The sequence below is a fragment of the Triturus cristatus genome, chromosome 4_2 (assembly GCF_964204655.1).
Source record: "Triturus cristatus chromosome 4_2, aTriCri1.1, whole genome shotgun sequence".
Classification (NCBI taxonomy): Eukaryota; Metazoa; Chordata; class Amphibia; order Caudata; family Salamandridae; genus Triturus; species Triturus cristatus.
The window spans coordinates 163,217,456-163,794,171 of NC_140586.1; the positions used below are offsets into that span (position 1 = coordinate 163,217,456).

At 46.6% G+C, this 576,716-nt stretch overlaps 3 protein-coding genes across 9 annotated transcripts; 2 read left to right on the forward strand and 1 right to left on the reverse strand.

Moving 5' to 3' along the window:
- The first annotated feature begins 10,357 nt into the window (after positions 1-10,357).
- Positions 10,358-355,595, forward strand: TNS2 (tensin 2). 6 transcript variants are annotated; one of them, XM_085600920.1, is made up of 29 exons: positions 10,358-10,582; positions 79,736-79,841; positions 90,718-90,755; positions 172,794-172,832; positions 179,182-179,220; positions 205,009-205,058; positions 208,180-208,351; positions 209,724-209,774; positions 210,187-210,309; positions 211,153-211,217; positions 236,662-236,745; positions 242,830-242,942; positions 246,546-246,606; positions 249,621-249,711; positions 256,242-256,371; positions 271,294-271,359; positions 274,014-274,130; positions 293,284-294,837; positions 297,946-298,111; positions 301,427-302,547; positions 311,754-311,840; positions 317,387-317,518; positions 322,179-322,271; positions 328,672-328,749; positions 343,201-343,278; positions 343,749-343,917; positions 345,516-345,584; positions 351,286-351,315; positions 355,189-355,595. In XM_085600920.1, the coding sequence occupies exons 1-29, from the start codon at positions 10,487-10,489 to the stop codon at positions 355,328-355,330; spliced, it is 5,160 nt and encodes a 1,719-aa protein (XP_085457046.1). In that variant the 5' UTR covers positions 10,358-10,486; the 3' UTR covers positions 355,331-355,595. The 6 variants fall into 6 exon arrangements, with proteins under 6 accessions (XP_085457046.1, XP_085457048.1, XP_085457047.1 ...); XM_085600922.1 differs by lacking the exon at positions 10,358-10,582 and adding an exon at positions 40,253-40,365; XM_085600921.1 differs by lacking the exon at positions 10,358-10,582 and adding an exon at positions 64,986-65,168.
- Positions 355,596-453,898: 98,303 nt separating this feature from the next.
- On the forward strand, positions 453,899-499,066 carry PRIM1 (DNA primase subunit 1). Of its 2 annotated transcripts, none has more exons than XM_085600926.1 (13): positions 453,899-454,134; positions 476,596-476,753; positions 480,164-480,270; positions 480,784-480,857; positions 481,276-481,412; positions 482,200-482,258; positions 482,853-482,962; positions 488,253-488,344; positions 489,314-489,446; positions 490,452-490,521; positions 496,864-496,985; positions 497,582-497,680; positions 498,850-499,066. In XM_085600926.1, the coding sequence occupies exons 1-13, from the start codon at positions 454,032-454,034 to the stop codon at positions 498,867-498,869; spliced, it is 1,284 nt and encodes a 427-aa protein (XP_085457052.1). In that variant the 5' UTR covers positions 453,899-454,031; the 3' UTR covers positions 498,870-499,066. The 2 variants fall into 2 exon arrangements, with proteins under 2 accessions (XP_085457052.1, XP_085457053.1); XM_085600927.1 differs by lacking the exon at positions 453,899-454,134 and adding an exon at positions 454,380-454,511.
- A 9,685-nt stretch (positions 499,067-508,751) lies between these two features.
- On the reverse strand, positions 508,752-536,268 carry LOC146833260 (glucose-6-phosphatase 2-like). Its single transcript, XM_085600928.1, has 5 exons — positions 535,909-536,268; positions 534,073-534,182; positions 520,464-520,566; positions 515,002-515,117; positions 508,752-511,451 (listed from the first exon to the last, which is right to left on the reverse strand). The coding sequence occupies exons 1-5, from the start codon at positions 536,124-536,126 to the stop codon at positions 510,937-510,939; spliced, it is 1,062 nt and encodes a 353-aa protein (XP_085457054.1). The 5' UTR covers positions 536,127-536,268; the 3' UTR covers positions 508,752-510,936.
- Between the last annotated feature and the right edge of the window lie 40,448 nt (positions 536,269-576,716).

The window sequence follows — 576,716 nt, forward strand, 5'->3', positions numbered from 1 at the left end:
CCATGGACCATCTACGGGCTTGAAATGTAACGTAACATAGCTTTGTGTTATATTTCTTCACAAAGCCACTCAAGGCAGCTCAAATTGCCCCATCTGTGGCTTTGTAGATCTGATTGAAGGAATTGCGCTGCATTGCAACACCCTGCGAGACGCAAGGACAATGCGACTAATTAGTTAATCTGGCCCTTGGTTTCAAAGCGTTGGCACTAGGGTGAGTCAAATGCCTGAATGTTATCACATATTCTGTTTCTAAACACTGAGGATTTACTGCTTAGTGCCAAGAATTGTCTAAATCAAGTGCCAATGCAACTTTTCGTTTCCTCAAAGCGAAATCTGAAGCATGTTTGTTTTTCATCACCTCCAACCCAGAAGCACGTTTGTTTTTCATCACAGCACCACTCGAAGGAGAGAGAGAACCTCACCAGACAGAATCTGAGTGTAACAGGAATGTAACATGTAGCAGGGCCACCATTTTGCTGGCTCCCTAGCTCTCTGGCCTGTGGGATGATTCTGGCACACCGAGATGCTTGGGAGAGACACCAAGAAGGTGATGCAATACTCCAAGATTGTACTTACGAAGTATACCTGTGCAGCATTGGAAATGCATGTAAGTAAACGTCTACCAAGACTGTTCCCTAAAATACTGTAGGTCCTGTTTTCCCACAGAGTTGTGATCCATGATGTAATTGAAACAACTGATTGTCCGTTGAGGATGCACCTGCAAAAGGTACCCTGGACCTTATGTCCTCTATGCCACAAGGTGTCAGTTGTAGCTGGAAGCAGAAGACAGTCCATTATAGCTTCTAAAAAAGGACCAGGAATCCTGGTTCCCTGTATTGCAATGTGTAGTTCATGGAAAGGGCTCCCTTTTTGGGATCCTCTACCAAGGGTCCTTGTTTCCCTCCACCATGCGAGGTCAGGTCCATGTGATATCAGATCTAGTGGGAAGTAGTGTTTGGGTCTATCAAGCCTTTCTCGTCAGTTTTTTTTCCAATCTTCCTCCTTTGTACCACTGGGCGTGTGCGACACTGATTTGGTTCTTTACCCAGTTTCCTGTTCCCGGCTTCCATTTTGGCATGGCAATGGTCCACTTTGTCCTTGTGCCGCCAACTAAGTCCCATTCAAGGAAGTCACTGAGCTACAGTGCACAGCAGCATGGGCATTACACATGCCCATGCAGCCCCGGTGGTGCAGGGGAGGCCCCCACCCTTCAGAGAGTCCTCAATTCAGCCAAGTACTATGAACTGCTATGTGATATGGAAGTTTCAGAGCCCTCCCATCGCATTCTGCGGGGGAGGCTTCATTTGGCGTTACGCCGCTGCATAGGATGGGAAGCCCTTGTGTGCCTGTCCACGCGGCTTCCACAAGTTTGGCAGGTAGTGATGACCCCTTACATCAAGCGCTGCGATATTCGAATGGTAAGCTAGTGTACTCCTCTGCCTTTCTTACTTGAGCAACTTCATCTTCAAAGCAGGGTTGTCTAAAGTAACCTGCAAACATTTGAACAAGCTGAATACCAGTAAATACTGCAAAGAAGACTTAACCTCCTCCCTTCCTGAAACAAGTGGCCCTAATGCCACACGTTCAGCTACTGATTATAAAACAATTTTTTAAATTTAAGATCGAACTCAATACATACTTTTTAGTACTTCATAAACTAGTCACTATTTGAGACACAGTATGGTTACTCAAGGCTCTTTTAATGTCCGCGTTGATGATGTAAATGACATAATAGGACAAGATTTCCTCTGCGCACTAAGAGTGGAATTACACATCATGTCTTAGGACCAACATATTTGAAAAGCCACCCTTAGATCTTGTGTGGGCAAAAAGAGATGATTCACTTTAAATTGTCTCTTCCTCCTCCTGGTAGATCACTGTTTAATCTCATACCAATCAATTCACTGTCTAATAGATCCCATTAAATCAGCTCCTTACCAGAAAATCTTCTGTACAGGGAACAAAGTTCTCTGAACCTGATGCTCTTCTCTGATGTTAAATTTGAGGCAAATAAGGAAACATTCAAGAATTTCAGCAAAGTTATACAGGAAGAGATTCCATTAAAATGGGCAGATTGAAAAACATTGAATAACTGGTTTACTGATGGGTTTTAAAAAGCTGTGTTGCCTTGATAGAACATAAATGAAGAAGTAATTCCTTAAATGTAGAAGCCGCCAACTACAGTCATCAGTTAACAAGGATTAGGAAAAGTTAGTAAGTCAGGCTGCCAGCTTTTTAACATTGTCAATGCTTGTTTTGTTTTGTCATGGTTTTTGCAAAACCTTGTTGGGAAACTGCTGGACTCTCATAAATCTGCAAAAGTAACATTGGCTAAAAGAAAAAAAGACATATTAATTTCAAAAAGTACATATTGTAATAATAGTCCCTGGCACTTACCAGAACTACTTTTTGTGTGTGGATGTGCTCTTGTGAAAGGACACAATGCTATCACTCACAGTGAGGGTACCCAATGGCTGAAGTGGGCTTACCCAATTCTGTATGCTATAGTGAGCGTTAGAAATTACAGGTGCTTGGATGAAGAAGGCTGGCTGAAAATCCCTATAAGTGTGAGAGGGTGAGCCCCTGCCCCCCGTTACCGGTATGTCGCTGTGCCATCCTTACTGTCACCTCCCTCGGCATCGGGAAACCTGGAAAAGAAAGGGAAAAGGAGTTATAGCAGTAACCCAGATGATCACAGGCGGCTATGTCTTCAACCAGGAAGGCAGGATTAATAACAAAAGGAACCTATCCTGCAGAGGCTGGCGGGAAAAGGAAGTGGGGCAAGAGGAAGGGGCACCCAACACCAAGAACGCCGACAGCAAGGAAACCAAAGGAGCCCAAGAGAGGAGGGATACTCTTTGGATACAATGAAGAAGCAAAAGGCATCCACCTCCCAAAATTTAGGCGGAGAAGTCATTGGGCAGAGGAGCCAAGATGGACTTGCCCTATGGAGTGAAGAAGACGAGTCCTGGTTGGAAGAGTGGTGGACCGCCCTGGAGGACGCTGTAGAGCTGATGCAACTCTGGAGAGTTGCAGCGTAGCACGTGAGTACACTGGGCTGAAACACTGGGGTTTTTGCAAAAAGGGAGGAGGGATCGTTTCACTCCGGATGTTGGTGTTTAGGGTGACAATTCCTCTAAAATAGAATGTGTATACCACTGAAGGGCACTACATCTTCCAGAAGGCACTGGGGCAGATTTAGAAAAGGCGGACAATCATTTTTTTTCAGGCAAATAAATTGAGGAGCTCTCAGGATTCCCCAAGCAGTTGTTTGCGTTTCCCCTGAGTACCTAGATTCTGAGACATGCAGAGTTGCCATGAAAAACCCATAGGGGGGCAGTAAGTATAATTACTGAGAGAGAATAGAGAGGTCACCTATTCATCTCTCCCTCACTTCTATAAGACTCTTTCTGTGTTTCTTCCAGGTTATATCTTTTTACTCACCTTTTTGTTTTAACCTGAGCACCAAAGGAAATGGTAAGGGAGATTATTCCCTAAATAAATACTTATCACTACCTTTCTTTTTTTATCCGAGATTCTGTGATTCCTCCACATCCCTAGGACCTAGGAGGAAACAAAGAAGAAAATGAACATCCCGCCATCATTTCAAGAAGACTCCTCACAATCTTATATATATGTTTTAATGTGCAACAAACTACAAATAAATATACCACCGCGAAACAAGCCAAGCCTCCTCGCTTGTAAATCTGTCCCACTCTCTTACCGTAAGTATATTATACATATATATATTTTTAGTAGAATCAAAGCTCTTGGCTAATGCTAGACCAAAAAATATATTAAACGCTGATCCCAAAAACTCAAATCAGACTGCTTATGCAATCATATCTTTAAAGTATTTTATCTTTGCCCATGAACTGTTCTAGATAGTAAAGTCCTTTTCAAAGATCCAATGTGTCTTCTCTTATGCTCCTGCCTCACGTGAACTTTTTGAATATTTAGCATAGTTTTTATGTCCGAAATTCAGAAGATCTAGGTGTAAATAAACTTTGAATCACTTTCCACAATGACCCCCGTGGCATGTCCCAGCTGATGGATGGAGTTCACACTTCTAACACTCGGAAGGCTGTATTAAGATTATGGAAATCAAATGAGGCTCCCCAGATGATGTCTGATTCATCGCTTTTATTCACTTTTGCAGAACCACAATATTTACAATCATGATTAATGTGCTTTGGATCATGTATTCATTTAATGTATTCTCAATTATCGTTGCATATAATTTGTATTTTTGCTACTATTAAACTGTACTTTGTTATAGATCCAGATCTGGGTTTTCCATTCATTACTTTATCTGTTTGCCCATATTTTTAACAGTTTCCTAAGTATTCTGTATACATATGCTTACCATGTATACATCACATACATATTAATGTTGGCAGTTAACAATAAGATGGTTACATAGGAAGTCAGTATTTCTATTTACAGGTTTCAAAAATGATGACCTTTCCCTTGGCCCTGAAGAATCTGCCATGAGTCCTATGCAGCGAAACATGCTGCCTTCCATTTATTAAAACTCATTTTCAATACGTTTATAGGACAAAAAGGTATCATTAAATAGGCAAATGTTTGTCAGAAGCATCATATACTGTAGTAGAGGCAAATAACATTACGGCAATATGTGAAATATCAGAAAACAAAAGAGCGTATTAGTCAATTATTGGTTATTAGTCTGCTGTAAATAAAGTTGCCTATTGTTGAACAAACTCTACTATGTTCCTCTGTGTGGGGAATAAGACAAATGTACGAGGGAATAACTGTAGATGAACTGGGCTGGGAGGTGAGGGGGCTATTGTGTTTGGCATATCTGAAAATGTCTTGTGTTGTTATTAAGCAAGTGGGTGCTGGGTACTTAAAGTAAGGGAAATGTTAGGCTCGCAAGGAAGCGCTGAGGAGGTTAACGTATAGTGGGTTATCACGGCAGGTAAAGAGGGCAGTGATTTTTTATGTCTTGGAAAGGAAGTGTGATCTGCCCATTTGTGGTTTTACAGCATGACTGCTATAATGTCACAGTAGCATTCCAATGAAAGTAGCTGATGGAGGCCTTCCACAACTAAGGTCCAGACCTGTATTGTTGCTTTTAAGCATGTACTAAGTGGCATGTAAAGAAAAAGAACACATCACTTTCAACACATCTTTACTTTTGAGTGACTGGTAAAGCACCTCCATAACTTTTAGAGTCACCAGGCACTAGATGTCAAGTGGAACTGTACACATTAGGTGAGGATGAGCAAACTGAATAGGTGGGGTCACCACAGGAAGGGTGGTTGCATCGACGAGAAGGTTCCATGAGACACCTTCATTACAGAGGCACTCTGTCTTTAAACACCCCACCTGCACCTTATTGTAGGACACCAATGATGAAAAGACCAGGACACTGTATAGCAAAGATCAGTCGACCCACAGCCAGCTGCCGTGAGGTGCCGCCTATCCTTTTTAAAGAGTATTACCGCTGGGGTGCCACAGATCCTGGTATGGTAGCAGAAAGAACCCCCACAAGCACATGTCAGGCAGTAAATCAACATCAATAAACTGTTTGAAGCCTATGTATTCAGAAACATTCAGGATGTATAACCACCTTTGGGCACATAATGGTCTATGTCTAAATGAGGCGTTTATGTATAGTCATCTTGTCTGGGTGAACAGTGTCCGATTTAGTATCCCTCTAAACTCCTTATTTGTTTAGTCGTGTACTCCTTTTCATTTCTTGCTTTAGTCTGCCACCTATTCCCTCAGCGCCAAGATGTCCTAGTGGTAAACGAGTGCTTTATCGACTTAAATCAAGAGACTAAGAGACCTGGTTTCACTCCACTGGCCGCAGTGCTTAATTTGAGCCAGTGGTTTCCGGTCAACACTGGCGCTTGTGACAGTCTGCCACAAGGTGGCGCTGTCTGACTAATTTAGAGATGACCACAACAACAGGTAATTATGAATTCATTATACATTAAAAATGACTATTACCTGCCGCCCAAGCCATTCTTATAGCTTTGGGGGTCTGAAATAGTTCAAATTGTCACACTTGTAGGAGTGTGATGGCTAGTTGTTGTGTTACTATCATTGGCAGCATTGCAGGGGCAATTTGTGGTGCATATTGCAGTGGCCTACTGGCAAGAGCCCTGGCACTTTTTCATTTTTACAAATCAAGCACTGCCACTGTGTGATTTCAGGCATAGCTGGTAGTGACCCAAAGATGCTTTCACCATTTACAGAAGAGATTGAAAGTCCCGGTGTCTTCCCGCCACGGATTGTATTCCTGAATATCAACACCCAGATATCGTGGTACACGGATATCATGGATCGATTATCAAGACACAAAATATAAAAAGGTAAGTGCATATAGGGAAGTATAGATCTACCATTCTGAGCTCCACGTCTACGTGTCTTGAAGATATATATCTCACCATGGTACATATATATGTGGCGTTAGGTATAGAGGATCTAGACTTACATATCTGACGATATTTTATTTTCCATATTTTGTCCTTGATGTTGTGTGCCATCTATATTCTGGTGTTGGTATTCAGGGCGCACACCGTCTGCTCCTTGATATCAGATATAGCTAGAAGCGAGAGAGAGTTCATCGCACTTTCTGCAGGAGATACAGAGAGTTTTAGTCTCTGCCCAACATTTGATGTCAGATGTTGTGGAAGCGAGAGGTAGCTCATTGCAGTTTCTACAGAAGGGACCAAGAGTTCAGTTTCTTGCAGGCTTGTGTTGCAAAGGCAGATGAAGCAGCAACGAGCTGATCATTCTAAGCTCTGTAACAGGGGTCTTGGTTTCTGTCTAGTGTGCAGTGCAAGATGCAGCACCAGAGCCGGACTGGCCATATCAGGCACCGGGCGTTTCACCGGTGGGCCAGAAGAGTGGGGGCCGGTTTCCGACCTGTGGGGGAGGTTTTTGTTACCAGGGGCAGATTTTGCAGCAGTGCTGCGAAATTGGCCCCTTGTAACAAAAGCGCAGCAGCAGTGGCCAAGCGCCCCCTCTCTCCCCCGTAGGCTGATCGGACATAAATTTCAGGGCTGGTTTGATATCCCAGTACGACCCTGTATAGCACGAAGCAGGAAGTTTCCTTTGAGTTTCTACTGAAGAACCTGAGCGCACTGGTTTCTGTCCACCGCGTGATGTCAGATGTAGCTGGAAACGTCAGATAGCCTATTGTATCTGTCACATAAAGGACCGAGAGTCCTGGTTTCTCTCTGCCACGTATGTCAGATGTAGCTGGAAGCAAGAGACAGCTCACTGTATCTTCTACAGCAAGGACCAATGCTGCAAGGGTCCCCGCCCATTCCAGGTCCTGTCCCGGGGGTCCTGGTTTCTCCCTCACATGAAGCCAGATGTAGGTGAAAGAGGGAGAGGGTCCATTCCAGTTTCTTCTGAAGGGACTCGATGCCCTGCTCCACTCCTCTGTGCGATGTTACATTAGGGTGATCAAGCGTCCCGGGTTGGCAAGGACAGTCTCGGTTTGTCATCACCTGACAAACTTCGCTGAATATAGAAAGTGTCCAGGTTTTCTTACAGGATGGACTGAAAGCAGAGGGAGAACATGTTCACGTGTCGCAGTGCAGAGAAAGGATTAGCAGCCCATAGCAGAGAGCAATTTAGCTATCAGAGATGATATTTGTAAAAGTTGTTTTTAATTCTCTTAGTGCCACGTGATCGGTGCTATCCAGTGCTGTCAGTTAGGTCATCCTATGCCCCTCGGTCGATGCACAATTGTCGTCCTACTTCCACGTTTGTGGAATGTCCCGATATTTGGGTTTCCGAATCGGGTCACCCTATGCCAGATGTGCGTGAAACCAGAGATGGTTCCTTTCCGCTTTTACAGAAGGAGCTTCTCTCCTCTGTGTGATGGCAGATTCGAGTGTAAGTGAGGGATGGTGGGCCCTTCCGGTGTTTACAGCAGGGACTCAGGTCCCCTCTTCATTCTCCAGGTGTTGTCCTTTGTTGGTGAAAGCTGAGATGGCTCCTGTGGTGTCCCGGGCCCTAAGCCCACGTGCTACCTACGACGACACGGATGGTGGGCCTTTCCCGTGTTTACAGCAGGGACTCAGGTCCCGTCTTCATTCTCCAGGTGTTGTCCTTTGTTGGTGAAAGCTGAGATGGCTCCTGTGGTGTCCCGGGCCCTAAGCCCACGTGCTACGACGACACGCACACTAGTGTAATGAGTGCATAACTGGCCTCGAAAACGTGCGCCCGGCCCTTTTATTAGCAGTGTCGCCTGACTAGTGACCCTGTGTCAGATGGGTTTGGGTGGGTATTACGACTGCCCACATGGAGGGGGCTGTGCATGACGTGTCCAGCAGGACACTACAGTTCCTTCCGGTTCTGCAAAAAGGTCTCAGGCCCTGGCTTCTCTCCTTCGTGTGAGGTAACATGACCCCAGGATGGAGTCCATCGTACCCTACTGAAGGGATAGGAGGAGAGGTGTTGGGGATAGAGGCGCAACTAGAGCCAAATTTCGGGGGAGGGGGGGGGGGGCTGAACTTTAAGCAATAGGCAGAGTGGAGCTGCAGGGGCTTTTAGAGGGGGTGAAACAACAGCAAGGCCTCATTAACATGCAAATGGTCTTCTAAAGACCTGTGAAGTGCTCTGGTGCGGCTGCTTTTTTGCCCGGGAAGGTGTCTCATCCCGGGCTGCCACACACGAGGGGGTGGGGGGGGGGGCTGAAGCCCTTTGAGTCCAATGGGTGTTGCGCGCCTGGTCGGGGAGGACTAACAGACCAGGGGTCCGTTCTACTGGCGGACTGGCCTAGTGGCACAGTGACATCCTCCTCCACGCGCTTGTCACGAGCCAGGGCGAAGTCCCTCTCACGTCAGAAGCGCAGGCCTGCCCTAGGCCCCCCTGTCTTTGCTCTGACAGGAAACGCGGACTTGTCCGTGCTGTCCTCCACCGCGCAGGGCGGACCGCGCCAGTGGCCTCTGCCCCCGCCCCGCATGGGGTGGCGAGACAGGGTGGCTTTTGACGCACGGCCCCTCCACCCTGCCGCCGGATGGGGTCTGCGGTGAAGTGAGCGCATTGTTTACGGATTCCAGCCGGGCTGCGAGGCGCTGAGCGAGGACCAGCCCCTCGCGCACGACTCCGAGAATCTGAAATATTCCCCCAGCAACGGAATATCAACTGAGAGGCGCACAATGACAGCTTCATTGCGTTTTTTGGCTCGAAAAAACCGAAGCTTGTTCCATTGTGGTGTACATTTTACCACAAAAAATCATTTCTTCCATCTCCACCTCCTGCAGGCAGTTTCCAGCCAAAGCCCTCTCTACCCCTCATCGCTCCCTCCTGGAAGACCACGTCCTAAAAAAAAATCTTCGCCTTCATCAATGGCATTTTCAGAAGTTTCCACCAAAATCATCGCCCCGTAATCCACCCTCAACAGACTCTTCCCTCAAAAAATACCTCGATATACCGCTGCTTCCTGCAGGCCATCCCAACAATACACCACTGCCCCTTCCCACTGTCGTTTACTTTATCGTCAAAAGCCTTTGGACCCTTCCATCTCCCCCTCACAGGGTTTCCCTACATACAACCATCCTCCCGCTCTCTCCCCCTTCGAACCCGAGGCTGTCCAGAGTAGCGCGTGCAGGCAGCTTCGCCATCCATCTTCTACAGGCTGGTACCACAAGACACCCCTCTCATCCCCATTCCAACTAGCCCGCCCTCCTGCGAGTTATCACTACGAAGTTGAAACCCACGGGTTTTTATTAGCAAAAAGGCCAAGCCGTTTCATATACCCCTCATATCAGCCCCCCAACCCCCCCCCCCCCAAAAAAAAAATCCCTCTGGACCCTTTATCTACTTGTCAACAATTTTTCTATCCAGACCCCCTGTAATTCCGCCCGTCTGCAAGAACCCTCGCCTCCTCAACCCTATTTTACAGGTTCAAACCTCCCTCTCTGCCCCTTATCCACGCCCTCTTTCCACCCAAAAACCCTTAATGTCTGTCACCCAAACTTTCTTGTGCGCTCCCAGGCCCCCTTCCTACAGGCTTTCCCTTTCAGTCCGCTAGTTACACCCGCCCCCCCCCCCCCCCCCTCCCCGTACCCCACAACCGCAGTAGTGTCCACAGGCAGTCAGCGGGAGCCTGTGGTTTCTACATTTTCCATAGCCTGCAGTAATATGAAATACGCTCGTAAATCCCGAGGATTAGTGCCTTCCCTTTGGCCCTTGGGGGTTGCGGGCCCCGCACCCCCCTCTCGCCCGCTGCCCCTGCTCCACCCGGCAGGGGCCTCCCGGGGTCCCCACCTGTGCCGGGGAGCCGGCCCCTCCTGGCAGGGCCAGCGCTTGTTTTGGCTCAGGTCTGGTTATTATTAAATGGCTGTTGTGTGTCAACGAGGGCGGGCCGGAGGGATGGCGGGAGGAGGGGCGGACTCTCCGGGGCTGCCTTGGAAATCTCCAAGTTTCTAGGCGATCCAGACGCAGGGTGGCGGAGAAGGGGCGCCCCGACCAGGGCCGGTGAAGGGGGCACCCTATGGGCTGCACCGGGAGCTGGGAGCTCTGCAGCGGGTACGGGCCCAAGGAGAAGCCGCCTGCGGCCACCCCCAGGACAACCATGCGCCTGAGCAAGGTGGGTGCGCGCCTCTGAGCGATGTGAGAAGGCAGGGTGGGCCAGAGGTGGTGGTGGGCTGAGGAGAGGGCAGGGGGCTTGGAGGACTGGAGGTGAGGCGCTATGTTCAGAGGATGACACGAGCTGCTGTGCTCATGTCCCGGCGCATTTGTGGACAAGAGTGGGTGGGTAGTTGTTGCCAGGGGCAGTGGGACAGGCAGTTGTGGTATTAGATAAGCACGGCACCCTGTGGCCAGAGGGTCACCTTTGGCCAGGGTTGGGCTAGCTGTGGTCAGGAGTTGGACCATTTGTGGCATGAGCTGTGACAGCTTTCTAGAATGGCCTGTTGTGGTCAGAGACTGGGCGGCTGCGGCCAGGAGGGTGGCCAGCTGTGGTCAGGGATGGATTGCGCCCTCTGTGGTCCGAGGCGGGTCAGCGGCGGCCTGTGGACGGGGCAGTCGAGCATCATATTGGTGCCCCGTGAATGACACGCTGTAAATTTCCTTCTGACGCCGTAAACAGACTTCCCGAGAAGTGCGCGCGGCCAGCGGAGCCAGCCTGCTGGCGCAGCACCAACCATTATTACGCATGATTTATTCGTCCCGTGTGCGGCTGAAGCCAGGAGTTACGGGTATAGTTCTGCCCGCAGCTGCAGTGCAGCCCACAGTGGCAGACCCGGTGCTTTCCTGCCCCGGCGACTCTGTCAGGCCCTTCTCCAGGCCTGGGTGGGCAGTGTGCGTGCTGGGCTGCCCCATGGGCCTGCAGTGCTGTAACTTGCAAATGTCAGCCAAGCGTGCCTGAGTTTCATTGGCACTCCTGTGGTAGCTGTGGTTAGCAGTAAAGGCGCAGAGGAGTTGCAGTTGGGTAAATATGACGCCAAAACGAGTCACTCTTAATATTTGCGGTCAAAATTTAACTCAGCTATGTTTTTGGAGCAAACTTTAGCTGCATTCTTGAAAGGATTAAGTGAGTGTTAGTTATCTGCACTTCCAGACTAGACGCAGATCGATGGACAGATAGTCTTTCTTGGTACCAGGCAAGTACAGCACAGTATTAGTGTTCAGGATAGCTCAGCGGGTATGGCTTCTGCTGCTGAGTTTAGTGTTGAGGGCAGCTGAAGGAAAATGAAACACACATAGTCCAGAACCATCGAGTCTAGCATAGCATCCAGGAACTGTTCAGAATAGCTCAGCAGGTATAGTTTCTGCTGCTGAGTTTAAAGTTTAGGCCAGCTATAGGAAACATGGGACGCATGTAGTTCTGCATCATCAAAACATGCGATTTCAGAGGTCAGGCACTTTAAAAATAATGCCTAGGACTCTGGTAAATTTCTAGCACTGAAGGGAGCAGGGGCCCTCTTCCAATGGAAGTTATGTTTCCTTCAAAACCAGGCCACCTTGTTGCAGGTGAGGGCTAAATCACTAGCTTTTCTATTAACTAGTGCACGTGCAATGTTTTGACCGCGAAGGCGCACGTGCAATGGTTTGACCTGGAAGGCGCACGTGCAATGGTTTGGCCTTGAGGGCGCACGTGCAATGGTTTGGCCTTGAGGGCGCACGTGCAATGGTTTGACCTTGAGGGCGCGCGTGAAGTGAGTGGTTTTGCCTCAGCTGGTTGTTGATTCCAGCTCGCAGCCAAGCATCTGCAGAGAAACCTCTCCAGGCAGGACCATGGTGAATGGTGCAATGTCAGAAAGGCAAAGCAGCCTTCCCATAGGCTGTGAAGAAGTTCACACTCCCGGGTGGCTCTCCAGGGAGACAGCATGGCACCCCTGCCGTAACATACAGGGAATCACAAGGTAATAAAAAGCAAACAGTGTCAGGATGGTCCAGCTGCTGACTGATCGCTCTGAACGACCCCCCCCCCCGCCCCCTTACAAGCTGATAGTGACCGGGCCCTGTCTTCCGCCCCAGTAACACCCAGTGACTGACGTATCCCCCTTCAGGCCTCGTGTAGCCAATAGGAACAGGCTCAGCCGCCTTCATTCAGGCTGTTCTGTAGCGACAGCCATGCTTGCTTTCTGTCCCACTGTAGTAAACAGTGACTGGCTCTAGGGCCCTGTGCCCAATTGTAGACTACAGTGACAGGCTCCAGGGCCCTGTGGCCCAGTGTATCCCACAGTGACAGGCTCCAGGGCCCTGTGGCCCAGTGTAATCTACAGTGACGGGCTTCAGGGCCCTGTGGCCCAGTGTAATCTACAGTGACGGGCTCGAGGGCTCTGTGGCCCAGTGTAGCCTTTAGTGACTGACTCGAGGGCCCTGTGGCCCAGTGTAATCTACAGTGACGAGCTCGAGGGCTCTGTGGCCCAGTGTAGCCTTTAGTGACAGGCACGAAGGCCCTGTGGCCCAGTGTAGCCTTTAGTGACTGGCTCGAGGGCCCTGTGGCCCAGTGTAATCTACAATAACGGGCTCGAGGTCTCTGTGGCCCAGTGTAATCTACAGAGACTGGCTCGAGGGCCCTGTGGCCCAGTGTAGCCTTTAGTGACTGGCTCGAGGGCCCTGTGGCCCAGTGCAGCCTACAGTTACGAGCTCAAGGGCCCTGTGGCCCAGTGCACCCCACAGTGACAGGCTCGAGGGCGATGTGGCCCAGTGTATCCCACAGTGACAGGCTCGAGGGACTGTGGTCCAGTGTATCCCACAGTGACAGGCTCGAGGGCCCTGTGGCCCATTTTAGACTACAGTGACAGGCTCCAGGGCCCTGTGCCCCATTGTAGACTACAGTGACAGGCTCCAGGGCCCTGTGCCCCATTGTAGACTACAGTGACAGGCTCCAGGGGCCTGTGGCCCAGTGTATCCCACAGTGACAGGCTCGAGGGCCCCGTGGCCCAGTGTATCCGACAGTGACAGGCTCGAGGGCCCTGTGGTCCATTGTAGACTACAGTGACAGGCTCCAGGGCCCTATGGCCCATTGTAGACTACAGTGAGAGTCTCCAGGGCCCTGTGGCCCAGTGCATCCTACAGTGACAGGCTCGAGGGCCATGTGGCTCAGTGTATCCCACAGTGACAGGCTCCAGGGCCCTGTGGCCCAGTGCATCCCACAGTGACAGGCTCGAGGGCCATGCGGCCCAGTGTATCCCACAGTGAAAGGCTCGAGGGCACTGTGGCCCAGTGTTTTTCACAGTGACAGGCTCGAGGGCTCTGTGGCCCATTGTAGACTACAGTGACAGGCTCCAGGGCCCTGTGCCCCATTGTAGACTACAGTGACAGGCTCCAGGGCCCTGTGCCCAATTGTAGACTACAGTGACAGGCTCGAGGGCCCTGTGGCCCAGTGTATCCCACAGTGACAGGATCCAGGGCCCTGTGCCCCATTGTAGACTACAGTGACAGGCTCCAGGGCCCTGTGCCCAATTGTAGACTACAGTGACAGGCTCCAGGGCCCTGTGGCCCAGTGTATCCCACAGTGACAGGATCCAGGGCCCCGTGGCCCAGTGTATCCGACAGTGACAGGCTCGAGGGCCCTGTGGGCCATTGTAGACTACAGTGACAGGCTCCGGGGCCCTGTGGCCCATTGTATCCCACAGTGACAGGCTCGAGGGCCCTGTGGCCCATTTTAGACTACAGTGACAGGCTCGAGGGCCCTGCGGCCCATTGCGGACTACAGTGACAGGCTCAAGAGTCCTGTGGCCCAGTGTATCCCACAGTGACAGGCCCAAGGGCCCTGTGGCCCATTGTAACCTACAGTGACAGACTCAAGGGCCCTGCTGCGGCCCATTGCAGACTACAGTGACAGACTCGAGGGCTCTGTGGCCCAGTGTGTCCCACAGTGACAGGCTCCAGGGCCCTTTGGCCCATTGTAGCCTACAGTGACAGACTCAAGGGCCCTGCTGCCCATTGTAGAATACAGTGACAGGCTCGAGGGCCCTGTGGAACAGTGAAGCCTACAGTGACAGACTCAAGGGCCCTGAGGCCCATTGTAGACTACAGTAACAGGCTCGAGGGTCCTGTGGCCCAGTGAAGCCTACAGTGACAGACTCAAGGGCCCTGCGGTCCATTGTAGACTACTGTGACAGGGTCGAGGGCCCTGTGGCCCAGTGTATCCCACAGTAACAGGCTCAAGGGCCCTGTGGCCCATTGTAGACTACAGTGACAGGCTCAAGGGCCCTGCGGCCCAGTGTAGTCTTTAGTGACTGGCTCAACGGCCCTGCGGCTCAGTGTTGTCTATAGTGACAGGCTCAAGCGTCCGTGGTCGCCCGGTGTAGCCTACAGTGACAGGCTCAAGGGCCCTGTGGCCCAGTGTAGCCTACAGTGACAGGCTCAAGGGCCCTGTGGCCTGGTGTGGACTTTAGTGACAGGCTCAAGGGTCCTGTGGCTCGGTGTAGCCTTTAGTGACAGGCTCAAGGGCCCCGTGGCCACCCAGTGTAGCCTCCTGGGACAGGCTCAAGGGCCCCGTTGCCGCCCAGTGTAGCCTACAGTGATTGGCGCAAGGGTCAGTGTTAGCCCAGTGTAGACTACAGTGACTGGCGCAAAGGCCCTGTGGAGTCAACAGTAACTCACTCACCGCCTTGTGACTGAGTGTATAGAAACTCACCAGACTATCTTTTCAATGTAGTGACAGACTCACCTGCGTTTTGTCTGAGGGTGGTCTGTTTGTGTCTCGTGGCTCCGTGAAGTATTGCGCCCATTCCAGAGACTTGTGTTTAATTAAAGGGCCACAGGCTCAAATTCCAGGAAACCAACCCAGTAATTCATCCCTCCAAGGTTGAAAAACGATTACTGTAACAATAAACACCTGTTATCTGGCAATAGCGCAAAGAAACTCCTCAGGGGTCAAGGTCTTCAAATACACCTGTTATGTTACTGTGACACACTCACCCACCTACTCTCTCACTATAGCCTATAGTGAAAGGCTCGTCAGACTTTTGACCAGGGTCACTGGAATTAAACAGCTCTGGAGGTGTGGTCTCTTTCATTGGCTGCATAATCCATCATCAGCTTCATAATTTGCAGATTTTAACAAACAAGTTTGTTTCTAGCTCAAACGGATCAAAAATGGCTAAAAACGCAGCGACGCGTTGCAGTGCTGCGGAAGGCCCTTCGCAAAGGTTAAGTGGCCCCCTTTCCCTTGCTTATTGCTGTAAATGGGTGTTAAACGGCTACTAATGAGGTGAAGCCTATACCCAGTGTGAAGCTTCATAAAAATGACAAAATAAAGAAGTAAACCAATTGCACAATGTGTTGAATTATGCTACATAATTTGCCTTTTCGTGTTGCCTTATTGAGGCACAATTTGGCACTACTGTGCCGCATAATTCCAGGGACGCTGCTTTTGATTAACTGGAGTCCACATTGACAGAACTGCCTGACATCTTTATTAGAGTAGCGTGTAGTAATAGGTTTGACTCTCTACTGTCCTAGTGTTGTCTATATTTGATGCTCACCTGTCCCAATGCCGCGCTTAGTGACAACCTCGCCTGCCTTCTGTCCCAATATACAAGCAATGGCAGACTAGCTCGACTTCTTTCTCACTGTAGGCAATAGTGACAGACTTTTCTACATGTCTCAGTGTAGTCTATAGTTCCATTCTCGCCTGCATTATACAGCCAGGTACACCTGACCCAATCAGAAAAGAAAGGCTCACCGGCCTGGGTAGAAGTGACAGACTAACATGCGTCCTGTGCCTTCCCAGTCACATCCTGAATTAATGGCATTCACCATCGATATATTTTTGACTTTGGGGGATTGAGGTCCATTGTTAGAGATGCTTATGATTCCTATTACTGGACTATAAGGAGGTTCTGCGGGTCAAGACTGAGGTGCACTGTTGGGACGGAAAAGTCCTCTGCATGGTAAAGACGTGCACCCATGCCATGAGTGCCCATCGTTACTGTTGTCTGGATCTCTAAGGCTGACGTTTTTTTCATGGGCGAACACGGATCAGGTGTGTGTGCCATGACAAAGGCCAGTATCACTGCTTGTAGTCTTATTGGACTGGGAGGGATGCCAAAGGGCTCCCCTCATAGTGGTGGAAGGCTACCACCTTCATCAGGAGCTAAGCACCACAAGCGTGGTGGTGGCAGCATACCGTATGGTAATCAGTAGTAGTGAACAGGTCCTTTTTAGGTCGAGCCTGGGCAGCACATGCGCTGCATGCGAGGCATGCTGTGTTCAGTTATGAACTTGAAGCTCCGCCCATATTTTTCATTGGCTTGTGCCATTGTCCACTGTAAACTGTGTTTTTCAAATGATCAATAGGCTTAGTAGTCCCTCCTTAGTACCGCCTTGTCTTATTTTGTATCCTCCCATGAGGACCTCCTCTGTTTCGTGTGTTATTATTCGGTAGGCATTAATTACATCCTCTTATTTATCTGTTTTAAAAACAACACATAAATAGAAGGCATGGTAATTTACAATGCGAATAGCTCAAACCCTCGTAAATGCGAGACCTATTGCATTGCAAATGCTTGTTACCCTTTGTCACTGGAGTGAGGCCTACAGACTCACTCTCCTTTTGAAAGTTCCGCTGCTGTGTGCTTAACTCTCCCTTGGTCTACATCATGTAGATGCTGAGTGCTGCATAGCGCAGGAGCAGTGACTGCGTGGTTGTATGTGTACCTGGGAAGGATGTAGTACAGGGATAGAGCAGTACTGTTTAATACATGCGAAATTGGTGCATGTGTTGAGTGTATATATGTCTGTGAGGGATACATGACATCAAAGAAGTACTGCTGTGCAGTGAGTGCGCAATGAAAGCATGTGCTAGGTGTATGTGCGTGCAAGAAGTACAATACATGAAGGGTGAAGTGTTGTGCAGCACGCCGCACATGGTGAGTGTGGGTTTTAAAATGGCACACTCTTGTTGAATAGAGAAACGCTTCAGTGCTGAACAGTGCAAGCAGACTAGGTGTGTGTGTGCTGAGCGCATGTGTACATGTGAGGATACAATGTATACTAGTGCTGAACAGTAAGTGTGCTGTGAATGTACACTTAATAAATGTGCCTGCAATGGTACATTTATGGAGGATCCTGGGTTCCATTTTGGGAAGCCTGGGCATGCCTGGTGAAGACATAAGGAGGGGAGGAATCCCCCTATGCAGATTTGTGTATTGCTGCATTCCTATGAGCTGGGTGGGGCACACTAGAGGAAGGGACCTTCCATTTACACTTCAAAATGTTGCTCTTTGACTCAGTGATAAATCACAAGGAAGGGGCCTGGGCACACCCCGAGTTAGGAGACGGGGCTGATAAGGGAATCGTAAAGAGTAGGGCTGGGAGCCTGGGATTAACCCCTTCAGTGCCCATGACGAGCTGGACTCGTCATGGGCTGCGGTGGCGCTGTGCCCATGACGAGTCCAGCTCGTCATGAACTCCGCCCGCTAATACAAAGCGCGGCACTGGGCGGGGAAAGGGGCGGGCATGCAAGGGGTTAACATCACTGTAGCTGAAATCCATGTGTGAACTCTGGTCACTGCCATAGACTGCATTGTGGGACAATCAGCTTCGGAGTCTCTCCTGCTGTGACAGACCTCTTTTATGAGGAAAAGAAGAAAGAGAGAAGTGTCCTCTTCAAAAGAAGCTGAACCCCAACACAACAATTCAAAGACTCAGACCCTAAATCACATTTGGTATCTGGAAAAGGATTATAAGAATGGGCGGTTGAGTCCCCAAAAACGTGTCATCTGCCAAGCAGCCAGATAGGCTGTGTGAGAAGGGTAAGCTTTTCAAGACTGGTGCCTGTGATCAGGACTGGGGGCCCAGACCTCCTAGTTTCCATGCTGGGTGCGGGGACATCACCCAGGACATCAGGATCCCCTGCCCTGGAGCCCGGCGCACCATTGCCTGCCTGCCTGCCTCCTTACCAAGACCAGTTTGCCCTCTGAAGGAGAGGATACCGTTGGAGGGAGCAATGTTCAGTGGGGAGCCCTGCATGAGGGTTCCCCAAGCAAGGTATGAGGCTGTACACCAATCGAGCTGTAGCCCATGTGCAGTATCAGCTCTTCAACCCTCGTATGCCAGGAGAGGGCCACCCTGTTTTGAGCCGATGATTGGGAAGCACGGGGCTGCACCACCGTGCGGCTTCTGGTCCCATATGCCAAAGGGGGTCACCGGTGAACTGATTTTGCGCTGGTGCACAGTACTTATGACTGCCAAAACTGGCAACCTTGTATGCCAGGAGGGACCACCTTTCTTAGGGTTATTGCATCAGGAGAATCTGTGCTTGTATTGTGATTATCGCAACAACCCCATATACCAGTACGAGCTGCCAGTATTACTTTGGCCTAAGGTTCAGGTCGTCACCCGGATAGGATCAAGACTGCTGTGACCAGTGGGTCGAGCCTGCATGCTGTGATCTGCACCTGAAGAAGTCCGGTTTGGAGCTGAGGAACACACCAGCACCCCCCGTCAATAGGGGGAAGAGTAACTTACCTTTTATGTCATCCAGTTCTGATCACTGGAATAGACCGGTTGCACAGCTCGAAAGACAGAGGTTGCACCAATGGTGCTGCTGCATCCCTGCCAAATTGCCAAACTTCACCATACAACATTTAAACTCGTAGGCACCCAAGAAGAGGGCACTCGCTGCACTGCCAAACACTGCCATACCACCAGTGCGGGTAAGACTTTGGGGCCCCGGGGAACTTGCTGCTAATGGTTCTGCAGCACCATAGTCACTTTTGACTCATTCCTAAAGAGTCAAAGGGAGAACTCTTGAGTACGGTATTCCCTGGATGTGGCCACCAGTGAATAGAGAATAACCCAGAAAATGTTACTTGAAGGAGGAGAGTTGAACCAGGTTTTGCCTGATAAGTGCCCCGACATCAAGGAAGATTGTGTTATTGCTATTAAATGTTATATATCATCGCATGTGTAGAGTTAAAAATCATTTTTTCTTCTTCTATAAATGTGAATATTGTTCTGGAAATTGATTTATTTCTCATACTGTTTGTAATTTTAGTTATGAGGCGTGCTCACTGACCTGTATCTGCGTCCCCCACCTACGCCACGACTGCACGACCACAGACACCACTGAGAGTCATGTGCCCAAGGGGTACTAGGCCCAGTTGCTCAGATTCTATAGTAGGTCGGGTCCTGGGACATCAGGAGTAAAATGCCTCAACCACCACGGTCGGGCCCAGTATCCCCTGTGTGCCCCGTGGCCCTCTGGAAGGGTTCTGTTCAGTCATGCACTGATAGAGCTGTTTGGGACTCTCAGTTTTGGTATGAAGAAAAAGAGGTTTCTGCAGGTCAGGCTTGATTGAGATGTGCTGGCTGGGCTGGCTGAGATTATGACTTCTAGAGTATAAAGGGTTTATGCAAGTCACAACAAAGGCACATTGATAGAGCTGTTTTGGTCTTTTAAGTAGAGTACAAGGATTTTCTGGAGGGCACAATTGTGGATCTGATGCATCGCAGAACTTAGGCATATTGACAGAGCTCTGTGTGAAGTGCTCGTAGTGCCACATACAATCATTTATTGACACACCCACTGCGGGATTCATTGCCCTGAGCCAGTGCCAGCTCTCGGACTGTGCGACCGGTGCCACTGCACTGGGAACTGACTTCAGGGGGCGCCAGGTTTGCAAGTTTATTTTGCTGCCTCTTTCCTCGCCTCCAGCAATTCCCGGGCAACAATAAAAATGTCACGATAACTCTGGTGACTAATGTACTTCCTGAGAGGGATTGGAGTTTTGTCTAGTTGAGGTTTTGAATGATCATAAAATAGCACAGAGGGTTAATGTGCCTGCTGCAAATAATGTGTACCACAGAGATCACAAAGCACATATCATGTAAAAAGGTCAGTGGGTTACTTCTTTTCTAAGTGAAATCCTTTTGTTACTTGCAATTTATGAGTTAACATCCTAATATAGAACAGTGAATTGTTAATGGTCATCAGAGAACTACATATACACTCCAAAGTGTAGATTAGAGCATACATTCATTTAGCAAAAAGGGTTTAGTTGGGTAGAAATTGTTTCTTAATATGAAAATGTTCTGTTTTCAATTCTGAGTTTGCGCTTCTTCAGACCAAGCACTCTTAAACTATACTGTCTACCAGTATGGATGACATGTCACCAGCGGCATCCAGTGCAGGTAAGCGCGGTTGGGTGGGGGAAGTGGACAGACGACGGAATAGGAGAAATTAAATAAATAAAACCTATTCCGTCGTCTGTCGACTTCCCCACTGCCACGCCCCACTTCAACACCCCACCGCGCTTACCTGTACTGGCCGTAACTGTCTGTCACTCCAACACCTTGTACTCCTTCGGCTTATGTAACATTTCCTATACACTGATTTACACACGTGTGATTGATTGTCTCTGTGTAATGTGTGTGTAATTCAAAGTGCACTGAGACCCTACTCTGGTATGAGTAGCGCTATATAACTAATTAAATGCATCTGAGAGAGAGGGGTCATGGAGACTTGAGGGGCACTGTTAAAAAGGTGGTGGTGAGGGAATCCGTGGTGGAGGTGGTCACCACATCCACCATGGATGGGGATCGCCAACAAAGATTGTCACACTGGGCTCCACCAGCACTAAAGCCGGTCCTGCCCTGAGCATGAGTGAGAGGACCCTTCCAGAGACTCTACACTTTTCAGACGGGACGTCAGCAGATAATGTTGGCTCAGTCATCCCATGCTGGCTTGGCCCGCCCTCCTCAGCCCCCTCTGAACGTCCCTCCTTCACTTCCTGTATTTTCCCGCCTGCAGCCAGAGGGTGGAACAAGGCCCTGGTTCTCCCTTTTAGTGTTCTCTGCTTCTAATGGGCAAGCTGCCCTATGCTCTTTCTGCCAGCTCTCTGGTTTCTTCTCCTGTGCCCGGCTGAGTTTTTCTATATGCAAACGTTTACATTGGCCCGGCTGTAGCCACTTTTCCCTGACTCAAAGTGTGCAGTCTGTGAGGGATCATGCATCACTGCTTTACAAAACTCGCAATTCTGTCGCTGGCTGCTTACTTTTGCGCACAGGTAGTTGTCATATGATGCCAGTGCGAGACAGGGACACCTTCACAGCGCACCGAAGACCTCAGTCACACAGGCCCACACCAGACATGCCAAGAGACCCGAACCAGGCTGGAGAATCCCAGATTTTTAAAGCAGAAAATGGCTCTATTTTAGCTGCCTCCCGCCTTTTGGCATGGGTGCCACACCTACATACATGCCAACATTTTAGAACAGGAAAGTGGAACATTTGGGGAAAAATCGTGGAATGGATTTAAGGACTCTACGTGGTGGCAAAAGGATTGGATCAACTGCTTAATTTGTTATGTTATGTTATGTTAACAGAGCTTATAAAGCGCACGTACACCAAATGGTTTCATGGCGCTAGAGTCCAGGGCGTGCTGCAACAGTGAGGGGTTTGAACATCCATCTTCTTCTGTTCCTGTAAATGTCAAAGCTTCCTGCCCTAAGAACGTCTAAGTCTCATGAGCCTACCGTACATGGTGGCAAAATAAGCGTCTTTTTTTTGAATGAACATTGAGGTCCACACAGGGGACCACTCTGTGCTGTAGATGAATAAAATAAATGTCCACGCGTGCTTGCAATAGATAAAGTGCAGAGTTCCATAGACCTATCCTCAACACCTTTGAGATTCCAGGTAAAGACCCCTCAGGCCACAATCCAAGAACATCCAGTGGTAAAGGAAGATGTTTCTTTCTCCATTCGTGATACAGGCCTGCAGGTACAATTATGAGTCATCGCAGTGCTGCTAGGAAAGCATATTCATGACAGCAGAGGCGGCCATTGAGGAAGTGCTCGAAATGCGCAAGTGAACAGAGCGCATAGAGGCGCCAGGAGAAACACAATGTAAAATGGCAGACCAAGACAATAGAGAGGTTTCTGATCATTTAGGCCTTCATTGGGAGTAGCCCGGTATTGCAAATATTGTTCCACTCCTCTGGAATTGTCATTCCAGTACATCCAGGGAGATTAAAAGTAATTCCGAGACTTTCGGGAATAACATGCACGAATCAGACTTCCCATGCCAATTCTTACATGTTGTTTCAGCTAATATTTCACCCAGTGGCTTCACTTTCTTCCAGAAAGTTACACTTCCGGGTGAAATACATTGCACATCTGTGGTGTTCGTGTTCATCTGAGAGTTCTGAAGGGCCAGTAGCTCCTGTTACTGGCCCCTTTGGAACTATCGGCCCTTTCAGAAGCTCTTAGAAGCGTCAGATCCACTGCAAAGAAATACCAAACAGCAGGACCTGGTGTTGGAAGGCATCAAATGCCCCGAAACTGTCAACTGGCTTAGACGAGTAACACCCCAGAACCCCCCAGGACGTGCAATGAGTCATCTGGGTAGCCAATGCATTGTCTCTACCATGGTCAAAGAGATTTGAAATTATAGCCATTTTTGCTGGAAGTTCTATGCAAGAAGTGTCTGGTGTCTTTAAAAAACAAATGCCAGGGCAAGTTTTCTTTATTTTATGGGAGTGATTAGAGAGTTTAGTTATCAAAGTGGTACCTATGGATCCACAGTAGCTTGCTGTCAGTAGGATATCTTTCACATGAGATCTTTTGGGGATGACCATTGCTGAAAACTTTTTTTTGTAAAAAAAACAGATAATTTACTGACTTCCATTTGACCGTGAACATATTTGTGCCATCTTTAGGAAGGACTTAGCCCAATGTACAGCCTTTCAGCCTTTTGGAGTTTGGACTGGATTCCTGCTCTGGGGCCGGACGAGAAGTTCAGCTTCTGGTTTGAGGAGTAAACTTGCCTTCCAAGCCTAAAGCTTTTCTCTTATTGTCCCAGCCAGGTGGTGGTGCACGTATCTATGGAGGAATCAATAACATGTAAGGGTGGTCTCATTCCAACACCTTCTGAGAGTTAGAAGGAGAAAGGACTCCAAGCCACCTCCTTGTTGCAATAGAGTTTATGAAACAAAAGAGTATAGAGACATTGAGAACATCAGTTTTCTGACAGATCTTCAGGAACAGAGATGGTTCACAAACCAACCTATTTACCATCAAATACAACTCTAACGCTGCTCAATGGAAACGATATATGGGAGTAAAAATGACCAAGAGTTCCGTGGAGGATTCTTTCATCTGATCTAGGACACTGCATCCATTAGGTCGAGCCTGGGCAGCGCATGCGCTGCTCTGTGAGCCATGCTGTACTGGAGTATGGACTTGAACCCCCGCCCACTCTCCGCCCATATTTGTCATTGGCTTGTGTCACTGTCCTTCCTAAATGCTGGCTTCTGATTCATTAATAGGCTTGTTAGTCCTTTCTTAGTACCGCCTTGTCTTCATTTGTAACCTCCCATGAGCACTGGCCCTTTTACTTCGGTTGGCACACGGTACGTATTATTTGCTCTGTAAGCACTATTTCTTTAATGGTTTCTCCTATTGCAGGCACTTCATGCTTTCCTGCAACATTCAGCGCGCCATGCGCAATTTCACAGGGCGCTTCTACCCAACCAGCATTTGGAATGCAATAGGTCTCACATTTTCGAGAGTTTAAGTTATTAGAATTTTAAATGACAGTGCCATTTATTTATGTTTTAAAGACCAAAACATTAAAAAAAAAGGCAATGTCATTTACAGTGCCAATAGCTCAAACTCGCATAAATGCGAGACCTATTGCAATGCAAATGCTTGTTTCACTTTATAGCCACTCCCAGGGTTTCAGCCTCTTCTCAAGTGGCTGCCGGAGTCTTATACCCCGGTTGGGCCAGCTAGACCTGTCAGGAGCCATAATCCTCAAACCTCCATTCGAAGCCTCACCTCCTGCCCTACAGCTCTCTACTAAAGGCGCGACCTAGCCACAAAATTGATCAAGCTAATGCAGATTATTCCTTTGTCAAAAGGTTGTGATGTCTTCTTATACTTAAGTTGACACTTTTTGACCTCAAACCTCATGCACTTCACCCAACACACCCCTAATAGGCCAAACTACAAGCAACACTATTTAAACTATGCACGCCGAAAGGTGTCCACGAACCAATGCAAATTTGAGAACGTCACAGCCTCACAGGTAGTATGGTGAAATATATAAATGATAAAGTAGGACACCTCAGAAAGTGTTTGTGCCTTGTAAAGCATAAGAAAGTGCTAAATAGATAATAAGTCGAAGAAAATACAATACAGTCATGGTACCATGGTACCAAAAGGAAAGGAGGAAGGGAGCACAATGCCTCACATCCCAGCACTCGTTTCGCCCAATGCCGTATGATAAATACAGTGCATGAGAACACTTGCTTCAGTGGCAGTCTTTAGTTGTCACCCTTGAGCTAATGAGCTGATGCGCTCTGGTTGATGCACCCGTGCTTGGTGAGTGGAACACAGATCTGAAAAGAGTCTGAGCAGCATTTCCAGCACCTCTCAAAATGACTTGTTACTCTCTACTGATGAAGGACAATTATACTGAAACAGATGTCTAGAGATACACAGGGACAAAAAATAGGACTGGGCACTGAAATAAAAGTGGCCCACGTTAGCGAACCAGATAGCTACTTAAGTGGCCCACATTTACAAATCAGGCCAGTTTTGAACTTTTAAAGGCACATTGTATGGGTATTTTGCAAGGTATGGGAGACTGCGTGAATTTGTGTATGCTGCAGGCAATGTTTGTTTTAATATCAGAGAAATCAACATTAAAAATCGTTCTACCTGGCCCCCAAACTGCTAGAAAAATGTCCCACGCACTAATTTGTGAGACCAGCCCATCGGGCACTGCCTGATTGCCCTATAGGCCAGTCCGACCCTGGAGATACACATCACTGGCTGCACCAAAACGGGTGAAAAATGACAACTGTCACTGAAGTAAGTGTTATCATGCACTGCATTTACCATAATGCATTGGGGGGAACTGAGTGCTGGGATGTGAGGCAGTGTGCCTCCTTTCTCCTTTTATAGTACCAAAAGGTTTAGTCTCCAAGATTCCAAAAATTTTGTTTTTTCGTACCAGGTCTTTTGGTAGGCTGGCACCCTCATACTAAAGAACCCCAACTTCAGTTTTAATGTCTAAAAATTCTAATAGGAGAGATGAGAAAACAACGAAACTGAAGGGACTCAAGCATGAGCCTTGTTAGTTCTGCATGCTTGCCACTCCGAGGAGGAGCCACCCGGCAAACTATGCACACACAAGTTGGAACACTTTCAGTGCTGTCTGCTCTCCTGTTCCTAGGGATGGACCCCTAGTACACTGGCCTCAATTCTCTGTTATTCAGAGGAAGCCCTCCAAACTGTTCCAATCCTGTGGGTGCAGTGCACCTCCATTTCCAAGGAGAGTCTCAAAGAGTAGAAACCCGTTATTTTATAACTCACCGACTAGGGGCAAACTCATAGCACGGGTTACTGCTCCAGGTATCACTATAGAGTCATGATCAGAGGCTTTTCAGACTTTGATCCTGGGAACCAAGGAATAGAAATCAGATATCCTGAAGTTCCAGGGAAATTTGCTATCCATGTGAGGCTGTTTCAACATAGACAGCCTCTTACCGTCATGGCGTCGGAAGCCGGTTTATTGAAGCCTTCTGCAGACCCTCAACATTTTCTGCTGTTACCAGTGGAGCAGAGACCTCTAGTCCATCATTTAGACAGGTGAATGCATTCGCCATTCTACCCAGGGTCCCAAATGCAATAACTCACAAATACCCTAACCTATAGAGTACTGACTGCCCAATTCAAGATTATGGACATGGCCGTAGGTATCTCAGTCTGGTCCCGGAGTTGGAGCATCAACTACAAAACAATTTAAAGGATGGATTGCTTGATTTAATCTCAGCCACTGGTGGTTGCTCAGGGCTTGTGTTTCAGTCCATCGTTTCTTGCCCACCATGTCACTTTACACCGAGACCTGCCTTGTGCAAATCAGTACGGACCCTGCTCCTTATGGGAACAGTCTATCCTAAACTGTCAGGTGAGGCCCCTTCCAGAAGGGAACACAAGACACCCCAAACAGGATTCAGCCTCTTTGGGCCTTGTCAGTTGGGTGCAGCTTGATTAGATGTCCAGCTACAACAAACAACAAAGAGATGAATGGAATGCTCAAATTAATCTCAGCCACTGGCGATCCCAAGGTCCACATTCCATTTCATTGTTTTTCACCCACCATGCCACTCTAGACAGAGGCCTGCCTTGTGTAAATCAGTTCTGCCCCTGCTCCTCATGGAAACAGTCCATCCCGAACTGCCAGACGAGTTTGGGATTGAATGTAGCCTGACCGAACCCCAGCGACTGAGACTGATTCAAGCATTCGGTCCCTCGCCATGTTGTTTGTAGGAGTTGGAGAGGACATTGCTTATCCTTACAGTGAGTGTGTTAGGCCAATTGTATGGGGTGTTCTTTACTCCCCGGTAAAAGTTAACCAACAGGCACAGCCATATGCTCCACTACCGTGTCCAACTGAGTTTCCGCTCCCTCTTATTGTTCATCGCCTTCTTTCTTCATTGCTCTCTCTCCATCAAAGCACCGTGCTGCGGTCCCAGATCGCGCTGACCTGTACTCTGAAGCAGGAAGCTGGCTGCGGGCCCAGTGTTCCTTGGACAGGAAGGGGTGTGCCTCCCCGCCAGTGTATCCTCTTCCTGCTTCAGAAGTCCTGAGCGGCCTTACAGAGTTGGTGGGAAATTTCTGACATTTACACCCTGAATGAGCTAAGGCTGGCCCAGCTCTGGGTAGACAGATAATCCTTCCCTACAAGGTACGGTCCTACACAGTAACAACCGACAGAAGAGCTTGGAACCATCACAAGACCCACAAGAACCCCAACTAAGACCAGGGGGACCCCTGGTAGACAGTGTGTGAACACGGAGCCTCAATTTCTCAACTAGACGTCTGCAAGCAAACAAACACTGGCACCTGGAAGCAGCAGGGTTTGTGCAGGTAGAACCCACAGCCTCTCTTCAGTGTGCCCACTCTAGTCTGGACGGAGAGTTGGACAGAGGCCCAGGTGCCCCAGCATGACATGTTTGTGAGCTGGTAGGGCATCACTTACCCAAGCACAAGTGGATGATCATTTCAAAATAAAGGTCCCATAATCAGATCTACCACCTGTTTCCCCAGCCGGGGTCTGTGACCAGAGAGAGCATTACTGCAGCAACCAGAAGTCTGTGACTAAACAGAGCACCAGCTCCAAAAACAGGAGTTTGGGACCAAGCACAGCCTTGGTTAAAACAACCAACAATTTGTGACCAAACATGGCCTGGGCTCCAACAGCAAGGATTCTGGGAACAAAGAGATTCCTGACTTCAGCAACCTGACTAGACACAGGCCCATATTCTCCTACCAATGGTGGCTGATCAGACAAAGCATGGCTCCAACAATCAGCTGCCTATGACCATTTAAAAGCCCAACTTTAGTACCCAAGGCTTTGTGGCCTAGCAGAGCTTCATCTTTCTAGAGCATGTGAGTAGACTGAGCCCCTCAGGTATCCTCTGACCTGCAGACTGGACATGAAACCTACCAAGACTCTGTAAACATTGAGCCGTGTCTCCAGCTCCAAAGTTGTTTGACCTGACGACGCCAAGTATCCAACAACCAGATGCCTACAACCAGAAAGAGCCCAGGCCCCAGCCGCCCAGTGTCTGAACAGTATCTGATCTCTAATCCCACTAGCACAGGTAGTGTATGGCCCACTGCCCGCGGCGAGTAGTTGCTAAATACTGTAGGAAGCCTTGACACAACAATCCAAGGTTCACCTTGATACATGTGTCCTCCCAAGCACCATAAGCCAGAGGTCAGACCTTGGCAGGGGACAAATACACCTTTTTGAATACAAGTGAACAATTCTGCAGGCAGCAGATGAGGGCCAGTGGTCTAAGCTGATTATCCGTGCCTTCTGTGCTTCCTTGCGCACTGTTGACCACGCTACTGACGTGTGATGTCTCCAAGATATAAGAGTATGAAGGCTCTTTTGACTTAATTCCTTTAGCTGCAGCTGGTCAATGTGTGTTAAATGGGGTACCTTCTTGTGGTCTTCTTCTAACCATCTTGCATGTGGGGCCATAGGATTCCCCTTATTCCACACCATTTTTAATGTCACACCCCTTGTAGAGATAGTAAGGAACTGGAGGCACACTTTCCAGTCCTATGTTGACAATGCCCACACAACTACGGTGACCGTACTTTAAATTTAAGAGTGGATGTGACTTCGCTGACTCCAACTTGGTGTGAGTGTAAGCCCAGAAGAAAACACTACATGTTTCCTCCCATACCTACATATTTCAGACAAGAAACTATACGTTTGATTGCAGTCAAAAAACAAGGCGGCCTTTCTTTTTTTGTGGATAAAGTATTTTATTGGCATTTCAAACTGTATAGCACAACGCACTACCAAATTGTGCAAACAACAGGTATACCCGTATGCTACCTTAAGTCACCTCTAGTCACACGCACATACGCACATGCACCACTTTAAGACCTGCAAACTCCTAACACCGGCCCCACCCCCACCCCACCCCCTTTAACTCAGGGAACTAGCCTGTTCTCAATATTGCTCCTGGAAACAAACCTCCGGGCCCTCTTCACCTCAAGCCATAGTCCTCAGGTCACGCAATATTGTGGTCATGGGGACAAAATTCGCTGGTATTTCATTGGACATCATCTGGCCTTGTGGACAGTTTTCTCCTCCAGTGCACTTCCGTCCATGCCATGCCCATTTTCCACCGGCCTAGGGTCAGAGGAGTTGTGGCTTGCCAATGCTTTGCGATGGCCTATTTGACGATCAAGTATCCTAGTCCGACAAATAGACAGGCACTGAAGCCATCCTCCTAGCCAGCCATAATTCCCAGCAGTGCCACTCAGGGTTTCAGTGTGAAGTCATACCCCAGTACCCTCTCCAGGTGTGAGAGTATTGTACGGCAAAATGAGGCAATAACTGGGCATTCCCATACAGCACGCAGGCAACTGCACTCTGTAGCACTGCAATGCCAGCATGCAGCTGGTGGGGTATGGTCTGGTACGGCCTATCGCCCCCTTCTCCCCCCATTGAGACAAAACCAATATAACCTTTTGTTTGGAATAGGGGGTCGTTGACCCCCGATCCTATTTATTAACAAACACACAAGACTATATACACATACAATAACGCAGAAATGCCAAGACAGAATTCGGTACATTTGTTTCATTCCTAGCTTTAACAAAACTCTAATACATAAATGTTCCTATCCTAGTCTAAACACAATGGTAATCACATTTCTGCGTATTCCTTTGGGCCTACGGCAAGGTCAAAAGCTGGCCCCTCCCCCTTTAACCCAGATTGTCCCGCACACCCCAACCGGAGTGCGCATGCGCAGGGGGCCCAGCTGACCCGGAAGTACTTACCCCCAGGCAAACCCCATACGTTCAAGACTTACTCCATAAAGGGGCCATGCTGACAGCGCAGCTTACTTACGCCCGCGTGCGGGGTGGCCAACCAGCCAATGGAAAGCATAACCCCCCCTTTGTCCCCGCACCATTCCAACCAACCGGTTGTAACTGCCCCTGGAGTCTGGTGAGAGCCACATGTCCCTCCCCTCTGGGAGCCCCACTTCATAAGGCGCCCCAAAAGATTAGTCAATTTAGCCTGTCCAACCTATGACCTTACCGCACAGGCCTGCATAGTAGACCGACTATCAGGCCCCCCCCAAAACCCAAGGTCATACTTACCAGTGAGCTCCCTCAAGCCACGCTAAAATGTTGCCCAAGAATATCTCATTGCCCAGACGCGACAGGTGCACCCCATCCTGGACATAGCATGAGTCCCCCCTAATGCACCCATGGGCAATTACCTGCAATCTGGGGGTCCTAAACAGTTTGTCTATCTTATTATTAATCCTCTGGGCTGAGTGATTGAGCGCTTTCACCGATACCCCTCCCCGCCACTGAAGCCTTGATATCATGTGTGACCACACAATGACCGAACCAGGGCAGCGCCTGGCCAGCCATGCCGCCTCTGACAGCACCGTTTCCAGTAGGACCCTCCTATTCAGGTGCACCAAGTCGTTACCCCCCAGGTGTAAAATGATAGCATCGGGAGGGGTGTCCAAAGAAGTGAGCATGTGACCTATCCGTTCCCTGAACCTGTCAAAACGCAGCCCCCCATGTCCAAAAAAGGAGACCCTGACACCCAACTGTTGTGCGCGCGCTGCCCCATTACCTGCCCTGAAAAAACTCCCTAAACGAGAAACATATGAATGACCAAAAACACACACTTGACAGTCCAATTTTCCATCCGGGGAAACTGCTGTTGTCTTGCCTGTGTCCCGCTCTCGGCGAGGCGTCGCTGTCTCTCTTCCTGCGTGGCAGGCCGAGGGAACTGGCGGTAGAACAAGAAAAATACACCGCCAGTACTATTGTCGCCAGAAGTCATAACATATCAACTCGCACGTAGCGCCTGAAACAGTTGGAGGCCCACCGCCCAATCCTCCGCACATCCTCTTCCCCAAGACCCTGTGCGAACGCCTCGGTGGCGGCACCTATTCTGAAAGAATGTGTCCCAAAACTACTGGGGTACAGTCCAGCCTCGCCTATTGCCGTATCTAAGACTCGTTTAAATTGGAACTTCGTCAATGGATCCCCCCCGCATGCATTAATAATGGCCCCACCCTATCACTCGGTCTGTAGGGCAGGAAAGCCTCCATATGAAGAACCGGGCAGCAGGGGTTGCCCGGTGCCCGTCTGAGAAACACCACTTGCCCCCTCCCTTCCTGATCTGTCTTTGATCGCCGAATTGTAACCTGCAACGCCCCGTTATGGAAGTGTATGTCACTAAGCTGCAAGCCACCCCCCAAGTCCCTTTTGTTCTTAGCCACCAATTCCCCTATTCGAAAGGCCCCATAAAAGGCCAAGCTAAAGGCTGCCCTGAATAATAAAGCTTCCGTTACACTGGCGCAAATCTGCTCTAACGCTGCCAGGACTGATGCCAAGGTAGTCAACCATTTTGGGCGCCTAGTGTCAGGCGCAGAACCCTGTAACCGCTGCCAACCCTTCAATGCCTTGCGCACTACGAATGCCTGAGTAGGATCCCGCCTGCCGCCCATCTGTGCAAAAAATGAAATGGCTGCCATGTGTCTCCTAGCCGACCCTACTGACTTCCCTTCATCCCGCAGGGCTTGCAAGTACGAGCACACCCCGGCCGAATCGGCCCAATGCGTCCCACCCTGGACTTTCAAGAAATTACAGTATGCCCCAAACGCCCCTTCATATGCCTTTCTTGTTCCTGGCGCTAGGCTTGCTACCACCAAGTCCGGTAAGTGGGGGCACCAATCTGCCAGAGCTGTTCGGGGAAGGGCGTTGGGCGTGGTGTTGCTCCCGGGAGATGAGTTCTGAAAACCTGCATCTTGAAACGAGACAGAGCGTCAGCAGCGTGGTTCAACACCCCTGGGACATGTTTCGCCCTAAACTGAAGATTCAACTGCAGGCATCTCAAAACTATCTCCTTAATTAAACGCAAGATCATCCTACATTTTGCTGACTGGTTGTTTATGCAGTCCGCCACTGCCATGTTGTCAGACCAGAAAACCACTGCTTTGTTACGCAGTTGCTCAGGCCAGACGCACAATGCCACCCAAATGGGGAACAATTCCAGGAAACCAATGTTAGTGGTGAGACCATTGTCTACCCACCACGTCGGCCAACGCTGTGCCACCCACTGCGTGCCCAGAATGGCGCCAAACCCCTCACTGCCCGCGGAGTCCGTCAATAAACCCAACTCTGCGCAGGAAGTGACTGGTCTGGGCCACAGGACAGAGCCATTGAAATCCCGCAGAATGCCAACCAAATACGCATGTCCTGCTTGACCTCACTGCTCAATCTGGTGTGGTGGTGTTTTTGCTTAAGGCCTGACATTGCCTGAGCAATGGATCTTGGAAAGGGGCGCGCCATTGGTATAATGCGTAATGCAAAATTTAACTGCGCTACCACCTGTTGTAGCTGGTGCAACGTTACCCTTTTAGCTTCCAGACATTGCCTCAGCGCATCCCCAAACCTCATCACTTTGTCAGCGGGAAGCCGTGAGCAACCCGCGACTGAGTCCAGCTCGATACCTAGGAACTCTATAACCGGGGATGGTCCCACGGTTTTTCCTTGAGCTAGCGGTACACCAAAACTCTTCATCAGCGCACAGAAGTGCTCAAGCGCCTGCCTACACCCCATGGTCCCAGAAAGAGGAAGTCATCTAGGTAATGCAGCACATGCCTATGCCCCGTCACTTGTCTGAAAGCCCACTCTAAGAAAGTACTAAACATTTCAAAATAGGCGCATGACACCGAACACCCCATTGGCATGCACATGTCCATGAAAAACTTGCCCTCGAACTGGAACCCCAGGAGGTGAAAATCGCTCGGGTGAACGGGCAGCAGCCTGAAAGCAGACTCTATGTCAGATTTCGCCATCAATGCCCCCGGGCCCAGGCCCTTCAACATCTCAATTGCCTGGTCAATAGATGCATAACGCACAGAGCAGAAAGTCTCATCAATGGAATCATTCACTGACTGCCCACTTGGTGCTGATAAATTCTGAATTAGCCTGAATTCCCCTGGTTCCTTCTTAGGAACTACCCCCAGGGGGGAACACACAAAGTTACGCACGGGAGTTTTGTCAAAAGGCCCCGCCACTCTGCCCAATCTGCACTCTTTCTCAATCTTGGCAGCCGCCACCCCAGCATTCTGACTGACTGACAATTGGTTCTTACAAAACGAAGGACCTACAAAATCTGCCACTGGGATTCTAAACCCCTCACTGAACCCCCTCATTAACGTCCTTGCTGCGGTCTTACACTTATATCTGTTTAACCAGGGTATCATTGCGTGGAGGAGAATAGGTGACCTAGCTCCTTCAATCTGACTTCTTGGCCCCCCTATCCCTCTGCTTTTTAAGGCATTTCGCCTCGCCATGCCTTGAGTTACCACAGAAACTGCACGCGTGCCTAAATCTGCATGTCCCTGGTGCTCTACCACAGGTGCGCCTGTTGAAATCCCAGCAGCATCCCTTCTTCCCTGCCCCCCCACCTGGTGAAGCTGAGGGGAACGACCGAAAGGGCTGCGGCTTCGGCGGGTCACTCACAGCCTCTGCTGTAAGACCGCCCACATGATCCAACCAAGAAATCCCCTCTACCTGATTCCATTTTAGCGTTGGATCAGATGACCTGATGCGCCTACATTTTTTATCATAATCTAACCACCCTGAGCCTCCCTTAGTGCTGATCCTAGACATATAACAGGCCATTGCGGGCGCTTCCTCTGGAAAACGCTCCGTCCTCACCACCATGTAAATATTGTAGGCCAGCATCCAATGCCTGATGTTCTCTTCCACCCTGTACCTCAACATCTCAGTCGCCCATTCACGCGCAGGCATATAATCCTTCTTCCTTCTCATCTCCTCCCTCTCAACCTCATCTATCAGGAGTGAAAATATGTCAATGTATGTCCCCTTCCATATCCTCTCCTTCACCTCCTGCGACAAATGGCGTGAGAGAGATTCGTAAGATGTGCGCGCCTCGCCCATGCCCAACAATGGCAATGTCTGTTGCTTACCATGCGCAGGTCCCGCGGTGTCCTTGGGGGCCCCGACCGCCGGCACTTCTTTAGGCTTGGTTTGATCGATAAGCTGCCTCGCCTTTTCCAACGCGTCCGCCCCGACCATACCCGCTGCACTCACATTCAATCCCATGCCCCGAGCCAGGGAAGTACGGCTGCTAAGCTGGAGACAAAATCGGCGGGAAGCGTTGGTACCCCCCCGGTTGCGGGCAGAACAGGTAACGGAACATTAGGCACCCCTGGCCCTGGCAGCGCCAGTGCGGGATATGATTTGCAGGGACTGGTGGTGAAAGACCGGGCACCGCAGGGACCACCGGCACCGCCGGTGCTGGTACCGGATCCACAGGTGCCGGAGGTATGATACCGGGCGTTGGCGGGACCAAAGGAACAGACCCCCCCACTGGTTCTAAAGGAGCAGGTTTGCCTCCCGGTGTGTTGGGAGCTGCGGGTACCGCCGGCAAAATTGGGGGGCCCCCATTCCCAGGAACCACCTGCAGCGCTTTTTTCGCCCTACTCTTTTTTGGCAGGGGAGGGAAAGTCTCTCTGGGGGGTAATGCGTCCCTGCGTGACCTCCCTGATGGACCCTCCTGTGCGTCCAGCCTCTCTGCCAGCTGCGCCATGGTATTATCCATTTCCCCTATCTTCCGCATCAGGGCATCTAACACGCTTGCGATACCCGGGCGCCGCTCGCCGCGCTTAGCTTTAGGTGGCATCACTACCTAACCTGTCAGTACTGTTACCGTGGATTTTGTTGGAGGAATTCACGACCGGCCACAGCACCCACGCTACCGGAGCCTCAAATACTGGCTAGTCCAGCAAGGCAGGTGAGCACAGGCTCTAAACCGCTTGGCTCCCAGCAGCGCCGGAATGCAGGCCCCAGTCGAGTCCTCAGGCACCCTCTGAGTCGTCGAAGGCCCCTCACAAGCGTTGCTGTAAGCCCTCCAAGTACTCGTGATGATTGATGCCAAACGCTGCAACCTGCTACACAAAACTCCTCCAGGGCGCGTCGATTTCCAGCGCTTGTAGTCGCCACAGCAACGGCCCCTTCCGCGACGTGTGCACCGCTCCTGAAATAGAAATCAAGAACAAGGTAAAATGAGGCCCCCGCGGGCGGAAGTGCTGCAGAGCAGATCCGATCTCTTCGGTGCCCGGAGCTCGTCAATTTCACGAGCGCGTCGGTCAAAAGCGCGCCCCAGTCCCGCTGCTCTCCGGCCGCTCAAGACAAGGTGCGGGGCTGCAAAAGAGAAGGCAGAGATGAAAACCGCTCCGTATCCTCCCCCCTCGCGACCTCCAGGAAAGCGTGGGCCGAAATCCGCAATCGACGACAGGCAAGGTTCCCCTTCGCAACGCCGCACTAAAAAGGGGGAAAAACAAAAAAGAATTAGTTGTCCTCCCGATGGAGAAGGCACACGCGACTGGTGTGCTGCCGGGGGGAGCAAGAGACCGCCCTTCGCGCTCCCCCCAGCTTTAAAGGATCTGGAGAGGCTCCCATGCCCCGGAAGTGATCCGATCACTTCCGGGGCGCGGGAGAGCCCCATCCGACCCGGAAGCGATTCAATCGCTTCCGGGGCACGAGCGGGATACGGGGGCACGGCCGACCGCCATAATGGCGGCGGGGCCAATGCTGGCCCCACCTTCCTCTTCTGCTCATCCGCCACAGCCTAGTAGCATGAGCGTGGTAAGTACTTGAGCGGATTGAAATGGAGTTCCTTGTGATGGCCAAGAGCCTAGGGATATTCTGGCCACACAAGATGGTGTTTGATTGACAAGTGGTTTAGACCCGAGTTTGCTCAAGACACTAATATGTTTTGTCAGGGTTCCAGCCTTTAATCTTTCCAGCCGTTCCACCTTCTCTCAGACATATGCAGCATAATCATGTCTTTAATAGATTACGCCAATGTACTATCTGGGCCTTGCTACTTAATTCCGAGGTAGGGTTAAAAAAATACACCTTATTTTATCTTAAAAACGAACTTCAGAAATTGGCCTGGATACCTTCCACCCAATCTACAGGTGAACTGATGTTCTCTGCCACCTTCTGCTCATTACTGTCTGGAATAGAACACTGTATTCTAATTGTATTTATTTGGCGCTTCATACCCCAGAAGCGGCTCAGAAGTGCATTACTGGGATACACGTACTCAACAGAGATTTATACTCCACAGTTTGTAGGGGGTTATCCTAGTCACGGGCTCAGGGCAGTATCATGGATGGTCACACATTTCCCACTCTGGGTTCTCGGTTATGTAATACTCATGCTGGCTTTCGGGTGAAAACTTCCATTCAAACTCCATCTACTTACTCTGGTCCCAGGTATAATCTGTGTTGGTTATTGGCGAGCAGGCCCTCACAGCTCTGTTGGTGTATTTGTGTTTGTGCAAGTGTGTAGATTTTGGTGTATTTGTAGCTGCCTGATTGTATGTGTTTTTAGGTCTAGCCTGCGACAGCGCCTGCGCTGCAAACGCTCGCTGGTAAGGGATATTGTTTACAATAAAGAGCTTGGAGCCCACCCATTGCTTACAATTTGTTGTTTTCATTGTCTCTTTTCTTTGCTGCCTCCTAATTGGCCAGCACCTCCAAGCATCACTTCCTTTCTTTTCTGTTGAGCATGGATCAAATACATATTTATTCAACTTTATTAGTACCCATCAACTCCTCGTGCTGTGATGAGGTACTATATCTTCTCGCCCTTGTGTGTGGTGGTTCTTTCCCCTCACAGCCCTTTGTGTTGCTGCCCCCTTTTCTGGTGCTCCCTCAATCCTCCACCGCACCTCCCTCGTTTTGCTTTCCCCACACCTCCCCTCCTCCTGATGTCCTTTGTTGCTGCTCCCTCCCTCCACACATCCCTAGTGTTTCTTTTCCTCTCTCCCGTTGTTGCGGTTTCCACCCTATTCCCCCATGCCTCCCTCATGTTGCTTCCCCCTCTCACTTCTCACTGTCCATTGTTGATGCTCCCTCCCTCCTCCTCCGCACCTACGTATGGCTTGCCCACACAGTACTTTATAAACACGTTGCACAGTAGTGCGGGCTGCTGTGCAACAAGGCTTAGAAAAAAGAACTACGATGTTGTTATTGCTACTCTTGTCATAACGCTTTTTAGGTCGCACCCGGTTTGCTAAAGGCATCTTGGGGACATTCAGAAAGCTGACCTCTATGCTCCTCCACTCCACACCACTAACCCCACTCCTCTCAACCCCACTGCAATCTACCGCACTCCACTTCAATTTACCCCAATCTATCCCACTCCACTGCGCTAAAATCTACCCCAATCTACTCCACTCCCCTCTACCCCACTCCACTGCAATCTACCCCACCCCACTCCAATCCACCCCCACTTCAGTCTATCTCGCTCTATCCCAATATACCTGACTCCACTCCTATCTACCCCAATCTAATCCACTACGACCCAGTCTACCCCACAACTATCTACCCCACTCCACTCTACCCCAATCTACCCCACTCCACTACAGTCTACCCCTCTCCACCCCAATCTACCGCACTCCACTCAAATCTACCCCACTCTGCTCCAATCTACCCAGTCTACCCACTACAATCTACCCGAGTCCACCCGACTCCAGTGTACCCCAATCCAACATACTCCACTCCACTCTACCCCAGTCCAATTTACCCCACTCCATTCCAATTTACCCCACTCCACTGCAATCTATTCAACTCCTCTCCACTCTAATCTACCCCACTTCACTCTAACCCAGCCCACTCCATCATAATCTACCCCACTCCAATCCACATCAAGCTACCCCACTCCAGTCTACCACAATCTACCTCACTGCACTCCAGTCTACCACACTCCATTCCAATCTAAAACATTCCTCAAATCCACCACTTTCCACTCTAATCTAACCCAATCAACCCCAATTTACCCCGTCCAAGCTACCCTACACCACTCCACCCCAGTCTAACCCTCCCAAATCTTCCCCACCCAAATCTACCCCCACCAATCCACCTCATCCACTTCACCCCACTCCACCCCATTGCAATCTACCCCACCCATTCTAACCCACTCCAATCCATCCCACTTCACTCCATTCTACCTCAATCCACTCCAGTCTACCCCACTCCCACCTTCCCCACTCCAATATCCCTCTTCAATCTACCCCACTCTGTTTCAATCTACCCTACTCTAATCCACCCAATCTACCCCATATCACTCCTTCCTAATCTATCTACACCACTACACTTCAATCCACCTCACCCACCCTTCCCCAGTCTATCTCACTCCACTCCAATCTATCCAGCTCCACCACACTCCAATCTTCCCCGCTCCACTCTACCCCAATCTACCCCACTCCAATCTACCCACTCCAATCCACACAATGTACCCCACTCTACTCTATTCCAATCCACTACACTCTATTCCACTCTACCCAATCTGCCCCACTCCATTCCAATATACGCCACTCCAGTCCAATCTAAACCACACCACCCCACTCCAATCTATCACACCTCACTCTACCCCAAACTATCCTACTCTAATTTACCCCACTCAAAAGTAGCCCAATCTACCCCCACTCCAAACAGTTGCACCCTACTGTAATCCACCAATTGACCCCATTCCGCTCAGCTCCACTCCAATCTACACCAATCCACCCCACTCCACTCTTCTCCAATCCATCCCACTCTACTCTTCCCCAATCTACCCCACTCCACCCCAATTAGGCCATTATATCCCCTCCACCCCAATATATCCCACTAAACTCTACCCCAATATATCCCACTCCTCTCTACCCCAGTGTACCTCAATCTACCCTGTCCCATCTACTGTACTCCAATCTACACCACTCTAACCTACCCCAATCTACTCCAGTCTACCCCGCTCCACCTCAATCTAACCCACTCCATCCAATCTACCCCAATTCAATCTACCCCACTCCAGTCTACCATGCTAATCTATCCAACTCCCCCACTTCTATCTACCACAATCTACCCCATTTCAAACTATCTCAATTCACCCCACTCCATTCTAACCCAATCTACCCCCATTCCCCTCTATGCCAATTTACCACAATGTATCCCATTTCAGTCTACCCCACCCCATATCATGGCCCTAACTTTTAACCATGCTGAACACCAGCCACAATGGTGTACAACATGTCTAAAAAATCTTGCCAAAGCCAATAGCTCTCGCATAGGCAAGACCTATTGGCTTTGTCAATGCTTATTTTTCTTGACTTTAAGCCATGTTGGCCAGCAGCTCACGCTGTTGTGCAGCATGTCTAAAAACACATTGACAAAGTCGATAGAATCTTGCATAACGAGACCTATTGGCTTTGCCAATGCTTGTTTGCCCTTGTGTCTGCATGAGTATGTTTGCTTTTGTCTGTACATATCTAGCTACACACACACACATATAAATGCATATATATATATACGTGTGTGTGCGCGCGCGTGTATGTGATCTGTATGTCTGTATTTGTGTTTTAGTGGTTCTTGTGTGTGTTTCTACGTGCCCTCATGAGTCTCTGCTTCTCTACATGCCTCTACTCTTTATTTTCGTGACTTGGTCGATGTATGGCTATCATTGCACCTATACGTGAATCCTTTAGTTTGCGTAGCGCGCTCCTGTTTAAATTGACATGCGAGGAAATGTGTGCGTCTGCATGTCTATCTGGCTGCGTGTGCGTTTTGTCCCCGTCTGGTGCTCACACGGTGCCGGATCCTGCTCATTTTCGCCACGTGTACGTTGTTACTCTTCACCTGTAGCTGTGAGTGCCCGTGTGTGTTTTTGCTGCTCTTCTTGTCGTGTGCTGTGCTTGTTCATATCTTCAAGTGTCTGGATGCGTCAGGATGTTTTCCTTCGTTAGCCTGGCAGTGGCCCACTCGCTGTGTGCTGCTGTCTGTCCTTGTGTGTTTGTGTGCCGCTTTTTTTTGCCTTCATGTGACAACTGCATGTGTGTGTGCGTGCGCGCGCGCGTGTGTACGCAGTTCTAAGGTCCTTGCTTGGAGTTTGGGTTTGACATTGCCATTAGCACTGCTTTTGTCTCGGTTTGTCCGTGTGTCTTTGTGTTTTACGCTGCTGTGTTTATCGTCGTGTTTGTGGGCCTCTGCTTGTCTTGCGTTTGTCGTCGTCTGTCTGTGTGCACGTGATAGTGTGTTTACAGTGCCCGGCCTGTCCGTGTCTGTTGGTCGTGCCCGCTTCGCTAATGAGAAGGGGGGCAGATGAGGGAGGGGCCGGGCCATAAATTGGGCGGAGGGTGTGGACAAGAGTCCCGGCCGAGCTCACGAGTGAGAGAAGCCAGACTCAGATCCTGTCAGTACGGCAGCTGAGGCCTCGGTGTGACCGGGGGAGCCCGTCACCCTGCAGAAGAGGGAGCCCTGGGGACTATGTGCGGACTCGGGCGGTGGAGAGCCTTGGGCACGAGCCAGCAGAGATGACCAAGGTATCGGAAACCCCGAGCTCTGCATCCCGGGGGCAGTGATGTGGGGACTTGTCAGATGCTGTGTGTTTGGGAGTGTGTAGGTGCAGTACTCTCTTGTGTGATGTACGTTGTCGTTGTTGGATACTATCTGCGTTAAGTTTGGCGAGCCCATGTTTGCATGTAATGCCTGTGTATGTAAAGGTGCACACACCTCTGGGTACACACCTCTGTGGGTACACACATCTCTGGGTACACACATCTCTGGGTACACACCAGTATAGGTACACCTCTGGGGACATACATATCTGGGTACATACATCTCTGGGTACACATATCTTTGGGACACACATCTCTGGGTACATGCATCTCTGGGCACACACATCGTTGGGCACACACACCTTTAGATACATGTTTATCTTTGGGTACATACATCCCTGGGTACACACACCTCTGGATACACTCCTTTGTGTACATACATATCTGGGTACATACATCTCTGGGTACACACCTCTAGGTACACACATATCTAGGTACATACCTTTGGGTACATACATCTCTGGGTACACACATCTCTGGTACACACATCTCTGGGTACATACATCTCTGGGCACACACCTCAGGGTATACATACAGCTGGGTACACACATCTTTGAGTACACACATCTGTGGGTACACATATCTCTGAGTACACACATCTCTAAGTACACACATCTGTGGGTACACACACCTCTTGATACATACATCTCTGGGTACATACATCTCTGGGTACACACCTGGGTACACATATCTCTGGGTAAAAACATCTGGATACATGCATCTCATGTATTGTGTTGGAAATATTTAAACCAGTAAGTAAGGACGTGCACCCGCGGCGGGTGGATAGCGTGTTATTGAGTAAAATATCGAGTCCTTAACTCCACATCTATGTAACTTGAAGATATATATCATCAAGGCACCTGTATGTGCAGTTACGCAAACGTTTATGTATCAACCTTCACAATGTTTTGGTTCTCGATCACTAGGTCTCAACATTTTGGCCCTACTTTTTCTAGTTTCAATTCTGGTGCGGTCCCTGTGGGGTCTGGGTAGGCTTAATGGTATATAGCTGTCTGGGCGTTTTCTGGCGGGGTTATAAATACATACCTATGCCGGGGCTTGTTGTGTTTGGTATGAATGCATACATCTGTAGCTACTGCGTGTGTTTGGAATATATATCCGTGAGTGAGCCTATCACAGTACAAAGTGCTTTAAATGGGCAGGTACTTCCTGGTACTAAGTACCTGCACGTGGAGGGCGCTTGCACTTCTCAGCACTGCTGCAGTACATTTAATAGGATAATACTGGGACTTTTCAGGAGCAAACAGGGACCGCACCTCTCTATTTCCATATAAAGCTCTGCCTTGCACACAGCTATTGTTCAGGGTCCTATCCTTAGACATTCGTTCTCAGCCTGAGAGTACATACATTGCTTAGTTTAGAACCCTCACCCACTCTTGCAGTGGCATGCTTCATCATCGGGTTCACCCCGACCCCTCAAAGTCAGGGTGGGCTCATCTGTGGTCCTGGGAGTTTATTCACCCCTCTGTACAGTAGTCTGCTTTGGAGTTACCTGTATTCGTTGGTACTCTCTCTGGTGGGAGTTTGTTCATCTGTAAGCACTCTGTTTTGAGTTGTGATTTCACAGTGAACGAAACCAATGCTCGTTTTGTTTTTATCCTTAATAATTTTTGCATAACAAGTTAAGATGCCCCTTCCACTTTTCGCAGACAAGTTATATCTATTTGGCTCTTTTTCTGCGCAGTACATACATTAGTAACCTAAATGTAACTTTGCTGCTAGTTGCGGTTGTGTGTCTCCTTCCTGGAAACATTGCGCTTTATTCGCCAGTGATATGGAAGACGATGGTCATAAGTTTCTTGAATCCGCCCTCTATGCTGTTTTGGAAAGTCGCTTGGACTAACTGTAAACCCTCAGAGGTGTACTACTCACCTGTTTGGGCTGTAATTTACAACTGCGCATGTGTAGGAGGAAGGCATATCAGCAATCTAATGAAGGAAACGTCTTTTACAATTGGTATTGTATTTATATAAATGTAACGTATCACATGCACTTTGGGAACTTGCAGCTTGCCAATCTTATGATGAGTTATTGTATGGCTTTACTGTAAAGCTAAAACAAGAAATAAAACTGAGTTGGGATTTCGTTCATCCTTCGGTTCCGTCTGCATTGGCATCCATGGGTATTCTCTCTGTCAGGTGTTAGTTTTTGCCGCCGGCACTCTCTGTGTTTGGGAGTTTCTGTTGAGCAGTTTGTTTTTATCTGTTGGGAGTCAGTGTTGGGGTAGAAGTGTGCACGCTTGTCTGTTCTCTCGTAGATACAGTGTACCTGGGGGACCCTCGCCGTCAGACCTCTCTCTACAGGAACAAGCAGTGCATGTTCACCCTTCTGCAGGCCTTGCGTGTCCAGTAGTGTTGTCTCTTTCAGGTGGTGCTTCGTGTATTGTTGGCTGTATCGGTCTTTTGACTGAGACCCTGGACAGAGTTTATTCACAAGTAGATCTCCCGGGGCGCCTGCGTGGTGGCTTCTCGCACCCCTTCCATTCCAGCACGTGGGTTTTCATCGAGCGCTACACTTAGACCTCAGCCCTGGCCCCTGGTTAAGAAAGCACTGCTTCTGTTTCAGAACAGGAGGATGGGGGGCACAGAGAGCGCGAGAGCTGGAGCCTGAGGGCATCCCATAGCCTCACGTGCCACGAGCACGTGCCGTTCTGGCACCGTGGCCCACGCGCAGCTCTCCCACTGTCTCTCAGTGCTGACTTGCAGCTTCCTTACCCGGCACGGCTTGTGGCTCGGGTGCGCCTCCCCCTAAGTTCCTCAGTGCTGGCCTGCAGCACCCCGTGCTACTCCAGGAATGGAGTCGAAAGCGCCTCTCTTATGTGCCCGAGCAGTGCCCGCACTGGCACGCACAGGCTTCTTCCCCAGCGCCCCTCCAGCTGCCCTGCAGCACCCCCCCCCCCCCCACCCTGCTAGACCCGCGCTCTGGCCCACAGGCAGCTCGCTCAGTTGTCGCTATGCATGCCCTGCAGCACCCTAGCTAACCCAGCGCTGCCGCCCACGTGCAGCACCCCACTGTAGCCCCGCACTGCAGCCCACGTGCAGCTCCCCACTGTAGCCCCGCACTGCAGCCCACGTGCAGCGCCCCACTGTTGCTCCGCACTGCCGCCCGCGTGCAGCGCCCCACTGTAGCGCCGCACTGCAGCCCACGCGCAGCGTCCCACTGTAGCCCCGCACTGCAGCCCACGTGCAGCGCCCCACTGTTGCTCCGCACTGCCGCCCGCGTGCAGCGCCCCACTGTAGCCCTGCATGCTCTGCAGCCCACGTGCAGCGCCCCACTGTAGCCCTGCATGCACTGCAGCCCACGTGCAGTACCCCACTGTAGCCCCGCATGCTCTGCAGCCCACGTGCAGCTCTCGGAATGACCTTAACCCGACCTGCAGTACTCTTAGTCCGGCACCCCTGCTTCCAGCTCAGTTTTTGGAGGGCAGGTGGGGCCGCGGGAGGGAGTGGCGGGGCTGTGGGCCGTGTGACGAGGCCGGCTTTGACGTGCGGGGACTCATTATCGGGTCATAAGACTGGCGGGGAGGTTGGCTTGGCCCCAGCGCTCCCTCCACTGCCAAGATCACGTGCGGCGGAGGCACTTCGAGATATAGGGGTGGGCCGGGCGCATGCCCAGCCTTGTGTACAGCCTCCCAGCGAATGCCCGCTTTCACAGACTGGCATCGGCCAAACTGCCTGACCCTGCAGCACCGGGTGGCATCAGTGAAGGTCCCATTTCCAGCATAGAGCGCCATCCCTTAACTGTATCACTAATGGACATTGTCCAGTGTTCTTTCACCTCTTATGATGCGCTGGCATCAGCCATCGCTAGCCACCCATCGTGCCATAGGAAAGGGTCGGGATGTTACCATGCCTGGCACTGACCTGCTTCCTCGCCCTGGAATCTGCTTCCGTTGGATTTTAGTGCCTGTCCCGCCTCCCGTGGGCATGAGGGGGGGGGGGGGGGCACTGAAAGACCGGCTTCGGTATAACATAATTTGGTGTCTGCAGATCCTACCCCCGCTCGCTACCTCCATCAGCGGAAACGGGGGGGGGGGGGGGGGGGGGCATACCTTTTTTAATGCCTTTCACTCATTGGGGATTCAGGGTCTTACACTTTTTGGAACACGCTGTTGGGGCCTAAATTCCATGGACTACTGAACCCTGTGCAGAGAAGCTCTGTAATGTAGCAGGAAGCTTAGAACCACGGAATTCCCTATCAAGATCAGATTGTAGAAAGGAGGGTGTGTGGGGCATAACATTCGAAACGTATAGTTGAGAAGCATTTTTACATTTACTATTTTATACAAGGGATATAAGCGTACGTGCGCAGAATCACACGATTTTCAGTCAAGAGATGGAGCTGGGACTAAAACCCAGGATGGGATTTAAGCTCCAAGCTGAGAAGCGTTGCACCAGCGCCTAGTTCACAGCTCCTTCTCCTCGGTTTGCGAGCTCCATCGCTCCCTCTTTACCACCTCTCCGTCTTCTTCCCTCCTCCGCTCTCGTTTTCCCACCACTCCCTCCCTCCCCTCCTTGTTTCCCACCCTCAGTCGCTTCCTCCCCAGCTGTCATGGCGCGGGGCAGGCGGCAGCATTCCTCGGATGTCAGGGGAGCGCGGCGGATTCCAAGCTGTACTTTCTCTTCATTAGGAGGAGAAAGTGAGGTCCGGGGTGTGGGGGTCACCGAGCGCACAGGTGCAGCATCTTGCACGGTGGGAGGGGGTCGGGGACCACAGAGCCTGAGGTGCAGGGGGCAGACATTTCCACCCCAGGACCACGCCTCCATATAAACAGAGACGCCCCCGCAGGCGGGTTCGTTCCAGATTTAGGAGTAGGGCGGGCCCGGGCGTTGCAGGCCGGGCCGCATTTAGACGTATCCCCCATCCCAGCCGAGCCCGAAGGCCTTCGGTCCTTCGGTCCTTCAGCGGGGTTGTTTGTCACGCCTTTGTTTCACCTTACCTGCTCTCTCTCTCTCTCTCGCAGGTGCCTACTCTCGAACATGCACCACTGTTCCCCAGCAGGTGCACTTGCATTTACACCACCAAAGCTTCCATCAGCACCATCACCGCACCTGGGCCCATGGTACCAGCACCACACCCTCTTCCACTGGCAGCAGCACCACACCCTCACCCAGTGGCATCACCATCGCACACTCACCCAGTGGCATCACCATCACATCCTCACTCAGTGGCACAAGCACCGTCCCTCACCCACTGGCACCAGCAGCACACCCTCGCCCACTGGCACCAGCAGCACTCCCTCGCCCACTGGTACCAGCAGCACACCCTCGGCCACTGGCACCAGCATCGCGCCCTCACCAAGTGGCATCACTATCGCATCCTCACTCAGTGGCACAAGCACCGTCCCTCACCCACTGGATCTAGCAGCACACCCTCGCCCACTGGCACCAGCATCGCGCCCTCACCAAGTGGCATCAGCGTCGCACCCTCACCCAGTGGCGTCAGCACCACACCCTCACCCACTGGCACCAGCGTCACACCCGCACCCACTGGCACCAGCACCACACCATCAGCTAGTTGCATCACCATCGCACCCTCACCCAGTGGCACAAGCACCGCACCCTTACCCACTGGCACCAGCAGCACACCCTCACCCAGAGGCATCAGGACCGCACCCTCGCCCACTGGCACCAGCATTGCACCCTCACCCACTGGTACGGGCAGCACATCCTCGCCCACTGGCACCAGCAGAACACCTTCACCCAGTGGCATCAGGACCGTACCCTCACCCAGTGGCACAAGCACTGCACCCTCACCCACTGGCACCAGCAGCACACCATCAGCTAGTGGCATCACCATCGCACCATCACCCAGTGGCATCAGGACCGCATCCTCGCCCACTTGCACCAGCAGCACACCCTCACCCAGTGGCATCAGGACTGCACCCTCACCCAGTGGCACAAGCACTGCACCCTTACCCACTGGCACCAGCAGCACACCATCAGCTAGTGGCATCACCATCACACCATCACCCAGTGGCATCACCATCACATCCTCACTCTGTGGCACAAGCACCGTCCCTCACCCACTGACACCAGCAGCACACCCTCGCCCACTGGCACCAGCAGCACTCCCTCGCCCACTGGTACCAGCAGCACACCCTCGGCCACTGGCACCAGCATCGCGCCCTCACCAAGTGGCATCACTATCGCATCCTCACTCAGTGGCACAAGCACCGTCCCTCACCCACTGGCACTAGCAGCACACCCTCGCCCACTGGCACCAGCATCGCGCCCTCACCAAGTGGCATCAGCGTCGCACCCTCACCCAGTGGCGTCAGCACCACACCCTCACCCACTGGCACCAGCGTCACACCCGCACCCACTGGCACCAGCACCACACCATCAGCTAGTTGCATCACCATCGCACCATCACCCAGTGGCACAAGCACCGCACCCTTACCCACTGGCACCAGCAGCACACCCTCACCCAGAGGCATCAGGACTGCTCCCTCGCCCACTGGCACCAGCATTGCACCCTCACCCACTGGTACGGGCAGCACATCCTCGCCCACTGGCACCAGCAGCACACCTTCACCCAGTGGCATCAGGACCGCACCCTCACCCAGTGGCACAAGCACTGCACCCTCACCCACTGGCACCAGCAGCACACCATCAGCTAGTGGCATCACCATCACACCATCACCCAGTGGCATCAGGACCGCATCCTCGCCCACTGGCACCAGCAGCACACCCTCACCCAGTGGCATCAGGACCGCACCCTCACCCAGTGGCACAAGCACTGCACCCTCACCCACTGGCACCAGCAGCACACCATCAGCTAGTGGCATCACCATTGCACCATCACCCAGTGGCACAAGCACCGCACCCTTACCCACTGGCACCAGCAGCACACCCTCACCCAGTGGCATCAGGACCGCATCCTCGCCCACTGGCACCAGCAGCACACCTCACCCAGTGGCACTTGCACCAGCATTACACCCTCACCCACTGGCACCAGCAGCACAGCGACCTCCGCTGGCAGCATGCCACGTCCGCTTGCACCCACTTGGAAAACCACCACACCAGGACCCAGTAGCCCAACACTCCCCTGCACCCACTGGGAGCAGAGCCACGCTGTGCCCCCTGGCACCAGCACTCCCGCACTACAAGCCCTCGCGCCAACACACCTGCACGCTCTGGCGCGTGCATCGCACCTGCGTCCACACCTGGTGGTCCCAGCATCGCACCTGCATCCACAGAGTGGCACTGAGGTGAGCACCGCACCTGCAGCAAGTGACACCAGCACCGCGCCCGCACCTACTGGCACGCGCACTTCACACTGAATGACACCCGGGAAAGAGGCCTGTGGAGGTGCCCAGGCAGACAACTCCTGCCTAGTGAGCCGCCCCCTGCCCTGCCACTGCTCCTCCATGCCTGCTGCCACCTCCCGCAGTCTCTCGTGTGGCCAGCTGAACCCGTGTCTCAGTGGCGTGCAGGGGTAGGACCAGGGCTGGGTTGCCATCTGATCCCCGTCCCCTAGTAGAAGAGAACTCCTTACACTCCTGTGAGCTCTGCATCACCTCATCATCAGCCCCAGAGGAGGGGTGGGACAGCCCCTCTCCTGCCCTGGAGCCTTCGGGTGCTGCCCATTCTGTGTGCCCATCAATGCTGGCTGTAGGAGTATTACTTGCATCGCTCTAACCCCAACGGGGGCAAAACGATTGCCTTTTCTAGAGTCCCATCCTCCAATCCAGCAGCCTCCACCACAGTGACTTTAAATCTATTTAGAAACGTCATCACTTAAAAATCGTGCACATTAAACAGGCTGGTCGTGTCCTATATTTGATTTGAAAGCATTTCAGATCCCAGTTAAACCATGACCAACTGGATCTCCTTGAATCCCTTTCGGGTGATGGGCTTGTTGTTGGGGTCCAGGCAGCGCAAACACTGGGATTCTCAACATTGACCCTGGCCGCTTGTTGTTTGGGAGCACAGACGTCATTGCAATAATTCCCCACTGGAAGCACTGGGGCGCAGGTGCCTGGTTCGGGCACTTACTTCCTGCTCGAAGCTCCCTCATGAAACTGTCACCTTCTGGTTTTAAAACACATTTTTGGCATTTCTCTTGATATCCAGGTGAACGGCTGTGATTTAGAGACGGCTTCCGGTATAGTGTAGAGGATTCGGTGGCAGTTGCAGAAAGCACAATCTTGAACAAGGGCTGGGAGCTTTTTTTTTAGTTCATTTTAGTGGTCGAAAATCATGATTTAGTATCCGTAGCGCATGCACACACCAATGTTGGAACAGCCCTTGGGGTGGGACCTCAGCCACAGAAGGTGCTACCACCCATTGGGGTTTCATTGGTGAGTCTCACCGTAGGTGTTTAATTCATCCTGTAAACACAGGCCAGCACCTGGTTCGCATGCTATAGGTTTCCCTAATCCATAACCGCCTTCTTGAGTAAGCCTGGACTGCTCAGCTTCCTTTCCTCTTGATAGTTAAGACCCAGATAATAGACTTTGGCACTTCTGAGCATTTCAGTGGTACCCAAGGTATGAGGCACCATCAGTATATGTTAATGTATCTCTTTAGGACTGGCCATTAATGGTCAACTGTCCCCAGGGTGTGGAAAAAAGAACTGACAATACTGAGCATCAAGAAGCAGAGACGGTTCTTCTGGAATTAATCTCAGGCACTGGCGAACGCTCAGGGCCACATTCCAATTTTGGGGGGGGGGGGGGGGGTTGCCCACAATGCCAGTTTAGACAGAGGCCAACCATCTGCTTTCAGTTTTGGTCCTGCTCCAATTGGAACTTTGCAGCCTACCTTCTCAGGCCAGGTTCCCACTTGATGTGAACGCAAGCAACGTCTGCCACGTTTTGGCCTATTTAGGTGTTGTCCATGAGGCATAGCTTGAGTCCTGCGGCACAGTGAGCAAGGACCCCCATCTGGGTGAACCCGTCCTACTTAGTACATCTAATGTTGGAAGAAATGGTTGAATTATTTTCAACCACTGGTGATCCCTTGGAGACACATTCTAGGCCATACGTTTTCAGCCACTATGCCATTCTAGACAAATGCCTGTCCAGTCGTACTTCAACTCCAAGGCTACCAGAGACTCAGAGGGCAGTCTTGGCCAATGCTGATTGTATCCAGGCACTGTACAAAAGTGCCCTTTTTAGGTCTCGCCTGGTGTTGCAGCGCGATTGCACTGCTCGCTCTGCGGGGGCTTCTTGGAATCAATATACTTTTAGAAGCTGAGTTTCGGCTCTGCCCATAATTTCTATTGGTGTGCGTCACTGGTTATGGTAAACGGTGTGTTCTGATTGTAACGGAGGCTTTTTAGTCCCTCCTGGTTACCACCCTGTCCTCTTTTGGCCCCGCCCACCTGGACTGGATCTTTTACCGGCGGCGTGAGACGGTCTGTTTTATACTTACGGCTCAGCACTTTTTTGTTTATCATTACTGGCATGTAGGTTGGGTAGCTACGCCCCAAGATCAGCCTAGATTGTGGGCACAGCCGAGGCGCTGGGTTTGCCTGTATGTCTACGCATGTATTAAGCGCTTTGACTCGGGACGTTCACCCATCACTGCGGGTTTGAGTGTCGGTCAGCGCCGTGACTCAGGGGGTCACACCATCACCGTGCTCGTGGTTCAGGCGGCAGTTCTGGGACATTAGCCAGCTCTTTACATCTCAGAGCCCTCCAATGAAAGTCAGCCGCATGGGCGCCTCGTGCAGGAGGCTTCGCGCTGCTTTTAAGGCAGCGTTGATTAGTGTGGGGGGGTCAAAAGTGAGTGTCCCGCACATACGGGTAGAGACAGCCCTTGGTGCATGTAGAACATATCTCTTCCTTCTCGGTTCACCCAATGCCCCGCTTTCCGTCACCTCGCCTCTCCATTGCTACCCTCTCATGAGCACCCCCTTCTATCGGTGCCTCATTTTTATCCATATGATTCACCTCATGGCGCTCCCACAGACATCTGCCGAGCCACCCACTCACCGACGTATCTGTCCACCTACCACCCCCTTCCAAAAGATCCATGAATCCACCCGTCCACTCAGTCTCTCCATCCACCCACTAACACTCCTTCTCTCTCATTGTCTCGACTTTCCTGTGCAGTCTGTCTCTCGAGCGCTCACATTCTTTCTCCTTGTCTTGCTGGGACTTGAGCGCCTGCCTCTCTCTTGTACAAACACAGTAAGATTCAGGAACCCCCATTAATACAAAATGCAAAACGAGCCAGTCAAGTTAGGAGGGTATTTCCGGGCCTCGTTCTCGGGCCTCTGGCTGCTCGCACTCTCTGTCTAGCCGATCAGGGTGGCCGAGGTGACAGCCCTGTGCAGGCAGGCAAGGGGCCCCAGCAACGGTAGCCAATGTGACAGGCTTAATGCAGCCAGGGAAGGGGCCCCGGCAACGGTAGCCAATGAGACCGGCTTAAAGCAGCCTGGGAAGGGGCCCCGGCAACGTTAGCCAATGGGACAGGCTTAAAGCAGCCAGGAAGCAGGCAGAGAAGGGGCCCCGGAAACGTGGCCTGAGGTGACAGCCCTTTGCAGGCAGGGAAGGGCGGGTGACAGCCCTTTGCAGGCAGGGAAGGGCGGGTGACAGCCCTATGCAGGCAGGGAAGGGCGGGTAACAGCCCTATGCAGGCAGGGAAGGCCCCCCCTGTTTAGCAGGACAGGCCAGGGCTAATTGTAGTGCAGGGGACCCCACTCACTCCTGTGCCACTGCACCCGTGCACGATTGACAACTGCAGTTTAGGGTGATTAATCCTGTCATAGGTGGGTGGAGGGGAGTGCATCTCTCCCCCTCTCCAGCAGCTACCCCCCAAACCTCATGAAAAGGCAGCCACTGATCTTGTTATCTTAATGCCCCGAGACGAGGGGCAGAAATTCAACAGACCTCTGTGAAGCTCCCCACCCGTGGAGAGCCACTAAAGAGGAAATACCCCTGGATCACGGGCCAGATGTGCGGGTTTAAGGCAGGTTCCAGCACTCGCTAGGACGGAAGCGTTTGTTAATCCGCCTTTGCTCAGACCCCCACCCCCCTGCAACGTTCAGACATTTCACACCCATCCACTATGGGCCTGATGTGCGCACAGGGATGTGTTCCAACCTGGAACACGAAGTCCACGCTATCACTCTCTAAATTATGTTACCTCAAATGTTCTCCCTGGGAGGATGAAAGGCTGAGCCGACCCTGCGGTGGTTGGAACTTGTGACCTGCGCGGGCGATACTCAGACCGTTGCACCGCATGCTCAACCCACTGAGCTCATTCCAACCTCAAGGTGACGCAATTCTCTTCACTACCGTTGGAGCTAGGATTTACATTGTGTGCGTAGGTTACATGCAATGCCCCTTTCAGCAGTGAAACTCGCGGGCGCGATTCGTTACACTTCGGTAAATTGTTATTCGGTTGTTCTTCCGCTTCACACTGACCAGTCCGAAATAATAGCACCATACCGACAACCCGCAAGCTGGGCGGAGCACGCTGTCCCTGCTGAACATCTCTGAGAGATGTCAGTCTTCGGAAAGTTCCTGCCATCATCGGTTTCAGATGAAAATATTACACTGAGCCAGCGCGCAGTGCGTGCTGTGCAGCTGTTTTTACCTATATCACATGTATACTTAATAAACGTCAACTTTCAAAACAAAATTGTATTACGACTTGTTAATATGCACTAATATGTAACATTAACAGAGCTAAAAAACATTTACTATATTTAACTACACTATACTGCTAACAACTCCTTTTGCACTACCACCAACATCAAACACCAACCATCATCTAACACAAACACCTACAGCACCAACACACAAACAACTACCACCTACAGTATAAGCATCAAAACCACCACTACCACCAACAAAACCACCTACCAGCACAAATACCACTACAAAAAATCAACACTTCTTTTTTTAAGAATCTTTTTATTAAACCAAAGTCAGCGTTACATTGTCATGATCATACATTGAGAATGAATGACATGTTCTCATTAACATCTTCAGTCTGACGTGCATTCCTTATTATAACTCAATTGGCAGAAATCCTAAATCCCAATCCGCCCCGTGCGTAGCTGTCCTACTGCCCTCCAAACCCCCTGTAATCTTCCCACCTTTGCCATATTTTACCCCATTTCTTAGGGCAGCCTCGGCTTTCATAAATCGTCTGTTCTGCCGTACTGCACCAGTCCATATCTTTTTTCCACTGGGAGACCAGAGGTGGTTGGGCCGCCCCCCATGTTCAGGCTATATTCCTTATTGCGACCATTGCCGCCACTTGCAGCCATAGTTTTGAGTATTTAGGCCATGTCAGTTCTCCGGTTATAGTTTTGAGTATTTAGGCCATGTCAGTTCTCCGGTTATAGTTTTGAGTATTTAGGCCATGTCAGTTCTCCGGTCACACATAATATATGCCTCCTAGCATCTGTCGGAACCTGTTGTTCGAGCACTTCAGTGAGAATATTTGCAATTTTAGTCCAGTATATCTGTATGACCGGGCAATCCCATAAAATGTGGAAGAATGTCCCTTTCTGGGTGCACCCTCTCTGGCACTCCTCTGTCGGCATCCGACCCATTCGGCGCAGCAGTGTACTAGTGTAATAGGATCTGTGTAGGATCCGCAACTGTATTAGTCGGAATCTAGCCCTGACTGCCACCTCTCTTGGACTCTGCACAGCTTAGGCTCAGTCATCATCCTCTAATAGTCCTACATCTGACTCCCATGCCTCTCTCACCTTGGCTAGTAAGTCTGGGGAATTGTTTACTATTTTCTTATATGTAGTGCAGAGTGACTTTTCTGGTATAGGGTCCAGCAACAATCTGTCCTCTAGAGGGCTATATTCCGGAATCTGCTCCCCGTCTTTAATGTGTCTATGTAAGGCGTGTTTCAGTTGCATGCATTTATAATGTTCCGTAGATGCTAAGTGATAGTCCTTCTGCAGTTCCGGGAATGTTAATACTGCCTGCCTCTTCCTCACATCCCCCAAACGCACGATGTCTATCAATTTCCACTTCACAAATCCCTGCAAGCGACCAACCTCGCGGAGTAGCTTGCTGACCCACAAGGTGTTTGTTCTGTCAATCGCCCCATCCAACCCAGGAAGCGTGTCGTTTTGTGCCAGGCTATCTACACTAATCGAAAAATCAACACTTCTAACACTCCTTTCATATCCCTCCTACTACTTTTCTACTCCTCTCTCCTTCCTTATGCCTCATACTGCTCTCCACACTTTCCTTCCTTCAAAAGCACTCTAATCTCCTCCACATTTTCTTCCTTCTCCCTCATACTGCTCTCCCCACTCTCCTTTCTTCTGCCTCATGCTACGCTACTCCTCACTATACTTCATTAACCCTCATGCTATTCTTCTCCTTACTCACCTTCCCAAATCTTCACCGCTCTTCTACTCGTAACGCTATGCTTTAAATTACCACACAGCTGCCAATTACAATTCTAACAACATAAAGCCACAACATATCACATACATCCGCTCAATAATACATAGCTGAAATACAATACCATTAGCAAAGTAAATGGTTTTAACTTAAACAAAGGCGAGACCTATTGCATTTCCATAGCTTGTTTGTCATGGTCACACCCACATTTTGCCACTGGTACTGATGTTTTTCGACTGATGTACACTGGGTCCCTGCTAACCAGGACCCAGTGCCAGTGCTCTTTCCATAAAAACAAAGGTAAAAATGGTCTAATAGTGTTACAGTTGTCACACACTTTAGCACTCCTGTAAGTTCCTGATAAATGGTACCCCTGGTACCTAGGGAGTGGTGCTGAAGAGGTCCCTAAGGGCTGAAGCATGTATTATGCCCCCCTAAGGAACCCCCATCCGAATTGCATGCAGATGGCCAATGCAGGTTGCATTACATGGTACAAACCATGTGTGAAAACACAACATGGCACACTCACTGTGTGCGATTCCAAAGTCACTGCATATAATTATGTAAGTCACCCCTACAGCAGGTCTTGGAGCCCTAAGGCAGGGTGCATTATATTTTATGTGAGGACAAATCAGCATGAATATATATGCCACTGTGATGTCTGGTTCAATTGCTAGATATTGCATGTGATTAGGGAAGCCATCTTAAGGTATGTACTGGGCAATGGTCATTATGAGTTACCCAGCTACATAATGGCTTCACTGAAACCCATGGTGTTTTGTATCAAACACCTTCTTTTAATGAATCCATACAGATTTCAATATTGGATTCATAATAACATGCACCCAGAGGGCCCCTTGGAGGAGCCCCCTGAAACCTACTAGTCTTCCAGTGTGCTAGCTGACTGGTATCCTCCAGCCTGCCACAATACAGACAAGTTTCTGACCCCCTGTGAGAGCCAGCACTTTCTCTGAGGTCAGGAAACAGTGCCTGCACCGGAGAAGGTGTTATCATCGCCTCCAACAGGATGGCTAGTGAATCTGCACACTAATGCCAGAGGCTTCAAAGCCTCTGCCACCTTTGATATGTGACCCTGGTTTCCTCCAAACTTGGAGAAGGCAACCACCTGCCCTGAGGCCCATTTGGCACCAGGACCGACGGGAAATTAGCTATGTAGCAGACATGCTGCATCTCAAGGCTAGTCACAACCCTAAGGTGGGTACCTGATCTGCTCCACAAAGGAAGGGTGTCGCCAACTTGTTTTTGATGGAATTCGGAACTTTGGGACAGGGTTATGCCCACTCCCCACAGGAAGTGGTCATAGAGGGGGTGTAGTGACCCAAGGGGTAGGTAGCCCATTGGCTACTATCCTTCACTCCCCTAAACACCCTTAAACTGAGTATTTAGGTGGCACCCCTCAATCAATCAATCAATCAGGGGTTTTGTAAAGCGTGCTACTTACCCGTGAGGGTCTCAAGGCGCTGGGGGGAGGGGGGAGTGCAGCTCCGGTTCAGTCGCAGGGCCAGGTCTTGAGGTTCTACCTGAAGGTGTGCAGGGTTGGGGAGCTTCTGATGTTGACTGGGAACGTGTTCCAGGCCTTGGCTGCAACGTAGGAGAAGGCTCTTCCGCCTGCTCTGCTTCTGCGGATGCGGGGGGTCTCTGCCAGGGCGAGGTCGGCAGAGCGGAGGTTCCTTTTGGGTACGTGGAAGGAGACTCTCTTGTTGAGGTATTTGGGTCCGATGTTGTGGAGGGATTTGTAGGCGTGGGTGAGCAGTTTGAAGGTTACTCTTTTCTCGACGGGGAGCCAGTGGAGGTCTTGAAGTTGTTGGGTCATGTGTTCGTGCCGTGGGGTCCCGAGGACGAGTCTGGCTGCGGTTTTCTGGATGGTCTGGAGTTTGTGTAGGAGGGTTTTGTTGATTCCGGCATAGAGGGCATTGCCATAGTCCAGTCTCCTGGCTATGAGTGTGTGGGTGATGGTCTTTCTGCATTCGGGGGTATCCATTTGAAGGTCTTGCGGAGGGTGCGGAGGCAGTTGAAGCTGGTGGAGGTGACGAAGTTGAGGCAGGTCATGGTGAGGGAGGAGTCTAGGATGATGCCGAGGTTCCGTGTGGAGCTGTAGGGGTGGGTGGACTCCCGAGGGCGGAGGGCCACCAGGTGTTGTCCTAGGCAGAGGTGGAGGGTCCGAGGACCTCGGTGATCTCCGAGTTTAGCTTCAGGCAGCTGTTTTTCATTCAGGCTGCAACGTCCTTCATTCCTTCCTGGAAACAGAGTCTGGTGTCTTCGGGATTCTTTGTGAGGGAGAGGATGAGCTGGGTGTCGTTGGCGTATGATACTATGCTAAGCCCACGCTGTCTGACGATGGCGGCGAGGGGGGCCATGTAGATTTTGAATAGCGTGGGGCTGAGCGGAGATCCTTGGGGTAGTCCGCAGTTGATCTCTGTGGGTTCGGATAGGGGGGGGAGTCTGATTCTCTGGGTTCTGCCGGAGAGAAAGGATTGGATCAAGTTGAGGGCGGTTCCTCGTATCCTGGCATCGTGCAGTCTGGCTGCGAGAGTGTGATGGGAGACGGTGTCGAAGGCTGCGGAGAGGTCTAGTAGGATGAGGGCCGCAGTCGGGCCCTGGTCGAGTAGCATGCGGATGTTATCGGTGGCGGCGAGGAGGGCAGTGTCGGTTCTGTGGGTACTGTGGAATCTGGACTGGGAGGAGTATAGGATGGAGTTCTCTTTGATGAAAGTGGTCAGCTGAGCGTTTACGAGTCTCTCGGTGACTTTGGCAGCGAAGGGGAGGAGGGAGATGGGCCGGTAGTTTTTCAGGTCCATCGGGTCAGCTGTGGGCTTCTTGAGGAGAGGTTTGACCTCCGCCCTCTTCCAGTCTTCTGGGAAGATGCGGGATTTGAAGGAGGCGTTGGTGGTCCGTTCTAGTTCAGGTACGATGGCGACGGCGGCCCTTTGGTAGATGTGCGGTGGGCTGAAGCCTGCATGACCATGCCCATGGATTACACCTGCGGGTCAAGAATAACCAGTTCATCTGGTATGACTAAGCTCCAATGGTCACCTCCTGCAGTGTGTGCCAGGAGATGCTTGCTGGGTGACAGACAGGCAGAATTCAGATACAGGCTGAGATGCCTCGTGCCTACACAACACAGCAGTGACCACGAGAGGGAACTAATGACGAGTTACTTTCAGACCACCTTTGGGTTCATGAGATGTTTATTTCCTGTTAATGAAGCTTTACTGTGACTTACACAGGAACACATTTTTTCTCGATGATCTGTTATCACGGTAGCCATGAGGCAGCCGGGGAGGAGACTAAATCCCCATTCTTGATGCACGTCATGATGCCCCTGGTGACTCCACACTGCATATCATTTTAAAACTATAATTAGGGCTCCCGGTTTTATGGTATTCAGATTTTTGTCATTTCAGTCTGTATTTATCCATATTTAATTTTTGCAGATTTTACCTGTATTTATCCATATTTATTTTAGTTTTCGTGAAAAAATTAAGCTGAAATGTGTATAGTTCTGCATTTATTTAACCAGTTAATGTGCACTTGTGCCTGAAAGCCTGACAGGTTTCAATGATAAATACACACTCAAGTGGTAAAATATGCACTTGTAAGAAAATATGTAAATTTTAATATCAAAGTCGTGCAAATCTACTGCTGTTTAAGACTCTTTATTAAAATTCCTATATTTTTTTTTATCCCATTGCCTGTCAATCCGCACAGAATTGGCCTGGCAGTCATGATTGACAGCATTTAGAATCACTCAAAAACAAACCAATTTCCGTTTTTATCCACAGCTAAAAATAAATACAGACAGGAAAGTAAACGGTTTTCTGTCTGTATTTATCTGTAAAAATCAATAAAAATGGAAAACTGGGAATCTCAACTATAATACTACCATAATGTGGTGGGGAAATATTGAGGACCAAATTAATGAGAAGGGGAGAATGTATAGGCAAGTATACATTTACTTTACTTAACTCCACATCCATGCACCTTGATGATATACGTAAACATGGAGTTAGGAACAGTAAATCTATACTCTTCTATATACACTCAACTCCATGATCTTATGGTAGCATGATAGGTCTGAAACAATATTTTTCCAAACAAACTGATGAAATTCTTACTCTGGAGCCTCCGATCAGAAGCTGGATCCGTTGCTGGTTCTCATAGCTCATCGCTATTTTCAACAGCAAACTGGCGGTGGGTGAGTGGATTTTTCTTGATGGTGCAAGCAGTGGATGTATCACCTGAGTGCACCCAAGTTCAATTGCTGACACAGCTAAGAGTGAACATTAAGTCAATATCTTTAAGATTCTGCATCTGGAAATATTCGGGTCCTTCGGCAGGCCGTAGTGCAGTCATCATCGTCTCTGAGAAGAGCCGGAGTAAGAGATCCTGTCCTAACTACGGATGGCCAAACTTTAATCTACAAGATTAGCATTCTGAGGTGTCTCCTGTCCAGGAGCAGCCTTAAGAAGATAATATGGTCTGAAGTTTACAGGTTCACTCTTAAGACCATTACAGGCACAGCCTCTGTCCTACGGATTTCCGATTTACACTTTGCCATCGTGTATAGAGACCGTTCTGAAGTAGGCAGGCCACACAGTGGACAAATGAAGCATTGTCTTTGTCAGATGCAACCTTTTGTTGAGGAAACAAGGATCTGGAGCCTTAGAGAAGAGTCTCCTTGCAAAGAAGGGCTTCCGGATACTTGTGGAACACACTGTATAGTTCACGCTGAGCATAACCCATGGGCGTTTTGTATTGGCGTTTGTATACCACGCATCCTGCCACTGTTCTGGATTGGTAACACATTTGGCAGCCTGGTGACTCAACGTGGTTTAAGATGTCACTAGTGCAGATTACAGTCTGAATCATCTTGCGTTGATGTGTTACGGATGTTGGTTCTGGTCCCATTCTCGGTTAGGTGGTGGTGTCTTATTCCTTGAGAAGTGGGCGTGTGATATTGGCATTGAAGAGCTAAGGCCGATCATGTGCAGATATTGTAGGGAAACCCCAAACTAAAACTGCTCAGAGGGGTGAGGTCACTGTGCGCCTAATATGAAGGTGGAACAACAGAGTAGGAGCCAGCACATCGGTGCCTACAGCTCTCTCATTCTACGTTTGAGAGGTATCCGGCCAAGATGCCCTGTGGCTAAGCCCATCCCGGTGTAGACTTCCTTCTGGTAGAGTGTCCGTTCTTGCCATTCTATGTGTTATCCATCTGTTTTTCTTGCATCACGTGAGCGTGTGTGCATGCTTTTGTGAGTGCGCGGGGATGTGTTGCACGTGTGTGTATGTGTGCAGGCATATGTGTAATGGACTGATCCCTGTCCATCTGTGTAACACTCTAGTTAGCTTAGGCTTGCAAGAAAGGAGGGAAGTGAAAGGCACATAAAGGCATGGTAACAGTACGGAGACAGACAGTTAAGTCCCATGGGATGTCTGTATGGGGCTTGTGGCTGGGGTTAATGCCTTTTGAGGTGGCCACGGAGAACAAGGGTCAGCAGGAATCCTTTCTAGGATTACTGTCTCTAATCTGTGTCTTTTGGAATATGGGCGCACTTATCCCTGCACTGCCTATTTTCTTTCCAACACGACCACCTTTCCAGTGTGGTTGGAATCACAGTATCAGATGCTATATATATCAAGACAAAAATATTCTGTCCGATACATCGTCAAGGTAGGTAGGTGTGGAGTTAATAACGGTAAATGTATACTTACCTTGACGATGGGGCGATGTAGTGTCTGCAATATTTTGTATATGGCTATTGTTGACTTAAACATAGTGGCCTGCAAACACCAGTGCCAGAGGCCTGTACCCAATGAGTTCTCCACATCAGGGTACACTAAAAAATAAAACAATTGTGGCACTTAATGGATGTAGCCCATCTCAAAGCTGATGTTAAGATGTGAGCAGTGTTACCTCTATACTAACCCCCTTAGCACTGAGCAATCTATTTTTTCCCAAGATGGCCAACAGAGCCTCTTTTGAGACAAGGGCTGGTTGCAAGAAGCTCTGGATTCTGACCTTTAGCTCAGAAATCTGATACTTTTGCTCCTGTGGTGGGAACAGAATCTGACCCTGGGTCGTCTTTGAACGTGATTGGCAGTGCAGTGAAACTTGCTGAATAAGGATTCCGTGGTGGGCCCAGGGAGTGGACAGTCACTCGCATCAAAACCAGGAGCCATGAAAAACTGAGGTTGCCAAGCAGTCAGTGTTGGAAAACGAGGCAGCATCTGTGAGGCCTGCACAAATAACATGACTACATTTGTCCTTCACTGGGAAACAAACACCCAATTGTAGCGCCTGACTCTCAGAGGGTAGCGTTGCACAGCAGTCTGAGGCTTACTCAAGGGACGTGGTGTGGGCTAGTAATCGCCATTTGCAGGTGCACAAAAATAACACTCAATAATTGATTGTCCAGTCTGTACTTTGCTTTATAAAAGAGTACATTTATTAAACACACACACCGCTCAATACTATGCACCAATTTACAAATATACATAAGCTGTTGGAATAACTTTGTGACATTGCATAACATCTCCACCCCTCCCGCAAAGGGGGGGGGTCTAGTACCTCCACTCCCATGTATGCACATCCACTTGCCCCCAATGCAGATAGTTGAAAATAACCTGGAGCGAGGGTCCTGCGCACTGGCACCATCCCAGTGGCGACCCACCCCATTACCTCAACAAGCATTGGCATAGCCAATAGGTCTCGCCTTTGGGACTTTATAAGTGTTTAGCCATGCAACAGTTGCATAACTAAATACTTATAAGGTCCCAAAAGCGAGACCTATTGGCTATGCCAAGCGGCCGTGCGGCCACGAAAGTGAAAGTGATCGCAATCGCGATCAAACATCAAAGCGGCCGTGCGGCCGTAAAAGTGAAAGTAATCGTGGTAAAGCGCGCGCGCACATGCACTGTAGCTCTAGGCTGGCCTGGTAGCACTTTTTGAAGCCCTCTCAATAAGTCTCGCCAGACCAGCGCATACGCTGGGTCAGGCGAGACCTAAAAAGGGGTAAACCTGCCTTGGTGACACATGACCCTGACTGAGCATCTCCTACTGACCATAAAGTATGCACCTCTATATCTTAAGGGCTAGCAGTCTGGGGTCTTCACCTAAGCGCAGCAGCAAGAATCCATGTTTACACACACTTTAGAATGACAGTACTCATCACCTTGGTTGATCATTTGAATGCATTGCAATTACAGCCCCTAAAGGCATCACAGATGAAATCACAGGATTGCGCATATACAGCCAGACACCCTAGCAGGACAGTCTGGCAACATAGCCCCACTTGGCTTAGGACATCTCCTTACACATGTGACTTACAGTCCCTTCAAAAGAAGTACTCCTGGCAACTACACTTCACTTTAAAAGGAATCACAGGTAAAAGCATGGGATTACGTAAATACAGCCAGACCCCCTAGCAGGAAGGTCCAGCAACATAACTCCATTTAGCTTAACATCACCTTACACAGGTACTTCACTTTACATATGTGACTTCCAGTCCACCTAAAAAGAAATAACCAATAGTACATGCATTTCGGTGCAATTACACCACTTCACCTCCAGGGGATGCCCTTCTCCAGACATCCCCAAATCAGCCCTTCACTCCATGATGCACTTCATAGTACACCCTCAGCTGTAGAACATAAGTTCCAGCCTAGAAGGTGTTAAAGGCTGGCTGAGCCCTTCAGGGGTTATTCTTTCAGATGCCCCGTGAAACTTATGGGTGGACTGTTCTTCTTTATGCTGGGGGAGACTGCGGTGCTCCTGCAGCCCCCCTGCACCCCTTTTCACACATGAGGGTGACCCCCCTCCTCTGGGGCTACCAGGCACCAAAACAGCAGATTTCTTCGTGCTGGGGGGGGGGGGGGGGGGGGAGACTGCGCTTCTCCAGCAGCTCCCCCAGCACCTTTTCACAAGTGAGGGTGACCCCCCTCCTCTGGGGGCCACAAAGCACCAAAACGGCAGATTTCCAAATGCCTGGCGAGTCATTATGGGGCGTTTCATGCTTCTCTTTACCAGCCCCAGTCACTGGCAACACTCTCCTCTGCCCTCTGGTTCTCTGAGAGGGTAGATTCAGCAGTGTGCTGTCTTCACTGGCTCCCTGCGCCAGCCTTTCGCCAGGCTCTCCTTCTGGGCCTCTCTTCTCCCTGCGCAGAGGCCCCTGCTTCTGTGCACCAGTCCTGGGCTCTTCTTCTGGTGCTGATAGGGTCCTGGGGGGGCGATACATCACGTCCCTGCCCCTGCTCCCTCCTTCTTGTCCAGCCTCTGAGCTTGTTCAAAATGGCGTCGTCCAGGGTTTCTGGCCACATGTCTCTGAAGCCCCTTTCGCCCACGCTGCCTTCCCTCCTTGGTGCAGCCTGGTGCCTGGCACCCATTGACAGCTGCTAATTGATGAACCTGTATCCCCACCCATCTTCTCTTCGTGGAGAGGAGGCCCTAGCTTGTGGAAGAAAGGTTATCAATCCATCCAGCTGAGGTCAGCCCTCAGCCTGGGTCAGGTCCTGGCTGGCTTAGAGAAATATGACAGTTCTGGATGACCCAAAAGCAGTACAAATATGACTTTGGACTCTGCAGAATACTTCTTTTCACATTTGCTACATTGAACTTAAGTGGGTGTCTGGAATCTGTAGGACTAATGGAAGTTAATCTAGCCCCTGGCTCCACATTCCCAATGGGGAATAATGAAGTGAAAAAACAGTAAGACACACTGACTTTCCCTGGCATGTTTCATCCCAGTGTATAAAGCCTATTCCATGTCACCACCCAATACTGCATAAGTCCTGCCACACCATTCACTTTGTAGCTGCTCCTGGACTGCGCACGCTAGGAATCTCCCCTGCGCAGCCCGTACACGTGTGCACATGCATGTACACATGTGTCTGCATGTAACCAGCACGGTGTCCCTTACTCCAGCTGCTGAACAGTGGCCTGGTCGAGCCAGGGGAACACCAGTAAAATCCCCATGCAGTCTCTTAAATCCTGAGTTCACTGTGGGTGAGTCCCAACTTATGAGGCTCCCCCACAGTAAAAGCTCAACAATTAGGTGCTCAAAAAGCGAAAAATCCGGGCGGCCCATAGTGTCAGAACCACCTTCTAACAGTCAGGCACTAGAGTTCAGCAACATGCCTTTCTTTCCCTGTCCTGACCATTAAATGCTGAACCTGTCCCCATTCCTTGGCACAATGACCCGCCAGGTCTTTGAAGCACCTTAAAGCTAAAACTTATAAGAGTGCGGATGCGAAGTCTTGAGTGACTTAACACATTCTGCCATAGTCTGAGAATGGAACTGGTCTGTGGGATTTGCGAAGTTTGTGGTCATAAAGTATGAACAAATGGGTTCCTGTTAATGTTCTGTGCCCCCATCTGTAATCTTAGGATTGGACACATCTTGAGCAGATACGCTTTCTGTGATGCTGGAACTGGACACGCTTTCATCCTAGGTCTTCTTTGCTGTTGTGGGCCTGGACAAGCCTTGATCACAGCCCCTCTCTCTGACGTGCTGGGATTGGTCAGGCCACAGTTGGAGAATAGGCAGCATTCATTTCGACCAATGTCATTGGGCCAGTCTAGATAGCATACCCTCGCAATGGTACTGGAATTACATAATCCTCAATTGGTGCTGGAACCGTATGAGTTGTGATCGGACACCCTCTATCACAAGTGCAGGGCCACCCTCTGAGAGACATTGGGCAGGATTACTCTCAAGCTGGGTCTCCGGACGAGCGTTGATTCAAGCCTGCGACTCAATGCGCCTTGGTGGTTCCCTTCCTATATAGAGATAGTATTGGTTGGGCCTTAATCGTAGCTCCTCTCTGTGGTGCTGGAGTTGCACACACGTTGATCGTAGACTTTCTTTGTGGCCTTGGAAGTAGATGAGCTTTGTGCTGATATCGGATGAGCAATGGTTAAAAGGCAAGGCCGGAGACTGGGCGGATTTCACTTAACCCTTCTATGTGCCGTGCTGAGTCGTTAGGCCACGGCCGTACATTGGGCAGCCTTGTTGCATTCGCTAGTTCCAGCCGTCCTCTCTTCTGTGCAGGAAATGGACGAATGGTCAGGCCATGGTATGAAATTGGGTGTTAGTAGTCTGAGATAATCTTTCTGCTGTGGTGGAACTGGGCGGACCACTGAGTAGCATTCTTGATAGCTAATCTCAGACCATCTCTCTCCTTTGATGGTATTAGAAGTTAATGCATAGGCCCTGTTATGTTATTGATATTTATAAAGCGCTCCAATCACCCCCGAGGAGTCTCTCGGCGCTCTGGCACTGCATAGATTCAGTTGATTGAGATTTACAGATTAAATAGCCAAGTTTTCAGAAGTTTTTAAATACCGCTAGATTGGCACAGGAGCGTGGGTTTAGTGGTAGCTGATTCCAGTGATGTGGGGCCAAGAATGAGAACCTGCGCCCCCCCCCCCCCCGTACCTGACCGTATGGATGCGGTGGGGGCGTAGTAGCAGTTGATCCCTGGATCTCAAATTCCAGGTAGGAATGTATGGTTGCACCCTATTTTGTAGGTAACAAGGCCCTTTTCCATGAAGAGACCTATGGGCCAAACATGGAAGTTTAACGAGGGCACACTTTCTTACGGGCAACCATGGAGAGATCTCAGAGTGGGTTCCGAAGGAGAACGAGATGGTAGGTTACAAACCAGCCGTGCTGCTGTGTTTTGTATCACTTGGAACTTAGAAAAGAGACCCCTTTTGATTGGGCGGTGGGAGTCTCACCGTTCTGCCTATCATGGTGGGACGCGACCAGCCATTACTAGAGGTCTTGCACTTTGGAAGGCCTTCCTACCAGCACTCTTCCCCGACTGCTGATGTCAAGCAGGCCGTGCTCGTGGCCCCTCCGACTCCGTGTTGTGATTGGCGGATCTCCTCCGAGTGAAGTTACTTGGGAAGGAAATGAGATTTGTATTTCAGGAAGCCGAGGCCTCGTCCCGTGGTTCCGACAGCAGAGGCCTGGGCCTAGCCCGTCATTGTTTCCATCGTCATCACGTCCTTCCTCGGGCGTCGGGCGCACCTTGGCTGCCTCCTTGAGCCGAGTCTGCACTGGACGCGCACCGGGCAGGCCTGCTGGCACTTGAGGCTCGAGTTCTGCCCTCTCTCCGTCGGTGCCAGTGCCTCTCTGCACCCTGGCGGAGGTGCCACTTGGAGCCTGTGTTTCTGGAGCCGGTTTTTGGCGCGCAGGCAGGCACTGCTGGAAGGACAGTGTGCTGAGTTGGGTGGGACTGGACCCGCGCCCCTCTTCCGTTCTCCATGAAGCCGAGAAAGCGAATAGAAGGACTTTTCCGAGCGTTTGGCCGGAAAAGCAGCATCAGGACTCCGGACTGCTTCGGGGTGGGTACCGAGTGACGAGCTGCAGATGGACGCGGGGGGAGGAGAGGGTCTAAGACCCCATGACAGGAAGAGAGGGGTTGAGTGCTGATGTCAGAGAGAGAGGGGTTGAGTGCTGATGTCAGGAAGTTGAGTGCTGATGTCAGGAAGTAAGGGTTTAAGGGCTGATGTCAGGAAGAGAGGGGTTGAGTGCTGATGTCAGGAAGAGAGGGGTTGAGTGCTGATGTCAGGAAGAGAGGGTTTAAGGGCTGATGTCAGGAAGAGAGGGGTTGAGGGTTGATGTCAGGAAGAGAGGGATTGAGGGTTGATGTCAGGGAAAGAGGTGTTGAGTCCCGGGTCTGGTGGCTCATGGTCACAGGTTCAAATCCCGGCAGGTCCACTCAGCCTTTCATCCACGGGTCCACTCAGCCTTTCATCCATCTGAGGTCGATAAAATGAGTAACATTGAGTTGGGTAACAAGAAACATCTGTTATTCAGCGCCAAGATGCCTCCGGGTGCGCTTTACAAATACACATGTTATGTTATGTTAGTGCTAATGTCATGGAGAGAGGGGTTGACAAGAGAGGGGTTGAGTGCTGATGCCAGGAAGAGAGGGCTTTTGTGTCTATGTCAGCAAAGGAGAGTCTGAGTGCCCATGTCAGGAAGAGAGGGTCTGGGAGCTCTTGTTAGGAAGAAAGTATTTCAGTGCCAATGTCTGGAGGAGAGGGTCTGTGTGCCCATGATAGGAAGACAGGGTCTGAGTACATGTCAAGAGAAAAGAGTCTGTGTGCCCGTGTCTGGAGGAGAGGGTCTTTATAGCTGTGTCAGGAAGAGAGGGTCCAAGTGCCCCTGTCAGAAAGGGAGTGTCTGTGTGCCTGTGTTAGGAAGAAAGGGTCAGCGTCTCTGTCCTCTGCCTCGAGTAGCATTCCTGTAAATGGAGGCTCTGAGTGTCAATGTCAGGAAGAGAGAGTCGGCGTGCCACTGAATATGCCAGGAATCGAGGGTCCGCTTGCCCTTGCTAGGAAGAGAGATTCTGAATGTTCACGTCAAAACGAGAGGGTCCCAGCATGAGAGGTCTCTGTGATCATGTCAGAGGGACGCTCCCTCAGTCCGTGCTACTGTCAAAGGGACGCCCCTCAGTCTGTAATAATGTCAGGGGACGCCCCCTAGGTCTGTACTAATGTCAGAGGGACGCCCCCTCAGTCTGTACTAATGTCGGGGGACGCTCCCTCAGTCTGTGCTAATGTCGGGTGACGCTCCCTCAGTCTGTGCTAATGTCAAAGGGACGTCCCTCAGTCTGTGCTAATGTCAGGGGACGCTCCCTCAGTCTGTGCTAATGTCAGAGGGGCACCCCCTCAGTCTGTGCTAATGTCAGGGGGACGCTCCCTCAGTCTGTGCTAATGTCAGGGGCCGCTCCCTCAGTCTGTGCTAATGTCAGGGTACGCTCCCTCAGTCTGTGCTAATGTCAGGGGCCGCTCCCTCAGTCTGTGCTAATGTCAGGGGACGCCCCCTCGGTCTGTACTAATGTCAGAGGGACGCTCCCTCAGTCTGTACTAATGTCAGAGGGACGCCCCCTCAGTCTGTACTAATGTCAGGGGACGCCCCCTCAGTCTGTGCTAATGTCAGAGGGGCACCCCCTCAGTCTGTGCTAATGTCAGGGGGACGCTCCCTCAGTCTGTGCTAATGTCAGAGGGGCACCCCCTCAGTCTGTGCTAATGTCAGGGGGACGCTCCCTCAGTCTGTGCTAATGTCAGGGGCCGCTCCCTCAGTCTGTGCTAATGTCAGGGTACGCTCCCTCAGTCTGTGCTAATGTCAGGGGCCGCTCCCTCAGTCTGTGCTAATGTCAGGGGACGCCCCCTCGGTCTGTACTAATGTCAGAGGGACGCTCCCTCAGTCTGTACTAATGTCAGAGGGACGCCCCCTCAGTCTGTACTAATGTCAGGGGACGCCCCCTCAGTCTGTGCTAATGTCAGAGGGGCACCCCCTCAGTCTGTGCTAATGTCAGGGGGACGCTCCCTCAGTCTGTGCTAATGTCAGGGGACGCCCCCTCGGTCTGTACTAATGTCAGAGGGACGCTCCCTCAGTCTGTACTAATGTCAGAGGGACGCCCCCTCAGTCTGTACTAATGTCAGGGGACGCTCCCTCAGTCTGTGCTAATGTCAGAGGGACGCCCCTCAGTCTCTGCTAATGTCAAAGGGACGCCCCTCAGTCTGTGCTAATGTCAAAGGGACGCCCCTCAGTCTGTGCTAATGTCAGAGGGACGCCCCTCAGTCTCTGCTAATGTCAGGGGACGCCCCTCAGTCTGGGCTAATGTCAGGGGGACGCCCCTCAATCCGTGCTAATGTCAGAGGGACGCCCCTCAGTCTGTGCTAATGTCAGAGGGACGCCCCTCAGTCTGTGCTAATGTCAGAGGGACGCCCCTCAGTCTGTGCTAATGTCAGAGGGACGCCCCTCAGTCTGTGCTAATGTCAGGGGGACGCCCCTCAATCCGTGCTAATGTCAGAGGGACGCCCCTCAGTCTGTGCTAATGTCATAGGGACGCTCCTCAGTCTGTGCTAATGTCAGAGGGACGCCTCTCAGTCTGTGCTAATGTCAGGGGACGCCCCTCAGTCTGTGCTAATGTCAGAGGGACGCCCCTCAGTCTGTGCTAATGTCATGGGACGCTCCCTCAGTCTGTGCTAATGTCAAAGGGACGCCCCTCAGTCTGGGCTAATGTCAGAGGGACGCCCCTCAGTCTGTGCTAATGTCAAAGGGACGCCCCTCAGTCTGTGCTAATGTCAGAGGGACGCCCCTCAGTCTGTGCTAATGTCAGAGGGACGCCCCTCAGTCTGTGCTAATGTCAAAGGGACGCCCCTCAGTCTGTGCTAATGTCATAGGAACGCTCCTCAGTCTGGGCTAATGTCAGAGGGACGCCTCTCAGTCTGTGCTAATGTCAGGGGACGCCCCTCAGTCTGTGCTAATGTCAGAGGGACGCCCCTCAGTCTGTGCTAATGTCATGGGACGCTCCCTCAGTCTGTGCTAATGTCAAAGGGACGCCCCTCAGTCTGGGCTAATGTCAGAGGGACGCCCCCTCAGTCTCTGCTAATGTCAGGGGACGCTCCCTCAGTCTCTGCTAATGTCCTGGGACGCTCCCTCAGTCTGTGCTAATGTCAGAGGGACGCTCTCTCAGTCTGTGCTAATGTCAGGGTACGCCCCCTCAGTCTTTGCTAATGTCATAGGGACGCCCCTCAGTCTGTGCTAATGTCAGGGGGACGCCCCTCAATTCGTGCTAATGTCAGAGGGACTCCCCTAAGTCTGTGCTAATGTCAGAGGGACGCCCCTCAGTCTGTGCTAATGTCAGAGGGACGCCCCTCAGTCTGTGCTAATTATAGGGGACGCCCCTCAGTCTGTGCTAATGTCAGGGGGACGCCCCTCAATCCGTGCTAATGTCAGAGGGACGCCCCTCAGTCTGTGCTAATGTCAGAGGGACGCCCCTCAGTCTGTGCTAATGTCAGAGGGACGCCCCTCAGTCTGTGCTAATGTCAGGGGGACGCCCCTCAATCCGTGCTAATGTCAGAGGGACGCCCCTCAGTCTGTGCTAATGTCAGAGGGACGCCCCTCAGTCTGTGCTAATGTCAGAGGGACGCCCATCAGTCTGTGCTAATGTCAGGGGACGCCCCTCAGTCTGTGCTAATGTCAAAGGGATGCCCCTCAGTCCGTGCTGGTGTTAGAGAGATGGGGTCACTTAGTCTGTGCTACTGTCGGAGAGACGATCCCTGAGTCTGTGTTAGTGTTTGCAAGATGGACTCCCTCAGGCCTTGCCAGTGTCGTATACGCAGATTTCTTCGCTCCTTTCTGGTGCCAATCAGAGCCAATTTTCACCCTGTTCTAGTTTCATCGTCAAAGGTGCAAAGCCTGAAAGATAACTCGAACTGAGGGATTGACCCACAAAACCTGTGATTGAACAGTAGTAGATATGACCTATGCGCCTCTCAGGAAAGGCATCCATCATTAAAACACTTACTACAAGCACATGTTTTACTCACTCCTACATTCCTGTGTGAATTGGCCTCAAAACCTCCAACTCCCCACTAGTAAAACAGCAAAGAAGATATAGTTCTCTCAGTTAGTACTAACTGTGAGGATTTGCTGAATATTCCCACTTTTGTCCCATTTTAGCTGCTTTGGCTCCAATTCACAAAGGCGTATACGCGTGTGTAAGAGTACTACAGGCGTGCAACGTCATGTACTCATAAACGCGTCTGTGATTCAGCCCCAAAGCTTGTAAACAAGCCCAGAAGCCTTTGAATGACAGCGGGTTTGCAGCCTTGCATGAGAAGAATTGACTGTGTCACGGCCATCAGAATACACGATCAGGAACAGGAGGTGACCGGTGGGGTGTCCCAGGCATCAGACCTCAGTGGCACTGCACAGGTGCATCTCTATGCTGATGGGCCAGCGCATAAAGGCTTGTGGTCTAAAGCTGACCAGAGATGGAGTCGGTGGCAAGAGTCAATTCAAAGCAGCATGCTGCAGTCTTGCGCTTTGATCATAGAATAACAAGAGTGTTTTAATTTTGGATTGGTGACTCCTTATATTATATATACACTATTGATGAATATTAGAAAAGGGAGCTAAGTATGGCATGGTATAACTTAGAGGGCTCTCTGGCACAATATGCTACAGTCATGTCCGCAAACCATTTCTATGCATTAGTGAAACCAGAAATCCAGGAAGATCTTGGGCCATTGGTGCAGCTGATTGGCTGCTTTTTTCTCAATTAAATCTACAAGAAAACTGGCCACAATCTTACTGGTCGCAGGGCGGCCAATTAGATTTGGTGAAAGACACTGTTGTTTCTGCGAGTTTGACGGGCAATCCTACAACGAATCAGAATTGGCCAATGCATTCAGATCAATTTGACTGATTGAAAGGCAGATACACATTTGGTTTGCCTAAAGCTCCAGTCGCCTTTCTGGACAGTATTTGTTGTAGTTCATGAAGGGCATGGTGATTCCACCAGCTGGCATGACATGCATGAAGAGGGGAAGTCTGGAACAGCAGATAACAAGAGCAAAATAACTTGATTTCCATCTCAGGGGAAGGATGCTAAAACGAACAGGGCACACTCATTTGAGATACAGCAAGTAATTTAGTTTAGGCTTAGTATTTTGAGTCACAAAACAGCGGGTGGATCTTTGCGTGTGCATTTCAGATGGACAAGAATCTGGGAAGACTGTCAACTTGTAGGAAAAACGATATGAACATTAGGTTGGCGTGGGATGCGACTAGCAGGGGTACTTTATTTATTTACAGAGTTTTATATAGCGTGAACTTGGCCCGAATTGGGTATCAGAGCGCTTTACATAGCACCAGTTACGTTACATGAGGACACACATTCATTTTTGGTAGGCACGGGGAGATTGCCCAGAATCACAGGATGTTCAGCGTCATTGCCGAGACTCGAACCCAGTTCCCCAGGTTCGAGGTCGACCACCCTAGCCGTTAGGCCAACTCCTCTCCCCTACTTGTCTTACCATTTGTGTTACCACTGCATATATCACTAGTGAGACCACATCAAGGTAATTGTGTACAGTTCTGGAGGGACTCATCAGGAGCATTGTGCCTAGTTTTGTAGGCCGCAACTTGAGTCCAGTTTTGGAGGTTTGATCTAGATTATCATATGTAATTCAGGAGTCCTCTTCAGGAACTTTGAGTTAAGTTCTGGAGGTCACTGCTGAGGCGATGTGTCTACATCTGATGGAGTCATCTGGGTACGTAGTTTATTTGTGGAGGGCCCATCGTTAGCAGTGTGTCCATTTCTGAGAGGGACGATGAAGGGAGCTCATTTTTATCTTTGTACTTAGCTTTCAAGACATCCTCTTGGGTCTTATGTCCAGTTTTAGAGGTGCACCTGGAACATTTTGTCTAGCTCTTACGTATTCTTTACGAGAATGATGCCTTTTTCTGTAGGCCTCACATTGAACGCTGTCACTCATTCTGGTGGCTCATCTGGAGTCTTGGGACCTAGACGAGGATCCCACTCACCCTCAGGGCACTAAACTCAAAGATACCGCAGATTGCAGAGAAGCAACCATTGCTTGTGTGGGCATGCACAGGGAGCCGGGATCAAGAAGACCGGCGAAGCGGTGCTGGCAGGGATACATCTAACATTTCAAATCTTACACGAACGGGACAGCGCAAAAGTGGAGTAGGTGACTGCGAAGGTTGGACAACTAAAACAGGACCTGCTTACCTACTGTACAGGAGTGCAAGGTGTTTGTGCCAGAAACACCAGGCCCAGGCTTCTGGCAGCGCCGCACCTCACTTTAGGGGAAACCTGGGCAGAGGGACAAGGACCTTTACTAGCCTGAGAACAAAAAGACAGAAGTAAGGATACCAAGTCTAGGAGCCTGCCATCTTCAGGACCCTTTGGCTGTCATAGTTGACCGTGATCACAACACGGGTAAGCAGAAACTACAAATACCCACTTTGCAACTCCAAAAGGTGGCCTACAGTTCTGAAATCCTTTGTTTGCCACCTGCATCAACTGTGGGTGATGAGTCCCCTTAACCCGATAGATTAGACGCCATCTTCTGACCCACTGGGGATACAGAAGAGGCACTAGATACAGACTCTGTCAACCACACTCTGGTCCAAGCGGATAAACAGAAGATCTCCGGAGAGTCAATGGAGTAGAAATGACCCTGCATTGCAGTGGTGCCAACGTTACAAGACACGCAGAAGGCAGACTTACTGAACCATATCCACTACCTGGAAAGAAGAGCGGAGGACATGAACGGGTGTTGTAGATGGGAAAACTTAGAAAGTGGAAGGCCCAAGTATGGAGGTCTACCTCGAGGAGTGGCTCAGCAATCTGCTCACACTGCAGGTCCTCTCCAAAGGTTCCTACTTCGAAAGAGCACACAGGGTCCTGTTAGACCTGCCAAGACCTAAAGCACTGTCATGCCCAGTGGTGCCAAATTGCTTTATAATTCACAGGTGGCTCGCCGGAAAAAGACTCTTTAACATCTAAGGCAAAGACAAGACAAAGTGTTCCTTTTTACAGAATACACAGCTGCAGTGGCCGCTACATAGCAACTTGTTCATGGAAACAAAGAGACTCCTTTGATGCCTGAACTTAAAATACACGCTTTTGTTTCCAGTAAAACTAAAAGTCCTGGACAGGAAAGCCTCTCACTTCTTGACGGGCTTGAAAGAGGCAAGGGAATGGGTCATGGAACTTGAGATAGGCCCCTCAAAAATACAGCAAACAGTGGATCCCACACAAAATCACAAAACAAGCGACAGCCGAACGCAAAGAGACCCTGGCAGTATGACGTCATGGTGGGGTCACTTGCGAAGGATGCTTCAGACTCCTCTGAAGGATGCCGAGGGATCCCAGGCTCGTCAACTGACGAAGACCATGGATCCGTGGTCCTCTCAGACATCACACCTGTGACAGCGGACACTCTAGGACAGGCTGCGGCACTGTAGGATATTCATCACTTATGGAGGGGGGGGGGGGTTCTGAAGTGGAAAAATACTGGTTAAACCTGTGGATATAGGGGAGATGATCCTCCTTCTCCTGACACCTCCCTCCAAAGCCCCTTCCACTGTGATGCAGCCTGAACTGAGATGAAGCAATTCTGGACCGACATGGACTGAGGTTATGAAGACTGCTTACGGCTGGCAGATGACAGACGCAATCTGGCAGAGTTCACACAGATGGAACTCCTCATACATATAGCCACCACCTATGTTTTAGAGGTTATGTACAGGATTGCAAAGGGAGAACTATGGTCGTTTTCAAATACCATTCCATTTGTAAACTTTATTTCGATCAAAAAGATCATAAAAGTTGCATAAAATACATATAAAAGGCAAACTTGAGCATAATAAAAAGGATTAAAAAATTGATTTTTTTTTAAAATAGACCATGGAAAATATACATAGCAGCATACAATTTTTTAGTACTTAAGACGCTTAATCCACATTGCATGTAAAAAACGTGAAACAGCAAACACTACAACAGTACTTGTGTCAGTGGCTAAGATGCGGTAGGCTTCAGTACATCTTGTAAATCCTAGATTCCTACATAAAGGAATGAGCCAATACTTCCTGGGGGCTCTATATGCAATGCAAAGAAACAATACATGGATTATTGTCTCAGGCGACCTTCCACAGGCTGGGCAATTTTTTTCTCTTTGTTTGGACCAGTTCTTAGTAAAGTCCCTAAGAGGTAAGGTGCCCAACCTAAATTGGATATATAGTTTCCTTGCCAGAGATGGATGCACTTCATTCAGGAATGATTCAAAGATATACTGGTCTTTATTTAACAAAAACTGTCTCGAAAGACTGCCAAGAGTTGTGTTTTGTTGTAATGCACTTAGCTTATGCTGCCTATATACCTGGACCAGTTTGACACGAGAGAGCGTCAAACAGAATACCCCAGGGCTAGTCCAGAGTTCAGGCAAACCAATCCTGTAGCACATCTCCTTAATATAGACAAGCCAGGGAAACTTCTTAGAAGTGCTAACTGAAATTATTGAACTAAGATCACGACAATAGGACCCTAGCTCATCTGTCAGCCAAAGTCTTCGCCAGTATGTTAAAGGACGTAGGCCAGCTTCTTCATCTATTGGTCGTATTGCCAGGTCAAGGCGTAGCGGTACTAGAGGGGTGCTTTGCGGTAAGCCCAATAGAAGTCTAATAAACTTGTTCTCTAATAGAGAAAGACCTTTCAACTGAGAATGGCCCCACAACTCTGCCCCATATAGGGCTGCATTTCTTACTTGCACTTTATAGATTTCTGCTGCGGGGCCAGGGGCCTGTGTGTGGTATATTTAGCCATTCTTAATATCGCGCCAGATAGTTGGGCAAGCCGCATAGCTGCTTTGTCTAGTTGAGGAGCCCAGGAAAAGGACTCAGAAAGTGTGATCCCTAGGTAATCGAATAGTGAGACCCTTTCTAGAGTTGTTCCATTGAGTGTGGGATTAGGCCGAGTTGTATTGGCTGGATTAAAAACCATGTATTTAGTTTTCGAAATATTTATTTCGAGCCCATGGTCGATGCAAGAAGCTAAAAAACGATCTAAAACACGTTGAACGCCCATCGGGGATTTAGATAGCAGAAGGGTGTCATCTGCAAATAGCATGACTGGAACCTTTCTACCATTAAGTCTAGGGAAGTCACCACGGTCCGTTTTATTAATATGATTAACCAAAGCATTAACATAAAGACAGAACAGGGTAGGGGCTAGCACGCATCCCTGCCTGACTCCTCTATTGACTGGAAAGCGCGCGGTTAATTGGCCTGCCTTACCATATCGGACCTGCGCATAGTTGCCAGTGTGCAGTCTTATGATCATAACTAGTAGGTCCAAGGGGACTCCCAGCTTGTGCAGTACCGCCCAGAGCTTATCCCTTGGGACCATATCAAAAGCTGCTTTCAGGTCGACAAATATCAAATAGAGGCTGCCACCCTCCATTGATACTGTCTTCCAAAATAATAATTGCAGCCTTAAGAGCTGGTCAACAGTTGACACCCTTTTCCTAAATCCTGCCTGTAAATCACTCAAGATATTCATCTCTTCCATCCAGGAATGCAGACGATTAAGTAAAATTCTAGCAAACAGCTTTTGTGCTACATCTATTAGGCTGATTGGCCTGTAATTTGCAGGAAGCAACGGTGATCCTTTTTTATAAATGGGGAATATTTCCAGCTCCTAGCCATGTATCTGGGATATTCATACCTTTCATGATGGCGTTAAATAAGGTCCATAAATAAGAAACCCAGAGCAAAGGTTTTCAAATACACTAGGCGTGAGCAATTGAGAGGGGGGAGATTTTAATGCCTGAATGTTTGAGACAGTGGATTACAGTGTTAATGGACACCACTGACTGATCACACTTTGAGCCTGTTGCAGTGGATACTGACCACGTCAAGGTTGAACACATACAAACTCGTCACTTGGAATGTACGGGGGCTGGGTAATTTAGTAAAAATAGACGCAAAACACTCCTCCTACTTACACAGACGAGGCATATATATTGCATGTCAGCAAGAAACGCATCTGTCCAAATTGAGGGAGCTCAAACTGCAGAAACGGTGGAAGAGACAACTGCCCTATATGGCATACCTATTGTACGCCAAAGGCGCGCTACTTTGGCGAGGCTACGCATGGCGTCAGTGATGCACCGCAGCAAAATAGATCCTGTAGAAGGTGAACTTGAAGTAAGCTCAAAGCAAGAAAATGGTTATGCACTCTGACAATGCCTGTCTGGATGTACTCAAACCACACATTCTCCACGTGACCCGCATTCCCAGTGGGGGGGGGGGGGCGACGATAACTGTTTAGGAAATGTTTTATTGAACAGGTCTTGATCTCCATTTCCTGGCACAGTGGGGACATGAAATGCAGAGGGATTCTCATCCAGGATCCACAGCTGGAATCTCAGTAATGACTGGTGAGGAAGGAACCCAGCCGGGGCAGAATACGCATTTATCAACACACACGTAACTAGCACTCCAGGCTGCTTATGATCCTACACTCTGAGCACTTACACGAATCCATACCAACCACTTAGCATTCGAGACATACATTCCCCCGAACAGAACGCAGTGCTGATTCACCTGACGTTGGGTAACGAATGAGGAGATCTCTGACATGGCGACTACAGACAACAGCATTGCAAGACGTTACCTATAGAAATGATATCTAACAGCATATATTGCAGTACGTTCCAGAGAATGTGGGATTGGCCAATGAGGTACTGATAGAATGGGAGGCCTCTGGGGTGTCTTGTACAGTCCTGGAGGCCTCATCGGGAGCATTGTGTCAGTTGTGAAGATTTCATGTGAAACGCTGTACCTCATCTGATGACATCATCTGGAGCACAGGGTTCAGTTCTCGAGGTCAAATCGGAAGCATTGTGTTCATTTCCGGAGGTCACATGTGAAGCTCTATGTCTATGTCTTTTGACCTCATCTGGAATAGAGTCCACGTCTTGACGTCACATCTGAAACGCTGCCTGAGTCCACTTCTGAAGGCCTTTTCTGAAGTATGAGGTTCAGTTCTGAAGGCGTCATCAGGATTTCGTGTCCTGGAGGCCTCGTATGAATCGCGGTGTTCAGCTCTAGGGGTCACATCTGAAGCACCCACCTCTCATGGCCGCGCTGAGGTCACTTCTGGAGGGCTTGTCCAGAGTGTGGTGTGTAGCTTTGGAGGCTTCCCCTGCAGCGCTGTGTCCAGTTCTGAAGGCACAATGTGCAGTGTTGTTTGTAAGCTTATACCATCGCTCAGTGTTGATGCTTTCTGTGCACAGATGTCTGTCTAAACTCAGTGTCACAACCTTTAATCCTCATGACGTCAAAAAAAGCTATTTCGTTACCACGAAATCTCTGGTGACAAGCTGTATATAAAACAAGCAATTATTTTATACGTTTATTGTTACAGTCTGACATGGCTGCTTTTCCAGAAGCATAAATCCAGACCGGTGACAGTCTGAAGATTGACGACCAAAATGGCGCCTGGTGGAAAGCACAAGTCCTCCAATAGGAGGCTTAAGCTTCTGAATACAAGTACAGTAGGTGAAGCTGCAGTCTCATTCATAGAGGGGGAAAGAGTACTGTACGAGGCTTGCCACCGCTGAAGAGGATTCCGCGATTACCTTCATGATGTGGCTGGGATCTGTTTTTACTGAAAATAATAGAAAATGCAGAAAACAGCCTTCCAGCAGAGGTTTCTGGTGCAAGAGTGGAAGGGCGCGAGAGTGCTGTGTAATCCAGAGTGCTGTTGTAACTTGTGTAGGTCCTGTGAGGCAGCAGCAAGTAGGGAATTGGCAGACTGGAGGGGCCAGGCTGTCCTACCCCGCCGTGTGATGCAGTGTTTATCCCAAACACTGCCCCCTCCCATGGCTCCCGCTTGTTGTCCGCCCTCCAACAGATACTTGTTTTCCAAACCCCTGGGACAAAGCAGCCAATTCATGGCTATTTTTAGTGAGAATATGAGCCCTGCCTTCATTTTGAAAGCTCTCATTCAGAGTCCAAAGGCTGGCGTCTTATGTGTCACTCTCAGAAAAAGAACTACAAATCCCATAATTCCATGCAGGGAAGTAGCCAAAAGGCGAGTCACTCTGAGAGACTCCCTGCTATTCCACAACTCTGCTAAAAGCACCACCCTGCTACTCCAGCACTGGGACCACGTGCGTTGTTGTTATTTGGCATAGCTTGGCCAATGCACATAAAGCACAATCCGTTGTTCCAGTACTGGGGCCCATACAGAGCTCTCCCCACGCACCCAAGGGATGACTCTTCTCTTACAGTATTTGTATTCACATCCTGCTGTACCAGTAAGTAAGTAAAGTGTATTGTTTAGTTAATTAAAACCATAACAATTTTACCACATAGAACAATTCTGATTAAAACGGAAATATAAAATCATTTCAACAGGTCCTATATATCAAAGTAAAATTAACACACAGTAATATGATCCATCAACCAGTGCTCCCATACTCTCACCTGCAGCACCCTGTTTTTCTGCTACTGAGACAAGCACATAGTTCTGCCAATGCACCTCAATCCCAACCTACAGCACCCTCTGTTATCCCAGTCCTGGGAACGCTACACTGCTATGCCAACATAAGCCCACAATGACATGCATCCGGAGCCATCTTAAGGATTTTGCGGGCCCTGGGCCAATCATATTAAGGGGGGCCCCTGTTCAGAACAGCTTTGAATTTATGACCCAGTTTCAGCTCTTTCATGCCCTCTTTGGCCAGGTCACTGACAGTGCACAGGCACACTCATCCAAATACTAAATGGGTTTACATCTAATATTCAGGGATAATGATGTGTGTTTTCAATATTGTAATATAGCAGCAACCTACTAATTAGCAAATAATCTCTGTGACACTCTCCCATTTCCCATATGTGAGTTCCTGTTTTGATCTGAAAAAACCTTTTTTGATGGATGTTGCATGAAACTTAAACACATTTCTCTGGAAAATGTCTGTAATAGACCCAGACACATCACCCCCATTAAAACTAAATTAAATGAAAACAGTATTTAAAACCATCTGTTTAAGAATTATTATAGGTCATCAGGGCAAGACTGTCGGCAGAACAGGGCTGTCTCTATCAGGGGGCCCTGAAAGGCTGGGGCCCTGGGCCAGAGCCCACTTTGCCCATGCCTCAAAACGCCTCTACCTGTATCACAGTGCAATTAGCTGACTGGAAACCACACATACGCACACACACACACACCTCTCTCTCCAAACACACACACACTCATGCAGCTCAGCCTTTTCCTATGGCTTCCATGCTGTGCTAGCACTGATGCTAATGCAAGTCTTTCTTGATCAGCAGCTCCCCCTGTAATTTCCAAGTCAGTGGTGGGAAGACACCTCCATTTCTCTTATGGAGGACATGGCATCTGTCAGCATTCACGCTGGCGAAGTATGAATTTACACCCACAATCTGTTTAGTTTACGTTCAGCTTACGGAAACCTGGGGTCTTGCAGGCTACTCTATGGATTACCCGTTAAGTTAGGGACATAGCTGTCAATAGTGAGGCAGGTGCAATGGCACCTCGGGTATGGCCGTCCAGTACTGCCCACCCAGGGATAGGATGGCCTCTTACTCCTGATTGCTTTAGGGCCCATGATACCCTCGCCAGACCACTGGCGAGAGCTGCTGCTCTGAGGCGCCTGCTCGAACCTCCAAGTCTTCTGTCATTATTCCTCAAGGGCTGGATGCATGTGATGGTTGGCAACGAAGATATGGATCCTTGTACACCAAAGTATCAAGTGACGAAATACAGGTCTGCAATAATACTGAGTGCAGAATATTGATTACCACCATCTCATCAATATGTGTGTAAATTTACTAATCTTCACTCCACGTCTACCTGCCTTGAAGATATATATGAATGCAGATGTGGTATATTTAAGGTACATAGATGTGCAGTGAAGAACCGTAAATGTAAATTTACCTATATAACCTTGCCGTGACTATATAATAGTAAGCGATATTCTGCTCTTCAGAATGCGATAGTACGCTGGTGGAGGACGCCACTTTCCAGTGCAGTCCATGGTGGAGTACTGACGCCCAGATTTGCTTCTGTCGCTTGTCTCGAGTAACCAAAGACATTGCTGCGGGTGTCCATCGGATGTGGCACGTCTCTCCCCCTTCTCGATCCATGTTCTAGGAGCCAGTGCTCGTACTTGGAAAGAAAGTCTCAATAACCGGCCAAGGGCGGAAGCAGGACTGCTAGAGGCCAATAGGGAGCAGCAGTTGCGGTGAATGACATAACTTGACCGTGAGTGTTTTGATGAATTTTGCATTGATGGAGGTTCTAAATGGAATGACACCTGACTAAGTCAAAAAGTGCAAAGGTTGGTTTCTGAATGTGGGTGTGATGGCCTGTTTCAAGGTGTGTGGTTATTGGAAATCTAGTAGTTTGGATCATCGCCTTAATGTACAGCGCTCCATTGCTTCCCAGCTACATTCATGCTACATAAATACCAGCACATACATGAATGAAGTGTGGTACACATGCTGTTCTCTGATGTCTCATTATTAATGACTCCTACCATAAACTCTCTTCCAGCCCGGGAGATCAGAACCCCACAGCTTCAAGGAGAAGGCGCTAAAGAAGAAGAAGGCTTGCGGGACGTGCCAGGAGGTGCTGGAGTCTCAGGCGCTCATCTGCCGAGGTGAGCAGTTCTGCTTTGATCCCGCAACGTTGGTGGCCTCACGCCATTTCTGTGGCTTAGTAGTAGGGATGCCATGGCCCCTACGGCTGGCATGGAAAATTGACCCCTTATTCTCATGCTAAATAGTAAAAACATCCATAATTGGGGTGCATAGTGCCCCGGTGCCACTGCACCTACTGTACTATTGATAGTAGTCCCATTGAGAGAGCAGGAACAAGGTGGAGGGGGAAATCTGGGCCTTCGCCGTCCTGAATGATCCCTTAAGATCTTATCTTCAGCTCCCCCTACCAAGTGTGTGCCCCTGAGAATCCTTTAGCACAACTGCATAGCTCTCAGACTTTTAATGGGGCAGAGGGCATGCCAACACTGAAATGCTGCTCCAAGTTCCTTTGCAATGCATTAAACTCAAGAGATAACTTTTTTTTGGGGGGGCAGGGTCACACCAGGAAAATTGTCATTCTTTTTTAGGTTGAGACTACCAGACAGCACAGCTCCCTGGTTGTGAAAGACATCTTGTTGGCTTACAAACAACTTCCAAGGGCTTACAAGTCTGCCCCTTGCTTACCATTGGCTTGTTTTATGATCACTCTTATTTGCTTTCACTTAGATAGCTTTCCTTGTTTTAGCCTGTCCATCTTGTGTTGATCCCTCCCATGAAGTATAACCTCTTTACCATATCTTTCATTGACTTCGTTCTATGCTCCCACTGTTCACTTTTAGGGAACTACTTTTAAAATGTTTCTTTAGGCAGTCCATGAGAGTGCATGTGTTTTCCAGCTATCTATTTCCCTTGTGTGCTTTTCTCACCCCTCCAAATTGCTCATTCCCAACTATATGCTTCTCTCCCACCTGTGCCTCTCCACCCTGTGCCCCCATTACTGTCTTTGGCCTGTGTCTCTCCCTTTTCCCCGTATTCTTTCCCTCGTGTTGCTTCATCTCTCACCTCTCCCCAACAAGCTCATCTATTTTATTTATTTTTAAACCACTTTTGCGCTGTTTTAAAAATGCACCTTTGCATTACTTTTTTTTCCAGTGATCCGTCCCAGATTGGTAGATAAATAGAAAAAATACCTGTGTTATTTTGTTGGCGTGCGCAAGCCAGTTACATGCATGCATGCACCCACTAAATGATGCTATGGGTTTGTCATTGTGCCTTTCTGAAGGGCAGTCACAGTGCTGTACAGACTAGCTACAAACGTTGGCAAAGCCAATAGGCTACATAGGCATAAAGTAAAGAAGTGTAAATTGCTGGTTGGGGCCTTCACGTGTGGATGACTTTAGGTCTGCTCCCTAGGGCAGGGGTTCGCGGGCTGTCACTTGCCAGGCTCTTTAATGAGTCATTCGGCCTCCCTCCCTTTTGCCTTGTTCCTCTCCGTGGAGACAGAGAAGGAATACATACGTTTATATTTAGAACAGTAATTGAGCATTGCCCGGCTGAACTTCCCGAGGAGCCTGCAGCCAGGCCTGGAAAGTGCTTCCTGCTCAGGGGATTTCTTTCTCATGGAAGCAGGAGATACCCTGCCCCTCCCCTCAGTCCTGCCTCTGCGTGAAGAACGTACGTCTTACCCCTGAACGTAAGACGCACAGCCCAAGGCCCAGCACGCAGCTGCCAGATGGAATGAACCAACAGCGTGCCCTTTGGCAGCCTGTTCTTGCACTGATGCTGGTGGCCTTCGGGTCAGCCCATTAACGTAGGCCTCTTACTTAATTCACTTTCGATTTTTAACTTCATCAGCTCTGCTGGGGGAAGACACTTCCAGAGCATCATTACCTTCCCATGACCGAATAATTCTTTTTTTTTCCTCCTGAGCATCCGCCAGGACTCCCAGTTATACAATCTGTTGCCACCCGCAGGGAAATACTTATGTCATTAATTTAGGGTTGTCACCTTTCCCAGACAAAAATGCCAGCCATCTGTTCACGTTTTAACAGTTTGCAAACTGCCAGCCGGACATGATTCTTTAGTAGAACTTAATATGACATCGCCGTTATTCATTTAACATGGCCTTCCTGTCTTTGTTTACTTTCATTATCAACTGGGGACATTAGGGCAGCTGTAGAACACATTTTTTTTAGTGTTTTCTTATTATATTGACTGTTTAAATTATGTACCAGTAAGGGGAAAAATACCGGCATTAGGTGATTTTTTTAATGTTTGTACCTTCCGGGACATTAAAATAAGTTCCAGTCGTGACGGTATATAACTAGCAAGGTGACAGCCCTTCTTGTATTGCAGATCCCAGATTGTAGGTCTTTCATTGTCTCTCTCTTGGAGGCTCTGATAAATCCGACCCTCTGCCATGCCCGTCTCCATCTGAGGACTGCATCTAACCCGGCTTGGTCCGCGCAGTGTAGCCTCTGCAAGAAAACGCACTACGCCATGCAATGCCAATGGGTCTGTACAGCCCTCCAGGTGAGGTCGGGCCAGGGATGTGTGCAGTCACAACCACACTCTTTTTTAAGACGGCTTTAGCTGTCGCGCTAGACCAGAGCAGAGGTCTTCAAACTTTTGGATGCCGAGACCCCCCCTGTCAACATTTTGAGGTGCAAGGACCCCCTCCTGACAAAAATGTCTAAACCTGTTGACTAACATACACACAGTAACACTGAGGAAAGATTTCACCCAATCAGTACCCATTTATAGCCAAAATACAGCAATTATCATCATAAAGATTTCAAGTCAACCTTTGTGAAGGGCCTTCCACTCTGCAGCAATACGTGCTGCCACATTAGAAGCTCACCTGGCCCTGACCGGGAGAAGCAGGGGTCCCTTAAAACCCTGGTGGTTTTGTGCAGTTAAGCAGTTTATCCATGCAGCTTTCCTCTCACCCCTCCCTTCCATCCCTCTCTTCTCTCCTAACCCCGGATCCCTCTCTCACTTTGCAGGCCATTTTCTTTCACCCCTTTTTTACAACTTCTGAATTCTCCCCATTCAACCTCTCACTTCACCTTTAATCACCTCTTGCCATTCTGTCTTTTCACTGCCCTCATCTCCAACAGTCTCTCACATATATCTCTTCTGTGTGTTTCTCATTTGCCTTCAGGCAGTAGATGGTTATTAGCCCCAGGACATCTTTTTGTAACAGTAGTGCACTACAAATGCAAATAATAATAGGCAGAAGCAGGGGAGCCACTAGACCAGAACTTCAGAGGGGGGGGTGGGGGCTAACACTCCCAGTCAGGGCTGGCCCTAACACTGGTTACACACTGTGCAACAGTCTTTTTTGATGCCTGACCCCCGTTTCCTCCTTCTCCATGAATTCCTTCACTGCCACTCACAAAAAATGCAACGCATCTCTCTATAGCACCTTTCTGACAACCATTTCATTTTTTATAGCACTACTCATAGTTTACTCACACTCATTTCTGGGATCTGCATGGTACATATTCTTTGTAGCAGGCACATTAACCCTCTGCATTGTGTGGGTGACAAGAGTGTCCATGTGAGTGCACGGTGAGCGATGCAACAGTGTGAGAGTAGGACAAGAAGAGTGACTGCAGGGTGAGTGAGGTGGCGTATGAATTTGGGTGCGGATGCAAGTTAAGAATGGGATGAATGAATGTATGATTACTGATGGGCTTGTTTGAGTGAGTTGCATATTGAGTAGTGAGGGGGACAGGTGAGTGAAGTGTCACATGAGTGCAGGATGAGTAGTGTACACGTGTGACTGCAGGTTGAGGTATAGGGTGAGCAGCACAAGTGCATTGTGAGTGTAGAGTGATCATTGTGAGTGCAGGATGAGCAGGGGAATGGTGTGAGTGCACCGTGATCAGTGTGAGTGCATTGTGATCGCTGTGAGTGCAGGGTGAGCGTGAAAATGAAGGGCGAGAATGAGGAATGAGTTGTCTGAATGCAAGGTGCAACCCCAGACCCATGAAGTAATTCAGCATGTTATTGATGGCGGCGTAGAGTTTAAGATTTAAGTTAAACTATTGCCGCATTAATCGGGGATCGAGGGTGAAGGAAATAAATAATGTGCTGATCCTGCAACAAACTTCCAGTCCTATGGTTAGGGTTGCCAGCAGATTATGTTGATGGCCCAGTCTGTACAAAAAAAAGCAGTCACCTAAAGCAGTATTTTCAGCACTTATCTGTGCATACTTTCAAGAGCAAATATAAATAGAAAGCACTTTAATTGTGTTCTAGGGCTGCCTCAATGATCCATGACTGATAATTAAAGAGAAAAAAGACAGAAAAGTCACATAACGAATGCATACATACTTTTTTATTTCTAAGTCTATTTAGTACCAAGAGGAGATCTTTGCAGGCTCTTTAAACAAAACAGGGCAGGCATTTTTCTTTTGGCAAGCCTACTTTGTATTTCTTTCCATGAAATGCATTCACACACTCCAGCAGGAAATGTAAAATACAAATGTAAGGAATAGGCTGAGTGGGGACCCAGGGGGTACTGGAACCAGGAATAAAACCTAAGCCTCTGTAACCAGTTTGCAAAGGCATGTAAAAATGCAAATGGTCTTTAAAGACCTGTGAAAAACACTGCCGGAGATAAGACTCCAGACACTGCCCAGCTGAGCCCCCAGCAGCTCAAGTTTCACTGCAGCAGCCTGGGCTGAGACACAGGACGGGGAAGAGGGGGGGGGGGGCTGAATGGGCCTGGGCAGAAGTGTGACTGGGAAGGTGCGACCCCCTTTGCATCACTCCACAGCCCCCCTGGGGGTCGCGCCCCACAGTTTGAAGACCCCTGTGCTAGACTATTGTGTTTCCTAAAAAAGTCTACATAATATGCACATACAAGGAGCTTTTGACTTTCTACAAGCTTTACCCATTGGCCCGTTAAACAGTCAATCATATTTTGCTTCCACCCACCATAGCATACAGCATGGGGCAATAGGACAGCCCACTTTACCGATTGGCTCCCTTAACTTTGAGTGACTACACAAAGCCTGTGCACATTATTCATATCCGTCTCCAAATAGTTCCTTTCTTTTCAGTTGCACAGTTTGTTCAAAGTGTGATTTTTATGTTATTTATTTTTATATGAACCTTAAATACTAACAACTTATTTGGCATGCACTACTTTACAAACTTTATGTCATAAAGTGTTTATGTGGCTTTGTAACATTGTCGGTGCCGGCAGTTTGAATGCTTGGTTAATTGGCAATTTATTCTTGTCTCCTTCATTAACCCGTTCCGTGCTCATGACGGAACCACTCCGTCATGAGCCACGGGCGCCGTGTGCTCATGACGGAGTGGTTCCGTCATGCTGCGGCCGTTGGCGGCCACTCCGCCCACGCGGCGCTAATTCCCCGCCTGTGCGGGCGATTAGCGCAGTGGGCTGAGTCGTGATGGAACCACTCCGTCATGAGCACAGCTCGCCCGTGACTCATGACGGCATGGTTCCGTCATGAGCACAGCGGCGCCGCACTGCCCCCAAACCCCCCCCATCGCCGTGGCGGAATTCGTGCCGCGACGAAGCGGTTAATAATAACAATAGAATGCATCGAGCAACTGTATGTTTTTTAATGCAAGCATAAGACTATCATATTTAGGAAACATCATTCTTGTTTTCCTTTTGAATTTTGTGGCTTTTGCTTGCAAAGCCATTTCACAAGCTTGCCAAGGCCAGACCTACTGGCGCGGCTAATGGTTGTTAGGGTTTGGCTTAACAGCTCAGCTGCTTGCAAACCTATAGTTACCAATTCTTTGTAATATACATTTGACAGATTTAATTCTTTATCTGATGCATGCATTTTATAAGTAAAGCTCTGTTTTCACAGTCAAAAGCAATTTTTTACGTGTTTTTTCCAGCACTTGTGGGAAAGGCTGCTGCTGCTTTTGTGCTTTTGTTACAGGGGGCACTGGCGTAACGAAAATCAAGGGGGCCTCCCTGCACGGTACGAAGAGGGGCCCCCTCCAGGCTCAAATCAGGAGCCAGAGTGTAGTGCCAAGGGGGCCCCCTGGAGCTTGGGCCCCCCCGCACCGCAGGGGCTGCGGGGACCTGTGTTACGCCCCTGACAGGGGGCCAATATTGCAACACTGCTGCAAAGCCAGCCCCTAGTAACAAAAACAGCCCCCACTGGTCCAAAACCGGCCCCTACCCTTCCGGCCCACCGGGAACACGTCCAGGGCCCGCTACGGCCAGTCCAGCCCTGCTTGTGAGGCACAACTGGACACTAGACAGTAGAATTGCAAGTGTTGTTAAACTGAAAATCTGCAGTAGGGAGCTATAAGAATTAAAATTAGTAAGTCTAATTATTATTTAATGTCCAACATGTTGTACCTGTCCTTGCACTATTTAGTGCACCTCTACTTCCAGAAGCAGAGAGAAATGCTTGCATAGAACGGTAGAATCCAGGAGAGACAAGGAGAGTGGACTCTCCCATCAGATCAGTCTTCGACCTACTCGCACCGTTCCAACCGACCACCATCTTAACCTGTCCTCTTGATGTTAGGAAGCAGCTGGTGCAGTAGGAATAGTCGAGTGACGAGATGGCACTTTATCTGAGCTCCTACAACTTGGTGGTGCAGCATTCCACAGGCAGAAGCCAATCGCAGACCTTCTTGTGGAACTCTTTGCTCTCTTCTCAGCATCACAGGCTGAGCTTAAGGCTCTCTATAGCAAAAGCTGCAGAGGGACCCAGCACATTATGAGCACTGTTGAAATACATTGTAGACATCAGCAGCTCAAGGGCCAGAGAACGGTTTTGTATACAAATAGTAAAAAAATGAGGTAACCAAGTAACCTAAAAAGGCTTGGGGTGAAAAATGGTGGAAAAGCAGTTAAAATTGAGTTAGCTGTTTCAAACTAAAGTCCAAGTACCAATTGTTATGAAGGATCCTGCTGGAAGCCCCTGTGGGTCTAAGGCTCTGATTCTGAATTTAGGGGGTGAGTTCCAATCAATATATATGCATGTATCAGAATTCTGAGTTGCGTCATAATTACAGTCACTCTGTTATACCCCTTGCAGATTTTTCCTGGTAAAACATTCTGCTCCCGGTAAATAAGCCACATCAAGGTACTGGCATTTACTGGGCTGTGTACATACCCTAGTCTATTCCACCATGCTCAAAATGAGGCCTATATAAAGACAGACCGTGCCCCAAAAGTTTCAAAATTGTTGTATTTGGGCTCGTCAGGCCATAAAATGAGTAGGCCAGCCTGTGGATGGAGATGAGGTAATTTGGCAAAACGTACCTTATGAATTAAAGGAAGGCTCGAACTGAAAGCACGTAAACGGGGGCTGGATGTTTAAATATCCAAAGTGGGTTCCAACAACATCTGCTTGACTAGGGCCCTCCCTATAATAAACCTTTTTAGGTAAAAAGCTCCAGAGAGGAGAAGGCGCCTCTGTGGTCCAAAGCAGAACAAGCAGCTGCAAGAATTCAGGGAATGTGTTTCTCCTGGACGGTTCTCCATGTGCTGGTTTCTTGAAGCACAGAGCTCCACAATGGGTGCTGGTACCCGGTGACGTGCGTCAAAGATCCCACGGACTTGAATTGCCTGAGCTTGAGCTCACAGTAGAGGTTATTTCAGAGGGGACTTTATCTGAGTGGTGCTCATGCTGCAGAAGTCCAAAGATGACGTAAGGCCCTAAGATGAAGGTGGTAGTCTCTCCCATTTCAAGTATTACGGAAAAGGGTTCTCACGCATAGTACACAGATTGACACTGACACCGAAGGCCAACGTTCAACTTCCTCTGTGTTTCAGGCTATTGGCTTTGGGCTTCAAGGAGCATTACTACTGGTCATCCCAAGAGACCTCATTGATGGCTGATGAACCCTTCTGTCCAATCTCCTCCTAATTGAGCTACCAAGCTCTTCCTAATGTGGTCCCAGGCACTGGAGCACCCCAACAGCAAGGCAGAACCAGGTCCTTAAGAGCAAGGCTGAGAGAGCCCACCGGCCCCTTGGCTAAGTCAGGAGACTCACTTATAATCTTCGAATAGTTATCGGTCTAGCAGGGAAAACAACAAGAAAGAGCAGCTCTCTGCCGCTTGGCAGCGGAACACGGTTTATGCCACACAGCTTGGCTTTCTATAGAGAAATAATAAAATCGTGCATTCAGTACAGTTTTTGAGTCTCTGCACTGTACCGACCCATGTTTTATTCTGGACTTGGCTCCAGCACCTATCATGGGTGCTGCTCGAGGCACCTGTAATCCCACGTTGGGGGATCATGTGCAGGCAAAGTGTCGGCAGAGGGGTTTCCCGCACCGGAGCTTTCTCGCCTTCTCCCAGTTTCTGTTAGAGAAAAGCAATCAGACACAGGTAGCCATTTGCTATGGCCCACAGAGCACCTCCTTAAAGGGCCGTTGTGTCTTCTCGTAAAATAACAAAGTGGTCTGGTAAACTCTTTCCCAGCAATAAGGCCCATCTTGGGCAACGGCTTTTATAACCTCGAATATACATGGAATACCTTTTAAGAAATCGAGGGTCATATTGCACATTTTAATTATTTTTACCTGTGCCCCAGGTTAAGTGCAGGTAGATCTTTAACTGGCCCTGTGCAAGTGTCAAAGTTTAATTAAAGATGACCGTTATGGACAGGGCAGCCCTTAGTCTTCCATGTTACCCGTGGCGTCACGAAACTCGAGGGGGGCACCCTGCAAGGTACATGGAGGACCCCCCACCGCTCCGGATGCCGTCAGGAGCTCTCGGTCCAGAGTACTGTGCCCCCTGCAGCTCACGCCCACAAGAAATTCCCTGTGGCGTTACACTGTCGCGAGGCAAAGCGGATGCACGTTTTCAGTTGGTACCTTGGAGCCTGCACGTGACCGAGCTCAGGTATTGCACTAAACATCTGACGTCACGGCTTACACTGACTGCGTACAGACTTGGCACGACGTGTAAAACAACGGCAAGCTGCATGGAAAGGGCTCTAAGTTGAGCCTGTGGCTGCAGGTGGGGCCCAACGGCACTCATTTTCGAGGGGCCTGCGCTTATTTTTCCCCTTCAGACTTGCAAGTAAGTGAAAAACACGAGGGAAAGGAGGAGAAAGATGGAAAAACGTGACAAATAGAAGGAGCCGAACCTGCAAGAGTGAGACAAAGGGGCAGGGAGTGTCTGGTGGTGGAGTCAAGATTACACAGCCTTAGCATTCAGCACGCCCACATCATACATGGCAACTGCTCGCTTCATGCGGAGACTCCCGATTTTGGAATAAAAAAATGGCTCTAATTTGGCTGGCCTGGCTGCATTCTGAAATTGCCTCTGCTTCAATAGAAGCCTATGGGGTAATACATATCCCCAATTCTTTTGTAAAAAATCTCCCGCTTTCCTCCTCTAAAATGTTGGCATGTATGCAGTAGCGGCCAGCATAGATCGGGGGTGGCTGGGTGGTGGGGGGGGAATGAGGAAGGGAAGTGTGGAATGGGGGTGAGCTTCGGTAAGGGGATATTTAAAATAAAGGAAAAGACATACCTTACCGCCGTGTATCTCCGTCGTCTCTCCACACGTCGGGAATGAAACAGGAAGCAGGCAGCCAGGCCCCACTTACCAATCACAACGCTGCAATGCAGCGTTGTGATTGGTAAGCACCCAGGCTCCCCTGACCAATCACAATGTTGCAATGCAGCGTTTTGATTTGCCTGAGCGCCCCGTGGTTCGGCGTTCAGCCAGGGACTTGGGTCATGTTCTCCATGCAGGCTGTAATGCAGCCTGCATGGAGAACACGAAAAGTGCGCATGACTGTTTGGCCTGGCCCAAGAGGGCCAGCCTTACAGTTATTGCGCACTTAGGAGGGTGCTACCACTCCTCCCCTGCAGCAGCCCCGCCCTGTCACACAAAGCTGCTACAGCAGGAGGACAAAATAAAATGATAATAACATTACGTTATTATCATTTTATTTTTTCCTTTCCTTTACTGCTTCAAGGCAGTGGGCCGACGCTCCTCCGCCTTAGTGGAGGAGCCGCCACTGCATGTATGTGAAATACAATTTCTTAGCAAACCTTGCGGGCCCTGGCACTTTTCTTTTACAAATTAGGAACTGCCCAGAGGGTATAGGTTTGTGCTACATAAAACTCCAAATAAATAAATACATGTAGAAAGACTACTATTACTTCACTGACCATCTGAAAATTTTAATCCAAAACATATGCCCCAAGTCCTCAACTCTTATAGAAAGAGTCGTGTCATTTGACCCATAGGAGCCAGTGGATCTCTTGCACCTACCCGCGTATCTATTGGCACTCTCCAGTGACTACTCACGCCCATCTTGTCTGCTTGTTACCCTGCCTGCCTTCTCATGACACGGAGTCAGAGTGGGACCTTGTACTCCCAGTACAAGTGATCCAGCCTCTCCCGCTCCTCCTTAAATTTATTTAATATTGTTGTCTCCACAGCTTTTGAACTAAAGTTCTGTACACTCGCCACTCTCTGGCTGAGTTCTTTTATTTGTTAATATTTCTCCTGCACCTTTCTCAATTTTAATTTTATCCCTTCAGGAGAACTCTTCTGCTGAAAAATAGTTGTATGCCAGAATGTCATATGCAGAAATATTTTCTGACATAAATACTGTTTCCTAAATATTCTTTACAAAAATATTGCCCTATTGGGTTTAGATTTTCCATTATTAACTCCAATTCGCTGATATTGTGGTAAACAATATTCAGAACACAATATTTCTGCTATACGATAATTCTGACATCAATATTGTGCTACAAGTCTCTTACGTATATATGTTTAAGGTCTTGAAAGCCCCGTTGGAGGGCAATATTACCTCATCCAGGGCAACAGAGAAGCCAAGTCTCGAGCTGTTCTGGTAATGGCTGGAAGCAATAATGCTAAACCTCAGAGATGTTTCTGGTGACTTGTTCTTTCAGATTCTCTCCTCCCACTCAATGAGGAGCCAGATCTTATTTAGGGCGTTTCTTGTTTTTGCTGCTGTCTCTGACTTGCTTTCTCTCTCTGTTTTCAGTCTGCAAGATCGCTATCCACAAGAAATGTGAAGCTAAGGTAAGGCATTGGGTGCTGGCTGGGTTTATGATGGTTATCTTTACACCATGGATGAAGTTGAAAACAAGATCAGCCCTGGCAAACCAGAAAAGGGTTTTGGGACTTTAATGGGGGGCCATTGCAGTCCATTCAGCTCTGAAAACTGCCCCCTAGCCTGCAGCCCACTGGGCAAATGCTGCAGCAGCCAGCCCAGCCTGGGCTGCGCTGGCGCTAAAAGATGTCCTTTCTTCATTTGACGGTAATTCTGGAAAACTAGATCCAGGCCAAAGATATCTCTTTTTTAATTAGGGATGTTAGAGCATTACTCTGTAACTATTTTGATCCCCAATATATATGCACCAAAAATCCCCCAAAATATCCAAGACAACTATTAAAATGTGTGCTCACTATCCACGCATCAAAATGTAAAAATTCCAAATTAATAAGGTGGGGGGGCTCACCATCTGGCGCTTGCTCCCACATTTTCTAGGACTGGAGTTGTAGCAGAAAATTAACACTGATGCACAATAAGCAAACACATTTTTTTTCTTTGCTGTGGTATACTGCTAACACGCTGATTTTGTGGTGATTAAATATGATTGCAATAGTTCTTATTAATTTATACCCTATTTGAGAACCACAGACGTTTGTTGGCCTAATATTAAAGAATCTGTCGACTCTGCGAACCATTTACGAATGAGAAATGTCTCCTTGTTCACGCTTGGAATAGTACCCACGTTCTGTGGCAGTGTGCTGCGCACAGTGCAAGAGGACACATGTTTTTCTATTGAATCACAACACTGTTGGGCTATGGCAATGAACATACTGAGCGGTACGGCGAAGGTGAGCACCATCGCTCCCGAAGACCCCAGGTGCTAGAGAACCACGCTTCCAGACCTATATGTTAGTGTCAGAGTGAGTGACGTCTCACACAAGATGGCAAATGTACCAGAGTGTCTGCTTTAGGTGAAGGCAGTGTAAAGGAACAATAGTGTAGTTTTAGAGTGAGATCTGTCTGCATTGGTAGAAGTTGAGCTAATGGATCATTTTTACAGTTTTTAGCATTCATCTCGTTTTTATCCTCCTAAGTGTTTTTAAATATTATACAAATTGTAACTAAATATAGTGATGGGTTCTGATGATTTATATATATATGTATATATATATATATATATATATATATATATATATATATATATATATCTCCAAAACAGCCTCCGAGCAAAGGAGCCCTTGACCCTACAGGGCGGCCTCGAAACAACAGGCACGGAGCAGCCCATCCATTTGACATCATCAAGAAAAACACATGAGGCCCAATACCGGAATAGGAGCGTTTTAATCACAGGTTAGCAGCACTATTACTGAAACTTGCACTAAATATGAATGGATATTTGAAAGAGAAACATAATCTATTAAGATTTCATGTACCACGAACAGTGCAATGCATCATGGGGACTGTATTTTAAAAGGACTGTCACGTGATTTTGAAACTTCAAAGCGCGCACGTAAGCACTATGCAAATAATTGTCTCCACCTGTGATCAAGGCAGTAAGACGCTGAAACGCGTAAGGGAATGGAGATGCCTTTGCCCTGCTAACCTGTGATTAAAACGCTCCTATTCCGGTATTGGGCCTCATATATATATATATATATATATATATGTTCCAAAAAACTCCCAAGTAGTGTTAGTATGCTCTCAGTAGTAAAGGCACAGCAACAACGTAGAGCAGGTCAGAGTGTTTATTACACAACGCGTTTCGGCAGAAGCCTTGATCAAGCGTGATCAAGGCTTCTGCCAAAACGCGTTGTGTAATAAACACTCTGACCTGCACTACGTTGTTGCTGTGCCTTTACTACTGAGAGCATACTAACACTACTTGGAGTTTTTTGGAACATTGGATTTACCGGTGGGCTTCGCCGGCATGTATGCCACCCTCCATGGGTCCCAGCACCCCAGAAGAAGCGATGTTTAATTTTGGAATATATATATATATATGTTTTAAATCTTGTGCACTTAGTTGTTTGATGATTTAGCCTCTTTGCTATCCACTTGCGTTTTGCTTCCACACTGGAGAGTGGTGTAGCTCTTGGTACTTCTCTCTTGACTTTGAGATTTGGGCTTCTAGAGGGCCTAATAGGGTGTAAGTCCCCCCGCCTCACCGGACGCGTTAACATGGGTCATCTTGCTGACTCGTTACTGGCGGAAGGTGTGATGGGTACTCTGTCGTCAGTAATCTGTTAACTGAAGCCAAGAGCTGGACACCAACATCTCGAAAGAAAGACCCACATGACTTTATTAAGACAGAACTCTTAACACCCATCCAACATTGTCCAGATCTGCCCGTCTATAGCTACCAGGGTTTCCAAACAGCACCCTATACCTTCAGTAACCTCAGTAACATATTACATGCCGGACAGTGTGCATGCCAAATACGCCCGATGGCATAAAATAGATTTTTTGTGTCACCGGCGGCCCATCAAACAAACTCTAAAATTAAGTGATTTATCAATCATAAAGATAAACTTGAAGGAAAACAGTAAAGAGTCACAAATACAGTACTGATAGCACACACTCCCAAACGAAATCAGAATCCATTCTTTTTTTTAAGTTTGAAAATGCTTTATTAGAGAAAATTAGAGAGAACAACGAGATACAGATCATTCAAATAACATTGTCCATGTTGAATTAAAAAAGGAAACAGTAGATCAATATTCGCTAACAAAAGAAACATAAAAAGCATTTTGTAAAAAATTTTTATAGACAAAAAAGAAAGGGGGGGGGAAGAGAGAAGAGGAGGAGAGAGGAAAGGAGGGAAAGGAAAACGAATAGGTAAAAAGGCATTATAAAGATAATAGGAAGAAAATCAGGCAAAAGATTAGGTAAGATAGGAAAAGCAAAAAAGCCTAGGATAGGGAATATTTAAATGCAGGAGACATAGATGTAAATGGAAAAATAGAAGAAAGATAGAAGAAGAAGGACAGAGAAAGAGCCGCTCATGGAGGTTTAAAATTCTCAGAGGATAAGGGAGAGGTACGTTTCAGAGCCATGCGGTCAAGATATGTTGTGAGAGGCAACCAAAATAAATCTCTATTAAGGGTAGGAGTGGAAGCAGCAGCAAAGGGCACATCAAGCCTATGGTAATGACAGAGAGAGTTCCACCAACATTGTATAGAGAGTTTAGTAAGATCCTTCCAGTTAAAAGATATGTGTTGAAAAGCCAGAGCAAGCATAAGATCTAATAGACCAGAGGAGTGTGGAAGAAGATCTAAAGTGTCAGAAAGACTACCTAAAAAGAGAAGAGGGATAGAGTAGGGAGTAGAGATCGAAAATAGGCGAGAGACATAAGACCACACCTGACCCCAGAGTATGAGAACAGAAGGGCAAAGAAAGAGTAGATGAAAGAGATCAGCATTAGGGGAGGCACAGCTCCAACAGTTAGAATCTTTATCAAGAGAAAAGCGAGAAATAGAAACTGGAGAAAGATACAATCTGTGGTATAGAAAAAACATAGATTGGGTCAGTGAGGCAGAACGAGAGATTTTTAAGGACCTGGACCAAACTTTATCCCAAAGAGCTATAGGCCAGTCACAGCCCAGATCCGACTCCCAAGCACATTCCAATTTAGATTTCGGACGGGTCAGATTGGGGGAGGAGAAAAATTTATAAATAAGAGAGGCTTTGGGAAGAGTAGACAAAATCTGAAGTAGGGGAGAGGGAGATATGGGAGACGACGACGAAGGAAGGGAATAATAAACATCAAGTATAAGGGCCATGAGGACAGTGAATCTGCGGAAAAAGGATTGCGGGCAGTGAAACAAAAGTCGGAATCGAGTAAAAGAGCATGGAAGAAAACAATCAAAGAGTTGGTTAACCCACACCAGACCTTTTGATCTCCACGCATTCCAGCAAATAGGGCGATTGTTTAGGAGAATAAGCGAGTTATACCAGATAGGGGAGGCCAAAAAGGATTCACGAGTAATAGGATCAGGACGGACCAAAGCGTATAGAAGAGAGGAAGTGTGTTTGAACAAGGGGAGAGGAGTGGTTAAGTTCTTAGCAGAAAAATGCACAACGTCAGATAAAGAGAACGGAGAGAGCAGTGAACGTTCAATAGAAAGCCAAAGAGGAGCAAGAGGGGAAGGTGTTAGAGAAAGCCAATTAGAGGCCTGACGGAGAGAAAATGACTTATGATAGAGACGAAAGTCCGGAAAATTGACTCCGCCATTCGATTTTGGTTTACGAAGAGCAACTAGAGCAACCCTCGATTTTTTATGGTTCCATAGAAACTTAGAGAGGCAGGAGTCGATGCGTTTGAAATAAATATCAGGAATATGTATGGGGAGCATGGAGAGAATGTATATAAGAATGGGGGATATCATCATTTTAAATCGAGTCCAGCCGACCCCACCATGAGAGAAAGAGAGGATTCCAAGAGGATAACAATTTATCAATACGGGATAGTACAATAGACATGTTCAACCAAATGGATGAAGAAATGGAGTTAGAAAACCATACTCCGAGATATTTGATTTTAGAAGAATTCCATGCAAAGCCAGTGGCAGAGAACTGATGAGGGAGACAAAATTTGGTGAGAGGGAGAATCTCAGTTTTATCAGAGTTGATCTTGTAACCAGAAACTTGGGAAAAGGAATTAAACTCGAGCAATAAGGCAGGAATGGATTTTTCAGGATCAGAAATAAATAGGAGAATGTCATCTGCATATGCAGAGAGTTTCAAATGGGTCTTGTCATAAGGGAAACCAGAAATAGATATGTTATTCCTAAGAGACGTAAGAAATGTCTCTAGGGCCAGAACAAAAAGTAGTGGGGACAAAGGACAACCTTGACGGACTCCACGCTGGAGGGGAAAATAAGGGGATAGATGACCATTGACTAAAACAGACGCCTTAGGGGCAGAATAAAGTAAAGAAATAAGAGAAATAAAATTAGGGCCAAAACCGTGCCACCACAAGGCGGCAAACAGAAAGGACCAATCCACTCTATCAAACGCTTTCTCAGCATCGACCGAGATGGCGGCTAAAGGGATGGTGAGAGAAGGTACTTTATTTAGGACATTGAGGAAAAGGCGGGAATTATCCGAGGTAAGTCTTCCCTTAACAAAACCACACTGTTCCTTGCCAATGAGATGGGGGATAAGAGGATCCAAGCGTAAGGCGAGAAGTTTAGCAAATAATTTGTAGTCTACATTAACTAAGGATATTGGTCGGTAGTTTTTACAGAATTGGGGGTCATGGCCATCTTTGGGTATAAGGCAGATCGTAGCCTCGTGGAAAGTACCAGCAGCTGTGCCAGAGATAAAGAAGGACTGGAAAAGTGAGAGAAGTTTAGGGAGCAGAAGGTCTGAAAAATGCAGATAGAATTCCACAGAGAAGCCATCAGGACCCGGGGATTTACCTTTAGTTAGAGTCTTTAAGGCGCTATCAAGCTCGGTAATAGAGAGATCATGCTCAAGACCAGGGAGGTTGAAATGAGAAGTGGAGGGGGCAGGGATGCTATCGAAATAGGACTGAATAAGAGAAGCAGAGGGAGGCGATTCAGGAGTATAAAGTGACTGGTAGAAAAGTTGGAATTGGGCAAGTATATCCTGTTCCTTGTGTAAGAGAAGATTATCGGTAGAATAAATCGAATCTATAGAATTACGCTCCCTACGGGACTTAAGATAGTTAGCTAAAAGTTTACCCGATCTGTTGCGACCTCCGTAGTAACGCGCACTGCTCCGTAGTAAGATTGAAGAAGCATTATCGGTAGTAGTTTTGTTGAAATCGAGTTTGGCACGTATAAGATCTGGTAAAACAGTTTTATGAGAGGAAGTATAGAATTTATGCTCTAGGGATTTAATATGAGCCAGCAAATCTTTCTGTTTATTAAGGAAGAGTTTCTTTTTCTTCGAAACAAAGTCTATTACAAAACCACGAGCGGTTGCCTTAAAAGAATCCCAGATAACATGAGGGGCTAAAGAGGGATCGGAGTTGAGCAAAAAGAATTCTGTAGCAAAGGAGAGAAAGGAAGAGGAAAAAAGAGGATCCATAAGAAGAGAATTATTGAAACGCCAACGAGAAGACTTGGGATGTGGAGGGAGAAGATCAAGAACTGTGATAATGGGAGCATGGTCCGAGATAACTATTGGTTCTATAGACGAGGATAGAAGATTTTGAGAGAGAGATTGAGAGAGGAAGATGTAATCAATCCGAGAAAAAGAGGCATGGGGAGGTGAAAAAAAGGAGTAGTCTAGAGTGTCAGGATGGGAGTCTCCATGAGTCAATGAGGTGTGATTTAGAGATAGTGTCTAGAAATTGCGTATGTGATTTGTGAGGTGTAAAGCGGGCAGAGGATTTGCGATCAAGAAACGGATCAACAATTTGATTACAATCCCCCTCCCCCCCCCCCCCAAGATAAACATGGAATCACTGTATTGAAAACATTTCGAAGTGATTAAAGGCCAAAAATTGCAATCGGGGTGGGTAGGACCATAAACATTAAATACAGTCAAAGATACAGAATTGATTAACAACTTAACTAAAACCCATCGGCCTTCAGCATCATTCTCTTGAGAAAGAACTTTACATTTGAGCTTCTTGTGACACAAAATAGCCCCACCATTCTTATTATTAGATGTAGAAGAGAATAAGACCGTTCCAACCCAGCCTCTCTTCAGCTTAAGAGACTCAGCCTCAGAGAGATGAGTTTCTTGTAAAAGGACTAAATCAGGATTATAAGAAGCTAGATGGGAAAGTATTCTCTGTCGTTTAATAGGGTTAACAAAACCTTTCACATTCCATGAAATAACTTTGAATTAAAAACAGTAAAATTGTAAGGAACAAAGAAAAGCCATAAATACAAAAAAGTCATAAAAAGTGCCAACCGATATATGAGAAAAAAGAGCGAGACAAAAAGAAATTCGAGGGATACAATAAGAAAAAGAGAAGGGAGAGAGGGGAAAAGGCAAAGAGAAGAGTGCCAAAAAATACATGAGAAGAGAGAGTGAGAAAGAAGAGAATTTAAAAAGGGAAACATAAGAGAACAAAAGAGAAAAAATAATAAGAGGGAGCAAAAGAGGGGGGAAAGGTACAACCAAAAAATAAAAAGGACAGAAGGGATGACAGGGTAGAGGAAGGGAGAGGGAAAAACAAGAAGAGACAGTACATATCCAAAAAGGATGACTGAAGACAACATACCTGAGGGGGAGAGGGGAACAGAGGACGGTGGGGCAATGGCGACACTCAACAAGACGAGCCCCCTATATGCGGGAGTCCGAACCACACCAGGACAGAGAAAAACGCAGAGAAGGAGGTGACAAAATGAACTAGACCCAAGCAACCTATTTGAGCAAAACAAAGAAAAGCAATTAACACAGAAAGAATGAAACCTAAGAATAGAAATATGATGTCTAAAAAATAAAAATCTGAAAAGAGGCAAAGAGGCAAAGCCTACGAGGAACATTACACTAAGACAACTAATATAACATCAAAACAATACAACTGCAATGAAACCGGAGGCAAAAAATATGAATTCAGGAATCCAAGACCTGTAAGGAAAGAAGATTATACGATCAACCATTAGAAGGGGTGGAAGTGTCCATGCCGTTGGGAGCGTGGATATGAATAAAGTTTTTAAGTTCTGCAGGATTCTGAAAAGTCCACGTTTGATTTTGGTACGTGACTTTGAAAAGACATGGATGGAATAAACCATATCTAGCGCCTAGAGAGCGAAGAGGAGCTCGAAGATTCAGAAACTCCTTCCTTCTTATCGCAGTAGCATTGGAGACGTCTTGTGAGAGAAACACCTTCTGACCCATCCAGGAGATCTGACGTTTGGATCTAGCAGCCGAAAGGACCGAAAGAAGATCTGTAAATTTCAAAAAGAGGATGATGACTCCACGTGGCTTGGTCGAGGAAGATGTGCGAGGGCCAAGTCTGTGCGCCCTCTGAATACTGAGAGAAGTGGTAGATGGCATATCCAGAAGTTTCGGGAGAAATGAGGTGAAGAACGAGACAGGATCATCTCCCTCCAAAGATTCCGGCAGACCATAAACGCGAAGATTGTTCCTTCTATTACGATTTTCTAAATCCTCGGTGTGTTGCTGAAGAGCGAGGACCGACTTCTCCAAGGAGGAAATTCGTTGTGAATTGGCTGGAATGTCTGTAACTTGCTGCTCCATCAGAGACACTCTGTTCTCCATAACGGACCACTTCTCCTCAAGGGATTGCATCTTGTGATTGGTTTCTTCAACAAACAGCCGCAAAGCACGGATCTCGTCTAGGAGGAGCTCCAGAGAGACAGGGGGTGTCGTCTTATTTGGGGAGGGAGGATCGTGCTTCAAGCGCTTAGAAGAGGTAGTAGGTGGAGAAGCCTTACCAGTCGATGTTTGCACCGACAGAGGACGATTTAAAGAAACTTCCGCCATTAGGTCTGCTTTAGAAGGAGAGTCTGTGATGGAGGAGGGTGAACTCGTTGTCGCGGGAGGGCGTCTAGAGGGGATGAAAAACTTTGGACTACACAGTTTTCCCATAAAGAGGTAATTGTCCACAAACCTCAAGGCGCCCAGTAGATGACGTTACAATCCACAATGGGGAACATGGACGCAGAACAAGGCAGGAAAAAGAAGCAATCCCCACAAACCACTCTCCTCCAGGTAATAATGCGGGTCCCGCGAAGTGCAAGAGTTACAAAATACACAAAGTTATAAGTCCTTGGCGCTAAGAAAAATAATCATAGCCGCAGAAATAAAAAACAAGAGTCATTTTCATGTAGAGGAGCTTGCACAGCGTAGAAACTAAAACAGAGGCAGACCTGGTGTTTAGAGGCAGTTGCAGCAAAAAAAATAAAAATTTTTTTTTAAAAAAAGTTGTTTGGGGTCATGGAAGATGACAACATTAGAAAATCCCAGCCATGCGAGCAGAATTGAGCATTGCAAAACGGGCGAAAATCACCTCAGCTGGAACGGCATCTCATTCCCTCGCAGCGCGCATATCCAAAATGGCGGCCGCACCGAGAAAATCTTCCCTGGCAGTCAAACTCCGGAATGCGTAGCTGCTAACATCCACAAACCGCCTCACGAAACGCACAAAGCATTCTCTAGAACGATGCGGGCGGCAAACGAGCGTCCGTGAGGGGGAATCATGCCGGTAATATCGATTGAAGGTCCCTGTGTGCAGAGCGGAGACTCTAGGCAGCCATCTTGCGTGGCGCCATAGCCAGGCCCCCAATCAGAATCCATTATATGCTGCAATCCTTCAAACATGGGTTGGAAAGTACTCAGAAACCACAAGTGCTGCAAGTCTATACTAAAGCCAATGTGTGTGCTACTAAAATAACCTAACGCAATATAAAATGTGTGTGGCTTTGTTCTGTCAAGCAGAGTTTCACCTGAATTTCTAGAATTAGTTTCAAGGGATTAATAATTGCATCTTTTCAACCGTGTCCCTTAAAATGCCACAGAAAAATATATGGTGCAAAATGAGAATGGCAAACAATGGCGAATCAGCTTTAGAAAATGTAGCAAATGTCAGACGTGTTCATTGTTCCCGAAAGGTTTGCTTGATATTTTGAGCGAGAGCTTTACAATATTCTTGATTGGACACAAAATAGCTAAATTCTAGTTTGCGGAGCAGTCTGTCCCATCCCCAGAACAGTAATGGTGACGTTTTAATATACCCAAGTAATGGGGCTTAGGTGTTGTCCTGTCCATGTTTGATTATTTTGTAGAGCACCAACAAGTCAACTCGAGGCTTCTTCAAGTCACGTTTGCATTAGAGATGTTGAACAGATTAATTTCTTAATGAGTTTAGTGCAGGTGATATTCGTGCAGTGGACTGAAAACATTTGAAGTTCAATGGGATATTGGACCAGTTGTAAAGTCTTGTGCTTTCGAAGGGCGAGGGGAGATGTTCGCTGGTTGGCTAGAGGGCAGATATGAAGTGGTAATGGGAGGGCATGCAAGGCCTGGCTGTGGCTAGTTAGGTTCTCATTGGATATGTTCAGGTCCTCCTTGAATTAACCGTCTCTGTGGAGGGCCTGGAGTATTCCTGAGCCCTGAAATATCTGTGTTGGTTCCTCCAGAATTTGGCCTGGCAGACTGTGATGGTGTGTCTCAGCCTGAGGTTTCAGACTGGGGTGGACTATGGAGGCACTTCCTGAAGATAGTCAGGGCTCTCGGCCTAGAAGGTCTTGCTCACAACGCCAGCACTATGTATTTTTTTCTGTGTTGTAGACGAGCTCTGAGATTTGACAGTTTTCCTTGGCTTTCATTTCTAGTAGATTAGCTTCTGTGTACAGAAACTGTGAATGAATTGCACTGTCTTAATAGTAGCAATCGTAATAAACTTTTTTTAGTTAATAAAAACCATTACAACTGGATTAAAACAGCTAAATATTCAAATTGCAATGTCCAATATACCCATGTGCAGTTACAGAAAGCAATCAGTGCATTTTTGAGTCCATCACAAGCTAGAAATAGCGGACGAGCCACCATCTACCAAGATCACGAAGTTAGGTCCTGTTCTAAATGGCTGGATAACTACCAGATCGTGTTAACATGCTTCACGGCCATTTACCCCCTGAGCTGAGGGTCTTCATTTTACTCTCTTTATCTGCTTGCGGTTATCTGTCCTGCCCAGCTCGGACACTGTACTTTGTTATTAGGTTTTGCCCTTGCTTATGGCTGGGTGCGGCCATAGTTACTGGGGAGAGCTGTTGTCTAAGTACATGAACCGTAATTGCCGCATTTTGCCAGATCCCATGGAGCAATATTCCTGCAGCAGGTATGCACTCCTTGAGCAAAAAAGACCAGTTTGAGCAATAATCTCCTTTGGAGGTCTTAAGAGGGGCAGCTACATAACAGGTGTATCCATGATTCATATCTATAAATGCATAACGTGCCCTCCCCCGTGCCTCCTCGGCCCACCCAGGCTGGATTGAAATCTTTTATTGGAAGCGCTTGAAGTCGCATATACAGAATCAGAGTATTTACACATTTATGGCTTCCAAAAGCTAAGGTTGCGGCTTTCCGGCCTGGTAAGTGTCACACAGAGGCTGTATCTGTGCCGAGTTATTTAATAATAATAGTAGATATTGCTCCCTTAAGGTCCCCTTTAATTGCTGATTAATTACTATTTTCCAGGAAGAGTATGGGACGTCCCCTTCTCGGAGGGCAACTTCTTCTAGCTGGAGGGAAGTATTAGCACTCCTTACTTGGTTGAACCATGGATTGCCTTGAGTCTCAAAAATGAATTTCAAATGGGCCTTTATTGAATTGATGGGAGCCTTCCTTGTCTTGATGTAAAATCTCAATATTGAGGCTCTACAGTCGAATGATTGATTTGCGAGGCTGAATTCTAGTCTTAATCTTGAGCGGCGTATGTAGCGTGGCTGTTGCAAAAGCGAAAAGTGAATTTGCTCCAAGGCTGAGTCTAGTGCACCTGGGTGAGCGTGGTTGCCGTTCTGCAAGGCTGGGAGGAGTGTGGTATTCATTACCCTGAGTACAGGGTCCGTCGAGGCACTACTTAGTAGCTGGTTCAGTTGGCCAATGCCGTAGATAATGGCAGCTCCTTTCTTTTTGAGAGACTTCTCCTGTACAGCTGGTTTGTAGTTTTCACTAAACCACTCACCCAGGTAATTATATTTCCTTGTTGTATTAATTGTCTTGCAGCCCAAGTGCCAGGATACATTCTTTTTGTTCGAGTATCTCCCAAAAATAAGGACTTTTGACTTGTCTTGATTTCCCTGGAGGTGGTTGGCCAAGCTGTATATGTTCAGTGGGTTCAACGCCCATTGGATACCTGTTTTGGTGTGATCCATGGTCACAATGTTGTCCGCGTATTGAATTATTTGCAATTATGTACTTCCTAACTTGGAGTAACCAGGCAACCAGACTCCAAAGATTGCCCTAAATCGGCGGTATATGGATAAAAAAGTAGCAGGACCAAGACGCAGCCCTGCTTTAGGCCTCAATTGGTGTTGATTTACGTGTGACCGTGATGACCCCAGTTTTCACTCAAACCCATCTTCCAGAGTATAATGACATTATTGCTTATAGCAGCATGGTGGGTATACCCCAAGCATCAAGCTTCCTCCTTAGGGTTGGCCGGTCAACCCTATCAAATGCCGCGCTGTAATCAATAAAACAGCAGAAGAGAGGTAATCTGTTGTTTTGTGCGGCTTGATGTCTCATCAAGCTTATCCACAGTAGATGCCTTGGCACGGAAGCCTGTTTGAAAGAACAGCAAGACATCCTGCTCATGCCCAAGCCTCTAGCTGCTCCAACAGGACATGGGCATAAGTTTTGGCTTCTATGTCCAGAATTGCAATCAAACGATACTTTGAAGCCATTGTCTGATCCACCTTCTTATGTATAGGGCATAGAATAGGCCCTCGCCTGGCTTCAGGGACGGTTACAGTTTGAAAGGCGAGGTTAGAGAGTGGAGTTAACAACCTAGCCCAGTTGTCTGGAGCACATTTGAATAAGCTTGCAGGGAGGCCATTAGGGCTAGGGGCACCGTCCTTTTTCAGGTGCCTGATTAACGCTCTCAACCTTCTAGATGGTTCTTAATTCAGCGATAGCATTCTGTGTCTTGACAGAATGAAGATCCAAATATTGCCCTGATAGACCTCTGTTCATAGGCCTGGACATTGTCTCCCCGCTTATTGAGTCTGAGATGGAATTTTGCTTGCAGTCCATTGCCAGGGAGTGGCTGGTAAACTGGGAAGCTAAGGACTGATCCACGTATAGCTCCGATAAGTGCCTTACCCCTGCTGCTTCTGAAACACCATATTCCCTGATTACATTGCTGTTTTTCAATTTGTTGATGTGATCCCCAGAAGCAAGCTTGGTTTTCATCTTTGAGCAACTGAAAGGTAATAGCCCATTGTTTTTGGTTCCTTTCCTCCTCATGTTCCCAGGCAGTTTTACTGCTTCTGCAGAGCTTGTGGAGAGCTTTTGTCTATGGCCCGCTTGACTTTGCGGAGAGCTCTTCTAGTGGAGATGATGGCATTATTATGCTGGGATTCGTTTTTCCAATCCCGACATTTCAACTTGGACCTGTTTCCTAACAGAAGAGCTCTGAGATCTTGTACGCAATTTGCCCACTTCTGAAAGACTAACTCTGGATGTTTCGGACTTGATGTAGGCGCCTGTTTGCCTAGCCAAGCAATGATAAATGCTGTGTGGTCTGGCCTCCACCTGATTCTTCTCACGAGGTTCACACACTCCTCCCCTGTTGAAATGCCCACGCGGTTGCTCTGAGCAGTTGGTTGAGCTGTTAAGTCAAGTGTGCACCTTAGTGAGTTATGACCACTTTCTGATCAACCAACTATTTCAAAGTTTGGAAGCAGGCTGCTAGAAAGACATAATAAATAGTCGATATTCCTTTACAAATCGGAGGGAATAGCATTTCAATCCATTCCGCCTCAGTCTCCGGTTGTGCCAAATCAATTTATAGGTTGACAGGAAGTCCTGCATGTTGGACCCCACTCTCGATCAGGTGATGCTGGTAAGTGGCGCCCGCAGGCCTCACATATTAGAGTCTCCTATGATTATAGTTTTGTAGCGAGGGCTGTCCAAAAGGAGCGACTCAATACTGTCAAGCAAGTCTCCTACCGTCATCATCGTGGCTTTTTTGAGGCATTGAGATAACAATTAACCAATATCAGGCTGATTGCTTTCCGATTGAGTTTCAGGCCGATGATGGAAACTGCTTGTGCCCCCGTGCAGCCAAGATCCAGTGTGGTGGTCTCCAATTTTCTTGAGTGCTTAACAAAGATCGAAAGACCACCCGACCGATGCCCAAAAAGACTTGAAGGGAGCACCAGTGTAAAGATCTCATAGAAGTGTAAAGATCTCATAGAAACCTGGCAAGGTCTTCAGGGTAGGAGCCTAGGTCTCCGGAAGGCGCAGAATATCATCCGTCTCCAGATAGAACATTGCTTACCTGCTCATGCTGATAATTTTGAGGCCGGCCACGTTCCATAAGGCTACTGAGAGTGTGGTGTTTAGTCTCGGTGGCGAATGATGAAGCCGTGTCTCGGTGCTAGGGACGGTAGCCCAGTCTCTTGGTTGCAGGCATCTAATGCTTCCCCCACTTCCTGTGTGTGCCACTCGAGATGTCCAAGTGTACCTCCCTCTGGTTATGCGAGCATGAGACTGTTAGGGTGCATGATCCCTCAACCTCTTCCATATCCCAGCCGCCTTTTCCTCCTGTTGTATCCTTCAGTACACTCATGGTTGTTTGTCTTGGGTGAGGATGTAACAGAACGTAAGCATATTTCACTGGTGAAGGTTTATGAAGTTGCATCTCCCATTCCACGAATTAGGCTTTTTCTGCCCACATCACGTCTCCGTGGTCCTCTCTCGTCCATACCGAGGTGGTGACTTCGCCGTTTGAGTTTAAAATTGGGGGATAGAATCTCACCCATGCAATGTCCTCTGAAGTTAAATGCTTCAGTGGAGAAATATGGCTAACCCACCGCAACAGATTTCCTCTATTAAGCGTGTCCTGGAGGCCTTTGGGACAGTAACGGGGTATGAAGACCAGCTCTGGACGATCACACCCTTCCTACTCTCTTGCAGTCTGGGCAGTGAGCTCTTGGTGACCATAACAGACTGAGGGATGCCCTCTGCTAGTCCACCAGGGTTCGACAGGGTTGCAATTGAACGAAGGACCTCTGGTCGCGCTCCCATGATGGGGGCTGACTAATGGGTCATGGATGCATGCCCAAAGTCACAGAGGGAGCAGTTGCTCCACTCACTGCTGGTCCGCGAGGGTTCAACTGGGTTGCGGTCCATTAGGGATTGCTGTCCCATAAAAGCAGTGACATCCCGTGTATTATCAGCAAAATGTAATGTAGCAAAGCTAAAATGCTCATGTATTTGTAACTGTTCTTATATGAAGCCTTCCGACACCCATCTGGTCAAGTCCGCTCTATAGAATCTGCAAATAAATAACACAAAATTGTTTGGCCTGGGTGTCGGTTCAGCTGTTTGTTTGATAAGATGTACTATGTTTCTCCTCATTCGCATTCCTTAAATTCATAATAACACTCAAAATGCTGGAGTTGTGCGCAAGACGCTCTTGGCCACGCGCCCTGACTAGCTTTTGTAAGACAGGATGTCCCATCACACTCGGACCCTCAATTCCTTGAAACATCTCGTTTACTTGTGTAGCAGAAATGCCAGCTGGGCAGTAGCGGCCAGTCCCAAAAATGTGGCAGCCCCTGGGTTTCTTGTAACTTCTGACAATTGATGATGAAATATTAATATTTCTTCTGCCGAAAGTAACCTCAGTTTGGTTGGCCCCACATGACTCAATTGGTGGCAGTCTATCATGTGAACATTGTTTTTGGGTCTGCCTTGACACTGGAGTAGTCTGCTATGCCTATTGTTATCATTTTAGAAATAGATATATTTTGAAGGGCTTACATTGAAGGAAGGGCTATCCTACATCTAAATCATCGCATTTTTTTAAATCACATTTAGTCTTTTGTCTCAGACATGCATCCTATACATAATGCATTTTTTTAACATGGTAGCAGCCATGTTTTGTTAGCACTCAAGAGTAAGCCTAACCTTAAGATGACCACCCCGGGAGCATGTCCCTTTTACAGATCGGGACAGCCTGACCCCAAGTACGCTGTCCCAAAGTCTTGTGAAATCAGCAACTATATGTGCAGTCATGTGACTCTTCAGGTGTGCATCTCGGATCAGGCCATCTAGTCTCCACCAACTCTTGGATTGCAACTCGAGTGTGCCTGGAAGCTGTTTCTCATCATGCCACCTCTCTGCTAGTTCCATACATTGGAAAACCCATTGGGTCTGGATCACAACTCAAAATGCAAGGCAGAGCTATTGGTTTTACAAATGTTTGTTTGAAAGGAGTCTCTCTGACTTTGGGATACCACAGGAGCTGCCTCTACCAAAAAGTTACAACACTACCCTTATGTGTGTTCCCCATATGTTACAACAGGTGTGTATGTGTTATTGTATGGACCCAAGCATGTATGGCGATTCCCTGTCCTACTGCTCACTTTCTCTGAGAAGGATTATTTTTAGGTCTGGCATTAATCAGAACCTTTTGATTTTACTAAAATTATATATAATATGCATACTTTCAGCCAGCCCTCTTCATCTATTGGTCTGTTGTTGAGTCATTCACATTTTTCTTCCGCACACTTCAGCATACATATAGGGGCAGAGGGTCGGTCCACTTTAGCCATTGGCTAGCTTTACTGTGAATGATGGGGTTCTGCTCTTTCACAAACAGCACATCCATACAAAGCATTTCCCCTTAGTAGGAGAGACTGCTATGGCAAAGTGTGTTGTGCGGGGCCAAAATATATATTTTCTTGTAGCCAATGTTTCTTTTTCAAATTGGTGAGGGCCTGCCGCTTCTTAAAAATAAAGAGTTTCAAAAACCTTGACAAAACAAGCATTGACAAATCCAAAAGGCCGGCCTCCATGTCAGACATATTGCCTTTGCCAAAGCTTGTTTGTAGTTCTACGGATTGTCACTTCCACTATTGTGCAATTCCGCGAGATACACCAGGAAGCCTGACTGAACCATGATGCTCTTATACTCCATAGCAGGTTCCTCCGACTTACCTAGATTTGTTGGGTTCAGTGCTTAATTTGATCTGGTGGTTTCCGGTGTTCCGCAACTGCACTTAATTGGCAACATTGGCAGTTAATTGTTATACCTGCACTTTGACAGTCTGCCACATAGTGGCGCCTTTTGTCCTATTTAGAAATGAGCGAACAACAGTTGCTTATTAATTCAAAATACATAAAAAAATTACTCATATCTGCTGCCCAAGCCATTCTTATGGCTTTGAGGACCTGGAATAGTTTAAATTGTCGCTCTTGTAGGTGTGTGATGGTTAGTACTTGTGTTGGTACTCTCTCTGGCAGCGCTGGCAGGGCATTGTGCGGTGCGTGCTGCAATGGGTTTTTAACAAAGGCCCTTCACTGGCACTTATTGATTTACATATTAAGTACTGGAACGTGGCGCACTCCAGTGCTTCTGATTCCCCTTAACCCACAAAATGACTTTATATTTGCAAACAGGAGACAGTGTCGCTACATGCTTCGGCTGGCCCTAGCCTTCTTCAGGGCTATATCTTGGTAACCCGTTGGATCAGTTGCCATCTCCTTTTCTGTCTTGCATCAGTATTTTTGGCTTGGGGCAATTTCCTCAATGTGACCAAAGGAGCGGATTCTTCTTTTCAAATGAACTTTTTCTCAGCTGGGATTTTTGTACAAAGTGTCACGGACACTCACAAAGCTTCTGATTTAGCTTCCTGCTGCAGAGTAAACTCCCTGCTCATCTTTTTGAACCATCAGCGGCGTGACTGGCACACAGCGCCAGTAACGGAAGGAAAGCTCAAAGGGACGGAAACAAAACCTCAAACTACTGTGGAAAATATGATTTGCTACAGTAAGAACGTACTTTACGGTCTCAAAGAGGAAAACGGAGAAAAAAACCTTAACTATAACACAGTAGAAACCGGCAGACATCTGCCAGTGTCCCCTCCGTGAGGATCATGGCTGGAATGGACGGGGTGGGAGGCTGTGAACTGGTGGTGTCTGTACATCTGCAAACCTCAAAGGGACACTGCGGTTCCACACTGCATCTTTATGACTTGTGCCAGCGTAGGACCGGATGCTTGCAGCCTGGGCTCCCTCTGTGTGCATGCTTTGTGCATGGAAAGGAACGGCTGGGTTGGCACTGAATTCCCTGTAACTGAGTATCCACAAACTTAGAAGGGGGTCTGGGAAGACCCTGGATTCCATGTATCTTCACGGTTTGTGCCAGCTTATGACAGGATGATTGCACCCTGAGCTCCATGCATGTACATCATTTATGACACCAAAGGGCAGGCTGGTTAGACCCTGAATTCCCTGTATCTTAATATCTACAAACACAGAAGGGGGTCTGGTTAGAACCTGGATTCCCTGTATCTTTACGGTTTGTGCCAGCGTAGGACAGAATGCTTGCACCCTGAGCTCCATGCATGTGCATAGCTTATAACACCAAAGGGCAGGCTGGTTAGACATGAATTCCCTGTATCTCAATACCTACAAACACAGAAGGGGGTCTGGGAAGACCCTGGATTCCATGTATCTTCACGGTTTGTGCCAGCTTATGACAGGATGATTGCACCCTGAGCTCCATGTATGTACATCGGTTATGACACCAAAGGGCAGGCTGGTTAGACCCTGAATTCCCTGTATCTTAATATCTACAAACACAGAAGCGGGTCTGGGTAGACCCTGGATTCCCTGTATCTTTATGGTTTGTGCCAGCATATGACAGAATGCTTGCACCCAGAGCAGCTCCATGCGTGTGCATAGCTTATGACACCAAAGGGCAGGCTGGTTAGACCTGAATTCCCTGTATCGTAATATCTACAAACACAGAAGGAGGTCTGGGTAGACCCTGGATTCCCTGTATCTTTACGGTTTGTGCCAGTTTATGACAGAATGCTTGCACCCTGAGCAGCTCCATGCATGTGCATAGCTTATGACACCAAAGGGGAGGCTGGTTAGACCTTAATTCCCTGTATCTTAATATCTACAAACACAGAAGGGGGTCTGGTTAGAACCTGAATTCCATGTATCTTTGCGGTTTGTGCCAGCTTATGACAGAATGCTTGCACCCTGAGCTCCATGCGTATGCATGGGTTATGACACAAAAGGGCAGGCTGGTTAGACCTGAATTACCTGTATCTAAATATCTACAAACACAGAAGGGGGTCTGGTTAGAACCTGGATTCCCTGTATCTTTACGGTTTGTGCCAGCGTAGGACAGAATGCTTGCACCCTGAGCTCCATGCATGTGCATAGCTTATAACACCAAAGGGCAGGCTGGTTAGACATGAATTCCCTGTATCTCAATACCTACAAACACAGAAGGGGGTCTGGGAAGATCCTGGATTCCATGTATCTTCACGGTTTGTGCCAGCTTATGACAGGATGATTGCACCCTGAGCTCCATGCCTGTACATCGGTTATGACACCAAAGGGCAGGCTGGTTAGACCCTGAATTCCCTGTATCTTAATATCTACAAACACAGAAGGGGGTCTGGGTAGACCCTGGATTCCCTGTATCTTTACGGTTTGTGCCAGCATATGACAGAATGCTTGCACCCTGAGCTCCATGCGTGTGCATAGCTTATAACACCAAAGGGCAGGCTGGTTAGACCCTGAATTCCCTGTATCTTAATATCTACAAACACAGAAGCGGGTCTGGGTAGACCCTGGATTCCCTGTATCTTTACGGTTTGTGCCAGCATATGACAGAATGCTTGCACCCTGAGCTCCATGCATGTACATCATTTATGACACCAAAGGGCAGGCTGGTTAGACCCTGAATTCCCTGTATCTTAATATCTACAAACACAGAAGGAGGTCTGGGTAGACCCTGGATTCCCTGTATCTTTACGGTTTGTGCCAGTTTATGACAGAATGCTTGCACCCTGAGCAGCTCCATGCATGTGCATAGCTTATGACACCAAAGGGGAGGCTGGTTAGACCTTAATTCCCTGTATCTTAATATCTACAAACACAGAAGGGGGTCTGGTTAGAACCTGAATTCCCTGTATCTTTGCGGTTTGTGCCAGCTTATGACAGAATGCTTGCACCCTGAGCTCCATGCGTATGCATGGGTTATGACACAAAAGGGCAGGCTGGTTAGACCTGAATTACCTGTATCTAAATATCTACAAACACAGAAGGGGGTCTGGTTAGAACCTGGATTCCCTGTATCTTTACGGTTTGTGCCAGCGTAGGACAGAATGCTTGCACCCTGAGCTCCATGCATGTGCATAGCTTATAAAACCAAAGGGCAGGCTGGTTAGACATGAATTCCCTGTATCTCAATACCTACAAACACAGAAGGGGGTCTGGGAAGACCCTGGATTCCATGTATCTTCACGGTTTGTGCCAGCTTATGACAGGATGATTGCACCCTGAGCTCCATGCCTGTACATCGGTTATGACACCAAAGGGCAGGCTGGTTAGACCCTGAATTCCCTGTATCTTAATATCTACAAACACAGAAGGGGGTCTGGGTAGACCCTGGATTCCCTGTATCTTTACGGTTTGTGCCAGTTTATGACAGAATGCTTGCACCCTGAGCAGCTCCATGCATGTGCATAGCTTATGACACCAAAGGGGAGGCTGGTTAGACGTTAATTCCCTGTATCTTAATATCTACAAACACAGAAGGGGGTCTGGTTAGAAACTGAATTCCCTGTATCTTTGCGGTTTGTGCCGGCGTGGGACAGAATGCTTGCACCCTGAGCTCCATGCATATGCATGGGTTATGACACAAAAGGGCAGGCTGGTTAGACCTGAATTACCTGTATCTTAATATCTACAAACACAGAAGGGGGTCTGGTTAGAACCTGGATTCCCTGTATCTTTAGGGTTTGTGCCAGCGTAGGACAGAATGCTTGCACCCTGAGCTCCATACATGTGCATGGGTTATGACACCACAGGGCAGGCTGGTTAGACATGAATTCCCTGTATCTCAATATCTACAAACACAGAAGGGGGTCAGGGAAGAGCCTGGATTCCATGTATCTTCACGGTTTGTGCCAGCGTTGGACAGAATGCTTGCACCCTAAGCTCTATGTGTGTGAATGGAATTTGAAAGCAAAGCGCAGGCTGGCTAGACCCTGGATTCCCTGCATCTGAATATACACAAGCCCAAAAGAAAGAGTGTAGCTGAACCCTGGTCCCTGTATCTTTATTGTATGTGCCAGCGTAGGACAGGACATTTGCACCCTGGAATTCCTCTGCATGGTTTGTGTTGGAGTGGAACAGGCTGATTGGGTCCTGAATTGCCCCGTATTTGTATATGTGCATGCTTCGAAGGGACAGTCTGGGTAGCCCCTGGGTTCCCTGCAACTTTTTAGGCCTCATAAAAACAAGCTGGTTGGACCCTTGATGTGTATTATATACCTCTAAGAGTGACAGGCTGCTTGGACTATAGAGGTCCTGTGTTTTTTTTTAAGTCTCATATGTACCAGTTGGTTGGACCCTTGATGCCCTGTATACGTCTGTGGTTCATCGGAGAGGGACAGGCTGGCTGGGCTCTGGTTTCCCTGTATCTGTGAGGTTCATGTGTGCATGCACAGTCAGGTGTACCCCGAATTCCTTTTATCTGTATATAGTTTACCACAGATGGACTGGCTGGGAGGGCCCTGTGTTTCTGTGCATGATTCATGCCTGAGATCAGGCTGGTGGGTCCTTGTATTCCTTATATATGTATGATAGTATGCCCAGAAGGGACATGCTGGTTGAATCCTGGCACCTCTGTATCTGAATGATCAGTACCAGTGAGTGAGGGAGTGTCCGGCTGAGCCCTGTATCTGTATGGTAGCACTGATGGAAGGGACATGCTGGTTGGTCCATGGACTTCCTGTATCTGTATGGTAGCACTGATGGAAGGGACATACTGGTTGGTCCATGGACTTCTTGCATCTGTATGGTAGCACAGATGGAAGGGACATGCTGGTTGGTCCATGGACTTCCTGTATCTGTATGACTATGCCTTGGTGGGACAGGCTGGTTGGGCCCTGGTTCCCGTGTATGAATCATGCCAGGAGTGTCCGGGTGCTTGAGCCTTGGGGCCCTTGTATCTGTCTGTTGGTATACTTGGAAGGAGGGGTTGGTCCCTTCCCCTGTAGTTCAAGCCTGTGAGACACAGGCTGTTATTGAAGTGTGTGTGGTTTAGGCCTTGGAGGGACAGGCTTGCTGGGACTGGAACCCCCTGTATCTTTATAGTATGGTTATTGGAAGGGACGGGTTGATGGGGCTTTGGATTCTCTGCATTTATGGCGGTTTTAGTTCTGGGAGGACTGGCAGGTTAGACCCTGCATTTCCGGTGCTAGTGCCCTGCACTTCAGGGACATACAGGTTCCGAGCTTGGATACAGGCTTGAGATTGTCCTCAGTGGCCCCAAATTCCTATCAAGTCAACAGTGCCATAGAGAGAGAGAAGGGGCTGTGGGGGCAGAGGCTTTAGTGGGGGTGAGGTAGTGGAACTTTTGAGTATGTGATGAACCAGAGGAGGAGGGCGGAATGAGTGGGACAAGAGAAGGGGTAGAGAGGTGACGAAGCAGGGGATAGATGGGCTGAGGCCATGTGTGAAGGGACAGGCCATCCCTACTGCAGCTTGGAGAAGGGAGAGCCCCGTCTTACTGCAGCAGGGAGAGGAGGGAGGGCTCTTCCGGACTTCGGTTGGCCACTGAACTAAAGGAAATCCTGTCTGACCACAGCAGAGTAGAAAGGAGAGCTCCCTCGGGCGGCAAATGGGAGATGGAGAGAAAGTCTGCCCTGGGCGAGGAGCGGAGGGCTCTGCCTGACTTCAGCGGGGCGATAGCGGAAGCAGTAGCCTAGCTAACAACAGTGCAGCAGGTGCAGCGGCACCGGGGCTCACGGATGTCAGGGGCCTTCTGCACCCCTATTGTGGCTGTATTTCGCTACACGGGGGAAGTTTTTACTGGCGTAGGCAGTGTGTCATGGGCCTGGCTCAGAGAGGGAATTGTGCCCCCTGGCCGCGCCCTGAGCTATGAAATACAGCTGTGGTCAGAGTTCAGTGGGTGCCTCAGACCTTTGTGCCCTGGTGCCACTGCACCTGCTGTACCAGTTGAAGCCACACACATGACAGTTGCCCTTGTTTGCACTGGGGCCCATGGCACCGTCGCCAGGCCAGTGGAGGGGAAAGCCCCGTCTGAATCGAGCAGCATGTGGAAGGGAACGCCCTGTGAGACTGCCTGTGTGTACGGAGAGCACCCTCAGACTGCAGCTGTGTGACGGAGGGAGAGTCCTGTTTGACTCAGTGCTTAAGTTGTAAAAAATATAAGTGCCAAAGCCCTGGTCAGGAGGCCACTGCAGCTTGCTCCGCCTATTGCCCCTGCCAGTACTGCCAATGACAATACCAACACAACTAGTAACCTCCACACTCATTCACGAGTGACAATTCAGAGTATTTCAGGCCACCCAAAGCCATGAAACTGGCCTGGGTGTTAGATATTCATTTTGAATGTATATTGAGCTAATAAGCAACTTTAATTGTGCTCATCTCAAAATTAGTAAAACAGTCTCTAAATTAGTAGAACAGTGCCTCCATATGGTAGACTGTCATAAGTGCCTGTGTTGACAATTAAGTGATGGATGCCGGTGCGGAGCCCCGGAAACCACCTTCTCAAATTAAGCACTGAGTGAGGAGGGACCAGGGTAGCACTCTGACTCAAGCAGAGGGAAGGGAGAGAGCTTGTCCTGCCTTCAACAGCAGCCAGGACAAACCTATTTGAGAAAATAGTGCTCGGAGGCTGTAATTAAAGCCTACAGAGTAACAAGACATGTAACAGGGGGTGCCGCCATGGGCGGTTACAAAATGAGACAAGGTGGTACTAAGGATGGACTACTAAGCATGTTAACCAATGAACAGCCACAGTTTACAGTGGACAATGACACAAGCCAATGAAAAATATGGGCGGAGCTTCATGTCCCTACCCTGAATACAGCATGTCTCACAGAGCAGCGCATGCGCTGCCCAGGCTCGACCTAAAAATTAGGTTTGCCTATGCCAGACATTCAGTTATATGGTCTGTTTGAGGTCTGTCAGTCACGAATGAGCAGCATTCTCTCTTGATTCTTGGGAACATTGTTTACAAATTGGCCGGACTGACCACATGAGAGGCAGAGTCCAGTCTTCTGTTATTGTCCCTTTTCTGCTGATGATCATGGACCTCTTGCTCCCCCCACACCTCCATGGGTTCTTCAGTAGATCACTCTGTACTTGGAGAGGGAAGGAGTGAATGGTTCACTAAATCCCACCTCTATGTTCGACACATCTCGTATTTTGTTGTGAGCCTCTCTGGATGGTGAGGGCAACAACAGTTGTGACTGTACTAGGTCAATTTACTACTAACGATAAGACGCCCTTTAATTCATCATGTGACCCCTAGAAAAATGCAACTGCTGCAGATTCATCGGTCCATCCGTGGCAGAGTGAAGACCGAAGAGCCCCACCTGGGAGAAACGAAACGTGGTGAAAGGAGGGCGCCAACGTCTGACGCCAGCGCAGGAAAGAGTATCATCTGACTGCAGATGCCCGAAGAGCAGTCCCCCAGCAGTCAGCATGTGCGCGGGGCCCAGAGGGAGGACCCGGGTCAGAGGTCACTTGACCCACAGGATGTGATGGCATGGAGGAGGAAAAAGAGGGGAAAGCTTCTGACAGGGTCAGGAAAAGGGAGGGATGCTCTGGGAAATGTAAAGAGCACGAGACAAGATAGCAGCCGGAATTCCGAAATGGTGTAGAGAGGAGGGAGCAGTTCAAATACCGAGAGGCGAGGCCTGGGCGGCTGTAAATCCAGGCACCGTGTATAAAGTGCGTCTGCTTAACAGCGCAGGGCGCGCGGGCAGATACGGCGCTGCTATGAGGAAGAGGCCGCTGATAACGCCATCCCCAATCCGTACGCCCCTCAAGAGATGTGGATGGGGTGCAGTGGTTCCAGGAACTCCAAGCCCCCCCTCCCCCCCCTCAGGTGGCTGCAGTCACACACGGGGCGCCCTCCTTCAGAGGGATTCCCGCCCCTCTTGCAAATTAGGCCTGGCCTGCTTACAGTGAAAAGCGGAGCAGCTGTTTCAGACTGTGGGTCCCTCTTTCAGTAAGGCGCTATCTATCCCCAGTGCGAAACATAACTACAGCCCACAGTGCACCATTGTGCAGACCAGGATAGTGCACCCAATAGATAACAGGCTCCGAATCACGCTTTAAATAGGCCGGTATTCACCGGTACGGAGTACCGGCACATCTTTCTCCCCTTCAGTACCGTCTTCTTGTGCCGAGAATACCAGGCTGGGGCAGTACCAGCCTTAGGGCGTTGCCCCACTGAAATTTGGCCCCCCTGTCCCCCAGTACTTGTGACAAATATACACACTAAAGTACACTTATAATTGAAACCGATTAAAAAACATGACTCGCGAAGGGGGTGGGGCTTCAATTAATTTGATAGGCACCTAGGCACAAAGTGCGCTTCTCGGGTTGGACGGCTGCCTTTCTCCGGCAAGCCCGACATGCGCACTAGAGGCTTCTCCACTCTTCACACAGGTGTGCAGGGGCTGCTCAAAGCTGCAGACCCCAGTCTCCTACTGAGCGGTGAGTTTGCCCGTTCAGGCCAATCCCGGTGCTGCTCTCTTCCTGTGTAACAGCAAGGGATCAGTGTCAGGATTGGCTGAGAGATGCGGTCACTGGGGCCTAGTCTAAGCATCTGGTACACAGTTTGTGCACATGGCGCAGCAGGGGTAGGAGGTTCTGCCCACGGAGCAATGACCAATCACTCTTATTGTCAAGCCATGCTTTGCTTGGCCATTTCTGCCGCTGATGGGCTGATGCTGGGCCACGGCCTGTCTTCCTCTCTTCGCCCTCTTGGCGAGCGAGCAGGACGGAGTAGAACCCCACCTGTGCCCTTACAGCTGCTGTGGCCAGGGAGGCTAGAGTCAAGCCTTGTGTGTGACTGGCCACCACCACGAGGATCTGACTCCAGAGGCGAGTGGACAGTCAGTAGACTTGGGTCACTAACAGACAGTCAGTGGCACTTAACCCTGAGCAAAAGTAGGTGGCACAATGTATTATGTAAAAATGTAATATCGCCATTATTGTGTATATTATGTGGAAGCGGAACTGGATAAAGGAACGCAGCAATGGTGTCTCTGCAAGTGGTCAGTGGTGAGGGGGGAGGACAAATGAGGTGAGGTTTGGTACCGTTCGGTGTGGTTAGTGGTTTGGCCGGGTCATCACTAATAAAACTTGTGTGCATGGAACAGTTGAAGAGTTGGTTTAAACCCTCCTTTCCTGTGTCTCTCCACCTATATGATCGATGTGCCTTTGCGTCTGTCTTCTGTCTGGAGAATGGATGCCTGTGGCTTTTGCCACCTTATACATTCTAGCTCAACTTCAGTTGCCTAAAACAGCCTCTAACTTACCCTGTGTGCGAAGCTAGCGCACTGATGACATACCAGGCCTTCTAAGCCAACCGTATTTCCCATATTTGTCCATTTTGACACGTTATAGAGTACTAATCATGTGAGAAAACGGAAATAACATGTCCAAAATGGTTGCCAAAATCGTCTGTGTCCACTGTGCCCTGTATTTCAGCAAACTGAACAAACCACAAAAAGTTAGCGGTCGGTGGAACAAATGTTATTTGTACTCTGAGTTGGCAACAATGCTATCTGAAAAGTTTGTGTACCCTTTGTAGTTTGGAAATTGCAGCTCAACTGTATTTAATATAGTTCAAAGCGTAATTTGGGTAACTAATAATATACACTGCGCAGTTTTACTATTACAAATGATTACGCAAAGCGATATCTCCGAAGAGTGACCTGCTGCTGGTATTGTTTCCTGCGCTTCCCCTGCACTGGCGCTCCAACAAAGCTGCAGCGCTTTGCTGGATCTTAAATAGCATGTGCCAATCCATGCCAGTTTGTGTTTCACTATTGCCTGAGCAAAGTTGAAGTAAATCTGGCGACCTAAAGACATGGAGCGAGGCTATACAAGGGCCTTGGATGCTTTTTAGGTTTCCGAGATGCTACAAGTCCCTTGACGAATCCCACCTGAGTCGGGTGTGTTTTATATGTATTTCTTCAGTTCTGACTGAGCTGACGGTGACCCGAGGTCGTATGATAATTGATTTTGCATCACGTGATGCACATAGAAATCCGGGTCCCCATTTGGCCTATCTCTGGAAATGGAGGGTTAAATAAACCAGGCTGCACAGTGTGCACTGCTCTGCTGAGTAGATTTTGTTTGGTAGAAGTCTTACTTGTTTATTTGCGGAGTTTCATAAAGCGTGAACATGACCCTTCCGGGTATCAGAGCGCTGTACATATAGCATTCCGGACATACATAATAGGTAAAATGCAATTGAGCAAATGTAAAGAGCAATGCAGGACACAAAAACAGACACCATATATCACAACGACTTGGTGGATCCAAGATCCAGATATGTCCACATGAAAATGATCGAGCTGAGTGACTAAAGATAACTAGTGGAATAATCTATTCAATAGAAGCTTTTTTACTTCTTTTATGAAGGTGGAGGAGGGGTTTGCCCGAATTTCTGGGGTCAATGCGTTCCATATTCCTGGGGCTAGACCAGAGACGGAGCGGTTGTAAGTCTTCTCTTTGTTGAGCTTCGGTGGCTTCAGCAGCAGAGAGTTGGAGCCTCATGAGGGGTGACTGCCACCTGATGATTCACATTTTTCAGCCAGGTAGACAGGTGTGTTGTGGTGGATGCCTTTATGAGCCGTGCAAGCAATCTTCAATTGGATTCTAGCTTCAAACGGGAGCCATTTTAGATGGTTGAGGTCAGGAGTAATGTGGTGGAATTTCTTGGATCCAGTGATGAACCTAGCAGCTGAATTCAGTGAGGCCCGTTGTGGGGCCAGCCTTACTTTGGGTAGGTCTGTCAGAGTATTGCTCCCGTAGTCTAAACGAGAGATGACCAGGGGATTGGAAAGCGAATTGAAAGTCAGCAGGGGGCAAGAAAGGTTTGATTTTACTAAGTATATTAAGTTGGTATCTGGCTCCCCGGGTGGTGGCACTTATATGATCTTGCATATTCCAGTATTTATCCATCGTGATACCTAGCGCTCTAGTGGAATCGATCACATGTGGGACGCAGTTGAGAGCAGCGAGTTGTTTGAGCCATGCTTTTATGGAGGCAGAGTGACTGTGCGGGGTAATCGCTAGGGATTCAGTTTCTAGAGTGTTAAGCATGAGGTGATTGCGGGTCAGCGATTGTTGTGTTTTCAGTAGGGTGCAGTTGAGCAGTTTGATATCTTCAGGTGAGAACATTTTCAGATACAGTTGTGTGTCATCGGCGTACACGTGGTAGTGAATGTTTGAGAACTTCAGAAGATCAGTAAGAGGTTCCATAAATAAGTTGAATAAGGTGGGTGAGAGTGTGGATCCTTGAGGCACTCCAATCGTGACTAGTGTGGCGTCAGATAGAGTTTGATTGATTTTGATCCATTGTGCTCTGTTTTGAACGAACAAGGCAAACCAATTTACGACGGGACCAGATAGCCCCATCCTCTTCTCCAGCAGGTCAATCATATTATCATGTTTGACCGTGTGGAAGGCAGCGGAGAGACCAAGCAGTATAAGTAGGCAGGGTTCATTCTGGTCTAGCATTCTCAGGGCGTCATCGACTAAGTGTGTTAGAGCAGTTTTAGTGCTATAACTGGTTTTGAATCCAGATTGATGATGATGTCTTAGAGCTGAGGCACGTAGTACATATGTGCACTGCACACATCAATGTCAGGAGGCTGCTTGGTTGGTTGCATTTTCATTTTATTCACGTGGGGCATGAGACCAAAGGTGCTATTGTTGCTTCATTTGGCCAACAAGAACAAGGATGCAAGGCATGATATGAACAGGTTTAATAAGTTGCTAACAGGAGGCCTTGCTTTGTGCTTTTGTTTTCATTTTTTTGCTTTCTTTCATTGCCGTCATATCATGTGGCCAGTTTTCTTACAACATATTTGCTATTATTTTATTGAAGCTGGCTTTGTTTAGTTTAAGAGAAAGAGTCACGCATTAAGAATTCCTCTGTCGAGGTTACTACAATGAGGGCAGAAAAATTATGTTATGGGTGTTTATAATTGAGGGGGCTGGGTATTGTGATGGGACAGGTGGCCTGGCACAGTATGCATGTCTTCCATCTCTTTACCACAAGACCAGAAACACAGGCGAGGAATAGCCCTGGTAGACGTCCTTCTTTCTTTGGAGTATGTTGATTGAGCAAAATTTTATTGTTCCCTCATTAGCTGCTGCGCAGTAAATCATCCCCGTCCCAGCGTGTGTCAGTCAGCACTGCTACCAGCAAGGGGAGCTAATGGAGTTCCATCATCAGGATGGGGTTGATGTGATCATATTTCTTCATCCACCTGAATGAGACGTACAGTGCCTTTTAGGGCGCCCTACTACTGCCTTTCAATGTTTATTCCTTGCTGTCTCATTGTGTCCAGTCCGACGAATCACAATAACTTGTATTTCCTCAGTAGATTTTATTTGTAAAGATATGTCAATAAATAAGGAAATCTGTGAGGGACTCAGCATTATTATCTCAACGCCTGTTATCAAGTTCTGTGGTTATACTGGGTGAGCAGCTTCCTACATCATTATCATATGAAATCTCTTTATTGATGTCATACTGATAACTACACTTTTCACAACTGCCTTATTAACCTTCTTGCTTTCTCAAATTTACTTGAAAATGCATCTTTTGCTCACTCTTTTTTCAAAATTTTCTTGGGAGAGAACCCCCCCCCCCCCCCCCCCACCGAACCCACCTTATGACAGATGGGCTCGGTCACTACACTTGCTCACCACAGGTCACTCATCCAGAACTTTTACGCAGCACCACTTTAAAATACCACCAGCCGCCACTGATTCAGGGGTCGACCCAAGGGTATGGCCAGCCCAGGTGCTGCTGAATACGACGCTTGCAGATGGAGCATGCCTGTGAGGTGGCTCTGACAGTCAACAGTGAGTGTATTCCAGCACTAGGTTGCTGTTTAGCCTTACATTTTAACTGACAGCCCGACAGGAATAAGGAGATGTGGTGTGACAGCTAGAGCTCCTGACATTGGAGCTGTTGCGCTGTCAGTTAGAGTATAATGCTGCTGCACTGGAATACACTCGCCATTGAGTGTCAGAGCACCTAACACCTTTCGGCCAACTTCTGTTCCCATTTCAATGCTCAACTGGTAGTTTATTTGTCGTTATATATAGTGCAAATTTGGCACAAGGTCATTAAAGTGCTTTAAATGAGAAGGGCAAGTTCTACATGAAAGCATACTTTATTTTGTTTTCATGGCACGGGTGGGTGCTGAAATCCCAGCATTAGCTCAACATCCTGTGATTCTGGGCATATCACTTCATCTCCCCGTGCCATAAAAACAAAAAAGTATGCTTTCATGTAAAACGTATGCTTCTCAGATAAAACGCTTTAATGCCCAAGGGCCACGTTTGTGCTATATAAAACTGCAAAAAATTTCAATTATGCCCTGCACATACAAGCTTAACTTGGCCGAAGGACCCTAGGGTGCTTTGCATTGAAGAAGAAAATGGTGATATTGTTAAATACCTGGCTCAAAGCCACCTCCCTACCAGACCCTCAAGACTCACCCAATCAATTTGGTGAGAACCGGCACTTTTCTTTTTTCATTTAAAGCACTGGTCCCCAATGCCTTGTAACACTAACAGGGCACTCATGGAGGAAGCTCACACGGCTTGGAGGAAGCTCACACGGCTTGGAGGAAGCTCACTCTGCTGGAGGAAGCTCACTCTTACTCCTGGGTCTTATAGCACTGAAAACATTTCTGAAGATAGCACACACTGCTAGAAGAAAAGCAGAGTGCTAGGGGGAAACTGACTGCAGGGAGAAAGCCAATAGAGGACTACTGGGTGTTCACAGGGCTGCCGACTTTAGAGCTGGGGGACCAGGTTTGAGCCTCGGCCAGTGCTTTAAGTGGGATGAAATAACTGGGGGGGGGGGTCTCATAAAGGGGTGTGGCCAATGTAATTAAGGGCGTGGCTTTAAACATGTAAGCTAAAAATCTGTGTTTAGCATAGTCAGCCACCCGACTTGTATTTTGCTGTTTCTGTCATTGCATCCAGATATGATACAAGTAACATCATACCTACAGTCAGGAAGGACTATCGGCTTTGTCAATGGTTGTTAGTTGCATGAGATAAATAAGCAGCAACTATGGCTTGTATACGATATTGAAAAGGCTTTCACTTAAAGCCCTGGTGACACCACGACAATGTTGCTGCTCCGGAGTTTCAAGAAGAGAAGGGAAATCCAGAGAGGAAATGACTCTTTAAAGGATTTCCCTTCCCTTAGAAAGCTCACCTGGCATGATATCATGCTGTAACTTCTCCACTAGTGAGAAGTGAGCAGTGTGAGCACGTGCACTGCCTGCTGTCACTGCGGTCCAGAAAAAATGGACCACTTGTGCACGGCCACAAAACAGAGCCCGATAGAGACCTGTTTCAAGGACCCCTTTAAAAAACTGCCGGTGCTCAGTACCGGTGAGACCCGGCCCACTTAAAGCCCTGGCCTCGGCGTTAGCTCAACAGCCCGTGATTCTGGGCAAATCACTCTATCTCCCCGTGACTACCAAAAATGAATGTGTCCTTGTGTAACGTAACTGGTGCTCATGTAAAGCGCTCCAATACTTTTGGGTCGAGTTCGCTCTATCTAAAACTAAGCCTGGGCGAAGCACTACGCTACGCTCGCGTAGTTTGCGAAGTTCGCGCTACTTCGCACTACGCGAACTGCACGTAGCACAGTGCGAACACGCGTAGCGTAGTGTTGCGTAGTGCTGCGGTCATTTTTTGCTTGCTCGCGGTCCTTAACGTCAAGTTGGCGACCGCGAGCAAGCAAAATGACATCCCGGCGAGACTTTTTCCTTGTTCTCGATCAGCAACATCAAGTTGGCGATCGCAAGCATGGAAAATAAACATCCCGGCGAGATTCCCAACGCGAGGAGGTCAGGTTTCTCATTGCGAGGGGTCGCGTATGCTCGCGACCGCTCGCGATGAGAAACTACCAGTTCGCGTTGAGAAAGCTGCCGTTCGAGTAAAAATCTACTCGAGCAGCAGAAAACTACAGCTCGCACTGTGCAAGATGCCATTTTCAATGATTGCACAGTGCCGGTTGCTTGTCCGCACTGTGCAATCATTGAAAACAACATCTTGCACAGTGCGAACATGTTACTACGCAGTTCGCGAAGTGCTACACGTAGCTCGCGTAGTGCGAACTTCACTTTGCGTAGCTTCGCGAAGTGCTACTTCGCGAACTACGCCCACCCTTATAAAAACGTCAAAAAAGAAATTAGGAAATTCATATTGCCAGGTAAAGCAGATGGTCACCACTGCTGGGACAAAGCTCAGGTTGCTGTAGGAAGTTAGGTGGACGTTCACACTTTTGCCGGAGAAACTGGTACAGCTGAGAGGGATCTCATGTTGCTGGGAGAAAGCTCTTACTGCTGGATGGATGCTCATGCAACTGGGTGAACATTGATAATGCCTGTAAAAGCTCACAGGGCAAGGATGTAGTCTCTCATTCCTAGAGGCGTCTCATACCGCTGATGTATGCTCGCACTTCTGGGGGATGTCACTGAGGGATGTTTGCACTTCTGGTGAATGTTCACTTCTGGAGATGCTCCCTTGGGAGGGAGAGAGTCCAGCTGCTGAGAGAAGTTCACATTTTTTGTAGTTAACTCACACTGTTGGAAGCTCACTCTGACACAGGAAGTTTGGATTGCTGGGAAGTTATCGAGTCCACACCTCTAGATTCCTGTAGCATTTGCATGGAAAAGCTGGGAAGCAGCTCACAATGCTGGAGGGAGCAAACTGCGCTGTGCATGTTGCATTAACAGGGAACTGCTGGGGTCCAGTTGAGCTGTGTGATCTTAAGGAATTTGGGGGCCAGTTGAAGACATACTTTAGGGCTCCCTGTCCGGAACAGCTTCACATCTTATTACCCATTTGCTGCTTATTCGAGTCCCATGATGCTAAATAATATTGAAATAATACATTAAAGGTTGAGATGGAGAAATAGACAGAGGTGAGTTTAAATAAAGTTCACTTTCTCAGCGTGTCCCTTGAAAGGTAAGCGGCCTAGGCAATTGGGCACTTTGCCCATGCCTTAAAACGTCTCTGCAGTAGAGTTAACTGGACACTACTACTGGACACAGCTCTCGGGCAGCTCCGACTGCTGAGAGACAGCTCACAATGCTGGAGCCTTATAACAGTGACAGTGCACTGCTGGGGAGCTGTGCTGGACTTCTGTGTCATTCACAAGGCCCTGCTGGGGAAACCCTGCACTGCTGGAGGAATCTGACACTGTTAGAGGGACGTTACCCTGCTGGAGCAGTGGCATAGCTGGGGGGGGGGGGGGGGGGGGGGTCATTCGCCAGCAACCCCCCCCCTGCTCTTACTGGCACTGGGTGGTGGCAAATTGATGTATCACCCCCAGGCGTCAAAAGCCCCAGCTACGCCACTATGCTGGAGTCCTCTAACACTGACAAAGCACTTCTGGGAGGAAGCGCATAGTGCTGGTGCCTACAGCACAGGCGAGGGACTGCTGGGGGAAACCTCACAATGCTTGCGGGAGCTCACACTGGCCAGGCTCCACTGGAGGACGTTTACTCTTATGGAAACAGCTCACATTGCTGAGAGGAAGTTCACACTACTGGGGCCTTTAGCACTGATCAGACAATGCAGGAAAAAGTCTACACCACTGGGAAAAGCACTCACTTCTGGAGAAAGCTTGCAATGCTGGAGTCCTAAAGCACTCTTGAGGGGGAGTGAGAGCTGCTGGGGGACGCTCACGCCGGTATAGCTCTATACCACTGACTTGGTGCTCTTAGACTAGAGGAAGCTCCTGCTTCTGAAGAATGCTCACACTGCTGGTGGAAAGCTTACTCGCTTAGGGCTCTCTAGCAGAGCTGGTAGAAGCGCACATTGCTGCAGCCTATAGCACTGATCAGGCACTGCTTGGAGAAAGCTGACAATGCTACAGCGCACACTGCTGGGCCATAATGCGGGCGGCGCAAAATTCACATCATTTGCTCTTGCGTATTTATGTTATTTTGCAATATTCAAAATATGTCCTTTCACCCTATATTTTAGCACAAAATGCGTCCTTGAGTCAATTTTTGGTACAAAGGCACATTAAATAACACCACGGCGAACAGGCACTTAAGTTCTGTTCTTCCTGTGCGTTCGTCATAACTTTTTATTGCTCATTGCACCGTTTGAGGAAACTTTTTATCGCGAATGGCATATAATTACACAATTTCCGTATATTACGCAAATTACACTGGCGGAATTTACATTTCTCCCAGGCCTACAGCACTGCCATGGCACTTCTAAGAGGGAGTGTGTGCTGCTGGGGGTAGGCTTGTATCTCTATTGTCCTATGGCACTGACTGGGTACTGTTAAAAGAAACTCATTCTGCTGAAAGGAAGCTCACACTGCTGAAGATTAGCTTACAACATTGGAGTACTTTAGCACCCCAAGGACATTGCTGCAAAGATGTTCACACTGGTGGGGTGGTGGAGCAAAGACAAGCATAGCCAGAAGATACTCAGCACTGGGACATAGAGTACCGCGAGGGTCATGTCCATAAACCGTACAATGCTGAAGGAAGCGCACTCATTGAAGGGAGCTGTCAATGCTGGGGGGATCACAGCACTGACAGGGCACTGCTACAGAAAGCTCACACTTATGGAGGAAACATACACTGCAAAGCTTTGGGGGACTCTTGCTCTGCTGGAGGTAATACTCAGTGATTGGCGGAAGCTCACAGAGAGCTCACACTGCTGGAGGAAGGACACGCTGATGAAAGGTAGCTCATACCCCTGGAAGCTCGCAGAGAGCTCACACCACTGGAGGAAGGTAGCTCATACTGCTGGGAGCTTGCAGAGAGCTCACACTGCTGGAGGAAGGACACGCTGATGGAAGGTAGCTCATACTGCTGGAAGCTTGCAGAGAGCTCACACCACTGGAGGAAGGACACGCTAATGAAAGGTAGCTCATACTGCTGGAAGCTTGCAGAGAGCTCACACTGCAGGAGAAAGGCCACGCTAATGAAAGGTAGCTCATACTGCTGGAAGCTTGCAGAGAGCTCACACTGCTGGAGGAAGGACACGCTGATGAATGGTAGCTCATACTGCTGGAAGCTTGCAGAGAGCTCACACTGCAGGAGAAAGGCCACGCTGATGAAAGGTAGCTCATACTGCTGGAAGCTTGCAGAGAGCTCACACTGCAGGAAGGGCACGCTGATGAAAGGTAGCTCATACTGCTGGAAGCTTGCAGAGACCTCAAACTGCTGGAGGAAGTACACGCTGATGGATGCTAGCTCATATTGCTGGAAGCTTGCAGAGAGCTCACACTGCTGGAGGAAGGACACGCTGATGAAAGGTAGCTCATACTGCTGGAAGCTTGCAGAGAGCTCACACTGCAGGAGAAAGGCCACGCTAATGAAAGGTAGCTCATACTGCTGGAAGCTCACAGAGAGCTCACACTGCACAGAAAGCTCACACTGCTGAAGGAAAGATGTGCTGATGAATGGTAGCTCATACTGCTGGGAGCTTGCAGAGAGCTCACACTGCAGGAGAAAGGCCACGCTGATGAATGGTGGCTCATACTGCTGGAAGCTTGCAGAGAGCTCACACTGCAGGAGAAAGGCCACGCTAATGAAAGGTAGCTCATACTGCTGGAAGCTCACAGAGAGCTCACACTGCACAGAAAGGCCACGCTGATGAATGGTGGCTCATACTGCTGGAAGCTTGCAGAGAGCTCACACTGCAGGAGAAAGGCCACGCTAATGAATGGTAGCTCGTACTGCTGGAAGCTTGCAGAGAGCTCAAACTGCTGGAGGAAGTACATGCTGATGGATGCTAGCTCATACTGCTGGAAGCTTGCAGAGAGCTCACACTGCAGGAGAAAGGCCACGCTAATGAAAGGTAGCTCATACTGCTGGAAGCTCACAGAGAGCTCACACTGCACAGAAAGCTCACACTGCTGAAGGAAAGATGTGCTGATGAATGGTAGCTCATACTGCTGGGAGCTTGCAGAGAGCTCACACTGCAGGAGAAAGGCCACGCTGATGAATGGTGGCTCATACTGCTGGAAGCTTGCAGAGAGCTCACACTGCAGGAGAAAGGCCACGCTAATGAAAGGTAGCTCATACTGCTGGAAGCTCACAGAGAGCTCACACTGCACAGAAAGGCCACGCTGATGAATGGTGGCTCATACTGCTGGAAGCTTGCAGAGAGCTCACACTGCAGGAGAAAGGCCACGCTAATGAAAGGTAGCTCATACTGCTGGAAGCTCACAGAGAGGTCACACTGCACAGAAATCTCACACTGCTGAAGGAAAGATGTGCTGAATAATGGTAGCTCATACTGCTGGGAGCTTGCAGAGAGCTCACACTGCAGGAGAAAGGCCATGCTGATGAATGGTGGCTCATACTGCTGGAAGCTTGCAGAGAGCTCACACTGCAGGAGAAAGGCCACGCTAATGAAAGGTAGCTCATACTGCTGGGAGCTTGCAGAGAGCTCACACTGCTGGAGGAAGGACACGCTGATGGATGCTAGCTCATACTGCTGGAAGCTCACAGAGAGCTCACACTGATGGAACTTATAGCACTGACCGGCACTGCTGGGAGAAGGCTTACCCTGCAGGAGCCTTTAGCACTCACCAGGCAGTGTTGGAAGAAAGCTTACACTGCTGGGGGTAACAACCTTACTACTGGAGGAGGCTCGCAATGCTGGAACCATAAAACAATGAACATGCACTGCTGGGGGAAGCTTACTAGGCTATAACCTGTAGTACTGACTGGTTACTGTTAGAGGGAGCTCGTTCTGCTGAAAGAATGTTCCTACTACTGTGGTGTATGCCGCTGACCGCGGCCCCCGCAGGGGGCCACTCGGCGGTCGGCGCCTTCGTGGCCCCGGGGCCCCGGTCACCCCTCCCCACTCCCTCCTTCGGGGGGGGCGGGGGCAGGGATCCTGACTGTTGCCCCCCTCCGTGTCAGGGGCCGGAGGTGACGCGCAATGCGCGTCACTTCCGGGCCCAGGTGTGAGGGGGAGGCTATTTAGCCTTCCCCCACCCTCACTGGCGACCTCTTTGTCGCCCACCTCGCCTTGAACTCACCGCATCGGTCCGTCGTCCGCGCCGTCTTCGTGCGCCTCCAGCCCCCGCGGCACTGTTGTTTGTCGTCGCTCCCACGCTTCTTTCTGGTGAGTCTTGCAGCACCCACTCCGCCCCGGCCCTGTCCCTGGGCAGTACCAGGTCGACGGGGCCCTGTGGCAAGGATCGCCACGGGCGGAGGGGACGCAAGATGGGTGCATGGGGGTTTGGAGAGGCGGGGTTGGGCTAATGAGCATGCGCTGTTGGGAATTCGCTCGGACCGTTGCGGAAGTTGGGGAGTGCGGGCCACGCATGGCTGATGCCATTGAGCTGCGGCCCCGTCCCCTTGTGTCGATGGTCGTGCCCTGCAGCCTGCCTGCTCCCGGGCGTTGAAGAGCCTGGGGCGGGCCTCGGGCCGCGTCCTTTCGTTGCATCGGGGGAAACGGGGCGATTAGTGCAGGGCTGCCCTCGCGAGGGCGGCGCCGCCCACCGGTGGGGGTGGCGTCCAATGAGCTGCTGAGGCTCGCGATACTGACGAATGTATTGCCGGAAACGAAGGGGAAAGGGTTGTGGTCCGTCGGCTGCGCGCCGCCTCTGGTGCAGTAATACAGAGGGGGCGAAACGCGAGGTTGCGTCCACATTCTGTGAGTCACTTAATCACGAATTCACTCAATTTCCCGTGCCTAATTATATGTACGTAAACATGAATTTAATTATGGTTCTATTTAGAGCGTTCGCTACGATGAGTTGGCCTAATGGCCAGGGCGCTCGACCTCGGACCTCGGGAACTAGGTTCGAGTCTCGGTAATGCCGCTGAACTTCCTGTGATTCGGGGCAAAACACTTAATCTCCCCGTGCCTTACAAAACGTGAATGTGGGTCCTCATGTAACGTAACGGGGGCTATGTAGGCGCTGTAATACTTAATTGGTTTCGGGTCAAGTTCGCGCTATATAAAACTCGGCAAATATTTTCAATGCCTTCGGGTCGAGCTCGCGCTATCTACAATATGCGTAAAGGCGTAACCTATACATGAACCGAGGCTCATGTCCTCAAGGTCCGCTAGGAGCGGTGCCAGTTCACTGAGGCTCGGAGAATGGACGGGAGCGGTGGGAGCATCCCAGTCCCATGGTGTGTCCTCCTGTGCGGGACCCTAATCTCTAAAACGGTGTCTTTTTCACCAATATCAGCGTGAGAAAAGAGGTTGTGGCGTAACGGCCAGAGCTGCCGACATTGTAAATAGGAACCAGGTTCGAGCCTCGGCGTCGGCAAAACATCCCGTGATTCGGGGCAATTCACTTAATCTCCCCGTGCCCAACAAGAAACAAGCAACCTCGGAGCGGGGGACCAGGGTGCGAGAGTCGGTATTGTCTTTTATATTGAATGCGGAGACGATTCATAAAATATGCATAAAAGCATAATCTAGACATGAACCACGCCTCATGGCTTCAAGGTCCGAATCTGGTTCGGCAGACACCTTCATCCCCAGCGAACGGATATGGCCCAAGGGAGAGTGGGGAGCGGTGCCGGTTTCTGAGGCCGGGCGTATGGACGGGAGCGGTGGGAGCATCCCTGTCCCATGGTGTGTCCTCCTGTGCGGGGCCTTGTCCGCCTGTCGTGGCATCTCCTCACCCCCGCCGCACTGACTCAGGGGTGCGAGGTCTTAGAGCTTCGGAGCCGCGTCCGCATCGCGAGTCGATAGGCCACCCTGATTCCACTCGTAGGGAGCAAATGCGTCGGTCGGCTTTTACATCGGTGCTCGGGTACAGCGCTTTCAGACCTTCGCGATGTACAACTATAGTTGGGTTGTGATTGAATAGCGAATGGCCCTTGGCCCTGACAACGATACAGGGTACTTAACCAGGGGCGAGCCGCGAGGTCGCGTCCACATTCTGTGATTCGGGGCAAATCACTTAATCACTCCGTGCCTCAATGTGTATGTAAATACGGTGCTATGGGATATATGCATAAAGAGCAAAACATATACAGGGACCGAGGCTCAGGTCCTCAATCTCAATCTGGTTGGTGTTTCGAGTCTCGGGGCCGCATTCTGTGATTCGGGGCACATCACTTAATCTTAATCCCCCGTGCCTAAATATGAATGTAAATGCGGTGCTACACGCTCCAATACCTCGGGTCGAGTCGCGCTAGATAAAGAAGATATGCAGAGATTTCCAACTTAGGTGCAGGGAACCAAGGTTCGAGCCTCGGGGTCGACGCCACATCCTGTGATTCCGGGCGAATCACTTAATCTCCCCGTGCCTGAATGTAAGCGGTGCTCATGTAAAGCGCTCTAATACCTTCGCGCTATATAAATCTACATTAAATAAATAACACTTGAATGGTGCTTGGCCCTGACAATGATACAAGTGACCCCAAGATGCGGGGGCAAAAGTACAAACTCTTCTCTCAAGTAGCCATTGTCGTACAAGGCGTATTTGGTCCCTGGGACATTACGTCACCTGCCTTCCGCCTCAGGACCCTGACGGCGCTACAATACATGGGCAGGCTTGGGGGGGTACTGAGAGTACGTTTGCACGGCCATCGGGACATGCTTGACGGAACCTGGTCGAGCGCCTCCTATACCTTGTTCAATTGCGCTCACCTTTCAATTCTCTCTCCTAGATCGTGCTTGGTGTCCGGTTGACCGACGGAACCCGCTGGTGACAGGACAAGGGTGTAAGTGGCGCAGGGGGCAAATTACCGATACCTTTGCGCTGTTGAAACATGCACAATTGGAACACTAGGTGGGCTCTCCCCACGTTGCCTGTGATGTGTTTATCCCCGGTTTTGAATGAGGGAATGGGACTCTTGCTAGCCGGGGCCATCCCTTAAGTCCCATAGATTCTTGAAAGCTCCATTAAGGTCCTGGGGTGGATTGCTTGCTGGCGGTGGACCTCGTGCACGTTAGTTGGTATGGGAGCGGACAGCCAATAACCCGCGCACCCGGCGCACGGTGGGAGCGGGCATGAGCGTGCGTGGGTCCTCTGCCTTGGGACGCTTGCTCGCAAAGTCACAGGTTCAAGTTACATTGATTCTGTATCGGTTGGCGTACCTTTCGTTTGGTCCGGTAGAGCACACAGGTTAGTGATCGCCCGCGGGGCATACTTCACAATGGCGGTCGCCCTCGCGAGCGAAGTAAATTAACGGGGGTGCGGCCGGCTTGAAGCCGCATACCCTGTGCCGTGGGAGCCGGTAGGAGACTAGCGTGGGTTCACAGCCCCAATGCACCAGCACTGCAAGGCTGGGAGCTGCCTGGGTCCCCGCTGATCGCGGAAAGTGCAACCCCTGTGGCTCTCCCTGGTTAAGGTTAAGGTTATCGCCCCCCCTCCCGTCGGCTACGCTGCCGTTGAGGGTGGGGGGGGGGGCATGCAGTGGGCTGCGTGCGGCAGGCGCAATGGACCTGGCACGGGGATCGTTTAGTATGACACGAATCTTGTAAGCTCCCCGTGCTTGAATGTGTAATGTAAATAAGGTGCTCAGGTAAAGCGCTCCAACACCTTCAGGTCGAGTTCGCGCTATATAATTCTGCAACATGTATTGCTGACTTCCTATAGGGCAGTAAAATGACACAAGTGCGTGCATTGTTCACATACGCGATTATGGGCATTAATGAACCCCCTGCACCTCAATGAAAAATCTGGTGCGGTGCTCGCGTGATCCGGTTGGGGAGCGGGTAATATGGTACGAATTTCTTAAGCACCCCTTGCGTGAAGATGTACTGTAAATACGGTGCTCATGTAAAGTGCTCCAAATGCCTTCCGTTCGAGTTCGCACTATATAAATATGCACCATGTAATTGCAGGCTTCCGATAAGGCAGATACATGATACCAGTACATGCACTGTTCACATCATGCGATTACGGGTATTACTAATCCCTCCACGCACCGCAAGGGTTAATCGGGTGCGGTGCTCGCGTGACCTGGAATGGGTTTCGTGTTCTGTGGTACGAATTTCTCACGCTCCCCGTGCCTGTACGTGTAACGTAAATACAGTGCTCATGTGAAGCGGTGCAATACCTTTGGCGGCGAGTTCGCGCTATACAATATGCAACAGGTATGTGCTGGCTTGCTATAAGGCAGATACTTGATAAAGTGCAGGCATCGTTCACAAGTCTTTGCTCTGATACCTTCGGGTCGAGTTCACGCTAGATAAATATGCAGCATGTATTGCTGATTTCCTACAAGTGCACGTATTATTCACAAGAATTGCTTGTGCCCACATTCGCGCGCATTAGATGATTACGGGCATTACGACACCCCCTGCACCCGAATGGGTTATTCGGTCGGTGCCTGTGTCCGGCGCTAGAATAACTTTGCGCACATTACGGTTTGAGCTAATCACTAATTGACCGTGCCCGAATAGGTATGTAAATACCTATGGCTCATGTACTGCACTCCCAACACCTTCGGGCGGGTCACGCTGGGAATCTGGGCAGATAATTTAATATCCACGTGCCCGATGATGCATGTATATACAGTGCTCAGGAACGGCGCGCCATTACCTTCGGATCGAGTTCACGCTGGGTTGCGACGCTGGGTAAATCAATGAATATCGCTGTGCCCGATTATGTATGCGAGATGCTGGACCTGGTATGCCTGGGTTCCCGAAGGTCGCGGACCTGGCGGCTCATGATCTCACTCCCGTGCCCGAATACGTGTGCAAATATGTGGATCATGCACAGCGCTGCTTATGTGGGCCGCCTTCAACTGTCACTCATAGTGGCACTGACATGGGGGAAACCACACATAACTAACTGTAACCTAGACAACCAGGTGGGTGCCTAGTCGGGCAGGGCAACGCAACCGAGATGGAATGGTAGTTATTATCTAATACTAAAGGAAGTCTGGTTTGAGCCTCTGTATGGGTGTAGATATGGGTGTAGCTCAGTGCCCCATTCGCATTGAATTCGGGGACGCACTGACTCAGCACCACATAGGTTACCGGCGTGATTGACCAAGAGGTTGCGGGTGCGCCGCTCGCGAGCAGATTTTAACCCGTGGTTATTTCGGTGTCGTGGAGTGTACCTCTGTCTCAAATCCACCGATAGTTCATTGTTAAGCCGATTAGCCTGCGGCACACTGAGCTGGGCACCATAACCAGGAGTTAGGCCTGCAGGAGAAGTAGCGGAAAGAACCATATAGGAATAGGTCCAGGTGTACTTTGGGGGGCATTCCACTGCAACCAAAGACAGGGAGCACCATGCCCTGGGAACACGCGAGTTGCCCTAATTCTGAGGCCTGCCCATAAAGGGGCCGAGTAGCAAAACAATTAAATAGGCTCCATAGGCGGGCCTCGGGCCTTACAGCTGGGTGAAACCACCATCAATTGGGGATAGGCCCAGGTAAAATAGGGCGTTCCTTAATGTCTAGAGGACCATTGCGGTTGGGGGTATCCCCCACCGGATTCCCTGGTTGCGTACCACAGCTGCGGGAGACTGGGATCCGGGTTTACGGACACGTTACCGCGCCAGGGGCGCTGCCAGCAGACATACGGTGCTGCTGTCCCAGTAATTGGGGTGTCGGCGGGGCAATCGCAAGGGGACAGTATGTCAATAGTACATTTGACACGCCCAGGGTGCACTAAATCTCCACTTCATCGGAGCAGGAATTTGGCACCGCTGGGGATGCTCTGGGTTTGCAGTGGGGGGCCCCCCGCCTCCCTCCTTCTGAGGAGCATGATGGGAGGGGCGTAGTAGGACTTAGTCAATCCTCAATGCTTGAACTTTACTGACGGCGCGCAATGTTAAGCCAGACGGATTCCCGAAGCTGGTATACCTAGGGGGTTACATCACTGAGGGATCTGTAGGGGCATAATTCCCATAAGGAATAGGGGATGGTGGGCAGGGGCAGGAGTCACCCCTTGCCCACGGTCACGCGCTGGCAGCTAGGAGCACTCCTGTGCTCCAGGTTTAGCAATCAGAGGGGGCTGGCCAAAGGTTAAGTGAACCCCCTCTCGCCTTCATAGCCTAAGAGGGCAGGCCCAGAATTGTGAAGAGGGTAACCTGCCCGCATGGGGGGCGAATAGTTCTTGGCACATCTCCCCAGGCCCAACGGGTCCTTTATTTCAGCAGACCCTATTCCGATTAGGATAGCGTCTCGGGCCTTGGGGGCTTAGATGGGGCCATCTACAACACCAGGAGCTATAGCTCAATGGTAAGTCTTGGGTTCGAGTCCCGCAAACGCTGTCAAAGTGTCATAAGTTGGCAAAATTTCAAACTCTTCTTTAACCAGGAGCCATAGCTCAATAAGTCTTGTGCCTACGGTTGTAATGGTCTCACAGGACAAGGGTTCGAGTCCCGCAAGCACTGTCAAACTGTCATGGGGTGGCAGAATGTCAAACTCTTCTGTCTGCAGGAATGGTTCCTTTCCAGCTAGTTGCAGGAAGCACTAGATAGGAGAGGTGCAGGTAATACTATAGCGGGTTGGTGGGGGGCCCTGGCTGCGACGGTTAGCCGCCTCCAGGGCTGTGGCGGAGTTACAGGGGGATCTGGAAGCAGGCCGGTACAAAGGGTACCTCTGCGCGGCACCACGTGGTGCCTGAGCCAAAACGAGGAGCCTCCAGAGAGGTCCCGGAAGCCGGTCGGCGCCCCGCTAGGCCTGCGGGCGGTTGTGGGCCTGAACAACCGGGGGCTTGCTATGCGACGCTCCGCCCCGAGAGGGGGGGTGTGAGTAGAATTTCAACGGCACGTGATCGAAAAAAGAATCACTTGGGGGGCAGCACTTGCGGGTCGTTCCCGTGCTGCCCGGCTCATCAGGCGGGGCAGGTGAAGTAGATGGCCGCCTGCCCTTGGATCGCCCGTAAGATAACCCACCTATTACATATCCTGGAATTATGTAATAAAACCTGCAGCATTTGTTACCCACTTACAACTGTTTCTTGTGACTTCTTTGGGTAACCTAATTTGGGGGAGGGGGGAAAGCGGGGTGCCCCTGGGGGTACTATGCCGCTGACCGCGGCCCCCGCAGGGGGCCACTCGGCGGTCGGCGCCTTAGTGGCCCCGGGGCCCCGGTCACCCCTCCCCACTCCCTCCTTCGGGGGGGGCGGGGGCAGGGATCCTGACTGTTGCCCCCCTCCGTGTCAGGGGCCGGAGGTGACGCGCAATGCGCGTCACTTCCGGGCCCAGATGTGAGGGGGAGGCTATTTAGCCTTCCCCCACCCTCACTGGCGACCTCTTTGTCGCCCACCTCACCTTCTTACCCTCCCTACCGCTTACCCGGCGTAGGTGTGGTGGGGTGGGGTTTTTTGCTGAACGTTTTAATGTTTTCCTTTTCGTTGCAGGCGGAGTTACAGGGCGATCTGGAAGCAGGCCGGTACAAAGGGTACCTCTGCGCGGCACCACGTGGTGCCTGAGCCAAAACGAGGAGCCTCCAGAGAGGTCCCGGAAGCCGGTTGGCACCCCGCTAGGCCTGCGGGCGGTTGTGGGCCTGAACAACCGGGGGCTTGCTATGCGACGCTCCGCCCCGAGAGGGGGGGTGTGAGTAGAATTTCAACGGCACGTGATCGAAAAAAGAATCACTTGGGGGGCAGCACTTGCGGGTCGTTCCCGTGCTGCCCGGCTCATCAGGCGGGGCAGGTGAAGTAGATGGCCGCCTGCCCTTGGATCGCCCGTAAGATAACCCACCTATTACATATCCTGGAATTATGTAATAAAACCTGCAGCATTTGTTACCCACTTACAACTGTTTCTTGTGACTTCTTTTGGTAACCTAATTTGGGGGAGGGGGGAAAGCGGGGTGCCCCTGGGGGTACTATACTGGGCACTGGCGTTATGCAATTCTGAGGCGACTGCTTTTTCCGTATAATTTTGGATTCACCACATTTGTCAAATAATTCATCATTTGATGCATAAACTGAAAAATTTCAGAAAACGTTTTTTCGTTCCTAGTTCAGACGAATCAAAAGTTACAAAAAACTTTGCAAAGGTTGACTAGTGATCTTTTAGCTGCTTATTGTTGTATTTGGTTGTTATACTAGTACTGATTAGATTAAATATTTGCCACGTCGACTTTACCATGTGTAAAATGACAAAATAATGAAGTAATACTGTCTTTAAATGTGCCACATTATGCTGCTTAATTTGCCTTTTCTTGCTGCATAATTTAGTCAACCCTGCTGCACAATTTAGCCCATCCCTGTTGAATCCCAGTGGCCCTGGGCATATAGCTATAGCACTGACAGTGCATCGCTACGGAACGGGATGAAACTAACACTGCCGATAGACGTTTGCACTGCTGAAGGAGCTCACTGCTAGAAGCTCACAGAAAGCTTGCAGTGCTGGAACTGCAGAACTCTGATGCGGTTGACATGAGGGTGCTCACAACCTTCGGGTATATAGCACTGACAGGGCACCGCTAGTAGTACTGTACACCGAATGCGATAAAACTCACAGAACTGAAGGACGCTTGCACTGCTAGAACAGCTCTCACTGCTGGAGGAAGCTTGCAATGTTGAAGGAGCTCACACTGCTGGAGGAGCCTACATTGCTGAAGGAAGCTTGCTCTGCAGAAGGAGCTGACACTGCTGCTGAGGAAGCTTGCACTTCAGGAGGGGCTTACGCTGCTGAGCATGCTTGCACTGCTGGAGGAGCTCACACTGCTCAGGATGAAAGCACTGAAGATGGAGCTCACAATGCTCAGGATGAAAGCACTGAAGATGGAGCTCACACTGCTGGAGGGGCTCACACTGCTGGAGGGGCTCACACTTCTCTGGAGGCTTGCTCTGTGAAAGGCATTCACACTGCTGGAGGAACTCACAACGCTGGAGGAGGCCGGCACTGCTGAGGAAGCTTAAACTATAGAAGGGGCTCACACTGGTGAGGAAGCTTGCACTACTGGAGGAACTCACACTGCAGGGGAAGGTTGCACTGCGGAAGGAGCTCACACCGCTGGAGGAGCCTCACACTGCTGAAGAAACTCGCACTGCTGAAGGAGCTCACTTTGCTGAGGAAGCTTGCACTGCTGGTGGAGCCTTACTCTGCTGAGAAAGCTTGCATTGCTGAAGGAAGCTTGCTTTTCAGAAGGAGCTGACACTGCTGGAGAAAGCTGACACTGATGCTGAGAAAGCTTGCACTTCAGGAGGGGTTCACACTGCTGAGGAAGATTGCACTGCTGGAGGAGCCTCACTCTGCTGAGGAAGCTTACGTTGCTGAAGGAAGCTTGCTTTGCAGAAGGAGCTGACACTGCTGGAGAAAGCTGACACTGCTGCTGAGGAAGCTTGCACTTCAGGAGGGCCCCACGCTGCTGAGGAAGCTTGCACTGCTGGAGGGGCTCACACCGCTGAGGAAACTTGCATCGTTGAAGGCGCTGACACTGCTGGAGAAAGCTGACACTGCTGCTGAGGAAGCTTGCACTTCAGGAGGTCCCCACGCTGCTGAGGAAGCTTGCACTGCTGGAGGGACTCACGCCGCTGAGGAAGCTTGCATCGTTGAAGGAGCTGACATTGCTGGAGCGTGTCTCACTGCTGAGGAAGCTCATACCTTTCCAGCACTGCAGTCGTGTCTCTGCTCCCCGGGGTCTGTTCACCATCGTTGCCTTTGGTGGGAGATACGTGATGGCTCATAACTCTCCCTGTCTCTGTTTTACACCCCTCGGGCCCCACCCCTCGCATCTGGTTCGTATCAGGGGGGGCTGACAGCGGTTCAAGTGTGCGTGCCCAGCTCTCTGCTCCTCAGCTGGACAGTGCACTCGGGTCCTGGGACCAGCTGCCCCTGGCCTCGCTGGGAGCCTGGTAGCTGGCAGGCCCCCGGGCTGCTTCCGCCGCTCCAGCCCCGGTCCCAGCCGCCCCACCCAGCCGAGCCCCGCTGACTCCAGTACCGGGGTAATTACAGCCCTGCCGTGGGAGAGTGTGCCTTGGAGCCAGGCCAGGGAGGCTGTGCCGGAGGAAGCCCGCACTCCCGGCAGTTGTTTTGCTCGTCGTGTTTGCGCTTCTGAGGAGCGCGCGAGAGGCTGCAGGCGGCTCGTGGGGCCCGGGAGCGTCATCCGCCTCGAGGCTGCCCCGACGCTGTGCGGCGGATGCCAGGTGAGCCCGGGTGCCGGAGCACGCGCGGCTGCACAGGTGGGTGAGCGCTGCTGGTGAGCGCTCGTGACACTAGTGAGGCTGCCAGTGACACTGTGGCGCGCGCAGTGGCTGGGATGATGTTGCATTCAAGTTGGTGGCGGGTGGTTGCTGTGGTGCTGTTCGTTGTAGTTGTGTTGGCAGTGACGTTCCTTTGGGTGAATGGGGGCGGAAGTTGTGGTTGCACTGATACTGCTAGTGGTGGGGATGGTGGTTGCAGTTGTGTTACTGGCTGTATGGTGGAGTTAGTTATGGTGGTTGCGGTGGAATTGGCAGTGATAATGGTATTAGTGATTTCAGTGACAGTACTGTGAATAGTTATTGTGATACTGGTTGGCAGGTGTGAGTATTGGTGGTGGTGGCGTTGGTGCTACAACAGTGGGGCTGCAGTGAATGGGAGTGGCAGTGGGTGGTGTTGGCAGTTGCAGTGATGCTGTTAGTGGTGGGGATGGCCGTCGCTGCTGTGGTGTAGTATAGTAGTGGTGGCAGCTGTGGTAGGTGCAATAGTGTTGGTAGTGATGGTAATATTGGTGGCAGTGTTGGCGGTTACAGTCGTACTGTTCCTGGTAACCTTAGTGGTGGTGGTAATAACAGTAGTCGTGATGGTGGGTTTGTTTTGCGGTTGTTGTGTTGATTATGATGGAGGTAGCAGTGATGTTGGTGGTAATTGTGGTGGCAGTGTAGGTGGAGGTGATTCCAGTGGTGTAGGTTGGACTAGTGGTAGTGGCATTGTGGCAATGATGGTGGGGTGGTTGCAGTGGTTCCGGTGATGGTAATAGGGGTGGTAGTGTTAGTGGTTGTAGTGCTGCTGGTAACAACAGATGACGTGATGATGGTGACAGTGGTGCTTGTGCTGATACTGGTTACTGTGATACTCGTTATTCTTGTAGGATTGTGGCGGCTCTGCCTGTTATATACAGTTACACTGATGGCTATTTGAACAAGCTTGGCAAAACCAATCGTTCTGGCTTGCTTTTTGACTCCAAACTATTTTTAAAAGCCTACTACAGTGCAAGAAACAAAACAAAAGACACTTGTTTTCTATATACAATGCATCCATGAGATAAAGAATTGTATGTGAGGATCCAGTGTGCTTTTGATATGCAAAAGTCCCTCATGCACTGTAACACAAGCACTTCTTACGAGGTGGAATGAAACACCAAGCTGCCAGCAGGATGAGGTGAGAGGATAATACCCTGTGTGCACCCAAAATATGCCTCCGATCAGCCCAGCTCTCACTGGCTACCGTCCGCACAACAGCAAGACTAGAATGGGAGGAAAGCATTTCTCCTACTTCACAGCCAAAGCCTGGAACACCCTCCCCCTCTGGAAATCTCCCCCATTGCCCCAGTTCAGGAAGGACCTCTAGACGTGGCTTTTCGGGTGACCCCAGCACTCAATGGAACCCCCCCCCCCCCCAGCACTTTGAGACCCTCATGGGTGAGTAGTTGGCTTTACCAACCCTGATTGATTGATTACAGTCAAATGCCTCTTTCTTTATATGCTAAAGTATTGGTAACAGCAGGTCTTGTAAACAGCAGAGATACCCTAATGAATAGTTTTTGTATAGGACATCTAAGTGCTGGCCTTCACGGCGCAGCCCAAATATTTTCAGGGTCTGGTAGCTCAGTGGACTAATATACCTGTAGCAGAAAGCTGTTCTTAGCCCCATGTCCAAAGGTGCAAATCCCAGAGGGCTCACTCAATCATTCATCCTTCTGAGATCAATAAAATGAGTATTGTTCATATTGATGGGGTAGCAGTCCAATGCCAAGAAACCTCCAGATGAACACATGCTTTTGGGTTACACTTGTTAGGTCACACTACTTATGATTGTGGAAACATGTATCTACGTTGTCTTTTCCATGGGTGCGCTGCGTTATTACGCAGCCCCAGCTACCTGAATCTTTACACACCTTCGGTGGGGCACAGCGGCTGCTTTCAGGAGGCCCGTAGGCACTACCCAAAAACGGCCACTCGAAATCGACCGGATCCACGTGCAGCAGTGACACTCGGTTACTTTGACGAGCTCTTCCGTGAAAACCCTGCGCCATAAACTCCTTCTTTCACTCTGATAAACCAGGGGGCGTTACCTGTTTAGATGCAAGCTGTGCGATTCCGGACAAGCCATGAAGGGCGCGTTTCCTCTTTCCGGGTTTTATGGCGATCTTTTGGCGCGCTGCGTCGGTGTCTTGTGACCGCAGCAGAAATCCTCCGCAGACTCCAGCCATGCGTTACAAATGTGACCGCGCCCCCTCCAGGGGTTTGACGCCTGACCTCTTCGCGGAGGTCATTTACCTCATCGGACGGGCCCATGTGGAAGGCACATGTGTGAGAGTGTCGCGCGCCGCGGAGCTACCTTGTAAGCCAGACTGAATGAGGCTTCAGGCCGCAGGGCAGTGGGGGTGGCTTTACTCCCCCTGCGCAGTCTCTTTTATAAATAGAAGTCCATGCCTGTAGGCCTCAGAACGTTTTGCAGGAATGGGCTTGGCATCTACGGTTGTTTGTCCCTTCCCCCTAGTGTGTGACTGTTTATAGCGCTTTCAATGTGTTTGTGGATGTGACGGAACCTTTGTTTATCTTTTGTTACCGGTTGTAACTTTGGGCTTCTGTTGTCTTGGCTTGGGCTGGACACAAAGTTGGGGTGCGTGGATTCTTGTCACTTCCCTGGTGCTTGCAGTGAAGCTCACAGTCACAGGCTGTTTCTGCTCTTGGAGAGTGGTCACTGGTGCTTGCAGTGACACGTTCTTTCTGGGGTTTGCAGTGATAATGGGATAAAGTACCGCCTGCTGTATAGTACAAGGATTTTGCAAGTCAGCAAGTAATTCAGTGACCATATAGAGAAAGTGCCGAAGGCAGAGTTCCTTTATAAGGCCAGGGAACTCCGAGGTGACGTGCAATATCATGGTAATGTATGGCAGAGGGTATTGTATTCCTTTTTTTTTAATAATGCATGGTCAGACCATCTCTCCCATACACCGCTTGAATCCTTGGTGCCATGCATTTTCATGTTAACTGCAGATAAGAAGGATAAAAGCAGAATCTGTCATGTAAAATTTAACACATCAAAAAGCAGATAGTAATTTTTGTAAAAAGGTAACAGAATCAGTTTAAAGATTCTGTGCCTCTGATTGTGTAGAAACACGGAGAGTTTCTAGCTTTCCTGTACTGACTTATAGCATGAAAAAACATGTTGCCATAAATATATCTCTTCTGTTGATCACTTTTTGCTTTTAGAAAAATACCTCAGAAAAAGGAAAAGACCGTTTTCATTTTTGTTGTTTAAACTGCAGCTTCAATTATGCTCCCTTACCTGCCTTTTACCTTGGCTACTGTCTGGCAGAAGGCACTGTGACGTCAAAACGCAACTCTAATAACTTATTACAGTTGAGCAGCTATGTCATTTCGTTATTACAGGTGACAAATCAGTCTCACAACTCAACTGTAAAAAGGAAATTAAAGGCAGGTGAAAGAGTTTTTGCTGAAAGATTCTGAGTTTGATGATGCTCGATTATTTAAAATCAGCAGCTTTAATTATGCTCTGTAACCTAAATTTCACCTTGTCTGCTGGCTATGGGAGCAAGCACTGCGACGTCAGAAGTTAACTGTAATAACGTAATACAGTTAAGCAGCTGCATCATTTTCTTGTTATAGGGGACTAGAGATGTCACAACGTGACTGTAATAAGGAAATTAGAGAGGGACTTTCATGAAGGCTCCTATGATTTATAGTACACTTTCATCCCGGTGCTTGCAGTGGCTCTGACACATTGTCATGGTCCATAAAGTGATAATAACAATTTCTCCCTGATGCTTGAATTGCTGTTGGCACTTTGTTCCTGATTCTTACAGTGCCACAGGCATGTTTCTAGCAGCTTATAGTGCTAATAATGTTATAGTCATATTACCACCCTGCCACCGATCTGTGAAGTGCCACTGACACTTTGTCTCTGTTTGCAAAACACTTTTTCCATGTTTTCTCTGGTGGTGCTGACACTTTGTCTATGCTGCTTGCCGTGCAGTAGACTTGTTTTCCTTGTTCCCTCCGGTGGTGCTGACACTGTCTCTGCTGCTTGCAGCGCAGTAGACTAGTTTTCCTTCTTTTCTCCAGTGGTGCTGACACTTTGTCGCAGCTGTTTGCAGCACAGTAGACTTGTTTTCCAGGAGACTTGTTTTCCTTCTTCCCTCCAGTGGTGCTGACACCTTGTCTCTGCTGCTTGCAGTGCAGTAGACAAGTTTCCCTTCTTCCCTCCATGGCGCTGACACTTTGACTCTGCTGCTTGCAGCGTAGTAGACTTGTTTTCCTTCTTCCATCCGGTGGTGCTGACACTTTGCCTCTGCTGCTTTCTGCGCCGCAGACTTGTTTTCCTTCTTCCTTCCGGTGGTGCTGACAGTTTGCCTCTGCTGCATGCAATGCAGTAGACTCTTTTTCATTCTTCTATCCAGTGGTGCTTATACTCTACTTACAGTGAAGTAGATTTGATTTCCTTCTTCTTTCCAGTGGTGCTGACGCTTTGTTGCTGCTGCTTGCAGTGCAGTAGTTTCTTGTTCCTTCTTCCCTCCAGTGGGTCTGACAGTTTGTCTATTGTTTGCAGTAGATTCGTTTTTCTCCTCCTCTCCAGTGGTGCTGACACTTTATCTCTGCTGCTTGAAGTGCAGTCAGTATACTCGTTTTCCTTGTTCCCTCTAGCGTCACTGACACTTTGTCCATGGTATTAGAAGTGATAGTGGCACTTTTTTTTTTTTTACCAGGCTACTGCATTGATGCTGGCATTTTGCTCCTGTGTTGGCAGGATCACTAAAGATGGCCTTCATTCGCCTTGTTAGATAGCCAGAAGGCCATATTCCAGTGTATAGAGTGAACTCAGCCCTTTAAAGGCTTTGTTGAGGACCAGGCTGCAGCCCATGGAATATCTTTGCATCACTTTTAAGGTTACAGAGAATGGGCAACCGCTTGCGCATCCGAGAAAAAGCACCCTTAGGGGTCCCCCCTACGGGTATCCTCCGGCCCTACCTCGGCCCCATGAGTGGACCTCTCTAAGCCACGGCTGAGAATGGACAGTAAAACACAGGTCGCCAAAGGGTCTTATTTTCAATAGGGTCTGCTATGGGCCAGATGTTTTCTAATGCATCAATAGGTATGAACCAGATTTGGCGTCCAGGGCCACGTAGCGTCCTGGTGCAAACACAGCCTATCCCTTTGGCTCTATCTTTGTACATACACCACGTTCACTGATGCATACAGTGGCGACGAGACCATGTTGTCATCGTGCAAGTCCAGCATTTTATCATGTTCCAGCAACATCCGTGTGGAAAACATATTGCATCTGGGAGGCATTGGCTGTGTTATCTGCTCGTCATATATTTGATTTTGGGTGTAGTGTTACCTGGAGAGGCCCTCACTGTTCCTCACAAAGACTGCAAAGATCTTCAATGCACCCATCATTCCTAAACACTGATCTGAAATCAAATAGCTAATGCAGAAACAAAATGGGTGACCAGGAGCGGCTCCTCCATGAGAGCGGAAGAGTGTTGTTTGGCTAAACAATGCCCCAGAGAAGCTGAAAAGTAAAATGGTCATAAAGTTTATTTATTACCATTTTATTTTTCAACAACCCGTCCTGAACCAAGTGTCATGACGTGGCAGGGCTGTTGATGCTGAATGGCGGCAGGGAACTGTGCACTTATGTTTAAAGTGCACCCTTTACCTGGCCGTTTTGCGATGGTCAGACAGACGCGCATTTTAAACTTCTCTAACTCAGCTGTCCACAGGCCTCCAGTGCTCCTAAGAGCACTGATAAAGGCCACTCCCTCCAAGCCTGACCCTTCTCTCATGCTGTTTAACAGCATGAGAACAGTGCCAGGATTGGGTAGTGCAGATTCCTGGGTCCAGAGCTTCGAGTAGAGAAGACAACCGAGCGAGGAGGACTTTGCGCGGCATGTCAGAAAGGTAGTTGTCATTTTTTAATTATTTTTTTAATACCACCCATATTAGGCCCGCTCACCACTCTAAATACATGCCAGCCGCCACTGTGTGCGACACTTTCATGCTGGTCAGAAAGATGCTGTCACTGTGGGAAGATGGAGCGGAAAGCCATTTTGCGACTTCCAGGTAATGTTTTTTTGATTTTATAGAGGTACAACAGAAACATGCAGAAATATTTTTACTTTCCTAAAATTTCCCATGGAGGGCAAAAAAATAAACATGTTTGCCATAAATATCTACTTTCTGCTTGTCACTGTAGAGTTAAAAATAAAATAAAACAGAAGAAAAAAAGCAAGGTTTAATTTTCCTTGCTATTAACAGCTGTCTGTGACCTGACCTGCCTTTCACCTTGATTGCCTGCTCTGGCAGCAGGCATTGTGATGTCAGATCTCAACTGTAATAAGTTATTACAGTTGACGACTTCTGACATCTTTTATTTATAATTATAATCGGCGACTCAGTGTGTCAGAATTCGCAGATTATAAAGAAATTCAAGACAGGCATCTATACAGGGATTACAGAATACCATTTCTTATAAGAATATATATGCCACTTCACACATATTGTATTGTGTTGTAAAAAAATAAAAAATAAAATAAAAATATATGTATATACATATATATGCATATATATGTATATACATATATATATTGTTTACTACCCCTATGTGTGGCACTGAAGCCCTTGCTTCCCTTTGTTTTGATCCTGTGTGGGAAGTGTTTCTGTGTTGTGTGTAAGGACCACCGAGGTGTGGTTATTGTGTTATGGTACGCAGCGCTTAGCAGTGTGATGGATGAAGTGTGAGAGACAGTTGCGCAGTTTATGGCTTTCAGCAAGCTAGCAGCTTTGAACATTTCTGCAGGTCCCTTTATGGTATTTCTTATGCTTGTAATCCACTTAGTAGTTCCTGCACTGGGTTGTCTATTCTGAGATGCTTTGTTTAAAGGTTATGGTCCTGAGCAGACATATGTTAAAGGGAGAAATGGTGGACAGATCTGCTGGAATGGACTTTTTTAATATCACCCCATATCTGATTGTCTTTGTGAGATCTCAAGGAGCAGCCGTAGTATGTAGGCAGTCGGGCCTGGAGTGTTGGACCATAATAAATCCTTATTTGGCCAGAAGCATGTGGACGATCTATTCAGTTATTCCATGCCTGGCTAGGTGGTTATGGATGGTTATTGTTGTGGACTGGTATGGTATTGGGTGCTGGACATGACACTTAGCAGTTTTGTCTTATGCAAGTGTAGGAGTGTCAAGCTGTAAACGGAGATTGATATGCAGTCTGAACTACAATTGTCAGACTGCTGAGTGGTATGATATCAGTTTTATTGAGGGTTATAAATTGAATTGTAACTGCATTTATATTGCACTGAGGGGTTAGATTATTCTACGCAAGGCAGCACACTGCATTGGAACCCAGTGTGAGAGTTTTATGTTTTCTTTTTTTGTTATCGTTGGGATTAATGTTGCATGTTAAAGGAAACTATTGCATGTCTTGACAATATACATTTATGGTCAAGGTACATAGATGTAGGTTTAACCATAATAAATCTATACTTACCAATATATACTTACCTCCTTGATATTTTGGCATCGATATTAAGCTATCACGATATGTAACTCTCGATATTCTGACATACACCCCTTTTTGTGTTCCCTCTTTTTTCCAATTGTTTTAGGGCGGATTTATTCATTAATATGGACACCTATCTTCAATCTTCTTTTTTTATTTTACTTGCCTGTCTTTTCGGGATAATTCACTTGAACCCTTACTGGTTATTATTGCTCACATGCCTTAATCTCTTCATTTCTGGGCAAGGCTTGAGCTGTTTCGATACTGTGATGCAAATCTAATTAGACCAAATGTCTAATTCTTGAAAGTTCATCAATGATCGTGGACTGTGCGGTAAAGTATCTTACCACATGGTCAACCCAACCAGTCCCATTTTACCCGCGCTCCCACTTCTATATAAGCCTGTATTTGACATTGCTGGGGCACACGGAGACCGATTGTTTAACTGGAAATTGTCCTGAATACAATAAAATTAAAAGTCTCATTAAAATTGGATTAAAACCACTCATGGCAAGTAGACTTCAAAGCACAGCTCATTATAGAAAAAGAGTTTAAATCTTTTAACAAAGACAGCTGCAGCTGTCCTTTGTTTTATTGGAACACAATGCAAGCATACAAATTGAGAAGATCAACAGATTACATCTCTGAAGAGCCAGAGCAGAGTATTAACACGGAAAATAAATATGGTAGATACCTTACTGAAACAGAAAGTTGGCATTCTCAAGCCTTCATTTTAATGTCATGTCTTTTTCATTTTTTTAAAGGTTTAATACTGATTCAAATAATGCATGCACTTATTTAAAATCTTTGCCTGGTCACCTGTGGTCTCGTTGTTCCAGAGTCAGAGGGGTTGCAAAAGAGTGACATGCTCGAATCAACCTGAAACTTTCCGTGCACAACTAGCATTACCAGCATATGTTTTTGGGGAAAATGTTGTGAAGATTAAAACGGCACCAAAGTTGTAGGCAAGACAAAAAATGCTTTTCCTATGGAAACATGGTCCTAACTACTATAACTATCTACTGGCAACCGCCAGTAGGTAATACATATAGATATATTTATAATTACACTGTCAGCGACAGCCCCAGTGTGGTTATAGTTGTGTTAGAGACTCCTTAGAACCTTGGGAAAGGCATTTTTTGTTTTCTTGATAACTATGGCTGTGTACAACGAATCTGCACGGAAATCCCCCCACCCCTCCCAAAAATGGGCCCACTTATAATTTATTATGGCAAGTTGTGTGCAAGTTCATCAAGCATGGGCCAAGAAAAAGGGGGGGTCCCAGAAGGGTAATTTCTCACTTTTATTCTTACAGAAAGTGTTTCTCTTCGGTACAACAGAATGAAGGCACAGAATTACACCAAATTTGGCATGAAGTTAGGACTTTACTCCAGGAACTGCAGTGTTTTGGTTTGGTGTAAATCCGTTCAGTGGTTTTTAAAAATGTGTATTAAAAGAGAAGCTTAAAAGCTCAGAAAATGTTACCGCTATGTTGTAGAAAAAGGGGTGTCTCAACCGAGGCAGCCCAGAGGCTCACCACCCACAGGCCCCTCCCACCATGACTCTTGCACGCTGACCCGCTCTTTGTCACCGTGTCTTCCTACATCCCTCCTTAGGCTTCTGTGACTTATCCCTTTTTGACTCCTGCCCTTCCATGTGCTGCTTCTGGCTTCTCATCTGTGTTCACTCTAGGATTCCTTAACTTGTCTTCTCCCATTAGACCCCTATTCTGGTGACCTCCTATACTCTTCCCCTTGACCACTTGTCCGATAGCCTCCTGTCATACTCTCGCCACCTCCTGTACAGTAGCCCTGGTGCATTTCTCCCAATAAGTCTACCCCAAGCAACTCCTCCCCTTGAGGTTCCCCTCTGCTGTGCCAGTCGTGGTGGCCCCAGGGTACAATCTTAGGGGAGACCATCTCCTACAAACTGATCCAGAGCACCACTGTCCACCCTTCACCCACCTCAGGCTATGGGTAGCATCTTCCCAAAGTCTTCCTTACGCTGTACAGTTCGCTTCTACCCTTGTCCTGTGATTCGATTCATGTGACTCATAGCCGTGCTTAGGAGAAACCCAGGTCATCCCTGCTGGTGCATGTGCCCTCCTTTCACAGCCTTCCACAGACCTCATGGACCCCCTGAATCACCTTGCCTCGTGCACAGAGTACCCCACTACATCGCTTCGTATCTCACTAGCATAGTGCACCAGAACCTTGGGTGTTGACAAGTGTCTACAGACTCCTCTAAAACTCCTGGTGTTAGCAGGCATCCAGTGGTGTTTATGACCTTCACTTTATCCTTGCACGACGCATTCGCATCACCTTTGGAGTGTCATGTCATGTCGTTCGCTATTTTCTGGGCTGCCTTCAACCTACCATAACATATCAGCTTTGAGGGACAGACTGCCTTGAGAAGGTCATTCTTGGGGAAACACCTGTCGGCTGCCTGTAGAGATTTTACAGATCATTGTAAGTGTCCTTAGATCAGCCCGCAGTGTTATACCATAGGCTGACTTGAACATTACTAATTAATGTTTGGAATTAACTCTTCTGGGTACCTGTCAAATAGAGTTTACTTCACGCAAAATGTGTTCCTCTTGGTCTGTGTGACCTCCTCCACAGTCCTGCGCCTAAGCAGGGCTCCCCGTACAACACCCTTCCACACCAGCTTCCCATTTGGTCCCTACCCCATGTGCCCTCCTCCTCCCACAGATTTCATTGGGACCCCTAGTCCAGCACCCGCCTGCTCTGGTGACCGTCTCCTTACGACTGCTCCTCCAGTCCCTCCCCCCTTCCCTGAGCATTGTGTGATCTCCCTCTCATCCCTCCTTGTGAGTCCTTCCGCAGCACCTCTTGCCCTTTCTCCAGCCAGTATCCTGCGTACCTACCCTCCCTCAACAGACTTCTTTATCGGACCAGTGCTCAAAGTGCATTAAAACATTAAAAAAGTATGGGAACTGTGATGCTGTATGCAGTGAGTGTAGGGGCAAGGTCAGGGCCGGCTTTGGCGCTGGTGGCGCCCAGTGCGACAGTCACTTTTAGCGCCCCCCACTTCCCATGACCGCCTCCTCGGATTCTCTCACTACCACCTGCAAAAGTGCCCCTCATTTCTCATATCATAAGATATTGCTAAACACAGCACCCCTCTATGGTCAGAGTGCCAACCTCCACAGGTCAGCGCCCAGTGCAGCTGCACCAGTCACACTTCCCTAAAGCCGGTCCCATGCAAGGTCCAAGGGGTGGCTAAAAAACTATTCTGTAACCCTTTTCGGTCTTTCACCTTCAGGTAACTACATATAAAATAAGGCACACCATAATTGAAAAACCTCTATTATTGCACTACAGAGGTCTGTGTCTGTAACCAGAGAAATGCATAATTGAATCCTGGTTGGTGCAGTCGAGAATAAGGACATAAGTATGTTTAGTATTATGAGGTCCCAGTCTGTGACACAAATCACTGTGAATATGTAAGTCATTATTTTAAACTTGCATTACACACAGCATAAGATAGGCTGCTACAAAATGCGCAAATAAAGTTAAAGATAAAAAAAACTGTTCCAAAATATAGATTTTAGTAATATCCTAAGTGTACAAAGTGCATTAAAAATAACTGTCCTATAAAAGCCGAAACTTCACATTTCAGTTCGTAAATGCTTTGCAATATCGCTCGAAAACGATAGATCTACGTCATCGGGAAGCTTCAAGTGACCCTATCAATTAAAGCCAATACCGGCTTCCGAGCACCCTTTACATTTGCAGATGTGCCAGTTGTGCACATTTACATTTCTTTCAAACAAGCAGGCACCCTGGAGGAACGCTTGTTTCGCTGTCTGCCCCTCCCTCGGTTTCGTAGCACACTCTGCAATACATGATAGCTGAAGCATTCCAGCTGTCGGAATGGAATTAACCATCCTGGGCGGTTGTATTTTGACATAAAGTAGGGGAACTGTTTTTTTTATTTACATTGAAAAAGTATGCATGTCGTGCCCCTTAGATCCAGCCCACTTCGACCATGGCTTCGGAGTCCATGACCAGCTCCCTACCATCTACTTTCTCTCATGTTCCCCCTCCCACCCTTCAATTCTGCTTTGCACCCCTTGCCCCCTCCGCCCTCGTTACATAATCCGCGGAAGCCCTTCCGTGCAGAGTTCACCGGGAGGGGCGCAGGCTCTGTGGAGACGCTGCTGCTAAATATGCACCGCTTCCCCTCCCGGCATTCCTGCCGCGCGCTCCGCAGGCCCGGGAATGCCGGGAATCTGCACCAGATGTCCGCGGCCTGCGTCCGGGGACTCGTTCAAAGTGCACTTCACAAAAATGGAACATCGGATTATCAGCACGAGCCTGGGAACCCTCCCCTCCGCGTGTATGTGTGCACGAAAATGTCCGAATATACCTCCGCGTGAAGGCTCTGGGATCCTCGGTCAGTGGCGTGGCGCAAAATTTTGTCCACCCCCTGCAGAATAGGATGAAGAGGGGCCCCTGAGTTTCCCTATTGCACAGATATTCATTCGCCTTGGGCTGAAGAAGGGTGGGGGCCGATAGGTTTGCGGGCCCCCTGATGAGTTGGGGTACCCCTTGAACCACAGGGGATGAGGGCCCCTGAGTATCCCTATTGCACAGATATTCATTCGCCTTGGGCTGAAGAAGGGTGGGGGCCGATAGGTTTGCGGGCCCCCTGATGAGTTGGGGTACCCCTTGAACCACAGGGGATGAGGGCCCCTGAGTATCCCTATTGCACAGATATTCATTCGCCTTGGGCTGAAGAAGGGTGGGGGCCGATAGGTTTGCGGGCCCCCTGATGAGTTGGGGTCCCCCTTGCACCACAGGGGATGAGAGGCCCCTGAGTAGCCCTATTGCACAGATATTCATTCGCCTTGGGCTGAAGAAGGGTGGGGGCTGATAGGTTTGCGGGCCCCCTGATGAGTTGGGGTACCCCTTGAACCACAGGGGATGAGGGCCCCTGAGTATCCCTATTGCACAGATATTCATTTGTCTTGGGCTGAAGAAGGGTGGGGGCTGATAGGTTTGCGGGCCCCCTGATGAGTTGGGGTACCCCTTGAACCACAGGGGATGAGGGCCCCTGAGTATCCCTATTGCACAGATATTCATTTGTCTTGGGCTGAAGAAGGGTGGGGGCTGATAGGTTTGCGGGCCCCCTGATGAGTTGGGGTACCCCTTGAACCACAGGGGATGAGGGCCCCTGAGTATCCCTATTGCACAGATATTCATTTGTCTTGGGCTGAAGAAGGGTGGGGGCTGATAGGTTTGCGGGCCCCCTGATGAGTTGGGGTACCCCTTGAACCACAGGGGATGAGGGCCCCTGAGTATCCCTATTGCACAGATATTTATTTGTCTTGGGCTGAAGAAGGGTGGGGGCTGATAGGTTTGCGGGCCCCCTGATGAGTTGGGGTACCCCTTGAACCACAGGGGATGAGGGCCCCTGAGTATCCCTATTGCACAGATATTCATTTGTCTTGGGCTGAAGAAGGGTGGGGGCTGATAGGTTTGCGGGCCCCCTGATGAGTTGGGGTCCCCCTTGCACCACAGGGGCCTGCGTTAGGCCCCTGTCCTCAGAGACCCTGCGCAGAATCTCTCATATCACACACTTTAGACCAGTGGGCTTCCAAACGTTTTAATTCTGCTCCTCCGTGTAAAAATGAAAATTACGCCCCCAGCTTCTCCCAGAATCCCAGAATGACGATTTTTTTTTTTTCATAGTTCTGTAACACTCAGATCTGAACATACGTAGCAATTCAAACATTGCGATTATGGCCAGCAGCCGCGCCATTTCTCCCTTTTGAAAAAAATGCAATCAAATACATGATTGTCAATACACTAGTGCAGGGCCGGCTCTAGGGCGGTGCGACCGGTGCTACCGCACCGAGTGCTGGCTTCGGGAAGCGTGTTTTTTTCAAATATATTATGGATTTAAAAGCACCTGCTGCAGCGTTCCTCGCCTCCAGCAATTTTCAGGCCAAAAATAAGAATGTCAAGATAATTCTGGTGGTTATTGGAGCTGCTAGAGGGAGACGAGAGTTTTGTTTAGTTTTGTGGAACCTTTGTCTCAAAGTAGCACAGAGAGTAAATACGCCTGCAGCAAAGCACGTGTACAGTGCAGATCACGGAAGTGTATATCATGCAACTAGTTCAGTGGGTTACCAATTTTGTCACAGAGATATTTTTGTTAATTTCTGTTTTTAGGTCAGAATCCTAACATAGAACAGTGAGCTATTAACTGTCATCAAGGGGCTGCATGCAAACTGCAAGGTATAGGTTACAGCCTATGATCCCCCCCCCCCCCCCCAGTCTTTCACTATAAAATAGTTTCATTTGGGTAGAAATCAATTCTTAATACTAAAGACAATCCACAACCACTGTGGTTATGTTTTAATTTCTGAGTTGGTGCTTCTCCAGACCAAGTAGTTTAAAACGACACTGCCTATACTGACATGTGACTCCTACACCTTGTAGTCCTCTGTCTTATGTAACATTTCCCATAGACTGATTTACGCACATATGATCCATTGTCTCTAGGTAATGTGTCTGATGTAAAGTGCTCTGACACCCTGCACCGATATGAGTGGTGCTATAAAACAGAAGAGATGCACGTGAGAAGGAGCGGTTATGGAGACTCGAGGAGCAATGTTGAAGGGTGGTAGTGAGGGAATCCATGGAGAAGGAGGTCATTGAAGGCGCCCAAAAACATTGTCGCATCGGGCGACACCAGCCTAAAGCCGGCCCTGTACTAGTGGCAGTCTGTACTCCGTAAAAGTTTAAAATAATTCTTAGTGTGATGCTGTATTAGAAATGGAAGAAGGCACTTTGAGGGTTATTTGGAGTCCTCCACTTCTTGTCCCCCTTACTTTGACGCATCTTTTCAAACATGAAGTGAACCAAAAACAAAACATACTAATGGCCAATTAGCAAGGCTTATTCCACTCTGTTTTCTTTCACTAAACCACAGTGCTGTTTGAAACATGGTGTCTCTGTTCCCTAGGAGAGTTAAAACTGTGCTTCTTGCCCACAGCTTGGGGCCCTCTCCCCTTTAGATCCGTTTAGCCCACCCACCCTCTAGTTTGAAGACCTCTGCTCTTGAGAACCATCGGTGGAAGGAGCATCTCGGGTGTGCGGTCAGCCCAGCCTGACATTTTCATATAAATGACTTTATTTGTATTTGATAACATAAATCTCCAGTTACTGCAAGTTTTAGAAATCTTCAAACACCAAGAGGCCGATACACAAAAGCATTTGTGAGCTACGCACGTGCTCTTTTACGTGCCTTTGTGAATCGGCCTCAAATGTCCAACTCCCTATGAATAAAGATGCAAAGAGAAGTTTCTATTTGTACTAACTGTATCTGAATGTTCCCTGGATATTCCCATCTCATTCCCATTTTAGTTGTTTTGGGGCCAGTTCACAAAGGCATCTAACAGTATGTCCAAGAGTGCGACAGGAGTATTACTTTAGGTACTCCTAAATGTCTTTGTCAGTAGAACCCCAAGTATGAAACGCATTCCCTTGGTGGAAGATTTTGATCTGTGGTGTTGATGAATGTGGGCTGCTTGGATTTTAGGTCTGCCCAAAAGACCTCTCAACAGGCTGGCGCTAATAGCATGTGGACAGCTCTTCGCTAATAGCCTGTGGACAGCTCTTCCCTTCGCCATGCTTCATTGCAGGGTCATGCTCAGCAGCGGTTGCTTCCAGACCGGGGGTGGTGGGCCGGGGTGGAGGGGGGAGAGGAATTAAATTAAATAAAGGACTCCCCTTTAAAACCGCTGATGCCTCTCCTCTGTCCTCGTTTTCTTCCTCTTCCTGTCCCATCCGGCAGCAGGAATCCCCAGGCAGACAGGTTCCCCTGAGCCAATCACAACGCTGCAATGCAGCGTTGTGTTTGGTCGGCGCTCAGAATGCAACAGGGAGCCTGTGCATGTTCCTGACCAGGCTGTGTAATGCAGCCTGGTAGGAACAAGCAAAGTGCACATGAACCGTTTGGTCGACCCATGAGGGCCGGCCAAACAGTTCATGCGCACTTAGGTTGCGCACAGCACTCCTCCCCAGCTCTGGCCAGCCCTGCCCGCCACTGACTGCAATAGGGAAAATAAAATGATAGTAACAATATGTTATTATCATTTTTTTTTCCTTTTCAGCAGTGGGGCAACGCTCCTCCGCCTTAGCGGAGGAGCCGCCACTGGTTATGCGGCCATTACTCTCAGGGCAGCCAAGGCTAGCCCAACAATATGTACAGCATACAGATGTTACTGTACAGTACTTAAAATGGTGGAGAGCAAAAAACAATTGTGCAATAAAATCTTCCTGGTTTATGTCTGTACCAAGTGTCAGCTTTTTAAGCACTACAAAGTAAATAGGAGGATAATTGGCAGTAATATATAGCGTAAAGTTTAATTTATGTATCAGCTGGATAATATTTAACATGTAGAGAATGACAGTCATGAAAGACAACAGTACTATTTCAGCCAACATGTGTTTTGCACATGTTGTCTTCTGCTTCCTCAGAGCAGGCAAATTCCAGATAAAAGCCGACCTTACATTAGTAAATAGATCCCCATCACTTTAAGGGTTTCGGATCCATGTAGTGGTTTATCGGTGACTACAGTGGGCTCATCCTGACAACTAGATGAAGTTTCACTTAAGCGTTTATGAAAATATGTTTCCCAATATTACCTTCTATCATTTTAGGTCCCATGATCAGGAATTAGGCGAATCCAATATTTCAGAGCTTGTGGTTACACCTCATGTTTCAGTTCCGACGGACTGGCCAGTCCAGATGTTGTATCTGTGAACTTTTGGAATAGGAAAATTAGACTTTAAAGTCGGAGACTCGTAGACCACTATCAACGTGAACACTTTGTTGGAGGGCGAGTCAAAGGGTGCCGCGCTTGCAATGTCAACCTTCTAAGAGGAGTCTCGTGGACCAATGTCTACAGGACCACTTTGTGGGAGGGTGATCAAACTTTGGTGCGTCGTTTACAAAGCCAACTCTATAAGCAGGGACTCCTGGACCAATATCACTATGAACACTTTGGCCCTCATTCCGAAGCACAGAATTACTGAGTCTGCAAACTCCAGACCTGGTAACTCCAGGGGCATCGGTTATGGACCCATGTGGGGTGCTTAAGGAGCATGATGAAAACAGCCACTGCTTCCCTCCCCCACCTGTTTCTCCTATAGAACATGGGTGATGTAAATGCTCTTCCAGCTTTTCCGTCCTAACCCAGCTAACCGCCCCTGCCACACATGCCATAGGCCAAAACAAAGCCCCAGTACTCAATGACCACCTTCTTGGTGCAGGTGGTGAATGGATGCAGATTTGGGCCTGTCATTTCCCCTGGAATGGGGAAACGCACATTGAGTAGGCCTCAGTATTCCTATGTCTGTGTATTATTCACAATTCTGGAGAAAGTTATCTCTGCATTTGGGTGCAAAGATGCCACCTGGAATCAGTAATTCTGTCCTCGTCTATCCACACACCAAATTACAGGGAACAATTACACTTTTTAGGGGGCAATTAAATGGCGTAATGTTTGAATTTCAACTCTTCAAGAAAAATGTGTGCGTGGATATCAACAGGAACTCTCAGCGGGCGATTAAAGTTGTGTATCTTCTGCGGGTCAACCCTTCAAGTGGCGATTAAAGTTATGTATCATTGGCAATGCCAACTCTAGAAGAAGGGAAGAGGACTGGCCTCAGCATGAACACACTGGAGATGGGCGAGAAAATGTTCTGCAGTGTCAACTCTACAAGACTATCGCTTACAGGGCAACCTGAGCGCACTGAAGAAAAACGAAGGAAAAGATGTATATCCGGGACATCAACTCCTTGAGAGGAGACTCAAGAACACATCTCAAGTACAATGGAGTATGGGATCTGAATGGTACATGAGCTGCAAAGTCAGCACTACTAGAGGAGACTCACACCCAATCACATTATTGGACACAATAAGAGAGTTTATGAAAAGTGTTATTGGACTACAATGTAAACTCACTGAGATGGAGTCTCAGCAATCCATCTCTATATGAGCCCGTTCGATAAGGTATGAGGAACATTGTCAGAGGGCTAAAATACTATAATAACGATAATAATAATATTAATAACATAACAATAATAATAACACTAATCCTCTCATGTTATTAATAATAACAAAAATCATTTTCCTCGCCCGGCTTCTTTTACCTTACCGCCTACGTACGAGTGGGTAGGGCCCTCTCCAAGCCCTTCTGTATTGGACGGGGCACACGTCAGAGGTATCCACTGTTCCCGCTGCTCTTCGCACTCGCCATAGAGCCTCTGGCTGTGTATATATGCTCAGGTCCGGGGTTTTGAGTGGAAGGGGGTCCAGTGGATAGTATCGCTCTTTATGCGGATGATGCATTGATATTATTGACCCAGCCCGAGTCCTCTGGTCCCTGGGTGCTGCACATCCTCCAGGTATTTGGCACGGCCTTGGGGCTTCCCTGCCATCCACAGAACCTGGACTGGGCCTTTGGCCTCCAGATCACCACCTACTGCTTTAAGTACTTGGAGGTATACGTCACATCAAATTCCTCGTGGGCACGGAAAAGGAATATTCAGCCACTCCTTGATACATTAACAGTGGATCTGAGAACCTGGTCGGCCTTTCCTCTGCCCCTTCTGGGCAGATGTGCAATATTTAAGATGGCCTCCCTCCCTCGATTCCACTACCATTTACAGGGTTACCCTTTCCCCTTACCTTGTACCTTTTTTAGATGCTACAGTCTATGTTGCATAGTTTTCTATGGAACTGTGGCACCCCTGTATAGCTCTCACTAAATGTTTTAAATCCACGTTCGACAGGGGGATTGCCATGGGTGACATCGAATCCTACTATCGGGCGTCTTATTTGATAATTATTAAACAATGGCTGTGTGACTCCCAGGGAGACCCGGCTTTTTCATCCGACATGCGGGCATTTCAATCCACTATCTACTATATGGGGGGAAAACACATGCTACATTCCCCCAAGCAACCTAAGTGGCCCTACAAAGCTAGGAGGGGACGTTATCAAAGATGGGGTGGACGCAGAGGCTCAAAGCACAGACTCCCCTCTGGGTAGGGAACCTGCTCCCGCAGGGGGCGGGCCTGGGGAGCTTCTGTGCATGGGATACTATAGGTATCACATCCCTGAGGGATGTCATGGAGGAGTCGCTCTAAGATCCTACACCACCCTCTAAGATGAGTTTTGTCTACACCGTAGCCAATTCTATCGCTACCTCTACATCCGCCATGCGTTGGCCCCATACATTTGTTACATGGCGGTCCTCCCTGAGTACAGTCCCCTTGAGGACTATCTGCTTCTAGGTGACCTCCGCACACATAAAATCACCCAGGTCTATCAATCCTCCTTCCATCACATGCCTGACTTTGTCACCGCGCTACGTACAGGAGATTGGGGAACTGGCAGATGAGGAATGGACGAGGCCAGGACATCTCCACAGAACTCAGCCATTGCATCTCGGCTGCAACTTATACAGCTGAAATACCTCCACCGCATTTATTTTACGCGGCACAGGCTCTTGATGATGGGAAGGGTGACATCCTCCAGATGTCTCTGCTGTGTAGATGCAGAGGGGTCCTTCCTACACACTGTGTGGGATTGTGTGGTGATACAAACCAATTGGACCCAAATTCTAAACTGCCTGGGTCATGTGTTGAGGTGCCCCATCCCGCATGATCCTTGCTTAGTCCTCCTTCATGTGTTGGGGGATCTTGAGGACGACCGCTACACAACCTACTGTAGCCAAAACGGCTATTGCTCACCACTGGAAAGAAGCTGCACAACCCCAATTGCAAAGAGTGGAAGCAGGGTTTAGACTGGTGCCTCAATAGAGAAAACCGGTATGTGATGCCCGCGGCTGCCTCCATAAGTACATCAAAATCCGATAGCGATGGGCTGACTACAGGGGGGTTCCCATAGCACAACTCATAGACTGTGGACCTGGCCTAGAGGCGGAAATTCAGTCCTAGTGTGGTTTGGCCGGCTGATGCAGCCCTGGGCAGGACTCTGGGTATTCTCCTTTCCCCCGCACGGGGACATCTGAATTGTCGGTGGGTGGGTGGTGAGAATGGCATATGATATGCTTCCTGTTTGTTTCTATTGTTTGCCACGGTGGGTGCTGTTGTGATTTTTGTATTCATGTAAAAAAATAAAAAATAAAATGTGTTTAAAAAAATAATAATAATATTCCTCCGACTTTGATCGAGTGGGCACATGTTGAAATGGGTTGTTGAGTCGCCATCTTAGTTAGTATACATACTAGACCAGTTGCTGTTTTAATAATAATATGTTTTTAGATAGTGCTTCCTACCCCACTTTTACCATTTCGAAGCATTGTAAATAAAAGACATTACCATTGCCTAATTCATGTTATACAATTTACCGACCTTCGGAGGATGGAAAGGGGAGTCGTCCATGTCGAGACAGACACTGGTGACCTGCCGATCACTGCTTTGTTCCAGCAGCAAATGTTCAACTCATTGATCTATCGATCATAGTTGGATGTGAGAAAAGCTCCAAAATGCATCCTTAGGATATAAAGCACAAAACAGATGAGGAGTCTCAAGCCACTTATCTGATGTGATCAAAAACGTGATGGGAAAAAATTGGACAATCTATGAGATTCAGGAGCCGGAACTGAAGCGAGAAGGTCTGAAATACAATGAATGGTACACTATGGTGAATCTGGACGTCCAATATATTCAAAGCTAACACAATGTCCTAAGTTATTAAACATGTTCAGAAAATCACTGTCATTCTTACTTGGGATCCAAAGTTGTGTTGTATAGCTTTCTCATATCCATGACGGCCCCAGAAGTGGTCCTGGGTGGTCGACTATGAGCTGCTACATTTGAAGTGCATGGTAGGTAGAATAACACGTGGGAAGTGATCGATGTTGTGCTTGACGCTCAGATGATAGCTCCAGTTATGTCCCCGCAAATGTGCACCTGCGCTTAAGCTGAGAGTGTAGCAGAGAGCTGTAGGAGTAGTAGGCCTACCTGCGAGTACTTCCCGTCTTCTGGGTCCTCAGGGACGAAGCTATTCTGATTATTATGCTTGATGTATAGGGTGTGGGTTTGTAATCTGGCCCATGTGGCAATTTTTTTTAATGGAAGGATGCTCAAAAATGAAGTCAGTCTGGAGTGGACATCCTTCTGTTTGGATCATGGCTGTACTTTTTTGTTTGAAGACTGTTGTTGGAGCACCATGTATGGGCCGATGGCCAAAGAAGAGAGCTGTAAATGCGCTGCGTTTGGCCTTAGGCAGACAACGGAGAGCTTGCAGGGCAGACGTGGTTTCACATCTGTAGATGCAGGAGTTGCCTGGCTACTGCATTCTGGACTCCTTTGAGTATTTGCAGCAGATAGAATGGAAATTGTGCCCAGGCAGAGATGGAAGGGCGCGTGGTCCACCAGCGCCCTAGAAAAGTCAATGCTCAATGTGGCGGTGGCTATATACTGTAGGGTTAATGTGTGGGAAGCCATTAGGCATGGCCTAATCAGTTTTAGATGACCAGAGTACTTTGCGGATGATGGAGTCCACCTGTCAGAAGCAGGGCTGGAGGTATTCTGGTCCAACCATTGGGCTGCCATGATGCTGGCGGGTTGCCAGTAGAACGAACACAGGCATAAGGGAGCTGCCCGAGGACGTAAACCCGCATGCAGAGTGGCGGTGAATGAGTGTGAATGGAGCTTGAAAGGCCACCAACAGAGTGGCAGACCTGTACTTACCTTGGGAAGCTTCACCGTAGGGTAAGGCGGTCAGAGAGGAGAGGGGTCACAGAACACGGCGCTCGCGGGCCAGGCCTACTGGTCAGCAGACACACCGAATAAGTATGGTAGCGGGTTGGGCCTGGAAAGCTGAGGGTGGAATACACCCTCCCCTTCTGCATAGATGGTGAAGCTCCAGCTCAAAGGGTCTCCAGTTGGCACCAGTAAACGCTGGACTGCTGTTTGGTGAAGAAAGATTTTTATGATACGCCATAAATGTGTCTCTAAGTCTCGATTTACAACTTGATTGATGAACTTTGATTGATTTATGACCTGATCTTGATTTATGGGCTGGTAGTGATTTATGATTTGATTGATTTATAGCTTGATTTATGACCTTGTAGTTGATTTATGTCTTATTCTTTGACCTGGGCCAGTCAGGTTGTGTGGATATATGACATGTGCTGCAATAACAGTTGATTTATGATGTCAAGTCATATGATAGATTCCTGATGTTAAGTTTTAGGATTTAAGGTTGGTTAGAAGGGCTGACATACAGGCGGACTTTAACCCCCAGATGAAGTGAAGTGGGTGATATGTACAACAAGTAAATAAAGCTGTGGCTATTAACTTCCACAGATTTCCAATATGTGTGGGAGTGGCTGTGTGCGAAGTTTATTGGACAGAGCCTGGTGATCTGCTGTTTTAGTAATAGGTGCTGGTCTTGGTGGGATGTCGGCGGTGCTATCCCGAGGGGAATGAAGGGCCATTGCCCTGGTTGGGTGAGGATGCTGTCCTGAGAGGTTGGAGGCTGGGGTAGGTGGCTTATGTTTTGTTTTTTTATGAAGTTTTATATAGCGCGAACTTGACCCGAAGGTTTCGGGTATCAGAGCACCAGTTGCATTACATGAGGACACATTCATTTTTGTTAGGCACAAGGAGATTAAGTCATTTGCCCAGAATCACAGGGTGTTCAGCGTTATTGCCGAGACTCGAACCCGGTTCCCCAGATTCGAGGTCGACCGCCCTAGCCGTTAGGTCAACTCTTCTCCCGTTGCATAAGACAAAACTGCTAAGTGTCATGTCCATCACCCAATACCATACCAGTCCACAAAAATAAAGAACCCATAACCACCTAGCCAGGCATGAAATAACTGACTAGATCGTCCACATGCTGCTGCCAAATGAGGATTTAATTTGGTCCAACACTCCAGGTCCGACTGCCTACATACTACGGCCGCTCCTTGAGATCTCACAAAGACAATCAGATATGAGATGATATTAACAAAGTCTATTCCAGCAGATCTCTCCACCATTTTTCCCTTTAACCTATGTCTGCTCAAGACCATTACCTTTAAACAAATCATCTCAGAATGGACAACCCAGTGCGGGACGTCTTTTCTTTATAATCGGCGACTGAGTGTGTCAGAATCCGCAGATTATAAAGAAATTCAATACAGGCGTCTATACAGGGATTACAGAATCCCATTTCTTATAAGCATATATATGTCACTCCACACATATCGTATTGTGTTGCAAAAAATACATTTTATATATATATATCTTACTACCCCTATGTGTGGCACTGAAGCACTTGAAGCCCTTGCTACACAGGTAGCATACTACCCCGTGTAGGGTGTGTGGTTGAGAATATATTCCCTTTGTTTTGATCCTGTGTGGGAAGTGTTTCAGTGTTGTGTGTGAGGACCACCGAGGTGTGGTTATTGTGTTATGGTACGCAGCGCTTAGCAGTGTGATGGATAAAGTGTGAGAGACAGATGCGCAGTTTATGGCTTTCAGTTATGTGATAGAGGACGCGCTGTTATGAATGGGTGGAGGAGCATATGACATCGTATGAGAAAAGGGTAGTGGTTTGGAGTATAGGACTGTTGGCGCAACTTAGGAGAATACCATCTAAATAATATGTAGGGTTGTCTATATTAGCAACGGTGCTGAAAGGTGAGGAGCACCACTGATCTCCCCAGGGTATCGGCCTGTGCCAATTAATTAAATGAACAATGTCCCCAGCACACGTAAACAGTAATATATTGGTTATAATTGCATGTTGTGAGCATCAAGTAAAACAAAGTGCGATGATTCTTGTGATTTTCTTTCTTTTATTCCTTTGTTCATCCAACAGCCGACACCTGTTTCATCGCACATGGGTAATAAACCCGCGACTTTATCAAGGCTGTACATAAAACACAAACAAGAAGAAGCAATGTACCACCTAACTGAATACTGGGTGTACTTAACCATCCACAGTAAACCCACTGATATACTTAAATAGCATAAAATAAAGTCTGTGCACACATGCACAAGGTGGATAAAAGGTGAAAGTTGAGTATGTTTTTGAAAGGAAAAGGGTAACTGAATACCCAATGAGCCCAATGGATGGAAGAAATAAAGGAATATGTGTCACCATAAGCAAGTAACAAAAACGTAGGTGATGAAACCCGTCCAGAGTGAAGATTAAAGTATAATAGCGTGAAGATAGAGTTGTAAACCGAATCGGAGCTTGATCTGGCAAGACGTGAAGTGAGAGTGTCTCCGCATTATATACCCAATGTGCAGATCAAGCAAAAATGGTAGAAAAGACTTGAACCACGATAAATACCTATGTTCTCCTTGTAGTCAAATCTGTAAATGAATTAAGGCTATAATGAAACTACTCTTTGCAAAGTCAAAACTGTAATCTGAATGCAATTCAAAAAAAGGGTACTGCCACCTACTTGATTTGCGGTGATAATTCCAACCCACAAATGAGGATTTCCTATGAGGACGACGTCTGCAATCATTCAGTTTATGAGGCTCCAGTAGCGTCCCAAAATTTCTCAGTATCCCTTCCTATATCAAATGGTAAACAGGAAGATCCCTGATAATTCACATAGTGTAGCATGGTTCATCTCCTCACGTTCTCCTCAAAATTCGCTCATTACCGATTACGCTTTTAAGCAATCCTTTTATCAGTGTGTAAGACGCTCATTCCCATACATAAACTGAAATGCACGGTGAGCTACAATCTAATCATAGAGTCAGGGTGTCGGTCACAATACGCGCTGTTGAAGTATATACTTCTCGTACCTAATTTGCATCTAACAACGGTGTGATTTAAAGAAAACCCGCTATGCCCTAAAATCTCGGACAATCGAGAGTAAATCTATTTTTACACAAAACCCCTGGACCCCCTCTTACTGATATATTGTATATCCTGGGTCAAGACGTCGCCTCCCGTGCCTTTCCGAGTACAGGACATGAGGCAAATGCCAGGCGGTCTCATGTATATACCGGCTAATATCAAAACGCCATCGACATAAAAACAGAAAACGGACACCAAATCTGTCAGCCTGAGACCAGATTTACCACGAACCCTCCTGCGGGTCGGCCATATTGGAATGGTTCAAAAGAGTATATACCGGTATGGGGTTGCCTAAAAATTGTTGTATAGTTTCTTAATAGGAAATCTCTAATAAAGAAAACTCCTCTGAGATTAAAGGAAGTGAGAGACATATTAACTATCGTGGTTCCAACCGTAAGAACAAAATTATCGGGTGATTTGGATTCTCTGATTGACTGAGGAAAAGAAGGAACAAGCATTGGCATAGCCAATAGGTCTCGCCTTTGGGACCTTATAAGTGTTTAGCCATGCAACAGTTGCATAACTAAATACTTATAAGGTCCCAAACGCGAGACATATTGGCTATGCAAAGCGGCGGTGCGGCTGTGAAAGTGAAAGTGATCGCGATCACGATCAAAACCTCAAAGCGGCCGTGCGGCCGCGAAACCGAAAGTAATTGCGGTAAAGCGTGGCACGCGCGCCCGCGCACATGCACTGTGGCTCTAGGCTGGCTTGGTAGCACTTTTTGGAGCCCTCTCAATAAGTCTCGCCAGACCAGCGCATGCGCTGGGTCAGGCGAGACCTAAAACCATCTCTTGAAACAAATAAACGAAATATAGGATGAGATGTGAGGACGTGAGTGCACATATCCGTTATATCTAAGTGTCAAAACATCCGTGCTTAAGTGTATGGTTAAAAACAAATATATTCCAAGTCTTCCATCTTTAGGGTAAGTTTTGGTAAGAATTTTAAAAAAGGAAAATACGAGAGAAAATTATAATGGATCTGAGTATAGTTGGGCATTGGAGAAAACATTACATTACATACATTTTCAGAGTATTGAATACGCCTATACATTTTTTTTGTCATACGGCATTTCTTAGTGTGTACTTCGTGAAATAAATAGTTACTTATTTAACGTGCAATTATAACCAATATATTACTGTTTACGTGTGCTGGGGACATTGTTCATATGACATCTTACTCCAGCTGAATAATGAGGAATGTATTTTTCATGTCAGACTGTTTCTGAAAACTGCGGTAAGAGCCCAATAACAATGACTGTTTTTTAGCGCTCAAAGATCGCACTGATTTTATTTTCTCTGAATGGATATGATCCAAAGTATATATTTGTTTGAATTATTTGAAGTATTTTATGTATGCGTGTACTTTTATGGCTACTTGTATAACCGAATGAAGATTTGTGAACCCGAATGGGGTGGAGTATGCCGTGCCGAGCAGTGCGCGGTGTGCTAGCCCTTGTGATGGGGGTGGACTCTTACTGAGTGGTAGGAAGACATATCGCCCTGCGTGGGAGCCATGCTGTCTGCGAAGGTTTCTCACACATTCCTGTAAATATGGCCTAGATCCAGACATATGTAAAGATTACACTGCTGAGCTATTAGGGGAGATGGGGCCTGGGACCCCCAAGAATGCGCGTCTTGATTGATGCAGGAGTGACATCACGGGGCCAGCATATGTGGTACAGATGGGCTCTGCCAAAACAGCACTGAGCTGTGATGTTCAAATCGAAGCTGAAAGCCCATCTCGTTCGAAGGGATTTTAGCGAATGCCATTTTTGCTAACTTCCCCAGTGGGTAAGCGCGCTCTCACCTCCAGGGCTTAGTCTCTGGCCACTGTCTTGACATTCACTGCACTACTCCCACTTCATTGTGCTCCACCACGGAGAACGGCGCCCGACGACAGCCTGTCAGTGGCGGCTCCTCCGCTAAGGCGGAGGACCGTCGCCCCACTGCCTCAAAGCAGCAAAAGAAAGGAAAAAATAAAATGATAATAACTAATGTTATTATCATTTTATTTTGTCCTCCTGCTGCGGCAACGTGCGTGAGGGAGCGGGTGAGGCTGAAGAGCAGAGGAGGAGTGGGCCGCCCAAAACAGTCATGTGCACTTTCCCTGTTCTCCATGCAAGCTGCATTACAGCATGCCTGGAGAACATGCCCACCTCTACAGCCCCTGGCTGAGCGCCGTGTCACGGTGCTCAGACCTATCACAATGATGCATTGCAGCGTTCAGATTGGCTGCGGGAGCATGGGAGCCCTGGTGCATCCTGCTTCCTGTTTCTCACAAGAAGCCAGAAAGCGGGCGCAGGAGAGGTGGCGGTGGCCGGCCGGGAGGTAAGTGTTTTTTTTTTTAGTGATTACCCCCTACCCGCCCCACTGCTGATTCTGGGCAGCAGCCGCGACTGCAGCCTGTGCACTGCTGCAACATATATACTATAACCAGGGCCACTGGAATTATGCGGCAGCGGAACACCAAACTATGTGGCAGGGTAGACTTTATAATGCAGCAAGAAAAGGCAAATTACGCAGCATAATGTGGCACATTTTTTGATAGTAGTACTTCATTATTTTGACACATGGTAATACCGCCTGGGCAAAGATTGCACCTCATTAGTACTTGTTTACCATCATATACAGAAATAAGCAATTGAAAGATGACTATTTAACCTTTGCGAACGGCCTTGTGCGCTAACACAAGTTGGGACGTTTTTGGGTAACTTTTGATCTGCTTGAACAAGAAACTATTTATTTTTTTGTTAAAATCTGCAGATTATGCAGCAGATGATGGATCATGTGGCAAATGCGGCAAATCCATAATTATGCAAAAAAAAAAGCTGCAGCTGCAGAATCGCACAATTCCTTTGGGCAGGAAGATAACTCTGTGTTCATGCATTTGTAATGTACCGGCGTCTTCGAACAACTGTAATTCGGTACCTTATGTAATGACTCAAATGTTTCAACATCTTCTGATTTTTTAATTTTGGACCTTATGTAATAATCTATGCTTATACTGTAAAGTGCTGTAGCACTTTTGGGTCATGTCTGCGCTATATATTAATGCATACATAAAGGAATACACGAGTAAGAAAGAAGGTGAAGGAACATGCTACCAGTTTAGGAAAAGCGGTGTGTTAGAGCGTGGGAGAGCAGCTTGCCCACCAGCTCGTGGAGAGCTGTATGCAGGGCTTTAAGTTGGCCGGGTCTCACCAGGTCTGAGCACCGGCAGTTTTTTAAAGGGGGCCTCAAAACGGGTCTCTATCGGGCTCTGTTTTGTGCACCAGCACAGGCGGTCCGTTTTTTTCCGGACTGCAGTGACAGCAGGCACATCCATGTGCTCACTTCTCACTAGTGGATGTTAGGGCATGACGTCAGGCCAGGTGAGTGTTTTTGGCGAAGGAAAATCCTTTAAAGAGAGTAATTTTCTCTTTGGATTTCCCTTCTCTTTTTGAAACTCAGAAACAACAAAATTGTCCTGGTGTCACCAGGGCTTTAGGTTGAAGTTTATTCAATATTATATACAAGCAATAGTTGCTGCTTATTTATCTCATGCAACGAACAACCATTGACAAAGCCAAAAGTCCTGATTTGTTGTAGGTATGGTTACCTGTTGTATCATATTATATCTGGATGCAATGACAGATACAGCAAAATACAAGTCAGGCGGCACACTATGCTAAGCACAGATTTTTAGCTTATGTGTTTTAAGCCACTCCCCTAATTACATTGGCCACGCCCCTTTGAGAGACACACCCCCCCCAGTTTTTTAGGTCTCGCCTGACCCAGTGCATGCGCTGGTCTGGCGAGACTTATTGAGAGGGCTCCAAAAAGTGCTACCAGGCCAGCATAGAGCTACAGTGCATGTGCGCGGGCGCGCACACCGCGCTTGACCGCGATTACTTTCACCTTCGCAGCCGCACGGCCACTTTGATGTTTGATCGCGATCGCGATCACTTTTACTTTCGCGGCATAGCGAATAGGTCTCGCTTTTGGGACCTTATAAGTATTTAGTTATGCAACTGTTGCATGGCTAAACACTTGTAAGGTCCCAAAGGCGAGACCTATTGGCTATGCCAATGCTTGTTTATGCTACTTAAAAGCCCTGGCTGTATGTAATTCTGTCAGGCCACCCATGCTCGCTAGAAAGAGCGATTTACGTTTCGTGCCTGGTACGTGTACAGCTCGTTGTTGGCAAATCACATCTGTCTTTTTTAAATAATATTTGTCCTGAATGTGGTGACCGTGCTCTTTCAATATGGCTCCATCTTAGCTCTGTTTGTGTTCTGTGATCGTGCGCCTGTCATTGAGAACATGCGGTGCTGTGGTTAAATTCCTGGACTTCTTGGAGCAGGAACTTCAAAGTGTGTTGTAAAGCAGTGTATCCATATTGGATAAAGGAAAGCATCATTTTGTAAAACGATTCATATTTTGGAATTCTATTTGAAGAGATTAATGGGGGTTATTTTAACCTTTGTATTAAAATGAGTGAACGTTAAAATTTGCTACCTGTTAGGGTCGGCATGTTGCAGCTCAGACAGTTGTGTGTGAAGAAGACGTAGAGCAGGATGGCAGCTCAGAGAAAGCCGTGTGTAAGGAGGTTGGGTCAGGCTGGCAGCTCAGATAAGGTTGTGTGTAGTGCGTTTGGTTCAGGGTGGCAGCTCAGAGAAGGTTATGTGTAGTGTGTTTGGTTCGGGGTTGCAGCTCAGAGAAGGCTGTGTGTAAAGAGGTTGGGTCGGGCTGGCAGCTCAGAGAAGGTTGTGTGTAAGGAGGATGGAAGGCTGGCAGCTCAGAGAAGGCTGTGTGTAGTGAGTTTGGGTACGGCTGGCAGCTCAGAGAAGGCTGTGTGTAAGGAGGTTGGGTCAGGCTGGCAGCTCAGAGAAGGCTGTGTTTAAGGAGGTTGGGTCCGGGTGGCAGCTCTTAAAAGGCTGTGTGTAAGGAGGTTGGGTCAGACTGGCAGCTCAGAGAAGGCTGTGTGTAAGGAGGTTGGGTCGGGCTGGCAGCTCAGAGAAGGCTGTATGTAAGGAGGTTGGGTCGGGCTGGTGGCTCAGAGAAGGCTGTGTGTAAGGAGGTTGGGTCGGGCTGGCAGCTCAGAGAAGGCTGTGTGTAAGGAGGTTGGGTCAGGCTGACAGCTCAGAGAAGGCTGTTTGTAAGACGAGTTGGGTCAGGCTGGCATCTCAGAGAAGGCTGTGTGTAAGGAGGTTGGGTCGGGCTGGCAGCTCAGAGAAGGCTGTGTAAGGAGGTTGGGTCCGGGTGGCAGCTCTTAAAAGGCTGTGTGTAAGGAGGTTGGGTCAGGCTGGCAGCTCAGAGAAGGCTGTGTGTAAGGAGGTTGGGTTAGGCTGGCAGCTCAGAGAAGGCTGTGTGTAGTGAGTTTGGGCCAGGCTGGAAGCTCAGAGAAGGCTGTGTGTAAGGAGGTTGGGTCGGGCTGGCAGGTCAGAGAAGGCTTGGTGTAAGGAGGTTGGCTCATGTTGGCAGCTCAGAGAAGGTTGTGTGTAGTGCATTTGGTTCAGGGTGGCAGCTCAGAGAAGGTTGTGTGTAGTGTGTTTGGTTCGGGGTTGCAGCTCAGAGAAGGCTGTGTGTAAGGAGGTTGGGTCGGGCTGGCAGCTCAGAGAAGGTTGTGTGTAAGGAGGATGGAAGGCTGGCAGCTCAGAGAAGGCTGTGTGCAGTGAGTTTGGGTAAGGCTGGCAGCTCAGAGAAGGCTGTGTGTAAGGAGGTCGGGTCGGGCTGGCAGGTCAGAGAAGGCTTGGTGTAAGGAGGTTGGCTCATGTTGGCAGCTCAGAGAAGGTTGTGTGTAGTGCGTTTGTTTCAGGGTGGCAGCTCAGAGAAGGTTGTGTGTAGTGTGTTTGGTTCAGGGTTGCAGCTCAGAGAAGGCTGTGTGTAAGGAGGTTGGGTCAGGCTGGCAGCTCAGAGAAGGCTGTGTGTAAGGAGGTTGGGGTCAGGCTGGCAGCTCAGAGAAGGCTGTGTTTAGTGAGTTTGGCTCAGGCTGGAAGCTCAGAGAAGGCTGTGTGTAAGGAGGTTGGGTCGGGCTGGCAGGTCAGAGAAGGCTTGGTGTAAGGAGGTTGGCTCATGTTGGCAGCTCAGAGAAGGTTGTGTGTAGTGCGTTTGGTTCAGGGTGGCAGCTCAGAGAAGGCTGTGTGTAAGGAGGTTGGGTCCGGGTGGCAGCTCTTAAAAGGCTGTGTGTAAGGAGGTTGGGTCAGACTGGCAGCTCAGAGAAGGCTGTGTGTAAGGAGGTTGGGTCGGGCTGGCAGCTCAGAGAATGCTGTGTGTAAGGAGGTTGGGTCGGGCTGGCGGCTCAGAGAAGGCTGTGTGTAAGGAGGTTGGGTCGGGCTGGCAGCTCAGAGAAGGCTGTGTGTAAGGAGGTTGGGTCAGGCTGGCAGCTCAGAGAAGGCTGTTTGTAAGACGAGTTGGGTCAGGCTGGCATCTCAGAGAAGGCTGTGTGTAAGGAGGTTGGGTCGGGCTGGCAGCTCAGAGAAGGCTGTGTGTAAGGAGGTTGGGTCCGGGTGGCAGCTCTTAAAAGGCTGTGTGTAAGGAGGTTGGGTCAAGCTGGCAGCTCAGAGAAGGCTGTGTGTAAGGAGGTTGGGTCAGGCTGGCAGCTCAGAGAAGGCTGTGTGTAGTGAGTTTGGGTCAGGCTGGAAGCTCAGAGAAGGCTGTGTGTAAGGAGGTTGGGTCGGGCTGGCAGGTCAGAGAAGGCTTGGTGTAAGGAGGTTGGCTCATGTTGGCAGCTCAGAGAAGGTTGTGTGTAGTGCGTTTGGTTCAGGGTGGCAGCTCAGAGAAGGTTGTGTGTAGTGTGTTTGGTTCGGGGTTGCAGCTCAGAGAAGGCTGTGTGTAAGGAGGTTGGGTCGGGCTGGCAGCTCAGAGAAGGTTGTGTGTAAGGAGGATGGAAGGCTGGCAGCTCAGAGAAGGCTGTGTGTAGTGAGTTTGGGTAAGGCTGGCAGCTCAGAGAAGGCTGTGTGTAAGGAGGTCAGGTCGGGCTGGCAGGTCAGAGAAGGCTTGGTGTAAGGAGGTTGGCTCATGTTGGCAGCTCAGAGAAGGTTGTGTGTAGTGTGTTTGGTTCAGGGTGGCAGCTCAGAGAAGGTTGTGTGTAGTGTGTTTGGTTCGGGGTTGCAGCTCAGAAAAGGCTGTGTGTAAGGAGGTTGGGTCAGGCTGGCAGCTCAGAGAAGGCTGTGTGTAAGGAGGTTGGGTCAGGCTGGCAGCTCAGATAAGGCTCTGTGTAAGGAGGTTGGGTCAGGCTGGCAGCTCAGAGAAGGCTGTGTGTAAGGAGGTTGGGTCAGGCTGGTAGCTCAGAGAAGGCTGTGTGTAAGGAGGTTGGGTCAGGCTGGTAGCTCAGAGAAGGCTGTGTGTAAGGAGGTTGGGTCAGGCTGGCAGCTCAGAGAAGGCTGTGTGTAAGGAGGTTGGGTCCAGGTGGCAGCTCTTAAAAGACTGTGTGTAAGGAGGTTGGGTCAGGCTGGCAGCTCAGAGAAGGCTGTGTGTAAGGAGGTTGGGTCGGGCTGGCAGCTCAGAGAAGGCTGTGTGTAAGGAGGTTGGGTCCGGGTGGCAGCTCTTAAAAGGCTGTGTGTAAGGAGGTTGGGTCAAGCTGGCAGCTCAGAGAAGGCTGTGTGTAAGGAGGTTGGGTCAGGCTGGCAGCTCAGAGAAGGCTGTGTGTAGTGAGTTTGGGTCAGGCTGGAAGCTCAGAGAAGGCTGTGTGTAAGGAGGTTGGGTCGGGCTGGCAGGTCAGAGAAGGCTTGGTGTAAGGAGGTTGGCTCATGTTGGCAGCTCAGAGAAGATTGTGTGTAGTGCGTTTGGTTCAGGGTGGCAGCTCAGAGAAGGTTGTGTGTAGTGTGTTTGGTTCGGGTTGCAGCTCTTAGAATGCTTTGTGTAAGGAGGTTGGGTCAGGGTGGCAACTCTTAGAAGGCTGTGTGTAAGGTGGATGGAAGGCTGGCAGCTCAGAGAAGGCTGTGTGTAGTGAGTTTGGGTAAGGCTGGCAGCTCAGAGAAGGCTGTGTGTAAGGAGGTCGGGTCGGGCTGGCAGGTCAGAGAAGGCTTGGTGTAAGGAGGTTGGCTCATGTTGGCAGCTCAGAGAAGGTTGTGTGTAGTGCATTTGGTTCAGGGTGGCAGCTCAGAGAAGGTTGTGTGTAGTGTGTTTGGTTCGGGGTTGCAGCTCAGAGAAGGTTGTGTGTAAGGAGGTTGGGTCAGGCTGGCAGCTCAGAGAAGGCTGTGTGTAAGGAGGTTGGGTCGGGCTGGCAGGTCAGAGAAGGCTTGTTGTAAGGAGGTTGGCTCATGTTGGCAGCTCAGAGAAGGTTGTGTGTAGTGCATTTGGTTCAGGGTGGCAGCTCAGAGAAGGTTGTGTGTAGTGTGTTTGGTTCGGGGTTGCAGCTCAGAGAAGGCTGTGTGTAAGGAGGTTGGTTCGGGGTTGCAGCTCAGAGAAGGTTGTGTGTAAGGAGGTTGGTTCGGGGTTGCAGCTCAGAGAAGGTTGTGTGTAAGGAGGTTGGCTCCAGCAGTGCCCCCCACCTGCAGGATGTGACTGGGGGGCTCCATCTCACAGACACTCATTGGCCTGTGGCTGAGTTAGGCCCCTTAAAGGGTTGGGAGACCCCCTCAGAGGTCCCCCCAACCCCCCCCCCCCCTCGATCCGCAGGGGGCCTGCATTACACCTCTGGATGAGTGGGGCTGGTCGCTCAGACAGCTGTGTAGAACCGGCTGCCAGCAGAGAGTGTAATGAGTTGGGGCGAGGGGGTGGCGACGAAGGTTGGCAATGCAGAGAGGGGAGAGGGGGCTGGCAGCGCAGAGAGAGAGAGGGCCGTGTCTATGGAGGGGGCGAGGGGGCTGGCAGCGTAGAGAGAGGACCGTGTCTACGGAGGGGGCGAGGGGGCTGGCAGCGCCGAGAAAGGGCCGTGTCCACGGAGGGGGAGAGGGGGCTGGCAGCGCAGACGGAGGGCCGTGTCCACGGAGGGGGAGAGGGGGCTGGCAGCGCAGACGGAGGGCCGTGTCCACGGAGGGGGAGAGGGGGCTGGCAGCGCAGACGGAGGGCCGTGTCCACGGAGGAGGAGAGGGGGCTGGCAGCGCAGACGGAGGGCCGTGTCTACGGAGGAGGAGAGGGTGCAGGCAGCTCAGACATCGCCGTAGGCTGACCCAGCCTTTTTTTGCTCTCTGAAGCCGTAGAGTGGGGGCATCGAGGGCGTCTTGGAAGATTTAAGGGGTGGAGAAATATGCCCCAGCGGTTAAGCTGTCTCCCGCGAAATCAGGCGAACGGAGTTTAAATTCCTGCTTCTCCCCTTACTATGTTATGTGATCCTGGTCAAAAGGAAACCTTCCAGCGCCTTAGTTCCTGCATGTGCCAAAAGTGGTAGCACTTATTAAAACAAACAGGCTAAGCATCCACATTAAACTATAAATAAAAGTGACATTTAAATAGGTGGCTATCTCCCCATCTCTCTTGCCCCTCTGTGAGCTCGGCAGTGCCTAAAAGTGTTATTGTTGGCACTCTTCACACGTGTTATGAGATTCTGCTGTAGTCTTAAAGTGCAGCACGCAGCAAACCTTGCTGTCAGCGAATTTCCTGTATTGCGCAGTGCTTTGCTGCCGCCCTGGAACATTCCGCTCCTGACCCCCAGCCCCAGCTCCTACACGAAGAGTTATTTAAATGCACTAAAGATTGTCCACAGTGTATGTTCACTCCCAATTGCTACTTGAACTCGGGCACATTGTGGTACGGGTTTGCCCAGGATCACGGAGGGTGGTAAACTTAGGTAGATGACACAGATTACAACTCAGGCCCCTGTGTTCATGTGTATCTGTTTGTCTGTTTTGTCTGTGTACATTGCTCCACTCTTGCTGTGTTGGGAATTTCCTTGCGGGTATCTGCTGCCCGAGGCTCCCCGCACGTTGGGCCCCATCTCAGGGCGTTAAAAGTTCCCAAGTCCCGGGGGAGAGACCCTGCCCTCCTATCGGGCGTCGACCGGGCCTGGTGGAGGTGAGCGAGGGAGACGGTGTCAGGCCCAGTGAATGGGTGCCTGTGTCCAAACTCTGACTGGAAACACTGCCCCGTTGATGGCGCGCTATATATAGCGCCTCCGCGTCATGTTCCGCCGCCCAGAGCCCGGGGCTGGCCGCGGAGAGTCGACCCGAGGCATGAATCGGGACTGTGTGCTCCGGGGCCCTGCGTAGGCCAAGAACAACAGCCCTGCGCCCCTTGAAGGCGGGAGCCAGTGGCGGCCTATGGTACCGGCAGGAGAAGCCCTGCCCGCCCAGGAGAGACAGAGGGGCACAGCTCACACTACAAGCACGAGGAGCCTCGGCTGCGGGACTCTGTTCACACCGGTTCTTGCTTTGGGGCTCTCGAGGGGTAGCTGCTTACTTTTAGGCTGTTGGTAGCTTTTTGTGTGGAGGAAAAAGCCCCTCACCTGCCTCGGACACACCAGAGGGTTACCAACTCCAGGATTTCACGCCAAGTCGCTAACTGCACTTGGAACCGATCTGTAGGGGCTTTTCGCCAGCTTGCTTTTGTTTTGCGGACAGAAGGGCCCTTGCACTGTGGACCCCACGCTATCTGGACGAGACGCCTCTGCTTTGGGACTGTATACGCTGCTTCTTGTTTTGCTGCTCGCTAGAGTGAGTAGCCTGGTCTGGAACTGGTTTTACACTTGTTCTTTGCCAGAAACACAGCCTGCTATTTGTATTCTCCATCTGTTGGGTTGGGAAGACTTCTAGGTAATTTCCACCTGCCCATGGACCTATTTATTTCATGCTCTCAGCTGTTTCTTCTACCTGAAAAGACACCACAGCGCGCCGCCATTTTGCATGAAGACAGCCATTTCTTCTAGTGTAATGACCCATGACCTCTTCTCGTTGCAGGAGGCCTCTGGGTGCCTGCCTCCGCCATCGGCAGAGCTGGTAAGTAAGTGACTGTGATTTTGACTATGATGCACTGGGTTGTTTGCTGGTTTGAGGGGTGTGTTGTAGGTGTGGGTCTGGTTGGGGATATAGCTAGTAATGGTAATGTCTCTGAAGTGGTTTGTATGCCATATTATTGAATTCTTTTTATGTTGGCCTATTAAAATGTCGAATCCACATATTAACTACCACTATATTATGAAGGTAAATATACATACGTATAGACTTACTATTCTAGGATACAGTATTTCTGTAGGTCTAAATAAACACTCAGTTTTACTGTAAAACACCCTGAGGTGCTGCTTCTGTGCATGCTCTGACGTCTAGCTCCTCCTACCCACCGCAACCTCTTTCTAGAGAATCTAGACGCTAGGTGGCTCTTGGTTGCCGTAGGCTACCTTTACCAACTTGTTGCTATTCCAAAGTATGGTTTGAGCCTGCTATTGTTTTCTATTGGAGTCGGCGACTAATATGGCAGTTGATACATATATCCTCAAAAGGAAAGGAGGAGACCTGTTTGTGAAGAAAAAGTTGCAAGCTTTGAAATGGCGACTGGGCTTGTCCTTTTGAGCCACATGACAGCAAGACGCTTTGTATATTTCCGTTCAAGCACGCCCTCTTTGCTTAAGTCAGAGAGAGCGAGACATTTTAAGGCATGGGCAAATGACCAGAAACCACCATCTTCCAAGTGTCCCCCTTAAAGGGGATCTTTCTCTCTATTTAACCGGTTTCCACTCTTTCTATTTCTCTGTTTTAGCATCTTTCACTCTCTCTCTGCCCATCTTTATCTCTCTACCCAGTGTCATCGTGAGAATTGTTTTGTCCCCACACAAGACATATTTCAACTGATCTGGAGTGGCCCTGTTAAGGAAAGTTTAATATTTCAGCCCAGTCTCAACATTCAGTACTATTTAGCATGATGTGAGCATGAATTAGCGGAACATTGTTAGTACAATTGAAAGTTGCTCTGAACAGGGGCCCTAAAATAAGTCTTGCGGGGGCCCCCACAACCTTTAAGATGATGCTGCTCTCAGGGGTTTGAAAATATTCCTTTTATGCTGAACTTTTCCTGTCACTAAGGAACGCTGGAAGCACTTTCATCTTCACAATGTTAACTGTGTGAATAAGCAAACAGAGGGGTGCTCTGTTACTTTAGCTGCAGACTTTCTTGAAATGTGCTACCGGACCTGTCTTGTGGGGTGCTGGGAAAGTCTAATATGCAATTAATAAAATACTAAGGAAACGTTCTGGAAGACGTTTTTTGTGCCGTGAAGTTGCAGGAATCACATTGCACTGCTGGTTAATGTAGGTTCCAACATACATCATAAAGGTGGCTCTTTGGTGTACATCCTCTCTGACTGGGCTGGTTGCCTAGGAACACAGACTTGTGATGCACTTCCTGGTGGGGCGGGCCAGATGTCAGACTGGCTTGTTTTGATGGCCTACTTGTACCCTTCATATAAGATCTCCCTCCAACTTCAAGCCCCCCACAACAGGATGAGGTGAGATTTGAGAAAGGCGTGTTGCCGTATAGAATACCCAGTGCAAAGAGGGTGCGTAGAGCTGACCTCATTTTGGCCGTGACTCGTGGCACTATGTCCACGAGAAGCATATAAAAGAGAACACTAGGGAACTGAGGGCTGCAATTCCTAGTAGCATAAGGCTGAGTGAACAGGCTCGTTGAACCCTGGATAGTTTGTAGTCGGACTACATTACTTCTTGCCTGAGCGAGCAAAGTGGTCATGAGGCCCTTGCAACCTGCTCTCTCAAGTGGGTCTCCTCAGACTTGCCTATAAGTCCTCTTGTGCAGTGTGTTTTCTGGTGGCTCCCTTCTTTGTAGCACCCTAGCTACCAACGACCGCAGCACCCTGCTCCCGACTGAATCCGGGATGCTCCTGAGAATTCACTGGTGGAACATTGGGCCTGGCCTTGCTATTTTCCTAAATCTCATAGGTGAACCTCAAAATCCAACTGTATAATTTTATATGCATTTTTCCATTTTCTCCCATTGACTTCAATAGTGCGTAATTGCGCACAAAAGTTACCTATTTTGCAAACTTGAAAAATTAATATCTCAAAGTATTTACTGTAGAACAAAGTTTTTGGTCTGAAAAATTATTTAAAAATCTGTGCTAGTTTTGTTAATTGGTCTCAGATTGATTCTTGAGTGTGTGCATCATTTATTGCCTCTGTGACTTAGCACTACCCTCTGATACCCTCTGACTAACTGCTCACCCATACTTCCACAAATAGAGCATTAGTATTATCTATGTTTGCCTTTGTATACCAATCCGGGGCTCACTGGACTCTGAGCAGTGTACTTCATTTTAGTGCACAATATAGAGAGCCCGCTTCCTACAGAGAGCATCAGGAAGAAGACCAAGAAGGGAGTACGGGAGGAAAATATGATTCAGCATCCCATCTGTGTGACCTTCTTGACAAATTATAGAGATCTTCGGTTTCAAAGACAAACCTTAGCAGAAATAGGTTTTTTACTCTTAATAGAGCAGAACTCAGGTGGAGAATTTATCGTTACATGAAATTGTTAAACAAACTGTATTAAAAGAATGGAAGGACTTAGAAAAACGTCCATTCCAAGTTTCTTTGATAAAAGATATTCTCTTCAAGACTTTCATGAGGATTTTCCGCAAACCCCGAAAGTGAATACTATCCAAGCATCCATGGCATGAACATCAAACCTAGCCTCAGGAGACTCTACGTTAGCTCAGTTCCTCTCTGATTTACTTTTGATGGTTTCTAAACCACGGCCTATTCAGCAGGACCAGCAATAACTGGTCGCCTGCTTTTTTGGATGGAAATTGGATGCTGCACAGAGATCCCCTATTCACAAACTACAATTCACAGGCCCAAAACCATTTGTTTCTGAGTTGGACAGAATGGTTCAAAAGGCTGTAGAGGAGAAAAAGATGTAAAAACCTTTCAAATTAGTTGCTGCAAAAAATCTTCCTTGGTAAAACAGCAGCCCCAAAAACCAAAGGACAACCATCCCACTTTGTTGTGAGCCCGTGGTCCGGGGGCTGAGTTCGTCGACAAGCCCTGACCAGGTACTTCCCACGGGCAGGGGCAGCCTTAGAAATGACTATGCTGGGGTGGGAGCGAATTTAAGACTGTACATCATTGGATGAAAGGTGTGACTGATGCTTGGGCCCTCTAACCTATCACATTCCCTTTTATTGAAGTCCTCCTATCGACCATTTTTTGCCTACTGTGTTACCAAAGAACGAGTTAAATGAACAGTCCATGCTTCTGGGGGTGCTTAATTAAGATGGGTGCAGTAATTCCGGTCCCAGAAGATCAAAGTGGAAGCAGATTTTCCTCTACTCTGTTTCTATAATCGAAACCAGACAGTAGATATCACCCTGTCCTAGATCTCAAAGCCCTAAACAGGATAGTCTTTGTTGAAACATTTGGGATGGTTAAACTACAAACAATCATCCCTTTGATAGCGGAAGGCGATTTCCTAAGGACTCTGGACTTGAAGGATGCCTACTTCCATGAGCCAGTTCACATGGAGAGTCAGAAGTTTCTACGCTTTGCCGTAGAGGACCAATGCGTACAGTGCCAAGCCTTTCCTCTTGGATTGACAGCATCACCCTGATCTTTCACAAAGGGGCTGGCTCCTGTTGTTGCATACCTACCGTCGGATGGAGTTACAGTCTTTTCATATTTATTGTCGTCTGCTTCTTCTCTCCTTAAGGCTCAGGAAGATGTGGCGGAGGTAACCAGAGTATTGCAATTTTTGGGAGGAGTCATCATCAGCTTCAAGAAGTCACATCTTCAACCTGCACAGACAAAGACTTTTATAGTGTCCAATGTTCAATACTGTGTTGGGTTGTGTCTTTCTGCTTCAGAGCAGAACAACTGCACTCAAGAAGAGTCTTTCTTTCCTCTTGGATCAGCCATGAATGACAGCCAGGCAGTGGTTGAAAGTACAGGGGCTGCAGCTGTAGTACCATGAACACGTTTCGGTCTAAAGCCTCTTTTGAACCATCTCCTTCAACACTGGTCTTCGAGTTCACAGCAATTCGAACACCCAGTTGCAGTTTTACTCCACAGATTCAACAGGCCTCACTTTGCTGGTTGCATGATCTTTACCTGTCGAAAGGGGTTCCGCTCCATCTTCCTCCTCCAACACAGTTGACCACAGTTCGTCTAAATTTCAGGGCGGACAGCGTCAGCCGGAATCGCCCACCTTCGGTAATCTAGCATTTGACTGGCTGGGAATTCAGCAGCCTGTGTAAAGTTTGGAACATGGATACATCTGTTTGCCTCGCAACAAAACACAAAGTTTCCTGTGTTTTGCACAGAGGCATGGTGTCCACAGGCCTGGGCATTGGATGCCCTGTCAGTAGATTGTCCCAAAGGGACTCTATATAGATTTCCCCGATTCCCATCCTCCCGAAAGTTGTTCAAAAGATTCGGAAGGAGAGGCTTTCCTTATTACATCTCTCTCTCCTGCCGCCAATCCACCTTTGACATCTCATGTCCACTTGTTTCCTTCCCGTGGCCCTAAAGGACTCCTCATGCTCTTTGGCTCTGGTAGTTTCACCCCTCCTGCGGCCCTGAGATCTCCTTACCATTCCATGTACCAAATAGGCTTTTTTCTCACCCCTGCGGCCTTAAGAGCCTCGCAGTGGTCTCCTGCGGCTCTAAAATCCCATTCTCCTTCTCCATCAGCACTGAGATACCCTTGTGCTCCGACCTGAGATCTCTTGCCTCAAACCTGAGATCCTATTTTCTCCTCATGTGGTACCAAGAGCCTCCCTCAGACTCTCTTGCGGTCCCTGGAGAAGGGATGCCTGTGAAGCTGCCAGGCGGTCGGCTCTAGCTGCTGACCCCATCCTACTTGGCATTGTACCAAGCAGGACAGAGGCGGTCCGTGCTGGTTTCACTCACGCTTTTCGGGAGGACACTCCCTGGACTGCTGGTGCTAGCCTGCCTCTGTTGTTGGGGGTCTAGCCGGCGGCTGGTAGTTTTGTGTGTTCTGTGAAGTGACACCCTGTTCCTTTAGGGTGTCAAAGGGCCTCTGGACAGTGGGCTGTCATAGTTGGCTAGCGTGTTACCCAGGGATGTTGCTGGGCTCTTAGACTCCGATATGTTAATGTTCTCTCTCTGGTTTCCTGAATCTGAGCCTCGGATGCTTTGATTGTAGGAGGTCAGACCCTGAGACTTTCTTTTGCTCTCTCATGCACGGTCACCAGACCCTACAGAGAAGTTTCCTCTGGTCCTCTAGGCGTTATATGGATAAATTAAGAATACAAAAAAGTTTTAAAATAAGTGAAGTTAGAAAAATTGAGGTAAAAAAAGCAGCTATAAGTATGTCTTTGAAATACACAAGCATGTAAAGATTAAAAAGCAAGATTTTTACCATTTAATTTATAAATTGTACATAGACATGCATTCATTCTTAACCTAAAACATTACAGTTACTCCCTACTTAAGCATGAACGTTTTTCCACAATGCTCTTTGTCATTTTGTTGCACGATACACCCTAATCTTCTGCACTTGGTTTTTCCCTTATATTTTTATTGCATCACTCTTGCACCAGTCTTTACATCTTCCATTACTCTAACTTTTACCCCGTTAATAACACAAATGCTTACTCAAGCCCTAACTGTAACCCCTTCCCTTACCCCATTCCTTACTCTAAAAGTCAACCCTTAGAATAAGCCTTTATCCTAACCCTAACTATAAACCATTCACGGCATCTACAATTAAGCTGTAACCTAATTCCTAAACATTATCTAAAGCTAACCACCCTGTACCTTACCCCAATTCTAGTCCATTGCTCTTCATGGCCTTCACAAGGCCCGATCCTCAGATGCACATGTTTCTAGCTGGTTCTCAGGAAGAGACGCACCGCAAGGTTCGTGTTTCTCGAGGTTCTCTGGTTCTTGAAGAGACAAACCCTGAGGTGTCTCCAATGCTCTCCGTGGCTGCAGGCCATCACACCTTAACACGTCGTGTTTCTCTCTGGTTCTCAGAGTCCAGACTTTGAGACTATTCTGTTCTTTGGAGGTCTCAGTGTCTCGGACCATGAGAAGTTTCTGCTCTTCTCACCAGTATCCCGGTTGTCAGACCTGAGGTGTTTTTGGTTGTTTTCACTGGTCCTAAGGAACTCAGACCTTGAGATGTTCTCGTTACCCTCACTGGTCTTCAGGAGAACAACCCTGGAGACTCTTCTGCCCTCTCTCTACTTCTCTTTCTGTTTCTCTTTCTGTTTCCGGGTGATGCGGGCTGATATTTTTGTGTGGCTCTAGCTCCTCCATTCTTCATAAAGTGATCATGCTCTCTTGAACCCCTATGTTTTTTCTCTTTCCTCTGCAGCGGCGGCGGACGGCACCAGCACGCCACATACAGTTAACGGTGAGTACAACTGCACCCTCAAAGCGGGTGGTGGGGGGGGAGGAGTTTTCGGAGTTAACGTCATCTGCCCCTTTCATGTCATCCATAGCGCTCCTGCCCATAATGCACATAGACAGCAGTGCTACCTCTTCCTCTCAAGATAGAGCTCCCACCCCTCCAACCACAGGCAGAGTTCCCGCCCCTTCACTCACAGGCAGAGCTTCTGCCCCCTCAGCCACAGCCAGAGCTCGCACCCCTTCAGCCACAAGCAAAGATCCCGCCCCCTCACTCACAGGCAGAGTTTCTGCCCCCTCAGCCACAGGCAGAGCTTGCGCCCCTTCATCCACAGGCAGAGCTCCCGCCCCCCCCCAGCCACAGGCAGAGAACCTTCCCATCAGCCACAGGTAGAGCTCCCGCCCCTTCAGCCACAGTGTCTCTTTATTTCAGCCACAGGCAGAGCCCCCACCCCCTGAGCCACAGTTCCCTCTTTATTTCAGCCACAGGCAGAGCCCCCACCCCCTGAGCCACAGTTCCCTCTTTATTTCAGCCACAGGCAGAGAGCCCCCAGCCCCTGAGCCACAGTTCCTGTTTATTTCAGCCATAGGCAGAGCCCCCACCCCCAGAGCCACAGTTCCCTCTTCATTTCAGCCACAGACAGAGCCCCCACCCCCTGAGCCACAGTTCCCTCTTCATTTCAGCCACAGGCAGAGCCCCCACCCCCTGAGCCACAGTTCCTGTTTATTTCAGCCACAGGCAGAGCCCCCACCCCCTGAGCCACAGTTCCTGTTTATTTCAGCCACAGGCAGAGCCCCCACCCCCTGAGCCACAGTTCCCTCTTTATTTCAGCCACAGGCAGAGCCCCCACCCCCTGAGCCACAGTTCCTGTTTATTTCAGCCACAGGCAGAGCCCCCACCCCCTGAGCCACAGTTCCCTCTTTATTTCAGCCATAGGCAGAGCCCCCACCCCCTGAGCCACAGTTCCCTCTTTATTTCAGCCACAGGCAGAGAGCCCCCACCCCCTGAGCCACAGTTCCTGTTTATTTCAGCCATAGGCAGAGCCCCCACCCCCTGAGCCACAGTTCCCTCTTTATTTCAGCCATAGGCAGAGCCCCCACCCCCTGAGCCACAGTTCCCTCTTTATTTCAGCCACAGGCAGAGAGCCCCCACCCCCTGAGCCACAGTTCCTGTTTATTTCAGCCACAGGCAGAGCCCCCACCCCCTGAGCCACAGTTCCCTCTTTATTTCAGCCATAGGCAGAGCCCCCACCCCCTGAGCCACAGTTCCTGTTTATTTCAGCCATAGGCAGAGCCCCCACCCCCTGAGCCACAGTTCCTCTTTATTTCAGCCACAGGCAGAGCCCCCGCCCCCTGAGCCACAGTTCCTCCTTATTTCAGCCACAGGCAGAGCTCCTCTTAAGTCCCTCCCTCCCGGGGCGGTAACTTGTGCTGACAGCGGCGCAGCCGCGCGGGCCCTGGACTCTGCAGGCCTGTCACAGGCACGGGTCCAGCCGAAGGGAGTGTGGTCAGCGGTCTTGACAGGGTCAACGCTGGGAGGAAAGAGGAAGGACGGGGGCGGCAGCTGGGGAGAGCCAGTCTTTCACAATTTAGCTCTAATGAAGGAAAACAACATGGAAAAAATGATTGCTTTGGCTGATTTTGGCTCCGAGAAGTGCAGAGTCCCATCTCAGTGATGTCAGAGTGGCAGCAAGGGCCGGGGAGGTGCTGGTCACAGGAAGAGAGGAGCAAGCTGGGGGGTCACGGACGGAGGAAGGAGGGGTGTGTGGGGAAGTGGGGTGTAAGAGAGAGGAAAAGAAGGATTGCAGCTTGAGGACGAATTGTGTAAGTGAGCAGTTATGTTTCTTGTCCGCTTGTGCTATTGTTACCACTTCCTGTACCTTTGTAACTGCCAACTGTAAAGCGCTCTGATACCCTATGTGGTCTTGTTCACGGTATATAAAACGTTTAAAATAAAACAAATAAAATAAAGAGGGGAGGCGAGGAGTTAGTAAGTGAGGCGAGGAGGGCAGGATAGAGGGTAATTAGGGAGAGAGGAATGAGAAATGAGGGAAGGGAGGTTTGAGGAAGAGATGGGTAAGTGAGGAACAAAGTTCGAGAAAGCAAAGAGTAAGTGAGCGAGCTGGGGACAGAGGTAGCGGAGGGCAAGGAAGAGAGCCGAAAGGGAGAAAAAGAGAGACAAGGGGAGTGTGAGGGAGATTTGTATGAGGAGGGAGAGTGCAAGAAATTTGGGGAAAGTGGAGAGTAAGTGTAAGAGGCGAGGATGGAGACAGAGGAGGGCAGATTTGAAGAGGGAGTGAATGAGGTAGGAGAGTTGTAAAGTAGACTGGAGAGATGAGGGAAGTTTGAGGAGAGAGGTGTAAAGTAGTTTGGAGAGATGAGGGAAGTTTGAGGAGAGAGGTGTAAAGTAGTCTGGAGAGATGAGGGAAGTTTGAGGAGAGAGGTGTAAAGTAGTCTGGAGAGATGAGGGAAGTTTGAGGAGGAGAGGTATAAAGTAGCCTGGAGAGATGAGGGAAGTTTGAGCAGGAGTTGCGTAATTTAGGAGGTGACGAGGAAAGATAAAGTAACAAAGTTAAGAAAGGCAGGCAGCGTGGTAAAGGCGGAACCTGCTTGAAGATAGGGGTGAAGCAGAGAGAGCAGAGAAGTAGTAAGGCAGGAACACACGAAAGAGCAGGGACAAGTAGGATTAAGCAACAGGCAGACCAGAAAGAGAGGAGTAAATGTGAGAGATGAGAGGGCGAACGAACAGGTGAGATGAGAAAGGAGAACATGGCAGATGTGAAAGAGGGGAAGGTAAACAAAGAGTAGGTTTGGGCAGAGTATGTGGACGTGAAAAGGAGGCGATGGAGAGCAAGGATGATGAAGAGAGAAGAAAGATATGAGTGAGAAGTGGGTAGAGAGTGGGGAGAAGATTGAGAGTGAAAGTAAAGCACATTGTATTTTTACAATTTCTGGTAGCAGGCTTTATTTCAATTGCTTGAGAGGATGTCTGGTTCCAGTTTCCTTTGTGTCCTGGACTGTGGACCCCGCCATCTTGTCCCCGGAAGTGAACATTGTAGTCTATTCATTTTTGGAAACAGTTTGGTTCACCTTTACTATGTCGCTGCATATATTTACAACTTCCTAACAGGTTCTGCTGAATAACATTGCTACAAAGAGCTTCCACTCACAACATGCCAAGAGATGTTTACATGCTACAAAGGTCATACAGCATTTCTACTACTGTCATATCTTCATTGGGCGACAATGTTCAACATATTGCCAGATATTTGGATCGCTTTATTATTACCCGCATCAGTTCACTTTAGAGTTTGGTTACTCATACTACTTACCAACCTCTTAAGTGGAGCATTCTAGGTGGTCAGGACCTTTTCCCACATGGTGGCACCCCCTGTTGCCCCTCTCTAGCCCTGTAGTCGTCTCATGACCCCGCATTCAGCTATGATCCATTTAGCCATGTAAAATTCCCAGGATTTAAGTCTTGGTACATTAGGAAGCACTTGTGCTTTTAGTCAGTGTTTGTCCTATCTCTAACTCTTTAGACATCTCTCGGTTAGCTTTCCTGCGATAAAGACACCCGCTCGGGTCTAGTCTGATTTCTGTTAAATCGGATGTCGTGTGTCCACAATGTAGCTAAATGGTTGGCTACAACAATAGCCCCACCACAAGTGTACATAAGTACAAATAGAAATTTTTCATTTGGGGAAGTTGACACTGTTTTCCGAGGACAGCCTGTGCATCAGTTAGGGATCATACAGGGTCTGTGAATGCATGCATAAGGAATTAGTTTAAGCCTAGCATTCTAGATACAGTTCTACAGTTCGCATAAATCCCAAGGCATTTTTCCTCTTTTATTTCCTCACCTAGATTATAACTCCATACTTCCTCCAGGTGGGAAAGTCTTATAGTGACAGTGGACAAGCATATTTTATACAACAATGTATGGGATTTACCACTCCGACAATGAAACTATAGATTGCTATAGCATCTGAATTTCCGGTTCTTTTTGGGATTTCTGGCCACATTTTCTGAATGATGGTAGCTTATCATGCATAAGAAAGGAAACTAGCATTGCTTTTATCCGATTAATCACAAATGTCTCAAAACCCCAGCAACCGGCCCTCTTCATATATGTATTCCACAAGGTGTGTCCCTGCTGTCTCCGGTGTTTGCATCCTGAATTTAGGCATGTCCGGCAAGATTGTTGTCGTCTAAATCGTCTAGGGCAGCATATACATGTGGCTGTGTCCATCATGTCCAACGTATAGTCAAGGATGGAAGTATAGTTCTCCAGTATTAGGGTGTCTTTCATAGATTCACATGCTTTAATATTCCCCGTCGTCGGAGTGGGAGTCCCACGGTAAATAAAATAGCAATATATATATATAGCAAAATATATATACAAAGTAATCACATAATTAGCGTTATATAGGTGTAAAAACACACATAGTGTACCTATAAGAGAAAACTCCATAGGAATACAATGGAGAGAGACAAAAGACTTTTGTAGTCTATCTCTGTCATTATGTAAGTCCGAACTCCAGCCAATCAGGCGTCAGCCCCTCTCTAGAACCTTCTCCTCAGAGCTTCTCACCTCAGATTTTCTACCGCACGTCGTGTGACAGGGAGTCTCCCTGAGCTCTGCTCAGTTTTTGTCAGTGAGGATGTCTTCTAGTAAGAAATCTTTGTTTAGACCATGTTCTTCATGTGGAAAGCTGCGTTTATTTTCTGAGGACCCACACAGTAAGTGTATTTACTGTTTATACCCAGACCATGAAGTGGCAAAATGTAAATTTTGTAGAACCTTTTCTACAAAGACTCTAAAGGACAGAGAAGGCCGCCTGTTATTATGGCTACAGAGACTGAAGGATAAGGATAACCCACTCTCTGATGTTGAAAGTCTCTTTTCTGGTCGTTCTCAACCAGCCTCTAAGCGCAGTAGTGTGCAGGAGTTACCATCTCCTTTCCTGAAGAAAAAGAAACTATCTTTGACTCTGACAGCTGCCACTTCTGCTGTCTCACCTACTGCTTTGTCGCCTAAGGGACACTGTTCTCAGGCTGCTGAGGCGTCTACTTCCCATTCCTCAGGGAAAAGATTGTCCGCCTCGTCGACGATACTCCCGACGACGAGATCTGCTGTTTCTACCTCGTCGACGGTGACTCTGACGACGACGTCAGCTGCTTCGTCGTCGACGAGCGTTCTGTCGACGTTATCCTCGTCGACGATTACCATCAGTTCTTCGAGGGCGGTGACTTCTATTTTGCCCATTACTTCGACGTCGACGAAAAAGGTAAAGGTTCCGTCGACGAAGATTATGTCGTCGACGAAGACGTCGTCGAGCTCGTCGACGCCCACTCCGTCGACGAAGAAAAAGAAGATCCCGTCGACGACACTGTCGACGGTGGTTCCGTCGACGAAAGCCTTGTCGACGAAGACCTCGACGACGGCTCCGTCGGCAGCGGCCCCGTCGACGGTGACTCCGTCGACGGTGGCCCCGTCGACGGCGGCTTCGTCGACGGCGGATCCGACAACATCGATTTTGTTGCCACAGACTCTGTCGACGATAATTCCGTCGACCACCATTCCGTCGACGACGGCTCCGTCGACGAGGGCATCTCCACAGACATTCGTAAGGGTACGAATAAGCAGTGTTGCGTCTACCCAGAAAACAAGAAGGGAACAACTACCTCAGCTAACTTCAGCGTCGGTTTCATCTTTAACTGGAGTTTCTTGGACACCATTACCTCCTACTGTGGGCCCGGATAGCCAGGAAGGCAATATTCCTGTGGGAGATGCACAGCCTCCCTCACCATTATTCGCTACGGATTCTGATCAGGAGTCAGAGGGGTTACCGGAGTCTTTTGGAACGGCACAAAGTCCGTCCGACTTAGTTATTAAATGCCAGGATGTCAGCAGTGAGGATGAAGATCCGGTTTACATACACCAGGCCCCTCCGAAGCATAAAACGGCGACTCTTCCTTTGTCGCTCATTACTAATCTCCAACGCATGTTGGACGACTACAACCAACGGTTCCCTCTATCCCCTCAACGTTCAGAGGTTCCGTCAGCCCCGGTGATTCCCGCAATTATCCCACCGGTACCTATTGTAAATCCTGCTCCTCAGATGCCGCCTGTACCTCCAAGACAGGTTCCGGAAAGGTTGTTGCCTCACTATGAGCCTGTAGAGGAAGGCCCTCAGGACACAGAAGAGGGTGAAATCCCAGATGATGATGGGGATGTGGATGACAATGACGATGATATGGCGGAGTGGGACAATTACCAGGCACAAACACCATCCCCCTCACAGATAGTAACAGGGGATTCACCTCCAGTGGACATAGCCAATTTTCACCAACTGATGGAAAGGGCTTCACACCGTTTTAAACTAACAACGGAGCGCAGGGAGGAAGATTGCTTCCTTTATGATTTCAAGAATCAACCTTACAAACAGACTCATGCTATTCCCATAGTTGAGTTTATTTGGGAAGAAGGCAAGAAATTAATGCAGACACCGAATACCTTGCCAGCACAGGTGCCTCGATTAGAAAAGAAATATAAGGCACCAATAGGAACCCCAGCATGCCTCACGGGTCAGGCTAAACCTGAGTCTGTCGTTACGCAGGCAGCGCAACGTAAGGTGAAAAATCCTGCATCTTCTATCACCTCACCTCCGGATCGTGACGGACGTCGGATGGATGCCATAGGGCGTAAATTCTCTTCTATGGCCTCTACCGTGGTTAGAGCAGCTAATGCCTTGGCCATCTTGGGACGATATTACAGACAAGTATGGGCTGATATTTCGGATGTGGTTCAGGAGTTGCCAGAGCCATCTAAGGTGGAGGCAATGAAGTTGCTCCAAGAGGGAGAAGCGGCATCGGCGGAAATAATCGATTGTGCAGTAGACATCGCCTGCATGGGATTCCGTCAGCTTGCCGGAGCGGCTGTTCTGCGTAGGCAAGGATGGTTAAGATCGACATCCTTTCGTCAGGAGGTACAGTCCATGATCCTTAACATGGCATATGACGGCGAGTCGTTATTTGGAAGCCACGTCGATGAAGCTCTACAGTCCATAAAGAAGGATACTGAGACAGCTAGATCGTTAGGAAACCTTCAATTTCAGAGGAGTAATTTTCGTGGTGCACGCGGACGCGGCACCTCCTCAAGTTTTCGAAGAGACAATAAACAATACAAACCTTACAATCAAGGATCCAACCGTTACTCTTATGGCCAGCAACAGCAAGCATCACGACAGCAAACCTCCAAGTCATATAGAGGAAAATCCTCATACAGAGGAACCGCGTCAAAGAGACAGTGACTCTTACCAGACGGACAAGGTTGGAGGTCGAATCTCTCTGTTCTTTTCCCAATGGTCCTCCATCTCAAGGGACCGTTGGGTTTTGGACATTGTAAAAAAGGGACACGCCTTAGAATTCACCAAATTCCCTCCTCCCACACCACCCTCCGGACCGCCACCAGCTCACATGAAAGAACTGTTGCATCAAGTTCGACTTTTAAGGCAAAAAGGAGCTATAGAATTGGTGCCAGTGTCTCAGAAGGGAAAAGGTTTCTATTCCCGGTTCTTTCTGATCACAAAGAAAAACGGAGAGTGGAGGCCCATCCTCGATCTAAGGGCACTAAACAAATATATAAAGAGCCAATCCTTCCGTATGATGACGCTAGTAGACATCTTGCGCTTACTCTTGCAGGAAGATTTTCTGGCGACGATAGATCTCCAGGATGCCTATTTTCATATCCCTATTTTACAGCGGCATCGAAAGTTCCTGCGTTTTCGAGTGGGTCAACACGATTACCAATTCAAAGTGTTACCATTTGGCCTGCGCTCGGCCCCTCGAGTGTTCACGAAGGTACTAGCTCCAGTAATAGCGTTTTTGCGACTCCAGGGAGTGCAAATATTTCCATACCTGGACGATTTTCTCCTGAAATCTCAGTCAAGCACTCACCTGCGACAACACACTCTTCTGTGCCAGAACGTATTTCGCTCTTTAGGCCTGTCCGTAAATGCAGAAAAATCCCAACTTCATCCGTACCAACAAAGAGATTTTCTGGGAGCAACTCTGGAAACTGTGTCAGCAAAGGCGTTTCTCTCCCAGGAGCGTCTACAAAAGATGCTGCGACTGGTGTCTCTGATCAGATCAAAAGAGTCAGTTTCTGTGAGACTGTTAAAATCGTTTCTGGGAATGGCGTCATCATCCATTGCCTTGATCCCTCATTGCCGGCTGAGGACACGTCCTATCCAGGAAGCTCTGGATGCTCAGTGGCGTCAGGTAACGGGATCTTTCCACGACATGATATGTGTCACAGATCAAATGAAGTCAGCACTCGCATGGTGGACAATTCCAGCCAACTTGACGGAAGGCATGTCCTTTCTGTCGCTGCCACCGGACAGGACACTCACGACAGACACCTCATTGGAGGGATGGGGCGCACATTTGGAGGATCTCTCTGTGAAGGGAAGATGGTCAACACATCAAAGATCTTGGCACATCAACAAGTTGGAGCTAATGGCGATTTTTCTGGCTCTAAAATCATTTCTTCCTTTGCTCCAAGGAGAGTCAGTGCTAATACAGACAGACAACACAACCTGTATGCACTATGTGAACAAACAGGGCGGAACAAAATCCCCAAGTCTCTCCAGGTTAGCTCAAAGAATTTGGGACTGGTCTCTCAGTCATCAGATCATGATTACGGCAGTACACCTGCCAGGAGTATCCAATGTCCTAGCGGATTCCCTGAGCAGGTCCTCCTCGTCGACCCACGAGTGGGAGTTACACCAACCCACTCTAGAGAGGATATTCCAACTATGGGGTCGTCCGCAACTCGATCTCTTTGCTAAGCCGGAGAACCGGAAATGCCGAAATTACGCAAGCTGGCATCCCCACGAGGAATCACAAGGGAATGCCCTTTTGATAAACTGGTGCAATCTATTTGCGTACGCCTTTCCTCCAATACCCCTCATACCTCGGGTTCTTTGGAAGATGAGGAGACAACCTTGCCACCTGATCCTAATAGCCCCGCGCTGGCCACGGCAAGCGTGGTTCTCAGAACTGCTCCTCCTGTCCCAATGCCAACTAATCCTCCTGCAACATCGGACGGATCTGCTCACAATGAGCGAAGGGAGAATTTGTCATCCAAATCCCTCCTCACTGAGCTTATCGGCCTGGAACCTGAACACCATGAGTTCGCCCACCTAGACATCCCGCAGGATTGTAGGGATATTTTGGCCCAGGCAAGAGCACCCTCTACAATCAGGACGTACAAGTTCAAATGGAAAAGATTCTGCCATTGGTGTGCTGCTAACGGAGTCCATCCGATACATTCCACGGCAGAGCAATTGCTACCTTTTTTCCTGCACCTAGCCAGTTCTGGACTGTCTCATGCAACCCTACGGGTTTTTCTAGCAGCTATTTCCCGTTTCCGGCAAGATGGATCAAGTTCCCTTTGTTCCTCAAGAATAATCCGCCAATTCTTTAAAGGCTTATTCCGAAAATTTCCGCCAGTTCGGCGTCCTCCTCCTTTGTGGCACCTCAACGTTGTGTTAGCGCAATTGATGAGACCTCCGTTCGAGCCCATTCACAAGGCCGACCTAAAATATCTCACTTGGAAAGTAGCCCTACTTCTGGCACTAACGTCTTCACGTCGTGTCAGTGACATCCATGCTTTTACCATCAAACCTCCGTTCCTGCAGTTCAAACCGGATGCTGTAGTGTTACGCACCAATCCATCATTTCTACCCAAGGTGCCTACTGACTTTCATATTAATGAGCCAGTAATATTAAAGACCTTTTTTGCCAATCCTCAGACACCTGCAGAACAAAGATTACATTCTTTGGACGTGAAGCGGTGTCTAAAGTTCTACATCAGTAAGACAGCTTCTTTCCGGAAATCCGATCAACTTTTTATAGCATATGGACGCTGTCATAAAGGACGTCAGGTTACTAAACCAACGATTGCACGCTGGATCTCGGCAGCTATTGTCTTCTGTCACCAAAGAGCAAATACGCCTCTGCAGTCTCCAGTGAGGGCACACTCCACTAGGGCAGTCTCATCATCTACTGCCTTATTTGCTGGAGTATCTTTGCAACACATCTGCAGAGCAGCTACGTGGTCGACCAGGCACACGTTTACTAAGCACTACTGCTTGGCAACTTTAAGCGAGGAGGATGCTGCAGTGGGACAGGCAGTGCTGCGCAATCTTTTTAAGTAAGGTGAGCCTCTTCCTCCCACCTCCATATTGTTTCCATTTATATAATATGCATTTACAATGTTACAGTTGTTCAATACTGTTTTTATGCATAAGAAGATTGATTATCTTTATATTTTGAATCTATTTTGGCATGGAAACAATGGTGATTGTTACTGCTAGCTATTCTATATTCAAGCATGTGAATCTATGAAAGACACCCTAATACTGGAGAAGAACAATTGTTACTTACCTGTAAACAGGTGGTTCTCCAGTATTGGTGTCTTTCATAGATTCACATGCGACCCTCCCTCCTCCCTTCAGAGGCTCTCTTCTCCTCATGCACTCTACAGTCACTCTTGTGCTACGAAAATCTGAGGTGAGAAGCTCTGAGGAGAAGGTTCTAGAGAGGGGCTGACGCCTGATTGGCTGGAGTTCGGACTTACATGACAGAGATAGACTACAAAAGTCTTTTGTCTCTCTCCATTGTATTCCTATGGAGTTTTCTCTTATAGGTACACTATGTGTGTTTTTACACCTATATAACGCTAATTATGTGATTACTTTGTATATATATTTTGCTATATATATATATTGCTATTTTATTTACCGTGGGACTCCCACTCCGACGACGGGGAATATTCAAGCATGTGAATCTATGAAGGTAAGTAACAATTGTTCTTTATATGTGTACGGGCATAGTCTTACCTCGTTCCTGTGAGAAGAGAGGTGATGCACTTGGTGCAATGTCTCGCACAGGAGACTGTATTAATCTACAGGTTGGGTCACTGACACATTCGGCAAACCTGGCTACCACGTATTGGAGTTGCGATGCCTATCAATATTTCTTGAAATCTGCAGCAAGCATACAACTCTGTCCCATGCTGCTCTTAACATTTTAAGCATTATACGTGCTGTCCCGCCTTCCCTTTCAAGCTTTTCACCATCACATCAAATCATTGGAAAAACGTCTTGGGGTTTCCATCAGAATATGTTGTAGCAGATATAATGCTCTAGTTTCGATAATCTTTTTCCTTAGTGCTACTCGCCCTATCAGTGGAAAGGAGAACCTCAACCATCTGTCAATGGACCCCTGGAGACTCTTCTATAATGTCACCAAATCTGAATCATATGCTTCCATAGGGTCATGCTGAATCATGTTCATCCCCAAGTAGTTGAATGTTGTCTTCTTCACTTTCAACTGGGTTGCAACACGTGTCTTCGGTCTAGGAAGGGGATTCAAAACTGGTCTTGCTAGAGTTAGCTGAAGCCTGAACCCACACCGTAATTTTTTCATCAATACTGTGTAGCGTCATGGGTGGGTTTCTCGATTTCCATACTACGTCATCTGCATTTAAGGATATCACTTGGTAGGTGTTGCCCACCTTCACTATGCCCTTTGCATGCCTATGCCTCATTATTTGTGCTTGTGGCACTGTGGCTAGAGCAAAAATCAATGGAGATAGGAAACAACCCTGTCTTCGGGACATGCCCAATCTCTCCGAAAGTGTTGCATTGTTTTTCACCCGTGCTGTTTCCTCGCTGTACAGTAGTGATGGACACCGAGTGAATGCTTCACTCATCATACCGTTTCAATGTTTCAAACATAAATCACAAATTTACTGTGTCAAAATGTTTGTGTTGAACAAGGCTAGCCGTCTTCCCAAGGTGCCCTAACATTAAAAAACTTGTCTAAAATTTGGGGTGGTATTACGACCACCTATTTATCCCAATTGATTACGATGTATTATTAATCCTCCACTGTCCTAGATATTCGTTTTGCTAGTATCCTATAATCATCGCAGATCATCAATTTGGGCCTTTAGAAATCACATTCAGCGGTGTGCTTGCCTTCTCTTACAAGTACCAACACTACCGCTTCCTTTATGGTATCTCGTAGCTTCTCTTCGAGGATTGTTTCATTGTATATGTCCACCAGTGGGGGATGGGCTAGTATTTCCATGTACTCTTTATAAAAAATAATCTAGTTAACTATTGCTTTATCGTGTTCTGCTGGTACTCATGTGTCTAGGGGTACATTTAATCCATTCATCTGGTCCTCTTTCAGAGAGAGCAGCGTTGCTTCAGCCAGGATAGTACTATTCATAGGTCTGCATCATTTTGTTGGCTGTATAAGTTGGAGTAGTACTTCCTGGATCTGTTATTGATTGCTGCTTGTTCAGTAAATAGATTTCCTTCATTGTTTCTTATTGTTGTGATTGTTTTCGGTTCTTTTTGTCTATTCACTAGCTGTGCTGCGAAGCGGTCTGGTTTAGCCTCACCTTTGTGCTACAGTTCAATATATTGTCTTTAATCGTGCTTCCCCAATCTGTCTCTAGTGGCAGCCTGCTCCTCTGTGTTTTTTGTCACCACTTCCTGAGTTTTCTGCATTTCAATTTCCTGAATTCTGTTTTCTAGTTTCTTTGCGGTCTGTGCCAAATCCCGTCTCTCCCCATATGATGTGTTCAGGCATTTCCCACATATTGTGACCTTAAAGGCTTCCTATAACGTTCCAGCAAATACCATAGATTCTGAGTTGAGGCTGAAGAACTCCCTTATGGCTTGCCATATGTCTTCTCTGTAGTTTCTGTCCTGCAGAGCCTTTGTTAAAAGCCTTCAGTTCGGTAGCGGTATCAGAGCTCTGCCTATTCACCATTCATATTGTAATGGAACATTCAGGATTTTAAAAAAGCAATGCCATTCTCGCGGTGCAAAAATATTTACAGAATGCCAGGTCAACCTCCTCCCGGCCCATAACTATATCTCTCAATTTTTATGAACAAGCACAATCTGCTAGACAGTTCCAACCCATCTGCTTGAACTAGCGCAATTTTTATTTAATTACAAAAACTCTTGTGCTTGAGTGCCCATGCTGCCCTAGAGCAGTCAAACGCTGGAGATGTTCCCTAGTTGCCCCTCCCTTTTCCTAGCCCCTCTTCCTTTTCCCCCATGAATCTCTCGAGTTGGGTACACCACTGTTCAAAGCAGGGTCCCCCTCTGTTGCATTGAAAAACTGCCAACTCACTCCCTTCTGCTCACTGGGGCGCGCTCCCTTCAATGCTAGGCAGTGTGATGAGTTGAGAGATTTAAAGTTTCCTACCGCAATACATTCCCAACAGAAACAATGCTGAATCAGTCATACGGGCAACTGTGTCCACCATCATTCACTTGCTCTCATTCCACCATTCCTGCAAAGGATGAGAATGCATCGATTCAGACCCGTGTCCCTTGATCAGACAAATGTACCCAATTCCTCTGGAGCATTTTCTCCCAGCTCAACGTCCTGAGAGGAACAGACTTTACATCTTAAGTACTCCTGTCAACTTGGCAAAACAAGTGTTCTGGCTGACATGTTCAAGGCTATGGGTGGTGCCCTACTTCATGCTACACTACCTCGGGATCACTGCCAAGCAAGCAGGGCTCCTCTGTGTCCTGGTGGTGGCAAAGGGCCGGGAAGCATTCAAAGGGCAAAAGGATGAGAACCCAACAGCCCTTCATGGCTTTATAGCCCCTTGAAATTCCTTTGAGGCAATTCTGCCTCACACCAGTGATGCACTTCCTTCTTCCAGTGGAATTTTGCAAATAGGCGTGAAAGCGGGGAAATCCAGAAGTGCCACCGAAGCAAATCTTGCGTCGCCTACATTGATCCACGTGCACTTCGGGTGATATGGATGTCTCCATCCCAGCTCCAGCCTATACTTGCTGCCCCTCCATGGATTAGGAGGGGGTCCTTGGTAAGTAATGAATAGGGATCTCCATCATTGTTCTTTAGATCTTCTTTCAATCGCAGATTCAATTCATGCTGTTCAGGTGAGTGGGTGTTAAAGAGCCAAGGAGTTGGTGGGAGAAATGAATCGGATGCAGAGTGACTCGGGTAGGCCCTTGTCGTATGCGAGGTGCCTGTTGGTCATTTTATCCTTACAATCATATGGTAGCCCCGATCTCTTGTGAGAACAACGGTGCATGAAAGAAAAGGATACATGGAAAGAAAAGACAAGAAGAGTGAATGGTGAAAATGTGGAAGAGGAGCAGAGGGTGTAAGACACATGAAAAGAAAAACAAGAGGAAAGTATGAAGAATTAAGTGAAGGAGAAGAGCAGTGTGCATGGCCCTGCACCACTGTGGTGTCTGGAGAAGGTTTTCACATGGTGAGAAAAATCCCACCTGCCTATTTTGGAACCTGTGTAAAATGTCGACAGTCAACATCTTTGAAAGCATTTTATTTATAATAAGGCAAAAGAAATCGTAACATAAGTAGTAGCTCCAGGCTTGCAAGAGGACACAGTTCAGATCAGTACAGGTGGAAGAATGGGTTCTACTATTCCAGAAACTGCAACTTCCTGGATGCCAAAGGTAGGAGCAGAAGTGTTAATCTGACGAATGCACCCCATGAAAATAATTTGCTTTACACCCTCTTTACACATCCATATCCGTCCAGCTGTGCTTATTACCGCATCCCTAGTCTGACTTGAGCATAAAAGTTCCTGGATGGGTTTGTGTCTAAAGCATTTGGTGTCTGTCATTACAAGTGCTCCACTGGCGCCCGGGCATGTTCACTCAGCTGAAACCCAAGGTGAGACCTTGGACTCCCCGCGGTACTCCCCCTCCTTACCAATGAGATTTCCCACTTCTTTCTGGATATATGGATCTTTTCCTGATACCACATATAAGGTTGGCCTTTCCTCTAGGAGGGACTCGGAGCCCCTCACGGAGGGCACCTTCAAGATTGAGAGCATCTCAGGGGATACGCTATGCTCTCTAGTGGCTAAAATCAAATCTGGTTCACTGTGAGAAGTTGGCCTGGCATATGCTGTTCCTAGTTATAGGGACACCTTGCACCAGTCCAATTCGACTCCTATTGATGGTAGGTTTAAGACAACCTTTAAAGAAAGCTATCCTAGTGGTAGCTGTGGAGAGCAGCCTTCAGGCTAAGTCTTGAAGGAGTGTTAAGCTTATTGTTTTACCATAATAACCTCTTGAATAACCAAATGAAAGAGTAGCCCACACAGGTATATATATAAAATATATGTATTTATTCTAGACAGAATCCCACAGTCACTTTATGTGGCTAGTGGCAAAGTTACAATTCAAACAAGCATTTCTAAACACAATAAATAGCACAGAAATCAATGGGCCCCAGGGGGGGACCAAACCATATACTAAAATAGTGGTATAAGAACCACGACAATTCTACAGGCAATGCCTAGGGCATTCAGGATCGCTGGCCCCTTAAGAATCCACCCACAGTTAAGAGGAAGGGGACCCACGGGAGGCGTGTGCAGTGCGAGAAGTTGCTGCCGGGATCGCAATGTTAGCCTATGGAGAATGTCGCGGTTGAATAATTAAGGTTTAAGGACACTTCTAACAACAGTACAAAGTTAAGGCTTGAGACTTAAGGCTTTGGAGAGCCCACCACCACGGAAGTACCGAAGTACCACTGTTACCTGCCCCAGGGAAGCCGGGTGCATAGGTCGATTCTGGTGTCGGGTCGCGGGCTGATTTTCTATGGAAAAGGAGTCCAAACTGCTGCTAGCTGGAAGTGTCGCTGAAGTCGTGAAGATTGAAGTTGAAGAAAGGACAGAGATGAACCTGAAAGCAGAGGGGACAGAGTCTGGGTCACAGCACAGTGACCAGGGAGCTCACAGGAAGGAGCTCGTGGATGTCGGGTGCTTCAGGTGTGGAAGGTACAGCTGGGCTCTGCAGTCACGGGCTCCGGGAGGCTTCAAGGAAGGCCAGCTTCTGGAGGGCGACTGTCCCACGTCGGCTGAGGGTCGCTGCGGTGTTAGTGTCCCGATTGGATCCACTAAGCATTGGCAACCGCAACCCACGCAAGATGAACAAAGCAGCTGCTGGTGCAGACCCACGTGGTCTGAGGGTGCTCTCCTTTGCAGGGAGCGTAGAGCAGGCCTGGAGCAACCAGGGGAACTCTTAGAAAAGAAGATTGTCCTCCGTCAGGGCCCACCAGTCGAGGGACAAGGGACCGCGGAAGGCAGCAAAATGGAGTGCGTAAAAGGGCTCCCACGGGCCACCGGAGCGGGCCAGGGAGCTGAGGGTCGGCACAAATGCTGCTTGAAGGTTGGCTCAAGAATGGGCCAAAGCACAACTTCCCCACTGGTCGGGGTCGTGTGCTGGACAAGAGGTGGCCGGTGTCTCGGGGTATGCGGGGATCTCGACACCCACGTGGTCCAGGGTGCTCAGACTTGCTGGGCACACTCACAGGACGCTGGGATGCACTGGAGACCCACCTCGAGGTTGCTGGAAGGCGTCGAAGGTCGTGAGAGCAACGAAGTTCCAACCGGGTATCTTGTAGTCTATTAGGTGCCTGCCAAGCAGGGGGATAACTCCTTTATCCCAAGGGAGATTTCTTCTGTCAGCTGGGCAGCAGCTCGTCGAAGGTCAGTTCTGTGAAGTCCTGTACGAATCTAAGGCTCTAGGGCAAAGTTATTCCCATATATCCCCAAGATTAGGGGATGGTCCAAAATAGAGCCTACCAATCAGAGTAGAGGCGGGAAAGGGTGGCTACACCCACTCCCCTTTGTGTGTTTCCCGCCTGGGCGAGGGGCAGGATGCCCCTGAACCGGTTCCAGGCGGTGTATGCAGAATTGGGGCTCTGCAGCTGCCTACGTGCAACTCTGAATGGACTTTTGGTGCACCCACCCTGTTCCAATCCACATATCCTGTCTGGGGAGGTGCTGGCACCTCCCTGCCACAGGAGCCCTATTGTCCAGATGGCGAGGCTGGGGTTTTCCCCAGCAACAGCCAGCCAGAGTCGTGTAGGTGGCGAACAGTAGCCATTTTGTGGTACATGTGCACTTTTAAATTGGTTTCCAAATTCTACCGCTTTTCCCATATCACCCTCCTAGCAAGGGGGAATCGTGCCCCCATGCCCATGGCTGGACTGGGGGTATGATTCCTTCATGTTTGACACCAAACACGATATGGTTCTGTGTAGCCACTCCAAAGTTACAGCGATGACGCAATAACTTATAATGCGGTTAAGAGTATATGGTATGGCTACACTACAAACAACCCAGTAACATTTTTACGAAGGTTGCAGGGAGGCCCTACTCACGTAGGGGTCCCCCCTCACACATACCACAGCACCCAGCCCTGTAGGATTACCAGGGCCTGCCATAGGGGTGACCTATGAGAGTATATGTGTTGTAATGGTATGGGACATAGGGTACCTACATCCCTGTAAGGGGTGCTAGCACCACCTTACCCAGGCTACAGTAGTGGCCTGGTGGTGTCAGTTTGGGTGGCTGTCCCAGGGTGGCACAATAAGTGCTGCAGCCCTGGTAGGCCTACTGGGGGACCCATGCCCTGGGTACCTAGGGTACCATCTACCAGGGACTGGTAGGGCATGCCCAGCATCCAATTGGTTGTACCTAGAGTACTCACAACAGTTTTAGGGAGAAAGCAGATAGGCTGGGGTCCTGGATAGCAGGATCCCAGCCAGACTAGTCAAAAACCACTTAAATACCAGGCAAAAAGTTGGGGGCAACCATTAGTCAGATTCCACTCTCCTACATAACCCCCCCCCAAACGAAAGGAGATAAGGCTAACCTTGTCCAGATAAGCCTTTATTTCCTGAGTGGCCATATAAGGAAGAACCTGTACTAACATGGTTGCTCCCTGTGTCATGGTCCACTTGGGAAATCCTACCCCAAGGGGTTCTAGAGTTTCTCCAAAGTCTAGGGAAATTACCTGTATTGGTTTTTGGGTCAGAGGTGGGCTGGTGGGGTGTCTGAGTCTGGAAGTGAGACCCTACTTGGGTTGGTCTCAACCTCCTCAGATCACTGGCCACTATGGAAGCCTTTCTGCCCATGACTGTGTCATATCTGGCCCTAAGGGTCAACCTCTGGCTGCCTACAGCTGGGGGTTGGATCCCTTTGGCTGGAATAGTGGAGGACACTGGAAGGTTTGGGGCAGCTAGGCCCCAGGTTTCCCTGTGCTCAACAACATCCATTTGAGGGGTGCCTATACCTAGGGGTAAGGGGGATCCCTCAGTTTGTAGAGGAATATTCACCTGGCTGAAACTACTCTGCTGGGTGTCCCTAATCTGTTGATGAGGGGGTTCCTCTGGGCAGGGGCCCAATAAGGGTCCACTGACCTCCCTGACCTCTGCAGCCCTGGGCTGACTGAGGCAGGGTAGAGAGGGGCAGGATACCTGCTCCAGACTGGGTACCACCCTGGAAGGGTCCCCTGCCATCAGAGAGGTGGGCAGGCCAAGCCTGTCCACTTCTGGGGCAGTTACTTCACAAGGGGCAGGGTCAGTTCCCTGAGAAACTGGACCTTTACCTGTAGTCTGGTGGGGGGAAGACTGCTCTTCCTCCCCTATGCTCTCTGTTTGTGTAGAGTGATCCATAGTTTCAGGCTTCACTCTTTCTATTTCCTCCTGGGGTGGAGGTGAGGCCCTCAGGGTCTCATCCACTCTCTCAGGAATTCCTACCATTTTCAAATGGGCCTTGTGGTCAACCTCAGCCCAGGCTGAGATTTCTAGATCATTCCCCAGTAGACAATCTACAGGCAAGTTTGGGGACACTGCCACTCTCTTGGGGCCAGTGACTCCTCCCCAGCTGAGATTTATCACTGCCATGGGATGATCTGTCCTGATTCCATCAATATTGGTCACCTGATAGCTAAACCCAGGTAAAAGCTGATCTAGGGGCACTAGCCTCTTGGTCACCATGGTGACACTGGCCCCTGTGTCCTTATAGGCCACAGCCTTCTGACCATTGATTATTGGTTCTTGTCTGTACCTGCCCAGAATACTGGGGCTCATGGTAAAGTTGGCAAACCCCATGCCACCATCACAGACCATAGTTGCTAATGCAGGGGACCTGGCTAGGCCAGAGTCCACTGGTGTCCCCAAAGAGAACCCAACTAAGTTTTTGGGTGCACTCCCACCACCTGGGGGATTACTACTAGTAGTAACAGGAGGTGTTGGAGCTGGTTTTGGAGGAACATTTTCTTTATTGCCATTCTTAGGACAGCTGGAGTCAGTCTTCCAGTGGCCAGGTTTCTTACACACATGGCAATATGGTTTCTTGGTATTAGAGGAAGTATTTTGGGACCCACCCCCAGCACTGGTTTGTTGGGGCCCTTCAGAGGACTTTTCTTGTTTATCATCCCCACCTTTCTCTTTGGGCTTAGTGGAATCCTTCTTCTGGTCACCAACTTGGTTCTTAGGCCTGATCCTGGTTCTGACCCATTTGTCTGCCTTCTTTCCCAATTCTTGGGGAGAGGTCAGATCAGAGTCCACCAGGTGCTGGTGTAAAAGTTGGTTCTGACAATTATTAAGAATCTGCTCCCTCATAATGAGATTATACAATCCTTGATAATCATTAACTTTACTGCCATTTAACCAACCTTCCAGTGCCTTGGTTGCACAATCCACAAAGTCTACCCAATCTTGATTCTGTGCTTTCTGGGTGTCTCTGAACTTAAGTCTGTATTGATCAGTGGTTAAGCCAAACCCATCTATTAAAGCAGCTTTCAAGATATAATAATCATCAGCATCCTCTTCTCTTACAGAGAGGAGCTTGTCTCTCCCTTTATCTGAAAAGGAGAGCCACAGGATTGCTGCCCACTGCTCTACAGGGACCCTCTGTACTCTACAGGCCCTTTCAAGAGCAGATATCCATTTGTGGATATCATCCCCATTCTGATAGGGGGGCACAATCTTGTGGAGGTTCCTATTGTCAGGGACTCTCTCTCTAACTCTAGGGGTTTCATTACTGCCACCAGGGATCTCTAGACCCCACTTTTTTGAAGCTTTCTGAAGCTCCAGGGTTTCCCTGTCTAATGCTAACTGTTCTCTTTTAAGCTCAAGCTTAGCCTGCTCAAATTTGATCAGTCTGCATTTCCTCTCATGAGAGGTTTCTCTTCTCTGAGAAGAGGCAGAGGACCCTTTGGATCCCTTAGAATGGTTGGATCCCACTGAGGGGGATCTGTTCCTTCTTGGACCCACCACTCCCCTTTTAAGGGCGGAGGGAGTGCCTCTTGGGCCATCACCTCCATGCTGTGAGTGGTTTGTTTCTTCCAGGTCAGGATTTTCATCCTCTTCCTGTTCCTCTTCAGATTCCACTCTGGGAGTGTCCTCTTCTGAGGGGTGCCCACCCACTCTGTCCGTCCCTCTGGATCCTATGGACTCCATAAAGTCTGCTATGAGCAGGATCTCCTTGAGACGTTTTGTGTTGGCACCTCTTTCTGTCTTCAGTCCCCTAAGGGTGCACATTTCCCTGAGCTCTGCAAAGGTGAAATTATCATACTTATCTACTGGGACCCTCTGGGGTCCTTCCATAGCCTTAGTGCTACCTGAAGACATGTTTAGTGTAGTGATGTATCTACCTACACTAAGTGTGGCCTACTGAACCCTCTCTTGAGTTGTAGTCAAGGTGTGCTAAACCCTCTACACACAACTCCAAGTTCAGTAGAACTTATTGTATTCTAGCTTGAATTTATATGTACCTTTGGTACCTTGTGGCTTTCACTTTAGAAATTCAATTTGTTATCTGGTAAAACAATGGCAAGCTTGAATCCAACCGCTGCACACCAATGTGAGAAGTTGGCCTGGCATATGCTGTTCCTAGTTATAGGGACACCTTGCACCAGTCCAATTCGACTCCTATTGATGGTAGGTTTAAGACAACCTTTAAAGAAAGCTATCCTAGTGGTAGCTGTGGAGAGCAGCCTTCAGGCTAAGTCTTGAAGGAGTGTTAAGCTTATTGTTTTACCATAATAACCTCTTGAATAACCAAATGAAAGAGTAGCCCACACAGGTATATATATAAAATATATGTATTTATTCTAGACAGAATCCCACAGTCACTTTATGTGGCTAGTGGCAAAGTTACAATTCAAACAAGCATTTCTAAACACAATAAATAGCACAGAAATCAATGGGCCCCAGGGGGGGACCAAACCATATACTAAAATAGTGGTATAAGAACCACGACAATTCTACAGGCAATGCCTAGGGCATTCAGGATCGCTGGCCCCTTAAGAATCCACCCACAGTTAAGAGGAAGGGGACCCACGGGAGGCGTGTGCAGTGCGAGAAGTTGCTGCCGGGATCGCAATGTTAGCCTATGGAGAATGTCGCGGTTGAATAATTAAGGTTTAAGGACACTTCTAACAACAGTACAAAGTTAAGGCTTGAGACTTAAGGCTTTGGAGAGCCCACCACCACGGAAGTACCGAAGTACCACTGTTACCTGCCCCAGGGAAGCCGGGTGCATAGGTCGATTCTGGTGTCGGGTCGCGGGCTGATTTTCTATGGAAAAGGAGTCCAAACTGCTGCTAGCTGGAAGTGTCGCTGAAGTCGTGAAGATTGAAGTTGAAGAAAGGACAGAGATGAACCTGAAAGCAGAGGGGACAGAGTCTGGGTCACAGCACAGTGACCAGGGAGCTCACAGGAAGGAGCTCGTGGATGTCGGGTGCTTCAGGTGTGGAAGGTACAGCTGGGCTCTGCAGTCACGGGCTCCGGGAGGCTTCAAGGAAGGCCAGCTTCTGGAGGGCGACTGTCCCACGTCGGCTGAGGGTCGCTGCGGTGTTAGTGTCCCGATTGGATCCACTAAGCATTGGCAACCGCAACCCACGCAAGATGAACAAAGCAGCTGCTGGTGCAGACCCACGTGGTCTGAGGGTGCTCTCCTTTGCAGGGAGCGTAGAGCAGGCCTGGAGCAACCAGGGGAACTCTTAGAAAAGAAGATTGTCCTCCGTCAGGGCCCACCAGTCGAGGGACAAGGGACCGCGGAAGGCAGCAAAATGGAGTGCGTAAAAGGGCTCCCACGGGCCACCGGAGCGGGCCAGGGAGCTGAGGGTCGGCACAAATGCTGCTTGAAGGTTGGCTCAAGAATGGGCCAAAGCACAACTTCCCCACTGGTCGGGGTCGTGTGCTGGACAAGAGGTGGCCGGTGTCTCGGGGTATGCGGGGATCTCGACACCCACGTGGTCCAGGGTGCTCAGACTTGCTGGGCACACTCACAGGACGCTGGGATGCACTGGAGACCCACCTCGAGGTTGCTGGAAGGTGTCGAAGGTCGTGAGAGCAACGAAGTTCCAACCGGGTATCTTGTAGTCTTTTAGGTGCCTGCCAAGCAGGGGGATAACTCCTTTATCCCAAGGGAGATTTCTTCTGTCAGCTGGGCAGCAGCTCGTCGAAGGTCAGTTCTGTGAAGTCCTGTACGAATCTAAGGCTCTAGGGCAAAGTTATTCCCATATATCCCCAAGATTAGGGGATGGTCCAAAATAGAGCCTACCAATCAGAGTAGAGGCGGGAAAGGGTGGCTACACCCACTCCCCTTTGTGTGTTTCCCGCCTGGGCGAGGGGCAGGATGCCCCTGAACCGGTTCCAGGCGGTGTATGCAGAATTGGGGCTCTGCAGCTGCCTACGTGCAACTCTGAATGGACTTTTGGTGCACCCACCCTGTTCCAATCCACATATCCTGTCTGGGGAGGTGCTGGCACCTCCCTGCCACAGGAGCCCTATTGTCCAGATGGCGAGGCTGGGGTTTTCCCCAGCAACAGCCAGCCAGAGTCGTGTAGGTGGCGAACAGTAGCCATTTTGTGGTACATGTGCACTTTTAAATTGGTTTCCAAATTCTACCGCTTTTCCCATATCACCCTCCTAGCAAGGGGGAATCGTGCCCCCATGCCCATGGCTGGACTGGGGGTATGATTCCTTCATGTTTGACACCAAACACGATATGGTTCTGTGTAGCCACTCCAAAGTTACAGCGATGACGCAATAACTTATAATGCGGTTAAGAGTATATGGTATGGCTACACTACAAACAACCCAGTAACATTTTTACGAAGGTTGCAGGGAGGCCCTACTCACGTAGGGGTCCCCCCTCACACATACCACAGCACCCAGCCCTGTAGGATTACCAGGGCCTGCCATAGGGGTGACCTATGAGAGTATATGTGTTGTAATGGTATGGGACATAGGGTACCTACATCCCTGTAAGGGGTGCTAGCACCACCTTACCCAGGCTACAGTAGTGGCCTGGTGGTGTCAGTTTGGGTGGCTGTCCCAGGGTGGCACAATAAGTGCTGCAGCCCTGGTAGGCCTACTGGGGGACCCATGCCCTGGGTACCTAGGGTACCATCTACCAGGGACTGGTAGGGCATGCCCAGCATCCAATTGGTTGTACCTAGAGTACTCACAACAGTTTTAGGGAGAAAGCAGATAGGCTGGGGTCCTGGATAGCAGGATCCCAGCCAGACTAGTCAAAAACCACTTAAATACCAGGCAAAAAGTTGGGGGCAACCATTAGTCAGATTCCACTCTCCTACATTCACCGATAGACCCAGTGCCTCCAGCCATTTGGAAACTGGGGTTACTGGTTCTGGCTTCCAGCCTATGCCCAGTGCTTGACCTGTCATTTAAAGCAGGCCGACTTCCAGCGGAGTGGAAACACGCAATGGTGAATCCACTCCTTAAAAAAGAATCTCTTGACCCCTCCAAACCTGAGAATTTTCACCCCTTCTCACTGCTTCTTTTCCTGGCAAAACTGACTGAGAGACACGTCAACTCCCACCTGGCAGAGTTTATTACAGGAAATAATATCCTTCACGAGACTCAATCAGGTTTTAGACCACAATATAGCACGGAATTGGCCTTGCTTCTGGGCGCTGAGACACTACGCCAAGTGGCAGACGAAGGGAAAACAGGGACTCTGTTCCTGCTGGATCTGAGCGCAGCGTTCAATACTGTGTCCCACACGGTGCTATTAGATCGATTGTGGACACAGGGCATAAAAGGCAGAGCTTTTGACTGGAGAGCAGACTTTTTCTACAAGCGCTCTTTCCAGGTAACACAGAAGCCTTAGACCTCGGATATTATCCCTTTACTGCGAGGAGTGCCCTAGGGATTGACATTGAGCCCGACTCTTTTTAACCTATACATGAGCACTTTGGCCGACCTGATTGAGAGACATGGTGTGAGAATGGTGTCATATGCTGATGACACTCAGCTTGTGATAACACTAGCTAATGATGACAACAGGGCCGCAGCAATGTTTAAATCTTGTTTCGCTGACCTAGCAACATGGATGCAGGCTAGCTGCTTTAAGTTAAATGCTGACAAAACGGAGGTGCTGGTGGTGGGGAATCTGCCCTCTTTCTGGTCGTCTGCATGGTGGCCTGGTGGATTTGGGCCTCACCCCGGCCCCTAAACCTAAAGTGAAAAACCTAGGCATGTTAGTCGAAACCCAGCTATCATTTGATAGTCAGATCAGGGCCACAGTGGGCTCCTGTTTCGGAGTGCTGCGACTGTTAAGGAAGTTTCTGAGGCTAATACCAGCTGAAGCACAAAAAACAGTTCTGCAGGCCCTGCTGGTGTCGCGACTTGAATGTGCTGTATTTGGGAACCTCTAGAGGCAGACTGGCACTGCCTCAAAGAGTACAACACACTGTTGCCCGGATGCTATTAAGAATACAAAAATGGACCACCATTAGGTCAGGTTTGGCTCGACTTCATTGTCTTCCAGTCAGACACAGAATCTCGTTCAAAGCATTGTGTGTTTCATGCACAGGATAATGCACCAGCGAGGTCCCAGCTACCTCTGTCCCCTTATCCATGCATACTCTCCCACTAGAGCACTTAGATCAGGAGATGCAGTGCCGGCAGTGATTACCAGAGTTCGCCGGGCACAAATGGGGGGCTGCTCCTTTGGTCTTCTTGCAGCCCAGCTGTGGAACTCTGTACCACTCAACCTAAGACCTGAACAGTCGAAAGCAAGGTTCCTCAGAAATCTGAAGACATGGCTCTTTAGACAGAGCTAGAGCCCACCAGGCCCTGACTTTCCTCACCTTGACATGATGCTACTGCTCAGCGCGGGGACACTCCGTCTGGACTTACTAGGTGCTCTATAAATGCTAAATTCATTCATTCATACCCAACGTTTAAATACAGACATGTGCAATGCACACATAAACCAGAGATGGAAGTGCTACAGGGAGGGCTGCAAGGAAAAGACAAAGAGCCGACCGCAAGACTTCAGGGTGACAGGAAGGAGTGAGGAGCAGTGAGAGAGAGAGAGGACCATAAAGTGGGGAGTCGGTAAGAATGGTTATAGAGGCGGATGAGGAAGAGAGGAGGAAGAAAGCAGAGGAAGGAGAAATGAGTGAAGAAAGATGAAGCAGGGTCTAAATGAGTGGCGGATGCGGGGAGAATGGCTGCAAGTCTGAGAAAGTGGGGAGCAGGAAAGTGAGGTCAGAATGGAGCTAAACGAGGATGAAGAGGGTTGGGAGTAAGGGGGAGGAGAGACGTGAAGGTTTGAGGAAGAGTTGCGTTACTGAGAAGAAAGAGAAAAACTTGAGTTCATAGGAAGCTTTTTTCTTAAGACGCCAATATTTCCTTCCAAATGGACTGGACTGAGAATCTCCCAAATAGGTGGCCACCTCACACTGGGCGAGGTCAGAGAGAGCCTTCTATTCACCTTTGGTCCTCTTGCTTAGGCCAGCACAAGGCACTAGGGGGGAACAAGCATGAGCCATTCCCAAGATTCATTCAAGGGATGCCAAAGTGTAGGCAAGAAACTGAGAATATTCAACTTTTCTAACTTTGCTTTTATTTACAGGGTTCCTCAAAGTCCTTAAACAGCCCGAAGCATAGGAGCACACTGCCCAGGTAAGTTTTCTGCCAATCACAGCATTAGAAGGAGACACTGCAGCCAATTAATATTGTCCAATTCATAGCTGGTGTTTGGAATCAATCGGACAGGTCAGTTATCTCAGCCAATCAAGTAATGGTGCAGTGGGAGAGCTAAACCACTTGGGGAAGTGAAAACAAAGGAGTCTATGCTTCCAGCCACAGTGGCAATGGAGCAGTCTGAGGACCCGACAGAGTTTGGCAGACAGGGAACTCCCGCATTGGTGACAGAGTACCCGGAGTACCCTGTCCTCCAAAATCTTGGTCTGTCTGCCCTATTTTGAGCTGGGTGTACTGCCAGATCTATACAGGCGGAGTAAAATGTACTCTTAGCGTAATCCAACTTTTGAAGGTCCGAAGTGGTACTGGCCATCCAAAGAAAATCATCCGACCATCTGTCCTATATACAGTGGGCGATAGAATATATCTTTTTTTACAGTCCATCAACGGCAGAAATATCCTAGCAGTGAGGCTAAAATTTTAAAAAATGACACCTCACCATGGGAAAAAACGAATGGTGTAATAGGCATCGTTTTTTTCTTTTCCAAAAATTAACTTCCACCTTGAGAGTTGGCGTTTGTAAAAGAAAAGCATTTAAACGTTTGGTGTAGGGATCTATCACCATTGACAAGATGTACAGCAAACTTTTAAATGGCTTTGCATGAACTGCTGTGATTGCTATTCATACGAACCCATGGAGTTCACCGCCGGGTCGACGGTGGACTCTAAATTTGGCAGACGGAATAAAGGCAGGGTGGCGGATGTTAAGTCCTCTGCTGCCTTTACTCCGTCCGCCAAAGTCTAAATTGGGACCTAAGTGACCACCCAAAGAGGGCACTGAGTTGTAATTCCAGTCAGAGAGGGAATGTTTTTTTTCAGTATCTTCCAGTCAGGGAATGCAGGAGTTGCAGTTTATGTCAAGGAAGGAACGGCGGGGTCAATTTTCGGAGAGTGAGGGAATGGAGGAATTACAGGTCCCTACCAGCTAGGGCAGAGATACTCAAAGTATGGTCAGGGGGATGCTTGCGGCCCTCTTGACCTTAACATGTGGTCCCCCTGGTGAACAGCAGCACGGGCTGCTGTTTACTTCCTCAGCACCAGTGGTAGAAGTGGGCGGGATCGGAAGGGCACGGTGTGCCCCTACTTTTTTAATTTAATACAGTCCGTTCCCCTACTTCTTTATATTAAATAAGTGTCGCAGTACGGCAGGAATGGTCCATACTTAAAAATGATAGCTTGATCATTCAGCAGTCATTCAGCAGTGTCCCCTCTGTGGTGCATATCGAGGTAGGCCTCTGCAGTGCCCACGACCTCCCCCCAACTTCTCCTCTGTATCTGGGGCAGGGGCCTACAAAGCAACACTGAAAGGGCCGTCAATATTAGGTTAGCACGAAAACTGCTACCTCTGATGGCCCTGCTGCTGCAGTGATTTACAGCACATTTACTGCCGACGCTACCTGCCTCCACTGTGACCAAAACAATGGTCACATCAGGATGCTTTGGTAGCCCCGCCCTTTCTAGCCACACCTCTGACTCCGCCCATTGACCAAATCGTCTGGTTATTCCTGCTCCCTGATTCTCCGCACACAGTTCCCCTACTTTTTTTTCCCCACTTCGACCACTGCTAAGCACAAATATTCTGATTTTGTTTTTAAAATAAGCAGCCAAGCATTTATTTGAAGATTAACTGACGTTATGAAGTAACTAAGATGGTGTCCTTCACCACTTAACTTTAGTAACAGATCTATTTTGAAAGCTATCTTGCAACAAATGTGTAAAAATAGGATTAATTTTCTTAAAAATTTAAAAAAAGTATATTTCATTAACATGCAAAAGTGTTTTACCATACCACTGCATCGAGAGCTGTTTTTCTACGTGATAGTTTTCAAACATAAATTTAGAAATATTCATGCCTCCACCACCAAACCTGATAATGCCAATAGTGAACTAAGAGGCAAGTCAGTTGTCATGTGCACCCTCTAGGTGGCCTAGAGTTGCTAATGTATGTGAATAACATTATATTCAAACACAGGAGAAGCTTTAGTACAGCACGCATTCTGAACTTATGTATTTCAAGGTCCTCATATTTTCCATAATGAAGAAAAAGGAGGCACAGTGAAAAAAATGCGAAAGAAATGCCTAGAATTACACAGTTTAGTTAAGGGAAAAGCCGGTATTGATCCCAGGTTTCCTAGTTTCACGTTGTGCAATTCAGCCACTAGATGTACATGCTACGCTTCCCCTGCGACCACCTTACACAATCCCTGGTCCACCCGGACCCCCTACTGCAAACCTGCTGGCATCAGTGCGGCCCTCGGTTCACTTTATGGCCCCTTGCCAAATGTTTGCGAGTACTCATGAGCTAGGGAATGACCTGCAGTCCTAGCCAGTGATGGAAGGGAAGAGCTGCTGTGTCAGCCAATGAGGGAAGGAAGGCATTGCAGGCCCCCAGCTAGTAAGAGAACGGAGGGGTGGCCAATGAGTCCAGCCAAGAATCAAGACAATCCACTATGAAAAAGTCAAAGCTGCCAGTCCATGATGGAATCGCAAGCGCAGGATCCGATCTGGGGCAGACAAAAAAGGTCCAGTGAGTAAATCTAACAGAGGAATGGATCTCAATTCGGTTTTCATGGATTTGTTCTAGCTTTGCTCTCTGAATCAGATATGTTTTTCGTCACTATGTGGTTGGGTTCACCTGCTTTCTGAGTGAATTGGTTAGGTTCCTGCTCTATTTGTCAGATATGTTTTTACTCTGTGTGTGGGTTTCTTCTGTCTTGTCAGACACGTTCTTTCTCAATGAGATGTTGGGTTCAGCTGATCTTTATAAGTTGAATGGTCCTGTTCTTGCTTCGTGAGGGTATCCCTTTTGTACTTATTCTCAATGCGGGTTGGTTGAGTTTTTGCTCCCTGGAGGTCGGTTCCTTCATTCATGCGGTTCCATCCTACCCTGATGCCTGCATGCTTGGATGCTGCTACCCCTTGACCTCTGGGTCTGGTGGTGCACTCTGGTTTGATCTGTGCTCCCCTTCCCCAAACCCCTGAGAGCTTCAGTCGCACCCTTTGCTCTACAGCGAGCACTAACATGCCCTTGTCATTGCAGAAGCTTCAGCCTTGACCACGTGATGGAGCGGAACTATGACTTCGACCTCACCTACATCACAGAGCGCATCATCTCTGTTTTCTTCCCTTCCACCCTGGAGGAGCAGCGGTACAGGAGCAATCTTAAGGAAGTTGCCCAGATGCTGAAATCGAAACACGAGGACAAATATCTGGTAATTCTAAGTTATTCAGGGGAGGTGTACGTCTTTGAATTTTGCTCCATCGAATACTTTCTGTTCTGTTGTCCAGTAGTATGTCCTTTAAAAACATTTTAGTCTGTTAAGTTGATTTGATTGCAGACATTGAATTTCATCCATAATGCTTCATTAAGGTATATTTTTCTTTTAGCTAAGTGTGGTTTGGTGACCGTATTTTAAAGATGTGCCTTCATTCTTCAAAGTACCATAAATCGTAAGGGAAACAAAACAAATGTTTTCTATTAGGTGCCCGCTCCATAATTGGAAGCAAAAGCGATTTTCCAAAATCATGGGCCCGGATTTTGACTCCATTCTCAGGTGTTGCATTATGTTCCTGAGCTGAAGAGCTGTGTTAGTTCAAGCTGCCACTTAAGCACAAAGAGGGAGTGAACTACACTGATTGTGTAGGGGCAGGCCTTAAACTGTTTTTCACTCACATAAAGTAGTCATCAGGCCCCAGTTTGGTCTGCCATATTATTTGACGCCCACAATAAATAGCCTGTAAAATTACTTAAAAAGTTAATTGTCGTTAATTTCTGGGAAAGCAGCAAAAACCCTAAGAATTTGTACAAGTGTTTGAATTAATATTTAAATGACTTTTCGCTAAGGACTGCTGTGTCCTGGAATGGATTGAGTGTATATATTTATGTCCTTCCGCACTTTCCCCGCTCATTGTTGGCGTTTTTGTGCCTTATAGTTTTATTTATTCCCCTGTTTCACTCTCTTCTTATCTTTCCATTGAACTCCCATCTTTAATACATTACCTGTGAGTGCACGGCAAGTGGTCTCTCATATTAGTTAATACACCGCGCCTTCTGCTTCTGATTTTTTGTCCAGAGACCTATTTATGCTTTAGCAGCATCCCTTTGGTGTGAGAGTTTGCATCTTACACTGGGTGAGTGAGAGGCTGGAACTCACTCCTGTTATGGGATGTCACTCTTTTGTTAGGCAGGAAGAGCACGGGCCATGCTCAGGGGCTCATCTATCAGTGACGGATAGAAACGACTGACCATGGCCACTGAGAGAGTGTACCAGTTTGGAAATGCATGCTGTACAAGTTATTTCCATGAACGCCCCCTTCCTGTTTCTCCATTACATTGTATCACTCTTTCAGAGTCCATAAAGCTTCCTTTCTTCTATAGATCTTTGGGACACTGGTCACGCTGCCACACCTGGTATCTTGGCATCCTCTTGCACACAACCAGTTCTCTACAGTACACGTTCTGTTGTTGTCTCTCAGGATATGCTTCCACGCAGGAGCCCCTTGGCGTTGGGCTTCTTCTTGTGACACTGCTAGCGATGGGTTGTCCACTTATAACTGCTAACAAGCTGTCTACTTGTCTTCCAGCTCCTCAACCTGTCGGAAAAGCGCCATGACATCACTCGGCTGAACCCCAAGGTGAGACCGTGAACTCCCTACAACACTTCTCTACCATACCCAACTGTTTCTACCCTTTCTCTCCCCGATTGTCTTTCCCACCATATCTGATTCATTCTTTTAGCTATCTATATTCCTCACCCACTCCTAGCCGGGACGTCTCCTACTGCATCTGTTCATGGTGATTGCCTGTTATGTGTCTGGATTTCTGTATTTGTTTCTACAACTCACCTTCTTTGTGTTCTTACTGGAGTGTACGTACACCCCCTGCTGTCTTTCACACTCTGTTGTTTGGCACCCCCCTACACCTTCTCCTTCATTCACACTGCCCCTGCAGTCAGATGAAGCTCCTTGGGTTTTGACGTGGGCCGGATGTGTATTTACATAGTGTCCGTCTTCTGTTTTTTTCCCCGTTTTCCCTTGTGTGACGCAGGTTCATGACTTTGGGTGGCCAGATCTGCACGCGCCGCCACTGGATAAAATCTGCTCCATCTGCAAATCAATGGAGACTTGGATGAACTCTGACCCCCAGCACGTGGTGGTCCTGCACTGCAAGGTAATAGCGTTCTCAGTGAGGCCTCGTGTTGTTGGTCTCCTTGACAACGGCAGACAGGGGGTTGTGACATAATAAATGACAGCTGCGCTGCCGTCATAGGCTGGGCCGGGGGCCGGCAGCAGATGAAAAGAGACAGGGCAGGCGGTGGCAGACGACAGACCTGTGAGAGGTGTATTCCGGTCCTGGGCAGTGTAGAAGTCATCGTGCAGGCAGGCCGCGGGGGGGGGGGGGGCGGGGGGGGGATGGTTGGACTGTGCATGAATTGGCGTAGGACAGTGCGTGACCGATAGCTGACCAGTGAATGGCTGTCATTAGTGGCAACGAGTATAATTGACTGCTGGCTTGTAACAGAGGGTGGGTGGTTGTTAGGTTTCGGCACATCGATTCACATGGTGCACTGGAAACTGACAAGGGAAGAGGCTGTAAGTCGGTTAAGAGAAGGTAGGGAAGAGTTTGATTAATGATGTGCAGTGATTGGTTGGCAGTTGAAGCAAAGAATGTAAGTGACGTGTGACTCAGCATCCAGGGTGATTGTTGGATTTCAGCACATGGTATTAGAGCAGAGGATTTGATAGATAGTGGCCCGCTAAATTACAGACAGTTGAGTGACTTCTCACTGTAGTAGATCGGTGTAGTGTCATGTGAGATGGTAGCGAGTGGCATGAAGCCAGTGTGAAGAAAGGTGAGCAACAGTCTGCTGTGCAGTTGTAGCGACACAGAAGTTAGTAAAGGAAGGCGATGGGCAGATAGTGGGTGATAGGTGGTAAGGTAGTGAAGGAGTGTTGCTCTGCTAGTAGTGGTGGAACTATCTGACTTGACCTGGACGTATATTTCTTTTCACAGGGAAACAAGGGAAAGACTGGCGTAATTGTTGCGGCGTATATGCACTACAGCAAAATCTCTGCCAGGTAAGGGGATCTAATACTATGCCATGCACGTTCTTACGCAGAACTCTGCGAAACACTCTAATCTAAACAATTTCCTACTCATCCTTAATATTGAACACCCTGCTCTAAACCCCAGAAACAAACCACCCCTAAAACTGATAACTTAACACACCTACCCTGAACATTTACCTCCACACCAACAGTTCCAGAAACCACCTCTTCTTTACAAGCACTCAAAAACAACTATAAACACACCGAGCAGAGATCACTAGAAACAGAGCCCCGATCACCCCACACCCTGAAACTGACCTCCAGTCAAACTATTCCACAGACAGACCTCTGCACAACCCCCAAAATAGCTCTTCCCAGGCAGTATCTGAGAAATAAACATTTGTGGTGGATACTTCTATCTGCAGATTCCGCACCTTTTCAATATCCCCAGTTATTAGGCTGGATCCGGAAACTCAAAAACAGCGCTCCTGCATACTGTCAGACGGCTCCATGCAACTCCGCGCCAACTTTGTTCCACTCCAGAATCTCCAAATGGAGACACATAAAAGCGTCACCCATGTATGCTGACATAATTTTCATTCTTTTCATGCCTTCAGATGGGGGTCCGAGCTCTGCTCCTGTTTTTTCTTCACTTTGTGAAGTGATTTTTTCTTCAAACGTTTTCCAGTATGCAAGGGAGCATGTCAAGCCCTAAGACTACAGGGTTTAATCCTTGTAGGGATTGTTGCAAACAGATGTCTGGGACAGATCCCCATGAGGTGTGTCTCTGGTTTTGGGGTTCGGTTCATGACTTCAAGGCCTGCGATGACTGCGACCAGATGAACCTGAAGACCATTCATGAATATGAGGTGGAGCTTTAGGTGTCGATGCACCACAAGACTCCGAGTAGGTCCTACCCCAGTTCGAAGTCGGAGAGTAGACCCACTCCTGAATTTGTTCCTGCAGCAGATCACATTCATAGTCAAAGTTTTCAGGTAACAAAAAAACATAAGAAGTCCAATTGGGATTCAGTCCCGTTAGCCACTCTTGTTCTGCAGAAATGGCATGATGGTGTCAGATGCTTCCAGGTTTCACTCCCATTCTATGAGGGAGCTGATTCCATCTTTGATCCCAATTCAGTCTGAGTTCCTGGATCACATGGGTGAAATTGCAGCAGGTCGAAGGCTTTCATGAGGCCATGCTGAGCATCTTTGGCACACTTGGGCTTCCTTTGGTCCATCTCTGGCCCCCAATGATCCCCTGGTGACTCCAGTCAGGTTACCCCCTATGGATCCGCCTTTGGTGCCGTTTGTGGCCCTTGAACCTGCTTCAGGTTCTGCACTGACGTTTGTGCAGATTTTAGGTTTGGTGGCAAATTCTATGCCAGTCCCATGGATGTGATGCTGGAACTGATGCCACCTTTACTGGAAAAGGTGCAGCAATACAACATGAGTTTTGAGTCTGAGTGAAATTCATCTTGACCAAGGCTACACCTTGATCCTGGTGTGGTGCAGCCAAAACTCAACCCCTCAGACACTATTCCTCTGCCACGCAGTCACGCACAGACAATACACCAACGTTTTGGCTTAGACTCCGATAAGAGCCAACCATATGGAGACAACAATTGAGGGGATTGGGAAGAGTTTGCCCGACCCCCTTATAAATAAGACAGTTGGTACATGGATCTACAGGATGCCAGGTTTTGGACGTACAGGACGCCAGTGGGTTGGATACCTCATCTAATTCTGGTTTAGTACCCTGGCAAGGACCAGTTACGCAAGAGAGTTCTTCTTTTGCCACTATGATTTTCAGTAGACTATTGAGGTCCTTGACCTCCACCTCTCCACTATGGCCGTGAAATCAAATGTCCTTTCAGATGTCCCTCAGACTGTCCAGGCACGGAGTGAAACTCTTCTTCCCTTTATAGATGCCCTCAAGAATACACTATTAGCCACTTGGCTCTAAACAGTACTCTGGCCCCTTAGTCAATCAACAGGTTGTGCACCGGCATAGACCAGCTCCAGGCAACCCTGACCTTTTACCTCAGCACCCAACCCCCGAGAGTTTGGTGGTGAAGGTGACCACCAACAAGGTCAACCCTTTTCCGATGACTATTCCTGAGAGAGTCCAACCACAAGGAAACATTATGCAAACATATGTTCTCTTCGACAAGCCTTGCCTTAAGGTTGGACAACGCTAGCTGCCTTTTTATACATGAATGCACACACTTTAGGATGTGATTGGTGAGACTTTACTGGCAGTCCCAGAAGACCTACGGGCTTCCTTGGCCCAAACCATTCAGGGTGACTGGGTTGCGGTCAAGTTCATCGTCCGCTCTGACCTAGACACCAAGGACAGTGCCATTGGGACAAGCGTGGTGCATGGGCACCATGCATGAATAAGATCTATAGGCTTCTCATGGGGCAGCTAGGTATCCATAATGAACATGCCTGCCTGAGTGGTAAAAAGGTAGATTCAGCCTTGGAGCATTTATAGACGATCCAAGCCACAGCACGCTCTTTGAGTCTTTCAGCACCTGTCCTGCCACTGCCTTTCCTGTCTCGAGTTCTGAAGAAGATCAGGAACAACGAGGCCCAAGCCATTCTTCTGGCTCCAAATTGGGCCACAAGTGTGTGGTGCCTTGAGTTTCTGGGTCTGAGCATCTGTCCTCTGATCAGGCTGCTGCTTCAGGAGTATCTTCTTTTGCAGCAGCAGGACAGGGTCTTGCACCCATGTCGGCACATTGTGCACCTCCATGCGTGGAGTAGCAACAGTTGATCTCTTTCAACCTTCCTCCTGAAGTCGTTGATGGGATCCTGGCAGAGAGGGATACACACACAAAATCAGTGTATACTGCATGCTAGGACAAGTTTCTGGTTTGATGCAACACCTGCCTGATGGATTCACTGCAGGCCAAACTGTCAGATGTATTGCTGCTTGTTTTGTCTTTGGCCCAGCAAGGACTTGCTGTGGGCACTGATGAAGAATATTTTTTGGGCCTTTCGGCCTTTTTACATTTGTTGCACCAGCCGTCCTTGTTCAAATCACCCTTTGTGATGCATTGTCTAAAATGTTTGTGACATCTTTCTGCCATTGCGATGCTACAGTTGGACCTGAATATGGTTCTCACTTTCCACACGTGTACCCCTTTTGAGCCAATGCACAGTAGTCTATTGTGCCTCACCTTAAAAAAAGCTTTTCCTGGTGTGCATTAACATTAGCAAATACAAGGAGATGATGGACGGAGTGCTGAAACTTTTCAAACACTCACTCCCATTCACAGATCTGGGTTGAATCATCATCATTCTTTAGCTCACTTTGCCACCCCAGTTCAGACACAGCTATATGCAAATCAGTCTTGACCCTGTGCCTCATGGGAACAGTCCAGACCGAACTGCCAAGCCATGTCTTCCCTGGACCGGAAACAAGCATCCTTGGACCGGTTTCGTGCTAACAACCCTCATCAGCCAGGCTAGCTGGAATCCAGTGGCAAAGTGAGCAAGTGACCCATGCCTGGGCATACCCTGCCAACTTAGGGCGAACAAAGCAAGCACAAGGAGATGATGGACGGAGTGCTGAAACTTTTCAAACACTCACCGCCAGTCACAGATCTGGGTTGAATCCATCATCATTATTTAGCTCACTTTGCCACCCCAGTTCAGACACAGCTATATGCAAATCAGTCTTGACCCTGTGCCTCATAGGAACAGTCCAGACCGAACTGCCAGGCCATGTCTTCCCTGGAACGGAAACAAGCATCCTGGGACCGGTTTCATGCTAACAGCCCTCATCAGCCAGGCTAGCTCGAATCCAGTGGCAAAGTGAGCAAGGGACCCACGTCTGGGCATACCCTGCCAACTTAGGGTGAACAAACCAAACACAAGGAGATGATGGACGGAGTGCTGAAACTTTTCAAACACTCACCCCGTCACAGATCTGGGTTGAATCCATCATCATTCTTTAGCTCACTTTGCCACCCCAGTTCAGACACTGCTATATGCAAATCAGTCTTGACCCTGTGCCTCATGGGAACAGTCCAGACCGAACTGCCAAGCCATGTCTTCCCTGGACCGGAAGCAAGCATCCTGGGACCGGTTTCGTGCTAACAGCCCTCATCAGCCAGGCTAGCTTGAATCCAGTGCCATAGTGAACAAGGAACCCACGTCTGGGCATACCCTGCCAACTTAGGGCGAACAAAGCAAACACAAGAAACCGGTCCTAGGATGCTCGTTTCCAGTCCAGGAAGGACCTGGCTTGGCAGTTCGGGCTGGACTGTTGCCATGAGTCACAGGGTCAAGACTGATTTTCATATGGCTGGGTTCATACTGGAATGGCATGGTGAGCAAAACAAATGATGGATTTAGGCCCAGATCTCTGTACTAGGGTGAATGTATGACATTGTTCTGCATTTTGTCCATCAACTGTTGTTTCTGCATTTGTCACCCCGAGTGGGACGGGTATGCCCAGACGTGGGTCCCGTGCTCTCCATGCCACTGGAATCAAGCTATCCTGGCTGAAGAGGGGTGAAACTCCGAAACCGGTCCTAGGATGCTTGTTTCCAGTCCAGGGAGAACCTGGCTTGGCAGTACGGGCTGGACTGTTCCTATTAGGCACAGGGTCAAGACTGATTTGCATATGGCTGGGTTCAAACTGGAATGGCATGGTGAGCAAAAAGAACCAATGGATTTAGGCCCTGATCTCTGTACTGGGGTGAATGTATGTCATTGTTCTGGATTCTGTCCATAAACTTGTTTTTGCATTTGACACCCCGAGTGGGACGGGTATGCCCAGACGTGGGTCCCGTGCTCTCCATGCCACTGGAATCAAGCATCCTGGCTGAAGAGGGGTGTAACCCCGAAACTGGTCCTAGGATGCTTGTTTCCAGTCCAGGGAGGTCCTGGCTTGGCAGTTCGGGCTGGACTGTTCCCATGAGGCACAGGGTCAAGACTGATTTGCATATGGCTGCGTTCAAACTGGAATGGCATGGTGGGCAAAACAAACTATTGATTTAGGCCCAGATCTCTGTACTGGGGTGAATGTATGACATTGTTCTTCATTCTGTTTCCTCAACTGTTGTTTTTGCGTGCATTAACATTAGCTCACAGTGCGAGTGAGCTTCAGGCCTTCTCTGTCTAACCTCCTTATATCACCTTTTTTTCCGGGCAAACTAGTGTCGTATCAAGGAACATCAGGCAGAGTTCTTAATGAGGTTCTCTGGTGTAAAGAAGGGCATGGCAATGCAGAAACCGACCATTTCTTGGTGAATAGTTCTATGTATTAAGATATGCTCCAAATTGACTAAGTAGCAGCCTCAAGAAGGTCAGAGGGCTCGTTCTACAAGAGCTATGGCTGTGGATTGTCTGTCTTGGAAATATAAGGCTTCTACGTGGGCATCAGTGCACAGGTTCATGAAACAAGGTTATACTGACTGCCAGGTTTGACGGGAAGATAATTTCGCTTGTCCAGTCCTGCAGTACTTTTTGATATGAGTCATTCAACAGACCCATCTCCTTGGGAGGTACAGTTTTGGTATCTATTCACAAGACGAGGAATTTGTGGTTATAAGTATCCATCAGATGAATAGGTTACTTACCTGTGGTAATGCTCTTTCTGGTGGCTTCTTCATCTACCCACACATTTCTCACCGCTCTCCCACCTTCCCATTCTGAGGTATGATCTCCTTTTTCCATCTGAAAAGGTACCTATTTAGGACTGTGCTCACTGGTTCTTCCAATTTGCTGATGGGACCTTGGTTTGAGGGAGCAGGCAAGCTTTGGAAAGTAACTGACGTCAGCCACGTGGGTGGCACTTACATTCGGCTCAGTTTGTCAGTTCTGGGGTGGAACGAAGTCAGTAAGGAGCGCACTTTGCCTCCTGCCGGCATGCAGGATCAGTGCATTTTGAGTGTCCCAATCCAGTCTGGCACCTGGGGATATTAAGAAGGTGAACATACTGCAGTTAGGGTATCCACCAGAAAAAGCATTCTAAACATAAGTAACTTGTTCTTTTCTGCTCTACCCACATAACTAACCTCTCACATACAACACTACAACAGACTTTCCAATACAGCAACCGAAAGCAAGACATCCTCAGAAAAAATTACACTTAACCAACACTGCAAACTTATTCCATTTATCTATGCTGATCACTGGGCCATTTGTTTGTGCCTGAAGGTCTGGCTGTGTGAATACGGCTCATTGTTCGCTTCCAGCTGTCCTGTTGTGCCTAATGCTTGACTCAAACTTTGATCTGTGTATTTTTCTAAAGTATAGTTTAGTATGAGGTTTGTTGGCACTCACTCTGTTGTTATTTCATGTACACCAGGCTTTAAGTTATTACATTTACAATAATTGTCTAAATGTACTAATAAAAAAGAATTATTTTTGTAATTTCCTTATTTCATTTTTTTTTGTTTGAAAGTGTTTTAATCCTGTAGGCAAATCAGTATTAATTTCCTTAAATGTTCAGAAAGGGAAGGCAATATTTTCATGTTTGAGGCATGTGTGCTGTAGATACACATACTTTGCATACTCCTTCCATCTAGTGTTGGATCCGGATGTTTGAAAGTTATTTTTCTTTGAAGAAGTCTTTCCCAGTCATGAGGTAAGGTGACTCCTTCCTTCGGTGATAGTGCGCATAGGCATCGACTCCATTGTTAGATTGTTTTTTATCTGCCATCGGGTTTGGAGGTGTATTGCTGCGTTCCAGTTCGAAACCATCCTTCGGGTTCCCCTTGGTGCTCAATCTCCTTTACCCTCTACGGTATTGTTATTGTACGTGTTTTTCTCTCTCCTGGTATCCATTCAATCGGAAAAGTCTCTCACCTTCGGTTAAAAACATCGAGGGTGGCATTCGGGTCTAGCCGTGTCGATCCACCCCTCTGCCGATAGAACGGACTCCGTTTCAATTTTGTCCTCGGTGCTACTTCAAGTACCCTTGCACCGATCTATACCAGGTCTGCAACTTGTACTTATCACCGGAGTACAAGTAAGAAGACTGCGAGGCCTGTCATTCGTTCAGGTTGAAAAAGACTCTTCGAGAGCATGTGGCTCGACGTCGAGAAATGCAGCGCCAAGGCACTCAACAGACATCGGATATCGTCGGAGAAGAATCCGAACAGGAAAAAGCGGCAGCTGCAGAAGAAGAGGAGTCCTTCTCAGTCCCAGAATCAGATTCTGACCTTGAGATTGGGTTGGAGTCAGAAGATACTCCAGCAGGACAGGGTGTCATCAGTACCAAAACTCCCATACCCCAAAAACAATCTTTTACCAAACATAAGACTTTGGCACCACCTCTGCCTTCGGGCCCGACACCGAAACAAGTGGTCAAGCCTTCTGGCTCGGGATCGAGCCGTGACAGCTTGTCTTTGGACCCGAATCATTCCGCTCCAAAAGACAAATCTGGTTCAGAGCCGAAATCCTCAGTTTCGAAACAAAAGTCCGCTTCAGAGCTGAAACCTTCCACTTTGAAACAAAAGTCCGCTTCGGAGCCGAAAACTTCCGCTTCCCAGGACAAGAAGGAGAAGTCTGGTTCAGCACCAAAACCTTCGGTGCCGAAATCGAAAGAATATAACTCAGATCCCCTGGAACCAATCTTAGACATTATGAAGGACAGATTAGATCCAAAGCAGAATAAGGTTTGCATCAATCCAGACACTGGACAGATATTAGCCAAAATTCCTTCCAGGGGGAAAGTCAGTTCAAAGGACATTGGATACAAGTTCCCCCTTAAGAAGAAGAAGAACATTGTTACAAGTCGTATCCATCCTACTTAGCCTTCCCCTCACCCACCTCCACCATCTTCACCTTTACCAATATTGCCAGGCTCAGATCCATTGCACATAACACCACAGGTATCTCCTCACACACACCCTGATTTAGGAGATAGGGATGATAATGAGGATTATGACAATTTTCCTTTACCTACAGAGCCTTGGGAGGATTATAATATTGATCCACCCAGGGATAATGATCCAGACCTATACCCTGCTAAACCTTCACCTCCAGATGATAATGTTTCCCATCTGGAGCTAATTTCCAGGTAGCAGCATACCATGGGTGTAGACTGCATACAGAGGCGTCAGATGACAATTTTTTATTTGAATAACTAGGGTCTTCACACAGAGTTAGTCAGAGTCTCCCTTTGTTAAAAGGCATGAAGTTGTGTTGTTTTAAAGAAAAGAAAAACATTTTCTTATGAAAGCCCTCACGTCAACCTAGTTGGTGGCATGCTTCATCATTGGACCCCACCCGGTGGCACCGAGCGTACCCCGGGTGTGCTACAACGCCTGCTTACAGCAGAGCAGGTAATTTGGTAATTGAGTGTGCAGTGATGGTGTGGGAGTGTGAATTAAAAACTGTCCTTGGGTCCCACTACCCACAAGGGTTGTTTAATAGGTGGGCCTTTGGCAGTAGTAAAAACAAGGTGGCGGATGTGCACGGAGTTAACTATGGTCTCCCACATCCATTGTGGTCAAAATGTTTCAGCCAGGCCTTGGATATGATCTGGCTTTCTTCAGGACCTTATATGTGTGAAAAGAGCTAATTTCCAGGTAGCAGCATACCATGGGGTTAGACTGCATAAAGAGGCTTTAGATGACATTTTTTTATTTAAGAAACTAGGATCTTCACACAGAGTTAGTCAGAGTCTCCCTATGTTAAAAGGCATGATGAGACATGCAGATACCATTTTTAAGGACCCTGCTCATGCACAAATTTTAACACCTAGAGTTGATAAAAGATATAAACCACCACCCTCTGATCCAGTTTTTATTAAAGGTCAGTGTGAGAAAGTGCCATCTTTCTTGCATGGTATGCCCCCACTTTTTGCTGAATTGCTGAATGTACTTTGACTGAGTGTACCCTGGACTCCTGCCAATCAGGTGCCCAGGGCCTATGTTCCTTCCCTAAAAACACAAAACCCAAATTGGCAAACCCTGGCCACATGTCAGCCCCTGGTAAATGGTACCCTAGGTAGCCAGGGCCTTGTGACCAGGGAAGGCCTCTAAGGGCTGCAGCACTCATTGTGCCACCCATAGAGGCCCTGTACCCTTACACACACACACTGTCCTTGCAGGCTGGGTGTCTGGGTGCAAGACAAAACAAAGAGTCCACATGGCACACATCCCTGTGTGCCATGCCCATCACCTACACTGCCATGGCATACATCAGCCACCCCTCTAGCTGGGTGCCCTATGCCAATGGTGTGGGCACAGGACCAGGAGCCCTGTGCCCCTACAGTACCCAGGTCCATTCCTGGGCACTGTAAGTGCAGTGCTGCCATTTAAGAGTACATGGTGCTGAGAGCTCGTCAAACACGAACTCCACAGCACCATAATGGCAACACTGAAGACTGAGAAGTTTGGTATCAAACTTCTCAGCACATTAAACCTACACTGATGCCAGTGTGGAATTTAATGTACCAAGCACCCCAGAGGGCATCTTAGAGATGCCCCCTAAAACCTAACCTACAATCCACATCTGTTCTGAGGCTGCCTAGGCTGCCACACAGCAGACATGCTGCTGGACCCCTGGGTAGGAGAGCCCCTGCTCTCCTGGGCCTGCAACAATGCACATCCTGGGCGAGATGCTAAATCTCCTCCCCCAGGATGGGCAGGGGGAAGCTTCAAAGGCATGCCACCTCTGTGAGCTTCCCCAGTCCACTGCAACCCCCCCACTCTGGTGGGAAGCTTGGCCGGAAACCCCAAATAAGGACAGGGGATGTGCCAGCCTGCCAACCCCACCCCTCAGGTGGGGGAGGCGAGGTGAAGCACATTCCCGGGCTCTCGCCATCTTGAAGATGGGAAACCCTACCCTATTAGGACTAGGCCACTGCCCCCCTCCCACAGGAGAGAGGCAGGATAGGGGGTGTACCCACCCCAGGACAGGGACCCATTGGTCCCTGCCCTTCACCTACCTGTAACGCCCCTAAATCTAGTATTTAGGGGCACCCTGAACCTTCCTTCCCCATATTCCAGATTCCAAGATCCGAAGAAGAGCTAGAAGAAAGAAGACCTGCCCTGCAGCTGCTAAAAGAGGAAGACACTAACTGCTTTGGCCCCAGCCCTACCGGCCTGTCGACCCCTGAACCTGCTCCTGCTCCAACCTGGCATCTCTTGTGGCCAGCAACCTCACAAACCCCGGAGGACCTGGCTACCTTTTGACTCTAAACCCCTGGGACTCCCATGAGTAGAGGCTCTACTCAAAATCTACTTCTAATCCCTGGCAGCAGCCCGGAACTGCGAACCCAGCACACTCTGCACCAGCCAAGCCTGGCCTGTGCCGGAGTGAACAAAGACCACGAGGACGACCCCACGGCGACTGTGACCCCGAGTCCGGCACCCAGGGACCTCCCTCGACACTCCTGAAGAAGCCTGCAGCCTCAGAACCAGGTGCCCCCCCAACCGCTATCAACAGAGGGTAAGATTTCCCGACACCAAAAGGCACCCCTGCACCCGGCGCCCCGCGGCCCCCTGTGCCCAATCCCGGGGTACCTACCTATCCTCCAACTACCCAACTTACCTCTCGAAGTGGTGGTGGCACCTGAAGAATCCTCGTCCCCGAGTTTGCAGTCTTTTTCTAAACCGGAGATTTCCCATTGAAACCAATTGAGCGCCCGAAGGCTCAAAAGCACCCTGCACCCAGCCGCCCGAGTGGCCCTGGCAGTGTAACCTCTACACCTATCTACTTCCCCACTTGCCCTGAGTAAGTGACCAGGAGCCCAGCTCCCACAGCCGCGTGGCCTGCTAGTCAGCAGCCACCAACCAAGGCCCCCCTACCTCTCATAGGATAACATTGGGCCTATCTCTCTCTGCACCCGGCCGCCCTTGTGCCGCTGAGGGTGAACCAACTGTACCTACCTGACCCTGGGAGACCCCTGAGTCTATGCCCAGAACCTTAACTCTGCCAGTCGAGTACTTACCTTTAAACCGATAACTCAGTTTTCTCCATAGGGTAACATTGGTTTTTCCTGAAATTTCTTCTAAGTGTGGACTTTTCAAAACTTAAAATATTCACCAAAAATCAGCCGAGTAACGAAAACAAAAATACTCACCTGCTCTTAGGTGAGCTCCCAGTGCTGGATCTTGGTGCCCAGCACTGAATCTGAAAAATACTTACAACTGTACTTACCAGTAACCCAATTTTTTCCCATAGGAAATCATTGACTGTTTTTCTGTGAAATTTCTTCTAAGTGTCAATTTCTGCAATCTTTAAATATTCTTTAAAAATCGTATAATATCTGAAAACGTAATTACTTACCTGTTTTGGATAAAGGTCCCAGTACTGAGTCTAGGCACCCAGTACTGGATTACAAAAGTAACGAGAACATACTATACCTGCAACTTGACTTTTCTGCCATAGGAAATCATTGACTGTTTTCTATGAAATATTTTCTGTGTCAACTTTTAAAATAGCAAAATATTGTCTAAAAATCATCACAGTAATTAAGTCGACTTATATCACTTGATTCCAAGTACAGACCCAGGACTGAATCTAGGATCCAGTCCTGGAATTCCAAAAGTAATCTGTGGCAAATAACTTGAAACTTCCATTGAACCCAATGCATTATTGTGTTTAGTATTGTGTTGCCTATTGCAACCACTTGTAACTATCTACAACAGTCAATTGCAAAGTATTTATATAAAGCATCTCATTCTGAGAAAGTATATTTTAATACCTATTGTTGTTTCTAAAATAAAACAAGCATATATTTTTTATATATAAACCATTGGCCTAGAGTTCAGTTATTGAGTGTGTGAGACCATTTGCTGGCTGAGTGTGTGCAACAAATGCTTTACACTGTCCTCTGATACTGCCTTACTGCTCGACCAAGCTACCACTTTAGAGAGTAAGGTTATATCTAACTTTAGCCTCTGCCAAACCTCTGGGGACTGTGGACTTTGTACACCCTGTACCTATTTGGGAACAGTATATTCAGAGCCACTTTCTCACATTGGTGGATCAGCGGTGGGATACAAACTTGCATTTGTTGGACTACTTGGTTACCATCTGATCACACAACAGAACTCTTAAAATTGCCTTTAGAATTCTGATTGGTCTTTTCCAAAATTACTAAAAGTCTTGCTAGGGCCTTGCTTAAGTCCCATTAGAATTTTAGAAAAATAAAAATCACTATGGTCAGGATAGAGGATTAGAATTGTCAGGTTAGAATGACTCAAACAAACCCAGCTATTAGTGAAAATAATAACATGGACCTGGTGGAGGAGCTCGACCTCACACCTTGCACTTGTCTTTCAAGAAATTGAGGTCCCTATGCAAACTTAAAAATATACCAATGGGCCTGCATCCAACCAAACTAGGGCTCCAGGAGCTCTAGGCTGAGTATGCTAAGGACCATCCATCTGAACATGCTGATGGCCAGTCAGATGAGGAAGGGGAAGAAGAGGAGGTGGATAATAACCCCCCATACTATATACTAGGGAGGAGAGGGCACCCATACCCTTCAATCCAAGAATTAGCATCTGGGGACCTAGAGATCACACAGGTGACTCTGGTACCAGAGGGATCACTGGGGGACCCACCAGTGAAGAGGACAGCCTTGTAAGGCTGGCCAAAAGATTAGAGCTAGAGTCCAGGCTCTTGGCTCTAGAAAAAGAAAGGAGAGAGATGGGTTTAGCACCCATCAATGGTGGCAGCAATAATAACAAGCATTGGCATAGCCAATAGGTCTCGCCTTTGGGACCTTATAAGTGTTTAGCCATGCAACCGTTGCATAACTAAACACTTATCGCACATCAAAGCTAAAGTGAACGTAATCACGGTAAAAGTGGCGCGCACGCGCGCCCGCGCACATGCACTGTAGCTCTAGGCTGGCCTGGTAGCACTTTTTGGAGCCCTCTCAATAAGTCTCGCCAGACCAGCGCATGCGCTGGGTCAGGCGAGACCTAAAAATAAGGATAGGGAGGAATCTTCTGACCTTAAAATCCCCAAAGGGATTGTCCCTAAATTTGAGGAAGGTGACGATATCACCAAATGGTTTACAGCCTTTGAAAGGGCTTGTGACATCAGAAAAGTAAAGAAACCTCTCTGGGGGGGGGGCACTCCTGTGGGAACTGTTCTCTGGTAACTGCAGAGACAGGCTTCTGACCCTCTCTGGGCCAGAAGCAGGATCCTATGACCTCATGAAGAAAGCTCTGATTGAGGGATTTGGATTCACTACTGAGGAGTATAGAATTAGATTCAGGGGGGCTCACAAAACCCAGACCCAGTCTTGAATTGATTTTGTAGACTTCTCAGTAAAGACACTGGATGGTTGGTTAGCTGGACATGGTGTGCAGGATTGTACTGGATTGTACAATTTATTCATGAAGGAACATATATTAAGTAACTGCACAAATGAAAAGTTGAATCAGCATTTGGTAGACCTAGGTCTAATTTCTCCCCAAGAATTGGGAAAGAAGGCAGACCACTGGGACAAGACTAGGGTGACAAGGACAACCACTGGGGGTGACCAAAAGAAAGTGGTCACAAAGCCTCCCCAGGGCAAAAGGTAGTGAGAATCCCCAAGATAAAAAGTCTGAGTCTTCCAAAGGGCCCCAAAAACCTGTTCAGGTGGGTGGGACCCAAACTACTCCCTATGTGCCTCAACCCTATAGGGGGAAGAACGTTGATCCCTTAAAGGCCTGGTGTAATAACTGTAAGAGGTCAGGACACCTAACTGTAGATAAATCTTGCCCCCACTACGAAGCCCCTAAGGCCCCCAGTACAACTACTCCTGGGGCAGCAAGTATACAAATGGGATTAGAGGTGTACCCTGAGCAAATCTGGGAACACACTGAAGCAAGTCTAGTCTCCCTGGGAGAAGTGAAGTTTGCCACTGTAGCTGTGTGGCCACCCAACTTAAAGAAATATTTACAGTACCCCTGGGTGAATGGAACTAGGGTAGAAGCTCTGAAGGATACAGGTGCCAGTGTCACTATGGTGAAAGACACACTGGTTTCCCCTGAGCAATATTTGATTTGGAAGTCTTACCCAGTCACCAACGCTGACAGTGTCACCACTGGTCATCCCATGGCCATGGTGACCTTAGGCTGGGGAGGGGGGGTTTACTGGCCTGAAACAGGTAGTGGTCTCTCCAAAGTTGCCAGCTGCATGTCTGCTTGGAAATGATCTGGAAACCTCAGCCTGGGCTGAGATTGAGCTAAAGGCCCATGCAGCCATGCTGGGCATCCCTGAATTGGTGTGTGTGGAAACCAGAGCACAGAGCAAGAGGAAGGGTGAAAAAGTAGGTCTGGAACCTGAAATAATGGCCCAACCAACCAAGAGAAAAGGTAAGAAGACTGGGGAACCAGCTTCTGTACAGCAAAACATTCAGGACCCCTCTCCACAGGGAGAGGATTTGGATACCCCTGAGGGAACTGAGTCCATGGAGCTTGACCCTTACCAGGTTGAACTCTTGGGCCCAGGGTGACCCTCTAGGGAAGAGCTGTGCCAGGGTCAACGAGACTGTCCCACTCTTGAAAGCCTGAGGCAGCAAGCTGTTTCATAAGAAAAGGGAGATGTCAGTGGTACCCACAGAGCTTGTTAGGAAGAGGGATTACTGTATGCTGAGGCAAGAAACCCCACTCCTGGAGCCTCCAGGAGGGTGATAGTGCCACAGAAATACAGGGAGTTCCTCCTAACTTTGGCTCATGACATCCCCCTAGCTGGACATCTGGGGCAATCCAAAACTTGGGAAAGGCTAGTGAGTCACATTTACTGGCCCCAGATGCACCAAAAGGTGAAGGAGATTGTCAGCTCCTGTGTTACCTGTCAAGCCAGTGGCAAGACAGGTGGCCACCCAAAGGCCCCCCCCATCCCACTACCAGTGGTGGGGGTACTCTTTGAAAGGGTAGGAGTGGACATTGTGGGTCCACTTGAACCTCCCACAGCCTCAGGGAACAAATGTATTCTAGTAGTAGTGGATCATGCTACTAGGTACCCTGAAGCAATTCCACTTAGGACTTCTACAGCTCCTGCAGTAGCCAAGGCTCTCCTGGGTGTCTTCACCAGGGTAGGGTTTCCTAAGGAGGTGGTTTCAGACAGAGGTTCCAACTTCATGTCTGCTTACCTGACACACATGTGGAAGGAGTGTGGAGTGCAGTACAAGTTTACTACACCCTACCATCCACAAACCAATGGCCTTGTTGAGAGATTCAACAAGACATTGAAAGGTATGATCATGGGTCTCCCTGAAAAACTCAAAAGGAGATGGGATGTCCTGTTACCATGCCTGCTTTTCGCTTACAGGGAAGTACCACAGAAGGGAGTAGGTTTCTCACCCTTTGAACTTCTGTTTGGTCATCCTGTAAGGGGACCACTTTGTCTTGTAAAAAACAGGCTTGGAGAGGCCTCTTCAAGAGCCCAAACAAGACATAGTGGACTATGTGCTTGGCCTAAGGTCCAGAATGGCTGAGTACATGGAAAAAGCATCCAAGAACCTTGAGGCCATCCAGGAGCTCCAGAAGCACTGGTATGACCAAAAAGCTGCACTGGTTGAATTTCAACCTGGGCAACAGGTAAGGGTTTTGGAGCCAGTGGCACCAAGGGCCCTCCAAGATAAATGGAGTGGCCCTTACCCTATCCTAGAAAGAAAGAGTGAGGTCACCTATTTAGTTGACCTGGGCACTGGCAGGACACCCAAAAGGGTAATCCATGTGAACCGCCTTAAACTCTACAATGACAGGGCTGACATCACCATGCTGATGGTGACTGATGAGGAACAGGAAGCAGAGAGTGAACCTCTCCCTGACCTCCTCTCCTACAGCCCACAAGATGGGTCAGTAGATGGTGTGATCTTTTCAGACACCCTCTCTGCCCAACAGCAGACTGACTGCAATGCAAGCAAGTCTTGCAACAGTATGCTAGCCTCTTTTCCCTGACCCCTGGTCTGACAAACTGGTGTACCCATGATGTGGACACTGGTGACAGTGCACCTGTCAAGAACAAAATCTATCGACAGTCAGATCAAGTCAAGGAAAGCATCAAAGCTGACGTCAGCAAGATGCTGGATTTAGGGGTCATTGAACCCTCTGAGAGCCCCTGGGCTAGCCCAGTAGTTCTGGTCCCCAAACCTCACAAACAAGGTGAAAAGAGAGAGATGAGGTTCTGTGTGGACTATGGAGGGCTCAACTCTGTCACCAAGACAGATGCTCACCCTATTCCAAGAGCAGATGAGCTGATAGATAAATTAGGGGCTGCCCAATTCCTCAGTACCTTTGACTTAACTGCAGGGTACTGGCAGATTGGCATGGCCCCAGGAGCAAAATAAAAGACAGCATTCTCCACCCCTGATGGACATTATCAGTTTACTGTAATGCCCTTTGGGCTAAAGAATGCCCCTGCCACCTTCCAGAGGTTTGTGAACCATGTCCTGGCTGGGCTGGAGTCCTTTAGTGCAGCTTATCTTGATGATATTGCTGTCTTTAGCTCCACCTGGCAGGATCACCTGATCCACCTTGGAAAAGTTTTAGAGGCTATGCACAATGCAGGTCTCACTATCAAGGCATCCAAATGCCAGATAGGGCAGGGCACTGTGGTGTACTTGGGCCACCCTGTAGGTGGAGGCCAAGTACCACCCTTACAACCCAAGATCCAGGCCATCATGGACTGGATAGCTCCAACAACCCAGACCCAAGTCAGGGTATTCCTTGGCTTGACTGGGTACTACAGGAGGTTTGTGAAGGGATATGGGTCCATTGTGACCCCTCTCACAGAACTCACCTCCAAGAAGATGCCCAAGAAGGTTAACTGGACAGTTAGTTGCCAAAAGGCTTTTGACACCCTGGAAGAAGCAATGTGCTCAGCACCAATTCTTAAAGCTCCAGATTATGCCAAGCAGTTCATAGTGCAGACTGATGCCTCTGAGCTATTGATAGGAGCGGTCCTATCCCAGACCAATGATGAAGGCCAAGACCAACCTGTTGCTTTTATAAGCAGGAGGCTACTCCCCAGAGAGCAGCGTTGGAGTGCCATTGAGAGGGAGGTCTTTGCTGTGGTTTGCTCCCTGAAGAAGTTGAGGCCATACTTGTTTGGTACTCACTTCCTGGTTCAAATTGACCACATACCTCTCAGATGGCTGATGCAGATGAAAGGGAAACTCCAAAACTACTAAGGTGGTCAATCTCCCTACAGGGAATGGACTTTGAAGTGGAACACAGACCAGGGACTGCCCATGCCAATGCAGATGGACTTTCCAGGTTCTTCCACTTAGACAATGAAGACTCAATAGTGCAAGGTTAGTCTCATCACCTTTCGTTTGGGGGGGGGGGAGGGGGGGTTGTGTGAGAAAGTGCCATCTTTCTTGCATGGCATGCCCCCACTTTTTGCTGAATTGCTGAATGTACTTTGACTGAGTGTACCCTGGACTCCTGCCAGTCAGGTGCCCAGGGCCTATGTTCCTTCCCTAAAAACACAAAACCCAAATTGGCAAACCCTGGCAACATGTCAACCCCTGGTAAATGGTACCCTAGGTAGCCAGGGCCTTGTGACCAGGGAAGGCCTCTAAGGGCTTCAGCACTCATTGTTCCACCCTTAGAGGCTCTGTACCCTTACACACACACACTGTCCTTGCAGGCTGAGTGTCTGGGTGCAAGACAAAACAAAGAGTCGACATGGCACACATCCCTGTGTGCCATGCCCATCACCTACACTGCCATTGCATACATCAGCCACCCCTCTAGCTGGGTGCCCTATGCCAATGGTGTGGGCACAGGAGCAGGAGCCCTGTACCCCTACAGTACCCAGGTCCATTCCTGGGCACTGTAAGTGCAGTGCTGCCATTTAAGAGTACATGGTGCTGAGAGCTCGTCAAACACGAACTCCACAGCACCATAATGGCAACACTGAAGACAGAGAAGTTTGGTATCAAACTTCTCAGCACATTAAACCCACACTGATGCCAGTGTGGGATTTAATGTACCAAGCACCCCAGAGGGCATCTTAGAGATGCCCCCTAAAACCTAACCTACAATCCACATCTGTTCTGAGGCTGCCTAGGCTGCCACACAGCAGACATGTTGCTGGACCCCTTGGTAGGAGAGCCCCTGCTCTCCTGGGCCTGCAACAATGCACATCCTGGGCAAGGTGCTAAATCTCCTCCCCCAGGATGGGCAGGGGGAAGCATCAAAGGCATGCTGCCTCTTTGAGCTTCCCCGGGCCACTGCAACCCCCCACTCTGGAGTGAAGCTTGGCCAGAAACCCAAAATAAGGACAGGGGATGTGCCAGCCTGCCAACCCCACCCCTCAGGTGGGGGAGGCGAGATGAAGCACATCTCCGGGCTCTCGCCATCTTGAAGATGGGAAGCCCTACCCTATCAGGACTAGGCTACTGCCCCCCTCCCACAGGAGAGAGGCAGGATAGGGGGTGTACCCACCCCAGGACAGGGACCCATTGGTCCCTGCCCTTCACCTACCTGTAACGCCCCTAAATCTAGTATTTAGGGGCACCCTGAACCTTCCTTCCCCATATTCCAGATTCCAAGATCCGAAGAAGAGCTAGAAGAAAGAAGACCTGCCCTGCAGCTGCTAAAAGAGGAAGACACCAACTGCTTTGGCCCCAGCCCTACCGGCCTGTCGACCCACGAACCTGCTCCTGCTCCAACCCGGCATCTCTTGTGGCCAGCAACCTCACAAACCCCGAAGGACCTGGCTACCTTTTGACTCTAAACCCCTGGGACTCCCATGAGTAGAGGCTCTACTCAAAATCTACTTCTAATCCCTGGCAGCAGCTCGGAACTGCGAACCCAGCACACTCTGCACCAGCCATGCCTGGCCTGTGCCGAAGTGAACAAAGACCACGAGGATGACCCCACGGCGACTGTGACCCCGAGTCTGGCACCCAAGGACCTCCCTCGACACTCCTGAAGAAGCCTGCAGCCTCAGAACCAGGTGCCCCCCCAACCGCGATCAACAGAGGGTAAGATTTCCCGACACCAAAAGGCACCCCTGCACCCGGCGCCCCACGGCCCCCTGTGCCCAATCCCAGGATACCTACCTATCCTCCAACTACCCAACTTACCCCTCGAAGTGGTGGTGGCACCTGAAGAATCCTCGTCCCCGAGTTTGCTGTCTTTTTCTAAATCGGAGATTTCTCATTGAAACCAATTGAGCGCCCGAAGGCTCAAAAGCACCCTGCACCCAGCCGCCCGAGTGGCCCTGGCAGTGTAACCTCTACACCTATCTACTTCCCCACTTGCCTTGAGTAAGTGACCAGGAGCCCAGCTCCCACAGCCGCGTGGCCTGCTAGTCAGCAGCCACCAACCAAGGCCCCCCTACCTCTCATAGGATAACATTGGGCCTAACTCTCTCCGCACCCGGCCGCCCTTGTGCCGCTGAGGGTGAACCAACTGTACCTACCTGACCCTGGAAGATCCCTGAGTCTATGCCCAGAACCTTAACTCTGCCAGTCGAATACTTACCTTTAAACCGATAACTCAATTTTCTCCATAGGGTAACATTGACTGGCTTTTCCTGAAATTTCTTCTAAGTGTGGACTTTTCAAAACTTAAAATATTCACCAAAAATCAGCCGAGTAACGAAAACGAAAATACTCACCTGCTCTTAGGTGAGCTCCCAGTGCTGGATCTTGGTGCCCAGCACTGACTGAAAAATACTTACAACTATACTTACCAGTAACCCAATTTTCTCCCATAGGAAATCATTAACTGTTTTTCTGTGAAATTTCTTCTAAGTGTCAATTTCTGCAATCTTTAAATATTCTTTAAAAATCGTATAATATCTGAAAACGTAATTACTTACCTGTTTTTGATAAAGGTCCCAGTACTGAGTCTAGGCACCCAGTACTGGATTACAAAAGTAACAAGAACATACTATACCTGCAACTTGAATTTTCTGCCATAGGAAATCATTGACTGTTTTCTATGAAATATTTTCTAAGTGTCAACTTTTAAAATAGCAAAATATTGTCTAAAAATCATCACAGTAATTACGTCGACTTTTATCACTTGATTCCAAGTACTGACCCAGGACTGAATCTAGGATCCAGCCCTGGAATTCCAAAAGTAATCCTAAAAGTAATCTGTGGCAAATAACTTGAAACTTCCATTGCACATTGGACTTAAAATATGCATACTTTCACATTTCAGTTCACCCATCAAATCGCAAATATCTCAGATTTGTGATAGCAGGAAAACACTATCAGTTCAAAGTACTCTTGTTCGGAGTAATCACTGCTTCCAGTGTGTTCACAAAATGTGTAGCAGTAATGGCAGCACATCTCAGAAGACATCAGATTCAAGGCCAGCACACACCAAAAGTGTTTACAATACACTCAGACTACATTAGACCTACTCCACCAAATGGGTTTCACGGTCAATGCGCAGAAGTCTCATCTTCAGCCTTCACAAATGCAGTCCTATCTGGGAGCGACTCTAAACACCTGCACTGCTCCAGCCTCTCCCAATGCATCCAGACTTCAAAATATTCAAACTCTGCTACTACAATTTCAGACCAATCAATACTTAGCAGTCAGGTCTTTCATGCAACTGTTAGGAATGATGGCATCATGCATTGCAATAGTGCCTCATGTAAGGTTAAACATGCATACTCTACAAGAGTGTTTAGCACGTCAGTGGAATCAGTTGCAGGGTCAATTAACAGATTTAGTGTTGGTAGACGGCCACACCCATCTCTCTCTGCAGTGGTGGAACACGCAAAACATATCAAAATGGCGGCCCTTCATCAACTCTCTTCTAAAGATCGTGCTAACAGCAGAGCCATCTCTCACTGGTTGGCATGCCCATCTTCACAATTTTACAATTCAAGGTCTATGGGACAACAAGTACAAAACTCTTCACATCAACTATCTAGAGCTTCTAGCTGTGTATCCAGCACTGAAAGCTTTTCAGTCTCTCCTCATAGGGAAAGTTGTCCGAGTCCGCATGGACAATATGACAACTATGTTCTATGTACAAAAAACAGTGGGGACACATTCTCTGCAACTGTCACGCCTCTCTCAGACCATTTGGCACTGATCAATTCATCACAAAGTTCATCTTCCGGCAGAGCACCTCCCAGGACTAAACAATCAGCTTGCCGACCTCCTAAGCAGAAGGCGGCAACAAATACATGAGTGGGAACTTCATTCCCAAGTTCTCCTTCCACACTTTCAAAAATGGGGATTCCCACAAATAGATCTGTTCACCACAGTGGACAACTCAAAATGCCCAAACGTCGCCTCCAGGTTCCCACACCCCCTATCCAAAGGCAATGTCACATGGAGGATTTGGTCAGGGATATTTGCCTATGCTTTTCCGCCTCTCCCTCTCCTTCCATTTCTGGTTCAGAGGCTCAAGCAAACATCCCCCACATTGATTCTAGTGGCTCCCACTGGGCCCGTCAATCGTGGTTCACAATACTCTGGAACTATCAGTAGTTCTACATCAAAAGCTGCATCTCAATTCCAGCCTTCTCACGTAGAACCATGGAGAGGTCAGACACCCAAACCACAAGGATCTTAATCTAGCGATTTGGCTCCTGAAGTCATATAGATTGGATATCTCTACCTGCCACCAGAGTGTATGACTATTCTTAAAGAAGCAAGAAAGCCTACTACCAGAGCATGTTATGCAGCAAAACTGAAAAGATTAGTTATATATTCCACCAACAACAATATTGATCCACTAGATGCCTCTATTCAAAATATAATCTGTTACCTTCTGCATTTACAGCGTGTTGGTCTAGCCTATACTTCCATTCGATTGCATCTTGCGGCAGTAGCTGCATATTTGCAAAACAGACAACAGCTATCTTTGTTCAAAGTTCCAGTAAATAAAGGCTTTATGGAGGGCCTTAAAAGAGTGATACCACCCAGGGTGCCTCCTGCACCAGTTTGGAATCTAAACATTGTGCTTACTCGGCTCATTCGTCCACCCGTTGAGCCATTACACAACTGTCCATTACAGTTGCTTTCATGGAAAGTTGCCTTCCTCATTGCCATCACTTCATTGAGGAGAGTTGGTAATCTGCAAGCATTAACCTTAGAAGAACCCTTCTTTCAGCTTCATAAATACTGAGTAGTTCTTCGCACCAACCCCAAATTCCTTCCCAAAGTGATTTCTGCTTTTCATATCAACCAATCAGTTGAGGTACCTGTGTCTCTTTCTCAACCTGATTCCGTAGCACAAAGAGCTCTTCATACTCTTGATGTCAGAAGAGCATTATTGTATTATATTGAAAGAACAAAGGATTTTCGTAGGACAAAACAACTGTTTGTTGCATTTGCCACACCTCATAAAGGGAATCCGATCTCTAAATATGGTATTGCAAGATGGATTGTCAAACCTGCTATGCTAAAGCTAAAAGAACTTTATACCTCCTAGAGGACATTCCACTCGTAAAATAGGAGCGTCTATGGCCTTTTTTTAGGTAACATCCCTATGCTGACATTTGTAAAGCAGCAACATGGTCCACACCACACACATTTACCAAACACTACTGTGTGGATGTGTTAGCACAGCAACACGCCAATGTAGGTCAAGCAGTTTTTAAAGACACTTTTTGAAACAGCTGCAACCTCTACTGGTTAGCCACCGCTTTGGGAGAATCCTGCTATATAGTCTATGCAAAGCATATGTATCTACAGTACACATGCCTTGAACGGATTATTCTACTTACCCAGTAAGCATCTGTTCTTGGCATGTAGAGCTGTAGATTCACATGTGCCCTCCCACCTCCCCTGGCACCAGTAGTTGTGGCAGTTTTCATTATTTACATTGCATACGCATTGACATCTCTGCACTACACTCACTTACTCCATTCTCACCCTCTTGCGGGAAAATAATCCAACAATGGAGTTGATGCCCATGCGCACTATCACCAAAAGAAGGAGTCACCTCACCTCGTGACTGGGAAAGACTTCTTCAAAGAAAAATAACTTGCAAACCTCAGGACCCAACACTAGATGGCAGGAGTATGCAAAGCATGTGAATCTACGGCTCTACATGTCAAGAACAGATGCTTACTGGGTAAATAGCATAATCCTTTCATACTTAAATGAAAACTCCCGTAATCTGATCCACACAAAAACTTCTCCCTCCCCTTGGCCTTTACACGCAAAACAACACCAATATTAAAAATATATGCTGTTATGCTTAAACACATACTATTCATACATAAAATGTAGATGGTGGGTCTGTACCTCCTTGCATCACATACCCATCAGTAGTTCTAACATTTCGGATGTTCTGGCGATCTGTAATAAAATTCATTGTCCCTAACTAAACTGGTTGAATTTGTATTTTTTTGAACAATTTATCATTGGAACAGTCACTTTTTGAAAAAGTTAATTTAGTTCAAACATATAGAACAGTTAAATTCAAATAATAGAGGTTATACCAAATTTTCCTCACAACAGTTGTGTCTGAGATTTGAAGGAGTCTTCTTTTATAGTTTAAATCCAATACAGATTTACAAGCTGTTCATATTCCAAAATCTATAGCTGCAAGTCATTCAGTGAGCTGTAGACTATTCTAATATCTGAAAATAAGCACTGTCTTCTTTGATACCAGCATAGTGCCTTTCTGTGTTTTTTAAGGTGGTATAGTGCTTCATATTGTACATGCAGTTGTTCAGAGTTAGGCCACTGTATTGGATCCTGCTCGCTAGCTGGTTGTTTGTGGATCATCTGCTTTTGGCTGGTTTGTGCAATAGAAATACCACATTCATATATACATACATCACTCCATGAACTGTTCTCTCTTAGGGCCTAAATACAATGTCGGTCGGAAAGCCTCCGACCGCTGGTCGGAAGCTTTCTGACCGACATTGTAGGTTTAAACTCTGACAACCATATTACAATGACGGTGGTCAGAGTTTAAACCGGCTGGGGAATTCGACTCAGTTCCGACGGGCTCAAGGAGCCCATCGGCCAGTTGGAAAGGCCTCATAATCCCTTAAGGACGGCGTTTCTGCCGTCGGGATTATGATGGCACTTTTCAGCAGCAGTTCCATGTCAGCCTTTCCAACATGGAACTGCTGTCGGAAAGTCTCTTTAGGGGCCCCTAGCAGGTCCCCCAGACCCTCTGGCCCTCTGCATGTGGCCCTTGGAGGCACCTATAGTGCCCACCTTCACATCCCTGCCCCGTGTGGCAGGGATGTTTCAAAAACTTCAATTTTTCAATGGCAGCTTTGCTGCAGGCGGTTCCAGCCCGCCACACAAGCTCCCATTGAAAAATGGAAGTTTGTGACCGCATCATGTGCGGTTGCATCCTAACTGCGATGTCAAAGCCACCGACCTGATGTCGGTTGGTTCCCCATCCGCAGCGATGTCTGTTAGAGGCAAATCCGAGCGACAGCGTAATCAGGGCCCTTGTGTCAACAGTCTCTGCTGTGATTATGGCAAGATGTGATGTTTCGTCTTTTGAGCCAAATCTCTAAGTGGACTCCTTGCTGTTTGCCAGGCTGTGCTTTGCCTTTCTTCTTTTGACTAATGTTACATACCATCGTTTTCTTTATCACAACCAAGGGGGCATGAGAAATAATTTTTACTTCACAGATTGTTAGGACAAGCAGTGAAGTCCTCTGTAAACTCTATATAGCCACGAAAAACACCATCACCCCATCGCCTTTGTCATATGGAGTTTTGAGTTCTAATTCAAGAAAAGTGACCTAAACATGTCCGAAGCACGCCTTCTTCAGGCTCTTTATCCTGCCTTGTGAAGCTAATGTTGGTAATGGTGGTGATAAAGACAAAGGTCCCATCCTTCTTAGCTATAGACCTATCTGTTATAATTGTGTTATTTCTGACACTGTGATTTTTATTACTGGTCCCCATTTTTTCAATATTAAAAGCTGAGTTATTGATAGGAAGAGTTATGAAACTTACTATAATGTATCAATCAATCCCTCAATAAGTTTCTTCCTCCCCTATAGGCCAAAGGGATCAAAGGCATGCTTCAGGATTAAAGGTCACCCCTATTTGTCTTTAAATTATATATTCTTTCAGTTTGACAGGCTGTTTAGTATTGTGCCTGTGAAGAGGCTGGGTTGCTCCCTCAGGGGTAAGTGTAAGACGCCCTTTCTTTGCCGAGAATGTGAGTTGACATTTCTTTTAGGAGTCTATTAGAAATTCTCTCCTGTTCCTCAGATTATGAGATGCCCCCTTTTTAAGGAAACTGTGAGATATCTTCTGTTTAAGGTGTCTGTAAACCTCCCTCACTTTAAGGTTACAAAATGGCATTTCTCCGAGGCCCTAGGTGATGTTCCTTCTTATGTCTCAGGCTGTCAAAACCCCTCTCTTATTTTCAGCTTGAAACACAACTTGTGAGAGAAAACAGTTAGATGTTCTCTCTCAAATAAGGCAGTAAAATGCTGTTTGGGAGGAGGCTGTGAGGTCATTCTCTCTCAAGTGCCTGTGAGATGCTCACTCTTGAAGGAGGATGTGAGATGCTCCTTTAGAGAAGGCTGCACCTGTGCCACATGAGCCACTCACATATTTTCTTTCTCTCACTCTACAGTGCGGACCAGGCCCTAAGCACCCTCGCCATGAGGAAGTTCTGTGAAGACAAGGTGGCTGCTTCTCTCCAACCATCTCAGAGCAGGTAAGAAGTCTAAAACAGTAGTAATAATTTGGAGTGAATGACACAGCATGACCTAAGGGAGGTTGGGAGGTTAGTGGGTTTATTTTCTTGGACTGTTTCAGGAGCAGGACATTAAGTGCAGATCTAGATTACCCTCTTGTACTGCCCCAGCTATTATCTGGCAAAGTTACGTTACGCTTTCCTTCGCTTTACCCTATCTGCTACCCCAGTTTTAATATCTTTACTTCCACCCAGTGGCAGCTGCTGCAGTGGTGGGTAACGGACAGAGGAAAATAGGAAAAAATTACGTACCTGCCGTCCACCGCCTCTCCTCCATCCTCTTCTGTTCCTGTCCACTCCCGGCAGCACACAGGCCCCCAGACTCCCCTAAGCCATTCACAACGCTAATGTGATGCTGGTAATACCATTAACAGCATGACAGCAGCATCATGAGTGTCCTGAGTGTCCTGGTTTGCCTCTCAGCCGGGTGGAGAAAGGCTAAGTGCGCATGTCGATTTGGCCTTTCTAAGACGGCCGGCCAAACCAACATGAGCACTCATGGTGCACACCACTTCTCCTCCCTGCTCGTCACGACAGCCCCACCCTGCCCTAGACTGGCTCAGACTCTGTAATGAAAAATAAAATGATAATAACTTTGTGTAATTATCATTTTATTTTTCCTTTTTGCACTGCTCAGAGAGCAGTGGTTGGACGTTCCTTCGCCTTAACAGAGGAGCCGCTTCTTCTTCCACCTCATCCTGTTGTGGAATCATTCATTTCCTTTTTTGCTTAAACTCTTTTCCTTGTCTGTGCCACCTCCCCAGTACTAATTCACATTCTCAGGCCATCAGTGCTGAGTTATGTGATGAGCTGGCTCTCTCTACGAGTTCCACTTGGCGGCTCTGCTGTTCTGGAGAACAGCAGATCAACTAAGTGGAACTAGTTGAGAGACTCAGTTAGAATATGACTTTTATGCCTTTTTATTCTTTTTCCTGTCTTATCTCACTCATCAGACTTTGCTCACTGCCATTCACTGGCCTCATGTGCTCCACTCAGGGCATCTATTTACGTTCTTCTATCTTTTTATTGTACAAGCACTGGGTGAGAAAAACAGTCGGTGTGACACTTGCACAGGTGCTGTGTGCCATGTTTACCTGCTTCCCATCCTGTACTCTGCCCCATACACAGGACTGTTCTGCTGTAGTCAGTTGGTGCAGTGTGATATTGGAATCTCTACTCTTCACACAACTTGTGTGTTTGAGTCAATAGATGTCATATTTGTCTGTAATCTTACCAAGTCTATAGCCTACCAACGGCCTGTGTTTCTACCATGTGTACTCTTTTATCATGCTGTAAAATCTCGCCCACTTGTTTTCTCACACACCTGTACTGTCTCCGGTCTCTGTATTCTCTGACCAGCCTCTACACATGTCTCTCGTTATACTTACACTCCCCTGGCTAAATTGTGTCAGTGTTCTGCCTAAATAACGGAACAAAAATAATAATAGAAATGTCATCAAAATATCAGCTGATCATAGTATTGTGCCATATATTTTGTGACTACAAAGATATTGTGAACCAAAATATTAAAGGTAAGTTTGTTGTTATTTAATTGTTTCACCGTAATTTCAAAGTTTAAAACACTGCTTACTTTAATATCATATTTATTAAAGTATTTTGTTTATTTATTTAAAACGTTTTATAAATTGCAAACAAGACCCAAACGGGTATCAGATTGCTGTACACATTTGGCAAAAACATGGGTAACCTAAACACAATGGGACAGTGGGAGAGGTTAAAAACAAGGGGGGCACACAGATCCGGTCGAGGGTTGGAGGGGTAGGCTCGACCAGAACTGTAGCAGAAGTGCCCTTGAGCACGATAACAATTAAATAGACAAGCATACAATAAATCACACCAATGAAGTACAATAAGAATCAACATTATGACAGAGCAACAGCATGAGAACAAGTTGATGCTGTTAAAAATGCTGTTAAAGTTCGTTCAAGAATAGCCGTTTGAAAAGTTTCTTGAACTACGCCAGGGAAGGATTGGATCTGATCTCGGGAGGCATGGCATTCCAGATTCTTGGAGCAAGACCGGTGAAAGCAATTTTATTGTATTGTTTTATGTTTTTACTTTATTCTATATAATATTGCAGATATTATTATTATTGAAATATTATTGTTATTTGTAAGTTTTGTTGTTTTGATTACTAAGGGTTTGGCTGGTTAGTACTTTTGAAATTTATATATCAATTTATGTAAATTTGTTTCTTTTATGTTATCTTTTTATTGTTACTCATCTGTTTACAGGTTTGATATTTTACCATTCTGTATATCATTTTTATTTGGGTTGTTGGGTTTATTGTGACAGTGGGTGGGTGGAGTTTTTTTTAACTAATGATATATTTTAAGTGTTATTTATTTGTTTAAATTCATACTACATTTTGTATCTTTTTGTAAAATTTTTATTTGGGTTTTGGAATTTATTGGGGCATACAGTGAGTATTGTTTTAATCATATATTCATTTACATTAGTTGATTAATGTGTTAATTGTTTTTAAAGTTTTAAATTGTTATACATTTGTTTAAATGATTAATAGTTGATTGAGTTATGTATTCAATTTTAAATTTTAGTATGTGTTTTATTCAAGGAGGGTTGGTGGATATTTTGGGATTAAGTGAGTAATGCATTCATCATGTTAATGTTTCAATTATTAAGTAAATAATTGTATTTTAATTAATTTTTTTCCTGAAAAATATTTATTTATATTATTTTTAAAATAATGTTGTTTTAATGGTTTGTCTGTATATTGTGGGTTTGGTAGTGTTTTTCTTTCAAATTATTTTGCAATTTGATTTTTATATTTGTACAATTTAAAAGGGAATATATTTTGTAAATAATTATTGTATAATATAGAAAATGATTGTAATGTTTGTGTTTTATGAGTGAGTTTGTGAGTTACTGTTTATTCCTATTAAATATTGATATTAATGTAGATAATATTAAAATAAATTATTTGTTAATATAGATTAATTATTATTTTTATATTTTAAGGCGGAAATTATATTATTTGTGAGTAATGCTTGTGACCCCCTCCCCCCCAACCTGTATGCTCTTTCCCCTGTGGCTTTTATATGGAAATTAGAAATATAAAGCCCACCTCCACCAATCTATGCATTTTCTTCAGTGTTAATTAAAAAGGTAAATGTAACCCTGCACTCCAATTTATGCACTTTTCCTAATTTTTGTTGGATTGGAGTTGGAATAGTAAATCTGGCCTGGCTAATGTATTTACTTTACCCAACGTTTGTCAGACTGAAATTACAATAGTAAATCTGAAAATGTATGCACTTTCACCAATGCTTGTTAGAGTGGTGACTGGATTTTCAATAGTTAATGCCCCCCTCCAAATGTATGAATTTTCCCAAATGTGTGTTAGATTGGACATGAAATATTAAAATAGTAAATGTGCCCCACCCCCAGTGTATGCAACTTTCCCAATGTTTAGTAGACTGGAGATAGAATCTGACCTTCCACCCTCCCCTTCCCAAATGTAGGCACTTTCCCCAATGTCTGTTAGACTGGTGTTAGAATAGGATATTAAAAGCCCTGATGTATGTATTTTCCCCAAACGCCTGTTGGTTTGGACTTACAATAGTAAATGTTTATCCCCCTGTCCAAAATGTATGTATTTTTACTGTTGTTTATAGGATTGAGCTTGTAGTAGTGTATTTTAATAGGGTTTTTCTTTTTAAATATTTTTTTAATTGGAGTTTGGTTACTTTTTTATATCTTTCAATATTTTTAGTAAAGCTTTTGAGTGCATTTAATTTAAAATTATATCGTTTTATATTTTTAAAGGTAAGTGTTTTATGCTTGTAATATGATAGTTTTAGTAACTCGTTTAAAAACACACTTTTAATGGTTCTATAATTATATATTTTGTTTTGGTTTTTTTAAATTAAAAATAATTATGCATGTTTATGTCTTTTTATTATATAATATATATCAGTAATTTGGTTTGTTTACAAATTATGTGCATTCGTTTAAGACATACATTTTAATTTATAATTTATTTCAAGTTGCTTCTGACTCGCAGTGTCAGCCTCCAGCACTCTTTTGCTCCGATGGGGGGGCAGAAGATAAGGCGTATAAGTGAACAAATTTGTATTACCATCTAACGGGCACTGGCACTATATATATATATATATTTCAAAATAGGTGGGGCGCTACGCTCCGCTCCTACCCTGAAAGTCTCGGGGGGATTCGTCAAGCGGGGGCTGAGATAAAAGGGGGGTCCCAAAACGCGTTTTCCCCATGCATTTTTCCATAGGACCTTTAGACACAGCTACAGCCCGAACGGCTGAACAGAATTACTTGAAATTTGGCAGAGAGGTAGCCATAAGGTCAAGGAAGTGCCTTTTGCAGGTCTGGTGTAAATCTGTTCACTATTTCCGGAGAAAATAGCATTTAAAAGCATATATATATATATATATGCGCGCAGGGTGCGCGCACCGTGCGAGCACCGTGCGAGCACCCTAACGTGCGCGAGCGTAATTCTGATTGGTGGTTACATGTTAGTCAACGTTCGAATCGGTCGAAATCAGGAAGTGTCGGCCGCCATTTTGTTTGTTTTCAGTGCGAGAGTGAAAAAGGAAGGTGGCGAACGTGAAAAGGGGGCAGGGTAGAGAGTTCCTGACCCCCTAGCCTTTGTCAGGGGGTCCCGAAGGACCCCGAAGGCAAAAAAAAAAATTGTTTTTTTTAAAAATCGCGGGGGTGCGCGCACAGTGCGCGCACCCTGAAAAACACAAAAAAAAATTTTTTTTTTACAAAAAAAAAAAAAATAATTCGCAGGGTGAAAACCAAAAAAAAAAAAAAAAATAATTTTGAATACGTAGTTTATTGTAAAATAAATATATAAAAAATAATACATAAATAAATTAGCATTTAAAAAACCGTACAAATTCACTGAAAAAACCATAGGTTTCACACACGTTATAGTTAGGAATTAGCATTTAAAAAACCTTGCTAATTCACTGAAAAAACCATAGGTTTCACACATGTTATAGTTAGCTGGACATTTTACTGATAAAAAACCAATGAAATTCCCCCGTTATAGTTACTGTAGGCAACTATAACTCACGCGACCGTAATCCTCTGCTGATGACATATGTGTCTTTATGAAAAAAAAATATTTGTAATATATGTATAGCTAAAATTTAATGGAAGAAGACATGGGCAAATAAGTGTCTAAATACAGTATTAGCATCAGCAGAGGATTACGGTCGCGTGAGTTATAGTTGCCTACAGTAACTATAACGGGGGAATTTCATTGGTTTTTTATCAGTAAAATGTCCAGCTAACTATAACATGTGTAAAACCTATGGTTTTTTCAGTGAATATATATATATATACATATACTTACATATGTAATGTTGATATTTAGGTCCCCAATGTTTTTGAAGTTAATATTCATGTACTTATATTACAAGTATGTAAAGTCGTTATCTTGTTCCTTGATATTTTTTCAGTGGTATTTTTGTTTCAATATATTTTCGAGGTCGATATTCTATCTTGCAACCACTCTCACATACCTGTTCTTTCACCAAGCTATTTTTAGTTTCTAATCTCTTACCCTTTCTAATCTGACTCAACATTGGCCACTGTGTTTACACTTCCGTCTGCTAGTATCTGCCACATCTGTACAGTGTCACATTCTGGTTCTCTTGTCACTTTTCTCTCACCTACCAGTAATTACTCTGTCACCACTCTCTCCACTCCCAATTCTTTCTACCACCTGTACTCTCTTGCCTCCCTGTAATATATCTCCAGTATGTACTCTCCTCTCTGCCAGGATTCACTCTGCTTGCTAAAGCCCGTCTGCCACTCCCCCACTCCTCTATCTGTACTCTTATCTGCCTGCACTTTTACCTTCTCTATACTCAAATCAATCAATTATTTATAAAGCACGGCAAATCACCCCTGAGAGTCTCAAGGCGCTGTACGAAGTCTCCAGCTTTCATTCCTCTGTATTCACACTCTCACTACCTTGTATGCTGGAATCAATAGGTCACTTATCTACACTCTCACCCCTTTCAGGTACATCACCTACTTCAGTGGTCTCCTTTCGGGCACCATGAAGATGAACAGTCAGACCCTCTTCCTGCACCATGTTCTGATTCCCAACATCCCAGACTTTGAGGCCTTTGGAGGTAAGTGATGGCGTCACAGAGGGCCCTGGGACCCGAGAGTGGGAGGAAGGCAACAATCCCTTACTTCTTCCTTTCCACTCTGAGATTGTTCTATCACACTGAAAAGATGGATGTGGTAATTCATTACTGAATTACCTTCTCCTAGACAGCAGATGGTCAAGACATCTCAGCTTATATAGTGACATTACGTAATGGTCCCAGCTCTCATTACACAGAACTGGGTAGCGAGAGAGCCAGGGAATCTTACTAGCACTGATGGAGTGGTTGTTTTGTGTGTTCCTGTATGTAGAATCTGTGATATATCCTTAGCTATTTACAAATTACTTTAGTGTACTTGTCACAATCTGACTTGAAGGTCCTGATGAATACTTAAGATTTGGGGCCTTATTATGAGTCTGGCGGTCCATGGACAGCCAGACTCACGGGTCACAGCGGTGGCGGTCCAGCCACCGCTCCACCAGCGATCCCACCGCCGTATTATAAGTTTAGCGGTCGACCACCATTTGACCATCGCAACTGCCAGGGAACCGTATTCCCTGGTGGTGGTGCGGCAGTCAGGGGCTAAGAATATGCTGGCTTTAGTGCAGTGCACCACCATGCATATTTTGAGATTGTCAACCGCCAGCCTTACATGGTGGTTAGCACCGCCATGTAAAAGCTGGCAGTGGGGAAACAAAGGGGGCCCTACAGGGCCCCCCTAGCCCCATGCAGGTAGGAGCATACAAGAGGGCACATGTTGTGCCCCCCTATGCGCAAGCACCCCCCTCCCCCAAGTTCCAGCACGGCACAGACTTTACTGTCCATGCCGTGCTGGAACGCGATGTAGCTGCCCAATGGCAGGGCAGTATTAGAGCCTTTTTCCTGCACCGCCGTGGGACCACCATGCTGCCTGCCCACCAGAAAACGATTTGTATCATAATCTGGAGGGCGGGCAGAGTTTGGGTTTTGTGGTGCAGGAGCGGGGCTGTGGTGAACCATCCTGCTCCCACACCACCAAACTTGTAATGAGGCCCTTGATGTTCTCCTAAACCATGGTGCATCCTTTTTCTGTCAATTACAAAGCCTTTAAAAATCACCCACATTGAGTGAGGATATTTGGCACTGCCTGAAGAGTTATTAGAACGGCACCTTCTGCACAGATGAGTTTCTCTAGTAACTATTCCTAATGGAATCCCTTGGAATTTTGAATTTGGTGTCTTTTTTTACAACAATCTGTTGGTGACCTTTTGAATAATGCTCCTGGGAGTTGGCCATCTCGGCCTCATGCCTATCTAACAGGAGATCATATTAAATAGCTTTGGGTAAATTATAAAAACTGTGGGCGATGAGGTTCCTAAAATGAGCTCAACCCAAATTGTACTCCATCCGTAGCCACTCTACCCTGTTGAGTGTTTCATTGTCAAGGAGAGTAAGAATTGAAGCCACACATATGTAAGAGTGACAAGATCCAGCCACTCCTACAGTGCACAGGTTTTGCACATTCGTTGACGTTCCAGCCATTGCTTTGTTTGGTCCAGCCCCTCGAACTATTGCCGGAAAAAATCACTCCCATTGGATCAGGCCAGAGGAGTATTTTAATCCACCCACCTACAGTGCAGTGCCTGGACAATGAAGCGAAGCGCTCATGCGCTGGAATTGAAGTGCATGCGTGTTCATAAAAGTGTTTCCACACTCCGGATGATACTTACTGCACCAAAGATGATTTTACACCTAAGGGTGACTTTGCACCTAAATGTGATTTTGCCTCTATACTACAAACTGCTTATTTTGTACCAATGCATGTGATTTTACACTTGAATGTTTTGCCGTTGGGTTAAACGCGAGTGTGAGCCCTGCCCTGAAGTGGTAATGCTGAACATGCCTTAATTTAGTGAAGGGGGTTAAGACCTCTTTGGGCTGGTGTGGACCATACACTAAGGTTGTAGTGCTGAATGTACTTTCCTTTCCTTTTCAACTTTCTTTTCAAATTTCCGGCTCTTCCAGAGTCTATGAGCCATGTGCTGGCCTTGTAATGCTGAACATACTTTACTTCTGCTTACAAGTCCCATCTCCTTTGAGCTGGTGTGAGCATGCACTGGACTTGTAAAGCTGGAATTGGTTTACTTTCCTGTGCAGACTATAGCCACATTATGTACTGGTGTGAGCCCTGCCAATCAGGTGATACTGCTAAACATGATATGGGATTAAAGCCTCTTTGGTGCAGGTGTGAAGCATACCATAGGCTTGTAAGGCTGATTGCACTTTCCTTTCCCCTACAGAATCCTGGCTCTTCCGAGAGGGCTTGAGCCATGCATAGGCCTTGTCTTGCTGAAAAGGCTTTATTTTCACCACAGAGTCCCAGCCCCTTTTGAGCTGGTGTGAGCTTACACTGGGCTTGTAAGCTGAAAACGCTTTACTTTCCTCAGCAGAATACTGTTGCATTATATGGGGTGTGAGCCCTGCCTGGGGCGGTAATGCTGAACATACTTTCCTTTCCCCTATGGAGTCCCAGCCCTTCTGAGCAAGTGTGAGTCATGTCTTGGCATTGTAATGCTGAACATACTTTACTATAGCCTATGGGATTCAGGCCTGTTTTGGCCTGGTGTGAACCAAACTCTGGTTATGATACCGAACGAATTTCCTTTCCAGTCCAGGCTCTCAGATATTCATAGCTTGTTTGAGGCCTTGTAATTCTTAACGTGCTTTTGCTTTGTCTTACTGAGTCTCAGCTCCTTCTGAGCTGGTGAGAGCTTGCACTTGGCTTGTAATCTGAAACTGGTTTACTCTCCTCTGCATAATACTGTTTCATTTTGTCTCTACCCTGGGGTAATTCTGGGCATGCTTTATTTAACCTGTGGGATTCATGCCTCTTTGGGGCTGGTGATGAATTCTGCACTCAGATAGAAAGGCTGAACGTGTTTCCTTTCCTGTGTAAAGGCCAGGCCATCCAAGGCGTGTATGAGGCATGTGAGGGCCTTGTAATTCTGAACGTGCCCACCACCTCTTTCTGACATGGTGTAGGTTCGAGCTTGGAATATCGTTAAGGCTCCCAATTTTCTGTTTTAACTGATTTTTACAGATAAATACAGACGGAAAACAGTGTGTTTCCAGTCTGTATTTATTTTTAAAAGTGGAAAAATACTGAAAATTGAGCCCCTATTCAGTCAATAGTGGTGCAGATTGACAGCATATGGAATTCAAAAAACACATTAAATTTCCTTAAATAACTGCATATCTTAACATATGTTTGTGCTATTATGCAAACATTTTCACGTGGCTTTAGTTTTATTATATTTGTCTGCTAAATGTACCAAAATTGGACCGGCATCAAAGTAAGAGTGCACATTTATTGGTTAAATAAATGTAGACATATATACGAGTTACTGCTTCATCTATTCACAAAACACCAAATAAATATGGATAAATACAGATAAAATAGCCCCAAAATAAATATGGATAAATACAGACGGAAATGTTCAATAAATGAATACCGTATAACCGGGAGCCCTTAATATAATGCTGAACATTCAGAGCTTTTCCGTGCAGCATCCTGGGTTAGTTTGAGTGGGTGTGAGGCATTTACTGTCCATGTAATTTTGAACTTGCTTTACTTTGTTCCCACAGGGTTCCGGCCCTTTCTGAAGATCTACCAGTCCATGCAGCTGGTCTACACGTCTGGAATCTAGTGAGTGACCCGACGGACTGTCCTATCCACGGTTTCCTATTTGCTTTATCTGATACTAAAGCTCAAATCCATACAGCCGCGGCCCGTGCAGGTAAGAGCGGTGGGCCTGGGTGTGGGGGGATTTGGACGGACGATGACCTGGGGAAAGTAAATAAATAATTAATTTGCCCTGGTCATAGCCCGTCGAAATCCACCCTCACCTGGTCCCACCGCCCCACCGCTCTTACCTGTATGGGCCACGACTGAATCCATAACTTGCAAACTATTCGGAAAATGTCTGATAGACTATGTTTGGGCCTTCCCTGAAGGGCCCACGTTTCTGAGCATCGGCAGCATCTTCATCTGCTCCCTGTTTTGAAACGGGTGCGATTTAAAACTCCTTGTCCACCACAAGGCCATTTAGGGCCACAGCCCTTTCTTCATCCACAGACCTACATTCCCTTCAAATCCTAATGATCTGCCATCTCTAGTCTTCTGGTGGTGCCCAAGATTCGTAAAATGCGAGCGGCCGGCAGTTGTTTTGCCCACCATGCAGCCACCCTGGGGAACTCTGCCATGCAAACTGCATACTGTATGAGTCATCCGGCCTTCAGGAAAGCTCTGCAAACTGGGCTGTTTTGATGGTATTTGATATTACTAACATCAGGTCGCTCTCTGTTGATGGTTTAGTCCCAGGACACTCTTTTGGGCAATCTTGCACTTTATAAAGCCTATAATAAAGTAATAATAATAATTAAATAATTGTATCTCACCCTGGTTGAACAGCAGACCCGTCTCTCCCTTGCAATCTTGCCTTATTTTGCTGTCAGTGCTCCACGAAGTTGAACATTTGTCCTGAGATGTCCTTCTTGACAGCTGCCTAGCTAGATGCAATGATTCTTTGTTGATGCAGCCTTGTACTTGTGACAGTCATGTGCTTTGAACAGTCATAGATTTGCCCTGAGCATGAGCTGGCGAGCAGTGTGTTCTTGTTGAGCGGCATGCACCAGTGATCCTGGACTTTGCAAAAACAATCTATGCCAAATTGTGTGTGTTGGTTTCCAATTCCTGTTGTACTCTGGTGAAGACAGTGCTCTTCTATTTGTACTCTGGTACAAACGTTTCTTAACTGATGAGTGCATACAAGTATGACACATCCGCTGTTTCGTGGGCATACGCTGGTGAGAAGCAGTCTTTGGTAAGAACTGGGCACTAGTGAGACTGGTGACGAGTGGTGGTGAAGTGCTTCCTTTGCGGTACGATTCTGGCTGTTGAGAAGCTTTCTGTGATTAGGACTGTGGGTTAATGAGATGCATTCTCTGGTGAACAGTGGTAGTTTTGACAAGCTGTCTCTGGTAAGAAGCATTCTGTGGTGAACATGGGTGCCGAGGAGATCTCTCCGTTGGACAGTGGAACTGTCTCTGGTCACAAGTGCTGGGAAGGAGCTTCCTGGTGAGGAGTAGTGGTACGTAGCTCTCTCTGGCAAAGAAAGATGACGAGCAGCATTCTCTGGTGAACAGTGGTAGTTTTGACAAGCTGTCTCTGGTAAGAAGCATTCTGTGGTGAACATGGGTGCCGAGGAGATCTCTCCGTTGGACAGTGGAACTGCCTCTGGTCACAAGTGCTGAGAAGGAGCTTCCTGGTGAGGAGTAGTGGTACGTAGCTCTCTCTGGCAAAGAAAGATGACGAGCAGCATTCTCTGGTGAACAGTGGTAGTTGTGACAAGCTGTCTCTGGTAAGAAGCATTCTGTGGTGAACATGGGTGCCGAGGAGATCTCTCCGTTGGACAGTGGAACTGCCTCTGGTCACAAGTGCTGAGAAGGAGCTTCCTGGTGAGGAGTAGTGGTACGTAGCTCTCTCTGGCAAAGAAAGATGACGAGCAGCATTCTCTGGTGAACAGTGGTAGTTGTGACAAGCTGTCTCTGATAAGAAGCATTCTGTGGTGAACATGGGTGCCGAGGAGATCTCTCCGTTGGACAGTGGAACTGTCTCTGGTCACAAGTGCTGGGAAGGAGCTTCCTGGTGAGGAGTAGTGGTACGTAGCTCGCTCTGGCAAAGAAAGATGACGAGCAGCATTCTCTGGTGAACAGTGGTAGTTGTGACAAGCTTTTTCTGGTAAGAAGCATTCTGTGGTGAACACGGGTGTCGAAGAGATTTCTCTGTTGAACAGTAGAACTGTCTCTGGTGACAAGTGCTGGGAATGAGCTTCCTGGTGAGAAGTGGTGGTACAAAGCTTTCTCTGGCAAAGAAAGATGGTGAGCAGCATTCTCTGGTGAAAAGTGGGGGTGCAAAGCATTCTTCTGGAAAATATTAGTATTGACAAGCTCGGGCTATTGAGAAGCATTCTCCAGTGGGAAACATGCAAGTCTGAGACGCATTTTCTTATTTGAAAATATGAGGTACTGAGAAGCATATTCTGGTCATGCAGCAGTGACATGCAAACATAGAGTCGGAGGAAGGATACACCAGTGAGAGATTTTAAGTGGCAGTAACTGTGCATGTGTGAGACACATTCTCTGGTGCGAAGTATGTACCGATGGCAGGTGAGCTATGATCACAAGCATGCTATGGTAAGACATACCCACCATGGACAAGTCAGCACTTGCGGGAAGGAAGCACTAGCGAGGTTTTCATAGGGCGGAGTTGTGTGTCTGTATGTGTTATGGAGCCATGCACTCTGCTCTCAAGGATGCCCGGATGGGTGTGAACTAGTGCAGTTGGGGTCCAGCATGGAAGAATCTAAGCCACATTTTAAAGATGTCCACTGACTACTTAAATGGGTTCCATTTGATTTCACTGTATGTACATGTATCTGAAGTTGATGTCTAGAAAATCAGGTGTGGATCATAACCTCATGGACCTACGTTGGACATCCCTGAACTAGTGACAACTATTGAGAATCAGAGAATTAAATGCTGATGTGAAGTGTTTGCTGTTCCTTTAGTGACAGACTTGCGTGGAGGAGACTAGTACCTTGGTTCATTTGCATAAATTTTACATGACTCTTTCACAGTCTTTTCCTTTCTTTCCTTCAGCGTCTCTTTCGGGGACCGAGGGGCTGGGTCTGTGAAGCCAAGACTCGGTGTTACCTTGGAGCCTGCCCTGCTGCTGAAGGGGGACATTCTGGTGAGGGACAGCCGTGTGGTGTGTGATGCTTGAATGAAAGAGGTAGTGGTGGGCCAACTGTAGGCAGATGTGCTAAGGGTAAGGGGGCGGCTAAACAATATATGGCCTGGAGGGATGGGGAATCGGCCTACGTCAACTGGGCACTCAAGACGAGGTGATAGCTATAGCTAAGGGCATGCTAATTTACCTTCACAAATTGTGTTTTTTTATGTTGTGTGTAGGCGTATCCTCAGGAGTTGTGTGTGTGAATAAGAACATTTTAGTGTGTTGTGAGATTATTGAATAGGCGTCTCCTTGTGAGTGAGAATATCTTCAAGAGTTGTGTGTCTTTAAATAGGAGTATCTTCTGATCGTTGAGTACTTGCCAGTGAGAGTTGTGTTTTAGTGGGTGCCAGCTGTGCATGTGAGTCTGAGTACCTTCATGGGGTGTGTGTGTCTGTAATGAGAACCTCTGAGAGTGTTGTGAGATTTACTTGGCGTCTTCTCAGGGTATGACAGTGTCTTCACTAGTTGTGCACGAGCACTTTTCTTCAAGAGACATGCGTCTTTAAGAGTATCTTCAAGTGCTGTGTAGTTGTTAACGACAGCATTCACAAGTTGTGTGTTTGTGGCTGAGAGTATTCTCACTAGTTGTGCACACGTGGTCATGAGTATCTTCAAGAGCTGTCTCTGAGTAGCTGTGAGTATATTCAAGAGCTGTCTCTGTGTAGCTGTGAGTATCTTCAAGAGCTGTCTCTGTGTAACTGTGAGTATCTTCAAGAGCTGACTGTTAGCTGTGAGTATCTTCAAGAGCAGTCTCTGTGTAGCTGTGAGTATCTTCAAGAGCAGTCTCTGTAGCTGTGAGTATCTTCAAGAGCTGTCTCTGTGTAGCTGTGAGTATCTTCAAGAGCTCTCTGTGTAGCTGTGAGTATCTTCAAGAGCTCTCTGTGTAGCTGTGAGTATCTTCAAGAGCTGTCTCTGTGTAGCTGTGAGTATCTTTAAGAGCTGTCTCTCTGTAGCTGTGAGTATCTTCAAGAGCTGTGTCTGTGTAGCTGTGAGTATCTTCAACAGCTGTCTCTGTGTAGCTGTGCGTATCTTTAAGAGCTGCCTCTCTGTAGCCGTGAGTATCTTCAAGAGCTGTCTCTGTGTAGCTGCGAGTATCTTTAAGAACTGTCTCTGTGTAGCTGTGAGTATCTTCCGTAGGTGTGCTTCTGTGAGTCTGAGTATCTTCATGAGCTGTCTCTGGGTAGCTGTATCTTCAAGAGCTCTCTCTATAGCTGTGAGTATCTATCTACAAGAGCTGTCTTTGTGAAGCTGTGAGTATCTTCAAGAGCTCTCTGTATAGCTGTGAGGATCTTCAAGAGCAGTCTCTGTAGCTGTGAGTATCTTCAAGAGCTGTCTCTGTGTAGCTGTGAGTATCTTCAAGAGCTCTCTGTGTAGCTGTGAGTATCTTCAAGAGCTCTCTGTGTAGCTGTGAGTATCTTCAAGAGCTGTGTCTGTGTAGCTGTGAGTATCTTCAACAGCTGTCTCTGTGTAGCTGTGCGTATCTTTAAGAGCTGCCTCTCTATAGCTGTGAGTATCTATCTTCAAGAGCTCTCTGTGTAGCTGTGAGTATTTTCAAGAGCTCTCTGTGTAGCTGTGAGGATCTTCAAGAGCAGTCTCTGTAGCTGTGAGTATCTTCAAGAGCTCTCTGTGTAGCTGTGAGTATCTTCAAGAGCTCTCTGTGTAGCTGTGAGTATCTTCAAGAGCTGTCTCTGTGTAGCCGTGAGTATCTTCAAGAGCTGTCTCTCTGTAGCTGTGAGTATCTTCAAGAGCTGTCTCTGTGTAGCTGTGAGTATCTTCCGTAGGTGTGCTCCTGTGAGTCTGAGTATCTTCATGAGCTGTCTCTGGGTAGCTGTATCTTCAAGAGCTCTCTCTATAGCTGTGAGTATCTATCTTCAAGAGCTCTCTGTGTAGCTGTGAGTATCTTCAAGAGCTGTCTCTGTGTAGCTGTGAGTATCTTTAAGAGCTGTCTCTCTGTAGCCGTAAGTATCTTCAAGAGCTGTGTCTGTGTAGCTGTGAGTATCTTCAACAGCTGTCTCTGTGTAGCTGTGCGTATCTTTAAGAGCTGTCCCTGTAGCCGTGAGTATCTTCAAGAGCTGTCTCTGTGTAGTTGTGAGTATCTTTAAGAGCTGTCTCTGTGTAGCTGTGAGTATCTTCTGTAGGTGTGCTCCTGTGAGTCTGAGTATCTTCAAGAGCTGTCTCTGGGTAGCTGTGAGTATCTTCAAGAGCTCTCTCTATAGCTGTGAGTATCTATCTTCAAGAGCTCTCTGTGTAGCTGTGAGTATTTTCAAGAGCTCTCTGTGTAGCTGTGAGGATCTTCAAGAGCTGTCTCTGTAGCTGTGAGTATCTTTAAGAGCTGTCTCTCTGTAGCTGTGAGTATCTTCAAGAGCTGTGTCTGTGTAGCTGTGAGTATCTTCAACAGCTGTCTCTGTGTAGCTGTACGTATCTTCAAGAGCTCTCTGTGTAGCTGTGAGTATCTTCAAGAGCTGTCTCTGTGTAGCTGTGAGTATCTTTAAGAGCTGTCTCTCTGTAGCTGTGAGTATCTTCAAGAGCTGTGTCTGTGTAGCTGTGAGTATCTTCAACAGCTGTCTCTGTGTAGCTCTGCGTATCTTTAAGAGCTGTCTCTCTGTAGCCGTGAGTATCTTCAAGAGCTGTCTCTGTGTAGCTGTGAGTATCTTTAAGAGCTGTCTCTGTGTAGCTGTGAGTATCTTCCGTAGGTGTGCTCCTGTGAGTCTGAGTATCTTCAAGAGCTGTCTCTGGGTAGCTGTGAGTATTTTCAAGAGCTCCCTGTGTAGCTGTGAGGATCTTCAAGAGCTGTCTGTGTGTAGCTGTGAGTATCTTCAGTAGGTGTGCTCCTGTGAGTCTGGTTATCTTCAGGAACTGTCTCTGGGTAGCTGTGAGTATCTTCAAGGGCTGTCTCTGTGTGGCTGTGAGTATCATCAAGAGCTGTCTCTGTGTAGCTTAGAGTATCTTCCTGAGTTGCATTTGTAAATGAGAGCATTTTAGAATGTTGTGAGATTAATTACTAGGAGTATTCACACGAGTGAGAGTATCTTCCCTAATTTTGTATGCGAGTAAGTATCTTAGAGTTGTGTGCCTTTAAAATGACAGTATTGAGTGTTGTGTATGTGTCAGTAACAGTGGTTAAAAGTTGTGTTTGAATGGCTGAAGTTATCTTCAGCAGTTGTGCACTTGTGGGTCCGAGTATCTTCAAGACCTGTCTTTGTGTAGCTGAGAGTATTTTTAAATGGTGTGTGTCTGTGAATGAGAGCATCTTAGAGCGTTGCGAGGTTATTCAATAGTCGTGTTCTTGTGAGTGAAAGTATCTTCACTAGTTGTGGACGCAACAGCGTGTGTCTTTGAACAAGAGTATCAGTGACAGTATTCACAAGTTGGGTTTTTGCCGCTGCAAGCATCTTCACTAGTTTTGCACACGTACATTTGAGTATGTTCAAGAGTTTTCTGTGTGTACCTGAAGTTATCGTCACAAGGTGTGTGTGTCGGTGTTTCTGTGAAGGTTGAAGTGGGTTTCAGTGATTGAAGGTGACGTTTTCTGGCACCCAGAAGTTTTATAAACCCCATGCCATGTCGTCAGAACAGTGTCCATCTATACCGACCAGACACAGTAAGGATTCTCTGGTGTCCCGCAGTGGCTCATGGCTCTACAACATGCAGAAAAGGTTGTGGACACCATATGTCACACTTGGCCTACACCTTGTTACCTGCCCTTGGCTGTAGAACTTTTCTAACTGTCTTCAAATGCCGTGGCCCATGTGTGGGAGTTTAGGGGTCCTCGGGAGGTGAGTCAAATGTGGTCTGGTATATCTGGCATGCAAGGGTCCCCTCCTGTCTCTCCAACCGCACGCCTTGGTCAAGGAGCAGAAGGGGGCAGCAGACCCGGTGGCCACACTAGGGTATTGTGGGTCATTGGTGCCAAGAGTGAATGCCTGCTAAGCATGGTCACACCTCAGGGATGGGATGCTCGTCTGTTATTGTGATCATCTCGTCGAGTCTGGTCATTCCTGAAGTGATTCTGCATTGGTTGGGTCCTGGTCGTTGCACAAGTTTACTATCTCAGAAGGCCTGGCTGGCTTATCCCTGGGGAGATCCTGAAGTGGTATCAGGGACCCGGTGCAGAACTTAATTCAGCTCAGTCCCAGATGAAGAGAAAAGGGCACCACGCAGCTCCACGTTCAGTTACTAGGAAACCGGTCCACCCCAAACCTCAGGGATTGCTTCTCTAAGTACTGAGTGTATTAGATCCTGGTACTTGTCCAGTTCAGTAGAACTGGACAAGGGTTCTTCTCCCGAAGAGAGGGTTGTGTTTGAGATGTTGGCGTGCCCGCCATCTGGAAGAGGGACATTTCATGGGCACCTTTGTAGCCAAACCTGGGGATATTGGCTTGAAGGGGATAAATGGTTATTCTATCACAAAGCCAGTCATCTGACACGCAATACTTCTTAAGGACAAAGCATTTTCAGCAGGGGAAGGTGGGAACAAGGGTTATGGCGACAGAATGGCCCTTTCATTGCGACTGTGGTTTTCTAGTGGCGTCGCAAAACTGCAGGCATGTATTATTCAAACTGGGATCTTCATGATACACTGAAGGATTTATGCTACACACTCATTGTGAATGGAAAGACAGAGCAACAAGCCCTGGCAAAGCCAATGGGTTTCACCTTTGAAAGGTATTGGCTGACTTTTTGGAATTACAAATGCTTTTTGCTGATGCTGAATAGCATTGGCAAAAAAAGCTCAGTCTGGTTTCAGAGTGACGACATATGTGTGCACATTCGTCACCATGCATCAGTGGACACGCATCATGACGACGCAGCTATTTTGGCTTTTTTTAAAATGTACTATTCGAAGATGTCAGACACCCATCTTGGAGCAGTGAATTTAAAAAAATACGAGCTGCGTGTAAGCACATTTACAGAAAGGAATAGTCTAGTGTCAATTTGCAGATGCCACGCCCACCTATAGAGTAAAAAAAAATCTTATTAAAAAAAAACAGAACAGGGACGGTGCTTGGGAGGAAACGATGAATGGGGTGGTGGGGGGGGGGTAGCAAGTCAGTGCTGCCGACAAGCAGACATGGAGGGGTGGGGGAGCAACAGAGAAGGCTAGGGAGAGTATTAAAAAAGCTCAGTGGTTCGGGAAGTGGTGGAGGAGGTAAAAGAAGAGTTGGGGTGGGAGAGCAACACAGAGAGTGCAGAGGGAGAGACATGTTAAGGGGGAAGCACCACACTGGGACGGGGAGCCAGAGTAAGAAATCCCATGCACTCCAAAGTGCCGAAAGCAAAAGAAAAAAGTCGTTTGCTGACTGTAATTAATGACAGGATGCAAATCATCCTGTTAACAGGATGGAAAAGAAGCTGTGCCCTTGGGGGAGAGACAAACATAAGAAGAGCAAGTATTGGCAAGGACACTAGCTCTGGTGTTGGCTGCCAGCCTTTTTGCTTTGTCAAGGCTTTTGTAAAACTTTAGTGTTGGGTGAGCTGCCAGTCTCTTGCCTATAATAAAAAAAAGAACATTGGCTAAAAGCAAACATATTTGGGTCTAAAAAAGCATAGTAGACTCTGGTTCTGAATGAAACATCTCTGTGTGCAGGTGCGGTCCTTGTAAAATGGATGAATGCAGTCATTCAGAGTGAAGTTATCCAATGGCTGAAGTGCGCTGTATGCTATAGCAGATGGAAGAAACATGTGAATGACACAATAACAGACAAATGAGTGAAGAGGGCTGACTAAAAGCCCCCTTAAGTATGTATATTATATATATACTTTTAGTAAAATCAAGAGGTCTTGGCTAATGCCTGGCCTAAAAAGGGAAGCTGTCGAGTAAGAAGCAAGCGAGATTGACAAGAAAGCCAACCAATGGCTGATCTGAGCCCACTAGGTACTGGTATTGTACACAATAGGTCTTTTGACAACAGACAGCTAAATGACTCAGAAGGTGAGACCTAAAAATGTGTGTGTGGGTAGCAGTATATTCAGGAGGGGTGGACTTGCAGCCACGACTTTTCTCAAGTTTTGTGGATAAGGGAGTCCCCTTGACTTGTGGTTGATAATATCTTTAGGTGTTTTTGGCATATTACTTTCAAATGCTGCGTCTTAGTAGTTGGGTGGATTATCAAGTTAAATGTACGTCCACAGGGAGAGTGCTTTCAGGGTACACGACTGTGCCTTATGGAACATCCGCCAAGTAATTCATACCAAAGTGTGGAGAATGTGTGTTCTGAAGTGTGGCTTTGTAGTGGAGTGTGTGTGAGTCACTGTATCTGTGTAAGTGCGTCTGTAGGGTGAGGTGACTGTGGGTTACATCTTTGGTGTGTTACTTTATGCTAAATGTAGTCAGTATGAATGAGTTTGCCTCGCTTTGCTTCTCCCCTCTGTTGAGCCCTGCTTAATAATAAATTATATGCACGTGAGAGGGAACGGGAGTAAGACGTCAGTGGCCCACTGCAGACACTCACCGTCTTCTTTGCTGTCTCTCCTCCGGAGTACAGGTGAAGTGCTATCACAAGCAGAGCAACGGCCAGGACCGCGATGTGGTGTTCAGGACGCAGTTCCATACGTGCACCATCCACAGCTCTCAGCTCTGGCTGTCCAAGGAGGATCTAGACGAGGCTTGGAACGGTGAGTGAGTGCCTGTGTGTAAGAGAGGTGTGATACACCAGGCCGGCAGCTAGCCAACACTGCATGATGTGATGAGTATGTACATGCGACTGAGTGCCTGCTTATAAGAGATGTGTGGTACACCAGGCCGGCAGCAAGCCAACACTGCATGATATAATCAGTATGTACATGCGACTGAGTGCCTGCGATCAGATATGTGGTACACCAGCCCAGCAGCAAGCCAACACTGCATGATGTGAGCAGTATGCACATGTAACTGAGTGCCTGCATATAAAAGATGTGTGATACACCAGGCCAGCAGCAAGCTAACGGTTCGAGGCATGTGGGCTGCTGAATTCATATCTGTGCATAGATCGCCGCCTAGCGTTGGGTCCAGATGATTGCATATTGTTGTCCTGGAAGAGTCTTCGAAGTATCACGAGATAGGTGGCCCCTCCCCTGGACTACAGTGCGCATGGGCATCCCCTCCATCCTTAGATTGTTTTTTTCCGCCATTGGGTTCGGATGTCCTAATCTTAGCTCTTTGAGTATTTAGGAAAAACTTTATTTTTATTAGGCCAAAAGGCCTTTAAACTCGTCGGTATTGTTTTCATTCGGCGCCAAGTACTTTTGTCGAGTTAGTTCTCAAGAAGAGCATTGAAGTTAGCCGTTTGCCCTTCGACACCAGAGGCCCGATCGAGATCGACGATGGAATCAAATAGTCCAAAGAAATCGAATAACCCCTTTAAGCGTTGCCCTCTTTGCAACGCTAAGTATTCTCGCTTTGACGTGCACCCAGTGTGCAACAAGTGCCTCTCTCCAACACACGACGCAGCCACCTGTATGGTGTGTTCCAGGTTCCGATCGAAGAAAACTCTTCGCATTCGTCGAGCAGCTCGGCTCGAGGCGCAGAAAGCGGTGCCAAAACCGGACAACATCTTCGGGACCGAAGATGAAGAGGTCGTGGACCTTGAAGTTCAGGAGGGAATATCGGATCCGGCTTCGGAGCGTGAATCCGACTATGATGCCGAAGACGAGCGTCTAGTAGATGAAGAGGAAGATGATGTCGTCGACAAGGTAGGAGACGACGAAGAGGCCCTTGGGGCCGAGGAAGATGGCTCGGAAGATGAGCTAGGCCCAAATGTCGGTACAGGGACCGAAGAGGCACTCGATAAGGCTCAGGTCGAGGGATCTCCACACGGCCTTACCCAAGATCTTTCCTCTCGTTCTACAGCCCCGCCTAAAGGCCCGGCTTCGAACTGTCCTAAAGAGCCATCGGTATCGAAAGCGCCATCATTCGATCAAGATAAATCGAAACTGAAGGCACAGGCACCGAAATCGAAACCGAAAGAGAAAATGTCTCTAATCGGCAACAAGGCCTCGAAGCCGTCGGAGCCGAAGACACAAAAGACGGCACCTAAGACCAAGGTCAAGGTGGTCGACCCGATAAAATCGGCACTGAGGATCGTCGATACAGAAAAAGAGGGCGACCCTCAAGAGCCGACCCCTCCCAGTCCTCGTGTCGAGAAACCGACGTCTGGTACGGGGCTCCATGCCACTACAAAGAAGGTCTCAAAGGACCATGTCGAGTCGACAACACCATCTCCCTTCTTAGAGAAGACGGTGTCGGAGTCGTTATTACGCATCCAAGACAGGGCTTCGCTGCTCAGCACGAAAACAGCCCCGCAGCCGAAAACGGGCAGCACGGTTCAGACCGCGTCGACGCACATCAAGTTCGGATTACCACCGGCGGTACGACCGAAGATGTTCGACGCAAAGAAGGGTCCCGAACCGAAGAAAGGTATCGACACGAAGAAAACTGTCGAAGCGCCAAAAGGGGTATCAATGGGACAAACAGCTGTTGAAGTACCTCAAGAAGATGAGGAGCCGAGGCAGTTTATCTATGCAGGGACTGGTCAACTTTCAATACATAAAAGAAAGATAGTGCCAGAGAAATCTATGGAGCCATACAAAATTCCATTAAAGAAAAGGGGAACCACATCACCAGTTCTTGTGGAACATATTCAATATTATAGCCAGGAGCCTCAGTCATTCTCACCCACACAGTCTGATGTGGATGCAGGGGATGCTGGTGATGATGAGAGCACTTATCCATTAACCACTGACCCTGAAGACCAAAACCAACCTTGGGTGGACAATACTGGTACAGGGGACCCAGTCAAGGTGGTCGACCCGATAAAATCGGCACTGAGGATCGTCGATACAGAAAAAGAGGGCGACCCTCAAGAGCCGACCCCTCCCAGTCCTCGTGTCGAGAAACCGACGTCTGGTACGGGGCTCCATGCCACTACAAAGAAGGTCTCAAAGGACCATGTCGAGTCGACAACACCATCTCCCTTCTTAGAGAAGACGGTGTCGGAGTCGTTATTACGCATCCAAGACAGGGCTTCGCTGCTCAGCACGAAAACAGCCCCGCAGCCGAAAACGGGCAGCACGGTTCAGACCGCGTCGACGCACATCAAGTTCGGATTACCACCGGCGGTACGACCGAAGATGTTCGACGCAAAGAAGGGTCCCGAACCGAAGAAAGGTATCGACACGAAGAAAACTGTCGAAGCGCCAAAAGGGGTATCAATGGGACAAACAGCTGTTGAAGTACCTCAAGAAGATGAGGAGCCGAGGCAGTTTATCTATGCAGGGACTGGTCAACTTTCAATACATAAAAGAAAGATAGTGCCAGAGAAATCTATGGAGCCATACAAAATTCCATTAAAGAAAAGGGGAACCACATCACCAGTTCTTGTGGAACATATTCAATATTATAGCCAGGAGCCTCAGTCATTCTCACCCACACAGTCTGATGTGGATGCAGGGGATGCTGGTGATGATGAGAGCACTTATCCATTAACCACTGACCCTGAAGACCAAAACCAACCTTGGGTGGACAATACTGGTACAGGGGACCCACATACTGCTCCAGACACACAAGCATATGCGGTGAAGACATCTCCAACTGAGGATACTGCTGCCTTCAATGCATTAATTGAGAGAGCAGCTGAGAACCATGATGTACAGCTCCACACGGATCCTATTGAGGAGGACTTTCTGATGGATACCTTCTCTACCTCAGAAAGATCTGTTAAGACTCTGCCCATGCTGAAGGGTGTCCTAAAACAGGCTACTGACATTTTTAAGGAGACCACAAGGGCGAGAGTACTAAACCGTAGGATTGAGAAAAAATATAGGCCAGCTCCGGTGGACCCTACCTACATAAGAGGCCAGCTGCCTTTGGACTCGTTGGTGGTTTCCAATGCTCGGAAGAGGGCCAACTCACAGACAACGGGTGATGCTCCTCCCCCTGACAAGGAGTCTAAGGTCTTGGAAACATCAGGAAAGAGAGTTGCTGCACAGGCAGCTAACATATGGAGAATTGCCAACACTCAGGCACTTCTGGCTAGGTATGACAGGGCGCATTATGATACCCTGGAGACACTGCTACAGCACCTCCCAGATCAGTATAAGGAAGGAGCAGAGTCACTAATTACAGAAGTGAAGCTCATAAGCAACGCTTCCATTAAGTGCGTTCTTGACGCAGCTGACACTGCAGCTAGGGCTATTAACACCAGCGTCCTGTTAAGACTGCATGCTTGGTTGAGAATCTCAGGATTCAAACCAGAGATACAGACAACTATACTCAATCAACCTGTCAACCCTCACTCCCTCTTTGGCCCCGAAGTTGACACCACCCTAGAAAAAATCAAAAAAGATACAGAGACTGCAAAGTCTATGGGGGCTCTGCAATCACAGCAGTTTAGGAGTGGGTCCTTTCGTCGCTCTACCAACAGAGGACCATCTAGAGGCCAGAACTCCCAACAGTCGCATTACACTAAACAAGGTACACAGACCACCTATAATAAGAATAACAGAGGTGGATACCGTGGAAACAACGTCAAGGGCAGAGGCCGAGGAAACAACAGCTCCAGGTCCTCCGCCACCAACAAACAGTGACGCCTTGTCACTGCCCCCCGACTACATAACACCTGTCGGGGGGAGACTCCAACGGTTCCTGCCGGTCTGGAAATCCATCACTACAGACAGGTGGGTGAGAGAAATTGTCCAGTACGGTTATTGTCTGGAGCTAACATCCACTCCACCAAACATACCACCACGACACCGTCCTATGTCCGCAGAGCACTTGCACTTATTGCACCAGGAAGTGCTCAGTATGCTCCACAAAGGACCCATAGAACTCGTGCCTGTACAAGACCAAGGATCAGGGGTGTACTCACTGTATTTTCTGATCCCCAAAAAGGACGGGTCTCTCAGACCCATACTGGATCTAAGACCTCTGAACCATTACATTCTATCAGAGCATTTTCACATGCTCACCCTGCAGCAGGTGCTGCCGTTGCTCAGTCAGGGAGACTTTCTCGCAACACTAGATCTCAAAGATGCGTATTTCCATATACCCATACACCCATCACACAGAAAGTATCTCACTGAATTATCCAAAGTCCCACCTTCAACCCGCCCACATACGGCAGTACCTAGGCGCGACCATACACACTCTGGCAACCAAGGCACAGCCAAATTCCATGAGGATCAACAGCATGCAGTTGCTAATAAAAAAGTTCAGACCTCAACACTGACTACCGGCACGAGTGTTTATGCAGTTGATAGGCATGATGGCTTCCTGCATCTTCATAGTCCCGCACGCAAGATTACATATGCGCCCGCTTCAGAAGTGCTTAGCACGTCAGTGGAATCAGGCTCAAGGACAGTTGAAAGACCTAGTGTTGGTCAGCGGTCGGGCATACAACTCTCTGCATTGGTGGAATCCACAAAACCTTGCCAAGGGCCGACCGTTCCAAGAGCCTGTACCACAAATCATACTGACGGCGGACGCGTCTCTCCAGGGATGGGGAGCTCATGTACTCAATTACACAGTGCAGGGACTATGGACAACACAGCAGAGGGGGATGCACATCAACCTACTGGAACTGATGGCAATCTTCCTAGCAATGAAGGCATTCAAAGTACACTTGTGCAACAAAGTCGTGTTGATCCGGACGGACAACATGACTGCCATGTACTACATACAGAAGCAGGGAGGAACACACTCTCCACAGTTGTCTCATCTGGCTCAGAGCATGTGGAAGTGGGCCATTCAGAGAAACATCTTCCTCATGGCGGAACACCTCCCGGGCAAGGACAACCAAATGGCGGATCTGCTCAGCAGACACAGCCACCAGATGCACGAATGGGAGATACATCCATCAGTACTCCAACCGTACTTCCAGCAGTGGGGTCATCCAGAGATAGACCTATTCGCCACAAGGGAAAACGCAAAATGCCAAAGCTTTGCCGCCAGGTTCCCACATCCACAGTCGCAGGGCATTGCGATATGGATGAACTGGTCAGGCAGATTTGCGTACGCTTTTCCCCCGGCACCATTAATACCGCTAGTGGCACGCAAACTGAGGCAACACTCGATGACGCTCATCCTGGTTGCTCCAACGTGGGCACGCCAGCCATGGTACACCACGTTTCTAGAACTCTCCGTGGTACCGCATCAAAGACTGCGGCTAACACCCAGGCTTTTAACGCAGAGCCATGGCGAGATTCAGCACCCAGATCCGCAACAGCTAAACCTGGTGATCTGGCTCCTGAGATCTTAGAATTTGGCTACCTAAACTTGCCTCCAGAATGTATGAATATCATCAAGGAGGCAAGGAGACCCACGACCAGAGCATGCTATGCGGCTAAGTGGAAAAGATTTGTCATTTATTGTAAAAATAATGACATCAATCCGCTGGATGCATCAACTCAGAACATTATCTGTTATCTATTACACTTATACAGATGCAATCTAGCATACAATTCCATCCGTATACATTTAACCGCACTGGCAGCTTACCTTCAGAACAGGCAGCACCTCTCACTGTTCAGAGTGCCTGCCATCAAAGCCTTCTTGGAGGGACTCAAACGAGTGATTCCTCCTACACACCCACCTTCACCAGTCTGGAACCTAAATGTGGTCCTCACCAGACTCATGGGACCACCTTTTGAACCTCTACACTCCTGTGAGATTCAATTTCTAACCTGGAAAGTAGCTTTCCTAGTAGCCATTACTTCACTAAGAAGAGTTAGTGGACTCCAGGCACTAACCATTCAAGAGCCATTTATACAGGTTCATGCAAACAGGGTCGTACTACGCACCAACCCTACATTCATGCCCAAGGTGATATCGCAGTTCCATATGAACCAATCCATAGAACTACTGGTGTTTTATCCTAATCCTGAGAATGTAGCAGAGAGAATGCTCCACACACTTGATGTCAAGAGAGCTCTCATGTACTATATTAACAGAACACAGACTTTCAGGAAGACAAAACAACTGTTTGTTGCCTTTTCTCCACAGCACAAAGGCAACCCCATTTCCAAAGCAGGAATAGCTAGGTGGATCGTTAAGTGTATACAGATTTGCTATGAAAAAGCTAAGCGCACACTAACGATTCCTCCACGAGCCCACTCCACACGAAAGTTAGGGGCCTCCATGGCTTTCCTGGGAAATATTCCTTTAGAGGAGATATGTAGAGCAGCCACATGGTCCACTATACATACTATACATACATTTACAAAACACTACTATGTAGATGTACACTCAAGACAGCAGGCAGCTGTAGGACAGGCTGTTCTCAAAACTCTTTTTCAGACTGCTGCAGCTGGCACGGACAGCCGCCGCTAAATGAAGGGACTGCTATATAATCTATGCACAGATATGAATTCAGCAGCCCACATGCCTCGAACCGAATATGCTACTTACCAGTATGCATCTGTTCTTGGCATGTAGTTTGCGCATGAAATGAAATATAAATGCAATTAGAATAAAATACGGTGCACAGGCGGTGCAAGGGTCTGTAACTACGCCCCATTATCTGAAGTTTTATAGAAAAAAAACTTAACTAAATTCCAGTAGCAGGGCTCGAGAACTTGTGTGGCCTCTATAACCTCGGGTCTCCTGGAAGCTAATTTATTCTGTTTATATAGTGTGAGCTCAGCCCAAGGGGAATGGGGCGCTTTACATTAGCAGTAGGTTACATTACTCAAGGTCATTTTATTGGCACGGGGACAGAGATTAAGTGATTTGCGCAGAATCACAGGAGGCTGGGTGGGTGGTTTGGGATCTTCACTCCTACTTTTCTTCTTGGAGTATTTGTTAATACTACTGAACACCACTAGCCATTGCAGTGCTTTGTGAGTCGTAGAAGACTATTTGAAAGCATTGGTTTTGGGGGGTCGGAAAAGAACAGGGGTGTCCCTTAAAGGCTGTGCTTGAAATCCTATGGCAAACTTATTCACCAGCTATTATGTCTTCAGGATGCGGATTACTCCGAGGAACTTTTATACAGATGATTATTTATATCTGACACGGTACGGACAGCAAATGCTTTTTAATATCTACCAAGAGGCCTGGCGTCGTGCCTGAAACACGTACGGCACTCGAGCCTTTTCAGCACATCGCCAATTCAGATTACAAAGCCTGCTGTGCCGATGTTATACAGTCGCGGAAAACCACATAATGTAAATAGGTCAGTGGGCTACTGCGTGTGTGTGTGTGTGTGTGTGTGTAGGTGGCTCTGTGGGTGGCTCTATTTGTGTGTGGGTTGCTCTGTGAGTGGCTCTGCGGGTGGCTCTGTGTGTGTGGGTGGCTTTGTGTGTGGCTCTGTGTGGGTGCAAATGCAATAGGTCTCGCATTTGAGAGTGATTAAGCTATTGACATTGTAAATAACAATGACGTTTCTTTAAATGTTTTAAAAACAAAAACATAAACAAAAATAATGTCATGAGCAATGCCAATAGCTCTAACTTTAACAATGCCGAGACCATTGCATTGTAAATGCTTGTTAGGGGATGTTTACTACACCAGGCGAGCAGCAAGCCGACAGTGCATGACCAGTGTATACATGTGACTGAGTGCCTGTTTGTAGGGGATGTGCAATACACCAGACAAGCAGCATGCCAACACTGCATAATGTGGCCAAAATGTGCATACGATTGGATATCCGTTCCTAGGAGATGTGGGATACACCACCCATGCAGCATGCTTACATTGCATAAAGTGGGCAATCTGTGCATGTGACTGAGTGCCCGTGTGCAGAAGTGCAGTACACCAGGTCAGCAGGATGCCAACACTGCATGATGTAGCTAAACTATACAAGTAACTTAGTGCAAAAGAGGTGTGAGACACCAAGCGAGAAGCATGCCAATACTGCATAATGTGACGAGTGGGCAAGTGACTGATTGCCCATGTGCAGGCGGAGTGTAATACCTCAGGGAAGTAGCATGCTGACACTAAACTGTACATGTTACGGAGTGTGTGTCGGTGTGCAGGAGAGGTGTGAGTGATACACCGAGTGAACAGCAAGCCTGAATGATATGACCAAACTGTCTGTACATGTGAATCAGGGCCCGTTTCTAGGAGATGCGTGATACACCTGCTATGCATCGCCAACACTGCATGATGTCAACACTGACTGCCCATGTGCATGCAGTATGCGTGTCATGCACCAGGTAAACAGCATGCCGACCCTGCAACGATGTGCTTAACAGTACATATGACTGAGTTCCCAGCAAGAGAGTTGTGGTATACCAAATGAGCCGCATGTCGACACTGTATTGTGTTAGCAATGTGTTCACTTAACTGAGTGTGTTCACTTAACTGAGTGCTTAATTACAGGAGATGTGCGATACACCCAGCGAGCAGCATGTCGACCCTGTTTGCTGTGGTCTAAGGGCATGTAAATGAGTGGCCCGTGCAGAGGAGTTGCACGGGACTGACATTGTGTGATGTGTGCACTGCGTACATGTGAATGAATGCCCGTGCAGGAGAGGGGCATAGTGCAGACAGGGCGCGATGCGTGCACAGCGTACATGTGAATGAGTGCCTGTCACCTGCAGGAGAGGTGCATAAGACGTGATCACTGTGTGCACAGCGTACTTGTGAATGACTGCTCGGTCCAGGAGAGGCGCATAGTGATGTGCGCAGTGTATATGTATGTGTACGGTCACCTGGTGCACAGCACATGTTGTAATGCTGGCACAGGCTGCGCACTCCCTCACTAACCTCCACAGCGGCCCACCCAGGATCTTCGAAATGATGGCCCTGTTTTGACAAACAACTCGAGCGCTCTGATTATAGGATGGTGTTAATAAGGTGGGGCGAAACTCCACTTTCCTGAGCTGCAGATGTACACACGCGGCCACTTGTCGTGTGGTCGAGTGAAACCTGCGCGGGGTGCTTTCCTCTGATTACCTTGGCGGCTAGAAGTGCCTCGGGGCGACTGAGCTCACCTCAGAGCACAAATGCCGCCTTTCCATAAACATGCACCGCCCAGATCCCGCGCGTGCCCCGGCGTGCGCCCCTCTGTCCTGGGAAAGTGTCAGGCTGCACACACTCCGCTGCGCGAGGCATTGCCAGCGCGGCTGCCCTCACACCTCAGCGGAGAGGTGTCTCTCTCCTCCACCACCCTACACCTGTGTCTCGTCTTTATCAACTAACTCTCGAGTGAGTCCCACAAGCATCTGCAAAGCCAATAGGCCTAGCCTTTGGTACCGAATGGCGTTGGCAACGGCTTCTGGCCATACTGCACAGCACAGGCGCAACTAGAGCCACATTTTGGGGGGGGGGGGGGGGGGTGGGGGGGCTAAAAAATAATTGGGGGGGGGGGTGAGGACTAATTCTTCCCCCACTAGGCAGAGTGGAGATGCAGGGGCTCTTAGAAGGGTTGGAAAACAACAAAGCCTCATTAACAAGCAAATTGTCTTTTTAAGACCTGTGAAGTACTCTGGTGCGGCTGTGTTGTGCCCGGGAAGCTGTCCCAGCCCGGGCTGCCACACACTGGGGGGCGGGGGGACTGAAGCCCCTTGAGCCCAATGGGCATTGCACGCCTGCTGTACAGCATCCCTAAAGTTGTGCAGCATGGCTAAGGAGAAAGACCCTGGCCTCGTAATTTTGTAGGCACGCGCCACGCACGTTGGATCAGCAAGAGAAAGTCACGTGTTGGGAGTGGGGCAAAGCACATGGAGGAGAAAGAGGAACAATTAAGCGCAGAGGGTGGGGGTCGGGGGTGGACTCGCAGTGGCCGCTCCCCCGCTATGGCAGAGGAGCATCGCCCCACTGCTTTTAAGCATAAAAACATAAAAAGAGAATAACTTAGAGTTATTATAATGTTATGCTTCGTGTCCTGCTGCTTTGCGGATGGGCGGACGGGTGTGGCTGCTTTGGTCTCTGAGCAGGGAAAGAGTGGTTTGCACACTCCTAAGTGCGCAATGACTGTTTGGTCGGCCGTCTCGGGCCGCCCAAACCGGTCATGCATACTTTTCCCGTTCTCCATGCAGGCTGCATTACAGCCTGCATGGAGAACATGCCCATCCCTCCAGCCCCTGGCTGAATGCCGTGTCACGGCGCCAAGTCCAATCACAATGCTAAATTGCAGTGTTGTAATTGGCTATAAGGAGGGAGCCTGGCTGCCTGCTTTCTGTTCCTGGAGCCGAGGGCAGGAGTAGAAACACGAGACCTGGCCTCAAGGTATGTTTTTTAAAAATTTAATACACCCCTCCCCCCCCCCCGCTTGAACCCCCAAATATTCCCCCACCCGTGACTGCACACCACCCTCGAGCCATGCTGGCCGCCACTGGGGAGAACTATCCAGGGCCGGTTTTAGCACTGGTGGTGCCCAGTGTGACAATCTTTTTCTGCCCCCCCCCCCCCCCCCCCTCCAGTGACCTACTTCTCCATGGATTCCCTCACTACCACCCTCCAGTGGAGCCCCTTATCTTTACATAGACCTTATCTCAAATACATTTCATTCCCTTTATAGAGCTACGCATGTAGCAAGCCAGGGCGCTTTACAACACACACAACACACACATTATAAAGAAATCATACATGTATTAATTGGTTTATAGCAAATCTTACATAAGACAGTGAGGACTGCAACATGTAGGTGTCACATGTCATCCATATTTGTACGCATTATATTTTAAGAGTGATTGGTCTGGAGAAGCACAAACTTAAGATTCAAAACGTAACATAGTGGTTAGGGTTGGCTTTACTAATAATCTATTTCTATCCAAACAAACCCTCTTTAGTAACCAGAAGATAACGAAAGACTGGGGAAAATTCTAACCTGAATGTATGACGTTACAACGCAAACATTTACAACGCAGGTTTTACATCGCAAAATCCATTACAAGGCATTATTTTACATCGTATGCCATTACAATTAACCCTGGGCGTAGTGGGGCTACGTGGAGCATCGCGTAGTGTGGCCAAACCTACGCACACGCGCGCGCTCCACGTAGCCCCACTACACGCCGCCCGCCTCCCGCCCTCCCTCCTTTTAAAATAAGTTAAACTATGATAAAAAAATAAAATAAAATGCCTTACCTGCAGCGCAGCATCCCGGGGCTCCCTCTTCCTCGTCGACAACTTCTTTTCACAAATGCGCATGCGCGGACGCCCGCGCATGCGCATTTCTCGCGAGAAATGGGCATGCGGGGGCGTCCGCGCATGCGCATTTGTGAAAAGAAGTTGTCGTCAACGAGGAAGAGGGAGCCCCGGGACGCCGCGCTGCAGGTAAGGCATTTTTTTTTTTTTATTATCATAGTTTACCTTATTTTAAATGGAGGGCGGGTGGGAGGCGGGCGGCAGGCAGCTCTGCTTCACCCTGGCGTGTGTGTAGCGCTGCCTGCTACGCCTACTTCGTAAACCGTGAAGCAGGCAGCGCTACGTACACTCCGTGGGCGAAGCGGAGTACTACCCCCGGGGTTAATTACAATGCATTTTTAGAAACTACATTTACAACGCATTCCATTACATCGCATTATACCATTACAACGCATACCATTACAACGCATACCATTACAACACATACCATTACATTGCATTTAAGGTAAGTGTTGGATAGTGTAGGGGTAAAAATTACTATTCTAACTCCAGTGGGTAAAACAGTAGGGTAAGTGTTGGATAGTGTATGGGTAAAAATGACTGTTCTAACGCCAGTGAGTCCAACAGTAGGGTAAGTGTTGGATAGTGTAGGGGTACTATGCATTGTAATGGTATGCGTTGTAATAACATGTGATGTAATGCATGCGTTGTAGTGACATGCATTGTAATGACATGCGTTGTAGTGACATCCGATGTAATGGCTGCGTTGTAATGACATGCGATGTAAAGGATGTTGCGTTGTAATGACTGCGTTGTATATGGAATTGTGCGATGTAATGACTTCGTTATAAAGGTTGTTTCCCTTCTAACCGATGTCTTGCAGTTTGTATGCAGCTCTTTGATGCTAGTTCATAGCTCACTGTACTCTATTAGGATTGTGACTTATGAACTGCAAGTAGCAGGAGAATCGATCTGACAAAAACAGTTAATCACTAAGCTATCTGCTTAAAAAACAATTCTGTGATCTGCATGGTACACATTCTTTGCCGCAGGCACATTAACCCTCTGCACTTCTTCATGGGGATTTAGAGAGACCTGATCTCTTTCCAGCTGGTGCATTAATTACCAGAGTTACCATGACGTTTTACTGCCTGGAAATTGCTTAGAGCACAGGGTACTCTGAAGCAGGTGCTTTTACCTCCATCGGACATTTTAAAATACAGCGCAACCCCGAGATTGGCGACCGGTGCTACCACACTAAAGCCAGTTCTGGAAGTATACGAGGGAGACAACTGGAAAACAGAACAGAAGCACTCTCGTCGAGTGCTTATACAAAAAGAAAAACGTAGCACCTTAAAAGTGAGCAGTGGAAGGACACAAGTAATGTGTCCATGCTCAAGGGGAGGGACGAGCACAGAATGTCTACACATGCTAACGAATACGAATCAAGCAAATCTGAGTGACAATAAAGCTAACCAATGGTAAGCGCAGGTGGGGTCTAAGCTCACTGTGAGCTAAGAATGCATCTCTCAACAGACAGCGCATGTGCTGTCTAGTAGATGACAATTAAAAAGGAGCGCCAGTGCCCACCTCCGGCAATCACCTGCATGTATTAAGCCCTTACAGTATGTGATGCTCAGACAATCCAGTCACTGACCTTCCTCGACACACTGTATGTGAGTCTGTACTAGACCCATGGAACTTACATACTAGGTTCAGACTAGGGCTAGAGTGTCTTTATTTTGGAACCTAGTATCACTTCTGATATTTCTAAAGACGCCTCTGTCGCACTGGCTCTCTGTTCCTCTTCATGTCTTACCACCCAGGGCATCTAGGAATGGTGTGCGGCATAGTGAGTGCTTTGTGTACAGCACACTGTGATGACATTAGACAGCTTTGTTGCGTTCGCAATTACTAGGCATGTGTCTTCGGCCTACCAGTCCTTGAACATGCTCCCGCTGCATGTAATTTGCAGGCTTGTCTGTAAACTCTGAAGGACTGTTGTGTGTATACATTGCAACTGAAATGCAAGCATGTTTATGTAAAATAATGTATGTGTGTTTTCACTGCAACTGATCTGCAGGACTGTCTGTGTGATCTCAGATGCACAGCATTTTCTGAGGTCTCCTTTAAAGTTGTGTGCGCACTGCCACTGTCCAACTGTCTTTTCTGTGTAAAATAGTGTGTGCTGCAACTGCTCCACTGGCCTGTCTGATATACGTGTGCACCGCAACTGGTATTCAGGCCTCTGTTTGCAAATCTTGCATGAAGATCTGCAAGCTTGCCTGTACTAAAGAGTTGCACACCCTAAAACACTGGTCTGTAGATGAAATGTCACAGGCCTCATGATGGAAGAGGCATGGCACACTTCTGGTTACAGATGGATGAGGCATGACATGCTTGTGGTTACAGATGGATGAGGCATAGCACACTTGTGGTTACAGCTGGAGGAGGCATAGCGCGCTTGTGGTTACAGATGGAGGAGGCATGGCACACTTGTGGTTACAGATGGAGGAGGCATAGCGCGCTCGTGGTTACAGATGGAGGAGGCATGGCACGCTTGTGGTTCAGACAGAGGAGGCACAGTACGCTTGTGGTTACAGATGAATGAGGCATGGCACGCTTGTGGTTACAGATGGAGGAGGCATGGCACGCTTGTGATTACAGACGGAGGAGGCATAGTACGCTTGTGGTTACAGATGGAGGAGGCATGGCACACTTGTGGTTATAGATGGAAGAGGCATGGCACACTTGTGGTTACAGATGGAGGAGGCATGCCACACTTGTGGTTATAGATGGAGGAGGTATGCCACACTTGTGGTTACAGATGGAAGAGGCATGGCACACTTGTGGTTACAGATGGAGGAGGCATGGCACACTTGTGGTTATAGATGGAAGAGGCATGGCACACTTGTGGTTATAGATGGATGAGGCATGGCACACTTCTGGTTACAGATGGAGTAGACATGGCACACTTGTGGTTACAGACAGAGGAGGCATAGTACGCTTGTGCTAACAGATGGAGGAGGCATGGCATACTTGTGGTTACAGATGGAGGAGGCATGGCACACATGTGGTTACAGATGAATGAGGTATGGCACACTTGTGGTTACAGATGGAGGAGGCATGGCAAACTTGTAGTTACAGATGGAGGAGGCATGGCACACTTGTGGTTATAGATGGATGAGGTATGGCACGCTTGTGGTTACAGACTGAGGAGGCATAGCACACTTGTGGTTACAACTGGAGGACGCATGGCATACTTTTGGTTATAGTGGGAGGACGCATAGCACACTTGTGGTTATAGATGAATGAGGCATGGCACACTTCTGGTTACAGAATGAGGATGCATAGCACACTTGTGGTTACAGAAGGATGAGGCATGGCACACTTGTGGTTATAGATGGATGAGGCATGGCACACTTGTGGTTACAGATGTCATGAGCGCTCCTGTTATAGGAAGACTACTTACCCGCTCTTAGTGTCCTCATGTGTCCAGGTCTGCTTATGTGGCTTCTTTCTCTCCTCAGATGACCGCTTCCCATCTGATGCCGCCGTAGAGTTCATCTTCTCCGCTGGACCAGAAAAGATCAAAGGTGAGAAGATTTAAGATTTCTCTTGAGTATCCAACACCCATCAATCAGGTTCAGAATGCAGCACCTCCCCTTCCCTCATCTGCCTCAAAATTCGGCACCCACTAACCCTAACCTAGGAACGTAGCACCCGTCAATCAGAGATTCAGAATACAGAATCCTCCTATCAGTCACAGAGTACATCACCCACCAATCCCAATCTAAGAATAGAGCATCCATCAATCAGAGATTCAGAATACAGAGCCCACCTATCAGCCTCAAAATACACCACCCACCAATCCCAAGCTAAGAATAGAGCATCCATCTATCAGATTTAGAATACAGAACCCACCTATCAGCCACAGAATACATCGCCCACCAATCCCAATCTTAAGAATAAAGCATCCGTCAATCAGAGATTCAGAATACAGAACCCACATATCAGCCACAGAATACATCACCCACAAATTCCAATCCAAGCATAGAGCATCCATCAATCAGAGATTCAGAAAGCAACACCCACCTACAAGTATCCGATGACAACAGCCACCAATTCTAACCTAGGAAAATAGCACACATAAATAGGAGTTTTAGAATGCAGCATCCATCTGATTAGCCTCTGAATACAACATACACCAATCCTAACCGAGGAGTGCATCACCCTTTAATCAGAGATTCAGAATGCAACACCAACCTATCAGTCTCAGCATGTATATCGGCCTCAGAATACATTACCACCAGCCCTAAACTAGGAATACAACACTTATCGATTAGATTCAGAATGCAGCACACCCCATCAGCTTAAGTCTACATTACACACCAGTCCTAACTTAGGAACAAAGTTCACATCAATCAGACATTCAGAATGCAGCACCCACCTATCAGCCTCAAAATAATGCAATACGCCAGTCCTAACTTAGGGGTACAACACCCATTACTCAGACATTCAGAATACAACACTCTCCTGTCAGTCTCAGAATACATCACCTACCAGTCCTAATGTAGGAAAACATCACCTAGCAGATATTCAGAACGCAGTACCCATCTCTCAGCTTCAGAGTACAGGCCCGCAATCCTAACCAAGGAGTACAGCACTCATCAATCAGAGGTTCGGGAATACAGCACCCACCTATCGGCCTCAGAATGCATCACCCACCAACCCTAACCTAAGAGTACAGCCACAGCAATCAGATATTTAGAATATCACAGCCGCCACTCATGGCCTCAGAATCACAGACCAAATCACAGTTTGGAATAACGCACCTACCAAGTCAGAGCCTAGGAATAAAGCACCCACCCGTCCTCGGGCTATCAGAGCAGAATATCCACCAGAACCTCATTATTCAGCATCCATCAATCCAGAGCCTTCATACTGAGCACCCACCATCTTTAATTGGCTCATGATGAGAAGCCCACCAATCATAGCTTATAACAGCTCCACTCTACCCGAATTGATTCTGTGCGCCATCTGTCTCTTCGAACTACGTCTAGTCTGTATGAGCCCCGTGCTAGGGCCTCGGTTCTGCTCTCCTTTCAGAGGCTCTCTTTAAGGACTCATTACTACAGGTAGAGCTCCTCAGATTTCTCACCTGGTTCCTCGGTCCCACTGTGCTGTTTTTTCCTAGATCCCTCCTTGTGAAGATCTCCTTGGTACATCCCCTGAATATCCCCTCTGTACAGCCCCTGAAGATCCTCCCTGTACAGCCCCTGAAGATCCCCCCTGTACTGCCCCTGCAGATCCCCCAGTACAGCCCCTGAAGATCTCCTCTGTACAGCTCCTGAAGATGCCCCCCTGTACAGCCCCTGAAGATCTCCTATGTACAGCCCATGAAGATCTCCCCTGTACAGCCCCTGAAGATCTCCCCTGTACAGCCCCTGAAGATCTCCCCTGTACAGCCCCTGAAGATCCCCACTGTACTGCCCCTGAAGATCCCCCCCTGTACAGCCCCTGAAGATCCCCCCTGTACAAACCCTGCAAATCCCCCCTGTACAGCCCCTGAAGATCTCCTCTGTATAGCCCCTGAAGATCCCCCCTGTACAGCCCCTGATGATCCCCTCTGTACAGCCCCTGAGAATCCCCCCTGTACAGCCCCTGAAGATCTCCCCTGTACAGCCCCTGAAGATCCCCCCTGTACAGCCCCTGAAGATCACCTCTGTACAGCCCCTGAAGATCTCCCCTGTACATCCCCCGAAGATCCTCCCTGTACAGCCCCTGAAGATCTCCTCTGTACAGCCCCTGAAGATCTCCTCTGTACAGCCCCTGAAGATCCTCCCTGTACAGCCCCTGAAGATCTCCTCTGTACAGCCCCTGAAGAGATCCCCTGTGTACAGCCCCTGAAGATCTCCTCTGTACAGCCCCTGAAGATCCCCCCTGTACAGCCCCTGAAGATCTCCCCTGTACAGCCCCTGAAGATCTCCCCTGCACAGCCTCTTATTTCAGCAAATATCAAAGCAAAATGATAGTGTCAACTCTTGTCTCTCTTTACTCCCATCTTGGTCTTTCACCTCTGTAAAAAATCTCTTTGTCAAACTCTCTTTCTGCATGTCCTTTCCACAATCCTACATTTATTGGCCTGTCCTCTTCCCTATTCCCCTCCAGTTTGTCCTCTTTGTACCCTGCACCATCCTTATCTTCCTGATCCCATCCACTTCTAATGCTTGTTCTCCTTCCTGAAAAGGCAGGGAGACCTTCCGCAATGATCCAGACGTGACAGTGGACTACAACATCACAGACCCCCTGATCCGATATGATTCATATGAAAACTTCAACGTTCGCCATGAGGACAGCCTGGAAGGTAAGGTATGAGCACCTGGAGGGGGCAGAGATTTTGAGCCTGACTTTTGCGGGCAAAAGGTAGCAAAAGAGGTCAGTGGGAGAAAGGCATGCCCTAGGATGTCCTGGGTGGTTCAAGGTATGAGTTGGCAGTACTCAAGCCAGTCAAGTGTAGACGGTTACACCTATTTTTAGCTGTTAAAACTGACCTGGATACTTGAAGGGCCTTGTGTAGAATACTGGCTGGCACACATAGTTGGTAATCAGGCAAAGTGTACTACCACGTATTGTTCTTGAGCCTGGCCGATGTAGGAAGCTGGCTTTCTATGTAGTGTACCAAAATGAGGTACACTATGCAGAAAGTCCAAACGACCCTTATTGGTATACAGGGCTTAATTTAATAATCCCATATTCTTTCCTTTGTAGTAGTGTGGGCGAGCAGTTTAGGCTTACCAAAGGGTAGTTAGTATTAAGCATTTGTTGTACACACAGAGTCAATAAATGTGACACACACTCATAAGAAACCCGAGACCAATTTAAAATGATAAAAGATTTTTATATAATTTTTGACTCCAAGCTCATTGGAATCAGGTACGTATTTTAGACGTTAGGGATTTTTACAGGAAAAACAGTAGAAAATCACAACTGTCAGATTTGATGCATGAGCCTCGAATGAGGTAATGGTATCCTATTGGATAAATATTCACTGTATGGGCACTCTTACAGACAATTCTCAGGGTTACTCTTCTGGACTTAAGGTGCTTAGAGACCAAGGCCCAAAGAATCACCAGCAGTTCGGTTTTACCTGCCCTGGTGTGTCCGGGTGCAGAGGTGCTGATTGCGATAGTATCCTCAAACCCTACCAGTTTTGCTGCGTGAATCTTTCTGGATTCACTATGCTGTGCATTATTCCGCCATCTAGTGGTTGGGTTCGAAATTGTAGTATTTCTTCTCTTTTTTTTTTCGTGGCCCAGGTGGGCGTCAACATACCACCATTTGGTGTCCTTCGTGACGTCAACGCGCTTCCTCCGGAAGCTCCCACCTTTGGACGCCATCATCAGATTATTTTTTCCGCCGTTTGGTCTGGATCGTTACCGAAGAGTTCCTGAGTTTTTGGAGAAAGAATCCACGGAAGAGAAGAAAATCGTCGAAAATCACACTTTTCAGCACACCCGACTACAGGTCAGGTAACCGGGATGACGAGGGAGAAGGTTTTCGACCAAGATCTCGACGTTCAACGGAGAATGTGCTCGCAGGGGGCTCCCTGAGCGCCAGAATGGACAAAACTCCTTTCAAGTTTTGCACCAATTGTCACCACAAATATGCCCAGAAGGACCAGCATCCAGTCTGCAACCTCTGCCTGCCTCTCGACCACAACAGCGAGGACTGCAACTCGTGCTCGGCATTCACACCTAAGACCCTCAGAGAAAGAGAGAGGCAGAGAAGGGCGAACCACTCCATGCAGGGGCAGGGGCCACCTCCATCGCTCCGGGACTTGGGCCTCTCCAGTGGAGAGGAGGACAACATCGCCGAAGGTCCAGAGGACTGTACGGTCATCAAGGTCCAAAAGAAGACGTCGAAGGAGGTATGGGAGTCATTGACCCCCAGACACTTGAGCGACACTCGAAAGGGTGAAGTCAAGTCCTCGAGCGACACTCGTAGGAGTGAAGAAAAAGTCCTCGAAGGGAACATTGCCATCGAAACACCCGGAGAAAGTAACAGCACCCAAGGACAAACAGCCCAGCGGATCCTTCGAAAAGGATTCCCAGACGGCGAAAGCCCACAAAAAATCTAGGTCGTTGAAGGATGCCCTCTAAAAGGACACCTCGGCGCCGAGAAAATAAGGGCCAACAACAACTTCGACGACCACGAAGCAAAGCGTGTAAACTCTCGCCGCCGAACGGGCCGCCGAGATGAAAAGGAAGAAGAGGAGGCTCGAGGCCGAAATGGCCAGCATCCGGCAGTGAAGAAAGGACTTCGACAAAAGGATGAGCCAGTACACCATCCCGCCGAAGCCCGCGCTCGAAGTTGAAAGAGACGACGAGGACGCCGAACCACCGAAAACGCCTGAACCGGTCGAGGAACAGGAGGAAGAAGCCCTGTATTATTTTGAGGGAGAAGACGACGAGGATCAGCAGACCTACCGGGACTCGACGTCCACGGAGGCACAAGACTTAGAGTGGCATGACCTTGACACCGAATTGCCGGAAGAAGGATTAGACACAAACCCTTCGAGGCCTTCACCACCAGACGACATAGGGATCTACAATATGGTCGTCCAAAAGGCTGCACAGACATATTGGGGTGAAACTGGAGGAAGAGAAGCCCAAGGCATGTTTCCTCCTGAAAACTCTGCTGCCTCAACAGACTAGGAGCCAGTTCCTGCCCATGCTCCCTAGTGTGCTGGACCAGGGAAGGGATGCTTTTAAAGAACCAGCAGTATGCAAAGCAGTGACTCCTAGAACAGAGAAAAAGTATAAACATTCCTCAAAGGACCCTGCATACATCCAGGGGTCAGTGCCAGCCAATTCCATCATTACAGCAATGGCTAGGAAAAAGGCCAATGTACCCACAAACACCGGGCCACCTCCAGACAAGGAGAGTAGAAGGATGGACCTCGTGGGGAGAAAGATGGAGTGGAGTGTGGCAATTCAATGGCGCATCGCAAACTCCAACGCCCTGATCAACAGGCACGCATACAAGCACTGGGAGGAAGTGGGGCAACTCCTAAAGCATCTACCAGACCAGTACCAACAAAGGGCAGCTCACCTGGTAGAAGAGGGCAAAAACATGGCAAATACATGTTTCAAATCGGCCTTGGATGCTGCGGACAAGTCCAGCAGACAAATGATGATCGGGGTGACCAAGAGAAGACACGCATGGCTTAGAATTTCAGGCTTCAAGCCAGAGGTGCAAAACAACATCCTTAACACACCTTTTAACGGAGAGCAACTGTTTGGCACACCAGTTGACGACAAGTTAACCCAGCTCAAAAAGAACAATGAGACAACAAGGTCCATGGGAGCGATGCAGTTCAGAGGGATGAGAAGGGGTACACCTGTGCGAAGGCCAAGTGGTAGGGGAGGCAACGTGCCTACTACATCGCACCAGACGTTCTATCAGAGCTATCAAGGGAACAACCAAGGCCAGCAGCAGCAGGGACAGCAGCAGCCGAACTGGCAATACCAGCCCCGGGGACAGTCCTTTCGAGGGCGTTCAAACGGTCGAGGGCAGACACGGAGAGGAGGGCAGCAGCCTGCTCCCAAGGGACTTCACAATAAAATGAAAACCCACCCTAGCAACACCTCGGGGTGGGCAGAAAGACATAGAGAAAAACAAAAACCTGACGTTTCACAACAAACAATACCTCCAACACACAACACCAGTAGGAGGCAGAATAAGAGACTTCCTCCAAGAGTGGAGGAAGATCACAACAGACAAATGGATACTGAACATCATATAACACGGATACTGTATAGAGCTAGAAAAACAGCCTTCAAACAGGAAACCAAGAAACAAGGCACACTCAGCAAAGGAACTTTCACTCTTGAGACTAGAAGCGCAGGAACTGCTCAGCAAAGAAGAGATAGAGGTAGTACCGCACAACCAAAGGAACAAGGGGCCTACTCCACTTATTTACTCGTGCCAAAGGTGGACGAAGCACTAAGACCTATCCTAGATCTAAGGTTCTTCAACAAATTCATAAAGACACAAAGATTCAGAATGACTTCCCTACAAGAGGTAATACCACAAATACAACAAGGGGATTACATGGCAACGATAGAATTTAAATGACGCGTACTTACACATCCCCATCAACCACAAGCATGAACGTCTACTAATATTTGTGATCATCCAAACTCACTACCAGTTCACAGTACTGGCATTCGGGCTCAAATCCACACCAAGGGTGTTTACAAAGTCCCTAGCAGCAGTAGCAGCGCACCTACGAAGGCAAGGAATACACGTATATCCCTACCTCGACGACTGGCTCGTAAAGGCAAGTTCGTACAGCCACTGCAAACAACACATACAGCAGGTCGTACAAACACTGAACCAACTGGGTTTCTCAATCCATTGGAAAAAATCGTCAACCGAGCCGGAACAGATCAAGATATTCTTAGGGGCGGAGATCGACACCATACAGGCCAAAGTGTTCCCCAGCAGGAAGAGAACATTGGCAATACTGAAGGAAACACGTCTTTACCGCAAGGGGCAAGTTCTGACCATGAGAACGGTGAGCAAGCTAATGGGAATGATGGCGTCATGCATCCACCTAGTCCAAAATATTCGACTCCACATGAAACCATTCCAGGAATGGATACAGCAGCAATGGTCACAGGCAACAGGGAGTTGGGAAGATCTAGTGGTTGTCACACACGCAGTGCATCAGGAAATAGCGTGGTGGAACGAGGAAAACATATCACAGGGGAAATCATTCACACAACCAACTCCAACAGTAACCATCACAACGGACGCCTCCCAGCTAGGGTGGGGCACTCACATGAAGAAACTCAAGGTAAGGAGACTATGGTCGCAGCAAGATGCAGTCACACATCAACTACCTAGAACTAAAAACTGTGTTCCTAGCCTTAAGAGCCTTTCAGAAGCAGCTGTACGGAAACAGGGTGTTGATCCAAACGGGCAACACAACTACCATGTTCTACATCAAAAAGCAAAGTGGAACACAATCAGTAACACTATCAGGGCTGGCACAGGAAATATGGACATTGGCCATTCCTCTAAGGATAGACCTACTTAGCAATACATCTCCCAAGGAAGGACAATGTGGAAGCGGACCAACTCAGCAGGCAGACGTCAGCATCCCACGAATGGGAGATTAACCAACAAGAAATACAAAAAGTATTCCAGAAATGGGGGACACCGCAAATAGACCTATTTGTAACACACCAAAATGCAAAATGCCAACACTTTGCATCCACACAACCAGAACATCGGTCACATGGGAATGCACTATGGATAAAGTGGTCAAAGAGATTTGCATACTCTTTTCCCCCGAAACCACTGATACACAGGGTACTGAGCAAATGCAGAATCAGCAACATGTCGCTAATACTAATAGCGCCTCAGTGGGCAGCCCAGTCCTGGTTCTCACAAATAGTGGAGATGGCGCAAGCACCAGTACACAGATTCCCAAGAAGAAGGGACCTGTTAAGAATACAGAATGGAAGGGTGCTGCACCCAGAGCCAGAGATCCTCAGCCTAGCTGCATGGCTCCTGAAGACCTAGAATTTGCACACCTCAAACTACCGGCAAGCACAATGGCAGTGCTCAGGGAGGCAAGAAGACCTACCATAAGAAAGTGCTACGTAGCAAAGTGGAAAAGATTCTCCAAATGGTGCATTAGGGAGAAACTGCAAGGGAAAATCACAAGGGAATCAACAGTACTAAAATACTTAACGTATCTATTACAAAGTAAACTAAGCTACACATCCCTAAGGGTGCACTTAGCGGCGATAGTGGCTTACACAAGAGGAGAAACGGGGAAAAGTTTCTTCACCTCCCAAGTAGTAGAAAGATTTCTAGAAGGAGCAAAGAGAATCGCACCTCCAAACAGAAAGCCGGCACCGGCATGGAACCTCAACTGGGTGCTAACGCAATTGATGAAGGCACCATTTGAGCCTATTCACAATGCTACACTGCACATGCTCACGCTAAAGACAGCCTTCTTAGTGGCTATCACATCACTACTAAGAGTAAGTGAATTGCAAGTGCTCACACTTCAAGAGCCCTACCTGCAAATACACAATGATAGGATTGTAATGAGAACAGACCCACACTTCATGCCAAAGGTGGTGTCACGGTTCCACATCAATCAGACAATCCAAATACCTAGTTTTTTCCAAAAACTAGCCAAAAGCACAGAAAGGGCGCTACACACACTGGACGCCAGGAGGGCGGTAATGCACCATACAGAAAGGACAAAGGAGTGCAGAAAGACAAAGGAGTTCTTTGTTTCCTTTGCCAGCAGTTTTTTGGGACGACCAGTTACCAAAAATACCATTGCACGGTGGATTGCACAAACCATACAACTCTGCCACAAACAAGCAGGACAACTGTTACAAGGAGCAGCTCATGCCCACTCAACAAGGAAGAAAGGAGCTACTAGCTAACACACCAATTCAAGACATTTGCCAAGCTGCAACATGATCTTCAGTGCACACGTTCACTAAGCACTACTGTGTAGATATCCAAATGAACAAGGAAGCGCAAGTGGGACAGAAGGTTCTACAAAACATATTCAGTAACCAGAGATCATCTTCCACCCAGCCACCACAATAAGGACAAACCGCTACAAAGTCTATGCACAGCATAGTGAATCCAGAAAGATTCACGCTGCAAAACGCATAGTTTCTTACCTGTCGTTGTAGTTTTGCAGCTTGAAAACTTTCTGGATTCACTAGCGAACCCAACCTCCTCCGCCAGAAAGATGAGACAGGAGGAAAGGGATTAAAACTGGAGAAAGACTTACAAGATTAGAGGAGAAACAGAGTAACACAAGACAAGAAAAAAGAATCCGAAGATGGCGACCAAAGGTGGGAGCTTCCGGAGGAAGCGCGCCGACGTCACGAAGGACACCAAATGGTGGTATTGTAGAAGTGGACCTCAGCTAGGCCTACCAGTGCAAGGGGTTCGCCCTTCTCTGCACAGAGTCCTCAAACCAATAGGAAGAAGTTGGCACAGAAACTGGAATATAAAATACAAAGTTTAATAAACCTCATGAGGTGGAACTACATTCACACAGCACCCTTTGGTATTGAATGAAGTAGCACACCGAACAGAAGGAGCATGGTCCTTTTATACCCACACAGGGGCTCAAAAAGAAGGCGGTACAAGTACAGAAGAAGGTTTTATGCACATATAAGGTCGTATAGAAATGCACAGTCGACAAGTAGGAGGAGTTAACAGTTTGCCAATGCTAGTAAACACATCCCGACAGTTACATACTACTAACAGCCGAAAGGACAGCTGAAAACTCAACTGGCATGTACGAAGGTGGAAGATGCTAAATATAGTTCGTTTCTAGGCAGATTACAAGAGCAGTCAGCACTGAGGGAGGACAGAGCACATGGTGAGCACGTGGCAGCACATGGCAAACAAAATGGCTGCCAGAAATACAAAATGGATTCCACAAAATGGACAAGATAGCCTCTAAATACAAGATGGATTCCGCTAATGCTAATCCAATCGCTGCCAATTTACAACAGACGACCCTTTTAGCATTAGCTGAAAACATTTGTTCCTCTGGGGTAATCTAAATATGCATCCCGTACATCTATTAGCATTATTTCGGCCACCTCTTTATTCAACATTTGTTGGGCCTTTGTTTCTGCAACATTCCTTTTGACAGGTATACAGACAGAGATGCAAATGGAGCAAAGCATTGGACCACATTGGATACATACACAGCATGTAAAAAGTATTGTAATCATTACACACAGGATAGTCAGTAGCTTCTAGCCCCAAGCAGAAACATGAGTCCAAAACCATCCAGCAAAAGTCCAAGTACCAGTCTCTGGATGAATTTCTGCAGCAATTTTATGCAGTTTTGATATTGTGTCATATACTGAAGGTGAGTGATCCGGTATGAATACGCAACAGGTGCTACCGATGATGCGACGTGCACCACCTCGATCAGCCACAACCACATCTAGAACCATTCGGTTCTGGAGAGCTACAATCCTTGCAATTTGCAGCTCCTCCGTAATGTTCCCAAGTGCCATAACTGTCTGATTGGGAACAGCTTCCACAACTCTAATCAATCGTCTTATTTTCCTACTGTTTAATGCAGCACCCACAAAGAAGAACAAACCTAAATTAAAATCGACATATTGTTGCAGAGTGGTATCAGTTTGGTCTACTTCGTCAGCACTTATTGTCCTTTTCTATCTATTTCTAGAGATATCGTCGAATAATTTAAGGTCCCGGTGGTAGGATGCAGGTGCCAGAAACACAGGGGGCAATAGAAAGGACACATAGCACACACCTGATCATCCAGCAGGTAGTTGATAATATCCTTGGCTACCACAGATAAAGTAGGTATTATGTAAGGCTATAAAACTACTGTTATTTACACCTTCAATAGTCAGAATTACAGCACATTCGCTTTTCCCCACTGGAATTCTCCCAATACTGCTTATACATAGATCTGCTTTAGCTCTAGTAACAGAAATCACAAATTGTTCATTACTGGTAAAAGTTCTCATATTTGTGAAAACATATGGTGTTGAAATATTGTCCGGTTGATACTCTTCCCATTCCCATTTGGTCCCTTTGGCTTGAGGATAACCATCTTTATCTTGGTAGCATACTTTATTAAGGCGAAAAAGAAGCCCGCCTACTGTACGTCTTCCAGATGCAAACAAAAGCGCATACCAAGCTTGACAAGAACCATTATGAGAAAAGGGAAGAGGAATAAAAGGTGTTCCTCCATTCTTTTGATGTGCAGGTATCATCCCACTCACCCAACAGTTGGTAGTATTTGTGGCATTATGACTATGATGCAACATCTGGATAAAGGTATTATTTAAGTAGGATTGTCGATGCTTCTGCTCATGGTAGGGAAGTGTAAATTAGTGGTGTTCAACTGATACTGGAGTAGTGGCGATCAAAAGCTCTCGAGCAGGAGCCACTTTCTCAAAGAACCAGGTTATTACTGCTACAGCCACCATAGCAACAACAAACCCTATAGCACAAATGATCTTTCTCTTAGCAACAGTTGATCTCATTGTGGACATGATCAGCTTGTCTTTGAAAACAATCGTTGGAGCTCTTATCCCTGGGAAGCCGTTGGTTTCTTCACCGAGGGTCAAGACGGGTGTCGCTACACTATACAGGACTGATCCCCCCCCTTGCCACATCGGCATTCCGTTTCACTAACCCAGGGCGGTTGCTCAACCAGTCTATTTCGACGATGCAGGCTCTTTCCGTTGTCTCAGTTGGTATTGGGATACTCCAGGAATCGTGTGGTCTGGGAAGATTTCCTCAGGTGATATGGCTTGGCCTTTCTCTGTATCCAGGATGTCCCGATGGTCGATCAAGGCAGCAGGATCCACCAAGGTAGACGGCACTTTCTTGCAGTGGGTGGAGTGCACCGAGTTCCTCCTGTTCGTCACTCGGACCGCAGTTCTCGTTGAAAGGAGCACCTGCTCTGGGCCGCGCCACCTCGGTTCCAAGCTGCTCGACCTCTGGAATGATCGGATCATCACCTGGTCTCCAGGTCGAAGTCCATGGCCTTCACCTGCAGACCTATCAGGAAGAGCTTCTCGAACCTGTTGATGAATAGAAATCAAACTGTCAGTCAATTGTGATAGGTAGTCACTCATCAATAGACATGGTACATCATGTATGGGACGTGGTTTAGGAATTCCCCAAATGTTCATAGGCCTTCCAAACACCACCCCATATGGTGTAAGACCAGATCGCGAATGTGGCAGTGATCTAATGGACAACAGTGCCAAAGGTAATGCGTCTGGCCAATTCAAGGATGTGGAAGCCAGTATTTTCGCCAGTTTCAATTGAAGAGTGGCGTTATACCTTTCCACTAGCCATGCTGATTGTGGATGGAAAGCAGCATGAAATTTCTGCTTTATCCCTAATCCCTTCAGGACATATTCGACAACTTGCCCAATAAAATGGGGTCCATTATCACACCATAAATGTTTACAATCACCAAATCTAGGGAAGAATTCCTTCAAAAGTACCTTTGCTGTAGTGAGAGCTGTATTGTCCTTCGTAGGGTATGCCTCTATCCATTTACTGAAGACACATATCACTACCAACACATACTTTAAGTTGTTACAGCACTCAAGCTGGATGTAATCCATTTGCAAAACTTCAAAAGGTGCGGTTGGCGTAGCAAACCCTCCTGTAGGAGTTCGTGTCCCTTTACCAGGATTATGCTGAAGACAAATCAGACAAGACTGCACCATCTTTTTAGCTGTGCTGGCAATTTCTGGATGCTCCCAAACTTGCATGAGCAATTTCGTTATCGAGGAGGCTCCAACATGTGCCGGCCCATGTGCCATATGAATCATAGGTTGTAAATAGGCTGTTGGCAATCTCCACTTGCTCATCTCTTTATTCCTCCAACAGCCCTCATCGTCCAATGTTCCCTCCTTAGACCATTGCTCAATTTCTTCTGCAGAAGCAGATCTCTGCATATCTAGCACTTCCTGTCTGGTATCATGCCAGCGTTCAGCCTGTGACTTCACTACGTATATAGACGTGGTGCTTCGCTGCATGGCAGTTTCACGGACTGTTTGGTCTGCAAAAGCATTGCTTTGTCCTATCTTATCAATTACTTTCTTATGTGCGCTACATTTAACAATTGCTATTCTCTTCGAGTATGTTAAAGCAGTCAAGAGATTATGTACTAATTCTCCATGCATTATTTGCACCCGGTGGGATGTAAGAAAGCCCCTCTCCTTCCAGAGTAGCCCAAAATCATGAGCCACTCCGAAAGCATAGCGGCTATCTGTATAAATGTTCACAGATAATTCAGTACTAAGTTCACACGCTCGTATCAAAGCTATTAGCTCAGCTGCCTGAGCTGACTTCTGTGGAATACGAGCTGTCTCAACTACCGTCTGAAGTGTTGTAATTGCATATGCAGCTGACGTTGTACCATCTGGTAACTTCAAACAGGACCCATCAACCCATAGTTCCCCATCAACACTTGAAAGGGGCGTGTCTTGCAAATCGACATGACCCTTTGTCTGTTCCTCAGTAAGGAATATACAATCATGAGACTCCTGTGACTGAGACTAAGTCACCGGGTATGGCAACAAAGTGGCTGGGTTTAGTGTCGCACATCTCTTCAGTGTAATGTGAGGGGCCAACAATGTCAGTTGGTATCCTGTCAGACGAGCACTAGTTAAATGCTGCGTCTTCGTCTGATTTAAAACGGCATCAACCGCATGGGGTACTAGCACCAACAGCTTATGTGACAAAATTATCCCTTCACTCTGACGTGTTGACACAGCTGTTGCAGCAACTGAACGGAAGCATCCAGGTAACGCACGAGCAACAGGATCAAGTACTGCTGAAAAATATGCACAGGGACGCTGTTTGTCACCGTGTGTCTGCACTAAAACTGACAATGCGCATCCATCTTTCTCATGTACATAGAGTGTAAAAGGCTTCGTATAATCTGGAGTACCTAACACTGGTGCTGAACAAAGAGCTTGTCGTAACTGTCGGAAAGCAGTCTCACATTCATCTGTCCATGGGAGGGGCATTGGAGTATCTTTAGTCAAAAGTGCTAGCAAGTGTTTAACAATGTGTGAAAACCCTAATATCCATTGCCTACAAAAAGAAGTAAGACCAATGAATGCACAGACATCTTTCTGAGTACGGGGCACTGGTGTGTCTAAAATAGCTTGAATGCGATCTGGTGTGAGTGCACGTCCCTCCTTAGACAGAAGGTGACCTAAGTAGGTTACCTTCGGTCTACAATATTGCAATTTCTTTTGTGACACTTTGTGATGATGGGAAGCAAGAAAAGAAAGCAAGGACAAAGTACATTTTTCACACTGTTCAGGGGTATCGGCTGCCAACAAGATGTCATCGACATATTGTATGAGAGCCACACCTTCAGGCAAAACGAAAGAATCAAGTTGTCTTTTTAATGCTTGACTGTAAATACTAGGACTCTCAGTATAGCCTTGAGGAACTCTACAAAATCTATACGATCGATTATTCAAAGTGAAACCGAACAAATATCGGCTATCAGGATGAATAGGGATCGAAAAGAAAGCATTTTTGAAGTCTATCACAGAGAATGTAGTTGCTGTCGGAGGAACCAAAGTAAGAAGTGTCGTTATGTCAGAAACCACAGGGTATTGTGGTACTACAATCTTGTTAACTTCTCTCAAATCAATAATGAATCGGTAAATCCTAGTGTCAGTATCTTTTTTCAGAATAGGAAGAATCGGACTGTTACAAACATTGTAAGGAACTTACTCAACAACCCCCACTTCAGTGAGATCATGGACAATACGTATGAGTGCTTCTTCGCCTTCCTGGGAAATTTTGTATTGAGGCAAACGTGGCAGCACAGCGCCCTCCTTGACACTAATATGTACTGGTGGAATAACCATTTGCCCTACATCAGTGTCTGAAGTAGCCCACAAAGTACTAGGGAGTGAAGCTAATGCAATATCCTCTTTAACAAGACAAGCTCTCTCCATCACAGGATGGTTGTCATTTAAGATAACACGAACACCTTCTGGAGAACATCGTATCGTAGCCCTGAAATACTTGAGCATATCAAAACCCACAATATTGTCTGGTGTATTCGGGGAAAGCAAAAATGGACATGGAGCAGTAAATTTATATACATGGAATGCAAGTGGTTGTGACAGTGGGCTAAGGGAAGGGATTCCATCGAAACCTATCGATGTAATGGTTAAGCCAGACAGGGGAGCCCTTGGAACCAATTGTTTAGACAAGGCGCTACGAGTAGCTCCTGTATCAACGAGAAACTGATCAGTAGAACCCAAATCATGTGCTGTAACATAGGGACCCCTCTGATCTACTGGAACTTCAACCGATTCCTTACCCCATCCTAGGCAATCCTATGCATAAGCAGAATCTTGTAAATCAGACGGCACATAGTCGGACATTTGATATTGGTTCCTTCTATCAAAAGTGTTAAACCGATCCTGCCCACGTATATTAGCATCAAACCTAGCACGATCACCTGTGCTTCCTCTAGGCCCTGAATATCCTGAACGATTTCTCATTTGTCCCCGACCACGTGGACACTGCTGAGCACGCAGTGCTGGACAATCGGAAGCCCAATGCCCAAATTTCTTACAGTACGCGCACTGGTCAACAGACAAATTCGAATGAGTATAAGAAGGGAAAGACGAACCATAAGATCCACGTCCACCTCTATCACTACCTCTAAAAGGCTGACCATAAGCCTGAGCCAACATAACTTTCGTTTTTAATCCTTTAGTCTTCTTATCCTCATTACCCTTTGCTTCTAATTCGTGGCGTTCATAATACTGAGCCATAGTCAAGAGAGAAACCGGAGAAGAGGTAGTCCATGAACTCTCACTGGCTTTTAGGCGACTAGCTATTCCTGGCAACAGGTTTGCGACATATTTATCGACAAACAGATGTCTGCCCGTGTCATCTGTCAATGACTGGCCACTAAAATCGTGGAATGCTTCTTCAAAGCGTGTAAAGAAATCAGAGACCGATTCATCTGCCTTTTGCTTACAAGACTCTAAAACAGTCCAATCTATCTTTTTAGGGGGAATAATCGTTTTTAACTTAACTAATATAGCTGCGGGAAGATCTAAAATTAACTGACATGGCTTCTGTGCGGATTCCCTTTCTACATCCATTTGTTCTAAGTCTTTCCATAACGCCCCAAAAGCTGCACGATCATCAATTTTACGAACAGTTCTCCACATATCAGGCGGCATTATCAATCCGAAAAATAAATCAATATCAGGCAAAGTCATAGTACAAGAGCTAATAGCACCCTCAACTTTCTCATAAAAAGCGGCTGGAGTTTTCAGCGGATCAGGCAATGCAGTTTTAAGTGCCATGACATCCGTCCTATTCCAAGGAGTGTAAACCCAATTATAAATAAAATAACCCTTTGCATCGATAGAAACCTTATCATCACTTGTACCCGTTCCTTTAGGAGGAACATACAAAGGCGCGGCCTCCCGCATAGGTTTCGCATGAAGTATCATAGTCTTATCTGTTCCGAAGATTGAAGCTTGTGCCATGTCGGTCTGATATGTCTGTGCAGCTACGTCTGCAGCCTTTTACTCGTCTCGCAAACAGACTGCATCAACACGCAGTTTAACCAAACGCCTGATTGTATCAGACACATGGGAGAAAACAAAAAGTCCATCACGCATTTGCTTACAATTATCTGCTACATCGTTGGGCTCTAACTCCTCAGAATATTTCCTAAACAGCTCAAGGACCTCTGCGGCAAACACCTCAGTAAAATACAGCTGCTCCCTTTCCTGCCACCCTTTCATACTATCTAGAAATTCAGAGGCGGGGGCAGTGCTACGAACTGCTTTACGAGCAGCAGATCTAAGCTGGGACGCACGCTCAGCGGTCAACATAGAACGAGTTTCTCGTGCCTTGTGTTCCTCCGAACCAGAGTCCTCATCTGACTCATGAGGGGCAGAAGAACAGTATACGGAGGTAGAGGACGATCTAATAATAAGAAATCATCTTGTGGTTTATTAAGTAGAGGATAAAGGGGCCGCCGAACAGCGTATTGGCCAGTTACCTGTAAATTGCGCTCCCTATCTTCTCTCTATTTTAACTCTTTTATTTCTTTGTTTTTCAACTCTAATGCTTTTGCATAAATGTTCTTTCGCTGTTTCAATCAAGGCTTGCTCACGCTGCATTAGTTCACGCACTTCTTTCTATCACATTCGTACACAGTCAAACATATCTTGCCTTGTCTTTCGCTTAAACATACATTGTTCCACATACTCAATCTTTCGTTAATCAAATGACCCATGCATATGCCAACGCAACTCAGAATCCTCACGAGTGTATTTATTCCATAATGTGCTGTACATTATAGAAGAAAGACCATACTTAATATACATATCCCTATTAGGCGTCCCCTCCGGGGGGGGGGGGGGCGGTTGTGCTTCGAGTCTCAAACTGGTACCACTATAAAAGCAACACGTCCTACGAAGTGTGCTAAAAACAGGCATGCCAAAAATAGTGCAGAATATGCAGTATTATAATCAAAGTAGCACTTAAGGTACCTTTAGTACGATGTGCCGTTCAAATCAATTCAGATAGAGAAAATTCTCCTCATTACCTGCCTATATAAATTGCAATTTATATATGAATCTCATAGAAATCCAAGTTGGCCAACACAAATTCCAAAATTCAAAAGCCGCAGTAAGTGTTACTAAACTACCTTACCAATCCCAGGCATAAAAACCAACAGCAAGCGCTGCAGAACGACTCTTGCCAAGTTCTAAAAACGACCAAATGGTCACTGCACGGTGAATCAACAGAAGAGATCTCAGTCGAGGACCGGCACCACCTGGATGGTCAGATCAGAAAGAAAGGAAAAACGCCAGTGGTTGCCAAGGCTCGGGTCTCATCGGGCAGCGATCGCGTCCAGAGCGAGATTCCAATCCTTCGTCGCGACCAATCCTTCGGGCACCCGAGTCGCTGCTGAGCCCCACATTGGGTGCCAATTTGTAGAAGTGGACTTCAGCTAGGCCTACCAGTGCAAGGGGTTCGCCGTTCTCTGCACAGAGTCCTCAGACCAATAGGAAGAAGTTGGCACAGAAACTGGAATAGAAAATACAAAGTTTAATAAACCTCATGAGGTGGAACTACATTCACACAGCACGCTTCGGTATTGAATGAAGTAGCACACCGAACAGAAGGAGCATGGTCCTTTTATACCCACACAGGGTCTCAAAAAGAAGGCGGTACAAGTACAGAAGAAGGTTTTATGCACATATAAGGTCATATAGAAATGCACAGTCGACAAGTAGGAGGAGTTAACAGTTTGCCAATGCTAGTAAACACATCCTGACAGTTACATACTACTAACAGCTGCAAGGACAGCTGAAAACTCAACTGGGCATGTGCGAAGGTGGAAGATGCTAAATATAGTTAGTTTCTAGGCAGATTACAAGAGCAGTCAACACTGAGGGAGGACAGAGCACATGGTGAGCACGTGGCAGCACATGGCAAACAAAATGGCTGCCAGAAATACAAAATGGATTCCACAAAATGGACAAGATAGCTTCTAAATACAAGATGGATTCCGTTAATGCTAATCCAATCGCTGCCAATTTACAACAGTATGCCGACGCCCACCTTGGCCACGAAAAAAAAAAAAAAAGAGAAGAAATACTACAATTCCGGGCCCAACCACTAGATGGCAGAATAATGCCCAGCATAGTGAATCCAGAAAGTCTTCAAGCTGCAAAACGACACACGACAGGTAAGAAACTATACATTAAAGTCAATAGAGAAACCTATAACGAGAAAAAGGCTGTAAGTGGTAACTTCCCGACAAGTCCGGCACAACCCAAACTTGATGGTCTCTGGAGCAAGAGTTCATCATCGGTTGGCTCGGACTCAGGCTGTGTGGGTCAGATGCACAGGTGTTTTGTCCAGCAGGTCACTTGCGTTGCAGGCTCTCACTTCTTGGGTTCGACCTAGTGATGGGGGGCAAACAGGACAGCAGGGCCACTCTCTGTGCTGGCCTTGGTGATGCTGACGTCCCTCATCGGTAGGGCGGTCCTGGCATGACTGGACACTTAACAAGCCTTGGCTGCTGCAAGGGCTCTGGTACCCAGGGTATTGATGCTGGAGGGCTTCTGGAGGGTCTAACGGCTCAACACTTTCTGGGGAGATGGGGCTGACCTCTGTGAACCACAAAGTCCTTCTTCAGGGGCGTGCTTCCTCGGATGACCAGGTGGTTAGAACAGGGTACCAGGCGGATGTGGTGGGTGACTGCAGGGGCGTGGCTTCTCCACTTCAAGGGAGATGCTGACTGGTTGTCGAAGTGCTGGCAGCCCACCAACGTGTTAGGAGGATGCATAGCTGCAGGACAAATCGTGTCTTTGCAACTGTCAGGATAGCAGGTTTGGCTCCAGATCCGGGGTTGGTCCACAGTTCCTTTGTTTTCTTCTCTTCTTGGCACTTCTTCTATTCCCAGTAGATGAATCCTGAGTTATTGGTGCCAGGGGGCTACCTAAATACTGAATTTAGGGGCGTTAAGGGGAGTGTATGGTAGTAGCCAATAGGCTACCTACCCATGGGGTGACTACACTCCCTATAGGACCACTTTCTGGGGAGAGTGGGCATAAACATGACCCAGAGTTCCTGGTCCCACTAAAAACAAGATGGTGAAACCCTAGGGGTGTGTCAAGCCTGAGACTGAAAACGCCTTCTGACTAGCTAATTCCCCCCCCGTCCTGGTGCCAAATTGGCCTCAGGGCAGAGGGTGCATCTCCCAGGTCTGGGGGAAGCCAGGGTTGCATGTCAAAGGCAGTAGAAACGTTGAAGCTTCTGGCCTTGATATGCTATAACACTAGCGATCCTAGCCATCCTGCTGGAGGAGGTGTGAACACCTTCCTCCAGAGCAGGCATTATTTCTGGCCTCTGACAGCATTGGCTCTCATCTGCAGGGGTCAGAAACTTGTCTGTGGTTGCAGGTTGGATGATACCAGTCAGCCAGCACAGTAAGAAACAAGTAGGATTCCTGGATGCATGTCAGGACAAATCCAATACTGGCATCAGTGTACATTTGTCAAGACGAGGTGTTTGATACAAAACATCATTATTTTCAGTGAAGCCATCATGTAGCTAGGTAACCCGTAATGATCAGTGCCCAGTACATATACTTAAGATGGCTTCCTGAACACTTGCAATGTCATGGCAATGGAACCAGACCTCACAGAGGAATATCTGCTCATGCAGATATGTCCTCACATATAATATAATTCATCCTGCCTTAGGGCACTAAGGTCTGCTAAAGGGGTGACTTACATTTAGTATATGCAGTGTGCACAGGCATGGCACACAGGGAGCGTCATGTTTTCCAAATGGTTTGCACCATTTCACGCAGCTTGCAATGGCAGTCTGCATGCAGTGTGTGGGTCCCTTAGGGTGGCATAATACATGCTGCAGCCCTTAAGGACCCTCTTTAGTACTCATGACCTAGGTACCTGGGGTACCATTTACTAGGGACTTATCAGGGTGCTAAAGTCCTTGCCAATTGGGTTACAATTGAACACGTGTTTTGTTTTAGTGGAAAAAACACTGGTACTAGGGCCTTGTTAGCAAGGACCCAGTGCAATTTTAGCCAAAATGCATCAGTACTAGGACAAAAAGTGGGGGTGACCATGTCAAAAGGAGGCACTTTCCTACACCTGGGGTAAATTTTCATATTTGCATGCTCACCTCTGGATCTAGCTCTGGGGGTTTTACTATGACTACCCCTTTATTAGGATCAATCTAGCTCACAGACATCTCCCCAGGTTTCTAGGTGGGCACAACAAAAGTGTGAAACTGTTCATATCCTAGCACTCAAACATACATCAATAATCAAAATGACACAGATACATTTTCAAACACCACAATGTTGGTGGTGCTCCGTGATTGTGCCTCAGGAGAAGCTTGTGTTTTAGAGTGAAAGCGGGGAGAAGTCTGAGACGGCTCCCAATTTTCCCACTTTACTGAGCCCATGCCTGTCACTCAAGAAAATAGCTGAATTGGATGCCAATAGCCAAAAGCAGCCCAGGCATCCTCTGGATGGGCTTCCCCATCAGACTACTTCCGACACTCACAGCCAATACATTTCCTGCTATGAACCTAGACCAGAGAGAATAGACCAGCAATCATAGACATTTCAGAATACTGTCTTTTAGACTTATCAGCACAACCCGCCTCCTGTGGCTTGCGCAAGATGCCAGCGTCTCCCTCGTCAAGCGCCATTTAACATTCTGTGGGTGCCATGAAAGTGTGAACAAAAAACAATCACTTGTTTAACTTATTAACAGCCAGACAGGCTAATCTGCAAGTATCCATTTTGACTAATCCCTCCAAGTCTGCATTGAGTGAATGATTGTAGACCTCTTAATTGATGGGGCAAATGTTACCACACGTTAGCAGATTCAACTCCTTTGCATGCTAGACAAGAATTTACTGGGTTTGGGTACACCTCTTTCTACTAGATCTGCTGACGCGCAGACCTACAAGGGAAAATGCACTATTTGGGTCTTAGCTGGTAATCTAGATATCATATTCTGTATCATCATTCTTTATTTTGGCTTTATAAAGCCAGAAATGTACAAAAATACAGATATCATAGTGTTGATTATGTACAATTTGATCATATTCAATGTAAAAACCCCTAGAACACATATATTCATTCTATGCACGCATCATAAGTAGAGTATGTACAATGTTCCATATAAGCAGCCCACCCTGATGGATGCACTGATCTTCTGTATCTGGACTATATGAAGAACCTGTTCACCTGCAATGTCTCCAGTACCGTTGATTAATTATCCATGTGCCTAGTTTTTCACCAATAACTAACAGTTTAGCTGCTACTTAATCAATGCTGAATCTTTCAGTAGTAACCCGAGTGTGTTCTGTGCCATTTCTATTTCCAGATCTAGCCCACACCCGGGGTCCCATCGATGGGAGCTTGTATGCCAAAGTGAGGAAGAAACGGAGTCTGAGCATGCCACCCAGCCCCAGCAGCCCTAGCAGTGCTGGTGGCTCGGAGCAGAATCACAGATTGATGTCCATCAGCAGCGACTCAGGCCACTCCTCCACAATAACAGAGAGGATGGACGATCCTGTGCCCCAAAGCAAGACGTTGCCCACTCCAGCTGAAAAGGAGGAGCTGGAGCGGCTTTTGGGAGGGTTTGGCGTCCGAGAAAAACTTGAAGCCCAACCATACACAGAGCCAGCCTGCCAGAGGGAAGGAGGAAGTCGCAGCGGCCTCGGTGAGAGGGAGACAGCCATCTTGGATGACGAACTGACGGAGATGGGTCACTGTGGGATGCTGGGTGCATATCCTGGGAAGAGAGCTGTCCTCTCCCGTCACTGCTCCTGCAGAATTGGGTACCACTCACAGAGCTGCCTGGACCCCAGGTGCACACACAGTCCCGAGAGGGCCCCGAATGGTCTTTATGACATGCCGGATGGAACCCTGGAACGAAGGAGACAGCCCTATGGCATCAATGGAGTTAATGGCCTCCACCAAAACCATCACTCTCCTCTTCACCCTGAAGACTGCTCCCAGGTCCAGCCTGGAGACAACTATACACAGGTGGAGAAGAGGCGGGTATACCGTTCCCAATCAGAGGGCACCGCTCCACAGCAGTGCCACTTAGGCAATGAGATGCGACCTCAGAGCCCTCAAAGGAGAACCAGCTTGCGGGACCACCAAGGGCATATGTACAAGCCTTCCAACTACAGAGAGCTTGTATTTATGGACGGACACCCTCTGAGAAACCTGGAGCCACCAAAACTGCCACCAGTGTGCCCATGTCAGGACTGCCAGGCAAAAGCTGCCCATGACGAGATCAGCCTCTCTGCCGCAACCTTTTACGGACTGCGTTTGGACCGGGAAGCTATTCCACCACAATCAGAGATGTGGTCCCACGATAACATGAACTCTGCTGTCCTCCACCAGCTCTCTCGCGCAGGGCATCCAGCGCAGCCAGGGTCTCTGCTTATGCCTGCGACTGCTTATGGACAACATGTGCGAGGGCACCATGACACACCTGTCTTTGACTTTGATCCTGCTCATACTAAGATGCCGCCTCTTTTTGGACATGCATACCCACCTCATCCCAAGGCCCATCTAGACCCTTACCACTTCAGCAGGTTTGCTGAAGGACGGTATACCCCTGGCTACCCAGTAATGGCCGCTGGGCATGGACCTTTCAGTTATTTATCACCCCAGTGCCCACAGCCATCCTTCTGTAACAGTCCGGATTATGGAAGAGCTCCTGCCCGCCCTCCATGCCTATCTCCCCCTGAGATGCGATCTTGCACAGGCGAACGCTACTCCCCTCCGTCAGGCCCCATATCCCCTCAGGGGATACCCCATTCATCTATACGTGGTCTCAGCTATGGAACTCACCCAGAGGAGAGTGGGGAGAACTACCCATCAGCTGTCCAGCAGCACCGAGTTAGAATGTCTCCTACGCAAGGTAAGTACACAAGTGGGCGGGCTTGTTTGGGGTCACTAGTCCTTTCTGCTTTCATAATGCAAATTGAATGTATGTTGTGTATTGCAGTGTTGCTGTAACATGGGCTATCTCATCAGTATTTCCCCACGGCGTCCCAAAGACACTTACATGTCATTTTCAGGACAGTATTTGCAGGATAGTGCACACAGAGGCCTAGCTTCATGGGGGTGTTTAGGGTTTTACACCCCCTCCCCCAAACACATGTATTTTCAGATGAATAGTTGGGTCCAGGTGCTTTTAGTCAGATATGGTGAGGTGTCTGTCGGATTTAACCTGTGATTCTTGCATACACTCACACTTTCTCTCATCTCTGTTTTGATAACCCTAAAAATAAATTTTACAAAATATTGTGTTTTTCTCATTTAGTATTTTTATTAATCGGTATTCCTCTCCCTTTACACTGCCTCTTATGCACCCTGCTTGTCATATAATGTATTTTAGGCTGAGTAGCATTTGGTTCATTCCCACTGAACACAGCTCCTAACTGGGCTAACCCAACATGGCAGTGCCCACCTGATTGAAGGTGGCCGTGTGACAATTTGTAGTAAAAGCATGAACATGTGAAAGTGATAGGAAATGATTGAAATGAACACTGTCATATCGCTGGGAAAGGCGAACACTTAGGAACAATAATCAACCTCAAGAATAGGTAGGTGGCCAAGCATTGAAGCAGTCAACTTTCTGACACTCAAAAGCTTTTTTGGAGATTATTCATCTAAACACTATGGAGGGAGGAAACACTTGAAGAGCAATGAAACCTGGCACTTACCTGGTAGGCATTTTTCAACTCCAGTAAACTCCATTTCTAAGACAACCTTTTCAGTTATAATCTAAGGGTTTAAAGCACTCTATACTGTGGTTATTTTTGTCTTAAGTTCTAGCCCCATCGAATCAAATATATCACAACTGGTAGTTGGAAAATGCTTTGGCTCAAACCCCTTCTATTCTCAGCTTGTGGGAGCACCACCACCGACTTAATGAGATTGGTGAGCTGTGTGAAGTGAGGCCAGACGGCACATGCGCAGTCTGGATACGCGTTACCTGTGGATCTCATCGCTCGGTTTTACTTATATCCCCAACCCAAGTGCACTATGCACCCATTTCTTGGTATACAACACAGGTAATATATTTACCCATGTCCGGTGTTTGAGTGCAAACTATTTTAACAGTGGCTCAGTAGATACAAAATGGCGGTGGATTGCTATAGAGTGGAGTATTAACGTAGGACATACAGTAAACCTGTGCAAAGTCAGAGTCCGGGACTGAGCATCAATGCTAGGAATTTAAGCAGGAAAATATTCAGCAGTGTGTTTTGTTTAATAACTACTGAGTTGTACATACTAACAGAGGAGAAACAACTCACAACCTTATCTTAACGCTTTACAAAAACAACAAATGAATGCCAATCAGAGAATGGAAGTAGAAACTTTTTTGTGCCCAGTGAACAACTGAAAGAGCATTACAAATAGTAGATTTGAAGCAAAGACTAATGTTCCTCTGAGGCAGAACACTAAATAATTATTTAATAAGCTATCAGATAAGTCTCAGGTAGTCCAAGTGCACATTCACCTTCTAAGGAGGTTACAGCATTGCCTTTCATAAAGAACACATCGGTACAAGACGCGTGTAAAGCAGCTACATCGACTTTCATCGATACTTTCACACATCATCACAGCCTACATATCCTCCAAGATGAGGCAGTGTGGAACATGCAATACTGAGAAACGTGTTTGTTTCTACTTCGCCATCACACCCACTTTGTTTTTAGGAGAAGCAACAACACTGTACCAATGCAGTGTTGATGCACAGCATGAGGCTAGGCAATAGAGTTACATTGCTAAAGAAAAGTTATGCTTTAACAGTAATTTTTGTGCTTCTGTCGAATATTGTTAGGATAACGGTTAATCAGGAGATGATGCCATGGTATGAGGCATTTTGGACTTTAGAGCAGTGCCAGACTAAACGCTGTGGAGGACCCTAGGCAGACGAAATTTCGGGGGGCCCCCTCGCAAATGACCTCCTAATACGTTTTTAATTTTACCAACCAACAATTTTATTAAACCAATTTTATTACACAAAACTAAACATTTACAATAATTAATGTTATGAAACAAAAATATATATTTTTAATTTTAATAAACAAACATAACTTTGAATATTCAATAGGTACATTACCTAAACATAGTATTTTCTCTATTGAGTCTTTAATGTTAAGTTTTCTTATCTTTGAGTTGATTCATTTTTTTTATATCTTTTGGAAACAATTTAAGAAAGCTTGGTTGTGATTTTCTTTCAAGATCAAATCAACCTTATTTTGATCCGTTGTTGCGCGCCCCTAAAAGAGTGGGGTCCATTGGCCGCTGCCTACTTTGCCTATTTGGTAATCCGGAACTGCTTTAGAGCAACATCACAGTGAGCTATTTAAAACAAGAAAATAGTCAGTGTCCACAGTTTTCTCTTTAGAGAAAAATCAAGATAAAATTCCAAGCATAGCAAGAGGTGAGATATTTATGCACAGTATGTTAATCTATAATACACACAAGCTATATGCTAGTATGATTGTTCATATCCTTGCACTTGTGGTGTGTGGTTGTGTGATGGAATAGCCGTGGGGATGGTTAAGTGCCTCACTGGGCTAAATGGAGGTTTCAAGCAGTTAGCCTATCTGCTGTGTAGCATGGTTGTTTAATAATGGATGCTTTCTATACAATGTAGAAATATCTGAACAAGGATTGTGATTTTGTGAGTTTTGAAGAAGGTAGTGTAAGAGGGAAGTGCTTCAATCTAGGTACTCCCAGAATTATGTATGTTTGCCTGTAGATGCATTTGTATGTATTTAGAGGAATTCGTCTAGCTGTGTTTTGAAAAGGCTATGTGCTCTAGATGTTGCAATCCTTTTTTTCTACAAAAGTAGAGCCACTACTTGCTGAAAAAGCGCTTCAACGCCTCATCAGGGGTAGTAAGCGCTATATAAATGCAATTACAATACAATACAATACAATACCTAGGCGTATACACACATTGTCACTGATTTTGTAGCTCTGAGAACAGTTATTGTCCTTCCTGCAGATGTCCGAACCTGTGGTGAAGCGGTCACCTGGAGAGATGCCCCTGGGCCTCAGGTCTCCCTACACTGCCACCACCGAGAAGGGAGGGCCGTCTGCACCCCTCCAAGCGATACATCAGGCCCACCCACGCCTGTGCACACCAGCAGCCCTGTACATAATGCATCCAGGTATGTATGTTCTCTTGACCGGCACAAGACCTTGTTCTTTCTGCGAAGATGAGGTGTATATAGAGGAAGGAAGAGCAAAATAACATTTCATCAAGCAGTTGTTTTGTTAGACGTTAAATTCTCTTTAAAACTATTCTCCCTCCCCTTTTATGAGCTTGTTTAGCCTTTGTTTCTGATCATAGCATTTAACAGCACTTTGATCACACACGCAACAGCTGGCAGTGTACCTTGGAATTATTCCTACTGCTGGTTAGAACAGGGCATTTGGTCCATAAAAGCGATTCTAATAAAAAGTGTGGATTCTTCCCGCGGGGGCTGGTTCCCAAGATATGATGAGACTGCTGGGGAATAGGTACAGCCGAGCTGGTCTATTTTCACAATGTTACGACTTGTGATTAAGATTAAGGCTCCAAGTTTTCAGTTTTTACTGATTTTTACAGATAAAAACAGACAGGAAACAATGTGTTTCCTGTCTGTATTTATTTTTAAAAACAGAAAATACTAAAAATCGTGCTTCTCACGAGTGACTCACAATGCTACCTTTCATGAATTCCAGGCAAAAGCTGATCAGACAGATCGAATGGGGACTTACAAAACCAGATCAGATTTCCTTAAATACAGGCATATGTTAACATGCATTTGTAGTATAACACTAATATGCACCTATGGGTGTAGTGTTTTGTTATGTGTGGCTGCTTAATTTTCTAAGACATGACAGGCATCCATGTATGAGTGCACGTCTAAGAGTTAAATAAATGTGGAAATATACCATTTTACGACTCCATTTATTCTCATAGCACAAAATAAATATGGATGAATACCAATAAGATGGCCCAAAAATAAATATGGATAAATACAGATGGAAATGTTTAAAAAAAACAATTACCATAAAACCGGGAGCCCTGATTAAAATGAAAGGTTTCGGAGAAGGTTTTTTTTGAGTAGCAGATTTTGAATATAGAATGAGAGATATTTATAAAGCACAGCGGTTACCCTTATAGATGTCCTGACACTCATACAACACATGAAAGCTTAAGTGGGGCAAAATAGGCATAGTTTAAAGGATTTTAGGAGGCAAAAAAAGGCACATTCAGTAGTTTTCTAACTATATACTAAGGCATCAGGGTCAACAAATGAGAAGAAAAAGCTTTCCATGCCATGCTGGTAAGGTAACTAAAAGCTCTTTTCTAGTTTCTGGCCATTGGAAGCCCTTGCAGGCTTTCCAGTGGGATTCACTTCTTGACGAATGTGTAACTACAGAAGGTGTCTGCTTTCGCTGACACCAATTTATCTGTTTAACCCACAGTATGGGTTATAGGACATTAAACCTATTGGTAAGGAAGACTTATTTTTACCTTCACGCATAGGCACATATAATATTTAGATAAGGGATCCCACTAGCCCTACCCCAGACCCTGTTAGGGCTAACATTGAGAGCTGAAACGTGTTGGCATGTGCAACGGATGATTGAGAAATTCTTCTCACTTTGCATCCTTGTTTTTTTTTTTATTCTGCCCTGTGGACCCTTGAATAAAAGGAATCTCCTTGGCTATACATAGAGGTTGTCTTAATAGTAATCTGGATCTCTCGCTTATCCAGCAATTTTTAGTCTGAACTCCCTCTCTTTGAGGCTGAGGCCACCATGGCAGTATAATCTTATGAGGGTAGGAAGAATTAGCCTATGATAAGGCATGCAGTAAAATGTGGATGAGGCTGTCTCTTCCATTCTAAAGAACACTGGTTCTCTTTTTAATCTCTTGTGTTATTGCATCAGTTGTGTGTTTGTGTTTTATGTAGGAGGGTGTGTGATAACAAAATACCTCTGTCTCTCTTTTTGTAACAAACAACAAAAGCTCAATCACTACGTCTCTGATGCCTCAAGCAAGAGATGGTTAACAGGTTAGCTGATGTGGAGCGCAGAGAAAGTGAAGGATAGCAGTGCGCTAGTGCTTAAATGTTTGCTGGCAATACGCTGGGCCAGAGTTCATCAAGGCCTAATGGAAGAGGCTAATGGGCTCCGCAGAGACACCTCTTCTCAATGGGCAACCAATGGAGTTTTTTGAAGTTTGGAGATAAATGATACAATTTACATTAGCAGATGGGCAGCAGCATTTGGATACATTGCACAGACAAAGATCTGTGATTTTGGGATGCCGAGAAGTAACAAGTTGCAACGATCCAGTCTGGATCCCATGGAAGCTTGGATCACAGTTTTCTAATAAGACTCTGGAATGACAGGAAAACATTTTTTAAGAGTTTTAACACACTGGAGCGATTAGAGACTGTTTTGGAAACATGTTGGGGGAAGGATAGCAAGGTATGAAAAATAACTCCTAGGTTACAAGAGGATAAAACAGGAGGCAGGGGCGTAGGCAAACCTTCAGTCCACCAGATAGCTGGGTAACCAAAGACAAGGCTTGCAGTTTTAGATTAATTCAGCCTACGTTTGTTCAATGAATATCCGTGGTAACTAGAGTGAACAGCAAAGGTGTCATGTGGAAGAAAAACAAAAGTGATGCAGAGGAAACAAGGTCACAAAATCCATAGTTGAAACAGCCTATATGGTTACAGCCTCATCACATGCTGCCGTAAATGACATATGAATGCTGCGGTGGGAGCACCGGATCTTGCCAGCTGGGTCATTTGTCTTATTTGGCAATTGGTAATTCTGCCAATCTGAGGGAACTCGGCAAATCGGAAAGTTTGAGCCTGTGCCCATTGGTCCACTTGAAGCCTTCGTACAACCTGAATTACTACCAATTCAAAGAGAACCTTGAATTAAAAGGTGTAAGAAAGCCAGGAATGCAGTCGGTTCAGGGAGGAAGGTACCAAGAAATGGGTGAGAGACAGGAATATGATTGGTTGAGGGAGGAAGGTACAGAAGAAATGGGTAAGAGCCAGGAACACGATTTGCTGATGGAGGAAAGGCACAGGACAGAGTGATGAGTTAGGAATACTATTGGTTGATATATGAGTGGACATAGGAAACATGTGAAAGAACCAGGAACATGATTGGCTGATGGAGGAATGGATACAGGAACTAGGTAACAGGACTGGGAATAAGATTTGACGAAGGACTGGACCTAGGAAACAAGCAAGAGAATGTGGAATAAGCGCTGCAGATGGGCACTGGATTTTAGAATCAGGTTTGTGAGCTACCATTTTCTCTCACATCCAACACACGCTTATTGTGTAGCATAGAGGTTGAGGGGGTCCAGGCTTGGGTTTGGTTGCAGGGAATGCTCTCCTGGGTCTGGTTAAGTGTGGTCCAGTTTGCCTTTTTGCTTTTTACATATCTTTGTTTCTCTGTTGCAGTCTTGAGACCTCAGCTCCTGGACCTGGAGCTTCGCACCTTCAGGAAGGATCGCTGAAGGTCAGTCCAGAGAGGGAGTTAACACCGAATGCAGAGAAGACCCAGCCTGCAGTTGTAGGACATCCCTACGCGAACGTTTCCAGCTTGGCACAGCATCCACAGCAGGCAATGTTCCTTTCCCCCAGTGACAGTCCGGGTGGCACCAACTCACATTCACCACCTCATGGACCCAGACGCCCAACTAACTCCCAGTCGCCATCGTGCCTGCAGACTGGCACTGTGGACCCATCCCCACCCTCGCCACATGACACGTCAGGCTCTCCAAGGCATCCCTCACCTGGCAGCTGTCGAGCAGTCACACCTCAGCGGACACCCTCTGAAACCAATGGACTCTCATCATGTCACCCCAGACCCAAGCTTCTGACCATCCACGAGACAGCTCCGCCGACTGCTGTTCATATGAATGGGTCGGGTCCATCCCATGTACCCAGCAGCTGTGGTGTTGCTTCACCGGGTCTATTTCCCAGCAGACGTTTAAGTGAAGACACAGGCACTGAGCCACAACACAGCTCAGAAAGACCAATTTCACAGCCCAGCAGCCCTGGCATTTTGACATCTGTCAGTCGGCTGACCATTTCCGGACCCACGTCTCTTACCATTCAACAGACTCAGCCATTTTCAGAAAAGACTGCCAAACCGGTGTGCAGCGAGAATACCAGATCGTGGAGTGGTAATCCTGAGACATCACGGGTGTCAAGAGAGCCCAGCGGAAGCCCTGATGATTCGCCCCTCACCCCTCGATCCCTGAGTGCTCAGATGCCATTCTCCATGGGAAGCAACTCTGACATACCGTCCTCACCTACGCCATCCTTCCCCATCACCACGGCTTTTTATACTGGCAGCCCCCAGTCACCACCTCCCAGCGCAGGAGGCCCCGTCCAACAAAACAGGGCGATGGCTGTCCCACCGCAGCCACCACTGCCTGAGAAGCGGCACCCATCTTTGTCTAGCGACAGATCCCTCTCCTTGGGGGGTGCGGAGAAGACCTCGACATTGGCCCGGAGTCCAGGTCCGTCCCATCACGTGACCTTCTCCCTATTGGAGTCTGCAGCTCCTCCATCAGGTGCGTGGACATTCTTGATTGGTGGAATCCATCATTTAACTTTGGTGCATGTACCTGTGCAGAGTGAAAGGCTGCTTTCATTATGTAACCACCCCATGACTCTCTCTGCCACACACAACTCTCACTCTGGCTTACATCCTGGTTTTAGGTTCCAGTACACAAGCATAACCAGACCTTATCAAGCGTGCAATCTATTTAGGTTTACAAAAAATTGCAATATGCACAAAAATGGCAGGACTATAAAAAATATAAAAATAAAGGAGTGGCCTAGAAGCCCAGGCATCCCAGCCCTGGCACTGAACTGCACTCCTTTTTATGTGACTGTACATGTGATCATGCAAAATGCCGTCACTTACAGTGCTAGACAGCTAATAGATAAAGGTGACTGACCCTTTGCCCCATGCTCTATGCTGTGCTGAGCGAAAGCAAAATTTATATGACACCTTAACAGACCAGCTATGGTGTCTGACGCAAAGCCCCTGTATAAATATCAAGATTTGAATGTATTTATATTATGATTCTTGTGGAATTTGGTAAACACAAATGCTAATAGAGCTATAGCTTTCTCTAGGCCAGATATAAAAACAGTGCTAGGTAAATAGGTGGAAATATTTCGTATAAATCACATTTACGCGTTAACACTTTGAAAACACTGACCTGGAAAATATTTAGCTGAAAAAGGTTCTCAGATATGTAAACCACCAGAATTTATCACTGCTGACTTGGGTCTAGCATCAAAATTAGTTAGGACTGGAATAGTACATGTGACCAGTTGGAGAAATGGCAGGACAAGGTAATGGTCAAATTCAAAGTTCTGGGAATGTGTAAATTGTATTAAAAAAATAGCAGCTTTAGAAACTTTTTATGAAACATTGATAGCTAATTCCTAACACTTTAGTATGTTTCATTTAAAAACATTTAGGTTTCGTTTGGTATGAAATTTTCTACCTGTTTGTTTTCGACCCAAGGGCCTCATTTGCTAAGAATTGATGTGCAAAAGCGGTCACAAATTGCACACTGCTTGTTGAGAACTGATTCTGATTTTGCAAACCAAACTATGTTACCCATAGGTTGGTTTGCAAAATTCCCATTCGGAGGGGGTTGCAATCCAACTTACCTCAAGAATATTGCTGAGCAAGGTCACAAACTACAACTCACTCCGACTGGAGCTGGCCTACTATAGCCAGCCGGCCAACATGTCTGTGATCGCCTTTAAACAAAGCAACCTTTTTTAACGTCTCACGACCTGCGTTGCACTGCGTAGCAGTGCTCGCGCAGCCGAGAGTCCTTTTCTCCGGGGTTCAGAAATGGACCCTGGAATCGCACACGCTCATGCGTGTGCGATTCCTTTTGTGGTGCGCGATTGGCCTTTGCATGCGTCTTTTTATAATAGACTGCACGCAATTGGCCAGAGGCGGGCGCATTGCTCCGCCCATGGCCTATTAGTGTCTATTACGCGCTTGGTTCGCGTAATTGACACCAATAGGCCATGGCTCGCAGTGGCGCGCGCGCGCACCACTCGCGGGCTTGTTTTCCTTGTGCATCCATTTCGGTTCTCAAACGAGGTCTGATTGTTTTTATTATCCATTCAGCACGCCACTAGATTGTTCCCTGTATTTATGCGGTCCTGGTATGCCCGTGCGTTTTTAGAGAAAAGTATATCCATAAACTTGCTCCAGATTTTACATGGCAATGTTGAAAGCAAACCTGCCCACACTGCGTGTGCTTTTTAATCCTGCTCTGTGAGCGATACCAGTACTTTTTTTCTTTCTTGGTGGCCAAGCACATTTCTCTTACCGACGGCTAGCTGGAAAGAGTTGGGTTGCAATTTAGACATGGAAAATAGAAGCAACGAGTGTTAGATGCTGAAGGTGGAAGATCAGAAAAAGAAGGCGGTGAACTAAAGACCCGTGGTAAGGAGGAGCTCGGGGTCTAGGGCAGTGGGTGCGGCGGGGTCTGTTACGGAATGGGGCACTTTGGTTGCACGAGACGCACTGTTACCCTAATACTCCCACGCCAAGCAACATACGGGCGGTAGCCTGCGTTCTTTGCCAGAATCCCATAAACGATATCCCCCTGAGCAGTTAATGAAGTGTTAACTTGTGATTCAAGTATTTTACGTCTTGCACTTGCCAAAATGCATATTTGTAGCAAAAGTACGTTTTCTTGCTGCACAACAGCGGTTATTTAGCTGGGAAACATTGCCTCGTTGATCCACTTTCAACCAACCCTCGTTTCCCTTTTAGAAGCACTTAGCTAGCACCGGGCGTCTTCTGTGCACATGCTTTGCTCACAACCCAGTAGAGCTCTCAGCACGTACGCGTCGACAGTGGCTGGGCCCAGACCCAAGGGCGGAGATTGTGACCCTGCTGTGCAGGTGGAAGGACTAGTCTTTGTGTCTAGTACGCGTGCAAAGACTGGACGTGTGTCCCCGCAGAGCATGCTAGTGGATTTGTAGTGACGCAGAGCTCTTAACTTTCTCGGGCCCATTTACGAGTAGTTTGCCCATTCCATTTTTAGTTATGGCTTAGAAGCATATTTTATTGTGGTGTAGCCTAATGTAAATAAATATTTAAAAAGCTTAAATAAAAGAATCCACCCACCACGGTACAGCATGGGCAGCTCACTTCAGCCATTGGCTCCCTTGCGAATGACTGCACCCACGTAATAACGTGCAGATCTTCTAAACAGAAGTTTACTTCAGTGCTATGGCAGGTGGGCCAATATTTTGCCAGCGCGTTTTTTCCGTTCATTATACTTCTGTTATTCACTCAACCTTGTGTGGTAAAACTGTCTCAGCATACATTAAAGGAGTTGCAAAATCTCCTGCTTCTGTGGTATTAAGTATCATATTTTCTTGGTCTGTGCATTAAAACTGAAAAAAGGGTGTCTGTACCTGTTCAGAGTTCAACCTCCTGGTAGGAAGGACTCCTACTGTTGTATTACAGTAGAATGTGATGATTATATTTTTTTAATTTAACACTTTTAATGCAAGCATGCGGCTGCCATGCTTAAGTAGGAACGTGTGCTTCATTTTATGTTTGTTAATATGCCAGCAATAAAAATAATAAAAAAGAACCATCACACCTGCTTGCCAAGGCCATGCCTAGTGCCCTTTGCAGTGCTTGTTTTCCTTTGTATTCTGGGAACTGTTCCTGAATTTTAAATGGGTTAACAGTTCTTCAATTCTGAGAATGGAAAGAAAAAATCTTGACTGGATGAGCTGGGAAAACAAAAAAGTTACGAGACCTCTTTGCACCAGGGGGACTACAGATGAGCCCAGTGCTGAATCTTGAACATAGTCTTCAGGAAACATTTTCATGGTCTGTCTTGAGAGCGCAGTTGTCACTAGACAAATATGTGACCATCACTAACATAGTTGTCTAGTTTTCAGATTGTATATGTATGACATTTCCACAGTTTGTGTACTTATGACTATGGGTGACATTCTACTGTCAAATGTGTGATATTTCGAATTACACTTTCTCACGACTAAAACCAAATACTCCGGATGCAGGTTGGTAAGTTAACAAGCATTGGCATAGCCAATAAGTCTCGCCTTTGGGACCTTATAAGTGTTTAGCCATGCAACAGTTGCATAATTAAATACTTATAAGGTCCCAAAAGCGAGACCTATTGGCTATGCCAATGCTTGTTTAAAATGCAGCCATGTTTTTCTTACAGGAAAGATGGCTGTGATAAAAAAAAAAAAGTTTACTTAAAAAAAATATATATCTTTGAGAGTTGGCAGCGGCACCGTGGATCACTATCTACTCCTCAACACACTTTTTAAGATTCACTTTGTGTACTAGTGATATGTTTACAAACTAATTGTTTATCTCTATTTGTTTTGAACTACATTTATTCCAGTTTTTCTTTTTTTTTAATTTCAAACTGTATTCACTAATAGGCCCCTGCCTTTCCTGTAATGCGTTAGCGCTCATTAGGTCATGTTTGATATTAGAGTTACCTTCCGTGGTCAGTAGACGCCAAAGATGTGGCTTGTGACTGTATGCAGGCGGGCTGCTTCCTTTAGGACTGCTGTAAGGTCTGCAGTTGATTAAGAAAAGTGGAGGCAACTTCGTCGTGCCTATTTCACCGTGAGGAACCCGTAGGTGAAAACATTATCTCTCGGAGCATCGCTCCACTTACTATACGGGTTCACTTTTCTCTCAGATTCACACGTGTGCTTTTTCTGCCACCTACTCGATGGTCGTAAAACAGCCTTGTAAAAAAGTCCTCACTTTTCCACTGACCTTGTCTCAGACCATCACGCTGTAGACACAGTGGAAGCTGGTGGCAAATCACATTGGGGTGGGTCGATGGCGCAAAAAATATACATGTAAAACACGTAACACATACACATAATACACATAACAAATACACAATAATATATTCTTAAACATATATATACACATAAAAAAATCACTTCCCTTACACTGCCGCTCCATGTTCTGCAGCACGTTCTCATTGTTCTGCAGCACATCCTCTGAGCACGAAGCCCACATCCAACACTCTCATCCAATCAAGAAGCTGTTCTAAAGTGTCTTGATTGGCTGGACCGGGCTGGCTCCATGCTCCAAAAGACACTGTAGGACTGTGCCTGCTCTCCAACCAAGCTGTTCAAGACAGCTGGGTTGGAGAGGTTTGATTTGCACATGCCGGTTTGGCCGTAGCAAGATAGCCGGCCAAACAAACATGTGCAATGCAAACTTAAGTGTCCACTCCACACTGCAGCCAATCATTGGCAGCAGTGACGCACTGGCCCTGCCCTGCCCTCGCACTCCTTTTGCTGACAAAAAGAGTAAAAAAAATGGTAAAATAATGTTATTACCATTTCAATGTTGATGCTTTCTGCCCAGCAGTGTGGGACGGTGGCGTTCCTCCGATCCCCTGGTGAAACCACTGCTGTGTAGACAGAAATTGACCCTGATGACGCACAGACGTGCTTCGTTATGCAACGCAGAAATATTTAAGAAAAGTGAAGGAGTATAAGTGCAGAGTATTGGCCAAAACCCAAGCTCAGGAGTCTGTCTGTGCTTCATCATAGGATGAGTTATAGGCGAGCGAGAGGGTTTATAAATCATAAAACAATTTAGTCTTTGTGGTTTAGCCTAATAGCCTTAAAAATGCTTCATATAGTCTTACTAGCTATACTGACACTGAGAAGAAACTCTGAATGTGTTTTCTTTTGTTATATGTTTATGGAATTTTAAAAATCCCATTTCTGATTTATGGTCATATCAGTACCACTGATGCCCCACAGAAACACAAATGTTTGCCTATCTAGCCTGGGTTTTTATCATTTGCTTTCTGGTATTTGTGGGTTTGTTTTTAATCAATATAAATGAAAAGACTACAAGGTCCTGGATTCAAAGCAAACTAGACTATTCTCTACTACTGTGATGTATAACAACTTGCAATATTCTTTTCCCTTCCACGAGACTAAACTTTGTGATATGGAACTAAACTCTCAACCTCCGATTATTGTCCTTATTGTCGGTGTGGCCCTTCTATTTCAGTGAAGACTGTCACTAATGTCCCTCTGAGTCAATGAGTAAAAATATATAGTACTACTTCTATGTCTGGACCCTGTCCCGTTTTCAGGTTCTGAAAGTATTGTCATCCTGGCTTAGAGTCTGCCCACTGCGTACCACTGGCTGGCTTCATTGTCACTCTTATATGCTTGCTTCTTATTTTTTAGCTTGTGTGGAATTTCCTTCCTCTTCTTGTGTTTGTCCCTTCCTTGGAGCATAGACACATTATTTGTGCCCTTCAGTTGCTCATTTTTCAGCCACAACTTTTTTCTTTTTGTTTTACGCATTCCATAGCGAATGTGTTTTCGAGTTGTTTCTCTAGTGTGTTTCTCTTCCCCTCCATGCTCTGTGTTGCTCTCTCTCTCTCTCTTGCCTGTGTGCCCGCTCCAGTTGCTCTTTCGCCCGCTTGATTTCCCTGCCTCGTGCTCGCCATTGCTCTCTGCCTTTTAGTTTGCTTCCCTCCCCATGCCCCTGTGTTGCTTCCGTCCGTCCTCCGTGACTCCGCCCGGTGGTCCATGTTGCTGTCTTTGCCGGGTAGTAAATACTACAGCTCCACTGGTAAAGGGGCGCGGTGGCATCAGGAGCCCTGGGATCTACTATCTCAGCTTAGGTTGCTACAGTGGAGGTCGTCGGGCCCTCTGGTTTCTTTCACTGAAATGTACAATTCCCCCCTCTAGCATGTAATACCAGCTATGCTCCTGCCCTCCAAGAGATGCTGCAGAGTTAGCACACAGGAGCAAAGCCATTGCTTTTTCCTGCTCTACAAGTTTTAGATTTGACTTCCAAGTCTCCACAATTTTACAGATTCACAATTGTTAGGTCACTGATTTTAGCTGTCTGTAGTCAAATGCCTATTGCTGGCCATGGTGCTTTCAGTGAGATGAAAAAAGGTGGGAGGAGAGCTCTAAATTGCCTAAGTAATTTAGTGTGTGGCTTTAAAACATGTGAACTACAATTCTGTGCTTTACACAGCATGCTGCCTGACCAGCATTAAGGTGCCTCTTTGTAAATGGTCTGCTATTGCATCTAGACACATCACACAACAACAAACATGCCTACAATAAGCCAGGCATGTTCACTTAGTGAGTGCTTGCTAGCAACTTACTATAAACATTTAACAGCAATACTTTTTTTGTAAATAATTACAACTTTTAACCACAAACTGTACATATGTGACCATGAATGGGTGCACTGCAGAGACAGCCCAACGTTTGGTTTAGCACGTAATCTGAACAGTGTTATGGCCCACTGGCTCACAATGCCTTCGCCTCAGCTCCAGAGCTCTCAATCGTGCCCCTTTATGAACACCTTCCTACAACCAGAACTCACCCGGACACCTAAATGTGACCCGATTCACATGTACCACGTAAGCAGTAACCAATAGCTCTGCCTTTAAGAGCTGAGATTTATTGGCTTGGCCAAACCTTAGTAAATCAATACAAAATTGTAGCAAAGAAAGCTTACAAATGCTAAAAAAAATTCAAAGTCTTTACTTACGAAAATATGCAAGGTACTTTCAGTAACATATTGACAAAGCCAATAGGTTCCAAAAGCGAGATGGCTTTACCATACTTGTTTCTGGGTTATCCAAAAGGTAAAATTCGAAAGTAGAACCATGAAAGGGGCTCTTAATGCAGCTCAGTGCACGGCAGTTTCCCCCACGCTGTACACAATAAGTGTTCATTTAACGCAGTGGGTGACTTTTTCGAGCTTGTACATTCTGCGTACATTCTGCGCACATTCTGCGCACATTCTGCGACTTGAGTAGGGTGACCAGAAGACTCCATAACACTGATACACAACCTTTCCAGTTCTGGGTTTTGGTTCAATATATTAGTGCATTCTGGGAGTTGTAGTCTTGCTTCGTTTTAATTGAGACAATTGGATAACGCACCTAGTAATAATGATGTGTAAAAGTAAAGTCCAAATTGGAAAGTTGGTATCCTGGTCACATCGGATCACTCTTCATTTGAGTGACTCTATAACTCATGCAAGGGGATGCGATCCACAACAGTGACCAATTCTCGCACTGACCACGTGCGCTTGGGGTTCTGTACGATCCCTTGTCACGAGGACCAGGTGTGCAACGCCCACTGGGCTCAAAGGGCTTCGGCTCCCCCGTAGTGTGTGTCAGCCCGGGCTGAGACAGCTTCCCGGGCACACACACACAGCCACACCCGGGTACTTCACAGGTCTTTAAAAGACCATTTGCTTGTTAATAAGGCTTTGTTGTTTCTTAGAGCCCCTGCATCTCCACTCTGCATATTTTGGAAGATTCAGCCCCCCCTGAAATATTTTCTTAGCCCCACCCCCCGAAATTTGGCTCTAGTTGCGCCTCTGACTGACGAGGACCCAACACCACCTCAACTGGACTTTACTTTTCAGGTGTAGTACTGCAGTGGGTCAACTGACATGAGCCAAAACTGCAAAGCGCAGAGAGTAGAGTGGTAGTATGTGGAAGACCAGGACTGCGGACAGGACTCCAGCCTACTTCTATTCATCTCTTCCCCTTTCTTGAGGGACTGCCAAACTGGGGGGCCAGCTCTATTCAGGATGTAGTTGAAACACGCCCCTTCTGACCCAGCCCGTTCTGTGAATGGGGTGTCCAGACCTTGAGACAGCCAAATCAAGTGCAGAAACATTTTACGAACAAGGATGATTTAAAGCGGAGGTCTGGGTTCCGCATACTCCACCTGCATCCTTCCCTCACAGTCCCTTTAATTGTATTCCATTCCTCTCCGCCACGTTGACAGATTCACATCTCAGTATAACAAACTGCATCTCTGAGCCTCCCTAGGGCACAATGAGTCTTGGCACCCATTTTGATATTATGTTTAAATATATATGGGAAGGAGCACCTGAAATAGCTCTTGAAATTGTTGTGAACGACCATCTTTTTTTAGATTGTATTCTAGGATTTTCAAGATCCAAAATTTCTTTGAAAGAGAATTCTGGGCCTGGTCCTGGGTTCTCCTGGGAAACGTACATGGAGTTAAATTACAGTGTATTTATTTTCATGTTATCCCATCTTTCTCCAGACCTGCATATGAGATATTGCTACAGCTTACAATTATCCCAAATTTTGATCTGTAACAATTGCTGCAGTGCTGAATTTGTGAAAAAATTAGTCCAGGGGCTTTCTTAGGAGACGGCTGCTTAACGCTGGGGTTAACGAATAACAATGCTGCCTAGTTTTACTTCCACCTCGTGCCTACTTCTTCCACCACCTTCCACTTCTTGTCTCTTTATCTCACTCTTGTGAGTTCTTGTCATCCCACTATCTACCTTGTCACTGTTTTCCTGTCTTTCTCTTAATTCTTCTTACTGCCTTTTCTTGCTCTGGGCCAAAGTCTGATAATGCAAAATAAGTGCATGCCCACCACCTACAACCACCGGCAAAAATTAAGCATTTACTGTGACAAACAGGGTATAATATACTCACAGAGTTAGAAGAAAGGGGAGTGACTGAGGGAAAAGGAGCTGTGTGGACAAGGGGAGGGCAGAGCCTGGTAGCTGATGGAGACTCCGCTTTCAGTCTCTTTTGTTGTGAAAGTAGCATACCCCTCCTTTGGTAGTGTTCATTCGCCGGACACCACATATGTATGGCTGAAGCTGCTGGGCTCAGTAGTTCTTATTATGAATAATTTTAACTTTTTGTTCTATTCGCAGACGTGCAGCGGGAAAACCATCTGAATGTGAAGTTTGTCCAAGACACGTCCAAATTTTGGTACAAACCAAACATCTCACGTGATCAAGGTAACGTGTGTATGAGTGTGTGTGTAATAAAAATGAAAATCAATGGTAGTTTGCACACCACTAAAGCTGCCCCAAAGGCTCTGGTGTGCAGGTTAGTTCTGGGTGTATCTTTGTGTGTTTTATATGCCTCTCTTCCAATATGTGTATCCATTTGAGTCGGTAGGTGTGTATGGCGTTTGTTATGCTTGTGAGGCCAGATTTTGGTCTTTCTATAGCTTTGTGTCCGTGACAGGCATCCGTCCATGAGGTTCTTTTGTTGTATACAACTATTTTGTTTTTATCTCTGTTGTTGGCAGACACATTTAAGGGGCATGTTATCTGTTTGGTGCTGTGCCCATGGAAAGGCCTGTGATTCCAAAGCTCTCTATAACTATGAGGCTCTGTTTGACTGTGTCTGTGAGTCAAGCTGTGACTTGGGATATGTTTCTCTTTGTGTGTGTGCAGCTGTTTACTTGTAGCTTTGTCCATAAACAGGTATAAGGTGTGTGATTGTGTGTGTTTTGGTCTGTTTGTCTGTCTTTAGGACAGTAGGCTGTGTGTAACAGGTTCTCCAAGTAGGCCTTTGTGTTTTAGGTGCTGTGTTTGAGTGTAACAACTTTAAAATAATTTAATTTAACCACGTTCTCAGGGAAAAACTGAAATGTAACATTACATCCAAAAATCAGGGAGACGCCTCTGCGGCCCTACAGTGTTGCTCGCTGTCCAGTTTTTTCTTATTTATCTCCCCCCGAAATAATGAACAAAAGTTGATTACCACTCTTGTTTCTCCCAATCTGATAATCCTTGGGGATATTAACTTTTACGTCTACAACACCTGCCGTTTACGGGAATAGGACGTCTTATCAAACTGATACATCCTTTTGGGTTTTCCAAATTATTCAGGGGCAATCCACTCCATTAGTCACACACCAGACCACATTCTGGCACAGAAAGACTTAGAGTCTGTTTTAGAATGTGCAGACAGGTACTATGTCACAAATGTGACAGATACCCCGTCCACCTTATTACAAGTGCCATACGATATTATGTACCCGTAATAAGGCGGACTAAATATCTGTCACATTTGTGAACGTGTAACCAATCTGCCCATCTGTAAACCAGGTCCTTAGTTCGCTTTATGGAGCCCCACCCTCTTCCCAAGTCAGACCACAGCCTAATCTCCTTCCAAATGGCGCATGGCAGGATTACGTGGACTTCAACCAACTCTTCTTTTTACAAAAACACCTGTGCTTGGATAAAATTCAATCTCACTACTGTAATTGAAGCACTGAAGCACCCTCAGGGTACCCCCAGCTTCAACTCAGTTAAAGACGTTTTATCTTACTTTAACTCAACACTCATGAATGGCTTGGACCACAAAATTATTTCTGGACATCACAAGATATGTCCTAACCAGCCTTTAAGTGAGTGGTTAACTGACAATTTAAAGGATAGCCGAGCAAGACTGAGGCAGCTAGAATGTAAATAAAGTCCTATGCAGATTCCTCTTCAACTATAAGGTACTGTTAAAAGCATATAATTATCTCTGAATTATTCGAATATCTTTGCAGCTCCTTCCCTGAGTCCACCAAAACGCCCGGAAACCTCTTTCAGGCTCTGAAGTCATTCCTTAAACCACTTTGTTCCTCTTGGACTCTTCTGTCCTCCCAAATATTCTTTGAAAAACTGGCACAGGTCTTGTTCTCTAAAATCCCTAATAACTATAAAGAAATTAAGAAGTCCCTCCCTCCTCTACAAGTATCTCTTCATTAGATGATACTTCTTCCTATCACTACACTATTAGACTCACTTTACTTCCACTGACCAGCAAGAAATCATATCCATGCTCAGGCTTACCATATTTCTTTTAAATACATTTTTTTATTAAAGTTTTGTGATATCAGGCTGTCCAGATGACCTCTGCCAGGTGTTCTGCCTCCAGTTGTGTTCCCACACCCTTGATTCGCTGATAATACGCAATATAAATTGTATTTATGTTCCAGCATGATTTAACCTCGATGGAAAACAGGACAGGACTTCCCTTCTCAAAAAAGACAAAGATGGATGAAGTGGATTTAAAATTCCAAACCTATAACACTACTTCCTGCTCTTGGAAAAAGCACCTCGCAGCTAAGCAATTAGCTCATCACTTGGAGAAACCACCTTCCTGGATCCACGACATCTTGTCCTTCGCCCTAACCGGGGCTCACAGACAACATCTGTGCCTTGTGCTTCAGAAATATTAACTATCCTTGTTCAAGGCAACGCTTCCCCCTTCATCCTGTTTGATCCAGCAGTGACATTTGATACCATGGTTCATGGCATATTCCTCAGCCGCTTTACTAATGACGGCATGAAACAGTATGATCGTAGCCTGGTTCTCTTCTTTCTCGATGGACAGACTCAGTCAACCCTCCTCCCACTGTATCAGTCATCTTCACTAGCTGTTTATAGTGGAATCCTACAGGGATCCTCTCTTTCCCTAATGGTAGTCAACATCGAGGTGGGCCTTCTAGCCCATTTATTAAAAATAAATTGGGCAGCCCTGCAGTCTATGTAGGTGATTTGCAAGCAATTGTGCACTTCAACCGTTAGGCACAGCATTTCACCGTCAAGCTAATCTCTTGTCTGTTAGAAGTTTAACTATTGATGCTGCAAAAATTCTCACGCTCATGCCAACAAGACTGAAATTCTGCTGGTCAACAACACCATGGAGCAATAGCTCAACTCTCCGCTACCTACATGGAAGAAGACCCCTTCCTCACAATTAAAATTTGAGCCCTAGGAGGTCCTATTGGACAGAGATCTTTCTCCTGAAGCCCAGATCAGCATCATGTCCTCAACATGTTCTTACAGACTCAGTATCTTGCGTTATCTTGCTTGTCACTTGCACACTCCAATAGTCTCTGTTATTGTCCTCTCCTGGATTGGTCACTCCAACCTCCCCTACCTGGGCCTGCCAGAATCCTGTTAGTCAAGCATCAGCAGATCCACAACTTTGCAGTCTGGCTGGAAAGCAATCTGTGAAAATGTGACAGTGTAACCCAAGCAAGAGTTCATTTGCCCTGGCTTCCAGTCAAGTCATTTTTAAAAATGTTTCTCTCCTGTACAGTCTTTTATGAAGCAGAAGAATCCCACCTTCCTGGGTGTTTCATTTGCTCCATTCCACCGAGAAGACCGTGCTTATTCCCTCGCTTTTAGTCTCAGTTCCTATCTTTAAGCAGTCTCACATAGGTGACTGTTCTCTCCATCTGCTTGAGCTTTAACTTTGGAGTAAGCTAACTCTACATATCAAGACCAGTCAGTCCTGCCTGGCATTCAAGACCAGTCAGTCCTGTCTGACATTCAAAACCTCTTTTGGAGATGTTATCACTAGTTGTAACTTTTGTTTTATCGTTCCATAGTGCCACGATGCCTATGTTGAAGAAGGAGCGCTCTATAAAAACCTGAGAGCAGTCATATGTGTCTGAGATTAGGTTTGTAGTAGTTTGTGTGTAGCATTCTCTGCCAGTGGACCTCTGTTTGCAGTTACTAGCTTTGGGGTCATTTTTAAGCTAAACCTAGGACTGCGTCTGAACTTAGGCATCTTAATGTGTGGCTTTTTGTATCTAACTGTGCCATCACATTATTGTGTCTAGGGTTCTGTGTTCATTTGTGTATAGCTGAATCTGTAAGTAGACATTATGTCTGATGTCCTGTTTCTTTAAGCGCCATCATTTTGTGTGTACCTATATCTGTGAGAAGGCCAGAAGAGTTGTGTGTCCTGTGACTTTTTAACGTGATGTGATTTTGTTTATTGTTGTCTGTATACTGAATGATTCAATTCATTTGTACCATGCACGCTCCCACCTATCCTTCCATGAATTCTCTTGGCCCGGCTGCTTACAGATGGTGCTGCCTGTCACTTTTTGTAGGTCATTCAAATGGAGCCTTGGCTTGGCAGGAAGGTTAAACCTGCTCTTTTGTGTTCTCTCTCCAACTCTGATCACTGAGGCCTGTGGAGGCACCCGTAAGCATGAGGAAAAGGATACCATTTGTTTCTGGGGAACTTCTCTTCTGACCCCACATAACAGATTTCTTGCCATTCCAATCCATTCTAAACCACATGCTTCAGAAAAGAAGTGACAGGTTCTTACTTGAGTGTCAACAAAGAGCAGTTGCTGTAGTTCTGTAAAAGACTCTGCAGATAACCCACCTGCTCACTGTGTCAGTATTATTTCACTGTTTTGTCATTTTAAAACTCAATACCTTCTGGGCAAAGATTTTGAGTCATTAGGTATCAGTATGACACCCAACTGTAATCAGAAACTAAAAGGTAGCCAGTTAACCTTTGCAAAGGGTCTGCCACTGCGCTTCGCCACGAGAGGGACTTTTTTAGTATCCTTTGACATGTTTTGGCAAAAATTATTTTTTGTTGTTGAAATCTGTAAATTATGTAGCATATGGTATGCAGTTAATTCATATTTATGCAACCACGGCCAGGGAATTACATAATTCCAGTTTCTCTGATTAAGGCTCACATTCATTCGTTTATGGTTTCCCTTCTGATTCCTTTATCCGCCTTCTTATTAATCACACAATAAGTAGCTCAGCTCAGTGGGATCACTGATGCAATATCGTTGACAAAAATATTGTATCAAAAATATTCTTTACCACAATGTTGTGCTCCTATACTTATAATGGTAAGTATAAAAACATTGGAAAAAATCTGGCCCCTGAGAGTGTTTGAACAAAATATGGTTTTAAAAATATTGGGAGACAGAAATATTTGAAATTAAATATTGTGACGAACAAATATTGTGATGCACAAATATCAGTGACAAGAATATTGTTTTTTGGAGTAATGTTGTTGTAAATAATATTGGTGTTTTTCATATAATATAGTGGTTATAAAGATCGTTTTTTAATTATTTTAATGTGCTTGATAAGCACCCTCAGTGGTGAGCATTGTTTCTAGGAATCCCCCTAAAACTGAGCCAGTTGGATCTGGCCAGTCTTTTCACGCCAGTTATGGCCCGAGGGGCATAAAAATGATGTAGGCCGAATGAACAGACCGATTGGCAATGCCAAGTCAGAAAAATACTCAAGTTCTGAAACTCAGAGATCCTCTCTCAGTCAAACAGGACTCCACACCTAATTTAATATTAGCCTTAAAAAAGGAAGCTGGAAAACATCTAAAATGTGAAGATGGAATTTGCTCTGACCCCATGGGCTGAGAACATTGTCAGGTTTGTAGCTATATTCTTCCTTCCAAATATGCTGTGTTCTCCAGTTAGGCATGTGTGATTAAGCCTGCGTGGACAGGAGTTTGAGGCATGCACGTTTGCTGGTTCCGTTTTGAGGTAGGGGTGTCTGTCATGTTGTAGCATCTCATCTGAAATGTGTCCAGAAACAATGATTTCCAGTAAAGCATTGAAAATGATGATACTAGGTAGAAAGGTATATGCTGCATTGAGACTGATGGATTTCTGGGGTTATAGATAAAGCAGTTAGAGAAATGGACGTACCAACTGTGTGTATCCTTCCTTGGAGGGTTTCCGGTACTCAACTTCCTTTCTCCCCATTAGCCATAGCTCTGCTGAAAGACAAGGAGCCAGGATTCTTCTTGATCCGGGACAGCAACTCCTTCCAGGGGGCTTACGGACTCGCTCTGAAGGTGGCAACTCCCCCACCCAACGCCATCACTCTGCCATGCAAAGGTAAGTGTCTGTCCAGAGAAACGCAGAGAGCCCTATGCGAGTTGGTCGGTGAAGGGGTGGTGGTTTTTCAGCCATGACTGTGCGGTACAGTGAATTTGGGTGCAATCCCAAAGGAAGCTTTTAATTAAAACAAGAAGGAACAAGTCTGTTATACAGTAAAAGTGACTCACAGTGCAGTTTTCTAGCTCTTTGAGCCTGAACTGATAGTAAGTATTAAAGGGACTTTTGTATTGTAAGCATTCTGTGATGGGGATGTTGGGGGAGCATTTTGTGATTGCGAATGTTCAGTGATGGGGAGATTTTGGAGCACTGATTAACGGTTTAGCAGAAGTGATAGAGCATTCAATTACACTAATTTAACAGTGGTATTATTTAGACTTCCAGTAAAAACGAACTGACTTCTAAAACATAGAATTTTACGACTTCTTCTCCCAGAAAGTTACCTAAACGTGTGTGTGGGATTGCAAATCCCATTACCACAGCAGATCATACTTGTCTTGAGGTAAACATTAAACAAAGGGGAGCAGGAAGTCCAGTGACACATGCCTATGTGGGAGGTTGCACAGTTAGCAATTCACAGTTGTGACTTTCTGTAACCGAAAACATTGAACCAGCAGTCGATTTCCCTTGAGGCGCCTTCTACTTGTAATATTACCTATGTTTAGCACAGCCAACAATAGACAACCAGTCAAGAGGGTTCCATGACTGTAAATTGCAGTTAAAAGTTTAACAGTCACACTTTTAAGGAGTCAGATAACAGCAGAGTCCCTTTGGCCCTTACAGCAATGATCACCATTGTATAAAGGCATTTTAGAAACAAGACAACCTACGCATGTCAACATTGCAATCTTATAACTACGTGGGTCTCACAAGACTCCCTCATGAGATCAATACACCAAGCAACTGAGGTGGCACGACCAGCAAACAATGAAAGCTATATTATTCCCATGATTTTAGCACGCTAAACGTGGGAAAGTAGAGGTTCTTCAGTCACATCTAGAACACTGTAATCTCATGCAAATGGATGCTGAACACCATAGTTTATGGCTACTGCATAAAACATTTGACAAAGCCAAACAACCTCTTACCGAGGTACAAGCCGAGAAGGATTGGAAACTTCCATATGTTGTCTGAACTAACAACTCTAATGTACACCAAAGCAAGAGAAGTACCTTTCATATGGAGAGGCTTGGGTATGTTCTACAGATTTCCTTACTGGGAATGGTCACAATAGTCAAGAGTCTGGTAAGACCTAGTGGCTGTCGAACAGATGGATCAGAGGAGTGTCTAGTTGTTAGTGGTTGCTCCAGAGAAGAGTGAGAGAAGTGTGGCGTGGCGGATACCAAAGAATTTGTAAAACTGGATGAACCTTTGCAAACCCTGTCCTATAGGTGACTGTAACAATAGACTAATTCTGCACCTGGTGCAGAGTACACCTAATGCCCATGACAAACAAGAGAAGTAAAGTCCACACAACGCCCACCATCTCATCAACTTGCTAGACCGGAAAACAGTAGGACTGGAAAGCATTCCAAAGACAGCTCTAGGGCAATGTATTGGAGATTCGCACTAACACCATAACCACAATGCATTACTGGGGGACACAAGGAGGCGCCCAATTGCAAAAACGTTGACAGATAGAACAAATGATGTGCACCATATTTACCATAGAAACATTCACATAACAGCTGACCACCTTATAGGGGTTCACACCATTCTGTCAGACACTCTTAAGTTGCAGACAGTTCACAAGTGCTAAAGAGATCATGGAGTTCTTGATGAGGTCTTTTACCAATGGAGCACAACTTTAATAGGTCTAGTCGTAATTAGAGGAAACATAAAATGTCCTCCACATCCTGGTATCCATACTGGCAGTCAAAAGGAAAAGCACTGTTGATAAACTATAATGGGATATTGTATACATTTTTGCACCAATCTACTGACTTCAAACATTTTGGGAAACATTTGCAGTGGCTATGATACTCTTTGCGCCAGCATGGGTACAGACAGTTACGGTTCCCACGTTTGATGGAAATGTACATAATCATGTAACTGACACTGCTGTACATTCGAATTTGCTGAAAGTGTGCAACAAAACAATATCAGACACTGAATTGAATTGCCTGCCTCTGAAAGTCTCAGAGTGTTGGTTTTTGCGCTGCCTTGATGATGCCTGGTTGTCCTTAAAGAGGAGAAGCATCCTATAGCAAAGTTATGTTGTGCAGCAAAATGGAAAGAATTTATTGCATGGCGCATCCACAAACTTATGCCCCCTTTGAGTGCTTTATTGCAAGACATTTTACATTGCCATTTTTAATCACAGAGTTTAGCTTCAGCCCTGTAAAATATAGTTGGGTAGTTTAAGCTGCCTAAATAAGGACTAAATTCAAATTGATTTAATTTGAGGATTCCAGTTGTTTAGGTCTTAGGTGTAGGTCCAAGAAGAATGGTTCAACCTACTACCCTACCACTATCAATGTGGGGTTTTAATTTGTTGTTACCAAAAACAGATTCTTTAACGAATGCACAAATGCTATCCCCAAGAGTTGTTTTCAAGGTTGATTTTTTGATTGTTAGCATATCTCTCAGACAAGTAAGAAGGCTAAAGGCTTTATCAGTCGCGTGACCTTTAAATATATATTCACATTAAGGATGGGATATTTTTAAGAACCCACCCAAGAAACTTTCAGAAAGTTTTCTCTTCTTTCCATAACATCCAAATAATAGAGATACCAACTTTCTTCTTTGATTTCCTTTCTGGGCAAAGGCCACTTTGGACATTGAACATTAGGGGAATATTAGTGTATAACTTGGATAAAACACATATTAGCAAACAAACATATTGAGATCCAGGTAAATCCAGCCCATAAAAAGGAGAAGCACTGGCTTTCTTAGGTAATATATTTTTGCAAGACATATGCAAAACATGCACATATGGTTTGCTTTTTTCACATGCCATTATTATGTGGACTCTCGTGTATAGCCAGGAGAAGAGGTATGGCAGACAACACTAAAAAAAAAAAAAGTAAAAACCACAACGTTACGCCCTCCTCTGCTTTCAGGGGCAATATCACTGCTGCAATATTTATGAACAGCATATGAATCCAGTACAGATTCAAGCTGGAAAAAAAGTTAACTGTAATAACATTCTTGCACTTTATATAACATGTAACACAGCATGCCTCTGCTAAAAAATCAAGTGAAAGCATTATCTCCCGTGGGAGTAGCGTCCCTTACTCCGCACGCCTTGATGTAAAGAATTTCCAATAAATGTACTGAAAACGTTGTACTGTTTGTCATATTCTTAGTAATTTTATTTCACTTTCATTGAATGTTCATACTATTCCAATCATAGTATTCCAAACATTGTTTGCTCAATTTCACATATTTCTGCCCAATGCATTTCGGGCTTGCCCTTCATCAGGGGACTTGCGTTCTGAAAGCATTAAAAATGTTGTAGTGAAACATCGGATCAAAATCAATATTGTTTTCATGTGTTTAAAGACAACTGTATATGATGGTATTGACGGTTTCAAATTACAAACTAAGTGATGACTTCAGTAAGAAGAATGAAAAGGGCGTGAAAGACGAAGTTACACAGTGGGATCAACAACTGAGTGATACAATGACTTTAGAAAAGCCGGGCTGTGAGAACAATATTGATTTTGATCCGATGTTTCGCTACAACATTTTTAATGCTTTCAGAACGCAAGACCCCTGATGAAGGGCAGAAATATGTGAAATTGAGCAAACAATGTTTGGAATACTATGATTGGAATAGTATGAACATTCAATGAACCTGAAATAAAATTAAAAAGAATACGACAAACAGTACAACGTTTTCAGTACATTTATTGGAAATTCTTTACATCAAGGACTGCTGAGTAAGAGACGCAACTCCCACGGGAGATAACGCTTTCACTTCATTTATTCCACCCTCATGCCCAGGAGGGTTCACTTACCAGGCACCCGAAATTAATTCACTCTTAAGCACCTATTTGTACCAGGAGTGCGAGGATCCACATTCCATTTGGATTACAATTATCTGCTAAAAAATCACCATTACTGACCATCTAGAGAAAGTTCGACAGGTCTGGGGTCATCGTTTTTCATCCGAAAATTGATTTTTTTGGACAGTAGAAAAAATTATTCAGAATGTCAATTGGATCATGCCTCATGTTGAATAACCACTTTTTAAAGCTTCACGTTGACCCAAATTTCCATTTTTACAGACTTTTCTTCCTAGTAGGAAGATAGAACATGTGTTTTTATTTATACTCTTTATTTGCACTTACACACACAACTCACAAATGTCCTTGTATATACTAGAGTGAAAAGAGAATTGAGAGATGCCATTAAGTAGAGGACTAGTGTGGCTGTAATGTCACGGTCAGACTGACTCATTTTGCCTTAACACAAAACAAGTTAAACATTTTGAATCAAACCCCTAGATAACAGAATTATTACCAGCATGTGAACTGCTTATAGACCCCACGCTGGAACTCTACTATTTCGAGCAAGTAACATTTTTGTTGAGAGGGTGTGTGTTGCCAAAGCGTGTGTTGAAGGTGCATATTGTGAATGTATATTTTCTCAAATCTACCAGAACTCCTAAAGGAACATTCTTAATGTGGCTGGCATTTTGACTGCTGTGTTTCAGGTGATCCCACAGAGCAGCTTGTCCGACACTTTCTGATAGAGACCGGACCCAAGGGCGTGAAGATCAAGGGCTCTCAGAATGAGCCTTATTTCGGTGAGTGAGTAGTCAAGGTTTACTGTGAGAACATTCCAGCATCTGCCTGCCAAACCTGAGACTATGATGCTCTCACCCCAAGATATTACACCCCTTCACCATTGTTTATACATGTTATTTAAAATTAGCATTATTTTTTTTTATCACTGATCAATATAAGCCATCTTGAACCTCTCCTACCTAATATTATGGGATCTCAATTGCCCCCTTGACATTTTCGAACTCCAAGACACAGCCCAAAATGTTTATTTGACCTGAGGAATATCAGAAGGCATGTTAAGACTAGAAGAAGGCAGCACACACCACTGCTGTACTACAGGCTCATGACTGAGGTCAGCCCTTCACTGTACAGACGGATGCTTCCAACAAGGGAGTTGGAACAGTCTTTGCTCAACTGCGTGAGAATGAAGAGGAGCACCCAGTGTCCTTTGTTAGTCATAGACTACTCCCTGGAAAACAAAACTGGGCTTCTTTAGTAAAATAAAGCAATTCTGTTGCGTGAACTTAAAGGTGGGTTAAACCTTATTGCTTTTAGACCAAGTTTAAGGTCAGCCAGGATATAACACCCCTGGAGCAGCAGGAGTACCTAAAACACTTGGGAAATAGCCATTACATCGCATGCGTTACAACGCATGTGATTACAACACTGTCGTTACAACGACTGCGTTGTTACACTGCAGTACATTACAATCTAAGTTGTTACATCAACTTGCTGTAGGGGGCGCGCTAACCTAAGGAATAGTATAATTTACTATTCCAACACCTTCCCTACTGTTGCCCAAACAGGAGTTGGAATAGTGAATTATACTATTCCTAAGTCCAGCGCGCCCCCTACAGCAAGATGATGTAGCGACTTGCGTTGTAATGTACTGCGATGTAACAACACAGTTGTTGTAACGACCGCGTTGTAATCGCATACGTTGTAAACGCATGCAATATAGGGTGCTATATTCAAAACACGTATCGGTTGGGCTCCTAGTTCTTTGACTGGTGTTTAGGGCTTTCATTTGTTGAGTGACATCTTTCTTTCTGGCCTTAGACTGTTCATAGCGGTGATCCCTTTTATTCCAGAGTGGTACTCAAGAACCAGAGCTCAGTGCAGTGTGTCAGCACCTGTATATGTCAGGAAATGGGGTGTATTATCTGTGTGGTTGTGAGACCTCACTGTGTAATACACTGCCAACTCTTCTAGGATCAGTCAGGCTTTGTTTGTCAAACCTGAGCTCAACCCTGGGAGGCCGTGGCTTCGAACAGTCCGGCTTCAATAAAGGAAAACGTGTAAAGCATTGAAACCGCACCAAAACAACTGACGAAGAAGGAAACGCGACTCTCAAGAAATCCGACACCAATTTATAAAAATAGGTTATATTTTTCTAATGAATGTATAAACACCAACACGAAAAAGTTCAATCAGAGGGTTCCATAGATATAGATTTTTAAAGAAACAGTAAATCACACCATTTCACGTAATCCCAAACAAGCATTGGAAAATTCAACAAATCTGACACTTGAAACTTTTAAAAAAAAACGTTGGTCAAAGTGGAGCCAGTCAAGGGGACCAGCAAGGTCCGAAAAAACAGTAAACTTGGTCAGAAAATCAGTATTCAGTGCAGTTCCAGTGTAAATGGTCCATTGCCATTGACTTCTAGGGAATGGTCTGGATGCAATGGATTCAGAATATGCTGTGTGGTCAACAAGTCTTCCTGGAGCCACTGCTCAGTCCACAGTTTTGGTTGGGTGACATTGGTCAACGTCACTCGAAGTCCTCTTTGGTCCAGCAAAAGTCCAGTAACCAGTTTCCTTCTCTTGGCGATAACACTCCTTCTGGGGGACCGAACTGCACGCCAACGACTCTTACGGGCCGAGCAGACTTGGGTGCAACTTTTGAGAATCAGGTCTCGGCCTCCTGGGCTGCACTGCAGCAAAGAGTGACTAACCTGTGATCTGGGTTACTGGCTCACCCAGGCAGGCATCTTCAGCTTATGTGGCCCTCTGCTGTGAACAGGAAGTCACCAACTGATTATTAGAGTTTCTGCTTCTGGTAGGGTGTGGGGTACGACTTCTCTGTGAGCAGAACACAGCAAACACAGTTCTTGCCTTCTCTAGCCGAAGGAGTAGCAGGTGCAGTACAATATTGGTGCAGCCTCTTTTTTGAGGGTTCCAGAGTCAGCAGTGCAGTCCTTCTTGGGTGCTCTTTGTCAGTCCAAGCAATATTTGAGTTTGAAGGTCCAGGAGTGCCTCTTGTTTGCCCAGAAAATGCCCTTAACCCCTTCCACGCGGGGGTAATTATTCCGCATCGCGGGGAGGGGGGGGGGGCGGGCGGCTCGACGAGCTGAGCTTGTCACGACCCCGCCCACCGCGACGGTTATGACGAGCCCAGCTCGTCATGAGCACAGCTCCACTGTGCCTCATGACGAGCTGGGCTCGTCATGAGCGTCGAAGAGGTTAAGGGAGGTCTCGGTCACTAGACAATGTGCTATCAGGATTCCTCCCACCTGATGTCCACTTCCTATGAAGTGTGACATCTAGTTATCCCAGAGTACTCTATTCTGCCCACTATCAAGATGTCAGGACCACTCGCTCGGTGTGTGGAGCTTAGTAGCTTGTGCTAGAGGTGTGGCTACCTGGAGGCTACACGCCCATGGAAGAAAACTAGCTGGGCAGTGTTTCCCCTTCTCTGTTCCTGACGCCAGCCTGTTTTCCCTCGAACAAAAGAGCAGTCCCTCTTGAGTGTGTTCACTATTTGCCCTTCAAAGGCAGCTTCCCCATTGAAGCTCACCTTTTGGGCTGCCGCCAATGTGGCGCCTTTCCAGCACTTTCTGGCAGCCGGCCTCTATTGTTACCTGTCCTGGGAGCCGTTTACACCTCTTCCCAGGCGAGCACAAGGCAGTCTCATGGCCAGCATCTGCTAATGGCCACTGCTAACTTGGGCAATAGAGTGGCAACTTTCTAAAAGTTGTATGTGGCAACAGGTGGCATTAATTTTGACTCGGTATCAAGTCAGGCTTAACGTAACAAGTTGTCTGACAGCACCAACTTTGCTGGTCCATTCAAAATTTAGCCGAGCTGAGTTGTCAGCATATAACTCTCTACTAGCCAATGGGGCTATCAGTCTCTCTCAGAGTGAAAACGTGAACGTGAGTTTTTACTGTTCAAAAACCTGCTAAATACATGTTATACTTTTCAATCTTTTCAATATGCTGCACCCTGCCTTAGGACTCAATAGGCCTGTTGTAGGGGTAACTTACACACATCAGAAAGGTAGTTTGGGCTTTAGCATTGCTTGAAATGGCAAAGTCAAGTTAGCAAGCTGTTCTACCGGTCTGTTGTGGTAACTGGGAGACGTGTTTTACCTTGTCTCACTCTGGGTAGCACAACCAGAGCTGCAGTCCCTGAGGGTACACTCTAACTTACAGGCCCTCAGTACCTCTGGTACCATATATGAGGGTAAGTTAGCTTTTGTCAGTTTGGTGTAGGCTAATGTAACATATACGTTTAAGGGATAGGGCACAGGCACTGAGGTCTGGTTAGCAGGCCTCATGTACTCTCAGAGTCGAAAAACCAGCAGCATCAGTCCAAAGCTTTGTGGGTAGCCATACAAAAAAAGCCATTTCCTTACAGTATCCCTTTCCCAGCTTTAATGACATTTTACTAGAGTTTAGACTCTATTAAGAACTGGAGACATAGGTTCTTCTGAAATTCCCTAAGTCTGCCAAACCAAGCCCCATATAACAATATTGGCCATACAGCCAGTGTTAACCGATATTTAGCCTCTAGCGAAAAAAAAAGCAGGTCTTCCTCTCTTTCCTAAAGGATAGAGGAAAGAGAGCAAGTAGGAGTACAGCGGGTAAAGAGCTGACATGAAGAAGGATTTTGACATGCAGCACATTAAAGCAAATACATAGACTTTTGAAGATGGCATGATTATGGACAGGTTACCTATGCAACCTTCTCACATATTAGATAATTTAAGCAGAAGTCATGTAAGCCCATTTTGAAACAGTTGAACCGATTGAAGGTAGTGCGTTGTGGCCCATGGAAGCTCTAAATAGAGGCCATTAACATAATCCAGACGGGAGCCTACAACTCCCTGAATAACCTGAAAATTAGAACAATCTGGCAAGATAGGGAAGGATATAGAAGATCTTGAAGTGAAAGAAAGAGAAAATGGACACCTTAGAAATCTAAGTTATGGAAGAGAGCTTATGATGAAAATAGATCCCAAGAATTTTGGTTACTCTTTTAGAGCTGAGACAGTGTCCAAGCCCCTCCAAACACCAAGTTGACAAGCAGATAGAGAGAGATTCCACCAACAGAACAGCCTCTATTTTCTCAGATTTACGTTTCAGGCAGTTGAACATCAGCTAATTCGAGACTGCAGTCATTGTGCTGTAAACTTTCCTTTGAGCTAAATCTGTGTCCCGATGCAGCTTCAAAATGAGTTGCTTGCCATCTTCGCACTTCTGATTGAAAGAACAAATACGTCTAGCAAGGGGCATAACAAGGAGCTTGAACAAAGTCGGGCTTCGAGTGTAGCCCTGTGGAACTCTGCAGCTATGTCATTTAGGGGAGGAATGGAAAGATAGAATAGTACCTGTTTGAGCATGATTCAACAGAAAGAAAATAATCCATTCTCTGAAGAAGCTTTCCATCTCGGTCCGCGCTACTAAGAGGTAGAAAACAGTGATTGCCTGAATAGCAGCTTGTTTTGCCCGGAGGAAGGAGAATGTATCCTTACAGGAAACCCAGCTTCCTATTTGAGGATGTATCACAGCCTGAAACCTGCTAGCACCTTATGTTTTTTGTGTATCTGAGGTTTAACTGAACTATTCTCTTAAATAAACCCCTTTTTCTTTTTCTAAACCAAGCACTGACTGGAAACTGATGTTACTGAGTGTTATTTTCAGTATCATACTGAATCGGAATTTCTAATCCTCTTCACCTCCTGGAGGGAGCCTTGAATGCACACCCTTGCTACCATTTGAGGGACAAGTGCTAATAGGGGAAAACGTGCATATCCAATTAGTGTTTACCTGTATTTTGACCCTAGGACCCCAGTGGTACATAACAGTTTGACCAAACAATACTGCCCGTAATCAGACTGTGCCAGCAAGCCAAAGCAAGGTCTAATTCTATTTAATTTATTTCTTTTTGGGTATTTCAACCAGAGGAGCCAGCAGAATATGTCCAATGGAGTTGGTCAGAGGCATTTTGATCCCTGCTTATCCACCCCCTCCGTAATCATACCCCATATGGACCGTCATTGGCTAAAGCGTAAAACAATCTCCTTGGTCACCATAACATTGGATCTGTGAGTCACCAAGCATCAGCTTTAAGTCCAGCAGAATCATTTAGATAGAAAATGTTGTCTTTTGAAGTTATCCCTCTTTATTTTTTATCAAACATCGCCAGATTTACACATGCACAAGATTTGCCTCCTTGATTCATTTACCAATGTTTCCATAGATATTAAAAGGACCTTAATGTTTTACTAGGGCCATAATAAATTCTAGGCCCTCCAATAAGAGATTTTGCTACTTAAGTTAGTCCTAACTCACGAGCAAACATTCCTAGGAATACAGTCTGCTGGAGTGTGCCCATGACTGTAATCCATGCCTGGGTTTTTCACCTCCTTCTGGTGTCCATTGCTCCTGCAGTCACATAGGGTGCTGCTTATGCATTCTGTAGGCACTGGGATCTGGAGGTTATCAGTAAAGTCGACACCCAGCCAACAGACACTATGCTTAGAAATATTTTTGTCTGATCTGTTGTGGTCATTGTAGCCACCATATAAACATGATGCCATGTTTGCAAATTTTCCCACACCTTGAGTTGGAAAGAATAAGGTATCTCCCAGAGTAAGCCTGCAAACTGTCAATCCAAGTTTATTCCCCTTGGTTGACATCCATGTGTACCTATTCTGTCCTGTGCATGGGGTGGATCCTAGACTCACAAATACATCCCTGTGGTCCTACAAATGGATGCTGCACACAACGGCTCATGGTTACTGCATAAACTATTTGACAAAGTCAAAGACCCACTTACTGAGGTACAAGCTAAAAAGGGTATGAAACCTTGTGTCGTTAGAGCTAATGGTTCTACTAGACACATAAGAAATAAAAGAAGTACCCTTGGTAGGTAATGCTTTGGGGAAAAAGTGGCTTGTTGGACGAAGAGCACTAGAATTACTTTGGCGGTTAACGGCTATTTCATAGTGCAGCAAGTTGTGTTTTTTGTCAGAAGGTCTCTATTTGTGTTTGGTACCACTCAGCGATTTCACAATGAAACGGGCCCCAGTTCGTGCACTCTTCTGTCCGCAGTACGAGAGCTGGGTAGTTGGTCTTTAGGTTCATATTTATTAAGCTCAACTGTTTCTTTTTGTTTTTCTTTTATCATCCAGGGAGTTTGCCGGCTTTGGTCTCACAGCACAGTATCACTCCCATCTCTCTACCCTGCAGGCTGAGGATCCCCAGCAAAGGTAGGTGATGATAGCCCTCTAGATATAGTTCCACTTCCTCTCCTCTCTCTTGCACGCCTACACAATTATTCTTTTTTGTACATTCACAGTCATCATCTAAAGCTCTTTTTTCCTGCAGCCCCACAACAGCTTCACACCCTTTTCTGTCTGTAGTTTCAGTTCCCCCTCGCTGACTCTTCATCTTTCCTTCCTCCCTGCACTCTTATCTTCTGGCCTCCTTTGACCATGATCACTATCGTTCCCTTATTCTGCTTTTCTCTCTCCTCCCTATAACCTCGTTTTTGCCTCTGTACCTTCACTTCACTTCTTCTTGCAGTTCACCTTTCCAGTTCACCTCTCCTTGCACCCCCATCTCTAGAGCTTCTCTCTCCCTCCAACCGCTCCCCTCCTTCCTCTGTAGACTTAGCATTATCTCTCGATTTTATTCTCCCTGCAGTCTCTCCCTTCCTTACAACCTCACCTTTCCCTTCCCTGTGCTCACACCTCTCTTGTCCCTTCACTTTTACCTCTCTCATACTTGCATTGTCATTTTTTCCCTTCCCCTTCACTTCTTTTTCCTTCCCCCTTACCGATCTCCTCAGTGCACCCTCCCTCACTCCTTGGTGCGCCCATACTCCTCACCTCATTGAACCATCACTTCTCTTACCCAGCGACGGCCCGTATCGGGCGTGTTACCGGGGCGGTGACGTGGGGCAGAGGAGGGGCAGGGCAGGGGGTTGCAAAATGCGGCATGCGGCCGATTGTAGGTAAGTTACGAAAAAAATAAAGAAACCGAATTTTGTTGCGCGCGCTGCATCGCATTTGGCAATGCTGAGCGCGCAACGAAATTCGTTTTATTTATTTTTTTCGTAACTTACCTGCAATCGGCCGTATGCCGCATTTTGCAACCCCCTACCCTGCCCCTCCTCTGCCCCACGTCACCGCCCCGGTAACACGCCCTATACGGGCAGTCACTGCTCTTACCCCTACATCCACAGAATTTCATTTCACACAATTCCACGCCACTCCATGCCACACAGTTTCACTGCACACTTCACAATTCCACTGCAATCCTCACAATTCCACTCCGTGCCACACAGTTCCACTGCATGCCACACAATTCCATTCCACTCACAATATAATTAATATAGTGACTAGAATATTCTTAATACAACTGGGGTAACCTTGCATCCATGAATCAGTAATTATTTCTTAATTCATGGATATAATATATTACAATCCTAGATCGCATAAGTTCATACCAGTAAGGTAAAAAGTGCTTCAGTGAAAAGTGATCTGACCAGAAAATAAAATGACAAGATGCACAAAAATTGTATTTGTAGCATGTGTTGGCCATAAATTCACATGCTTAGCATACTCCTGCTATCTAGTGTTGGGCTTGTTCATTTGCAACTTGTTTTTCTTTGAAGAAGTTATTTGTGTTAAGAAGTATAGTGACTCCTCCTATAGTCTGTGTTGCGCATGATCATCAGGTCCTTTGTTAGATTGTTTTTTTTCCGCCATTGGGTTTGGATGTGATCTCGGAGCTCCTTAACCGAAGCTCGATTCCTGCCACAAAGCAGTTCCAGAGCCCCATTTTCACCACCTTTTGACACAAACATCGACAGCAATTGCACCTATTGGTGGTCCTTCCACTTTTTTGATCCGCTCGCCCTGGCTCGTGCCCAGTTTGTCCTTTGTTTTTACTTCCAGACACCATCTTCCTTTACTCCACGATGATGAGGGATGGAAAAGACGCCTTTTAGTTTCTGTCCTAAGTGCCATGCCATGTATTCCAGGCAGGACCAGTACTCCGTTTGTAATCTCTGCTTGTCCCCGGATTGCGACGAGGTGTCATGTGAGGCGTGCTTGGCAGACTTGGTGCCATTGAAGCACCACAAGGCGTCAGAGCCAAAACTGACACAAAGACACCTTTGGCGCCAAAAGACCTGACGTCACCTTTGGCCCTGAAACACCATCAGCTGCCTAAATCATCAGTGTAGAAAATCCTGTTGGCAACAAAACTACCCTTGGTGTAGAAAGTGCCAGCGACAGTATCAGAGCCCAAACAACGGCCTGTTAAGTCAATTCATGAAAAGCTTCAAGACAAGCTGAATAAAGGGCAAACGCCTTTATTGAGTCATCCATGAACTGGCAAATTAGTGGCAAAACTGCCTCTAACCATAACAGACCCACTTCCAAAGGCGAAGAAGATCATGGGGCCAGATCCACCTAAGGCTCCCAGGAAGAAACGCAAAGACAGGGGCACCAGCCCTATTATTTTCCTCCACAATCTTTTACACCTATATCTCCTCTTCCGCCACCTCTGCTTCCTGTATTAACGCCACCTGCAACTTCACCAGCTCCTACACATTCACCTGAGCACCGTCCTTTGTAGCAGCTACACACATCACTGCACCCTTTTCAATGAGTGACTTTGATGCAGGGGAGGATATAGCACCATATGATGTTCCATATTTTGAAGACCCAGAGAGGGACCCAGACATTATAAGTGATCCATGGGATCAATATGATGTAGACCCTGTTGATGATACTAAACCAGATCTGTACCCCTCAAAACCCTCACCACCAGATGATATCACAACCTTTCATGAGGTGATTAGTAGGGCAGTACAATATCATGAAGTGGATCTCCACACTTTACAAGATGAGGATGACTTTCTAGTAGAGACACTAACTAGTTCACATAGAACAGTACAATTCTTACCTATGTTGAAAGAAAGGCTTAAATCCACAGAAGAGATTTTTAAGCAGCCAGTTAAGTTCTGGGTAATAACACCAAGGAAAATAAAAAATTCGATGCTGCAGGAAAATGTGTTGCTACACAAGCAGCTAATCACCTCCGCATAGCTAATTCAGTAGGTTTACTTCTCTGTTATAGTATATCCCAGTGGGACTAGATGCAAGAGCTATTGTAGCATCTTCCTGAACAATATCGCCAAAGAGCGACTCAGTTGACGGAGGAAGGCAAAATCATTTCCAATGCCACCATCCAATGCGCACTAGATTCTGCCGATACCAGTGCACGGGTAATCAATACCAGTATTCTTATTAGGCACCATGCATGGCTTAGAGTCTCGGGCTTTAAGCCATATGTACAAAATTCACTACATTTTGATAGTTAATATTTATCTGGACCACTAGTAGGTGAGAAGTTAGAGAAATTTAAAAAAAAAGATATATACACAGCCAAAGCCATGGGTGACCTACAAACATTCCAGCATAGAAGCTCCTTTCGGAGTGGACAGTTTAGAGGTGCAGCAAGACCTGGCTCATCTAGACCCAGGCAATGCACATAAACAGCAAAGCTCATACCAGTCCCAATATTCCAGGGGAACCTACTACAGACCCCATTATATAACAAATCGAGGCAGAGGTTGTGGTTCCACATCCAAAACTAACACATCTACTAAGCAGTTACTAACTAAGCCTCCACCTCAACATATAACACCAGTAGGGGAATGGCTTCTACAGTACCAACAACACTGGACACAAATGACCATTGATCAGTGGATTCTTTCCCTCATCAAGGACGGATACTGCCTAGAGCTTTACAACTACCCTACCCACAAGACCACCACGAACACAGAATAAGGCACCAGAACATCTTGCACTCCTCCAAGAGGATTTTTAAGGTCTGCTTCAAAAAGGGGATCTACATCTAGTCCCAAAACAACATCTGGAACACAAGGTATACTCGCTATACTGCCTCATGCCCAAAAAATACGGGATGTTGAGGTCTATTCTAGACCTAAGGCCACTCAACAGATACATCTCCTCAGAACACTTTCACATGGTCACATTAGAGGATGTGATACCATTGCTACAGCAAGGAGATTTCATGACAGTCATTGACGCCTACTTCCACATTCCCATACACCCAGCACACCGTCGCTATATCCGTTTTCAAGTCAATGGGCAGCACTACCAATTCAAGGTGTTACCACTCGAAGTAACTACAGCTTCAAATGCCTCATAGTGGTAGCAGCTCCTCTCAGAAGGGGGGCACACATGTGTTCCCATATTTACATGATTGCCTCATCAAACGTCCCACCAGACAGCAATGTCTACAGGACACACAAAAAGTGATTAACCTTCTACACTCATTAGGCTTCACACTCAATACAGCAAAATCACACCTCCAACCTTTGCAAGTGCAGCCATTCTTAGGCACAACATTGAACTCCGTAACAGCCAAAGCCTATTCCACTCCAGAAAAGGTACAAAAGTTCTAGTCAGCATTACCTCAGTTTCAACCGCATCATCATGTCACAGTGAAGACAGTCATGATTTTTCTCTGAATTATGGTGTCGTGCATATCCATAGTACCAAACGCCTGACTACATATGCACCTCCTTCAGCGCACTCTTCAATCACAATGGTCTCAAGCCGAGGGGCATCTACAAGATCTAGTGTTGGTAGGGCAATCTGTCACTGGGCTGGCCCTTTAAAGCCCCAATTCTGCAAATCACTATTACCACAGATGCGTCCTTTTAGGGTTGAGGGCACATATGCAGAACCTCACAGTATGTTGTCTTTTATCACCAGATCAGAAACGCTTTCAGCTCAATCATCTAGAGTTTCTAGCAATTCAATTTCAGAACCATCTTCACAACAAAGTAGTCCTGGTCCGTATTGACAACATGACTGCAATGTATTACATTAAAAAACAGGAGGGCACACACTCTCTACAGCTTGCCCTCATAGCGGAGCACACATAATATTGGGCCATACATAACAAAATTCACCTTCTAGCAGAATACCTACCAGGGGTGGACAATGACTTAGCAGATATGCTCAGCCGAACACATAAGCAGGTAGACGAGTAGGAAATTGACGTAACACTTCTCCACTCAAAAATCAAACAGTGAGGAACCCTGGAGACAGACTTATTTGCAACACAAGAGAATGCAAAATGCAAGAGCTTCGCCTCCAGGTTTCCTCACCGCCAATCAAAGGGCAATGCCCTATGGATCAACTGGCAGGGATTGTTGCTTACGTTTTTAACCCTCTCCCACCCATTCCATACGTGGTTTAAAAGCTAACACAAACATCCCTCACACTAATCCTAATGGCCCCAACATGGGCACACCATGCATGGCTCACAGACCTACTGCAACTATCTGTAGTGCCACACAAAAAGCTACCTCCCTGGCCTCATCTTCTAACTCAGGAACACAGGATGGTAATACATCCAAATCCCGTACAGCTCAATCTGGAAATTTGGGTCCTGAGCTCTTAAAATTTGGACACCTTAATCTCCTACAAGAATGCATGAACATTCTAAAACAAGCACGTAGACCAACGACACAAGCATGTTATGCAGAGAAGTGGAAAATATTTGTACATTTCTGTTTAAACAAACAAATCCAACCACTATCACCAACAGTACAAGACCTCATTGGTTATCTCTTCCGTTTAAAGCAAGCAGGCCTTGTGTATACATCAATAAGACTACATTTAACAGCTCTAGCTGCTCACATGCAAAACAGGCAACATATGTCACTTTTTAAAGTTCAAGTAATCAAAGCATTTATGGGAGGCCTAAAAAGAGTCATTCCGCCTTCCACATCACCAGCACCAGTCTGAAACTTAATATTGATTTCGAATTGCTCACATGTAAGGTAACTTTTGCATCCCTTCGAAGAATAAATCGAAAATCTAAGTGCTTCCAAATCTATCCAACAAAATCAGTACTTCGTACTAACCCAAAATTCCTACCTAAAGTGGTGCCCGCTTTCCATGCGAACCAAACAATAGAGTTACGGGTTTTCTTCCCTTTAACGGATTCAGTAGCAGAGAGAGCTCGCCACACATCAGATGTTAAAAGAGCAATAATGTATTACATCAGGAGAACTAAACCTTTTCATAAAACGTAACAACTCGTTGTTGCTTTTTCCAAACCACAGCAACGTTCCCCTATATCCAAAGCAACAATAGCCAGATGGATAGTTAGATGTATTCAGACTTGCTGTCACAAAGCAAAGAGAGCACTACCTATAACTTCAAGAGCTCACTCCACTAGAAAAAAATGTGCCTCAATTGCTTATTTAGGAAACATCCCACTAGCGGATATTTGTAAAGCAGCTACATGGAATAATCCACATACAGTCACAAAACATTATTGTGTTGATGTCTTAGCTAATTTACAGGCAGCGTGGCTCAAGCTGTATTACACTGTAAACAGTTTTTCAAACATCTACGTCAACCACTAGCTAACCACTGCTTTTGGCAGCACTGCTTTACATTCGATGCTAAGCATATGTATCTATGGCCAACGCATGAAAAGAATGGAATATGTTACTTTCCATTTCGCATGTATTTGTAGGGTGTAATACCATAGATTTACATGCACCCACCGTCCTCCCCGGAAGCTACTGGTTGACACAATTACTTCTTTATTAATATTTTAACTTATCCTAATGTTTACCCTCATGCTCATCTTTTCTGTCACTATCTTGCTCATACCCTAAGTTCACCCGATGAGCTAAAAAGAGCCAACTAATAAAGCAGCCGATGATCATGTACAACACAGACTATAGGAGGAGTATCTATACCTCGTGACTCGAAGAACTTCTTTGAAGAAAAACAATTTGCAAACGTCCAAACCCAACATTAGATGGCAGGAGTATGCTAAGCATATGAAACTACTGCACTGCACGCTACGAATAGATGCTTACATGGTAAGTAATATATTCCTTATACTGCAAAAAAGGTGGCATTAAAGCACATAATGGAATGGCTATAATAACTGAAATCCAAAGGAAACCAATGCTCTATGCAATGGTGCTTCTCAAATAAGAACAGTAAAATCAAAATCTCTGGAGAATCTCAATGTGTACCCAGTCCAAACATGACGCATCAAAATAGATTTTTGTAAATGTTGCTCAAGTGGGCAATCTATCTAAAAAAAAAAATCAGAAACATTGTGCCATATGGGTAAACAACATTACATCCTTCCATTTTACACGGATCACCAATTTAATCTAGACACCTTAAGGACATTGTCACTACAGACGTTGTAAGCAATTGCGATACAATACTCTAACCAAAAAGTACATGGTATAAAAAAATAATGAAGTTGTTTGGTTCTGAAATATAAACCACCAATAGATAAAGAACTGCTCCAGATCCAAATTATAAAAGGTTTAGAGATAGATGTCATACTTTACTAACATGTCCACCACTCAAATTAATTTACTATTTCCCTATACTAACTCCCGTCCATCTCCCCTTTACTCATCCCTCCCCCCCCCTCCACCCGAGGCTTTAAACTAAAAAAAGACCCTTCCCTATTTTTTTCACTATTACTTTTCAGTCCAAATAACAGACTAACATGTCCACCACTCAAATTAATTGCATATTTCACTATACTAATTCCCACTAGTCCTGTTTGGGTTCCGGAGTAGCGTGCTACTCACCGAAAAGCACTTCCAACGACTCATCATGGGTAGGAAGCGCTGTATAAATGCAAACCTTTTCCCTCCTCTATCCCTCCACTATGCCTCTCAATGCAAATAACTGACTAACATATCCACTGCTCAAATTACTTTATAATTCACTATACAAATTCACCACTTATCCTTTATGGGTTCCAGAGTAGCGTGCTACACGCCAAAAAAACACTTCAACACCTCATCAGGGGTAGCAAGCACTATATAAATTGCAAATCGTTTCCCTCTTCTATCCCTCCACTATCCTTCTCAATCCAAATAACTGACTAACATATCTTACCACTCAACTTACTTTCATATTTTACTATACTAATTCACCACTAATCCTTTATGGGTTCAGGAGTAGTGTGCTAATTGCCGAAAAAGCACTTTGACACCTCCTCAGGGATAGTAAGCGCAATATAAATGAAATTACAATTACATTAAGTCACAACCCTAAATCATAAGCCAGTCAAAAACACATGCAGGTAACCTGTTTTCGTTGGCACAGTGTTATAGAAATATGGATAATTCCTCATCCATTCAGATGCTTGGTGTTACATTCTCTATCTATTACCACATCTTTCCTTGCATTCAACCCTGTCAATTCCAACAAATTGCAATAAAACAGGATTTTGGTGTTTGCTTCTGAAATGCCTGGCTACAGGGTTTAACAGTGTCTATGTTCCCTATCGCTCTGATATGCTCAAACGCTCTTTTTCAATCCGAAAAGATGGCACTTCCTACATATATTACGCTACATAGGCACTTGAGCGCATACACACAATAGTCAGTGGCACAAGTAATGTGTTTCTGTATCTTTTTCTCTTTCCCTGTAGGCACTTTGTAGGACTTGCAGTTGCAACATTTGTAGAAGTCTATTCAGGATTTAGCCACCTGCAGATTTCAATTTAGGATTGTGAATAGCTAGATGTTACTGTGTCTCTTAGGATTTGGATTTCCAATAAGTGATTGTATGGTGTATAGTTATCTCGGATCCCAATATACAGTCCGCCCTAATTAGGTGCCAGTGTTTGCTCATGATCTTATTTAATTGCTTGTTAGCCATATTGTATGTACAAATAAAACAAGTTGTGCCTCCTACAGTCCTCTTGTCCGTTGAGAACAAACATTGTGTTCGAGGCATATGAGCTGTAGAATATATGCTTTAGCATAGATTGCCATCTAGTGTTGGGTCCGGAAGTCTTTCCAGTCACGAGGTAGGTGACTCCTCCTTTCGGTGATAGTGCGCATGAGCATCGACTCCATCCTTAGATTGTTTTTTTCCACCATCAGGTTCAGATGTGTAATGCTGCGCTCTGGTTCGGTATTGTTTTCGAACTCAGCGCAATAGCAGTCGATGGAACGGACTCCATTTAAACTATGTCCCATGTGTCATGCTAAATTTCCACGCACCGATTTGCACAAGGTCTGCAACCTCTGCTTATCCCCGGAACATAACGAAAAGGACTGTGATGCGTGTCGATCGTTCCGATCGAAAAAGACAATTTTGATCGTCGGGCTCGACGCCACGAGATGCAACATCACAGCGGCTCCATACCGGACATCTTCGAAGATTCCGATATCCAGCATCCAGCTGAAGGAGCAGAGGAAGATTTGATTATCTCACCATCAAATTCACCACCACCTCCACCGTCACCTACCACACAGCATGATGATTATGGGGATGGTGATGGAGATGCAGACGGAGAGCAGGATATACCACAAGATCACATTATACCACAAGACACTGACCCTTGGGAAAATGATGACAAGGAACCAGATGCAGATAACAACCCTGACCTGTATCCCTTTGGACCTTCCCCACCTGATGATAATGTTGGATACGTTCAACTCATTAACAGAGCTGCCCAGTATCATCGGGTGGAGCTCCATAAAGATTCTTTGGAAGATGACTTCCTCTTTGAAACACTCACTCATTCCCAAAGATCTACTCACTCTTTAACTATGCTAAAAGGCATGTTAAAGCACACACAGGAGGTATTTAAAGTCCCAGTTAGGGCAAGAATACTCACACCCAGAGTAGACAAGAAATATAAACCTGCTCCTACTGACCCTGCTTACATTAAAGGTAAGTTGCCTTTGGACTCTCTTGTAGTCTCTAACGGTCGCAAGAGAACTAACTCAAACCTCAGGTGACGCCCCACCCCCCCTCCTGACAAGGAGTCCAAACTCATTGATGCCCCAGGTAAGAGAGTGGCTACACAGGCTGAAAATTATTGGCGTATCGCAAACGCTCAGGCTATGCTAGCAGGCTATGATAGGGCTCATTACGATGAGTTAGAACAACTCATGCAGCACTTAACTGACCAGTACAAAGCAAAGGCTAATGACCTGAGCCAGGAAGGCAAACTCATCTCTAATACTTCCATTAAATGTGCACTAGAAGCAGCAGACACAGCAGCTCATGCAGTAAATACTAGCGTGCTACGGCGCAGACACGCTTGGCTTGGGATTTCGGGATTTTTAAAGGAGGTGCAATCCTCCATACTTAATCAGCCCTTTGATCAAGAACATCTTTTCGGACCAGCTGTCGATACCTCGCTGGAAAAAATGAAAAAGGACACTGAGGTCGCAAAGTCTAAGGAGGTTATTGTCGAGGAGGTTATAGAGGAAACAACAATAAGGGAAGAAACAGAGGTACCTCCACACGCACTTCCCCTGCCGACAGTGACTTCCCTCCACTACTCCCCAATCATTCCACTCCTGTCGGGGACGTCTCTCGCAATTCCCACCTGTCTGGAACTCAATCACCTCAGACAAGTGGGTACTACAAATTATCCAGTATGGTTACTGCCTGGAGCTTACCAGCACTTCCCCAAATATTCTTCCAAGAACACATACAATGTCACCAGAACATCTCACTCTCTTAAAACAAGAGGTTCTCCCTCTCTTGGAAAAACAGGCGATAGAACCAGTCTCATTACATCATAAAGGGACCAGCATATACTCCCTGTATATCTTAATTCCCAAAGAGGACGGCTCTCTCAGGCCTATATTATACCTCAGACAGCTAAACCTCTATATTCAGTCAGACCACTTCCACATGGTCACACTTCAACAGGTGCTTCTACTGCTTCTGCAAGGCATCTTTCTATCCACTCTGGACTTAAAGGACGCCTATTTCCATATCCCCATTCACCCAGCTCACAGAAAATATCTCAGGTTCGTGGTGGACGGACAACATTATCAATTCAAAGTTCCCCCATTCGGTGTAACTACAGCACCCAGAGTCTTCACCAAGTGCCTGGCAGCAGTTGCAGCTCATTAAGGAAGACAACACATTCATGTCTTCCCTTACCTGGACGACTGGCTAATAAAAACCACATCGCGACACAGTTGCCTACATCACACTCAGGAGACAGTTCAACTACTTCATGACTTAGGATTCACTGTAAACCTCACCAAGTCTCACCTCCAGCCATCCAGCACACAAACATATCTGGGAGTCACATAGATACTTGCAAAGCTCTAGCATACCCCAACCCAGTCAGGATACTCACCATGCAAAATCTAATATTACAATTTCAGCCTCAACACTCATTGCCAGCCCGAGTGTTTATGCAAATGATCAGGATGATGGCTTCTTGCATTCTAATCGTCCCTTATGCAAGACAAGGCATTTGATTCTACACCTCTATATGCCAAGAACAGATGCATACTGGGTAAGTAGCATTTTCCTTCCCCGTGACCACAGACACTTTGTCTTCTACTTGTTTCAACTCTTTGTCAGGACACACACTCTTCCTGAACCTTTCTGAACCTTTCCTTCATAATGGGCTCTTCTCTGACGAAGCTCTCGTCAATGCTACAGTTACTTTTAGGCCTGAAGAATTCACCATATGGTATGCTCCATTTAAGTTTATTTGTATGGAGACTAGTACCATGAAGGCTACTGTTGCCTGCAGTATATTTAAGGAAGAGATTAGTGACCAACTTGCCTTCTGAGATCGTGATCCGGAAAACAAGAAATTCAACTTAATGGGCACGAGTTATAATAAATTTAGGGCATTAGTAACAGTTACTTGAGGTAACTATAACTGGAGAATTTCAGTGATTTTGTTGATTTAAAAAGTTATGTTTTAACTAACGTTTTTGCCTAACTATAACGCCCCTTTAACATTTATTTTTTTCAGTGATTACATATATACAGATACACACATATACATTATTTTAATGTTATTTTTAGGGAGGGGGAGGACACCCCCACCCACCCTCTCTCCTTTTTTATTTCTTATTTCACTTTACCTATACCCACCTCATAATCTTAGAATGATCCTTGCCTCCCTTTACCTCACCCTCCCCTAAACCCTAGAATCACCCATATCTCCCTTTACCTCTGCATCCCTAAACCCTAAAATTAATCCTACCCCCTTTACGTCTACCCACCCCTGTACAATAAAATTACCCTAACCTCCCTTTACCTCAACCCACCCATACACTCTAAAATTACCCTTACCTCCCTCTACCTACCCCTAAATCTTAAAATCACCCTTACCTCCCTTTACCTCTACCCAGTACAAAACCTCAAATTATCCTACATCCCTTTACCTCCACTCACCCCTGAACCCTAAAGTCACAGATACCTCCCTTTATCTCTACCCACCCATTAACCCAAAAAATCAACCTTACCTCCTTTTACCTCTAATAACCCATAGGGGATACAATCACCCTTATTTACTGATCCCTTAACCCTAACATCATCCTTACTCCCATTTACCTCTACCCGCACCAAAACCACTTTTTAAAGAACTTGAAAATTATGTTTAAAAATTTAAAAATGCTTACCTGTGTAGTAAAGTTAGAAATACTTACAGGTGAGGTACATACCTTCATGGTCAGGAGATCTCCCAATTTCCCTGAATCCCTGTCCAACTTCGGACATAAAACAGCACAGCTGGCCAGGTGAGCAAGCATTGGCATAGCCAATAGGTCTCGCTTTTGGGACCTTCTAAGTTTTTAGTTGTGCAGCACAATATCCTTGGTGCTACCACATCAACTGTTGCGAGGCTAAACACTTATAAGGTCACAAAGGCGAGACCTATTGGCTATGCCAATGCTTGGTGTGGTTGTGTTTGTCGTTTTGTGTGTGTGTGTGGTTGTGTGTGTGTGGTTGTGTGTGTGTGGTTGTGTGTGTGGTTGTGGGTGTGGGTGTGGTTGTGGGTGTGTGTGTGGATGTGGATGTGTGGTTGGGTGTGGTTGTGTGTGTGTGGTTGTGTGTGTGTGTGGTTGTGGTTGTGTGTGTGTGTGGTTATGTGTGTGTGTGGCTGTGTGTGTGTGTGGTTGTGTGTGTGGTTGGGTGGTTGTGTGTGTGGTTGTGTGTGTTGTGTGTGTGTGGTTGTGTGTGTGTGGTGTGCGTGGTTGTGTGTGTGGTTGGGTGGTTGTGTGGGTGGTTGTGTGTGTGGTTGTTTGTGTGGTTGTGTGTGTGGTTGTGTGTGTGGTTGTGTGTGTGTGGTTGTGTGTGTGTGGTTGTGTGTGTGGTTGTGTGTGTGGTTTTGGTTGTGTGTGGTTGTGTGTGTGGTTGTGTGTGATGTGTGTGGTTGTGTGTGTGTGTGTGGTTTTGGTTGTGTGTGTGGTTGTGTGTCTGGTTGTGTGTGTGGTTGTGGTTGTGTGTGTGTGTGTGGTTGTGTGTATGGTTGTGTGTGGTTGTGTGTGGTTGTGTGTGGTTGGGTGTGTGGTTGGTTGTATGTGTGGTTGTTTGTGTGTCGTTGTTTGTGTGGGGTTGTGTGTGTGTGTGTGTGTGTGGTTGTGTGTGTGGTTGTGTGTGTGTGTGTGTGTGTGTGCGGTTGGGTGTGGTTGTGTCTGTGCAGTTGTGTGTGGTTGTGTGTAAGGTTGTGTGTGGTTGTGTGTGTGGTTGTGGTTGTGTGTGTGGTTGTGTGTGTGGGTGTGTGTGTGTGTGTGTGTGGTTGTGTGTGGTTGTGGGTGCAGTTGTGGGTGTGGTTGTAGGTGTATGTGTGGATGTGTGGTTGGGTGTGGTTGTGTGTGTGGTTGTGTGTGTGGGTTGTGTGTGTGTGTGTGTGGTTGTGTGTGTGGTTGTGTGTGTGTGTGGTTGTGTGTGTGGTTGTGTGTGTGTGGTTGTGGTTGTGAGTGTGTGGTTGTGGGTGTGGTTGTGTGTGGGTGTGGTTGTGGGTGTGGTTGTGTGTGTGTGTGGTTGTGTGTGTGGTTGTGTGTGTGGTTGTGTGTGTTTGTGCGTGTGGTTGGGTGTGGTTATGTATGGTTATGTGTGTGGTTGTGCATTTGTTTGTGTGTGTGGTTGTGTGGAGTTTTTTGTGGGTGTGTGTGGTTGTGTATGGTTGGTTGTGTGTGGTTGTGTGGTTCTTGTGTGTGTGTGGTTGGGTGTGTGTGTGGTTGTGTGTATGTGTGTGGTTGTGTGTGTGGGGGGGTTGTGTGTGTGGTTGTATGTGTCGTGTGTGTGGTTGTGTGTGTGGTTGTGGCTGTGTGTGTGTGGTTGTGTGATTGTGTGTGTGGTTGTGCGTGTGGTTGTGTGTGTGGTTGTGGTTGTGTGTGTGATTGTGTGTGTGACAGTAATACTAAAAGCATATCAAAATAAAGGAATACAAACATCGAGTTTGTGGAAAGAGAAAGCACATTGTAAGTCAAACGGGTGCAGCAAAGCATTAACACAACAACATGGTCTTTGATGTTTGATGTTCTTTGAACGAGAACATCAAAGGGGCGCCACGAAAGTGATCGCGGGCAAAAGTGAAAGTGATCGCGGACGCTTAATGAGCATGATGAGGTTTGCCATATGGTGCCTCTGCTCCTAAGCGCACGCGCCCACACACATGCACTGTAGCTCTAGGCTGGCCATGGTAACATTATTTGAACCCTCACTAAAAGTCTCGCCAGACCAGGTCAGGCGAGACCTAAAAAGGGAATGCTTGCAATGGCATAGTCTGCACTATACAATACAGTCACTGTATCATCTGGTAGGAAAGAAATGCCCACTCTCCCCCTTGCATGCAACTCTTTGCTGATGTTTCTTACCTATTCACAGATCCCATGGAGGAGAATCAAGAGGTGACGATTCCCACAAACCTGAGCACCGCCGCCGACTTATTGCGACAGGGGGCAGGTATGTACACATCAAGAGAGCAGGCTTACGGGTGTAGAATGGGGCCGATAAGTGTACACAAAGCTTGCAGGGGTGGAAGGAGGTGAGTAGATGCAGACAGGTGTAGGTACGTCTGCATCAGGTGGCTGAAGCACACCTACTGATGCAGATTGGGACAGGCAGGTGTACATAGTGTGCAAACAGATAGATGTGTTTGTATACATATGAAGAGCAGGAGCCATTTTAGGTGTGCAACTTCAGACTGCAGCAGATGGGTGTATGCAATGAATTCCTATGAATGGTGAGTGTGGGAGAAACCTTGTGCTGATAGATGTACACAGAGGATGCAGGTGCAAGGACAGGTACATGGGCAGATTAGGACAGATAGGTGTGCACAGCTAGTGTGGGTATAGATTGGGTGTGGTGTGTTTGTGCAGACGTGGGTTGATGTCTATTAGCAGAGTTTAAAATATTGTTTTACCATCTCACAGCTTGCAGTGTGCTGTACCTTACCTCTGTGGAGACTGAGTCCTTGACCGGTCCCCAAGCTGTATCGCGTGCCATTGGCATGGCCCTGACCTGCAATCCACGTCCCACAGCTGGCCTCGTGCACTTCAAGGTCTCCGCCCAGGGCATCACCCTGACCGATAATCAAAGGAAGTGAGTATAAACCAACTATGGCTAACATGGTCAGTGCTCATGCAAACCCACCCTCATCGTAAATAGTCACAGACTTGAGTGATACAAAGCTCCTCACACCATAAACCATTGCTGGCAAGATATCTCAGTGACGGACGGTCACCTACCAAAGATCACACAGATTATCATTGGGTAGCGGGAAGTTTAACTTAAGGCATCCCTGATTTGTAAGTATGAGCCTCATAGTAGTAGAACTCACATCAACTTCACACTGAAGACTGTACAGCAACAGGATAGTGAGACGTCTCTGCACACTCTATTTCTCATCATAATGTGTACATTGTAAATCTGTTATAGATTCACCATCTGAAGTTCATGTACCCCAATTCCAGTGAGGGTCATCTCCCTGTGCCTTAGTTCAATAGGGTGCTGGCTTAAGGTCTGGTAAGCCCCGTCACAGCAGGTGTTCTGAACCAAGACTGGCACTGTAGGCCTTCATCAGAAAACAATATAGTAATCCACTGAACATGGATGAGGGGACATGTCCATTTTAAGTACAGGCCTAGCACCATCATTAATAAAAGTCTTTAAGAATAGATCTGAAAGAGACACTTTAGTGATAGATTCCTTACCTTAGACTATCCCCAGGCGTCAGACTGGATCCGGAAAGTTTTCGTCAGCAGTACCCTTGCGCGTCGGTAGGCGTCGTCGTGCGGCTTCGCATACGTCATGGCGTCGTAGTCGCCGAGAAGACGTCGTCAGAGCTACTTAGACACGCCCACATGCTCTGACGTCAGTTCTTTCTTTTTCCGCGCCAGCAAGCGCAGATCCTAGAGAGAGCGGTACTGCTAGCTAATCTTTTAACTTGGTTTCTGAGACTTGTTTCTCTTGTTTTGTCGAGTACTCGACTCCTGGTGCAGTACTCTGTGGCAACCAGGGTTTGTGATGTGGAGACCAGAAGGTAAGGTTTAATTAATTCTATGGGCGTTTGGTAGTGGCAGATCACATAGTTTCTGGCTGCTGTAGTGTATGAGGTGAGGGACTGATGATACGGTTTTTCGTGCCCAGGCAGTGTGAGGTGACTGCTTCTGGATAGCTTAGATATGAGGTCATGGCAGATTTTCTGGCTCCACATACTGTGAGATACTGGCAGATGGAATGGTATCTGGAATCCATGGTTGCATGTATTGAGGTTTTCTGGCACCTTACAGGTGTCAGGTAAGTGGTCAGTGTCTTCTCCTCTGGCACACACTCTGTCCTGGCCGTGAAGCAGGAGCAGATGTCTGTAGATTCATCTAAAACGTGTGAGGTACCAGACTGTGTATTTGGCCTACATGGGTAGTAAGATGAGGGTAAAAGCCTGGCTGTTTCTGGAATCCAGAAGGTGTGATGCAGTGCCAGAGGGTAAAAAGAATTTTGGCACTCAGGGAATGTGTGATAAGAGACAATGAGGCTGCTCGTTTCCACCACCATTGGTGTTTGAGGTAAGAAGGTGTGAATTGATGGGCCAAGGGCCAATTTTGTGTAGGTAGGGGGTGTGAAAACATTGTGGCAGAGTCTGGTCTTAAACACTGTTAATTTTTACTGATTGCCCTCCTTCTCCCCATCTGCTCCCACAGGTTGTTTTTCCGACGTCATTATCCTGTTAACAGTGTGACCTACTGCAGCACCGACCCCCAGGACAGGAGGTGAGAATCAACAAGCCTGCTACTGGTGGGAAGCAGGGCACTTTATTTTCACCATGATGGTCAGTGATGTTTTTCTTCTGTTGCTGTGAAATCTATGGTTGTGCATACATCCGCAGCCAACAGCTATGCCCCCTGACCTACAAGGCCCATAGAGGATGGGAATGAGGTGATGTGCTGTCCTACCTTCAGTTCTGCCTTTTTAGGTTGAAGCCTACCAGACAGCACAGCTGTATGGCTTGGCCAAAGACAGCTTGGGAACATTTGGAAAGCTTTTCTGGGAATGCATTTCACCCATTGCTTACCATTGGCTTTGTGGTTTTTAATTCACACTTTCTTGCTTACCATTTGCTAGCTTTATTTGTTTTACGCTGTCCAGCTTGCGTTCCTCCCACCTGTGGATCAAACTCTATTTACAGTATTCTTCCTCTGTGCTCACTTTCTGTAAACATGCCTTTAGATCTTGTTCAATTGTCACATTTACTGTGTATTCAAAGACAGAGGTCAAATGCCAGGCTCTGTCTTCCAAGGGAGATTTGTGTTTACGTTTCTTTCTCTAACTTCAAAGTGATAGGATTTATGTAATAATCTTGCTGTGAAAGGAAAGGGTTTTTTCTAACATACAATAAAATTGAAATGACTGTAAATTAACTGTACAGATATGTAATATATCAGAATTAGAAAAGTACAAATGAAGCAAAAAAAATTGTAATTCTGAAGTGCATATAAACAAATATTTTAATACGATCAAAACAAATCAATGCACTAGGTGATGACTTTTCCAAACATTATAGTTTGTTCACTATATACTGTAAACTGTATGTCTGTGCAAATGTAATGGTCATTTCAATTGAAAATATGTTGTCTTTATGCCAATGCACTCTACGCCACTCTACTCTACAACACTCTAAGCCATGGCACTTTATGCCAGTCCACTCCACGCCACTCCACTGTATGCCACTCTACACAACTCCACTCTGGGCTGCTCCCCCAACACTCCACTCCACACAGTGCCACTCTACGCCACTCTACCCGCACCACTCCAGACAATGCCACTCTAATCTTTGCCACTGCACTCTATGCCACTCTACTCTACTCCACTTCATTCTATGTCATGCCACTCCACTTTGCTCTGCTCCACTCCAATCTATGCCACTCCAAGCCACTCTACCCCACTCCATTCTACACCAGTACACTCTACGCCAATCTACTCCACACCACTCTTCTCGACTCTACACCACTTCACACCATTCTACGCCATGTTACTCCACTCTACTCTACTTCCCTCCACTCTGCTGTATAACAGGGCTACAAGACACTGGCAAAGCCAATAGCTCTCGCATAGGCGAAATCTGTTGGCTTTGGAATGCTTGTCTTCTTTCTGAAACACTCAATGTGAATTTCGTGTTTTATCTCTCTCCTTTGCAAGCCTCTCTATCCCCCACCCTCCATGTCCTTGTATCGCACCTAATGATGTCTCTCACTCCTGTGGTTCTTTAACTACCCCCTTTCCACCCTCTGCTCTCCGAATTCTTCTGTGTAGACTTTTTCTCCCTGTCCTCCTGTTGCTCTAACCCCTTACCTAAGCAATTTTGCCATGAAATTGTTATTTTAGAAAAGCATGTCTGCTCTACTTTTTTCATTTTTGTTTTAACCTCCTTGGCCCCCCACAAAAAATATCTCGCTCCACCAAGAAGATGAGGATTTTTTTTTGTTTTTGTGAAAAGTTAAACCTGTATGAGGCATGTTTAGGGTTAATGGGAGAGAATTATCTGCCTTGTAAAGAAAGGGGTTCCCCGGCTAATAACTAGGGTTCCTACGGCAGGGATAGAAATCAATTTTGAAAAGATCCTAGCCAACTATTCATTCACGAGACAGAACTGAAAGCACGTACAAAAGGAAAAAAACATATATACGGCGGTAACTGTGAAACGCCGAGGAGTTTCGGGTGGATTGACAGCCTTAGCAAGGTACGCGATGCGCTGGGCTTGATACACTTATGCCCAGGAGAACCGTGAGTGATTATCATATCAAGTCATTACACCCTACAATCAACTTTGACTTACATATGAAAATAATAAGGCTAATATGCAAAGAGCACAGTACTAAAAGACAAACCTAGGAGTGATATTAAAATCGTCTATCTAATGACACCTTGGAATTCACAAATACCCTGAAGAAGTTCTGTTTATAGAACGAAACGCATTGGCTGTTGCTTTTCTTAAAAAGAGAGAAAATAAAAACAATAAAGAAGACATCTGAACCATTTCATGAAAATGGACTGGTTAGGACTTAAGTTGACTATATACGAATTGGAATGTGGTGCAATTTTGATACAAGTTATATATACAATTGACCCTGAGGGATAAGGGTGGTGCCTTGGGACAGAGGGCACTTTTGAAGTTTGCACACAATATTGTTTTCCTGCTAAAAATATTTGGTATACTCTCTGAGGTTGGTGCCTATGGTAGGCTAATTGGTCCACTGTCCAGTCTTGGTGTTTGAAAAAAACATATATACCTTAATACAAAAATAGAAATGTTTATTATTAAAGGCTAATGTGTTTGCTATATATTTTTTCTATATAATTAAATGCATCCATTAATTCATAAAAACAATGCATGTCATCCACCTCGCTTTCTTTTACTCACATATACCCATACATACACACCCTTCCTGCACTCAACAAACAAAAATGCATTAAGATAAATTATTGTGCTTTGATATGCATATACATCCAGGTACATTGAATAGAGCATTTCTTTCTAACACAGCTACTATAATGTAAAGATTGTGTCTATAGTCAATATTATCATTTTCTCAACGCGAGCTTCGGCACACCGCCTTCTTCAGGAAGCCACAAAATGTATGTATCAATGCTGTATCTGTGGACAACAATAACTCCAAAATACACAATATAAATATATGTAAGACATATCTAGACATTCTGAAAGCTGACCTAGGAATGCATTCCGCCCATCGCTTTGTGGTTTGTAACTCACATTTGCTGGCTTTATGTTTTTTGAGGCCAGGCTTCTCCACACAGTAGCTTGTGAGCTACTGATAGCTCTCCAGCTGCCTGTGAGTAGCTCTCCTGTTTGCAGTCCAGCCTACTAAACAAGAAGCTTTTGTTTGGTTGAATTTATATATGTATACCCAAATTCAAAAGTGTGTATTTGATATGAAACTGTGTGTGTTTTCAGAAACCATAATTTCCTAAATCTATTTAAATCTGATATTTAAATGATAAGTCATGTAGTCTTGCGAGACTTATAACTAAAAGTATTACTTTGGTGCCAGGGGACATTGCATCTGTGACTCTTATGTACTGCCTTTGTAGAGTCATTCCAAATTGACTAAGCCATTTTTACATTACTGCTGGCAATCCTACACTGAGGAGATCACGACTGGTAACCATGCATAGGGTGGTCACCAATGTAATCTTGTCTGATGTGTACAACACTAATATTATTAGGAGCTCGGGATGGTTTTCATTGAACATAAGTAGCTCTTGTTAGTGAAAAGGTTGGAGACCCCTGTTTTAGGCTGACCAGCATGCCTTTGTCCTTCCCGTGGAACATACCATGTTTACAGTATTCTTCCACAAGTGCTGGCTTTATGTAAAGAGGCCTTTAAATTTTGGTCTGTCACATTTGCTGTGAATTCAAAGACAGACGTCAAATGTCAAGCTCTGTTTCCTGAAGGAGCTTGATGATGACTTTTCTTTCTTTGACTTCAAAGTGAGAGGATTTATTTGACAATCTGGGAGTGTGAAAGGCACACAAGAAAATGTAAATGTCTGTAAATGAACCGTGCAAATATTTCGGAATATATCAGAATTAGGAAAGCACAAATGAAGCATTTTTTGTGTGATTCTGAAGTGTGGTGGAAAAAATATTTAAATTCGGTCAAAATAAACCAATACCGTAGGTGATGCTATTTCCACACTTTGGGCCTCATGTAGGAAGCCAAATACCGGTCAGTAACGGCCGATTTTCGGTAATTATACCGTTACCGACCGGTATTTTCGCTGTTGAGATGTAGGGGGCTCATTTCTGCATTCGGTAAGTTACCGAATCGGTAAAATTACTGAATCGGTAATTTTACCGATTCAGTAAATTCCGAATACAGAAATGAGATGTAGGGGGAGTGTGTGGGTGTTGTCTGGAGTCGGTATTTACCACCAACTAATAGTTGGTGGTAAATAAAGAATGGATGTGTAGAAGCATTTGATAGCGCTTAGAAGTGTGCAATGTGGCAGACATACATGCCCTTAGAGCATGTATGTGCGCCACATGTGCACACATGGCCGAATCAGGGGTGCAACATGGTGTCAATGTGACACCCTGCCACCCTTGCATGTGCTCCCCCATTACCGAATCGGTATTTACCGAATCGGTAATGAGGCATGCCTCATTACCGATTCGGTAAATACCGATTCGGTAATTACCGAATTATTCCGAATCGGTAATATTTACCGACTAATTACCTACATAGCATTTACCACTTCATAAATACCGAATCGGTATGATTCGGTATTTATGAAGTGGTAAATGCCAGGCCACCTACATAAGGCCCTTTATCTTTTGTGCACTGTATAGTTTTATCACTAAAACTGTGTCTGTACAGATGTAATGGTCATTTCAATTGAAAATGTGTTGGCGGTTATGGCAGTGTACTACCAAACCATGCATTCTCCACGACACTCTACTCCACTCTATGCCACTCTACGCCCCTCCACCCTACCTCAGTCTACGCCACTTAGCGGCAGTCTTCTCTACGACACTTTACTCTACGACATACCACTCTACAACCCACCACTCTTATGACACACAACTCTACTCCACTCTAAGTGACTCCACAAAATTCCACCCTTACGACACACCACTTCATGACACTCCACTCTACGACACTCTATGCCACCCTACTCTACACCACTCTTCTCCACTTCACTCTATGCCACTCCACGCCAATCCATGACACACCATGATCCTCCACTCTACAGCACTCTACTCCACTCTCTGCCAATCCACTCTATTTCACTCTATGCCACTTCACTCTACAACACTCTGTGGCTCTCCACTCTACTCCTCTCCACGCAACTCTACTTCACTCTATGCAGCTTCCTCAATGCCACTCCACTCTATCTACAACTCACTACCCAACTCATCTCCACGCCACTCTATGCCACTCCACTGTACGACACTACTCCATTCTATTTTTTTGTGTCCTCATGTAACGCAACGGGTACTATGTAAAGCGCTCTGATACCCGATTTGGGTCAAGTTCGCGCTATATAAAACTCTATAGAATAAAAAATATATATATATGGCCCTCCAATCTAATTCACTCTACACCACTCTACTTTACTCCACGAAACACCACTCTATAACATACCACTCCACTCTACATTACTCCACAACCCTCCACTCCATGACACTCTACTACACTCTACGCCACTTCATCCTATAACAGTCCACTCCATACCACTCACCTCTACGCCACTAACCTTTAGGCATGCTGTACTGCTGCCACGCTGGTGTACAACATGGCTAAAGCACATTGGCAATAGGTGAGACCTGTTGACTTTTCCAATGCTTGTTCAAAGTCTGGCAAGTTGTTCTAGTGAGATTTTTTTGAGGGTGGCAAGTTGGTCCAGCATGAACACATTTCTTTCTAAGCTTTTTTTTTTTATTTCTAACAGGTGGGCGAATCCTGACGGCACGACTTCCAAGTAAGTGTATGGTTTAAACTACTACAACTTGCAGACACGCCAGCTTAAACCTCAAACCTGACAAGTTACGAAGGGCTTATGGAGAGGGGGTGTGGCTCTGTTTCCCCACCTCCAAACAAAAAAGAAAACATACTTCTGAGGTTGCTGCCAATGTCCTGGGGAGGTTCCGAACCCCCAGTGGACACCAGCTGAGTGGAGCCTCTTTAAACGAGCTGGAAGCCCTCGCTCAGTATAGGTTTCTCACTTACTTTGTCTCCCGCCGTGTTATATTGGCTCTTCAACAGGCGGCCGTGTGAAGATGGCATGTCTGAACTTGTGCATGTAGATTTGGAGGGGGAGTAAATATTTATATTACATGTGTCAATAATCTGGTAAACCATTAGCCACTGGTAAGTTCTTTGCTGCAGTAACAGCTAAAAAGTTTTTTTAAATGTGGCATGAAGTGAAGCAGCTAAACATTTATGTTTTAATGTAGCATGAAGTGAAGCAGACTATTTAAATGTAGCACTAGATGACACACAGTTTACATGAATGTAACTGTGGGTGAATTGTTCAGACAGAGCAGATAGCATGACTGCAGTGTCCAGGAGACTTACCAAGTAGTGACTGAGTTGACCGGTACATATCCTCCTATGGTGGCCAAGGTGGGCAATCAGCCAAACAGAGGGACTGCTTTATTAAAAATTCAAACCTGAAGGAGCTCACCTTACCTAGTGCTAGCCAGTTTCCCTGCCCTGCAAAGTAAGAGTCTAAAGGTCATATCAGGTTAGGATAGTCAAAGTTATTTGTGGCTTCAGACCTAAAGCTTGATGTAGATGAAGGTTCCCAAAAGTATGGTCCACACCCTATTTAAATGTGAGCAGACCATAGTTTGACAGTAGCGGAGACTACTCTGTCTCCACCGTTTTCAAACGTCTCCGACAGCCGGATGCAGAAAAGGTTATTAGAGAATTGGATACATGTCCGGCCACCTAATTTAGATGTGCGCACATATGCCGTTGTTCAATGTCTATCACTTCCAGGAAAAACCTGGCTGTGAGGGGCATTAAAAAGTTTTCAATATACCCCTTGTCATGGGAGGAAAGTCCCATGGCGAGGGAGGCAGTCCCTTGTCATGGGAGGAAAGTCCCATGGCGAGGGAGGCATTGTATGTTTCTTTGGTCTCTCCTAGGCATCGTTTACGTTATCTCTTCGAGACATGCTGTAGTCAGGAAAAGAATTAAAAACCGAAGAAAATGCCACTACTGATTATCATTCGTTCAAACATTCACAAGATGATCACACAAACCAATTGCTATGATCAACTGAATTAATTTCAAAAGTCAATTCTCAATTGAAAACTTGTTTTGTTTTAAAAGAAAATATTTTGAAGACTTGATTGAATTTTTTAACTTCATTGATTATTTTATACACAGGGATCACAAAATTTCAATACAAATTACATGGACATACATACAATACATATGCAATACACAACAAAGACACTTTTTTTTGCTCTGGTTCTGCTCAGTTTAAACTACAATATTATCTTGAGTGCCCCTGGCAACTACCGTAACTAAGGAGATTTGATATTTTAGCAAGGGCATTAGCCAAAAAGTCACCCTACTGCGCTCATTGAAAATGTTTTAAAAAAACAATTTCCTCTGGATCAATTGATTACGAGCATCAGTGGTGGTACATATGCAGAATGCTTATTTGGCCAAAAGAAAGGCTGTCTACGCGTTACAAACCCTAAAAGGTTTCTTTGAGGGTTCTCCTCATAACGCTGAAAGAGCTCCATCTTCTGTCTTCACTCAATGAATCAAATAGGAAAAGGCACTTGAATGCTGCTGCAATTAATTCACTTTGCTAATTCAAAAATAAGCAACTCCACTTGATCAAAATTCTCTCTCTTTTCGTCTTTATTTCCATGTAGTCTTGGAAGACGCTGATTCATTCCATCCTTTGATTTCGTACTCCGAGTTGAGTACCAGGATAAGGACATGAAGCTCTGCCCACTTTCCGTCCATCTTTTTAATTGGCTCCTGTCCTTTGTAAATGGTGGCTTTTCATTGGGCAATAGGCTTAGTAGTCCCTCCTTAGTACTGTCTTTTCTTGTAACCTACTATGAGGACACCCCCTGTTACATGTGTTGTTGCTCGGTAGGCTTTAATTACATCCTCTGAGTACTATTTTATTAAATAGCTTTGTCCTGCCTGCTGCTGCAGGCAGGACACGCTCTCCTTCAACACTTCTGTTTTCTTAAACATTTATCCAGCTGCACGCCTCAGCAAGAATAATGGCGGCTGCGCTTTTCTTTTGTTTTTTGTTGGCCAAACATGGCTGCATGCCTTTCATTTTCTGTTTATTCACTTTTTTTATTTTACAATAGTGGCACCCGTGCTTTAGATTTAAACATCTTAAGCTAAAGCATGGGTGCCGCGATTGCTTTAAAAGTAAACAAATAGAAACAAAATGTGCATTTTTTTCTATTTGTTAACTTTTGAAGCAATGACGGCATCTGCACTTTAGATTAAGATGTTTAAAGCTAAAGCACAGGTCCCGCCATTGTAACAAAAGTAAATAAATAGAAAACAAAAGCATATGGCTGCCATTTTTTTTCTATTTGCCTATTTTTGTTACAATTGCGTTACTGCGCTTTAGATTTCAACATCTTAAGCTAAAGCGCGGGTGCCGCGATTGCTTCAAAATTAAAGAAATTGGAAAAAAAGGTTTTTTATATTTCTTTACTTTTGAAGCAATCACGGCACCTGCGCTTTAGGTTTCAATGTTAAAAGCCATAAAGGTCTCGCATTTGCAACAGTTTGAGCTACTGGCATTGTAATTGACAATGCCTTTTATTTATGTGTTTACAAAACCTGCAAGCAGTGTTTACGCCCCGCTTGCAGGTTTTGTAAACACATAAATAAAAGGCATTATCATTTACAGTGCCAATAGCTCAAACCCTCGCAAATGTGATACCTATTGCATTGCAAATGGGTGTTAATTTCCTGCTTTGGGATATTCTTTTTGAAAATACAAAATAACTGTAACATTGCCGTACGGCTCCATCAGTCCGCCAAAGTTACGACGTCGGTTACTGTTAATGCTTAAATGTCAACCGGGGCGACGACATTTTATAATTTGCACGTCAGCATCTCTGCCAAGGCCAAGTAGTAATTTACTCTGTCACACTGGGCTGAAAGCCTCAAATTTAAATCGCTCCTTAGGCTCAATTATGTTGCCTTGGTAACCAGTAATAATACAGGATACAGGATACAGTATGGGTTTTACCCAAGCAGGGTGAAACACTCTGAATAATGGGATGGCTAGGTGGCTTCCACTGCACAGCAGACAGAATAGGTTTTTGGAAAGGGTGCTTGCCTGTCCAACATGTGCATAGCAAGCTTTCCCATACTTAAATCCATAATCTTGTGCTGGTATGAACATGTGATCCAAATGAACAACACCATTCACCAAAGGCATCTGTGAATCACACTGATACATGTCCAGCCCACTCTGATAATGAGCAGCACAGTAAAAAGATGGAGCACTTTACTTGAGCTAGCATGGCTCCTGAGTTTGGCGGAAAAGAACACAGGACAGTCCAGAAAAAAACATGCAGGATGGCTTGACTTTTCCAAGCAGTGCAAAGGACTTTCAACGCAAAAGGATCTGGGACATATTCTTGGAAAATTACATTATTTATTCAATAGATAGATAAAAATCATATTATAGCGATTTTTCCACCTGGAGTACAGTGAATTATTGAGGCTGGTTCTGTCGCCGAGTTGGAATATTTAATGCATGGGGCACAAACGGCAATTATATTGTTGAACCGCTTTGCATACCAGTGTAGTGAAGTCCATGCTCTATTTCTTGTGTCCTCCACAGGGTGTTTGGATTTGTGGCCAAGAAGCCAGGCAGCTCTGTGGAAAACGTCTGCCACCTGTTTGCGGAGCTGGATCCAGAGCAGCCGGCCTCCGCTATCGTCAACTTCATCACCAAAGTCATGCTGGGCACGCATCGGCGGTAAAAACAGTGCTTACAGATGGGGGCATATGCCAAGAGCTGGGGCTAGCCCCCGAGGAGGACCCCTGGCATCACAAGAACAGTGGCCTTTCTTTACAGAGACAAGTTGTGAGAAGTGTGCCTTACTGCTGACGGAGGCAACCTCACTTTGGGACTGTAGGTAGCCGCTGAGAGGTAGCCGCTGAGAGGTCAGACACTGCCGGCACCGTCTGGATGTATTAGCAGCACTTTCATTTTTTAAAAGTGGAATATCACTGTTTTTGTTACACAAAAAGTTAAGAAATCCCATATTAGTTCTGAAATACTTTAGTGCAATTGTATTTCACAAAAAGGGCAGTGGAGAATAAAAATGTAAATTTGTGCTGATTGAGGGATCAGGAGCATTTGAGGGAGCAAGGATACAGTTTCCTCTGGTCATTTACGTTGCCAGTGACATCAGCTTGAATTTAGCAAATGTTACCAAACTGCAACTGTAATTGGATATTCTACAATGTTTCAGAGGCTCAGGATTCATATTTCCCTCCCCAGCTCATCTTCTGTCTTGCGTCACTTCCTAGAAGTAGCAGCATGCCTCTCAGGGCAGTGTTGTACATATTTGTTGGTTCCTTGGGTTTGCAAACTGCATACTTTTCTCTGTGCAGGCCCTTCGATCAAAGCAGTTCTTGTCTTCACTGTGCAGCTTGAATACCTTGGGTCCAACATTAATGTTTTACTGGAATATCTTTCTCCTTTGGTGTCCGTTCATGGCCGTGGAGTGCAGTTACTTCCCTTTCAGTTACATTTTTCGTGTGTTTTCCTTTCAGTGCAGTTTCATTATATCTCTATTTGAGTGTGGTCACTAACCCAAAGATCTCCGTTCTTTTTCACTGACTCTACTTCCCTAGAAATGGGTTCTGTTCCTCCTCTCTTTACTGTTGCAGTTCTCTGGCGCTCAGTGTTGTTTATGGGTGTGTGAAGTATAGGTAGCTTTCATCTGCAAATCTCAACATTTTTATTCAAATATCTTAATGAAGGTTACGAAGGTTATGAACCCTTGGAGAAAGTGCAGGAAAGACCCTAGCAAAAGCACATATTGCAGCAACTACAGCAAAAATTCAATTATCAGGAGAGAATGTTTTAGCAAAATAATATTGTGGGGAGTTTCACCTACAAGGTAAGTTTTGTGATGGTGAGAGATTTCACCACCAAGTTAGGTCTGTCATCTTCAACTTCATCCCCCAAATGCAATTCCTGCCTTTACACATCAGGTTTTTTTTAATAGTTTTTTTTTTTTTAGAGTTTTATATAGCGCGAACTAGACCCGAAGATATCAGGTATCAGAGCGCTTTACAAAGCACCAGTTTCGTTACACAAGGACACATTCATTTTTATTAGGCACGGGGAGATTAAGTGATTTGCCCAGAATCACAAGATGTTGAGTGTTGTTGCAGAGATTCAAACCAGGTTCCCCAGCTTTGACGTCGACCGCTCCAGCCGTAAGGCTACATCCTCTCCCCAAGGTTCTTACACATGGGTTCACATCCTTTTTTCTTCATTGAGGATTCATTAGTCTCAATGCTATTCTGATAACGTTATTGCAATTTCCTTCTTTTTCGAGTGTTTGAACCCTCGTGGTCCATTTCCATAGATTTCTCTCTCTACGTTCACATTCCTCCTTGGTAATTACATTCATTCCAATGCAATCTCATTCCTCACTGTTCTGTTCCCTTCTTCTTAATGTAGTTATCTTCTATTTCTGTTAGTGTAGTTGCAGTCCTCCCAATGCAGGTACATTCCTTCTATGCAGTTCTGTTTGTTCCAGTGCAGTGCGGTTTCTGTCAATGCTTTCTCTCTCTGTGTCTCCATTCTCTTCAGTCCGTTCCATTAATCTGGGCGCTTCTCTTTTCTGAGCAGAGTTCCATTACTCCCGATGCAGGTCGCTGTATAAGGATAAATACAAGCTATTCTTGATAGTCACCATATTTTCTTAATGTAACATCTTACTTTTGGGCAGTGACAACGAAATCAGCGAGAGCCACTTCAGTTGTACTGAAGTAGTTGCCCTCACTTAGTGCGAATGTCTGTGACATCACATCTGGGCACCGCCGCTGCGTCATTTGGTAAAATGGAAAACGTCACATTGAATTCAAGCAGAAACACATGTCAGATAACTGCCAAGTTCCTATATAAACTTAGCTAAACGCCTACGCTTAAACCATTGTAGGACGTATTAACTGTATTTACCAAAACAGTACAGGTTGTGGGGCAGAGAAACTTGTCACAGTAACATAATTGGGGGGATATGGCACCAAAAGTTCGAACAAGAAAGGACAACCACACCACATGGTTGCCGGTAGGGTTTGCCAGTGGTTTTCTCTTGCAGCATTGAGGAGCTTAAATAATAGAATGCAAAACAGGTTCTGTACACATGCGGAATACTGCTGAGGTTGCGTAGACCAATGAGACATCCAGATTAGACTTTGCAAACATAACCTTATAATTGATGACTTGTGAACATGTGAGGCCGGCATTGGTGACCCAGAAAAAATGAGATGGACTGACGGGGCCCTGCAAAAGTGAACGGCAGACAGACTAAGTCTTATATACATGGCAGACATACAGAGCAGGCTCTGTAAACATTGTAGGTAAGCCATGGTGATCCTGTTAACGTGGGAGGTAGGGAGAAAAGACCCATAAACGTGATGCAGACAATGGAGGTTATGTAAGTAGAGACAAGCAAATGTGGTTTGTGCAAATATGAGGGGCTAACTAAGGCAGTTATGTCAATAAAGGAGATGTGCCCAGGGGCATTTACACATGAGAGGTAGTCAGAGTAGGTCCTGTGAATGCAGGAGACCAAAAAATGAGGTCTTTTAAACATGAGGCACAGGTAGGACCTGTAAACAACACAGACATAGAAGATTGTGTAAGCTTGAGAAGAAGAGGGGTTTTTGCAAACATGAGGCAGGCCCTTTATACATGGTAGACGGTTGGAACAAGCTCTGTAACATGGGAGACAGATAGAGCAAGTGCTGTACATATGAAAGACTGTCAGAGCCTGTCCAGTAAACATAGAGCCAAACTTGTAAACAGGACAGGCAGGTATTGCAATCCCTGTAAACATTGAAGAGTGGGACAGCAAGCACTATAAACAAGAGAGAGGGTAGAGAAAATCATGTAAGCATGGAAAACAAATAGAGAAGCTCTGTAGACATGTAATACATATAGAGCCACTCCAGTAAACAGGAGATACAAGAATAGCAAACCCTGTAAACATGGGAAACGAACCGGTATACCAAGCTGTGCAAACATGGGAGACAGGTAGAGTCCCCCTTATCAACAAGAGAGACAGTAAAGCCATGTAGACATGAGATGCCTGAAGAACAGAGCAGGTCCTGTGTTATACAAGAAGGTTTCTTCTTTGGAGTAGGTAAGGGTCCAACCATTCCTCTCATAAACACATTCATGAGGATAAATAAGCCAGTTAGTAAAAAGAAAAGTGTGGCTTCAAGAAGCTAACCTGGAGTTTAGGGAAATCAGGGTACAACCGTAGGTAAGTCACAGAACAGGCCAGCCACTTTCTTACAGATGACCAAAATACTGCAAAGAAATGTCATGGAATACGAGAGGTGCAGTGCTTATTAAAGGAACAGGCAGTGGAAATTATCAAGGTTGAAAACAAGAAACTTTAGTACTCCTTTACAGAAATGAGAGGCAGTAGCAACCTTAATAGATATGTCATATGACAGGCATCTTTGTCACTATTAACACAGGATTGACTGTTGCGGCAGCAGTGTGAGAGGAACTCCTATCAAAGTAACTACACTAAATATAGAACCTGATCGATCATGCCACTACACATTGATCATCGGCAATAGTGTTTATTGGTTTTAACACCTATTCCATTCCATGGCAACTGAGGAAACACAGTAGATGTGCCCATGCCTTACATGTTCTCCACAAAATCTATCTCAGCAAAAGACCCAAAGCTAGGCCTTTCACAAACATCTTTGATACATCACAGCTGTCTAACTCTTTAGCAGTGTCAGCATGGAAAGGGTTTTTATATTGGAAAGTAGTAGTAGCACAAAGGTGTTCCTTAGCTGCTTCCCGCCTTTTTCCACACATAACGGTCTATTATTTGTTTCTTTATCAACCTCTGTTCTGGAATCATTTCGAAGCAACTCCACCAGCTTCTACATGAGTATGTACATTGAAAGTGTGCACCCCTCACCCCCAGAACTGATCTTAAATAGGCTGCTGGCTGGGCTACAGACTACTAAGTTGCTCCTGATATGGCCATGATCTGTCGGCATGTGGCGTTTGAGTTTCTTATCTAGATGTGGAAGGCATGACACCTCAGTCAAGGACTACTACCAGTAGTGCACTCAGCATCTTAAGCCATCTTTCAGTTCACTTACTTCTGGGTGCACCGCAGACCAAATTAAGCAAAGCGTGGCAGGCTCATAATGTATGGCATTCTGGAACATGTATCAATCTTTCTTCCCATAGCTTTCGCTCAGTTATAGGAAACTAACCCAAGGTTAGGTGCGCTGTAGTTCCAGTGACAGCTGCATACCAAAGAAGCAATTTTATTATTTTTTCACACACACGATCGATCGTGTGTGTGCACTAGAATTGTGTGTGATGTGACATCCTTTTGCCGTAGTCAACATCCAGCTATTTTTCAGGGTTTGGAAAACGAAATTTATTAAATCGCTTATTTCTCTAGCTCAATCTGTTACTTCTTAAAGCTGCTTTGTTTTTGTTCGGACTCCTTGGACCCAAAAAATCTGCAACGCTGAACAAGCTTTCATTTTAGGAAAACTTCAAGATGTCAAGAAACCTATGAAATAGTAGGTGTGGCACCTTCTGCATTGCTCGTGGCATCATTTAGTTTGTCGGTAGCTACTGCCAGATGAACAGAGAGCAGTTTATTTATATAAATTGTGACCTTTACAACACAGCTTGCTAGGCACTCTGAAATATCACTCCTAGGAAGAATAATTCCAAATAACTAAGGCTTTCAAGTTATCCATGAGGGGAAAAGCTCTATTCGCAAGAATGTGTGAGTAGGGTGAGGGAATAAAATGTAATTTCTGCATACCAGTGTATCAGTGAACTGGATCTCCTGAAAGGCAACCTGCATTTTCTTCATTATCCTGCCACGTAGTCTTTTACTCCACACATTTACGGCAAGATACAAATTCTCACACGAAGCATAGTTGTGCGTTTCCAGACAAAATGAATGTTGTGACAGTTTAACCCTCTAACAAGAGGTGATATTGAGGAAAACAAGGATTCTGTTGCCCCTCCTGTGAAGGAGATGCAATATGAGGACATACGGCACACACGTGTTCTTGTAAGAAACAGCTCTGGGCTTACGGATGAGCCACAGGACAGGAAACAGAGTTAGTTGTAGGGACCAGTATTCAAATTCTTTCTGCTGTTGTGTCACTGCCATTAGTTACAACCACAGTCAACACATGCATAGACGGTGTGCCTCTGGAATATCATTATCAGAATATTGTCTGACATAAATATCACGTCTAAATATCATCTTCAAGAATATCAACCCATTGCAGTTAATAACAGAAAATATACTCCCAAGGGGACAATATTTTTATAAACAACATTTAGAACACAATATGTTATGTCAGATTTGATTTCTGTATAGAATATCTGATATGCCACCGCATAGACTAGAATCAGAATGGTTAGGTTTTGAAATAATTATTAAAGTTTGAAGATGTCTGTCTGATTTGATTGGAGATTGCCAGCTCTGTATATATATATTGTGACCCAAGACCTAAAAACAATGCTATCCAATGACGACTCTTACTGTAAAACATGGACCATGTGTCAGATTCCATTTTCCTAGTATGGAAAAGGGTCGAAAAAGTAAAGTAGGAAGCTTGTAAAGAGCCCATCTTGGCTTCAAATTGGCAGGTGTATCTCCTGTCCGAACATGTAGCTATATTTGTGTAGAATTATTAAAGAAAAAAATCTATTTTTGTCTGAAAAGAATTTATATAAGCTTTAGCCAGAGATATATAATATATATTCTTGTGTCTGTGCGGATACATTTGCTTCTCTTGTATTTCTCTTTTTTAAAGTATATTTCTGTAAGAATATGTTAAAGTGACAAAAAAGATACTTTTTAAGAAATGAAGTGCCTACCTTGTAATTATCCATGTATGGTGTGGTGTGCTTTATTATTCGTTTTTATCGTTCTCAGTAGCCGCTGTGTGGACATCATGAACCAACTGATGCCTATTTAAAGTTTAATATCCAGTGTATCATGTGACTTTCAGAAATACTTTCACTTGTACATTAAAAAAAAGTTGTTTTTGATGCAGAATGGAAACTTGTACTACAGGTGGGTTTCTGAAAAATGTATTGCACAACAAGATCAGTCTTTAGAGCACATACAGCCTGCCCCAACCCGTACCAACTGCTGCACCCTCGTAGCATGACAATTCCTGAAAAGAATCCCAAAGAAATCTATAACTCCCTAACAATCCATACCTTTTAGGATTAGAATTTAACACATCTTCCCCTCTTGTAGCATCAAAAACAAAATCTCACACATTTTCTCTTAAAAAATAACAAACACAGCATGTAACACAAGCAAAACACACAGCACCCAAACACTGTGTGGACATACGACGCACACAACAACATTTTTTAAATCTCACTAAATAAAACAACTTGCTAGGCATGCTCCTAGTCATCCGTCTGTAAACTGTAATTCCAGGTGCAGATTCACTCATGGAAATAGCTGAACCAAATCCATCACTCGTGCGAACAGCCATATTAGATCATTCTCCCAATAGTCTACTAACGTTCTGGGGAACCACCACCAACCACTCTTGCATGGTACCACGGGCATCAGAAAAATCATCACCAAGTGCATCCAGAAATGCATTACTGTCCTTCTTGCATCACCTATATACATCCCTTTTTTACAAAAATTGTATTGTATTCAAGCGTAACCAGGTTCTCGATACAACAATATACCACTAGACATTTAATCTGCCAAAACATCTCAATTAATTGAGAACCCGTACCCCCTGCCACACAGCTTGTCTCAGGATTATCAGGCAATATCTGAACATTCAATAGGGAAACTGCAAGGCTAGAAGCATTGTAATCTCAAACATAGCCTCCTCGTTTGTGCCTAGTGTTCCCTGGTTAACATATTGTAGGCTCCCTAATAAAAACAACAGAACCCCTCTCCACACTACCGCTTCTCACCCCTCATCCCAGATGTGCCATAGCTGGGCCTGTTAACCACTGTCAGCAGGATGTTTTAATGCTTTCCCCATTGTGGAGTTGAATGGTCAACCGAAGCCCCACGTGATGTTTCTGCCCTGATCGGGAGATCATCCATGTGTCTAAAGTGTTGCCCAGGAAATCAGGGGGTGTGTGGTGGCTCCTCAAGCGTGGGTATGTCTGGGTGTTACAGCTCTTCCACTAAAGCCTCCTATGCCCTGGCAGCTACAAGGGATCCCCGACCCCTTCTAGCATCTCTCAGATGGACAGCTCCCTCATATTCTGACCAACTCAGGACTTCCCTCTTCCAACCCTCGATACTGGGCCGCCTTGGAGTCTCCATATTTGCCAGAAGAAGCGCCAGGTCCTGGAAATGATTTACTTTAGTCTTGGCAGTGTCCAGGAACCAATGGAGGAGACAGTGTCGTGGTGTGCAGTGGACCTCTCTATCTATCACCTCAGACAAAGTATCATTCACCAACTTCCAGTTATCGCCCAGCGCTGGGCAGGGCCTAAACATATGTAGGAACTCAGCTCCCGGTTTATCGCAGCGGGGGCATTTAGCCTTCATCGTCGCAAAATAACGGTTTATCCATCCCGGGGTGAGGTATGCCCTATGAAGTAAATAGAAGTTGATCAGTTCGAATCGGGCATTGCGAGACACCCTGGGTATGCGGGACAGCAGACCCTCCCATACTTTCCCATCTATGGGGTCCCCTGGTCTTCTTCCCAGCAAAATTGTAAGTCATCCAGCGGTGTCAACCCCTCACTCCTGAGCCGCCGATATAGACAGGTGATGCATTGCAAATATCTGAGGAAAGTACTTTATATTGACACCCTTCCCCCAGTGGCGGTTCTGACAGCCCGACCTCCAGTGCTTCTGAATCGCCGCCGTGAGCGCCCTATGTAATAGGACATGACCTTGCAGTAGATTGTATCGCTCTCTAAAGTCTTTAAATGGCAAGAACGTTCTATTCTCATACAAAACCCCCATCGTGGTTGTGCTAGCTGCCCGACAAGCTAGAGGTTCCATGGCCAGAGCAAACAGCAGTGGTGACAAAGGGCACCCCTGTCTGGTACCCCTCCCCACCCGATAGCTGTCTAAGATCGTGCTCCCTGTCTGCACTCTAGCCATCGAGTCCATGTTTCCCGATGTTCGAGTCTATGCTGCTCAATGTCCCGCAATAAATGTTCCGCGGCCAAAGTCTCCCGCAGTAGTGTTCCCCGGATACCTACAGCTTCAGAGATACATCTTCCCCTGATCACCGCTTCCCATACTACTTGTGGGCTCGATGCGTGCCCTCATTCTCCATGAAATACTGCCCAAAAGCTGTTCGTATAGTGAAAAAAGGGTCTTTAACCCCTTCAGCGCGGTGCGGATTACTGCGCTGTGCTGAATGTTCTATTGCGCGGGCGGGGCCATGACGGAGCGGTTTTGTCATACGCACAGCGCAACCAACGCGCATGACGGAACCGCTCCGTCACTCGCATCGATGTGGTTAAGGATTCCAGTTTCAATCTCCAAGTGGGGATACAAGGGCAAGTTCTCATCCACCGCAAGCTTAACAATAGGGGATTGTGATCGGAGATCATCCTGACTATATTCTCACTAAGTACAATGAGCTCATGCATATCAGGTGTACAGAGGATGGCGTCCAAGCGTACACGTAAGTTATGCAAGTGTGAAAAGAAGGAGTAATCCCTTTTCCCTGGGTAAAGTGTTGGCCAGGAGTCAATGAGGCTCCATTGAGCCTGCCATTCCCGCAAGGCCCTAGCTGATTTGACAACTGGGGAGTCCCTCAAGGGAGGGTGAGATATATCCAGTCCTACATCCACCACACGGTTATAGTCTCCCCCCAATATTACCGATGCCCCAAGGGGGAATCCGAGCTCTTCCTCTTCATTCGTTTGAGCTGATAATAATAGTGGATCAGTGCTCCCAGTCCGTGTTTCCTGGCTGTTCTCCCCATGACTGCCAGGAGCCTGCGCCCCTTTAGGCTTCCAAACCTCACTGCATCACCCAGATCGTCAGGGCAAGCAGCGCTCCCCCGGGGCATGGCTGGTCACCCAAGCGGGCACAGGGTGCCCTCGGCCCCACCCGACACAGTTCTGCTCCTCTTCAATGCTTCTCACCCCCAGATCACAGCCTTACAGGACATAGGCTAGTGGGCCTGAGGATTGCGGCAGGCCTCACCTCAAAAGAATCTAACTGTCTCTCTAAAGCGTCCTGCCACAGAGGTGTAGCAATTAGCCAACAGAGCCAGGGCCCATGAATATGGCGTCCCCCAATGTGCGTTGCTGACCTACACTCCTCTCCTGAAGGGGGTAAGTACTCACAGGCCCCCTGCTGTCCGGGGGGAGGGACGTGGGTCCTGGGCTCTCCATGCCACTGGAATCAAGCTATCCTGGCTGAAGAGGGGTGAAACCCCCGAAACCGGTCCTAGGATGCTTGTTTCCGGTCCAGGGAGGACCTGGCTTGGCAGTTCGGGCTGGACTGTTCCCATGAGGCACAGGGTCAAGACTGATTTGCATATGGCCAGGTCTAAACTGGGGTGGCATGGTGAGCAAAGGAATGATGGATTTAACCCAGATCTCTTGACTTGGGGTGAATGTTTTGATTTGTTCGGCATTCCGTCCATCAATTGTGTGTCTTTTGCGATCTTGGGTAGTGCAGTGCTTGGCCTGTCTTCCCCACTTTCACGGCAGGGCCCTCACGCCTCTCCTCTCTGGCAATCCAGGATTCTGTCCACTCACGTCCCGCCCCTTCAGCTCTGGCTACCAGGGTGAGGCAGGCGGTTCTACTGCAGCTCCTGCTGCTCTCCGGAGCCGTCGACTCGGGGGGCTATCAGTGGCACCCCGTCAACCACCACTTAGGTTTCTCCCACCGAGGTCCGTCGTTCCTCCTGCAGCAGCTATCCACCAGGCAGGTCTGTCCTCTGCCATCCGCCAACTCAGTGGGGGTCCTACTTGGTACGTGGGCTGCACCTCTCAATCCAGCATCAGTGGCCAGATCAACGCACACGGCAGCGCTGCCGACCAGTTCCACAGCACGCCACCCACCCAGCCAGAACACCACTTCTCCCATCCCTATCGACTTTAGTCCGGCAGCCCATTCACAGGGTCCTCTGCAGGTCTCTGTGCAGCCCAGGAGCCTCTAGTCACCTAGCTCTTGGGCCTGTTCCGAGTCCGGGTCGTTTAGAGGGCCGCCATTTTGGGTGCCCCAACTTGAAGTGCACATCTCTTAGCCCCACATCGCAGTGGGTCTGGCAGCATGTCACCACTATCTGCGACGTGGGTAATAGGTGCCCTCCAGCCCCTGTGTTCGTTTCGTGGGGGAACTGGGTGTCAGGATGTCAGCAAATGGGGGAATGCCGGGCGGGAGCTTCACACGGTGCGTCGTACTCCAATGGTGTCTAGCCACACTCACACACCTATACACATCCCTTTCCAGTAAAAGCTCTGCAACACTTCAAGACCCGATTCAAATTCCAAAACTTACCACCCTGCAAACTCATTGTCTTATTAAAAACTTATAGCACTCAACAGGATGTTGATACGCCTCAACCTGTTCGCAAACTTTATCAAAATCCACTTCACTCTAGTCACCACTACACTCTTTAAGCCACTAAGGAACTAGTATGGACACTAGATTCCTACCTCTTAGCAACTTGAAAGTTGACAACCCAGGAGAAATTCTGTATGTTAAAAAAGTTGGTTGTAGTGCCTTCCTCCAAGACATCCCCCAGTGCCAGTTCAATGTATTCTTTGACAGCTGTGTTAAATCTCTCAGCTTAGTCATTGGCATGTGGATGATAATTGCCACCCTTGTATGCACAATACCACACCCATCCATAAACTCACTAAATTCTCTGCTTATGGACTGTGAGACATTATTCGAAAACAATTCCTCTGGCAGGCCTAATCTGCAAACACTATCTTTAAAAGCTTCTCTATCATCCTAATTGTTGGTAAAAAGAATCCACTAGCACAAAGCAAATGCTTCTCTTTTTGAGAAAACATAGAACGAACCAAAAGGTCAATCCCTAGATTCTGCCATGACACAGCATACAATCCACAGGTGTTAACTCGGTGACACTCTCACAGTATGCATGATAGGACTACCCTTCCTCACCACTCATCCATCTAACTATCAATCCGAGTGCCCCAACAGAATGTTTGAAGTCTCCTTTTGGTGTTAGCCATATGCAGATGCCCCTTATGGCCGAATTCAAAAATTCCCTTTAAGTCATACGGTGGAACTTACTTTTCAGCTCTCATCAAAATTTCATTAAACGCCATCAGCTCCTGTCACCCTCAAAAATTCACCTCAAGTCAAAGGTTGGAGCTACCTTATCAGCTCTCATCAAACTTTCATTACACACCATCAGTTCCTGTCACCTTCAAGTAATGTTCCTCTGGCCATCCTTTAACTAGATACTCAAGAACCAATTTCATCTCCAGATCCTGGTCCAGTAATGCTACCCTCAACTCAATAGAAATAATATATTCTGATTTCCCAGCCATGTTCTGTGTATTCACATCCTCAGTTGTAAAGGCTGCTTCACACTCATCCACTTCTTCCATGTTTCCCTTCCCACTCTCCCGGAGAAGATGTAACATGCAGTCAGCATGTACATTGACGCTTCCTGGAACATGTGCCACATGGTATTGGAGCTTGGGTACTAGACGCATTCATCCTGCCGTCAAAAATCTTGAACCACTCGGCAACAAAACATTCACAAGAGGCTTGTGGTGGCTTTTTACAACAAAACATGATTCCCTCAAAACCTACCCCCCAGGTGCACGCATGTAATTTTTTGTCACTAACCGAATAATTCCATTCAGACTCCCTCAGTATCCATTCCTCACCTTTTTCACACCCTAACAACACAGTACCTAATCATACATCAGTGGCATCCACCACCACCGGACATCCCTTGCCAGTCTCATATGACTTCAAAAAAGGTGCTTGCACCACCCCATTCTTCATTTCCACAAAAGCTTGTCGCAAATCTGGTCCCCAAGCAAATTGCAGTTTTTAGGTCTGGCCATGACAGCAACAATGTCAACTGACCTGATGCGATTATCAGAAAAAAACCTTTCAAGAACCACCTCTGCGGTTAGGGCCTTGACTCCACTCCTACGTTGATAGGGCAGCCGTGCAGGATTTGAATGGGCAGAACTTGTGTGCTTGCACCAATAGAATGCCTGTTGCACTCCTATTGGATCCTAAGGGATTTTTCGTCACACAAAATGCCGCTGCATTCATACCTAATGATGTGGCAGCATCCTACAAGAAACATGTAATTACTTGTTGCATATTGTTTTCAACAACAAACACTGGGTTTCCAAGCTACTGCCCCTGCAAGGCGCAGTCCTGGAGCCAGCTCAGAGTCTTCAGGTGGAAAAGTGTGGTCAATCTTCAGCTGCATATTACGCCACTCATCTGCCAAAGGTTTGATTGCTTTATACAGTGAACAGAAGCAGAGAGCATGAGTAGGGTCACCAGGGCACCAACTAAGTTCATAAAGCTACAACAGCCATTGGACATCATTTAGGGGTCGCAGCTTCGACCATTGACTACCCCCTGCGACCTTGTCACCCCTGACCTCAGAGATGGCAAAATCAGTGCTGTGAACACAGGGGCGGCCATTTTATTATTACACTGAAAATAATGTCTAACTATTATTTATTACTAGTGTAATAAAGAGTGGAGTACCAAGATGTATGTTGTTTGCATGCTTGCTGATGAGTGTGTGTTTTTGTGAGAGAGCACGTGTTTGTTTTGTGTGAGCATTTGTATGTAAATGAGTGATAGTGGCAGGTAGTGAGTGAGAATGAGTGGCACAGAGTATCAATATGTGAGTATAAGTGAATCAGTGAGTGAGAACGAGTAGATGGGAGAAAGAGGGTTTGCAAGAAAGTGAGAATGAATGGGTAAAAATGAGTGGAGAGAGTGTTAGAGGGTATGAATGAGAAGAAGTGACAGTAAGCTTACCTGAGTGAGAACGAGTGAGTCAATGAGTGAGCATAAGTGAGAGCAAGTGATAATGAGCATGTGAGAATGAGAGTGTGTGCAAGTGCGTGAATTAGACAGTATGAGTGAGTCAATAAGAACACCGGCGAATGTGAATTAGTGAGAGTTACTGCAAGAGAGTGAGAGTGCATGAATGCTCCTGAATAAGAATGAATGAATGAGAATGAGTGTGAGTGAGTGAATGCTAGCGAGCATACGTGAGAATGTGGTGTTATGCTTGTGAGTCTGCCATTAGCCCCGGCATACTTAAGGTAATTCTTGGTTTATAGGATTACTCTTTGCAAAATAATGTTGCTGGCATACTGCAGGCAATTCTTCAAAAAACAGGCACCTGTGACAAAATACTGGCATTGGCATAATAAAGGTAATTCTTGGCATATTGGTCATTCATGACAAAAGACTAATACTGGCATACTCGAGGTAATTATTGGCCCTGGTGGAAAAATGCTGACACTGGCATACCTGAAGTGTTCAGCATGGGGAAACCTATGGCTAATTGCTGCGCTAGCGCATTGAAGGTAATTCTTGGCATAAGGGAGGACAACCGTGGCATATGGAAGTGAGGCAGCCATGAAAATATGTTAGCACTGACCTACTAGAGGTAGTTTCTGACAAAGTTCTCCCATGGTATATGGTTAGCTTTAATGGCCAAATTCTGGCACTTAAACGTTGTATGTAACCTTTGGCATAAAGAAGCATCCATGGCATATGAGGGGCACCTTTGTCCAACTGCTTGTCTTGGCACAATGGAGGTCATAAATGCACAATGCTCACTCAGGGCATTTTGTAAAACAGGAGATCAACTCCTGGAGAGTGTAAGGGTTTCATTGGCTTAGCACTTCATGAAAGGATTTGAATCTTTAACCAGTGTCCTTTTGGCACCGATGACTTAAAAAAAAAATATTTAGCAAATTTAGGTGAAAATTGTGCCTTAAAATGCACAAAAACGATACTCCTTTCTTTCAAAAATGTTTCCGGGTTGGGGCGGGGGACTGCTCTCACCCAACCTTCCTCAGAAGAGGTACAGCTCACTTACTTTATTCGCTACGATTCAGGGCAAGTATTATGCTTCACCACTTTCAAAGATAACGTTAGCATCCCAATGTATGTGGTATCTAAAACAGACATTTGTCTGTGTTATGTTGTTACATTAATGATGCAGTTATTTAACTTCAGCAATGTCAATCAATGTGATGTCATCAGGGTTATGGTAATATGACATCACTGCCTGGACGATTTAGCATCAAAAAAGTCATAATGGTGGTAATTCCCATATTGTAATTAATGTCAAATGGTGGGTGATCTCCCTTCTACTATCCCAGGCATTTTGGTGAATTGATGTTCATGCCGCAGCAAGTGGAGTACCTGGCACCTTCCTTGGTACAAAAAGTAGTGCTCCTGAAGTGGGTACCTGTGCTTGCCCGTCACTGTAGATTTGCACAAACGCACAAAGGCAGTGGTACCTTTTGCCATTCTGATAACCTTCACCCGGGATTACAACTATCAACAGTGGTGTAAAATGATTGACAGTATGCAAGCTGCTTTGTATTGATACGTCAGACTCCCTAGCCATTGTATGCCTGCATTCTAATGATCTTTGAGTCAGTTGAACATTTCTTTGTGTGTTCAACATGGGTGGTGCAGACAATGGGAGGGCCTGACATGTCCACTTACATTTCTGGGGCTTTTTGGAAGAACTTCTGTTTCATATCCACTTGCTTAATTTGAGCCAGTGGGGGCCACAGGCACTCATTATTGGTGACCAGTACTTTTTTTTTCTCATCATTCATTTCCCGAGAGCAAGTGAAGGAAAACACACAGAAACTGGAAAGAAAGAGGAAGAGAAAGATGGAAAAACTATCACAGAGGTATAAAGCAGGAACATTCAAGAGTTAGATAAAAGGGCAGACATTATCTGGCAGTGTCATGTAGTTCCCACTAATCCATAGGATCTGTCAGTTTGTTGGGCAACATAAGCTTTGGGTGAGATGCCTGGACTGATTCCAAGCACCCCCTGCAGGATATGTTTGCCTAGCGGCCAGCTAGCTCACAGTGCCAGCAAAAGCCCCCTACCCCAAACAGGGAGCGAATAGTTTCTGGCAACCACAGAACTTGACAACCCTGACCCCTCACGGATCGTGGTAACAGATCAGGACCCTTCCGCTCAGTCACTCATGCTCTTTTGTTCTCAGAGAAATATACAGAGAATACACAGTGGGACATTTTCAATATATTTACTGAACCAGTGTTACTCTTGTGTAAAATACATGTGCTGTGATAATCCGTAGACAGAAGCCGATGAAAGTGATTCAGTGGCGGCTCCTCCGCTATGGCTGAGGAACATCGGCCCACTGCTTTGAGCAGTGGAAAGTAAAGGAAATATAAAATGCTAATAACATTTAGGTTTGAGGCATTTGAGCTATAGATCACATGCTTTGCATACTCCTGCCATCTAGTGTTGGGCCTGGATGTTTGCAAGTTGTTATTCTCCGAAGAAGTCTTTCCAGTCACGAGGTAAAACGACTCCTCCATTTGATTATAGCGCGCATGGGCATTGACTCCATTTATAGATTGTTTTTTTCGCCATCGGGTTCGGACGTGTTTTGCTGATCTCTGGTTCGAAACCGTTCTTCGGGTTCCCCTCAGTGCACAATCCACTTTACCCACATTGGTATTGTTTTGTACATGTATCCCACTTCTCCGCGTATCGTATGAAACAAAATTCTATTTTGATCGGAAAACTCTTGAAAGGTTGTCGTCCTAACCGCGTCAGTCCACCTCGCAGTCAATGGAACGGACTCCATTCAAATGTTGTCCTTTGTGCCACGCAAAGTATCCGCGCACCGACTCGCACGAAGTGTGCAACTTGTGCTTATCTCCGGATCACCACGAACAGGACTGCAGTGCATGCATATCATTTTGATTGAAGAAAACGCTCCTCGATCGTAGGGCTTGACATCATGAAATGTAAAGCCAGAACATCGAATACACGCTGGACATCTTCGGTGAAGGATCCGAACAGGAAGAATTTGATGCACAAGGGGCCAAAGAGGAGCAGGAAGAACCTGTATCTATTTCAGAATCGGACTCCAAGATGGAAGACAATATACCGCATGGTCAACGTCACATGAGTACCGAACACCCCTTGCCCCGCAATCCATTTCAGACCAAACAAAAGGCTTTGGTTCCACCTCCGCCTTCTGGCCACAGTCGGCACCGAGAAGATATTTCTAACTCCCGACTCGACACAGAAACACATCGTTAAGCCTGCTGCCTCGGGATCAAGTCGGCCAAAGTCAGGCACGAGCTGAAACCTTCGGGCTCGAAACCAAAGACTGCCTTGGAGACGAAACCCTTGCCGCTGAAATCAAAAACTGCTTCAGAACCCAGATCTTCCGCGCCGAAAAGTCATTCCACACCGACACTGAAGTCCTCGGTCCTGAAACCAAAAAATGCTCCTTCCCAGCTGCAGGATCCGATTTTCGACGTTCCACCTCCCAAATCGGACCCAAAACAAAAGGAACTTTACATTAATCCTGATACAGGACATCTTCTTACTAAACTGACTCAGAAGCGCAAACCTGAATCAGAAGACATACTTTATACGATTCCTTCAAAGAGGAAGAATGTCAGTACTAACCCTTCTCCCCCTCCTCCACCATGTTCCCCTACACATTCACCACCTTCTCCAGCATTAGAACATTTACTTATCACACCAACTAACTCTTCACCACCACAGCCTGATGATGACGATGATGGAGATACTCATTTACCTGTAAATCCCTGGAAAGACTACACTACTGATTCACCTACAGACAATGACTCAGACCTTTACCCTGCAAAGCCTTACCTTCCTGACGACAATGTAGGGTATTTAGAATTAGTTGCTAGAGCTGCAGAATATCATGGGGTATCATTACACAAAGAAACCCTAGAGGAAGATTTCTTGTTTGAAACTTTGAGTACTGCACATAGATCTAGTCAGACTCTCCCTATGCTAAAAGGTATGATGAGACATGCTGATGATATATTCAAAGACCCTGTTCATGCTCGTATAGACAAAAAATAAAAGCCTGCTCCATCTGATCCAGTCTTTATTAAGGGGCAGTTACCACTAGACTCTCTGGTTGTATCTAATGCCTGTAAACGGGCCAATTAACAAACCTCGGGGATTCCCCCCCCCACCCACCCTCCCCCTCCGGACAAGGCGTCAAAATTATTAGGCACTTCTGGTAAACGAGTAGCCGCCCAGGCAGTGAATCATTGGGGCATTGCCAACACTCAGGCTCTATTAGCCAGGTATGACAGAACACATTGGGATAAAATGGAGCAATTGCTCCAATATCTCCCATCTGAGCACAAAGCTAAAGCTCAAGATTTAGTACAGGAAGGAAAGCTCATCTCCAATTCCTCAATTAGATGTGCTTTAGATGCTGCTGACACCTCATCTCTTCGGGGCCAAAGTAGATCAGGCATTGGAGAAAATGAAGAAAAACACTGACGTAGCTAAATCAATGGGAGTCCTACAGTCTCCTTCAAATCGTGGCTCCTTTCGTCACTCCTTCTACCATGGCGGGTCCAAGACCACATCCTCAGACAATAATGCTGCCTCGTACAAAGGCAACAATCAATCTTCCTCCACCAGAGGCTTCTATAGAGGAGGATACAGAGGGAACAATAGCAAAGGTAGGGGCAAGGGTTCCACACCATGTAATTCCCCTTACCCTAACAAGTAGTGACTTACCTATCCTTTCCTCCGATCATTTAACACCTGTCGGGGGACATCTTCTACAATTCCTCCCCATTTGGCAATCCATTACTACAGACAAATGGATGTTAGGAATTATCCAACATGGTTATTGCCTGGAGCTCACCACCAATCCTCCACACATCCTACCTCGTTCTCTCAAAATGTCACCAGAACATTTACAGCTGCTCAAACAGGAAGCCCAGTCTCTCTTGCTAAAAGGAGCCATAGAGCCTGTACCATTACAATATCAAGGATCAGGTGTGTACTCCCTGTATTTTCTAATCCCCAAAAAGGAGGGCTCCTTGAGACCTATTCTAGACCTCAGAAAACTAAACCACTACATAATTTCAGAACATTTCCACATGGTGACACTTCAACAAGTGCTCCCACTTCTACAGCAGGGCGACTTTATGTCTACTCTAGACTTAAAAGACGCATATTTCCACTTTCCAATTCACCCCGCTCATTGCAACTATCTCAGATTTGTGATAGTGGGTCAACATTACCAATTCAAAGTACTACCGTTTGGAGTCACCACTCCTCCCAGAGTATTTACCAAATCCCTGGCAGTAGTCGCAGCGCATCTGAGAAGATAGCACATCCATGTCTTCTCATACCTGGACGACTGGCTCATCAAAGCCAGCACTTACCAAAAGCATCTCCAACACACACAAGCCACAATTCACCTACTGCACCAACTAGGGTTTACAGTGAATGTGTTAAAGTCCCATCTGCAGCCTTCCAGCACACAGACTTATCTGGGAGCTACCATAGACACTCAAAGAGCTCTAGCTTCTCTCACTGCAGACACAATTTTCAGTATTCAGTCTCTTCTCATTCAGTTTCAGCCCAACCAATCATTACCAGCAAGGGTCTTCATGCAACTGCTAGGAATGATGGCGTTTTGCATCCTGATCGTTCCCCATAGAAGACTTCACATGCATGGCCTTCAAGAATGCTTAGCAAGTCAGTGGAACCAATCGCAGGGTCAATTGACCGATCTAGTGTTGGTAGATGGCCGCACACATCGCTCTCAGCAGAGGTGGAACCCACAAAATGTATCCAAAGGGCAGCCCTTCATCGACCCTGTTCCACAGACAGTGCTAAAAGCAGACGCATCACTCACTGGTTGGGGTGCTCATTTACACAATCACACAATCCAAGGATTGTGGAGTTTAAAGCACAAAAGTCTCCATATAAATTACCTAGAACTACTAGCAGTTTTCTAGCGCTCAAATCCTTTCAAATTCACCTCATAGGCAAAGCTGTCTTATTCCGCACGGACAACATGACAGCTATATACTCTAAAAAAACAAGGAAGTATCGCACACTCTCTCCAACTGTCACGCCTAGCAGAATCCATTTTGAAATGGGCTATACACCACAAGATTTATCTCCTGGCAGAGCACCTTTCAGGAGTAAACAATCGGATTGCCGACCTTCTCTGCAGACAGAAGCAGCAAATCCACGAGTGGGAACTTCATCCTCAGGTTCTCCTTCCCTACTTTCAGGACTGGGGATTTCCTCACATAGACCTGTTCGCCACAGCCCAAAACGCAAAATGCCCAAGCTTTGCCTCCAGGTTCCCACACCCACTCTCCAAAGAAAATACCCTATGGATGAACTGGTCAGGAATATTTGCTTTCGCTTTTCCACCTCTCCCACTCATTCTGTTGGTAGTTTGGGAGCTCAGACAAACATCCCTCACACTGATTCTCATAGCTCCCACATGGGCATGTCAACCTTGGTTCACCACTCTGCTGGAGCTGTCAGTAGTTCCACACCAAAAGCTGCATCTCACCTTCAGTCTCCTCACTCAGAGCCATGGAGAAATCAGGCATCCACATCCCAAAGAACTCAACCTGGCGATCTGGCTCCTGAAGTCATAGAGTTTGGTTATTTAAAATTACCACCAGACTGTATGAATATCTTAAAAGAGGCTAGAAAGCATACTACTAGGGCATGTTATGCAGCAAAATGGAAACGGTTTATCTATTGTAGCAATAACAATATCAATCCTCTTGATACTTCTGTGCTGAACATCATCTGTTATCTGTTACATTTACAGCAATCCGGACTAGCCTACACATCAATTCGCTTACATCTAGCAGCAGTAGCTGCATACCTACAAAACAGACTACACTTATCTCTATTCAGAGTACCAGTGATTAAAGCCTTTATGGAAGGATTAAAAAGAGTGATACCACCAAGAGTCCCACCTGCACTAGTATGGAACTTAAACATAGTCCTTACAAGGCTACTGGGTCCACCATTTGAACCAATGCACAGGTGTCAATTATAATTCCTCTCATGGAAGGTTGCTTTTCTCATCGCAATCACTTCTCTAAGGAGAGTTGGTGAACTCCAGGCATTAACTATACAAGAGCCTTCATTCAGCTGCACAAAGACAGAGTGGTTCTTCGAACCAATCCTAGATGTCTTCCTAAAGGAGTGTCTGCTTTTCATATCTATCAGTTGAGCTACCTGTTTTCTTTCTTCAACCTGATTCTGTAGCGATCTCTACACACACTTTATGTTAGAAGAGCTCTACTATATTATGTAGAAAGAACAAAAGATTTCCGCAAAACAAAGCAGCTTTTTGTAGCTTTTTCGCCACCACACAAAGGCAATTCCATATCTAAATCAGGCATTGCAAGATGGATCGTGAAATGTATCTAGACATGTTATGTGAAAGCATAAAGAACTTAGCTAATACCCCCTCGAGCGCATTCCACTTGCAAGATAGGGGCTACTATGGCCTTCTAAGGGAATATTTCCCTAGCTGACATCTGTAAGGCAGCAACATGGTCTACACTGCACACATTCACCAAGTACTATTGTGTAGATGTGTTAGCGAGGCAACAAACTAACGTAGGCCAGGCAGTACTTAAAACACTGTTTCAAACAACCACAACAACTACAGGCTAGCCACCGCTTTGGGAGTATACTGCTGTATAGTCTATGCTAGAAATTCCGGGACTAAACACAAGACATTAGGCAAACAAAAAAGCTGAACGAGGAAGCTTTATGCTTTCACAAGCCCCGAGTTAAACATGCAGGCTCTGTACCTTCTTTTGATTGCATTAGCAGAATTTTAAAAAATCCTGTTTAAATTTCAAAAGATTGACTGATGAACAAACCAACACGCATTGAGGAAGATTGTAACCACACAATCAGATTACACCTTGCTCCAGCCCTGATGAAAATCCCTTAACACAGCATGGGATTGGGTACGTGTCGGCATTTCTTCTTATCCATGAAGGGGGCAAATTAAATTATTTACGGATTCTGGAGAGGAACCTTACACACAGATATATCCCCACAGAAATTTATTTTCTCCCTCATGGAGAGCATCTCTCTTTAACAAGCTAATTAAAGGGCCTTAAGAGAGTGCTCATTGTTTTAGTAATGTGTTCAAGACATGCTGGTGTAATTTCTCACAATTGATTGTAATGCACTAAATTCATGTTTTTGTTGTTCCTCATTTTTTTCACTTCTATAAGTGTATTTTTAAGTGTATGTTTAATGTATATATAGGAAAATATGATGCCCTGCGCCAGCATGGAGGGCGTGTTTAGGTTGAGGCTCCGCCAGCAGGCTCGAATCTCGCCTGCTACGCCGCGCCTAACAGCGTAAAAAAACAACTCAGCAGTGGTCGGAACAGAGCGGGAGATCGTTGCCGGACTCTGAGTTGATCAAACATCGGGAAACACCGAGAAAACTGACCCAGAGCCACGATGGCCCAGTATCCAACATGGCGGCCACCGGACCCTGGGTCTGAGGCTCGCCCGGCAAATCCATTAATTGAATCTCTGGTCCTGCGACGGACACCCCCTCATGAGTAGATTGGTCCGCAGCTGAGGGAAGACCGATGAGGAGTGAGCATAGGAGATTAGCCCCACTGTAATCGCCGTCAAAGCCCGTAAACAGCATAGACCCCTCCCCCCTCGTGGGAGACTAGCGGACACTGGAACACCTCCTGCCGCGGCGGGTGTGCAGCAGCCCCACTACACTTGTGGCCCTCGCTGGAGTGATGGTGCATGGCGGGGGGGGTCCGGCTAGTCAGCGCTGAGGAAAGTGGCGTGCACATGGCAGTCAGGTGTGCCTGATGTTAAGATGGCGGCCGCAATGCAGCAACTTGAATTCCGTAGCCGCAGACAAAACCGATGACCGCCCCCGTGCAAGTCGAGGAGCACCCCGTGGCAGCACCACTGCCGCACCAGACATAAGCAGCAACTTTGACAGCAGTATGGAACAGCACACAAGGTGAGATCCACGGTCGCTTTGACTCTCCCCCCCTTGTGATAGAGACCAGTGGGGGCGAAACAATGACAATTGCAATACAGCGGCGTTCAGGGCGTAGTGGCGTCTCTTGGGTCTCTGGTGGTGAAGTGGGAGATGACTGCTTGATCCAAACTCTCTGCCGAGTACGGAGACTCCATGCGTGGACACCTGAAGAATGCAGCGGGAAAACCCTAAGGGCCCCGGGGGCCATCAACAAGATGGCCGCTGAGTAGGAGCTCTACGCCAGAGCTCCCGGGCTGGGAATTACCAAACCTGTAGATATCCCCCTGTTTACCCGGCCTTCCACCCTCCACCCGGATTGTAACCACCTAACCTACATGTTCCACTGGATCTCCCACTTACCTGAGGGGACGATCTTCAGGGACTCCAGGAACTCGTCACCTGATTCCCCGGTCATCACCAGGACCGAGCCCGCCTAAGGGGAAGAGCGGCAACTCCTCCACCTCCAAACAGACCACCGCTGTGTCACTACTCCATCAGTGGCTCACCATCGGACTCGCTGCTCCACTGCCGGACTGTACTTGTTTCTGGGGTGAGCGTGTTTTCCGTTTGCACGTCTGTTGCTCTGCTCCCTGCCCAGTTTGCACCCACCGAAATGAGCGAACTGCTTCCCCCACCGCCAGACGGACAGGGGCTTTGTCGTTGACGGCTCTTCCCTGGGGTGTGCGTGCTTTTCGCATTGTTCTCCGGCAGAGAAGTCGGCTGCGACACTGCGGTGGCTTGGGCGGTGGTGCCCTGGTCCGCTATCTTGTGCAGATTGCTCCCTTTTACAGGGAGTGCCTTTCTCTACCAGCTTGACTCCCTTAAATGGCCCCCATAACTATGCCCTTGTCCAAAGCACTCCTACTCCCCTTTTTGGGGATGGATCCAGCATCTTTGCCCTGGAGTCTCAGAGACCCGTCTGAGAGAGTCCACAGTGACAAGGGTGTCACACATAGTGGAGGACTGGGACTGATCCCCTTACCACTGGGAGCCGTCTCCTACCCTGACGGACGTCGGACACTGTGTTCCTGCTGGGTTTCCGCCACCCTCCCCCACCTCTTCCCTCCATCATTCCTCAGAGTGTGCCTGTGACCAAAGCACTCCTCTGCCCTTGTTGGGGATGGATCCAGCATCTTTGCCCTGGAGTCTCAGAGACCCGTCTAAGAGAGTCCACAGTGACAAGGTTGTCACACATAGTGGAGTACTGGGACTGATCCCTTTACCACTGGGAGCCGTCTCCTACCCTGATGTACGTCGGACACTGTGTTCCTGCTGGGTTTCCGCCCCCCTTCCCTACCTCTTCCCTCCATCATTCCTCAGAGTGTGCCTGTGACCAAAGCACTCCTCTCCCCTTGTTGGGGAGCAATCCAGCATCTTATGCCCTGGAGTCTCAGCGACCCCGCTGAGAGAGTCCACCGTGAAAATGGGAATCACACATAACTGAGGACTGAGAATGATCCCTGTCCCACCCACCGGACGTCAGAAATAGTTACTTCCCCGTTTCCACGCTGTGTCCCCTACCCCCTCCACCTTCTTTGGCTACCTCCCCTTTTCCCTTCCTCTCTCCCCTGAATTCCTCTCCACCTGCCTGCTTTGTCTATCCTTATGCCTATGCTCCGTTTAATTCTCCCACCCCTCAACCTTTTACATTACCCCCCTACCCCTCTACACGCCATTAACCTAAGAATGTAACTTGTAACTGTTGTACCATCTGTAAAAATTTGCAATTTGTAACCTATGTAACTCTCCTCATGTAAAGCGCTCTGATACCTCCGGGTCTAGCCAGCGCTATATAAAACTCAAGTAAATAAATAAAATACAAAATTAGAATTTTTTGAGCTATGTATCTTTGAATGTCTCAGACAAAATTGACATGTTACAAAAAACATTGTTTCTATAAGTGTAAATCATGGAGAAATGATTAAACAGTCCCAAAGACTAAATGTATGGGTTGTTAGTCTGCTGAAATAAATGGCAGCAACTAAAATTGGTAGCCAGGTCTCTTTTTCTCTTAAACTTTAACCACATTCTACCTGGCCACCCGTTTGGACGTAATCCCCCAATTGACACTCAAGTATAGTCTGTGCAAAGTATGTGATCTACAGGTCACACGCCTCGAACAGATAATGTTACTTACCCAGTAAGCATCTGTTCTTGGCATGTAGAGCTGTAGATTCACATGTGCCCACCCGCCTCCCCGGGTACCTGTAGTTGTTGCAGTTCACATACATACACATGGACATCTCTATTCTACGCTTACTAACTCAATTCTCACCCTCTGCGGGAAAACAATCTAACAATGGAGTCGATGCCCATGCGCACTATCACCGAAAGGTGGAGTCACCTTACCTCGTGACTGGAAAGACTTCTTCGAAGAAAAATAACTTGCAAACATCCGGACCTAACACTAGATGGAAGGAGTATGCAAAGCATGTAAATCTACAGCTCCACATGCCAAGAACAGAAGCTTACTGGGTAAGTAACATTATCCTTATTATCATTTTATGTTTCCTTCCTTTGCAGGTGGGCGGCGCAGCTCTGCTCACGCGGAGCAGGGCAGGAGAGGAGCGGTTTGCCCACTTCCAAGTGCGCAATGACTGTTTGGTCTGCCCTCTCAGCCCGCCCAAACCAGTTGAGCGCCCTTTCCCAGTTCTCCATGTAGGCTGCATTACAGCCTGCATGGAGAACAAGCCCAGGCTCCCATTCCCTGGTTGAGCGTCTAACCAGGACGCTCCTGACCAATCACAAAGCTGCATTGCAGCATTGTCATTGGTCAGGGGAACCTGGGTGCTTACCAATCACAACACTGCATTGCAGCGTTGTAATTGGTCTAGAGGGCCTTGCTGTTGTTCCTGGCTTCCTGTCCCACGCCACAAGGAGAGAGCAGGAGCAAGGAGCAGAGACGCGGCGGCGGGAATGGCGGTAAGGTAAGTGTAGTTTTTTGTTTAAAAAAATGTTTTGTTTTTGATTGTGCTTCCACACACTGCCCCTCACACCCCCACCTGCCCCCCACCCGCGAGTTATGCCATCCGCGTCTGAAGTGATTACAAACACAAAAAGGTAAATAGCAGATACAGTTCCACCATGGTGCTAAGACAGTGTATATATGCAGGCATATAACACAAAGTAGTAACCAGGTATACTCCTACTATTCAAATCCTAATCTGTGTGTGTCTAGAGTGTGTGTATGCGCAGAGCTAAGAATTCCCCCAAGGGATGATATAACCCTATTACCTGGCAGGAGAGAATATAGGACCCCATCCTAGTCACGAACTGGACACCCCTATTGGAGATGTCAGACCGCTGCACGGTGAAGTCTCAGCATGCAGGGACCCTCGGTGTCAGCTGAAGTGCCTCCTCTGCTAAACATATGAGATGCTTTATAAGATTATTAATAATAAAAAGCATCCTTGTGAGGTACGTATGGATTAGCAATGTTATGGATATGTAGATAGCCCTCTCGCCCATTAGATGAAGATAGAACAACATTTGTACATTGCGAGTAAAGGCCTTGTACTTGGTGTTCGAGTCATTGTGATAATGTTATGCGAAGCCAGATGTAGAAATAGTAGTAGTTTCAGAGAAACAAATCCAACATTGTCACGCACGCGACTATGTGCAAAAGGTCACAGCAGTAATGTTATTGTGCAGAAAGAGTACAATGTAAGAAAATGCGCAGTTAAGTTACATGGGTCTAACCCAGGCACATTGCACCCACTCCTCATACTGCGGGTCGATATAAAAGCTATCTAAAAAAGGCAGCAGGCCATAATGAAAATCAAACAGAAAAGGTCTAAAACCACTCTTAAAATCATCTAAAAGCAAGATTCTCTTTAAAATATTCATAAAAATGACTACAGAACACATACACACATTTAAACCCCAGGGGAGGAGTGGGGGATGTGCCCTGGGGGTAGGATTTTGGAGTGGGGAGTTTTGGGGGTGTCTTCTTATAATGTTAATTTTCTTCTAATGACAAGTATATGCCTAGATGTCTCACTCCTTGTCATAAGCCTTGTCTGCTTTATTCTTCCCTTTTCTCTACTAAAATCAAAAAAGAAATTTAAACAAAAAATATTCATAAAAGTCCTCATACTGTTTGAAATCCAAGCAATCAGAAAGCCATGGTGCCTGGAAAAGCTGAAAAATATTCTTTTGAATAATTTTGTTTAAAAACCGTCCAAATAGTTCCCACCAAACGGAAAAAGCCAATTGTGTATGTGTTCCGAGTGGTAGCCGCAACATTGCTGCTGCTGGCTACCGCAGACGACGTTCCCAGACGCATACCTTGAAGCAGGTTTATGGGGCAAAGGTGGTTCCATCCAGTTCCCACAGCAACCGCCGAAGGAGGGACTACATCCTGTAAGTATTCCGCAGAGCCAGTATCCATTTCAGTATGAGCCAAAGCATCCCAGGGTGGCTCAAAGAATGCTTCATCAGCAATGGAATATGCTGGAGACAACAATACCCATGGGCCTTTATAATGGGGTCCATCAGTACCTCAATGTCCAATTGTGACCTGCAACAGAAATCCAATACACATTCATGACTGCAAAGCAGGCAGCGGAATACAGGTTGTATGCAGTGAAGCCACACAGGCCTGAACGATAATAACCAGTGCTCCTTCAGTTCTTGAAGCAGAGGAGTGCCGAAGCAGTTTATCAAGCGCTCACTGCAGTGCACCACAGCCAGTGCTGTCTCTATTCTGGTTTGATGTGAGACGTCTATTGCGGAGCAAGAAAATTAAAATCAGAATTCCCGCTGCCAGTAGCAAAACAAGGAGTAGACCTCCAAAAACGCTTCCTGACACGGAGTGTATGAAAGATTGTATAACTCCGAAAATCGTCTGAAAGGTGCTAACCAATTTAGAGCCAGAGAATCAAAGCGTATGTTGGAAACATTTATCGAAGGTCATACCTTTGTCTCCCTAACTGTGCTGGCAGGTGGAAACAGTACTTGTGTGCAACAAGTAACTATGGAATTAACCGTCACCAGATAAGCAATGCCAGGTTCCATCCCACAGCAGCCTTCATCATTCAGCATCAAGTAACTTCCATTCTAAAGCACCCTGAAAACCAGTCAGATCACGGCAGCCGGAGAACCATTCAGATAACAAAACAGGTTTGCAACAGAAGCGTTACAAGTCCTATGAAGTAAAATGTCCTGGCATACAAAGCATTCTCTTAGTTTGAACCGCTATGAAAGACTTCCGAATTATAATGTTGAGCTTGGAATTAAAACACTTGACAATACAAGTAGAGCTTCTAAGAGCCATAGAACATTAAGAGATTAGCCACAGTTTGCCCTCCTATATGTGTAGACTTGGCCATGCTTGAATTTCTTAGTTCACTTGACAGTCTCAATTAAAATGTTCTTCCCCCAGCCCTCCTCTGCCCCATTCCACCTGCACCCCCCCCTCCCCTTAGCCCACGTGACTCCTGTTGTATCCTCTAATGGCCATACAAATCTTCCTCTAACAGCCCTCCTCCCCAGTTAGGCTTCACACCACTTTGGTACACAAATGTTTTCACGACCCAAAAAAGCAGCTGATGGGTTGCTTGGATTCTTGAGAAATAAATGAAAAAACATCCTTACCTTCTTCGTTTTACCCCTCTTCTTGCCCCATCTTTTCATCTCTGTGCTCCCTGCATGTGAAAGATGAAGATTTAATGAGAAAAAAGTTAAACACGTTATGTCAAACTACGAGGCTTCAAGTCACTTGTGTAACTCAAGGCTCCTCCATACACCAAAAGCTGAGCCTTTTAATTTTACATTTGGGGCAGTTTGTGGTTGAGTCATCATAGCACTGTCACTAACACAAGCTATCCAGGCCCAACTACATCTTTTTTCCCACATGCTGGGGGTTGTAAAGGTATTCAGGTTTGGGATTTGCAAGGTTTTACACTGAAGGCAGAGCTATGAAAGGCCTTCCCACATTGTGAATCGCAGAGATATAATGAACTGTTTGGTTGGCCAAAAAATAGCAATACCCAGAGCCATTAACCAAGCTGAGACTAAGAATGTTTTTTTCACTGTGTACCAACCATGCACCACTTCAAAAGGAAAAATCTACTTAAGTGCCAGGTGATTCCAGGTTTTTTCAAAACGTGTACAGATATACGTTGGAAGCACAAACTATTTTAAAAAATCAACTAATAATACAAAATGTGCTATCCACTCTTATCAGAATGCAAACGGTATCCCACATAGTCAGGCCTCGAAAAATCTACTCGCTCACTTGCTGTGGCGAGTGAGATTTTATCAGGGCGAGCTATTTTTAGGGCCTATTGGCCCGTTCTGTCGAGCTAATAAAGTACAGGTGTTCTGTTATCTCAGAGATTAAGTGAGCAATAAAGACGCCTTTAAATCTTGTTTATCTTGTCACACTTGCTGTTCTAAGACAGTGGTCAAATGATAGCTAACGACTCCTTATAAATTGCTTCATACTTTGTTGGGGAGATTGGTGTTTACTTTTCTTTCTTGGACAGCAAAGTTAGTTTTGTAAAGTGAACTCTTTGACAACCGGGCAGGCACACAATATTTGAACAGCTTGTAAATGATATGTACAAATATTTAGAAATATATTTCAGTCATTAGTAAAGTACTTTTTTTAAGCCTGAAGTGAAATTTAAACAAAGATTGTAACAGGATCAAACCAAATCGGAACTCTTTACTTGGTTATCTGCAAATATTAAATATTTGCTGAAATGTGAAGTCCTCACATTATCATTTGTATGCTATGTAGTTTAATCAGTAAAACTGCAAGTCAGTGGGAAAGTCTTTGGCAGACATCCTGATCTCACATATTTTAATGTGCTCTTGTATTTGTCATAATGAAGAAAAAGGCGACTCAGTGAAATAAACGATTTGCTAAGGATCACACAATTTGAGACACGTTTATGAGTCAAGCTAATTTCACGTAGATTGAGTAAATTATTCAAGTCACTAGATCTGCAGGTCTGGAAAAAGTTCTGCTTTTGTGAGGCCTGATATGTCAGTGGGCATATAGCACAGGACAGGAAAAGACCCAAAACATAAACAGATGTAGAGAATAAATTACATTTAGATATGTAAGGCTTTAATAGCCGTGGTGATTGATAGCTTACCATGTTTGGTCCCAGTGTCAGCTGACAACCAAAGAAGTCCACCAACCCCAGATATTTTGAAAATTAGACACCCATGGGCGTTGAGAATTCTGTGGACTGCTTGCTTGGATTTACACCATTGTTTCTTACCCTGAATGTCCTACTAACCAATCTATGTTCCAAAGAACTGACTTTTCTCAAACATCTGTGACTGAAAGTTCCAAAAGTTATATGGATTAATTGGTCCAACCACCAAGAATTCCCACATGTCTCCTAATAAAACTGCTACTCCACATGTGTAGGTGGGCCAGTTGCCCGGGACAATCAAGGCTCTAAAAAGGCTTTGTTCATTGTAAAAGGCACTATTTTGAGATATGGTTAGCGGTTGTATTTGGGGCGGGTCAGCCAGCAATCAGGGAAAAGTACCAACCACAGATATTTCTAATAGATAAACACACAGGAAGTCCAGGGTGGTGTGTCTATTGCCTGGATCCCACTACTTTTCTTTACTCATAATTCCTTAGAGACATCATACTCTAGGTGAAATCACATAATTTTCACAGTTCTTTTAAAGAAGAAAGCTCCTGAACCTGCAGGGAATGGCAAAGGGCCTCCCACTCAGAGTTCCCACACTTCTTCCATTACAAATAGTACAGTACCCCACTTCTAAGGGTGAGCATATCACCCAGGGTGGAAATTGTTCAAAAATTTGCCATATAAAAAATATATATTTTTGCTTTGAATATACATAGATTCTTAGGATATGGGTAACTGCAGCATTTAGGCTAAGTGGTCAGCCTGCACCTATTGCAGTAAAAAGTTGACACTACGAAAAATCCATGGCAGTGCAGCTTGTGTGGATCTCAGCAAGAAGAGTACTCTTCCCAAACTTGGCAAAGGGGAGGTGACTGTCAGAGACCCAAATGCAAGAGCTCAGATATATTTCTTGGGCTTCACTGGTGTGAGATATGAGGCACTGGTCAATGAGAAAATCCAGTAAAAAATTACTTCGGGGTTTCCTGCCCAATAGATATACCACGTTTGCAGACACAGGCTGCATATTCCCCAGGTCCTGTTCCTGGCTTTTACCTGTACCTCCCAGACTGGTCAATCCACAATTTTTGTCATCCAGTGTCAGCAGGCAGGAGGCAAGGAGCTGGGAGCTCATTTGAAGAGAAACCCAAAACAAAGGCATGAAAGAGGGAGAGGCTTTCTCACTCAACCACTTCTAAACACGTTGGAGGAATGCCATCGTCTACAGAAATACCCTCAGAGTCTCGACCTGCACGACAGACACCTCCAGCACCGCCGAACACCTGCACTTCCAGATCCACATCGACCCCAACACCACTCTTAGAGGAACACTCGTCCACAGACCCCCCCAGCCCCCGGCCACAGTTCATCGACGCCATCTCCGACATAGTCAGCACGCATGCCCTTGCGTCCACACACTACATCCTCCTCGGAGACCTGAATTTCCACCTCGAGAACGCCGACGACAGCAACTCCGCCGCTCTGCTTGATAACCTCGCCAACCTTGGACTCAAACAGCTCGTCACGACCCCTACCCACACCGCCGGTCACACCCTCGACCCCATCCTCTCAACCAGCAACCACGTCACCTTCAGCCACACCACCGAACACCATTGGACCGACCACCGCTGCATCCTCTTCACCTTCAAGAAACCCACCACGCACCACCACCCACTAAGGATCCCCTACCGCAGCTTGAACAAGGTCACGGAAGACCAGCTCATCACCACCCTCGGTCGAAACCCACCGACAAACACCTCCGACACCGATACAGCCATCAGCAACCTCAGGCAATGGCTCAACGACTGCGCCAACACTCTCGCCCCGATCAAAAAACCCTCAAACAGACGCACCAACAGAAAGGCCAGCTGGTTCACCACAGACCTCCAGGAGACTAAGCGGACCTGCCGAATACTCAAGAAAGGGTGGCGCCACGAAAAGACACCAGAAAACCACACAGCCCTTAAGACCGCCATCCGCATGCACCACCAACTCATCCACCAAAAGGACCTCCTTCAAGGAATGCATCGACAACAACGCACACAACAGCAAAGAGCTCTTCAACATCGTGAAGGAGCTCTCCAACCCCAGCTCTAACTCCAATGACATCCCGCCGTCGCAAGATCTCTGCGACTCCCTAGCCACCTTCTTTCACCGCAAGATCGCAGACATCCATGACAGCTTCAACACCCAGACCCTCCCAACACCTGCCAATACTGCAGAACCACCACCCCCCAGCCTCACTAACCACCTGCTCTGCTGGACCCACGTCAACGACGACGACACCATCAAGACCATGAACACCATCCACTCCGGCTCACCAACAGACCCTTGCCCTCTCCACATCTTCAACAAAGCAAACCGCATCATCGCCCCCCAACTTCGGAAGATCATCAACAGCTCCTTCGAGATCGCCACCTTCCCGGAAAGCTGGAAGCACACCAAGATCAACGCCCTACTCAAGAAACCCACAGTGGACCCAAAGGACCTCAAGAACTTCCGGCCAATCTCCCTCCTCCCGTTTCCGGCAAAACTCATCGAAAAGATCGTCAACAAGCAACTGACCCACTTCCTCGAGGAGAACAACATCCTGGACCAGTCCCAATCCGGTTTCCGCAGCAACCACAGCACCGAAACCGCCCTCATATCTGCCACAGATGACATCAGGACCCTACTGCACAACGGCGAAACCGCGGCCCTCATCCTCCTGGACCTCTCGGCCGCCTTCGATACCGTCTGCCACCACACCCTACGCACACGTGTACACGACGCAGGACTATGCAACAAAGCCCTGGACTGGATCACCTCCTTCCTCACTCACAGAACCCAGACGGTCCGCCTCCTGCCCTTCCGTTCCGAAGCCACCAAGATCATCTGCGGCGTACCTCAAGGATCATCCCTCAGCCCTACCCTCTTCAACATCTACATAGCTCCACTCACCAACATCGTCTGCTCACACAACCTCAACATCATCTCCTACGCCGACGACACTCAACTGATCCTCTCACTCACCAAAAACACTGCCACTGCCAAAACCAACCTCCACGAAGGAATGAAGGCAGTCTCGCCAGCTGGATGCAGACCAGCCGCCTGAAACTTAACTCGGACAAGACAGAAGTCCTCATCCTTGGAGTCACCCCCTCAGCCTGGGACGATTCTTGGTAGCTAACCGCACTAGGAGCCGCACCCACACCCACCAACCACGCAAGCAACCTGGGAGTCATCCTGGACTCATCGCTCTCAATGACCCTGCAAGTCAACGCCATCTCCTCCTCCTGCTCCAACAACCTTTGCATGCTCCACAAGAACTACAGATGGATCCCCACCGAAACCAGAAGGACGGTCACACAGGCCCTCGTCAGCAGCAGGCTGGACTATGGCAATGCCCTCTAAGCAGGAACCACGGCCAAACTCCAGAAGAGACTCCAATGCATACAGAACGCCTCCACACGCCTCATCCTCGACATACCCCGCCACACCCACATCACTGCCCACCTGAAGGTCCTGCACTGGCTCCCAGTCAAGGAGAGGATCACCTTCAAGCTCCTCACCCACTCCCACAAAGCACTACACAACACCGGACCAGCATACCTCAACAAGCGTCTCACCTTCTACACACCGAATCACCAGCTGTGCTCCGCTGACCTCGCCCTTGCTGCCGTCCCACGCATCCGCAGGACCTCCACCGGCAGCAGATCCTTCTCCTACCTCGCGGCCAAGACGTTTGAACACCCTCCCCACACAGCTGCGACAGACCCAGGACCTGCTGACCAGGAGACTTCTCAAGACCTGGCTGTTCGAGCAGTAGCTGCAGCGCCTTGAGACCCTCAAGGGTGATTAGTGCGCTCTACAAATAATTTCATTGATCGATTGATTGATAGTAACATCTTTGAAGAAGAATAGAGCACAAAGGTGCAAGGCCTTAATCTACAATACAAAGGGGCTGCCTGTCTCTTGTCCTCCTTACTCCAGAGTAAGGGCCGTTTCAGAGGACTTCAGGAATGTTTGGGCGAAGCGTTGGAATTCACACTGCTGTCTCGCAGTTTCCCTTCAACCTCCATCTTATGCACCACTTACACACAGAAGATCCAAAACGCATTCATGGACTGCAACAAGCATGTCCTACTACATATAAGTAGGTTATATAAGCACATAACATCTGTGTCCCAAATGGGTGGAAAGAAGGACTTGCTTGTAGGGGACTAGCACACAATTTGAAACCAGTAGGCAATTTTCCCTGAGCAGGAAACATGTATGTGCTGCTGATATCAGTCGCTACCTGTCAGTACTCCACAACTCAGTGAGCTGATGTTAGTCATGCACAGTAAATGGGGGATTCATATGGTGTACCCTCCTGACCACAGAGCTCAGCTCTGGGTCTCATTCTGTGTCACAATGAGCCCTTGGCATACATGCATGATTATTGTGTGTGTTGAGGCCAAAAATCTAAAATAGCAAGAGACTCGATAGATGGGGAATTCAGAGAAGGGGCGCACACTCTTGCGAGCTGCCAGAGGGCTTTTTACATCCCAATGCACGAGCAAAAACAGGTAAGTTTCTCTTATATGTTTTATTGGAGTTCACTCTTTCATTCCGATCATGCAATAAAACAGATAATGAAAATGTCAATCGTTTTGGCTTTTGTGTAGTGAAAATGTTCATATTAGGCTCCATTGAAGCACACAACAGCTGCAACATTGGTAGCAGTAGTGCAACCTATCCTAACACAACGATTATGTAAATACCAGCTGGCAACAGCAGGAGGAGTGGTAAAAGATTGTGTCACACACACAGGACAAGTATAACACAGACAAATTAGGGAAGGATGCACTCTCACATAAAATAGGTCCAGAAAGGGCAACAGCAGTGGAAGCCTCCCTACTTCATACAAACGCTACAAGAGAGCCGCAGCAGTCCAAGTGCTCTTCTATCACAGAACAAGTACAGCTTGGGCAGCATCAGTGCAAGCTTCCCTCTCACAGGATATGTAGAGACTGAGGCAACAAGAGTGGATTCAGCCCTTCTCAATAGACAACCATTGAAAATGCAATCGGTCTCGCCTTTGATTAAGTTAAAGCCATTTGCTTTGCTAATGGTATTGTACTCTAGCTTTGCATTAGTTAGTGTATATTTGTGATATGTGCATATATTTGCTCTCCTCGCCCATTTTGTCAGCCTCATGCTATTGTAATACTCACTATACGAAATTAACACACATACTATTCTTCTATTTATTCACCTCCGAAATCTGAAACGCTGCTCTTTTCCTACTAACGCTATGGTTTAAACTACTACACATCTAACAAAACAATTCTAATTACATACAACCACAACATATCACAATTATACACTAAATAATGCAAAGCTGGAATCCAATACCATTTGCAAAGCAAATGGCTTTAACTTATTCAAAGGCGAGACCTATTGCATTTTCAATGCTTGTTCTTATTTGCATGCGTCAAACATGTTTGACTAAATGATGCCTCAATGAAATGTGATCCAAAGTTGTTCCAATAGTTTTGCAAAACATTTTATCAAGCTGCAAATTTTTGTGCACACTTTATTTTGAAAGCAAGCAATCACCAATCTTGCTTTCACATGTATTTGCTTATAATCAGGGACCATTCTTAGAAGATTATAAGTAGCCTCCAATTGTTAGATTTTGCAAAATTATGAACACTGAACCACTGGCAGTAACACAAACTGAGTTTACATCTTACTGCATTTCATGAGAGCGCTTTCCCAAATAGTAAAGTCTTTGCATCAATCAAGCATACATGCAAGTTTGAACAAGTTATTCATATAGATATTTTAGCCTTACATGCGGACCATCCTCTTTTAGAAATCCATACTGTTGTACTGTAAACTGTCAGCCAAATGGGTCTGTTGTTCGGGATTTGACCTACTTGTAAACTAGACAAAGTAAACATGAAATCTTATTGTCCTTGGCCCCAAACAATGTCTTGGCCATCTTGATGGGAATGCCACACCACTGGACACAGCTGCAAGTTAGCATACAGAAAACGAATATCCCCCCATGCTCAATTTCACTACAGCTAACAAACCCAAGTACACCATCCAAGGAGATCAATTCCAAACCCACCATCCTGATAAGTTGCATACAGCCTCAAAGTCACCATCCTGATAAGTTGCATACAGCCTCAAGGTCACCATCCTGATAGTTAACATAGAACCTCAAGGATGCATACAACCTCAACGTCAAAAGTGCTGTGTGTTGCTTACAACCAGCCAGGCAGCATTCAGCCCATCCCTTACCAACCTCACAGGCAGCATCCCTCCAGGAAACTATGACATGCACTGTTTCAGCACAATCCAACAACATCAGTGGCACAATGCTGGAAAAGCTAATGGTCACAAATACACCACAGAAAAACAGAGATTGCCGCTTTCGGTTCAAGGAGACAAGGAATCTACCTTCGGGTCCCTTACTAGGCTCAAAACACAACATCTACTTGGCAACAGTTCCTCTATTTTACAAACAAATACCAGTCCTTGTAAGTAGTTGAAATGTATGTATGAGCAACACAAACGTGACTGGATATTTACAGAGAAGTGCTCATCACAAGCCAACAAGCGTCATTTGTATTTTTTTATGCATGAAACAATCTTTCTTTAAAAGCAGTACATGGTTACAAAACGGTGAAATTTAACTATCTCACGGGTAGCATACAAAGCTATTAAACATCCAGAAATGTACCATATGCAGAGCTAACAACAGTTCGGCGCGTGCCTTAGCACAACCAGCAACATTCCAGGCTCAATCTCAGACTCTTAACACCCCTACAGACGACATACCTACAAAGCCACCAATCTTACAGACACCACTCCAACAGAGTCAACCAAACCTTCTATCAGCCGAGCAAAATCTAACACTTTACCACCACCATAACTTTAACGGACACATACCTATACAGTACGCCACAATCTCATAGATAACATCCTAGCACAGGAAACGCCTCAGCAAGCAAATTTACTGGTACAAAGTACCAAGTACAAAAAAAAAGTTCAAATCTCCCCATATGTTGTCTCAGCATAAGTAACACCCTCAGAGGAACGATTTGGTGACAACAAATACACTTGAGATATCCAGGCAGAATGAATAACCTCACATGCACCACCCCTGGCACCGTGAAACGCCGACTCGCACACACTGGAAGCAACAACCTGACAGGCATTTACTGGGATTAGAGACAATTAATGCCAGTGCAACCAACAACTCTAAATGCGCCATTCTAGAATAAGTGCAAAGCATTATCTCCTTACAACATCATAGACGTCATCCAATAAAACCAATCACCTAACAAGCACAGTCAAAGAACACCTACATTTCAAAGGCACGAGTGCAGCAGAACAACTCCTTGCAGGCATGATTAAACCACAGTTGACAACTTGTAATGCAATACCAAAGAACAGCTAAACTACCGGAAAAAAAACAGTTACAGCTTATAACTATACAACACAATTATACCTCAGCAACACCATCAAAGTGAAACCAACATCCCTGCACAGCACATAATCTCACAAGCTCATCACAGCATAGTCAGGTCATCATTGTTGCCACCTACTCACAGCCAGGTATCCCAAACAAAAAGCCAAAAAAAGACCCAATACTTAGACAACAACTTGTTAGGCAACTACCTTGCGTGACCAAAGGGCTCACATGCAGCCTATCATCACCCCAACTGTATTTTTGCCCTTTTCCACCACCAGCACGACTAAAGAATCAAAGTCAGGATTTCAGCTTCGTCAAAACATCCAAAGGCACCAACTCACACAAAGAGCTTTGCAGACACCATGTTAGCATATCACATATGTCATCTTAACATATCCACATACCACAGGTGTCAACCCAGCACAGTCCACCACCTCCCATGCATCATCCAAGCACAGCCGAACTCCTTACTGGCACTTAACAAGCAATAACCTAAAAGCCATGAACAAAGCAAAACCAGCAATTTCGTAGGTACAATATCAGCGCAACCACCAACGCAACAGGCATATTCCCAGAAAAGCCAAGAACAGTCCCAGGATAATAATCCAATTAGCCCAACCAAGGAAAACATAGCAACCTCACACACGGAATCAAAGCAAAATCAACAACAGCAACACCATCTGAACACAAGCATCATCATCTCAAAAAGCAGCATATCATCACAACTGAAAACTTCACACAAGCGTAGCTTCTAATTGACCCAATTCCATGTGTGACACCCTCAGCCAGTCCTGATGTTTAAAGAACAGCCTTTTACCTGCTGAGACTTATAAACCCAATCACGGATTAGAAATATGAAACTGCAATTGCTAGAGTGCACATCACTGAAAAGATCAGGCACGGTATGGTCCATTTGTCAGTGATGTCACAGGCACCATCAGAACAAGAACCTGGCATGCACTAACCAGGACAGCCAACACTTCATAGACACTACTGCAGCACGCTTACCAACCTCAGACGCACTTTCATTGTAGCTTACAGACTCACAGGCACTGCTTACACAAGACTAACAACTTCACAAGTATTTACAAAGCAAACACCTCAATGGTTATATCTTAGAATCAGCAACAGCCTAACCTCCAGCATCCGTTTACAAACAAAAAGCCCTGACATCACAGTCCTGGTGCAGCCAACAACCTCACAAGCACCTTCCCAGCACAGCCAACTAAACACAAGCCTAGCAAAGCCAACAGACTCACAGGCATAATCTTGGCAAATCCTCCAAAGTCACAAACATGCTGGTGCAACAACAAGTTCACAGACACCATCCCAACACATCCAACATCATCATAAGCAATAAATCAGCATGGTCACAAAGACACGGGTGCCATTTATTCACAGCCAACAACCTTAAGTCATCTGCTCGGTTTAAATACAAAACTCACAGAGGCGAATAAGGGAAAAACAGCAACCTGAGGGAAACCATCTGAACAAATTCAGTTACAATTTCACACTTTCCACAAATGCCAACAACCTAATATGCCAGTACAGTTACAAGCCTTACAGACACCATTCGATATCAGCAGAGTAAACAGCCTCACGAGCACCATCCAAAAGATGCATGGAACAACCTTAAAGACACGTATGTCAGCATAGCTCAAATTCACCTTCCCAACAGCTTCACAGCCAACGAAATAAAACCACCAACCTCACAGCCATCATTCAAGTACAGACAGTCAACATCTTCACATGCAATATCACAGAACTGATGCCAATCCCACAGACACTTTTCCATCTCAGTGAAAGTCCGATCCACAACCCTGGCAAAGCAATCACAAGCAAAATCCCAGCACAGACAACAGTCTAACATGCCCCACCACAGCACAGCTAATAATCTTCTAGCCTTTTCTTATTCCACATCGTGTGACCTTAGGCACCACCCCACCACAAGTACCAGGATCCCATACACCATGTAATTAGACAATAACCTTGGTACGTCTCACTCAACGTTGTCAGATCCCATTCAAATTTACTATCCACTGTTCATTTACACCAGCGTGTTTGTTACAACCTCTGTACACCCATTCCTGTACGAGAGTCAAACAAAATAAATACATGTCGAAATTTCACCACCATCTTCATCGGTGCAGTTCACAGATTGTTTTGCACCATGTGTTCCTTATTTCCTCCCATGTTAGTATGAAATAAACACAACCAGCGCCATAGCACCACCCTCCCCCGTACCCCCCCATCAAAAGCTGAAAGAGCCCACAAAGGGACAATCATACCACCACCCAAGAGACAGGCTACAATCACACTATACACAATGAAAACCAAAACAAGAAAACTCCGTACACAAACCGTGCCACCAGGCCATGGTGTTGTGTGGACAGCACGCGTCGTTGAATTTATCCGGGCTGCGACGATCCTGCCTCTGGCTCCCAAACTCATATCCGGTGGACACTATGAAAACGCACTATAAATTCAACATTATACATTTCTAATATACCACCCCAGCGTGGCAGCAGACACTTCCAGCTGCTGTACTGAGGCTCCAAGGCATGGTCTCCGTAGAAAGTTTCCTAGAGTGAATCCGGACGCCCCTCTAACACCAAGACCCCTGGTGAGTCAACGTGCGTGCATATGCTGTGTCTTCAGCTAAGCTGTTAGACAGACGTACGCGTGCACAAAGCGAAAGTAAATACCGTGCGGCAATGAAAGCAAAGCACATAATCATACCACCACCCAAGAGACGGGCTATCATCACACTGTACACAATGAAAACCAAAACAAGAAAACTCCGTACACAAACCGCGCCACCAGGCCAGGGTCTTGTGTGGACAACGCGTGTCATTTAATTTATCAGGGCTGCATCGATCCTGCCTCTGGCTCCCAAACTCGTATCTGGTGGACACTATGAAAACGCACTATAAATTCAACTTTATACATTGCCAATATACCACCCCAGCGTGGCAGCAGACACTTCGAGCTGCTGTACTGAGGCTCCAAGGCATGGTCTCTGTAGAAGGTTTCCTAGAGTGAATCCAGACGCCCCTCTAACACCAAGACCCCTGGTGAGTCAAAGCGCGTGCATATGCTGTGTCTTCAGCTAAGCTGTTTGACAGACATACGCGTGCACAAAGCAAAAGTAAATACCGTGTGGTAATGAAAGCAAGGCGCGTGCATATGCTGTGTCTTCAGCTAAGCTGTTAGACAGACGTACGCGTGCACATGTCATGTCCTGTCCCACTTCGCCCACCAAACCGAAACAATAGGTCTCACCAAGGCGTGCAGCCCATGCGCTGCGTCGCTAGGCGAGACCTAAAAAGTACATAAGAGCAGAAGTAGTGCAAGGTTTCCTCTCTCACAGAACAAGTATAGCTTGGACAACTTCAGTGCAAGCATTCCTTCCTCAAAAGACAGTAAAGTTTGCACAGAAGTGTGGTTTCCTTCTCTCACTGGAGAGGTACAAACAGAGCAGCTGCATTGCAAGCCGATTTTCTCCTGGAAATGTACAGGCGGTAAAAACAAAGCTTCTGTCTCTCACAGAAGGCAGCCACTGTGCAAGATATCCTTCTCTGCAGAAAAGATAGATACAGCATGGTAGCAGTAGTAAAGCTTCCATCACTCAAACAACACATATACCCCAGGCATCACTGGGATGTGGATTACAGATAGATCTCTGAAGCAGGTGCTTAATCCACAGAAAATAATACTAGAGGAGGATTAGTGACTGAATATAAATACTGTCACCACTTACACTCAGGTAACATCCATGTCAGCATGTTTACTGTCACCCTCTTTCACATCTGTATTAACTCACAATGCTACTAGTAATGTCTCATTCTGAAAAGCGTTGCTAAAATCACTCTAAGCCCTGTAGTTACTGCTGCATCACCTATTGTTTGCACACTCTGCTACACTGCTGTTGCCATTTCCCCTAGATCCTAATGCTGCTGTTTACAAGCACATATATCAATGATCCCAAGATCTGAGAGGCAAGAAGCTTTGTTATACTTATACAGAGAGCTTCGCTATTTGTGGTCCCAAGAGGGCAATTTAAACAATAAATGGTCAAAACAGAAAAAGGCAATTCTTTGATGTTCTTACGCCACCCCTGACGTGACCATTTCCCCATCTGATTCCCATATATTAAATAGCCCCCTCTCTATTTATTCCCCATCCATGCTCTTTACGTCCATCCTCTCCCTTTTTTCTCTTGTTTCACCTGTTCTGCTTTTATTTTTCCCTTCTTGCCTTTGTTTTTACTTACCCTTGCCTCACTTAGACTCTTGATTCACACCTGCTGCCCTCTTGCCCTATACTTTATCAATATATACTTTGTGTGGCATCTGATTATCACTGTGTCATAGATCCCCGCAGTGCCATTCCATTCTAGAATCTGGGGGTAGAATGTAAGAATCAGTAGATGCCATGCTGTGTTACATGAAGGAACTGTTGGGGTTGGCTGAGGTGTTTTACCCTGAACTAATAAAGAAGGTGTACATTATGTATTGTGGTCTCTGTACATCTTTACATTGGCAACGTGCTGGAAGGGACCTCATCCTGATTTACAATTCACCTCAACATCACCACATTGAGAAGTTCAACAACCATAAGGAATTATGGTGAAATAATCTTCATGTCCATGAATTTCAACTTTAGACAACAGTCGGGGCCAAGTTATGACAGGTCAGAACTCTCGACATTGATCGCTATGAATATGTTGAATTTAGCGTTTGGAACCTGGTGACGGTTAGCTGTTATACAGGCGCACAGCCCAATTCTGACTTGTATTTCCTAGTGACTCCACAAAGGTGTGCTTGCTCTCTCACGTTGTTTTTTTTTTTACAAGGCTGCGGCTGCAAAGAAGCAAATCTACATCTGTGGAAGAAATCCACGTCTCTGTCACAATCTTCACGTAGTCACACAACACGCACCGTAACTATGCACATGTGTGTGGTACATCCCTAAATGCAGAACGAAAAACATCATTATTGCCACATTGTCTAGGACCAGAGGATCAGGAGATTTATGAACATTTGCCTGATTTATCTAGTGACGAAGCTCGTGATTTAAATGAATTTGAGAACTGTTTGAGGAAGCTTGAATTACATTATCTACCCAAAGTCTCCACTGTTGATAAAAGGTATCACTTTGACAAGAGGATTCAAAGATCAGGATAAACAGTAGAAGAATATATTTCTGTACTCAGAAAGTTGGGTTCGAAGTGCAGTTTTTGAATATATTGTGAAGAGAGGCTGAGGGACCAGTTTATGTTGGGGTGCAGTGTGGAGAAAGCTAAAGAACTTTTTTTGCAAAAAGATAATCCGACATTGAGAGAAGTACTTGCTGTTGCAAAGCTTGTGAACACAGTCAATCATGTGTGGAAGAAAGAAAGAAAGGGTCCACAACAAAGAATGAAGGAGAAATTCAGTTAGTCAAAACTAAAAGTGTTGATAATGATCAATTTTGGCCTTTTAGAGAAAGGAAAGATAAAGAGAGAGAAAATAAGAAATTACAGGGTGTGTATTTTAGGTGTGGTGAATTTGGTCACTTTGCGAATAACAAACAATGCACAGGATGGAACGCCACGTGCAGAAAGTGTGGGAGAAAAGGTCATGTGGCAAGGTGTTGTGGTAGTAGTAATTCAACGAGAAGTGACGTGTGAGGAGGAAGCAGATTATAAGGAAATAGTTATACAAGTTATGGAGGATGGGAAAGATGGTCGTTTTGAGTTGGTTCAGGTAGAAAATGTATCAGTACATATGTTGTTTGACTCCCGAGCCAATATAATCTTGATTTCCAGGGATATTTATTGAACTGAGTTAAAAGAAAGGGTCACACTTATTAAACCCTATATTCGGTCTAAAGGATCTGAAGAGAACCAATCAAATTGATGGGTTATTTTACAGGATCAATTCACTTTAAAAGGAGATATACAGCTGGTCAAATGTATGTCTCTATGGAAGGCGAATCTCTTATCAGTTGATCTCATCAGAGGGACTTATCAGTCTATTTGAATCCTAACGAGAACCCGGCAGTGCCTTTGAAGTATGCAAGTCAAATTAGCCAAGTTAAAGAAAGTAGACCTAATTATGAAAAAAATATCCAGAGGCGTTTAAAGATGAGCTGAGGTGTCTTAAAGGATATATCCACAACATTATATTGAAAAGGAACTCAGTGCTAGTTGTGAGCAAAGTTCGAGGTGTTCTGTTGGAGGTTAAAGATAAAATGAAGCTAGAAGTATTTAATGATTGAAAAGGTTGAAGCAAAGGAATAGCTTGCCCCAGCAATAATGATGCATAAACCCAATAGTGATGTGAGGTTGTGTGTGGATCCACGTGGGCTCAATTAAAATGTGGTAGTAGACCAATACACCGTGCCTAACATCACTGAGATTACCTCAGCATATTACCGCTTCCGGTTCTTGCAGATTACTATACGGTCGCGGAAGGAATGAAATGGGAGAGCGTACTCACTTACAGGAGAGGACATAGAATATTGGATACGTATAACGCTGATAATTGACTAAACGGAAGACAGTATCTGCACCATCCGGACTGGGGGGATAGCAACATTGGAAGCGACAGGCTAACGTAAAGGAGGACATACTAATGCTGGACCAGCCTGGGTCAGAAGTAGAACCGGCAGAGAACAGATAAGAATCAAGGCATTTAGCAAGCCAGACAGCCCTGAAGTAGTCGCGGGGTAATCCCCTATCGACGAAACACGTGTTGGCTGGGCGTTGAGAATTAAAAGTCAAAGAACGGAATGTCACGATATAATGTTCTTGTTGTTTGTGCAATTACTGAAATATGAATGTAATGTGATTTTATGTGTGTGCATAGGATTGTGAAGTAGCTTTGTCAGTACAAAAGTTAAGGAAATGTATTTGGGGGGAAAAGTTTGAGATTGAAATGAATCATAAACTGTTGAAGGATGTTTTTGAGAAAAAAGGACTGGATGTCATCTCTGGAAGAATTAGAAAGTTAGGGGTGTCTTTACAAGAGTTTCAGGTCGGTGTGACATATGTACCTGATGCAAGAAATAATCTTGCGGATTGCTGTTCACGTTTGATAAAGAGATTGAGAAGGATGTAAGTGAATGTAATGATGAAGAAGTAGATGAATTTGAGGTGTGTTTAGTCAGGGACAACATCATAACAGAGGAGGAATGGATGGAAGGAGTTAACTAAGACATGGTTCTAATGAGAGTGCGTCAAAAAACTTGAGTGTGGGTGAAAGAATGATGATAAGTCTGACAGTGTTGAGTGCATTTTGTCGAGTTAAAGATGAACTCTCTTTTCAAGGGAGTTTGTTTTTTCACAGAATTAGATTGAATTCTCCTTGTTTATTGAGAGATTATTTCATCATTCTTCCTCATGAGAGTCATCCAGGGATATCCATGACCAAAGGGAGGCTCAGATTGTCATACTGGTAGCCAGGTATGGATAGTCAGATGGAGAGAACTTTAAGAGAATGTGTAGAATGTCTCAATAGAGACAAGACTTTAAAGTGCAATGTACAATCAATGATTTCTACCCAGAGGACCATGGGAGGATGTGGCATTTGACATCCTGAGTATGATCAGATTTTCAGATGTGGATAAATATGTAATTGTACTGCTTGACATGTTTTCTAGGTGGCCAGAAGTAGTCATCACCAATTCTGTTGAAACATGTGAGGTGGTTAGGTTTCTAGACCAAATGTTTGAACGAGAAGGATTCCCCTTAACATGGTTATCCGACAATGGGATTCAATTGGTTTTGAGAGAAATTAAGATGTTTCTATTAGATAGAGGCATTAGGCATAAGAAGATGGCACTATACCAGCCGGAATCAAACTCAATGATTGAGAGGTTCAACGGGGTGTTAAAAGAGACCTTACAGAGAGTCACTACAGAGCAGATGTGTTGGAAGGAAGAGCTACTAAGAAAGGTGAAAAACTACAGGTTGCCTCCTCATACAACAACAGGAGTAGCCCCGCTTGAACTACTCTGTAAGAAAAGGCAAACACTTTGATCTGTCCAGCATGGATTTAAAAAAACTGAGTGTGGGGTGGGCACCGAACATAATTTGGATAAAGTTAGCGATTTGGAACATCAAAAAGACAGGTCAGTAAAGAAATCGTTGACACTCGTAAGGCAACAAAAGAAATGATAATACATGTGGAAGATGTGGTGAAAGTAAGGTGTCCTAGCATTAGTTCAACACAATCCAAATCTAAATTTGTGACTCCTATGACAGTCATGAAGTTATTCAAGAATGCAGTCAAAACAGCAGATTACGGGATTTGGAACTTGAACAGGATACCAAGTTACCTAAAACAGCAAGTGTTGAGGGGGAGGAGAATGTGGCTGTTGACAAAGAACTGAGGAGGAGCACTAGGCAGTGTTGAAAAACCAGGTTATCTGCAAGATTATGTGTTACTGATTTTCATTGTATATTGTAAAGAACATTTGAATGTTGTTTTATTTTAATGCACTGCTACAGCCTTTTAAAAAATATGTTTGCCTATGTTCCCTTTTGTAAATAATATTGTAAGTACATGTAGTAAAATTGTTTATAGGTAGGGAGATTCGTGATATCTGATTCTCAATGTGTCAGAGCTTTCCGCAGTGTCATGGCATTCTAGAACTTGGGGGTAGAATAGAGTGTCAGAAGAAGCCAGGCAGTGGGACATTGGCTGAGGTGTTTTACCCTGAACTAATAAAAGTTGTACACCATCTATTACGGTATCTGTAAATTTTTACACTTTGCCACACTTATAAAGTGTCCCTCTTTCTCACCACTCCGTCTCTCACTTAACTCCTCTCTTGTTTCCTCCTATTATCATCTTTTTGTACCACCCCCCTCAACAATTATGCCGTATGTTAGCATTGAGTGGTAATTTGACATTCTTTGCTGATGTAAACATATACATCCAACATCTATTTTCTCCACCCAAAATGTCCTCTGCTGGCTTATCTTTCTCACTGGTTTTCTTCTTTCCAAACCTTTCTTGGTCTATTTTCTATTAATTATCCTCCTTCCTCGTGTTAAAGGGGCCATACAGTGAAAGATGTCACATTAGATCTCAAATTCCCTGCAACCTCATCAAACAAAGCAACATTTGAGAAAGCTTATTTTTGGTGACTGTTAGTGATACTGGACTGGATAAAGGGAACCAAGTTTCCTTCCCTTCACTGACTGGTCAATTAAACATTTGTCCCTTATACCATCCCTTTTCTCATCCTCTTGCCTCCCTTTCTCAATCTCATATTCCCTTGTATTTCACGTTTTGTTCACATGCCCATCCCTCTATCTTCTGAAGCTCTGCTCTTTCTCTTCACCATATCAATTTTATCTAGGTCATCGTTTCCCAGACTGTGGGTTAGGACTCACTGGTAGGTCTCAAGCAGATTTCTGGAGGGTCGTGAAAGTCCTGGTCTATATTGAAGTAATGTTTAAAATGATTTGCACTGTTTGTGCACCGGTGCAAAGGCTTTGAACAATGTCCCCACGTCCAGTTTTAAAACAAACCCTTGCAAGTATTCCCAAGACTCTGATTGAACATTACAGTATTTGTTGCTCCACAAAGCCATTTAATCATAGAATATGCTCACCATACATGATCATACACAACCATACCACGTGTTAATGAATTTCTTACTTAAATTAAGTAAGGCCTAACAACCACAGCTGCCGACTTTGGGTCTGGGGAATTTAGTTTGAGTGCCGCTGTGTTGGCTCAACATCTTTTGATTCTGGGTAATTGACTTAATCTACTGTTCTTATAACAAAATGAATCTGATCTTGTATAATATAATCTGGTGCTCATGTAAAGTACTGCATTGCTCTTGGGACATGTGTGTGCTATATAAAACTGCAAAATATATATACGGAGTCCAAAATATACCACAGGGCCTTGTATTATGCATATGAGGCCTTACCCGCTACTCTACATCAGAAGGGGTTTCTTAAATTTGCTAAAATCACTAGTATCAACGCCAATATTTTTCAGAAACCTTGGTATTTAAGTGAACAGATGCTACAGGCCAGAACCCCACTCAAAAGTGTTCCTGCTCCAGACTCCAAGTTCAGTTCACCGTCTGCCACTTTTATGAGCAGATCAATATCTTGGCCACAGTTCGATATTGAAATGCATGGTCATGGTTGCGATGTTTACAAGCAACTGCTCTCATTACATTTAAAAAATCGCCCCGTCTCATGGTCATTAATGCTGGGTGAGTCACAAAAGTTTGTCAATCTAAAAATTGGGTTGCTGTTCTAAAAAGTGTGGAAGCACTGCTCTAGGTCACTTCTCACGCACACACTACTCTCTTCCCTGACCGTCATATCACCACTGTCTCCTAGCTTTTTCACAACTTCCTTTCACGTGCCTTTTAGTCTTTCTTTCTTTTGCAACTCCTCTTTCTCAGACCTAGCTTTCAGTCCCACAGTCCATTCACCATTCCACTCAGACACACCTTCACATCCGCCTCTGATACACAGAGCCTTCCCTCTCTTAAATTCTTATTTCCCTAGAAATTGTCTCTGTCCTTCTCAAAACCCTTTAGCTCTCCACTCTCGTATACGTTAACCTGCCTTGTGTTCTGCCGTCTCTTTCCTATCCCACACCAACGGTCTCGTATATTTCACCTTTTTGCGCTTTTTTTTTGTTTGTTTTTTTGCATAATTATATAGCGTGAACTCGACCCGAAGGTATTGGTGCGCTTTACATAGCACCGTATTTACATTACACATTCAGGCACGGGGAGATTTGGGGGCATATCAACAAGGGTTTTATCTCTGCTTTTTTGGCTTTAAAAGCCAAAAAAGGAGAGATAAAACTAGCGCCCTATCAACAACAGGGTGCTAAAATGCAAATTTGCATGTTAGCACCCTTTTACTCTATGCTTCCCCTTGCATCTCTAATGAGATGCAAAGGGGGCGTTCCAGAGTAAAATAATAGGAGAAATGTCGCTAAGCGACATTTCTCCTATTATCAAGAATGTCGCTAACCCTGTTAGAGACAAAAAAAGCAGCGCTAACCGCGGTTAACGCTGCTTTTTTACGTCTGGTATTTTTCAGACTTAGCCATGATATCCTATGGAAGAAGGATATCATGGCTAAGTTTGCCTGTCCCTATCAACAAGGTAACATGAGATTATCGCTGGGTTTCCAGCGATAATCTCACGTTAGCCTGTTAGCGTGAGGATTTTTATCGCTATTGAGATAAGCGTTGCTAATAGCACGCTATCTCAGCGATAAAAATTCACGCTAGCCGGCGATAATTATCCTAGCGCTAAGTGCGCTTAGAGATAATTATCGCCGGTTGTTGTTGATATGCCCCTAAGTGATTTGCCAGGAATCACAGGATGTGGACGCGACCTCGAGGCTCGAACCCTGGTTTCCTGCACCAGAGGCTCATTTACACAGACACATAGGCATACCAAAAATGCAGGGCCGGACTGGCCGTAGCGGGCACCGGGCAATTCCCCGGTGCACTGCACGGGTGGGGGCCGGTTTTGGGCCCCTGGGGGCCGTTTTTGTTACAAGGCTGTTTTTGCAGCATAGCTGCAAAATCGGCCCTGTAACAAAATCGGCCGAAAACCGGCCCTGGCAAAGAGCTCGGCCGCTCCCCCAACCCCCCGGGGGGCTGGCCGAGCACTTTGCCAGGGCCGGTTTTGGTTCCCAGTCCGGCCCTGCAAAAATGGCTGTGCTTTTATTATCCCTATCACCACTACAGATGTTAAAGGATCAGTTTTCAGATTTTCACTTGTGAAAAAGCTATTCTTCAACAAGACAATTATGACTTTGAGCTCCTACAAATGATGTCTGAATGAAAAATCATATTTAGGATTGTAGATCTAAATCAATGCATCAATATGGATACTTAGTTAAGAAAAAGAAGCAAAATAAAGACTTGTGGTCAATTAGAAACTGCTGGACTTTGTGTTGAGTCATTGGTTTTCAAAATACAAGAGGAGGAAGCGCCATACAGTCACCTCCCTAGTAAATACCATAACGTGGCGTTGCCACCTGGCCATTTTTTTATCAGCAAGACCAGTATTTTAATATCCTGACCAGGACAAAAATTGGGAAAAAGCATCTAAAGTCGCTATTGTTCCCCTTATCAATGCCTACCTTACACAGCAGTTATAGGAAGAAAGCACTGTAAAATGAACCCTGGCTGATAAAGTTAACAGGGACTGACAGGCCATGTTAAAAATTAGGAACGTGAACAAATGGCTCATATTTTTCTCTGGTAAAGGTGGCAACCCTAATGCCTCAAGTTAAGCACAAAGGCGCTGACCTCCTCTGAAAGCTACTTCAGTGTGCACAGGGCCAGGCATGCAACGGCCATTGGACCCCCGTCATGGGTCTTAGCCCGGGCTGCAGCTTCGAGGATGCCTGTAACTAGGAAAGCCTGGGCCGAGAAGTGCTGGAAAGTGAATACCAGAACAAACAATTTATTTTCATCTCTAATGAGACATGTCCATCATCATAGTAAACTTTATTTTCGGCAGCTGCCATAGAAGCATATCAATAAGTTACAACTATAAAAATCATCAAATAAAAACACTTGAATACACAGCATGTAGAATATATAAAAGTTAAGACGTTTGTAATACTCACAATTAGAGCTAGCAACATATAGGAGAACATGACTTGTAATCAATAAAAATTGTTTAAATATTTAAAATATCCACAATTAAAACTAGTAGCATATAGGGGGAACATCATGACAATTTTGGGATGCGAAAGTTAATTCCATCCAGCAATTCCTATACTGATTACTGTTACACAGTCTATGTGCTATGATCTGGGCATCAATGGGGCAATCTCTTTGTGTCTGTGTCTCCACATGTATAGAAAAAACCGGGAGACGGCAAAGACAATTGGTTGAGCTCTTTCTGACCTGAATTCCCTAGTTGCAAATTTGTAGTCCCTGATGCCCAAGTTTCGACATTACGGCAGGATCCATTTCCTCCTGTGTGCATGATACTGAGGACAAATGTACAGGACGTGTTCTACTGTTTCCTTAACCTCTGAGCAAAATGGGCAGCTTAAATCAGGTTCAGCATCAGTGAGGGCATGCCGCCACTTCGCTGTAAATGATTGAAGTGGCAAAGTCTCCAAACGAAACTTGATCTATAATGTCTTAGCACCCGGAGGTTCAATTGTATCCATATACCTTTCCAGAAGATAAATATCTTTAAATTCCAAAGAGGTAGAGGTTAAAGTGCCTGCCTCCCCCGTGCTGGTACAATCTACTGTCTGTGTGTCTCCACTAACATTCCTTTAGTGTAGACTTGGAAGTACCACAGGACATGTCTGGAGAGGCCCACATGTGGCCGCACCCGATCTCCTTGAGTGAATACTTGATATACCCCAGCCAAGGAATTCTAATGGCCCTGGGAAGTTTCATAACCTCTTTCAAGCCCAACCGATAGAGTAATAGATCTGCTGAGGATCATATCCTCCTCCAGTACATCAAGGGTCTATGTTTTGCTTTATGTGTAAGCGAGCGAATGCCAAAATCTAAACGAAGTGGTACCAATGGAGTACGGGGAGAAAGACTGGTGAGAAGTCAGAGAAAACGATTTTCCGTCAACTCCACATTGTAAACATTTGCATGCCCCCAAAGCTACCCACCATATAAAGACCCCACCAAAGATTGCAGATTGTAAATTTGCAGTGAAGGTGTTATCAGTCAAAAACTGGATCCCTTCAAGACTCTCAGAAGGTCACCACTAAGATGCTCTGATCTAAATTTAGACTTATTAATCTGGGGTGACCAGATGAATTGTTCATTGAGAGTAAGCCCCAGATATTCAAAAGTATGGACCCTTTTCAATTAGATACCATTGAGGACCGGGTGCGATCTGGCCATCTTACAGGGGTTCAGTGCAATACCATGTATTTGGTCTTACTCTTATTGATCTCCAGCCCTCTCTGTCTGCAGAAAAAACTCCGAACTGTTCCAGTAGATTTTGAATAGCCACTGGGGATCTCGAAACCAGTAACGAGTCGTTCACAAACAGGTGAGCCAGGACATTCCTGTCAGCCAGGCGTGGAGTGTCACGGTCGTACTACTCTAACGTGTTAACCAAATCGTTAATATAGAGCAGAAACAAAGTGGGGGCTAGTACACACCCCTGTCTCACCCCTTGAGTTAGTGGAATGGGACCTGTCAATTCCCCCACAGGGCCATGTCTAACTTGGGCATAGTTGTCCAAGTGTTGCCTCCTAAACACATCAATTAGGTATTTTGCGATCCCCATGCTAGTAAGAACTGCTCACAGGCCATCACTGGGAACTAGATCGAAAGCTGACCTTAGGTCTACAAAAATGACATAAAGACGCCCAACCCCTAAAGTGACATATTTCCAATAGATTAGTTGTAGTTGTAGCATTTGATCGATAGTGCTTGTCCCAGCTCTAAAGCCTGCTTGGAGGGGTGTCAGTACATCTGCTCATCAATCCATGCTTGCAATCAGAATTCTACTCAATCTGCTGACATCAATTGTGTGTCTTTTGCTTTCTCGCCCTAAGTGCGCCAGGTATGCCCAGACATGGGTCCAGGGCTCACTGTGCCACTGGAATCAAACTATCCTGGCTGAAGAGGGGTGAAACCCTGAAACTGGTCCTAGGATGCTTGTTTCTGGTCCAGGGAAGACCTGGCTTGGCAGTTCGGGCTGGACTGTTCCCATGAGGCACAGGGTCAAGACCGTTTTGCATGTGGCCAGATTTAAACTGGGGTGGCATGGTGGGCAAAAGAATGATGGATTTAACCCAGATCTCTTGACTGGGGGTGAATGTTTTGATTTGTTCTGCAGTCCATCCATCAATTGTGTGTCTTTTACTTTCTTGCCATAAGTGCGCCAGGTATGCCCAGACATAGGTCCAGGGCTCACTGTGCCACTGGAATCAAGCTATCCTTGCTGAAGCGGGGTGAAACCCTGAAACCGGTCCTAGGATGCTTGTTTCTGGTCCAGGGAGGACCTGGCTTGGCAGTTCGGGCAGGACTGTTCCCATGAGGCACAGGGTCAAGACCGATTTGCATGTGGCCAGATTTAAACTGGTGTGGCTTGGTGGGCAAAAGAATGATGGATTTAACCCAGATCTCTTGACTGGGGGTGAATATTTTGATTTGTTCTGCAGTCCGTCCATCAATTGTGTGTCTTTTTCTTTCTCGCCCTTAGTGCGCCAGGTATGCCCAGACGTGGGTCCTGGGCTCACTGTGCCACTGGAATCAAGCTATCCTGGCTGAAGAGGGGTGAAAACCTGAAACTGTTCCTAGGATGCTTGTTTCTGGTCCAGGTAGGACCTGGCTTGGCAGTTTGGGCTGGACTGTTCTCATGAGGCACAGGGTCAAGACTGCTTTGCATATGGCCAGGTCTAAACTGGGGTGGCATGGTGAGCAAAAGAATGATGTATTTAACCCAGATCTCTTAACTGGGGGTGAATGTTTTGATTTGTTCTGCTTTCCATCCATCAACTGTGTTTCTTTTGCTTTCTCACCCTAAGTGTGCCAGGTATGCCCAGACGTGGGTCCTGGGCTCACTGTCCCACTGGTATCAAGCTATCCTGGCTGAAGAGGGGTGAAACCCTGAAACCGGTCCTAGGATGCTTGTTTCTGATCCAGGGAGGACCTCGCTTGGCAGTCAGGCTGGACTGCTCCCATGAGGCACAGGTTCAAGACTGATTTGCATATGGCCAGGTCTAAACTGGGGTGGCATGGTGAGCAAAAGAATGATGGATTTAACCCAGATCTCTTGACTGGGGGTGAATGTTTTGATTTGTTCTGCATTCCATCCATCATTTGTGTGTCTTTTGCTTTCTCACTCTAAGTGCGCCAGGTATGCCCAAATGTGGGTCCTGGGCTCACTGTGCCACTGGAATCAAGCTATCCTGGCTGAAGAGGGGTGAAACCCTGAAACTGGTCCTAGGGTGCTTGTTCTGGTCCAGGGAGGACCTGACTTGGCAGTTCGGGCTGTAATGTTCGCATGAGGCACAGGGTCAAGACTGATTTGCATATAGCAAGGTCTAAACTGGGGTGGCATGGTGAGCAAAAGAATGATGGATTTAACCCAGATCTCTTGACTGGGGGTGAATGTTTTGATTTGTTCTGCATTCCGTCCATCAATTGTGTGTCTTTTGCTTCCTCCTAACTTGTGGCATAATAATGGACTCACCTCCTCTTTTAGCACAAGCTCATCACAACCATACATTGGGCCAGTGGCCTCCTGAAATGTAGCCACACCTCGACTGCTTGTAAAATCTCTGTCACTCATCAATAACCAAGGTAAACCTGAATTGCCTACACCATCCCTTCCTATAGAGTTTTCATTCACATGATATTTCTTCTGGTATAGAGCAACACGCTTGCGATTTCATGTCTGTTCATTTTCTAGTTTGACCCACGGTCTTTGCACTGAAAGGCCTCCTGAACTTGCTAAAAAATATACCACCATCTCCAGGCTTCAGTTTCACCCAATCTCCCGCATTAATTAAATGTTTCTCTATGCTCGCCTCCGTAGTCCCATTTATCAAGCCTTTGTCTGTCACTTCACACATCCAATAAGGTTCCAATTTCGTTCCAGCTGATCTACCCCACATCATTTCAGGAAGTTTTCCGGTATTGCTATTCGTGGTGGTGCGATACGCCCATAGCATATCCTTGATTGCATCCTGCAGAGGCTAACCTCAGTTATATGCTAATTGCATTGTGCCCGTGACCATTCGGTTAGTTCTTTCAACTAACCCATGACCCTGTTGGTTGTACAATGAGCAACATATGTGTCTCACACCTAGATTGTCCAGGAAAGTCTTCATTTCTAGAGTAGTCAATTGGGTGTCATTGTCCGTCAATAGTACTGGAGGGACCCCCTCCCTCCTGAATATTTCACTTAACACTTGAATGGTGGCAGAAGTGGTGACCCCTTTCATAAACACAACCTCCACCCATTTAGAGTTGGCAACAAATAACATGGCTGCAAATTTTCTTGTTTTGGTAGAAACCCAAAGGGTCTGAGAAAATCAAGGCACACTTTCCTCCAGACGTCCCTTTCTTCTCACACATGCTGTTCCTCCCGCAAAGTGCCCAAACCCACTCTTAAGCATTTTTCCGAGTCCTTACATGCTTCACACTGCTTTGCCCAATCTTTGACTTGACTGTCCATGAGCGGCCACCAATAATTCTCTCAATCTTTAGTTGGTCAAAGTTTGCCCCAAGTATCCCTCATGCGCTAACATGGTCTTGTGCGAAGAGTAGTAGGTAGCACAAACCTATCATTTCTCACAATCAGATTATCATCAATAACAGGCAGTTCATCAACAATTTTTAGGAAAGGTCTCACTCCCATTGGTAGGTTGCTTTCTCTCCTCACATCACTTCTTATTAACTCTACAACTTGTTTCAGCGTAGCATCCTGTTTCATTGCCTCAACCCAATCCCTCTTCGGAATAAATTTTCTAAAATCCTCTGTCATCATCAACATGTGATCGGCCGCTCTATCAGGTAATCGAGACTGGCAATCAGCTACCTGTTTTTCCCAATCTGGGACATATTCCACTCTTCATTCAAACACCTGCAACTTGACAGCTAACCTTGCTAACCTTCCTGGACAGTTCTTGATGCCCCCTGGCCCCAACACTCTAAGTGGTTTGTGGTCTATACGTCGAATAAACCCACTCCCACAGAAAAACACTCTGAAGTAATTTGTGGCCTAGACAGCTGCCAATGCCTCACGCTCAATCACGGAATAATTACGTTCCGTCTCCGTCAATGAGCGCAAAGCAAAAGCAACAGTTTTTTCTTCCTTGCCATGTAGCTATGCCAGGACCACCCCCATTCCGACAGAACTGGCATCAACAGTAATAATCGTTTTCGCACCACTTTGAAAAGGTGACAACACTCCAGCATGCGCAATTTCATTTTTGATCATAGAAAATGCTGTTTGCTGCTGTTCAACCCAAATGAATGTTTTCCCTTTTCTCAGCAATTCCCTCAATGGTTCTGTGTTTCTGTTTCGTGTGTGAAGACATGTACAAACTTGGAGTAGTACTCCACTAACCCCATGAAGGATCTAAGTGCATCTCTGTTACGTGGGATGTGAGCATTAGGTAGGGCACTCACGAAACTCACTTTCGGCTTCACTCCTTCCCTTGTTACCTGATATCCTAAATACTCTACCTCTTGCAGCAGAAATGCAAATTTTGCCTTTCACAGGCTTAAACCCACTTTATCAATACAAGTTAATACTTCACTCAAAACTTGGTTGTGCTCCTCAACATTTCCCCCAAACACAAGGATATCATCTTGAAACACAATGGCCTTATCAAGCCCCAAAAGTACATTACACATTAATCGCTGGAACACACTTGCTGCGGAACATAATCCAAATGGAAGTCTGCTGAATTGGAATGTGCCCTCATTTGTTATAAATGCTCCGAGATGCTTGGAGTGTTCATTGAGTTTCACTTGATAGTATGCACTCCTCAAGTCAAGTTTTGAAAAGAATCTTCCAACAGACAGCATGTGTATAAATGCATTAATGTTTGGTAAGGGAAAGTTGTCCATGATAACATTCTCATTCATACTGCACACATCAACGCAGAACCTGAGTGAGCCATCGGCCTTCTTTGTAATGACCACCGGAGATTACCATTCTGCTGCCTCCACAGGTTCCATTACTTTGTCGTCCAGAAGTTGTTGGATTATTTCTGTCACCTTTGCTCTTGCTGCCATGGGCAGCCTTCTGGCAACATGTTTCACCAGAACAGAGTTCTTTTTAAGTTTGATCACGTGCTCATAGTTGACAGCCTCACTCAATCTGTTTTCAAAAATGTTTTTGTGGAGATCCAACATCTCTTTCAACCCTACTTCATCACTCACCATCACTTGAGCCGCAGCACGCAGATTTACCATTATATTCAGGTCATATTGATGAGTCCAACCCAGTGTGGGAGGACCTTCCTGGGCAACATACATTTTCCTATTGTCTCTCTTCCTGCAAATCTGATTTGTGCAAACTTGAATCCTATTACACTAGTATCAGCTTCATGATAACATTCCAGAACGACATCTGATGCCATCAACTCCTCCCTTGACCACAATGCAACAAATAACGCTTGTGGTACGATTATGTATAGTGAACCTGTGTCCACCATCAATGATACCATCTTTCCATTGATGTAAAAAACAGCCTTCGGACATCTTCTCCTTCTGTCATCATCTTCCACTTTGCCTACAGTATTCTCTTCTTCTACCATTAGGACCCTGTAACCCGTTTGTTCTTCTTCTACCATAGCAGCTTTCCTCTCACTTGACTTGCACATGTGCACTTGATGTCCCTTTTTACTGCACTTACGACCCTTTTTACCGCACTAACGACCTTTGCCAATAGCAAAACATTGCTTTGAATTAGGCATGTGATAACCACTACCACACCTGTGGCATACCCAGGATCCAAAGTGTCAGTTTGTATCCACATCCCCTAGGATTTCCATTTCTGTTAATACTACTACCAGCCAACTGCGTTTTGTTGTTAATAACATTTACATTGTCCATGTCATCCCCTAGGATAGCAACATCACTCTCGTTGTTGTCGGTGCTTGTGATTTTCATCTCATGCATGCATTTCTCGGTTCCTCTACAACTTTAGCAATAGCTATAGCGCCTCTGAGTGTAGGATTGCTTGCTGTCCATAATCTCTCTTGTATCTTTTTACTATTACACTGTACAGTTAACTGAGCTCTGACCATCTTATCAGTCATTGCACAGAATTGGCATTTGGCAGAGAGTTCTCTCAACTGCGCCACAAATTCATCAATGGATTCCGCGGTACATTGTGGTAGTGTGTAGAATTTTTGACGGCGCACTATCATATCAACCTGTTTGGCAAATCTAGTCTGTAAACGTAGTACGGCTTCTCTGTAGACATCCTCCATTGCGCCCCCTTGTGCATTTCCTACAGGCGGCAAATATTTGAAAACATGTCGCCTTTCTTTACCCAAGCACCCTAATAGTAAAACTTTTTTCCCTTATAGGTGAGAATCTGGCTCCATCTAAAACTAAAAGGTAGTTCTCAAAACAATCAATCCAGTCTTCCCATTCAATGGAGCTCTCCCCAGGCAACATAAGAAAGGGAGGTGGAGCAACAATAGCTGTGCTTAGATCCATGTTTTATAGGTCAGCGTTACCTAATATGAGCACAAGGTGGCAGTGTCGTCAAAAGAAACTCAAATGCTTCTTCACTTCAGGAATGTGTATGTGCAACACCAGTCAATGGAGAGTTCGCACAGAACATCCAATGACATGAGAGAACTTTTCACTTGTTTTAATTGTGTGATTTACAGACAGTGTACCAAAAGGAACAGCATGCGGGAGGGTTTCAGATCCAGTGTAATCATTCCATGTGCATGTAAATTTAATCTTCGGAGATTTAATATGAGTGACTGTGCCTTTACCTATTACACGATCTAGTCTCTGTCAATATATAAGCCACACTGCTCCTGCAACCCAGCAACTGTGTACTTGTTGCGCAATTAGGGCTGAACGTGCCTCAATTGAAACTCAAGCGGCTCGCTCTCAACCTCCCGCCGAGTCCTAGTTCCCTCGGGCCTTGTGGACGTACGTGTGCTGGTGCGCGTGCGTCCATCAGTCCGCTGCGGAACCTGACTCCCTCCAGTCAGCTGTGCGAAGAGCGCTGCCACACTCGCCGGTCTGCCCCAACGCGTGGCTTCCCTCCTCTACTTCCTCTCACCACAGGCCTCTGTCAGCCTCCTTCCTTTATTTTGTTGGAGTGTGGTGTCACACTTGCCGTCTTGACCTGACACGCGGCTTCAATCAGCAGCCTGAGCCTCCTCTCATACCGCTATGGCTGATACGGGCCGGCTGTGCGCCTCGTTAATCCTCCGCACGTTCGCTGCACCAATCCCACACTGGTCTCCCGCAACCTCCACGATGGGTCCTGTCACTTCAGACACTGTCTTTCCACACAATCCTAGAGCTTTGCTGGCTCCATCTGACCTGGAATTGTCTCCGCAACTGATCCTTCGGTCCGCTCCTCATACATATGTGTTGTATATCTTAACATGTTTTTCTTCCTCGCGCATTGGGGGCTTTACTCTGTTCCCATTGGTGGTTTTCCCTCCACGTCATTTAGAATGTTCGATTGTTATTTAACCTACGTCACTTAGAGGCACGTACCTTTCTGCTTGTTGACGGGTTCCTGCTGGTCCCGACTTCCTATCAGCTGTACGCGGGTCTTATATTTAGAAATAAATATTTAATTCATATTAGCATTTTCGTTGGTATTTATTACCATTGATGTCACTTCAATTGGCGACGAGGGACGGGGTACGAACGTCAAGTGAAGACCCGTGTGGCTGAAGTACTTTTCGTGTCTGAAATGTTCGAGGACTTCAACAGTCTTTAAACAGGCAAGTTATTGCTGTTTTCTGCTTACTTCTAGTTAACCACTTAATAATTGGACGCGTATTTCTTAATTCTATGCCATAGTTCTTTATGGAGCCAACTGACGCATAGAAGCTTTGTCGAGTGACGACCGCATCGAGCTTTATTTAAAGGCAAGTTGCTACGTTGTTTTCACGGCATGAATAGTTAATTGTTTACTAATTGCCGTGCATGGTACACATTTTTCTGTCATACTATAGTTGCTGAGGAGTTTCGTTGATCGTTGGTACAGTTAACGGCAATTCTACTCAGCTGAAACGGTTATTTTCAACGCTCAGCTGTAACTGTCATCGGAGGTGACGTATTGATACGATAGCACGCATGCTTGCGCACAGCGGTAACGGCTTTTCCTCAACGTTCTGAAGTAACTGTCAGTTCTTGTGACGTATTGTTCTACGCCCACACGTACGTATTTACGTTGCGTGACTCCATTTTGTGATAAAATTTTTCCAAAGTAAGATATATTAGCTGACATTCTATTTGGTGTTGTGACTTTGCCTGCAACTATTTTTTTGGGGCGTTTTCATAATAGATGTTAACAGGAAAAGAACTCTACGTGATAGTATTACACAAATAGGATATTTATCGAGTTTATTTCAAGTAACATTTATTATTGACCACTGGAAGACTATATTGTTGCAAGGCATATTTCTTTGAATTAACGTTCTTAAAATTGTTTCCAAAATTTCTATTGAAATTAAAAAAGAGGAAATTTGTTACGAAACAAATATGTCAGAAAATTCAAATATCAGCGCGCCAGCAGCTTTCTTATCTGATCCAGGAAAACCAGTTATGAAATGGAAAAACTGGTTAAGGGCATTTGAGAATTATTTGGTTGCAATAGATGGAAAGAAATATGAGCCAGAAAGAAAAAAAGCCATTTTATTCGGGTTGTTAGGTACGGCAGGCCAAGAAATTTTTGACAGTCTGCCGGAATTTGAAGTACCTCCGGGTCAGTTTATTCCTATGAATGAATACCAAGAAGCGGTAAAACGTTTAGAAAAACAATTTGGAGAAGAACCCAACATTATGATTGGCAGACATCGCTTCGCAATGCGTAAACAATTAGAAAATGAGACTATTGAAGAATACATTGCTTGTTTACGTGTTTTGGCCACCAAGTGTGAATTTAATGACATGGTTGATGAATATATTAGAGACCAATTTGTTTTTTATTGTTATGAAAAAAAAATTCAGGAGAGATTGTTAGCTTGTAGAAATCCTTCTCTACAGGAAACCATAGAAATTGCTAAGGGGATAGAGCGTTCTCTGGAAAGCACAAAGGAGCTCTCTTCTGATAAAAATGTAAAAAAGGATGTATATTATATTCAAGAGCATAAGAAACATGTACCTAACTACGACAGAAAGGGAAAAACTAGTAAAAGTCCAAATTCTAATGCTTTTATTTGTTTTAGATGTGGTTCAAGGAATCATAAGGCGGATTTTCAAGGGTGCCCTGCGCAGGGGAGGAAATGCACCAAATGTTTTAAGGTAGGACATTTTGCTGGTGTGTGCAACAATTTTAAAACTCAGAGATTTCAAAAAGTTAAAGTTAGTTCTGTAGATGATTTTGACGAAGACATGTGCTCTAATATTGTTTTGACAGTAGATGACCCTGGAGATACCATAAAAGGTCCACTTGGTGTTGCGCACATAGGAAATGTGGAAATTAATATCATGGCGGACTCAGGTTCGCCTATTACCATTATATCTGATATTAAGTACGAAAAGTTTTGTCCGAATACTGATTTACTAGCTTCAGATGTCAATCCCAAAGCATTTGGGGATTTTGACATAAATATGTTGGTTTATTTTCAAGATAACTTGAATATTAAAGGAAGAACCATTTCTACTAAAGTATATGTCGCGGAGCGTGGCAGAGACATAGTAGGGTGGAAGGATTTGGCGCGACTGGGAATTTTTCTCAAACCAGGTGCCGATGATCCTATTGTGTTGGATGAAAATTTTGTTCATGCAGTCTCTTTTTCTGATTCTTCATCGTCTTTAGACAAAGTTGAATCAATTCTAAGTCAATATGAGGCTCTTTTTGAAGACCGAATTGGTTGTGTCAAAGGGTTTGAACATACCATAAAGTTGAAGAAAAATGCTATACCAGTTAAGCATAAGGTAAGACCAATTCCTTTGTCTGTAAAAGCTGATTTACAAAAACTTCTCAACAAGTTAATTGATGAAGGGGTTATTGAACAAACAAATTCAGCAGAATGGGTTTCTGCCATAGTTTTGATTAAAAAAAAGAACGGCGAAGTTCGTTTATGTGCTGATTTGAGATCGTTAAACAAAAATATTTTAGTGGATTGTTTCCCTTTACCCAAAATCCAGGAGATTCTTGCGGCCACGAAGGGTTCTAATTATTTTTCGTTGATAGATCTCAAATCAGCATATCACCAAGTACAACTGTCTGATGAATCTAAAGATCTAACTACATTCATTACTTCGTTGGGTGCTTATAGATTTGTAAGACTCCCTTTCGGGTTGGCTTCATCAGCCAGTGTGTTTCAAAAATTAATGGAATGTATATTTAAAGGAGTTTTGGGTGTTCAGAAGTTTCAGGACGACATACTCATTCATGCTAGTACGATCGAAGAACACAATGAAATTTTAGATATTGTCCTTAACAAATTAAACGAGAGAGGTATAACAGTTGCTAAAGATAAATGTAAATTTCTCCAAACTGAAATTGAATACTTGGGCCATGTATTGAGTGGAAATGGTATCAAACCTAAACTCAATTTAGTTAGAGCTATATCTGATGCCCCAAAACCTACTGATAAAGATACCCTTAAATCCTTTTTGGGGCTCAGTGAATATTATTCACGTTTTGTTGAAAACTACTCAGAAATAGTTGAGCCTTTACGAGTTTTGCTTCGCAAAGGAGAAAAATATGTTTGGTCTGAGAATCAAGATTTTGCTTTTACAGAGATCAAAAAAGCAATTGTTAGAGCCCCAACTTTGAAACCCTATGATCCTGAAGGTACCAATATCATCACAGTAGATGCAAGTTCGATTGGCATAGGTGCTGTTTATACCCAAAAAGTAGCAGGTAATGTGCATACCATCGCATTCATTTCTAGACGTTTATTGGATGCAGAGTGTAACTACAGTACTATAGAGAGGGAAGCCCTTGCTTGTGTTTGGGCTGTTGATAAACTCAAAATGTACTTATGGGGTAAACGTTTTGAGTTGATCACAGATCACAAACCTTTGACTTTCTTAATGGATGGGTGTGGCAGGGGAAATGGCAAAGTGTCTGCAAGGTTAGTAAGATTGTTATCAAAACTTCAAGAATACAATTTTACTATTAAACACATAGCAGGTAAGAAAAACGTAAGTGCAGACTTCCTTTCACGTCTCCCATTGAACAACGAAGAATCCAAAATGGAAGAAGACACTGAATGTGTAGGGTCGTATGTGCATGGTTTTAACCAATCGGAACAGTTGTGTAAAGAATCTGAATGGTTGAGCCTCATGGAGGAAGATCCAGTGTTAAACAAGGTAAAAGCGTATATATTGAGCAAGTGGCCGCCTATCAGAAATGTACATGCTGCGTTAAAAACGTATGTGCAAGTTGCTGAAGAATTGAGCATTGAGAAGGGTTTTGTTTTACGGGGGGATTTGTTGATTCCACCTACAAAACTAGTTGAGTTAGCTCATAATTCCTATTTGGGGTCAACCATGACAAAAAAAATATTGAAACAATATTATTGGTGGCCTGGATTGGACTCTGATGTAAATGAATTTGTGGAAAAATGTTCCATATGTTTGAAGTCAGATAAACATTGGAAGCCTAGAGTGCAAGAAATGCAGTTAGTTGATATTCCTAATTCATCGTGGATCAAACTTGCTATTGATTTTGCAGGTCCTTTCAGTTTGTTGGAACATAATTCAAGATTTGTAATTGTTTTATGTGATTATTATAGTAAATGGATGTATGTCAAATTTGTATCAACTATAGACTCCAAATGTGTAATAGAATTCTTGGAGTCATGTTTTTCTTTGGAAGGTTTTCCGCAGGTATTGGTTTCGGACAATGGAAAACAGCTTACCTCTGAATTAATGATCACATTTTTAAAGAGAAGTGGAATACGTCAAGAAAAGACTCCATGTTACTCGCCTAAATCCAATGGACAAGTGGAAAGAGTTAATCGTTTCCTTAAAGATGGTATTCAGATGGCACTTTCTGCAGGTTTTCCAGTAGTTGAATTCACTCGCGAAAGAGTTGATATGTACAACAACACGATTAACAGTGTAACAGGGTATACACCTTTTTTCCTCATGAGAGGACGGCAATGTAACGCTGCTATTACACCTAAGTTTTCTATCCTTCAAGAACGTATTCAGGAAGTGACAAAGTTGGATGACTCTAACCTTAAAGTGAGAGACGAGATTGTAAAGCATCAGATTAAATCAAAAGAATACCATGACAAGATTCATAGAGCCGTTGTAAAAGATATCTGCAAAGGTGATTGGGTAATTGTCAAGAAACCTTTTGTCAGGCATAAGGGAGAGTCCAAATACTACGAACCTAGTGAAGTGATGGATGTCTCGAGTAGTTCTGTTCAACTCCATAAATTGGGATGGAGAAACAAAAGTGATGTCATCAAGCTCAAAGGTGGACAGAAAGAACTCATGACATGTCCACTTAATGAGAGTGTAGATTCCGATCAGAGTAATTGTTGGTTTGACTTGAGTCTAAATAAAAATGGAGGTGTTTCCAACAATCCCCAATCAGACAAAAATGAACCAACTAGCGAATGCTCTATTCCAAAGGAAACATCAGGGATACCTACGCAAGTTGTTGTTGAAAAAGAAATACTACATAACAGTGAAACTCTGGGTGCATCAACTGATCAAGAGATGCAAGCACCAAGGGTAGTAGCTACAGATGTAACCCTTAGTGATAACAACGAGTTGTTTGCTTCTAATCTCTTTGAAGGGTCTTGTACCGGTTCTGGAAGATTAACAAGTGTTCCAAACAGGTTTAGAGACTTTATTATGTATTAAGGTTTGTTTGTGTGAGAAAGGGAGATGTTGTATATCTTAACATGTTTTTCTTCCTCGCGCATTGGGGGCTTTACTCTGTTCCCATTGGTGGTTTTCCCTCCACGTCATTTAGAATGTTCGATTGTTATTTAACCTACGTCACTTAGAGGCACGTACCTTTCTGCTTGTTGACGGGTTCCTGCTGGTCCCGACTTCCTATCAGCTGTACGCGGGTCTTATATTTAGAAATAAATATTTAATTCATATTAGCATTTTCGTTGGTATTTATTACCATTGATGTCACTTCAATATGGGTTCGCGGCTGGGGTTTCTACCACGAGAAGTATGTTGTGCCTGGCCAAATCGTCGCCATAAATGTTGTGGTATAATCCATACACGGACACAGCTTTACTCGGTATGAAGGTTTATTGTAGCTGAGGTAAAACCCCACCGCAGTACTGCCAGGCACAGCTGGACTCTCACCTGCCAGATCAACACATAGAACTCTATTACATCATCCTAGAACACATGTACATCATAATGGGTTACAGCCCCATCCTAGCTGGGACTGCCTGAGTGCATTACAACAGTTAGCCTGTTACCTTGCAGAGTCCCTGTAAGCCTCTTGATCCCAGGACCTGTTAGAGTATGAGTAAATGAGGGAACAGCGCTAACCTTGCATTTGTAAGATGTGACAAGGGGATGAATGAGACTGCAGGCGTCAATAGCACGTGGACATTGCAGTTTTCCGTAATAATAGCACTGGCTCCATCATCAGTAGATGCCTGGGTAGACGGATGAGAGCAATTGCCTGCGGGTAGTGGTGGAGGGCTCAAGTTAGGGGATAGGCCCAGGATGATCCCTTCCAGAGAACTGATCCGGTCTACAAGGGGAGAAATAGCAGATGTAACTAGAATTTTGACCTGGTCCAAGAGAGCATCCCATGTACTTTAGATCTATCCCCTATTACCTCAGGATTAGTGGTCAACACTTGATCGTTCACAGGTTTCCTAGGACTCTAGAGCTCTCTTGGTACTAGTGGACTTGATGAAATAAAGCTAGTCGACTGATGAGATACAGCATAGGATGCAGCAAAGGAAAAAGAGGGATCTTGCCCCAAGTCAGGTCTGGTCATCGACAGAGCAGCCAGGTCAAGCAGAGTTAGGTAAAACGTTGATCCAACCTATCAGCTAAAGCAACCAAGTCACACGATGGAGTCAACAATAGGTATAAGAGCCAGATCCAGCCAAGCATAAGATGTAAGGACAGCTCTAGCAGTCCTTGATGAAGACAAGAGAATCCCAAGGACCAGCAACGAAGCAACGTAACACAGAACTAATATTAAATGGAATCAGCCAATTACCTCCTCCCCCTGTCCTGGTCCTGCCACCCACATGAATTGGTAACTTAGCACTCAGCGGAGAATAAGAACATCAAGCCTCAGGCTCAGGATACTCTGGTGGCAAATAAGTTTTTTCCCCCTTCTCCTCCGCAGCCACCCACTATGGCTGCCACCACAATGATAGAAGCAGTGGTTAAAGTGAAGCCAGAACACGTAAAGCCAGAAAAAGTGAAGCCAGAACAAGGCAGAACAAGAGGCAAGGGCAAAACAGGCTGCAGAGAGGCAAGATCTTCCCTGGGTACAGACCAGTTCTTCCACATCTCGGCATCATAGCCACTTTCCTCTACTACTGACCCCATGCTGCACACCCGGAATGTGGCAACTTTTTTTCCACATCAGGCACAGTGGCGTTGACGGGGGAGGGAAAGCGGCAGCAATCGGCAACGACAACAATGAAGCCTGCCAACTCAGTTGCCACGGCAGAGATTGCAGAGGTTGCAGAAAGGGCAGAGAAAGCTCATATACATCTAACCCCAAAGCACACACTGCCCATCGTAAGGTCCATGGTCCTCAGCCAGCGAAGCTTATATATATATTTTTCGTGCGCATGTACCACCTCACTAGTCCCCACCAATATCCGACATCTGACACCCGATAGTTCAGTACACAGGCTCCAACTCCAGTTCCAACCACATGGCAATCACTGCGTCAGTAGCGTGAATAGCGTGAATAGCGTGAGGGCCGACATGAGCACAGCTGAGGTGGGGGAGGATGCATGCAAAGCTGAGGGGAAGGAGGATCCATCACACGTTCATCTTCTCCAGCTGCTGCAAAGAGTCTTCCCAGGGTCTCTGGCGAATCACAATATCGTAAACCACAAACTTCATGAGAGGGGGGTGTAGGAAGCTGGCTCTGTATATACTATACCAAAGTGAGGTATAGTGTGCACAGAGTCCAGTGGAACCCCAAAGGTAGGCAGAGATAAAGTTAGATAGAACCTTACTCTCTATTTGTGGTAGAGTGGTCGAACAGTAAGGCAGTATCAGAGGACAGTGTCAAGCATTTGTTGTACACACTCAGCAAAGGAATTCACACACTCGAAGACTGAACTTCAGACCAATTGTTTTTGTATAAAAATATTCTTTTAGTTATTTTATTTTCTAGAACCAAGCAAGCCTGGCACAGGTAAGCAATAAGTACTTTACAGTAATAATGCAATTGGAATACAGTTTGAATGATACTTGTATATTCACTTTGATTTGATTTACAGTACGGATGCAGATAAATGCAATACTTAGTAAATGCAGTACATAGACTTGACTAGGCGTTTTAGTAAAATAGCAGGTAAGTAACTTTTGACATTACTAGGCTTACACAGAGTAGTATACCTAGATTCTACTCTGGGACATTTCCTGAAAACAGGTAAGTAAAATCGTTTTTGTTAGACTATGCAATTTTAAAGAATTTCTTTCGTTTCTCAAACTCCACACTTGAAACGTTTCGCAGAAAAACAGTCAATGTTATCCTATGGAGGAAAATAGGGTTATCGGTTTGGAGGTAAGTAATCGGTCTTTGGAGTTGAGGTTCTGGGGTTAAAACAAGGGTTCCCCCAGGGTCAAGGATGCACTCTCGTTACACTCTCAGCAGCACTAGGACGGCCGGGTGCAGAGTGCTGAGGCCCAATGTTATCCAATGGGGGATAGGGGGCCTCCGGTTGGTGGCTGCTGGCCAGCAGGCCACTGGGTTGTGGGAGCAAAGCTCCTGGACTTTAGCTCAGGGCAAATGGGGAAACAGATTAGCACCAAAGGTGCACCCTCAGCAGCACTAGGGCGGCTGGGTGCAGGATGCTGTTTCAACGTCGGACACCCTGTTTGTTCCAATGGAGAACCTCCGGTTTGCAAAAATACTGCAGGCAGGGAGATGAAGGTCTTCTGGGTGCGACCACCACTTTGAGAGGTAAGTTGAGAAGTTAGGGGTTGGTTAGGCACCGTCGGTTTGGGCACACAAGGCCGTGGGGCGTTGGGTGCAGGGGTGCCTTTTGGGGTCGGACCTTCTTACCAGCTCCTGGTCGCGGTTAGGGGGGCCTTCTGGATTTAGGCTGCAGGTGTCGGCTGGAGGCTTGAGGCAGGTCAGAGGTTGCCGGATCTCGGGTCAGGATTGCCGGGGGGACCTCCTCTTGGTGTTTGCCCACTCGAACTTGGGCCGTGGTCGGCGGGTGCAGAGGGAGGCGGATTCACGGTGTCCGGCCGGAGCCAGAGGTTGCAATTGAACAAATCCGGTATTCACGGGAGAAGCAGTCTTTGGAAGTGAAGGCAGGCAGGTCTTCTGGCGTTTTTGAGGTTGCTGGCTGCAGGGCACACCGGGATTTCGCAGGAGCAGGTTCGAGGGGGAGACAGGCCGGTAGGGCTGGAGCCAAGTCAGTGAGCGTCTTCCTCTTGTTAGCTGCTGCACGGCATTTTGGTCCTTCTTCTTTTCTTCTTGTTTCTTGTCTGGATTTGTGGAAGCAAGGTTCAGGGGTGCCCATAAATACTAGATTTAGGGGCGTTACAGGTAGGTAAAAGGCCGGGACCAATGGGTCCCTTTCCTGGGGTGGGTACACCCCCTATTATGTCACCCTCCAGTGGGAGGGGGGGCATGTGCCTGTCCCTGGTTGGCTGAGTCCCCCATCTTCAAGATGGCATGGTCTGAGAGTCGTGCTTCACCTCGCCTCTCCCACCTGAGGGGTGGAGTTGGCAGAGATGGGCACACCTCTCTTCCTCACTTGTTTTTCCTGCCGGGTCTCCCGCCTTAGGTGGGGGTCAGAACCAGTGGGGACCAGTTGCTGAAAGCAGCATTTTGGCCTGGGGAAGATCACAAAGGCGGCAAGCCTTTGAAGCTTCCCCTTCGTGAACCCTGCCCATGCTGGGGAAGGAGTCTTAGCACCTCGTCCCAGGATGTGCATTGTGTCAGGCCCCAAAGAGCAGCAGGCTCTCGACCCAGGGGTCCAGAAACATGTCCGATGGTGGCGGCTGAAAGCAGCCACTCAGCCTGGACACTAGTGGTGGGTTTGTTTTCAGAGGGCATCTCTAAGATGCCCCCCTGTGTACACTTTACAGTAAATCCCACACTGGCATCAGTGTGGGTTTAATGTGCCGAGAAGTTTGATACCAAACTTCTCAGTTTTCAGTGTAGCCATTATGGTGCTGTGGAGTTCGTAGTGACAAACTCCCAGTACCATATACTCTTATGGCAACACTGCACTTCCAATGTCTAAGAATGGACTTGGACACTGTAGGGGTACAGGGCTCATGCACCTGTACCCTCAACACTGGTATAGTGCACCCAGCTAAGGGGGTGACTAACCTATGCCAGGGCAGTGGGTTGTAGGCATGGCACACAGAGATGTGTGCCATTTCGATTCTTCACTTTGTTCTGCACCAAGACACGTAGCCTGCAAAGGCAGTGTGTGAGTGTAGTGGTACAGGACCTCTAAGGTTGGCACTATACGTGCTGCAGCCCTTAGAGGCCTTCTCTGTGCACAGTGCCATGGGTACCTGTGGTGCCATTTACCAGGGACTGACCTGTGGCCAGAGATGCCAATTGAGTTGATTTTGGGGAAAGAACACAGGCCCTGGGAACCTGATTGGCAGGGACCCAGGGCACATCAAGTAAAAGTGCATCAGTAGTCTGGTAAAAAGTGGGGGGTTTACTGCAACAGAAACCCATTTTCCTACACAAGCCCCCCCCCCCCCTGCCAAAAGGCCAAGAGACTCAGCCAAAGCTGGGAGAGTCTTCCTAGTCTTTCAGGCGAGGAATAGTAGAGGAAGTGGTTTGGAAGTTGCAGGGCCTACTCTGCCTTACATCCTTCTGTCCAGGTCAGTCCCTTTGGGGAGCTGGCCTACCTCTACAGTTTCAGGACCTAATTCCCAATGCTCCTTTCCTAGCTCTTTAGTGTCTTCACCCCATCTTTTTAGTTTGGGTTCAGAGATTCCTACCTCTGCAAATACTAACTTAGCTAGGGCAAAGCCCAGCTTACCCACAGAGGTAACCCACAGCTTGAGCAACCCCACCATGTCCAATAGGGTCAGGGGGCCTAACTTGCTATTTGGCAGGGGGCTAGACCACCAGGACAGTGCTGCCATGAAGGCTAACACCCAGCAGAGGCTACTGACAGCTGTCAGTGCCCAGAACCACACCTTTAGCTCCTCAATGGTAGGTGAAGGGGCTACCTTACAGGCTTCATTGGTTTCTGGTTGCCTGTCTGTTGTTTTAGGGTGGGGGTCACTACACTTAGTAGTGAACACCCTTCTTCCACCCTCTGTTCTGCCAGCTGAGGAGCCACCAATTCAGGCTGGACAGTTGCCCGAGTAGTCAGGTCTTTTGGTGGCTAGGGGGGACTTCACCAGTGTCAATTTTGGAGTTCTCCCTTACTGGGATAGAATCTCCCTGGCCCACTGTAACTGTGGCTAACAAGGCCGTTACCAAGGAGACAAGGGGGAGTTCTTTACTGACTACCACCTTTATTCATCTAAGGGACCCAGCTATTTCTAGGAGAACTACAGCCAGATGCCTAACAGTGACACCCCGTGGGACAGCCCTTACTCTTTTTGTTTTCCCTAGGACATACTGGTTTAAGAGAACCAACCTGACATGCACCACTGTGTGACTGGCACAGGTATCTCTCAGGGCAGTGGCTGGGATTCCATTCACCAGTAGGTGGTGGAAGTGTCTACTCCCCTCTGGAATCTCCAACTAACCTTTTGGACCCAGTTTCCAGTTGAAGGCTAGGAGGACCTCCTCATCTGAGGAACTACCATCCACAGCTACACTGGCAACCCCTGGAGCTACACTTGGGGCTTTGTTTTTAGGACAGCTAGGGTCGTCTGTGTGGTATCCTGCATTTTGACAGTTGTGACACCATACCCTGTTGGGTTCCCAATTCTTACCTTGGTATCCTGTTTTAGTTTGTGAGGTGTCTTGGGGCCCACCCTCCTGGACAGGTGTTTGGGGGGCTACCTGGGACTCCTTACTTTTATCTTTAAGTGGCTCACTGTCTTTCCTCTGGGGAGGTTTTGTAACCCCTTTCTTTTGGTCACCCCCAGTGGACGTCCTAGTTACCCTTGTCTTGACCCAGTGGTCTGCCTTCTTTCCCAATTCCTGGGGCGAAATTTGACCTAAGTCTACCAGATACTGATGCAACTTTTCATCAATGCAATTACTTAATATGTGTTCCTTCATAAACAAATTATATAGACCATCGTAATCTTGCACTTTACTTCCAGTTAACCAGCCACATAGTATTTTAACTGAATAGTCTACAAATTCCACCCATGGCTGACTCAGGGTTTTCTGAGCCCCCCTGAATCTAATTCTATACTCCTCAGTTGTGAGTCTAAGTCCCTCAATCAGAGTTCTCTTCATGAGGTCATAAGACCCAGCATCTGCCCTAGAAAGGGCCAGGAGTCTGTCTCTGCACTTACCAGAGAACAGTAGCCAAAGGAGTGCCCCCCCCCCCCCCCCAGTGAGTTTTCTTCACTCTTCTGGCTCCACAAGCCCTCTCAAAGGCTGTGAATCATTTTGTGATATTATCACTCTCTTCATATTTAGGGACAACCCCTTTGGGAATTTTGGGATCATAGTATACTTCCTTATCCATATTTTTTAGATTGCTGCCAACATTGATGGGTCCTAGGCCCATTTCTGCGCTCTCTTTTTTTAGAGCCAGGAGTCTGGTCTCTAGGTCTAATCCTTTGGTCAATCTGGCTAGCAGGATGTCCTCCTCATTGAGGCTGTCCTCAATGATCTCAGTAGTGCCTCATCCACCTGTGTGAGATCTAGGTACTGGCAGGTTGATTCTTGGAGTCAAGGGTACTTGAACCCTTCTCTCCCTAGGAAGTGGAGGGGGTTGATCTACAAGGTCATTCCCTTCCTCTACTTCCTTATCTGATTGGTCTTCACCATTTTCATATGGGTGGTTCTTAGCATACCCAACCAACAGCTCCTGGAGCTCTTGTTTGGTGGGATGGGAACCCATGGCTATGTTTTTAATTTTACATATTGACCTTATCTCCTTGAAAGACAAGTGAAGATAAGGGGTGAGGTCGAGCTCCTCACCCTGAGTCTCTATGTCACTGTTGTTATTCTCACTAATAGCTGGGTTCTTATTTTTAGACATTGTTAAAAAAAACTTCTAACCCCTCTAACCCTAGCTACAGTGACTTTTTTCCCTAAAATTCTAAAGGGACCTAACCAAGGCCCAAACAAGAATTTTAGTAATTTTGCAAAAAATGCTAATTTGAAAAATCTGAATTCTAAAGACAATTTAAGAGTTCTGTTGTGTGATCAGGTGGTAACTAAGTAGTCTAACAAATGCAAAGTTGTATATCCCACCACTGTCACCAATGTAGGAAGCTGGCTCTGTATATACTATACCAAAGTGAGGTATAGTGTGCACAGAGTCCAGTGGAACCCCAAAGGTAGGCAGAGGTAAAGTTAGATAGATCCTTACTCTCTATTTGTGGTAGTGTGGTCGAGCAATAAGGCAGTATCAGAGGACAGTGTTAAGCATTTGTTGTACACACTCAGTCAGCAAATGAATTTACACACTCAAAGACTGAGCTTCAGACCAATTGTTTTTGTATAAAAATATTCTTTTAGTTATTTTATTTTCTAGAACCAAGCAAGCTTGGCACAGGTAAGTAATTAGTACTTTACAGTAGTAATGCAATTGGAATACAGTTCGAATGATACTTGTATATGCACTTTGATTTGATTTACAGTATGGATGCAGAGAAATTCAATACTTAGTAAATGCAATACATAGACTTGAATAGGCTTCTCAGTAAAATAGCAGATAAGTAACTTTTGAGATTACTAGGCTTACACTGAGTAGTATATCTAGATACTACTCTGGGACAATTCCTGTAAACAGGTAAGTAAAATCGTGTTTGTTAGATTATGCAATTTTAAAGATTTTCTTTAGTTTCTCTAACTCCACACTTAAAAACTTTTTACAGTCAATGTTATCCTATGGAGGAAAATAGGGTTATCGGTTTGGAGGTAAGTAATCAGTCTTTGGAGTTGAGGTTCTGGGGTTAGAACAAGGGTTCCCCTAGGGTCAAGGATGCACTCTCGTTACACCCTCAGCAGCACTAGGGCGGCCGGGTACAGAGTGCTGAGGCCCAATGTTATCCAATGGGGGATAGTGGGCCTCCGGTTGGTGGCTGCTGGCTAGCAGGCCACTGGGTTGTGGGAGCAAAGCTCCTGGACTTTATCTCAGGGCAAATGGGGAAACAGATTAGCACCAAAGGTGCACCCTCAGCGGCACTAGGGTGGCAGGGTGGTGTTTTGACGTCGGGCACCCTGTTTGTTCTAATGGAGAACCTCCGGTTTGCAAAAGCACTGCAGGCAGGGAGATGAAGGTCTTCTGGGTGCGACCACCACTTCGAGAGGTAAGTTGAGAAGTTAGGGGTTGGTTAGGCACTGTCGGTTTGGGCACACAAGGCCTTGGGGCGTCGGGTGCAGGGGTGCCTTTTGGGGTCGGATCTTCTTACCAGCTCCTGGTCGTGGTTAGGTGGGCCTTCTGGATTTAGGCTGCAGGCATCGGCTGGAGGCTTGAGGCAGTTCAGGGGTTGCCGGATCTTGGATCAGGATCGCCGGGGGGACCTCCTCGTGGTGTTTGCCCACTCGAGCTCGGGCCGTGGTCGGCGGGTGCAGAGTGGGGCAGATTTGCGGTGTCAGGCTGGAGCCAGAGGTTGCAATTGAACAAATCCGGTATTCACGGGAGAAGCAGTCTTTGGAAGTGACGGCAGGCAGGTCCTCCGGCGTTTTTGAGGTTGCTGGCTGCAGGACACACCGGGATTTTGCAGGAGCAGGTTCGAGGGGGAGACAGGCCGGTAGGGCTGGGGCCAAGTCAGTGGGCGTCTTCCTCTTGGTAGCTGCTGCATGGCTTTTTGGTCCTTCTTCTTCTTTTCTTCTTGTTTCTTGTCTGGATCTGTGGAAGCAAGGTTCAGGGGTGCCCCTAAATACTAGATTTAGGGGCGTTACAGGTAGGTAAAAGGCCGGAACCAATGGGTCCCTTCCCTGGGGTGGGTACACCCCCTTTTATGCCACCCTCCAGTGGGAGGAGGGCATGTGCCTGTCCCTGGTTGGTTGAGTCCCCCATCTTCAAGGGGTGGAGTTGGCAGAGGTGGGCACACCTCTTTTCCTTACTTGTTTTTCCCGCTGGTTCTCCCGCCCAAGGTGGGGGTCAGAACCAGTGGGGACCAGTTGCTGAAAGCAGCAATTGGCCTGGGGAAGCTCACAAAGGCGGCAAGCCTTTTAAGCTTCCCCTTCGTGAACCCTGCCCATGCTGGTGGGGGAGGCTTGGCACCTCGTTCTAGGATGTGCATTGTTTCAGGCCCCAAAGAGCAGCAGGCTCTCGACCCAGGGGTCCAGAAACATGTCTGGTGGTGGCAGCTGAAAGCAGCCACCCAGCCTGGACACTAGTGGTGGGTTCGTTTTCAGGGAGCATCTCTAAGATGCCCCCTGTGTACACTTTACAGTAAATCCCACACTGGCATCAGTTTGGATTTAATGTGCAGAGAAGTTTGATACCAAACTTCTCAGTTTTCAGTGTAGCCATTATGGTGCTGTGGAGTTCGTAGTGACAAACTCCCAGCGCCATATACTCTTAATGGCAGCACTGCGCTTACAATGTCTAAGAATGGACTTGAACACTGTAGGGGTATAGGGCTCATGCACCTGTACCCTCACCACTGGTATAGTGCACCCAGCTAGAGGGGTGACTGACCTATGCCAGGGCAGTGGGTTGTAGGGATGGCACACAGAGTGTTTCATGTTGACTCTTCACTTTGTTCTGCACCAAGACACGCAGCCTGCAAAGGCAGTGTGTGAGTGTAGTGGTACAGGACCTCTAAGGGTGACACAATAAGGGCTGCAGCCCTTAGAGGCCTTCTCTGGTCACAGTGCCCTGGGTACCTGTGGTACCATTTACCAGGGACTGACCTGTGGCCAGAGATGCCAATTGGGTTAGTTTTGGGGGAAGAACACAGGCCCTGGGAACCTCATTGGCAGGGACCCAGGGCACATCAAGTAAAAGTGCATCAGTAGTCTGGCAAAAAGTGTGTGGGGGGGGGGTTACTGCAACAGAAACCCACTTTCCTACAGGGGGACTCTGCTTGTGCAAGGAAATGTGTTTTATGCTTCGCTGATGTTCTAAAGGTGAAACAATGTTGGGCCATTAGCATGGGGGTGAGAGAATCTGCACTTGAAAGACGATGTCTGCCCTGTTGCCAACTTCACTGAAGCACTGAGCTCCTCTAAGCAAAGAAGCAGAAAAAACACAGTGTCTTGAATAATAATTACATTCATATAGTGCTTGCTACTGATGCTAGGGGTAGTAGGTGCTATATCAATGCAAAAAAGGGGAGAAAGAGTTTGTCTTTTTTTTGGCTTTGCACTTATTCATTGATCATAAGGCAATGTGGACATGTCTACCAACAGCAGCCTGCATTCGGAGCGGTTGTGATTTTCGTTCTAAAAAATCCAAGTATTAGCAAAAAAATGAGAACATACAAAGTGAAGCTGGTGCGATACAGGAAGGGCAGTGCTTATTTTGTTTTGATGGGACAGGGGCTCTTCGAAGATGGTCCCATAGGTGGCAGATTACCCCACTCTGTAAAATGTTCTTGGCTGTCTGTCCAATACCCGCTGGAAAGCCAACTAAGACCCCCTGCACTTATGTTGGCTGTGAATCTGTCAGGAGGTACAGGTGTCAGGGTGGAGGCTTGAAAATGACATCATTTCATGCAGTTACTTTAACAGCCCGTACACAGGCAGCGGCACAGCGAAGCCTGTCACTGAGCTCCTCTGCCTCATGCTTGCTCAGTACTTCAGTTTGGATAGCATGTAGGGTGGGCGGACTTTGAAACCCAAAAACGAAACATTCTACAACATTGAATTAGGACTACAATGTATGGCTGGAGCACGCAAACCCCAAGGTGAGTAGATGGAGGTGTAAAATATAAAACCTGTGAGAGCAGCTCAATATCAAGTGTAGTGGAGGATGGATTTCCTGCAGCAGCCTTAGTGCATGTATGATAATCCTTGGTGCATGGTTTGTTTGCACCACAAATGAAGGAGAAGCTGCAATCATGGTGCCCTCAGTGAATAAAGGCCCAAAGCACCTCATTACACTTCTAGATTTACCCCAAATTTCCTGTAAGAGAGCACCAGACATCTGTTCAGGTGGAGGAACATGAGCTGCGCACTGGTTGATGCTGCCGGCTTTCTGCATCAGCAGGAGCTACAGGAGCCCGGTGAGAGGGGTGCAGCTTACACATTCATGAGTCTACACCCAGGTCTTCATCTGGCTATGCACCTGTCTCAGTCAAATCCTGCAGAAGTGGACTGTACTGCTGATGCTCACCATAAGAAGAATAAACCTAATTTGTACCCACTTCAGCTCCTTTACAAACATGGCTGCAAACAAAACCTCCAATTATTAACTTATCACGCAGCATGTGAACATTCGAATCTCAGAATCTTTGTCCAACCCCCTTTCATTCAGTGAAAAAAAAGAAACTGTGACTGAGGGCAAGTGCACATTTTGGTGCTTTTCACTGAAGAAAAACAGTGGTACAAAAACATATGTATCAAAAGGAACCGTAAAATATGGAAAAAATGTAATGGGTGTCTGTGAAATACAGATTTTGGCCTTTTGATAGCCCCCAAACCACTTTGCATAGATTTAACATTGTCCGGGTTAGTAGGATTAGGCAGCACTGAAGACCAAATTATGCTCAAGGTTATCCAAAGTATGCAACAAAAAAAATGAAAATTATGTGGCATATTCTTCGACAACATTTTTTGAGAAATATACAAATTTTGCAAATGATGTGACAAACTCAGTAGATCCATAAATATGTGGTAAACTTGCCAGTTTGAATTGCATACATTTGCTGGCCTCACCATAGCCCATTTTTATTGAGTATTTGTAACAGGTAAACAAAACAGAAACATTCTTATTCTTATCACTGCCCATTGTTAGCTGCACAGTGAAGAAAAATGCTTTTTCAAGCTGACTACCTCGAAATAACCATGTAATATAAAAAATGCATACCATGTGTAAACAGTCCTATATTGCCATCTTGAGGTTCTGATGACATTTACAAATCACTTAGCCTTTGGCCTTGAGGTTTATGATGTCATCAGACTCCTTCTTTGGTAATATTGGACAATATCACACAGGTATCTGCATTGTATCCCCCCCTCTAAATATATACATCACTTTAAACCATTGTGAAATGCAAATAGACAATCTCAGACCTTAAGCAAGACAAAGTGAAATCAAGGTACTGTTCGTGAATAATATCTACATACCAAAATAATTTGCATTTGATTGACTCCCTACATAGCAAGGGGAACACGGCCTAAGGCCTATATAACATATCAATAGAATATGAGTGCTCAAAAGGATTGATGAAGGCCCACATATTAAGCATTTTCAACTAAATTCAGTACTCTTAACATTTTTTGAGTGCTTTATTACATTAACTAAGAATGGAGTCTGGTCTAGTGGCTATGCTGTCAATCTGGGGACTTTGGTTTGAACCCAGCATGGCAATTGAATGAAAATCGTCTAGTTCTGGGCAAATCACTTAATCTTACTATGTCTAAAATGTAAATGTGTTAGATTCTAGTGTAAATGTGTGTGAAAAATAGATTTAAGCCTCACTTCATTTATACAATCTAGTATTGTCTTACATTGCCTCCTATAATGTGCAACATTTGGTTGCTCCCCAGCCATGTTTTGACACTGTGGCCAGATATCCCACTTATTATGCTCTTCCTTTTGACCTCCTAGTGACCCCCCCCCCTCATTTTGTGACAGCCAGATAGATGCCTCCCATGATTTTCTTTATCGCAGTGATGCTTCACACCATTAATAGGGTTCATGTAAGTCTACTGCTTAATATCTGTGGGAGCACTTTCTTGTACTATTTGAGAGACCCCCCACACCCATCTTCTTGTTTCCTGGGTGCATTTATTTATTATACACATTGTGTCGCTTTTAGTAAGAATAGACACCTTTCCATTAAGCCTTCGGGGCTTTCTTTTCTGTGTGTCAGATAAGCACACCATGCCCAGGACTTGCTTGGTACCAACTGTAATGGTGCAGGTCCCTAGGCCCCCATGCACTAAAAATAAGGACACACACGCAGTATCTTAGTTGGTAAAACTGACCCAGGGTACGTGCGCCTGGTCCCTTTTATTGTCAGTGTCACATATCCTGTGACGCCTGTGGTGGATGGGTGTGGGGTGGGGTGTAAGCCAGCCCTCTGGGAGTGGCTGGCACAGAAACAACTAGAACAGTGGCCAGTAGGTCACAACATCCAAACCGAACTTTATTCAAACTGGAACAACAAAGTCCAACCTGTGGGAGAGAGTAAAACCATAACAGACACCTCCACTGAGTCTCTTCAGATGCTTGCAGAACAAGACAATGGTACAACTTCAGCTGGACTCACCAGTTCGGCTTGGCACAGTTCAGTGGTGCCCTGCGGGTCCGGTACTCTTTAGACTCCAGGAGTGGCAGTTGACATCAATGTCTCTTTATGTACAGTCCTCTTTGATGGTGCAGGTGGAGTGATAGTGAATTTGGTAGATGGCACGTTTTCACTAAACAGTCCTGGTTGTTGTCTGTTGTTGCCTCTTCACAAAGGCAGCATTGCTTCTAGCTACGGAATGGTTGAGTACTTGCAAACATCCCTCTCTCACCAGGATGCCCCTCTTGCGGGTGTTCCCCGCTCACGGGATATCCCGGAGGCCCTCTTCACCAGGCTTCCACTGGACTGGGTGTACTTCGCCGTATCACTCCAACGCCACCCTCTAGGTACGTGGCGGAAGTGATACGAGTCCCACCATCGCATCCTTCGCTCCACCTGGAGGGTAGTTATTTCCGGATATGATTACTCCTGCCACCTAGCACGAGATCTTCGTCTTCCTGTGACCTGCTGTAGTGCTAGAGGCACTCTTGTGGTTTCAGACCCTGTGATGACCTTTGACTACCATTATTTTAACTGACTTTAGTGTGTTAGTTTATCCTAGCCTGGATGTACTAGATGGTCCTGCATATGCCTGCTTCTCTTCTTTCTTGTTTGTAATCTTGCTGTCTTAAAGTGGGTGCTGTCACGGAGTAAGACAGCCTTGCCAAGAACAGAACATGTGGGATGTGCATTTGAAAGCATGAAAGGGAGAGAGAGTTGTGGAATGTACTTTTTGGTCTCAAAGTGCAGTGTTGTGGGCAGTGATGCACACATGTGATCGGTGTTGTACATTGAGGGATGAAGTGTGTGAATCAGTTGTGTATTGTGTTGTACGTTAATGAGAATTATTAAGTGCTTACTATTGGCTTTGACATGGCCTCATGTCATCCTTTTTTCCTGGCTCTGCCTTGCTTCAGCTTTTCTGCATGCACAGCAGTGCTTGTAAGTTGCTTGGGTTATTCACGTTCAAGGTCTTTCTGTTTTGGTGAGGGATTGTTTATGTACTCTGAAAGGCTTGTGCGAGCTTCATTAAGATAAAGGCTGGAACATGTGAGATTTGGAGAGGGGACGTGAGAGCTCCTTCCTGCCATGGAAATGCTTGCTTGGAACCTGGCCAGTTCTGGTAAGATTCCTCTGGCTCGGGGGAGGTCTTTCTCGAACCTTCTAGTGTGTTTAAAGCTGAGGGTTGTGGACTTGGAAACCGGGAGTTTGGAATCCGAGTAAGGACGGACGCGTCTATCTCGGAGCGTGGACCCTGGTTGCTGAGGCTCTGAAACCACGGCTGTTTACTTCCCCAGGATCAGATGCAGTGTTTTGCACCAGGTGATTTATTGAGTTTTGGTTATTGCCATTGTGATGTGAGCCAATGACTGTGATCATTTGATGTGTGAGTGAGTGTGTTTTTTTTGTGATGTGTGAGTGAGTCAAGGTACACCTCCAAAGTACTCATTTGATGTATATATAGCTTTCTAATCTCTTGCAGGACGTCTAGTATATTTGCTTGAATCTTATCTCATATTATTTGCTGCATATTTATTAATCAGTATTATTCATGCATTTAGATTATTGCTTGGATATAAACATATATATATATCTTTGTATATTTGTATCTTTTGCATTTGGCATCTGGGAAAGCTTTTGAGAGCATTGTGAAATAATAAAACCCTAAAAGAGAGAGACTCCTTACATTTTGTAAAATAAAACCCTTTTCTAAAGGTGCTGTGTTAAAGTGTTTTGACTGCGCCGGGTGTTGGGCTACCGTGGGAAGATTCTGAGATTATCTGATAGGAGCAATCAAAACACCTGCGGAGGACCGGCTGTAGACCCATATCTCATGGCGGGACCCGCTCTCACCGGAGTACCTGAGGCCTTTGCCCCTGGGTTGCCATGGTCTGGTGTGGAGTGGTTGAATCCTCTTCTTCAGGATGTCCGAGCAGTCTCACCGTCTAGTCTCCCGTGCAACCTCAAAGGTGAATGTCACAAATGGTCCAGCTTGCTCGCCTCTGATATCCCCAGGTTTGCTTGGCGTTACGAATACTCATGGATATCTAGGTTCTCCAAGTGCCACCGATGTTTTGAAGGTACTGTGCTCCATATCAGATGTTCTTGCACTGGTTCACCTTTACCTTCTGGTGTGGGAGTTGTCAGCTCACACACTCCTCTAATCTTTTCTCTTCATTTTGCAATTTCCGCTGCGGTGGCGTCAAGCCACACAATTTCCTCCTTCTGGTTCTTTCACTTTGCGACGCTATGTAGTCCCATTGGGTCTTGCACTTCTTCTCTGGCCAGGCCTCTCCATGTGACGTGCACTTCACACGGTCTCCCTGGTCCTGTCCTACCCCTAGGACTATGCATTCTCTTAGTTCGGAGACCAGACCTGTAGTCGCGACCTTCTTCCTTTCACCACTCGTCCTTGGTCTTCATTCTTTGATTCTAGGTCTTTCTTCTCTGCCCTTCCTTTGGTCCTCTTCAAGGACCTCTCCTCGGTCATCTTATCTCCTCTGACCTCTTCTCAGGTCACTGTCACTCTGACCTTTTCTCAGGTATCCGCTTCCCTGACCTCTTCTAGGTCTCCGCCTCTCTGACCTCTTCTCGGGACACCGCCTATATGACCTCTTCTCAGGTCACCACTTCTCTGACCTGTTCTCAGGTCACCTCTTCTCAGGTCATCTTTGCTAACCTCTTGCAGGTCATCTTCGCCGACCTCTTGCAGGTCATCTTCACCGACCTCGTGCGCCAGCCGTACCGTCAGGGTCTAGGATAAGATCTTTAGCGCACTTTTAGCCTTGCGCTCTCCGTCTTTCATCTGATGGTATTCTTGTGTCGAGCGGCTTGCGCACTTACTTCTTCCACTTGCAGTGGCGTCCTTTCACCACTGGGCGCGCATGAAGTGCACATTCTACAGTCCCTCAGAGACTTGCTGCCTGGGGCTGTTGTCCTGTACCACACCTTTTCTCCTGGTGGCGTAACTTCATGTGCCCTTGCTGCTGCAGTGACCACCTGTGGCCACTAGGCATCACAGCACTCTCCTTCACAGGCTCTTGCAGCCCTTCCGCCTGAGGTTCTTTCAGTGCTCACTTGCTATTTGAGGCAGTAGTCCTTTCTTCTCCCCCAGCACAACTGAGACTTGGGAGGGTCTGCCACCCCAGTTGAGGCAATAGGGTTACTTGTCCATCTTTGCTCATCAGCTTTACACCACAGCAGCGGTGCCTGAGTTGCTGTGCATGCGCCTGCCACTGTCTCTTTACCATAATTAATTATTCTTCGCATCTCATCCTCAACACTTCGTTTTACTTCGTGTCAGGCTGCGGTGCTTCCCGTGGCCTGTAAGTGGCACTGCCACGTCTCTTCCTTTCGACTTCCAGGCCACAGTCTCTGCCTGGCTGGGCCACTGCAGGCGTTCTTCCTGTCCCCCGCAGCACTCTCTTCATCCTCAAAGACTGCACTGTGGCCTTGCATCACTCTGGGCAGCAGGAAGCTTACCCCAGTCAGCATCACTTCTTTAGGAACCTCATGCTGCCGGTAACTCTCCTCAGCGCTCCTCAGTCTCGTGGGTGGCTGCCTCCCGAATGCACTCTGCGGGACTCATGCTATGCAGCAGGACTTCCTCTCCTTCGCGGTAAGTCCTGTCTACATTTTTTTCCCAATTATCAGCTGGGCCCTTGCTGCATCATTCTCCAAAGTGGCCCTCCCGCTCACTTCAGCTTTGTACCGCTGCTCACGCAACACTCTGGCCGTTGTCTGTTCACTCTGCTGGGGGGTGGGCCTCATCTTATGCTGGCACACGACCAGCCCCGACCCTTCATTACCAGCTCCCTCAGGATTGCAGGCCTTGCGCCGGGCCCTCCCACCACTGCAGGCCACGTGCTCTCTGCAGCCTCGGTCATGGAACCATCGCCGCCGGCCACAACCTAGCAACATGCGGCGGAACGACTCCTGCAGGACGATGGCACTTCCTCCCCCGAGCGGTAAGTGTGTTTTCCTTTGGACCGCGCGGGAGATCACCTCATGCACAAGTGTCTCAGGCGGGTACTTCATCCCCCCCTTTTACTACCTTTTCCGTGAAGTTCAGATCCGCTGCAGGCTGCACACTGTCTCCTCCTTACTCCACCCCACCGCAGCAGCCTCTCTCGCCTCACAAGCTGCGTGGGGGGGTGGGGCTACTAAACGGAGACTGCGGAGCTTGACTATGGGGCAGTGTTCTTCTTCTTCGCGGGGGTGGGGAAGTGGGCAGCTGCTCCGCTCTCGTCCTTCCCTCATTAGGCTGTCTTCATCTCCCCACTTAGGGCTCAACTTCTGCCTGCGAACTGTTCGGGCCTTACTCTACCTCGTGGCACTGTATGAGGCGGCAGCCGGCGTCTCGGCAGTCCCGCTCGTGTCGCTCCTCTGCCATCACTGGGGCTCACTTCATGCTGGTTAGCTCAGCAGCAGGCCCTTCAGATGCGGGGTGTGCTCCTGTTCCGCTCCTTCACCCCAAGGCTCTTCACACGGCCAGCGGCGATAAGGCTCTTCATACGCCCGCTGGCAGGGGGATACCCTGGGCAGGGGCTACTCTTTCCTCCTCAACCACACACAAGGCGGCAGCACACGTGGGTCCATCCCACCCTCATCCCCAATGTAATGGTGTGGGGCCCAAGGCCCTCATGCACTAAAAATGACACAGACACAGTATCTTAGTTGGTAGAACTGGCCCAGGGCATGTGTGCCCGGCCCCTTTTATTGTCAGGGTCACATGTCCTGTGATGCCTGTGGGGGATGGGTGTGGAGTGGGGTGTAAGCCAGCCCTCTGGGAGTGGCTGGCACAGCAAACAACTAGAACAGTGACCAGCAGGTCACTACACCAACGACCTTGCAGACAATTGATGCTTACAAGTCTGATTGATGGGCGCGGTCCAAGCTCATGCAGTGCTTATCGTCTCATGAAAATACATTGGCAAAGCCAACATAGCTGCCAAGGTTTCAGGCTGCTATGTGTGACATTTTCATAATTTCAGTGTAATTATGAGTGACATTTCAACGACTATGACTAATACTTTCATGTGACCAAACTTAAGCAACGAAGACGAGGGAAACATAAATATCAGAAAATGACACACATTTGAACAATAAGAAACTCTAAGAAGATTTTAAAACTGATGCAAAGCAAGCACCAGAAATGGAAGGGCACTAACTTAGTGCCGTTGTAACCTGATTGTTATGTTCAACAAATGTGTAACCAATACAGCCCTGCAGCTACCGGCTCCCACAGAGCTACTACACAACAATGACACCAACCAGGAGGCTCTGCTGCTGGCACTGAAAGTAATTGGACAGGCACCAGCGCAGGAGAATGAGAGGAAGGGTTTGGCGATGATTAGTTAAATCCAAGATTATGTGCAAACAAGCAAATAGTGCTGATTAAATAAAAACAAGAGTTTGTGCTAGTAAAATTATACAGAGTATCAGAGAAGAGGGGCGCTACTCACTATCCAGTCTAACGCCGGATGTGTGGTACTTGGCAGGGTTGTGGATATCACTACATAGAATAACACTACACTGAGATACTACTGCAAAGAAGCTAGTACAAACTACTGGTACATCAATCAGGTATGCGTATAATGGAATAACAACCATTTTAGCTCTAACCCTGATTTTCAAACGTAACCAGAAACCTCTCCAATTTGAGTCCTGATGTTAGTCAGTTTGTGAAAACACCACCGTGATTAAAGTCTCCCTTTCTTAAATATTTCCAGAAATTCCCATGTTGCTGTGGCCCACGTTTCGAGACTGCTCATGTACTGTATTCTCACTGTACAGTATACACTTTTATCAGGGTTATCTGGAAAATGTCTTACTTGCTGCTACCTTTCGCATTGAATTTTGTCAACTTAAACAAGGTTCCGGAGCTTGATGGCCCCACAATGTGTGTGCACGGGAACAGGTCCGCTGTAGAGCTGGTGGCGCCCGGTGCGAAAATGTTTGTTGGCGCCCCCAAGGACCACCTCCACCACGGATTCCCTCACCACCACCCTTTAACAGTGCCCAAGTCTCCATAACCACTCTCTCTCAGATGCATATATAGCACTCTCTCTCAGATGCACATATAGCGCCACTCATAACAGTGTAGGGTGTCAGGGCGCTTTGCATTACACACTCACACATTACACAGAGATAATCAGTCATACATGTTGTTAGACCTGTCAGCCCTTTGGGTGGTCCCTCCTCATCATTATTTATTTTGTCCCACTTTTGCCTCAAACCCTGTTAGTATTTTTCCTTTTTGGGAACCACCAGACTTTTTAGTATTGATGCAGATTCAGGGAGCCTTTTTATCTACCCCTGGAACTTCTGTCTGAGGGCCTGAAACACAAAATGGTGGCCACCCATTGTCACCTGTGACATCACTGGAACCTACCAGCACCTTCCAGAACATTCCAGAACCCTGTGACAGTGGGAGGCAGGTTTAGAATGTTGGGAAGGCATCTCCAGGTTGGCAGTTGGAGTTGGCAGTTGGCACCTGACTGGTGAAGAGAGAGGAGCACAGAACTGAAGGAGGAAGGAGTGAGGCAACAAGGGTGGAAACTTGTGCCTGGAGTGGGGTCCAGAAACCCACCCTTGATACTAGTCCCTGCTGACTGAGCCCAGCCTGGAGCCCTGTGTGGGAGAAAGCCAGAAAAACCATCTTAAGGACCTGGACAGCCGGAACAGGCCTTAAAAGTAAAGAACAGCAAGTTCCTGACCTGGTTACTGGTAACTTCCTGAAGTCCGACGTCGAGAAGCCTGGAGACCCGGAGCCCGAGGTGGAGAAGCGGTGCTGACTGGAAAGCAGACGTCGTACCCGGAGCCGCCGCAGGTCGAGAGAGGGCGCCGACGGAGGTCGGAGAGACACCAGAGGTCGAGGAGGAAGTTACCTGAGGTCGAGTGTGCGGAGTCGACGGGGGAGTGAAGTCCGCCCTCCGGAGTCGCCGGAGACCGAGGTGAAGCGTGCCGGAGGTCGGGAGTGGAGATCGCACTCCGGAGTCGCCGGAACCTGAAGAGAATCGTGCCAGAGGTCGGGAGTGGAGATCGCACTCCGGAGTCGCCGGAACCTGAGGAAAGGAGCACCGGAGGTCGGGAGTGGAGATTGCACTCCGGAGCCGCCGGAAGTCGACATCGAGCCAAGGCCGCCCGACGTCATTGAACCGGAGCCGCCTGAAGTCGACATCGAGCCGAGGCCGCCGACATCGAACCGGAACCGCCTCCCGGCGTCGACAAGAACTGTCATTGAGCCGAGGCCGCCGACATCGAACCGGAACCGCCTCACGGCGTCGACACGACTCCAGCGGCGTCGGAACTTCATAAAAAGGGCAGTAAGTGGAATAGAGGGCGCCTAAGGCCCTGTGAAGCCCTAAGAGAACATCCTAGAGGCTAGAGAGGTGCTAGAACCAGCTTGATAGTGCCAGGGGTGAGCTGAGACTAATACAGAGGGGTCCTGTAGTGTGGGAGAGCTAGATCTCTAGATTCCCCCTTGATCTACCTCAGTTTAGGCCTCAGCCTTGTCCAAGCCAAGTAGTACACCCCTCAGGTCATCCAAAACTCTACAAGCTGGGATTGGGCCAAATCATCCCATAGTACCTCAGGAATGTGAACTGATTTTCAAGTGTCACTGTTGGCTTTTATTATTTATTGAGAGCACTGTATTTATTGTATTCATCCTATTTATGGCCCCACAGTATTTATTGCTTCACAGTATTTATTGTTTCACAGTATTTATTGTCGCACAGTATTTATTGTCTCGCAGTATTTATTGCCTCATAATATTTAATTGCCTTTTATGTAATGCACTTATATTTATGCCTTGTATGATCTACCTTATTTATTGAATTGTTGACGTATTATTTATTTGACCTACCCTTCCACAGGAAAAGCCTTGTGTACTGTGATTGTATTATTATTTATTTAATCAGCAACTAAGAGAAAAAAAGATAAAGAGATATATTTTCAGTATAATTTTTAAGGTGTAGTGTCGTTTTTGGAACGGATGCACGCATGGTTATTGTGTGGGTATGACGTATGCTTAGCACGGTGCCTGATCCCTGACCCCTCGAGCCAAGCTACCACAGTGTATGTCTGGGAGAACACCACCACCCTTCCAGTGTGGGAGTGTTTTTCTAACATAATTGGTGTTCAGTGGTGGGATAGAGCTGTGCCTACGTATACTCGACAATAACTGTGGGTAGTCCATAGGCCTACACCGGGAGTTTTCTCCAAGCGGACTTCCTAATTGTGAGTTTTGTTTTTTTCAAATTTACTCTGGTGGTGGGAGGAGGTATTATAAAAGGTACCCCCCTGCATAGCTTCTGCAAATAACTGTCCTCTGACCTGAGTGGGCAAGATGGAGTTTGTATTGGAGAATTTAGAAACGTACACTGTGGCCCAACTCAGGGAGTTTTGTCAGCGGGAGGGGGTGTATTGTCCCCCAGGAGCAAAGAAGGGTGCACTCCAAACCAGCTTGAGGGCTTGGGGGGAGGCACGACGAGAAAGCAAGGCTGAGGAGGAGGACAGGGATAGAGAGCCCGACAGTGAGGGAGCTGGTTTGTACCAACCTGAGGTGGGGAACCTGTTAGGGGGGCCCAGGATACTTTCCAGGAAGGGCAGCAGTGCCTCTAGAGGTGGCTTGTCTGAAGTGGAGTTAACAGACCGGAGGGAGAAAAGACAGCTCACATGGGACTTAGCAAGGCTGGAGAAAGAGAAGGAGGAACAGAGGATGGCTCATGAGTTGAGGTTAAGGGAGATAGATCTCCAGATCCTACGAGTCGGGGCACACCCTATTCCTAATGGTGGCAGCGAAGAAAGAGAGTTCACCAGGGAACCCAAACCCTATTTGCCGAAAGACATAGTGGCTAGCTATGGTGTGGGCGACAATATTGCCAAGTGGCTAGCGGCCTATGAGGTCTCATTAAGGGCCCATGGGGTTCCAGGGAAGTACTGGGGAGGGGGATTGTACAGGTACATTCCTCCAGCTGGTAGGGATGCATTATTGGCCCTAGAGCAGGATGAGCAGACCCACTACCCCACCATGAAAGTGGCGCTCATACGAAAGTTTGGACTAACACCCGAGAAATACAGACAGAAGTTCCGGGGTAGCCACAAACTGGGCACACAGAATTGGGTGGACTTCCTGGATTATGCAAAGAAGGCATTAGAGGGTTGGATTCAGGGCAGTGAAGTGAGGAACTACGAGGGGTTGTTTGATTTAGTATTGAAGGAACACCTGCTCGAAAAATGTTTCCCTGAACTGCGTCAACACCTGGTGGATAGCAAGCTGACCAATCCCCGGAAGCTTGCTGAGGAGGCGGACATTTGGGCTAGTACCCGGGTGTCCACAAGGGGGACTGGAGGGGATACTCAAAAGGCCGGACAGGGCACCCCCCAGAAGAAAGAGGGAGGGGAAAAGAAAAAGGAGTTCTCCAAAGGCCCCCAAAATAATTTCCAAGGTAAGGGAACAGGATTCACCCCTAGGGCTAACCCACCCAGGAACCCTAATCCTGGCCAGAGTCAGCAGCCAAGGGTTGTCCATTGCTTCGAGTGCGGTGGCGTTGGACACTATAAGGGAGATGCGAAGTGCCCAAAACGACCACCCCCTCCCATTGGAGGAAAGGCCCCCGGAGTAGCTAGTGTAGTGCTCGGGGAGGAGATGCCTTTAATTAAGGGAAGGGAGTGGGCGGGTGTCACTTTAGTGTCCCTGGGAGAACGGGAGATGGTTCCTAAGATCCAGGTGCCCGCAAATACTATAAAGTATGGGCAGTGGGTCACCATCAACGGCCAAAGAGGGGAGGCTCTGAGAGACACAGGAGCCAGTATGACTATGGTACGTAGCCAACTGGTGTCTCCAGAGCAGGTAATTCCCGATGTACTCCACCCAGCCGCGATGGCTGACGGCAGAACCGGCCACTATCCGGTGGCCGAGGTTCCCTTTGAATGGGAGGGGGTTGCAGGTTCACTTCGAGTTGCCGTAAGCCCTGCCGTGCCGGTCGATTGTCTACTGGGGAATGACATGGAGCACAATGCTTGGAAAGAGGTGGAATACCGGACTCACACTGAGATGCTGGGTACACCTGTCTGGGCCTGTGTGAGCACAGGGTCCGCGACTACCCGGAGAGGGAGTTCGTTCAGGCTGGAGCCTGGAACAAAGGCCCAGCCAGCTGCCGATCAAGGGAAGAACCGAGGACAGGAGGAGCCTGCCTCGGCGTCCGCACCCCGTAGGACGGATAGGCCACCGGAGGTGGTGGACCAGGAGTCTGTGGTGGGGGATGTCACCAAACTGGAGGACCTCCCCATCCCGGCCGAGTGGCACGTGGAGGGAGGCCCGACCAGGGAGGAATTCTGCCAGGGCCAGAGGGAGTGCCCTACCCTTGAGGGACTGAGGCGACAGGCCGAAGCCCAGGCAGCAGGGAACGTTGAAGGGAACTACAGTGTTTACTGGGAGGATGGCCTCCTCTACAGTGAACCCAAGGCACCCCTACATGGATCGTCACGAGCCTTGGTAGTCCCTCAACGTTATCGAGCCTTCCTTCTGGAGTTGGCTCACGAGATCCCATTGGCAGGACACCTAGGGCAAGACAAGACCTTCGCCCGTCTTGTCCCACACTTTTATTGGCCTCAGATGAAAGTGTCGTCCGACACCTACTGCCGGACATGTGTGTCTTGCCAAGCCAGTGGGAAAACAGGGGTGAAGCTGAAAGCTCCCCTGGAACCACTTCCTGTCGTTAGCACCCCCTTTGAAAGGGTGGGCATCGACATTGTGGGTCCATTAGATCCGCCTACTACAGCTGGTCACAGGTTTATCCTGGTTCTGGTGGATCATGCCACACGGTACCCAGAGGCTATACCTCTAAGGACCATTACAGCACCTGTTGTGGCTAGGGCCCTGATGGGAATCTTTACCCGAGTGGGTTTTCCCAAGGAAGTTGTGTCCGACAGGGGGACCAACTTCATGTCAGCATACATGCGGGCCATGTGGAAGGAGTGTGGAGCGACCTACCGGTTCACAACTCCTTACCACCCCCAGACCAATGGTCTGGTGGAGAGGTTTAACAAAACCTTGAAAGGCACGATTAGAAGTCTGCCTGAAAGCCTGCGGAGGAAATGGGACGTCCTCCTACCCTGTCTATTGTTTTCCTACAGGGAAGTGCCACAGAAGGGAGTGGGCTTCAGCCCCTTCGAGCTTTTGTATGGGCACCCTGTGCGTGGACCTCTCAGCCTGGTGAGAGACAGATGGGAAAGAACACCCAGAAAGCTTCCCCAGGATGTGGTGAGCTACATGCTGGCCTTCCGGAGCCAAATGGCTAAGTTGTGGAAGCAAGCTTCTGACAACTTGGAGGCCAGCCAAGCAGTAATGAAGGCGTGGTATGACCACACCGCTCACCCGGTGGAATTGGAGCCTGGCCAGAAGGTGTGGGTGATCGAACCAGGAGAGCTAAGCGCCCTCCAGGATCGCTGGTCAGGACCCTTTGAGGTATTGGAGAAGAAGGGTAAGGCTACCTACTTGGTGGATCTTAAGACCCCTCGTCAGCCCCTACGGGTGCTGCATGCCAACCGCCTCAAACTCCACCACGAGAGGCCCGAAGTCATTTTGATGATGGTGACTGACGGAGCAGAGGACGTGGAAAGCGAGCCTCTCCCCGATTTGTTTGCGTCTCAAGAGAAGGATGGGTCGGTGGAGGGAGTGATTCTCTCCCCATCTCTAACTCCTGAACAGCAGGAGGACTGCCGCCAGGTCCTGGGACAGTACTCTTCGTTGTTCTCCCTTGTTCCGGGTAGGACTCACCTGTGCGTCCATGATGTGGACACAGGAGACAGCCCACCTGTGAAGTCCAAGATCTACCGGATGTCAGACAAGGTGAAGACCAGCATTCACAGTGAAGTCACTAAGATGCTGGAGCTAGGAGTGATCGAACCTTCCAGCAGCCCCTGGTCCAGTCCGGTGGTGCTAGTACCAAAAGCCGCACCACCGGGTGCCCAACCGGAACTGAGGTTCTGTGTGGACTACCGGGGACTGAACTCAGTAACCAAGACTGATGCTCATCCGATCCCAAGGGCGGATGAATTGATTGACCGGCTGGGAGCTGCCCAATATCTAAGTACCTTTGACCTTACTTCTGGGTACTGGCAGATCTCTTTGACTGATGGAGCTAGGGAAAGGTCAGCCTTCTCCACGCCCAATGGCCACTACCAGTTCTGTGTGATGCCCTTTGGGCTCAAGAACGCACCTGCCACGTTTCAGCGTCTGGTGAACCAGATCCTCACTGGAATGGAGAGTTTCTCTGCTGCTTATCTGGATGACATAGCCGTCTTCAGTAACAGCTGGGAGGATCACTTGCGTCACCTGCAAGCTGTTCTCCAGGCCCTGAGACAAGCTGGTTTAACGATCAAGGCCAGCAAGTGCCAGATCGGGCAGGGGTCGGTAGTGTACCTTGGACACTTGGTGGGTAGGGGAGCGGTGCAACCCCTCCAGGCGAAGATCGAGGCCATCATGGCCTGGGAACCCCCCAAGACTCAGACTGAGGTCCGAGCATTTTTGGGCCTCACCGGACACTACCGCCGCTTCGTGAAGGGATACGGTACCATCGTGGCCCCCCTCACGGAGCTTACGTCCAAGAAGCAACCTCGACGGGTAGTCTGGACGGAGGCTTGTCAGCAGACCTTCGTGAAGCTGAAGCAAGCCATGTGCGAGGCCCCGGTCTTAAGGGCCCCAGACTTTTCCAAGAAGTTCATTGTCCAGACAGATGCATCGGAACATGGCATTGGGGCAGTGTTATCGCAACTCAATGAAGAGGGTCTGGATCAACCCGTGGTCTTCCTATCCCGGAGTCTACTTCCCAGGGAACAGAAGTGGAGTGCAATAGAGCGAGAAGCCTTTGCAGTGGTATGGGCTCTGAAGAAGTTGCGGCCATACCTGTTTGGCTCGCACTTCCTAGTTCAGACCGACCACAGACCCCTTCGTTGGCTGATGCAGATGAAGGGGGAGAATCCCAAGTTGTTGAGGTGGTCTATCTCCCTACAGGGAATGGACTTTCAGGTGGAACATCGGCCGGGAGTGGACCACGCCAATGCAGACGGTCTCTCAAGGTATTTCCGCCTTAGTGATGAGAACTCCCAAGGGGTTGGGTAGCTCTCCCCACTTTCAGCTGGGGGGGACGCGTGTTAGACCTGTCAGCCCTTTGGGTGGTCCCTCCTCATCATTATTTATTTTGTCCCACTTTTGCCTCAAACCCTGTTAGTATTTTTCCTTTTTGGGAACCACCAGACTTTTTAGTATTGATGCAGATTCAGGGAGCCATTTTATCTACCCCTGGAACTTCTGTCTGAGGGCCTGAAACACAAAATGGTGGCCACCCATTGTCACCTGTGACATCACTGGAACCTACCAGCACCTTCCAGAACATTCCAGAACCCGGTGACAGTGGGAGGCAGGTTTAGAATGTTGGGAAGGCATCTCCAGGTTGGCAGTTGGAGTTGGCAGTTGGCACCTGACTGGTGAAGAGAGAGGAGCACAGAACTGAAGGAGGAAGGAGTGAGGCAACAGGGGTGGAAACTTGTGCCTGGAGTGGGGTCCAGAAACCCACCCTTGATACTAGTCCCTGCTGACTGAGCCCAGCCTGGAGCCCTGTGTGGGAGAAAGCCAGAAAAACCATCTTAAGGACCTGGACAGCCGGAACAGGCCTTAAAAGTAAAGAACAGCAAGTTCCTGACCTGGTTACTGGTAACTTCCTGAAGTCCGACGTCGAGAAGCCTGGAGACCCGGAGCCCGAGGTGGAGAAGCGGCGCTGACTGGAAAGCAGACGTCGTACCCGGAGCCGCCAGAGGTCGAGAGAGGGCGCCGACGGAGGTCGGGGAGACACCAGAGGTCGAGGAGGAAGTCACCTGAGGTCGAGTGTGCGGAGTCGACGGGGGAGTGAAGTCCGCCCTCCGGAGTCGCCGGAGACCGAGGTGAAGCGTGCCGGAGGTCGGGAGTGGAGATCGCACTCCGGAGTCGCCGGAACCTGAAGAGAATCGTGCCGGAGGTCGGGAGTGGAGATCGCACTCCGGAGTCGCCGGAACCTGAGAAAAGGAGCACCGGAGGTCGGGAGTGGAGATCGCACTCCGGAGCCGCCGGAAGTCGACATCGAGCCAAGGCCGCCCGACGTCATTGAACCGGAGCCGCCTGAATTCGACATCGAGCCGAGGCCGCCGACATCGAACCGGAACCGCCTCCCGGCGTCGACAAGAACTGTCATTGAGCCGAGGCCGCCGACATCGAACCGGAACCGCCTCCCGGCGTCGACAAGAACTGTCATTGAGCCGAGGCCGCCGACATCGAACCGGAACCGCCTCACGGCGTCGACACGACTCCAGCGGCGTCGGAACTTCATAAAAAGGGCAGTAAGTGGAATAGAGGGCGCCTAAGGCCCTGTGAAGCCCTAAGAGAACATCCTAGAGGCTAGAGAGGTGCTAGAACCAGCTTGATAGTGCCAGGGGTGAGCTGAGACTAATACAGAGGGGTCGTGTAGTGTGGGAGAGCCAGATCTCTAGATTCCCCCTTGATCTACCTCAGTTTAGGCCTCAGCCTTGTCCAAGCCAAGTAGTACACCCCTCAGGTCATCCAAAACTCTACAAGCTGGGATTGGGCCAAATCATCCCATAGTACCTCAGGAATGTGAACTGATTTTCAAGTGTCACTGTTGGCTTTTATTATTTATTGAGAGCACTGTATTTATTGTATTCATCCTATTTATGGCCCCACAGTATTTATTGCTTCACAGTATTTATTGTTTCACAGTATTTATTGTCGCACAGTATTTATTGTCTCGCAGTATTTATTGCCTCATAATATTTAATTGCCTTTTATGTAATGCACTTATATTTACGCCTTGATTATTTATGATCTACCTTATTTATTGAATTGTTGACCTATTATTTATTTGACCTACCCTTCCACAGGAAAAGCCTTGTGTACTGTGATTGTATTATTATATATTTAATCAGCAACTAAGAGAAAAGAAGATAAAGAGATATATTTTCAGTATAATTTTTAAGGTGTAGTGTCGTTTTTGGAACGGATGCACGCATGGTTATTGTGTGGGTATGACGTATGCTTAGCACGGTGCCTGATCCCTGACTCCTCGAGCCAAGCTACCACAGTGTATGTCTGGGAGAACACCACCACCCTTCCAGTGTGGGAGTGTTTTTCTAACACATGTGCATAAGACAGAGGACTACAAGGTGTAGGAGTCACCTCATCAATACTGGTAGGCAGTATAGTTTAATAGTCTTGGTCTGGAGAAGCACAAACACAGAATGTAAAAAGTAATACAATAGTTGGCGGGGTTCTCTTTAATAATGAGAACAGATTTCTGGTCAAATTAATCATTTTTGCAACATTAATCTTTGCTCAATTCTGTACTTTGCAGCGTGCATGCAGTTCTTTGATAAAAGTTAATAGTTCAGTACAATTACAAAATGCATAGATTGTAAATAGGTCAATGGGTTACTGCTTTTAAAGGAGATATTGTTTTGTTACTTGTAATTTATAAGTTCAAATACTATATTAGGATTTTAACTTATACATGGCAAGCAACAAAATGATGTCCCTTTTATAAGGAGTAACCCACTGACCTATTTACATTCTATGCACTTTGTAATCTGCTCAGCACTTGTTTTCTGCAGCAGGTGTATTAACCCCCTGCGCTACTTTTTAGTGAGTCAGAACCTCAATTAAATGAAGTTCCGCTCTCTCTTCATGAAGAACATTAATCACCGGATTTATCCTGACACTTTTTGTTGCCTGGAAATAGCTGCAGGGAACTAACGGGGCAGCAGGTGCTTTAAAAAAACATAATTAACTTGCAAACACGGCGCCCCCTCCCCCCCGCCGCGGAAGCCAGCACCGCCCTAGAGCCGGCCCTGCGCGGGAATTAACACTTGAGAGTTAAATACATGTTTTGTCATCACACCAGCCTTTTTTCGCAGAGGATCTCATCAAATGAACAGCATCATTGTTATCCAAATTAAATACTTGCACCAGTCATATTTTAGACATCAGGTCGTTCTCCTTCTTTCATCTTAACACGATTGTTTATCAAAAAGGGAGACAATAGGGGAGAGCTTTTGTCAGAGGTCCAGCATACGTGCCCAATGTAGCAGAATCAAGTAACGGAGTTTGCAGTTCCTAAAGAGACCAGGAGTGACTAGGAGGAAGTGTACAGGTGACTACCAGGAAGGAGGATGGGGAATTCCTCCTTTCGGATTTAGGGCCCTCACACACCCAGCCAACTGGGTGTCATGCTTCATCATTGGGCATGGTCCTCGTCGGGTCGGTGCTTCAATACCCGACGGGCACCCTCAGTGGGGGCTCTTTGGCGGAGATCTTTTAATCCTTGCCGTAAGGGTGAGTGCGTGTAAGGGGCCCTATAGTGTAGGAGTGTGGTGAAATGTGATAAAGTAGAAAGTTAAAACAAGGAGAGGGAGGATCAGGGCAACTAATTTAATAATCCTGTCTCCCGCCTTGGTTAAAAGGGAAATGGTGGCGACTGTCTATAATAATGTAATAGTCAGTTGCTCCAAAACTCATGTGGTCAACATGTTTCTTGCCTTGTATGTCCCGTCTGGGATCAAGTGGCAATTATTCAGGACCATGAACTAATAATATGTTATGTCCTACACTAAATAACTGGTGATGCGGTGTAATGACCTAAATATTACCAACTTTGTTTGCACCCGTGGTATCCGGTATCCGTGGGTGTCGTAGACAATCTAGGGAAAAAGCACAAGTGTATAAAAACAACAGTCACTAAAGGTCTGACTAACCCAGGTCGGGTTGTCACAGCGCCACTTGTCTGCATTAGTATCCAACAAGTTTGCAGCACATCACTGTGGTACTAATTACATGTGGAGAAATACAGGGGACAAGTGGTGAGAAGGTATGGAGCTAAATGTGTATTAAAATAAAGTAAAAACAAAGCCATAGATAGCTGCAGGCAGCGGAGAAGCAGAGACGTAACCAGTGTAGCCACTCACCTAAATGAAGTATAAGATTTGCCCCTTCAGAAATGCGGCATCAAGTGGACACGTTGTCCTATAATTAGTCCTAAAAGTGACCAACAGTTAAAAATGTGATCTCAATGGGTGGCCTGGGGCATGGTGGACCCAGCGTTCGTGGATGGCGTGAACAGGACTACACATTGGCACCCAGGGGTGTGCTATCATCCAAACCAAATGTGGGGCAGCATGAGCTGAGCGCCTGCAGGGCGGCGTGTAGGAGCGGGCAGGGATGCATGGGATCTGTTAGGATCTGGCGTGCCCCCCTGGGGACCGCCCCCTGGCGCCATCTCTACAAGCGACAAGCCGACACTAACACCCATGACAAAAGGCAGACACATACACCAATATCCTAAAACGTAGGGAACCTTTTTATTCGACCGCATGGTTGTCCACGCCAATGCCTCCTTAAGCATTGATGGATCTTACCTCGCATGCTCCTGTCGTTCGTACGGGTAGGAGTACTTACAGTAGCTCGCGCCCACTCGGCGTATAACCTGAATCTGTGTGCCGCATCCGGGAAGGTAACAGCCCCATCGCAGACCGGTGGTTGATGTTGATGTTGAAACAGCGCCAAACGTCAAGCGTCCGCGCCATAGCGCTCGAACTAGAGCGTTACCCAACGTACGTTCTAACGAGTGGGTGAGGCGGCCATGTTGGAGTCAGGGGCGACCATGGAAAACATGGGCGCCATCTTGGAATTGTGTCTCGCATGATTGGTGTGCTCTCTAATCTCTGGAAAAGGAGGTGGCCAAAGTATTAGGCAAAACAAATACATCAATGTTACTATTTTAAAATATAAAAAAAAGTAAAAACAGGCTGGGTGTCTTAAAGGCCTTCATTCTCATGTTCCGTGAGAGTTAGGAGAACCAATAAGCCGTGATGGTGTATGGGCATTGAGCCTGCGCGCCATTAAGGCTGGTGTGGCCCAGGATATAGATTTAGTCTAATCTGTGTTGACAACGGAGTCCACAGTTTGAAGCGAGGGGGGCCGATAATGGTAATAAGAACATAATAGAGAATCATGGAACTTAGGCTGGATGTTTGAGAGCCCTTAATTTCGTAAGCCATGTCAAAACAACTGTCCCAAGAGTGCAGTTTACTTCTGCCACTTCCGTGACACGGACGTCAATAGCCTGACGAAACACTCCCACTCTCTAACTCTCCCTGTACGGTCCCTGCATACAACAGGCTTTTTTTAAGGGATGCACTAGTAAACTGCACTCTTGGGACAGTTCTCTTGCCATGGCTTACGTAATTAAGGGCTCTCAAACATCCAGCCTAAATCCCATGATTCTCTATTATGTTCTTATTACCATTATCGGTCCCCTTCTCTTCAAACTGTGGACTCCGTTGTCAACACAGATTAGAATAAATCTATATCTTGGGCCACACCAGCCTTAATGGCGCGCAGGCTCAATGCCCATACACCATCACGGCTTATTGGTTCTCCTAACTCTCACGGAACATGAGAATGAAGGCCTTTAAGACACCCAGCCTGTTTTTACTTTTTTTTATATTTTAAAATAGCATCATTGATGCATTTGTTTAGTCCTAATACTTTGGCCACCTCCTTTTCCAGAGATTAGAGAGCACACCAATTATGAGAGACACAATTCCAAGATGGCGCCCATGTTTTCCATGGTCGCCCCTGACTCCAACATGGCCGCCTCACCCACTTGTTAGAACGTACGTTGGGTAACGCTCTAGTTCAAGCGCTTTGACGCGGACGCTTGACGTTTGGCGCCGGTTCCGGATACATCAACAACTTGTCTGCGATGGGGCCGTTACCTTCCCGGATGCGGCACACAGATTCAGGTTACACGCCGAGTGGGCGCGAGCTACTGTAAGTACTCCTACCCGTACGAACGACAGGAGCAATCGAGGTAAGATCCACCAACGCTTAAGGAGGCTTTAGCGGGGACAACCATCCGGTCGAATAACCATGTTCCCTAAGTTTTAGGACATTGGTGTATGTGTCTGCCTTTTGTCATGGGCGTTAGTGTCGGCTCTTCGCTTGTTGCGGTGGCGCCAGGGGGCGGTCCCCAGGGGGGCACGCCAGATCCTAACAGATCTCGTGCATCCCGGCCCGCTCCTACACGCCGCCCTGCGGGCGCTCAGCTCATGCTGCCCCACATTTGGTTTGGATGATAACACACCCCTGGGTGCCGATGTGTAGTCCTGCTCACGCCATCCACAAACACTAGGTCCACCACGCCCCAGGCCACCTACTGTGATCACATTTTTAGCTGTTGGTGACTTCTTTTAGGACTAATTATAGGACAAACGTGTCCACTTGATGCCGCATTTCTGAAGGGGCAAATCTTATACTTCATTTAGGTGAGTGGCTACACTGGTTACGTCTCTGCTACTCCGCTGCCTGCCGCTAGCTATGGCTTTGTTTTTACTTTATTTTAATACACATTTAGCTCCATACCTTCTCACCACTTGTCCCCTGTATTTCTCCACATGTAATTAGTACCGCAGTGATGTGCTGCAAACTTGTTGGATACTAATGCAGACAAGTGGCGCTGTGACAACCCGACCTGGGTTAGTCAGACCTTTAGTGACTATTGTTTTTATACACTTGTGCTTTTTCCCTAGATTGTCTACGACACCCACGGATACCAGATACCACGGGTGCGAACAAAGCTGGTAATATTTAGGTCATTATACCGCATCACCCGTTATTAAGTGTAGGACATAACATATTATTAGTTCATGGTCCTGAAGAATTGCCGCTTGATCCCGGACGGGACATACAAGGCAAGAAACATGTTGACCACATAAGTTTTGGAGCAACTGACTATTACATTATTATAGACAGTCGCCACCATTTCCCTTTTAACCAAGGCGGGAGACAGGATTATTAAATTAGTTGCCCTGATCCTCCCTCTCCTAGTTTTAACTTTCTACCTTATCACATTTCACCACACTCCTACACTATAGGGCTCCTTACACGCACTCACCCTTACGGCAAGGATTAAAGGCTCTCCGCCAAAGAGCCCCCACTGAGGGTACCCGTCGGGTATTACAGCACTGACCCGACGAGGAGCATGCCCAATGATGAAGCATGACACCCAGCTGGCTGGGTGTGTGAGGGCCCTAAATCCGAAAGGAGGAATTCCCCATCCTCCTTCCTGGTAGACAGTCACCTGCACACTTCCTCCTAGTCACTCCTGGTCTCTTTTGGAACTGCATACCCCGTTACTTGATTCTATCTTAACACGATTGTCAGTTAGAGCAGCCGAGGGCAGTTATGGATCTGGAGTGCGAGATACGCATTGCCTCTGATGCAATATTTTCCGATGGTGCGGGGCGATTATAGCTGCTTCGGTTTACTGTACATGTATTTATTGGTAAAGTGCCTTTCATGTTGTGTTTACACCATCAAGGAGTGAGAGGGTGTGACTAATTGCTGATTCTCATCAAACAATAATGTACAAGTAGAGACATAAATCATGCGAAAGTGCAGTGTCGGGTGAATGATCCTGTTACATTGTAACAGCTAGAGCTGCAGACTCTATGCCACCACCCCCCCAAGCCCACCAGGAGCAGTGAGCACGCCGCACTGACACTCCAGACCGGCTTTAGTTTCCGTCAGTATTGGTGAATGATCACTAGCTCTCCGCTTGACAGCTGAGGAGGTGCCATCATGCGTGATTTTGCATTTCAGTGCAGTGATGCACTTAAATGCGTTCATCTAACGCCTGATGCGTGGCACTTGGCAGAACTGAGCCAATAGATCTGGCTTTAATGAGCTAAAGCATTAAGATAAGGAAGGTGTAAATGCTGTTTGCATGTATTATAACATTTAAATCAGACTTATTGGGTTTGCCTATATGTGGTTTAATATTGGCTTTGAGCATTTCTTGACACACACCGCTTGAAGTAGTATTTGTGTTGTTTTTTAAAGCCGACACGCCCCAAGGGGTTTATTTGCGCTGAAGACATGAGACTTTAGGTTCGACTGGGAACTCGGTCTGACACAAAACAAGAAAGTTACATTTTCCTACTTATGCTCAGCAGAGGTCCCTGTCTGAGCAAAGACGGCCGACTTTGAGGCGAAAACTTAACATTCAGCCTTGTCTGAAGCCTAAGAAACAAGATTACCGACTACATAGAACGGCTGACACCGAATGGATGTCGTCTAACGGGCAAAAGCAAGCGACGTAAAACGTGCCTGATCTAAAGATGGCTGACGCTCAAACACAACGCATGCGCAGGTCAATAGATGCATTAAAAGACTACATCTCCCGGTATGCCGTTGGTCCTAACCACAAGATAGCTGCCGATAGAAGTCCTGACACGCTTATAGTACTTAGGTGGGAAGACTACATCCCCCAGTATGCCGCAGGGACGTGATTTCCCGCGCTGTTCGTTTTAGTTCCCGCTGTCTGCAGAGTGTACTACTCATCACAACTTTGCCATGGCAGACTATGACAGTGGCTCACTGCCCGACCTGCTACCTCTCTACTACCGAAGACTTTTCCCCTTTTCACAGTATTACCGCTGGCTTAACTACGGAGGCGGTGAGTGTGCCATAGTAAGAGCACTGGATGTTGTGTCACAAGCGGGGACTGGGGTGTAGGCATATAAGATGAGCTGGGCGAACAGATGTTTAGAAGAAATTGTGACGTGGTATAAAAAGAGTGGACATGGAAAGTCAAGTGGAAACGGTAGGCCAACATAATAGCTGTTTGAGCACACGACAAAAGGCAACGGAATGAGGGAGACTATAGAACCAGGTCCAGGGAATGATAAAGGCGGTAGTCTGAATAGGAGGGGCTACCTATCTGTGGGCGTGGCTGCAGGCCACGGAGGGGAATATGAAGCTGTTGCATTATTAGAATAATTTGTTCTCTCTCTCATCTATTATTCAACGAGATGGCGTCAGCTGCAGGATCCAGTGAGTGTTATTGGAATTAGTCTTGTGCTCTAAATTGAATTCCATGCAATTATTCTACTGTCTGTGTGGGTTTAAACTCGTAGGAGTTCGATGTGATCATATGGTGGTGGGTGGAAGTTCATCTGGGTGGAGTTATTAAATGATCTTGAGCAGATTAGGTATTGCAAAGGTGCACGGTATGATAAAAGATGGACAGGTTGTGCTCTTTGAGATGAGGTGTGGGCAAATTGCAGAAATCCAAAAATAAAGATTGGGGCAAACAAGCACATGAATTAAAATGGGCTGTACTCCACAACAATGAAGTTTACTGAAGTTTGAAGGTAAGGAGAGGCTCATTCTAAGAGAAAAGGGAGAGGCGACAGTCGGAAGTTTTGACGCAAGGTCAACGTTTGTTTGGAAGGTTTTAGGAACATAGAGTAGAGCATGAGATAGCGTACACTGTAAGGATGCAACACTGTAGGAAAAAATAAAATTTGTATCTTAGATAGTATTATATTGAGTACGTTTGAGAGACCGTAGAATCAGGCGAACACTGTAAGGATGCAACACTGTAGGAAAAAATAAAATTTGTATCTTAGATAGTATTATATTGAGTACGTTTGAGAGACCGTAGAATCAGGCGAACTATCTGTCTACTGCAAGACTATTGAAAGACTGGTGCTTTAGCATGAACAGCTGATCAGCTCAGGGTTGGAAGCGTCAAGTAATGGCTGGACTCATGGGGTAATATCAATAATTTTAGGATGCTCTTTACTGAATCGGTAACCTCATGAGCAGAGCAACATTAGAGAATATATGGAGTAAATAAAGCAAACATCTAGTGCAAGCATCGAAAAGGAAATTCTGTAAATGCTGGTTCTGATGTCTTCTAATGTTTACACATAAAGTTTGTTTTGCAGTATTAATTACCAAAACAAATTGGTGCACATTTGTATATTCCTGATTTAGCAAGGCTCAGGATGGGGGAAGGGTACGCTCACAGGCAGTTACATTGTATTGCCTTCATTCCTGTTGTTGGAAGGAGGAGATCCAGATACTGAAGTGAGGCGGGAAAGTCTGGGCTACCTTTATACATTCCATTAGGCCTTTTGTTTAACATGGAGGTACATATTAGTCTTCCTGAGCACTGCCATTCGATAGGTAGCAGAGGTGAGGGGTGGGAATGTTATTCCTGTTTTTCAAGGTGAGGAATTTTCTAGTTTGGGACCAACCTTTGTATCTCCCCGATTGCTGCAAATTGTCAGAAAGGATGACCTAGTCAGGTGCTGAGATTTCATACTTAATTGTGCCGGTATTGCTGGAGCTCCATCTTGGGGCTAGCCGTAGTACTTTTCCGCAGTACTTTTGGTGTGAGAGACATAACTTTACACACAGGCTGATAGGTCCTACATCCCATTAACTCATTTTCAGGTGCTTTCTATATTGCTGTGTGTCATTCTGGACCCCACAATCAATGCAAAAATGTGTGTACTTATAATGTGCTTGCTCATGGGGTAGTGGATTAGAGAGCGTTTCCACATTATGGAGGCTTGCATGCTGGGAAAGAGCAGACAGACGTACGGCTTTACATGATGAGCTGTTTCAATTTGGCTGTAAGTTAAAAATCCTAAAGAATATTGCAATAATTTCCCATTATCATCAGCCAACAAGAGACAGCTATATGTTCTGTAAGTTTTACTAATGTATGAAATGTTGTAAGAGTAATTATATGGTGTTCCGACTGTCCTGAATCATTCAGTTGACTCCTGCCTCCAGCAAGCACTGGAAAAAAAAACTGATAAACACAGACACGTTTCCTCCACTATGCACAAATGCTTAACCAAAGGGCCTGAAGTTGTAATTTTGGCATCCTATTGGTGCTCCATAAATCCAATCCACTAACACCCAAAATCTCTGATTTAAGAAAAAATGTTTTGTTCTTCCTGGTGTAGTCATCCCCTGACCTGCTACCCAACTCCATTTGTTGCAGGAACTTTGAGTGTACTGATTTACAACAAAGTTATCGTAGGAAAAAACATCTGGGTAACAGGTGGCTGCTAGATTGCAATTCGCACTAACACTTTACTACATGTATGTAGTGCCTAAATTGATGTGAAAGTTTTATCTGAAGCTCTACCTAAAAAACAAAGTTTATGCGAGCTGATGCAACGCAGATTGTGTTCCTTTTTAGGTCTGCGCCTGAGCCAGCGCTTTAGCGCTGCTCTGGCGAGACTTACAGTAAGCGAGTTTTGGAAGTGCAAACAGTGGCTTTGCAGGCCTCCAACTACAGTGCATGTGAGCCGTCCGGGCGCGCGCACCATTTGGAGTCCTGAAACCACTCGTTTGCTTTCACTTTCGCCATGATGGAAACCCTTCGCCAAGCCCTGCCAAACATACCCCGTGCAACTCCTTCCAGATCTGTTCTTGCTAATCACCCGAACGCACTCGGTCAATTTAAAGCAGAGTTGTCTTTTTTTATTATAACTGAGAGCAGTCTTAAGTTGTTATTTTTCCTCTTGGTTTGCTCCACACACGCTCCGTCCCTGCACCTCCTTCGAGATCGGTTCTTGATAATCTAGCACTGTTAACACACACGCTCCGTCAGGGCACTTCCTTCCAAATCTGTTACTGCTAATCAAATGCATTTTCGTTTCTGCTTCCGTTTAAACAAAAAAAAGTATAACCATTTGACAGCCTGCGTGCCCGCCTCCACTCCCCCCTCCCACTCCCTCTTCGTCAGCTTCAGAGCACGCTTGCTTTCAGATTTTTCGCTCATTAGAACGACTGACTCACTAGCCTACCCCACCCCCCCCCCCCCCACCCCCTCCCCCAGAACCAAGCATCTCCTTTCGGACGTGCAGCGAACTCCAGATTACTTCTCAGCACAGTGAGGAAAGAGGCTGAAATGTTTGTTTGGTTTTGTTTTTGAAAAAAAATAAAAACATTGCATCAGAAACTGGGGCAGCCAGTATGTCCCAAGTGAGAAAACATCACGTGTACCTTAACCTTTTGGCATATTTCACACAATGGATTAGTGCCCAACAGGTTTCCAATAAAGACTACGTGCCACACACACATTATTGACATCTTGCAGGAATGTCTCTTTACGCGAATTCGAAGCACTCTGTGATTGCTTGGCATGCACTTTCTCAACTTTTGTTTAGGTTTGTAAAGCCTTAGCCACGCTTACAGCGGCACTCACATGGCATTCTTTTCTCTCTTCCCCCCCCCCCCCCCCCCCCCCATCTCTCAGATGCTCCAACCCCTCCCTTCCTGCAGGGAAAAACACGATCACACAACAGACATCAGGCGCCACTGATATCGAAACCAGACCGAGCCTTTAGGCTTGGTTAATGGAACCATTCGCAAGTGTCGCAATTACAGACAACAGGGGCGCCTTGAGAGAAAAAAAAAACGCAAACATCCTTCCAATTGCAGTTTCCTGTTCTGCTGACAACACAGGATACAGTGGCCAGATAGAAGTCTTTAAAAAAATACATGACTGCTCTGATAAAATGTTTTATAACAGTTACGAGATTTTTCTTGGAGCACTCCAGAGAGTGCTCAATGTTTGCCGTTTACAAGTTCATTACTAAAGAAAAGTTGGTTGTAGGAAAATCGACAGGAAATCCATTTTGGACGCATTAAAACTACTTTTTATTTATTGTTATGCACTCTTTCACTCATTATCCATTTCATACCATTACACAGGATGAAAGGTAAGAAATTGAACAACGCCAGTAGATTTCTACACGATTAGTTCAGCTGCTTCTAGACTTAAGGTGCTGTTCGAGGCACTATGTGGGGTACCCTTATTGGATGAGAGTCTACATTGAGGTCAGAGCAAATACAACGAGCCTTTATGCACTCAGACCGCTATAGATAACAAATCAGGACCCTTGCAGCCCCCGTTTACATGTAGCCAAGAGCGACCTTATGTTTGCTGAGATGCAAATCACCCGAACGCACTTGGTCAATTTAAAGCAGAGTTGTATATTTCTTATAACTGAGAGCAGTCTTTAATTGGTATTTTTGCTCTGGGTTTGCTCCACTAACGCTCCGTCAGTGCACCTCCTTCCACATCTGTTCTTGCTATTCTATCATTGTTACCACACACGCTCCGTCAGTGCACCTCAGTCCAGATATGTTGTGGCAAATCTATCACTGTTACCTCGCACGCTGCGTCAGTGCACCGCATTACAGATCTGTTCTTGGTAATCGATCACTGTTACCACACACGCTCCGTCAGGGCACCTCAGGCCAGATCTGTTGTGGCGAATCGATCACTGTTACCTCGCACGCTGCGTCAGTGCACCGCATTTCAGATCTGTTCTTGGTAATCGATCACTGTTACCACACACGCTCCGTCAGGGCACCTCAGGCCAGATCTGTTGTTGCGAATCGATCACTGTTACCTCACACGCTACGTCAGTGCACCTCCTTCAAGATCATTTTAGGATCATCTATCACTGTTACCTCACACGCACCGTCAGTGCACCTCCTCCCAGATCTGTTCTTGCAAATTTATCACTGTTACCATACACGCTCCGTCAGTGCACCTCCTTCAAGATCGGTTCTTGCTAATAGATCACTGTTACCACACACGCTCCGTCAGTGCACCTCCTTCCAGATCTGGTCTTGCTAATCTAGCACTGTTGCATCGCACGCACCGTCAGGGCACCTCCTTCCAGGTCTGTTGTGGGTAATCTATCACTGTTACCTCACACGCTCCGTCAGTGCACCTCACTCCAGATCTGTTCTGGGAAATCTATCACTGTTACCTCACACGCTGCGCCAGTGCACCTCCTTCCAGATCTGTTCTGGGTAATCAATCAGTGTTACCTCACACGCTGCGTCAGTGCACCTCCTTCCAGATCTGTTCTGGGTAATCTATCACTGTTACCTCACACGCTCCGTCAGTGCACCTCCTTCAAGATCGGTTCTTGCTAATCTACCACTGTTACCACACACGCTCAGTCAGTGCACCTCAGTCCAGAGCTGTGCTTGATAATCTAATCTATCAGTTACCACACACGCTCCGTCAGTGCACCTCCTTCCAGATCTGTTCTTGCTAATCTAGCACTGTTAACACACACGCTCCGTCAGGGCACCTCCTTCAAGATCTGTTATTGCTAATCTAATGCATTTTATTTTTTGCTTCCGTTTAAAAAAAAAAAAAGTAAAACCATTTGGCAGCCTGCGTGCCCGACTCCACTCCCCCCTCCCACTCCCTCTTCGTCCGCTTCAGAGCACGCTTGTTTTCAGATTTTTCGCACATTAGAACGGCTGACTCACTAACCTTCCAACCCCCCCCCCCCCCCCCCCATAAAAACACACGTCTCCTTTTCCCCAGCTTTCCGAGATTGCTTCGGGCGTGCAGCGAACTCCAGATTACTTCTCAGCACAGTGAGGAAATAGGCTGCAATGTTTGTTTGGTTTTGTTTAAAAAAAAAAAAAAAAAAATTGCCTCAGAAACGGGTGCAAGCAGTAGGGCCCAAGTGAGAAAACATCACGTGTACCTTAACCTTTTGCCATATTTCCCACAATGGATTAGTGCCCAACAGGTTTCCAATAAAGACTACGTGCCACACACACACTTTGAACATCTTGCAGGGATGTCTCTTTACGCGAAGTCGCAGCACTCTGTGATTGCTTGGCATGCACTTTCTCAACTTTTGTTTGTTTGCAAAGCCTTAGCCACGCTTACAGCGGCCCTCGCATGGCATTCTCCCCTCCCCCCCCCCCCCCCCTCATCTCTCAGATGCTCCAGCCCCTCCCTTCCTGCAGGGAAAACACGATCACACAACAGACATCAGGCGCCACAGATATCGAAACCAGACCGAGCCTTTAGGCTTGGTTAATGGCCCATTCGCAAGTGTCGTAATTACAGACAACAGGGGCGCCTTGAGAGAGAAAAAAAAAAAAAACATCCTTCCAATTGCAGTTTCCTGTTCTGCTGACAATACAGGATACAGTGGCCAGATAGAAGTCTTTACAAAAGTACATGCCTGCTCTGATAAAATGTTTTATAACAGTTACGAGATTTTTCGTGGAGCACTCCAGAGAGTGCTCAATGTTTGCCGTTTATAAGTTCATTACTACAGACAAGTTGGTTGTAGGAAAATCAACAGGAAATCCATTTTGACCGCATTAAAAGTACTTTTTTAATAATTGTTATGCACTCTTTCACTAATTATCCATTTCATTCCATTACACAGGATGCAAGGTAAGAAATTGAACAACACCCGTAGATTTCTACACGATTAGTTCAGCTGCTTCTAGAGTTGCTGTGCTGTTCGAGGCACTATGTGGGGTACCCTTATTGGATGTGAGTGTACATTAATGTCCGAGCAAATACAACGAGCCTTTATGCACTCAGACCGCTATAGATAACAAAGGAGGACCCTTGCAGCCCCCGTTTACATGTAGCCAAGAGCGACCTTATGTTTGCTGAGATGCAAATCACCCGAACGCACTCGGTCAATTTAAAGCAGAGTTGTATTTTTATTATAAATGAGAGCAGTCTTTAGTTGTTAATTTTGCTCTTAGTTTGCTTCAGACAAGTTTTTGGGGGGTAGAGGATTGTTTGTTGGCACACACCTACCTGAGGTGAAGATTTTGGATTTTACACCCATTTTGGTCTTTGTTTCGCTTGTGATGCTTACCATGGATTTTAGCTCTCGTGTGCTGGGGTGAAACAAGAGTGTGTTTTTGGGGCATGATTTGGATTCAGCAGATGTAAAAGCCAGAGTATTTCAAAAACAGAAGTGAGGGTGTGGAGATGGGCCTCACCTAATGAGACGCAGTTCTACGCCTAGGCAGTTTGTGTGTCGGGATATGACAGCAACATATGTCATCCCTATATAATTTGATCAAATCTGGAAGAGGAAGACATGCTTTTTAGGTACATAATTGATGAGATGTGGTGGTGTACTATTCCCTTCCTTGCTATGGACGGTTTGGGAGTTGAACCTTTTATGTATCCCTTGTAAATTTCATTAGCTCTACTCGTGTTTCCTCATGTACGTATTGCCCAAGTTCCACATTTTTTAATAAACAACATTCCCCTTAACATATTGGTGTTAAGGCTAATTGATCACAGTATGCAGCGCCTACTCCACGCAGAACACTTACGGGTGTCTGCAGCGTATTTGTGGACCGAAATGAAATGTATTAGAGCGGTTTTCGGGCTAATGCTTTGTACTAGTGGAAGTTGTCCTGAACAGCAATTGTGGATGATCATGCCAATCTATATACGTGCGAAAACAGTTCCATAACTTCTTTTTCCTGCGAAGCCATGCCCTTGCATATTAAGTCCATACCTTTTTAGGTCTCGCCTGAGACAGCGCTTTAGCGCTGCTCTGGCGAGACTTATAGTAAGGGACTTTTGGAAGTGGAAACGAGTGCATTTCAGGCCGCCAACTACAGTGCATGTGCTCCGGGCCCGCGCACCATTTGGCAGCCTGAAAGCATTCGTTTTCTTTCACTTTCGCGGCCGCACGGCCGCTTTGATGTTTGATCGCGATTGCGATCACTTTCACTTTCGCGGCCGCTTGTTCTTGTTTAAATTGCACTCTGACATCTGCTGGGGGGTGTGTGTGTTTTTTTTCTTCCACATCGGGATGGTTCACGTAGAGGTGTTTTCGTGTCCTGAACTCAACCGGCTCCCATGGCTTCAGGCTTGCACCTTATACATCCAGGCAATCCTCAACTCAAAGTTGACCCTGCTCCAAAGCCTTCTCCCTTTCATTACTTTAACTTCAGAACCCTACTGCCGCCTTCACAGCCAAACGGGCGTAGCTGGTCAGTAAAATTGGGGAGCATGTGAGCCTGAGATTTCCTAACACTCACCATGGCATATCTAAATAAGGTCTACTTTCCTATCTTTAACTTGGGAGCTTGCGTGACAACACCGTTCAGCAAATTCGTTTTGCGCATGAAACCTGACGTGACCAAAGCACTAAATGAATTTTTAACATGACGCATCAATGCCACCTATTATCTGCTGCGATCGCTACAAAAGTAAATAAATAAAAAAGAAATATGGCAGGCGCACAACTTTTATTTTCTATTTAGTGACTTGTGGCAATGGCGGCACGCCGCCCTTTAGCTTTAAACATCTAAAGCCAAAGCGCGGCATGCCGTCATTGCTTCAAAAGTCAATAAATAGAAAAACAAAGGCGGGAGGAAGGTGCATTGTTTTCCGTTGATATACTTTTATAGCAATCACGGCACGCATTGCTTTACACATATTAAGCTAAAGCGCAGCGTCCCAGGATTGCTACAATAGTAAATAAATAGAAAAAAATACGGCAGCCACAAACCTTCTTTCGATTTAGTAACTTTTTTAGCAATGGCAACACACCACGCTTTAGCGTTTAACATCTAAATCTAAGGCGTGCCGCGATTGCTACAAGAGTCAATACATAACAAAACCAGGCGGATTGCACATTTCTATCCCATTTGCAAAGCCAATAGCTCTCCATTTTTTTTTTTTTTGCCACACTCCTGGCGTCCCTGAAATTATTCCTGAATCACGCCTGTGAGTATCGCTGCCGCGTGTGAAGGGTTCCCAACCCTGCCGCACATGAGACACGACGGTCGGTGTCGTATTGACCCAATTAACTGTCTCTTGCTCTTGCAGGCTTCCAATGGCTCTTGCAGGCTTCCAATGGGCCCTGCAGTTTCCCGCCTTAGGGCTTGGGCGGCGACCGCTCTGCTGAGGTGTGCGGGGTCTGGGGCAGGCCATTAACATTCTTGCGGCCCTCTTGACCTGAGTAAACACGCCCCGGGCAGGCTGTGGCCTGAGGAGTTCTGGGGAAATCCCAGCAGCAAGGCCCGCACTACTGAGCACACAAAAGAGGCAATGTATTCCAGAAAGACCACCAACTTATTCCAAAGAATGGACGCCAGAGGGGGCTTGAAGATAGAGCATGCCTGCAGCGCTTAATTTGTAAATCAGTTCACCACAGGGGCCCAGGGCTTTGGGTTTGTACACCAAGCCTCGTTCTTCATTGTAACCCAATCATTGCTTCTAAATTCAACACAAAAATAAACTACGCAGTTTATGGATTGGAAGAAAGTGACGCAAGTTTATTAATCCTATTGACACACAGGTGGGGTTAATTTACGGGCGATCCGAGTGTTCAGCGCAGTGTTACAATCTAATCGCTGACACCCCATCCTGACCACCAAGCCAGAGCAGCGGGAATACAATACTTCAGTGCACGGCATCCGGTACTCGCTGTGCTGGGCTACGGCCTCCTTGTAGAATACTTAAGTAGCGGCACCCGCGAGACACGGAGCGATTAAAAGCATATTCCCCAGTTGTCATTATACCAACTGGCCCTTAATGGATAAAGGGGTCAACATCGATTCCTTCTCAGGGCCCCCTATGGCCTGAGGACATGAAGTGTGTGGCCCCATTTCCATTAATTGGATCCTTTTATATGTCTTGCCTTAGGATGGCCCTGTAACTCCGCTTGTGACACTGAAAAACAGAAACATCACTTAATAGCTTCTTGCTCTCCAAGCCGGGCGGGCGGATTTTACTGCAGCCACGAGGAGGAAAGAGGGCGAGCAGCAGCTGTGAGCCCTCGCCAATGCCCCCATCCCAAGCCTCGCGGAGCCGCCCAGGTTGGACTACCGCCCCGCCCCTCCGGGCAGCAGTTCCCGCATCCGCCGAAATGACCTTGTGGTAGCCACAGAAGACACACGTCACCGGCTGATGGTAAACACTGAGGCTGGGCGCTCTATTGTCATCCTGCGGGCGGCGTGGCCACCCCCTTCCTTACTGCCCTCGGCAGCACTGCTGGATGCCAGGGTTGCTGAATACCAAAGCTGCTGGTGCAGAATCCCAAGGCTGCCAACTCTTGGTTCCACCTTATGAGTCCCACCACCCTCTCTTCCTGTCTCTTTATCTCTTACAAGTTCTTTTCCATCTGCCGTTGTCACTGTTTCCTTTATTTCCTTTCCTTCTCTCTTCTGTTTTTTCTGCCCTTCTTTCTCTTGCTCTGAGAGAGTCTGATGAAAAAGTGAAGTTCAGGTTTCCAATTCTGGGTCAGTGTGCTAAAGAGAGAAACCGACTTGACGTATGTTATTGAAACAGGCGCAGTGCCATCTTTTGGGAGGGTTTTCCCTGGAGTAGCCTCAAGCAGTATATCGTTTAAAAAAAATAATCTTGGAGTGAGAGTATCAAACTGGTTAAAACCCTCCCCGCCTGTCTGCCTGATCACTTCGCGGCCCCTTTGATGTCCTCAGTGAGCCGCGCGGCCACTGAGGACATCAAAGTGCACACCATTTGCACTGTGCCCGCCCACACTCCCCCCTCCCACTCCCTCCTCGTCAACTTCAGGGCGCGCTTGTTTTTTTTTTTTACCACACTCCTGGCGTCCCTGAAATTATTCCTGAATCACGCCTGTGGGTATCGCTGCCGCGTGTGAAGGGTTCCCAACCCTGCCGCACATGAGACACGACGGTCGGTGTCGTATTGACCCAATTAACTGTCTCTTGCTCTGTGATCCGGTTAAGAAACCACACAGAATGCGCATTTAGCCCCATCATAATGTTACCATAGACGCAACATGCTCTCCTTCCTAACCCTGGAAATGGCCGCCGACACACCCAGTGAGCTAGTTTTTTCTTGTCTCTGGGGACCCGCGGTAGCGGATGTAATATATGATCACGTTTTATATAATTGTTGCATACATGCCTAGAGACCCGATTCAGGAGGGATACACCCGATTTTTTTTTTTACGCCAAACATGTCTATTTTGGTGTCTACATTGCTTCTGATTCGATACAAATCAATGAAGAAAATACATTCTCCCGATTTATCGTTTTTTAAGGCTCCCAGCTTTTCCTCTTCCAAAATGCTGGCACGTACGTGGTTTCATTCCTTGCTCGTTCAGTGTTTCCACCACTCAGTGACATGGCCGAACAGGAGGTGATTAGATATACGTAAAACAAAGTGAAATGACTAAAGTCACACACATCCTTTGCTTACGTTAGGCCAGTGTGCGCTGTTTTGTTTTATGTTAATTAGATGCTTTTTATTTCTGTGCATGTGCAGTTTCAGTGAGTTTTTTTCCGTCGCTTTTTGTTTGTTTAAACGATTGTGCGCAAGAAAGAATCATGGTAACAGCTTGTTTATTTTTACCTTTTGTCAATCACACGGATTGATGCTCAAATCAGTGATTTAGCAAGCACTTGTTTGGGCGTGATGTTTTGTGCAACTACTATTTAGCGCACGCAGATGTAAACAAGGGCCAGTTGCTTTTGAGTTTATGCTTTATTTTGCTATGTTTGGATAAGTCTAATAATGCAAAGAACAAACACGATTAGAATACAATTCCTTGGAGTTTAGCCAACATGCGAAATCAGTGGCAGCAAATGTAATGTTTGCCCCTTTTTTGCCGGCTTGTGATTGCACCTGGAAATCCGCCCTTGTGTGTTCACCCGTGACGACTTTGCGAATTGGAGCCTACAGTTATTATTATTATTATTTTTCTTTAAGATTGGTGACAAACATTTGCCGGGTGCGGAAGAGGAATAGAGAGGACATGGAATAGCAGACCTTAGGTAGTGGATACTGCGAACTGTATGGAATGCAGTGGCACAGTCATTCGACCAATGAAACAGGAGTGAGGCTTTAGGAGAACTGGCCTCGCAACATCTGTGGGAAACACACTTAACGCATCACACTTATAAACTCTCAGTAAACAAACAAAGAAGGCTATTATCCTGGGCACAAGATAAGGAACGCTTTCACAAGCGCAGACACTCGTGGCTATGCATCAACACATACAAATCGCCGACACAGAGGTATCTCTTCAAAAGAGAGGGAGAGGCGTGGTGCAGTGGTCAGAGTGGTGGACTCCGAGCGGCAGAGCCTGTGGTTCGATCCCGGCGACAGCGGCCTCACTTCCTGCATCCCTTCTTACAACAATTAACTTTCGTTATAACTCACACCCCATATGCTCGTTCCCTCCCACCCTTCCTTTGATGTCCGCTTTTCTTGTTGTTTACAGACCACATCACACTACTGCACGCCACACACTGCTGCACGCCGCACACTGCTGCATTACACACTGCTGCACGCCGCACACTGCTGCACGCCGCACACTGCTGCACGCCTCACACTGCTGCACGCCGCACACTGCTGCACGCCGCACGCTGCTGCACGCCGCACGCTGCTGCACGCCGCACGCTGCTGCACGCCGCACTCTGCTGCACGCAGCACACTGCTGCACGCCGCACACTGCTGCACGCCGCACACTACTGCACGCCACACACTGCTGCATTACACACTGCTGCATTACACACTGCTGCACGCCTCACACTGCTGCACGCCTCACACTGCTGCACGCCTCACACTGCTGCACGCCTCACACTGCTGCACGCCTCACACTGCTGCACGCCTCACACTGCTGCACGCCTCACACTGCTGCACGCCTCACACTGCTACATGAAACACTGCTGCACGCCACACACTGCTGCACGCCACACACTGCTGCACGCCACACACTGCTGCACGCCACACACTGCTGCACGCCACACACTGCTGCACGCCACACACTGCTGCACGCCACACACTGCTGCACGCCACACACTGCTGCACGCCGCACACTGCTGCACGCCGCACGCTGCTGCACGCCGCACACTGCTGCACGCCGCACGCTGCTGCACGCCACACACTGCTGCATGCCGCTGCATGCCACACACTGCTGCACGCCGCACACTGCTGCACGCCGCACACTGCTGCACGCAGCACACTGCTGCACGCTGCTGCATGACACACACTGCTGCATTACTCACTGCTCCATGCTGCACGCAGCTGCTGCACGCCGCACACTGCTGCACGCCGCACACTGCTACACGCCGCACACTGCTGCACGCCGCACACTGCTGCACGCCTCACACTGCTGCACGCCTCACACTGCTGCACGCCTCACACTGCTGCACTCCACACACTGCTTTTATGCGAGTTTATGCTACTGACATTGTAAATGACAATGCATTGTAATTTTACAACACCAATAGCTCAAACTCTTATAAATGCGAGACCTATTGCATTGCAAATGCTTGTTCTGGATGCTATGCTTATTTTTGCCCCATGTTTTCTACTCCAGGCTGAAGAGCAGGGGCAAGTAAAGGTGATGGCTGCACAGTTGATGGGCACTATGCATGAGTACCAGTCTAGTGTCGGCCGGCTTAAGGAAACTTGAGGGAGCATGGAATATACAAAGAGCAAAGACTGATTAATCTCCGATTTTGGTAGCTCCATCTGCCGGCCTGGTCTTCTCGACATATTTAGAGACTGACTCGAAAGAGAAATGGTGGCAAAATTAACAAGCATTGGCATAGCCAATAGGTCTCGCCTTTGCGGCCTTATAAGTGTTTAACCATGCAACAGTTAATGTTGTTGCACCAAGGATATTGTGCTGCATAACTAAATACTTATAAGGTCCCAAAAGCGAGACCTATTGGCTATGCCAATGCTTGTTTTTATTTGCTGTCACTACAGCCTTGGCACATCTGGACATGAGCTCTGCCTTGCCAATAATGAAAACAACATGGATTCGCCATGGACCCAAACCCATTCCTGCAAGGTGGGGTTATTGCAGTGCATTATTACTTGGTCCCTGACAAATTCTTCCTCCAACCCCCCTAATCTGCAAGCCAGAGCTAAGTTTCTCAATGCAGCAACAAAATCTTCAATTTTCTCGCTATCCCCTAGATTCCTATGATATAAATGATAGCTATCAATTGCCTTTCACACAGTCCCCTTCATAAAACATGCCTCATAAGCGTACCAGCAATAAAATTGGCCCAAAACGCTTACAGTACATAGTCCATATACGCTGATGCCCACAAGCAGCCAGTATCTGCGCAGCGCCATACGATTAATATAGTCTTGCGGTTCCTTGAAATGATCAATGGATGATGAATCATGTGAGCCTATAGGGTTTGAGCCGCTCGTCGCCACTTTAAGTAAGAGTTCACATGCAGCGAAGTTTATGCACACTTTATTCCAAGCATCAAACCCCAGCATCAGCTATATCTTTCCTGTTTAACCATCTCTCCCGTTCTCACTCCAAACTGCGTTCCTACATTCCAGCGCTCCTGGCTAATGAACGTTCTAGGTATAGCACGGTCCCTATCCCCATGCCACAAACACAACACTGTGCACCTCCTTTGCACTCTGTGTAGTCTACAGAGAGGCCAACGATTGGAGGAACATACATTTGAACACCTTTATCACCCACAGGCACTGTGAGCAATTCATACTGCACTTGGTCTGAACTCCACAGCAGTCAATCATGGCACCTCCCACAATCTGAACTGACACAGCTACATAGTAGCACCTCTTTTCACACCACACATTATAGATGAGTAACGCATTGCATGAAAAAACTACAGAAACAAACCACCCTGGTAAAAGCACATGCTCTTAGGGAATGCAAGAGTAAGTAATATGTGAGATGTAAACAGGAACAGCACTCACAGACTGAGAGGACAGTGTCTGCTTGAACTGTGATTCAGGGATGGCGTAAGGGCTCAGGGCTGGCTTTAGGGCGGTGCAACTTGGCGCTGACTTTGGTGCGGGCGTTGTGTTAAAAGATAATTTATGGGATTACAAGCATGTGAACTTCCTTGTGCAGGTGTCGGGCATCAATAAAAATATCAAGATAACTCTGGTGATAAATGTTTCCACGGGTATTGTGTTTAGTGGCAGTTTTGAATTCACCAAAAGTAGCACGCATGGTTAATGTGCCTGCTGCAAAGACCTAAAAATTACAGAACTGCATGTGAGTGAACTATGAATAGCGCTATAAAAAATGAAAAGTATGTCAGAGAGGCTATGGAGAGATGAGGGGCACTGATGGAGAGTGGTAGTGAGGGCATTCGGGGAGAAGGGGGTTATGCCAAATAAGACAGTCGTAACAGGCACCACTAGTGCTAAAGCTATCCCTGCAGTGTCACTGGTGGTGATGTACAAGAAGGGGCCGAGACAATTACAGGTGTTTTCTTTTTCCCTAGGAAATGTTAGCCTTTTGTTTGAGGTTCCTGCTGACCCGGCTGTCCCTATAGGATATCTGAGTGCCGCCTGCATGAGTGGGGCTGAGCCTACCCGGTATTAATAGACATGCTGGGTGCGGGCCCGATGACCAGGCATGCTACATGACCAGCATGTGAGCGAGGGACCATATATACTTAAGGATACATTTTTTCTGCGCCTAAGAGTATGGTGGAAGCTGATGTTTGTTAATTCGTAGCAATTTTCTCCCTCCCTCTTTTTTGGAATGTTGATTCAGCCACCCAACTGTAGATAGACAGCAGAACTAAGCCAGGTTCCACAAAACTGCACACCAACGTCTATAAGATCTAAGGAAGTAAAACCAGGTAATTAAGATCATAGGCAAGTTTTAACTAGAGAAAGCAACATTGGTTGTGTTTCCAAATTTAACCAAATCAGGCAAAGTCAATTTGAAAACATCAAAATTAAAAGCGAAAAATGAAGATGGGACTGGTGCTTCCATGGTTACGTTTTATTAAGTGAAAAACGGTAATTGAGAGCTCGCAGTGAAAAAAAAAAAAAATAGTTGGCTAGGATCAGAAACAATCTATGCATCAAGTATAGTAACAAAACTATCTCCAAAATGTGGATTGGGGCACCCGGACCACAGATTGTATACAGAGAATAATTATGCAAACAGGTTATGATAGAAAGCTTCAGTCTGTGTACATATTTTTGGAATCAGAGTCAATGTAATTACGCTTGACAAAACTAGGAAGGGATTTCCAGTTAGGGTGCAGGGGCATTTATGGAATTGGTAAATCTCTCATGGAAGCCTATGGGGCGGAGAAGACTCCGGATTTAACCAGCAATATTATAGCCCCAGACCAAACTAGCATTGGCCGCGCGTCCGTAAAAGTAACGCAGCGCGGCCGTGAAAGCGATCGCGATGACGCGCTCTGTGCTCCGCACGCGAGGGATGCACGCGCAGTAGCGTTAATTGCAGAGGCAGAGCGAGGCGCGCGCTTGTGCGTGTAACCGAAAGCTGGTGGCCGGCGACAGCCTTTGGAAGCATTTCCAAAAGCCACTGACTAAATGTCTCGCAGAGCACGCATGCGATGACTCATCGAGACATAAAAAGTGCTTTATATAGGCAGCAGCTGGAGCCTTTTGAGCAGGAAGGACCTGAAGTTTTATTAGGAGGAACAACAAACGCCCCTCCAAACATGATCGCTAGTAACAGAGCAGTACCGTCAGAAACAGTACCAGACAGGTTGCCAGCAACAGAAGTCTTGAAGAGGAGTGGTCACTAGTCTCCGAGAACCAGTGTGACCGTGTCAGCATGAAAGAAAAGTCTGTGTATGAAGAATCCCCTCAGATGATGGAACATTTTGTAGACTTGACTGAAGCTACTATTTCAGTGACTTTAACAGTTCAAAGGGATTGCTTACACACATTTTCTGATAATGATAATCAGGGCAGTATTATGAATATATCGGGCGTCGAGAAATGTACATGCCCACTTGCTGTGGCGAGTCAGATTTTATCAGGGTGAGCTATATTTAGAGCCTACTCGCCTGTTCTGGCGAGCTGACAAAGAACAGGTGCTCTGTTCACTCAAAGTGAAGGAGCAATAAATATGCCTTTAAATCTTGTTTTTATCTTGTCACATTTGCTCTGTATTCAGACAGAAGTGAGAAGTCAGTTTGTCTTCTTAGAATTGCATTTATTTTGCTCACTGCAGGTTTCCAGGATTTTTGAAAGTGATCTGTCTGACGTGCTAAAAAAACAGTTTGAAATAACTGGGGAGTGGACCCCTAGAGGGGTCTCAAGCGATCCCAGGGGTGGGGGGGGGGCTCTGGCCAAAAGAAACATTGTGTTAATAACAGTGCTTTGTTTTGAATTGAAAACAAATTGGCTTCAGTAAGCCGCTCTGTAATGGGCCATCACTAACATCTTTTGCTATTTATATCCTACCTGGGAGACTGTGTCAAAAGGGAAGGGACTCCAAATATTCTTCAAACCACCCACCCCCACTTATAATAGTCTCACTGTGCATACTTGTACGTGTTAGTAAGGCCTGCCTGATCAGAATAGTGTGTTTGGCAATCATGCATTTGATTGCATTTTAAAACAGTAACATAATGTAACTGCAATATGTAAATATGTATAGACATATTTAAACATAGCCAACTTAATAAAATAATTGTGAATAATTCTGAGGGGGGTCCGATGATTTTCTTTCCCTCTGGGGGTGCGCAGCATAAAAAAGTTTGAAGACCACTACTTTAGGGTGCCTGGTTTTTTTTCCTAACACAACATTCAAACCGCTAATACGTGAACTGTACAACATTTTTTAAAAATATATATTTCAGTAGTTATGAAAGTAATTCTGTGTGATAAATACTATTTTATGCTGAAAACAAATCAGAACAACTTACTTGGTGATGTGTTAATTATAAATGTTTGTTGAAATACAGTTTTCACAGATTGTTTATACACTATAGTTTAATCAGTAAAATATTTTATTTTGCAGTCACCTTTTTCTTCAGTATCGCTTACGAGAACACCTTCAAATATGTGAGTTCAGATTTCTGTAGTACAAAAAAACTCTTTTGTTTGATTCAATGGACTAAATTATTCCACGTGTAATAAAAATTTAGCCCATTTATAGGGTACCTATGACCCTAGACATGCCTTTTAATTGACTAATTGCATTGTCTTAAGGGTGGGGGCAGGAATGTTTCTAAGCTCATATTTAAAACACTCACTTTTTATTTACTAAAGCTTGTAGTAGTGCCCTGTAATATATAGACAGACGTTTTTCCATTGTAATGGCCATAAACCTTCCCACTCACATGCAGTTTCACTGATAAAACAATATATCGTATAAACGATAGTCTGTAGCAATCGAGTTTCAGCAAATATTTATCATTTACATATCGCCAAGGAAATGATTCTGATATGTTTTGATTCTATTAAAATCTTTGTTTGAAATATGTTTTGAAATATTTTTACAGTCAATTTACAAGCTATTTAAATGGTTTGTGGCCTGCAAAATTGTCAGATACTTCAGTTTACAAAATCCTCTAACTTTGCAGTCAGAAAAAGAAAAGTAAACGTCAATCTCCAGAATAAAATAAGCAGCAGCAATTGGTTAGAAATATAAGCTGACATTTGACCTCTGTCTTTGAAAGCACAGCAAATATGACGAGATAAAAACAAGAATTAAAGGCATTTTGATTACTCATTGACTTTCTGAATGAACAGAACACCTGTTCTTTGTGAGTTCAAGCTGCGTTTCCAGACAGGGCCAGTAGAACCTAAAAAATAGCCCATCCTGGTAAAATCTGACATGCCAGGTTGATAATAACAATGATTAGATTATATTTTTATGAGAAAAGCAACAATTTAATGAATTAATGGCCTTTATTTATGGTGCATTTTCTTTTGGCACAGTGAGGTGGGTGTGTTCCGTACGCTCCGTCCTGACTCAACGGGCATCTAGGGATTACATTACAGGAGGGGGTGTGGGGGACGGTGGGGCATGTGGTATCTTTTTAGGATGTGTTTCTTCTCATCAGAGGGTAAGATAAAAGGGGAAATGGTACATGACACATGTCACAGATCCGGTCGCTGTGAAAATAAAACTAAGATCTAGCAAATTTAATTCAGTTTGCTATGGCATTCTGGCATTCATGGCAAAATGAGTGGGAGAAATAGATATGAGGGTATTGGTATTGATTCCTGATAGGAAAACACATTAGAGAGAAATCTACAGCCTCTTATTTATAACTGAAAGGACAAGATATTGAGCATGGTGAAAACCTAGGGTGTTTGCTTGCATATAGGAAAGGAAGAGCAAAATGCTGCTGTAATGCGCAAGAATGAGCATGAAACTGGGAACATTGGTAAACCTAAGCATTTGTTTTACCTTTATTTTCAATAACTTTTTATTGAGGTTTTACAGCTGTTACAAACTGTATAAACCATAATAAACAAGTTGACACATTTCTAGGTCACATCACACAATCTCTGTGTTAGCAGGGATAAACTAAACCAGCATAGAAGCCCCCCTTAGGCACGATGATAGTTCTCAAGAAGAGCCTCCCCGTTATATTTCCTCATCGAACAATATCCATGGCATCCCTGGACACCCCATCCCTGCACACTCTTTCACCCCCCTGCAATGGGTTATTCCATGTCTCTGATTTCTTTGCATAGGGCCCACACCTTCTCAAATTTCCTCTGACAACCTCTGGTTTTATAAACAGATTTTTCCACCTGCATACACCAGTCTAAGTTTGTTAACCAATTATCTATGGGTGGTACCCTCTGGCTGCCCAACAGTTGCTTAAAACCCCTCATTGCTATTATCAGGGTAACATTCTAGAGTAGTAGTGTAGTTGGGCAGTGCCTGCCCCCACCCCGATGCCCAGGGTTGCCCGCACCAGTCCCAATGTTATAGGCTCACCCATTGTCCCGGATCCACGGGCAGTCTCACAGGGTATTCAACAGTGTACCACCCTGTCCACACCCTCTCACACATGTCTGTGTCTGACTACAATCTATGGTGTGGTCTGGTGCTTGTAAAATATGCTGTTTTTGGCAGAACCCAGTGCTGATGGCCACCTCCCTTGGATGTCTACATGCCCCTCCCACACCCCCTACATTTATCATCCTCTAGAATATTGAGGTCCCTTTCCATTTTTCTTTCAACAGCAGTAACAGCGGTTAGCTATTGGTAAGTAAAAAGAGCAGTAAATCTAGGATACCATGTGTCTGTGTTCCAGTACTGTCACATCCGCCACATCTCGCAATCTATCTCCATAGTATGTCAGAGCATGTTTCACCTATATGTGCTCATATCGCAGTATGTCTGACAGTTTGTATCGTCGTCATCGTATTTCTTCAAAGGAATAAAGCCCCCCTGTGTCCCACATGTTCCCCAGTTTTGATATCCCATTGCCTCTTCCCCTGTAACTGTTGCAAGCCCGTCAATAAATCTGATTCACATAGTGGCGTCTCCAGCTAAACCAACTTCTGCATGGCCTTTTTCCAAATTTTAATCAACCTCCGCATTGTTAACAAATGTTTTAAGCTCTGTCAGAAATTATATGCTAAAGATTTAAATATATTGAAAAAGCTAATTTGGGCACACTCAATAGGGAATATTATATGTTGGATCACAAAATTGCTGGCTAAATCTCTCATGCTGTTCAAAGTGTAGCATCTGGAAAAGCTGCAGTTGACGATGCAATGACTTTGGAGTTTTATAAAACTTGTTTGACTTTATTGCTACCGGTATTGGTACTGATGGTAAGGGAAATTGACAGATCAAAAATGCCTTGTTCTGAGAATTAATTGAATATAGCTGTCTTTCCAAAGAGAAATAAACCCCTTAATGAATGTGGCTCCTAAAGACCTATTTCCCTGATAAATACAGCCACAAATGTTATAGCCCAAGGTATTGAATCTTAGGCTTGCCAAAGTCACAACAATTAGTTTAGTCTGTACAGAATGGGGTTGTCTCTGGTTGAGAAAACGCTACTCCATATTAGTCATGCCAAAGCTTTGCATGACACGGCTAATGTAAGAGGTCTCCAGCCAGTATTATATTGTTAGATGCTTAGAAGGCATTTGACTGTGTCGTATGGTAGTTTTTATGTGTAGTGACACGACAAACGAGTATTAGAAAAGTTTGTGACCTTGGTAAAGCACGTAAAGAACCTGATGCAAGGATTAAAATAATCTTATCTTTATCAAGAGGAACTAGTCTGGGGGTACGTGATGATGAAGGAGCTGTATGTTTTAGCATAAGAAAAAGAAAAGAGTTTTTCTTTTTCATGAAGCCCTCACCCACCAACCTAGTTGGTGGCATGCTTCATCATCGGGCCCACCTGGTGACAGAGTCTGTCCCTGGTGTGCTTCAACGCCTGGTTTACAGTGGAGCAGGGTAGTGGTGTGATAGTGACGCTAAAAACTGTACAGTGGTCCCATTACCCAAAGGGTTTTCTTTAATGTTTGGGCCACTGGCAGTAATAAAAGCAAGGCAGTGGATGTGCGTGGAGTGGTATTTAAGAACTCCTACATCCAAAGGACAGTCTACATGTTTCAGCAAGTTGAGTCTGACCGGCGATGCAATGACTGCATCTGTGGTTTGGTGGCGGCCGTGTGGTAACCTCTGGTTCTTTTATGGAAAAATTTCCCAAAAAGTTTCTAAGTGTCCACTTTTGCAGTTGTGAAGGCCAATAGTCCAGGATGTTTAGGGCATTGGAACTAGTCAGCCGGGCTCTTCTGTGTTGCAGGCCTCTTGCAGCTTCTGTGTTCCTGGAGCTTACCACGAGGCTAGTCAACTAGCTCTTGGAGTCCAGTGTTGTGTCCTGCGTTCAGTTGGAAGCAGGTCCAGCCCTTGGGGTTTCTCTCCACAGGTAAAACAGCAGACTCAATCCTTTGTCTGAGTTCCCGTCCTTTGGTTCTGTTTTCCACAGTTCAGCTGTGTTCTCTGTTTCAGAGTTGATCCTGGCTATTCTAGCTTCCTCCCAGGTCTTAAGAACCTTGACAAAGTCTCTCTTTACTTGGCCTGATGGCGCGGGTTGAGTTTCCTGCCCTTGTACATGGCCTTCATCTCCTCCACTGTAAGGGTGGGCAGCTTAGCAAAAAGATGTGCAAAAATTGAAGTAAAAAATAATTTGGAAAAATTAAAATTACTGTGAGGTGCTGCTCAGATTAATATAATACTGAGTAGCTACCAGACATCGTCGAGCCCTCTGTCTTATTCAGCTGGCAACCTGCTCTACTAATGATAAAATTCCTCCAGATATGGCTCAATCTGGAGGTTTACTTTGAGTTTATCAGCTTGCCTAGCATTTGACTAATGAATGTTCTTTCAAATACATCAAAGATGCCAGTTTAAAACATTTTTTTTATTGAACATGCCCATCATATATCTGCGTGTGTGGTGACTGGAGGAGTTATACTGAATGTCCCTGTGCAGCATCTTGCTCAAGAGGAAGATTGTATGTACACGAAGATGGTTTGTAAGTTTTATTTCTGTGAAATGTTGACTTTTTTTATTTTTTACAGTCACAAAGAATTACTTCCAAAACCGTGAGTTTTCTTTCACATTGAAAGATGATATCTACGTTCGTTACCAGTCTTTTAGCAACCAGAGTGAGCTGGAGAAAGAGATGCAGAAAATGAATCCATACAAGATAGACATTGGAGCAGTCTATTCGCACAGGGTGGGTAACTATAACTGTTAAAGGAAAATATTCTGTGTTGCTTTGCTGTGGTTCCTAGTCTCAGATTCTTGATTTAGAAATTCGAAATCTATGCTGGTGTCTCCAGACTTGTTTCTAGGCACATTTTCAGGAACGTGTTGTAGCCCATTGCCTTTTATAGATATGGTGTTTTCATCAAAAGGGGAGGTAGTACCTGCAAATTTAAAAAAAAAAAAAAAAAGCTGCACAACACTTGGGCCTAGATATTCTACCGCAATACAGAAAGCGCGAAAATATTCCACAGCAATACAAAAAAGGTAAAAGCCTATGGTTGTGCTTTCAATCAATTGGAAAATTATTTATGATAATAGTCTATTTCTATGAGTGTTTGGTTTACTCACCTGCTGTGCAAACTGGGTGATAAACTGACCTTGTTAGTCTCTTATGGTATTTCTGGGTTCAAAATGTTCTGAATTCCTAGCTTGTTTTTTTTTAATTTTTCAGTAAGTAATCATATTCTGGACATTCCCCCTTCCTCCCTCAAAAGAACCATTTCCTCAGTTTGATCTTAGCTATAAATGTATATGTACAACCCATTCAGTATTTGGCTTAAAGTTATAGTGATTTGTGCGGTGCTTCAAACTTCCATTTGTGGTCTCTTGGTACTTAGAGACAGGGAAAGAGCTTTCCCAGTTGCCCGAGTGAGGCGGGCAGACTGTAAGATCCTATAACCAGGATAAACAATCTGTACGAGGAATCCGACATTCTTGAACTATGCAGAGTAGTGATCGTTGGCAATGGTATACATGATTTCTGTTTGAGGCACATGTAACATTGAGCAAAGGCATTGTACAGCTATTGTCATTCCATCAGAGGACATTCAAGCAAGTCTAAGCGAGGACTGCTGGCCTAGTTAATTTATGAAGCGGCAGATGCCATACATTGCCATTATTCTGTGTGAAAAGCTCAATGAGTGGAAGATTCTTGAGAAACTTCAGGTTAAAAAAAACTGCTATTCTGGGCCTTCCAGACTAAGTGGTTCCGCATGCATTTTGCATCGATTATCACTCCGATGAGTTTTACTATAGCAAAAGGGAGATGAGAGGTTTCTGCTGGGGTTGATGTCAAGTGGGCAGGGAGCAGCTGAGGCTCTACTACAACAATCTATTTGTGGGCTTCTATTGTACGTTTTCTTTGTTTTTACCTGGCCAGTAGACAGTCTGGGATTTTCTCGTGTTTGGCAGGTTTGAATGGTATATTTTTGACTATTGACTAGGAGTCCACTGGCTCCTTGCATACAGGGTTCTTACTGTTCTATGTTTTTGTTTACATGTTATTTCTTTGTATTTGTTTGCTCATGATACAAAGTGACACAACATCGAGTTGGAGCATCTGCACTCTCGCTAGACAGTTTCTGCTCTTGTCCACATAGTGAGGCCAGTAGTCCAATCAAAGAAGCAAACCATTGTAGGTCTTGGCCAAGGCTGTCATGTTGTCAAGTGATCCCTTCGGTCACCCAGCCTGGGTAAAATCAGCACAATTTGTCTGAGATTACCTAGGCATCATCTAGTGTGTACTGACACACTGACATTTTGAAGTGATAACATAAAATTGAGTGCACCTTAATGTTAGGTGTAAAATATTTTATTTCCAAGAATAAAGGCAACATTTGCATATAATTAACAAATTTTCCAAAATGATCTAACACATAAACATTTATTATCCAAAAGACCCATCACATAATTACAATTGTATCAATTAAAATAGCTCTCCAATTGAGTGTTTCAATCAGCAGTCATAAAATCAAAATTATTTATTCTGAATTAGTATAGTATACTTTGCAATTACAATGTTTAAAGTTTTTCACAACCATAAAGTGAGTAGTGCTTCAATCCTATCTCTAATGCCATAATACCATACTGCTTAGAAAGTGGCTTGAAAATCGTTTTCCTTTCACTTAGAAAAAAAGAGCAATCTAAAAGAAGGTGCTTCCGAGAACTTAAGATTTAAATCGCAAATATCCTATCCATTATTTCCATTGCTCAAATTCTCGAACCAGACATTCTACAGCCTGAATCTAATCCTGTCAAGAATTGGAGAATAACACTCCATATTTTATCTGGGACCTAGGAAAGACATGGAAAGATCTCAAGATCATCTAGGCTGCTGACAGTGGTGAACTGAATGCTTCCGTATAAGATATTACCCATCACCAACTAAAGTGCCTTCCCTAACCCCATCACGAAGAAGACTTTTCACCTTATTTGAGCTCAGGGACTCTTCGATCTTAAAAACATAAATTCCTAATTCAGAGTCCACAACAAACTTTACAGTGAGTCGTGACAGTTCGCCAGACCATAACATTATGTCCTTCAGCAGTAATTCAGCTCCGTTCAGGGCCTGCGGAAATAACTTACCCATCATTACCTTTTAGGGGCTCCACTGAAAGGATCCCAAAAGGAAAGCCACCAAGACCAAGATACTGACCTGTTCCAATAGGATACTAATCAGATACTGAGTAAATTTCCTTGGACGCTTGGAAAAAAAATCAAAGTCTTAGTTTTCCCCACAGTGACAGAGTTATTTAGATTCATAGTAGGTATGCAGAACAAAATGTTTGTTGCAACCCTATTGGGGTGTAATCTATTATAACTAAATTCTCAGCAATATAAGGCAATGGATATGTATGCCCCCTATTTTAGGAGAAAAAGAATTGGAATTAGCCAGAGCAGACGGGAGGCCTGAACCGGAGGGGTGCTAAATTATATCCCTGCATGAAACCATTTTCTATTGAGATTTTTCTTGATAAAATTCCAGAACCACTTGGGTCGACCTGAACCAAGTTGTTAAAATGTAGTTGCTGTATCATGGCCTACACGTCCTGAGGGATATTCTAGCTCTTTAGTTTCTCCCGGAGGGTACAGTGGTCAACCAAGTCAAAGTCTTTCCAAAATTCCACAAAGCAACAGCAAAGTTTACCGACAGTTGCTGTTGACCTCTTGCTGCAGCCCTGAGTACCCACAAATTATCAATCGTCAAATGGTTTGACATAACCCTCCCACTCCACCCCCACTCTTTACGAATAATACCAGATCCAAAAACCTAAGTCTTAACTGATTTCAGCAAATTTTGAGCGTAAATCTTACGAAAGATTGCCAAGAGGGAAATCACTCTATAATTGGACCGATCATCCCAAGAATCCTTCTTATGGATGGGATTTATAATTGCTACTCGCCCTGATTCAGGAATTCACCCTGAAGTAACCCATTTAAAGAAGGGACTTAAGACTTCTGCCCACCAAAGAGGGTCACCATTAAACAGTGCTGCTGGCAAGCTATATGGTCCCACTGCTATAGGGAATTTCATGTAAATAATTGGTGTAATGTACTGCAAACTTACCTGCATGACCCTCTGTCTTGTTCTCTCTGCAGCCGAGCCAGCATAATACAGTGAAGTCTGGTGCTTTTCAGGCCCAAGAGAAAGAACTGGTGTTTGACATTGATATGACCGACTATGATGATGTTCGAAGCTGCTGCAGGTATGGTCGCATTAGGGTTATGTGAAATTTGTAACACGTTTACGCTGCAATTGGCAGATTGCATGAGCTTGTTAGTTTTATTTTATAAAGATTTTTATTGTAAAATTTTCACTGGACTACACAGCTATACGCCTACAACCCTGGGGCCGGCAGCGTGTCAATATAAAGCATTCTACACAGCTTCGTGGCCCACATCCCGGAGGCAGGGCAGCGTCACCATTAGGGATGTGCACCAGCTATCATAAACAGTGCACAAAATTTATAACAAACCGAGAGATGTCAACACTACCTACCGCTATCAGGACACCTACTTCTTACATCAGTTTATAACCATGGAGCCTATGTACCGTTGCCATACTGAACCAATGCTGTCTGATTACCCACCCAAGTCATCTACGACATCTATCAGTCTGCATGAGCTTGTTAGTTACGTGATGTCAAAATGTTTTAATACAGAGCTGGCAACAGGGCTTGGGTGTCCTTATAACACTGCTTTTCTCCACGTTCTTTCAGTTCAGCAGATATCTGTCCCAAGTGCTGGACTCTGATGACAATCGCCATTCGCATCCTCGATAGAGCCTTGGAAGGTACAGTTTTAGAGAGCAATTTCTTATTGCACAGTCCGGTACTTGGAGCTTTGGAATGTGTCCAGCTGTTTCAACAACCATGTTTTCTGTATCATGTATCCCCAATTTGCTTTTTGTTCTTGCCCTACACGGTCCAATTGTAGACGTCTAGATCTGAGAATATTCCCAGTCGCCATGATCATAGCCACTGTTATGGGGTGCCCTGAGCAGATTCATGACCTCTGGAAATGTCTTCCTACTCTCTCATGTGACCATAGATTGCAAGAACAGGCAATGACTTAATGCCAACATTTTCAGATCCCCAGTGTAAGGTGCTGGAACCGGGGGGGGGGGGCCTTTACCCTCGGGTTTTAATTGACATTGTCCTTAAGAAAGCAAGAATACAAAATGTAACACATTTCTTGCTTTTGCTTCTCAGAGGATTTTGGATTTGAGCATCGGCTGTGGGTGTACTCTGGAAGGAGGGGCGTTCATTGCTGGGTTTGCGACGATTCAGCTCGGAAGCTGTCCCAGGCTGCCCGCTCGACAGTCGCTGAATATCTCAGTCTTGTGAAGGTTTGTTTTCTGTACCTTGTATCATTTGAGGAATTTTAGAGGAGAGAGACTGTGTTGCTATGAATATTGGTACTATCTTCCACTTGCCCTGGTGTTCAGCAGCATTATTACCCAGCTGCCGTAGACATTGTTGCGGTGTTGCAGCTGTAGCTGGTTCTAGCGCAGCATTATAGTCTATAATTAATGCAAAATGAATTTGCCGATTTGTTGCTCTATTCAACTATTTTCCACCGTTGCATCACTTACGTTTTACTTGTGGGAATGACTGGTGCTTTTTTTTTAGTGAACACTGTATTGTAAGCTGTTTCTTCATGGTAAGGATCTCTTCACAATCCTTGTGTTAATTTAGCAGTAATGTTTTTTTTCTTTTCACAAAAGTCTGCAGCTTAGTTCCCCACTTTACAATTTTAGAGTGCTCTATTCAGCTGGCTGCTTTTAGGTTCATTTGTATGTGAGGTGTTGACTACAATTATTTTTTGTGTTTGATTCTGGTGTCATAAGTTAAGGCAGCAGAAATTGGTGGTGTGTGCCTTTCCCTGGTTTCTGTTCTTGGAGTACCCATAGTATGCCTAGTGGTTCCCCATTACAAACATCCTACTTTGCAGACCTCCTTTTTTCCCAATAACAACCCACAGTTTGAATCGGGCTGTGTACAGGAGGGTGGTGCTTAGAGGTCACCTGTACGACGGTGTGAAAGGCAGCAATAGGACCAAGAGGTAAATGGACGCTGTGGCCGCTTGTGTTTGGTAACCCGCTAGCTCCAATGAAATGTCTGATTTCTTTTCAGGGAGGGCAGGAGGCGGTAAAGAAGGTTCATCTTTCTGAAATTATTCATCCCTTCATCAGGTGAGGCCAGTTTCTTCTGTCTATAGAGACCCCATGATTCACAAATCTATATTCGAGGCCACTGGAATTATGTAATCTACCAGATTATACTGTGGAGTATTCTAAATTACGCAAAAAGAAAAGTCAAACTGTGGAATAATGCAGCACATTCTGTGGCAGTACTTCACTATTTTATCAATTTACTATAATATGCAGACAATGGTAGTACCTCACTACAAGTCGGCAACTAAATTGTGAGCAGACTAACCTTTGTAAATGGTCTGCCACTGCAAGGCACTATGTGTGGGGCTTTTCAGCTAAAAACCTTTTTTTGCTAAACTCTGCAATTTCATTGTTCTGCAGGAACCTTTGTAGCTGCAGAATCTCTGTTCCAGTGGCCTTGCCTTTATTTCGCTCTGGTTCTGTGTTCACCTAGTCAACTAGTAGCAACTGCAAGTCAGGAAACCTGATCATAATAAGGTCTAATTTTGTGGCTGCTACTAAAGTATTCTGGAGAGATGTGTGTGAATGTATTTTGTAGAGTAGTGGTGTTGGTGTCTTGTTGACTATATGTAGGTTCATGTTTGCATGCATATCTTTTTGTCTTTTATACAGTGAGTCACTGAAAGTGGTGCAGAGATACTTTGAAAAATATGCCCTGCAAGATCAAGACATTTTGGGAAGCAAAGAATCATGGGTCAAAGTCTTGGCGCTACTCCCTGATGATATCCTTTTTTGTGTTTTCCCATTGCAAAGTCTTGTATTTTACATGCGCAATGTTTGAGGCCTTTTTCTCTAGATATGCAACCAAATTTGATTTTCGTGCTTTAGCCTTGGATACAAATCTGTGGCGTAAAGGATCCATAAGCAAGTACTTGCTTTTGGGGGTGCACGCTGCTACTCTATGTAGGATAGTGGCTCTTTTTGACCTAGTCATCCCCACCTTTTACCTGGCACTGCTGCTTTTTCGACAAAGTGCACTGGGTTCCTGCTAACCAGGCCCCCAGAGCCAGTTCTCTTACCTTTTAAACTAATTGTAACACAATCGGCATGGACTTTTGCAACCCTTTAAGTCACTGGTAAAGGGTACCCCTGGTACACAGGGCATGGGTATTAAAGAGGGACCCTAATAGCTGCGGCATGTATTATGCCACCCAAAGGGGCCCACACAAAATCAGCATGCAGACTGCCATTGCAGGCCCCGTGAAATGGTGCAAACCATTTTGAAAACACAACATAACACCCTCCCTGTGTGCTGTGCACAAGCACACTGCCTTTAATATATGTAAGTCACCCCTACAGAAGACCTTGGAGCCCTAAGAGAGGGTGCATAATATTATACGTGAGGGTACATCTACATGAGCATACGTGCCCCTGTGGTGTCTTATCTCCATTGCTAGATGTTGCCAGTGACAGGACGCCATCTTTAGGACATGTACTGGGCACTGGTCATTACGCTTCACTGAAACTAATAGTGTCTGGTATCAAATACCTTGCCTTAATAAATCTGTAACAATACCAGTACTAGATTTAATATGACATGCACCCAGAGGGCACCTTAGAGGTGCCACTTGCAAACCTACAAGTCACAGAGTATCCTGACTGACTGGTATCTTCCAGCCTGCTACCACAGACCAGTTTCCGACCCACTGCACATGAGAGCCCACATTATGAGGTCAGAAACAATTCCTGCTCTGGCAGAAGGTGTTTACACCTCCTCCAGCAGGATGGCTTGTGTTTAGCATATCCAGGCCAGAGGCTTCAAGACATCTGCTGTCTTTGATATGTGACCCTGGCTTCCCCCAGACATTGGGAATGCCACCCCATGCCCAAGGGTCAATTTGGCACCAGAGCAGTGTGGGGAAATAGTCAGTGGTTGTGTCACACTTTCAGGCTAGGCACACCCCTAAATTGAGCCACCTGAATTGGACCGACAAAGGGTTTCACCGTTTTGAAATTGGTAAAACTCTAAACTTCGGGTCATGCTTATGCCCGCTCTCACAGGAAGTTGTCATATAAGGGGGTGTAGTCATCCCAGGGGTAGGAAGCCCATTGGCTACTATCCTACACTCCCCTTAATTCAGAATTTAGGGGTTCCCTTGACACCAGGAACTCTGATTAGTCTACCTGGGAACTGAAGAAGGACAAAGAAGAGCAGTTACCGCGAGAACAGAGAACTTAACCGAAACTTGGCACCAAACCTTGCCTTGCTTCTGGAACCTCAACGCTTGCACCAACCTGACCTTTCCAAAAGCTGAGCATCCTCCCAAGCCTGTGGAACACTGTCCAGCGCTTCAACAACCAAGCAGCATCTCGTTTTGGGTGGAGGAGCTAGCCCCTTGCATCCGCAGGCACCAGCCCCATCTGCCTAGTGTGAGAAAGTGCCATCTTTCTTGCATGGTATGCCCCCACTTTTTGATGAATTGCTGAATGTACTTTGACTGAGTGTGCCCTGGACTCCTGCCAATCAGGTGCCCTGGGCCTATGTTCCTTCCCTAAAACACAAAATCCAAATTGGCAAACCCTGGCCACATGTCAGCCCCTGGTAAATGGTACCCTAGGTACCCAGGGCCTTGTGACCAGGGAAGGCCTCTAAGGGCTGCAGCACCCATTGTGCCACCCTTAGAGGCCCTGTACCCTTACACACACACCCTGCCCTTGCAGCCTGAGTGTCTGGGTACAAGACAAAACAAAGAGTCCACATGGCACACATCCCTGTGTGCCATGCCCACCACCTACACTGCCATGGCATACATCAGCCACCCCTCTAGCCGGGTGCCCTATGCCAATGGTGTGGGCACAGGAGCAGGAGCCCTGTGCCCCTACAGTACCCAGGTCCATTCCTGGGCACTGTAAGTGCAGTGCTGCCATTTAAGAGTATATGGTGCTGGGAGCTTGTCAAACACGAATTCCACAGCACCATAATGGCAACACTGAAGACTGAGAAGTTTAGTATCAAACTTCTCAGCACATTAAACCCACACTGATGCAAGTGTGGGATTTAATGTACCAAGCACCCCAGAGGGCATCTTAGAGATGCCCCCTGAAACCTAACCTGCAATCCACGCATGTTCTGAGGCTGCCTAGGCTGCCACACAACAGACCTGTTGCTGGACCCCTGGGTAGGAGAACTCCTGCACTCCTGGGTCTGCAACAATGCACATCCTGGGCGAGGTGCTAAATCTCCACCCCCAGGATGAGCAGGGGGAAGCTTCAAAGGCATGCCGCCTCTGTAAGCTTCCCCAGGCCACTGCAACCCCCCCCCCCACTCTGGCGGTAAGCTTGGCCGGAAATCCCAAATAAGGACAGGGGATGTGCCAGCCTGCCAACCCCACCCCTCAGGTGGGGGAGACGAGGTGAAGCACATCTCCGGGCTCTCGCCATCTTGAAGATGGGAGGCCCTGCTCAACCAGGACTAGGCTACTGCCCTCCTCCCACAGGAGAGAGGCAGGATAGGGGGGTGTCTAAAAATCAACACAGTCGACTTTCATCACTTGATTCCAAGTACTGACCCAGGTGTGAATCTAGGATCCAGTCCTGGAATTCCAAAAGTAATCCTAAAAGTAATCTGTGGCAAATAACTTGAAATTTCCATTGAACTCAATGCATTATTGTGCTTAAAATTGTGTTGCCTATTGCAACCACTTGTAACTTTCTACAAAAAGTCAATTGCATATTGCAAAAGTATTTATATAAAGCATCTCATTCTGAGAAAGTATATTTTAATACCCATTGTTGGTTCTAAAATAAAACAAGCATATATTTTTTATATATAAACCATTGGCCTAGAGTTCAGTTATTGAGTGTGTGAGACCATTTGCTGGCTGAGTGTGTGCAACAAATGCCTTAAACTGTCCTCTGATACTGCCTTACTGCTCGACCAAGCTACCACTTTAGAGAGTAAAGTTATATCTAACTTTAGCCTCTGCCAAACCTCTGGGGACTGTGGACTCTGTACACCCTGTACCTATTTGGGAACAGTATATACAGAGCTACTTTCTCACACCTAGTAACTCCTGTTGTTTGCCATCGGGCCCACCGCAGGAGCAGCATTACTGGATGAGTTCTTGAGGCTCTAAAAGGTCAGCCTGTTCTTCCTGGTGATGTTTCGAGATGCTAAACGCTCCAGGATTTCCCCTGCTTTTAGTACCTGGACTATCGGGGTACTTGCACCAATCATAGCTTGTTTGTGTCCATTCTGGACACCACCTCTGCCAAAACGTAGCTGCATGTTGAGTGACTTCAGGACTGATAAGCTCCACATCGAGAGTGGCCCAGCTGTTTTGTTTTTCTTTCCTCTGCAGATCATCCAAGGACCGTGAGAGCCTGCAATGCTAAGTGGCCAGCTAGCCAAAACTTTTGCACCCGAGCCCCACAGCCTAAGTACACAACTTCTGCCTGCATCCCCTTGGCCTAGTACTCCCCATGAGCTGAGCCCCACGTTGTGTTCTGCTAGACTTGTCCAGAGGTCCCCCTTTGCAGACTGCTGTTTTGACAGGTCCCTTCACATTTTTAATGCTGTAGCACTCAAGGCTACCAACGCATCCTGCACCTCTGCACCAAGACGTATCTGGACATATAAACCCAAACTGCTGGTCGTTTCTTGGACCTTGGCCCTCCCAGCACCTCAAGTATTAATGGGTACCCTCTACAACCGTTTGCAAATATACCTATGCATTACCTGTCTTTTCCTTTGCTAGGATATTATTACCACGTGTGAGGCTCATGCCTCAAATCTGACCGCTGTTTCGACTGCTTTCCTATAAAACAATAACTTCAGAAGTACTTACCTAATCCCAATAATCTTGGGGTCTAAAAATGTATAAAATAGTGTCATTTTTCAAAATTGGTCTCGGATTTCTTATTGTTTGTGTCTCATGTATCGACTGTGTGTACAACAAGTACTCAACCCTCCCCTCATAAGCCAAAACTGCTTGGCCAAATATGCGATGGTACATCGCATACGGTACAATGCATGCGATTACAACGAGGTTGTTACAATGACTGCGTTGTTACAACGCATACCATTACATCGCAAGTCGTTTCTACGACTTGCTGTAAGGGGTGCGCTGGACTTAGGAATAGTATAATTTACTATTCCAGCTCCAGCCTGGGCAACAGTAGGAAAGGTGTTAGAATAATAAATTATTCTATTCCTTAGTTTACAACTTGCTTTGTAATGGTTAGCGTTGTAACGACCGTGTTGTAATCTCATGCGTTGTACCGCATACGATGTATAAACGCTGCTTCCCGCTCGACCACACTACCACAAATAGAGCACTTTGGGATTGTTAATGCAAGCCCTGTAAGCCAAAATGGGCCGACTAGACTTTCTCCATCGTGTACCACATTTTGGTACACTACATAGAAAGCCAGCTTCCTACACAATGTGACTGTCCTTTTTGCTCGCATGCAGTATCTGAACCTAGGTGAGAGCTGTTTGAAAGAATGTCCATGACGGCAGCCTAGTTTCTGAGAGTCACTATGCAGATATTGAAATAAAGGTTTGAATATTCAAAGTAAAGAATCTCCTGGATTCCAGGCGTTAAGTGAGCCGGCACTACCACCATGAAACAAGGATAATTGGGCTCGACCAACATCTCCCAAGGTTGGCAAATAAGATCTGGTGGTGTAATTTTAAATATAGACCTAAATTAGACCTGAAGCACCTTTTATACTCTTTAACCTTTCCTGCTTTACTCTCCCTAGAGTATTTCTAGGGAGCAGACGAATAATCCATTCTCGTTTCCTGTGCTGCATGGGGTTGATACCAAATGAACAAGTGCATGAATGAATAATGCCATTTCGCGGATGGCCTGTAAGGGGAGTGTGTCTGGGAGTTATAACAGCAGGGATAGGTGATGAACACCGGAGAGCTTGTTAAGATGCACAATGTTTCAAAGTTGTAAGGAGGAAATTTCTATCTTGCTTCCTCATTTCCAAAATTGAAACCACATTGCGTGTTGTGGCCAGCAGTGTATTGTATTTTGTTGTGGTTCCTTGACACCAGCTCACTAGTTCGTGAGGACCTGGCGATAGATTTTAACAAAGCACGCAATTCTTGCCAGCGCTGGGAGCAGCTGAAGAAAGCAGTTAAGAAATCCAGGGTGAGAAACTGCGCTGTTGTTTGCGCAAATCAGTCGAGCCTACTGTGATCACTGTGCTAATTGAAGATATTTCTTGATGAAAGCAATCTGATAATTTGTTGTAAACCCAATATGTTGGATTATTGTACTTTCCGCTTTGCAGATGAACCCTGAGAAAAGAAATGCGAATTGCAAAAATGGGTAGGCCAGGAATAACCGAAATAAGGAGAGCGAGAATGCAGAATACAATGTTAAATATTTGAGGGAAAATGAGGGAACAACTGTTTGTTTACAAATTTCTCGCTCTGCTACAACATTTTGAACTGCAAGTAATTAATTTGAGGTGCACATTTTTCCTATACTTCTCAGTGAGCAGCATCATTTATACAACTTTTAGGAGTTTTATTTTAGATACAGTTTTGTTTAAAAAATGTACTTGATCAATGTTTTGTTTCGTGGATGAGTTATTTTCAATGCCTCTAATTGTCGAGGCTGTCTATTGTTCATCCCTTAGATTAACACTGTACCTGATGTGGCACAAGCTGGTCTCATAAAAACGCTCTTTCTCATCCTCCGTTTATCAACACTTTTTACACTTAAAACACCTTTAACATGGATTATGAGGCAGGGTGTCTCTGGGGCAGTGGTGTAGTGTGGGCGGGGGCGCAGGGGTAATTTGCCCAAGGTGCAAAAGTTTTAAGGGGCGCAAAATTTAAAATATAAGTGGAAGGGACTAAAAGTGCTAACGGTCCACAGGTTAGGGGCACAATACTTGCCTTGCCCTGGGAGGTAGCAACCCACTCTACGCCGCTGGTCTGAGGCATATGTTGTAAGTCTCTCCTTTCCAGGTGAAACATTCTGCACTACCCTCAAGCGAGGCAACTAGGTTTAACCTTCCAGAAATACCTTCACAAATCTCAGAGCTGCCCTCTTGAGGAAAGGTCAACGGATATGTTTTAATTTGTATTTTTATTTTTTCTGTGGACGCAGGGGGAATTGAAGAAAGGAACGCGTGCAGATGAGGAAGTAATGCTGCAATACTGCTACCCTCGTTTGGATGTCAATGTCAGCAAAGGAGTGAACCACTTACTAAAGAGTCCGTTCAGTGTCCACCCGAAAACAGGTACATGACCCATCACATCGCCTAACGTCCTGCGTGTAAAGGTTACTTAAATCCCCTCCAACCAACGTACTCTGGGGTTTTGTTGAACTGATTGATGAGTTCACTGGAATTATATAATAACAAATATTTGGCAGCTTGGCCTGAATTATTTGGCTAGGAGAAGGCATTGTCACGTACACAAAGTTAAACTCTGTGGGACTTTAGGTGACATGTGGCTATTAGCACGTGTAAAATACATGTGAGTATTAAAAGAAAATGATTTCAAATCCAGTAGAAAATTCTGTCCTTAAGAAAGATAAGTGTGTATATATACACGTTTACAAGATACTAAATCTTCTTTTGTTTTATTTTCCAACATTTAATTATCTTGCCTTGCATGGGAACACTTAAACACATATATGTTATGTACTTGGTTGAAACTAAATTCCTGTGCTGAGTCACTGGTGCAGCCCTAGCAATGGGCGTAACCCTGGTAAAGGTAGATGGCGTCCTGGGTGCTCTTGCTTGCTGTTGTATAAAGAGCCCTCTGCTAGAAGGAAGTCAAGTCAGCCTTGAGCTCCACAGATATCCAGATCCTAGTACTATGCTGCATTTGTGGACTCCCCAGGTCAACAGTGTCCTTTGCATGAAAATGTCCCCTTGTAATTCTTGTGTTACCCAACATACACTGCTTTGTGCTCACTGTATAGATCTTGAAAGATGTGTTCATGCCAAATATTTATTTTGTAAGTGCTCCAAAAGTGAGAATCCAAACATGATCGTGTTGTACTGGTTACTTTTTTGGAACCCTAAATAGTCTTCTGAAGGTTTTCTTCTAGTGACTAATAGTGGATGAGGGACAGTGCACTAAATTGTATTTTGTTTTACCCTATGTAGCATGTTCAAGGTGGCCCTCCAATGTTTCATGTATTTTCCTGTACCCTGTTTCTTTAATCATGGTACCCACTTTCTTTGCCGTGTAGATTTCCTTTGCTCAAATTCTATTATATTTTTCTTGCCCCTCAGGTCGCATATCTGTGCCCATTGACCTAAAGACGCTGGATCAGTTTGATCCCTTTGCAGTTCCAACAATCAGGTAGGCCTTGCCTTAGGCGGGTTATATGGAAAGGAGGAAGGTATTCTTAATAGTATGATAACCAAAAATCATTTACAAATACGGTACATGCTACGTCATAAAACATGCATCTGATTATTAAAAGGGCTATAAAATTGTAAAAACGTGTGTCCCATATACAATTTTAAGAAAATCTTGGGGTACAGCAGAAAATCAAAGAAGCGTCACCAGGCAAACTGAAAGACATGGGTGCCTGGGCGTGCAATAAGGTATCATACAGGCATGCTTGTGATTATTGTATGCATAGGCAGGCATGTGGAATAAATTGAGAAACAGTACTCCTCCCAAAATAAACTGTACAATATGAAAGAATAAACAGTGGTACGGGTAAATGGTGTATTGAATCATATAGTGCCAGTGTAGCTGCCACAGTAGATGATCGGTGGCTCGTGTTTGATTTACTTTCTTTATCAATTCTTGCGTTGTTTGTAGAGTCCTTCCAGCTGCTGCATAGAACTTCCCAATTCATGCGAGGCCCATCGGCACTATGGTGGTGTAGATTAACTTTAGCACCTCCTTGCATGATCTTACACCGTTTTGAAGTAACTTAGTTCTTAGATATAGTTGCTTTGGAACCAGCAAAGCTGGGCAACAACAGATGATATCCTCTGCTGATTCTATGTGATATTGGCACAAGCAACATCCACTGCTTCTTGACGCTGTGTTTTTCCAGTGGGTCCTGTAATCCTGTATTGGTAATGTTAGAAGCCTAGTTCTCAGAACGTTCTGGAGGGCTTGCCTTCCCAATTCTGCTTTCAGGTATGGTTGACATAAAGTGGCTTTGTGTGAGTAGACGAGACCCCCTGCGCCAGGGAATTATCTAATCCGTTCAAGATCCTGTTGCCTTGAAGTGTTCATGCCCTGCTTCCTTAACAGGCTTTTTAGGCCGGCCATTGTTCAGGGTGTGTCCGTTAAAAGGTCTGCTGGCAGGCCCAATGTCTTGTTAGCCATCAAGAGATACCTTCCCAGCGGCTAGTATCAGTAAAAACTGTTTGTAATGCTTCCCTGATTGTGCCAGGGCCTACCAGTGGGCAGAGCGAGCCAGAGGCAAGATGGCCGCACGGTAGTGAGGCTCTGCCGGCCGTGCTAATTAACCGTTCATTATTTGCAGATCTGCCAACTATCGAGCCCCACAAATGGCAGGGCATTGCGGCTAAACTGTCAAGGTACCGCCCAGTATGCTGTGGAGCTGGATGATGTTGCTGATATGGCTGTAACACAACGTTTGTGTTTCCACCCCTGCGACCTCGGGTACTTGCAAGATGGCGGCTGGGCCGAGCCGTGACATACCCTGAAGTGGAGGAAGACAGCGCTCTGTGCGTGAGGCGGCTATAGACAAGAGCTTTATAGTGTGAGAGGACCTCGCACGCTCCCGGACATCGCCAGGTACTAGAGTGGTCGGCTGGTAGACAACGTGAGGACGGAGGTGTCCTGGCGCCAGAATACACAGAAGAGCTGTCCCTGGGGATCGCACCAGGGAAGGTGTGTGCCCTGCGACGCCGTGAGGGAGAAGACCAAGCAGCAGACCAGCGGCAGTGCCTTGCGTAGTGCGGTGAGTGGGACGCACCTGACCCCCCCCCCCCCCCTATTCTGACGGGCCGGATTAACGCACAGCTGGGGGCGTGCCCACACCTTGAAATATGCTCGCGGGCTGCAAGCGGCACTGAGCACCTCGTTGTGGGAGTGCGGAGCATTCTTTTAAATCAGCTGGGAGCCTTGCGGGGATGGCACTCGGGCAGAGACAGAGTCCCTCTCGTAGCATGATTGAAACACTGCTGCAGCCACAGACAGCGGGCTCTTGCACTGTTGGTGTGTCACTTCGCACAGACACTTGTTTCAAATAATGCATCTGGCTGGCTCCTGCAGCTGCAGGCGAGGACTTTAGAGGGCTTCGTGCAGCAAAACGAAGGCAACCGCTGCAGCCTGTAGGAGCCGCCTGCACCCACAGCTTGTGCTCGAAAGGGCTCGTCTCTAGGCAGACACTGTGTCAGACTTTAAGAATGGCGGCCGATCACGAATATCACAACGCTTCCACTAAAGTCTCCTGCTGCTATGTAGTGTTGGTGGCTGTCCTTTTCTCTGCCTGAATGACTGCCTGCTGAGAAATCCATTGAATCTTCACTACGATCACTCGCCTGTCTCTGGGCTAAAACTTTTCGGTCCCCTCCCGATCCTGACTCCTATACGGTGGAATCCGAACCTTATCCAAACACTTATCCAGCAACGTGTTGCATGACCCGACGATGGCGTCTACTTTCTGTTGCAGTAGTATTTACTGCCCTCTCGCTGAACTAACATCACCGCGCATAAGCGTCCCTCACCATTCCGCTGCCGCTACTTAGAGAAGCCCACATAATTTTACCATTGTTGAGTGGTTCAAGCTTTTGCAATTACCTGACATCATAATGGCGCCTGCATATCTGATTCCTGGAAGCTTTGCCACCGAGCGCACAACAGCCATCCAGCAAGGCTCTACCTGCTTCCATTCTACACGAGAGCCCCACGAGTAAGAAGGTGAGCTGCACACTTAGCAGGACAGGTTCATGCTTCATCCCTTATGCCACCAAAAAGTAGCCACAAAGGTCTCCAACTACTGAGACATCCTGCCTGGACTGACCATGACGATGCCCCATGGGCGGATTCTAAAACTGTTATACCACGCAATACATCATTATCCCTAAATTTACCACCATTGTGTGTGCCCTTTACCAAAGCACTCTTTTGGGGAGGGATACCCAGGAGTCTGTGACCCCCCCCCCCTCCCGAGAGAGACCACAGTGTCAAGGCAGCCACACACAGCGGAGGTATGTGAATGGTGCCCCTTGCCAAAGCACTCCTTTTCCTGTTGTTGGAGAGGGATCCAATATTTATGCCCTGGAGTTTCAGAGACCCCTCAGAGTCCACAGCGCTAAGGGAACCACACACAGCAGAAGTATGAGAATGATACCTCTTCCACTGGGATCACAGCACACCGACGTCGGACACTGTTTCTCCTCATCACCTGGTTTTTTCCTTCACCCTCCCCGACCTCTTTCCCTCTCTTATTCCCGGTCTACCTCCCCTGCTCCTATCCTCCCTCCCCTGAATCTCTCTCCCCTTGCCTGCTTTTTTTTCCCTTACATCTATGTTTTTAACGCATGTAACTTTGCTCCAGTAACTCATGTAACTTGTAACTATGTTCTGAAACAATGTTCGTCCTCATGTAAAGCGCTCTAATACCTCCGGGTCTAGACGCAGCTATATAAAACTTTTCAAATCAAATTAAAATAAATACCTTGATCACGCGATAAAGAAATTTGACTGTCTTTTTTTACATTCAATGTTTATTAGTGGAAGATTAAAAACCTCTCTGAAAGCCATGGTGTGCAGGCGCTCCAATTTTTGGGTGATCAAACCAGGGAAGGCGAGATGGCCATAGCTAAATGTTGGAATTAGCTTTGCTTGCATTACTCACCAGGGAAGGCGAGATGGCCATAGCTAAATGTTGGAATTAGCTTTGCTTGCATTACTCGTTGGATGCCCTCTGTTGTGTGACTTTGGAGCTTATGATTTAATTTGCGTAAACCATGTGTGACCTCAGCCTCTTTAGCCTGGAGTGCTTTGGCCTGCAGTATTGGGCTACCAGTGTCTGAGAATTGTACTCCCAGATAAGTGTATTTGTTAGCAGTAGCAATCCTTAACGTGCCGAGATGCCAGCCCAATAGTGATTTTTTTGATTTATGGCCAAAAACAAGCACCTTCGTTTTTTTGCGTTTGCTAGAAGTTTGTTTTCCATATTATAAAGGTGTAGTGTCTCCAATGCCCTTTTCATGCCTATTCTAGTTTGGTCCAGTAGAACGAGGTCGTCTGCGTACTACATAATGGCCCAGTTTGAGCAGAAAGATATTGGCTTTTAGGAGTGCCTCTCCCAGATCCGCAGTGTAGTAGTTGAACAATGTAGGGGCGATCACACATCCTTGGTTTAGCCCTTGGTTCGTGTAGATCTTAGCCGTTACACATGTCTGTGTGAGCCTAGTGCGAACCCAAGTGCCAGTGTGAAGTGTCATGATGGCCGCCAGGAGTTTCCCCGGATGACCCCCTGTGCAAGTTTTGCCCACAGTATGTTGCGGTCAATGCTGTCAAAGGTGGCACTGCAGTCGACAAAACATGCATAGAGTGGAGGGTGTGTTGGCTTCTATGGCCTTGGTTGCCAGGTATGATAGCGCAATGGCATTGTCCAGCGTAGATGAATTGGCCCGAAATCCTGTCTGAAATTGCGTTATGATTTGTTTTTTTGTAATCGACCCCTCTAGCTGTTTCAGGAGCACTTTTGCTAATGCCTTCCCATCAACGTCCAACAATGCAATCAGTCTGTAGTTCTGCAGGCAGGAAAGGAGGACATTCAATTGGGCACTCGTTATCCCCCATGGCTTCATTGTACAGTGAAACTGTCAGTTTATGGCCTTGCCTGTTCCCCCACATCACACCACAACTTATCTATTTTTTTTTAAAGAGGGAGTGCACTTTTCCTTTAACTTGCAAATTTAGCCAGTTATGAACATGCAATGTCAGGACAAAAAACTGCAGAATTCCTCTTTTGTTTGTGTCTCTGATTTTAATAATCTATTCAGCTTTCACCCTGTCTGTGATTTTAATATTCCTGTGCTTATTGAAGCGTGTTTACTCTTCAGGCTGGGACTTGGTAGTTGGGAACTTGAGATAATTACCAATCCAATTGGCTGTGAAAAATCAACTCTAGAACCCGGCTGTTGAAAGAAATTTTAAAGGCACGGAGTGTGGACTAAACTACTGAACGTGAAAGTGTCTAAACTTTCCATTTGACATCTAGGTCCCCAAATAGAAATTATGTATGTGCTGGAAATGAATTGGAAAACTGTGTGTCAGATTAAACAACTGGAAACCATACACACCTAGCAATGGGTAAGGAAGACTTAGGCTTATGGGCATCAATCAGCTTATTACTAAGTGTGATGCATATGGACAAATGTCTTCCAAATGCTAATTGGGTGGGCAGAGTTTCTCCACTAATTACAGTTCTCGACCCCTGTACTAGTTGTCTCGGAAAGCCCTGTCATATGCTGGGAATACTGTTATTTCCTTTATATCCTTTAGCATACCTGGAGTTCACGCTGTATGCAAATTCCTATTGAGGGCAAGGGGGCTGTGTCATTTTATAGTCCTTTTCCCAGGTGATGGCTTAATTATGAAAAGCGGGGTGACTGCTGGCATTTGTAGGAAAGTGAAAATGCAGACATCCTAATAGTTGGTGACGTATATAAAGAAAACCTATTTTGTTCTAAGCACTCCCCACCCTAACGGACGATAACATGAAAATTAAATCCATATGTACATGGGTGCTGCAGTGAAGATGGAGGCCACACACTTTATGAATAGTTACCCAAAACCTTTGAATAGTTACCATTTCTTCGGAGTTGTTTTTGTTTGTCTTACTTTAAGTAGTAGGTTTGGGAGGATTGTGAATGTAGTTTGAGAGCTCAAGAGTGATCAAAATGCCTACAAACCGAATTCGACTTTCTGGTAATATCTTTGGTCTCTAGACTCCCACAAATTTTATTTCTTTTTTTTTTTTTTTTTTTTTTTTTTTTTTTTTTGCGTGAATCAAGTTAGATTAGGTGATGCATTCCGATCAAAACTTTAACCATTGCTCAATTTTCTAATTGCGTAGTTGTGCTTGTATTTTTGTTTATTTTTTATGTAGTGCTTGCTCCCACTGTTTTTTTAGTTTGCCGTGCTCAGATTTACATCTGTGTTGCTCGGGATGCACATATGTTAGACGAGGCACGATTGTAAGGAGCTGTTTTGTGTGCACATGTTAGAATATTCCCAGCAGCAAGCTCAAACCCACCCTGAGAACTTTCAGCTGGCATACTATGGAGGTGTGAGTATGTCTGAGGGGCACAGTGTTGCGGTTAGCCAAATGTTTGCAAGAGCGGTGATCCTCAGCAAGAGCCTTGGGATACAAGAAATACTCCTTTCTCTGTGAGAAAATGGACCTAGGGTTCATCAAACGTCGCTATTTCAAGTATGAATTGTAGTAAAGCGCGAGAGCATACCTAGCAAATGTGACGCAGAGTTTTAGGACCGGGTTCTCTGGCAGTTTTGAACTACTCAATACTTCAGTAAGTTACTTGTGCTTGTAAAAGTATCCATTGGCGCAACAAAGTGACCGGGGGCAAAATGAAGCCTTGCAGTTCCATGAGTACAGTTTATCCCCCATGGGAAACTAGGCAGGAGAGCAGCCTAACCTGCTGCATGTTTCACAGATTCTTGGTTGCCTTTTAGTCAGATCTGCCTCGAGCTGGACACTGTGCTTAAGAAGGACGAGGAAGGCGAGAAGGAGGAAGACATGGAGGTGGACGAATCTGTGAATGAGGGCGAGCCAGAGGCGAAACGACGTACGAGAGGTACCAGAAATGTCTTGTGTAATAAAGACTTAGAAGAGTAAGAAGTAGTCTGGAATATGGTTGGGCGTGCACCCATGAATGATGAGTCTGCTACAGACCAGGCAAGATTGTGTTAGGGCCAAAGTTTTAATGTTAAGCCATACAAAGTACCAGTGTGAGGCTTCCAGGCTGTCCATTGAATGCTTCACTCTTTACACCTTGTCTTATCCCTAGAAAGCTAGGTCTTGTTCTTGCAGCAGTTGTGTACAGTATAAAAACTTGAGTACGAATCGCAAAGCATTTGCTTACGTTTCTAATATTTGCATATACATGAATGAGCTATTCACCATTGAAAGATACAATGTATAGTGCAGTTATGTATACTGAAATGTATGTTGGTATTTGATTATAAATGTAAAAACTTCAAATGGAAAAATTCAAAACTTAATTCAGTTGCCGCTCAAAGCTTTTCGATCCAGTTTCTGGCCATTTCCGTGCATCCCCTTGAAACAGTATGCCCTACTTGGTCACCAGCTTTCTCCTTGATTTTGCTTAACCAGATCACACCCTCTTGCTAATCTTGCTTTGGTGGCTTTTTGATTTCCTGATTATTCCAGATTACAAGAGGACCAGTTTGGCCTCCTATGTGAAGGTCTTCGAGCACTTCCTGGATAAGCTGGACCACTCTCGCAAAGGAGAGCTCCTGAGAAAAAGCGGTGAGTATTCTCTCGGAGGGGAAGGGGCCGGGGATTTGAACGCAGGTGGGAATTGTGCACCTGAAAAGGGATTTTTTTTGTGCATTTTAGGGAAGGTGTGTTTGACAGGTAGTGATGTGGTAGGACATTTCATGGTGCCACTGTTCATACAGTCCCATGACAGCGGAAGCAAGCCTTAGACCAAAGTGCACAAAAGGTGTGGCCCGTGTTGGTAATTAGACTCCACTACATGAGAACTAAGCTAGAGAAGAACTGAATGACCATAGAAGTTGTGTGACTGAACATACGACCTGACTGAGATCCAGCCAGTACGGCTGGAGCATTACCTCAGATTGAATGAGTCACACAGCGGATAGAGTTCTTCTGTAGGGGCAGAGAGGAATCTGAGTACATAAGGTGCTGTTAAAGCTGTAGGGCCTGACTCCAAGCAACCGGTGTATGTGTTCTGCGCAAGTCTGTGCGATTATGGAACCTGTGCATGATACGAGTACAAGGCTTGCCCATATTGCTGCTGAAAACTGTGCTGCCCTCTTTCTTTCCCCACTCTCCAAGTATTTTGCTTTCGTGTATTTTGTAGCCACTCTTGAGTGCAGTGGGTCATGAATCGGAACCTCTGCAGGCAACGGTGGGCAAAGTGAGAATGCAGGGGAGCTTTGTGGGCTAGATACCTCAGTTTATGTGAGAACTAAATAATACACTTCTTCCCATGACAAAATAATAGAAATATAAGTTCTACTGCAGCCCTTGTGGTAGACCTGAGACCTGTTGTATCTTTTAAACAACGTGCCAGACTAGACGTGTCATGTACTTGACCACTTCCGTTAAAGGGGCACATGCGGAAATGTATTCACATAGTGGTTCCCAGAAATGTGCTGAACAAAATAGCCTTTGTTACAGTGCTGTTATCCTACGTGTATCGCAACATGACTTTCAGCTTGCATGTTACCGAGCAAAGCAAGAGGCACACAGACCAAAAAAGCCTACTCTGTCGCTACGAATTACAGAAGACATAGGGAGGATGATAAACTACAGCGCTTTCTGCCATATCCTAGGGCAACTACTGGTTCGGATTCTGCTGTGCAGCACTTAATGTTTTACTTGCTATGGAATCCTGTTCCTATTGCCAACTTCTCTAAATCGCCTACATCATCTTCTTTTTTGTTTTCCAGATTTGGAGAAGGACTTCTGAGTCTTAAATTGCGTTTGCTTCTCTCTCATCCATGGGACAAGTCTGCCCTGAGTCCCTTGCCCCATGGAACTGAGTTTCAGCTACAAGTGGACCTAAGAAAGAAGCCGACCTGCAGTCACTTCCAAGATGAAAGCAGTTTCTTTACTGTCATTTGCTACGTTATCAACTAGTGGATTAAATTGTTTTATATTTTTTCAGTAAGCTTCGTTTTCTTTATTCCGGAATGAGTCCTTAATATTCAGAATAAATAAGTTATTTGTCACATAATTGAATGCGACTTTTAATCAGAGCAGCACTTTCAAATACTCATTGGTCATCATTCTGAATATTTAACTTCAGGAGATGCAGAAAGCCCTTCTGTTGCTTTTTTACTTCCTGATGAAAATAATCTCTACTTTTTATGCCACGTTCCCATGGGGGATCAGGTAATAGTGCCTTCAAGCTCCCTTGAAGGCACTATTACCTGGTCTTTTATATTACCCAAGCCTTCAAGTCTATACTCGGCTGCACGTTTCTTTTTTCGTATAAATGTTCCCATGGGGAGCAGCATCAAGACTGATTTGCATATGGGTTGGTCCAAACTTGGGTGGCATGGTGAGCAAAAGAATGATGGATTTAACCCAGATCTGTGACTGGGAGGTGAATGTTTGAAAGGTTTCAGCTCTCCGTCCATCATCTTGTTGTGTTGCTTTGATATCCCTAAGGTGTGTTTAGTAATTCTATTTACCACATGAGGGGAAAATGCGCACACCCCCGATGGCTCTTCGACGCCAGTAACGTTAACATGGTTTGGGGCTGTTTTATAGTACCTAGTTGAACAACTAGGGAGTGCTACACCACTTCCCTCTTTCCCTTATATGATGTCTGCACAAGAAGGGACGCCCTTCAGCCCTTGCATTGCATACTGAAAAGAAGCGGGCTACACCCGAGGCAAGATTTGTTGTTCAAATTGAGAAACTTCTATCCAGAAGTTGTAAACAATGTCTTTCCAGGTCATTTAAAATGCACAGGGAATCGTCGCCTTGGCTGCAGCCTGGTTCCTTGCATTGAAAATACTATAGCAAGGTCAGACAGGCAAGGGTGTATTTTTGAGGCGAATAGTGAGTGTGATTCATGTCTGGAGTGAAGGACTTCAGCTTTAAATGTCAGTGTCGGTAGGACACTGTGGGCAGTGTTTGAAGCCAAAGTCCTGGGGAACTGATATTGGGTCATACGAGCGGAAGCGGATAGAGCCTTATGAAGTAAAATCGAGTCAGGTGACATGGTTGGTTAGAGGAGTTGATGGTGTGAGTGAGTTATGGATCGATGAGCGTCAACTAGGGCGTTATGGTCTTATTTTTTAATCTAGCCGACATCATATGTGCTTCAGTGCATTGTCACTTGATCGCCCAATTAGCTTTGAAATATGTTAAATGATTGCAGAAGCTGTTCTTCAAATGTAAAGAAGAATGCCACAGATCCCTCAGACTGGATTCTATTCTTACCTCAGTCTTCGGGATGTGGCACGGCTGGAAGCACCACTCGCTGAAAGTTGTAGGGCTTCTGTAAGAAAAGTCCTCCTCTGACGAGCATTTTAAAATAATCTTGGTTGCAGATGTTTATTGATTGTGCAGTTTTCACTTTAACCTCATTGAAAGGAGTGAGAAACAGGTGAGCGAAGCACCTTCTGAAGCCCTGGTAGATGTAGACGAGGTTCAGAGAGGCAAAATCTGACTTTCGTACACTCCCTACTGTATCTTGATCTTGTTTATGTTCCAGGTGCATTAACCCACTGAGCTGCCTTAACAATTACACTTCTATTTGAATTAGGATTGGATTTTCAAGCTGCTCTTTAAAGAATGTCGTGTCTCCATTTTGTTACGTTCTGGGCATTGTTACAACGCCGTAAATCTTAATCGCCAGTACAAGTCAAGAAGAAGCTTTATACAATTTGAAATGAAAATGCTTTTTGGTATTTGACTCTCATCGTTCGCTCCTTAAATCTGGGGAATTACTTGTTTAACCAGGGCACTCACTTTCTTAGTAACACATTATGATATGTTTAAACAAGTACCTCCAGGCAATCTAAACATAAATTCGGTTTTTGTCGATTTGGCTGTATCTGAGCCAAACGCAACAATTTGAACTGACTTCAATTGGGGAAAATAGCCTTCCAAGTTTCTCCCACACCTTTTGGAGAGATTACAGTTTTACGTTTCACATTACTCCACGCACGAGTTAGAGGCCCAAGTGAAACATCTTGTAACCATACTTTTAAATTTGGATGTTGACTTAGGGTGACCACGTTTTAGGGCGATTGAGTTTTATAACCGCAAAAACTGCAACATTCCACAATCCTATATTTAGAACTTTAACTTTCCATCGACTATAGGACTGAAAGTGACTTAATTGTGAGCACTTGCTGAGATAGAAAACACAGGAAAATGAGACACTAATAGGAATTGAACCCAACTATTGCATGCAGTATCACCTCTGTTATATAAGTAGCTTTCTGTTAAGGGCTACTAATTCTGCGCTGGGACAAATGAAAACTTGTCTCCCGCTTTGTTCAGTCGACACTGTGTAAACCAGGGTATGTTGTAAACTTACCAGAAAAGATGATAGAAAACCTGGACTGTCGCAGCAAACCCGGGACACCTGGTCACCTTAGGTCTTGTTATCCAGTTAGAACTTAGATTCTTATTTTGAGAATCGAGCCGATGTTCTCAAACTAGGTGCAGGTGTGGGATCAGGTGTGTCGGGGTGGGGGGGGGGATGGGGGGCAGCGTCCAATTATCTTTGCGGGAACTTGTCGAGTAGGCAGGACCTCATCACAGCTCTTTTTAGAATTATTGAGATTGTTTTGCATATGTTTGGGTCTACCTTAAGGAGGCTGAAATGCAGAACAAAAGTGAAGGAGTGTGGCTCGGGAATTTATAAAGCAAGACAACAAACCTTTGATCTCTATAGGACAGATGTAAAAAGCAGCCATAGCCAATGGGTGCCCAGCGTAGATCTTAAGGGGGCAGCCTTTGTCACAGAAAGATATCCACACAAGACAAATGTACTTATTATGAATCCATATGGAAATTATTAACAATGTTGTTACACTGAAACTTTAGCTTAGAGGAGTCCCTTCTGGTCCTATGTTGTACTTTCCTGTTCGACTTGATTGCTTGCTTGTGCCAGCATGAGAATAGGGAGGGCGGACGTCTTGTGTACTCGCACTGGTGAAAAGGGTACCAGTTGTGACTGAAATGCTTCATTGTTGGGTACCCTGTTGAATATGCTACTTACCAGTATGCATCTGTTCTTGGCATGTAGGGCTGCTGACATTCATATCTGTGCATAGATCGCCGCCTAGTGTTGGGTCCAGATGATTGCACATTGTTGTCCTGGAAGAGTCTTCGAAGTATCCTGAGATGGGTGACTCCTCCCCTGGACCACAGTGCGCATGGGCATCCTCTCCATCCCCAGATTGTTTTTCGCCATTTTGGCAGTGATGGAGTAGATACAGGAAGTGATGACCATGCTATACAGTAATTCTGAGAGCTGCAGCTGCGACAGGCGCAGGGGAGGAGGGTGGGCGATATGAATGTCAGCAGCCCTACATGCCAAGAACAGATGCATACTGGTAAGTAGCATATTCAGTTCGAGGCATGTGGGCTGCTGAATTCATATCTGTGCATAGAATACACAGCAGTACCTCCTATTAGCGGCGGCTACCCGTGCCAGCTGCAGCAGTCTGAAAAAGAGTTTTGAGAACAGCCTGTCCTACAGCTGCCTGCTGTTTTGAGTGTACATCTACACAGTAGTGTTTGGTAAATGTATGTATAGTGGACCATGTGGCTGCTCTACATATTTCTTGTAAAGGAATGTTTCCCAGGAAAGCCATGGACGCCCCTAACTTCCGTGTTGAGTGGGCTCGTGGTGGAATTGTTAATGTGCGTTTAGCTTTTTGATAACAAATTTGGATACATTTAACGATCCATCTGGCTATACCTGTTTTGGAAATGGCGTTGCCTTTGTGTTGTGGAGAGAAGGCAACGAAGAGTTGTTTAGTCTTCCTAAAGGCTTTAGTCCGGTCAATATAGTACATGAGGGCCCTTTTTACATCTAGTGTGTGGAGCATCCTTTCAGCGACATTTTGTGGGTTCTGAAAGAAAACGGGCAGTTCAATGGTTTGGTTCATGTGGAACTGCGCTATTACTTTAGGCATGAATTTGGGGTTGGTACGTAGTACGACCCGGTTTGCGTGAACTTGTATAAATGGCTCCTGAATGGTTAGTGCCTGGAGTTCACTAACTCTTCTTAAGGAAGTGATGGCAACCAGGAAAGCCGCTTTCCAGGTGAGGAATTGAATCTCACAAGAATGGAGAGGTTCAAAGGGTGGACCCATTAGTCTGGTGAGGACCAAGTTGAGGTTCCATACCGGTGCTGGGGGGTGCCTTGGAGGAATCACCCGTTTAAGTCCTTCCAAGAAGGCTTTAATGGCAGGCACTCTAAATAGAGAGGTGCTGCCTGTTTTGGAGATAGGCTGCTATTGCTGTTAAATGTACACGTATTGAGGTGTATGCCAGATTGCATCGGTATAGGTGTAATAGATAGCAGATTATGTTCTGAATAGATGTGTCTAGCGGGTTAATGCGATTGTTGTTGCAATAAATGACAAACCTCTTCCATTTGGCTGCATAGCAAGCTCTGGTAGTGGGTCTCCTAGCTTCCTTGATGATCTCCATACAGTCAGGTGGCAGGTTTAGGTAGCCAAACTCTAGGACTTCAGGAGCCAGATTGCCAGGTTCAGCTGTTGCGGATCTGGGTGCTGAATTTCTCCATGATTCTGCGTCAAAAGCGCGGGTTTGATCCGCAGCCTTTGATGTGGCACCACGGAAAGTTCCAGAAAGGTGGTGTACCATGGCTGGCGAGCCCATGTTGGAGCAACCAGGATGAGTGTCAGTGAGTGCTGTCGCAGTTTGCGTGCCACCAGCGGTATCAGTGGCGCTGGGGGAAAAGCGTACGCAAATCTGCCGGACCAGTTCATCCATATCGCATTGCCCTGCGACTGTGGATGTGGGAACCTGGCGGCAAAGCTTTGGCATTTTGCGTTTTTCCTTGTGGCGAATAGGTCTATCTCTGGATGACCCCACTGCTGGAAGTACGGTTGGAGTACTGATGGGTGTAACTCCCACTCGTGCATTTGGTGGCTGTGTCTGCTGAGCAGATCCGCCATCTGGTTGTTCTTGCCTGGGAGGTGTTCCGCCATGAGGAATATGTTCCTCTGAATGGCCCACTTCCACATGCTCTGAGCCAGATGAGACCACTGTGGAGAGTGTGTTCCTCCTTGTTTCTGTATGTAGTACATGGCAGTCATGTTGTCCGTCCGGATCAACACGACCTTGTCGCACAGGTGTACTTTGAATGCTTTCATCGCCAGGAAGATTGCCATCAGTTCCAGAAGGTTGATGTGGATCTTCTTTTGTTGTGTAGTCCATAGTCCCTGCACTGTGTAATTGAGTACATGAGCTCCCCATCCCTGGAGAGACGCGTCCGCTGTCAGTATTATTTGTGGAACAGGCTCTTGGAACGGTCGGCCCTTGCTAAGGTTTTGTGGATTCCACCAATGCAGAGAGTTGTATGCCCGACCGCTCACCAACACTAGGTCTTTCAATTGTCCTTGAGCCTGATTCCACTGACGTGCTAAGCACTCCTGAAGCGGGCGCATATGTAGTCTCGCGTGTGGGACTATGAAGATGCAGGAGGCCATTATGCTTATCAACTGCATGAACACTCGCGCCAGAAGGGAGTGTTGAGGTTTGAATTTTGAGATCAGCAATTGCATGCTGTTGATTCTCACTAAAGTTGGCTGAGCTGTGGCAGCCAGAGTGTTGATTGTCGCGCCTAAGTACTGTTGTACGTGCGCAGGTTGGAGACTTGATTTTGGGTAATTTAGTGAGAATCCCAGATCGTGAAGTAGGTGAATGGTGTGGGACATGTGGGTGGCACATTGTTGTGCTGACTTGGCCTGAACTAGCCAGTCGTCCAAATAAGGGAAGACGTGAATATTTTGTCTTCGCAGATGCGCGGCCACTATTGCCAGGCACTTTGTAAAGACCCTGGGTGCTGTTGTTACTCCGAAGGGGAGAACTTTGAACTGATAGTGATTCCCTTGAATAGTGAATCTGAGGTATTTCCTGTGTGAAGGGTGTATTGGTATGTGGAAGTATGCATCCTTCAGGTCTAGCGTAGCTAGGAAATCCCCTTGACTGAGTAGTGGGAGAACTTGTTGGAGGGTGAGCATATGGAAATGCTCCGATAGTATATATAGATTTAGGGGTCGCAGGTCTAGGATAGGTCTGAGCGAGCCGTCCTTTTTTGGGATTAAGAAGTACAGAGAGTACACCCCTGTGCCCTGCTGGGCGATGGGCACTACTTCTATGGCCCCTTTTGCGAGCATAGCAAGCACTTCTTGCTGGAGTAAATCTAAGTGTTCGGCTGACATAGGACGGTGCTTTGGTGGTATGTTGGGTGGAGTGGAAGTTAGTTCCAGACAGTACCCATGTTGAATGATGTCCCTGACCCACCTGTCCGTGGTGATGTTCTTCCATGCGGACAGGAACAGCTGGAGTCGTCCCCCGACAGGTGTTAGGTGGTCGGGGGGTAGGGAGAGGGCGTCACTGTTTGTTCTTTGGGGAGGACCTGGTGTTGCCATATCCACGTCCCCTGCCCTTGGTGCTGGATCCACGATATCCACCCCTGTTGTTTTTGTCGTAGGTGGTTTGTGTGCCACCTTTAGCATACTGTTGTTGTGACCCCTGACCCCTTGACGTTCCCCTATTTCCAGTGCGACGAAAGGAGCCACTACGGAATTGTTGGGTTTGTAGCGCCCCCATAGATTTGGCAGTATCTGTGTCTTTTTTATTTTCTCTAGGGTAGTGTCAACGTCTGGGCCAAATAAAAATTCCGTGTTAACAGGTAAGTTGAGGGTATTGTTTTGGATCTCGGGTTTGAAGCCTGAGATGCGTAACCAGGCATGGCGTCGCAGCATGACACTTGTGTTTATTGCCCTGGCCGCTGTGTCAGCTGCGTCTAGGGCGCATTTTATGGACGCATTAGTGAGGAGTTGTCCTTCTCTAATAAGGAGTTCGGCTGACTCTTTATACTCCTCTGGTAGATGTTGGAGCAGTGACTCTAGCGTGTCATAATGTGACCTGTCATAACGTGCCAGGAGTGCCTGTGTATTGGCAATGCGCAGGATATTGGCTGCTTGCGCTGCAACACGTTTGCCCGATGTTTCAAGGACCTTTGACTCTTTGTCTGGGGGAGGAGCATCACCAGTTGTCTGTGAGTGGGCTCTTTTGCGAGCGTTGGCAACCACCATAGAGTCTAATGGCAACTGACCCCTAATGTATTTAGGGTCACCAGGTGCAGGCTTATATTTCTTTTCAATCCTGGGGTTTAACACCCGGGCCCTGGTGGTGTCCTTGAAAATGTCTTTGGCAGGCTTGAGAACCCCTTTAAGCATGGGCAGAGTCTTGACAGTCCTTTCTGAAGATGCGAAAGTGTCAAGCAGGAAGTCCTCCTCAATGGTGTCAGAATGTAGCTCCACCCCATGATGAGCAGCAGCCCGTTCGATAAGGGCATTAAATGTGGCCGTGTCCTCTGTAGGAGTCGTTTTAATATTATAGAGTTGCGCATCCTGAGCATGTGGCATGACACTTTGGTCTGTGGGGTCATCCCATGCCTGATCAGGATCTTGTGTTTCATCGGGATCTGCGTCCCCGGGGTAGATGGTATCGTCCCCACCATATTCCTGCATCGGGTCCGATTCAGAAGGGGTAGGAGAAAAGGACTGCGGATCTAGTTGGAGGGGATGGAAGTGTTCTTGTAGAACTGGTTCCTGCTCCGCCGGTAGCTTGCGTTTAAGAGGGATTTTGTATGGCACCTCTTCCCTGACTGGTGTGATTTTGCGCTTGTGTAGCATTAGCCTGCCAGTGTCGGCATCGAAAATTGTGGCCCTGAAGAGTCTTGTTCTGTTAGGCCAGAGGTGGTGGACTGTGTGTGGAGGACACGTGTCCGAATTTGAAAGAGTTTCGGTGCCGATGTAGGTGGCAGCCCAAAGGTAATGTTGGTGGGCTCCGAGTGCACTCTACAGGGTGAGGCAGTGTCGGGACCCGAGGTAGAGTGGAGGGCTACCCGGTCCCGGATGCGTTGTAGAGATGCAGAGACCTGCTGCACAGCAAACTGAGATGGTGGTTTGGTGGGCATCTTGGTAGGAGGCATGGAGGCCGACCCCGACTTTTTTGTTGGAAGGGGGTCACTGGTCTGAAGGGAGGCATCGATAGTCGAGGACTTCTTCGGCATCGGTGCTTTAGGCGTCGACGTAGCCGAGGCGGCCATTTTGACTGCGGAGGTTACAGGCTTCGGTGTCGGCGCCAAAGGTGCCGGTGCCTTGTGGTGCCCGAGGGCGCGCTTCTTTTGTGCATCGACCGCGTCTGCTGTGGTGAGCTCGGCGCCGAAGTCTCTCTGTACGCGTTCGGAGCCGACGACTTTTTTCTGCGTCGGCGCCGGGGCAGTGGACTGTTTCGACGCCTTTGATCCGACCACCACCAGTTTCGCTTTCGGTTTTGAAGGGACTGGAGCGATGGATGTGTTTGGGTTTAACAACCCGGTCGTCTTTGGTAATAGTGGCTCTTGCATAGTGTTCGATGCCGGGCCGGAAGGCGGGGCCGAGGAACCATGGATTAGGTCTTGGGTAAGGCCCGAAGGCGATCCCTCGACCGGAGCCTGACGACGATGTACAATTTCGGCCTCCGTTTCGAGGGATTGGCCTAGCTCCTCGGGGGAGCTGTCTTCTTCAGCCCCGTAGGCTTTGTCGAAGTCCCCTACCTCGTCGACGGCTTCTTCACGTTGAAAGAGCTCTTCGTCATCGTCGTCCGATCGGGAACCATGCTCTGAAGCGGGGCTAGATACTATTTCTTCCACGCTCTCGGCGTCCTCGTCCTCGGTGCTGAATATGTTGGTGGGTGCGGGCGCTGCCTGCTGCGCCTCGAGCCTCGCTGCCCGTCGGTTCCGTAGAGTTTTCTTGGATCGGAACCGCGCGCAGGCCATGCATTTCGATTCGTCGTGATCCGGCGAGAGACATTTGTTACAGACTGGGTGGACGTCGATGTGAGGGTACTTGGCGTGGCACAACGGACACCTCTTGAACGGAGTTCTCGATTCCATCGTCGATCGAGCGTCGAAGTTTGGAACAATTCGGTCCGAAAGTCGGAAGAGGGTGTGGAGCACTAGAACTAGTAGTCGACACCGAACGGTAACTGTACCGACGAAAACTATAGGACTTTTTGGCCTAAAACTAAGTATTCCGAAGTTGAGCTAAGATAGTTGCATCCGAAACCAATGGCGGAAAAAAACAATCTGGGGATGGAGAGGATGCCCATGCGCACTGTGGTCCAGGGGAGGAGTCACCCATCTCAGGATACTTCGAAGACTCTTCCAGGACAACAATGTGCAATCATCCGGACCCAACACTAGGCGGCGATCTATGCACAGATATGAATTCAGCAGCCCACATGCCTCGAACACTACTGAACCTGTGCCATTTAGCAAAGGCCACCAAACTGTCCGATGTTCATGAATTGTTGGTCACCACAAACCTGTCTTCGACCGGAGTTTGTGTCCTGAAGGACAAATGTTCCAACTGGGCTCTAGTTCATTATAGAATGAGGTTCTTGAGACCTGAATCCATCACAACCACCCCTGTAATCTTTATAGTCTCTTCCCATTAACTACTTATGCTGGTTTTCGCCCGTACAATTACATAAGGTCAAAGATGTATTTATTGCGATCCTTTATCATAACTTATATTAGCTGGCAGCACAGCATTTTGAGAAACATCATGCACATATTTGAGTAAATATTTATTAATTTAAAAAACAATGAGGTAATGTGAGGTGAAATGGAACTTTGACTCCGTTTTTTTCCAGGTTATAACTTGTGTCACCAGTTATTTTCAGTGCCAGATTAGTGGTAATATCACGTATAACCACATAACTTTTCACCTCTGTGCCTTGAATGTTAAGAAGATGTTTTAAATGTATACGTATTCTATACCTTTCCTCCTTTTCTGCCTTTGTCTAGTTTTTGGGCAAACGAGGATTCACATCATACATCCATGACAAAGGACAGCATAATTCCGGTGTATCATATAATTACACCCATCGTTATCCCCATGCCTCTTCCCCCTGAATGGCCACACAGGAATCAATCCCCTTCCAAACCCATTTTCAAAACGCTGCTTATTATCTCATACACTTGCTCCCAGAATATTGACTTCTAAGCACCCCTACATAAAATGTAACCAGGAGCCCCCCTCTGTATGAAACCCCGCAAATGGCCACTTGACTCTAATGAGATTTTACTTTGAAGTTATGATGGTGATCCAGCCTGTGTTGAGAAATATTAAATGCCATATGGTTCTGAGCTGATGGGAAAGTACTCCACATCCAAGTTCATTGCCCACCACCCAGATTCTGAAAATTATATCTTCAATGCTTACTGACAAACGGTTCTTCTTTTTTTGTTGTGTTTAATTAACCGTTTATATACTAGGCCCTGGTGGAATGTTCATGAAATGCTGAATTAAGCAGTCCCTGTCCGTCCATTTTTATTTTTTATTTTTATTAAGCTCCTTCAATCTCATTTTTAAAGAGAAGATACCTGAAGATGTTGGTTTGGAATCAAACTCTAAACGTTTCCTTTTCTCCCAAGAAGGAAAATAAACCTTTATTCTCGAGCAATTGATTCACTTCCCCAATGCCCTCAACTCTCCAATTCCTAGTAACGTCTGTGTGGAGGGACAGGGTATCCCTTGGGGGAACACATCCAGTTTCTCTCCTGCTTTTTAGTTTATTTATTTCTTCCACCCACAGTGCAGTGTTTTATCGGTATCTTAATCTTAAACATCTTAAAGAATGTTATGGTATCTAATTATGCAGCTAAGCCCCTTGGTTTGCTGTCATTTTGTTCAGTGTAACTACAAAAATCCTGATTTCCACAGTGAGGTATAACTAAACTGCTTCTAATAATAATACTGTTCAAAATCGAGCAATGCCCTTCCACCGTTTTCCATCGATGCACTTAGATAAATAACTTAATTATATTCTATCTCTAAGTTTGTCCCCTTATTGATTCCCATTGAGACATTGTTATATGTTGCCACATTTACCCAAATCTCCACTGGGACTACGAGTGTCTCCTGTAATTCACACACAGATTTTTTTCCTAGACAGAGTTAGGCCATTGCCTGCCCAATCAAAATAAGTGGCAAGTCCATTTACCTGTTCAAAAATAAATTGTATAGTTGAAGTGGAAAACATTAAAATAAAAAAGCACTGCAGTAGAATTAACATCTTTGATAGTAGTTGCAGTTGATCGATGAATGTAGTGGACTTTTTTAGGTTTGAAACTGTTGGGTACCTCTGCTTACTGTTGGCAAATGTCTAGGATTTTATAACAATTTATCATTAGTTTTTTTTGTGGACTACTGCTGTCATCGCTTGATTATAATTCTTAGTGCCAGCAATAATTATTGATTTGTATATATCCAGTTATGTAGTAATTTATGTAGAACTTGTCAAACTCATAAACCAAAATTCCCTGTTTTTCAATAAGGCAATCAATGTGTTATTTAAAAAGATTAGGTGGTTCTATTTTTTTTCTCCCTAAGCAAATGAGGTTCATATGAGGGTTGAAAAGTACTGTTCTTGTACACTCCTACAACTTTTCCCCTGTTTGAACAATCGTCATCAAACATACACTAAACATGGTTCAGGTAAATTTTTAACACTGTTAAATGTATATGAGCCCAAGGGTGCCAACGTTTGACAGTTACTTCTTCCCAAATTAATTAAATTCTAACCTTAATTATAATTGAATGCTGTGGCACTCTGTAAGAATGGGTTGGCACAATACAAGCAAATCCAAAGTACTTCTCAGGAACATGTTTGCCTAAAGTACTTGTCATATGTTGATTCTATTTTAGTATTAATGAGTTCTATCTTAATATCCTAGGGCTGTGTGCGGAGCCTCACACAAAGGCTTTCCCACCTTTGCTGTTGGTGATCCATTCAATGCAGGAAGGCACAAAGGCCACGGTCATCAGAGGAATGGTTGCGCACTTGCAGAAAGACAGGACATAGAAGAGATACGTAGAGCTGGTCGGAATGCGAACATAGTCTAATAGTTGAAGGGCAGCCAAGGAGATAACCATGCTGAGTCCTTTGAAGCTCCCCTGCATCTTCTGCCGTTTGCCCAAACCTTTGCTTGAAACATTTAAGTTGACGGCTAGCCCCAAGCCAAAGAGAGCCCCTATGTTTCGGTACAGGCCAGAAAATGGCATAGTGTCCATGTGGATCCAATCTGGCTTGGCACACCACTTGGTCGCTCGTTCCACCGACCACAGCAAGTCTACATCAATGAGTTTCAGCAGCAGATAGAACCCAAGTGCAAAGAGGAAGAGGGCCAAGCTGACCGCACTGTACTGTCTTGCGCTGGCACTGTAAATCCAAGACGTGTGGTTGAAGGCTTCAGCGACAAGCATGCCTGTAAAGGAAAAAAGAATGATTGATTGTTCCCTTTTTTAGTTCCTTGCTAATCAACGTATCGTGCGATGTGTCCATTAATAATACAAATGACTTCAGGTGCGAATCCAAGACCCATTTATACTGTGAACAGTAGCTGGTTTTCCACAGGTGTTGTACACTTACTTTAGAAGTTAGCTGTGTTTACCATGGATTTGAACACCACCTGATTTACAAACGTCTCCTCTCGTACCAAGATTTCGGAGAATGAAGTGGCTCAGCATATACTCTTATATTTAGAACCGTAAGTATGTGTCGACTATCCACTCGAATTTTTGCCTGAAACTTCAAAATAAGATGATCTCCCTTCTTGACAATGACTTAATTGTTGCAACCTCATCCAAGTGTAAAATATTTCTACGCGTAACCTAGCAGTTAGGATAATCCTATTCCTAGTCCATCATCTATACCCCAAATTACTTTAGTATACCTTAGCCGTGCCTTTTCCCAAATGTTTTCCCCATTTCTTTAAATAGCAATTAAAGAAAAATATGTGCTGACTTATTCCTCAGCGAGGATTCTATAAAGTATTTTTGTGTTATGGCATTAGTTGTCACCTGCAGATTGCCCCCCCCCCCCATGCAATTTGGACCTCAAATTCCAATGATTACATTCAAGTTTGCCAATCTTAGATAAATGGTAGCACCCCTCTAGCTCTGGCTTTGTCTTAAGGCCCTCAGCTGCTGGGTTCAGATTGGCTGTATTAGCAAGACTAGCAACTTTGAATAGGTGATGCTCATCTCTGGAGTAAGCGTGGCCTACCTACTGTGGTGGTACTCCTCTCCTTGTGACAGTTGCATTTCATACTAAGCTGGCAGTAGAACAGCAAACTAGCAACAATGTTGATTTTTGCTTCAAAGACTTTCTGATCGTGCATATTTGCCCTTTTCAGAAAGTTTGTCACAAAGGCACTGTGGCCAATGAAATTGTTTCAGCCAGACTGAGTGCTGGATCAGTTTGCGCCTGGGCCACCTTCAGAAAACACTGTTGCAGAACATAGTTTGCATTGGGGCAAAAGACACAATATTTCAGCAGTTGTGTCATAACAACTCATCACTGGATTATGGGCAAGAAATACTTCAATTAGAAGCGGTGACCATGCCTAGATGGCTATTCCTGCAAGGTGAAATAGAACTGTGTACGTGTTGTATATCCAATAGTGTTTGCTTTGGTTATTCCAAGATTGAAAAGATTAGGGAAAGAGTGTTCATCATTTCGCTTAACAGATGCTTAGAAAAAAATCTAAATTCAGTCACGGGGAGAGGAAGACCACCAGCAAGACTGTGCATATTGAACATCTCTGCCTTCCATCTTGATTTATTTTCTGATTCTTCGTATACTGGACGGTCATAGTGTCTTGTAAAAGAGCAGGTATGCCCTCTTCCCTTGACGTACTAGAAATGTCGCTCCGAGAGTACCCACATGTGTAATAATCAATTTGATATTCCTCTTCACTATTAGTTAGTAGGTTTTTGTAAAGCGCGTAGTCACCCATAAGTATCCCAGCGCTAAGATCCGGACAAGCCAGAGGAAAACGGGGGGGAGAGAAGAGGAAAAGGAAATCAGGGAAACAGGTGAGTTTTTAGCCGCTTCCTGAATCGGAGATATTCTGGTTCTGTCCTAAGGTCACGGGGGAGGGAGTTCCAGAGGCGGGCTGTGTTAACAGAGAAGCGCCGTCCGCCAGTGCGTACCCTCTTCACTCTAGGGATAGTGATGAGGTATTCATGGTCAGACCGGAGGGATCTTGAAGCTTTGTAGGGCCTGATGAATTTTTTTAGGATGGGGGGGCCTTTGTCCTGTAGGAGTTTGTGTGACAGGCAGAGAGCTTTAAACTTTACTCGCTCTCTCACTGGGAGCCAGTGGAGATGTTTCAGGGCTGGTTTGGCCGAGGATCTAGCCGGGGTATTGGTGAGAATCCGGGCCGCGGCGTTCTGGATCATTTGCAGTTTATTAAGGGTTGCCTCGGGAGCGCCCAGATAGATGGTATTGCTGTAATCCAGCCTTGATAGAATAAGGCCTTGGATTAGCAGTTTCTGGGAGACAGGAGGAAGTAAGGGCAAAATCTTCCTGATGGATTTAAGAAGCCCGAAGCATGTCCCAGCGATTTTTTTTTTTTTTTTTTTTTTTTGTTTGTTTTTTTTGTTTTTTTTGTTTTTTTTTTTGTTTTTTTATTTTTTTTTTGGCTTGAGTCTTAAAAGACAAGTCTTTTTCAAGCCAAATTCCCAGGCTCTTGATCTCAGACTTGGGGGCTGGGGGTTCACCTAAGCAGGGGGGCCAGATGGTCTGAGAGAGGGAAAACCCCTTCTGACCAAGGAGGAGAATATCTGTCTTTGAACCGTTAAGTTTCAGTGACGAAGTATTCATCCATCCTTGAATTTCTGCAAGACAGTTGTAGAGGTCCGATGGTTCTTGGTTTGGGTGAGATAGAGACACCACTAATTGAGTGTCATCAGCATAGCTGATGATTTTCACTCCGAACGGTGTGACAACCTCCTCCAATGGGGACATGTAGACATTGAATAATGTCGGGCTTAAAGATGAACCCTGGGGCACACCACATTGGAGGGGGGTTACGGGAGAGCGGGTGTCATTCTCCCAGACCTGAAAGGAGCGGTGGCCAAGGAAAGATTTGAACCAAGTCAGAGCAGTGCCCTCGACACCGATGTTCTTGAGTTGCTGGATTAAGACCCGATGGTTGACGGTGTCGAAGGCCGCACTGAGGTCCAGGAGGATCACTGCCACTGATCCTCCTGCGTCCAAAAGGGCTCTGGCCTCCTCCACTGCTGCAAGTAGGGCGATGTCTGTGCCCTGCCCTGGACGGAATCCAGTTTGCGAGCTTCTGAGCAGATTGTTGGTCTCTAGATACTGCGAGAGCTTTTTGTTAACTAGTTTTTCAGCGATTTTACTGGTTCTGGGGAGGAGAGAGATTGGCCTGTAATTGGTCATATCCGAGGGGTCCACAGAAGGTATTTTTAAGGAGCGCCTTGACGACAGCCGCCTTCCAGCTGGAGGGAACTTTTCCCTGGAGCAGTGAGGTGTTGATGAGGTGAGTGAGTGGAGGGGCGATGGTGGAGGCCACTTTCTTAAGGATGCGTAGGGGGACCGGGTCCCTGGGGGATCCGCTTTTGATAGTGTCTAGCGTGGTTGAGACTTCTTCAATAGTGACTGGTCCGAAAGAGTTTAGATGGGGAGTGGTAGGGTTTGAGTTAAAGCAGTCTTCCTCAGTGATACTGAGGTCGACAGGAGGAAGAGAAAGTGATTTTGGGGGTGGGGCAAGAGTTTTACTTTCACATTTCAAATCCCTTGTGTTGATACAGTAATGTGCAGGGTGTCAATGTGAAGGTAGTGGCTTGATGCCTCTAAAGGAAGTTTGTTTTGTAAGAAGGTGATTTGAAATATCTTTGACCCGAGGGGAACATAAACATCCCCACGCTATCCTCCACACAGGTGAATAGCCACATCCCCCAAAGCCCCTTATGCGGAGCACCTTCCAAAAACAGTGAGCAAGTTACCTGCTAAGACTCCAAGAATGACTTGATGTGGGAAGTGTGTGGCCACAAAGACACGGGAGACGCACACGCTGAGTTGTATCACCCAGAACAGAGTCCAGAGGAAAATTCGAACGTACCTTGAAAACAAAGACAAATATTTCTATTACCGTCATAATCTTTTAAAAGAAAATGTGTCCAGCATCTCAACACCCCCATCTCTCCTTTACCCCCTTCCTCCCCCGGGGATATATGCACTAGTAGTTGAAAGCCAGCCTATTGTGATATATGACAATGGACTTAACTGGTTTGTGAATGGTGGCTGAATCATAAAAGAAGAAAACCCATTGGACCAAAAGTCCCAAAATGGATATTGTTACCTTACCCTTCCCTCTAGATCTGAATCTTTGGTTTGAGAGTTCCATCGAATGACATTTGTCTGGATGGTGACAGATTAGGAAAACTTTGCATTTGGCGAATAATTTGTAACTTTGTGATGGTGTTTATGGGATGTATGCGGTGTGGCCCCATGTGGCTATCTTTCATTTTCACTTCTACTTGCAGGAAGCAAAGAGTTTGAATGGAGAATTCAACAGCTAAAAAAGGGTAGGGTTCTCTTTTATGCATAAGCAGATTGAGATTTGAATTTTTTTCTTAGGGCAATAAAAGACTGATTTGTAGGGCAAAACTTCAGACGCCCAATTGGGTATTGTGTAAAGGCTTTCTTAATTTGCCAATAATTGTCTTTGATGTGGACGCATTTGGATGCATGTAAAGGTAATCTTCATGGTATAGGAGTTCAAAAACCGAAATGAGTGGTGCTGAATTCTTGCCAGTTTCAGGGGGCAAATTAAGGAGCTCCCTGCTGCATATTGTTTAGGCTTAGAACTAACCTGAAAACCATAGCTGGCCTGAGGTCGAGAGATTGAGGGAGCGGTAACATTTACATAAACTTCTCTGGGCATTCGAGACTGAAGTCTCTCCACTCTGATTGCCTGCATGTGGCTGTAAAAGGTGCAAATTACAGGCACTTTGAATTTAGTTTAGTGGCAAGGCGTTTCAACTGAGAGCAACTCAATGAGTGGAATGGCCATTCTGGTGTTCAGTTCTCAGTTGCGAATGGGCATCGTGACCTGAGGAATTTGTCTGCCAACGCTTACAGCCAGTGGCGGCTCCTACGCTAAGGTGGAGGAATGTCTCACAACTGCTCTTTAGCAGTGAAATAAAGGAAACCTACAATGATAATTGAACATTGTTATCAGATTATTTGTTCCTGCCTCAGCAGCTTTACAGGGCGGGCGTGGCTGCTCTGACGACAGGAGAGGGGGAGTGGTGAGCACACTTTGTAATTGAGCATGAATGTTTGGCTGGCCGTCTCGAGCTGGACAAACACTCATGCACACTTTGCATGTTCTCCATCCAGGCTGTATTGCAGCCTGGGTGGAGAACATGCCCAGGCTCCCACTGCCTGCCTAAGCACAGAACTACAGCGCTCAGACCAATCACAATGCAGCGTTATGATTGGCTATGGGGAGCCTGAGCCTGGGCGTGCTTCCTGTTCTGGCCGGAGCAAGGAATTTATGGAAGAGAGACGTGGCGAGAAGGTATGTTTTTTTTCATCCTTTTAATTTTTTTTTTTATAAAAGCCCTCTTCCCTCCTGTCCCCCCGCACCCCACCCCCTGCCACCCATGATCTGTGATGGCCGCCGCAGCAGATAATGCCTGATGTCGAAGGACACGTTTGAGCTACAAGGCTCATTTAAAAGCCTGCTACCATCCTATAGTTAAGGTTCAAGTAGTTTCCCTTCTGGTTCAAGCAGAACTGCTCTGTTTAAATGATGTGTAAGTTGTGACCAGCTTACAACAGTAGTGTGAGGAAGCCCTTCAGGGACCAGGAAATAATCTTCGATTTAGGACGTTATTATGCAACACTGTTTTCTTTTGATCTCAAGTTTTGAGCCTCTCCAGGTAGTGAACCCACAATTGCAGTCCCACTGAACTATGACTGAGTCCACGGAGTGTCTGTGGCCATGAAAGGGTTCTTCTCGCTGGGCATCTAATGACAGAGCTACAAAAAGTGATTTTTGGATACAGGCATCTCCTGCCACAGATTTGGGTTGCTGACTCCATTAGTTAGAACCCCGTGTTTTTTTTCTGTTATGTGTAGCCGGTCCTGTAGGCAAATGCTGTATTAAGCCATAAATTCTTTTGTCCATGTCCCTGTTTTGTGTGGCTATAGGTGACCTCTACTCTATAGGACTTCACTCCCTTCAGAAGAGCTAAAGCCAGGCACCAATAAAGGTCCGGCACATACCATGTCCACTAGATTGTCACAGAGCGACTAAGATAGGGTCTGTACTTAAGAAAGGGCCAGAGGAAGTAATGGCTTCCTTGTGGCTCATAGGAGAGGCAGACATTCACCTGCTTGTGATTTAGTATGACCACCACGTCTAAGAGGCCTTTGGTACCTGGTCCCTGGGGCACTTGCCTAAATTCCTTGTGATGGTGCTCTACAGCTGGAATGTTTGAAAAGGCACCTGGCTTGCAAAGCAGAGGACCCCAGCTCTAGAGTAAAATGGAAAGACAGGCTTCTCAATAAAGAGAAGGCAGGCGACGGGCCCCCGTTTAGCAGGAGAGCTGAAAAATGGACCGTAACAGGGAATAAAGTGTTAAAGGTCATAGCGAAGCAGGAAACCATGTGCTAAAAGTCAAAAGCATGCACTGCCCGGAGTCCACCTCTGTTCTTCACTGCTTTGACCTCATGGGAGAGCTTGATTCACAGATAGTGGGAAGTACACATGGATGCCATCTAGCGGGTACAGGAAATGATTGCCTAAGCATAGTCACAAGTGATTCTCCTTGCTAATTCCTTCTGGACCTGACCGGCTGTGCAGAGCATAAACCAGTCTATTTTGACTCCTGCCCTAAGACTGCCCAGAGAGGGTAAATATGGGCATATACATGGCAGAAAAGTAAAGAACAGTGAAGTTTGACAAAACAGAATGATAAACAAAGGGTGTTAGACCTGTCAGCCCTAGGGTGGTCTCCCCCTGTATTTTTGACCGTGCCTCATTTTTCCACCCTCATTTTTGTGTTGGACTTAGGTCTCTGGGTGCCTTTTCATTGCCAATCGGTGTTAAGGTGCAGGTGCTCCCTTCCCCTAAGATGGCTGCCACAGGCCCCTGCTACTGCGGAGTGGCCTTTCTAGTAGCACCCTAGCTGCCAGGAGCTGTCTGGAACCCCACAACAATGTTGCGACACCAGCCTGCCTTTTTTGTCCTATACCTAGAGTGGGGAAGCTCCTGGAATGTGCTGGAACCTTCTAGAAGGGAGGTGGGGTTTTACTTTTGCCGCCTTACAGAGTGGTCTCCTGACCTAGGGCTACTTAACAGAGGGAGGGAACATTTTCTAGGCAGTTGGAGTAACGCAGACCTGGGGATCCTACGCAGGAGTTTTAGGCGGTAGGGCCTAGTCAGGGACCTATGCCTCTGAAAGTGACAGGGCTTAGGTGCTGCCTTTTAAGTGAGTGAGGGATCCTGTACTAGCCCACTGATCTAGCCCAGCGGGAGGGGAACTCAGGAGCCATCTGCCAAGCTTGACTAGGAGCGAACTAGTCACCAACTCAACCCCCCCCCCCCCCCCCAAGCAACAGAACCCCCAAGGGCGCCAGAGCCAACTGCACCACTAAGACTGCTGAAACTTAATGCTGAAGTTGATTGCTGAAACTTAATGCTGAAACTGACTACTGAAACTTATTTCTAAAGACTCACTACTGGACTACCGGGGGATCAACCAGGTACTAGCGCTGTGACCCCTGCGCTCCCCGACCTTGCCTGGGATTCCCCCTAGTCAGTCCTGCCACGGGCGCTGGGCGCCGAAATCACCCCTTAATTTCTGCCCCCCCCGGGTGAAGGAATCGGAGGCGCACTCACCGCTGCGGCCCAGGGCCGGAAGGCTGCCCCTGTCATCACCAGGGCCCGCGGAGAAGCCCGGGGCCCCGCCGCTGCCGCCGCAGCCGAAGAATTGCGACCCCCAGCGCCGAGAAGGCCTCGTTGGGCCCAGGCGCTTTGCCGCGGCCGCGTAGGCCTGAAGCCAGGAACTCGAGTCACCTGACGGGGGCCGACTGCGAAACACCGCCCCCGCCGTAGCCCCATTGGTCGATTGGGCTGCGCCCCCGCAGACCGCACTGCCATTGGCGGGCGCAGGCCCCTGAGGTAGCGAGGAGGTCCCCAGAAGCACCGGTGAGGCCGGCGGAGCTCCCCGGTCACGTCTGACCCGACCGGGAGCCCCGCGCTTTGTCCCCCACTCCCCGCACCACTCAACTCGGCAGGAGAAGCCCGCGAGGGAGGCCCTCGACCCGGAGATCGCCGGGAGGCCCCCGCTGAGAAGGAGGAAGATCCGCAACGCAGGTAATCTCTGGGGAGGAGGGAGGGAGGCCTCCGAGGCCCGGAGTACGCCCCTCCCCCAGGGAGATCCCCCGCGAGGTCTCAACTGCCCCCTAAGCGTGCCAGAGACTGGGCGGACCCCTGACTGCCTTCCAGACACCGCGCTGTGTGGAACTGCTTCATGTAAAGCGCCAAGGAGTTACCAAGCCCCACAAACTGCTCAAACTGCTAGGGTTCTCCGCCTCATGGCGTCTACCAAATTCGACACGCTAAGAGTCTGCCAGGTGCCCTGAGTTCCGTGCTCCAATTAAACGCGCTATGTTCCTAGGCCTGATTTAACACGCTATTCAAATGCCATGTGCAGCGCTATGCTCTTAGGCCTGATTTAACGCGCTATTCGATTGCTATGTGCAGCGCGATGATTCTATGCCTGATTTTAAACGCTGTTTGATTGCTATGCGCAGCGCTATGTTTAACCGCTGTGCTTGACGCTCCCCAGGATCACCAGGTGTCGCGTCTTGGTCAATGTATTCAGGTATTGCCAATTGAAGTGTAATGAGATGCTTCTGAACCTGACGTTTCAATGTATTCAGGTATTGCCAATTGAAGTGTAATGAGATGCTTCTGAACCTGACGTTTCAATGTATTCAGGTATTGCCAATTGAAGTGTAATGAGATGCTTTTGAACCTGACGTTTTAAATGTATTCAGGTATTACCAATTGAAACCTAATGAACTGCTTTCGAATCTAACCTGATTTAGATAAACCTGATTAATTTTCATTGAACCTGCTGTGTGGTGTCAGTTATTGCGTGCGCTTCCTGCTTCAGGGGATGTGTGTGTTGTATGGTCGCTTTACACTTAAGCCTTCGGGTGCCCACCCGCTCGAGTCACGTTACCCCCTTAGGGCCCGGTGACCCCTGGTCCTACAAAGGGGAGTAAAGATTTAGAGAAACTGTTACATTTTGGTTCTATGCAGTCTATGCCTAAAAGTCAGGCACATCAAGCGATAGAAGCTTTGTGCCACAATCTTCTTGTGCATTCTATGCGCCAAAGTTTTCGGTCATGCTGGAACAAAGTTGTGGCCTGTTTGTCCACTCACCGGTAGCTTGTGCCTCCTCCATCTCTTTTAAGGTGAGCTAGGGCTGCAGTCACCATGACGTACCAGACACATGCAGATCCCATAGCATGTCCGGATGGACTACCTGTAACAACAAAACAATTCTTGGTTATGTTTGAGCCTATTGGTTATTGCTGCTGAAAGAAGGGAAAAAATATAACGGGGTACAGGGAAAAACTGCTGAAATATAGCGGGGGTAAAAATACCAGAAAATTACTGAAACACCCAGATTTTGGTGCAGTAAGCACTAAAATCCACAACTTATTGCTCATTATTGAAACAAACTCCTAATTGGTTGCTATTTATAGCAAACACAAGGAGATGATGAATGGAGCACTGACATTTTTCAGACACTCACCCCCAGTCACAGATCTGAGTTGAATCCATCATCATTCTTTAGCTCACTCCACCACCCCAGTTCAGACATGGCCATATGCAAATCAGACTGACCATGTGCCTTATGGGAACAGTCCAGCCCGAACTGCCAAGCCATGTCTTCCCTGGACCGGTAACAAGCATCATAGTTCTTTTTGCATTTGTCACTCCGAGTGGGACGGGTATGCTCCGACGTAAGTCCCGTGCTCTCCATGCCACTGGAATCAAGCTATCCTGGCTGAAGTGGGGTGAAACCCCGAAACCGGTCCTAGGATGCTTGTTTCCAGTCCAGGGAGGACCTGACCTGGCAGTTCGGGCTGGACTGTTCCCATTGAGCACAGGTTCAAGACTGATTTGCATATGGCTGGGTCCAAACTGGAATAGCATGGTGAGCAAAAAAACGATGGATTTAGGCCCAGATCTCTGTACTGGGGTGAATGTATGACATTGTTCTGCATTCTGTCCATCAATAGTTCTTTTTGATATTCCTGCCCCACTTCCTCCAGAGGCACTGGCATGTTGTCTACATTGTGAGCTGGGCACATGCTTGCTGTAGGCCCCACTGGCTTAAATACCTGCCAAAGGTCCCAACTACGCCCTTACCCATCCCTTTTCCTGAAAGTATGGTACTGATGTGACCCTAAAATATACATAGTGTTCTCTTGCCTATTATACATTGTATATCCTACATCTTCCACTTGCACAGTTCTTGCTCTTCCACTGTATATCCTAGCACCCTTAGTTGTAAAGTGCACCAGATGGTAATGTGGAGACTCCTCCACCAAATTTGCCTGGATCCTTCAGGAAAAGCCTGTCCAAGGTACCCTCTCAATTTATATCAACTAATACAAATGTGTGGAGGGCTGGAGTAAACCCCCAGGGCTGATAGTGGGTAAATTTTTTCCTGATGTAGCCTAGGCCACAATCGGGTAAGCCCTTCTTTAGGTGTATAGCCTAAAGCCTTAAACAGGATACACTATTTTTTACATAGCTGTCCCCTTATGTTTCTTCTGTGGGATGTATTTGCTGTGATAAGAGAGTGATTGTAGTATGCATCACTTTCAGCTTCCGCAATCAAAGGATTGCTGTAAGTAAATATCCTAGCACTTCCCATGCTTGGAACCTGGAGCGCTGAATACAGGCACATACTGGTACATTGACGCTCGGACGTCATTGATGTCTGTATCTAATTTTAATATGTATTAGATCTATTGTTCTGAAGGCACACCTCCCCCCAAGTTTCCAGTGCCTCAGTGGCATAGCTATGGGGGGGAAGGGCGAGCACTGTTTTGGGGGGCAGCAGAGGTGAGCAAGTCATGTCTGTTGAGTACCACCAGCCCCCCCCTCCCACCCCCTGAATAAGTTGAACATCGGCCGACCCCCCCACCCCCACCCCCCTTACTTGCACCTGGCAGCAAACTTACGGTATGCCCTGGGTGGCATTTCGTCTAGCTACGCCACTGCTTTTCCCTGCCAGCCCCCTGTTTTACACTAATTTTCGACTAGCTCCTTTGATAGTTGGTTATATGTATGTTTTGATGACTTTACAGTCATGGTTGTGTGCACCAGCATGTGTTCAAATGTTAATGAAGAACTCAAATACAGAAAAAAACATGATACACTTCCATACTGGTAGCCTGTGTAGTTTTCTAAGGGCTATTGATAAAGGCAGAATTGGGCATATGGAGGATAAGACGAGCTGCTGTGTTGTGGACTACCTGAAGTCGGTGGATAAGATACTGGTGGATGCAAGGCATATCTGTCGTCCAGACAAGAGACAATCAATGACTGGATCACAATTTTCCAACATAAATCAGACCGGAGATGACACATTTTATGCAGTGACAGCAGAATGGTAAAGGAAAAAGTTGCAACTTGAGTAATTTAGGAAGCAAAAGTGAGCTGGGTGTTAATTTTTATCCCCCATATTTTGGCACATCTCCCAGAATAGGAGATATGCTGAGCTCTGATGGGCTCCATGGTGGTGTCTAAACCATTGCCTCCCATAAGGAAGAATCGTTGATTTCTCACCAATAAGTGTCAATTAATTTTGCTTCATCCATTGTGCTACTTATGACACACATTGTATGAAGGTACTTCTGGTGGTATTACAATTGTCTACTTTAGGTGCCAGAATCTGAGTATACACATGACAGAAGAACACCTGGTGTCTTGGGGCCATCCTACCATATAAAATAACTGGTCACTCCTGTATGACACACACACAACACTACCACAAAAAAACGCCTGGTCTCCAGCAGCCACCTCAGCACATAAAATAACTGGATGCTCCACCACGATATGTATATGTACCACAGAATAATACCTAGTCTCTAGCTGTCACTCCACCGCATAAAAAAAGTAATCTCTCCTGCCCAAAAGGAAGTCTTTGCTATTATCAGAGAATTACCCAGTATCTCCTCTCCCATCTGTCAAGCTCATACTTTTGGGGAAAAACATGACTTTTTTCCAAAATTGACATAGTTTGAGATTCAATCAAATCATCAATCTCAAAAAGTGCTGTGATGAATACAGCTGCCCTTCTGACAGCCCCCCAGCTTTACCCTGCAGACATCCCTCTTACTGCTCTGGAGTTTTCTTCTCTCTGCCCCCCTCCCAATTTGTCTCCACCCTTTACCCCCCCCCCCTCACCTGTCCTCCCCGGGTAACCTAACCAACAACATCCTTGAGTCTCCGCACGGGTCAGCATAAATCAATGATCCCTCTCCACTCCTTTGATGTGGAGAACACCGAATCACACTGCCATATGACTAGCACCTGCCCCCCCTCTCTATTGCAGTCTGCTGAACATACCCATGTCTACATTGATACTCCCACCACTCTCCTATTGGCACAAAGGATGACACTTGCTAATGTGGAACCCCCAAATCTGACCAGCAACCGGGTTCATCTATGCTCAACAATCTCTAACAACCAGCTCAGGGGACCCGTTCCCCGGGTCAGCAATCATTGCCCTGTAGGGTGAAAGCTACACTATCTGACAACCATATCTATGATCTCCACCTCTCATAAAAAAACTATACACTTTGACACCCCAAACAGCTTTGGTCAAATTCATAATATTCCAACCAATCCATACAGAGAACCTAGGCCTAATACTATACTAATAAACAAGTCCAACCTTAAGCAAATTCCCATCACTCACAAGTCCTCCATTGGCACCATACCACATCTGAAGTGTATGCTACTCAACTGTCGTTCGGCATCTAAACAGGCAGCTGATATCGCTGACCTTATCCTTACACATGATCTTGACCTAATAGTTCTGACAGAAATATGGTTAAATGGTTCCTCCACATCCTTGTGCCCCCTATATATGACATCATCAGATTAGATACACCAATCAAACCAGGTGGAGGTATCGCCTGCATACACCACAACAACCTCTCTGTGAAGCAAGCTCAGAACATCTCTCTCCTCATGTGAATACCTGGGTGTCGATATCTTGAGTAAGGAAAGATCTAGTTGCAAACTACATGCAGGAGATAACCTACCATTTATTAAACAAATCATGGAAATCATCACAACCAACTCCATTCCCCACTGTGCTCAGATCTTCCTTGGTGACTTCAACCTACACTGGAATGACCCTTGTGATCAAGCAGTGATTAGCCTAAAAACATTTCTATTTGATCTTCACCTGGTCCAGATCTGCAATAGTCCTACCCACAACTTGGGATCGACCTTAGATCTAATCCTCTCCAAGGCCAACACCATTCAACTTGAATCTATTGTCCCATGTGAATGGACAGACCACCATTGCATCACCTTCTGCATCACAAAATCAATGTCCTCTAAAAAGACACAAATTAAAAAACCTAGTCGCTGGAAAAGGAACATTAGAAACATAAACCTGCACGAACTGACATCTATTAGCAACCGCATGCTAAACTCTCCAGAAGACATGTCAGATACCCAGAGCCTTGTGGATCATTACTACAATTCAATGACAGACATTTGAGATGATATGGCACCTCTCCAGCTAAAAAAGAGTGTCCACCAAAGATTCTAAGCCTTGGTTCAATGGCAGCCTGAACATGGATAGACGCAAACTAAGACTGGCGGAATGCTCATGGAGAGTGTCCCTTACTCTCGATCACCTCAAGCACCTAAGATCGCAGAGAAGTATCTACAACAAACTCATTTGTAGCGCTAAAGCTGACTTCAGGAATCAGTTAGATGATGCCAGGTTCCGACCTAAAAATGTGTTTGAACGTGTCAAATCACAATTAACAGGCATGCCAACCCTCTATCTAGATCTATCATGCTACCTAACTGTGAAGAACTAGCCTCCTTCTTCCATGGAAAGCCGGGAAAGATTGGAAGTGACTTACATTCTGAAATGTCTCTCCTTCCGGTGCTTTCACACATCAGCCCACCCCACCCTTGGGTTTGGAGCGTCCCCAAAAATAATGCAGCGTGGAGTTCATTCAAATCCGTTGATGAAACTACCATTCTAAAAATCTTATCAACACTGAGACCTTCCAACCACTTCAGCGACCCACTCCCCGCAAATCTCTTCAAGGAGATTATAACCTCTCTTCTCCCACTCTAGACCAAAATAGTAAATGCATAATTTCTGCAAGGTTCTATTTCAGACTGCCTCAAATCTGGACAGATATCCCCCATTCTCAAGAAACCCACTGCGGATCACACTAACCTAAGTAGTTTCCGCCCTATCTCCAACATCCCAACGGTTCCAAAACTCCTCGACAAATACGTCCACACTCAACTATGCAATCACATCGATCACTTCCAACTCCCAGACCAATACCAATCTAGATTCCGTCCGGGCCAAAGCACTGAATCTGCAATTACTCACATAGTTGATGACGTGCTGCAAATGCTTGATCATAATGAATCCTGCCTCCTAATCCTCCTAAATCTCTCATCAGCATTCGATACGATCAAACATGACAACCTCCTTGATTTATTGGAACTCAGGATCAGAGGCGTAGCTAGAGATTGTGGCGCCTGGTGGGGGTTGCTGGGGAAAAAGGACGGCAAGCACTTGAAAGAGGACCGAGAGACACGTAGTATCGCCGCTAATAGTTACCTCGATCATGCAAGTTACATGCACATACATGACACGGTCCAAGGCTACACAGTTGAATACACCAGTGACTGGCAGTACAAAAGAGAACACACAGACTGCATGATCTATATGGGGACTCAGAAAAACCGCATGTGACATCCATCAGAGAGCTGCGTGAACAATTACCTGGTAATCCCCTCAGCACAATGCAAACATGCACATACATGACACTGTTCAATGATATTGGGAAAGTGCTCGTAGTGGATACGTGACTCACGGCAAAAAGATGGCAGTTCGAGTAGAAGCAGATAACTACTTCTAAACGTCAGGTAAGGTTTATCAGGAAGTTATTTGAAGTTGTAAGAATTCTACAGGCCACTATTAGGGCCCCTCTACCCCACATAAACGATGGACAGTACACCATGCTAAGTATCACGTTCTAGTTGGATACTTCGGTAGAATTTCTCTTCTCTCAGAGAATTTGTTACATCCTGAAAATTTGACAATACCTTGGAGCATCAAATTATTGCAGTCAAGGCCATTTTCCAGTCCCCGTCCTGAGGAGAACCCCAGAACAACTTAGGTTTTGAAACGCGTCGACGATTCTGAGCTGATGCCATGATATTTATGGGGCACCCCAAGGAATGTTAAAAGAGATGTATTCCCCTAATGGGTTATGACCCCTTGTATATAGAGTAACTTTCAGCTCAGTAAGCAGGCAGAACGGTTGAATTTAGATACGTCTGCCTCTTTCTTTTGTGTCATACATGGACTGGTGTTTTCTAAAGACTTGTAGGAAGCAATTGACATTTTATATGGTGTCTATGTCTTGTATTTGTGTGTATTAAGTATTTTGTATCTTCATGTATATGTATTTTTGTCATTAAATGTGCAAAACCAGTGGTTCTTTTCCAAGACATGATGAAATGTTTCTTTGCATAATAATTTGAAACTGCAAAACAATATAAAATAAATTATGCATGCTTAGGATTTAATGGCTAGGCATTGCTAAATTATTATTCAACAACCTTTCTGGCCATTTTGTTGTTTGTTATACTGTTCAGGGATCCATCATTTACAGCTGACATTAAATGACCATTCATCATGGTCCCCCCATTAAAGCAGTGCACTTTGTGATCTGCATGGTACATGTTCTTTGCAGCAGGCACATTAACCCTCTGTGCTACCTTTCCAGGAGTCAACCCTTCCACTAGACAAAACTCGGATCTCTCTCTAGGAAGAACATTAATCACCGAAGTTATCATGACATTTTTATTTTTTGTGAAAATTGCTGGAGGCCAGGAAGGAGGCAGCAAGTTTTATTTAAACCATAATATACTTGCAAACACTACGCACCCACCCGAAATAGGTATCCGGTGCGGTCACACCGCTCGCACCGCCCTAAGCTGCTCAAGGTTCATGTGACCTCAGTGACAGAATCACAGTGACTGGATCACTGTTGCTCTAGGGTGTGCTGCTTCGGAGGCCTGCCCGCAAGACTGGGGATGAACTTCAGTATGGATTGTGGTGGACAGGCCTTCAAGGTTAAGTCACAATTGACACCACTAGGGTACACCTGCTTGTGCTAAGACATCAAGCCTTCTAAGGTCTAGTGGGGCCTTGTAAGGTCTAGCATGGGAATATGCTCCCTCGGTAGAGTGGTCTGGTGGACTGGTCATGAAGGCTGAACCCAGTTCCAAATTCGACAGCTCTGGCCATAGTGCCACATCCTCTCCCCCACTGAACACCATACTGCCCCACTGACAGAAACTCGCACTGCCTTCAGCTACAACCTAATTGTGCCCGCTATAAACACTTGGATGATGCTCAATTCAAATTTTGCACTTGATAAGAGTAATATGCTGCCTAGAAAAAAAAAAGTAAAAGCAAACACTCATAGGGAATGCAAGATTAAGTAAAGCATGTGAAATGTAAGCAGAAACAACATGGTTACCTTAACGATCTCTCACTCACTATTCAGAAATCAGTGAGTGGTTTTACCTGAAAAGTTAAGGACATGACTACAGGGCCCTGAAGGGAACCGTTTCAATGTCCATTGCTCATATCCTTAATAAACGTAAGCCTTATGGTTTAAAAAGACCACATCCATAAACAGACCCGAACGTCCACGAAAGCAAGCCGAGCCTTTGAATGCCTTTGTCCTCCCACTAAATAGTGCCGCCTGAGGCGGACCGCCCCCCCTAGCTACGCCACTGCTCAGGATGGGACTTTTTGGTCATGTCCTAGACTGGTTCGCCTCATTCCACAACAATCAATCCCAAATAATAAAGATTAACTACTCCCTTTCTAACCCCACGCCTGTCACACTAGGTGTTCTGCAGGGTTCGTCGCTATCACCCACTCTTCAACCTGTTCATGGAACTGTTAACTGAATTTCTGAAATGATCTAACATCAAGTATCGCAAGACGACACCCAACTTTACCTTAAAATCTCCTCTCCTGAAGATATAAGTTCTCTTAATGCAACTTTATAAAAAAACTCAGAATTGGCTGACCTTCAACCACCTCAAAATAAACACTCTCAAAACAGAATTCCTTTTAATTTCACCCCTCACTCACTCACTAGACATTGGGAAATGGTTAAAACATTTACCTGCCCTAAATTGTATCCCACAGGTCATTGACTCCAAGAAATCACTAGGAATAGCAGTATACAAGAATTTGAACATGCAGGAACACATCAGCGCAGCTACCAGAGTAGCTACCTTCCAAATGAGCATCATAAGGAAAGACTTCAAGTCAGTGGTCCAAGCCCTAGTTATCTCCAGGTTGGACTATGGAAATTCATCCCTTTCAGGCCTTCCAAGATCAAAGTTGGCACCCCTCAGGACTTCACTTAATTCTGCAGCAAGGCTCATTACCGGATCCAAATGCTACATCACACCGAATTTGAAATCTCTACACTTACTCCCTCTTAAGGCAAGAATGTGGAATTCCCTTCCCTCTGAAATTCAAGTTAATCCATCATTGGTGTCTTTCAAAGCAAAGCACAAGTAAAATTGTTATTGATGAACAAATATCCACCCTAGTTTATAGGTCCTTGTCGCATCGACCTTCACTGTTCTTACAGGCTTCTCTTGCGATATGTTACACGGCACCTTAGTTAGTTATGTATCTCAATGTTTCTTTATTTTGGGTCCCGAGGTAGCTCCTCACCCTGTCCTCGTACCACCACTACATGTACTTTTTTTTTTAAAAACGTTTTTATTGTTTTTGCAACAAAGACAATCAACAGAAATAGAATCAGGCCGTATATATAGTACATTAGGAAATCACCGTGCACAGTCAAAATTATTTCAAATAGGCCCAGGTTGGATATCCGACAATCACCCGTACCGCCCACCCTCCCCTCCACCCCCAAGGCCTCCCTAGCCATCCGAATCAGAGGAGTCCTCATCAGAAAGAGGTGGTGGATCACATATGTTACCTCTATACTTGTTCCATGCTCCCCACACTCTGGCCCACTTACGAGGACAACCCCGCCTGACAAAAACGGAGCGCTCAGCAAACATAGCCCTATCCATCTCGCCCTTCCACGTTGATAGCAACGGCGTCTCCACCGCTCCCCATTTTTGGGCTATGTTCCGTTTGGCCGTCATGTTCCCAAGCGTCACCCAGCCCTGCGCCTGACGATTGAGATCTGTGGGCTCCCACACATTCAAGAGGCAACGCCTGGGCTCTGGCAGCAATGACACCCCGCACACCTGTGACATCGTGCGCAGCACTCGCCTCCAGAATAACTGGAGAACGGGACAGTCCCAGATCAGGTGATAGAAGGTGCCCTCCTCCCCGCAACCCCGCAGGCAGAAGGGGTGCGGCGCTCTACCCAGTTTATGTAGCAAGCTCATGGTGTAATATGAGCGGTGCAAAATACGAAGTTGCACCAACCGCAGCCTCGAGGGTATACCCGCCTCACGCGGTGAAGCCAGCGCCTCCCGCCGTCTGGGTCATCAAATTCGCCGACCTCGCCTGCCCACCTCTCCCTCAATAGTCCCATAGAGTCAGGCAAATTGTTGACCAATTTACGGTACGTAAAGGATGTGGCTCTCTTAGGCATGTATTCGGTCAATAACCTGTCCTCCAGTGGGGAGGCCTCCGGAATCGGCACACCTGGGGTTAACTGCGTCGTCAGGGCATGTTTCATCTGTAGATAGCGGAACCATTCCGAGGGAGCTAGCTCGTATTGCTGCTGTAGGCGATTGAATTGAACCACCTCCCCTTTCTGCACCACATCGCCTACCACCGAGATCCCGATGGCATCCCAAGCATCGAAGCCCTTGCTGTCCCTCAGCCGCCCCAGTCGTTTTGTATCCCAGAGAGGCGTTAGTTTCGTCAGAACTCCCCGCCAACCCAGCCTGGCCTGCGCCGCATGCCAGAGAGACACAGTCTGTCGCAGGGGACCGATCAGCTTCGGGGCCAACCGGGCATCATATAGTGGAGTCAGCAGACCCCTGTCACCCAGTATGTCCCTATCTGCCTTAAACGCGGGATCCGACTGGGGCGCATGGAGCCACTGGTTGATCACCTTAAGCTGCGCCGCCCAGTAATAGAGCTGGATATCTGGGAGCGCAATGCCCCCGTCGTACCACCCACAGACAAGTTTTGCTTGGGCAATGCGTGCTGGTTTGTTGCCCCAGAGGAGGCCGGAGACCTGCGCCGCCACCGCGCGGAAGTAGGTCGATGGCACCGGGTATGGAGTATTTTCCAGCACATAAAGAAATCGCGGCAGGGCCATCATTTTAAAGAGCGCCGCTCTCCCCACCAGGGTCAAGGGCAACGTTCCCCAGTGCTGCACATCTTGCCTGAGGCGGTCCAATTGAGGGCCCAAGTTGAGCCTGTAAAATTCCTGGTGCTCCCGTGTAATGTGTACCCCTAGGTATTTAAACAACCCCTCCGCCACCTGTATCCGGCAGCCCTCCGGCAGTCGAGGGGGGGGGCCCCGCAGCACCAGGAGGACCGACTTCGACCAGTTTATCGTGTAACCGGATGCCCGGCCAAACACCTCGCAGATGTTAAGCAACGTTAGGATAGAGCGCCGAGGGGAAGCTAAGTAGAACAGTATGTCATCCGCGTATAGGGAGACACGGTCTTCCCAGCTCGGCGACCAGCGGAGGCCCCGTATCATAGGCTCCCACCGTATCCAAGTCGCGAGAGGCTCGAGCACGAGGGCGAAAAGCAGCGGCGAGAGCGGGCATCCCTGACGCGTACCCCGCCCCAGAGGGAAATCCTCCGACATATGCCCATTGGCCACGACATGGGCCAGCGGCTTGGTGTAGAGGAGTCGGATCCAGGCACAAAATTTCGGCCCAAACCCCAGATGACTACATGTACTTTTAATTTTGACTTATTATTGCTTATCATTGTCTGCTTTGCTTACGTCTTGCATCCTGTTCATGTGTAAAGTGCTCTGATACCCTTGTGGGTCATGTTCGCACTATATAAAACTCTAAATAAATAAATCTCAATCAAGATGAGACATCTACATCTTGTTACAAGATTGGATCTCAATTGATTCCACTTCCTAGACAGTTAAGTGGACTACATTTGCACCCAAAGATTTAGCGGAAATATTGTTGGCACTGAATCGCTCAGCTGCGAGCTCATATTTAAAATTAAATTATAATATATATCCAAACCAGGAGCCTAGGATTCTACACCTTTTCATGATATTGGTAATGTGTACTTAATTTCTGCTACAGATGTATCATTCTGTTAATAAAAAAGACTATTTTGGATAATATCTCTTCCTCTTCGCCCAATAGCTCTGCTTCCTACAGCTTTCTAAAATATTGGAGGCTCAGGTGGAAGATCAACTAAGCCTTTTCTGGACTCAAATAACATCCTTATTGATTGCCTGGTAGACTTTTACCCCCTTCACAGCACAGAATCATCTCTTTTAGCAGTGGTAGATGATCTTCGACTTCCTCTTCTGTCTTAATCCTTCTGGATCTCTCCACCGCATGTGATACCGTCGGCCATACCTTTCTAATAAAACATCTTCTGTCCATAGGCAATGGAGGAGCAGTACTTCATGTTTTTTCATCTTTTCTCACAGGCAGAAGGCATCTGGTGCTTCTGGCTGAAGTCCATCATCCCTAAAACATCTTTTTTGTGGGGTAGGGCAGGTTTCATCAATTTTGCAAATCTGTATAGGATTTACTTGTTGCCACAAGCATCTATAGTCCAGTCCTTTGGTCTCAACCTTTACACTTATGCTAATGATACTCCACTTTCATTTAAGCTTATCTCTACTACTATGGCTTCTTCTTACCGCTGTCCATGGTTGGATGATCCAGCACTGGCCCAAGCTTAAAATGGCAACCTATTTGCTGGCCAGTTAAATGGGGCATTTGCCCACCTTCTTCCAAAGTAGTGAAGAGTCTTGGAGTTAAAACAGATGCAGCTCTACAAATGGACTACCAAGTATTGACAGTGGTACCCCCTTTATCTTTCCGTCTACTTTGCCCCATCTTGCCTTTCTCACATCTGACCGGAGAGTAGTGGCTATCGGGTATCATTGGTGTGATACTGGACTATTGTAACAGTTTGTAACTTAATATAAAACATCTCTTCTCTACTGTCTGCAGCCCTTTCAAAATCATGCTCCAGACTGGCGGTGGCTGCTTTAAGGTTCAGCCCTAAGACCCCTATGTGAAAAGATTTACACTGGCTTCCTATTCAATAGCAAATCCAAATTAAGAGTCTGTGCATAGTACATCGGATTCTGTACATCACTACGCCTAACTTTATATCCAAACAGAATTAAATACACCTACCAGCTAGACATATGCAGTCCTCTGGACGTCGCCTTATCACAGTTCCCAAATTCCGTTAAACTCGAACAGGAGATCATTTATTTTTCGTCTGTGTGTATCAGCTTTGTAACAAACTGCCTATGCATCTACAACTCTATTAACACCATATATTTTTTTTTTAATTAAAACCTCGCTTTCCAATATCACTTGAGCTCAGTTGTTACTTTTCTTTGCAGCCTCAGGGGGCATGCGGGAGAAGTGCGTTTATAAACATACCTACCAAACAACTCACGTACCTCAGAATAATACGTGATCCCTTGCAGTCACTCGAACACATAAAATAACTGTTCGCTCCTACATGACACACCCACCACAGAAGAATACCAGATCTCCAGCAGCCGCCCCACCACATAGATTTGCTGGTCACTCCTGCACAAAACACACACCATTGAAGAAGACCTGGTCTCCCGCAGCCGCCCTACCACATAAAATAACTGGTCACTCCTGCACAAAACACACACAATTGAAGAAGACCTGGTCTCCAGTTGCCACCTCACCACATAAAACTACTTTTCACTCCTGCACAAAAAAAACACACAATTGAAGAAGACCTGGTCTCCAGCAGCCGCCCCACCACATAAACTAACTGGTCACACCTGCACAAAACACACACCATTGAAGGCCTGGTCTCCTGCAGCCACACACACAACATAAAATAACTGGTCACTCCTGCACAAAACACACACCATTGAAGAAGACCCGGTCTCCAGTTGCCACCTCACCACATAAAACTACTAGTCACTCCTGCACAAAACACACAATTGAAGAAAACCTGGTCTCCTGCTGCCACCTCATCACATAAAATAACTGATCACATTCCTCTGCTATGCATAAAAGAACTGGTCACATGTCCGCAATACACACACACACACCACCGAAGAATACCTGGTCTCCTGGAGCCTCCCCATCACATAAGATGACTGGTCACTCCTCTGTGATGCACACGCATCACAGCACAATACCTGGTCTCATGCACCCCCTATACAACTTCAAGTAACTGGTCACCCCTGTGTGACTTATGCAACACATAAATGTATGTGGTCCCTGCAGTGGTTCCACTACGTAAAATAACTGGTTGATCCTCCATGACACACGCCAACCGCAGAAGAATACCTGGTTTCGTGCAGCCGCCCGATACATAAAATTAATGGTCATTTCCATGCAATATACGCACCACCTAAGAATACCCGGACAGTGATCACCATTGCCTTAGAAACCTTACACTAGATCCTTTCGTTGTCAGCAGAAATCTATCCTGCCACAAGTTTGAAACTATTCATGGGATGTCCGCTTACTTTACGGACGACCCCGCGTTGGCTCTCACCTGGCCCTGTCTCACAGGTAATGGGAAACTGCTGGAGTCGCGGGGCCGCTTGCCCATGATAGATGCTGGTCTCCTGGACCCACCAGTAGGGCCTCTGGCCAAACATGATCCTACAAATGGAAACAAAGAGGAAAAGTCTGTTGATGCTTATCCGTCTCTGGGGACCACCTCCAGCAGCTACTTTTACTTAGTCAGATGTATATATACAGTTATTATAACACGGACTACATTCTTGTACTGCTATTTTGTGAAGATTAGGTCTTGTGAAAGAGTGCCAGCAATTTGGGGCAGGGTTGGTACGCTGTTCATCTGCACATCTGCGGTCTAAGACAGATCCATACTGGTGGTTACTGAGAGTCATTGGCTGTTTTAGAGATGGACAGGGAGGATGGGTGGTTTTAGGGACGATGGAAGGTTATCCATGCACCACTGATTTCAAATGGTTCATTCACACATCCAGCTCGTGTGATACCACTGGAGACGTGTGGGCAAGTAGAACTGTAGAAAAAAGACCGTCCTTCAAAGGAGAACAGGTTAAACTGGGAACAGATTGTGAAAGAAGACCGCAAGATGCCTTGTCCTGCTCCACCATTCAGCTCATGAGCACAGATTTCAAGCACGGCCTCGTTCAACAAAACAGAACTGTGACCTTCTTCCAGGCACCGATAAAGAACTGCTGACAGAGAAAAGCTCCCTCCCAGGCTTGCTCAAGGGATGGTTAACAGCAATCGTAAAAAACAGCCATATGATTTCATAAGAACAAGTCTTTTTGCCCAGTTTTATTTGTATTCACGTCATTTATTGATAGTCACTTTATATTGAACAGTTACAATTTGGTGGAAAATACGTTTTCCCTTTATTTTTTTAGATGTTCCATGCAAGGGGGTATCATTTAAAGTTCCTACCTGGATCCCTCGTGTAGCCTTGCATTTAACGTTCACCGCTCTCTAATGTGGTATTTCCTTCTCCTTCTACACCCGGCGCTAAGAATCAGCGCAAATGGGCGACCTAACGCACTCTGCGGCCTGCCAAACTACGCGTAGCAGGGTCGAGATTTTTGGTCACTCCGCGGAGTTCTGCATAGCGAAACTGCGCACACTCTGCCCAGGCCTGCTTGACTTCTCGGACCTGGCCTGCGGCATTTGGATGGGTTGTAAGAAAGTTGCACAATTTTCTAGGTGCCCTCTGCTGTTTGTCAGGTGCAGGGAGGTGAGATGACCTGCAAAGATCAGGGATGTCTTAAGGATTTTGGGGTCCTAGGGCCAAACAAATTTTAGGGGTTCCTGTTTGTATCAGCTTTGAATTTATTATCCAGTTTCAGATCTTTCGTGCCCTCTTTGGTCAGGTCACTGCATATTCTGAATGCATTGCCATCTAATATTCAGGGATAGTGATGTGGGTTTTCAATATTGTGACAGTAGCAGCAGCTCAGATCTCACTAATATTATTGCAAATAATATCTGTGACCCATCCCATTTTTCCTATGTGACGTCCTGTTTTGCTCTAAAATTAACATTTTTATGGATGTTGCAAGAAACATCAACACAACATTTCTCTGCAAAATGTCTGTGATGGACTCCCACAGATCAGCCACATTGGAAATAAATTAAAAGAAAACGGTTATTTGAAACAATTTGTTCAATGAGTATTCAAGGTCACCAGGGCAAGACTCTCTGCAGAACAGGGCTGGCTCCATCAGGGGGCCCTGAAAGGCTGGGGCCCTGGGTCAGCGCCCACTTTGCCCATGCCTTAAAACGTCTCTGCCTAAGATCACACCACAAGTTGGGAGTCTTCAATTGAAAAGCCCCCGGTGCGCCCCTCTTGGAGCCCCCTTACCATTTGAGAATGAGGTTGAGCCAGTCTCCGATCACAGCCACCCATATCATCCGTGTGCCCACCCGCCGGCTCAGGTGGAACCAGACGGGGAAGTAGAGCAGAAAGGTGTTGCGGGGGTCGCCGACAGCCGACATCAGGCTGAGGAAGCCCAGGGACCCCTGGTAGTTCTCCTGGAGGTGCTGGGTGGCCCGGACGCCATGGCTGTGCAGCAGGTCCATCAGTGGGGCCCGGTCCTGGCTGGTGCAGTAAGGCGGTATGAGGAGAGTCCGGGCAGCCCCGAGACAGATTCCGATGGCGCGCGCCCGCAGAACCGGCCTGAAATAGTGAGAATTTCCTTTTGCAATACCCTGCCTGATCTTTGGACGGTAAGTGTATCTGCTCCGAGGCCGAGAAAGGAGGGGGTGGGCTGGAGTTTCAACCCTCGGCCGGGTTTATTGGGAGGGAGGAAAAGTGACCTGCGAGTGGGCCCCAGAGAGAGAAGTTACTGAGTACGCAGGTAAACCTGTCCCCGCAACCCTGGCTCTTAACAGCAAGGACATGTTGACATAGTGCTTATAGCCACCTGTTCTCAGTTTCAGTGCGTTATAGGCAGCTGGTCATTTTCAAATCGACGGTGCAAAGCCTGTTGGTCTCCTCGGGATAAGGTACAGCCGAGCGCGCACAAACCCATGCAGCTGTCACACCAGCATTTTGTGTGGGTTATCAGACGGGCGTTACTGGCAAATAAGCGCCCGCCGCGCGAGCCTTCCACGCGAGTGAGTGGCTGTTCCCCAGCCATACTGCTCAGATTCCCTCCCAGTCGGAACAGAAGCCTTGTTGTAAGCAGTGCTTAAAATGGAGAAATATTACTGCATGGACTCTGCGACAGAGCACCTGCTTGTTTCTGAGAAGTGCTGGTACTCTCCCATAAAAAGTATTGCGTCATTCTTTAGAAGTGCCGGTACTCTCCCTCTCCAATTTTTTTTTTAAAGTGCCGGTACGCCGTACCGGACAGTACCGGCCCATTTAAAGCACTGGTTGTAAGAGTCTGCGTTGGCACCTTTCAGGTCTCAAGAGTACCTCAGGTAAGGTGAAAGCTCTCCCGAGAGCTTTGATAGATTGTTCGGGTGTGTCAAGCCAAACACTGTGAGAACACATGAAATATACAACACAAACAGTGCTCTGGTAATCGACTGTCAGAGTGAATAGCTACACTACGAATTACATGTCTCAAAATAATGTAACACATGTTGGCTTTGTTTGAGCGCTTGGGTGCGGGCCTTTGTTTTTGTGTCCTTGGCAAAGCGGGCTTCCTATACTATCCAGTGCTTCGAATGGGCAGGTACTCTCTGGTACAGAGCACCTGCACTTTCGTAATTTGAAGGGGAGGTACCTGCACTTCTCAGCACTGCTGCAATCATGTTCATGTTAGAGTACACGCATTTCTCAGCAGCAAACAGCCACTCTGTGGGTAGTAAGTACCTGCACTTTTCTATTTCCATTAAAGCACATGAAGTTCCCTAGCGCAACAAAATTCCTGTCAGGACGTAACTCCCGTCTCCGATGGGACGTTGCTAGTCTTTGCTCCTTCCTCATTCGCTGTCAATCATTTTCAGAATGGTGGTGAGGCTGTTCAACATTGGCTCACCCCCCTCTCTGTACACACTTTTAATTCAAGAATCACTGGTGCAGCTGGAAGGCTGCCAAAGGAGAGCTAGGGAGAAATGCACTTTTGATCAAAGGAACCATCCTAACTGTCGAGAGCAGCAGTTTATTTAAAACTAATCACCAGCTCTAGTGTACTTCCAGTATTCGGCAAAGACAGTGTGATGACGTCCACAGGAAAGTCCATGAATGTCCTGTTACTCACCGGTAATCTTCATTACTCCGAGTCCGGTCTTCCCATTCTATTCCTGAGCCCGTCCCTCCCTCCCTGTTTCTGTTTCTAGTGATTGGTTTGTGTTTTTCTTCTTCTTGAGTTTCTTTGGTATTCTCAGGATGTGTAGATGAAGCACTTTCCCTTTTTGCATGCCGGGTCAGGTAGGTGGTGCCATATTGGGGGAAGTATTCGACTTTGCTAGGTAATAGGTTTCTGTAGAGCCGACAAGCTGCTCATTGTTAAGGAATGGGACGGGAAGACGGACACGGAGGTAATGAGCGAAGCCTCGTAGGTTGATTAGTCGAGGGTGATGATGTGAGAAGAGGATGGCAAGATGGCATTATAATCTAGAAGCATCAGGTATGGTCTTTGATTGGTTCTAGCAACTGTTTTTGCACATTATGAAAGGTGTACAACTGGGTGGCAGAGACTGGGAAGTGGCAGGAGAGGAAGTCCTCCGAGTTGAGGTTATGAAGGTTCTTGAATAATGCAAGTTCCTGATGGCTTGTCAACAACATTAAAGACTTATCTTGTACTGTGAGTGCTTTTTATTATATCCTTCAGCGTAGATGTGGAGGCGAACTGTTTTCTGATAAAAATTGTATAAATATTGCAAGTGGGAATGATGTCTGTGACCTGGAGTACCATAGAGTGTACGTTGATGGACAAGCGAGATATATATATATATATATATATATATATATATATATATATATTCACTTAAAAAACCATAGGTTTCACACATGTTATAGTTAGCTGGGCATTTTCCTCATGAAAAACCAATTAAATTCCCCCGTTATAGTTAGTGCAGGTAACTATAACTCACGCGACCGTAATCCGCTGCAGATGACGTCAGATATTACATCACTGTATTTACACATTTATATACCCATGTCTTCTTCCTTTTTTTTTTTAGCTATACATATATATATTTTTTTTTTTCAGAAAGACACATATGTCATCAGTGATGTAATATCTGACGTCATCAGCAGCGGATTACGGTCGCGTGAGTTATAGTTGCCTGCACTAACTATAACGGGGGAATTTCATTGGTTTTTCATGAGGAAAATGCCCAGCTAACTATAACATGTGTGAAACCTATGGTTTTTTAAGTGAATTTGCAAGGTTTTTTAAATGCTAATTCCTAACTATAACGTGTGTGAAACCTATGGTTTTTTCAGTGAATTTGTACGTTTTTTTAAATGCTAAGTTACTTTACGCCGTTCGTGCCGTGCGCGCACGGTGCGCTTCGCGCATGGTGCGTGCACGGTGGGCACGCGGTGCGCTTTGCGCACCGCGCGCCCACTTCACGCCGTTCGTTCCGTGCGCGCATGGAGAGCACGCGGTGCGCTTTGCGCACCTCGCGCCCACTTTACGCAGTTAGTGCCGTGCACGCACGGTGCACTTTGCGCACCGTGCACGCACGGTGGGCACGCAGTGCGCTACGCGCACCGCGCGCCCACGTTACGCTTAATGGGCCATGTACGCACGGTGCGCTTCGCGCACCGTCCGCACAAGGAGGACACATGATACGCTTTGTTGTTAAGGGTTTTGGCATAAACTGTTATCCTTTGATATACCATGCACGCACACTGTGCTGCGCTCAGCGTGCGCACACGGGGGGATTGTCATGGCAATTTTATTTTAAAGCGTTTATACCGTGCACGCACGCTGCGCGAACCTCGCGGATTTTTTTTCATTTCTATAGTGCGCGCACGCTTCGCGCACTCGGCGATTTACCGAAAAAAATTAAATTTTTTTAATTGCCCTTGGGGGACCTCCTGGGACCCCTTGACCCCTGCTAGGGGGTCAGGAACTGTCCAGCGTGCCCCCTTTACATGTTTTTCTCCTTTGTGTTTCACCCCCCTCTCAGTGCGAGAGACAAAATGGCGGCCGACACTTCCTGGTTTCGACCGATTCGAATGTTTACTAAGATGTAACAACCAATCAGAAGTGCGCTCGCGGACGGGCGAGTGCGCGCACCCTGCGCGCGTATAGATATATATATTGATTTAAATGGTATTTTCTCAGAAAATACTGAACAGATTTACACCAAACCTGCAAAAGGCACCAAACGGACCTTATGGCTACCTCTCTGCCAAATTTCACGTAATTCTGTTCAGCCGTTCGGGCTGTAGCTGCGACTAAAGTCCCTATGGAAAAATCCATGGGGAAAACGTGTTTTGGGACCCCCCCTTTTTCTCGGCCCCCGCTTGACGAATCACCCCGAGACTTTCAGGGTAGGAGCGGAGCGGAGCGCCCCATTAGTTTTGAAAATTTCGCGAAGATTCGTCAATCGGCGCCAAAGTTATTCAAAATAGAATTTTGAGATATCCTATGGAAACTCGGTCCTAACTATAACTATCTACTGGCGACCGCCAGTAGATAATATATATATATATATATTTTATTTTTTTTAAAAATATTTTTGGCTCTGTGGATGGGCAATTAATGGTGGTGAGTGGAATGTTAATTAGATTTCCAGGAATGAGTAAAGCTAGTATGCAGAGAGTATGTTGTTTGTGAGTGAACAAGACGATTGAGTAGGGTGTGTCGTATCAAACACATGAAGGTTTACGTCGGTGAAAGGATTAGATAATCTGGCCATTTTGTTTTTTTATGGCCACAATGTGACCTAACATGAAGTTATCCGGTTCCTTGACGTTTCCAGATGACAGTCAGGAGAGGATACCCTGGGAGGAAGGTAATTTAAAAGGTCAGGTGGTCGGAGGCTCTGATTGGCTGCTCTTGCTTTGTTGAATTTTAGCCGGAGACAATTAATTAAAGAGACCATCTGTGAGAAAAGGTAAATCGAAGGACTCAAAAGATTGTCCAAATATCTTTACACTGACTCTCAGAAAGACTTATCACACTTTTCATCAGAATTACGGGAACAAGAGAAAAAATGAGAGTATTAGAAGAACAAGAACAGGAAAAAGAAGAGGCAGAGACCAATCTGGTTAAAATATTTGAACCATCTCTCTCCTAGATGAGATACTTACATCTCTGACGATGAACCCACAGATAAAAATAATAAGTAATTTTACTGCAAACAAAGTTGTAAACTAGGATGGAAATATTCAGTAGACCAGTTATAATCCAAAAGCATATGGGGAATCAATGACATGAGAAAGAAATGAGAATGGCAATAAGTTCTGGTCCTGAATAGTTCCATATCAGTCAGGGACATCAAGCGAGTCAGGGTCAAGAAAAGTTAAAACCAGAACAACACACCAATAGTATTAGAGAGAAGCAGGCCAGGGAAAGGCTGAGTCAAGAAACCAGAAATCCAACAAGACAGAACAAGAACACGCAACACAACCCAGGAGGAGAATTCAGGCACATAGATTTTAGGTCTTGGTTTACAGTCATTGTACTTTTGTGTTTTGATGCCATGGAGTACCTACGCAGATAATACCTTTATATGAATCTGGGCTGACTTTTCCAATCATTGGGGAGGATAACCAGCTATGACACTATGCAGCGTTGAGCCAATGTTGTCATTTCCCCAGGCAGCCCTCCAGGAGACACACAACCATCGAAGAAAAGGTTGCACTGGATATTGACACAAGTGAGTAATGCGGGAGGTCCAGATACCCGTTGACATGGGGAGCCCCCTTTAGAGTTCAGAAGCCATGAATCCTTTCTGATTTTCAGCAGTTCTAGCTGAGCTTCCCAGTTTTGGGAGCCTCTTTTAATCTTGGTTAGATCTGGGCATCCCAGTGTTCTCTCTAACTTGTCTCTTGTATCTTTATGCTCCTGATAGCTTTGCTTGGTCGGCTAACTTTAAATTCTTCCTGAGAAAAACCTCTGTGATGTTTCTTTCCTTCCCTGCCCTCTTTCTGTATCGGTGCTCATTGAGGTGGGAAGGTTCCTAGAAGCTCCAGCGTAAGCAATCTTTCTGGACCAAAGAGAAGGAAGGGGAGATAGCTATACATGTATCATGTCCTCCACAGCAATTGCTCCTTACCTTTCTAGGACAGATGCTGAGTATGGTATTGACTTGAGAGGCAGTTGTCTCTTGTATTAAAACCCTCAGAGGGAAACAAGAAGCCCTGTACATAGCTGAAGTAAAACAGGAATAAGACTAATAAGAGGCTGAGATCTGCTCTCACACCAAAGATAAGGTTATGCATAGCTTTAGTGCAGTCTTACAGCATCTTTCAACCAAGGAGTGGAAGAAACGTACAGCCACTCTCCAGGTAGTGCAAGTGTTCTGGATCAGAGCATTATACTCATCACACTAGATCCAAACCACCCAGACTTACAACTTACAACCCAGGTGCATTCTCTGAGTCAAAGAGCCACCACAATTTGACTCTATTGTGGCCATCTGTAACCAGTGCGACCTGGGTGGCAGGTATACCCTCTCAGTGGTCTCGGTATAAGAGGAATCACCACAACTGTACCCCGGCAAACCTGACTTTAATCAGAAAAGGCTCATTGGCAGCTATGCCCTCCTGGTGGACCTTATACAATATGGTTTGCCTGGCGATCACTTTACCGAATCAAAACTGCCATAGGACACGCATATATCTAACCACCAAACCACCAAAGCTAAATTACACAGTACCAAAGTGGATATACACACAGCAATGGAGTACATGGTTGGCAGTCTGGAGGACTCTAAGTAAGTCAATCCCTCCATGCCACTCCCATCCTTCACCATGTCCTACACAGGTTATGGGGTGGGTAGAGGTAAAGAGAGGTGAGGATGATTTGAATGTTCAGGGGTGGGTAGCAGTAAAGGGAGGTATGGGTGATTTTAGGGGTTAAGGGTGGTAGAGGTAACAGCGAAACAAACATCTTTTGCAATCAGTGTGTTTGATTCTTAATAAAAGAGTCTCCAAATTATAAAAGAGGTACCCAACAAATAAGTAAAAGCGACACAGCAGCAAGTTTAATTCAGAAAAACACATACATATGGCAACAGTTTAAAACAAAGAAATTATGTTTGTAGCTTCATCATCAATAAAAGCAACGGGCAGCCAAAATGTATATTTAGGAAATTGGTCACATGCGCTTTAACTCTGATGGTGTCAAGTTTGTCTTGCAAGCAAAAGCAAAAAAAAAAGTACCACAATCCAAAGGCAAGCAGCGCCAAACACTAATCATGGAATCAATCTGTACTTGGTCCATGCTCCAGGACACCTAACACACGCTCACCAATGAAAAAGAAGAAAATAAGATTGACAGTGAAGCCAACCAAACAGTAAGTAATGGGCAGGCTAAAAAACACTTTCTAGACAGCTCTCTGACAGCTATGCTACGCGCCATCCCTGAAAACTCTTACAGGCAATTGTAATGTTATTTTGTCACATGTTCAAAAGAACCATCTTGTAATGCGCGCAAACACCACTGTGTACAGGATTTTGGTTGCCATACTGCGAGAACTAAATAAATGAAATAATTACCATGAGAGATGATTTTTAAAGGCCAGCCACCACACCACATAACTATATTCTATTCTGGATAATACCTTAGCCGCTGAGCCATAGGTTGAAAGTAATTTGAATGCATGATCATCTGGACTACCAAACACACTCTGATGTAATACTAATGGGTGATGGTACACTACATAAGTACCAAATAAGATCAATAAAGTTAACAATGATACACGTATGCAACATACCAACATGGATGGATTGCACTGGTGAGTGTTGGGATTACTCTGACCGCCTTGTGTGTTGCTGCCTGCAGGAGTGCCAGGGTTGTGTTTGGAAGCCCATCCAGAATAACATATTGCCTCAGTGGAATCTGGATAATAGCCGGGTCCTCAGCAACAGGCGGGGAGCCATTTGAAGATATGACATTTGCCTCTGTGCACTATATGACCCTAAGCCCATGCCTGTTTAGTGAATAAAGTACCCGTCAGCATCTGTCTATGCAAAGAAAGCTTCAGCGATCATTTCACGTGTCATTCATCACGAGTGACACACATCTAGAGGTAGGTTTCAGATCATACCAAACTGAATCTCACACCTGGTGAGGAGTAGAAGCAGGTTGCCACATTCGACTAGAGCTCCTCCTTACATGGGTGTAAAGCAGTTGATGATAGCACAGAGAAGGGTGGGAGTCCCACCACCATGTGGAAGCAATTCCAGCAAAGCGGATCAGTGCTCTACAACATGTTGAGACTATATATCGCACATTAATCTGGATGCCTGTACACACAATATCCACTCAGAAGGATGTTGATTTGTGCAGCCATTGCAGTGATGTTTGGGCATTATTTTACAAACCATACAACATTCTTTAGCAGTTATTTACCTTATGTCATCGCATATCACCTCCTATGATGTCACTAGATAATGCTGGTTAATCCTCACTGCTAAGGACTATGAGAACTTAAAAGCTGCGAGGTTAAGCTGTAAGAATTGCAAAGCATCCAAAGGGCAGCGCTATCCTATTGGATTCCTAGAATGTAGTAAATAAGCAACTCACGTACAGGGGATGCGAATGACGGGCGTGAAGCCAGGTACTGTTTAACCACACTGTAATGACTGTAGAAGTGGATAAAGGAATGCCCTTGACCCTCGAGCACTCAACGTACATTTGTATCTGCTTTATGGATGTTTTCAAGCCTGGGCTTATAGGTAAGCACAGCCTTATCTAATAACCACTGTAGAGGCGTATTAATGGGTCTTGGGAGCTGCATATCTTCGCTCTAGTAGGCAGTAATAAGCATTCCTGGCCCGGGTGACACTAACAAACAAGAGGAACAACCTGTGTGAGAGTGTGTGTGTGTATAATATTAAATGTTTGTGTGTGTGTATGTGACAAATGTGTGAATGTATGCTTATTAGCATAGCTGCTCTAAATTATACGTTATTGGGCTACATTAATTGACACAGCCATGGCAATATCTATCTATCTATCTATCTATCTATCTATCTATCTATCTATCTATCTATCTATCTATCTATCTATCTATCTATCTATCTATCTATCTATCTATCTATCTATCTATCTATCTAGCTGTGTGTGTATGCATATATACATATTTATATACGTAACCTGTTTGCAAAAACAATAAATCAAAATTTGATTGACAGGAATTGAATTGAAACAACAGAGATATACAAAAGTGGTTTTTTGTTTAATTTTTTTTTTATTGGGATTTTGTATTACAATACATCAATCATAATATCGGCAAAAAACATTTCATCGTGAATTACATTTTAACACATGTCTATTATCAGTCGAGAAATCACTTTAAGAAGAATAGCTTACATGCTCAATATGTGCTCTGACAGTACAGATATGGTACGATGCCCATTCCGAGTGGTACCCTGTGCCCGGCCTCTAATTTGATGGTAGTGTGTGTATCAGCCTTCGGCTTGGTATGTACATTTTGATCAGGGACCATTGGGTATTCCTTTCATGTTCCTTTGTGGTGTGCTCTCGCTCGGCGTTGGACTTGTGTGTTCCCATTAAGATATCATCGGATTCGGAACCACCGATGTAGGGGAAGAAAAAAAAGAGAAAAAGAAGAAAAAATTCCCCATTGAACTCGGGGGTGAGCTGGGGGAACTGTTGCGGAGCCAGAGATATACAAAAGTGTTAATCCTTTACATGACACTCAGGAACTTTTGAAAATAGTAATATCTAGAAAACTACTGAACGATTTTGGGGAACTACCTTTACAACGCAACTTTTACAACGCTATGCTATTACAACGCATTTTTTACAACGCAAACAGTTTTACAACGCATGCTTTTACAACGCATGCTATTATATGGTAAGTACTTTTACAACGCATATAGCTTTACAACGCATTCTTTGAAAATGCCTTTACAACGCATGCATTTACAACGTATGCATTTACAACGCATGATGATATATGGTAAGTACTTTTACAACGCATATACTATTACAACGCATTTTTTAATGTTGGTATTTTATTTTAAATAAATATATATATCGTATAATTAATTTTTAATAAATAAAATATAATTTATAAAAAGTTAGTAGTTTTACAAAATATTAATTCTTGAGTATTTTGACAAATAGAAATGTTTTTAGGGATAGTTAAATTAATACTAGAGTATTTCTCTAAATAGGAAGAGTATTTTTAAATTTAATTTGATACATATTAGAGTTAATAGTGAGTTTATTAAAGTTAAATTAATACTTGAGAATTATTTTAAATAGAAAGAGTATTTAATATTTGTTTAAAAAAAAATAAGAGAGAGTAACTAAATATTAATATTTGAAAAGTAAGTAGTTTTACAAAATATTAATACTTGAGTATTTTTACTAATAGAAGTGTTTTTTTAGGATACTTAAATTAATACTTGAGTATTTCTCTAAATAGAAAGAGTATTTTTAAATTTAATTTGAAACATATTACAGTTAATAGTGAGTTTGTAAAAAGTAAAATTAATACTTGAGAATTATTATAAATAGAAAGAGTATGTAATATTTAAAATAAAAAAAAAGAGTGAGTAACTAAATATTAATACTTGAGTATTTTTATAATTTTAAAGTGTATGTTTTACATTATTTTATTACTTGTTTTTTTTTAAAATAAAAAATTAAGAGTACTTAATAAGTAATAAGAATGATTAATACTAGAGTATTTTTAAATTAATAATTTAAAGTATAATTTTTTAACATAAAATGGAAGAGTACTTTTTGACTAGTAATAAAAATATTTTGAGAAATTAAAAAAAAAAATAATAAATATAAAAATATTTTTCAAATTAAAAGAGTAATAAAAAATGCATTTTAAAAATAATATTATATTAAAAAATAGAGAAGGTAAAAAAGTAGTTACTTTTTAAAAAAAATTCCCACGGTTTTGCATTGAAGTCAATGAGCTTATTTGTCCTTCATTTATTTTGGCAGCTTCAGAATATAGGACCCGCGGAACAAGAAAAGAAGGATCAGAAAGAGAAGAAAGAGGAAGTTTTGAAGGGAAAAGACAAAAGAGTCGAGGTAAGGAACATATTTAGTAAATTTACATTTAAATAGTTTCAATTTTGAAGTTTAAATCACTTTTTAATAAATAAAAACAGCAAACAATTATTTTTTTGAATATATTTATTAATACAAAAATATTGATAAAATAAACCATATTTTTATTTAATTTTGCAATGTAAGTAACATTTTCAAGAAAACATATTAATATTTTATTTACATTTATAAACATTTATTAACAGATTAGTTAAATAAAGTAGTCCGTTGAATATTTTGATGCACGCGATGACGTAATGACGTGAGCGTCGACGTAATGCGCCATTTTGCAGAGCATCGGAGGAGGAAGCAGCAGGAAGCTGATCTGCGGTCAGGTAGGAAATACTTTTATTTGATATTATAGATTTAACCTTTAAAAGGGATACATATATAGTGAGGAAAGAGTAAGGAGAGGTTGCGGGAAAACTAATTGATGTCTGAAATGTTTTTAAACATGTCCACATTAATGTCATTAATGTATGCCTAAGTCGGGTCGCGAAAAGTTTTTTTTTTATTTAAAAAAAGATTGTAACTGTTAAAGAATTAAAAGTTACTGTTCAGAAAGTTGATTTCTTTACTTAGAAAGTAACAAAAGTAATATCGATCTTCATTTCGAATTTGAAAAAAGTAGCGCATTTGGAAAATTTGGATTTTAAAGATTGATTAAAAAATGGTGATTAAGCAGCAAATTGCATTTTGGATTATGGTTTGACGTGTAGAATTTAGAACCGTTTGACTTTTGGTGATTTCATAGGACGGAAATTATAATGGAAGTTATCGATAATTATATTAATGGAGTTCCGATTTAGAAAAATTGTTCTAATACTATGGGACAGTAAATTTGAACACATTTGTAGTTTTTGCTTGAAATGAAGATTTGTTTAAAAAAAAAGGACCCGACTTGTTTGTAAAAGTTTTTTGAAAACAAAATTGTATGCCAATTGTAAATTGAAAAATAATAAATTTTGAAGCAAAGCAGGAAAGTAAGTTAATACATTATTTTAGAAAGAAAGAATGTTAGAAAGATTTTCCAGGTAGTCTATAGCCACACACAACGAAAATTGTTGTAGAATTGCCAATAGTCTCTCAGACATTTCCCTTGTTTTGACTGTTACTCGTGGGTTTAGACTACCTGCGAGTGTTTGGGCTATTCTCATTTCCTGAAAACGTTGCTCCTTCTTCAAAGTTTCCAAAAAAGAGTAGAAGTTTGGATGTGGTTTGCCAATTGTGTGGTTGAAGGAGTTATGCCATCCCTCAATGGCATTGTTTGTTTTTGCTTCTCCCTCTAAACAACTCGTGTAGCAGTTCCACCACTCCACATGGAATCGTGGCTTCCTCCTGCGACCCGATCTGCTTAGGTGTCCAATCCATGTGTCCTCAAAATAATTTAGAATGGGTGCCAATTTTTCTTCGTTACTTGTATAATAAACAGATTCTATAATTGCAGTGTAGTACTCGTCCACACTATCGGGAGGAACAAAACAAAGTGCAGTTAATTTTTTTAGTTCAAATTGTAGTTTGCTATCCCGAGAATATTCTGCAACTAGGGATGTTTTCTGTAATTTACGCCAAAATGCCTGCGAAAAATGAAAAAAACATCCCTGAATTTGGGTATCCGTGTACGTTTTAGTGATCACATTGATCATGCTCAATTCAAAATCAATAATTATTTTTCGAGGACTTGAAGATGTTTTACTTTTAATCACTGATAAAAGTTCAGTGTATGTTGCAGAAGTCTTATCAGGTAGCAAACTATAAACTAAGGGAATAACACTATTGTTAATTTTAGCATGTATAGTGTAAATTTGAGTGAAAGGATGGGGTGTACTTTTAAACGTCCCATCCATCATCCAAATTTCACTACTTTCTAACTTAGCAAGGTTACGAGGGGTACTAAAAATGAGAATTCGTTTCTGAGGGTTTTCGTTGTCATGCAGAAGGAAAGGTTCATCAGAAAAAGAAATAGAAAGATCATGAGGAATTCTAATGTCAGAGAAGGAATGTGGTGTAGATAATTGAATGTTACTTGCCTGCTTTTGTCTCTGAATAATTCTTCTCAAATTAGGAATTATAGGCATGTTACTAGCAACATGACTGGGGACATGCTGTGCAACCTCTCTTAAAATGGATCCTGTAGAATCATTGGAGGTGCTTGCAATAGCTTTCATTTCGTTTATTGTTTCTCTAAGTTCTACCTCCATTGCAGAGGCAGAGTGGTTATGTTCTGTAGTTTTCACAACTAAATTATCAACAGTAACCGCTCTGCCACTGCAATGGGTAGTGTAGTATTGCACACACCTCCAATGATTTCTAGTTAAACTTATTCTTTCCTTACTATATATGTATCCACTATGGTTTAATAAATTTTTGCCCTTCTTGGATTTAATAAATTTTGCAGCTTCCAGACTAGACATTATCTGAAAAGAGAAGAGAAGAGAAAAAAATTAGCCTGACAACATAAATGAAATACCAAAAACATAACATTTACACAATCCAACACTTTCCCTACTGCTGCACCTTCCTGGAGTTAGAATAGTAAATTGCACCCCTACACCATCCATCACTTTCCCTACTGCTGCACCTTCCTGGAGTTAGAATAGTAATTTGCACCCCTACACCATCCAACACTTTCCCTACTGCTGCACCTTCCTGGAGTTTGAATAGTAAATTGCACCCCTACACCATCCATCACTTTCCCTACTGCTGCACCTTCCTGGAGTTAGAATAGTAAATTACACCCCTATACCATCCAACACTTTCCCTACTGCTGCACCTTCCTGGAGTTGGAATAGTAAATTGCACCCCTACACCATCCAACACTTTCCCTACTGCTGCACCTTCCTGGAGTTTGAATAGTAATTTGCACCCCTACACCATCCCTCACTTTCCCTACTGCTGCACCTTCCTGGAGTTAGAATAGTAAATTACACCCCTATACCATCCAACACTTTCCCTACTGATGCACCTTCCTGGAGTTGGAATAGTAAATTGCACCCCTACACCATCCAACACTTTCTCTACTGCTGCACCTTATAATGTTGTTTTAAAATACCTTGTTTTTTTGAAATTGGTTTTCTTGCTGAGTCTTCTTAAGTGGGAATGGCCTGTAGGCTGGAGTAGACAGTTATGTATTGATTGGATATGTAAAACAAAAACAATTGTCTGCAAAAGTGATAAAAGGAAAAAATGAGAAAAATGAACGTTGTAGAGAAATGCAAATTTACAATAACTTTATGCAAAAATTAAATTCATTTTAACATATAGTACATAACACTTTCCCAACTGCTGCACCTTCCTGGAGTTAGAATAGTAATTTGCACCACAACACCATCCATCACTTTCCCTACTGCTGCACCTTCCTGGAGTTAGAATAGTAATTTGCACCCCTACACCATCCAACACTTTCCCTACTGCTGCACCTTCCTGGAGTTGGAATAGTAAATTGCACCCCTACACCATCCAACACTTTCCCTACTGCTGCACCTTCCTGGAGTTAGAATAGTAATTTGCACCCCAACACCATCCATCACTTTCCCTACTGCTGCACCTTCCTCGAGTTAGAATAGTAATTTGCACCCCAACGCCATCCATCACTTTCCCTACTGCTGCACCTTCCTGGAGTTAGAATAGTAATTTGCACCCCAACACCATCCAACACCTTCCCTACTGCTGCACCTTCCTGGAGTTAGAATAGTAAATTGCACCCCTACACCATCCAACACTTTCCCTACTGCTGCACCTTCCTGGAGTTGGAATAGTAAATTGCACCCTTACACCATCCAACACTTTCCCTACTGCTGCACCTTCCTGGAGTTAGAATAGTAAATTGCACCCCTACACCATCCAACACTTTCCCTACTGCTGCACCTTCCTGGAGTTGGAATAGTAAATTGCACCCCTACACCATCCAACACTTTCCCTACTGCTGCACCTTCCTGGAGTTTGAATAGTAAATTACACCCCTATACCATCCAACACTTTCCCTACTGATGCACCTTCCTGGAGTTGGAATAGTAAATTGCACCCCTACACCATCCAACACTTTCCCTACTGATGCACCTTATAATGTTGTTTTAAAATACCTTGTTTTTTTGAAATTGGTTTTCTTGCTGAGTCTTCTTAAGTGGGAATGGCCTGTAGGCTGGAGTAGACAGTTATGTATTGATTGGATATGTAAAACAAAAACAATTGTCTGCAAAAGTGATAAAAGGAAAAAATGAGAAAAATGAACGTTGTAGAGAAATGCAAATTTACAATAACTTTTTGCAAAAATTAAATTCATTTTAACATATAGTACATAACACTTTCCCTACTGCTGCACCTTCCTGGAGTTAGAATAGTAATTTGCACCCCAACACCATCCATCACTTTCCCTACTGCTGCACCTTCCTGGAGTTAGAATAGTAATTTGCACCCCAACACCATCCATCACTTTCCCTACTGCTGCACCTTCCTGGAGTTAGAATAGTAATTTGCACCCCAACACCATCCAACACTTTCCCTACTGCTGCACCTTCCTGGAGTTAGAATAGTAAATTGCACCCCTACACCATCCAACACTTTCCCTACTGCTGCACCTTACTGGAGTTGGAATAGTAAATTGCACCCTTACACCATCCAACACTTTCCCTACTGCTGCACCTTCCTGGAGTTGGAATAGTAATTTGCACCCCTACACCATCCCTCACTTTCCCTACTGCTGCACCTTCCTGGAGTTGGAATAGTAATTTGCACCCCTACACCATCCATCACTTTCCCTACTGCTGCACCTTCCTGGAGTTGGAATAGTAAATTGTACCCCTACACTATCCATCAGTTATCCTATTTTTGCACTTTAGTGGAGTAACAATAGCAAAAGGAATGACTAATAAATTGTGGAAATTATAATACTCATAATGTAAAATACCTTTTTCAGTTGTTTTTTGTTGTCGTGCCTTTATGGTAATGCTTGCTGCTGGATAAAGTTAGATTTTTTGTAACCTATGTACTGTGGAAAAAATAAAAATTAAAAAAATTAATGTTACTTAGCCAACGTTGGTTTTAAAAAAAAAATCATTTTTGAAAAGTATGATTTTTGACAAATGAGTATGAGTAAAAATTGGTTAAGCAAAACATAATACACATTGAATGCATTTTAAACTAAGAGTAATAATGGATACACCTACACTATCACTCAATTACTCTACTGCTGAACATTCTGGGACTTAGAATACTAATAGTTACCTCAGTAACTTGAAACGCTTTTTCAGGTGTTGTACCTAACTGAAATCTTATTAGTAATTGTTACCCCTGCACCATGGTTTAATTTCGTTTATGATGTAGTGAGAATGAGGAAAGATAAAAAATCACTTTTGCCATTACAACACTTTAGCTAATGCTAAAAATATATTTTTAAACAAAAATAATTTAAAATAAATTACATTTACCTTCACAATACTAAAGGTGAGTCGTTTATGTGGAGGTGATGCAAAATTAGGTACACCAATTTTAGATTCTCAATGTATTGCAAGTTTCTGTTTTTGGAAAAGAAAGTAGTTGTTTTTAGTTAGTATATATTTTTAGTCATTACAAATTAGAAACAGTACATTTTAAAAGTTAATATTAAAAATTTAAAAATATATTTTGTATGGAATGTAGACATATTTTACGCAAAACCATGGTTTAAAAATATTTTACTGACTTACTAGTAGTTGTCTACTAATAATGGTTTTCCGAAGGAATTCAATGCTCTCTCTGAGGAGGTCGCAGTGGAGGTGACAGAGGGTCAGGTTTTCACGTCTGGTCTCTCTGGTAGTTGATAATCAACTGATTGCAAAATGGTGTCTTCCTGGTATTTATAAGTTTTACTCTGTGTCACTATTAATTTTTTTAAAAACTGCGTTCGATGTGTTTTTTTTTATACTTTATTTTACTGTGGAAAATGATAATTTAAAAATGCATTTTAAAATGTATTGTTTTCACTCATTTGCTCCGTTTTGGCATCCATTTTGGAACATGTCTTTTGGTATTGTTTTCATAGAAAGTGTTGTAGGACAAGTTTTACAAGTGAGATGGTTAAAATGGCGCCTATGTGTATGTGTCTTCTGTTTTACTGTGTTTACTTACTTTCCGATTTAATCATGATAAAAATGTGTAAGCACTGTTGTTAATTCTTTCGTTCTTTTTGTTAAATTTTGAAATGTGTGAAAACGGAATTTTATTGGGGATTTTGAGTATTAATTTTAATACTCGAGTATTAATTTTAATACTCGAGTATTAATTTGGTTATGCATTTCAGTAGATTTACGCTCAGTTTTTCTCCACTTTTTAAAACACTTCCCCACCCTAAAACCCCTAATTTCCCTGCATCCCGTGCCAGATTTTATTGTACTTTTATTTTAAAAAAAAAAGAATCGCGTTGTAATGGTATGCGTTGTAATAGATTTCGTTGTAAGAGCACTTTTCAGTATTTTTATAGGTTTTGCGTTGTAAAAGTGTTCGTTGTAAAGTAATGCGTTGTAGTAGTACTTGCGTTGTAAAAAATGCGTTGTAAAGGTATGCGTTGTAATAGCATGTGTTGTAACGTCATACATCCAACGATTTTACATTATACCTAAAGAAAGCATGCTTTCTGAGTAAAGTTTTACATTTGCGCCATGTTTGGTGTGAACCTGTTCAGCAGTTTTTGCTATATCTTTTGGTAAAATTCCCTATCCTAGCTAAAATGGGAAGTCACTTGTTTTTTTACTCCCCTTAACTTTTTACTCATGGACTGATCTTCACGACTCTTAGCAGGCAAAAACATATCTGGACCCTCAAGTCACCCTCATCTACATTTACCTCTACCCAAACATGAACCCTAAAGCCACCCTTACCTCCCTTTACCGCTACCCACCCCTGAACCCTCAAGTCACCCATGAGCGACAGAATATTGTCCCGAATCTGGGGTCAGTGGTGCTAGAACAATTATTTTCGAGTGGTGGTGCTAGTCAGTAACATCGCTTTACTAAAGCCATAGGGAATATACTGCATGTTGTCTTTGAAAACAAAATAAATGCCATCCAACAAAAATCTGATTGGCCCCTATATTGATCATTGTCTGACTAAACATTTGCAAATTAAAAGCAGTGCTGTAGCACCTCCAGCACCTGTAGTTCCAGCACCACTGCATGGGTGGAACTCTGCCCCCATGCCCAGAATAAGCGCCTGAAAGTGAGGGAGTAAGATTGGGCAATCACAGGACAACTTTAGAGACTGGAAACCACAACTGTGTCCACCAGACTGGAGTCGCAAGTCAACTCCGCTTGCTGCAACTTGGGCGATCATCAGAAACGGGTGAAAGGCATAGTAAAAATCTTCACTCCAATCCTGCTGGAAGGCATTCACTTGTGTAGCCTCAGGTCTAGTCTCCAAATGAAGAAACAACAACACCCAGGTGTTCAGCCTGGAAGGGAACAAAGCCCTCTTAGAGTAAGTTCCCTGAAGATCTGCAGCTGCCAATCACTGGAATCCTTCAAGAACCAGGAGTAACAAGTAGTTGCTTGTCTGAGGAAGTAACCCACCTTAACTGAAATTTCTTTCTCTAGGCAGAAGCATCAAAAGTCTTGGGCTAGTTCCCTGAGTCTCTTGGTCCAGGTTCCTCCCAATCGATTGGCATATCTCCCTGCTGAGCTGTTGTCCATTCTAAGTGGAACACATCATCTCACAGATGTAAGGAAATGCCTCTTGTTGCATGATTACCCTCAGATGTTTGGACTGATAGTGCAGTTTTTTCAACTCTGAGAATGCACTAAGGCATCTGAACCAGATCTCAGTGATAGTGCTCTGACCCTCAAAAAGTTATGTTTAATTGAGCTATACCCAATTGGCATAAGATAACTTACTTATAAGTCAGGACAGAACCAGATGGCTATGGAACAGGATGTGCGGCACTGAGCTCCCGGGCTGCCGCCTGCCTGGGCCCCTCTCACAGAGCAGAGTCCGATGATACTGAGCCCCCTGGTGTGGTTGCTGAGTGGGGAGCACCCCAGAGTAAGGAGGGTAGCCAAAAGAAAGCCCCATTCTTGTAAACAGCTGTAAAGTCTGTATATTTCTGGACTTTACAGCTAAAGTTCAAAAGCAGAGGGCCTCTTTTATGTCTGTAAAGAAATGTCTAAGGTCAATGGACATTCAATATGTGCTGCTTTTCCCTGCCAAGCTGTTAATCCGAGCAGGGGACAAACTACCATTTATTAATATGCCCACAGGAGATCTGGGACTGGTTAGACACTCATTAGGGAGCAGCGAAACAGGAGGGGCCTCCAATGCCTTGTAAGCGTGCCCAGCACAAAAAAAAACGAATTAAGAAACTTTCGGTGGACGGCTCCACCATAAAGCAGGTATCTACTGAGCGGAGGTGTGCGGTGCTGGCGGCAGCCACACTTTGTGCTAGCAGTGGCACATCAGGAGAACAGGAACATTTGGAATCGGAGGAGAGCAGTATGGTAGATTCTGAATGCAGCGGCCGGCTGCCCAGGGTTACGCCATCGGCTGCAGATGAAATAATTTGACATGGTCTTAACTCGCTGAGTAAGCGCTACAATTTTCAGGTGTACCTCAAATGGCGGATGGTGCAAGTGGCCTCCCTACAGGAAACACACTTGACTAGAGTTGAGGGCCAAGCATTGCAACAATGCTGGAGTGCGTATTGCACAACATACTTACATTTGTGAGGGGGGCTTCTAATACGGATCCAGCCGTGGGTCCCCTTTAAGCCTCAAATAGAGATGGTGGAAAGTGAAGGGCGGTGCATACGCCTAGCGCAGAAAGAGGACGGTCTAGCCTCGCTGCTGAAAGTTTCTTCACTACCCTTTGGTGGTGGGAGGAGATTTTAATTGCATTGCAGAAACAACTCTAGATAGATCATATCCCCTCTGCTAAGGGCAGCTCCATACAAAGTCGCCCAGGTGTTCCGAAAATGGTTAGCTAGGTGGGATCTACTGGATACGTGGTGAGTCCTCTATCCCCTCCACCAGGAGTATTCTTACTAGTCAGGGGTACATTAGCTACATGTGCAACTGGACAGGTTCCTGTGCAATGAATTATTACAAGAAAGATCACAGGTGGCAGGAACACATTTTGACCACACTCCATGTCTGCTGACCCTAACTGGAACACAACCAGACCCCTAATTCAAAGAGAATGAGGGTACGGCAACTTCTATGTTGGTGGAATGGGTAGAATTTAAGGTGGTGTTGCGGAGGCAGTGCGTAGTGACAACATGTGGAGTACGAGCGCAGCTGAACTTGGATATACAGAAAGCAGGAAGACCTGCTCCACGAGTTACAGTTGGAGCGCCTCCCAGCATCGGAGTTGGCCCCACTGTGGGAGGCTATCACCGAACAGGAGTTCAGGGGGGCGATCAAGGCCATGGCAAAGGAAAAGCTGCTGGGCACGGATGGGCTCCCTACTGAATTATATATGATCTATGCAGACGGTCTGGTCCCATGCCTGGCCTCACTGTTTAGCACAGCAAAGTAGGCCGGGTGCTACCAAACACCATGCGTGAGGTGCTGATATCGGCACTGCGCAAACCAGGAAGGGACAGTGGAAGGGTCGAATCATATAGGCCCCTCTCCTTAATTAATGTAGACTACAAGATTCTCAATCAGATCCTAGCCAACAGACTCTTGCCCCGAATACAGATAATAACCCACTGCGATCTTTTGGGTTTTTTCCATGCGCAAAGTACTTGCCACAGTTTTAGATGATTAATACAGCTGTTGCACCACTCCACAGAGTTCCCCACAACAGCCTTAGCACTGTCGATAGACATTGAAAAGGCCTTTGGTTCACTGTTCTGGGCCTTCCTTTATGTCTCAATGGCAGGCATGGTACTGAGCAGTGGGTTCATCAGCTGGACAAAGTTGCTATATACAAACCCAACAACCTACATGAAAACATGCAGCGTCATATCTGACAGTTGCATGGTGGGCAGGGGCACATGACAGAGCTGCCCGCTCTTTACCAGTATCGTTTGTAAGGACCCTGGGACCACTAGACAATGTGATCAGTCAGGGCACTCACTATCAAGGGCTTAGGTTGAATGGTGCCCCTCTGCATCTATCACTGTATGCTGATGATATGCTGCTGTACATGTGAGGCATGGTTGTGGATATGTTTCTGTTCAGGTTTTTATTACGCGCATGGCTGCCCTAAGGCTTCCCAGCGCTGAATGAGAATTGCTGACAGAAAATGAGGTGAATGATCCGATTAGAGAGCTACTGGGGGAACAGCCAGGCTTTTAGCTTTTTCCTAAAGCTAGGTTCCTCATCCAGAAGTCTCAAACGGCATGGAACTATGGGGGTGTCGGAGCTTTAGAGCTATATGGAGGACCTTTGGGCTGTGGGTCTAGTGGGAGAAGTCCTGAGCATTCCCGAAAGTGGACCACGGGTAGGGGAATAAACCTGCAGTGTTAGGAGGTTCTCTGAGTTTTGAACAGACCACAATCAAATATCTAGGAGTTTGCGTTTACCACACGACGGACCAACTTCTGGGCAAAAATGTTTTAGTGGCTGTGGCCTCTTTGCACCAATTGTTAGATTCTGTTAGACACTACCGCTGTCTTTATGGGAAGGATATCCCTTACAAAGATGGTTGTACTCCCCAGGCTGCTATACCACTTCACAGCCCTCCCAATGGTGGTCCCCAGGAAAGTGTTTCAAGACATAGATGCTCTAATTCTGCATCTTATCTGTGGTGCCCATAGAAAGAGAATAGCACTCGCAAATTTGAAATTACTTGCTTCAGAGGGTGGGATGGTGGTTCCAGACCTGGAGCTTTATTATCTGGTGGTGCAGTTGCAATTGGCGGTGCAGTGGAGAGATCATTGTTGGGGATTTCGCAGAGGGGACAGCCCTGGCTGCCCAGGTTCGTTCTGGTGCACTTCCTGCTCGCCCCAGTGGGTCCGCCTTTTTCACAGGATGATGTGAAGATCCTGATAGCAACTATCCTCTACATGTGGGCTCAGGTGCTGCAACACATGTGCACTCAGGCTCCTTATGCCCGGGAGCTTCCGCTTACATCTCTCCTCACCCCACCACACATAGGCAATTGGAGAGGGCTTTGGGAGTGGGGAGCATTGGGGATCACCAAAGTGAGCGATTTCTTGCTACATGGGGAACTTGTCACGTTACTGCATCAGTGGTGGCAAACTGGTGGGGCTGAACCCCCAACTCACATGGGACTGCAATGCATTTGTGAGATACGAGACACTGATATGCAATCTCGTTGCGTTACTGGTGCTTCTAGGTCAATCAAAGGCATCCTCTAGTTGCTCTGAGAATGCTGGGCGCTAGACCTGGGAACCCCTTGGAAACTCTGACTGGGCCACAATTCTAGCACACACTCCCACAGTATTGTGCAGTGCGATATTCATGCCTATACAGAACTACTTCCTACATAAGGTATATAACACACTTAAATGTGTGAATTTGGTATTCCCAGATGCACGGGACAGTTGATCCAGGTGTGGGGAGGGTAATGCAGCATCCTTCCACATTGTCTGGTTGTGTCCACCTTTAGCTACATACTAAGGCAAGGTGATGGAAATAATCACACTGGCGACAGACAGGTCGATGGTTAGAACACCAGGAATCTGTCTGCTGGGATGGTTCACGAAAACTAAAGTAAATGCAGTCACATCCAGATTTACGGACTTACCCCTAATACTGGCTAGGCAACAACTGGCAATGACCCGGAAGACCCCTGAAGGCTCTAAGGTACGGAGCTGGCTGCCAGAACTCTGCAACTGACTGGGCTAATAGTGAGGGAGGTTAACAGGGGACTGAGGCTTGTAAATTGGGCAGAGGCCTGGGACCCAAAACACCAAGATATACTTCGACAAATTGATAATGGGCAGATTGTGCGCCATGCAATTGACGGGGGCTTGCCATGAACATGTATGAATTGGTGAGAGGCTCAGAAAGCATGGTGGAGCCCTACCACAAACAGCATAGACTCCCACCTTCAGATATGGAGGGAGAGAGGGGGGGGGAGAGAGAGAGAGCGAGAGAGAGATGGAGAGAGAGAGAGAGAGAGAGAGAGAGAGACCAACTGCGAATACTCACACAAGAAAATCCAACTCATCAGCACCCTAAGTACACTGCATTACCTCTCACTGACAGGGTTATTGTATTTAATTTATTAATTTTCCTTTATTTGTGAATATTTTGGTTAACACTGGATTGTAAAAACGTCAGAAACGTGTATTTCTCACCTTTAAGGATCCTACCCATGTTATTGGAGGACAAAAGGCGGAAAGGGGTTGGGGACTGCATATGGGTATACCTCTGATGTAAAATTCAATAAACTACAATTGAAAAACACACTTAGTTTTAAGTTCCTAGTATATGGTACCAGGGGTACCCAGGGCCTGTAAAAGTGTCCCGCATAGACTGTAGCACCTATTGTGCCACCCTGAGTGTGACAAAGTAAAACATGTCTCCCAGCCTGCAACTGCAGACTGGTAGAGAAGTTTTATGTTTAAAACGTTTTTATTGAAACAAAACAAACCATGGGGGAGGGGGATAGGAAGTTAGGGTACATATAATACAATCAAAGAAAAAGGGGGCAACTCAAGAGGGTTGGCGATGGATAGCTCGATGGGCCAGGGGAAAAGCACAATAAATGAAAGGCTAGAAGTGCAATCTGTGGAATCCCTGCGTGCATATCCAACACCCCAAATCTGAGCAATGAAAGCCAGCATCAACTCAACGAGGCACAATCCACCCCCCCCCATCCCCCAGCCCCCCAGTAAAGAAAGGAAGAAAGAAAAAAAAACAATATCCCACCCCCCCCGTCCTATGGTCCCGCGCCAGATTAGTCCTCACCAAAAAGCCCCGCACCCCCCCCCCCCCCGAAGGCCCCGTCTCACATGTGATCTAGTCCGCCGGGATCACCGGCGGCGTCAACCTGAGAAGCCTAAGATACCTCGGGCAGGTGAGCTCCCGGAATTCGGTGGACAGCAGCGCTAGAAAGGGTTGCCACAGCTCTTCAAATTGGTCCATCTCCCCCGCCACCGTAAGCGACAGCTTCTCCATTCCCAGCACATGCCAAAGCCTATGCAACCAGCCCGTGATGGAGGGGACAGTGGTGGTGCGCCAGTGGATAAGGATGTTCTGGACCGCAGACCCCAGCGCAATCGCGATCTGCCTGCCCCTGCGGGACTTCAGTGGGTACATTAGGTCATTGGGGAGGCCCAGCAGGACATACGCCGGGAAGCGCGGCAGCTCTATCCCAAAGTGCTTATCCACCTCGTCCAAAACTTCCTTCCAGTAAGCGGTCAGCACGGGGCAATCCCAAAGAATGTGTGAGAGGGTACCCTCCTGCCCGCAGCCCCGCCAGCACCCCTTGTCAGTGTGTTTATGCATTTCATACAGTCTCTCCGGGGTGTAGTACCAATAAGTGGACACCTTGGTAAAGGTCTCCGTAAGGCCCGTGTGATACGCAGAGTGTCGCGCCCGATACGCAATTTTGTCCCATTCCTTGTGGCTGAGTGTCCTTCCCAATTCCCTGTGCCAGCGCTCCCTCCCCGGGTTGTAATAGTGAAACGGCGGGGGTTGTAGGTACTTATACAGATCGGTAATTAGCTTAGCGTCGGAGGTCCGGGTGGCCAGCCACCTCTCATACGGTGTAATTTGACGAGCAGCGGTGTCACGCACTTGGGGCTGGAGGGCCCAATGCCGAACCTGCATGTAGCGCAATCTGTCCAGCTCCGTCAGGCCGAACTCCTGGCGGAGTTGCTGAAAAGGAATCACTCCCTCCGGGCCATAGACCTGGAAGAGCGCCCTGCAGCCCGCCTGCACCCAATGGGAGAAAACTCCCGGCTCCATCCCTGGGGAAAAGTCCGGGTTGCCCACTATGGGTGTGAACGGCGAAGGGAAGGTGGTGAGGCCCCGAGCCTCACAGACTGCATCCCACACCCGCAGGGGGACCCGCGTAACGAAAGAAGCGTAAAGGTTAGGGGGGCGATGCGCGCGGCGCAAGAATGGAACCTCTTGTAAGGTGCGGCCCGCCACTGCCTGGTCTTGAAAGAGCCAGTGTTTGTCGGACTCCCACCTGCTCCACTCCACCAGATAACGCAGCTGTGCCGCCTGAAAGTACTTACGGAGGTCCGGAATACCGAGACCCCCCGCCTCCGGAGCAAGCGTGGAGAGGACCCTCTTCATTCGTGGCTTGCGGCCCTGCCACACAAAGCGGGAGATGTCAGCCTGCATTTGTCGTATCCAGCCCACCGGGGGCTGGAGAGGGAGGGCCCGGAAAAGATACAGTATCTGGGGCAACACCGTCATCTTAACCGCCGCGATTCGCCCCAACCAGGACAGTAGGCCCTTGCTCCAGCGGCCAAGCTCCTCCTTGATCTTCCTGCTGAGGGAGGCATAATTAGCCGTTACCATCTCCGGCAATGTGGGCGCCAGCAGAATCCCCAGGTATGGCACCGTGGACGAGGACCACTGCATGGGGAAGAGTCGCTGAAGGTCCCTCCTGGTGTCCGCAGCCAGGGACACGTCTAACGCCACTGACTTGCTCATATTCATTTTGAAGCCGGCCGCACAGGCAAAGGCGTCCAGTTCCCGGAGGCAAGCAGGCAGCGACCTCCTAGGGTCGTCCAAGGTCAACAGGACATCGTCCGCGTAGAGACTGACAGTGTGGACATACTGGCCCATCCGGACCCCAATAGCGTCCGGGTTATCGCGAATCCTCTGAGCAAACGGCTCCATGTAGAGGGCAAACAAGAGCGGCGAGAGGGGGCAGCCCTGCCTCGTGCCACGTTCGATGGCAAATCCGCCGGAGCTACACCCGTTGACCCGTACCGACGCTGAAGGATGCTTATAACAGTTGAATACCATGGTGCGGAACTTATCCCCGATGCCCAATTTCTTGAGAACCAGCTCGAGATACGGCCAGTGAACTCTGTCAAAGGCCTTCTCCGCATCAACGGACAGCAACATCCGCTCCCCCGGGATCCGCGAGGCCTTCTCCAGAACATGCGTCACCCGCTTGGTATTGTCAACCGTCTGTCTGCCGGGTACAAAGCCAGCCTGGTCCGCCTCCACCAATCCGGGGAGGTGCGGACCCAGCCGGGACGCTAGAATCCCTGTATACAACTTGAGGTCGACATTTAAAAGCGAGATGGGTCGATACGAACCGCAGAGGGCCCGGTCCTTCCCAGGTTTCGGGATTACCGCGACCGTCGCCCTCAGGAGATCCGGTGGGATGGCTCCCGGTTCGGAAAAGGAATTAAATAGCCGAGTAAGGACAGGGGCCACCGCCGTGCAAAAAGTCTTGTAAAACAAAGACGTGTACCCGTCCGGGCCCGGGGCCTTACCATGCTTCAGCCGCGCGATAGCGGAAATCACTTCCTCAACATGGATATCCCGCTCCAGGTGGTCCGCCTGAACCGGATCCAGCACCGGAAGGGTCACCGACTCCAAGTAGCCTGTGGCATCCCGTGGCGAGGAAGGCTCCTCAGCATACAACGCCTCGTAGAAGCTGCGGAAAGATTCCGCTACCTCTGCGTCCCCGGAGACGGCCACCCCGTCCGTGCCCACCAGTTCCTTCACGACGCCACGCTGCTGCGTGACCCGGAGCCGGTGTGCTAGGAGCTTGCCACATTTGTCCCCCCCAGTGTAGAAGGCATGTTTCAAGCGCAGGGCGGCATACTCCGCCCTATCAAGATCCAGTGCCGACAGGAGCTTCCTCGCAGCCTTCAACTGCCTCCACACCCTGGGCGCCCCCGTGCGGCGGTGGACCTGCTCAAGCTCCCGGACCTGAACGGTCAGCTCGTCCCTCTTCCGTTGCCGCTCCCTATTTTCGGCTGCGGAGATAGAGATAAATTCCCCCCCGGGGACAGCCTTCAATGCCGCCCACTGTGTCGCCTGCGAAGTGTCGGTGTTGCTATTGTGAGTTAGGTAGTCCTGTATGACCTCTCCAATGCGCTGCACTACCGACTTTTTGTGTAAAAGGGTATCCCGGAGGCGCCACACCCCCCGAGAGGGGGAGGCCGCCGGCCACTGGAAAACGCCAGTGACTGGTGAATGGTCAGACAGGGTCAGGACCCCGATGTCCGCCGCCGTGGCAGCGGCACGCATCGGTCCACTCACCAGAAGGTAGTCCAGCCGTGAGTAGGTGCGGTGTGCGTGTGAAAAGTAAGAGTAGTCCCTATCCGTGGGGTGCATGGAGCGCCAAAGGTCGTGTAAATCCATTTCCGCAATCCGGGCCTTCATAGCCTGGGACAGTTCCCCCGTCTGCGGGAAGCGCTGCGCCGATCTGTCCATCACAGAATCGAAGACAATATTAAGGTCTCCCACCAAAATGACGTGGCGGTCGGGAGAAGCAGTGACATCCACCAACACGGAATCTAGGAAACGTTCTTGGTGGTCGTTTGGGCTATAAACGGAGCCGACCGTAAACGCTATGCCTCCTAAGCGCATGCGATACGCCAGAAGCCTCCCCTTCTGTTCAGCACACTTATACAAAACCTCCCCCCTAAAGGAGCTCGCTAGAAGAATGGCTACCCCCGCCGTCTTGTTCGCTGCCGAGGAGAAGAACTGGGTAGGGAACTTAGCAGAGCACAGCCTATGGCAATCCCGGGACAATAAGTGGGTCTCCTGCAAAAGGCAAATGTCCGCCTGCGTCCCCTCCAGCAAAGATAAGATCGCTCTGCGCTTCACGGGGTTATTCAGACCCTGAACATTAAGGGTAACTACCTTTAGGGCCGACATTCCTCTCGGGGATCGGGAACGCCGTGCAATGGGCAGGGGATCAGCGGGTAGGGCACGCGGGGCAGCCGCGCGGGACAAGCCAAAACAGACCAAGCGTGGGCATGGACAACATCGGACGGGACCTCCCCAACCCCAGAACAACCCCTACACCCACCCAAAACACAACCCTGGCAACTAGCCAAACGCAAACTCAAACACCCCATTGTCCCAGTCAAGCCCCAAAACGGGCAAGTCCGTAGAAAAGAACGAAGTGGACGTCCAGCCACTCACCTCCATCTGCTCCCCCCGACCCCCCCGCCCCGTACCCAGCAGTTAAAGAAGCTAAAGGCATCTCCCCCCGGAGTGAGTGTTAGGCCGTCAAGGCCACGCCGGTGGAGCCGGCTGAGTCCCTGGCCGCCGCCCTCAAAGCGTCGGCCATGTCCGCCCTGATGGTAGGGGAATCAGGACGCCCTGCGCTGGCCGCTGATCGTCGCCTCGTCGACCTCCGCCGGCTCCGTCTCTCCGAGGGCCTCCACGACGGTGTAGCTCCTTCCTCCTCCGCCGCCGTAAGCCCCAGGACTCCACAAATGTCCTGCAAGGAGCGTAGCTGGTGTAGCACCCCATTCCACCGGAAGATCAGGCGGAAGGGATGTCCCCAAGAGTACGGCGTCTCGTGTTCGCGCAAAAAGTCAGTGGCAATCCTGAAGGACCTGCGTTTCTGCAGCGTGATGGCGGAGGGGTCCTGGTAAAGCGCCACCGGCCGCTCCCGGAAAGTCAGGGGCTGTTTCCTGCGGGCCTCAGTCATGATGCGTTCCTTCAGCGGGAAGTCGGGCAGGAAGGCCAAAATGTCCGGTGGAGGTGCCGATGACTGGCGCTGCCGGCCAACCCTATGTGCCCTATCAATGCTAATGGGGAAGTCCGCAGCTTCCCCCAGTATCTCTTGGAACAGGTCCCGCAGGTAGCCCCCCCAGATCGGACCCCTCGTCTGCAGTCGGCACACCACGCACTCGAATGTTGTTCCTCCGTGATCTGTTCTCAAGGTCCTCAGAGTGGGCCTGGAGCTCAACACACTGCTCCCGGAGGCGGAGAACGTCCTGTTGAAGATGGACTATCTCCTCCTCCCGGCGTTGGGCCTCCGTCTCCACCGTTTCCACGCGCTCGCCAAGGCCCTCCACTTCCCTGCGCACTTCCCGGACCTCGCTGGCCACCTCCCGCTTCAGTGTCTGGAAGTCCTCCCTGAGGGAGCTAAACAGTTCCTCCATAAAGGTCCTCGTGACGGGTGGCTCCCCCCCAGTCACATCCGCCGAGGCCCGGGAGGACCCCGGCGAAGGCTGTGTTCTGTCCCGCAGTTGCTGGGCCCTGCCCAGCATGTCCGGCAGGGTGCGGTCCCCCTTCTTCGAGCCGCCTCTTCCAGACATCGCAAGCACTGTGGTCGGGCACAGGTCCAGCCGCCCTAGGGATGCCCAGCTGCTGGCAAGCGCTCGACGTGGGTGTCCCCCCACAAGCAGGATCGCTGCGTCACAGGTGACAAAATGGCGGTCCAGTCCGGTCACCGCCAGCCGCGGGTGCCCATCCGAGACAGCAATGGAAGCTACAGTGGGGGGCTCCTCTTCAACACATCCCCCAGAAAGTCAGCCCGGCAGCAGCGGCGGTCACATACATCCACCAGCAAGGGCTCCAGTGAAGGCCAACACCACTGATCCCTCGGGGACAAGATGGCGGCAGGGCGGGGCAGGGCAGAACGACCAGGCCCGGCGACACCACCGGGGCCCCCAAAACGCACAGCAATCAAAGAGGTTTCGCCACCGGTTTCAGTCTGTCACACGTAAGGGCCCAGACGGGCCGACCCCAACAGAAAGTCCGCCGTACTTCGGTCAAGGGACAGGGGCCCCGCAGTGCGAAGTGTCGCCGACACAAGTCTGAGTGCCAAAGCGCCCGTCCTAAGTCGCCCGCACCGTCGGGTCCCCTCCCGCGGCTCCTTCACCCTCCGTCGAGCGACGGGCCAGATTCCCTCCAGATCGCAACTTTCAGCACCAGGCCCAGCCGAGGCGCACGGACAGCACTCCGATGCGCTCCGCCTCCCAGGCCTCCGTCGCTCCTCGAACTCGATCGGACTTTTGGGGGACTTCCCCCGAGGCGATCCGAACCAAAGCGGCAACAGTGTGCGCACCAGGTGCTCCGCCACGCTCCTCTCACACGCTGAGCCTCAGCGGGGGGAGAAAAGCATAAGAAAAGGGCTCAAGCTCGGCCGGGCCGGAGGAGCTACGGGAGGAAGCGTCCGCTCACCCCGCCATCTTGGCCACGCCCCTCTGGTAGAGAAGTTTTAAACTGCTAACTCGACTTTGTCATTTAAACTAATGACAAAGTCCAGGCCTTTCTTTTTTATGTATATATTCATCACCACCAAAGTAGGCATGTCGCTGCATATTAATTATTAGGACATGTATTTTATATGCCCTAACAGTAAACAATAAAAAGACATATATTGTTTTTACTGTTGAAAGGCTAATAGACCTATTCGCAAGTACAGGGTTAGGTGCTGACAACTGAACGGTGCAAACTTCTGAATGGGACTACTACAGTTGAAACTTCAGGTTAGCAAACGAATCATTTGTAAATGAAGGGACCCCCCTCTAAAGGCATATAAGGTCTAGGAGTAAGAGGGGAAAGATAAACAACCAATTAAAGAACAACTCCTCTCAGACCTATATTTCTTTTACCCAAGAATCAATCTACGCATGGGTTGATCAATACTTATAGTGCATACATAATTTATACTTTAATACATGAATGCATAGTCTTTTTATTTTTTATAAAAAAAATTCATTTTATTTTATTGGTCAATTTTCCAATGTAATCCTTGCATGACCATTATACATCAGTCTCAATTGTTTTCTAAAACAGTACAAATCATTACTTATTTGAAAAAAACATATGTTTTATAAGAAGAATTTTTTTCTAATCTGTACAAAAAACAAACAACAACACCCTACTCAAAGAAACACAATCAATTCTCAAACAAACTTATAACTCTGACTCGCTCTCACTCATACATAACACATATTCTTAATGGGTACAGGGAGCATTAGAACATAAAGACATCTCCAAAATTTGGTATTAGATGGCAACAACCTAGATAGGTCAGGGCGCACGCCTACATGTGGCCGTGATTGAAGAGGGCGCAATCTTTTCTAACTCTGTTTTTTGTTTTGTCTGAACAGTTTTATGTATAATAATTGTGCCCTCAGCCACTGTTTTTGTTTTTTGTTTACACTGTCAATTGTCCTTATATTGTCTGTTGTGTAACCAAGAGAGCACCATCTCATCGGATTTTATTATTATTGTCTTATTAAAGTTTTGTACATATTTAGCTTGTGTAGGGGTATCAATTGTTTGCAGTTTTTGTTAACATCACTATTTTATGTATAGCCTGTGGTGTCTGATGTGATGTACTCTTAATACATTTTTGAGTTTATGTTGTATGTAATGCGTTACTTGAGCCTTTGTTAGGATTCTAGACTAAGCTTTCCAGTGGCCATTTACAGTTGCTGATCTTGAGACAGCTTTTTCCCCACCCGGGAGGGGGGGGGGGGAGGTGAGAATGACTTCTAGGAAAGGACACAGTAGAGACCTGCTGTTGAAAGAGGTGTTACCTCTCTGTGGTATCTCCCTTGCATTCTTATTTCCTTTCCTCTTACTTTTCCCTGCCCCCTTTCTCCCTTCCCTAAATGGTTTGGCCAGAGCACCCATTGTCTTTGGGCCCTGGTGATGTATTTAGAATGTTGATGCCAGGACATTATATATTGAGCGCCTGGATCAGTTGATGAGTACGTCTCCGATGGTTGCACAGCTGTGGCTGAGGTGTTCCCTGAAATAAATCTTTGTGTACTTTCCCAGTGGCTCCAGTGTGTATTTCTCCATGTAACACTGGCAACAGAGGATGGGATTAATTATATTCAACAAGGAGCCGTCATAATTGGAACACCTCAACACGCACGAGTATTTTGGATGTAGTTGTGGACTGACAAGGTGGGAAACCGGCCGTGCGTAAACACGTTCTTAGGCAGTGATTGCCTCACTGAAGTTGTGACTTCTTGCCGTTATTTTCTACAATTACCGCCCCTCTCTTTCCTCAACTTTCAAAATTGACTTCTGCAGCCTAGAGGAGTGTTGGGGTGGTTTGAGTACAGTCGTGTACCGCAGTTCATTTACCCTTCGAGACAAAGCCTCCCTAGTGTGGTGTTCTAACCCCTGACCTCTGTCTGGGAGGGGTAAGGCCCTGGGTCAGCACCCTCGTGTCCTGGGGAGCCCAGGGGAGGCCTCGCGCTATGGCAGCGTAAATGATGGACCACACACAGTTATCAGGTTGGGCGCGAACTGCCGCTCGCCCGCCCGTTTATTATTTATATTCACGCGCTCACGTCGAGGATGTGAGCGCAACCTGCGCGCGTTCGGCAGCGCTCTAGCGGAAACACTAGAGCGCTAACTGTAACATCCCTTCTCAACTCAGTCCTTGACAACAGTTCCTTTATTACTTCGCTGCGTCTCTTACTTGGCACGCAAAGTCTCTCAGCCGACTGCTGGGCCTGGGGTTCTCCCTCAGCTCATACCTGGTGGCCCTTCGTGCGAGGTTTCCGGTGGTACTTCTTGCCTTGGTCCACCTCCGGTGCCATCGGCACCACCTGGCTCAGAGTCTGTGTTGCTCCGTGGGTCGGAGCGGGATGTGTCCCCTGAGCCGTCTCCCAAGTCGTGGTTCACGTCGAGATCTGCTGCCTCGGGGTCATCCGCGGGCCTCCTCACCACCTTGAACCACGATATGTTCCGGGTGACCAGGTCTCTTCCTCGACGCGCTGTCACCATGGTCCCTCAGCGGTCGACCACACTCCAGTATCCTTTTTCATATCGAGTTTTAAACTTTCCTCCTGGCCGGCGCTCTTTGAGGACCACTGTGTCACCTGCTTGAACTTCTTGGGTTACGGCCCTCCGAGCCTCACTGACTCTGTCATTTCGCCTTTGGCGCCTTCGGAAAGCTTCTTCCTCACTGAAAGGTGGCGCTACCCAGCCTGGGGCTACTGGCAGCCCATCCCTGCGAGCTCCTTGGAACATCAATGCCCAGGGGGCTTGTCGGGTGGAGCAGTGGGGAGTGCTGCGGTATTCCCCTAGGAATCGCTGTAGTTCTTGCTCTGGGTCTAGTTGTTCGGACACAGCGATGCGTAGTACCTTATTGATGGTGCGCATAAACCGCACCACCTCCCCGTTAGCTTGGGGCCATTGTGGGGTGATGCGCCTGTGTCTGATGCCATGTGTCTTCAAGAGTTCTTCGAACTCGTGCCCTTGGAACGGGGGTCCATTGTCACTCCGCAGTTCCTCGGGGTACCCAAACATCCCAAATACCTTCTCCAGGGCCTGTTTCACATGTACAAAGGCGGTGGACGGTAAGGCCTCTGCAATGGAGTACTTCGAATAGCTGTCCATGATGACTAGGGTGACTTGCCCATCGGGTAGGCTCCCAAAGTCCACGCTGATCTTCTCCCAAGGGGTATGCCCGTGCTCTTCAGTTATGATGGGCGCTGGTGGTTGGGCTTCCCCTGTTAGCTGGCATGACTGGCAGCTGCGGACGGTGTCGGTGACGTAGTCGTCCATACCCGGGAACCAAACTTTCTCCCTCATCCGGGCTTTCATCTTCTCTGTACCTTGGTGCCCCTTGTGTGCTAACTGGGTCGCTCTTGTCCGGAGTGCTCCTGGAATGACGATTCAGGAACCTCTTAGAAGGAGTCCCCCTCTGGTCACGCTCAGCTCGTGTCGTACTCTCCACATGTGTTGAAGATCCTCTCGGTCCCCACTGGCCCACGAGTTCGCCATTTGTAGAAACGACTGCCAGTTTCCCTCGAGGATGGTATTCTTGACCTTGAATATCACGGGGTCTTGGTCGGCCACTTCTCGGAGTTCTTCAAGCGTAATGGCCCTGGGGCACATCAATGCCGCCACCATGTCGAGGTGTTCCTCGGCGTCGTCCTCAGCATCCCTGTGCTCGGGTGCACCGTCGTGTTCTGGGTGGCGGGATAGGAAATCTGCCGGGTTTTTGGCCCCTGGCCGGTACACTACACTCATGTGATATTGTTGCAGACCGATGGCCCACCGCTCTATGCGTGGGGGCGGGTGTGGAGCCGTTCCCTGGAACAACGGCAACAGCGGCTGATGGTCCGTCACCACTGTGAATGGGTGCCCGCACACGTAAAGATGGAAATGGCGGCAGCCCCACCGGATCGCCAGTGCTTCCCGCTCGATCTGGGAGTATCGCTTCTCCGTGTCGGTGAGGGCCTTGCTAGCGTACGCCAGAGTTGCCCACTGCCCAGGTTCCTGTTCTTGTGTTAGGACTGCCCCTAGCCCTACGGGGCTGTCATCCACTAGGATTTCGGTTTTCTTGGTCGGGTCAAAGTAGACCAGTGTTGTCTGGTCTAGAAGCGCTTCTTTGATCGCCTCGAAGGCCCGCTCTTCGGTGTCAGTCCACTGCCACGCCACGTCGGTCTTGGTGAGGCGTCTCAGGGGCTAGCTAGGGTGGCCAGATTCGGGACGAACCTTCCACAGTAGGTGGCCATCCCTAGGAAGCTGCGTACTTCCGCCACTGACGCGGGGGCCGCGGCTGTTTTGATGGCTAGCGACTTTCGAGGGTCTACTTGGATGCCCTCCTTGCTAAAAACGTAGCCGAAGAACTCAATCTTTTGTTGGAACAGCTGGCACTTCTCCCGTGTAGGGTGACTCCGTGCTCTTGGAGGCACGTGAGGGTGGCCCGGACGTGTCGGTAGTGTTCCTCGACTGTCTTGGAGTAGATGAGGATATCATCACTCACGTTCAGGACACCAGGCAGTCTGACCAGGATGTCTCTAATTGTGTTCTGAAAGATTTTGGCCGCTAACGAGATCCCGAAATTAAGGCGCTTGTATCGCCGTAGCCCCAAATGCGTGCTGAAGGTGGTAATGTACCTACTCTCCTTGGCTAGGGTTAGTTGGTGGTACCCCGCATTTAAGTCCAGTTTCGAGAACCATCGGGCACTGTTTAGGTCGGAGACAATGTCATCCATGGTCGGCGTGATGTGCCTCTCCCTTGTGATGGCCTTGTTCGGGAGGCGCATGTCGATGCATAGCCGGATCTTCCCAGGTTGTCGTGGCTTCTCGGCTATTACCATTGGTGACACCCAAGGTGTGGGTCCCATAACCTTTTCTATTACGCCTTGTTCCTCCAGCCGTCGGAGCTCCTCCTCTACTAATGAGCGTAGGTGAAACGGGATGCGCCTGTGCCGGAGGGCTGTCGGTTGCACAGCGGTGTCTATATGAAGTCGTACTGGTGGCCTCTTGATCTTTCCTAGGCCTGAGAATAGGCCCTGAAATGCTCCCAGCAGGTCGTCGACTTGTCGGTCCTGGACCACTCTGAGGAATGAGATCAGTCCTAGATCCTCGGCCACATGGCCGCTGAGAAGTGTGTCTACTTCCTGGTTGATGACATGAATGTCGATGACAATTTCCGCCTTCTCTGACTGCATTGCGACCGTCATCTTGCCCTTCAGCGGAAGCGGCGTGTCGCTTCCGTAAGCGAAGATCTTGGCCTTCGACGGGCGGAGCTCCGGCCGTGGTCTGAGGCGATTGTATTGTTGCACCCCCATTACTGTCACTGACGTGCCAGTATCTATCACAGCGTTCACCTCCGATCCGGCAATCAATATGTCGCAGCGCGGATGAGGTCGCCGGGTGCTTTTGAGGGCTCTGGTAAATGACACGAGGTACGTTTCTCCCTCATCGTCGGACTCAGTGTCTGATTCTGGGTACTCCCTGACTGGTTCTCTCTTGGGCCGTGGCTGCGACGATAATGATGTGTGTGATAGTTGCCGTACTAGCTTCCTCATCGGCTTGTCCCGCTTGTGGCTACTCCGTTGCATCTTCCTGTGGCAGACTGACGCGAAGTGGTTGTCAATGCCAAAGTTGGTGCATGTTTTTCCACGGGCTGGGCACGCCTTGAGGGGGTGTTCGTCGTATCCGCAGTTTCCACATGACCTGGCTTGATCTGGGGCCCGCCGGTCGTGGGGCTTAGGCGGTCATTCTTTCTTCCGGACTGCGTCCGCTTTCTCCACCTTGACCTCCACTGTGCTGGCAGCTCCTTTCACCAGGGCTAGATCCATTTCTTCTGCACGTGCTGCTGACAGGTCATGAGTCCTGGCCAGGATGAGGATGTCGTTCATCGTGATGTTAGGTTTGCGAAGTATCATGCCTCGTAGCGTCTTACTCCTGATCCCCAAGATCAGCTGCGCCCTGATTTCCTCTTTGGCCCGGTCGCCGACCAGGTGCGTGTCCGCAAGGACCCTCAGCCTCGCGTGGAACGCGTCAACCGACTCCCCCTCGCGCTGTTTTGCTTGGCGAAGTTTGAAGTGTTCGTAATCAGGGTTGACCTGGGGGTCAAAGTGTGCGTTCAAGGCCGCAACCGCTGCTGCGTAGTCCGTCGGAGGACCCGTGTCAGGCAGGTGCTTGAACAGTAGGTAGATCTCCTCCCCCGTGTAGTGGAGTAGTAGAGAGCGTTTCACCGCTCCATCCGTCTCTCTGGACCCAATGAAGTAGTTTTCTAGCCTCCCCAGCCATGTCTGCCACCTCGGCGCGGCGGTCGTGGGGTCTGCGGCTTCGCTAAATGGAGGTAGCACTCCGGACGCGGGGTGATGGGGCAGTGTCCCTGCAGGGCCGGGCGTCTCGTCATCACCCATCGTGGCGTCAAAATCCCTGATATGTGACCAGGAGTCGTCGTTCACTCACTTGGTGGGTCGGTCGCCGCACGTGGGCAGGTGCAGCGCGCTGCGCCGTCAGGCAAGACCTCTGTTGCTGTTCTGCCTAGCAGCAGGAGTTTCAGGGGGTTCAGAGGTCACCCCTTGTCACCAGTGTGGTGTTCTAACCCCTGACCTCTGTCTGGGAGGGGTAAGGCCCTGGGTCAGCACCCTCGTGTCCTGGGGAGCCCAGGGGAGGCCTCGCGCTATGGCAGCGTAAATGATGGACCACACACAGTTATCAGGTTGGGCGCGAACTGCCGCTCGCCCGCCCGTTTATTATTTATATTCACGCGCTCACGTCGCGGACGGAGCGCAACCTGCGCGCGTTCGGCAACGCTAGGTTGTCGAGGACTTTTGCTGGTCTTCCCTGAGCCGTTTCTGGCTGACTGAATTTGCAGCACTTCAGCTTTTCTGCCTCTTACAGCCAGAATACGGAATTTTTGATCCTGGTTTTGGTGCTTTGTGTTGTCTGTTTTTAGGGTTTCTACCAAGTACCACTAACCCCCCCGCCCCCCCCCCCCTTTCCCCCGTTGTTCCCTACAGTTCTCCTTCGGCCTTTTTTTGGCTCTTTCTATAATTTTTCAGGAGAGTTCATTTTTCTTTAAGTTTACTTACTTTCGTCTTTCAAAACACCAGAAAGAAATTTTTGTTCCTACCTGTCATCGCCGGTGCGGCTGGGCTCTTTGTCCTGTGGATTTCATAAAATAATTTTCTTGACTACAGCGACTGTTGGAATGAGGAGAGTTCCTGTGTTCCGGTCCTGACATGATTCCGTTTCTTCCTTCTTGACAACGTGGTGTTTCTGCAAGGGGAAAGTTACACGTTATGTCACAGCGCCACCTTGTGGTTCTTTATTCATTTTTGTTTTACATAGTTTACAACTTAATGCAGATTTTCCACAGTTTTAATGGAAAATAAATCAAAAATTTATTAAAGGCACGGAGGATAATATTATGCACACACCTTTATTGCTCTCAAATCACAGCAGCAACATCAAACTAGAATTAGAATATCAATAAAACTCTAGAACACTGAACATGCATATAACATCAGAACAGGCAGCCATCTTCCTATTTTGTAGCTGCGAAATTAACAAAGTACCATCTGTAGAACCAAAAAGTCCAATTTTCTCCAAGGTCTCGTCCCCGAAATCTATCTTCTCTGATTTAACCTTAAATAAAAAAGAACAAAGATTTTAATAGGGGAGGGTATGCGGAGGGATACTATTAGCCTCCGTGCCTTTAATAAAATCATGATTTTCTTCCCATTAAAGCTGTGAAAAATCTGCATTTTATGGCAAGACCCGGAGGCCATTATTATGCATGTTCAAAGTTCTTCCAAAACTCTGCCCAACACATTTTCCACAGGTTTAAAATAGATTCTTTTTAAGTTGATTCATTCGACCAATCCGCTACCATCAAAATGCCACCCAAACTGGAACCTCTCATAAACGCTTTACTAGCAATAGCACCTCTAACATAATGTGCCCCAAAAACACTCACATCCACACCAGCTTTACACATCTCCTCCCTCACCCACCGAGCCAGAATAGGTGCTGAAACCGCTCTAAAAGGCTTCCTGAAAAAAATCAATAATTGTGAACAACCACTCTCCCTTAAACCAAATGTTCTCAACTCATACTCCCTCAAACAACGAACCACACACAAATTACTATGCCCCTCCATAAGAGGATAAAAAATTGTCCTAGACATAGTCTTCGTCCTTTTCCGCAACACAAAACACACACCCTCTGGTTGGTAACTCCTAGAATTCACTTCCAAAGCTCTAATATCGGAAACAGACCAGACACAAAAGCATCACCAACTTCTATGACAACAACTTAAGACTCAACGTTGAATTTCCACCCCAACTGTCCAACTCCTTTAGAACAACTGAAACATCCCAAAGAACAGCATACTTTGCCTTAGGTGGCAATTCCAACCGCACACTCTTAACCAATCTTTTAACTAAAGCATACTGACCCACAGGCACACCATCCTCCAATGAATGCCCAGCTGAAATCGCTGATCTGCTCAAACTTACTGTATTGTAAGCCAAACCACCCTTAAACAGAACAGATCAATAATTCACAACCTCCACTAAAGGAGCTGATACGGGATCTAAACCCCTCTCAACACACCAACACCATTTCCTCCAAGCTGACCTGTAGACCCTTGTAGTTCCTGATGCCCAAGATTTCACGATGAGATCTGAAGCCTCCTCAGATAACCCTTGCACTTGCCAGACTCTCCTGAAATCAGTCAAGCTATAAGTCTCAACTGACCTGTCACCACCAACTGGTGCACATTCCCCTGCGCATCCAAAAGAACCTCTGGGAAAATCGGTAACAAAACAGGATCCTCCATTAACAAAATCATCACATCTGGGAACCACACTTGGGCCTGCCAAAACGGCGTCACCAGAACCAACTCTGCCTTCTCTCTCCTTACTTTCATCAACACTCTCTGAATCATGGAGCATGGAGGAAAGGCATAAAGCCTCCCCACACTCCACTCTTGAAGGGAAGCATCAATCCCCTTCGCTTCCGTGTCCGGTCTCCAACTATAAAAATCCATCAGCTGCGCATTCAATCCGTCCGCAAATAAATCCACCTGCAGAGGACCCCACATCTGCTGTAACCTCTGTAAAAGTCCCCTGTCCTATCTCCAATTGCTCACATCCTTGAGAAACCTTGAATACCAATCTGCTTCTGTGTTGCTCAACCCCGGTATATACTGGGCCTGAACCACAATCTCTTTCTCTAAACAGAACCTCCAAAACTCTTTTGCTAATTCCGCTAGCCCTCTCGACTGAGGACCCCCACAGCTTGTTCACATAATGCACCGCCAAAATGTTTTCCATCTTTTACAGAACACAACATTTCAGATCCTTCATGAAACTCTTGATCGCAAACGAACCTGCCAGGAGCTCCAGACAATTTATGTGAAGCTCCCTTTCCTCCTTGGACCACTGTCCCCCAGTCGACATTGTGCAACACCTTACTCCGTGCAGACTCGCATCCGACTCTATCTCTATCTCTATCTTCGGAACTTCTACAAATATTGCTCTTCCGTTCCACGCTTCCAGACTCAAAGTCAAAACAAGCTTTATTCGGTATATAAAAGTGTATCCATCAAAGCATTCTACATAATAAAAGCAAATTGTCAAGAATTATATAGCAATCAAAAGTTATTTCATCGAAATACATTCTCCTGTAACCTAATTTCCCCCCTGATAAAATTTTTTACAAGTACAATTTTCAACAATAATATAAAAACACCATAGCAATCAATTACTTTTTCATAGAGCACATAAAAAAATACAAAATCCTAAAAAATACATGATATGTTTAGAGAAGCTAGAGATTTTATAAACTATTCAGTTTCATAGACGAGTGATTCTAGATATAAGAGCTCCTTCCTTCACTTGATGGCAACTAGAGTGAAGGCAATTACCGCATTACAAACCAAAACATGTTCTAGGTTACAAATAAAGTAAAAAGCGGTTTTATAGGTGTATAATCTATTGGAAATGAAAAGTGGACGTAAAATTGATTTCCTTAAGTCCCTATAAAAATTACAGAATAATACAAAGTGTAGTGTGCTTTGGGAGGATTTACCATCACAAGGGCACATTGGAAGGTTTACGCTCCATTTACCCATCTTTGGGAATGCTATCTGATAATGCAGCGTTCTCAGCCTTAATCTATGTAAAATCTATGTTGTGTATTTCTATTAAAAATAAGATAAGGCTGGGTGCTCAGTGATAAAGGCCCTTTACAGTATGATCTAACATTTGATTTAGTACACAACACAGCTTCACTTATTGTTTCCCTAGATCTAAGGAGTCTCATTTTCAGCTCCCCCTTACTAAAATTCTCAATACTCATTGGATCTCTAAAATCAGCTTTCACATCACACTCAGTAAGGAGACCATGGATATATATATATTTTTTTAAAAATAGATTTTATTCGTCAACAAGCACATATAATGCAGGCCCCTGATGTCCCAGAGGTACCTGCCAAAGCATTGCAATCATGATATTATTGACCTTTTACATTTATAGAATACTTAAATATGCACTACATTTGAAAAACAAACCCCCAACCCCCCCCCACTCCAACTCCCGGATCCCCCCCGACCGCACTATACCATGACCAATAAACAGCAACCTGTAGGAGCATAAGCTAGACAGTTCCGACCCCGGGCCCAGAGTAAGCCCTCCCGCCCCATGGGAACTAAAGGGAACCCTCCTCCCGCTCCTCCGGGAGTGGCTCCAGGAGGATACCCCTATAGTCTGCCCAACACTTCCATATCTTATAATGTTTACGGGGACACCCCCTGGCAGCGAATATGGGGAGCTCCAAACCCTTGCTAAAGTTCAGACCCCTCTTCCACACGTTCAGAGAGGGAGCCACCAGAGCCTTCCATGCTCGGCCGATATCCCTCTTGGCCAGCGTAAGGC

Excerpts from the sequence above, each read along its gene's own strand:
- TNS2 (XM_085600920.1), top strand. The coding sequence starts at position 10,487 with ATGGGCTGCACCGGGAGCTGGGAGCTCTGCAGCGGGTACGGGCCCAAG. Across the intron at positions 274,131-293,283 it reads CCATGAGGACAGCCTGGAAG|ATCTAGCCCACACCCGGGGT; the intron begins GTAAGGTATGAG and ends TTCTATTTCCAG. Across the intron at positions 345,585-351,285 it reads ACCGACCCCCAGGACAGGAG|GTGGGCGAATCCTGACGGCA; the intron begins GTGAGAATCAAC and ends TATTTCTAACAG.
- PRIM1 (XM_085600926.1), top strand. The coding sequence starts at position 454,032 with ATGGCAGACTATGACAGTGGCTCACTGCCCGACCTGCTACCTCTCTAC. Across the intron at positions 480,858-481,275 it reads CCTCGATAGAGCCTTGGAAG|AGGATTTTGGATTTGAGCAT; the intron begins GTACAGTTTTAG and ends TTTGCTTCTCAG. Across the intron at positions 489,447-490,451 it reads CAGTGTCCACCCGAAAACAG|GTCGCATATCTGTGCCCATT; the intron begins GTACATGACCCA and ends CTTGCCCCTCAG.
- LOC146833260 (XM_085600928.1), bottom strand. The coding sequence starts at position 536,126 with ATGGACCTGCTGCACAGCCATGGCGTCCGGGCCACCCAGCACCTCCAG. Across the intron at positions 515,118-520,463 it reads GGAGGAGGCACAAGCTACCG|GTACGTTCGAATTTTCCTCT; the intron begins GTGAGTGGACAA and ends TTTGTTTTCAAG. Across the intron at positions 511,452-515,001 it reads CATTCTTGGAGTCTTAGCAG|GCATGCTTGTCGCTGAAGCC; the intron begins GTAACTTGCTCA and ends TTTCCTTTACAG.